General features: G+C 48.4%; 1 protein-coding gene and 4 long non-coding RNA genes across 14 annotated transcripts; 3 read left to right on the top strand and 2 right to left on the bottom strand.

The window, feature by feature from the left end:
- The first annotated feature begins 88,763 nt into the window (after window positions 1–88,763).
- On the top strand, window positions 88,764–108,466 carry LOC140603895 (uncharacterized). The gene is made up of 5 exons (XR_012006901.1): window positions 88,764–88,968; window positions 93,064–93,196; window positions 100,036–100,207; window positions 107,358–107,504; window positions 108,050–108,466. It is a non-coding gene; the product is annotated as an uncharacterized lncRNA (long non-coding RNA).
- An 11,371-nt stretch (window positions 108,467–119,837) lies between these two features.
- On the top strand, window positions 119,838–125,871 carry LOC140603894 (uncharacterized). Of its 3 annotated transcripts, none has more exons than XR_012006899.1 (5): window positions 119,838–120,004; window positions 120,612–120,794; window positions 121,943–122,050; window positions 125,151–125,345; window positions 125,591–125,871. It is a non-coding gene; the product is annotated as an uncharacterized lncRNA (long non-coding RNA). The 3 variants fall into 3 exon arrangements; XR_012006900.1 differs by having other exon boundaries at window positions 119,840–120,004; window positions 120,636–120,794; window positions 125,151–125,271; XR_012006898.1 differs by having other exon boundaries at window positions 119,840–120,004; window positions 125,151–125,271.
- A 122,868-nt stretch (window positions 125,872–248,739) lies between these two features.
- COL22A1 (collagen type XXII alpha 1 chain) lies at window positions 248,740–509,591 on the top strand. 7 transcript variants are annotated; one of them, XM_072774623.1, is made up of 65 exons: window positions 248,741–249,183; window positions 257,820–257,919; window positions 270,797–270,956; window positions 275,370–275,936; window positions 301,163–301,237; window positions 306,559–306,670; window positions 312,011–312,134; window positions 316,475–316,750; window positions 323,460–323,540; window positions 324,620–324,736; window positions 328,240–328,284; window positions 330,462–330,524; window positions 333,685–333,723; window positions 349,249–349,302; window positions 350,188–350,241; window positions 351,178–351,231; window positions 352,966–353,010; window positions 361,529–361,582; window positions 363,757–363,801; window positions 368,005–368,049; window positions 368,315–368,344; window positions 368,613–368,666; window positions 372,904–372,957; window positions 384,734–384,787; window positions 393,486–393,539; window positions 394,198–394,251; window positions 396,552–396,605; window positions 398,031–398,084; window positions 402,310–402,354; window positions 402,536–402,598; window positions 403,009–403,062; window positions 406,663–406,704; window positions 409,723–409,755; window positions 412,914–412,967; window positions 413,243–413,296; window positions 414,010–414,063; window positions 415,319–415,372; window positions 416,842–416,895; window positions 419,603–419,707; window positions 420,881–420,925; window positions 428,289–428,366; window positions 438,179–438,214; window positions 439,623–439,676; window positions 440,861–440,905; window positions 444,695–444,742; window positions 449,833–449,946; window positions 450,296–450,349; window positions 458,495–458,548; window positions 460,282–460,335; window positions 464,543–464,596; window positions 467,973–468,026; window positions 472,662–472,715; window positions 477,213–477,266; window positions 481,538–481,582; window positions 482,304–482,357; window positions 483,810–483,863; window positions 489,628–489,681; window positions 491,150–491,221; window positions 492,639–492,674; window positions 496,250–496,294; window positions 498,435–498,614; window positions 500,301–500,367; window positions 502,468–502,650; window positions 505,995–506,072; window positions 508,393–509,591. In XM_072774623.1, the coding sequence occupies exons 3-65, from the start codon at window positions 270,842–270,844 to the stop codon at window positions 508,578–508,580; spliced, it is 4,839 nt and encodes a 1,612-aa protein (XP_072630724.1). In that variant the 5' UTR covers window positions 248,741–249,183; window positions 257,820–257,919; window positions 270,797–270,841; the 3' UTR covers window positions 508,581–509,591. The 7 variants fall into 7 exon arrangements, with proteins under 7 accessions (XP_072630728.1, XP_072630724.1, XP_072630725.1 ...); XM_072774628.1 differs by having other exon boundaries at window positions 248,742–249,183; window positions 509,046–509,591; XM_072774624.1 differs by lacking the exon at window positions 257,820–257,919.
- LOC140603891 (uncharacterized) lies at window positions 340,196–341,619 on the bottom strand. Of its 2 annotated transcripts, XR_012006896.1 has the most exons (3): window positions 341,373–341,574; window positions 340,734–341,247; window positions 340,196–340,318 (listed from the first exon to the last, which is right to left on the bottom strand). It is a non-coding gene; the product is annotated as an uncharacterized lncRNA (long non-coding RNA). The 2 variants fall into 2 exon arrangements; XR_012006895.1 differs by having other exon boundaries at window positions 340,734–341,619.
- On the bottom strand, window positions 420,725–424,760 carry LOC140603893 (uncharacterized). The gene is made up of 2 exons (XR_012006897.1): window positions 424,478–424,760; window positions 420,725–420,966 (listed from the first exon to the last, which is right to left on the bottom strand). It is a non-coding gene; the product is annotated as an uncharacterized lncRNA (long non-coding RNA).
- Window positions 509,592–576,716: the final 67,125 nt, after the last annotated feature.

Genomic DNA, 576,716 nt, shown 5'->3' with positions numbered 1-576,716 from the left:
ATTTTGAGGCAAGGCTGAGTCCTACAGTGGTCTGGGCACAGATTGGCTAGAATCTGCAAATTAGACAAGTAGCTGATCTGTGGGCTTATCTCCAGAAGCACAACAACAATGGCTGTGGTCTCACTGTGGAATATATAGAACTGAAGGAGGAATGGATTTTATGGCAATTTATATTTAGATGCTTTTTGTTGTAATTGATAATTGGCTACAGTTCCTCCATCTTGCCAGTTAGGGTACGGTTTGTTTGCAAATTGTGGTTTCCATTTCATTTCTCATCATATTAGGGGGGACTCATTCATTTCATGGTTTTCCTCTTTGTAAAACAGGTGGGAAGGATGATTTTACCTGATATTTAAGAAACTTATGCATCCTAATATTCTGTAAATTAGCAAAAAGCAATAAGCCCCAAGCTTTTGTGAAGCACCTGTTGTATATGTGAGAACTTTGCTAAATGTTGCCAGAAATGTGTGTGTTCCTTCTTCTATATAGTTTATAGAATTATTTTTTTAACTTTTATTTATTTATGATAGTCACACACAGAGAGAGAGAGAGGCAGAGACACAGGCAGAGGGAGAAGCAGGCTCCATGCACCGGGAGCCCGATGTGGGATTCGATCCAGGGTCTCCAGGATTGCGCCCTGTGCCAAAGGCAGGCGCTAAACCGCTGCGCCACCCAGGGATCCCAAGTTTATAGAATTATTAATGACAAATGTTATCTATGTCATTTAAATATTTTATGTATGGAACTGGTCTAGAAGAGTATACTATAAACCAAGATAATCATTTACTTTTGGTGATAGGGTAAAAGGTGTTTATTTCTTTTTTGGTTCTTTACCTATGGCTTCTACTATATCTTTTACCCCTTTTCTATCTTTTAAACAAAACTTATTTGCTTAGGTATTAATTTTCTAAGCTATTTCTTTCTGTACCCCAGTCTGGAGAGTACTTATTCGAAATCCTCCTGAAAGGCGGAGCTTGCAAATTTGGGGCAGGAGATATACCAGCAGGTGACCCCCAGGAGGAAGCCTGCCTAGGGCTGACAACTTCTGTAGGATACTTCCTGCCAGGTAAGACCTCTGGTTCTCTTCTCTGAACTGGACTGTCTCAGGAGTGGGGGTGGGCGACATAAGAGGATTTTGAGGATTTCTTTTATTATCTCTCTTCAGAGAAGAGAACCAGGGCCAAGCATCTAGAAGTTGCTCTGTGTCACATTTGTCCCTGTCATCCCAGGCTGACCACATCCCTGAGCTGACCAGTATGCACCTCACATGAAGTTCATATGGAGCTCCATCAGTAGAAGTGCACCTGCCACTTCTGCTGAGTACTCTAAGAAGTGTCAGAGACCCTGGCAACGTTTTTGGGTTGAGTGGATCATTTGAAATATTGAAACATATTTGGGAAGTTGCCACTTTAAAAACTACAGCTGAGACCAGTCATTCCTTACACAAGCATCTTATAAAAATACATATAGAAGTGGCAGTCAGATATACCAGCCCCTTCCAAATCTCAAGCACTTTGTAGTACAATTTGGAGAGGCATGCAAAAAAGATGGCCCCTTCCAGGGTTCAGATTTATTTTCAAAGTACTTTGCCAACTTTGTCTAAATTGGGAGCTCTTACCTAAGAGACCCTCCCAACTGCATCTGAGCCAGAGAGTGTTCTTGAACTATTTCTGTATTGTCTCCACTGTGATCAGAGTCAGTATGATCCTATGTCAAAGGCACAGGATGCTTTCCCTGCTTGTCTTCTTCCCACTCCTGCTGATACTTGGAGTGACCTGCAGGCTTTGGGTACAGCAGGTCTCCCCAGGATGGTGCTGCCTTGCCTGCCTCTCCAGGGCAGAACTTAATCTGGCTACTGTAAAAGCACTTGTGTGCACATTAACCATATCAGCCCCAGTTATCGGACTGGTATCATCTGACCACAGTTTGTCTTTCATTGAAAATTTCACAGAGGAAGACATAGACATGGCCAACATGCATATGAGAAAATGCTCTGCATCACTTGCCATCAGGGAAATACAAATCAAAACTACAATGAGATACCACCTCACACCAGTGAGAATGGGGAAAATTAACAAGGCAGGAAACCACAAATGTTGGAGAGGATGCGGAGAAAAGGGAACACTCTTACACTGTTGGTGGGAATGTGAACTGGTGCAGCCACTCTGGAAAACTGTGTGGAGGTTCCTCAAACAGTTAAAAATATACCTGCCCTACGACCCAGCAATTGCACTGTTGGGGATTTACCCCAAAGATACAAATGCAATGAAACGCCGGGACACCTGCACCCCGATGTTTCTAGCAGCAATGGCCACTATAGCCAAACTGTGGAAGGAGCCTCGGTGTCCAACGAAAGATGAATGGATAAAGAAGATGTGGTTTATGTATACAATGGAATATTACTCAGCTATTAGAAATGACAAATACCCACCATTTGCTTCAACGTGGATGGAACTGGAGGGTATTATGCTGAGTGAAGTAAGTCAGTCGGAGAAGGACAAACATTATATGTTCTCATTCATTTGGGGAATATAAATAATAGTGAAAGGGAAAATAAGGGAAGGGAGAAGAAATGTGTGGGAAATATCAGAAAGGGAGACAGAACGTAAAGACTGCTAACTCTGGGAAACGAACTAGGGGTGGTAGAAGGGGAGGAGGGCGGGGGGTGGGAGTGAATGGGTGACGGGCACTGGGTATTATTCTGTATGTTAGTAAATTGAACACCAATAAAAAAAAATAAAATAAAAAAAAATAAATAAAAAAAAAGAAAATTTCTATCCCAGCAGAATTATAGAGAAGCCCGTCTTCTACCTGTTAGAATCACCTCGCTCCCTATTCTGCTGGTCTATCCTACTTTAGATGGAAGACTTATTTTGGAGAAGTTTCAAATTTTAGGACTTCTAAATGATGCATGCAGCCCCAGTGCAGGAAGGTGCAGTCAAGTGGGCATGAGTTTGGCTTCCAGCTGGAACATCCCCATTTGCTAGCTTGGGAGCTTATCTCTGTCTCAGTGAACCTCACTTCCTTCATCTGTAAAATGGAAGTAATGATCCAGTAAGTAGGGGAGTTGAAAGTTCTAATAAAGGGCACAGAGGTAGATATACAATAAATGCCACTTCCTTTATTATTTAAAAACCTAGGAGGTCCCTCACTGAATAAATGGAGATGGCAAATAATCATGTAACAAGATGCTCCACTTCAAATGTCATCTGGGAATCACAAATTTAAAAAAGGTCTATTAATTTAATATAAAAACCTTAATGCTGCTTGTTTTAAGCCACCTGGTATGTGTTCAACATTAGAAAGTTTATATTAAAAAAAGGAAAAAAAAGGGGGAAAAGGCAGAAAATTTAAAAGGGGTGGTGGAAGGGGAGGAGGGCGGAGGGTGGGGGTGACTGGGTGGCGGGCACTGAGGGGGGCACTTGACGGGATGAGCACTGGGTGTTATTCTGTATGTTGGCAAATTGAACACCAATAAAAAATACATTTATTATTAAAAAAATAAAGTATCAACTGAATAAATTAAAACTTTCTTTTTAAATTATAAATGACATTTGTTTCCAAAAATCCCACTACACACTTATGAGAATGGCTAGAACCCAGAGCAGTGACAATATCAAATGCTGGCAAGGACACAGAGCAACAGGAACTCTCATTATTAGCTTGTGAGAATGCAGAATGGTGTGGCCACTTTGGAAGACAGTCCGGTGGTTTCTTACAAAACCAAACATACTCTTACCATGTGATCCAGCAATTGTGCTCTATGGCATTTCCCAAATAGGTTGAAAATTTATGTCCATACAAAAGCATGGATCTTTGGGGCCCTGGCTGGCTCAGTTGGTGAAGCATGTGACTCTTGACCTCAGGCTTGTGAGTCTGAGGTCCATCTTAGGTATAGGGATTACTTAAAAATGAAATTTGAAGAAAAAAGCACATAGACGTTTATAGCTTTATTTCTAATTGTTGAAACTTGGGAGTGACCAAGATATCCTGCAGGAAGTGAATGAATACATGAACTGTGGTCCATTCACATAGTGGAATCTTGCTTACTGCTAAAAAGAAATGAGCTACCAAGTCATGAAAAGACATGGAGGAAACTTAATGGCTTATTACTAAGTGAGAGAAGCCAGTCTGAAAAGGCTGCATGTTCCTCCAAGTATATGACATTTTAGAAAAACTGAAACGATGGAAGCAGTAAAAAGACCAGTGGTTGTTAGGGGCTTGGGGAACAAGAGCAATGAACTGGTGGAGTGTTTTTAGGGCAGTGAAACTATTCTGCACAATACCACAATTGTGGTATGGAGACATGTTATTATACATTTGTCCCAACCAACAGAATGCACAACACCAGCATGAACCCTAGTGTGAACTACGGATGTGATGATTAGAGATGTGTCCCTGTAGGTTCATCAATTTTGACAAAGATTCCTCTTGCGGGGGGATATTGATAGTAATATTGTGGGAGGGGGGAAGTATGTGAGAACTCTTTATACCTTCCTCTCAATTTTACTCAGAATCTAAAACTGCTCAAAAAAATAAAAGTCTATTAATTTGAGATAAAAACCTTAATGCTGCTTGTTTTAAGCCACCTGGTATATGTTCAACATTAGAAAGTTTATAGTAAAAAAAGAAGGAAAGAAAAGGGAAAAAAAAGCAAAAAATTTAAAAGTATCAACTGAACAAATTAAAACTTTCTTTTTAAATTATAAATGCCATTTGTTTCCAAAAAGTCTCCTACTTGTAAGGAGACAAGTTCTACAAGGCCTAACATCAGGAAGAAAGCTCTGAAGTATTTACGATTTAGACTACCAGACAGGCAATCTGAACTTTAAAACTGTATTATGCTCAAATATCAAATGAAAAATTCATTCATGTAGCTGAGTAAATGGCTTTTTATGGGGGTAATTAGTGTTTTTTAAATCTTGGAACTGAATCTAAGATTCAAATGTCAGCATTTAAGATTGATATCATAAGCTCAGAATCAAATAAAAAAAAACACCCGTGTCCTATCGCGTGTGTCCTCTTTACCACTACAGCTTTTTATAAGAGCTGTGGCTGCACACACAGCAACCTATTTATGAAAGGATTATTACGACCCAGAATTTGTGGCTAAAAAATAATCACCTGGTGAGTGGACAAACAAATTGTGGCAATTCCTACAATAGAATACAACTTGCCAATAAAAAGGAATGGAATCACAGGCATACAAACTCTGCATGAATTTCAAAAACCATTATGTTGAACAAAAGAAGATGGACATAAAAGAATACAGCCCATATGATTCCATTTGTGTGTTGCTGTAGGAAAAACAAATGTAACCTACAGTGACAGAAAGAGATCTTGCCATCTGCTGTTGCCTGTGCTGAAAGACTGCAGAGGGTGAGGATCTTGTAACTTTATCTTGATTGAGATGATGGTTACATGAGGGTATCCATTTGTCAAGACTCATCAAACTCTTCAGTAAAACATATCTCAATAAGGTTGATTTTAAAATAATAATCTAAAAAAAAGTTGATAGTAATATTATTAGTGACCCAGCCCTATTGATTCAATGGTTACAATCTATTGGGGCTTTTTTTTTTTTTTAAAGATTTTATTAATTTGTTCTAGAGAGAGAGAGAGAGAGGCAGAGACATAGGCAGTGGGAGAAGCAGGCTCCCTGTGTGGAGCTGGATGCAGGACTCAAACCCAGGACTCCAGGATCACGTCCTGAGCCAAAGGCAGATGCTCAACCACTGAGCCACCCAGGTGATCCTCTATCGGGGCTTTGCTCCTATTATTCCAGGTTTCCTATCAACTTCTCAATTGTATTCAAAGTTTGGCATAATTTTGAGAGTAATTTTTTCCTCTGCTGATTGTTCAAAGCTTTTGTGGAAGAGTAGATGCCCTTCCCTGCATGAAAATAAATATTGGACTAAAATCAGAAGTGGTTGATAGCTTTACATAGTGTTTGTTGTTCTTTTTTATATGAGAAATGTTCAGAATTTTAAATGTTGGCAACTTGCTGAAAAAATTTCAATTTCTGACTTCTCTGGAAACATCAGCTTTGCATCACTGCGATGTGGTTTCACAAAGGCTGCAGCCTCGTTGGAGCCATGGAGGGCTGCCCATTTTAGTGGAGACTAAGCTCCCCCCAATAATCTACAGCCCCCACTCTTCTCTACTGCATTGCGCCAAGACACTGTTATATATTATAAAAGCTCTTTATATTACCAGCTTTTTACCTTTAGGCAATTGAGTTTACCACCTCTGGATTAGATGCCATGGGCTATCCTTTCTTTCTGATGAAATTGTTTCATCTCATGATACAAGATTCTGAAGGAGGGGAGCCAGGATATAATGGGGGGCGGGTATGAAGCCATGGCTTTTGAGGTAGGTGGGTGAAGCACAGGGAAGAGAAGACTCAAGGCTCCTTAGACGAGGCAATCATGGAGTGATTGTGGATGATTGATTTATCCTGAGTCCCCGTCCGAGGTAAGTTTTCCCAAAGCTGGCTCTGGCACGGAGACCTAGTGATGATTAGTGGAGAGCCAGAGGAGGGATCTACAGGTAAGTGAGCATGCCAAATGGGACAGAGGCAAAGCTAACCCATCTCAGCTAAAGTCTATCCTTAGTCTGACCCTGGTACAGAGGGAGGGAGGGTCACAAACCACAAATGGCATCATGGGGCTGTCCAGTTGTGGCAAGGAGGAATTTGAACTGCTCTATTGACGCGAGTCATTGGCTGTGGGCCTCTGGCTTCCCTTGGGTGGTGGGCATGACCTCTCAGCAATTTCTAAGACAGGTAGCTCCAATCCACCAAAGGTGCCCCCTAAGGAAGATATGTCACTCTGGGTAGCTGGGGGAATGAGGATACTTCATGAAAGGGGCCTAGGCAGAAAGCATCTGCCTCTACTTCAATCCCCAAGTGGAGCCAAGGCCAGTGGTTGGAGTTTATTGGCAACTGACTTCAGCTCAGTAGATAAGAAATTGAAAAGGAGAGGTGTGAGTGATGGAAGGGCCAGCCTCACAGGTGGTGAGCACCGATAACTGACTGTTCAAACAGAGGCTACATGGCAACTCAGCTGAGAGTTCCATCTCGGGTGTCCTTCCAAAGTTCCTTTGAAAGCAGAGACACTTTGATTCTGCAAAGAACTTCCTTTCCACCCCAGTCTCTTCCTCTGCCTTTAATCCAAATGAGGACAATGCAAACAGCCAAAACTGGCTCCGCACAATTACCATCTGCTGGCTCACAGCTCCCTCCCATTTAAGCCCCGTGACAGTCCTATGAGAAAGAAGTTGGGATCCACACTTTTCAGATGTTGTGACCAAGGTTCAGAGAGTTTGAGTGTCTTGCTTAGAAGCATGCTGTGAGCATATAGAGGGGCCAGAGGCAGAAGGAAGAAGGTTTGAGTGAAACCTGGCTCTTTGCCCAGAAAATGCTGTGCTAAACAAACAAACAAAAACAGCAAACAAACCAAAAAAAGTATAAATTCATCAGAGAGAGTCATGAATAACATGATAGAAATTACCATGGGGATTCTCAGAGGTAAAGGAAGAAAATGAGGACCAGAAAAACCAAAAACCCAAAACCAATGCAAAACTGAGATGAACATCTTGCTGGGGAAGGACATCACGGAGCAAAGCCATGAGGGCCTCAGTCAGGGCTTTCTAAGTGCTCCAGGAGTGGGGGTGGTCATGGTGGTTATGCTAATTAAGTATTGAGCCACAATTCTAGACAGAATGGAATGAGTCCATAGGTCTTAGCAGGATGGTTGGAAACATGCCTCTTGTGAACGGGTCAGGAAGGAGTTTTCTGAAAACAATGTTCATTTTGATGCCTCTTAGGCAAGTGCAGCTGGGGTAGATAATTTTCCCATTTTGGAGTCCACTCCATGTAAGAATCAATGGCACGGGCAAATGTGGTGTCACTGACTGCAATAATCAGGGATGCAACTGTTTGATGTGAAGGGGAAGTCCAGTCCTGCCATCTTAGGGGAAGAAACTGGAGCCCAGAGGGGGTTGTTTTCCTGCATTGTGACAGAAACAGAGCCATCATCATAGATAGTACAGGTCTCCTGAGCCCCAGGCGTTCCAGCTTTGTAGTATAGGTCCCCAGAATCAGAGGTCAAATTAATATCCTCCCATCCTGTTTGCCCAGGCTCAGGAGTTTGTTGAATGGAGCAGGGAATGAATGAATGAACGAACAAATGAATGAATGAATGATTGGCATGGCCGAATGATGCTTCCTCTAGTAGCTGGTCCTCAGCCTGTCACAGGGCAGGAGGCTTTTCAGGCAGTTTAAGTGGAGCAGCTTGAACGCCTTGATGTTGAGATTTCAAAATGCTTCCTCTCTCAGACATCACAGTCTTTTGAACACAATCCCTCCTGACCAAGCTGGAATGATGTTAACTTAGAAGAAATGTTTGATCTGATATTGCATTTTCCCAACCTCAGAGACATTTACTTAATGGTCCTTGTTGCATAGAATGTCTGTGTTTATGGCCTTTTGTTTATTCCTGGACTGAGAGAAAGTGAGAAGCCTCCTTCAGTGGTGGTCATGAGGGCTGGTGTTTTACCACCCAATCCTGCTGGTGGAGCAGGAAGGAGACTTAGATGTGTGTGGATTTGTGCATTGCTTCTGGCTGAGGTCACTGTGCCCCTCACGGGGATGTTTGGCATGCCTGGAGACATTTTCATTTGCCACAGTTGGAGGGGTGGATAGAGGCCAGGGATGCTTCTCAACCTCCTGCAGTGCACAGGATGACCCTCATTGCAAAGAATGACCCAGCCTCAAAAGTCAGTAGAGCTGTGGTTGAGAATCCCCAGATTAGCTGGAGAGCCAGACTAAAGTACTGAGTTTGATTAGGGGTGGGAAAATGGCTTCTTTGTGACTATTACTCATGTCTGTCTATATCTATTGTCTTTCAGTCAACAAATGCAGAGGACATTTAGTAATGTTTTGCAAAAATCACCTACATTCCCACCACCTTAAGGTATCTTGCGGTATACCTTAGAGAGCACTGAGGGAGGTAAAATAGAGCTTTGGAGTCAGATGGTCCTGCGTTTAAATCCTATGGCAACCTCATGTTAACAGAGAAGCCTTGGAAAAGCCATCTTGCTTCTCTAGTCCCAGATTTTGCCCATCTATGAACCTGATAATTCCCACCTCTGAAAGCAATCATGTGGTTCAAACCAATTAGCTTTTTAAAGCACCGTGCACTTGGTAGGTGCTCAAATAATATCTTCCAGTCCCTGGTCATGGGTATACATGTCTTAAATAAAATTGTCTTCACCTTGTTGCAAGCTTTCAACACTACTTTATTTGCCAATATAAATCAGGCTTTTAGGGTGAATAAACACCATTTGCAATTGCTTTGTAAAATCCCTACAACTGGGTAATCCATACCTTATTTAATGAATCCTCTCTTTTTATCATAATGAACACCTTTGTGCAGTTTCTCCCAAGCAGGGATTCTCTCTCCCCAGGTAGATTCTGTGTGGATTATTGGCTTAAGGTGCATAGACTTTATAATGCAGTTGGGAGTTTGGGACACAACATCCATAAGGAGCCAGAAGTAAGGGTAAGAAGTGCCCATAGGAGCAAGGACCAACTATTTGAGGTTCTTGAGGAAGACAGATCAGCCTGTGCAATGTCTATGCTGTGCTTCATCAAATTCAATCAAGTTAACATGGACACAATATTTTAATCTATTATGTCACCTTCACCCCAATTCTGCAAGTTGACCCAATAATGTCTTTTATGGTAATTATCCTCTTCAGGGTCTAGTCTAAGATAAGGTATTGCATCTGACTACCAGTTCTTGATTTCTCTTGACTTAATAGATTAATCAGCAACTTTGTTGGCTACCTATCTGTCTTTACCCATGTTCTAGTGACTGTCTCCCTGGCTCTCCAGGGGTCAAAGAGCTGGCTGCCACTCTGCCCTGCTGCTTATTGTGAGAATTGTGCCCCCTTACTGGTGACAGTTAAGCATTGCCACCTGGCCTCCATCATTTAGAAGTCCTGTTATTTCTTTTGCAATGTAACAACATTCTGGCCACCATCCTGCCCTTATAGGACAGTCACAAACGCCTCTGTGACACTGCTGTTCCTCTTACCAGAGCACGTCTCACTGTTGGGTGAACTGGACTGTCCTCCAGCCTCTTCTGCAAACATAGTGAGTTGGAGAATTTCCCTTACTGACATCCTATGTCAACAGTAGCATGCCTACTCATCTGAGCCTTGGGTCCTATTTCCAAGGTCTGTGATGACTTTTCCACTTCACTGTGGACATTAATTTCTTCAAGGTTCCAAGAGCCATCCTTGCAGTATGTGGAATCCTTGCTAGGGAGTTAAATTAGGAGAGTGTGCTCTGTGTCTATCAATTCTCCTAATCCAGGCTTCTGTTTCATGCTCCGGGTACCCTCAGCATCCAGTTCTATAATGCTTTGCTGATTCCTGCCAGTGCATGTTGGCAAGGCTGCAATCCCTTTGGAGTATGGACCTTGTTCCTAAAAGGCAGTTTTCTGGCCATATCATGCTGTGACCTAACCCTAGTTATTGGTCTGGCAGCCACAGGGGAAGTAAGCATATGTATATACTTTGCAGTACAGAGACTCCTGCATCATCTTCATGAAAAGGATAGTCTTAAGCAAGAAGGAACGGGGCAAACCCAGAAGTTTTGAGCAATTTTGAGAGTAAAGATTTTCAAGTGTATCAGCCAAGAGTTCCACATCACATGTTACACTGCAGGCTCCCACTTCTCAACCATGACCAGGGATTGGCGTGAGGCATTGGTGACTTCCTGAGGGTGATAGTGAAAGCTCCTCTGGAAATCTGCTGCTCTCATAATTAAGATCCTTAGCTTTTACCCACATAACTGCAGGATAAGAGTCCCTCTACTTACTATTGACATAGTTCTTGACCTTAGATTTTTTTAAAGATTTTATTTATTTATTCATGAGACACAGAGAGAGAGAGAGAGGCAGAGGGAGAAGCAGGCTCCCCATGGGGAGCCTGATGCATGACTTGATCCCAGGACCCCCGGGATCATGACCTGAGCTGAAGGCAGATGCTTACCCACTGAGCCACCCAGGCATCCCATTGACCTTAGATTCTATTGGAGAATTAAAAGGGTAATGATTGTATGGCTTCATGTTGTGAGGATTTAGGGCAACTGTGTTTGTAAACAGACTGTGAGAATTTATGCTGTGGTAGATTCTCAACAAATGTAAATTGAATCTATTATGATTATGAGAATCCGACTGGGAATAGGTTGGGAGTGGGGAAAGCTTCCTTCCTTCTCAGCTTCATAGTCATGTAACTCTTGCTCGGAATAGCCTCAGCTCAGCAGCACACAAGCGAGGATGAGCCCTGTTTCCCCAATTTCTGCCTTCCATCATTCCAGTCAAGTTGTACTTTTCCATTCTTGGTACAAACCTTGGGCAGATTCTGTGGCTCTCAGGCCACTTTTGGTCTTTAAAATATCCAGTGTAATCCAGTTTAAAGTATAAATTTCTAGCCCATTCAAATCTTCTTTCTTTTCTTGCAGTGTCTAGACCTGACCCCTACCCTGGGGTTCAGGGTGAGAGGAGCACAAGACTCCCCCATTTCTTGTCCTATCTGCTGGTTCCAGTTCCTAAGAAGGAGGGGAGATGGGGTGTGGGGGAGGCTTCAGAGGCTGAGGTGAAGCCACTCTAATTGTCTCATTTTGACCATTCAGATGTTGCCTCTTTAACAGGGCATTTGTGGGGTTTTCTCCAGCTCTTTCAGGAACCACTTCACTGAATATTCCCCTGGCCATAGCTTCCATTGTGTCTGGATTTCCCCAATCCCTCTAAGATCCTGTCTCTGGTGGCATGCCTTATTCTCTTATTGCAAAATTGTCCTTGCTCTGCAAATAGCTGTCTCAGCCAAATACTCGGGCCCATCTTCCCTCCACTGGTGCACTGGGCCATGGTGTGCAAACAGCTCCACAGCAGCCCCCTCTCCACTATGACATCCCTTTTTGGGTCTCTGCTGACTTGGGCCAATGTGGACCAGGAGAAGAGAGGTCAGGGGGTTAGATTAGAGGGTTGGCCAAACCCTGTTGCAGTAGATTCCTGGGGTTGCTATCATAACATACCACCAACTGGGAGCTAACCAACAGAATGCTATTCCCCCACAGTTCTAGAAGCTGGAAATCCTAAAAACAAGGTGTCAGCAGGGTTGGTTCCTTCTGGGATGTGAGGCCATTCTACCTTTCAGGGGTGGGCTGGCAATCTTTGGTGTTCCTGTGATTGTAGGTACATCATTTCCAACCTCTGTCTTCACACAGTGTTTTTCCTGTGTCTTCACATTATCTACCCTTTGTGTGTGTATGTCTCTGTGTCCAAATCTCCCCTTTTGATAAGGATGGCAGTCATTGGGGTGCTCTCTAATGATCTCATTTTCACCTGGTTACCTCTGTAAAAGTCCTATCTCCAAATAAGGTCACATTCTGAGCCACTGGGGGTTAGAACATCAACATATTATTTTGGGAGGAACACAATTAAACCTATAATGCTGGGTTTTTCTGACTCCAAAGCCCGCGCTCTCCTGAGATAGAAACTAGGGAGTGATGAACTCTATTTAGGGAAGAAAGGCATGAGGCCAGGGAGGCCCTGATGAAGGAGGAGGTAATCTGAACAGGTGCTTTGTGAGGGTTGGATGTAGGAATCCCCTGGCAGAGAAAGGGGGAGGACTCCACTCCTCTATTCCAAGCAGCCAGACTTTCAAGTTCTCATCTTTCTCTTCCTCCCCCTAAGCCTCTATATCCTAAGTGAACTGGGGACCCTGCAATTCCTTATAAACACTCATCCCAAAGGGCACCTCTGAAAGGAGGCTGATGAACAATCAGCACAAGATTATCTGGTTACACTCAATCCCAAAGCATAATTTTTCTTCAGTGAAATGAAGTGAAAAACTCATGATCACTGGCTTCCCTCTTGAATGTTTCCAAGTATAAATTCATTTCTGCACTTGTTAGAATGACTGAGGGGCTGTTGGGTTGTTTCTATTTCTGGGTGAGACAGAGACCTACCAGGGAACCCAGGGAAACAGACGATGCTATCTTTACCCTGCTCCGACGTTGTTCATTACACACACTCGGTGAACGATGGCCAGGCCACAAAGATGTCTAGCCAGCTTGGTTCCTGTTGCTAATTTGGTTGTATTTTTCAGAATGGGGACAGATTTTATGATTTAAAAATTCCTGTTTTTCTGTCGTGGTTGTTCATTTAAGGCCATTCATTCATCCATCCAACACAGCTGTAGGCAGTGTGTGCTGAGCAGTGGGTATACGGTCCAGCAGACACCTAAAAGTCAAGGTGTCCAATACAGTGGAAACTAGATGAGCACAAAGCACTGAGAAAGTCTTCTGGGGGTAAGCTATTTCCTCCTGGAGGCACTCTAGTCCTTAAAGGAGGTGACATGTAGGAGTGTCTGGCTCACAGTGGGCACCAATTTTGTCTCCCTTCCCTCTTTCCCAGTCCTCCTTGGGGCATTCCAACCATAGCTCTGTTGCTCCATAGCTCTGACTTTGGGTTTTTGTTTTCTAAGCTATAAAGAAAATGATGATGCTGGCTATCTTTCCAGAAGCCTCCCAAAGTTATTAAATGAAGCTACTTCTTCAGTGATGATGACCAGGACCAAGAATTATGGAAATAACTCCCTAGCTGCACCCACTCTGTTCTCCTCACTATTTTATGTGGGGCCCTACATTGTGCAATCTACATAGCAGTCAGTGGAAAATCAGGGAAAGAAAATAAATGATGGAGAAGAAATGTGATCTTTCCCCAGCTTAGTGTGAAAGTGTTGGGAAGATAATCCGGAGATGCTTCTGTTCCTCCTTTCCCCCTGCTCCTGCACTGTCAGGCATTTGTCCCTATCCTTATGGGAATAACTGCCCAGCCCATCTCCAGCCAAGGTGTTTTTCCTGAGCACCGCATGCAGGTATTCATGTGACCTTGGATACTCTCACTGGGATGCCCCTCAGACACCTAAAGTCAAGGTTCCAGACCTGAGCTCATTGTTGTCCTCAACGTGCTCCAATGTTGCGTGCCTCAATATCTGGCATGTGGCCATTGAAGCCAGACATGTCCTAGACATCCTCTTCAGCCTACTTCCACTACCCAATCAGTCTGCACATCTGGAGTCTTCTGCGTGAACAGGTGACCCACCCGCCTTTCAAGCCACTGTCTTGGGATAGGCTCGCTGTGCCTTTTCCGAAGCCACTATATCAGCTCCTGTCTGGTCCCACCTCTGCTCTAGTCCATCCTCTGTAAGGTTGAGTGGTTCTTTTCCTTGGAAACAAATCAAAGCAACCTCTTTGTGCTTTTTCTATGCATGCAGACTCCCACTGCTCCCCAGGAGCTTGCCTGGTAGAGTGTGAGCTCCTTCTCATGTGACAAAGGAAGATTCAGGCTGCCTTTGAGGATGTCCTCTCTTTAAATGTGAATGCCTTCCCTCTCCATGCATCCCCGCCTACTCTCCAGCCTGGCCTTTTGCCAGCCCATAACCCTCCAACTCTGAAATACTTTGCTTCCTTCTAGAATAAACCATGTGCTCTTGCTTGCCCTGTGAGGCATTTAGGCAGGTACTCCTAGTGAGCAACACTTGCCTGCCTGCCTGCCTGCTCCCCAGTCATTGTTCTGAGCTCAGCTTGAGCATCCTCTCTTCCAGGAAGCCTGTCCTCACCTCCCTGGTCTGGGTTAAATAACCCTCCCTCTTGGGTCCCACACACTGACTCTGCCTTATTTAATGATCTCCTTGCTCATTTGTCTCTGCCCCGAGGCTTCAAGGCCAACACAGGCAGTGCCTTAGTGTGCTTGGCACACAGCAAGTACCCATTTCTCACACAAATGAATGAGTGGAAAAAAAGAAAAACTGAAATCCCCAGTACCACCATCCATATCCACAGAGTAGCTCAGACTCCTATTCCTCTCCATGCTGTTCTAAGTAGAATGACAGTACATCTTCATATAACGAATTTTACTTTATAAAATATCCTCACCTTCATTCGTGTCATGTGATCTTCACAGACTTATGAGGAATGGGTTATTGACTGCACTTTACAGGTGAAGAAAGTGAGGACTGAAAAAGAATACAAACGAGGGATTGAACACTTAGCTGTTCTGGGCACTGTCTGGCCTCTTGTCCTGTGATGGCTCATTTACTCCTTCTAACAACCTTAGAAGGTATCTATTAAATTCCCATTTTACAGGCGAAAGAGTAGAGGTACCAGGAGATTCAGTGACTTGACAGGTGGAGCTGGGATTTGGTTTCATCCACACCTTTCTGGCTTCCAAATCAGCAGGTCAAGCAGCTTAGAAAGAAATCAATATGGCTAGAATATGGCTTGTAGGTGCTTAACAAACATTTGTTCAATTAAAGTGACTTGCTCAGGGACACCTGTGTGGCTCAGTGGTTGAGCGTCTGCCTTCAGCCCAGGGCGTGATCCTGGGGTCCCGGGATTGAGTCCCACATTGGGCTCCCTGTGTGGAGCCTGCTTCTCCCTCTGCCTGTGTCTTCTGCCTCTCTCTGTCTCTCTCATGAATAAATAAATAAAAAAAAATAAAGTGACTTGCTCAAAGTCACGTTGAGCCACCTGTTGAATCCAGCCTTCTTGCCCCACTCTCCAGCCCCTCCTGAGCAGAGCTGAGCCTTTCTGGGCACGGAGCCCAGCAGCCCAGGCCCCTCACCTCCCCTCCCCCCCCCCAGACACAGCAAGGACAACTGCCTCTCACGGTTCAGCTTGGCTGGGGGTGAGCTCACAGCTAGGGTCTGGGAGAGAAAGATAGCTCAGTGGTCTGGATCCAGACACATCATGCTTTTATGTCACAGCAAATGCTTCCCCTGAACAACACCCATTACCCTAGCAGCAAGCACATCAGTGGTGCCTCCTTCCATTCAGCCTCCCTGCAGCGGGAGCAGCTACACCCTCCAAGCAGACAGCACATGTGCGCTGCCCAGGCTCCTCTAGGGAGGTGCCGAATCTGATTGTCTCTCTCTGAATTGCTCTCTGCTCATCACCCCTCCTGCTCTGGCTTCTGAACAGTGGATGCTGGCTACTATGGTAATGGGCTGACATTTGCAGGAACTCTGGAAATGATTTCTGTGCCTTGAAAGGACCAGTACCAGAGCTCTGCCTCCCAGGAGTCCTGGCCTGCCCCCACCCCATTGCCCCTGGGGAACAGCTTGGGCCTGGATGGAAGGGAAAGAAATATTCTGCAGCCTGAGGATGGGAAGGGGAGAGTGGGAGAGAGGGGCTGAGGGTAAAGTCACATTAACTGAGCACCCAGTTTGTGACAGGCTTTCTGCTGCATGCATCACATCCATTATTTCCTTAACCACTCCACTGTCCCTGAGATGGAGTGGTCTCCCAATCCCCATTTCTAGAAGGAACTGAGGCACAAAACCACATCATTCTGTGGCTAAGTAATAGAGCCATTACTCACTCTGAGGCTCCTCTGACTGGTTGTAGTCGATACGAATATACTATTTACTCTCGAATGTCAAGAGTCAACTTCCCATTTCCCCTCCTCCCAGCCCCTGGCAGCCACCATTCTAATTTCTGCTTCTAGGAGTTTGACTATTTTAGATTCCTCATAGATGTGGAGTTCTGCAGTATTTGTCCTTCTATGACCGGCTATTTAACTTTGTCTAATGTTCTCAAGCTCTGTCCATGTTGTTGCAAATGGCAAGATTTCCATTTCCTTCTTCTTGTGTGTGCCACATTTTCTTTATCCATTCATCTGTTGATGATGGACTGTTGATGGACATTTATTTATTTAAAGATTTATTTATTTATTTATTTATTTATTTTATTTATTTATTCATGAGAGACAGAGAGACAGAGAGAGAGAGGCAGAGACACAGGCAGAGGGAGAAGCAGGCTCTATGCAGGAAGCCCGATGCAGGACTCGATCCCGGGACTCCAGGATCACACCCTGGGCTGAAGGCAGGCGCTAAACTGCTGAGCCACCGGGACTGCCCTGTTGATGGACTTTTAGATGGATTTTTAGATTATTTCCACTTCTTGGTTATTGGGAATAGAGCTACAATGAACATGAGGTTACAGGTATCTGTTTGAATTTTTTATTTTAATTCTTTTGGATAAATAGCCAGAAGGGGAATTCCAGGATCATATGGTAATTTTTTTTTTAATTTGTCGAGGAAATCCCATCCTCTTTTCCATAGCAGCTGCACCATTTTATGTCCCTACCAATGGTGTACCAAAGTTCAAATTTCTCCATCTTCTCACCAACACTTAAGTGTGTCTTTTTTTTTTTTGTAATAGCTATCCTCACAAGTATGAGATTATAGCTAATGATGTTATATTTGTGTTTCCTTCATGACTAGTAAGGCTGGACATCTTTTCATATATCTGTTGGTAAGTGAAGGTCTTCTTGGGAGAAATGCCTACTCAAGACCTTTGCACATTTTAAATTGGGTTATTATTATTACTATTGCAGTTCCTTATGTATTTTGGATATTAACCCTTATCAGATATGGTTTGCAGATATTTTCTTCCATCATGTAGTTGACTTTTCATTTCATTATTTCCTTTTTAGAGCAGAAGATTTTGAATTTAATGTCATCCCAATTGTCTACTCTTGCTTCTGTTGCCTGTGTTTTTGGTGTCATATTCAAGTAGTCATTGCCAAGACCAAGATCATGAAGCTTTTCCCCTTCGTTTTTTCTAAGCATTTTATAATTACAGGTCTTATATGTATAACTTTTATCTATTTTGAGTTTATTTTTGTGGATTTTGTAAGAAAAGTAAGATTTTGTGCACGTGGATTTTCAGTTTTCCCAACACCATTTGAGGAGACGGTCCTTTCCCTGTTGTATATTTTTGGTATTCTTGTCCAAGGTCAGATGACCGCATGTGTATGGTCTATATTTCTGAGTTTTCTATTCTGTTCTCTTGGCACGTGTGTCTGTCTTTATGCCACTATCATATTGTTCTAAATTAGTATAGCTTTGTAATATATTTTAGAATCAATTAAGTGTGATGACTTCAGCTTTGTTCTCAAGATTATTTTGCTTATTTTGATTCCTTCATAGTTCCTTGTGAAATTTAGGATTCTTTTTTTCTATTTCTGTAAAGAGTAGGATGTCATTGGGATGAATCAGTAGATTGCTTTGGATTGTATGGATATTTTAACAATACTTAGTTTTCTAATCCAGGAACGTGGGATGTATGTCCATTTACTTATGTCTTTAATGTCATCCTTATTTGGATATTATCCCCCTGAAAATCTTTCCCCATACAACTCTTTTGATCTCTCATTCCAGCTACCCAAACTTGCCCTCTCAGTAAACGTCCTTTTGGAAACTCCGAAGTATACAATCTGACCCTATTCTCGCTGATTGCTAGTGATGTTGAACATCTTTTCATGTGCTTATTTGCCATCTGTAGATCCTATTTGGTGAAATGTTTCTTCGTGTCTTTTGCCCATTTTCTAGTTGAATTGTATGTCTGTTTGTTTTTCCTGTTGAGTTTTGTGAGTTTTTTATTATAAGCCTGTCATCAGATATATGCTTGGCAAATATTTTCTCCCAGTGTCTATTTTATTCTCTGAACAGTGTCCTTTGCAGTGCAAATGTTTTCAATTTTGATAAAGTCCAGTGTATCAACTTTTTCTTTTATGGATTCTGCTTCAGCTCTCCTGTCTCAACACCCTTTAGTGGGCTCCTCCTCAAAGAGGAAAGACCCCTTGCCACCTTAGAGTGTGATAGAAGTCTAGGTAGTAGACTTGTGGTCCCACTGACACTGTGGGTTGGTCTCTTTACTACCAAAGTCCTGGCTTCCTGTTTGACCTTGACCCACCCTGGTGGGGAGTAGGGGAGTAGGGGTGATTGGAATTCTTCCTTACATCCTGGTAGGAGTGGAGGCCTACACTCTCTATTTGGCCTTTGCTGGTGGGGTAGGGGTTTTTCCCTGTGTTTTGGGGCCAGAATAGAGCATTATTGTCTAAAAGTTTTCTGCTTTGTCTAGGATGCCCTTGCCTGGTCCTTTGGCTGGAGACAGCAGGCTACATTGGGCTATTGGTGGTTGCTATCTGTCCTCATTTTCAGATTGCCAGTCTCTCCAGTATCTAGGCTAGAATTTTTGTTGAAAAAGGAAAATCCAGGGAACTCACCACCACATCACTCCTTGGGTCCTTGTGTCCCCAGCCTGTCCTCCTGGTTTTATACAGAACATTTAGGGTTTTCAGCTGCACCAGAGGGAGGAAAAGAGAAGAGCATATTCATTCCATTTTCCCAGGAGTGGAAGTCTATCACAGTCTGGACATGCAACTGCTCAAGACACAATGGTATGGAGAAAAAACATTACTGTGTACACTTTTTAAATTCAAACCTATTCACTAGGCAAAGAGACCTGTAGTGTAGCCATTTGACAAAGGCTTTGGTTTTCAGCTTCCTAGGTTTAAATTGTGTGACCCCCTCTCCTACTTATCATGTCATGACTGGGGGCTCATGATGGCATATTCCTCACAGTGTGGATTTGCAGATGAACCTAGATGGTACATGTCAGCTAAACAAAGAAAAATACATAGTCCAGCTTCTGGCAAGGTAATTAATAAATATTAACTGCTTTTACTAAAGGAAAATAGTAGTGTAGTATAGAGCACCTAGAGGCTGGAAGACCCAAGTCCCAGGATTTCCCCAATTCCCCGGTTCTCCATTTCTCTGAATCATCTGGTTTCCCATCCATTCCTTTCCCTCTCCTTCCCTCTTGTCCTTGCATTCCTTCCTCCCTCCTATGCCTTTTCTCCCACCACTCCCACCTCCATTATCATGAGTTAGCTGAGCACCTGCTCTGTGTTGGTCTCTGGAGACGTAATGACAAATAGAGCACCATCTAGGCCCTCATGAACATCAGAGGTTAGTAGGGATGACAAAAACATGAGTGGGTCATGGTAACATGATGCTCTGAGAACTCCAACAGACGCCTCCACCAGGTACAACAGTAGTTCTTCAAGATACAAATAAATGCCACAGGGAATCAAGTCTCAAATGACTACTTGCATTGGATTTAGTCATCCATTTGTAGGAGGACATTAAGAATAAACCCTCCCTAATGTAGCTGCAATGTTTACAGTCAAGCCCAGAAGCATATGGCACCAACCCCACAGAAGCTACTGCGGATGTAGGAAAAGAGGATTTTTTCATAGGCTGAATTCAGCCATCTGACTTCCAGGGCTGCCAGCCAGATGGGGTGTGGGATAATAGAGGCCATGAGCTTGGATCCATTAGATATTTGATGTACCACCCAGACAATTGTGTGAATGTGGATTTGGGAAAGTGCTTTCAACAAAACAAAACTCAAACCAAATGTGCTTTGTTAAGAGCTGTGTTACACTCAGAGGTTGGCAAACACAGAGGGTGGATTCAGGCAGCAAGGCACTCACCTTACTCTGGCAGGCAGAGCTTTAGGGCGGGAGGCACTTCTTGGGCTATCCTGTCGGGAGGAAGGGGCATCTCCCCACACATGGCAGCAAAGATGCAAAGGGCTTGAAGAGCAGTAGACATGTTTGAGGCTAGATGCAGTGCTGGGACTGATTTAGAATAATGTATCTGCTGCTACAGGGCACCTGTGGGATTTGGTAGGAGACTTAACAGACGAGTCAAACCCCAGCGCTGCCACTTCTTTGCAGTGTGTCTCTTGGCACATTATCTTAACTGGTTTTCTTTCTGTCACTGTGAAACTGGGGCAAAAAATTGGCCTCATAGAGCTACTTCAGTGAGTCACCACAGTTAGAGGAGCTTATGTGCCCTTTGCATGTGGATCAGTCATCCCAAGCATAAGGGACAAAGCAAAGTCCCATTGGTGGTGGGTGTGTACTGATTCTGGGAAGATGGGCTGGTTCATTATGGCCTGGGGCTGGATTCAGCAGGAGGAGGGGCTGGGAGCATAAGCAGAAAAGATTGAGATGTCAAAGTGGCTTATAGTCTATATACATTGGGTATTCCCGTCCAGTACAACACAAAATGTCCTGGGTGAGAGGGCAAATGGGCTGGTTCCAGGTCACCTGCATCCCTCATGAGCCCAGTTCTGCTGAGAGTTTCCTCAGAGCTCATCCAGGTTCCAGGAGTTTTTTGTCTTTAAAATGATTTAAAGTGTTCCTGAGTTAAATTGTGTAAATGAAAGGTTTTTACGATGGATTGAAAAAGCAGCCATGATTTTTCTCCCTCTCTTGTGTATCTCTTGAACCTGGGCTGGTTCTATCTTTCTTTTCCAGCAGGGTAGATGTGATGGTTGTGCCAGTTCTGAGCTCAGCTTGGACAGAACTTGCACATTTCCTCTGTTCTATCAGCAGCCTGCCCAGCTTTAATGTGAACGAGCCCAGGCTAGTCTCTTGGAGAATGAGATGCCACAGAGCGGACACCAGCTACTCCTGCTGAGGCCATCCTAGGCCAGGCAAGCTGCAGCCGGCTGTAGAAACAGGGCTCAACAGAGCTGAAAGCAGAAGCAGTGCCCAGTGGAATCAGCCCAAATTTGGGGATAAATAGTTGGTTGTCTAAATTATTGTCATCTGAATCTACTAAGTTTTGATATAGTTCACTGTGTAGTAAAAGCTTACCGACTCATGAAAAGATATTCAGCATCGTTATTTATTAAGGGAATGCAAATTAAAACCTCTGTGAGATACCGCTTCACACCCACTATCATGGCTTTAATCTAAAAGGCACGTGTAACAAGTATTGGTAAGGATATGGAGAAGGAATCTCCTCAGTCTGGTGGTGGAATGTGGGGCAGCGTAGCTACTTTGGAAAAAACAGTCAAACAGTTCCTTGAAAAGGAAGTATAGACTTAGCATAGGACTCAGATTCTACTCCTAGGTATCTATCTACTCAAGAGAAATTGAGACCGAGGTCCACACAGACCTAGGCATGAATGTTACTAGCCTCATTATTCATGGAAACCCCAAAGCAAAATCCATCCACATGTCCACTAAGTGCTGACTGGATAAAGAAAATGTGGTAGGTTCCTGCAGTGGAATGCTACGTAGGAATAAGAAGGGATAATGCAGTGATATGCACTGCAGCAGGGACAGATTTAGAGCACTGTGCCAGGTGAGAGAAGCTAGAATATACGCCTGCTCGCCTGCAGGCCCAGAAAAGGCAAATCTGCAGAGACAGAGAAGAGATTAATGTTGTCCCAGCTCTGGTGATGGAGATGTGGAGTGGCTACCAATGATGAAAACTGCAGGATGGAAATGGTTGTACAACTCTGCAAATTTGAATACACATAATTTAATTGGGTATGCAGAGCAGGTGAATTTTATGTCATATTAATTATGCCTCAATTAAACTGTTAAATAAAAAAATACCTACTGGTTCAGTGACATAGCAATAGGATTCCAGAAGATGTTACAGAAAGTGTGTGTACACACACACACACACACACACACACACACAGCTCCCTGCTGCAGCCCACAGTGTCTATCATCACGAGCTCCCTGCATGCCAAGCCTAGGACCATGTGTGCACAATCCTGGCTGCAGTGAGCTCACTGATGCTCAGTCCGCTGTTTTCATGGAACACTGCATACTCCTCAATCCCCCCAATTATTTTTCATGCCTGTATAATGTTCTGTACTTTATAAAAAACATCCTGGATATGTGACATTTGCTCTTACTCCCTTGTCACCCACTTAATACTTTTTAGGGAAAACCCTCCAAAATGATTGTATGTGTAGGGTAAGATGTATTTTAAGGTAAAATAATATTCCGAGATTATTTTTTATTTTCTTTCCCCTGAATCATATCTCTACCCCCTTGGAGAAATGTAGGGTTTGAGGTGTCTGATTAATCATGCAGTCTTTCATGTTACTCAGGCTGATCCCTTACTGTTTAAGTGCCTTGATTGGAGTTGTAAGTACAGAGATAAGCATGCCTCAGGTTAATATGAAGAAACCTCGTGAAATTCCAGGTAAGACCTAGCTCAGGGGTCTCCTCATTTAGAAAGCCACTCCCATAGCTACCTCTGCAGGAGGTACCCCTTCAGCTGGGCTGGAAGATCCAAGATATCCCCTCATCTAATAGCTGGTGCTGGCTGAGGTGTTCCCCTCACCTGTCTAGCACCTGGTGCTGGCTGCTTGTCCTCTGGTGGGCTGGACTGGCTTCATCACAAGGTGTGTCACGGCCAAGTTCCAAGATAGCAAAACAAAAAGCTGCAGTGCCTCTCCCAACCTAGACACCAAAAGTTGCACAGAGTTCTATCTACCATGGTCCATTGGTCCAGCAAGGTAGCCCCAATTCACCATGAGAGGAACCTGCATAGGTATGGGGACTCAGTGGGGCATGGTCACAGGGGCCATCTTCCTAAGAATTTGTCATAACCCTAATATCCTGCAACCCCCATCCCTATTTTCCTGAAGTGTAAAGTGATGTAGTAATTTGCACAAAGCTACACAGCAAAGTAGGTAACAGAGCCAGGGTAATGCTTCTCCAAGTTCAAACTAGTTCACATGAACCTCAAAGTAAAGTACAAAACCCTCACATTTATGTACCTTTTACAGTTCATACCATTTTCTGTTGGTGATGAGCATGTGATAATGATGAATCTTCCCTGGGCCTTGCAGGAGCCTTAACTAGTCCTACCAATACTTGTTAAATATAAGTTATATCGAGGATCTCTCCCTGCAATAACTGACTCAGGCTGTCATGACAAAGTACCCCAAACTGGGTGGCTTTAAAAACAGAAATGCAAAGTTTCACAGTTCTAGAAGCTGGAGGGCTAAAATCAAGGGGTGAGCCAGACTGGTTCCTTCTGAGGTTGTGAGGGACTCTCCCTTGGCTTCTCCTGGTTTGCTGCGATCTGTGGCATTCCTTGGCTTAGAGAAACATCATCCCCATCTCTGCCTTTACCTTGTATGGTGTTCTCCCCATGTGCAGGTCTGTGCCCAAACTGCCCCTTTGTGTCTAGACACAAGTCATACTGGATTAAGGGTCCACCTCATTTTACCTTTAACTAATTACATCTGCAATGACCCCATTTCCAGTTAAGATCATATTCTGAGGTACTGGGAGTTCGGGCTTTGATATATGAATTTGGGGGGGGGAGGGTGGACACAGTCTACGACATCCCTTTTAATGTGTGTGCAAAGTGAGGTTGCACAACCAGTCTTACAAGCAAATTGAGAGACCCTACTTGGATACACAAGAGCAGTAGTACATAGTTTTAAGGCAGAGATGGTCTTCTCCATGCTGTATCACAGACAGAAGAAAATGGCATCCCAGAGGGACCATTGTCCAGTTGTCCAAAGTCACTCATCCCTGAAACTCCACACAGGAGCCAGAGGCCAGGGCACCTGATGGCTTCTTTCAGAAATGTTTTTACCATATCCCACTTTTATTCTCACTTGCTCACAATTTCATCCCCTCCTGGGACTTTAGGAGACAATTTTCAAAAGCTCTTAAGAGGCTATTTGCCAAGGGCCTCCTGACCTCACAGGCCCTTTGCAGCCTTAAAACAAATGTGCTACAGGATGAAAGCCCCCAAGATTGAGCCCTGACTGGCCCACAGCCACAATGATCCTGAAAACACTGCAGATGCAGTTGCCCTCAAGACAAAATGACAGGCTCTTGTGTCAAGAAGAAAAGTTCCCAGGAGTGATATCTCAGTCGAACAACTGGGAAAAAAAATTCATAATGCTTCCATTTTATTAGTGATCAATTCTACCATGAGAGAGATTTGGCTCAGCTCAGCAGCATGCAGATTTTAACATGAATGTACAAATAAAAGAGACTTCCACTATGACCAGGATAAAGCGAAAGGAACCAAATTCACACACCACCGCAAGCAACTAGAAAAGTAAACTTCTATTGCATCTGGATATATGTAATATAATATATGGCTAATGGACACATGTGTGTTATGGATATGTAGAGTAATTTTCAGACATTGGAAACACATGGCACCAGACTGAGTTCCCCGCAATTGCCCAATACTACCTAATGGCAGTTTCCTGGGTGCAGCGAAGAGACGGATGATCTAGGAAGAGTCCTACAGTCACACTGAGCTGAGAGGACAGAAGAGTTTGGGAGGTTGTGGGTGTAGAATTTGTGGAGCAAGATACCAAAGAAAAGGGCACTTATAAGAAAGAACCCTTGAAATCTGCAGGTGGTGGTGGGGTATTGGCTTTGACCAGATACTGGTCTGATTTTATGGCACCTGCTACATTTGGTAGAGTACTGAGAAGGGCATCACTTTGGCAGGGTGGCTATATTAGCTCTGGTTCAAGGTTGCTTTGGACCTGCCCTTAGAAAGTTGATAAGCAAGCCTCAGAGGACCAAGCTGATGTGAGCAACCTGACTGACCAAAGCCTACCCCAAACTCCTTTGTTAAAGGAACACAACAAAGTGTCACACCAGGATGGTGTCTGGACTTCAGCCAGTTATATTAAGTAAGCAGCGAAGGAGGAAAATACCACCAAGAACCCAGAGAAAAATCAATAAATGGAAATGGATGCAGGAATGACAGAGATGATTGGATAAGGCAGGAAGGCACTATTATAAATGTGTGCCACCTATTGAAGAGAATACCATCCGCACGGTGAGAAAAATGGAAGATATAAAAATACTTCTCTATTAACATAGTGTATTATTGGGCAGCCCGGTGGCTCGGTGGTTTAGAGCCATTTTCAGCCCAGGGCGTGATCCTGGAGTCCTGGGATCAAGTCTCACGTCGGGCTCCCTGCATGGAGCCTGCTTCTCCTCTGCCTGTGCCTCTGCCTTTCTCTCTGTCTCTCATGAATAAATGAATAAAATCTTTTTTAAAAAAAAACAGTGTATTATTGAGCCACTTGGTGGCTCAGTAGTTGAGCATCTGCCTTTGGCACAGGGTGGAATCCAGGGTCCTGGGATCGAGTCCTGCATCAGGTGCCCCCTAAGGAGCCTGCTTCTCCCTCTGCCTCTGTCCCTGCCTCTGTGTCTCTGATGAATAAAATCTTTAAAAACAAAACATAGTGTATTATTAATTCAGAGGTAGAGTTTGGTGATTCATCAGTCTTTATTACACCCAGTGCTCATCTCACCATGTGCCCTCCTTCATGCTCATCCCCTCGTTACCCCCATACCCTCACCCCTCTTCCCTTCCAGTGACCCTCAGTTTGTTCCCTAGAATTGGGTCTTATAGTTTGCCTCCCTTATTTTTCCTTCCTTTTCCCTATGTTCATGTTTCATTTCTTAAATTCCACATACGAGTGAAACCATATAATTGTCTTTCTCGGACTTATTTGACTCAGCATAATACCCTCTAGTTCCATCTATGTCATTGCAAATGGTAAGATTTCATTTTTTTTGATGGCTAAGTAATGTTCCATTGTGTGTGTGTGTGTGTGTGTGTGTGTGTGTGTGTGTATATCTCCACCCCACTTCTTTATTCATCTCTCGTGGACATCTGGACTCTTTCCATAGCTCGGCTATTATGAATATTGCTGCTATAAACATTGGGGGGCAGGTGCCCCTTCAAATCATTGTTTGTATCCTCTGGATAAATACTTAGTAGTGCAATTGCTGGGTTGTAGGAGCCCTATTTTTAAACTTTTTGGGAAACTTCCATAGTGTGTTCCAGAGTAGCTGCATGAGTTTTCATTCCCACCAACAGTGTAAGAGGGTTCCCCTTACTCTGCCATCCTCACCAACATCTGTTGTTTCCCGAGTTGTTAATTTTAGCCATTCTGACTGGTGTGAGATGGCATCACACTGTGGTTTTGATTTGTATTTCCCTGATGCCAAGTGATGTGGAACATTTTTTCATGTGTCTGTTGGCCATCTGTGGGTCTACTTTGGAGAAATGTCTGTTCATGTCTTCTGCCCATTTCTTGGCAGGATTATTTGTTTTTTGGGTATTGAGTTTGATAAGTTCTTTATAGATTTTGGATACTAGCCCTTCATCTGCAAATCTCTTCTCCCATTCTGTTGGTTGTCCTTTAGTTTTGTAGATGGTTTCCTTTGGTGTGCAAAAGCTTTTTATCTTGATGAAGTCCCATAATTTAAAAAGCACTTCCAGAGGTAAAAATTACAATATTGAATTGGAATATGGGCTTAAACACAGAGGAACAGCCAGCAACTATTCAAAAGGAAGTAGAGGGAAGAAGGAAGAGGGAGCTGCATGCATAGAGAATCGGGAGCTTTCTCATAGGATCAATTTATTTTTTTCCCATAGGATTAATTTATTAACATACATCCAATTGGAGTCCTTAGAAGTGAGGAACCAGAAAAAAGTATTAGAAGAAATAATGGCTGGAAATTTTCCAAACTGATGAAAATTGTGAGTAGGAAGAAGAGTTCACACACCCCAAACAAGAAAAAAGTTAACACCAGGTGTATTATATTCAAACTGAGCCTGGGTAGCTCAGTTGGTTAAGCATCTGCCTCGGGCTCAGGTCATGATCTCAGGATCCTGGAATCAAGCCCCACATAGGCTCCTTGCTCAGTGGTGAACCTGCTTCTCCTTCCGTCTGCCACTCCGCCTGCTTGTTCTCACTTGCTGTCAAATAAAATCTTTAAAAAACTAAACAAAACAAAACCCCCTTGGAAAAAAAAAACCCATAAAAAAAAAAAACGATAAAGTGAAAACCTTAAAGCACCCAAAGAATAAAAGATACCCTTGCCCCTCAGCATTTAGTATATAATATTAGCTTTAAAAAACCCAGAAACTAAAATAAACAAAATATAAAAAACCCAGAAACTAGGCAAATCCAAAGACAACAGAATGACATCTCAAAGTGCAGGGGGAGAAAAAGAAAGCAGAAAATCTTGTTAACCTGGAATCCTGTAACTGGCAAAATAGCTTTCAAAAATGAAAGTAAAACAAAGACTTCTTCAGACACTTATCAGCAAAATTGCAATAACATAAACACTGAAAGGAAACAATATCTATACAAAGATCCAGATTTTATCAAGATTTTTATGGTTTTTATGAAAGGACTATAAATGGTAAGTAGGTCGGTAGAGATAGATTTTCTCATTTCTAATATCTCTGAAAGATAATTGAATTTTTCAAGCAATAACAATTTCAGGGATAGGATTTAACCCAAATGTAGATGCTAAATGTATAATATCATAACAGCTTTTTTTGTGGTGACAGATGGTGACTGTATTTACACCGGCGAGCATTGTGTAATGTACAGAATTGCTGAATCGCTATGTTGTATACCTGAAACTAATATTGTATGTCAATTGTACTTCAATTAAAAATAGAAAAAGAACTGTAGCATAAAGAAGCTGGGAAAGGAAAATGGAATACGCGGTCATAAGGTTTTCAAATTATATGTGATGTGCAATTTATTTGAAACCCTAGAGTGCTCACTTATAAAAGTCAGAGCTAATAGATATTAGTTGAAATAAATACATAAATTGATCTCAAACCAGGCAGGAAGAATAAAAAGGAGCAGAAACAGATGGCACAAGTAGGTAATAAATGGTAAAATGGTAGATGCTCAGCAAATCATATTAGTGCTGTAAAGGCATAGCAGCGGATCAGAGGGAAACTTTCATGGTGATGGAAAGGTTCTAGATTATGGCATGGTAGTGGTTATATGAATGTATGCACTTGTCAGATCCCATCATACTGTGCAGCCACAATTAGTGAACCTTATCTGATGCAAATTATACAATAAAGCTGTTAAAAAACAAGAAAACAAGAGTATGCATGGGGAAGAATGCAGAATGGAAGGTGCTCCAAGTCACATTGGAAAGCACATTGATATACACAGGTGTGCGTTATATGGGACGAGCTTCCCTGCTTTTTCAAGTTAATAAATTTGTACAATGTTTTGAGAAAATGCCAAAGACCATAAGTAGAAATATTCCTTACAATCTTACCTGTCTAGAATATTAGCACTATTCTTTCTCCTGCGTGTTATTCCAAGCATAAACACACATGCTCACAGATACACAAATACATTTTTCTTAATAAGTTATCCACAAGGTTTCCAGTCAATATTTTGGAAGCAGCTTATGTTAAGATAAATTTTTGTAGCCACCATGTTAAGAGCTGCCTGGAATTCCACTGTGCCATGTGTATTTTCATTCCCGTAGGATGGCCAGCTAGGCTGCGTTGTGTTGAATTTTTGTCCTTGGAAGTATTGCAGTGAACAGACTTATGCTCACATTTTTTTCATTTGCTTTTTTGTTGTCTTAGGATAAATCATAGGACTTGGAATCGTTCAATCAAAGGGAATATACTCCTTGCATAAAGAAGTCTATAATCCCTCCCAAAGATCATGTCCGTTCACACTTCTTCCTGGTGGAGTAGTTGGATTGCATGGCCTCACACCCTCATGCACCACTAGTATCATGAGACTTTTGATTTTGCCAACTGGATAGGTCACCCATGTTGCTCTAGTGTATGCCCTGTGTGCACGTGTATGTAAGAGTTTTTATGAGATGTTTCCAGAGGTTTTTCAGCTGCTGTTATAGGGCTCATCAAGCTCAAGACCCAGGAAAAGGTAAGACTGAGGCTTCTTCGTAACAGCCCATAGATGCCACAACTCTGATGACTTATGACACACTCTCCAATAGGATAGAACGTGTGAGATGAACGTGAGGAGGTCCACCCCCCAGTGTTGTTGTGAGAGTGTCGGCAGTGAAGTATATAATGCTATATAATGTCACACTCTAACGGAAAAATTGGAAGCCACTTAAATGTCCAACAGCTAGGGGTTAGCTCAATAACTTTACCACCCCTATAATGAAACACACAGCAGTCACCATAATGGCATTGTAAAAATGAGTTTATTGAGCCAGAAAAATCGTCATGATAGATTGTTAAGTGGGGAAAGAAGCAGGTTATAAATAGGTATATAGGCGATGACTTCACTTTTTTTTTATATAAATAACTATAGCTTCAGATAACTTTCTAGGTGTATGCAGGTTTATATTCACACTGATTATTTCCAGATACGTAGGTGAACTTTTTATCTTGCAGTTTTATTCAGATTCTTCTGTGATGGATCATGTGTTGCTTGTAGCAAGAAAAAAGGCAATTTTATAAGAATAGCCAACACCAAGATTATTTAAAGTACCTTATAGGCACACAAACTGCTTGCAGCCCTTTGGTATTTTTTGCAATTGCAAGCAGCAATTCTCTCTCTGTGCCGCGGGAAGGGTGGGGAAGCCGAAGCTCCAGCGTGCAGGTGGTGGACCCCACTTACCCAGCCGATCGGGCAGTGTACTGGCCCCAAGCACATGCCTTCTGGCTCCGTTTATCTGGAGTGTTCCTTTTCCTTTGCCCTCTGGTCGGAAAATCCACTGCAGCTTGTATGCATCCCCACCTGTCTCTTCCAGCGAGGGTGAGGACGACTTTAAGCAGCTCCTGCTGCTGGACCTCAAGGAGGGCTCAACTGTGCCTGCATGGACAGGGCACTGCACCTAGGAGACAGGCTGCTTAGACCTCTGACATGAGCCATGGGAAAGGTGGGTGTGGGGGGAGCAACAGAGGAGGAGCTGATGAGATCACTCGGAGCCCATATCTGCCCATACATCCCACATCTCAGGCTTCAACACCATCCACAGAGGTAGGCAGGCTGAAGCACTGCCTGGGTGAAGGCAAGAGTAATGTGGGGCTGTGTCTCTGTAGGTCTGGATGACAAATCTCAGTCGACGCTTGGAGAGCAAGCTTCCCTGTGTAGGATGGTCATTCACGAGCCGATTCACACGAAGAGGAAATTGGACAAATGCTTTCATGGACCCACTTCAAACACAGGTTAAATGCTCCAAAGACACACAGGCAGCAGCTAGTCCCAGTGAGCTGGAGCCCCCCACTTTCTAGGGTGAAGTCACACGTGTGCCAGTGAAGGAACACTTGACACGGTGCCTTTGGCCTTTCCTTTCCTGGGAGGTGGTGTCAGGGGACCCAACAATAGGGCTTTGCCCTGAAATCCTAATCCTACTACTATAACAAATGCCTTAATCTGAGTATCCTCATTGGCATCCAAGGGCTCTCCCCAGAAATAATTCCTGCACCACAGTCCCTGCTTCCAGCTCTGCTGCAAGGAAACCCAACTGAGACCATTGGTACCAAGAGGGGGGCTAGGAGGCAACCCTCAAAGGCTGGGGCTTGGGAGCTGGAGCCCACACCAGCCCCAGGGCATGAGGCCCTCAGAGTGAAGCAGTGATAAGAACTAAGTAGCTGAGCGCCACTGAGCTTCTGAAGATAGCAGACCACAAACCATGCATTCAATCCCCGATTCAGAGCCATGTGTGAAAGCAGACAGCCTGCCTTACTGCTCCTGGTGGTCAGTCTTTGGAAGACACTGGAGAGTCTGTTCTGTCTACTATGTTGGTGACTGTGTGATCATAGTGGAGTACTGAGAAGTGACACGTACTCAGGATGCTTTGGTGACACTTTAGATTCAAGGTGTGCCACGTAAAGGGAGTTTTGAATGGTTTGGAGATCTGGCAAGTGCCAGCACTGTCCCTGGAGAGTAAAGAGCACTCCCCCAATGGGAGTGGCCACGAGTGAGACAGCCTTCATATCATGTGCTATCATGCCTCACAGAAGATTCACCACGAAAGTACTGAGTTGGCAGGTGGTCAGGACAGCTTTGCCAGTCAATGGCCAGGCCGTGCTCCTTCCTTCTGGACCCATCACACCTCCCTTGTCTCTACCTCAGGTCTGCACCTTCCTGGTTCCAGCGTGGAATGTCATCTCCCAACCCCAAGAGCACCAAAGTGGGGGTCTGCAGCACCTGGCGGGGTGGGGTTTGGGGGTCAGGGTGGGTACTGAACAACTCAGGAGTGGATCAGAAAACATGGCTTTGGGGAAAGGGTACGTACCAAGGATGCTTTGCTTGCCAGTTTTGGGGGGTGAGGGTGCAGGACATGGCATCTCAGAAGGGCCTACTCGGGGACACGGACCAATCTAACTCCATGCAGGCCCAATGGACAGAACTGGGGCAGTTCAGGAAACTTAGAACAGCAGAAACTTTTCACCACCATGAGGGAAAGACAGCCGGCCTCCCTCAGGCGTGGGGAGCTCCTCATTGCTGGGAGTGTCCCAAGGGGAGAGGGACAGGCACTCAGCAGAAGAGCAGTGAGCAGGTTAAAACATGACTGGGGCGGGGTCCACCTCCTCCACCACCCCCACCGTCTCAGAGAAGCTAGGGACGGCTGACCCGGGTGGATCCAGAGACCACAGCTAGGCGGAAGAACAGGATAAGGGCCAGCTGTGCGTGAGCACTGCCATGGACCAGCTCTCGGGCTTTCCAGGGCTCATCTTGGCCCCCTGGGGTGGGGGACATCGTAACTGGGGGGTTGACACCAGCCCCAGACCTGTGTCTGAGTCCCCTGTGTCTCTGCCACTCCTAACTGTGCACCTTGGGGGGGCTCCTTAACCTCTCAGTTTGCCCATCCATAAAATGAGGGTGATTATACCCATCTGGGCAAGTGCTGAAAAATTAAACTAATTCTAGTAGGTGGAAAGTGAACCTCGGGGAGGGAGTGGGTGGCAGTGTTCTCTGCTCTCTTCCCAGCAGCTGGGAGAATGGCTGATTACGGCGGATGCTCAATGCAGGTTTTGTGAACCAAGGGATCCAGTGAGACCTGAACAAGGTAGAGTAAGTTCTCAGCCTCAGTGAAGAATGGGCAGAAGGCAATGGAAGACGTTCCCACCAAGCCTCACGATCATCACACCCCAACATGAACCGGCATGAACGTGAGATGTCTAGCAGTCCCAGCAGGGTGTTACCCCCAAATCCTCTGATTACTGGCCTGTGATTGCACACACTTACCTGCTTAGCCAAGAGACCCTACATTGCCCCCTGGAGCCCCTCTGACTCTAATCTCTCAGAAGGGGCAGCTCCTTGCACCCTTTGGCGTAGAACATTGCATTCAGCCCTCCTCTCACAAGGGCTCCGTGTGCAGAAAGTATTTGGCCATGAGCCAAAGGCCAGCTTGGGTTCTGGATCCACTGGTTGTGAGCCTGGTGAGACTGGGTGACTCACAAAACCTCTCTGAGCCTCGTTGTCACTGGGATAGCAGAGCTACTTTATTTTCTCAGCACGTGTGTTGGAGCTAACAGCATCTAGAAACCCCTGGGCTAGACTAGGAATTCTGCAAGACCCTCTCCATCGGCCCCCCCTGGTGAAAACTTTGCTCAGTCTCTGGTGACACCTACTGGTGCCTGGTCCTTGGGGAGGAGGAAGCCCTGAGACGTGTGGAATCACAGGGTGCTGGAGCTTATAATACCCCCCTATTACCACTAATGATCACGACTGCACCATCTCGACCACGTTGCTCACCCACAGCTGGGATCGCCTCCTGCCTGGCTGCTGTCCACCCCCTCGCACGCCCAGTGAACCACTCCCCAAGCAGCCCTCCAGCTGCTGAACTACAAGAACAAATGGGATGAGCAAGGCTGCCCATTTAAAGCCCGCCCTCTGCTTCCCTGTATACTTAGGGTGAACCCAAGTTGGGTGCCTGGACGACAAGGCCCCATGTGGCTCGCACCCAGCGGGACCCCTGCTTCCGTGCACTCATTCTGTTCCAAGACCAGCAGAAGCCTCTGAGGGTCCTTCTGGCTTGGACCTTCTCCTGCTGATTCATCGTCATCCTTAGCTCTCAGCTCGCATGTGACCTCCCCTCAGGGCTTCCCTGGCAGACACTGCATGGTCTGCTTGGGCCCCAGCAATAGCAAAATGTTCCAGAAGCAGAGGTGCAGGCTGGTGGCAGTTCCCGGCTCAGTCTGTCCTCTCCAGCTGGAATGAACCCCAGGAGTGCAGGTGGCCCCTGTTTTGCTTCTGCACTGGTGCACAGGGAATGCAGACTTGCAAACTGAGGCACAGTCAACTTGGCCTCAGTGAGGGGGCAGTCAGGCAGGAATGCAGCATGCCCGCCCAGCACAAGGCCCAGCAGCTGCCCAAGATGGTTCAGCCTCTTTCCCGTACCTGGGAAGAGCACTGAGGTGGGGGTCACCCTGGCAGAAAGAAGCTCTGCCTCAATTTCTCCTCAGTCTCTAGACATGACTGGAATGGCTTTGTCTAGTCAAGGCCTGCTGCGGATGTGCCACCTCCCAGCCGAGGGTTAGTCTCCCAGGTCAGGGAAGACAGTGCACTGCAGCCCATGCTTATTGGAACTGCTGGTCCAGGCCACTGGACCCAACACTTAGAATCTTCTTGCCCCGTTTGAACCTATTTCCAGTACCAGCAGCTTAGCTCATGCTCCATGAAAACCGGGGCTGAATTAACGAAGCTGTGGTCTATGCAGAGCACCAAGCCAGGGGCTTGCAGATGTTAACTTTCACAAGGACGCTATACAGGAAGGGACTCCGTTCAGTACTCTAGGTAAGTCACCTGACAAAGAAGAGGTAACAGGTGAGCCATGAGCCTACGACCACCGAACTCTAAAGCTCCCTCCTGACCACAAGTGGAGGGGCCTGTTTGGCTCAGGTGCCTGGTCCTCAGTGGCCACATGGTGTGCATACTTGCTCACCAGGGCAAAGGCTGAGTCCGCCAGGAGCCCTTGTTTGCTCAGACACTGCAGAAGTCTGTGAGGATGCCCTGCTCATGTCCCCTCACTGATGCCAAGAAAACCCAGGTACCAGTCTCTCCTCTTGGACTTGTCACCCCCACTCATCTTGCTATACCTCTGTTTGCTTGTAGAAAGATGTAGGGACAGAGGGATGAGCATAGCCCTTCCTTGTGGGCCCAGCATAGATGGCAGTCAACAGATTCAGTGTCAGGGGGACTTCCTGACTGGCAATAGTTTCCCTTTTCCATCAAGCTGCTTCTAAAACATCTCTATGACCTCTGGTCACCTCCAAATTATACTGTAACTATGGACACATGCACTCCTTTCAGCCTGAAAGAGGTGAATTGATATGGCTCACATAGCAAAAAGGTCCGAGGTCACTGGGCAGAGGTCCGGAAGTCCAGAGATCCCACCTTCACAGTCAAGATCAAGGTACCAAGCACTTCCATAGATTCCAGAGGTGACCCCAGAGCAGAACCCAGCAGCACCATCACCACGTAATTACAGAGCACCCACTGTGTAGAGATGTGGCGCTTGCCCTCCATCCAGAGCTGTTCATGCCACAGCAGAGGGGGCACCCCCATCTTGCCCATCACTTTTGTCCACATCCTGCTTAGCTCAGTGAGGCCCTTTGCCCTGAAGGGAAAAACTAAGCTTATAGAAGATGGGCTAAAATACGTGCCTGGCAAGATTGTTAATGAGGTTTAAATGCTGTCATACGCCTAACACCTGTGGCCCAGGGCAGCAGGCACGGCACCGCTGAGTGTCAACTGGAAGCTGACAGGTGCTGCTCGCTGACTCTTCAAGTCTGAGACCATGCGTGAAGGGACCAGAATGTCCCCCCGGAAACCCCTCAGAGACTCCAGGGCCTGGCTATGCCTCTGGCCCCTTTACTGTTCTAGATTTTGGACTATGGAGGAAGGTTTTCATCAAACAAAACCTCAAAAACCTTTCTTCCCCCTGCAATGCTCCCCCCTCTGCCACCATCAAAAAAGAAAACAACATTCGAATTGTGCACCATCGCGAGTCTAGAAGGAGCCCTACATCGTGAATCTGGGGTCCTGGCTCGGATCCCAGTTCTGCCTCACACGGGGGCTGTGATCATGGGCAAGTCACCCCATTTCCTGGAAATGATTTTCCCCATCCGAACACTTAATGATTTCACCTCCGTCTCTGGTATGTGAGGATTAAATTCAATGTCAACATTGCTAGGCAACCATTAACTGGATGTTCATAAGAAAAATGCCTGCTATTAGCCGAGCTTACAAGAGCCGGCTCTAAAGCCAGGTTCAAACTCTACCTCTGCCCCTTCAGCTGTGTGGCATCGCATAAATTATTCAACCTCTCTGGGCCTCAAGTTGCACACGGGAAAGAATGCAGAAGTCAGAGTTGCTGTGGAAACCAACTGAGATGAGCTCCCTGCAACCATTCCTGGTGGGCAGCCCTCAGATCTCCGAGCAGTCTGGGGTAGGAGCCGGAGAGAGGGCAAAGGGGAAGGAAGAGGCGGCACATTTCTGCCTCACACAATGAGTTTTTGAGAAGCCAAAGGTCCTCGTGCAACAGTTCAGGGTTCTGATGCTCTCTTAGCTGAGGGAGGATGCCCTGCCTTGGCTCACCGGCCACAGAGGCCATCTCCTACTCTGTGCAATCACAGCTGGCCCACACTGGGCATACAAGTAGGGTGGGTGGGGTTGCTGCTCTGCAGACCAGCTTTGGAGGGAAACCCTGCCTAGAAGTCAGTCCTTGCAGGGCCTGGTCTCAGGGACCCCCAGCTTGGCCCTAACTTCCTTCCATCCTCTGGATCCTGCTGATGGGTCTGTTGCCTGTGGGTGGTGGCAAGGGATCCAGCCAATGGGTCCTCCTCTATGTTCCAAGGCCATGGGGATGGGGGGGGGGGGGTCTGTAAAAGTTTTCCCCAAGGAGTTCTGTTTTCTGCTGCTGAGAAAATCCTGAGTGAGGACATGTTCGACTCCTCCTTTCATAGGAATGGAATGAAAAGGAATCAGAAAGCATCTACAACAAGCCAGCACTGTGCCAGATCACAATGTACTTACTTAATTTCCCCCCAGTTCAGCAAATTGTCACTATTATGCCATTTCTTGGGCACTTACCTGCTCCTGGTTACGTACCATGCAAGTATTATCCTTGTCTAAGAAATCATGCAGGTAATTTAAGCCCATGAGCAAGTCTTTTTGAGCAACTTTGGGAATGCAGATAAGCAAAGGGAAGATAAAATCACCTCAAATGCCACCACTGTGATCATCTCCCAGTACATTCTTCCAGACTTACTTAGGGGTTCTTTGGATGCAGAGTGGTGTGGTGATTGTGAATGAGACTTCTGGAATTACACAGAGTTGAATCCTATTCCAGCCACTTGCTGGCTGTTGACCCCGAACAAGCCGCCGAATGTCCCTCGGCCTCAATTTTCTTACTGTAAGAAACACAGTGCCTGCAACGTGGGGATGCTGTTGGGAGCAGAGCTGTGGATTCAGGTCAAGCTGGTTCTGAAAGTTCATGAGGACAGCACAGGTGTGGGAAAAGGCATCCGTTTGGAATACTGCAGAGCAAGTAGAATGTGCCAGACATGGTGCTGAGGACTGGCCACAGGGTGAATGAAGTGTGTGGGGACTGGGCACCATGTTTGCATTTTACCGTTTCCACTTTGACTTTCTGCAGGTCTGTCTGGGAGAGACAATGGCTGAAGGAAGCTCAGCCTGAAGAAGAGAAGACCCTTACCCCAGAGGGGGTGAACAGTCTTCCTGTCCCCCTCTGGGGGGCTGGCTACTGTGGTGGGAGCCCAGCTCTGACCTGCTACAAGGTGCTTAGCAGGTGTGCAGAAAGTGAGGGAGTGAACAAATGCATGGGTAGTTCTGAGAAAGGTAGGAGATTGAGGCTGTGAAGGAACAGAGGGCTGGCCCCAGTAAAACTGCTCATTGTGGGGAGCACATCTGAGCCTCCGTGCTGGAGGTCATCATATGGCCACCATGCTTGTAATCACTTATAATGGACCCTGCTGCCCATACTGGTGTTGGCTGGTTGGCCTCGGGGCTGTGGGGGAACTGTGTTCTGTGTCCACTGGAGCCTGATTCCTCTCCTCCCACCTCCTCCCCTGCCCCCTCCGAAGGCCTTCATCTTGTCTGTGGCTGGCTGCACCCAGAAGAGGCCTTGTGAGGTGCTGGCTGAGCAATGATTGCTTCCTGTCTGGTACCCAGCAGGGCCAGCAATGCATCCTTCCTTTGCTTCTTCTGGGCCTGCTGATCCCCTGCCAAGTCTCCATTCTGGGTTTTGAACACAGCTGGACTTCAACATATAGCTCTCCATTTGGAAGGATTTACTCAAAACACAGATCCTTCACTATTTGACCTCCAAAGATGTCTCCCCACCCCATTTATGCAATGAGAAAGGATCACACCCCCATTGTCTGGAAAGTAGCCATCCCCGTGCCCAGAGGGCATTCTCCCAAAGCTGGCACCCTCTCTCCCTGCTGTCTGACTTGGAGGGATATCCAGCAGACTGAAAAAGGGGGAAAGAGGCAGAGCCAGAGGCCAGGCGTGGTCGTCAGCTCTGCAGAAAGACCAGCTAAGGGCGATTGAGTGTAGGAACTTCTGTGCAATTCTGTGCCTCTCCCTCCTCCCACCTACACAACACACACCCCTCCCATCTTGCCACTGAGAATAAGTTCTGGTTAGTTAAAATGTCTAGCCACTGGTCATAGTCACTGCTGCATGCAGCAGTATAGCCGTGTCCCATAGATTCAGAATCGTCCTCAGAGCTGCAGCTGTGAGCAGCATCTGCTTCTTTGCCATTGCAGACAGGGAGCTCATTCCTGTATGTTTCTTCACTTCCAGGAGTCCCGGGTGGTGGTGGTGGGGGGGGGGGGGGGGGCAGGGAGAGCTTCCATCATACAAGATCTGAGGGAAATCAAAGTAAGAGTATAGAAAAATCCAGACCTAGCAAAATCTGCTTCTCAGGGGCCAGCTTCACTCTGAGCAGACCCTCCCTTTAATCCCTCACATTCAAAGGAGAGACCCACCCAACAAGAACCATTAGGTGTAGCCTTGAATCCTGATAACTCACCCTTCTCTTGGCAAGAGGATTATTTCTGATTGACCCTAAATGACTTGCCAGGTAGATCCATGACTATTGGAGAACAACGATGTTCTAGTCAGTTTGCTCTTTTGCTAGAAAACAAGGCATTTCTCTTTAGCAGACTAATTAATTGGATTCAGAAATATGGGAGAAACCCCAGTGCCCAGATGGAGTCAATTGCCTTGAAAGTAAAGGAACCCAAGATTACACATGGAGAGAGGGAGAGAGAGATTATTATAAGGTCTTCACCTCCATGTTTATGGAGGCTAAGAAGTCCCACAGTCTGTAAGCTGAGCCCCCAGGAAAGCCCTGGTGGCATAATACCAGTTTTCTGAGTCAGAAGACTTGAGAGCCAGGAGCCCCAATTGTTTAAGTCCCAGTCTGAGGGCAGCAAGAGACAAATGTCCTGCTCTAGCCATTAGTCAGAGAACGCATTCTCCCTTCCCTTGCACTTCTATTCCATTCCAGCCCCCAGTGCATTAAATGATGCCCACCCACCCTGGGCAGGGCAATCTTTTTCACTCCATTTGCCAACACAAATGCTAATCTCTTCCGGAAACACCCTCACGAACACATCCAGAAATCCTGTTTAAACAGATATCCGGGCATCCCATGGCCCAGTCAAGTTGACATATAAAATTAGCCATCACAGATGCTGTCCTATCTTCCTGCCAAATATCAAAACTTCCACTCAACATACCCCCAGAACGATACCCAGAAAACCTGGTGGGATGCACCTGGATGGCACATTTTAAGATGCATTTGTTCCAACTTATCCTGATAAACTGAACTATCCTTCCCGATACTCAAAGCTAGAGAGTTTACCCCAGAAAGAAATGTGCAGCTTACTTCAGGATTGAGACACTGCAGTTCGGGCACAAGACTTAGAAGCACTTGGGAAGATCCCCCAACTTCTTTGCACACATCCTGGGGAGAGGGCTAGCTTCCAAACCTGGGTGGGGAGTGTCAGCATACACAGCAGGAGAGCAGACCGGGGCTCAGTGGGTCACTTTGGAATGGGGTCTGTAAGTCTGAGGGCTCCCTTATGGTCAAGTTAAAGGACCTTGCAATAAAGCGGCTTTGAAATGATGCCTGACCCCAAGTCATTTTCTGTCAGGCGGTCAGAGTTAAAGTGATGGATTGTCACAATCAACATAAAACCAAAGCTGTCGGTTTGCTAGATCCAGGTTTAAATATTGCTCCATCTGTCTGACTCTTTAGGTTTGGATGAGCAGCTCTCTGCCATTTCCAAGATGTATTAGTTTGCTTCAGCTGCCATAACAAAGTGCCACCAACCACGGCTCAAAGAGAAGTTTATTTGGTGTTCTCCAGGTTTGCAATTCTGTACCTGAATCTCCCCTTTACATCGGCGCCCCCCCTACTCTCGTATGACCACATCTGAACTTGACTAATTACATCTGTAGTGACTGTTTCCAAATAAGGTCACATTGAGGTACTGGGAGCTAGGACTCCAACACAGGAATTTTGGAAGGACACAATTCACCCAGAAACCAAATTAGCCTCAGGTTTTTGGGTTTATTACACTTAGTAGTACCTTTTAGGGTAAAGGCTAAAGACACCATTTCCCCAAACAGGAACTGTCTGATTCTCATCCCAAACAGATAGCCAATGAAATATTAAAACTTAGACTAATTAGGAAACCAGACCCACGCCCCCCACCCTTGGGACTCCACTGCCACAAAACCACCACAGTGATTGAAGGTGCCCAAGTTACTTCAGGTACATTGTCTTGCCCAGTTCTCAAAATGACCCTCTGAAATGAGTATCTTTTTAGTTTTCTAAAATACATTAATTCATGGATATTAAACCAAGGGATTGATAGACCCATCCTGGCAACTTACTGATGAGAAGGGCTAGTGCTTGAACCTGGGATTCTGAGTCCTGTGATGAGCACTCTTAGAATTCCATAGGCCACGTGAAAGGGTCTTGAGGACTTCCAGTTATTTCCCTTCCCTGTGGGGAGGAATCCCAGGAAGTAGGCTTCTCTCCTGGTAGATTCCATGTGCTTGGCCCTCACCGCTCTACTGGGCCCTGTCATTTGGAAATGTATGCTACATTGGACATGAGGAAATGAGTTTGGGTGGATTAAAATGTCATTTGTGGCCCTCTGCCTACAATGCTGGTTGTTCGTTTTCCAACAGCAGCATGATTCACTAATAAAACATTTTATCTAATGAAAAATCTCCATCAATTTGGATCGATTTAGCTTACAGCACTTTTCCTCAGGAAGACAGTTGCCATAAATAAGAGTCCATGTTGAGAATAATGGTGGGGGCTAAAAGCATCCAAGGTATAAAGTTGCCTCAGCTCTTCCCAAGACTCTAATAGCAATCCTAATTACACTCACGATTTAAATGACTGTTTCATTCATCCATTGTGCACAGAATTCCTCCTATGGCACGCAAGACAATTGTAGGACTCGACTTTTGCTGGTCACCCTAATCTCATTAACAACTTCCAGATTAGTAGAAATGCTGTCTATACCTCTTCTTGAGCTATTGCCTTCTCCTTCTTGATCTTACTCTTCCTTTTAAACAAATTGCAAATGTTACCTCCTCAAGGGAGACCCCCCCCCGCCCATGTTCCCAAGGCTGGCTGAGTCAGGGCTTCCTGTGCGTTCGTGTATGCATTCTTCTTAGAGTTTAATCAGAGTATATGGAACATGGGGCATTAGCCTTAATTTACTTTGTTGGACCCCTACTACTATGGGTTGAATTATGACTTCCTTCTCCCTCCCCTGCACAAAAAGTTCTCTTTTAGAGATGCTGGGGGTTAAGATTTCAACTTCTTTGGAAGTAGAGCATTTACAGAGATAATCATGTTAAGATGTGTTCACTAGGGTGGGCTCCAACTCAATAGGACTGGTGTCCTTATAGAAAGGGAAAATCTGACAGACCAGCACAGGAGGATAATGAGGTGTAGAGGCATGGGGAGGAGATGCCATCTACACTCCCAGGCATGGCTGAGGCCACCAGAAGGTGGTAGAGAACTGATCCTTCCCTAGCCTGTCTGGGCTGCCAACACTTTGGCTTCAGAATTCTAGTTTCCAGGACTGTGAGACAGCAAGTTTATCACTTTAAGTCCCCCAGTTGGTGATCTTCCATTAGAGGCACCTTAGTTTTCTGGGGCTGCCATAACAGACCAGGTGCTGTAAAGGGTTGGAATGTGCAGGATGTGAACAACCTGCCTTAGAGTGGTTTGACCTTGCCTGGCTCCTGGGAAGTAACCACTCAGCCCTTGGAACCTCCTTCCTGGTGAGAATGTCTTGGTCAGCACATGCTGTCTGGTGTGGACCCAGGCCCCTGGGTAAACAATGACTTATGGTGGAGACCTTGGGCCACATGGTATCAGCTTGACTACTGGAGGGGCTGGAGACTAAGGTCAGCCACACGGGGTGGGGGTGGGGGGTCATGGGACCAACCTTCACTAAAAACCCTGGGCCCCAAGCCTTGGATGAGCCTCCCTGGTCAGTAATGCTGCATGTATGCTATCACATGTGGCTGCTGAGAGAATTAAAGGCTATCCACATAACTCCACTGGGAGAGGACAATCGGAAGCTCACACATTATGTCTCCTGGGTCTGCCCTGTGCACCTTGGCCACTCCGGATTTTATATGTATGTTTCACTGTGCTCTGTGAGAACAATGGCATTGCTGAAGTCTAGGTTCTTCTGGTGATGCATTGTGCTGAGGGTGGTCTTGGGGACCCTGAAGCACCACTAGTCTATGAACAGGACATAGGCTGCCCCACAGGAGCTCACACTTTGCCCAAATTCTCTATGCATTTGTTAGACACCTGCTGTGACACCTCTAGGGGAAGAGACCTCCTCCTTAAGCATCTTGGAGAAACCAAGGAAAGTACAGATAAGAGAAAATTGACAACTCACATATCATTTGCCTTCATACAATGTATACATTTTCCCTAACATTGACTTTACCTGGATTTCACATCAATGACCTTTTTCTCATTCTCATCTTTGTCAGAATTATAAAAAGATTTCATTACTTTTTAATGCAGGGTTTAACTTGTACCATTTTACGGTAATTTCAGGTTTTGTATTCAGAATTCTACAGAAGGCTTTTGTTGGATTCCTTAGGTTCTCCTAAGGAGGGTTCTATGGGGAACCTTGATGGTGCTTCAGGTTGCAGGGATCTGGGTCTACTTGGAGTCTATCCAGGAGTGTTTGAAAGATCTATATTTCTCTTCTCCAGTGCATGGTACTAAGCACATAGGCCTTTGTCACTTTAGGAAAGGATGAAGAGCTCATTCCCAGGATCACCTGGCATGGCCTTGCATGGTAGGACCTTTCTTTGTGAAAGTGAAGACCCAGCATCTTCTTTAGTGGATGGGTTTGGGATCTTGTACATGGCTCAGGTATGAAAACTAGACAGGAGATTTTTACTTTCCATTTGGATGGTCAATCCCAGCCTTGTGCCCATCCATTCTTGGTCTGTTGTGATAGAACATATTCAGCAAGATTTATGTGCCTCGAGCAGGTCTTCTATCTTCAAGATCAAGTGTCCTCGCAGCCATGGCCATAGATTCCTGCCAATGGTGCCACCTGGAGCCATGCTCTGCCCCTCACTGTGCTCTAAGGCAATGTTGACTTCTGAAGTTTTGTCCCTCCCCACCCTCTGCTGCACCAGAGTCTCTATTTATTGCCATGGAAACCTGGTCCTGTGGCAGGTCCTGCTGCCACTCCAGCCTGTGGTAAATGGTATCACCAAGGCTTTGAGCAGTTCCAAAGTCCTTTCACTAGCATATTCTTGTCTCTGTGATGATGGGGCCCTGACCCCTCTTCAGGAAAATAGCCTTTGGATTTCCAAATCTCACATGAGGACTCCCTCCCAGTATGCCCAACCCTCTGGGCCTTTTGGTTCTTTCCTCCTTGTCCACCATAGCAGCTTTGGCTTCTTCACATACTTTATCATGAGCTGCCATATTCCCAAGCTTTTAAGTGGCATTCTGATGCCTCACGTTCCACACAGGGTGTTCAATTCTCCATTGGCAATTTCTTTAACTATCCTTATTATCTGTGCCTTTCTATCCAGCACTCCCAGGCACATTCTTATGCTTCCTGCTGATATATGGTACATGCTGCAGTCCTTACAGTGTATAATCCTACAGCGTTGCTCACCAGGGCTAATGGAAGAGGTTTCACCCTAGATGTCAGTCAGGTGGCCAGAAGCAGTGACTAGGCCAACCTGGAGAGAAACCATCCTATAGTGCATCCCCCTTTTTCATGTCTAAATGGTCCAGACATGCCCTTCCCCATCAGTGCCCCAACATCATCACAGAAGACTTGTTAAGCTGGTAATAATTATGGCTTCTTTCCATCATACTTAAGTCTTGTGCCTGATTGTTAGCTTGGCTGCCCTCCAACTGCAAGGGATGGCATGCTACTAAGTGCTGGCAAGACTGCCCTTAGACTCACAGGTTTTCCTTTAACTGGTGGTTCCATGGCCCATGCTGCCTGTTGCTTTCTCTTTCTGTCCTTTTCACAGCTATTTCTCCTGGCCAATGTGCCACCTGCCCCCCCTGCATTCCAACCTAGCTCATGGCAAGTGAGAATTATAGCATAATCTTCCTTACCAGAGTGAGGGGCCCTTATTTCACCTCAGCGGCATGTGATCCAACTCCAGAACCCTCTCCTGGTACAACTATCTTTGGCTGGCTTCTCTAGAGGCAGTGCCCTGGGTAGGGATTTGAGGAAGAACACTTTAGGAAAAAACAGATTAGCAGAATATGGACGAGGATAAGACTGGGCAAGAATATAAAAGTGGATGATGTATTGATTGCAAGGAAGAACCTGGCCTGGCTGAGAAAGCAAAGCCCATCACAGTGCCCCCCACCTATGGAGAAGTGCATCTGGGAGGTAAAGGGCTGTCATCTTCCTCCCCCCCCCACTGACATGGACTGCCCCCCACCCCCCCGCAGCACTATTAGACAGTTGGCCAGGGTCTCTGCTTCCAGCATAATCCTCATCCTAATCTCCCTGCCTGTACACATGCCACAAAAACCATTTTCCTAAAGCCCTCAGACTCTTAGCAGGATCCTTGGCATAATGCTCACCATGCTCCTTAGCCTGGCATAGGAGTCCTACATCTGCCAGCAAATGTATCTACAAGCACTGCAATGCTTCCTTAGTAACAGTTGATTTTGATTATTATATACGGTCTCCTCCATGTGCTCTTCCCTCACTTTGTCTACCTAGTGAACTCTTACTCATCCCTCAAAGCCATACTCAAATGCTACCCACTCCTCAATAACCCTGATCATACCATGTCATAATTATTTGCTTTCTTCTCTCTACATCCAACCTGTAAGATGCTCAAGAGCAGCAACTCATCATGAGCATGTATCCCTCTCTGCAGCCTGAGGGCCTAGCAGAGCGTCTGGAGCTTCTGTGATGTTTGTTGAATGTGTGCACGAATATACAAAAACATGGATGTATGACAGAAATGGAGCAGACAAATCCATGTGTTCTTTTATTCATTCACACTTTATTTATGCCTATAATATCCTTTCAAAGTTTCAAACAGATCACAGATTCCTTATTGCTTTTTCTTATATTTTGAACATAGTACTAGGGATGTGAAGTGCCTGTAAAGAGGTGTATTTTGGTGGCCGGCTGGCCAGAAGACACAATGGATTCTGAATAAGACACTTCTATTTCCGTCCAGATAAGCTCTGAAGCTCTCTGCCTATCTGTGAGCTCTGAGAATCCCAGGAGATAAATCACAAAGCCCGTGGGCAGTCGACAAGTAGAGAGCAGTCCTGTCCATATGGCTCTGGGCGCACAAGGGGTCTTGTCTGATCCACCATCTATTCTAGTGATACTCCAACTAGAGAAAGCTCCATCCAGGTTGGGGCTGAAGCAAAGGCTGAAAGCCTCCTCTGTCAGTTTGAATACAGTTGAGCAATAGGCACAGCTTTTAGATGTTGAATGGAATTTAGTCCTGGATGACTTTCACATTTAGTTATTTCTAGTATATATCTGAAGCTATTAGAATTTAAATGCCCTTCAACATGGAGATGGGAGCCTAATGCAGGAGCCAAGAGTGGACCCAGGGATTTGGAGAAGCAGACTTTGGACTGGGCCTGCCACTCACCAGCTTCATTGAATCACACGAGGTCAGTGATCCTCAGTTTCTCTATTACCCCCTGCTGACTTCATGAGCATGCAAGCTTTCATGTGCCCAGAAGGGCCCATGCCTGTTTTAACTCAGTTATAAACACACTGGTTTAATGAATGGAATTCAGGATGACAACAGAGCATATCCAGAGGAGGTTCGTGAATGTGTGCACTCTTCCTCACTGACCCTATGGGGTGTACTGCTTGCAGGGTGCAAGCACTCAGGGCCCCTCCATGGGTGAATCCTCAAAGCCAGGACAAAGAGAGCATGCTGTATCTACAGCTAAGTAACTGGGGGCACTGGAAGCCCCACGAAGCCACGCTTTCCATGGGGATCAAATGTGCTTGCATGCCAGGAGATGACAGAGGCGTTGTAAGAAACCAGGAAGAGCCAGTTCCCTGTCATACCCTTTTTTACTCATGTTACTTTTAGTCTACCACATAGACAGGGATGTCACCACATGGAAGGCAAGGGGAAGACAATCCATAGTCCTTTTCCTTCCAGACCTTTTGTATTCCTCAGTAAGCCAAAACTAAAGAGCGTGTTAAATGTGCGCACATTAGGGCACCTGGGTGGCTCAGTGGTTGAGCATCAGCCTTTGGCTCAGGTTGTGATCCCAGGGTCCTGGGATCAAGTCCCACATCGGGCTCCCTTCAGGGAACCTGCTTCTCCCTCTGCCTGTGTCTCTGCCTCTGTCTCTCTCATGAGTAAAATTTTTTAAAACCAAATGTGCACATCAAGATGTGAAATGAAAAGATCAGAGTTTTATGCAGTATTGCCCTTGTTCTGGTAAGAACATGATAGACACACATAGGAGCTATGAAATACGAGTTGTATCACTTCACTTCTACATGTGCTTTGAATGATCTGATATTTGCATTGAAAAACTAGCATTGCACGTTGCAAAGACGACAAAGATGAACAGTAAAATTCACTCAAATAATGTTCTAGGTTAAAAAAAGTTAAAAAGCCAGGAAAAACACCATAACAGGTGCAGAGACCTCAGGAGAAAAGTTTCATGTTTTAGAATATTTCCTGGTAGTACCCACTCAGAGCATGAGACTCTTCGATATTTACTAATACTGTTTCCCCAATATATATTTTTTAAGATTTTATTTATTCATTCATGAGAGAGACACACGGAGAAGCAGAGACATAGAAGGGACATAGAAGGAGGCTTGCTCCTCACTGGGAGCCCGATGTGGGACTCGATCCTGAGACTCCAGGATCATGCTCTGAGCCAAAGGCAGACACTCAACTGCTGAGCCACCCAGGCATCCCAATATATATTTTTTAAAAAACAAGGAGCCCCATATATTCTTGGATCAGGCCCTAAAAGTTATAGATCAGAAGATTCCACTTGAATTGTTCTTAATTCTTTGACTTGTAGTTATTAAGATATTTCATACAACTTGCACAGAATGCGAGTCCTTTTAAGTTTCATTTTAAGTTTAAATACAAATGTAGACATGATGCAAGTCTGAAATTTAGCCCCATACATCATGGATTCTCTACTGTCAACCCTGCACCATGGATCCCTGCTTTGAATTTCTCTACCTTTACTGCCTCTCCTCATTTCTAGCCCTTGCCTAGGATGAAGCCACCGTAATTCCACCAGGAGATATTTCAACAGTATCCTAATGGTCTCTCTGCTTCATCCTGCCCTGTTCACTCCAAACCTGGCTTGTGGAATGACATCTTAAAATGTCACTCTGATCAGGCCTCCTGCTCCTCCCCAGGGCCTGTGGGGAGTGGGAACCCATCATGGCCAACAGCCTGAGCTGATCTGGCCCGGACACCTCTTCCCTCTGCTTCCATCCCAGGCAATTTGGCCAACCCCTTTTCATACCTCACTTACCAGGAGCCCCTGCCTCCCTGAAATTGGCAGAAAGAACCAGATTCAGTCAGGCCCTCAGGTCTTTGCACACATGCCTGCAGCTACATGGTGCGCCCCCCCCCCCGCCCCACTCCTTTGCCTGATCAGATTTTATCTGTTCTAAATTCAAATCAGATCAGACCTTGCCTCCTCCAGGAAGCCTCCCCTCCCCCTGATTTCTCAACTGGCCAAGAAAAATAACCCATGCGCCCCCAATAACATCCAGGACACCCCCAGCTAAGCCTTTAACCCATTATACTGAAATGGCAGCTTTACGTATCTGTTGCTCTCTAGATATTGAGCTCCTGGAGAGAAGAGACTTTTGTCCTACGGATTACTGGAATCTGAGCTAATAGGTCTTAGTAGATGACTGTCAGTTGGATTCCTTTCTTGTATCTCTATCTGCTTCTCTTCCCAATTTCCTTTTAAAAAGAATGTCTCCATCCAACAAGAATGAAAACACTTTTAGAAATGAGTAAAAACCCTGAACCCACTCCCGCCTCCAGAGCTCACCAACCAGCAAGAGGGAGAGAAATAAAAAGTTACGCCCCTGGGCACCTTATCCCGAGCCACTGAACATCTAGAGCAACCGATCCTGCCAGGAAGTCAGGAAAGAGGTTTCCAGCACAGACTGTCCAGGGAGGAGTAGAGGAGCACGTAGTAGGCACTGGGCACAGCATAGATAAAACTCATCAACAAGCAGTGAAAGCACCTGTTGTCCCTTCTCAAAGCCACGAGACGTGTCTGCCTTTGTGGCCTGGAGAGTCGCCACCTCATTGTTCTCGTATCAGACAATTGCTTCTTTATCTCGTGGTGGCTTGCATCAGAGTTCCTTCACCGCAGGAACACTTTTCATCTTCCTTCCCAGCCTTTATTCCAGGCAATTCATCTTTCTTTTCGCTGCCCTTTGCTGCCACCCAGTTAATTGCTTATTCAAAGGTTTTCACGTCTACACTTCTTTTCCTGCTCAGTACGCAGGGAATGCAGCTTTCCCCCCCGTTTAAATTGTGGTCAGATGCACTAGAGATGCAGCCTTTCCTGTCTTTTCTCCCCCTTCCTGTGGGAAGGGGAACTTAGAGCCAGGGGGAGCTGTCCTGTGCCTGGGCTGAGGCCACCAGAAGGGAGCCCTGCTCTGCGATGGTCTCCTGCTGCCCACACCCAGAGCCGGATGGAGAAGAACCCAGCCCACCTTGTTCTGTGTCTGTGGTCCCAGAACTACTTACCATGATATAATGAGTTCCATTGGAAAATGGTACAATCTAGAAAAAGATCATTTGAAAGGATGCTTGTAGTCCTTTTCAGAGAATCAGTGATGGGAAGGGGCCCTGCAGCCTCCAGGCCTCCCTCTACCGGGAGCTTCAGACCTCTCCCTGCTGAGAACTCCCTTCCATGGATCATCATGGCTTGACCTGCTCCTAAGGTGTTCAGGCCTCTACACACAGTTACTCCCCACCCCTCCCAGGCAAGTCCACCCTGACCATCCTCACCCGATCAATCTCAAAACCCTGTTCCTGCTGAACGATGCCAGCTCTTATCCCCGCGTGAAATTATCCATGTGTTCGTTACTGTGCTTATTTCTGGTTTCCTCTCAAAATAAGTTCTATAAATTCCATGTAAGCAGGGAATTTGTCTTGCTGCCCACTTCCACTCCATGGTAAGGCACTCAGAAATATCTGGTGAAATAAGAACATGAAAGAACAAGGCCTTGGGCAGAGTTTTAGTATTAGAAGCTACTTCCTTCTGTGAAAGGGACAGTGATATTGATAAGTGTAAGATCATCGTCATGTATTAAAACTTATTTGTTGGCTGTTAACTAAGGTTCAGACACAATATAGTCAGGAATTTGTGTCATCTGACTGAGAAGTCTAGAAACTCACCAAGTTACCACACGCTGAGGGTGACAGACATGGGATGTGACAGACATGGGATGTGCCACGCACCTGACCCAGGGCTGCAACCCTTCCCCAGCTGCTGACTGCCCACCATTTCTCAACACAGTGTCCCCCAAGCTCTGTGACCAGAGCAGCCCCATCAAGCCCAAGGTCATGGCTCATGGACCCGTCCCCTACACAGGGCACACTTCACTATGAAATAATGTGTCTCAAAGGTCTCTATCAAAGACCCTCTTGATACAAGAAAACGTCAAACACAGGCAACATAAGGAGGGCGTTTGGTGCAGAGGAAGCACTCAGAAGATAAAGCCAAGGGACTTCAACTCTTTCAAGACAGGCAGCACCCTCATATGCCCTGGGGGAGGTCGGGCCTGGCTTGGCTAGTTCTGTAGCACCTGCCCGTCTGAGGGGCGACAAGGATTAGGATAGTCCATTACAAGAACAACAGTATGATGATGGGGATGGCATTGCACTTTTGACTTGTACATTAAGTGCTGTGTGCAGCTCATCTCAGTTCATTCTCAGGTGGCGCTGGAGGGGGTGGGGATGCATCCTCAGCTCCACATCAGGATGGGCCAGCGAGCTCTGAGGGGTTACATAACTAGGCTGTGCCTCCCAGCGAGGAGGAGATGGTGCTTGCATTCCGACTCCCTGCCAGCCTCTCTAAAGCCGTGATGCTCCAATCACTCCACTCCCAATGCACAGTATGTCCTGTATGAAAAATTTTTAAGATTATTTTTCATTTTATGCAGAACTGTGAGTACAGTTCTTTCTCCCATTCCTCTGTTTCCTATAAAATAATGACATTTAAACTCTGCCAAACAATAAGAAAAATTCAAGGGAATTAAAATGTATACATAAAGAGAAAAGGAAAGCAGAGTTAGGAAAGAAAACTGCAGATCGTCATTTTGCTTGGGTGGCCAACTCAGGCACAAATATTAACACGGGACCCCTTGCCACAATAACCAGAAGCGTGGTCTTGACCCTGACCCACTACTACTGCTGCCCAAAATTGGTTGGAAATCTCAGCTTCTTCTCTTCTCCCTCATGGCTTCCTGGAGAGAAGTGAGCGTTACAGATCATTTATTTTTCCATTGAATGTGCCTTTGAACACCTCTATTTTTGGTTTTCTTTGACAGCATCACAGAGGTATGATGTACACAGGACTGCACATTTAATGGGTACAATATGAGGAGTTTGGATAGATGCAAACACCAGTGATATTATGATGACCAAGGTAACATACCTAAAAAAAAAAAAAAAAGGGACATGAGGGAAGTTTTGGAGGGTGTTGGATGTTTTGGTTTGGTTTTGGTGGGAAGCACACTTAACGGAAATCCACCCTCTTAATTTTGAAGTACATGGAACAGTACTGTGAAGTGCAGATGCCATGCTGTACCAGGAGCTTCTGGAGCTTGTTCATTTAGCACAGATGAAAATTTATACTCACTGAGCAATGATCCCCAGGGCCATCCCTCCAGCCCCTAAGTAGGGTCATGCTGTGCTATCCTGTGACTGGCTTATTTCACAGAGCAGGATATGCTTCTTGTTCAACCACCTTGTTACGAATGGCAGGATGCCCTTTTTATTCTTAAAGGAATTCCTTTAATTGCCAAATTTCAGGTTTATTCTTTTTTATTCATTATCTGGTGAAATTCTCCACCTTGCAGTGTATTTTCTGAATCATCCTTGTTATAGCTCCTTTTGAGACCTTGTCTAAGGATTCCAATAACTAAGTCCTTGGAGCTTGCTCTTGTGGTCTCTTTCTGTTCCCCTTTGATGCGGTTTCTGGACATATCTGGTGAGGTTTCAAAGAGCTGTCTGACATTGCCTGTGGAACAAAGACTCAGATCTTCACCCTCCCAATAGGTAGACAGAGTGGGGTCAAGTCACCCAAGCCAACCAGGGGCTGAGGACATCTCTGTAGGCTTGTAAGACTCTTTCAAGCTTGAGAGTCATCCTGACTCATGGGTCTCAGCTGATAACCTGGTGGCTTTCCCAGGACCCATTCTCCTTCATGGATGGTGAACCCCAAGCATTATCTCTCTGCACCTTGAGATTATGCCCAGTGTTAGCCCATTTTTCAGTATTTTTATGAATCTGTTAGATCCTTGCCCTTCTCCCTTGAAGAACACCTATGCTCTGAGAGAAAGCTGAGCCTTGATATCCAAGATCTCATGAGAAGCTGGGCAGAGAGAAGTGGGCTCAGCTCCTGGCTGCCTCCACAGCCTGAAACTGTTTTTCTCTCTTCTGCCCCACAAGTGAGATTTCTCATTCAGCTGGTTTCTCAGCCTGTTAGCAACGGCCCTCTGCCGGTTCCTTTATGTGGGATTCTCATATGCTTACCCTGAGGTATGAATCAGCAAATAGACTGAAGGAAAAGCAGGTACAGAATGTGGGCTTATTTCTCCTCCGTTTCCCTTCACTCAAGAACTTCACCTTCCAAATCCCGGGTGCCACCATAGGTACCTGGCACCTTCAAACAGATCTTAGCATCTCATTCAGCCTCTCTTAGCTCCTGGTGTTTGCACTGCTCTGTGCTTCCAGCCACTCCATAGGGGCTGGAGGCAGGAGTCACCATGTAAAAATCGATACAGGGGGTGGCATTTCTGATAAACACTCCAGAAATGGGGCTGATACAGGCAGGTCATTTGGCAGCTCCAGCAAAAGAACCACAGCTGGCAGGTTGTAGGCAGAGTCAAATTATAAAATAAGTGGAAGAACATGGATAGAATGGACTCAGGAAGAGAATCGTCCAAATGACTGGAGAAGCAGCACTTCAAGGGGATACCCAAGAGGGATGGGAAATCTAGCTGGGGGAATGGTTGGTCACCATGATTCAAGGATCTTGGGTAACAAAGTTTGGGTTCCCCTCCCCACACATAAAATGGAAAATACTGAAGGAGTTTCACTGTTACCGTAAATTCTGAGATGGTCCTATCAACAGACAGCGCAAACAGTGAAGCACCTAGTGGTCGGGGTGGGTTTGGGAAACAGGAGGTTAACATGACAGTTTATAGATGTACGTGAAGATGTGTTTTCCACCTCTCCTTCATTCTGGTTCTGCCATGACCATCCACCCCCAAGAGGCCTGACCGAGGTGCCTGTCAGTTTTTCCTGAGCTGAATGCCACCCCTTTTCTACTCAGTACACCATTCATGACTGTTGACATCTCAGGGCATAGGAAGCTCCTCCTGGAGGGAAAGAGCTGCCCCAATCATCCATGAGAGTTGACAAAGGGCAGAGGCACATGATGAATGCTATTTCTTTCTCACCATTGCACTGATCCAACAGTGTTTGCTTTCTTTTGGGGCAATGGCTCCAGCTGGACAGCAACTGCCTGGTGAAGGAGCATCTTCCTTAGGAAAGCCAGTTCCCTGCTGGGCTAGGCTGCAGGAAGTCACACCAGGGAGCCTCCACCTTGAATAATTCCCTGGTATCCAGAGACTTGTATGTTCACAAGAGGATTTCAACAGCTTGAAGGGCCATGTGTCTCTGCCCATAGGGGCGCTCACGTTAGCTAATCACATAGGAGCACATCGCCAAATGCTGCTTTGTTAAGTCATGGCAAGAAGCAGTCTTGTCACAGTGGGGAGATGCAGGTTGATGGGCCAAGCCCATTCCCTTCCTGTAGGCAGACCTACCAATAGCTGTAAGAACTCCCAAAACCTTTGAATGTATCCACAGAAGTGGAATTACAAGTCCAGGAAGATAACCTGAGATCAGCACACTAATATTTATCTGCCCAAGTGTTTTTTTTTTTATTTTACAGTTTAATTTGTGAATCAAACTGGAAACACTTAAAGTGCCCTGCATTGGGGAGAAAGGAGGGGGAAGTAGGTGAAATAAGCTGCTGTATGACCACATACTAGACTAGCATGACAAGGATTCAAATTTGTATTTGGTAAAATAGGTGATCATATGCGACATACAGACCATATATTCATTTTACAGTGCAGATTGAGAAAATACGCATTGACTGTGTGCGTGCACGTGCGCACACACAGAGACAAAAATTTTAACATTATCCGAGGGTGATGGTGCCAATATTTGAATTTTCTCCTTACTTCACAGTGAACATGCATTTGTGCTTATAGAAAATATATGTCCACATGACTACTTGATAATATGTATATTTGCACATTATGTATTAAATTAGGACTTAAGGATAAGAAGTTTGAGAGAGACTGGTATCTTAGAAAAAACTTTTAGAAGATTATTTTGAGAGAGTGGGGGCGGGGGGGAAGGCAGAGGGAGAGAGAATCTAAAACGGACTGAGCATGGAGCCCGTCTCGGGGCTTGATCTCATGATGGGGAGCTCATGACCTGAGTCAACCAACTGAGTCACCCAGGCGACTCTAGAAAATACACTTTTAAAGTCAGGCAGACCATTCTTAAGACTGTTGATTTCTAACTCTTGGATCTTAGATTTAAAAAAGCAGTTTATGTTTTTATTCCACAAAAATTGTGTAAGGTAGTTTTCATCCTCATTTCCAATCGACAGAACTCAGAAGCATAAAGCACCAAGCACATCACCAGTGCTCAGAATAGGGAGCTTTATTAAGGAATTATAATACCATTCCAGTTTTCTTAATGCAGGGACATGTACAGGTATAGCCCAGGCAAAGGATGCTGAGAGGACGGCCCAGCCTCAGAGGGTGATTCTGCAGTCTTTGGGGTGAGAACTCCCAGGCTCAGAGCAGCACCTTCTGGCACAAGCATTTGTCTCTGACTCTCCTCTATGTTCTAGGAGGACCAGCGCTTCTGCTCTGCAAGATCTTTTCTGCGCATGTCTGACTAGCCAGGGCACAGACAACCATCTTGCCTCCTTTAGATGAACAGAGAGGTCCCTGCTCCCCCTCATTCTTCTCTTTCATTTCTGGGAACTTCCTGAGGGCTTCAGACATTGCTTTGTCACCACATTCAAAGCACAGGCACTCAGACATGGCCCTACCCTGCATCCCCTGCATGTGCGCACATTCTGCTTCAAGTACTGCAGGAGACACTGCAGTCCAGCAATCCCCGATTTCCAGCCTGGTCCCCACTGACACTTGTAGTTGGGCATTGTTTTAAGCAATGTTTAAATTCAAACTCTGCCTAGGCTTAGCTGTATGATTTGGGGTGAGTCACTTCCTCTGGCTGGGCCTCTGCCAAATCTCAGATCTCCCCACCTGGGAGGGCCTTTATGCATCATCTTGTCCAAACTCCTCATTTTGTCAGATGAACAATCACTCCGCCCCCAGCCCAATCACCCTGTGGTCCCGAGGATCAGTCTCAGCCTACCCTCTCCCCCCTCTGGAGAAGCGGAGGCTGGGGCATCACAGGCCAGCAGAGGCGGCTGGTGACTCATGGGCATGGAGGGGGCTTCTCTGCCGAATCATCTCTATCAGAGTTGCTATGTGCCGAGCAAATTCATCACTGTGGAATCTCATGCCCCTAAGGAATTGTATTTCCGATTTTAGTTTTCTGTTACTAACATTTCTCTTGCTGATTTCATCTATGACTAGTATGTATTAGATCCTCACTCTGTGCTAATCAACTACAAGGTATGCAAATACTTTAAACCTCTAAATTATGAGATCCTCATCCTCGGGAGGAGGAAAACATTAATGTTTGGTAAGTGTAAATGTTAAGTATTAGGTACAGGGAGGGCCGGCTGTCACATAGATAGTCAGTGAGCCATAAAATGCAATGGACGATTATTATTGAAATAAGCAGCTGGAAAGCTTATGAAATCCCATTTTTCTCTTTACAAGTGAGAAGACAGACTTTTGAGAATGGGGAGTAACAGGCCTGAGGTTCGCACAGCTGAGTCTCAGGTCTAGGGTTCAGAACCTCTGTCTCCCCCAGATCCAGGGTATTGGACCTCCTTTGATGCCCTCCCTCCTTTGCTCCAAGGCTACTGTTCAATGCCTCAGTCTAGTCCCTCATTTTGGAAACTAATCTCCTCTCCTGAGTTCAGTGGTGTCTGCAGATGAGGGCCTCACTACCCATGTTTGGGAGTTCCTCTGTCCTCTGGGGTCTTGAGTAGAGTGCTTGGAACAACCCTGGTGTGAGATTTGCCACAATTTGGGTCAGTTTCCATGTCAGATTATACTGTAGGTCTATTCAGAGTGAAGTGCATAGAGTAGATGTTAATAAAAGCAGTACATGGGGAAAGTTCTAAAGCAATAAAGGCCTAGATTAAGAAGATAGATCTCAAATGGTCCAACATGGTACCTCAAGGAGCTAGAGCAAGAACAAAGTGAGCCCAAAGTTAGCAGAAGGAATAAGACTAGAGCATAAATAAATGAAATACTAGAAAAAGGATGGAAATAAGAGCTGTTTAAGATAAAATTGACAAACTTGAAGCTCAGCCAAGAGATTCAAATAGATGTAATCAAAAGTGAAAGACATTACAGCTGATGCCACAGAGATAAGGATTCTCAGAGGACCCAGAGAATGGAATGGTGGGGGAGGGGAACAGGATGGTTGACAGGTAAGAAGTTTGTTATGCAAAATAACTTTAGAGCTCTGTTGTACAACATGGTACTTGTTCTTCACAATACAGTATATGGCGTACTTAAAAATGCGTTAAGAAGATCCATCTCACATTAAGTGTTCTTGCCAAAACACACAAAAACCTACAAAAGGGCACAAGGGAATTTTTGGAGGTGATGGGTAGGTTTTGTACCTTTGTTGTGATGACGGTATCACAGGTGTTCGCATGAGTCCAAGCTCATCAAAATGTATATACACTAGAGTTATGCAGGTTTCTGTAGAGCAGGTTACCACAATAAAGCAAATAATTTGCTAAATAAACGAGCCAATGAATGAACATCTTGACTTCCATACATCAGACTGAACTCAGGGTAGTCAGAGGGCCAAAAGGCAGCTCAGTGACTCAGTAGGAAGGCCAGACTCTGGCACCAAACAGACTGGTCTTCAAATTCTGGCTTTGACTGAGATTAACTGTTTTAAGTCTGTTTCTTCTTAAAGGAGGGTAATAAGGGGCTCTTGGGTGGCTCAGTCTATTAAGCGACCATCTCTTGATTTCAGCTCAGGTCATGATCTCAGGGTTGTGGGATCAGCATGGAGCCCCACATGGGGGTGGGGGGAGGCGCTAAGTGAGGAGTCTTCTTGAAGATTCTCTCCCTCTGTCCCACTTGTGCATATACATATGCATGCCCTTTAAAAATAAATAGATCTTAAAAATAAAAGGGTAATAGTTCTTACTTGCATGGTTGTTGGGAGGATAAATGTTATCTCTTGTTCATATTATTCTCTTAGGATAAATGATGAGTTAAGATCTAGTCAACAGCCCTGCCTTGAGTTGACTGGTCCATTGGAGAGGCAGGGAAAGGGGACATGGGATGCGAGGACCTTCTGTAGGCCCTTTCCAGATGTTTAGTCTCTGGATCCTCAGAAATATAAGCAAACAAGCACAGGTGGATGTTGGTGCAAGGCTGCCTTGTGGGGGCAGCTGAGTCACTCTGGTTTAGATGTGGAGGCTGGATTCCACTGGGATAGGCAATCTAGGAGTAGAAAAAAAAAAAAAACGTGGGCTGGCTTTGTTGCATTTTCTAAATTGTGTTATTTCCATTGAGTTCTATTCCAGTGAATCCTGAGAGACCCTCTGCTCTCAGGACCACAGCCAGACTTGGTAGAGGAACCTGGAGAGGACAGCATGGCTGCCTCTTCCTGGGCATGCAGCACCCTCTAGTGGCGTGGGGCCCAAGTATTCACTCCATGGTCCTTCATGCAGGTATTCCTGATGAAGGGATGTTCTGGAGACTGCCATCATCTAAGCTATCCTGCTTCCCTTGGGAACCTGTAGCTCTAAGATGCTAAGCAGGACAAGGGGAGCCTCCTGTCATGTAAACATGGGCTCATGTAATAGATCTGGGCTAACTTGCAGGATAACTTGCACTTATTTGCCTGAGCAATTTGAGTCTGTTTCTTCAGAATTAGATCTGGAGATTCAAGAGGGCAGATAATGTATGGTGGAAGTAGCCTGAGGAAATTCAATAGATTTTGGCACCTAGCTTCACATTAAAAAAATTAGTTACATTAACTTCAATATTTTCCTTTCTCTACTAGATGAAATTGGCTAAAGCTCCCCCCCCCCCCCCACCCAAAGTGAAGGGTCTATTCTCTTGAGAGATGTCAGTTGAGTGCTGAAGAGTGGTAGGTTCACAGGTCTCTAAAACTTTGTCCTACCCTCCAGGAGCTCATAAACCCAAGAAGAGAAGGAGCAAGGCAAGAAAACTTATTTCAAGATAGTTGCATGGAAGTTAACATCCCATACTTGCTTCACAGATAGGAAAGGAGTGATGGTTCTAACAACCAGACCCAAGCCATAGGGCACATCAGGGAGGGAGGGGGCAGTAAAGTCATGTGAGCAAAGTAGCCTAGGGGTTAACCAGAATGCTTGCAAGTCTACTGCACCTCGAGAAGAACAGTTAGGAAGTAGAAATAAGTATGCCATACCCTCTCTGACCCACTATCACACTTCTAAGAAGTCATTCTAGGCAAATAACAGTTCTTAAGTTCATAACCAGAAAAAAAGTCATCTAACAGGACTTTATAAAGAAGATGAAAGGCTAGAAGTAATCTAACGGTAAGCAGAATTATATTTGTCAGGCAGATTATGCAGCCACATAAAAGTAGAATTAGGAGGATACTAAAAGTGGAGGAATATACACAATTAGGTACAAATATAAGAGCAGACTGTAAAGCTGCACCTGTTTGCATCTAAGGATATACACATGGAAAAAACTAATGCATCAGGACAATGATTTGGGATGTTAGTATCTTATGCTAACAAGAAAGTGATTGTACTTATACATGAAGGTGTACATGTATTTTTATGTGAAGATCTTAATCCTAATACATGATGAATAAAAAAGATAGTTTATTCCCAGTTGTGCAAAAGTGAGGGCAAAATGTGATGTGACTTCAGAATGGCAAACTCTCTTCCAGGTGGGGAGCTTTGTGTGGACACCTCAGAGTTGGCTTCTCTGTTGAATAGCCTCTATCAGAGTTGTGGTGTGTCGAGCAAATTCATCACTGTGGAATCTCATACCCCCAAGGAATTGTATTTCCGATTTTAGTTTTCTGTTACCAACACTTCTCTTGCTGATTCCATCTATGACTAGTATGTATTAGATCCTTACTCTGTGCTAATCAACTATAAGGAATGTGAATACTTTAAACCTCTAAATTATGAGATCCTCATCCTTGGGAGGAGGAAAACATTAATGTTTGGTAAGTGTAGATGTTAAGAATTAGGTACAGGGATGGCCAGCTGTCACATAGCTAGTCAGTGGGCCATAAAATGTAATGGACAATCATTGAAATAAGCAGCTGGAAAGCTTATGAAATCCTATTTTTTCCTTGACAAGACTGACTTTTGAGAATGGGGAGTAACAGGCCTGAGGTTTGCACAGCTGAGTCTCAGGTCTAGGGACATCTATGGAGGGGTGTAAGAGTGCCTGAATAGACTCTGGAATTCATCCAGAGACTTATAGGGAAGATGTGGGGGGACAAACAGATAACATGTCCCACAAAGCTATGCTTATGTCAATGATCAAGAACTCAGATTTGGTTGAGAACAGCATTACCTAGAAGCCACCTCTTCAGCATCTTCACTAAAATGCATATGGCAATAAATAAAACCTCATATGGATTTTATGCTCCAATTTCATGCTTGTGACACTGGAAAAAGTTCAGTAAGCAAATAAAAGAAATTCAGCTGAATTTTATTGAGTTAGCTGACTCAGCAGCAGCCTGAATTTTGGATTGCACACCCATAAGTTTGTCTTTTATGTTTTTTTTTTTTTTCCAATTTTCACTGGGGCCATAAACCTGACAGGGGATGGGAAATGTAAAACAGTCAAGGCTGTTCTGTGTCCCAGAGGGTGCTTCTTTTCCAAGTGTTCCAACATAAAATGCTGGATGTCCATGGTGGTAGGGGTGGTGCTTGAGTATTGTGCAACAGGTGCCAAGGCTCAGCACATAGGTAAGGGGGGACTAATTATGTAATGAGGAAAGAAAACCCAAGGCTCGAATTAGGGTGGTTGTGCAAGATGTAGGTTCATATTGTCCCTTGAGGATGCGTGGTGCCACTACTCCAACAAGTCTGGGTCTAGGTCTACTTGTTCCAAAATCCAGGCCTCCTGAAGTCCCTAAAACTTCTTGTCCAATACTGAAGTGTTGCTTCAGTGCCTTCAGATCAGAGGCAAAGAAGGATCGTTCCCACTCTGAAAGATTGTCTGCCTCAAAGACCATAGCAAAGGTCAAGTGGCCCCAATTCAGCCATTGGCATAGTGACCAAGAAGTACTGGTAACCCCCCGGCTTAGCCTTGACAGAAGTCCACTCCTCACAGTGGGTGAGAGTCCTGCATTTTCCACGGCACCCAGTGCCCTTAAAAATTTTTTTACCATAAGAGATTATAGCAGGAGGACTAAAGTGAGTTATAATTTCCAGAGGTATCATTGATTGGGCAAATATTACCTACTGTGTCAAACCTCTGTTAGATGCTGTGTAGACCAAAGAAGGTATTTCTATTAGTTGATATGATAAACACTCTGCATCTGAGGTTGAAAAGAAAAAAAAAATACCCAATGTTGGTTCTTTCCTGGGAGGACTTCTTGATCTAGAAGACAGTGACCAGCTACTGTAATTTAATGAATTTAAAGGTTGTAAGTGCTCTGATGGCCCTCTGGGTTACTCTATGGAAGCCCAGAGCAAGAGCACGCAAGCCCCTTGGGGAAGAAGGTACAAGCCCAGAATGCTTCTTGGAAGAGAGGACATTTGAGTTCAGGATTTAGCTCAGGATTTCTCAATTTGGGCACTGATAGTTTTGGCTGGATACATCTTTGTTGTAGGGAAACTGTCCTGTGCATTGTAGGATGTTTACCAATACCCCTGGCCTCTACCCAGTAACAGAAACCAAAAGTAGCTCCAGACATTGCCTCACGTCCCCCGCTGAGCCACTGGGGCTGCCCTCTTATGGAGTCTTTAAACAAAAGAATTGGATTTCAGAAAGGCCACCCTGCTGGTCTGTGGCTCGTAGGGCAGAGGCAGCAGCTGATGGTGGTGTCTCCACCCAACTCAACTTCTGATTAGACCAGAAATCATGGGCCAACCCCTAGGCTGATCTTCCTCCAAACAGCACACCCACAAAGCAGCCACAGGGAGGCCCTGGGTCTTACTTTGCTAGGTGCATATCATGATGGGTGTCAGATCCCAAAGAGTCGTGGGATTCCTCGTACAGTGGGAGCAGCACATGAGTGAAGGGATTTTGAAAAACAAAGATCCAGATTTTGGTTCAAGTGAGTTTCCATTGGAGAGCTGAGATTCAAGGAAGTTTTGGAGCTAGAAGTAGAAGCCATCAACTGACCCACTGTATGTGAGTGGGCTGTGAGAAGAGAGGGGCTCAGGTAGCTAGTATCCTCAAAGACTGTCCCCCAGCAGTGCATAGGTTCCATTCTCTGGAAGAGGATTTCCATTTCCCTGGAGTAACAATACAAGTAAAATAAGTGGTGTGGAATGGACACCTGGCATACATTCCATTTCACTTATTCTGAGTGCATACAGTGGGGGCATTAACAATAGCAGGACAAAGATTGTGGGCCATGAGGAACTGGTTAGCTAATGCTTTGATTTCATGTAGCACAGGATAGTGATTTCTTGCTTAAAAGGGGACATCAGATGGAGAGAATTATAATTGTTCATTGAGCTATTACTATGTGACATCCTTGTCTGAGCATTAGGAGACCCTCTGCCAAACCCTCAACTCTTTAAAGACGCAACTTTCCCAAGACCACAACTAACAGGGGACTTGAGTGGGACTGACTCTAGAACCACCCCCCCCACCACCACCACCCCACTTCCCCGCCCCACTCAACCCCAGTTGAGTACTATTGGCCAGTACTATTTCCTTCCATTATCCTGAGACATTTCAAGGTCTGGTAAAATTACTGATATTTAAAGCCTTTTGTTGAAATAAAACTGATTCTTAGATCAGAATCACCTGGAGGATTTGTTCAAACAGACTGAAATTTCTGAAGGGTGGAGCCCAGCATTCAAAGTGATGCTGCAGGTCCAAGGATTTTTAAATAGCCTATTTGAAGTTTTATATGGTATCTACATCGGAAGAGTAGGTGAGGTGTGTATTTGGATGAAGAGCTCTTAGAAGTCCCCACACAGTTTAACCCCTGGATCCTGGTTGCTCATGGCTGACTTAATCAGCAGCCCCATCTCCTATTCTTAGCCTGTGCATTAATGTGCATTATTCATGGTTATCAAGTTGGATAACTGTGGTTGAAGGCCTTCTATTTTTACAATAATTAAAGGGTTTAGGAGAAAATAAGTTTAGTTGCTTATATGCCCTCAAGTAGCCTTGTGGGGTGGGGGGCAAAATGCAAAGGGAATCATCGTGCTGGAGACCCTGTCCATGGTGCTGAGGGGCAGGTCATGATTTTCAGTTCAGACACCTCACAGCCCCAGGCAGGGATAGAATAGGGTAGCCTGCATTTTCCTTACAGCCTCTGATGCTCAGGTGTCAGCCAACTCTAGCAGAACAGGAAGGGAAGGGGAAAGGGGATTGGGCCTGTGACAGCAGGAGCAGCAAGGCTTAGCTCTTCAGCTTCAAGTGCACGGGATAGATGACCCAGAAATGCCCAGCATGGATGCTAGCACAAGGTCATTGGCCATCCTGCACGATGGAGACCCCTCTGCTTCTCTCATCCTTGTCAGAGTGCTGAACCAGGGGATTCAGGACAGCCTAAACCTGTGAACTTTGAACAAAATAAGTTTATTTAAACCTAGCTGTGGAATCTGAGACCATAACCATTAGCCTCATCTAGAAGTTGGCAATTATAGTCCCTGCCTCAGAGTTAATGTGAGGATTAAGTAACAAATATAGCTGACACATATTATAATCCTTTGTCTGCTACCCTGGGGAACTACCGATGTTTGTATGCGCATAATGGCATCATCTGTATCCTGAGAAAATGACTTATTCCCAGAAGCTAGCCCACAGCTTATCATGCCATAGCTCTCAGGATATTCCTAAAAGTTCTTTAATGCCTACAGCTTCAGCTGTACTATACAGCTTCTCAGACTTTGCTGTACATGCAAATTATGTGGGTATCTTGTTAAAATGCCCTCACTATTCAAAGTATGGTCCATGGACCAGGAGCACTGGCATCACATGGGAATTTGTTAGAAATGTAGAATCTCAGGATCTAGCTTGACCTGTTGAAGCAGAATCCGTCTCTACCTAGCTCCACAGGTGATTTGTATGCATGTTAAAGCCTGAGAAGCCCTGGCTCAGAGAGGACTGCTAGGAAACATGCTCCGGTCAGGGTTTTAGAGGCATGCTATTCCTTGGCTCATTGTGAGTGTGGTCCTCTCTCCAAGATAGTATTGTGAGATGTGAAGTAAATTATTTCTTAGCGCCTACTGTCAGATTATTTTTCTGTGATTTGAATTCAACCATAAGAAATAAGTACTGCATTCTACAGGGGAGCAGGTGGGAGTTCGTGACTCTGGGACCTTAGACAGGTAGTGTTAGCTTTTCCAATGACTGGGCTGGATCAGACCCCAGATCTGTCTTCCCAATATGTTTTAGTGCTCCTTTGATCAGCAGCATCACATGGAAGACCTTCACATCTGCCCAAGTCACTACTCAGACAACCTACTTTGTATCTTCTTCCAAGCAGATAAAATATTCTAGCACAGTGTCATTGCATACTAATAACGAAGTGATTTCTCTGAGCTTTTAACGATGAAAATTTACAGTGAACTGAAGGAAACTAGAGCATCTCCACATGACTTTCCCCCCCCGGGTCTCACCCCTGAGGTAGACAGTCCCTGGATCCCAAGGTGCTAAAAAGTGAGGGTGATGAATTTCTTTCTTGATGTCAGCCTTCTGCGCGGAAGATGGGGAGATCTAGGTAGACCCTCAGAACGGGAGGGTGCCTGGAAAGATCAGGGGGTATGGACAGAGGAAAGTTCTAAACATGCATCCTAGCTGGCCAGGTGATCCTGGTGAAGAGACTCCATGAGCCCCCTTCTCTCTGGGATTAAGGAGAGTATTTCCCTCATATTTGCATAGATCTGTTTAGCTTTTAGAGTTCTACATTCATATCTGGTTTCATCGTCTTACTGAATTCATGAGTAAAGCATGTTAGAAATTCTGTTTTGTTTCTACAGTGGAGAAAACGGGGGTTCAGAATCTTCCCCTTACCATGTTGTCTGATGTCATTTACAGCATCAGTATCCAGAAAATATTTATACAAGCAAGTCTGAAAGCATTTCCAATCCCTTTGTTACAAGTGTAAACCTGAGATGTGGGAGGTCAAGGGACCATTCTAGCTAATTTCTTTAAATTCAGAGTTATGTAACCTTAAAATTAACCCCCTAAGTCAGTTGTACATACCTCAAAATGAAAGGTTTGAGTTCGAGGTATTTGTTTTGAGCCACAATCTCTGCCAATACCAAGGACTAACCTGGCCATGTGGCACTGTAAGGCCCTGTCCTATTCTCCCAGCTGAAAGGGTCTGTCCAGTTTCTAATAGGGAGACAGAGCCAGGACTCACTATGAATAGCCAAAATATTTTTGCAACATTTTGCTTTACCAGCCCCCAATAATGTCCACGTCCAGGACTGTGACAGCAATGGTAAGCTCTGAATTTCAGACTCCAATAATACAATACAGCTTAAAGTGACTCACTCAAGTTACAAAGTAGGTTAGAGCTCCAAACTGAGCAAAGCTGTTCTGAATCCATGTGTCTGTACTAGGGTTTCTCAAAGGATATACAAACTGATCACCTGCAGAGAATGATTAAGTGTTGCTTGGATTACTGATCCTTGGATTCATACAAGATAATCAAGATCTCATCTTGGGGCATGGGATCTGCATCTTATTATTTTTAGCTATTTTGAGAATCTCAATATAATTAATGTAGTGTTATATTGGTTTCAGGTACACAATATAGTGATTAAACATCCTATACATTGCCCAGTGCTTATCATAAATGTGCTCCTAATCCCCTTCACCTATTTTACCCATCCCCTCACCAACCTCCCCCACCTTAACTACCAGTTTGTTCTGTAGTTAAGAGTCTTCTCCCCCATTTGTTCACTTGTTTAAATTCCACATGAGCAAAATCAAAGTATTGGTCTTTCTTGGACTTGTTTCACTTAGGATTATACCCTCTAAGTCTGTCCATGCTGTTGCAAATGGACAGATTTCATTCTTCCCTATGGCTGAATAATATTCCATCTACCATCTAGCTTACATAATTTGGATATTGTAGATAATGCTGCGATTAACATAGGGGGGCATTGTATCTCTTCAGATTAGTGTTTTTGTGTTCTTTGGGTGAATGCTCAAATAGTGGAATCACCGGATCATATGGTAGCTTTACTTTTAACTTTTTGAGGAACCTCTAAACCATTCCTACAGTGGCTGCACCAGTTTGCATTCCCACCCATAGTACATGAGGGTTCCTTTTTCTCCACAACTTCAACACTTGTTTCTTCTGTTTTTAATTTTAGTCATTCTGACAGGTGTGAGGTAGTATCTCTGGTTTAGGATTCGTATTTCCCTGATGAGTGATGTTAAGCATCTTTCCATGTGTCTGTTTGCCATCTGCAGGTCTTAGGAAAAATGTCTGTCCATTCTAAAATTGGATTATTTGGTGTTTTGGTGTTGAGTTGTAGAAGTTCTATATTTTGGATGTTAACCTCTTAGTGGATGTATCATTCTTAAGTTTCTAAGATATTTGCAAATGATAGATCTTCTCCCATATGATGGGTTATAGTTTTGTTGGTTTCCTCTGCTGTGCCAAAGCTTTTTATTTTGGTATAGTCCCAATAATTTAATTTTGCTTTTGTTTCCCTTGCCAAAGGAGATCTATATAGAAAAGTATTTTTATGACTGATGTCCAAGAGATTACTGCCTATGTTTTCTTCTGGGAATTTTATGGTTTTAGGCCTCCTGTTTAGGTCTGTAATCAATTTTATTTTTGTGTGTGGCATAAGAAAGTGGTCCAGTTTTCCCAGTACCATTTGTTGAAGAGACTTCCCCATTGTGTATTCTTGCCTTCTCCAGTGTTGTAGATTAGCTAACCATATAATCATGAGTTTCTCAGCTCTGTTCTATTCTGATGTATTTTTGTGTCAGCACCATACTTTACTACAGCTTGAAATTTGGGATTGTGATACCTCCAGTTTTGTTTTTCCAAGATTGCTTAGGTTATTCAAGGCCATTTGTGGTTCTATTAAGTTTTAGGATTATTTGTTCTAGTTCTGGGAAAAAGTGTTGGTATTTTGATAGGGTTTGAATTAAATCTGTAGATCACTTTGAGTAGTATGGATGTTTATATTTCCATTTTTTGGTATTCAATTTCTTTTATCAATATTCTATAATTTTCCAGAGTACAGGTCTTTCATCTCCGTTTATTCCTAGATATTTTATTTTTTATGGTATATTTTGTAAGTTGGGTTGTTTTAATTTCTACTTCATTATGGGCATAGAGACAGACAACAGATTTCTGTATATAGATTTTGTATCCTGCAATTTTACTGAATTCATTTCAGTTCTAGGTTTAAGATTTTATTCATTCATGAGAGACTCAGAAACATAGGCAGAGGGAGAAGCAGGTTCCCTACAGGAAGCCCAATGCCAGACTCAGTCGCAGAACTCTGGATCACGACCTGAACCAAAGGCAGATGCTCAACCACTAAGCCACCCAGGTGTCCTTCATTTTAGTTTTTGAAGACTTCAGGGTTTTCTATATGTAGTATCATGTCATCTGCAAATAGTAAAAATTCTACTTCTTTGTTGTAAATGTGAATGTCCTTTTTTCCCCTTGTCCATTTGCCATGGCTAGGACTTCTAGTACTATGTTGAATAAAAGTGGTGAGAGTAGACATCCTTGTCTTTTTTTAAAAAATAATTTTATTGGTGTTCAATTTGCCAACATACAGAATAATACCCAGTGCTCATTCCGTCAAGTGCCCCCCCCCCAGTGCCCTTCACCCATTCACCCCCACCCCCTGCCCTCCTCTCCTTCCACCACCTCTACAGTTCGTTTCCCAGAGTTAGGAGTCTTTATGTTCTGTCTCCCTTTCTGATATTTCCTACCCATTTCTTCTCCCTTCCCTTCTATTCCCTTTCACTATTATTTATATTCCCCAAATGAATGAGAAATATGTTTGTCCTTCTCCGATTGACTTTTCACTCAGCATAATACCCTCCAGTTCCATCCATGTTGAAGCACATGGTGGGTATTTGTCATTTCTAATGGCTGAGTAATATTCCATTGTAATACATAAACCACATCTCCTTGTCTTATTCCTAATGAGTAGACATCCTTAATCTTGGGGGAAAAGCTAGGACCTATATTTTAAAAGTTTACTGGAACTATTCATGCACAATTTTGAGAAACCCCATCAGTGCCATTAAGCACTTCCACATAAATATACCACATCATGTGTTTTTCATCAAATGTCCCCCCCCCCAATTCTTATTGTCTGCAACAACATTCAGAAAGGCTTTGGCCTTTATTTTACTTGGTTACTTTCTAGTACTTACTATGCCATTAATATATGCCTGGCATAACATCACCACAATCTCCTTTAAACACCTCAATGATTGTCAAAGAGGCATCAGTATCCTAAATGAACAGATGTGATGCTAAGGCATAGAAAGGATAAGGAACTTCCACACAGGAATCACAGCTAGTAAGAGGATTGAGTTGGAATTTGAATGCAGAACAATTGGATTCCAAAGTCCAAAGTTTTTGAGCTAACACGCTCCAAATGATGAGGCATAACAGTGCTTAGCACATGGTGTTTGCTTAATTGGTATTTATCAACAGACTAAGTCATTTTGTACTTGGGTAGCTCACTTTATTCTCCACATTAGAACATGAAGAATGTAATACCAGCAGAGAAGACTGCACAGAAGATGCCATGAGGTATAGAGAATGTGTAGTACAGAGTAGCTGCCCATTAAGTGCTAATTCCTCTTGACCTCCTGATCCTGTATTGCATCTAGCTGCTCAAAAAAGTGTTTAAGCCAAGCAGAATTACACTCAAGAGGGATAGAAGAACTTGACACCCTAAGAGTTACAGGCATCCTCCTGCAGCCATTAAGCAGGCCTGGGCAGGCCCTGTTCTCCATTAAAGACCCCTCTCCAAACAGGAAGCAAGACAATGAGGATGCCAAGGAGTTCTCTGAAGCAGGTCTGCTCACAGCTCTCCTGAAGTGTTGCACATGCTGGCAGCCTGACCTGTGGCACTTACTTGGGACAAGCTGGGACTCTGAGCCACTAACTACTTGTCAGCATCTCCCATGTGTCTCCTGCATCACAGGCAAAGAGCAATGAGTGCTCATTATCTCATATGTGTTTTTAGGTCTAGAGCAGCATCTCTAGGTGGAGCTGTTTAAAGCTCTATTTTGGAGTGTATCAGGGGTATCTGAGCAGAGACTTGCAAGAAGGAATGAAGCACTGTGAGGGCCCTGCGGGTTGAGGGTCTACAGGGATTTCTGAAAACTTCAAGAATGTGGAGGATAACATTCTTAGAGCTACGTCTTGTGTGCCCAAGATTGGGGCACAAGGGATAGTTGACAAGGACTTGCCATTGCTTGTAAACAAAGCTCTTACTTTGCTTTTCATTTCTCAAAACAAGCAAACATGTACAGCAGACTAGGTACAGACCAGAAGCTCCCTAAAGCTCTGGAGTTTCCTGGTTACTGCTTCACATAACTGGTGATATGGCCACTATTACCGCTACCTCATAACTGAAGCCATCACTAGCCTCTCCATTGGGAGCCAGCAGCTCTGGATACATCTAGTTCTCCATTGTTAGCTGGTACAATCATGCCTTGCATTCAAGGTTAACTGGAGACCAAATAATATGCCAGAAATAGAACTATGATACCTTCTTGGTCAGCAGACAGCAAAAATTTTACCCAGTGCTGGACATAAGGTTATTGTGTTCATTCTTAAAGCTGCCATAACAACTTAACACAAACTGGGTAAAACAGATTTGTCTTATAATTCTGGAGGCTAGAAGTTCAAAAATCAAGTGGACAATAACCTTTGTTCCTTCTGGAGGCTCCAAAGAAGAATTTGTCGACTCAGATTCTGGTGATTGCCAGCAATCCTTGGTATCCCTTGGTTTATAGATAGTCCCCTCCAACCTCTGCCTTTATCTTTTATGGCTTTCTTCCCTATGTATGCTGACCTTATGCATCTGTGTCCAGATTCCCCTTCTCATACAGAGAGTTATTGAACTAGGACCTGGAAATCTTAGCTCACCTAATCCAATTGTACCTCATCTTAGATTATCTTTATGAAGACCATTTCCAAATATGGAAATATGCACAAGTATCCATGATTAGGACTTCATCATCTTGAGGAACACAATTCAACCCACTGGTCACTAGGGATCAAATGTTCAAGCCTGAATCTTTAGGGAAGTCAAATTCCCTAAGGTTCTAGGTTCTTTTACCTAACTTATGGAAATGTATTTAGAGCATTTAGTTATACTAGATCTCATGGATTACCCTGATTTCATAAAAGAATGCTTATTTTCCATATAAAACATATTAGAAAAGCCTTGAGTATTGATCAAAAATAAAGGTATTGAGCACTCACATATTCTGATTTCCTTAAGGCAATAAATGTTTCTTAGGTCATGATTTAGCTCACTTGTAATACATCCTCAAAGTGACATGATTGTGTTCGCAAGTTTAAAGATGTTAGAATGTTTGTTTTTATTCTAACAACCAAATGAAATAGATGTTATCTCTGGGTAATAGACATCTTGAAGAGAGACTAATCAACTAGCTATGGACACAAAGCTAGTAAATTGTAAAGGGGGAATAAAATGCAAGTTATTCACCCGAATTGCTCACTGAACTCTGAGCTCATTCAAAGGGATTGGGAGCACCTCTCACCTATAGCTGAATGATCTTGGTTGGGTCACTTATTCGTCCCTAACAGTATGACCAACCTCTGGGTGTTATACTATGTTGGCAGATCGAACTCCAATAACACCTGTATGTATGTATGTATGTATGTGTGTGTGTATATATATATATAAATAAATATATATATAAAAGACGACTAGCATTGTTTGCTCTGACAGTATTTTTAAGGATCATTAACAGGTAAAAATTCCCTGTGAGCTCTAAGCTGACAAATGCATACCCTGAGGGTTGAGAGGAGGTATTTCTGTTTACAGAGTGGTCTGTTGCAGCTGTAGCTCTATTGCCAAGATCTAGAATAAGTGTGGAAGATGACTTACATATTTTTTTAAAAAGCCTCTAGTTCAAGAAGATGCAGTGAATTACTCTTTGAAGCTTCTTCCAGCTGAGTCTGATCAGCAGAAGGTGAGGCAGGGTTGTTTCCTAGAGCCAAATTTTAAGCTGCGATTCTCCCTGTGTAGTCAACCCTAAGGAGGGTAGTCCAAGTTTCCTGATGTTTCTTTCAAGCAGTAAAAATTTCCTCTTACCCCCTTAATCAGCTTTTCCTCAATATGCATTTCTGAATTTTAGCTATGAAATATTTTTTTTTTACCATTTTAAAGTACTGTAGCTACATGTGAGACTTGGAAGCCAGAGAATAAGGTCTAACAGCCTCCCCTCAATTACATCACAAAGCTTATTTGTATTGGTTTCAGGACATGCTCTTGGGCATTTCAGGTTTTGTGTAAGATCATGGCACAAATTTTGTGACCTGTTTTTCCCCCGCTTACTCCAGAAGTATTTTTCCACGTTGCTTTAGACTCATTTAGAAGTAGCAGTCTATTGTGTGTGTATACTATAATTAATATACCCATTTCCCTATTATTTAAGGGTCTGGCTAGTTTTTTCCCCATTAAAAATAATGCCCCGGGAAATTTATATAGATGCTGCGTTTCTTTCTCAAACATAGAATTATATCCCTAGGCTCAGATCCCAGAAGTGAATTATTGGGTGAAAGACTATGAATATTTCTGTGGCTCTGGAAATACTTTGTCAAATTGCTTTCCAGAAGAGTCATTACACCAAAGAGGGGCAGGGAGAGAGGGTTTTATCCCTCCCTGCCCCAGCAATAGTGTTGTTCTTTCCTTTAACCACTGATATTTTGACACTCAAAGGACTGCTTGTTCTGAGGTCTTCATTCATTGGTGAGATTTGGCATCATTATAGGTTTGCTACATAGTTGGGATTCCCTCAAATCCTGTGTTCTTTACACGTGAGATCTTTAATTGGTATTTGGCATCACTGGAAATTCAGGCACAAGGCAGCAGGGGTGATCACAGATATGGGGTCCATATAGTGGGGCAGGGACGTGAGCCTCATGCTCTGTGGTGAATTGAATGGTTAGAGAGGTAGGAAGAGAGCCAACATACAGGTTTTATGGAGCGTGGTATGCTCAGTTGCCATTCACATCACAAATGTGAGAGGAAAGCCTGGGAATGAGGAATTAGAGTGGCCACTGTCCAAAGGTGCGGGCTCATTCCCCAACCTGGAGTAATGTGGCAGGAGCCAAAGTCATTTGCTTTGTCTGGGATGCGTTTGCTGAGCATCTGGCCCCAGCTGCTAGTACCAGCCATGAATGTAGTCCAATGCTGTGGAGAAGCAGGCCCTGCCATCAATACCCACTGACTCGGTGGGAGTGACTGACCTCCTCAGAGGAGATGCCACAAATGGTCATAGAGGCCACATCTGAAGCTCCCAGAGCTTAGCACAGCCCTTGTTCCATGGCACACTCTTGCTATAGGATGTGTCAGATTAGTGACCTAACAGTAAGATGGTCAACATGTGTGCAAAGGGAAATATCCTGTAGTCAGGCCACGTACCAAGGATAAGCAACAGACATGCTGGGTTCAGGTGAGAGGCAAGGCAGGGGTCAGCTCAGGAAAGCCCTAAAAAGGAGGTGACAGCAGACAGCTGCTGCTGGTGGGACTTCCAGTAGCTGAAGCCATGAGGTCTCCCTGAAGGAAGAGCCGAGTGGACCTCCTGGATGTGTAGTACATGGTGATAGTCTGGTGGGCATGCTTTATATGTCCCCTCTTGGCTCTGTGCAGGAATCCAGTCTATGCATATACAATTGGAAAAGCCAAAATAGAGCCTTAAAATCCCAAATCTGAGCATGATAAAGCTGATAGGGATGTTAAGGGCAATCCAGTTAAAACCCCGTATTTTAGAGATGGGGGACCTGAGGCCCAGAATATTTTGCTACTCAAGCCACATTGATTTAGAAGGAAATATAAGGTTGTACATTCCATCTCCAGCTCTGGACAGGACCTTGGGGGCCAATCTAGCACTTCATCCTCTGAAGGGCCACAGGAGACATCCACCCCGTCAGACTTATTTATCTACATTCTTCTGTCACCCCTTGCATGCATTTGACCAGTCCAGGATACTCATTTTCTATGTTTAGCTTCAGAATCTAGTGTCCCTGGAAGTCAGATTCTCTCCAGAAGTGGAGAAGCCCAAGAAATGTGTATAGAGTAGCCATACTGATTTGTGGTTTTCCCCAACTGCACATGAGCATTTCCAGATTAGCAGACTTCTAGCCCATGCCCCGGGAGACAGATGCATCATGATGCAGAACAGGAGCCCTGGCTGCACCAGACCTGGACGCACCCTTCAGCTCTGCAATCCACGTGCCTTGTGATACAAAGGGATCCACCCATCTGCATACCTCAGTTTTCCCATCTGTCAAATGAGGATCCTGTGCCAGATGCTCTCCAAGCCAGCCCCCACCCCAGTTCTGACAGACTCTCAGGTATTTTTGCTTATGCTTTAGTAAGAATGAAGATTTCATCTTCCCCTGGGAGAGACGTGGCATTGGGCAAGCCACCTCAGGAGAGAGCTAGCTGCCATCCATTCCTGGGTCTGCTTCCCAGCAGTCAGATAGGCAAGGACAGGATCTCTACCTTCTTTTCTCAGGGTTTTTTGGCTTCCTAGAGAATTAGATCCTCATAGGACATTAACAGGAGAAAAGTATGTACATTTAATACAATGCTTACTTGCCATGGAGACTTTCTAAGGAAAGGCCCAAAGAAAAAGGTAAAACTTAAACGATTTCTATTAGGTTGAATGAAGAGGTAGCTGTGGGAGAATAACCACTCTGTGGGGAGGCTAAAGGGAGATAACAGTTTTTGACAAGGTCTCTTTGTGTATAATTCTCTGGGTTTCAGCTTTACCTCCTTGATCAGAATGGGATATTCCTTCTCAGGTAGGATGCCTTTCACATTGGAATTCATATCCTGCTTTTAAAGGAGGGATTGCTGTTTAACATGACTAACTCAAAATGGTCAACATGCTAGAGAGATTTTGGGGTAGTAGGTTCTGAACTCCTTCAGCAGCATTTCAGAACACCAGGAAAGCAGAGTCCAGCTCACATTCCAGGCTCCAGATGCAGGTCTGGGTACAGTAAGATGGGCAGGGGTTCTCTCTAGGTCAGGGAAATTCTGCTTTTGAAGGATCATGCAGCATTACAGCCAAGGGAACAAGAGGCTTTGGTGAAATCCAATGAATTCTAACTTGATGAATTCCAAAGTGAAGCCGATTTATCACAGAAAAGAATCTACTTGCCACTTTGGCTAGACTTTATATGCTGTAGGTCTCTATTCTTTACAGGAAAATCTAGGCTACCTGAAAAAGTTTTGCTGGTTGGTGACTAGTCAGTGTTATAAGGAACAGGATTTTCCAAGGTATTCAGCATCTAACTTGGTGGCAGGAAGCTCAGATAATAGGAATCATGTGACAGGAAGTTCCAAAATGCTGAAAGCATTGGTTTTGGAGTCAAAAAAACCTAGACCACCCTGACCTTGCTACTTATAAGAGCTTGGCTTAGGACATCTACTTAAGGTCTCTAGTTGTCCACCTCAAAATTAGACTACTTCTCACACCTCAGAGATGTACTGAAGATTAAATCAATATAGGAATGTGACAAATAGCCCAGCTAGTACCTGGTAGGTACTCCACAAACATCAGTCTAGGGTTTGGAAGAACCACAATCACAATCCATCTACTAAGGTGGACATCCTCATCTTTTGATTTCAACTCTACCATATTTGGAAGGGATTGCCCTTCTGACAGCCTACTAGAACATTCTCTATGTTTTGTGTAGGATTTCAAACACTTATTACATACTTTCTGATGGTTTGCTGGCTGAGGGGCTAGGTGCTGAGGAAACAGATTCACTTTTTCATTTGTTAGCAGTTTACTGACTTCAAACCTTACAGTGCTAAACTCTGGGTCTCTGAGATTCCCATCTCTTAAGCTAGAAGATCCACATCTTGAGAACCAAGAAACTGAAAGCTCAAGTTGGTAACAAATGCTGAATTATGAAATTCTGGCTAGGTTTTCGGGAAAGACTACTTTTATAACCAGCTTGTTGTATAATTTCAACTGAAAATAACAAAGCTTTTCTTAGGACATCACACCATTATTTGGCACTTTTTTGGTCACAGACATAGTTTGCCTGATGACACTTGGAGAGCAAGGTCAACCAAGGCAACCTCAGATAACTACTTCATAAAACACTTGAGATTAAGCCTCAGATTGCCTGATATGACTATAGGTTTCTTGTTCTCTATGTGTGGGATTGCAACTGAGTTTGTGTGGGCTTTGCTGATAGAGTAGTGGCAAATTTGTTATTGTAACTCCAGCTTCCTATGGAACTTGGAGTCATTCATTGTTCCATGTACACTTGTGGGGTGGCAACTCAGTGACTGTACTGGAATCCAAAGCAATCCATTAAATTTGTTCATTTAAGTGTTCATGGAGACTTTCCTGGCTGCCAAGCCCTCTGGGGATATAAACTTGAATCAGATGAGGATTGTGCTATCAGTCTACAAGAAAGGGCAAAGTAGGCCAAGTACAGGGTACAAAGTACTGGGAGATCCAGGAGAATGGATAGCATTGGTAGAATTAGGATGGACGAGGAGGTGTGGGAATAAGACGTTGGAACCATGCTCATTGTGGCAGTAGAATTGGGTTAGGTCAGTATTTACACCACACATCATTGTGTGCACGCCTGTCAGTTTTCCTGTGATAGCTTACAAATTCTCACATACATGGACTACCGTCATACAAACAAGTAAGTGTAACTCAGTTTAAGCAACTTGCCCAGTATCACCACAGAGCTCCTATACAACAGGGCAGAGTTTGAAACAGGATTAACCTGTCTCTAGTATAAAGACCTCTCCCAGTTTTGGTTGGCTGATGTTAAAATGGAGTATGGGCATGGAGACATGGAAAGAGGGAGGCAGGGCAGGTGTTTGAGGCAAAGTGAGTGAGAACTAGAAGGTAGTATGTTAGGCCTAAAAGGCCCCTCTGTTCCAGCTGGAGTCTGGGCTTTACCCTCTATGCACTGGGAGCCACTCAAGTTCATTCTGGTCATTCTCACCCCACAGAAGATAGTAAGACCACTGGAGGCAGGGACTCGGGTTCAGACGCTGCAGCAGTGTCCTAAGCTGGATGGGGACAAGAAGACCACAAGGCCTGGGTTAGGACTGCCATGAGTGCAGTCAATTCTTGGTGAAGGGGTTCTGTGCCTATGTTGTGCTGACATGATTATTTTGAACTGAAGGAACCTGAAAGATGTAAGAGCCTTCTGACCACCCACCCCCCAATTTCTGCCCAAAAGCAAGTCTTAAAAAAATGTTCTGCTCTTCCTAGGGCAGAGTGGGCACCTCTCTCAAGGGAATTTTGTCAGAGACTAGGTGATGACACCAGTCTGAGCCTGCACAAACCAACCCACTAAATGAGCCCTTAACCTCCATTTGTCCATGTATATCCTAGCTGTTAACAGCTCCCACAACTTATGGCCCCCAGGCTAACCACACTGGCTGGTCTCATCCCTGTACTTATTCTGTGCATAGAAAGAAAAAAGTCCCTGGAATTTTTATACCTAAGATTTTAGAGATTGAACATGAGCAGGAGGGGTAGAGGGGGAGATGAAGAGAGAATCCCAAGCAGATTCCCTGCTGAGCCTAACAAGGGGCTCCATCCCATGACCCAGAGATCATGACCTGAGCTGAAACCAAGAGTTGGTTGCTCAACTGAGCAAGACACCTAGATGCCCCCAGGATTAACAGCATCTTTGGGTTTTCTTTTTCCTTCTGAAAATTCCAGTGTATGTGTAAAGATATTAAATCTGTATGTCTGTCTCAGGTTAATCTGTCTTATAGCAGGGCTTAATTCTTAGAATTTAAGATAGAAGGAAGTTTAAGATAGAAGGAACATGGGAAAATGCAGAGATGGAGACAAAGTTGATGAGCTGTTGGGAGTGACAGGGTGTGGAATCTCTCCACTCTGAGCAAAGATCCCGCCAGTGGACTCAGACTTATTTATGCTGGTAGAAGGCACCAGAATATTTATTCCCTGGTCTTGGAATCTGAGGCTCAGAGGGGCCAACTACTGTGCTCAAGCCCACACAACTACTAAGAGGTAGAACTAGTACAATGGATCCTGGCTCTATCACGGTCCCTGTATAAGTTAGAAATTATTTCTCAGAAGATTGCTAGAAGAATAATGAGTAGAATTTCTAGTTTAGAAGCTAGGATATAGCAGGTGTTTGAAGCACAAGAACATACCTTACTTTGTGTAAGTATACAGAGCTTCCTAATTGCAGGATGTTAGAGTCAACAAACCATGGCAATCTTCTAACCCAACTTCCTTGCTCTACAAGAAACAGGCTCAGATGGGTGTTGGGGTACTGCTCTAGTGAGGGTTAGGTATTGACCCAACTTGGGCTAACACGCAGGTCTCCTGACTCCGTCCTTTGCTATTTCTTTTACGTCATGCTCTCGCCATGCCCCTGCCCTGGGGCTTTCCCCCACCTCCTGCTGCACATAGTAGTACCACAACTTTTCTGTTTCCCCCTCTACTCCCCTCTTCCTCACTCATGTATCCTACATGGACTCAGTCACTACACATTGACTGGATAAGCATTCGAAGTGTGCAAGGTGCTGTGTTGGCAGGGGTGTGGGGATGCAGCTACATTGACAGTTGAGGCTTTTGCGGAGTTCTGGGATTCGTACAATATTGTAGGGTTTCATAGATCTTGGAGTTTGAGTAGTTTAAGGTGTAGTGTGCTCTGTTTTGGCCTAAGACTTCATCGTTCCCTCCCGGCCTCCCCTACTGATGTAAGCCCCTGCTGGTATTTCAGCTGATGACCATGGTCATCTTCCCTCTCCTCCTCCCCTCCAGATGGTAGCCTCCCAGCATCACTTCCCATGCAGGGAAGCAGGGCTCCTTGGAGAAGTAGAAGACAAAAAAATTCAAGAGGAGCCTGAGCCAGTTTTTTCCAGAATTTGAAGAAGATATCAAAGAATAATTGGCCTCATCAAAGGCGACATAAGAGCCAACATAAAGGAGTTCCTGCTGGCTAAAGATGGAAACGTTTTGTAAAGTAGGATTATAAACTAAAGAACACCCAATAATTATGAATTCATGTTCTATATGTACACAGTTAACATTTGATTCTAGAACATTAACAGTTAAGAATTTAATCAGGAGTCCTATCACTTCTGAACAAATTGTACTCAGGATAAGCAAATAGTCCTGACTGAGGAAATGAAGATTTTGAATAATTTTGGAAGGAAAGGTAGAAACGGATTAAATCAATCCATCAATGAAACCATTGGGTGATGTATTAAGGAATTTTAGAATGGAGAAATCAGGTAGACTCACCTGCATCACTGATCAGTATTACTTAGTAATCTTCAGATATTACTTGCCTTCTGATGTGTTGCAATGTGAAGTACACAGAAACACTGTGTTGAAGCCAAAAAGTTGGGCTTTGTTATATTGGAGTCTCATAGAAACAAAGTTCAGCAAGTAGTAGTGCATTGGCCAGATTTTTGTCTGTGCCCTGTGTATGGTCTGCACAGGAAGAATGGTCCTTCCACTTAAGGGTTGTAACTAAAATCAAAGAATAGGTCAAGAGACTGTATGTGGCCTCCAAAGCCTGAAATTTTTACTCTGAAGGGCCATACAGAAAATGAGTCCCCAGGTCTCCCAGAAAATTCAGGGGTTGCTGATTGCAGGATAGCACATGGATTCAAGTGAGCAAACCCAGAATATGGAACAAGGAAACTTTACCTGTTTTCTATAAACAGTAAGTAAAAGGAAAGTCAGGATGGGGAGCTGGATGCCTGGAGATAGAACATTCAGAGGATATAGTATTGTCGTAGGTGGGTGTCTGGTTCCGGATTTTTAAAAAAATATGCTTTTGACAATAGGAAGATGTAAGGATTTTTGGTTTTGTAGCTTATTATACAGCATATTGAAAATGAAAAATGTCTATCTTTTAGAGTTATATAATGAAAAAATGACATTTGGAATTTGCTTAAAAATACTTCAGTGAAGCAAGAAATAAAAGGGAAAGCAAAAACAAGGGAAGATGAAGCAAATGTGCGGAAATAAAAGAAGTCTTCCAGATTCAACAATCAGTAACAAAAACTCTAGAACTTTAAAGGGAAAATAGGATCGTGTTTTCTTCATTTAACAAATTAGTGCTGGGATTAGTTTCATATATCCCCTTGATTGTTTAATCAAATATTGGGCATCCTATTGCCATTTCTTTTTTCTTTTTTTTTTTTATTTTCCAAGATCTTTTTTTTTTAATAAAATAATTTTTATTGGTGTTCAATTTACCAACATACAGAATAACACCCAGTGCTCATCCCGTCAAGTGTCCCCCTCAGTGCCCATCACCCAATTTCTGAGTCTGTTGAGATCTCTTTTGAAGATATTAGCATCTGAATGAGGGGCATGTAAAGACAGCCAATTGACATAAGCCATCCTGTCATTTGTCCCTGCGTTCCTTGTGTCAGCAAAGGGGTGGCCAAGTAACTGGTGACAGGGATGGAAGTTATGCTTGGGCCGAACAACACAGGCTCCCGTTTACCAAGGTTGATTAAATTCTTGGGTCTCTGATGGACCTGCCTACTGACAACAGGGACCAAAGCCAACCCTTGGAATAGTGCCATTGCTCTAGGAAACCAACCCAGAGGTAAGTGGAGTATGGTGAACATGTTCCATTATAGAAGGGGCAGTAGCTTATTTAGGTTATTTAGGTCCGATCCTCTGGGTGTTCTGCGTAAGGGTTTGCCTTTCCTATGGGTCTTGGCCAGTGTTCCTTTCCAAGATCTTGCTGAGTATTTGATCCACTGGTCTGGACCTTCTATAATCCCTCATTAGACCAGGGTACGCACTTTACCTAACAGGAAGGCTGATCACAGGTATGAAAGTTGTTGGACCTAGCACTGCCCATCTGATGCAGCATGAACAGCCATGGTGGGTTGGGAAGGTGGGTAGAGGAAGCTCTAGGGTGACCTAGACCCAGCCTCCAGGATGTAGTAGATGCACTAAAATAAACATGAACACTATTCTCAGACATACAGGTTTTTCCCTCCTGGGGACACAAAAGGATAGTAGCCATTGGGGCCTTGCTTAACATCACTCCAAAGGTCTCACTTGGCACATTTGTGTTACTGCCCAAATCTGGGCTTTGCAGGATTATTGTCCTGATCCCCCAACCCAACAGGGAATCATTTCACCATGAGGGGGCACATAAGTAAGCTGTAGCTTTTGGGAACTTCAGGCTGCTTATGTCGAGAGATAGGAATACAAGAAGTGCTGCTGTCTTGCTCAGAGTACTTAGTCCCAATTATCAAGAGATGGGATAGCTTGCTCTGTAAAGGAGTAGAAAGCAATATGGCAACACTCAAGTAACCCATTTGGCTACTTTTTGGAGCTCTTTTGCTTAGTTTTCATGGTTAGTAGTAAGTGCAAATGGATTCAAAGTTTCAGGAATGAGATTCTGGACCTAGCATAGGTGCCAGATAAAGACGACAGCATCCAAAATGGAGAATGGGAGAGATCTGTAGCAGTTGTCTGATCAGAACTGTTCTAGGACAAGGATGGATTTCATCCTACTGACCTTTTCTATGTTTCTTTCAAGACAGGCCCCCCAGAATCCTGGAATAGCTGCCCCACTGATCTGTGTGAAGACTACCATGAACCTCCCATCCCTGTCACACCACCCGTATCTGCTCACTCACAGGGCTGGGGCAGGTGGTGTATAAGGGGTTTCCTCGGTGTCACCCAGCAAGTTCCACTTGCTTCCCACCTCCTGCTGGTGGTGATCTTTGGGGCCCTTTAAGATTCCACATACAACATGGCTTACTTCATGGAACACACCCCCTGAAGCAGCCAGAATCTGAGGTCACTGGTGTAGAACGTGATCATGTGCCCATCATTAGGATTTATGGCCACACTTCAGAGAACAGGTGGTCTAACAGTCCTATTTATTATAATTCTATTCCCATCTCAGAAGTTACTTGTAAGAACATTTCCCTCTAATCCATGAAGAGATGGAGCTCAGAGCAGGGGTAAATCCACATTTAGGGAGGAAGAGCCGCAGTAGAAAGGAGTTCCACCTGAAGATCATGAAAAAGGTTTTGTTTTTTGTATGTTGAGTGACTGGCTGACTAGTAGCTAGACTTTGGAATTTTAAAGTCAAATTTGATTCACAAGTTACTGCCTATGATCCATACAAAACTCAGGGAGGTCAGCAAATTTTTCTTCCAATCTCATGTGATAGTGAGGAAATACTAGTTCTGTTCCACCTGTTTCCTCCTCCACTTCCTGCCAGCCCACATAGTTCCTGCAAAATAATCGTGACGGGACCTCTAAAACTGGACTTGATCCTTTGTGAACTCAAGAGAATGGATATAATGCCACACCATTTGTATATCTTGGCACATTAAGGGATAGGTTAATGAATTAGCTACTTAAAAGTTTCTAACCCCTACTAGTTACATGTAAAGTTTGCACACCCTAGAGCAATATGCAGATGGATAGTGTGAACTCTAAAAATACAGGAGCATTCCTAAGCATTCTGGAATTCCTAAGTCTTCTTAACTTTAAGGTAACAGGGAAATAAGTTACAGCATCATACCCAGTGGGTGGGGAGATGCAGCCCTGCATTTGAGTATAAGAGAATGATTTCCATCGAGATTCACAGATGTGCACGTTAGGAAAGATTCAGCACCCTAAGCTGGAGGGCAGTTTAGAAGCAGAAAGGGAGCTGAGAATAGGGATCCAGCTAACCTAAGATGGGTGGGGCCAGAACATCACAAGCAGGGACCTTCACCTGAACTCTGGTATGACCCTGACTCAGACTAGTTCCCACTATATGCTAAAAATAAAAGGCTGCTTCTGACACTTTCTGAAAGCAGACTATTTATAACATCTACCCTGTATATCTGCTGAGAAACCTCAGTTTAGCAGAAGGACTAGAGGATGTTAGCATCCTCTCTCCCTCCCCCTCCCCAACCCAGTTCACTTCTGGGGTGTCATGATTTGCTCTCCTTCTAGGTTTTTCAGGGCTACGTTTTATTTTACTATTTTAAAAATAGCTCTTAAACCTGAAGATTCATGATACATCTGCAAACTTGTCAGGATTTTAATGTACTCCACCCGCTAATGGACTGGGGAAGGTTGTGGTAAATCCAAAAATAGAGGTTTTACTGAAGCCACGTGGCAGTGACTAGATTTGTTACCACTCTTGTGTGCATGTATATATGCATGCATGTGAGGGGGTTAGTGATTGTATTCTGTTTAAAATGCACTTTCCCCTCATTTGACTTTTACCTCACTCGTATTTAGGAGATGAATAAACATACCATCAAAACTGGGCAGAGGTGGGAGTGGGGTAGGGGGGAGTAGTCAAAGTAAATGTTAGAAATGTAGTAAATGTTAGAAATGACCTTGGGGGCACCTGGGTGGTTCAGTTGGTGAAACATCTTTCAGATCAAATCAAGATCCCAGGCTCCTGGGATCAAGCCCTACATCAGGCTCTCTGCTCAGCAGGCAGCCTGCTTCTCCCTCTGCCTTTCCCCCCTGCTCAAGTCTCTTGCTCTCAAATGAATAAAATCTAAGAAAGACTGTTAACTCCCTCTGGGCGGGGGGGAGGGGGAAGGTCGAAGATCACAACATCTAGAAAATAGCTGATCTACTCAAATGCTCTTCATTTAGAAGGTGGGAAAACGGGCACAGAAGCCATGGGTAAGTCACCTAGACCTACCTGGCAGAGAACTTTACAGACAAGGGCATAGGGCTTAGGTTATCTTCACGAGGGAGGTGGAATAAGCATAGATCCAAATATTGGGCTGCCCAATTTTGTGCAGTGTTGAAAGATTACCTCCTCAGCTATCACCACCATGAAAACTTCTCAGGTAATGGGAATATAATTAGGAAGAGACCTCAAAACTTAATCAAAATGGGTCTTTGAAGTACAGAAAAACTAGGTGACTTGCTTAGTTTCCTCATCTCTGAAATGGAATAAAGATCTCTCTCTCTCAGGGTGGGAAAGAGAAGAGGTTAATACACAGTGATGAACTCCATGCTGAGGGAAGAAAAGCTGCTATGCCAAAAGGGAAGATGCTTTGTGTAGCTGGGGTGACTTGCTTTGGGGTCCTACCTGCATGCAGCTAAAAACCACACAATGGCTGAAGTAAAACAGGCCAAGAGGATGGGACATCTTCCTGAAAGTAAGGAGATTTTCAACTTCCAGCTGTGGTCATCTAGGGAGATGTGAACTTCCAGGCACCTCCAGCTACCTAGGATGGAGTCTGAGCAGGCCCAGTGGCAGCCTGGAGGTGTTTGCTTTGAGAATCATACATAGCAATTCACCTCACCTGGCTTTTCAAAGGGTCATTCTGGGCTACAATGGCCCCCGACTCCCTACATCTTTGAGAGCGGCACTTACCTCTTCCATGCTGTAGGAGACTTTATGGAGACCATCTTGGCTGAGATGGTCTACTTTATGCATTCCATTTGGCTCTTTCCCACTATATTATCTTCTATCCCATGGATCAAAGAACTAGTGAGGATTTGGTCAGTTGCTAACTGTCCACCCTGATTATACATTTGGAAACTGGAGAAATGACTAGCAAATTGGCTCACTGCCCCATTGGTACTATTGTTGGTCAGCACTCTCACCTGCCCCCAAATTCATATTCTTCAGAGGTCCCAAAAGCCCTCTGGTGAATCAACTCAGCTCATATCTATATCCAAAATCTCTAAACAAGCAGGTGCTCTTTCTCCATCAAGCCTTTTGAGAAGGATAGAGAAAAAGTACTTAGAGGTGTTTCAGATTTTGTTTAAGTAACTACAGGTGTTATGACATTGGTAGATCTACTCTCAAGGTGAACTTTGATATATAGGTCCTCAGGCTGAACTGGCTCAGTTTTGAAAGTTGAGAGTAGTCAAGACTTTCTTTAGCCTCCTGCTCCTCCTTTCTCCACATACACACATATGCACATGTGTTTTCAAACACAATTCCTTTAACTGCCTATCCATCTTGTCCTTGTGAACTCCATAGGGTATTGGATTCCTGTAAGTAAAGGCCCTTGGTTGTCCCTGTGGTCTCACCATTTAATAGGATTAGGTAAGCTTTGACTCTGATAGTTGGTAGTCCCTCCAAACCCTCTGCATCCCACCAACCTGCTGACACCAGCTCTATAACAGCACCTCCTCACATAACCATCTCAAAAAGGACAGCTACTGCTGAGTTTCAACAATGTCAATATCCTCCCCTCATAGGTTTGAGAACAGATTCTTTTAGGCCCCTCTAAAAATAGTCAGTTGATGGGCTTATTAGACTCACACAGATCAGTTCTACTGTGTCTTGCCAGACCTTCTGACCACTTCCTTAAGACAAAGACAATTCTAGCATCTCCACCTTATTCTGTTTGACTTCCCCTGTTTTTAGAACCCTTCCCAACATGTAAAGTTGTCCCCAAGGACCCTTGCCAAGGCATTAAATCACAAACCATGGGAGAATTCTCTATGTTCCTTACTTTTTCACCTTTTTTTTTTCTGGTCCAGTACCCAGATCTACCCCCCAGGTATAGTTTCCTGGTTCCCAATAATACCTTTTGGTCTGATCTTGCAGCTATTTTGAGCAGCCTGTTATTCTTTGAACATTGATAGCTTTACCCCAATTGGGTCATGAGACTTGACCTTAGTTATTGGTCTTGAATCCAGGAGCAGAGGAAGGGCAGATATTATGCAGGGCAGATTCTATTCTCTTGATTTACCTGCTTTAGTTGAACTTCTGCACAGACCATCAATAAATAGAGGGGGGCTGTCTTCCAGAGCAGGGGTGAGTGGTCAAATTTTACATGCCCAGAGTTCAGGAGATCTAGGTTTTTAAATGATATCATGTGATGTTCTGTGGGTGGATGTACAAGTGTCTGATTGCCATTCCTTCTCATAGGGCCTTGGCTTGGGCATAGCTAATTTTCTCAGGCCAAAAATACAGCCTTCTCTGAAACTTATTTTTACAATTATATGCTGGGGCTCATCTGTGGTCTGGCCATAAGAAATGAAGGTCTCTTTAGATGAGGCGATGAAGCCTTTTTGAATTTTCACATTACACCTTACATTTGTTGTTGGTTGATTTGAGTCTTTCATTTTCTGCCTCCATTTTGCCTTACAGTCTTCATTACCACTTCCCCCTGGATCTTCCAAGTATAGGATTAACAAGCAGAGAAACCTTTCCCCCTCCAGCTCATCTCAATTCCCCATGGGTGAGAACTTTACTTATAGTGTCACCATGGCAGGAGCTTCCAACACTCCATTTACCACCATGCATCTGTTGACCACCTGGTCGATTCCACCCTTCCAATGAGCTTCTAGTACCTTAGATCAGGTTCCTTGTGATGAAGGTATAAAAAGTGGTTCATTAAGCATGTAAGGTAAGTTGTTAATAGAGGGTGTAAAACAAGAAAGAAAATTCAAACAAGGATGAAGTTCCGGATAAGGTCCTACTATTGGACCCAAGTTTGTCCACCTGACATTCAGGAGAGAAAAAAAAAAAAAGCATAGAGACATGGAGTATGCAGCAAGAAAAGGGTTTGAGAGAAACAAGAGATGGGAGAACAAGCCTCAAATCTGCTTCCTGGAAGAAGGAGAGTGACAAATTTAGAGGCTAAAGATAAGAGATCTGGTAAAAAAGTTGCAACTGCATTTTAGTCTGGTTAACCCTTTGGTTACCAGTTTTAGTTCCATGGAGGGTCACTTTTGTTAATCACAGAGAGGAACTCTGAAGAATCCTAGCAGCTCAGACTTGCACCTAAGGTTCTGTATTCCTGTACCCATTAGACTAAGGGCAAATGGGGGTGGAGGACAGATATAAACTCACGCATTCTGTCCTGGGCAAAGTGGCACCATCAGCCTAATTGAAGTTCATCTTTTAGGGAAAATAGGATATCTGGATAATGAGCTTTTTCTGTTCCAAGATGCCACATTACATAGTCATGACTCCTTAGGCTTCCTCAGAACTTCTGTTTTTTTTATGGGGGGGGGGTGACCTTGCCAGTTGTGAGGACTGCTGGTCAACTATTTAGTAGACTATTCCTCAGGATTTCTGATATCTTCCTTGTAACTAAACTGGGGTTCTAGATTTGGGGAAGAACTTAGTGATATACTCTATTTGATCAAGGGTATATACTGACAATGTGACTTGTCACTAGTGGTGTTAACATCAACCACCTGGCTTGAGTGTCAGGTTTCCTACAGTTAAAGTTGTTCTCCTTTTTCCACTCTTGTTGATGCAAAATTACCATGTGCAGCCTTAAGTTGAGTGGGTATTTGGTATACCTCCTTAAGGGTGAATCTCTATATACATGGATTAGAAATTTGTCGATCCCTGCCTGCCACTTAACTTCATTCAGCCATTTTACTTATACTGCTGTATGGACTCAGATTATAGCCTAAAGTATAAGCTATCTAATACTACTTTTTTCCCCTCCTCAAATTCTTCTAGTTTTGGCCTTTGGGGGTGGGAGGATTCTTAAGTTGGCCCATCTGTCCCTTTAACATCTTCCTATATCAGGTATTCCCCCCCTCCCGCCCCAAGTACTGAGCACTTCCTTACTCCCTAACTTGCAAAATATTCCAGGCTTATCTTGTAGATGGTCCTAGAATCAGCCATTTCTCCAGGAGCCCTGGTTCCTTTTACTAGAGAATGGAATCAGTAGCAAGCAGCACATCTAGCACCCAAATCTTTACTTTTGAGTGTCCTTGCTTCTAGGCCTTCCAGCTGACAGAGCAAGGAGACATATATATGAACTTGCATATACACATATGTACACTCATGTTGCACATCTGTGATAGACAAATGCAACATTTGTCTATCTGCATATAAGATGAATAGGAACTCCTATGGATGCCTCCAATTCTAATTACCATGTAGGCAAGGGGAAGACGTTAGATGGATCTGCTGCCTACGTCAGTGAGGAACCTGGCCTCCACCTGCCATTCATTTGATAGTTCATTTTAAGTACACGTGTGCACTGACTTTGGCACGGTTATAGTTGTTCATCAGATATATGAAGTTTCAGTTCAAATAGAGTGCTTACTTATGTGCATCTGCTTCTGCCTTTAGTCCCATCATCTCCACTCCCTTTCGGTTGCTTAGTTTGGAAATTTTTTCCCCTGCCCCCCTCAAGTGTGGTTCTCACCTGTGTAGTATATTCCTATATTTTTGGTCACATTAGGAGTTCCATTCTGGGAACTCCCAGACTCCTAAACACATTTTGTGAACATTAAAGCTTAGTCTTTATGCTTCAGAGTTCTTTGGGGTTCACAAATGCTTGACATATTCTACTTACCATGAGAGTATCCTACAGAAGAGTATCAATCCCCGGTACCATCCCCCATGCTTCATGCCTCCACCTCCCCAGTAGGTACATTTTCCCAGACTGGCTTCTTTTGCTTCCTGCCATGCATTTAAGATCCCTCCATGTCATTCTCATAGGTTAATATTTAATTATTAAATACCCCATTGTGCTTGATACCACAATATGTTTATTCATTCACCTGAGGGACATTTTGGTGGCTTTCCAGTTTTCATGAGTATGTGTTGCTGGATTCAGTTAGTTATCTTACTGATAAGTTTTACATCTATATGCATGAGGGATAATGGCCTATACTTTTCCCCCCTCTATGTAAGGACTTTGATTTTATGTGGCCAGTAACTCTAGAATTATAGCACAAATTAGGGTTACCTCTACATCTGATTTCTGGGATACATTTCTGAATTGGTAGCCTTTTCCCCCTAAGATGTTTGGCATAATTTAAAGTCACACATTATATGTTCTAATTCATTTGGGGAATATAAATAGTGAAAGGGAATAGAAGGGAAGGGAAAAGAAATGGGTAGGAAATATCAGAGAGGGAGACAGAACATGGAAGACTCCTACCTCTGGGAAATGAATTAGGGGTGGTGGAAGGGAGGAGGGCGGGGGGTGGGGGTGAATGGGTGATGGGCACTGAGTGGGGCACTTGACGGGATGAGCACTGGGTCTTATTCTGTATGTTGGCAAATTGAACACCAATAAGAAATTTATTAAGAAAATAAAGTCATCTGGGGCTGGTGCATTTTTTTTTTGAAGTTTTTGCGGTTGGTTTTGTTTGATCTATTCCTTGTCTGAGTTTTGGTAGTTTCAATCTTTCAATGGACTTGGTCAATTTCATCTAAAAAAAAAAAATCAAAGTTATGGGCCTTAAATTATTATTGTTATGTCCATGGGATCAGTAGTGATGACCCCTCCTTTCATTCGATATTGGTCATTTGTAGCCTGGATGAAGGTTTATTGCTTTTATGGAACTTCTAGGAATCTTGGTTGAGTTTTAGCTTTCCCAATTTTGACTTGTTTTCTGCTTTAAGTTTTCAGTTTATGTTGCTCATGTTCTTCTAGCTTACTGAGGTTACTGACTTGAGACTTTTCCTGTTATGTTCTTTTAATGCTATACATTTCTCTCTGAGCATGGCTTTTTACTTCATCCCACAGATTTTAATAGAATTGGGTTCAAAAGTATTTAAAAATGGAGCTCTGAGTCAGGTGTTACTTGGAAGTGTGGATTTGCAGACGTTGGGATTTTCTACACATTGATTTCTAGTTAAATTTAAAGTAGAATCCAAAGAATGTTCTTGGACAATAATTACCAGTTTATAGCCCAGAATGTGGTCTATTTTGGTGACTATACCATACAAACCTGGGGAAAAGGTATGTTCTCTTGTTGTAATGTTCTATAAGTCAGCTTTGTTTAATTGGTTTTCTGCTGCTTTGATTGGTCTTTCAAATTTTCATGTTCTTTCTTTGATGGATTTTTTTAGATAGTTATGACTTCTTTGAAGATTTGGCATTATTGGATAAAAAGGACATTATGTAGTTTTAAACAAAGCAGATTTCGGAACAAGAGTAGATATAGGTACCCCCCCCCCCTTCTCTTGATCAGTGTTAACATGGTGGATCTTCCTCCATCCCTTTACTTTTAAAACCTGTCAATTTCAGTGTGGGGACGTAGGGGATGTCCCCACTATAGGTTCTCTTCAAGAAACATTAAGTTTTGTTTAAATTCAAATTGCCATCATGACATCCAGTGCTCACCTCATTATGTGCCCTCCTTAATACAAGAAACATTTTTACAAGAAACCTTTTATTTTTTTTATTTTTTTTTTTAATTTATTTTTATTGGTGTTCAATTTACTAACATACAGAATAAGACCCAGTGCCCGTCACCCATTCACTCCCACCCCCCGCCCTCCTCCCCTTCTACCACCCCTAGTTCGTTTCCCAGAGTTAGCAGTCTTTACGTTCTGTCTCCCTTTCTGATATTTCCCACACATTTCTTCTCCCTTCCCTTATATTCCCTTTCACTATTTATATTCCCCAAATGAATGAGAACATATGTTTGTCCTTCTCTGACTGTCTTACTTCACTCAGCATAATACCCTCCAGTTCCATCCACGTTGAAGCAAATGGTGGGTATTTGTCATTTCTAATAGCTGAGTAATATTCCATTGTATACATAAACTTTTAAATGTACTTTTAATTGGTATATTTAGGCCACTTACATTTAAAGATCTTATGTACATCTTAATTGTGTTAGTCTTAGGCTGTCCTAATAAGACACCATAGACTAGGTGGCTTAAATTATTTTCTCAATTCTAGGGGCTGGGGAGTCAGATCAAGGAGCCCACTGATCTGGGTCCTTAGTGAAAAGGCGGTTTTCTGCAGACCATGGAGGAGGCTTCATTGTGTCTTCATATGGCAAAGAGCAAGTGATCTCTTTGTCTAAGAATGCTGATCCTATTGGATCAGGGCCTCACCTCTATAATGTCATGGAAACCATTACTTCCTTAAGAATCTTGGGAGATACAAAGTGGCTGTATTCAGATATAGGGCTTCTGTCCTAATCCCATTCAGCCTATAACACAGCCCTTAGTACATTAATCCTAATTATAAATTCTTTCACAATCCTAAAAGCCATGTCCTGAGTCTAAATCTGATGCTGGTTTTGTCTTTCAGACTTTTTGCTTTTATTATTAAAAGCCAGGTGAAGCCAAAAAGTATAGAGGTGTTGTACAAGGTAAGGGGACCCGGAGGTACATTGGTTTCTAGTGTGAGAGTTTATGTTAACCTGGCCATGATTTGAGCTACATTTGATTTTGGTACAGTATTCTCCCTATAAAGTCATCAGGAGACAAAACTAAGGACAGGAAGAGTATGAAGCCTCTGGCACTTATAGTAACTTTAATGTGTAGTTCTTCTGGCTTTAATCATACTGTAGCTCTGCTCATGGAGGGAAGAGGTGTGGGGAGAGAATGTTTTACAATCTTCCAATTAAACTTCAGTCCCTTGATGAGCTGTGACCTCCACATGTTTCTTATCCTGAGGGACAGGATAGCTAGAGGGGGCAAGAATAGAGGAAAGTTTGGAACATGCTCATAAAGTTTTTCCCCTCTGGAGACGGGTCCTTTGCTATTAGAATGCCCTGGGCTTATTTCATAATGACAACTCTTCCTCAGCCCTGCCAGAGCTGGAAGGGTGGAAGGGGAATCTTTCTTGGATTTTCACAGAGAACCCACAGGGAAAAGTCCCCAAAGTAGAGCCCCTAGAAATTTCTCCTCATGATAGTCTGCAGTTGGCTCCTAGAAATTCATCCAGATTACCACTTACATCTCTACCACCTCAGGTCCCCAGCAGCTTCTGCTTTAAGCATATCTTGGTTGGCATGGTCTGGATTTGCTTATCTCTGCAGGACAGCTGCCACCTGAAATCTGATGTACCTAAAACAAGTCACTAGGTTTACAGGGAATGGGCTTTTAGTCTATCCAGTTTTTTGTTGTGAGGAATGGGGTGATGAGTTCCAATATCTTTACAAGTGGGAGCTGACTCCAAAAGTCAGGTATGTTTAGTTTAGGTCCTCACCAGAATCTGGGGCAAATGCTCTGGTACAGTGGTTGACTTAGGAAGTGGTCTTAGGAAGCAGGAATAGTGAGGAAGGAAGACATATTTGCAAGTTTATAGTACCAATACCATTGCCATAGGCTGTAGGGGCCAAATTCTGCTGTGACCATTTGGAGAGCTACAGAAGGCCTTCCAGAATCTTATTTCAGAAAGCCTACAGGCTGGGAATTTACCTAGAGTCTCCTGTATAGCATTGTCTAGTACTGCCTTGGGAACCCTAAATTTTAAACACCCCAGGATGTGTCTGCTTGCTGGCCTGCTATCCTATAGCCTGGGAAAGGCCCTGAAGCAGACATGAAGGCACCTTAGGGCCAGCACTTGGTGTTGGTCACTGTCAGCATGAATTGGACCTTTTGAGGTATGTCTGGAGCAGAAGTTAGACCTGAACTGAATAGTATAGGGCACCAAGAGCATCTTCGCATAGGTGACCGCATTTCATATGTTGGGTATGCAAGAAACAATGTTACTGTCCATGCTGAACAGATGGGCTATAATTCCAGATATCTTAGTGACTTTGTCTAAACATTAGGGCACATCTGGGATATTAACTCTAGTCCTGTTCACCATAGACCCCATGGATAAAAATGGCATTCCCCAACTCCCGGGAGTCGTGGAACAGTTGTTTTCACAGTGCCTACTAGGGGAGAGCCAGGGCATATTTGTGTGACTGTCCTATCTCGTAGAATTGTGATTCTCTGATCCCTCTCCACACCAACATTGGAATTTTTCCCTAATTCATCCACCCAGATGGTCAGCATTTTTGGCTAAATCCTCAGAGGAGGTACCTTTCTAAATGCCTATGAAGATAACAGTTATCCTATATTAAAAGAGTGGGGAGGAACTTTTAGATTCTAATTCTTAAGCCTGAGCCTGCCTGGTATCCAGCTTGAGACCTGAACTATGGCTATGTTGTTTAGAACCTCTTTCTGGAATCTGACATTGATGTGATTCTTAGATATTGACTCATTCATACAAGTATTAAAAAGGTCAAGCATGGCCAAAGGCTGCATTAGAGGTAATTATGTACATGTGAGTATGGTAGGATCTCAATTCAGAATTGCTTATAATTGAAAGATGATCAGTAAGGGGCTAACACATAATTCATACAGATGACATGAATATGATGAGGGATCCTGAACCTATTACCCACAGAATGCTGGAATGTTGCTTTCCATGAAAGCTGCCTAGTTATGAAAGTCCTAGAGGCTAGCACTCCACTACAGAACATATGTACTGGATTTTAACTTCATAGTTAAAATAATTGTTTTTCTGAAGGAAGTTTACTGCAAAATGTCATTTGCCAAAATTCCCTCTAAAAAGCCGGATACACAGGTGGATCATGCATTAGAAACCATTTAAGTATATATTGCTCTTATCCTCAAGAGTCCTAGTTCTGTTCAAAACCATGGCACCTGTCACATGAGAATTTGACATAGGACTATGGTTATATAGGATTAGTGATCCCACCATGTGAAAACCGACTCCCACACAGCCACTCAGGAAAGCACAACTGCAGTGTTTATGAAGATCATGAGCAGTGGAATGTACTTAGGGTTGAAAATGAGAGGCTCCATGTTCAAGGTCTAGGTATACCCATTAGCAACAGGTCACTGAGCAGAATACTTGATCTTTGACAAGATAGTCTCCCTAAGAATCTATATTGGATTGAATTGTGAAGCTGGCATCAGCAACTTCTGGGCAGGAAGAAAATATATATATAAGACCTCTGATCTTGTGTTTGGCAAACTCAGAAAAAAAAAAAATGAACCATCCTCTTAATGGAAGCTCTGTGCAGTAGTCTGCATTAAGATTCTGGAGGAGTAGAGGCAGCCTGCTGCTCTTGTTCTATACCCATCCCGAAACACTCCATCATGGGCAAAGGGCCCTGGTGGCTTCATCAGGTGGTTGAGCATAAGTAGGGCTGGCTGTGTGATCTGGCGCCAGGTGTCTCTTGATGCTTACAGGAAGTTTGCTCATGCAAATTCTTCCTACACTGTCTTGAGCAACAGAACTCATTCCTCATGGAGAGGAGGAAACAAAGCTTCATTTATTACTGTACAACATTAATTCAATTATTCTGGGTTATGGAGAAAATCCCATCTTGTTCTAATTCCAGTCCTACTACTGGATCACTATGCAAGATCTGAAACTATATTTAACCTTTAAAGCCCTGCTGTCAATCATGTTTATCAGGAGGCAGTTCAGGGCTGTGTGAGCAGCCAGTGGCTTGGCACATCTTAAAAGAGTAAACTAGAACTGACCTATTTCAACCTCAACTTTCCTCACTGCAAATATTAAAATCTCTTGAATTTAATGGCCAAGAATCAGGAGTCTGACTTAAAATTTAGTGTCTTGCTTTAGGCATTATGACTTATGATATTAAACCCATTTATATTAAGATTTTTAGCAGGATCCTTGAAACCATTCAGGGTGTGTTATTGTCTCACTATATCTGAGATCTGAAGCCTCAGAGAAAAGTAACCTATACAGGTCCCACAGCTGTCATGTTACTGGAGTGGGTTCAACCAGGTGGGATTCTCCATCTATACTTGCAGCTGTGCTCCCCCAACAATGCAAACATGGCTTTCCTTTAAATTGGTCAAATGCAAGGTAATTCTTGAAGATCAAGTCAGGCAAATACATTTGAACTTTCTTTCTGAGCCAGTACGCAGAAGGTGGTACCGGCTCAGTGTTAGAAGTATCAGCTTGATTCCAGACGCTTATATGGGAGCTTCAATGCAAGCTTCATGCAAGCTATGGCTCCATGTAGCTGGATTCTTTGTACCCCCTTATGGGAGATGCAAATAATGGTACCTAGGTCTTGGGTTTGGGAGAGTTGTTAGGTTTGAAATACCTATTATCTGCCCAGCGTCTGAAGTGTTTAGAAGTAGGGAAGGGGGAATGAAATGTCCTTCCTGCCACTCTTAGAGGCAGGGAGGGAATGGTTTTAGTGATCCATTATTAGCTTTGACCTAATAGTCTGCATTGAGTAACATAAGCCTCATTTCTTCAAAACCCCCCTTTCCTTCCCTCTGACCACTAGGATTCTAATGCATCAGGCACTCTGTCCCCCACCTCCCTGCATTCATAGGTTTAGGTCAATCCTAACAATTCATGTAAGGGATCACATTATCCCCATTATAAGACAGGGAAACTGAGGCTCAAACTTTTCTAGGTTAATACAGTTAAGTGCTTCTCTCGGATTCAAATCCAGGCTGGCCCAAAGGTCTGAACTCTTCCCTTGTCCATCTGAAGACACCTGCTGAGCACTTACAATGTGGTTGTCCTTTTAGCTGCTTTGAGGTTTGTTGAGAACAAGCTTTCTACAAGTCCTACTTCCTGTTAAGGTAGGAGACATGGGAATAACTGATACAGCAGAGTCTGCTCATAGCTCTTAGGGGCTTGAAAAGTGCTTTGAGTGTTCAAAAGAAGACCTCTCCCAGGGGGATGAGAGGGCTAGGAGTGGGAAAGGCCTGTGGGAGAGGATAGAGAGTGGCCAGGCCAGAGCGGGGAGACCCCAGCAAGACCTAGTGAGAAGCAGATGAGCTACTGAAATGGAGAGCTCTTCCACCTGGAGGCTCCCCACCATACTAATCCAGCCTTTGGACACTCAGCCTGTAAAGTGCTCATAAATAAGAGGAAAATGGACAGGTGTCAGGATCCTCAGGTTCTGGTTCACTCTGCTACTCTTTGGGAGGAAATACCAAGAGTCCATTTCCCATCCCTTTCTTACACTTTCTTCCCTAGCATTGCCACCACCTCTGCCTTTCTTCTTCCCTTCCTTCCCTGACTAAGGTTATTTTCAACAGGATTTATTCCATGTATTGAACACCAATTGTGTGCCAGGAACTCCTCTAGGTACTGGGGATTCTTCAGTGAACAAGATGGGCAAAGACTGGCTCATGGAGATTGTTTATGAAAGGAGATAGAAAATAAGGTGGTAAAAACTCCACTCCAAAATTGCTGGAACTACAGCAATTCAGTAATGTGGCAGGATTAAAAAAAAAAATACTATCAGGTGTGCAGAAGTTAGTTGCATTTCCATACACTAACAAGGGGATTGAAGAACGAAATTAAGGAATCCCATTTACAATTGCACCCAAAACTATAAGATAACTAGACATAACCAGAGAGGTAAAGGATCTGTACTGTAAAAATAGGACACTTGAGAAATTGAGGAAGACACAAAGCTGGAAGAATATATTCCGTGCTCAAGATTGGAAGAGTTGTTGAAATGTCTATCAACCCTAAAATTTGTATGAGATCAGAAAAGACCCTGAATAGCCAAAGGAATGTTTTAAAAAAAAAATAAAGCTAGAGACATCACAATGGCTGACTTCAGGCTACATTATGAAGCTGTGATCATCAAAACAGCATGGTACTGGCACAAAAACAGAAATAGATCAATGGAACCGAATAGAGAACCCAGAAATAGATCCACAATTCTATGGCCAGCTAGTCTTTGACAAAAAATATGCAATGGAAAAAGGGCATCCTCTTCAATAAATGGTGCTGGGAAAAGTGATCACATGCAGAATGAACTGGACCAATCTCTACACAAACTCATAATGGATAAGAGATCTAAATGAGCCAGGAATCCATCAGAATCCTAGAACACACAGGTAGAAACTTTTTGACTTTGGCCACAGCAACTTTTTGCAAGACCGGGCTCTAAAGGCAAGGGAAAACAAAAACAAAAATGAACTCCTGGGATTTCATCAAGATAAAAAGCTTCTGCACAGCAAAAGAAGTAATCAGAACTAAATAGGCAACCTATAGAATGGGAGATGATATTTGCAAATGACATCAGATAAAGGGCTAGTATCAGATCTGTAAAGAACTTCTCAAACTCCATACCCCAAAGAATCTAGTCAAGAAATGGGAAGACAAATGGACATTTCTCCAAAGACGACCTATACATGGCCAACAGACATGAAAAAAATGCTCTATAGCACTGGTCACCAGGGAAATGCAAGTCAAAACCACAATGAGATACCACCTCACACTAGCCCGAATGGCTAAAATTAACCACTAAGGAAAGGACAGATGTGGATGCAGATTAATAAAGCAGGAAACAGATGTTGGCAAAGATGCAGGAAAGGGGAACCCTCTTACACTGTTTGTGGGAATGCAAGCTGGTACAGCCACTCTGGAGAACGGTATGGAGTGTCCAGATGAATGGATAAAGATGTGGTATATATGTGTATATGTTTATACATATACACACAAAATGGAATATTACTGCATCATCCAAGAGGATGAATATCTCCCATTTACAGGGACATGGATGAAACTGGAGGATATTTATACTAAGTGAAATAAGTCAATTGGAGAAAGACATTTATGTGGTCTCACTCATGTGGAATATAAGTAACAGTGAAAGGGACCGTAAGGAAAGGAAAGGAAACTGAGGAAAAATAAGAGGGGACAAATAGAAACTCTGGACTCTAGGAAATGGAGGATTTCTGAAGGGAGGGTGGGTGGGGGGATGGGATCACTGGGTGACAGACATTGAGGGTACATAATGTGATGCGCACTGGGTGTTATAGGTTGGCAAATTAAGTTTAAGAAGGAAAGGAGGTGGTAAAGAGAAAAAGTAAAATTAAGTACAACAGGGTAAGGAGCACAAGAAGTTTTATTGCTTCGATATTGCTTCTCAAGGAGTCATTGGAAAGTCCTGGAGAGAGCTGGTCATGCAGATAGTCAGGGAAGAGTTCAGGTGGAGAGACTAGTGCAAAGGCAACATCCAGGAGCATGTGTGGTCAGGCAAAGAAGTGAGAAGCCAGAGCAGCTGTATAGGTCCTATCTCTTGCAGGGCCCCAGGGGTCACTGCTAACACCTGCTTCTATTCAGAGTGCAACTGGGAGTCAGTGAATTATTTGAACAAAGACCCAGCAGCCACAGAAGTCTGTTAAACAAGCCAGCCAGTGGCAGGAAGGCCAGTTAGGAGACTAGAGTGGCAATCCAGGGGTGACTCCTGCCCAGCAGCCATGGCAAGTTACAAAGAACTATGAACCCAGGCCAGGCAACTAGGGGAGGCCCAGAGGCAGGAGGTTCTAATATCCGAGGGGCCTGGAATAGAGCAAAGCTAACAGGACAGAAAGCCCAGAGTAGAGAGACAGGGAGGGTGCTTATAGGCAGCTGCTCCTCTTTGGTTCTGTGTCCTTCTCCAGGGACCTAAGGGAGGGGGATGCTTGTTTTTGATTGGGGTTCATCATGGACTGTTGGAAGACCAGCATCACTCAGCCAATTCAGGGACTGCTCCCATGGGAACCCAGAGTAGGTGTAAACTGAAGTGTCCATGTGGACTCAGAGGCTGTGGCCTCCAGGCTGAGCCAGGGAGACTGGGTGGGGGTGGGGACTTAAAAAGCAAAATGCCTCTTTCCCAGTCTGTCCCTTCTTCCCCCTTAACTTCAGCTAAAGCAGCTCATCCATTCACTTGGCCCCTACATACACACACACACACACACACACACACACACACACACACACACACACGACTTTTACTGGGTGATGGCAGTAGGTGTCCCCCATGCACAGGGACCTGGATGGAGGGGCAGGGGCAAAGGCCCTGCTGCATCAATTCACAGACCTTAGGAGTTGCTCCCAAGGAAGAATGGGAATTTTTTTAAGAAACTTTTTTAAAGGATAATCTGGGAGATTAAAGCCTTTTCCCAGAGCTGTGGGGACATATCCTTCCCAGCCCCACATGCTGGGCACAGAGCAGACGTGTCCATCGGGCGCTGAAAGTACAGCACTCAAGACCAGTTTAATGATTTTTTTTTTATATGCTAGATTAAATTAAAAGTCTTGACTTATGAAGGTAGGACTTAAACAGTTACCTTACAGAACTGGGGGAAAAGCTGAACAGTTAAAGCAACCCATTTTTGTTGTGAAAGGAGAAAAAAAGTGTCAAAGAATACATTTCTCATCCTCAAAGATTTTTTCTACAAAGCTTGCATGAACACTTGCCAGATACTATAGCCAACTATAGGACTCCACGGAGAGGAAAATAGCAAGCAGTCCACCATTAGGACTTCTACAAGTAGTCTTACTAGGATTACGATTGTTTACCAAGTGTCTTCAGGACACAGAGCTAAGTACTTTGCATACTTTCAGTTTTGGCTGCCATTAGATATCACAGCCCAGGGGGCCTAAAGAGTTTATTTTTCATGGTTCTAGGGGCTGGGAGCCCCAGGGAAAGACACCAGCATGGCTGGATTCTGGGGAGTGCACTTTTCCTGGCTTGCAGATGGCCACCTCCCTGCTGTGTCCTGACCAGATGGAAAGCAAGTGAGTGCTGATCGCCTTTTGTAAGGGCACCTATCCAAGGCCCCACCTCCAATACTACTGTATTAGGGGGGTTAGGGCTTCACCAGGAGTTTAGGTGACCTTAGGTTCATATCACACGCATGAGCTTCTTGTTGGGTCTTCACCATAACTGTTAGAATTCTTATCATGGTTACTTTACTGATGAAGAAACTCCAGTTTAGAGAAGTTTGAAAACTTATCTAGGTTCACGGCAATAAGGCTGACCAGAGTTTAGGATCCAGATAATGACATCTGATCTGTGCTGTTATACACTATTAGGAACCTAAAGAGCCTGCAATGCTGGCATTGCAAACTTCTTGTCCATCATTAGGATCTTCTTTTTCTTTATCGTTGCCTACATATAGAATCATCCATTCTCCCCTCACAAGATGTTAAGGATTTTTTCCTTTTCACTTATGCTCTTAGATAATTTAAATTCCTCCATCTAGAAATTCGTAAGACTTCAGCAAGATTAAGCTACTTGCCCTTTTCCACCTTTCTAGAATATCTATCTTGAACTTGGAATCCTTTTGTTATGTTGTTTATACATGAAAAAATGGTATATTGGTTAATTGCCTTGCTTGCAATGGAATTGTGGCCATTTGAATATTCACTCAAAACTTTGAGAAAAGTTACTGTACCAAATTGAGTTTTCTTTCACCCTTTTCCAGAAGAACCTCAAAAGTAGAACCATATGATTAAGTTATTTAATTCAACATTTATTGAATATCTGATGTATCTAGCTGTGGACAAAATGCTTGGGGGTTGGGGGGACAGGACAGAGGTGGGGCAAGGGAAGTGGTCACTTGTCAGGAGCCAGGGGAGGGATACCAGAAAGAACAGGTACACAAACCCATCAGACAAAGCAGAACAGGGCGATGCTGTGAGCCTTCTGAGGAGAGCAGGCTATCTCCCTCTGGATCAGCAGTGAGGTTTTAGGAGGAACAGATCTTGCAGTTAGGCAGCTCTAGATTCAAGTCGCATCCTTAACTATGGTGTAGCCCTAGGTGTGTCACTTGATCCGTTTTTGTTTTCCTGCCTCTTCTACAAAAGGATACCTCATTTCCAGTGGCATAATGTTACCATAACCACAACTTATCTGGCCAGGTTTGACCTAAACCTCAAGTAGTGTGATTACAGAAAGTGATGACTGGTCTGATTATCAGCCACCTGGGGAGACTTGAAACCTATCGATTTATATAGTTTTACATGCCTCGTCCCTAGTGGCTCTGACTTGGTGGCTTCTGGGAATCAGCAGTTAAATCTTGCTTTATTACTGAAGTATCATGGGAGAAGGGCACTCCATTTGAGTGGGCACCACCCAGGATGGAATTCCCAGAGAAACCTCAAGGTCACTGGGGGAAAAGCTGAACAGTTAAAGCAACCCATTTTTGCTGGCAAATAGAAGATGGAATAATGAGTGGGGTAGGAATGGAGATACCTGAAGGTTTCCCAGTAGGGAACTTAGACACTGGTATATCGACAACAGGGAGCAATTGAATAAGTTAGAGATGGGGAGTGAGACTGGAGTTGAGCTTGCTTCTACATTTTTAAGTATATTTTTATTGAAGTTCGATTTGCCAACACCTAGCATAACACCCAGTGCTCATCCTATCAAGTGCCCCCCTCAGTGCCCATCACCCAGTCATGCCATCTCCCCACCCGCCTCACTTCTACAATTTAATAATGCAGGCCAGCCCTCCTGTTTCTGGAGGGGAGTCAAGCATGAGGGCATTTGGACTCCTGTGGCCTCCTACCTGCAACATGAGGGCCCTGAGAAGCTGTATTCACAGGCTGAGGATACATATGGGGAGGGAGGATATATAGGCAGGCCCTCCCTATTGTCCAGACAGAGCACATCCTCCTCTAGGAGGCTTCCTTGAGTAGATAAAATCTGTTCCATCCCATTTGTGCTGCAAGTCATCCCAGACTTCTGTCTTGCTGCCATTTTTGTTTGGTTTCTTATTTTGAGCCTGGATGAAAACCCAGGTTTTGTAAGCTGGGTTTCCCTGGATCTTTTTTGTACTTGTCCTAAGTATTTTTCTTGTCTTTCCACATTTCTTTTGCATTTGATTTGGTAGCCATTCCAACTCCATGCCTTTTGCAGTGGTCTTAGATATTTCTCTTACCAAGAGCCTTGATAAAAAGGTTAAACCAAAGTGCTACACTAGGCTTGGAAGCCAAGAGTATCTCCACAGCATCTTCCAGAAAGCTGTCAGACCACCTAGGAGATGAGAAAATGAAGTACTGTTCCCACAACCACACTGGTAGTTACTTCTTTCACAAATTCGAGTCTCAATTTGTTTCTCAATGGATTTATGGGAGTTCTAAATCCCAGTGGGTCTTAGTTCACAAAAGTTATAGACTGGCTTCTAAGTTCTGATAATCTGCCAGGACTTCCTAAATACCTCAAGACCTCAAGGAAAATCAGTTCATTCATTTGTTTTAGGTATTGTTTTAGGTATTGGGGGGGGGGGGTCTTCTATGGATATCCCAGAAAAAAAGTGGAGGGGATCCTGTGTAGGCGTAAGAGGAGACCTGGGCTTTCCATTTTTCTGGGCTCTGGAACACATGAATCTTCCCTCCTTTTCTGGGAACCTTGAGTTTTTAATCAGCCAAAAGGTGGAGACTACATGGATCTTTCTTGCAAAGTCCTAATGCCTCTGCTGGAAGCATATCCTACACTCCATCTGAAAAGAGGTCTAGACTTTCATTTGCTAAGCCTTCTACCTGGTGATGGATCTGTAGCTCAGAGAACAAAGACAATACTATTAAACTTCAGGGTGTGGGTCCATCAGATTCTAAAAATAGTCCCCCTCCTGTCCAATTTGATTTGTTTCCAAGTCTGTCTCTATACTCCCATCTTGATTTTTAGTTGGTCCCTGGTCACCACTCCTACTACAAGGGCATGACTTCTGTGTGCAAGGACTGTTCCTGGAAGAAAGTTGTATACAAAAAAGGAAAGATTGAAAAATTCCTTTCATGGAACTGATGGATCTCTCCACTGGAATTCCTTTAGGTATTTTCAGTCAGCATGATGGGGCGGGGTAAGTTTTATGTTTAATCTCTAATGTAGACATCCTAATAGATGAGCAAAGACTAGACTGCATAATTAGCAGTATGGGTATAGGAAGAGAAGATTCCAGACAGGAACAAAGGATGTCAAAACACTTACCTTAGAATAGGAAGAAAACTGGTATGGTTGAAGCTTATTAACATCTCCCCCTCTCTCAAAGATGTAGTGGGTGTTGGGGTGATGATTACAAAAATGACCTTATGGTCTTAGGTTAGAATTACTCTAGTGGGGATACAACTGTGGTGTAGGGTTGGGATCTTCAAAAGTCACTGTGGGTCTGTGGGAGAAGAGGTCTACTGTGAACAAGATGAAGCAACGAGACAAAACAATCACTAGAATCCAGGCAAAACATGGGGACTTAGACCAGAATAGGAAGCAAGGAAATGTCAGAGTGGCTTGATAGTGGAAGAATGCTCTGGGGAGCAAGGGTAAGAATACAGCTTTTTAAAGATAAGTCAGAACATGTTTGTTGACTACTAAATCTTTTACTGGCTCAGTGATTCCCAGGTCAGACACACCCAAGGCTCTTTGTGCCAATTCCCTGTCATTGGGTTTCCTGTCTTATTTCCAGGGACTCCTAATGGGATGTTGTATATATCATATATAGGGTAGCATGTAGGGTATATAGTTCCCTACAGATGTGATCTTAATGTTCTGGAGATTTGCACTTGTTGTTCTGCACTAGGATTGGTACTGATTTAAGGAGATCTGCAAAGTTGTCAATGATCTAAATGCTCAGTTCAAATTCACAATCGTAATAGCAAGTGCTCTGGACTGGAAGTTTGTATACACAAAACTTGAGAGTGAAGACCCTGATTTTTAGTGTGGTGGTGTTTGGAAATGGGCCTCTAAGTAGTAGAGTTCTAGGAGGTCATACTGGTAGAGCCCTGATCAAATGGGACTAGTGCCCCTATAAGACACCAGAGGAGTTACTCTCATGAAGGCAGAAGGATACAGTGGCCATCTACAAGCCAGCAGGAGTCTTACCAGAAGCCAGATTGGTCAGAACTGAAGTTGGGACTTCTAGACCATACAGAGACTTCTGGTGTGTAAGCCACCCAGACTGTTTTGTCATGGGAACCTCAGCAAACCAATATAGAAGTCAGGAGGGGTATAGTAAGTGGAGTTCATGCCCTAGGACCTTTACATTGTCCCAGGAGTGGTTTAAAAAAAATGCTGATTTAAGGGTGTCTGAGTGGCTCAAGTTGGTTAACCATCTGACTCTTGATTATGGCTGGGGTTATGATCTCAGTCAGGAGATGGAGCCCCATGTCAGGCTCCACATTCCTTTGGGAATCTGCTTAAGACCCCTCCCTCCCTCTCCCCTACTCTTTAAAAAAGGCTTTTAAGAGAACATGATTGACTTATGAACATCTAACTCCAGTGAGCCCACCTCCCCAGAAGATCCGGCTTACTGCATTACTGCCACTCACCTAACCCTTGGTTGTTTCGGAGACGGAAGTTGTGGATTAGGAGGGAGGTTCAGGCTGTAGTTTATCCCCTCACATCTAACCTTTTAGTCACAACATAACACCTTTTGATCACTAGATCACCAGGTCCCTGAAGAACCCTAACCTCTAAATTTAGGTTTCTCTTGTCATAGGCTCTTTCAGCTTTCCCTGACCTTAGATAGCATGGCCTAGTGACAGAGGACATTCAACACTGAGAGTCTTCCTTAGTTATAAAGCTGAGCAAATTCCTATGCCCTACTGCCCAGCATGATGCCTGTAGACACTCAATTCTTGTAGGCTCCTGGCATTGGAGAATAAGCATGGAGGGCACAGACTCTTTATAACCAAATATAAAAGTCAGTGAAATATCAGGTAACCTTCCTGCTTAGAGAGGCAGGCTTTAGTCCTAGCTGAGGGGTTTCATTCTCAAGAGGTATTCTGAGCCCTAGAAACCTTTTTCTCTCAATCCTGACCATGTTGAAGTGTTTCTCATTCCTTCAAATGGTGACGTGATGTGTCCTCCAACCATTCTTAGGATTAATCAAGATTCCAGTCTAGCACAGCAACTTTATAACAGCTTTTAACAAGGGAGGAGGGCCTTGCATTTGCTAAGCTGCTTTTTCCTCAGGGTTGTTTCAGGAAAGCAACTGGCCATGTTGCCACAACCTAGAGGTCATAGGAAGTTAGGCTCAGCCAGGGCCGAGCAGTACAGAGGACAACTGAACTTCTGGATAAAGTCTTACATATCACATGTGAGGCCAAGGTTCTAGGATGAAGACACTAGAACTCCAAAACCAGACTGAAACTAGTGAACATCTTTGGTACATAGTAGAGCTCCATCTTTTAGATTGGGATACAGGGCTTTTTTTGTAAACACGATTCCTGGAAGAAAGCCTAGGAAAATGACTCTGCACTTTTGGAAGAAATAAATCATGAGTGATCAACAGTTTTTGAAAATAATTCTGTAGAAGAGGCAAGGCAGAGGTTGGACTTGTCAAAGATTGATTCCCTGCAGTCTGGTCTCCCAGAAGAGGAATTGGCCCCTTGCAAAACTTCATAGAAATTCTCTACAACTCAGCTCAATGTAATTAATCCTCAAATACAAACGTTAGATTCTTACCACCATAGAATCACAAAAGGGAGGGGGTGTTTGTTCTCAACCATAAGCTCTGTGATGGCAGTCCCCAACTTCCCTTCATGTGACAACAGAAATTTGGACCCATCCCCTGGAGGTTTATGGGAAAATCTGAAGTTCCCTCAGCCCATAAATACGCAGGCAGGGTAGTTGTGGAGCTAATGTCAGTGACCTAGCCCTGATCACACCAAGGGAGGGACTGGTTTTCCCCTGTTTGTACAGCTTCAGATTCCCAAGTCATAAGTAGTAGGGGGGATCCTTTTTCAGAGTCCCATTGTCCTGCCAGAGGTGCTGTCCTGTCCCCAGGATACAAGGAGTGCCATATACACTTACTTGAGTTTTTCCCCCCCTCAATAAACAGTGTTAAAATTGGTATTGTTATTAGTTCTGCTTAGTCATGGGTCTTTGTTGGAAGGGCAACTGGTGTTCTAGTCAGGTCTAGTCTGGCATTCAGAGGCTTAATTAAAGGTGGACTAGAGTGTTAGGGACGGACTCTTCTGATGCCTGGCCACACCACCTGCAGCTGACATTTCTAACCCCAAGGTGGTTTCTGATAGTTTTGAGAACTAGCCCAGCAATGTTAGAGACATGGTAGGAGAGAGATGCTTGTATGGGGTAGTCTCTTGTTCAGTGATTTGGAGACCCAGGGGTCAAGGGCAAGGATACATCTGGAAGTATACAGAAGCAGGACTGGAATCCAAACCTGAAGGTCTTATTCTTACACGATAAAGGACATAATCTTGAATTGAAGGCAAGTTTCATCAGGAAAAGAACCTGATTTTGTAGAAGCAGAACAGCATCTCTAAAACATGTAGGAGTCTCACATCTGGACCGCTCAAAACCAAAACAGAGGCAGAGGACAGTGGTCACATTGAGTGTCAGTGATGTAACCTCCTCATCTTAGAAGGGATCTGGCATTATGACCGACTAATCCCAGGTCTTCCTCAAAAGAATTACTCAGACATGCTTACTCCAGCATAATGGTGTAGGTCTCAAGGTAGATCCTGACAGGTCAGTTTCAAGACTGCTGTTATTCCTGGGAAATCAGTATGGGAGCAGAGCAAGGTGTGTGTGTGTGTGGTGGGGGTGGGGGGGGGGGAAGCCAGCACCTGAGTCAGGTACGGCCAGGCCAAGTATATTTAGAGGTGGGTAGAATAGGACCACTAGCCAAGGAGGAGGCCATGAACATCCCTCCAAAGGTCCTCCATGAGCTCAGGCCACTGGGAAGCAGACATCTTCATAGGACCTAGACTGTCCAGTCTCAATTTCTGTGAGCCCAGCAGCCTTCTGGTCGTAGCTGAGGACAGGATCATCTCAATAGAAAAGCCTCAGATCTTCCAAGGAAGACTTCAATGTGAAATGAGAAGTCTCAAGGCAACTGATGGCTGATTAGTGTGGTGGAGGAAGGGGTCAAGTTTAGCAGTCTCGCTCACTCAGGTGAAAGAAAAAGTTCATCCCCTTTAGGAACAGAAGTCGCAGGATATTATTCATCTGTAAAGGCAAGATGAATGTAGACTAGAATGGGACTAAGTCAGGTCAAAAGGCTTTAAGTGGTCTTCAGTGGCAGAAGCGGAGGGGAGTACATTTCATTTTTCTACTATGGAATAATCCCTCAGGCTTCTGTAGGTCCCCGAGAACTTCCAGGTTTGGAAGCTGAACATTTCCTAAATCCATTTTGAAGAAGTGGCTAAACATGGACCACTCCCCCCACTGCAGCTTAACGGCATCCTTATTCCTTGGGGACCTGAGGACTCCCAGTGTTCTCCCAGCTGGAACTACCCCAGCTGGAGATGGCTCTTCAGGAGACCTGGAGACAGATACAGTTATTGCAGGGACATCAGAGAAAAGCAGGAGGGACATTTCAGAAGACCCCTACATGGAGCTGGAGCTCTGGCCTCCTGTCCCCAGGTTGCAGGACTCTAGAGAGGCATTTAAACTCTATCACAGTTCTGTCCCTTCTGCTTCAGGATCCAGCCTAGATGGAAAAGAGACAGGCAAGCCTGTCTTTAGATACCTCAAAGGAGGCTGGACATGGACCAAGTCCTTGCCCCTAGTCAGGGGCAAGTAAAACTGACCACATTGCCAGAGCCTCTGACCCAGGCAATGTGGTCTCTTCCACCAGCAGCCTTCTTCTGGGAAGGGGAATCCTCCACCAGCACAACTCTGGGGACAGTCAAAATTAGGTAGTTATTAGGCTTAAAGCCTAACACATTCCCTTGACTTCAGAAAAGGGTCATAAGAGTATAGGAGATATACCTAACAAGGTCCTCATCTTGTAAGTGCACCTCAACCCACTCCTTTAAGGGCTAACTTGCTTCAAGCTTCTGGGCTCCTTTATTCTATATTCCTTGTTGACTTAAACCCCATAATTGGTAGAAATAACCTTTCTTGAAATCCTGTAGACCACTGACTTTGAGGAACAAAGGACTAGACTTTCTAGAAGATAAGGCCTTCTACACTTGAGAACCACCACCACTGACCATACGGTCTTCAATAAGAGGCCTTGGAGCCTTGATTTTTGGTACAGGTGAGGGGTCTGGATGGCCTTTCCAGGACATGGCTTATAGGACTGAAGTGCTGTCTTTTATTGGGAGCATTTCCTGGCAGAACAGAGGAATCTGGAAGCCTTGCAAGGATAAGTGATTAACTCCTGAGCACCAGATTCTCCTGCACATAGCTCCCCCACCATTTACAGCATCTCCCCCATCCCGCCCCGCTGCCTGCCCTGTTTAAGGCCTTGGCTTCACCTGGACAGGGAGATGGGTCTTTGGGACATTAGTCCACCATCTTCCTGAGTAAAGCAACCTTTCCTTTCCCACCATCACAGGTCTCGAGCATGGACTTTTGAACAGCAAGCAGGGGAATTTGGGTTTCAGTAACAATGTCACTGGGGGACCCAGAAGTTTCTGAAGTGCATAGCTTGTATAACTTCTCACATGCACATGAGAGGAGGCAGACCCATAGTCCATCTTTATCTCCAGTCTACTGGTCAGCAAAGGAGCCCTTTGAGTAAGCAGACTCCAAGTTATTTCTCCAGGTGGATCTTGGGCAGCCCAGACTTCGTGTACCTTATTAAAATCATATGGAGGAAGTCGCTACTCTAAAAGGTTCAAACCCACGTAGACCAGTCCTGGATGATAGGACACAGCTTTCCTTTGTAGCTTTCATACATTAAGACTTAGTCTAGTACTGTTCATCTCAGTAGAGGTTGCTAAGTGTTGCCCCGTCCCACCCATGGCCAGTGGCAGAGCAGTTGGTACATCCTTGGGCTTCAGCCAAATGTGACTCATTCATCCCCTCCCCTTCCTAAATGTCTTCCCCAACTGGTCTGCAGTTCTTACTTCTTGGCTCCTGTGTAGTCAGGAAAAGGTCTCTTTGCCCTGACTTCACTCTTCCCATCAGAAAGAAGCAGAGTGGAGGGTAGAGCTGGCCCCACAGAAGCCCCGAGCTTTTAACGCAAACCTTGAAACCTGAACAGAATCTTGAGGATTGCTAGAGTCAACAACCCACTAAAAGTTGCCAGAGTAGACAGACCTATCTTCTATGTCTGGGAAAGTGAGGTTATGGGTGTTCTGCAACTAGAGTTTCAGAGGAGAATAGAGTCCTTCTCAGGTGCACTTGTTTCTTGCATCTGTCTTGGTTCTAGGCAGAAACCAGATTCCGTGATCTGTGTTGGTGGCCTATTGTTACATGAACCCAAAGCACTGTGTTCATGTTGAGATTTGCCTCTCAGACTTTGATCCTGTTCCATTCTTGACTATAGTTCTGTCTTGCTTGTGTTGTCCCTGGTCTGCATAGCATTGAAATCCCGGGAAACAATGCAACATGGAGGTCAGGCCTGGCTGCTTTCTCTGATCAGTCCCTCTGGCTAGGTGTGGTCCCCTGCCAGGGAATGGGGAGTACCTGCCACTAGCCAGGACTTTTATGTTTATAATGGATACCTGAGCTCCATCCTCAGCCATACTAATGGTCACTGCCTTGAGAAATTCAAGGTGAACAAAATTCATCCATTAGAGAAGAGATTCAATGGATGGCTCACCTAAATCTTTCACCTCTTGGAAGGTCAGACCCCGTTAAACTTGCCTTGATTCCAGTCTTCCCATCCCATCACTTATGTGACTTAATAGCACCTCAGGAAGAACCTTTCCCTCAGTCCTGCAAAGAAACCAGGGCTTATAGGAATAAACACCTTTCTAGTAAGTAACAGCTTTTGAAGATGAAGCTAGGGGCAAACGCTCACTGGCTTCCCCACAGGGAAAGTTCTAGAACTCAAGTCTAGGAAAAATTAATCAGACCATGAATACATCAATGTGTGCTTAGTTGCAGAGTGCCTGACATCCTAACTGAAAGCACTGAACAGGCAGAGGTCTATAGGAGTGTGGCTTCAGGTAGTGCACACAGTCACACACACACCAGTGTACCCAGAAAGCCTTCAGGACAAGGCTGTATGACAGGACCTCCATGACCCTCTAGTCACAGGACTGGATTTCATAACAGGCAAACCTCAGCCATGTCTCACCTGATTCATCTTCCAGAAGGTCCCCTGGAAATCAACTCCTTTCAGGGGCTTCCAAGGTGAAATCTGAAACCGGCCCCCATAGGCAAAGGGAAGAGGCAAGACAGAAGAGGCAGGCCACTAAGTTGGTGGATGGCGGCTTTCATAAAGGGAATTTCCACACAAGGTAGGTCTTGGGTGGCAGCAAGAGGAGTGGAGGTCTAGACCCATCCACCAGATCTTAAGAGTTGTTAAGGAGACTTTAGCTGGGTTCACCTCGAGGCATGTCTTTGTAGCAGGCAAGGTAAACAGAACCTTGGACAAGGAGGTGAGGAGCCCGAGCTGGTACATCCGAGTGCTAGGGTCCAGCTTACAGGTCAATCAGCATCTGGTCTTGGTTTTTTAGGACATTTGGTCTTCCTGGAACCCCCTCCCCTCATTCTGTCTCCTACTCAGAGGTTTTCACACAGTTAAGAGGCAGGGCAAAGTGTCCCAGGGCAGACTGGACCAAGATCTAAAGGCATGAAGCTTCCAGAGCCCAGTTTCCACTAAGTGTTCCGCAAGACCCAGTGAAGTGAGGCCTTCTCGCAGGATTTAATATGGAAAAACATCACCTGCTGTTTCTACTTGACCAGGAGAGATTGGACAGAAAAGGGTTTTCCCTCTAGAAAGGGGCCAAGGATTCTAGGACCAGAGACCACACTCCTCAAGTTTAATCTTTTCTGCTTTCAGATCCCCCACCCGCAAGGCTGGAGTGTACAACTGTAGATGTGCCCTGTTCTCAGGGCCTTATGGTTAGTGTGGGTGTCTTCAAGAACCAGAATCTGTCTCCTGTGCCTAAGTGTAGTCAGAGGAGGGGCTATCAGCCTCCCAGTCTGGCTCTCGGTTTTAGTGGTCAATTTGCAGGAATGGTTACATATCCCAGTTCAAAAGCTGAATAGAAGATGCCTGGAAGTTGGATCTAGGCATCTTCAATGAGGATTTTTTTTTTTTTTTGGGAGGGCCAGCCAAGAAACCAAGATTAGTTTTGGGTCATGGTTGGGCTTCCTGTAGGGAAGCTCCTAGTAGAGAACACATCAACGGCTGCCTTTGCCTCACGGACACCACTGGGCAGTGGTGGAATGGCCACCTTGGTCCCAGGTAATCCCATGTCACAGGGCCCATTCTTGGAATAAAGCCACTCTGGAAGTTAGGGATTCTAAGAGGGATAACTTGGGCATCTGCTGTCACTTGCCGCCTTGAGCAAGACTGTTTCAGGTCACATCTGAAGCTGGGAACAGTCTGCAGCTTAAAAACACCTCCAATCAAAGGGAGAGAAGATCAGTATTCAGGCCTAGCAGACAATAGTAAGAAGCAAATGTGACCAAGCCGCAGGTATGGATTATGGTTTCCCAGGGCAACAGCCAGCCCTGAAGCCTGCTCCAAGCCATAGCCCTGAGCCCCAGGCTTCAGCTGATGCCAGCCTGAAGTTCTAGGGATCCATCGCTTTGCCAAGATCATCATTCTTAAACATTACCTTAGGTTTCCCTACTCCCTGGCTACACTCTAGTAGGAGTTTCAAGATCCAGTGCTGGCTCTGAATCAAACATGATGATTTTAGGGACATCCATCATGGACTAGACTCAGAGACCCAAGAGCAAACAAGTGCTTTGTGGTCAGGCAGTACCATCTTTTGTGATGTGACCTCTCCCCCAACCCTTTTGCAGAGAACCCAGCTCTCTGTATGCATTTTTATCTCCATTGAGGCAATAACAGGCCAGTATTAGGAAATTTTGCCTCTGCAGCCTCAGTAAGTCCCATTGCTCCAGATGGTCACACCTAGCTTTATGCTACCTATGCCACCCTTGTAGCCGATTGCCAATATCCACTTTGTGTCTGTCCATTCTACATTTCCAGTGAACAAGTATAGAGCAAGCAGTGCAGGAAAGCATCCCTTCATTCTTCCCTGCGGCCCCCTCAGCAAGGAGTCTGTTCCCACAGCCCTTTACCTTGGGTAGGCCTCTTTTATGGAGTGTCTCTCTTCACCAAATCCATCTCCTGACAAACCAGAGGCTACTAAAATCCTTCAAGACTCTCCTGGGTGAACAATGTAAGGGAACCATCTCAGGTGCCTGATGCAGGAAGGCCATCTCCTGTGCACAGAGCTCCTCACAGCCATACTGCCCCTCGGAGGCATTGTGATAGGTTTTGGATGCGTATAGGTTTGAATTCCTAGTAAGGACAGATAGATCCATTTAATCCCCGCATGCACATCCACTTTATAACTATAGCATTTGGCAACGCTGTGCCCACAGGGATGGCAAACCAGCTTCTACACTCAAGTTTGCCAGTACTCTCGCTGGAGGGAGGTCACTACCAGAACTTAAAATCCTGAAACCGTACTCCACATACCGTGGTGCTCAGTGGGTTATTTACTGGAAAGTCCAACTAATAAAGCTGAGAGATGGGCCAGAACCATAAACCAAGGCATTTCACTAAACAGCACTCCGAGTCATCAGACAGGGACTGTGCTGGATTTTTGTTGTTAGTCTTTTGAACCAGGCTTATCTGGTCAAAAGTAGACATCCTCCATCCAGCATAAAGCCTCCCCAACCCGTTTCTCCTTTTTGCCCACCGTAGTTAGGCCTACTGTAGTTATGGTCAAAGATAGTAAGTAGAAGAATGCCCTTTTTAGCTAATGATGGAAACTAGATACAAGTGGTGTTTCCTCTTCAGAGCCTCCAAGATGGGCAAGATCCCAGGCCCAGGGTCCTGAAAGGCCCAGGGGAGCCTGGATTCATAGGACAAGGGGGAGGGGGCATCTTTCCATGAACTACAGGATGTACATAGCCACAGACCTAACCTAGAGAGTCTTCCATGGTTAGGAAACTGGCTAGAGTCTCTAGGCACAGGCCCAAAGCTAGAGCTCTAAATTTAAATTAAGATTCGCCATTTAGTATAATACCTAGTGCTCATCCCAAATGCCCTCCTCCGTGCCTGTCACCCAACTAGCCCATTCCCCTGCCCACCTACCCTTCCACAACCCTTTGTTTACCCAGAGTTAGGAATCTCTCATGGTTCCTCTATTTTCCCTTATAATTCCTTTCACTATTTCTTATACTCCACATAGGAGGGAAACCAAACGAGATTTGTCCTTCTGACTTCACTCAGCATAATACCCTCCAGGGTGGAGTCTTTTGGGTTTACTATAGACAGTATCCTGTCATCTGCAAAGAGGGAGAATTTGACCTCTTTGCCAATTTGAATGCATTTCTTGTCTGATTGCCAAGCCTAGGACTTCTGGTACTATGTTGGTACCAGTAGTGATAGTGGGCATCCCTGTCATGTTCCTGATCTTAGAGAGGCTCCCAGCTTTTCCCCATTGAGAAGGATATTCCCTGTGGGCTTTTCATAAATAGTTTAAGATATTGAGGAATGTTTTGCCCTACCCCTACACTTTGAAAAGTTTTAATCAGGAATGGAGGCTGTATTTTGTCAAATGCTTTCTCTGCATCTATTGAGGATATGGTTTTGTTTTTTCCTCTTGATATGATCAACGTTTTATGAGTGTTGAACCACCCCTGCATCCCACGGATAAATCTCACGTGGTCATGGTGAATAATCCTCTTAATGTACTGTTAGAGCCTATTGGCTAGTATCTTGAGAATTTTTGCATCCATGTTCATCAGGGATATTGGTCCATAATTTTTGATGAGGTCTTTGGTTTTAGATCAAGGTAATGCTGGCCTCATAAGGAGTTTATTCTTGCTCTTTCTATCCTTTGAAAGAGCTTTAGTAGAATAGATATTTCTCCTTTAAACCTTTGGTAGAATTCCCCTGGGAAGCCATCTGGCTCTGGACTTTTGTCTTGTTTTGGAGGACTGGTTCAATTTCCTCGCTGGTTATTGGCCTGTTCAAGTTTTCTATTTCTTCCTGTTCTAGTTTGAGTAATTTACGGTTTTCCAGAAATGCATCCATTTCTTCTAGATTGACTAGTTTGTTGGCATATAGTTGCTCATAATACATTTTTAAGGTCATTTGTGTTTCCTTGGTATTAGTTGTGTTCACTCTCTCATTCATGATTTTGAGTCTCTCTATTGAGACTGGCTAGGGGTTTATCTACAATTCTTTTAAAGCACTAGCTCCTGGTTTTGTTGCTTTTCTACAGTTCTGGTCTTTATTTCATGGAGTTCTCTAATCTTCATTACCTTTCTTCTGCTTGGTTTGGGCTTTATTTGCTCTTCCTCCAATTCCTTTAGGTGTGAGGTTATCTTGTGTATTTGAGATTCCCCCCCCCCCCAGTTTTTTGAGGGAGGCTTGTATTGCGATGTATTTCCCTCTTTTTGCGATGTTATTTCCCCTCAGGGACTGTCTTTTGCTGAGAGTGCCATGTTGAAATTAGTGTATTTTTCTGAAGTATGTTTACTTTGGTGATTTATTGATGTACTTGGCAGCTCCCACATTAGGGGAATATTCATAGTTGTTAGGTCTTGTTGGATAGACCCTTTAAGTAGGATATAGTGTCCTTCCATCTATTAGTCTTTGGTATAAACTAATTTATCTGATATGAGGATTGCTACCCCAGCTTTCTTTTGAGGACCATTTGAATGGTAAGTGGTTCTCCACCCCTTTTCAGGCTGGAGGTGTCCTTAGGTCTAAAATGAGTCTCTTGTAGACCGCATATAGTTGGGTTTTGTTTTTTTTTAATCCAGAAAGTTACTCTGGATATTTTGATGGGATTTAGCCCATTCACGTTCAGAGTAACTATTGAAAGATATGAATTTAGTGTCCTATTACCTATACAGTCCCTGTTTTTGTGGATTGTTTTCTTTGGGTTCCCTTTTTATAGGGTCCCCCCACCCCGAGGTTTCTTGCAGAGCCAATTTGGTGGTCGCATTCTTTCACTTTCTATCCTGGAAGCTTTTTATCTCCTATTCTGATGGACAGCCTTGCTGGATAAAGTATTCTTGGCTGCATGTTTTTCTCATTTAGTACCTTGTATATCATGCCAGCCAGATCTCTGGATAGATCTGTTACTCTGATATTTCTGCCCATATAAGAAACTCATCTTGCACTGCTTTAAGAATGCTCTATCTTTGAAATTTGCAAGTTTCACTAGATGTAGAGGTGTTGAGCAGTTTTTGATTTTGGGATGGGTCCTCTCGGATCTGAATGTCGGTTTCCTTCCCCAGATTGGGGAAGTTCCCAGCTAGAATTTATTCAAATATACTTTGTGGTCCTGTCTCAGCTTCTTCTAGAATCCCAGTTAGACATTCTTCCTTCCCAACCTATCATTTCCTTAAGCCTTTCCTTGTGGGTTCTTTAGTTTTCCTCAACTTCCTTCTCTCCCGTCAACTTGTATATATCACTGACTCTTCCACCTCATTAACCCTAGCAGTTGGGCATCAAGTTTGGACTGCATCTCCGTTAATTTTTAGTTTGGCCTGATTAGATCTCAATTCTGCAGGAAGTCTCTGGAGTCCTTTAGGATTTTTTCCAGAGCCACCAATAACTTTATGGTTTACTTCTGAATTGAATTTGACATATTTAAATCTACATTCAGTAATTCTGTGGTAGAGTATTGCTTCTGGTTCTTTTTTGTAAGTTCTTCCTTCTATTCATTTTGTCTAGTGCAGAGTGGCTGTGTGAGTGAGCCGAGTCAAAAAAATAACCACAACCTAAGCAAAATACACCTTAGACAATTCTGAAGAAGTCCAAGACCAGAAAAAAAAAAAAAAGCCCACTAAGTAAGTTTTTAAATAGTAAAAAAGCCAGAAAAAGGTAGTGGTGGTGAGGAAGTAGTGGTAGAGAGAGAATATAGTCTCCCTGAGGGGACCTAGAGGGTGATCCTCTTGGTTCTGAGCATGTTTTGTTCTGTAAGTTAGATGTTCAATTCCAAATTTATGTAAGCAAGCAGAACTTCTATGAAGGCCCATCAACCACAAAACTAAACAAGATAAAATAGTGGGGCAGAATGGGAAGGAAGAGCATGCAGTCTCTAAGTGAGCACGGTGTTCTACTTCGTTCTGGGTGTATTTGTGTTAGAAGGTACTAACTTCCACCATTGTAAAAACAAAACAAAACAAAACAAAAAAACAAACACCTCACTTCCTATATTTACCAAAATTAAATTGAATATGTTGAAGGGAATCCAGAAGTGAAAAACCTATCTAAGACCTATAATTGTAGAAGTATGAAAATAAAAGGGAAAAAATGAAGAGTTGGTAAAATATTGTAGTTAAGGCAAGAAAAGAAAAATCATGGAAATCTTTAACCTGATATAAATAAGAGTCATAATAAAAGAGACCCTCTTGTTCTATATACTGTTTTTCCCCTCAGTCCTGGGGATTTCTAGTGCAGCTTGTCCAGTAAACTTGCCTTTCTCTTGTACTTCCAGCAGTTCTTCTAGGGGAGGGGCCTGCTTGCTGATTCTCAGGTGTCTGTGCCTGAGAAGAGCTGCCCCATGCCTTGGCAGGTGCCAGGCTCAGTTTGAGCTATTTATCCTGTGAGGCCTTTGTTCCCTAGAGGCCCCGCCTCTTACAGGTGAAAAGCAAAGACAGGGGAAAAATATGGCAGTGGCCAGATCTCCAGAGCTAAGGGCTCCCCACGAGTAACTAGCCTCAGTCCCCCAAGTCCACACTGGCCTAGATGCTCCTGGGGCAGGTATGGGTGCATGGATCTGCACAACTTGCAGAGCGCCCAGAGGCAGTACAGATCCCGCTGTCCTGTGCCCTCCTCACTTCCTCTTGTCCCAGGGGGGAACAGAGGGATAGCCAGCTTTGTCCACTTGGATGCCCTCGGATCCAGGGCCCTGCACTCCCAGGACTGCTTCTCCAGAAGGAACAGGACAGTCACCTCTGTCCATCGCTGGACTCTAGGATAAAGGGAACTCCAGAGCAGACCTGTGTAACTGGCAAGCTTCTCCACAATGCCACGAGGGCTGCAGCATTCCAGCCCTCTACCAGGAGTAGACCATGGTTTGGGGGGAGCTTTCTTCCGGCGCCCCTCAGTCTCCAGGAATCTTGAGGCTTCACTGCCCCTCCTGTGAGTCTGCCCTATTTCCCTGCTAAGCACTTTTAAGTCAGGGAAAACTCAGGCATGGATTTTTAAAGTTCCCACTTGTCCAGGGCTGGGCTTTCATGCCTGGAGGCTTTCAGGGGCTCCACTCTCCCCCAGCTTGCCATGGTTCCTCCTCCCTTTAGTTTTTTCTGCTTTTCTACTTCGTCAGATGCAAGAACTCTAGCATATAAGCTGTTCTCTTTGTAGCTCAGGTCAAATTTGTAGGTATCCAGGAGGTTTTGAAAGTTATCTAGGTAAGTTTGTGGGACCAGATGAGTTGAGGACCCCTACTCTTCCACCATCTTGCTTCCCCCCACCCCAGCTCAAGTTTTCTAAGTAGAAAGAACACACCCAACATTTGGTCATTCACTAGTGACACTGAAGACTTCAGTGTTCAGTAGAATCTGTAGGATTACACAGGGATGGGAAATATCAGAAAGGGAGATAGAACATAAAGACTCCTAAACTCTGGGAAATGAACTAGGGGTGGTGGAAGGGGAGGAGGGCGGGGGTGGGGGTGAGTAGGTGACGGGCACTGAGGGGGGCACTTGGGATGAGCACTGGGTGTTATGCTGTATGTTGGTAAATTGAACACCAATAAAAATTTTATTTAAGAAAAAAAGGATCACAGGGAATTTTGCTTTCTTGAACTTGAAGCCATTTTCTTGATTCTTCATTTAGGACAAGGACAAACTAGGTCCTTTAGACAAACTCTAAACATTTAGAATTTCACATGAAGTTGAACATTCCCCTCACCTAGTCCCGGGTTAAAAGACACAGCTAAGATCATGAACTAGACGCCATAGGTTGAGAGTCCATGGGGATGCATAGTCACATACTGGTCTCCAAAACAGACTTTTATACCATGCCTAGACTGAGTGGATGATCTGATTGGTGTGGTAGAAGCAAATCCTCCTGTCTGATGAAGCTGGAGCTATGAAGCTCACTTGGATGCTGCCCGAGGCAGGCTGCTAGCTACTCTCAGGCTAGACACAGTGGGGAGAATCCTGGATACTGCCCAGGACTTTATTCAGGGATTACTTATGAGGTCCCAGTGCTGGTGGGAGAGGAGAATCCTAAGATTCTCACGGGAAGGGGATTGGGACACAGGACAGGTAAGGGGGCACCTGGGTTACACAGGAGGAAAGCTATGTTGCAGGTTACTCAGACACTACATCAGTTCCAGAGCTCTGTGCTGGGTTAGCAGTGGCCTTGTTGGGTCTGCACCAGAAGTTCAAACCTTTCCATCTGACCAATACTGCTTCTCCCCACCTCCCCCGCTCCCTTCACTGCTGCTTATACCTCATGTTCCAAACTCGGTCTGGGCATCTGCTTCCTGAGACCCTGTACTTCCCGATTTAATGATCTATTAAGTAGTCTTAGTGAGACTAGCCTTGTGTAAGTGTCAAGCTTGTTTAGGAAGCTTTAAAAGTGGAATTCTTGTTGCACTGTCTGCCGTGAGCACCTGTGATGGCAGAATTATTGATCTACTGTTCAAAGGTAGATAAGATCTAAATGGCTTCTTCCCCTATGGGCTTTAGAGCAAATTTTTCTAGTGATCTGGAGAAGGGTCACAGATCCCCACTTCGATTTCTCAGGATCTTAGACCCAAAAGAAAAGTTGACCTGACCATGGGGGAAAAAAGCTCATCCCCTGCTGCTCAGCCCCATGGCTGTAATCCCATGTTGAGTAGAAGTTCTTAGGTGGTCTCTCCTCCTGGGTCCAATCAACCTGCTGTCCCCCCCAAATCTTGGGGTGAAGCCATGGAAGTTCTAGCTTCTGTTCAACACTTCCTAGCCTCCACATCTTGTCCTTATCTAGTCATAACCCTGTGATTAATATTTTCAGCTATCCTCACCAACATCCTCCATTATCCATCCTTATAGTATGGTTGTGGTTTTAGGACCTAGAACATTCTCTCAAACTTGTTTTGAGAGTAGATCTGTGCATTTGAGATACTGGGACTGAGGTAGACCACAACTATCCACAATCTTGCAGTTGCCTGGCCCCAGATGATTCTCTAAAGACCATTCTTGATTTGAGCTTCAAGGACTCTGGGGTGGACCAACAAAGCTGGAACATCTTTATATCACCTGGCATCTAGATGGGCTCATCTTTTAGGAGATTTGGATAGTAACATCTAGACTTCTACTCTCAGGTCCTGAACTAGTCCCTCAAAAGTGCTCAGATCCATAGAGGAGAAGCTTGAGTCCATGTGTCACCCTTGTTTCAGGTTGTCTAGGAAATGTAAGGACCTTGGAGTTTGTTCCTGGAGAGGATAGGACAGTTATGGACCCTTCTAGGCTTTAGAAGTTTAGTTCTCCCTGCAGTTAGCTCTCGGGCAGGGAAACCCCTTGAAATACTTCCAGCCCACCCTTGGAGTCTACTGTAAATGCATCTCGGATGCCAATGCAAGTTGTTTTTCTGGAAGAATTTTTAAAGCTTTCATTATCAAAACAGATTCAAGATTTAAAAAGTTAGTCAACAAGGTATGCCTAAAGCCAAATTTGGAGTGGAAAACTTTTGAAGCCTCAGGAGGTAGATGGTTGCCATACGTGTCCAGGTGATTTGATAGGTTTTTGGTGGTACCAGAGATTCTTGTGTGATTTACTTGGAGACTTCTAATCCCCTAGGATTTACACCTAAGGAAAAAGTGACTATCAGAAGTCTTCCTTGTACCATAATTATAGGTCCTGTCCAGCCACAGACTATGTTGCTCCATCATCCATATTTCTAGCTTCTTGTTCCAAGGAAAAGTGAGTAGCTTGAAATTTTAAGACTTAACAGAAAAATTCAAGCTGACCCAGAAAGTCTTGGCCTCAGAGATCTTTCCAGTCTTGCTCTGGCATGAAACCCAGTGGACCTCCTTATTTTAAAGGTGGGGGAGTTGAGGTAAAAAGCAAGAATACCTGAATCCACCCGATTTTTAGTACCTTAGAATCCAAAGGCAAAGTTTTATGTTCCACCCAGACCCCAGTCAACCCTTTAAGCTCCCCCTCCTGCTTTCAGGATTTCTGATTCCAGGTCTCCAATTTGGGTTCTGGCCAACTACTGCTCTTTCATCTCCAACAAACTTCCACAAAGTTTTTGAGGGGAGGGAGATGTTTTCTACTTGACTTTGTCTACTGCTGTTCTATTACCTCCCCTCTACTGTCCAGAATATGCCTTTCTTGGTTTGTGAAAGTCTGGTTTCCTCAGTGCCTAGAGACCTATTTCCCAGCCCCACTTGAAGTTCCTGAGGGAAAGAACAAGCTGAATGTGTCTGCTTTGGGTGATGTGTTTGCTTCAGGAGGAATCCTAGCTAGTATTCTAATGGCCATAGGGGCCAATATTAGCAACCCCAACCATAGTTGTACCAAATAGGGGTACAGGCTAAGGCATTAGCCTTTTAAGATTATGGTACCCCAGTTGTGGCTGTAAATTTAAGGTGACACTAGTTTGAGATTCCCTTCAGATATCTACTGACAGGCTCTCAGTGATCTCTGATCATTAACATCAAGAATTTACAGTAAGCAACAGCCCATGACAATGGCAGCATGATTTATGTAGTAGGAAGCTACTCCATTCATAGGACATTCCACAGGTTATTTCCAGAGTCTCAGGAGAATCTAGAATTCTAGTTCCCAGGTTTCCCACTATACTGAAAATCTTAACCAATTGGCTGAGCAGTCTCAGTTCAGAGTCAAAAAAGCTCATAATGCGTTCTAAAAAAATGTGATTCTAATATTCTACCTAAGTTTAATCTTTCTCATCCACATGACCATTTTAGAGTGGTTACAATTTGAAGGGTAAGAACAACTGCTCTTTCATACTGATGGTATCTCCATGAAACATGCGGAGTTCAGGAATACTGGAACGGAAGCCAACTATCAGTCTTTCACATACTCCTCTGGATTGCCAAGCTGAAGTCCTGCTTTAGCCTTCAAGACATCTGACAGGATGTTGTAATCCCTTTTGTGGATCACAAGTAATCTAGTTTCTCCTGAAGCATGGTCCTCAGAGCTTTCCTACCGGTATGGAAACAGACCCTGATATGGGGACTGGGACAGGTCGGGCTCTGTAGAGCCACTAGTGCCAAAGTTTAATCTGTTCTTAGAAATGTTTAAGTTCCAACTGTCTACAAGATAGGTCTAGAGCCAAACCCCCAAATCAGGATCTTTACAGGCCCCTTCCTAAGAACCATGGCCACCAACAAGATATCAAGCATGTACCTATCCTCTGAAGTAAACACTGCTAAAGATTTTCTGCCCACAAACCCAGAGCCGTACTCCTCATCCGAGGAGCTTTGGCAGTACTTTCGTCATTGGCAGAGGCCAACTCCCTCTCCCCACACGCCAGGTTAAAGAAGCCTCTTGACCACCAAGTAGACCCGCAGTTTCTTTCAGCCTTGCCCTGAACTCCGATGAGCATTTGCCTGCCCCTTCCAACCTGAAGTCTACACTCCCCCTGCAGATATGCTGCCCCATAAGGCAGTTTTGAAACTTTGTGGTTTCAAGCATTTAGCCACACTTGGACTTGGCACCTGCTCCTGTGGCAAGCAGAAGTTGAGGCATTATTCCCACTCATGATATGTGTGTGCACATGCAGGCATGCAGGTCTAATTTCTTGGGCTCTGCAAGTGTCCAGCAGCTCATGCCTTATGATCTGGCATGGCCATGGTCCTAGAGGCAGGTTACAGAATATTGCTAGCTAGGATCCAACATCTCATCTTCCAAGTTAACTCAATGGACAGAATAGGTACCGTACCCTTGGGAGATGGTATAGAGGACATGGTCAAAAATGGATACAGAAAGGGCATAAAAATATAGGATGCAGCAAAAGAGGTCCAATGTGCACACATTGTAGGTTAGGAAACTAGGATAGACAAGTTTTCCGAAGAGTTAATGCTTATTAACTTTACACCTTCTATAAGAACTATTTTTGCTTTAAATGAAGGTTACAAATAAGCCTCAGTACAGTCCAGATTGTTTCATAAACACCTATCAGGTCCTAAAAGTATGCCTAAGTAATTATCAGAAGCTAGGATTTGATGTATGTCATAGGAGCTTGGTTCCCTCTAAGCTGCTAGGATATGCCCAGGGAAGTTCTGGGTCTGCCCTTACTTGTTCTGGAACTAGCTCAGCACAAGCTACAGGACTGGAGAATGCCCTCATGGTCCATGCCTGGTGCCCACCCCCTTTGGGCAGAACTCCTGGGCAGCCAAGCATCTCAGAACGGCAAGGTTACCTGAGCAGATTTGAATTGTTCCCCATCTTAGGCAGTAGCCATTACTTTTTAGTACATAGCCAACAGGCAGAAGTACAGATTCATCCCCCCACCATCTATTCCCTGATAACTTGGAGGTTTATGGAGTGGAAGATGGTCAGGTTCAGTTTTAGGAACACTATGATCAGGAATGATCCCAAAGGTATCCTGTGGTACCACTTGGGGGAAAAGATTGGAATTTCAGGAAGTTCTTAGAATTTGGAATTTCAGGGGAGTAGGAAAGGCTTCCAGGAAAGCTTCTCCCCTCCCAAAAGGGCACAACCTGCTGCCGCCCAGGATGTGTTGTTCCTTTCTCCACTCCATCAGAAAGTTGAAGCTCCTCTTAACTCAACACAGTTCATGTCACTGGAGTTTTTCCAGGACATTACAAGTCCTAGATACCTGGTAAATCCCCTCACCAACCTTGCCCATCTGTCTCTTATCTCCCTCTAACACATTCTGCATGGTTAAGGGATGTGAGAAAGGTTGACCCCCAATTCCTGTAGCTACTGGTTTTCAGTGGAGAGGTGAGCTTTAGCTAACCTTTAAGATAAAAAAATTAAGAATGAAGACCATTTCCAGAGTTATTTCTGGTCTCCTAAGTAGATTAATAGGTGAGCCAACCTAAGGACATACAAAGTAGGCAGGTCCAACTATTTTATATAAATTTCTTGAAGTTTGATTTGCCAACATATAGTTTAACACCCACTGCTCATCCTGTCAAGTGCCCTGCCTCAGTGCTGGTCACCCCGTCACCCCATCCCCCAACCTTCCCTAATAGGAGACTCCTAACTCTGGAAAACGAACAAGGGATAGTGGAAGGGCAGATCAAACTATTAAAGGGACCTGTGATTTGATGATTTGGCTATTTCAAGTCTGATAAGTTAGACACCACAGTTCTTCTGCCATTAACACAAAGATTGGAAACAGTGGGGCATAGCAGGTTTAGAGGACACTGAACAAGACAGTCCCGCTAGCTATTTTACTGAGACTTTGAATTTGGGCACCTCAGATATGAATTCAGATATGTGGCCAGGTTTCAGAAGGCCTCCACTAGGAATGGAGGAGTCAGAAGTAGGAATATGCAAGCGACAACTGATGCCGTGGCAACAGGTACCGTGGAATTATGTGCCCACCACGGAGTGCCCAGGAAACCAAGGAAAGCAAAGCATGGAAGAGATGGATGCAGCCACAGGTGAATTTTGCTAATTTTGATGAGCGAGTCACCTTGACACATTTCACCTATTAGGCAGCCAGTGGAAAGTCTGGAATATTGAAGTCTACTTTTATACATGGAGGGTAGCTACATGAAAGAACTATGTATAAAGCCTGAATATCTAAACCTTCCACTTATAATGGTAGAAGAATCCATGTATGACTGTAGGTCAAAGCACAGGACCATATTGGGATGATTTGTAGATAAGAGCATCTGAGTGTACATAGAGGGCCATCCCCAAGTTGCAGAGAATGCCAAGTGACCTGACCAAAAACCTACCATAGGAATCATGGGGTAAGGGAGAGATCTGGCAGGTGCAGAAATTAGGACTTGGAGGGGTTTTAGCACTCCAGGGAGTACACCAGGAAATTGCTTAGGTCACCCTTCAAGAAGCATTTTCCAGTTATTCTGTAACCTGCAGGATTGTAAATCCTTCCAGGAAGGATTTTGCCAGATACTAGAAATGGAAGGAATGCCATGTAAGGCTAGTGGTGACTGGAAGGGGTATCTTGGGCATAGGTCTCCTAGGAAAAGGAATCCAGGAAAGTCCGATTTTGGCCACTTAGATCCAAGAGGTACAGGATTTGACCCAGGATCAGGGAACACTGGACCATAGCCTTGAGGAACTACAGGACTCTATACCAGCTAGATTATGAAAGATCTGAAGAAAGTTTTAGGCCTTTGGAAAAAAGTTTTGGCCACTTTAAGATGACCCTATAACCTTGAGGTTCTCCATGTGAATATAGTGAAAGTCAGCACCCTGGTTATTGGTGAGAAGACCTACTGGTAGCACTTGGGCTCCCCACTACTCAACCCTCACCAGCAAGGTATTGGCTTGGTTCATTTCCTCTGTTCATCACTACACTGGCAACCTCCAATAAGGTCAAAGATAGAAACTCAGCTTTGGGCCTCTGGGTCCCAGAGTCTAGACCCATTTAGTTCCTTAGTCTTCCCACACAAAGCAAAAAAAACAAAAACAAAAAAACAAAACAAAACAAAACAAAAAAAACAAAAATAAAACCACCACACACAAACCCACAAACTGAAGAACCTGAATCAATTCCTTGGATGAACTCAAGCCCAGTATGGTTCTGAAAAATACAGGTATATTTTGATTTGCTTTGCAGATATTTTCCTTGAGGAAAAGGAAAAAGGCTTGTGGCAACCCTGCATCAGTGAATCCACCAGCACCATTACCTCCTGAAGAGCATTTGCTTACTCCACGTCTCATTTTGGTAATGCTCACATTTCAAGCTATTTGTTTTAGGATCTGAGGTTATTGTAAGGATTTTGGGTCACCAGGGATCACACCCGTGTTAGATAGCAAATTTAATGTGTATTCGGATTGCCCCACTGACTGGTCATTCCCCTCTGTTTGCCATCTAGGCTTTTCATAGCTAGAGAGAAGTCAGTTCTGAAGCTTTGAAGCCAGGCAAACAGGCCAACTCTCTTGCTAGGGGCCAGTGCTCTTCAGTGGAGCATCAAAGCCTGGGTGACAGCATATCTGTCTAGGACATGGTTTACTGAAGACTAAACCTACTGTGGAGACTTCTTGCTTGGGAGAAAAGACTTTTCAAAAAAAAAAATTACTCTTCACTGACAAGGCACCTGGTCACCCAAGAGCTCTGATGGAGACTTCTAGCAAGATTATTTTCACACCTGCTAACACCAATCCTGTAGCCTATTAATCAAGGGGTCATGGACTTAAGTCTTCTAGAAGAGCTAGGGATTCCTCTGATGGAACTAGGCAAGTTGAAAACCTTAGGGAAAGGTGTCCTTATCTACTTTAGATAATATTAGAAACCTGATTCATGAAGAGGTCAACATAGCAAAACAGGAGTTTGGAAGAAGTTGATTCCAGCCCTCATGGAAGACATTCTGGACATCAGAGCAGTCCCTGCAAATGTGGGGGAATTAACTCAAGAACTAGAATTCAAATCGGAGGCTGAAGGTAGGATTTGGAAAGGTTGCGAGGACTGTTGAAATGATAAAGCGTTTAGAATATTCCATAAGCTTAGTTGATAAAGCAGCATCAGGGATGGAGAGGATTGGTCCAATCCTGAAGGAACTTCTACTGGGGGTAGAAGGCTATCCAGCAGCATCACATGAGAAAAACAAAGAATTGATGTGGCAAGCTTCACTGTCCTCTTAAGACCTTGCTAGACACCCCAGCCTTCAGCCACCATCAAGGCAAGACCTTCCACCATCAAGATGGTCTCACTGAAAGCTCAGTGCTTAGTTTTTAGCCATTTAGAGTATGCATTTAGACCCACTATCACACACTTGGAACTACGGTTTAGACCTCACTTTATGTATTGGAAAGCCACAGGTTACAGTAGTGCCTCAATTTATCATGGTGGTCTGGAATGGAAGCTGCAGTATTAGAGATATACCTGTACCTTCTAGTCTTGCCTGGACTCAGGGACTGCAAGTTTGCAGTTGAGATCCCTCAGGAACTAGAGACCTTCAAGTATGGTACAGGAGAGTTCTTCTGGAGGGCCCAGGTGAGAATGCTTGTGTGCTAAAGCTTAAAAGTGAAATATTCACTATTATCTTTCCCATCTCACTAGCTTATCTTCTGCATCAAGCACAATGCTGGAGGGGAAAGCGGATAATCACATGTTCTGTTAGGAACATGAGAGTTATGGTCCCAACAAAACTATAGATTCTTCACTGGCTGCTTTGTGGTCGGTTTTCCTGGAGACGTGTGCTATGGGGGGATAATGTGCATGGAGACAAATCCTTGCAAGGCAGGGCTAGTTGGACTCCACTAGAAGCTAGACTGGCAGGTCAGCTACTAGCTTGTGGAGAAGTTGCTAACAAAGCTTTGACAAGACTGGATGCATACAAAGAGGACCAAGAGGATCTGGATTTGAGATAAGAGCTCGGAGGACACAGCTGATGTTAGGGAAAGGAAGATCAAAGCTCTTCTCACACACCTGGTCCTGGTTTTTATTGTAAAGTGTCTGTTTATTGGAGGATCTAAGACCGGGGTAGTCTTCCACTTTTTATGGCTCCATCCTAAAAATCTAGAATAGGGCTTGTGTCAGTTGAGAGTAGCTGGGAGAAGGTTCTGCAGCGCAATGCATAGAAGTGGATAAGGAGAGGACGAGGACGGGCCTGGACGCTGCCTGTGGAGGAGCTTCACATTCCCACCTCAGGCTTGTTTCAGCAAGAATGGTTTACACACAACCCCCCACCTCCCAGCTAAGTGGCACCCCTCTTGTGAGACAGGCTTATCAGAAAAGCCCAGGTTATGGGAAAGGAATATTCAACTGAAGATACACAGGTCCATCAAGTTGTAGTTTCAAATAAGATCACCTTCCCAATTTCCTAGGTCAGCTTTAGCAAGGCATCTTATTCGGTGCTGGCCAGAGTAGAATCAGCCACCTGTGGGGAGCAAGCTCCAGCCCCGCCCCCCAGTCCTTATGTCCCTGTGACATGCTGAACCATATGTGAATAGCAAGGCCAGCTGGCTCTTAAGAGCCACTGCAAGACCATACACGTATAGGAAAAGGAGCCCATGGTCCTCAAAGATGAGCTCCATAGCATAAGCCTGAGACAGGAGATGCTCCCAGGATTTCAAAGAAATAATTTAAGTATCCAGAACAGTGCAAGGATCATCTGAAGGGGCCCCTGCACCCTGTTTATAGCAACAATATCCACAATAACCAAACTACAGGAAGAGTCCAAAAGTCCATCAACTGGTGAATGGATAAAGATGTGGGCTATATACACAATGGATTATTCCAGATTAAATTTTACTGTTTGCAATGTGGATGGAACTAGGATATTATCCTAAGTGAAAAGACAGTAAGATTTCACTCATGTGCAACTTAAACGAAACAGGAGCAAAAGGGAAGAGGGGAAAAAAATAAGATGAAATCAGAAGACTCAACTATGATACAGTTGCTGGTGGGGAAGGGGATTGGCGTGAAGGAGGGCACGTAACGTGAGGAGCACTAGGTATTCTATGCAACTGAGGAGTCCCTGAACTACCTCTGAAACTAGTACACTTTTGTATATTGTTCGATTTGCCAACATAACACCCAGTGCTCATCCCATCCAGTGCCTCCCTCAGTGCCCGTCACCCAGTTACCCCACCCCCTACCCACCTCCTCTTCCACTAACCTCAGAGTTAGGAGTCTCATGTTCTGTCAACCCTCTGATTCCCCCACCCCATTTTCTCTCCTTTATCCCTGTGATCCCTTTCACTATTTTCTATATTCCCTGTGAAATTAGTAGTACGCTATGTTAACTGAATTTAAGTTTTGGGGATATTGACAGGCATTTTGTTCCAGGGTTTTCTGAGTTGCACATTGTCTCCTCTTTCAGGCCATATTTCTTCCTACTACCCCTGGACACCTCTGGTCCTTCCTGTCCTCAGGACAGATGGCATTAAAAAAAAAAAAAAGTATGGAGTCACTCTAGCTGGGAACCAAACTGACAAAGTAAGGTAGGGACACAGGAACAGTCACTGGATGAGGGGCTTGTTCATGGATGGAAAAACATCAGGTGGTCATGCTTGAGGTATTCTCCACAAGGGGCACCCTGCCTCTTAGGGCCTGGGTGGGGGTGGAGGCAGGAGCTGCACTTTTGGCATCTCATCCACCACCTCCCTCAGCTGTACCACTATAGGGCTCTTGAGATTCTGGGAGCTTGCCCAGACCATCCCAGGTCATCTGTGTCCCAAGGCCATGGTTCCCCAGGATACTCCACTAGCAGGGTAGTGGGGAGGGACTAAGTCTATCTGGACTTCCTTCTGTCTTGAACAGGTCTTTACCCCTTGATTACTGAGCTGCTATGGAGTTGGAGATGCTTTGCAATATTCCAAGACAGGACCATGCATCTGTTAGATTAACAAAAAGTCAAGGTGAGGAGACCATGCTCACTATTGCAAAGAGCTTCCTGCATGAACAGAAAACGCATATCTATTTAGGAAGTTAAGGCAAATCCAGGGGGACATAGGGTCTCAGGAAGTCACAATGGTCACTAACTGAATTGTGAGCATTAAGAGTCCTTTGGTCCAAATAAATTCATCTCCATTGTTATCAGATCCTGTCTAGACTTAAGAATTGCCTGAGTGAAAGCCTTGGTCCTTCTCTGGTCCTTCTGTGGCTCAGCCTCATTGCTGTGTGAGAAAAGCTGAGGCTGAGCTACTGTCCGTGATCCATTCCCCCTATGGTTTAGATAGGTCCTACACTCACCTTGTCAGAACCATGAAAAGTGGCATGTCTAGTGTATTAGTTCTCATGGACAAAACCCGACATGATCAGGATGGGGGCAGGGGGTGGGGGAGAGAACAAAGTGGGATCGTCCTGATTAGGAGAACAGGCTATATCAGAACTCTGAAAAATTCAGCTCCGAGCTAGTGATGGGGCTAAAGGCCTCTACTACTCTGGCTCTGTGGCTCCCAGACTTAAGCACATCCACCCTCAGCAAAGAACCTTTGAGCACACACTTCCAGTAGATCTACAGTTGTAAGGGGTCTGGTGGGTCATGAAGCATTAACACCACAAGATTTATAGGGGATAGGAGTCCATGCGTTCTTCCACAAACCCTCAGGTCTGCACCCTCCAGCAGAGAGGCAGATGGACTTAACAGCACCCCAGTTGTTCGAGGGGTCTGGGCTCCCTCCCTTGCTATTCCAGGTTAGATCTGTGAACACACAGCAAGCAGGCAGGGGAACTAGGGGCCTTTTAGGTCTTAATGGAGGCATCGAATGAAGACAGAACACGCTGCATTTGGAAAGTGAACCAGCACCATCCTTAGCTCCAGCTGAGGGCCTCTGACTACTCAAGCCCAGGGACGGCTGTTGCCTGCTCTTCCTTTAGTTTTATCTCCTCCATCAAGATACCTGTGCCTGCAGAGACAGCGAGAGGGTCTTCAGGACCAGAATCTGAACATCACTTTCTTCACCCTGACACCTGGTCTCAACTTGCTGGCCTGTCATGCTGGGAGGTCAGATTCAGGTTCTACAAACTTAAGGGACACTTTATACTGACCCAGGTCAGCTCCAGAAGGCACCATGGTTCCTGCAGTTCAGAGTCAGTCTAGAGAGGAGGTATATTCCACCCCATTCTCAAGTCCTCAAGTTGTTGCCCGAGGACAGCATCGGGTCAACCCTAGAGCAGTTCAGTCTCCTGCCATCCTAGCCTGCATGCTCCTGTTCTCAAACCTTCCCTCTGCTCAGCAGTCTGGTTTCAGACTGCCGCCCCCTCCCATTAAGGGGAAGTGACAGGCCTGGGAGGAGCAGAAACACCCTGCACATCAGAGAGGCTGCAGTCCTCAGCCAAGATGGGGGTACCCAGATGTAGCTCATCCCTACAGCCTTACAGGGCTAACGAGTGTTGCTGAGATCACAGGAGGAAGGGCTGACCAGATCCAAGATTGAAGCAGAATTAGGCAATGGGGCTGCCGCACTTTGGATCCCAGGCCCAAGGTAGCAGAATGCAACTACCAGTCTATTTAAGGATTGGTAGAGGATCTTAGTTGTGCAAGTTTGAGAGAATAACAGTCTACTAGCGGCTGCCCGTGTGCCACATGTATCTTGTTCTACTTCGGTCCAGGTTCCTTTGTTTGTAAGGAGCTACTTAACCAGTCGAATTAAAAACCCAAGTTCTCAAGCTTATCACTGCCACTTTAGAGGCCACATAGCTCCCACAGCTGATCAGCCACCACTGATGGCTGAAGCTGAACTTCTGGACCTTATTAAGGCTTCATAAAGGTTAAAGAAGATTGCAGTGGCAGCCATTTAATCCTCGACTACAACAGGGATCACTTAGAGACTTAGAAAATAACACCTGGGATTTATTAGGCACTGAAGGGACAGCTACCACCCACCATGCAGAAGAGGAGAGAGCAGGAAGTGTAGCCCAGTCTTCCCATTAACAGGTAAGATGCTGTTTTCCTCTTAATTCTATAGTCTGTAGAGAGCCCAGCCATGTTTGCTTCCTCACTGGAGACAGAGGAGAACCCCCCCTCCATCCCCCAGCTAAGGCTTCCCTGCACGGAACTCCCACCACACCCGGTTTCCCAGGCTCCATGGCAGCCTTGTGTCCCCACCCCATGCCTTGGCTTCCACGGCAAATCTCCCAGACTCAAGTCTGCTATGTTCTTGAGCATTAGGAGATTAGGTCCTTTCTGCCTCCTTTCCAGGAAGGGAAACTTGGAGATCACCTGGGCTTACAGAGCTAAAGGCATGTCATTCTCAGGGTCCCTTTGCTGAAGATAAAGTAGGGGCTTCAGGAGAAAGGAGACTTCCTCTGGGGAGAGGTCAGCAGCAGACCTTAGAGAGCCACAGGCCCTCAGAAAAAGAGCCAGGAGGACTCTGTGTCTTCCCCTGCATTGGTTAGAGGGAGATAGAAAAGAGAAACCTCTAGTTAGAGCAGGCTCAGGGAGGAGTCAGCCAGAGAAAGAACATAAAGAAAAAGCAAGAACTTTGCCCTGTTGAAAAACCATACAGGCCCTCTCCAAGCCAACCCAGTACCCGCAGCAGGGCCAAGCACCCCGCAGCACCCATTCTTGCTGAACAGAGCTACTGAGGCAAATGGCCTTACAGCCCCCACCCACCAAGATGAGGAAGGGCTCAGTCTTCTCCTTATGTACCCCTGGCTCCTCCCCCATGACTAAAACCAACAGTGCCCACCTGATCCCGGGGCACTTTCCCTGACCTCCCTTTGATAGGGCTTACCTGGGGCCTTTCAGATGCTCAGAGGCATGCTGCTGCAAGCACCTGGGTTCATGTGGAGAGGAGGTCAAGAAACAGGTCTTAATAATTGAGCATCTTATTATCTATTTGGGAAATCTGTGTCTCTTTCTTAGGGCCCATCAAGAGTGTTGATAGGGGTTAAAAAGTCAAAGAGTATCACCCAAGTTCCAAGGGAAAAAACTTAATTTGTGAAGTTGTATATGAACTTGGCCTCATGAAGTTATCAACATTTGACAGTGAAATGGTCACAATCTACATTAAATTCTCATGAAGTTTCCTAAAATGCCTATTATCGTTAGAGAATTACCTTTAAAATATGCTATAGGGGGACGCCTGTGTGGCTCAGTGGTTGAGCGCCTGCCTTTGGCCCAGGGCGTGATCCTGGAGTCCCGGGATTGAGTCCCATGTCCGGCTCCCTGCAGGGAGCCTGCTTCTATCTCTGCCTGTGTCACTGCCTCTCTCTCTCTCTCTCTCTGTGTCTCTCATGAATAAATAAATAAAATCTTAAAAAAAAATATGCTATAGGGGCACCTGGGTGGTTCAGTGATTGTCTGCTTTTGGCCCAGATCAAGATCTCAGGGTCTTGGGATCAAGCCCCCCATCAGGTTCCCCACAAGGAGCCTGCTTCCTCTGTCTCTGCTTCTCTCTCTGTCTCTCATGAAGAAATAAATAAAATCTTTAAGAAATGATAAAAAATATGCTACAACTCTTCAAAAATATTAACAAAGTCTGATACCTTTCAATTCTTATCATGTTTACCTTGTTAGTAAACAAGGTAATTTAAATTTAAGAATTTCCTTTAAGAAGACAAAGAGCAGACTCTTTAACTACAGGGAACAAATTGGTCCTTACCACGGGGCAGGTGTGGGGGGGGGTGATGGGTGGAATAGGTGACGGGGATGAAGAACACGGGTATCAGGATGAGCACTGAGTCATGTATGGAATTGTTGAATCATTATACTGTATGCCTGAAACTAACACTGTATGTTAAATATACTAGAATTTAAAAAATAAAATTTTGCAAAAAAAGAATTTTCCTCAGGAAATGAAACAGTTTCTGGCAGTTTGTCTGGCTTAACATGAATTTTATTTTTAATTTGCTTTGATTAAGGTGTTGATATTAATCTACTTTTCTGTCTTCTGCCATCTCATATTATTATGTGACAGTTTACATTGAAAACTGTTTTGACCCTATGCTTGACAAAAGTGATCATGTAAACAAACCTTAGGGATGATTTATTTATTTTATTTTTTATTTTTTTGCTTTTTTAAATAAGTTTATTTTTTATTGCTGTTCAATTTGCCAACATATAGAATAACACTCAGTGCTTGGGGATGATTTAGGCCAAATGTGATGTACTGCATTTTGACCAAAATGGTTCATTTAGGATATATCCATCTCATCACCCCTTCCCTCTGGCCCCCACTCCAATCACACTAAAGCAGCTGATTTTTCACAAACTGTTTTCCTTTTGGGGACTTGACTCAAGCTGTTGACTCTGGCTTGGATATCCTTTCTTTCTAACCCCATATTAATAAACATATTCCAGAACTTAGTTTATCTTGATTTCTTTAAGAACTTTGCCACACTTACCAAATCCAGGCTGAGATCTCAGGATCAGCCCACAATGGTGTTGTATGAAGGAGTGATCAGGGGAGTCAAGCTAGAAGCTAAAATGTTACAGGTCCCTCTGACTGACAATGTGAATCCCATGTAGTTGAGGTGGACAGAGTTCCAGATGGAGAACAGGAATCTCTGACTCTAGCTTTGGCTCATCAAGTTAGCATTGTAGCATTGTATTTTTGATAGTTTATTTAAACTCACTGCCTTTATATTCCTCGTGTGTAAAATGAGAACCAGGCTACATGATTTCTAAGGGCCCTTAATTCCAGCTGTTATATTCTATGAGTATTTGAAATTTCATAATCATGAATGATAAAGGTCAATTTCACTTTCCTTCATAAACATCAATGAAAAATAGAATAATAAGGAATCTTCCTTACTCATTGTTTGGAAAATGAAGAATTAGGATAGAAAGATTGTCCAGATGAACAATAAGCTTGGATTCTGGGGTTGTAGACCATATGCTTTATAAAGCTATATATTTATTTTTGGATGGAGAAGGTTAGAAACACTTATGGATGGGGAACTTGCTGGAGGCATGGATGTTATTTATAGCCATGTTAATGCGAGAATCCCAAGTGACTCAGTGACATGACCTTGGATGTGTGGCCCATTCTAGCCCACCCCTGCCCCAGCTCTCACTGGGACAGCCACCTTGTCTTTCTTCTCGCCATCTGGGTCACTGTGCACTCTGTTCTCCGAATTCTCCACCCTCACAGTTGTACCCTTTGTTCTGTTGGCTTCCAACTCCTTCATGTGGAAAGGGAAATGTTCTTTTTGCCAAGAGCCCCAGAAACAATGGCACAAGGAGTAGGTAAGGTTCCAATTGAGCCAACAAGGACCTAGGAACAAATTTAGAATCCACCACTGTCTAGTGCCAGCCCTTACATGGAGCTTAAAATATATTGTCTCACACAATCCTGAGGTATGCATAGTCATGCACTGCAGACTAATTGAGGATAATTTCTGAGATAAAGCCAGTAGTCTCCCTACTTATTTTTTTTAAGACTGCTTTTTTTTATTCAAATGAAACCTTAAGTGGCCACATTTACACACAGCCTCACTAGCATTTGATTTGTAGGTGAACCATGAAGCAATTACTCAGTATCAACAGCAATGTGCCTCAGTGGAAGCTAACCCTATGCTGTCTGCAGGTGTACTTGGAGTACGCCCAGTTCACGCAGTGAAGGTTGATGGAGGCTTCTGGGGAAAGTTTCTTTATTTCTAGTAGAGAAACCAAACATGAAGCACTCTTCTTTTCTTACCTTGAACCTAGTATTTGTATGTGACTCATGGTATTGTTTCAGCAAACTTTCTTTAAGGCTAAGAATGAAGCCACGTAGTTCATGGCAATATGAAGAGAAAAAAAAAATGCATTGGTCCCTGATGATATCATTGAATCACTGAGTCAATCAACCATGAAGTGCCACATTGCCCTTGGACTTAAATTATAGCAATAGTACCTTCCTTTATGTTTCAATCATTTTGAGTTAGGAGCCTATTTGTATGGAGTCCAATCATTCTTATATTGAGAAGGGTCCTCCTGGTGACCAGCCAGTGTGGCTGCTCATCATATCAGCCTCTGGGGCACCTTTGAAGGACGTGAGAATAAATATTTTCAAGAAATAAGTTGGAAAACTCCTGAGATATCCTAAACCTTCTTCTTTTAAGTGTAACATGATGAAAAACTGTGATTTGTAATAATCTATAACTTAGGCAAACTGACCAAACACCATCTTCAGTAAGATGATTATTTATTTATTTATGGGTAGCCCCAGTGGCGCAGCGGTTTAGTACTGCCTGCAGCCCAGCCCACGGCATGATCCTGGAGACCTGGGATGGAGTCCCACATTGGGTTCCTGCATGGAGCCTGCTTCTCCCTCTTCCTGTGTCTCTGCCTCTCTCTCTCTCTCTCTCTCTCTCTCTCTATGTCTATCATAAATAAATAAATAAATCTTTAAAAAAATCTTTAAAAAGTTACTTTAAAAAAAGACTATTTATATTTTTTTGAATATTTTTTATTGGATTTCAATTTGCCAACATATAGCATAACACCCAGTGCTCATCCCAGTCACCCCATCCCCCTGCCCACCTCCCCTTCCACCACCCCTTGTTCGTTTCCCAGAGTTGAGTCTCTCATGTTGTGTCACCCTCACTGATATTTCCCACTCATTTTCTCTCCTTTCCCCTTTATTCCCCTTCACTACTTTTTATATTCCCCAAATGAATGAGACCATATAATGTTTGTCCTTCTCCGAATGACTTACTTGACTCAGCATAATGCCCTCCAGTTCTATCCATGTTGAAGCAAAGGGTGGGTATTAAAAAAAAAAGAAATATTAACTGTCAGTTTCTCTATCCCATGAATCACATATGTGCAAATTTTGGAGACCTTCTAAGTCATTTAGTTGTGAGTAGTTTTGCTTTTTTCTTCTAATTTGTAATGGTTATAGGTTATTTTATTTCTTTATATTTTTAGGATTAATTTATGATTTTATTGTGCTCAGAGAATATGAACTGTATCTCAGTTATTTCAAACTTATTGAGATTTACTTGTGATCTAGTACCTGGTCAAAATTCTTAATGTTTCATGTGTATATGTAAGGCAATTTTTAGATTAGGTATATTAATGTTCTCTCTTTTTTGTATATTTTATTAATTTGTGTCAGTATGAGATAGAATTTAAATCCCTGAATGAGTCTTAAAAGTAGTCTGCAGTAGCAGAATATCAAGTCTCCTATACATATCTATCAAGGAATATATATACATATCTATATATCCAAGACTAGTTTAATATATTCAATATTTTGAACAAATTCATGTATTCAACAATATTGGTCAAACCTCTTTACTGTTTGCTCACCCCATGTCAGATGGTAATGGTCAAAATTGTTATAGTTTCTGGGAGCAGAGAGCACTGATTTGAATTTTAAGCAGAAGTAGGAAGAGCTTCCTAGTAACAGTTTTTGGGGAATGAGAGAAAGGAATGAGGTCTCGGGGATAAGGACAGCACTTCTGAACTACTTTTTTTTTTACTTACTTCTTTTAGTAAAACAGTTTAATTTCATAAATGACAATTGTTAAAGTTAAATAGGAAACAGTAAGATAACATTAAAAATACTTCTTATTAGGAGAAAATATTTGCAAAGCACATTTTTGATAGTGGATTTGTATCCAAAATAACCAAAGAACTCTTAAAACTCAAAAATGAGAAAACAAACATCCAAGTCAAAACATTGGCAAAAGATCTGAGCAGACACCTCATCAAAGATGATATACAGATGGCAAGTAAGCATATGAAAAAGATGCTAAATATCATATATAATTAGGGAAATGCAAAGTAAACCAAGACAGACATACATATTTAAATGACTAAAATTTAAAAAATGACAACACCAAATGCTGACAAGGATACAGAGCAAAAGGAGCTCTCATTCATTGTGGTAGAAATGCAAACTGGCACAGCCATTTTGGAATACAGTGACTTTTTTTTATAAAGCTAAACATAGTCTTAACATATGATTCAGCAATTGTGCTCCTAGGTATTTTTTCAAATGATTTGAATACTTATGTCCATGCAAAAACCTACACACAGATGTTTACATGTGCTTTATTTATAAATCACTACAAACTGGAGACAGCTCAGATGTCCTTCAATAGTTGAGTATCTAAGCCAACTGGGCTATATCCATCCATGAAAAGGCAAAACTATAGAGAGTAAAAAGATCAAGGGTCTCCAGGAGTTCTAGGGAAAAGACAAAGGATGAACAAACAAAGCAGAGATTTTGGGGGTATAACATTGTCCAGGTAGATTCATGACATGCATTTGTCAAAACCTATAGAACTGGGGTGCCTGGGTGGATCAGTTGGTTAAGCATCTGATTCTTGATTTAGGCTCAGATCATGATCTCAGGGTCATAAGATCAGGCCCCACTTTGTGGAGCCTGATTAAAATTCTCTCTCTCCCCCTGCTCCTCCTCTATCCTCCCCCACTTGCACTCAATCTCTCTCTCTAAAAAAATGAAACAAAGCAAAGCAAAACAAAACAAATAACACCATAGAACCTCATAGTATAAAGAGAAGTATGGTCTTTGGTTAATAATACTGTAGTAATACAGGCTTGTTAAGTGTCACAAGTGCATCACACCAGCATAAGATGGTAATGATAAGGACAACAACTCAAAGAAGATGGAAAGGGAAATTCCATAGTATCTGCTCAATTTTTCTATAAATCTAAAACTTTCCTTGTTTTTTTTTAAATAATGTCTGTTAATATCTATCTATCTATCTATCTATCTATCTATCTATCTATCTATCTATATCTATCTATCTATCTATCTATCTATCTATCTATCTATCTATCTATCTATCTATATCTTACCTAAAAAGGGGGGCAGACTTACTTGGTGAAAAGGTACACAAAAGGACATCACAAAGAGGGGCCATGAGAGCAAAGCAGCTGAGAACTAGCTGTCTGTGCATGTATGTGCATTGAGGGGAGTTCCTGAAGGTGGTCTATGGGGGTGAGTAGGGGTCAGGTAGATGGGCAGTGGGGCACTACCAGCAATTCTGTGTGAGTGGACCATAGAAATGGGGCAGGGTGTCATGAGTGATGAATTGGGCAGGCAGGCAAAGACCAATCCCAATCCATGGTGCCAGTTTGGAGAATGAATTTTATCCCTTTGGGAATTGATTTTAAATAGAGAGACAGACAATACATCTTCTGAGATGGGGTTGACTATGCCTATATGTCTTGTCTCACAAGGCTGTTCTGTAAGCCACCCAGATCATGTATGGAGGAGTGCTTCCAAATCTACTGAATGATGACCAAGAGCAAGTTGCTGACAAGTGGCCTGCTTCTACATAAGTCTTAGTATCTCAGTCTTTCAGGGGAGGATCATAAAGTCCCTGCTCTTTCTAACTTCCCATGTATTTTCTGTGTGTGAGAATGTCCACACAATTTAGAGGCTCCTATAGTGTAACCAGCAACAATCAGAGGGCACTGCCCTGGGAGGTGACTGGGCCCTCTGGCTGCCGGGGACATCCAAGAAACACCCACATCTGATGAAGTGACATGGACTGACCCAGATTCCAGAAAGTGAAATTCACAGCATGGAATTGTGTCATAATCCAACTTTCTGAAGTAAAGATATAGGAGGAAAATGACAGAGTGTGTGTAAAACCTTGAGAAACACACACACACACACACACACACACACACAAATAAGTGGAGAAGAAGCCAGCATGTGTAGTGATTATCTGAAGGAAGAATTATTTTATTCAACATGGCCAACATTGGTTCTCATAAATATCCCCTCAAAAACAATGGACAACTAGTCTGGGTATAAAAGCAAACAATAATTAATATTTATTGATTGCTTTCCATATGACAGACACTTTGCTATAATTTCTCGCATTTTTATAGTAAAAGCACTTCTACTGTTAAGTGTTGACCTAGTTTGCCAATATCAGCCATGCAGGAAGCAGGACCAGGCTCAGAACCACACTCTGACTTTGGACTCCATGTTCTCAATCACCCTGCATTTCTGTCCCCCACTCTGAAAGAGTGAAAAATACCCTTCAAAAAAAATTCAGCATATTAATCAAGGAACTCCAAGAAGATTTTAAAATGTTCAGAATGGAGCATTATGAGAACTGCTTCGTGGACAGACGGAGGTGTGTTCAAGTTCTAGTTCTGCTACACAGCCACTCTGGAAAAGGCAGAGAAACTCCACAAACTCAGGTACTTCAGCTCGCAGGGTCCTTGTTCAAGTGAAATGCGATGGCATAAATAAAATGTCGAACACCAGATGCATCACAGAATCTCTGCCCATGTTAAATAAGCTCTCATCATTTCATGTCTCGTGATTTGGTCTCCTGAATAAATTTCCCCAGCGTGAGGAAATGAACTGATTATTTTGGCAGCTATGTCTTCCCATGAAAATGAAGATGTTGATATCCAGTATCATGTCATTAGCTTGGTAAGAAGTCATCTTGCAGAGTGAGATGAGCCCTGGAAACTCTCTAAGTTCTGTTCTCTAGGTATATGAGGCTGTGCACCAGAGCTTGAGTTCGTTAATCTCACCAAGGTCCTGTCTGGACCAGCAGTCAGCCTCCCGTCTCTGATGTCAAGGCAAACATGTCAATTTCTCTTTGATGACTTGGGTTTTATGGCTTCCATTGATGACAGTATAATCATATGGTTATTAGTATCCTCAACTGCTTCCCTGAATGGCATATCAATAATAATTGTCTGAGGGGTGCCTGGATGGCTCTGTTAAGTGTCTGCCTTCAGCTCAGGTCATGATCCCAGGGCTCCCCACTCAGTGGGAAGACTGCTTCTCCCTCTCCGTCTCCCTGCTGCTCCTCTTTCTTGTGCTCTTTCTTTATCTGTCAAATGAATAAATAAAATCTTTTAAAAAAAACAAAATGAAAAATAATAGTTGTCTGAGAGAATAAAAACAAGCTCTCTCAGTTGGCAAGCTCAGAAGTACACACTCTGTTGATGTGCTGATCTTGTCTCCAGGCATTGGTGTGGTGCCTACTGGGGCCAGCCTCACTGAGACTCCCACTTCCCATGCCATGAGGATGGAGTTCCTGTGTCTACCAAAGGGAACAGTGCATGGGGAGCTGTTACTCCAGGCATGGTACACGGTAGGAGTTCAAGAGTTACAGAAAGCAAGGGTCATAGTTTTATAGGACCATGTCCAAAGTTCCTCTTCCTGATATTACAGGTTACTTCTTTCTCTTTTTTTTTAATATTTTATTTATTTATTCATGAGACGCACACACACACACACAGAGAGAGAGAGAGAGAGAGAGAGAAAGGGGCAGAGACACAGGCAGGGGGAGAAGCAGGCTCCATGTAGGGAGCCCGACGTGGGACTCGATTCTGGGCTGAAGTCCTGGGCTGAAGGTGGCACTAAACCGCTGAGCCACCCGGGCTGCCCATTATTTATTTTTCTATCCAGCACTTAAGGGTACTTGGTAGAAGTTCTCAGATATCTACTTGAAGAAGGCAGGGTTTTTCTGTTTATTTCCTGATGTATCCTAAGCATCTAGAATAGTGTTTGGCAGTATCAGGGCCACAATATATACTCCAAATGCCTGATATATCACTGATACTCTGTAATCACCTATTCCAGTACCATCCCCTTCGCCATCACTGGAACCATCACCAAAAACCAACCACAGAACAATGATGTTTCCGTGCCGAGTCTCTAATCACACACTCCTAATTAGTTTCCTACCCTGGGATGCTATTTTAAGCATTGTTACAATATCTTATTAATGTCAATCATCAACATACCTTCAACTATTTGCAAGCCCTTTGATTCAACTTCCTGGTCTGGAAGAGAAAAATACAAAAAGGGTCATATTACATAATTGTTGAAAATAAATTTTTCTGATTCTTTCCCCAAATATCTATCTTCCCTTCTCTTGTTCTCACTTCTGCAGTGCTGGTTCAGTTTCTTTTCTCACTTACATGGACCAGTTCCAAAACTTCCTCATTGCTTGCTCTGTTTCTAATTCATATCCCCCTTCCGCCCCCCATGAAAGAGAACTTCCTGGTTGCCTTCTAAATGTTGTGCTGATTGCCCTACTTCTCCTAGGCTCAGCATTACCTTCCAAATACAAACTGAACTCCCTGGGGCCTTTGAAGGTTCTTCGTCATTTGTCCCTACCTCCACTTCCTCCCCACCACCCTCCCCTCTTCTCCATGCCCTGATTGCACCACGGCCCATGATTCATCGTTCCCAGAACACCCACCTGCCCCCTTTCACCTTCTTCCTTCAGTTGGAATATCAAATATCTTTATCCTCAATACAATCATCCCTCAAGACAAAGTTCAAATATGACCACATTCATCAAGACTTTCTCTATTTTTTCCCTTGGTTATTGAAATGTACCCAACTCTAATACCTTCTTGCACTTTTTAAAGATGCAGTGTGTTTACACAAGGTGGTAGAGGCATTTACATTCATGACTGTCTCGGCCTACTTCCTATAACATTTTGGAAGGTGTATCATTACAGAACAGCCACAATACTTTTTAGCTTTTCTCATCAAGTGTTGAAGCCCAGAACTATCACCAATAACAAGTCAAAGATGGAACAGTGAGCATGGAAATGTTTAAATACTCATTTTAGCCATGGAAAACCAGCTGGTTATAATGATTAATCCAAACCCACTTATAAAGAAATGTGATGGCAACTGATATTTAAGTGGATGTCCTGCAAACAACAGTTATCTAAGTTGTAAGTTCCTGGAGCCGTGGTCTCAATCCCTTGTAGAGTGACATATTTTGATGCACATCAGCCATGTGGTGCTAGTTAGAAACCAAGATTCTCAATTTTCAATAGCACAAACTACAGGCCAGCTAATAAATAGTGGACACGTACCATTGTACTAGAAGTACAGATTACCCAGTTTCTGAAACAGAAGACTCAGCTCCTTCATGTCTTTCCATCTCCCTGGATTGGAGAAGTGTGTGTCCCTCCCTAAAGATAGTCAAATTCCTGTGCACATGCTGCCATGTGCTTTCTGTTCTCAGCCTTACTGGATGAGTGAGGCATGCACCCCATTATTCAGAGGGTAGTATGGTGGAAGCCTGATAGATGTCAGAAAACAGAGAAAGTCGGAGCAAACAGACTGAATTCATTGACAAAGCCAATAAGATTGTTATCCCAGGTGTATCTCATGGGCAATCTTCAATCTTGGTGAAATTGCCAGCAGAGTTCTGCAGTTCCAGAGGAGTGAGAGTAGGAAGGAGTCCAAAGCTGGCTCAGTAGTTCCAAGGTGAGGCCTGGGAACCAAGGGTGCTCACCAGCACTTTCAACTATTGTGTGCATATGGAATTGGGACTCTGAAGCCGCTCTGGCACAAAAGGACCAGAGGGAGGCCATTCTGACCTGGGGCGTAGCAGGCTCTCCTTTATCATGCTGGGAACCCTTCTCCATCCTTGGCCCAGCACAGGAAGGGCTTTGTTTCCTTCCTATTTTTTTGGATGGGGGTTGTATTGAGAATGCGAGTATACCCTAAATAGTTCAACAGCTTAAGGAAGCACCCTTCCTTAAGGAAGGGACTATGACTTCCCTTGCATGACTATGCCTCATGTCACACTGGAGAGAGTGGGGTTGTCTTCACCAGAAAGAAAACAAACAAAACAAAGCTAGAAAGCAGGTCCAAGTCAGTTTGAGCTAGATTGGTAGAGCAACACATTAGCAGGGCATCAGTTAGTATTCTAGGGCTCCTGTATGAAGTGTCACAACCCGGTGGCTTTGACCAACAGAAATTTGTTCTCATAGTTCTAGAGGCTGGAACTCTGAGATTGACACTGAAGAGCCGTGCTTACTCTGAGGCTTTTGGGGAGAATCTGTTCCATGCTTTTCTCTTGGCCTCTGGTGTTGCCAGCGATCTTGAGTGCCCCCTGTGTATAGATGCCCCACTTCAGGTATGATTAGGTCATCATATAGTGCTCTCCTCTGTATCTCTGAGTCTTTTCTGTTCTTCTTACAAGAACACTCATCAACTCACCCCACCTCATCACAACCTCCTCTTACTGGTTATATCAGTAAAGGCCTCCTTCCCAAATAAGATCCCATTCACAGGTACCAGTGGTTAGGACTTCAACATATCTTCTGGAGGGACATTGTGCAGTCCGTTACAGCATTCAAAAAGCAGTGGACAAGAGCAGATTGTGCGGGGCACCCCCTCAGTCTGCCATGAAAACTATAAGCCAGAACAGAAATTTTCCTTGTGGTTTGACCAGGTTACTCCTATTTCTCTTTATCTAGTATTGGGAAGTAGGTTGATACCTTGAGACTGGTCATGCTCTTGAAGTTTTTGGATAAGAATGGATAAGGGATTTTCTGGGGTCTGGGTATGCAAAGGATAGAAAAGGAATGACTTTATACCTCAAGCTGTTGGAAAGGATCTCATGCCTCCCACCATTTACTTAATTTCATTTCATAACAATCACACTTTATGTGTTTCAGATACATTTCTAAATTTTAGACTCTTCCCCCAGCCCTGTACACATATGTATCTTGTGCTGATACATGAATCACATGGTGGGAGGGCATCTGTTAAGTAATAAGCAATTGTTTGTTTGCTTGTAGCCTGACTCTTCCCCGTAACACAAATGAACAAATGGGCACCTGAAAAACTCTGCCATTTGGTCAGTTCTGCAAAACTTTGGAAAAGGTCTTCTAGCTCATTTTCAAAGATGATTTCCTGGCTTCCAGGGCAGAATTTATCCAGCAAATTAGCCAACCACGGATGCACCAGGAGAGTTACAATTGGCTGGGGTCCTGCTAAGGAGATGCTAGCACTGGCACCCGACTTTGCTGCTGGCAGCAAGAGCTGGCTTTGAATGTTAATAACCCTTGTGCCAAGCTCTTAGTGCTTTTCAGATAATTTATCCATCAACAAGCCTACCTGTTATGGGCACTTTATGTATTTATTTTTTTCCCTAAGTGCATAATGTTATCCTTATCTCTTTATGCGACAGATGAGACATTTCCATCATGGTCTCTGCATAAGATTTCCTAGGATAAAATCTATATCTCTATTTATAAGCTGTATGACCTTGGGCATGTTCATTAATCTTTCTTTGAATCTGGTTTCTCTGGTGTAAAAGGGGGCTGATAAATCTGATAGGAGAATTAAGAAAGATAATTCATGAAAAGTACTGACACTGGTCTGTCCCTTAGCAAGTGCGTAATAAATGAAAGCTTTTGTTAATACAGTGGAACCCCATGATTACACAGATCAGGATGTAATGAAATTAGCAGTAGGGTTCCATCTTCTATGGCAGGCTCGCTCTTAGCATTTGACTAACCTTGAAATAAAGGTACTTCACTTTTTTATACAACTGCATTGTTTTGTCTTGCCTACAGGGGCTCAACTAATCCGTAGTTCTAGTGCAATGTTTGGATGGAGTAGTATGATTGGAAAAAGACGTAAAAATATATATCTCCCTCTCCCTCTGTCTCTTCCTGCCCCCAACCCCCCACTCCATGTAAGGACATAGTAGGAAGATGACCATCTTCAAGGAAGCCACTAAAACCCAACCGTGCCTTCACTCAATCTCAGACTTCCAACCTCCAGAACTGTGTGAAAACAAATACCATCTATGATACATTGTCATGCCAGCCCAAGCTAGTACATGCTGCTCTACTACTTCTCCACTAGCTTGCACCTACAGATCTGTGTGCTGCAATGGCACTTAACACAGTGGGAAAGAAGTGTGTACAGTGGGGCACCCATCACAGGAAACACATGGCTGCTGCAAGGCAGCCCCCCATGGGAGTGCCCCTTACAGGACAGTGTGTAGTGAGGTGATCTCAGTGAGAAGAATATGCATAGTATTTCTGTATGTTCATTGTGCACTGAAATAGGCATTGCCTACAGTGATTGCAAATGGATTGGTTGGCTCCTCAGGGATTAAAAAAAAATAATAACTATTAGGAATTAGGTGTCAGATAGAGGAGCACCATATGGATGGATTACTTAGAAAGGGCACAGTAAATGAAGATATTATGATAAAACTAAATGAGCACCCAGAGACACAGCCTATGGGGAAAGCCCTCAGTAGTCAGGGGGATGAGGTAAACATCCTACAGACGGCAGCCAGCCTCTTTCCCTAGGGACCCTGGCATCTTTTCCACAGGCCTATGCAAAACACATCTATGGCATCAGGAATAAAGACTATGTGTAGCCTGGACAAGCTGGGCATTTGTCACTGAGATTGCTACTGGACGAGTTGGGCATTTGTCACTGAGCATTGCTACTGCTAAGCACTGAGACTGTCTTCTGCAGAGACTGGGGCTAGGTACCCAGTTCATAGGTGATCCTACATTCAAATTTGTCCCAGAGCTTTGGTTCATCCCTCTTGTCCTGACATACCATTAGCTCCTCTTCATTCTCAAAAGTGTCCTACTTTGGAAAATAAAGTGCACGGTCACCACCAAATGCAATTCCCCTGCTACCAGCTGGTGGGTGTAGCACTTTTCTCTTCCACAGTGGAGTGGGCAGCAATTTATTCTAATGGAAACACAGACATATTCTGGATACACATTTGTCTACCCTGCAGGAAATAGTCTAACAGAATCATCCTTCAGCAATGTGTAGAAGTCATTACCATCCTGTCCCACTTTGCACTGACAGTAACCAAGGAAATCATTTTACTGTGAAGGAGAATTTATAATAAGCTAAAACTTACAAATTAATTTTTGTACCATGTGCCTTATAAAATAAAATCACTGACTTGATAAACAGATGGACAAAGCTTCTGAGACTCAGCACATAGATTTGAGATAACACCCTGCAAGGCTGGGATGCTGTAGCACAAAATGAGGTGTGTCCCTTAAACCAACAGCTATTTGTATTAGTCAAGAGTCTGTGTCCAAACAAGAGACAGAAACCACACAGTGTTTTGAAAGTGGAAAGTTTAATATAAAAGATCACTAGCTAGAATAGGAGATGACCATCAAGGGACAAAGGGACATCTAAAGATTACAACGGTGACAGATCTGTAGAGCAGATCACAAAAGCTGAGGCAGGCCACCCATGAGAGTACAAATCTGCAAGGGGCCAACCCCCTGGCCAGGACGGACCCAGACCTCTGTATCTTTTTTGCTTCCCATACATGCAGCCCTGGGCTTGGGGGGTTTAGAAGTCTAGTGCCCGAAGGTTGACTATGTGGACGAGGATTTACAGTAAAATGTATATTAAGTTAGGATGTGAAACTCACTCATAAGCATTATGGTCTCCTTATGATGTCATACCACCCAAGAAGTGAAGAGGGTCTCCGCACTTGGTGGTATGACCAATTCTGATCACCAACGGGAAGTTCTATTTCTAAAAACCTTTGTCAGGTAACATAGTGTCAAGAAAGACAGTATGTAAAATCTTAGAAATGCACTTGACTATTTCTTAGATACCTCATGCCCCAAAATAACAGCCAATAGGAACTTTGGGCAATCCATAAAGAAAGATCCTGTGTGAATAAAAGCATCAGTGACACCATCAGGAAGAAAATTCCAATTAACTGAGACTGTCCTTCTGACATGGGGGGCATAAGTTAGGTGATGGGGCAGAAGGCTCCGGTTCATTAAATTATTCCTTTAACTGTAGAAACCATAACCATCACACGTTGTATTGATTAATATAACCCCCCCCCTTTTTTCTTCCCAGTACTTCAGCATTACTGGTGGTGCCAGTGTATAAGTTTCAGGGATAATTTAAATATATTGACATTCTTTGGATCCCTCACCTTCAAAAACCTTGTAGCAATTTCTAGACTCAGCAGAGATTGAAAGTACATGCATGGGGACGCCTGGGTGGCTCAGCGGTTGAGCATCTGTCTTTGGCTCAGGGAGTGATCCCAGAGTCCTGGGATCGAGTCCCAATCGGGGTCCTTGCATAAAGCCTGCTCTCCATCTGCCTATGTCTCTGCCTCTCTCTCTGTGTCTCTCATGAATAAATAAAATCTTTTTTTAAAAAAGAAACTACATGCATGTAATATGCTGGTTCAGGTTTCTCATGATGCATTTCCTGCTAGGAAGGTTCTCCAGGTTATGTCTAATTTATTGCCATACCAGCTGCTCCAAGGATAGAGACCCAGCCACTTACTACCTTTGTGCCCAGGACAAATCAGCTTCTCTGAACCTTGGTTTGTCCATCTGTGAAGTAAAGAAAGATGTTGACCTGCTTCCTGGGGTTATCACAAGGCATATGATGTAATGTCTAGGAAGGAACTGGAAAACATTAAAATATCAAATTGTCTTACTTTTTATTGACTCTACAAAATTGTTATACCATGCTCAAGGTAGTTAACAGAAAGGCTCTTAAAAACTCTCATCTTGGTGTCCATATAAAACAAAATCCTAGTTGAAAACAAGATAAAAAAGAGAAAAAATATGTACAACCAAAAACCTAGATGAACAGCAGGAGTCAAAAGAAGAGAACATGGTCTTTCTTCAAATTCCTCGAAACATGCACTGATATGTTTCTCTCCAGGCCTACCAGAGGCTTCTTGCTGCATTGCCACAGACCTACCAATAGCTGGTTCAAAGTCTAAAGTACAGAGTAGGGGGGTGCCTGGGTGGCTCAGTCAGTTAAAGTGAGCTCTGTATTTAGACTCAGGTCATGATCTCAGGGCCCTGGGATAGAGCCTTGTGTCAGGCTCTGCGCTCAACAGGGAGTCTGCTTCAGGATTCTGTCTTTCTTCCCCCTCCTCCTGCTTACTCTCTTTCTCTCAAATAATAAATAGATAAATCTTTAATAAAATGAAATAAAGTACATAGTAGACCTAAGGCAGAGCCTTCTTCTGTACAGGGCCCACTTGAAAACTTGCAGCCTGTGGGTTACCCATTAAATGGATTTGAAAAGTATTCCCAAATGTGGTATATGGTTACCCTCAAAATCCAGTGACAGAGAGGGATTCTGAGGAATATATATAATAGGAATTCCTATATAATAGGAATATATATATATTTATACACCCTATTATATTTTCTTATTATAAGGAATATCTATACATTCCTTGGTTCTATTTCTCTGGAAGATTATAAGGAATATATATATAAGATTCCTTGTAAGATTATAAGGAATATATATATTTTATATATTTATATATAAACATATATAATATATAAACATATATAAATATATATATTTATACACTCTATTATATTTTCTTATTATAAGGAATATCTATACATTCCTTGGTTCTGTTTCTCTGGAGAGCCCTGATTAATACAGTACAGATAACCTGGAATTTGAAACTCTTTTTCTTTATCTGACTTAAGTGTATATTTCTCTATGCCATATTTATTTTTTGGTTGATTTTAAAATGTATGCAAGCTCACCATGAATAGCACATACACTCAAACACTTGTAGGGCAATCTCTGTGTCCTTCTCTGCAAATCCTTCTGATCACTACTTACCATATCTGTTGTCTCCTTTTTCTGATGCCTTATTATCAAGATCTGTGACCTGATCCCTCTCCTACCCTGAGCTCTTCAGAGGAGCCTCCACATTGTTGGAGAGAACAGGGACCCTCCATGTTAGTCTGCTCCGGCTGCTATAACAAAATACCACAGCCTGGGTGGCATCAACAATGGAACCTTATCTTCTCCCAGTTCTGGAGGCTACAAGCTCAGGATCGAAGTGCCAATGGGCTTGTTTCCTCCGGAGGCCTCTCTGGCTTGCAGACAGCCGCCTTCTCACTGTGTCCTCACATTCCCTTGCTCTGCATATGCACAGCCCTGTGTCTCCCTCTCTTACAAGGACTCCGCTCCTATTGGATCAGGGCCCCACCGATACGACCTCACTTGACTTTCATTGCCTCCTTAAAGGCCCTCTCTCCAAATATAATTGCACTGGGGAGTAGGGCTTTAACTCAAAACTTTAGGGCAACACAATCAGTATATATGATCCACTTTTCCAAATCCACCATTCTCCTTATGTTATTTTTTGTGTTCTATCTACACACACACACACACACAACAAGATGTAAACCCTTTCGTTACTTTCCCATTTTTCTTTGAAGACTAAAATCCTTGCCTTAGCCTGCAAGATTCTATATGGTAGGGTTGTGGCCTATCTCTCCAGCCCCCTACAATGCCCCATACCTCACCCCAAGGACCAGGCTCATTGGACTTCCATTCTGTACCCTTTCCAGGCTCTCCTTACCAGACCCTCAGCACATACTTCCCTATGGCCTAGGGCAGATTTTTCCCATATTATATCATTCATTCTCATAACAACCTGTATCTCTGCTCCCTGGACATCAACATGGTGGGGTTCTACACTGATTTTGTGATCTTCTGATATTGCCACCTCCATCTACATTGCATTCTCAGTGTGGGCAGATGGCACACCTATTTCCCTCACCTTATCTTTGAAGTCCAGCACCATGCCTGTCCCAGCATAGGTTAAGACTCATTGAGTGAATTAATAATGTCCTTGCTGATTCCAAGTACAGAAATAATTTCTCTCATCTCTGCCCTTCTGATGAAGTTAGAGGATACATATTACTGGTAAACAGAATAACTGCCTTCCAGAGATGCATGTCCTAATCCACAGAAGCTATGAATATGTTACCTTACATGCAAAAGGACCTTAGATTAAGGATCTTAGATGGAGAGGTCATTCTGAGTTATTATGGTTGGGTCCTTATAGGTGAGGCTGGGAGGCAGGAATGTCAGGGTAGGACTCAGTGACACCACACTGCTGGTTCTGAGGATGGAGTGGGGACCAGGCACCCAGGAGTGTGGGCAGTCTCCAGAAGCAAGGAAAGGGAGGGGCATGGACCCCCCCCCCCAGGGTCCCCAGAGGGAGCACAACCTGCTGACATCTTGATCTTAGCCCAGTGAGACCCACTTCTGACTTATGAGCTTAGGGAATAACGCATCTCTCTTGGATGGTGTTCACTTGAGTACTTATCCTATGATATGGTATCCCCCTAAAACTGACCTCTCAATGGTTTGACTTTTGAGGGCTTAATATGATTAACTTTAGTGGAGACCTTTAGGCCTTGGTGTGAATTACAGACAAGGGGAAATAAGACCGAGGGATTCTCTGAGCTCTACTTCATATTGTATTAATTAATGAAAAAAATCAATATGCTATGGAAAGAAAATTGTCAAGGGATTTTTCTTCTAAACATACCATGTGCATTTCTTCCTCCAGACCCTTCTCTATACAAGTTCCTCTGCCTAACAATGCCTATCATTTCTTGCCTTACACTCTTGCCATTGCTACCCAGGACATAGATTAGGAGTACATTACTCACTTGCCTCATTCGTGGGAACTCATCAGAGAACGTTTCCAGGAAATTCCAAGGCTATCGTCAAGGTTGCATTTAAAGTATTTATCAATGACTTCAGGAAGTGAGCTCATGAGCTCTTCAAAGACACTTGGGACTATGAGATATTGGTGGACCTGCAGAGATTCCATAATTGTCACTCAAATTCTCCATCATGAATGATTGTCTCCTAATAGGGTAGTAAAAATTGTAATGGAAACATAAATGCTTGTAAATCTGAGCTAAGAAAAAATATCTAGGCTCATTTAGGGTAAAGAGGGACACATTTTTCACCTCTGCTTGCCTATTCATTATGTTATGTCTTACAAATTCAACAATCTTAAAATCAACCTTTTCCATCATACTAAAGACCCATTGATGAATTATAGCTTTGAATTATTCAAGGATTTACTTAATCAGGATTTGCTTTAAAGAAAAAAGGAATGATAAAGCAGTTTTGACCTTTAACGCCTTACATTGGGTTTCAAATTCGGGTCTGCACTCATATTAAAGGAAGATTTGGGACACTGAATTTGCCTAAAATAATGAAGTTCTCTTGCTTAACAGTTGATACATTTTCCTGCTCTAAAATGCCTCCATATCTTCCTTCTGCAGTTATAAATTGTCCTCTATGAGGCCTGGACAAAGTGTCACATCCTTAAAGGGGAGCCAACTGGAGATATGAAAGCAAAAATGTTTATTACATAGACTTCTGCTGTGCTCTGCAGGGTGGGATCTACTCAGGGACAATATTGCTCTTTATGCTTTCATAAATGTTATAAATAACACTTCATTTATTTTCATAAGTGTGATTTATCCAACAATCCTGCAAAGAAATCACTGTTTTTCCCATCATTTTCAAACATGAGAGCTTGAAGCCTATAAAGCTGAGAGGACTCACCCAATCTGAGAACCTGAATTTTTAAAGTTCCAATGAGGAGATTTTTTCCAACTTGGAGAGGCAGAGAAGGCTTTTATAAAAAAGGAGCACTTGGCTTGTCTCCTAGTCATATTTTTGGGGGAAAGCATAAATATGGAAAGTGTAAGCATTCAGGGTAGAGGAAATAGTGCTTACAGAGGCACCAAAGAACCAGTGTTCATGAATTTTTAAGGAAATGACTGTAGACTGATGAGTGATTTACCCAGAGAACAAGAGGGTAGATTTGAGCCAGATCATAAAAGGGCATATAGAGTACTGTGGACTACTTCAGGGGCAGTAGAGAACTACAGAAACTCTATTCCATAGAAGAATAATGTGATCACAACTGTAAAAACTAGCCTGAAAGCAGAATATTGGCCAAAGTAGCAGGGAGATACTAGTGAGGATAATCCCCCAGTAATGTGGGTGAGTGGTAATGTCCATTGGGAATGAAGGTGAAGCAACCGGAAATTACATACAATATATAAGGAGAAGTCACGGTTGACATTAGGAATTTGAACCTTGGTTATCCATGAGGTGGTTGAGACACTATTGCATTGTTCCTAGAAACAGACACTTGTCCACTAAACCAGTCCCAACAATAGCAGTGGCAGTTGGGTTGTAGAAAAGTAGGTGGTTTGATACAATGCCTGGCATTACCCTCTTCCTGTGACTCTGCAAATGGAAACCATTATGATCTTTTAAGTATTTTCCTGCTGCTACTGTGCTTAGAGATATACTCAGAGGGCATTCAAGTCAGAAGCCTATTTTCCTGATGCTGCTGCTATGGAGACATTGTGTCTCTAGCATAGGAAGTTTAGCTGGAGTCCTGGAGGGAGCATTGGCATGCTACAAGAGCCAAGCCAGTGAGAGGGGTCAAGTTAGACCTCTGATGTTCTGAATTCTAACTTTTCAGTCCCTCCTTTTAGAAAATCCTTCCTTGTACTCAGAGTAGACAGAGTACAAGGAATAATAAAATATAATCCCAGAAAACATGACTTGGTATGTACCTGGAAGTTGTCATTTAGAATATGTTTTTAATGTGAATAGATGTGTCATGCAATGAAGAATTGATAACTTTACTCAAGTCAAGATGTATAACACCCATCATGATCTTCATCTCTGAGCACCATCCCCCTATCAGAGAAGATTAGATTCATCTGGAAGGAAATGCTCCTTTCAAAAATCTTTCTACTTAGAAGAACTACCATCTAAGTGTCTGTGTTCTTCCGTGGCACCACATTTGTTACACAAATGTTGTAAGCATTTTGTGGCCAGCTGAGAGGACAGATATCCAGCTTACAAATAATATAGTTTCTATATTGGGCACATATAATTTGTCTCCTCACATTTTCCACTGAACCATGCCTCACTTCTTAGCTTGGGAAGGATGGTACGCATCTCATTTACTACTTACACACATCCTGTCTAGTATACATCAGCATCCTCAACTTCACAGGTAAAGAAACTGCCACACAAAGTGATTAAATAGCCCTTGTTCACAAAGATGGTAATTGAAGATCTATGATTTGGACCAGAGTCACGACTATTAATGTTCCTTCTATCACACAACAGCATAATACAGCCTTGGCCAAAGATGTTCTGTGTTGTAGCTTCCTTGTTGGATAGACACTAGTTCAACAAAGTTTGGTTTGTTACAGACAAGGTTACACACTGAACAGGCAATGGGATGATCGCAGAGTCTCTGTCCTCAAGGAACTTATACTCTAGTGGGATAAACAGACAATTAGCAGTGAAGTACTATAAATCAGGTAAGAAGGTCTGGGGTCTGGGGGACAATGGGAGGACAGAGAAGAAAGAAAACCTTACTTTGGGATCTCTGGGAAGGCCTCCTGGAAGAAATGTGGAGTTCTGGAAAATAAGTAGGAATGAGACAGGTGTACACGGTCACAGCAGCTAATAGTTAAAATCTAGGTCAGCAAAGAAAGTAAAGGGGAGGAGGAACAAGAGGAAGAGAAAGAGAAGGAAGAAGACAATCAACGATTGAAATCCAAGCACACAGAGATGACCACTGAACATGTTTATTATAGTCTCCCCAACCATTTTATGCAAATTTGGAACTAATGCATATGGTGCTATTGTGTAGACCCAGATGTATCAATTGTTGCCCAAACAGCTATGTATACTGTGTTATATTGTACACACCGAAGCCCAAGCAGAAGTGTCTGTGGCTCCCTGGAAGCCTTGAGGAGCTTAGGTGATCCTGTCTGGCACCTGACAGGTCCATGAGCAGGGTTTCGGCTACAAGACTAAGGCACACCGGTTAGAATTTAGTGTGAAAATTGATCAGGTAATATATCTAGTATGGTCGAAATGAACACACACACACACATACTCCACATATACATGCACAAGCTCTCCCACACCTGCACATAGACACACAGGCAGTCCAGGGCAGATCCAGGGCAGCCACTGCTCACTTGCAGTGTATGTAGGAGAGACATTTCCCAACAGTGTCTAATTGAGAAATTCCCAGAATCCTGTGGTCTGACTCACCTATGTACTTTTTCAGATTTTCCAAGATCTACATGCTAGCGAATGGTTTTCTAAATAACACATCTTTGGGTCTTTGTAGACGTGTGGCAGGTCCATACAACTGCATGAAACATGGCAATCCTCATGGTTCTGGCACAGGGGTATGCCTCACAAGTAAATGGAATGTAGGTTCTTCCATGGAGCTACCCAAAATCTGTGGAGATCGAGCAATAAAGCAGGATTATATGGCCATTAAAATGATCATGATTTTATATAAATGCAAAATATCTTTAGTCAATTAGATGATCTTGTTTTTACTTTGTTTCATTGTGTGTTTTGTTTTCCCATCCCAGAGACATTAGAGGAAACATAATTTTCCTTCTAGGAATATGCACCAGGTGAACCAGAAAGAGTGAGGGAACCTCCCACCTGCCTTCTGATTGGCAGTAGAATACGGTTAGTGGGCTTTGGGTCCAACCAACGTAGGTTCAAATCCTTGTTCTGCTTTTTGCAACCTGTAAGACCTGGAATAAATCATGTTACTTCTGTGGAAATGTTTCCCTCACCTGTTACACATGATAAGAAAATTATTTCAACTCAGGATTCACTGAGGTGACCTGAATGATGGTAAAGGACTCAATTTCCCGTCCACCCTTGCATCTCCTTCCTACTGCTCATCATTCTGTCACATAGGGTCTGGCACCACCAGCACAGGGACCTGTCTTTTCTGCCATATTAGTTGACCAAGACCTACCTGTTTAAGTGATAGGTTCAAACTGTAAAGAATCTAACACATCTATGAACAGCAGTGGTTGTCCATCCTGACCGCCCCGACTCACTGAGGGAGCTTTTCAAACAAAATCTGTGCCCTGGCAAGTCTACACTACTCTAGATTAGGGCTTAGACATCACTTTCAAAGCTCCCTAGGTGATTCTGACATGCGTCCAGCATAAGAACTGTGGCCTGAGGACCAGATACACCTACATCTGATAGGCCTGGAGTGCTGGTTCAAAAGCAGTGCCTCTGGGACCACCAAACTGCTCCTCTATATTCTCTGAAGCTGGAGACCATGGATGTGCATGTTCTTCAAGCTCCCTCCATGATACTTATGCTCCATCAGATCTGAGAACCACACTTCATACACAAACCTCTCACATTTTTATATGTAGAAACTAAGATCTCTAAAGTGGAAGAACTGACCTGAGAGAGGAGCCAGGCCATGGGGTCTCCCCCCAGGTATCCTGAGATATAATCCAGCAGTTATTCCAATGCATTATATTCCAAAGAGACAGAAAATCTGAAAGCTCTATTTTACTTTGTGCAGAAGATTAAGCAGAAACTTTCTGAGTCAACTAGAAAGTCAAATAAAATTTATAACAGGAACATTAATAAAGCCATAAAGCAAATAAAATTTAAATAATCCACATTGATCAGATAGTAAAAATTGTTTTTGCTAAAATAAAAGAAAAGCCTGCTTGAAATGACATGAACATAGCAATGACCTCTAACCAGGAGGGTTATTTAGATTTTGACATGGCTTACTTCTTTGTGCTAGGTGCTTTCCTCACCACTTTTCTCATTCCTAGTATAGAAAACACACACACACACACACACACACACACACTGATGAGGTCATTTACCATGATACAGGTTCCCCCTTACTTAACCAGACCAACAAACACATCACTTATATATTGAACTATCTCATTTTATTTTATCATTAACCTGAAAGAATTAAATTAACGTAACTGGACATTTCATAATGGTAGCATCATAAACACAACCTTGTATCTGGGGCTAACAACGTGCAACTGTTCATGAATGTAAAGTGATCCAGGATGCTTAAATCATTTTTCAAAATTTTTGCAATACATTTGCACCTGCACACACATGCACACACCTTCGCATATAGAATGCCAAGATCTTGGACAAGTTGAGCAGACCATACTTACAGAAACATCAATTCTGAGACACAAAATAAACACACTTCATGACTTAGATTTTCCAGGAAATAAAAAACAATTAAAAAATCAAGTGTGGGGCACCTGGGTAGCTGAGTAGTTGAATGTCCACCTTTGGCTCAGGTTGTGATCCCAGGATCCTGAGATTGAGTCCCACATCAGGATCCCTGCAGGAAGCCTGCTTCTTCCTCTGCCTATGTCTCTGCCTCTCTCTGTGTATCCCTCATGAATAAATAAACAAAATCTTAAAAAAAAGTGCCTTTGTTTTTAGCTCTGCATTTATGAAGTAGATGTTCCTTTGTGTTAACTAGGTGATTGTCTTTTGATCTCTGGTTTGACTAAATGGATTTTTAAGAAAAGCTTCTCATAATGAGACAAAGTAGGAAATTCAAACATGCAGTTTAAATGTTGAATTCAAACCTGTGAATTCAAGATCTTCAATATCCAATACTCATATCTTGATATATCATTAACTGTGCTTATTGGACATGAAATAAAGACATTCTCTTGTTCATCATTTTTCCAATTAAATGTTTTACCTCTGTGATTGTTCATGACCACTTAAGGGATTTTTTTTCATATCCTATAAGTATGCTTGGGTATCATGTATATAGATATATGAATAATATTTCATTTAGCAAATCTGTCCAGATTTAAAAAATATATATATTTATTCATTTACGAGAGGGAGGGAATGAGGGAGGGAGGGAGAGAGAGAGAGAGAGAGAGAGGAAGAGTGCTCACATGGGCAGGGGGAGGGGCAGAGGGAGAAGAAAAGGCAGATTCCCTGCTCAGCGAGGCTCCATCCCAGGACCCCAGCATCATGACCTGAGCCAAAGGCAGACGCTTAACTGACTGAGCCACCCAGGTGCCCCTTTGTCCACTTTCTCTTTGTGATTTTTAAACATCTATTTTATCCTTTTAAAAAAAGATTTAATTAATTTACTTGAGAGAGAGAGAATGAGCAGGAGCAGGGGGAGGAGCAGTGGGGGAGGGAGAAGCAGACTGCAGAGAGCATAGAGCCTGACATGCGGCTCCATGTCATGACCCTGAGAACGTGACCTGAGCCGAAATCAAGAGTCTGATGCTTAATCAACTGAGCCACCCATTTGCCCCTAACATCTATTTTATTCTTATAAATTTTACTTAAACCAGTTTTCATTTAGATCTTTACTTTCTTGTTATTACTACACCATTCATACTCAAAGCTTTACTCTCTCTGCAATTAATTTTATATGTTAGATGAGTATATAATTTTTCCCGAGGCCAAATTTTAAAATACTATTTAAGAAATAATCAAACAATCATTTTAACTTCAAATTTGAACCACTGCCCTTCCACAGATTAAAGTTTAAATAATACACGATGTCTCTTTAATTACATTTTCCCTCTCCTATACCAGCACCACAGGACTTCAATTATCTTAGGTTTATAGTAAATGTGCTATCTGGCAGGTTAGAACCCCCTCCAGTGGCCTTGGATATTACCCTATGTCTATTTTTTCAGATTTTCTTCAGAATCACTTTGCCAACTAGCATAATATCACAGTAAAATTTAGGTAGCACCACATTCAAGCTATAAATTATCTTTAGACAAGTCATAATTTTCACAAAATTAAGTGAGCCTCTCCAGGAACACAGTACAGCTCTCTATTCATTTTTAAACTTTTGTTTTCAAATAGTGTGTCTCTAAGTTTATCACTAGGTATTGCATGTTTGTCATTGTCTATGTGACAGATAATGTTTTAATGATACCAAAGAGAAAAATTGGAGGCACTTTCCAGAGTGTAGTTTGTGTCCTCTGCAAACATCTGAAAGTAATATACATCAATGTTCCCGAGAATATTTGAAAATCTAGAACTTTCACTTGACTCCATAATCAAATTGCCACACTAGCCCCATTGCCCTTAATGCTATCATTTCAGTGACCCATTGCTCTCATTCCTCTTTGGAACCTTGAACCACTCACAGCCTGTCCTATAGTCCATGTTGTGCCATCTGGTTCTTCGGCTGAATCCTCTTGAAATTTGTCACTGGTTCTTTTTCTGTCTCCCCCTTGGTCCTTGGCCATAGCCTTTCCTTATGCTCCTTGGCAGGGGACCTGAGGGCACTTTGACAATGATTCAGTATGACTTGGGACCTTAGCAAGGAAGGGACCAGAGCCAGGAAATAAAAAAGATGGTGATGATGCCTCTAGTCATTCCTCCCTGGCAAGACATGCCAACCAATGTCCCCAGCCCTGGAATCCCCACACCACACTGGGCATTGCCATCTCCCTCCCACCGGCCGCCAACTTCCTTCCTAGGGACAGACTTCCTACTTGATTTGTTTTCTCTCTTAATTGTGTGGGAACCAGACCCATGTTCTTCTGTGCAGATGAGCACTTTCTCCAGGCACCTCTCAGGTGCTCTCTCTCTCACTTACCAGATGGCAATTTTCACCTCATTGCTCCAAAAGCTGGCATCTCAGGTTCTTCCTCAGGTCCCTCCCAGCATGTCTCTGGCTCAGCAGACGGCACGTTGTTGGCAATTCATATCCTGCGCATACACAACGGTTTTTAAAAATGTGCTTGTTTCAAATAATGCTTCCATTCTCTAAATGCTGATCACTGACTGGATTAGTCAACCTTTGGAGAAGGAACTTGGAATTGGTATCATACAGGTATTTCTTCATGACATTGTGGTTGCTTAGCTCTGAGGACAAAAGGGTCATTGTGGCTGTGACTTCCTGTCTCAGAGTTGGAAAGACTTTCTGATAGTTTGGGAAAAAATACTTCTTTGATGCTACCACAAGATTTTGAATTACGAATAAGAGATTCAGTTTCAAACATTGAAAGTGATATTTCTTTTTATTTTATAGGATTAATTTTACCCCAAGGAATTTCAAAAATTAAACAGGCTCCATGGGAGGGGAAATGAGCTTTGTGTCACTTTTGGTGTTTGAGCAGGAATGGGATGGTTATCATATAACTCTTCAAGGAAAGCATTTTTGTATGATTCACCTATTTTATCACCTTATAGCAATTATCTCTTTTTGACTACTTTAACTTCTTCTGTAGAGGAGTGTAAAGAATTCAATCATTGAGGTCAGACAGATCAAAATTCAACCTTAAACTCTATCACTTACAAATAATGTAACTTTAGACAATGACTTACCAAATCCAGGGTGCTCTTCCATAAAACAGAGGCTATATAGGTGTCCTTTTGTTCTCTTGCTGACATGTGCTGGACCAGTTTTTATTCCCTGCTAAACTAGAGCAGAACTTGGACTCCTTGAAATAATCCATTTACACTGAAGCCTCTGAGCACAGTAGACTTTCCTAAAGCTTCCAAGTTGACCAGGGTTTATATTGCATCCCACACACATAACACACAACTCACAAAATGGACTAACTTCCCCAAACTCCCTTCCTGCTCATGTCTCTGCCAAGGCTGGTTTATTGTCTTTATGCTTCTTTCCTTCTCTTTCCTGCCTTCTCCTACCCCATGGACACTGCCCTTTTGGGCATCCCTTCCTTTCCAGATTCTACCCAGAACCATTTTCCAATCACCCATGATGCCAAAAGATACAAATCCCCAGTTAGTATTTCCAACCAGCAGATGTTCTTCAAAGGGGCTCACAGATTTACAGAGGACAACTCCTTGAGGGGGCCTTATGCCAGGACAGTTTTATGGTTTCACTTCTATCTCAGAAAGTTCATAAAAAGAATAATACTATCATATAATACTATCTTCATAAGAACAATTTTCTCAGTCTTGATTCAATGAGTTAGTGCAATGGTTCAGCTGCCTCATTCATAAGATGATTCATTGCTATGATTCAGGGATTAACACATGTGGGCCCCATTGTGAATGCTGCTTCAGAGAAGGAAATAAAGAAAAATAAGATGGAAACAATTACAAATTCCCCAAAACAAAACATTTCTAAATAAATGGCTGAATTGATGAATGCCATAAGGGAATTTCAAGTTCAGCGGAGGTGCTGGGACTGAACTGTGTCCCTATCCCCTCTCATTCATATGTTGAAGTTCCATCCCCCAGTGTGGGGCCTCCAGGAGGTAATTAGGTATTATGGAGTCATGAGGGTGGAGCTCCCCTGATGAGATTAGTGTCTGTATAAAAAGAGGAGACATGAAAGCTCTATCTGCCATCTGAGGGCATCAAGAGAAGGTAGCCATCTGCAAGCCAAGAGGAGAGCTCCCACCCAGCCTGCTGCATTTTGTTACAGCAGCCTGAGCTGACTGATACACAAGCCCTTCTGTTCAGATCTCACAAACCTAACCACCACCCAACACCAGCTGGTAGCTCATGAGGGACCTTGACCTCGAATGCACTGATTATTCTCCATGCAAAGATCCACTGTCCACTCTTCTCTGCCATTCACTGCACTTTGTGCGGCCAGATCCTAAGAAGAGTTTCTGCTAACTTTCTTGCCCTCTGACTGTCATTTGACTTTGGCCATAGAACCTCCCCCACTCCAGCCCCTTCTGGGATCTCATCAGTCTCTGTCCCATCCTCATCCTTGCATGGTATTGGCGGGGAGAGCTGCACCCCAGGTTTGCTTGTCTGGCGGTGACTCAGCATCCTGTACCAGTTGTCTTAACGCTTCCCGTACTTCTGTAAATATTCCCTTCTTTGTAGGGATTTCAGTTCAGCTCTCCGAATGTAATTCAGTTTCCTAAAGGCAGTGCCAGCCCTGACGGACACCTTACCCAAAGCGTATTAAAAAATCTTAATGATTACTTGTTACTGGAGTCTGAATAGAGCAATATGTTTGTTAAGAAAACACTGGGATGAAGCACAGCTGCGCTGGAAGAAGACATGATAAGCAAGAGGGGCTCTTGCCTGAGGTCAACAAATCTTCATCAGAAAGTGCAAATCTTTGGGTCCAGATATGTTTCACAATTCAGAATGTTTTCAAGTTTTAGAAGTCTAATATAATACAATGCATGTTTCTAATATTGTGAAATGCCCAAAAAAGGTCAAGGACAGGACCCTAATAAAACTCATTACTATTTTTGCAGGGAGACATGAATATTCATAACAAGGAAGTAAATGAAAACCATAAAAATGTCATGCCATTTCTATCTAGGTTTTTCTACCAGATGATTTACAAAATAATCCTTGGGTTTTTACCTACCTTCCAGGGTTATTTTGAGATCATATTAATTAATGCATTTTAAGCCAGTAGGACAATGTATGGAATATAGTAAGTATGTACCCAACAAATGTCAACCACCATCATCCCATCAACATCATGGGAGTGGTCAGCCCTGCACGACTGCACAGGTCTTTTCTATAAACTACTTTCATTGTGGGGAGGAGCGATCTGGTATATCACCCAATCTCACCAGGCGATTGGCAGGATGCTGGATCTCAAAGAGGAATTTTTCCAACTTTAGAAGGTTGGTGAGCTCAGGTCTTCCATCTCAAGTTCTGGGTGTTTTTCCTATAAGTATCTGTTTATTAAATGGATGAGGAACAACATCTATAGTATAACCCCACATGCTTAGAAAGACAAGCACACTACAAGGAAAGGTCCAGAAGCAACACAATAACCTGTGCACGGTGAGTAACCAGGGGTGGACAGGCTCATGTCAGCCACCAGACAAGGTAAAGTGGGGCAGGAGCCATCCGTGGATTGAGTTGGCCCACGAGCATTGGAAATGGGTAAATCAATTTGCATGTGTGCATTTAATTTTCTGAACAAAGACACCTTTATATTCATTACATTTTCAAAAATACAATGAGAGTAGACACACACAAGTGTTTGGAAACAGAGCCATGGAAGAAGAGGGCATACCATTCCAGGGGGCTGAACCCCCTCCCCGCCCGCGTAAGGTGCTCTCTCAATGTGGGTTTGATTGTGACAGTCTACAGCTGCTCTGGGGCCCAGTAATCAGATTATTCTGGCAGAAAGACATTTCATTGCTAATTAGCATAAGGAGACCTTCCAGGCTTCTAGGGTCAGGGCCTGGCAAATAATAAAAAGGCCTGGGTCCTGAATGGTGCCCTTGGAGATGTTTAAATGGGCCTGAGCAGGAGCCTGTCACATCTGGTTGCTGTGATAATTAGATTAGGAAGCAAGGGGAGGGAGAGAAGCCGTCCCATGTAATCTGCAGAGGCTCTCACAAAGCTGAGGTAGAAAACTGGCAGCAGAGGGGACTTCCAGAGGTCACATCTATGCAGGCTCCAGAGCCAGAGTTACGGGCACTGATTCATGGGCCTTTTGGTGTTTAAGGGCCCTTGAAGAGCATCTTGTCAAATGGCTTCCAAACGCCAGTCACTCAGTGTGCTTGTTTGAAAATACAGGCTCCCAGGCCTAATCCTGAAAAATCAAGGTCAAAAAAACAAAACAAAACAAAACAAAAATCAAGGTCAATAGATCTGGGTTTGAACCGGGATGGGGTCTGTATTGTAAACAAGCTCCTGGACAATTCTGATGCCTGTACATATGGCAGTCACAGACCTAGCTCAATGGTGACACTTGGCAGACAGCACCTTATTTCATCCCCTGGGTGGCTCTGCCATGGTGGCCATGCCTGCCCAGTTTCATAGAGGAGGATACTGAGGCCCTGAGAAGACCAGGCATTGGTCCACTGTCACATGGCTAGAGAGGAATGACTGTGAGACTTGATCAGTGCCCCCTGGTGTTTATCAGAAGGGCTTCTTCCCATGGCCCTAGGCTCAGTATGGCCTGGTCACTGTCCAATCCTTAGCCTCATCTAGAAACTCCCTTTACCCCATTCATGATGCTCTGACACACTGGTCTTCTTGCAATTCCTCAAAGAAATATACAAAGCTCTTCTGATCTCAGGGCCTTTGCACACATTGTTCTGACTGCCTCGCCACATTCCCCCCCACCACAGTTTGTAATTAAAAAATCACATGTGTCCTCTTTCACACATGCTCTGGGCAGAGTAAACTCTGTATCTGGGTGCACACACACATGCACGCACAGAGAAACATATATACAGATGCTCACATGACATACACATGCCTAATGCTGTTTAGTACTTTCCAGTGCTCTAAAGGTAACAGCAAAAATTCTCACCAGAACCTAGAAATCCCTGTGTCACTGCTTCCCTCTCTTGCTCTGGGCTTGTAGCTCCTTGACTTTTCCATCCTTAAACACCTCTATGTGTCTCCTGCATGACCTTGGCACACCTGTGTGCTTTTGCTCTGTTTTTCTTTTGGGTCCCAGAATGCTCTTTCTCTCCTATTCTTTCCATTGATTGCTGTCCCACTGTGAGTACCACTTTGTCAGGGGACCCTGCCCTCTCCAAATGCACAGCCACCCCATTGTGGATTCTGAGTGCATCATGTTGGCTGTCTTCATAACCCAGGTCATTCCCCTAACTTCAGTTTTTATTTATTTTCTTAAGATTTTATTTATTTATTTGAGAAAGAGAGAGAAAGCAGAGCAAGTGAGGGAAGTGACATAAGGAGAGAGAAAAGCAGACTCCCCACTGAGCAGGGAGCTTGACTTGGGGCTCCATCCCAGGATCCTGAGATCATGACCTGAGCCGAAGGCAAACACTTCACTGACTGAGCCACCCAGGCACCCCATTAACTTCTTTTTGAAACTGATCATCTCTTCCACTAAGATACCATAGCAGGTTTTACTCATTAAGCACACACAGCACAGTGCTTGGTGCACAGTAGGCACTCAATAAGAACATTTGAGTAGTGACATCAATGGACCATTTGGGTATGCACATAAACATCATCTCTGCAGAAAGGTGTTCCCTGACTGCTTCCCAAAGTAGGTTTCCCTGCTAGTCCTTACTAGTCTCATGCATAGCAGTAAGGACGAATCACAATTATTTGGCTTACTTTTAATTTTCTGATTTCCCCCTAAGGATGGAGGGCACATGAGGTCAGGAGCAACATCTGCCTCATTCATTTCTACAGAGCTTCCGTGCATTTGGTGTGTGGTGTTTGCTTGGTGGGTAAGCAGGTCAAAATGCAAATGCCAGATTCTCAGGGCATGATTCTCTTCAACATGAAGCCTTCAGTCTGCTGCCTGTAGCACTTAGACCTTCTCACACCGTCATTTGGGAAAGTGATGCCCACTTTCTGGACTTTAGTTTTCCCACACAAAGAAAGGACATGTGCGGTCACACAAGCTCTTCCCAATGTGGACACCCAGAAGTTCTAGGAGTCACTATTTCTTATAATGGACAGATGCCATTATTATCATTTATTACTTCTAAAAAGCTGTGTTGGACTCGATTCAGTGGCTGACCTTTAATTTTATTTTTCATGTTTTAATTTTTTAAAAGATTTTATTTATTTATTTGAGAAAGAGAACGAGTAGTGGGGAGAGGCAGAGGGAGAGGGAGAGAGAAGCTGACTCCCCGATGAGCAGGAAGTCCAATGTGGGGCTCCATCCTAAGACCCTGAGATCATAACCCGAACTGAAGGCTGCGCTTGCATCCCTACAGCGACACCCTTTTCTCCATCAGGCAGAACCAGCCGGTGTCCTCAGCCAACAGGTCGCTACCACTTGTGCAACTATAGTGGGAGGTGCAAACGCATTCACGGCTGTCCAGCCTGGATGAGGCCTGGTGGTGCAAGGCGCTGTTAGCATTCCTCCTCAACTTGTGCATTTATTTATTCACTCAAAAACTTGCCCTTTCAAAAAAAAAAAAAAACAGATTTTACAGTAAAATATTCTAAACGGTAAATCATCTCAATTTCCTTAACATCCTGGCAGGAAAGAGATGACATCCATATATACAAGGGAAATTTACATGAGAACAATTTGCAAAGGGAACTATTTCATTCTGTGGACAGGATGGGGGGTGGGTGAGCAGGAGGGAAAGTCCACACTGTGAAGCTAGTTAAGAGTGGTGAGCCATTCCTAGGCATGCAGGGTTGGTGTGGGGACAGTTACTAGACAGAGAAGGTAAGCTGTATGGAGAGCATCATCTAGGAGGAAGTGCGACTATGAGCCAGGCCACATGGTCAGCCTGCAGAGATCTCACAGGAAGAGAGTTAAAAGAATAAAAACTGATTTTTAGCACTTTCCCCCCTCAGATCTCTTGACAATGCTCCCCCAGCCAAATCTGTTCCAGGAATAGAGGACAGGGGAGCCTGTTGGTGCATTCTGTTTAGGTCAGCATCTGCGAGCTAGAGCCAGGTGGGAAAGGGGGAGTGTGCAGGGTGGGAGAAGTGGTAGGCAGAAAATGTACAGCACAGGATTTTAAGGGGACATCAAAACACAATCAAGTAGAATTTTACAAAGATAAACTTGAATTGCTCTAAGTTATTTGTAAAGTCTATAATTTGCAAACATCAGCATTTTAATGGCTATTAGTCTCAAATGGCTGATGGCACATCTGAACCATCTGAGATCCATCCAAGGATCCTCACCATATTGTACTAGGAATATCAGAGAAGGTGCAGAAAAAAGACTACTTAGCTGGAACATACATGACCTGTTATGTTCCTGAAAAATATTTCTAAAATGTAAATATGTCGATTCAGGGTATAATCATCTTAAAAACATAATTTATTTGCAATATCATCTGCATACATTCCCCTAGGTTCTCTTTCCATTATAGGAAATAAAAAACATGATATATAACATATATTAACACAATTTTCAGTTCAATTTCTCCAAGGGCTTGTTACCCACCAGCCATATAAGCACCTGAGAACAATCACAATCCTTGTATTATCAGCAAAACTACAATTACAGTAATGCATTTTATATGATCTAGCCTGCCCTGTCTTTATTGAATGGTTTGGATCAATGAGGCTTAGTGTCCAATTATTCAGGATGCTTCCACCATATCATTCTTCTATGCCATCCGCTATGGAAAATTGTTCTTCAATTACATTTTCACCTCTCTTACTGAACTGCAAAAGTGTTAGACCAACATTCCCTCCAAGAATCACTAGAATTGTAGACGTACATATCTATATATCTATATATAGACTTCATTTCACAATTCTGTGAATGTGTAATAAACCATCTCAAACATATACATGTGTACACACATATGTTATATATAGACATACATTCCATGAATGTATAGAGAACTCCTCCCAAATTTAGAGGTTTAATCTAAACCAAATAATTTATTATCTCAAGATCCTGCAATTGGGCACATGGCTCCAGCTAGAGAGGCTCAGAGAGGGCTGGAGGATCCATTTTCTGGAAGGCTAGGTGGCCAGTTAGTGCTGGTTGTTGGTTGGGACCTCAGTCAGGTCTTTGATTCTCTATCTAGCCTCTCCAGGGAGCTAGGCTGAGTTTCTCACAGCATGAAGTCTAGGATCTGAAAAAAAAAAAAAAAAAGTGAGTGTTCTTTAAGACCAAGCCTCAGTTCCCATGATGTTTGCTAGTGTTTCATGAGCCAAAAGTTAGTCACATGACCAAGCCAGGACAAGGGTCAATGTGAAAAGAGACCACAAAAGGGCACACGTATCAGAAAGTACAATGCACTGGATGTGTGTGTGTGTGTGTGTGTGTGTGTGTGTGTGTGTGTGTGTGTTGGGGGGGTGGTTGGCATAGATAATCTACCCAGAATATTAGACTTGGGAGACAAAAATCATAGAAAAAAACAAAATTAAAATGAGGTAAATTCAAAACTGGATTGGATGGAGCACCCGGGTGGCTTTGGCTCAGGTCATGATCCTGGAGTCCCAGGACTAAGCCCCGCACTGGGCTCCCTGCTCAGTGGGGAGTCTGCTTCTCCCTCTGCTCCTCACCCTGCTTGTGTTCACTCTATGTATATATCTCAAATAAATAAATAAAAACTTTCAAAACAGGGTTGGGTATTGCTTCATTTATCTGAGTCATTTTTATGCAAATACAAATGCCCCAAAACAACCAAGACAATGTTAAAGAAGTAGAGCAAACATAGAGATTTTCCATTATCAGATATTAAAATTTATATGAAGTTAAATAATTAAGACAGTACAATAATGAGTACTGTCAAAAACAGGCAAATATGGGATGGAATAGAATAAAATTTCCACTAACACAAACATGCACATAAATGCAACAAAGAAACAATTATTCTGGATCAATTGGATATCCATATTTTTCAAATATGAATATTGATTCCTTTTTTCCTTGTATACATAAAATTCATTTCAGATAGATTACAGATCTAAATGTAAAAGGAATATTGTTATAAATTCTAAAAAGTAACACTGAAGAGTGGCTTAATGCCAGGTGTAGGCAAAGATATTTTAAGTAGGGAAAACATACACTCATCGTTAAGTATTTTTGAAAAGATAATTTGTCTAGGATATAATTAAGAATTTCTATTCATCAAAACATACCAGTGAGACAAGTATGTGGGCCATAAGTAAGAGAAGATGATTATATCTGATGAAGGACTCTTATCCAGAATAAATAAATCTTTTAGATCAGTAAGTAAAAGAAAAAATTCAACAGAAAAATGGGCAAGAGACTGAAAAATCAGTCAGCAAAAAATTTTATCCCAAAGGCCAACATATATACATGAAAATGTGTTCAGCCTCTTTACTCCTGTAAAGCCAAACTACAATGAGATCCCAGTAAAGGCCCTCCGATGTCCAGAAAACTAGAGTAAAAATGACTGGCAATATTCAGTGCTGGTGAGAATGTGTCATCTTCAAAGGCTCATGTTAAACCGGCAGGAGCATAAATTGCCACAAGCACTGTATAAAACTGGTTGGCAACATCTATAAAAACCAAACAAATGAATACTTCATTTCTCAGAAATTCTATTCTTAGGTAATGAGAGCATTCATCCACCGAAGCCATGTGTGGGATTTACCATGGTGGCACCATCACAACAAAACAGTGTTCTTATTGTGGAGAAATGAATAAATAAATGGAGAATATTCACACAGTGGAACATGAAACAATGAGAAAGAACTAAATACTCTCATACACAACAGCATAGATAAATCTCACAAAGATAGTATTGAGTGAAGCAACCCAAATGCGCTGGGGCACACACTATATTGTGTGTCTGTGTGGGTGTTTGTGTATCGTGTCAGCCTGTGTGCATGTGGTGTTGTGTATGTGTGTGCATGTGTGTATGTGTGTATATGTGTTAGGTCAGTTTGTATGCACATGTATTGTGTGTGTGTATCATGTCAGCTTAGGTACATGCGTATTATATGTGTACGTGTGCATTATGCACATGTGTGTGAAAATGTGCTTGTGCAATTATGCATGTGTGTGAGTGTGCATGTGTATTTCAAATACAGGAAAATTCACCTTTGGTAGTAGAAGTCAGGGCTGTGGTTACCACTGGGGATGGGTATTGTGACTGAGGGGACCCCCCCGAGGGCTTTGAGGGGTTGCTATTACTTTATTTTTCTCCTTGACCTAGATGGCGATTACACAGACCGTTTTTACTTTGTGAAAATTCATACAAGTTTTTTTTTTCATTTGGGTACTTTGGGGTCAATTTTATGCTCAAATAAAAGAAAGCTTATTTTTATAATGTTCTTTAGTTACTAGATCTGTGATCATAAAATGTTTTGTGGCATTCTGATTTGGAGTTGTTTCTGTTGCTTGGGCTCCTATGTCATCTCCTCACTCCTTATCAAACATCACCTGAGCTCTTGCTGCGTGCAAGGGCACTGCTTATACCCCAAGAAGATGAGATTTTAAAACACCTGCAGAAAGTCCTTTTCTCAAGGAGCTGACATTTGACTGTAATGTGAGAGCTTTGCTAAGCACAAGGTTGTCCTCTGTTGGAAAAACTCTGAGAATAGTTCATAATACCTTCATGGACCTCTTGGGTATGCAGTACCCTGAACAATCCAGTTATTGCAACCAGAAGTGGCCCCAGGAAACAGACCATTCTGGAATTGCACCGCGAGATTGCATTGATGACTTATTTAACACAGGAACATATAATCTTTGCAGCCGTGGGACGGTGATGGGATGTGTGCAGCAGACTTCCTCTGCCCCTGCCATGATGCGTGCAGGTGGAGGGCAAGATACAGATGCAGTAAGTGACCAGAACACTCGGTGACTGAGCTGACAGTGGTGTTTGGAAAGATTGAAAAGGGCTGGCAGATTCGGGCTGGCCTAGAGAGCCTTTCTAGAAAAATGACAGACTTAAAGCCTTGAGTTCTCAACTGTGTGGGGTAGAAAACCAGAAAGTCTCCATGGCAATTGCAAAGTAACCCCTTATCTCCCACAGCAGCAGGTCAAGCCCAGAGTCCATAAAGGCCACTGATTCAGAGTGACTATTGCATGATAATTCAATTAGAGGATTCAGAATGGATGACAAGAGAGTGCTGCCCCAGGGGATGGCACATTCACACAGGCTCATGTGAGGCTGAGAACACTGAGCTCTCATTCCTCTGAACATTGCTTACAGTGAAAGCAGTCCTCTGTCACGTGTGCAGGAGCTGCCTCTCCCTGCATCTACAAATGCATTTACCAAAAAACCAAAAACCCAAAACCAAAAAAACAAAAAACAAACTCTGGATGGCTTCACAAAAAGTGGTGGATTCACAGGGGATGCCAACTGTCCTCCAGACAGCCCCCAGCACCCTTTGCCTCTGGGCTGATAAAAAGAACTTTACTGTGGTGGGGCCAAAGTGGGGAAAGGGAGGCCCAGCTGCAGGAGGAGGTACACCCTTGTACGCTGTCTGACCCAGAGCTGGACTATTCGGTGCTGATGCAGTCTGAGGCAGGAGAGTGTTCTTAGGGCATTGGATCATGGAAGATGACTAGAATGACTGATTGTACCAAATGCAGTGATGTGGGGCTGCTGTGGTCTGAGTATCTGGGTCCCACAGCATTCATATAATGAAGCCTAACCTCTATGGTGAGGTGATCTGGAGCCCTTTGGCAGGTGGCAAGGACACAGGTTAGAGGCTTCATGAAAGTCCTTAGTGCCCTCATAAAAAAGCCCAGAGACCACCCTTACTCCTTCCAGTGTGTGAGGACACAGTGAGAAGTTTACAACCTGGAAGAGTCACTCACCTGCCCATGCTGCCCTCAACCCCCTTCCAGCCAACAGAGCTGGAGTTGATGAGCCAGTCAGTCTGTGGTGTTTTGCAATAGCAGCTTGAACAGACAGAGGCACTCATGCAGGATGGGGGTTTAATACATCGGGTGTGGCAGTTACTCTGTGCTTGGTTAGATAAATGAGCACTGTGCTCAACATCAGCAAACACCCTTAGAGGTCAGTGGGCAGGGGCACCCCTGATGGAGCCCCAGAGGCCCTGGGGCCAGTTAGATGAGATTTCAGTGAGTCTATTATATGCAACTTGCTTCTATACTTTGTAACCATGCCTCCTCCCAAAGGTCCTGGAGGACAGTGCCCACAGGGAGACACTAAGAATTGCCTCAGGTGAGAGGTGCCAGCATTTCTGAACAGCTCTATGGTGATGGGAATGATGGTGAGAGGCATTGCCTTGAAATCGGGCTCCCAATTTCAAAGGAGTGAGGGATGGGGAGTGACAGACTGGGTGGCAGGGCCTCGGTCTCCAGATGTGAAGTAGATGCCAGCACCACGATAAGCATGGGGAGGAGAGACAGATGGGCCTATTTTCACAGGTGGAACCTGGTGGTGATGGTAACTTGATCACAGGGATACCTGGATTTAGATACGCATGCAGCACTCCTGAAAATATACGCACAGGAGAATTCCAGACCCAGCAGACATGCACTTGACTTGAGTCACCATGGCGGGGACACATGGCCTTTTTCCCAATCTGATCCCCATGTAGAAGTCAGCTCACAGACCCAGACTCCCTTCACAGAGGAGGGACTCCCTTTGAGAAGGGGCTTCAAAATGCAGCCACAGGTATGCACACAGGTGTGTGCTGCAGATTGTCCTCTGCTCTTTTCAGGGAATTGTGTCCAGCAGACAGGAACATGGTCATGTGGTATTAAAGAGTTTGACCTTCATTTTATGGGGCAGGGGATCCATCTCAGGATTTCGAGCAATTCTGTGACAGAGCCCTGTCTACGCCTGACAATAGTTATTCTTGATTCCCGATGTGCAAGGCTCAGAGGCCTGAGCTAAAGAAAGGTTTCTCAATATAGGAAGTAGGGACTGGATTCAAGACGCACTTAAAGATGACAACTGTCAAGCTCTGATGATGGGCTGGATAGGAGAGGTTTGGGACAGAAGCCAGACATAAGGAGATAAATTTGAAAAGGGGATCATGAAATGTGAAGGCCACGACGGAGGCACTCAGAGGAGCCTGAAGCTCAGTGAGCTAAATAGAGCCACTGAGGGATTATAAATGAGAATTAGATATTTAGGAATGTTGTCTTATCCTAAAGACACGTGGCAGCTCTTACAAATTATGGCTATTGGTCGACTGCAGCAGAAAGCTCCATCAGAGTGCATTAAGGTCATTGGCCTTTAAAAGCGACTGTTTGAAATGGAAACATATTTCTGCAAAAAGAAGAAAAAGATGGCTCAATTTCAGAAAATCTAGCAATGAGATTCAACACATTTACATGTTAAAGGAGAGGAAAGGAGTGAGCAACTTCACATGGGAAACGAAAAGGATTAACAAACACATATTCATGCAAGACAGCTCTCTCTAAAATAGGAGCATGTGGGGAGGGAAAGTAATTTTACCTCCACCCTTCTAGGTTCTTGGCTAAGACACCCTCCCTCCCCCTGTAATAAAAGACAATAATAGGAGAAAAGCAAACAGAAGTTTAATAACATGTATACCTCCTGTCTACAAAGGAGAGACTCAGGGAAACAGTAAATCCCCAGATGGCTGAAGCTACCACCTTAAATACCACGTTCCACTAAAGATGAAAGATGTTGGGGGAGGGGGGTGGTCATCAGTTATGGGAGGTTTCCAGGCAAAATAGTGAGGAAGGGTATGGCTATCCTGCAGGTTTATGTCTGTGCCTTCTCCTTTGATAAGGGTTTCCAGAGATTTGGTCATCCTCTTCCTGGTATGTAGAGGGAGATATTCTCACAAATGGAGACCTCCCTGGTATGTGCAAAAGTCTCTTATGAAAAGGTAACTTGCCCTTAGCTTTCAAAGCTTCTCCTATAACTTAAAAAACAGAGAACTGTTTCTTAAAAATGATCAGCCTAAAATAATCCTTATGCCAATGAGGCATATTTTGGGGTGATGGATTCTGCTCTCCCTCAAATAAAATGAACTTTCTTAGAGATAAAATAGGAATCACAGAACAAAACTTTAATAGGTCACATTTACAGACTTTAAACACGTCAATTATTTAAAAATCAGTATAAGAACACCCATGTGAATGGTAGGCAACTGGGGATAATATGGTTTTTTAAAGGTAGGAAGTCCTGAGGACTCTGAAGGTGGCCCGTGGAGGGTTGTGATCTCTCTGCCAACTTGTGTGTGTGTGTGTGTGTGTGTGTGTGTGTGTGTTTTAAGAAGAATAAATCTAGGGGGTGCTTGGGTGGCTCAGTCGGTTCAGTGTCTGCCTTCAGCTCAGGTCATGGTCTCAGGGTCCTGGGATCAAGCCCCACATCTGACTCTCTCTGCTTAGCAGGGAGCCTGCTTCCCCCTCTCCCTCTGCCCTTTCCCCCACTCCTGCTCTCTCTCTCTATTTAACAAATAAATAAAGTCTTAAATATTTTTTTTAAAAAGAAGAAACCTGAAACAGAATGGTCAGATATCAGGGTGCCTGGGTAATCCCATTGGTTAAGCATCCGACTCTTGGTTTTGGCTCAGATCATGATCTCAAGGTTGTGACTGAGCCCCATATCAGGCTCTGTGCTCCACGTGGAGTCTGCTTAAGATTCTCTCTCCCCCTTTCCCTCTGCCTCTCCCCCTACTTGTTCCCTCTCTCTAAAATAAAATAAATATATAAAATCTTAACAAAAAAAGAACGGCCAAATATCAGCAGCAAAATTTGTTACTGAATACATGATATTGCTTTTTGTAATCTTCGATACATTTGAAACATCTAATAAACATTCAGGAACACAAACACTGCCTTAAAGAAACTGTCTAAACCACACACACACATATACAGCCAAATGAGAGACCCTCCCACCTCTGACCTCATTCTCTCCCCACCACTCCCCAGCTCTGAGATCCTCCAGATAAGCAAGCCTTTGACCTCCCTGGAGGAGGACAGGATGCCCTCTTCTTCACCTTGAGTTTTTCCCCACTCATCACTGAACCTCATGCATCCCAATACTGAAGCGATGCTTAGCAAGGCTGCCTGGTTTCCTCCCCGGGGTGACATCATCCCTGTCTCCAGACCTACGGAGGCCTTTACCTTCCCAGCAGCAGGCTTTCATCACCACCCCTCCCTTCTTCTGGTCTTTCCCTTCCCCACAACCTTGATAGGCTGAAGTTTCCCTTATGCCAGATGAATACATTCTAGAGATCCGTAGTACAACCCTATGCCCATTGTCGGAGTGTGTTGTGGACTTGAACAAACTTGTCAAGTGTGTGGGTTTCATCTTCAGGGTACTTATGCCAAAAACAAACAAAAAAAGGAAAACAAAGGGACAGGAAGAAACTTTGGGAGGTGTTAGTTACGCTTATCACCTTGATTGTGGTGATGGCTTCACAGGTGTATGCAGGTGTCCAAACTCATCAAATTGTAACAATAAATATGTACAGTGTGCTGTGCATCAATTAAACCTCAGTAAAGCTGTTTTCAAGAATATATTCCGAGGGACACCAGGGGGGCTCAGATGGTTGAGTGTCTGACTCTTGATTGCGGCTCAGGTCATAATCTCAGGGCCCAGGCTCATCTCCCAGCACATCTGCTCCTCCTCATTTCCTGTCTGGTCTGCGGAAATGGTCCCACTACCCTCCTGGCCTCCCACCACGTGCTGTCAACGAGACCACAAATGTCCCCGCAGGTGCAATGAAGACACCACCAATCGTTAACATTGGGCCAGTCGTTAAACCTTTGGCAGACACACTACAGCGCACTCCAGGAGGATTAACTCACTTAGCAACAACCCATGAAGTGGATGCTATCTTGCCCCACTTCACACATTAAACCAGGGGTTTCACACCGGCTTGGGGGTTCAGTGGCTTGCCCAATGCCGCATGTGCAGTAAGAGGTGAAGACCCACGCTCTAAGTCTCCCCCACCTGCCACCGCCAGAACCTGCCTGGCTGCTGCCAAAATGAACTTCTATGAAACAAAGGAGAGTTATTACTTCCCCCAGCTGAACCTGTTCAGGAATTCCCCACCTTCTGTCGCTGCGAGGCATAGGTTATTCTTCCGTATCTGCACCCTGCCTACCAACTGGCCCCAGACCCTGCCACTGATGCCCCATTGCGCCCCCAGAAATCACCCAGTGATCCCTCTTGCAGGATCCTACTGTGGCCTCAGTGGAGCACAAACGTGGAAGCTCTTTGCTGCCCTCTGCTGCTCATCAAAAGCTGTGAGGGGCCTGTGGAGGGAACCTACAGGCCTGCTCCCTCCCTGGCCTTCCTGCGAGGCCAGCCTCAGATTTCGGGATTTTGTTTTCCACAGTGCTCTCCTGATGCGGTTTAGTTTAGTGTAGTGCTTTCCGAACTTGAATCGGAATCCCCAGAGGAGAGACCCTGGAATCTAGAACCTTCATTAGTGCTTCAGTGGATTTTTGTTAGCAGGCATATTTGGAGAAATCATGATACAACAGAGAGCCTGTGTTTAGGACCCAGCCAGAAGGGCTACAGGGCTCAGCCCTGCCCTCCCCTGCTGCCTTCCCACCACATCATCCATCTGTCCACCTGTCTTCCATCAACCACCCATTTCTGAGCATTTCTCCTCCTTACAAATCTGTGGTCATTACTACTTCCTCTGGGGGGATTTTTGTGGAGTTTGACTAAGATAATGTTGATCAGATAATGGCGCTCCCTTTTCCTTTTTGTTGGATGGGGAAAGGGGGACCAAATAGTACCAAAAAAAGAGTGAAGGAGGAGGAGGAGGAGGAGGAAGAGAAGGAGGAGGAAAAAGAAGAACAACAAGAACAAGAACGAGAAGAAGGAGAAGAAGAAGAAAGAAGAAGAAGAAGAAGAAGAAGAAGAAGAAGGAAAGAAAGAGAAAGAAAGGAAGGAAGGAAGAAAAGAAAGGAAGGAAGAAAGGAAGGAAGAAAGGAAGGAAGGAAGGAAGGAAAGAAAGAAAGAAAGAAAGAAAGAGAAAGAAAGAAAGAAAGAAAGAAAGAAAGAAAGAAAGAAAGAAAGAAAGAAAGAAAGAAAGAAAGAAAGAAAGAAAGAAAAAGAAAGAAAGAAAAAAGACTATTAATGTTTTAAGAGCTCTTGGCAATTTCTGAGTTTTGCCGAGTCCTTAAGGCTTCTTTCTTGGCCCTCAGATGTTTTCCTTCTCCCCTGTTAACAAGCACACATCCCCAGAAATGCCTTCACTGCTACTCAAACACACTTGCAGCTCTTAAGGAAAAAGCCATACTGTGTTTGTGGGAATCTTCCTAGGACTGCTGCAGTGGAGGGCTGGCATCCAAGGGGACTGGCTGCCTGGGGGAGAAAGAGCAGGAATCCTGAAGGAAGAAGAGAAGCCTAGGAAGGAAGGGAGGGAGGGAGGGAGGACCCTCCACCAGGACCCTACGCTTATTCTTTCTGTCTCTATTGAGGTGTGATTGACAAAAATTGTCTTTATTTCAGGTGCACAATGTGAGGCTTTCATACACATATATATTGTGAAATGGTCACCTCCATTGAGCTAATTAAGATGGCCATCACCTCCCGGGGCTGCCTCTGTGTGTTTGCATGTGGACATCTGAGATCTGCTCTCCCGGCACGCGCCAAGGACACAGCCTGTTATTACTGACTGTGTGGCCACTGTCCCTTGGGATGGGATCTAAGGATTCTCTGACCTGGGAGCAAGTGTGGCTTCTGAGAGCTCCTTCTTCCACCCCTCCTTCCCTCCTCACCAACCTGGCCAAGGCCATGGTCCAGAATACAAAGGAGAATTATCGCTTTGAGAAAGTGCCTTCACCTCCAAGGGGTTCCATTGTCACCCTGAAATTAGAGTGGAATGGACAAGAGGATGAGAGCAGCTGTGCCTTTCATCTCTGAGTCTTCCTCTCCTTCCCCGCTCCCCCCACCCCCATGCCAAAATCCAGGGTTACTCACCCTGGGCACAGGCACCTAGCCAGCCCCCAGACATCCCTCCTCCCCTTTTCTCCCCTCTTTCCTCTCACCTCCCTCCCTCTCCCCTCCACTCTCCTCCCTTCCCTTCCTCCCCCCTCCCCTTCTCTTCCTCCCTTCCTTCTCATTCCTCCTGCAGCAGGATAAGGATGCATCCTTATGTGGACTATTTTTTCCTTAGAAAGGCTGCTTTGGGGCCTTCTCAGGCCCAGGTCACTGAACCATCACCTTCCAGGGAACGATGGGGATTTTTCTGAGATGGGCTCCAGATGAGCTGTCCCTGCTCCTCTCTCTCTCCTGTCCTGGAGCTCTGGGGTGGGCAATGGTAAAGGACCTTCATACCCTCCTTCACTTCTTATCCTTTGTCCCTACTAAGTGTCGCCCACAGCGTACCCTGCCCCTCTCCTCACAGACCCCACATCCAAGCATCAGGGCCCCTCACTGCTGCAGGTCATCGAGTCCAGTGGGTGCTGAGGACTGTCTCCTTGTTCCACCTTCAGAGCAGACTGTGCCACACAGAGGTACGTGGGCATCAGGTTCCTAGTCTGTTTTCATTATGATTTATTGCACTGGCACCAACTGGGTTCTCATCCAGGGCCATCAGTGAATGCTGCTGTTGTTTTTGTTATTATTATCATTTTCTAAAAGGATTGCTTAGCTTTTTATCTGCAAAATGAACGCAGCTATGACTTTCTCAAAAGGTTTTAGATCGGGATTTAGTAAGTACATTTTCTTTTTTTTTTATAAATTTATTTTTTATTGGTGTTCAATTTGCCAACATATAGACTAACACCCAGTGCTCATCCCGTCAAGTGCCCCCCTCAGTGCCCGTCACCCAGTCACCCCCACCCCCCGCCCACCTCCCCTTCCACCACCCCTAGTTCGTTTCCCAGAGTTAGGAGTCTCTCATGTTCTGTCTCCCTCCCTGATATTTCCCACTCATTTTTTCTTCTTTCCCCTTTATTCCCTTTCACTGTTTTTATATTCCCCAAATGAATGAGGACATATAATGTTTGTCCTTCTCCAATTGACTTACTTCACTCAGCATCATACCTTCCAGTTCCATCCACGTTGAAGCAAATGGTGGGTATTTGTCGTTTCTAAAGGCTGAGTAATATTCCATTTTATACATAGACCACATCTTCTTTATCCATCATCTGTCAATGGACACCGAGGCTCCTTCCAAAGTTTGGCTATTGTGGACATTGCTGCTAGAAACATCGGGGTGCAGGTGTCCTGGCGTTTCACTGCATAAGTATCTCTGGGGTAAATCCCCAGCAGTGCAATTGCTGGGTCGTAAGGCAGGTCTATTTTTAACTCTTTGAGGAACCTCCACACAGTTTTCCAGAGTGGCTGCATCAGTTCACATTCCCACCAACAGTGCAGGAGTTTCCCCTTTCTCCACATCCTCTCCAACATCTGTGGTTTCCCGCCTTGTTAATTTTCCCCATTCTCACTGGTGTGAGGTGGGATCTCATTGTGGTTTTGATTTGTATTTCCCTGATGGCAAGTGATGCAGAGCATTTTCTCATGTGCATGTTGGCCATGTCTATGTCTTCTTCTGTGAGATTTCTGTTCATGTCTTTTGCCCATTTCATAATTGGATTGTTTGTTTCTTTGCTGTTGAGTTTAATAAGTTCTTTATAGATCTTGGAAACTAGCCCTTTATCTGATAGGTCATTTGCAAATATCTTCTCCTATTCTGTAGGTTGTCTTTTAGTTTTGTTGACTATATCTTTTGTTGTGCAAAAGCTTCTTATCTTGATGAAGTAAGTACATTTTCTACTTATGTATATATACATGAACGATAGCACCTGGCTTCTAAGTGCGTTTATCGTAGTGGTCTACAAAACACTCTGCATGGTAGGAATCACTAACCTCGCTTTACAGGTGATCATGGGATAATTACTTAGTAAGCATACACACAAAGAAAACTCCACTGACTTTTGATTTGTGACAGTCTCAGGAAGTACCTGCTTTTGGGTGCCATCTTTCCACACCAAGGGGTAGAAATCTGCAAATATGAAGCTTATGGAGATCTTCCTGGTCTTCCATGGCCCAGAAGTGGAAGAGGAGGTGACTTAACAATTATTGACTAGATTTTTAGTGAATGTTCTGAATAGATTTACAAATGCATTTGAGACTTTTTACCTTGTACCACCAGCTCCTACCTGTGGTCTCAGCTCTGGCAGTAGCCTCTGAATGACCATATCAGGCTCTTTCATTTCTCTGGGCCTCAATTTCTCCATTTATAGAATGGGAGGGTGGAGAAAGGCTCAAGATTATGGTCCAGAGGCAGAGCCACTGTCTCTATTTGGCTATTTGTTCCCTGAGACAAGGTGTCTGGTCCAGGAAACACCAGTAAGGCAGTCCCACTGAGCACACTTTCAATATGCACAGATGTGTTACCACAATTTGGTTAAATAATGCCAGTCTCTGACAGCATGGTTCACATTCCAGTTCCTGGCACATTGACTGTGAGAAAGGACCAGGACACTTGATGGACAAGCGCACCTGAGGTGGAGGGTATGAAGGCAGGCCTCCTATGCCCCTCCCTAGGTTGAATGTCATCATCTTTAATGAAAGGAATATGATGGTAAGGTCCCAGGTCTGCCACTCGCCAGCTCTGGGACTCTGAGCAAGTCACAGAACCTCTCTGATCTTCAGTTTGCTCACCTAAAAATTTCTCAGAGGAAATAGGAATACTTCTATTTGGAAGTTGCTCTGAACAATGATATTTGGAAAGAACTTTAGAAAGAAGTTAGAGCCCACGCTTTTACAGGAAAAGAGGTGACCATTCTTTGAAAAGCATAGTGTTGCACACACAGGGATTCATGTGCATAGACTGGATGTTAATTATTAGTATTGTTCTCTGGCACTCTTGGGTCCATAGGAAAATGGGTCTTACAATATAGTGGGAGTTTTGACTCTTAAAATTATAGAAAAGAATTCAAATTGGTAAAGGGGCCTAGTAACTTTTTTTTTGCCTGGTAAGTTTTGAATTCAAACAGTGGAAGATTCTAAGACACTAAGACAACCTGCCGGAGGTCCCAGGTCACACCCTCCACACGCCCACTCTCACTTCTGTCTCCCACTTATTTCTATCTTGTCATCTCTCTTGTTCTTCTCTTCTCATCTTTGTCCCCTTTCCTCCCTTTCTTTTCTGTCTCCCTTCCCAGTATAGCATCTCAGGACCAGATAAAGGATGCAGGAATGAGAGTACCTCCTTTCTCTCAGGACTTCCTACTCTCAGGTCGGAGAGGGAATAACCCTGAGAGGAGGCAGCATGTGGTCACCGCCCCCCCCCCCAGTGGCCACCTAGGAAAAATGCCCTCGACCTCAGCCACAGTGAAGAGCAAACAGTTACTGAGATGGCAGTATGTACACCCACACCCCAAATCAGACCCAAACATCCAGAATATAGCACCCATGCATGTAACACAAAACTTTATTTTTTTTCCCCTCAAGCCATTTTTGAAGGTTACGAATGTAACAGAATGCCCTGGCTTAGATTAGATTAAAAAATTTTGAAGATTGGAAACTATCCTTTAAGAGATGTAAGTCATTTCTAGACCCAGAGAGTAGGCCAAATTAAACATTTTTAGGGCAGACTAAACTTTGTTCTACTACATGATAGTGCACATGTAGAGAATTTCTTATCCTCATGTCTTGGGGAAAAAAATTTTAATTCATCAAAGCAACTCAAATGAGTCCTCTGAGACAGAATGAGAAAGGACGTGTTCAGCTTAGTTATGGGAATTAATTGGATGTAGTAATTGGATGTAGAAGAAGAATTTCTACAGACTTTGTTGCTTCAGTTGGAGAAATGCCACTTTTCCCTGCATGGGGTTGGACTGTCATGGTCCTTACTTCATGTTCTTATAGAGTCAGATAGCTTCTCACAAAAGCAACTGTGAGGTGAGAGCTTGAGAGCCTCAGAAAAAAATCAGGAAAATTAATATTCACCTCATGCTGGAGAAAGAAGTAGGCAAAGCAACACCGCAAAGCTGTGTGGTGCTATTTCCAGCCGAGCACCAGAGCAGCAGGTCAGTTGGTGTCTAAAGTCATAAATCAAGGCATTTTTAATTCTTATTATGCACTAGACACAACCTCAAACCTAACCCAACAGATGAAAGACGCAATAGACTCCAAGTTTCTTAACAGAACTCAGTGCTCATACCTACCTGGCCCCAAATAATTTTCCCATCTTTATTTCCCAGCTCAGCCATAATATGTCTGAAATGCCCCAGTTAGCACCATGACCCCTCAACAGTAGTATATTTCCTATTGGATCTTCTGGGAATGACCTTCTTTTCAATTCCAATTTCTCTTGATCATTAAAGTTTATGTTAAATGCACATCTCTGTGAAGTTTCTTCAGACTCATCTGGCCTATAGAATGCACACTTCCTTCTGTTTCCACATTCCACATACTTTTGTCAAAGGACATCGCATTTTGGAAAACAACACAGCATGGAATGAGGTAGGTGAGCAAAGTTATTAGAACCCACCATGGAGCAAAAGTGCTCACTCACATTGAAATCCAGATTTCACCATTATCACCACCAGTTAACACTGGCTAGCAAAGTGATTTTGAGCAATTTACTTAATCTTTTTAAACCTCGATTACCTCTTCCTAAACATGCAGATAATCTTAATAGCTGCTCCAACAGTTGTGAGGACTAAATACAGCAAAGCATTTAAATATCTAGGCACAATATCTAGCACAGAAGCTATGCTCAGTACCTAACCACTATCATCACCAATATCACCATCATCGTTATCAAGAGATCATCATTCCTGGAACTGGAGGGTATTATGCTGAGTGAAATGACTCAATTGGAGAAGGACAAACATTATATGTCCTCATTCATTTGGGGAATATAAATAATAGTGAAAGGGAATAGAAGGGAAGGGAGAAAAAATGAGTGGGAAATATCAGAAAGGGAGACAGAACATGAAAGACTCCTAACTCTGAGAAACGAACTAGGGGTGGTGGAAGGGGAGGAGGGTGAGGGATGGGGGTGAATGGGTGACAGACACTGAGGGGGGCACTTGACGGGATGAGCACTGGGTGTTATTCTGTATGTTGGCAAATTGAACACCAATAAAAAATAAATTTATTATTAAAAAAAGAGATCATCGTCCCCATTAGCAGCAGTAGCACCAGCACCATCACTACCATGAACAATACCGTTATCACATTCCTCATCATCCCCATCATCATCATCACCATCTTCTTCATCAACACCATCTTCATCCCCATCATCATCATCACTAGCACCATACCATTATCATCACCAATATCATCCCATCCTCACCACCCCATCATCATCCACACCATTATCACCACCATTAATACCATCAACACCATCATCTCCATCACCATTTTCTTTACCATCACCACCATTAACATCATCAACACCATCATCATCCCCATGATGATAATCATCCCCATTAGCATGATAATCATCATCAAGATCAACATTGCTGTTATCATCTGAGCTCCCAGGTCTAGTTAAGTTTTTAGATTTAGGAACTCCTTGAAAGCAGGCTTATGTGTCATTCATCTTTATGTCTGTAGCGATGACAGAAAATGTCCAGCCTGACAGACAAAAAAAGCTATCTCGTTTTGGGGAATGCAGAGCTACAATAATTTTATTTCATTTTACAGATGAGGAAATTGAGGACCTGAGGGTGAACTGACTTCCCTGAGGTCCACATCTTCATTATAGCAGAGCTGGGCCTAGTAGTCAGGCCCCTCTCATTACACCATGATTCCCCTTTAGGCAGTGGCTTAAAAAAAAAAAATCAGGAAGTAAAAATGCCTAGAACCTCAAAGCTTCCAGGAAGAAAACATTTTGACAACTGAGTTTCAACATTTCAGTGATAATTGGCTACAATGGAACCAAGGTTTTGTTTTCCAGCAGAGAAATGAAATATACTAATAGACAGTGGCCAGATCACCTATCACAACAGAACTCTGTCCCACAACCTCTGTAGCACCCAGGTAGGAAGCCAAACCACCTCCATGGCAATCTTTCCAGAATAGTCAGGACTTGGGCAACAATTGCCAGCTTCTCTTATTATTATTATTATTTTTTACCCTTACTACTAACTCAAGACCAGCCAAACATGCATCTAACCCAACCACACAAAGGGGCCATTTCTAGTTAACCTGCCAGCTTCCATACCACCAAAAGCCAATAATGACACATAAAGCTTTCCCACCCCTTCTGCCTGCCTGTGAGTCTGCCAAACAGAAGTGATAGTGGCCAAACTTTTTGCTATAGAAGATTCTGTATAGGTAGCCTCTATTTGTTCTTATTTGGGTAGTCTTTTTTTTTTTTTTTTTTTTTTTTTTACAGATTTGAGATGAGTAACACTTTAACAGGGCCAAACTAACAGCATTAATGTGAGAGGTAATGTAACGGAAATGTCAGGAGTTTACCTGAGGAAGCTAATGATCTCCTGCATCCCCAGACTGTCACTCCCAGGGCTCAACTCCTCCAGCCAAAGCCGCCACAAAGGTTACTATTAACCTCTCTGCCTCTAACCCTGGGGGCAGTAGTGATGGGGGTGGTGAAGAAAAACCTACATAAAGTCACAGATTGAATACATCTTGTTTTGTATGGTAGCAACTAGCTACGTGTAACTGTCGACACTTGGAATATTGCTCGTAGGAAGTGAAATGTGCTGTGACATACACACCAGATTTTAAAGACTTAATTTAAAACATGTAAAATAGCTCACTAATAATTTTATATTAAGTACATGTTTAAAATGTTTTCGTAAAATATATCAGTAAAATTAACTTCAACTTTTTTTTTTACTTTTTTTTTTATGTGGCTACAAGAGAATTAAAAATTAGTCTGTGGCTCACCATAATGTGTTTCTATCAGAGAAGATGGTCTAGACCCCATTGAGTGTAAATTCTAAACTTCTCAGCTGGCCACCCGGACTCACCAGTCTGTGGGGTGAAGGAACCCAGGAGTAGTTCCAGCTGTTCAACTTCTAATCATTTCTTATCCTCTAGATTTGAAATAGATTTCAGGCCCCAACCCTGGCCTATAGCAGTGGTTCTCACAGATTAGTTTGGGGATCAGCAGCATCTCCTGGGAACATTTCAGGATTACAAGGGCTTGGGACCCTGTCTCATAGCTATTGAGTCTGTATCCCTGTGAGCGGGCCTTCCAGGTGCTTGTGATTCCACAGAAGGGCTCTATCTGGAATGCCCTGGGGGCAGGCATTGATATCACCTGGCCATTGGTAGCCACCCCTGACCCCCTTTACTCCTGCTAACAGGAACCTGTAGGTCTCTCAGATGGTAAGAACCTCAGTCTGGAGGAGGCACCTCTCCCACCTCAGGGGATGGGTCACCGTGAGTTTAGGCCAGGCTTGGGCAATCCTAATCTCCCTTATCTGACGCTGACTTTTCTCACCTGCTTTGAAGCTAAAATAATGGTGGCTCGTTGGCAGGATCCTGGTCAAGGGGTGACAAGGCAGCCTGAGATGCCTCTTCTGTGATAGCTTTTTCTCTTTGATGAATGCAAAACCCCCTTTTCTGGTCTGACCCCCCCCTTGCTCCTTCTTGAGAAACTTCTGCATAAGGGCAGGTGCCCTAAGCAGCAATGGCCTCCTTATAATGTCAAGGAAAAGGCCAGGTGGATGACAGAAGCTGACCCAGAGCCCTGGCACAGCCCAGCTTCTACCACAAGCCTGGCACTGCGCGTCATCCGTGCGCTTCCGCTGGGGAAGGGCATGACATGTCCTCTTCCATAAGCCCCTGTTCCTGGGATGTTCTGTTCCTAGCAGCTGAGCACATCCAAGTTATATAAACCTCAGGCTGTCTACATCTATTGGAATTCTAACCACCTGTCAAGTCCCATGCCAATTTTACACTTTAGCTTTCCGTGAGACCATACTATGGCTCCGTCAATCACATTGTTGAATTTTACCAGATCCTGCGATCCCAGAGAACAGAGACAGTCAGAGAAGAGATGTCTTCCGCCCCCTAAACCCCCACCTATGCTGTTTGTGCCCCAGGAACCAGCTCACTGCAAGAAGCCGCTCCCCCATGTGACTTCGATAAGACTCATGTGCCCTGTTTACCTGTGACAAAACCAGACACAGACCCTCCAGATTCCTATTACTTACCCTATAAATGATTCCTGAAATGGGTGTCCCCACTGATCATAAGAATAAAATGCTTCTGAATCAAACTTTACCTAACTTTCTCTCTTTCCCCAGACTCTGAATTTGACCCACCCTCAGCCTTCCCCTTCCCCTTCCTCACATTAGTGCTTTCCAGACTCCTTTGCTTCTCCCTAAAAGAGAAGAGCTCTTTTCGTCTAATCCTTGAGAGGCTCACAGATTTCATGGCACTGTGAAGGGTCCTGCCTACAGCCATGTGATGAACTTGGAAGGGACCCCTCACCCATCAAACCTTGAGATATGGCAGTCAGGGGCTTGGGGACTCCTTCCTGGGACACCCTGAACTGAAGCCCCCCAACCAACCCACACCCAGACTCCCCACCCTCAGACACAGGAGGGATTGCGGCTTTTTCTCTTTTCCTCAGAGACAAAGCAGGCTGTAACTCCCTTATTCTCTGCTGTTTGGAACCTACTGTGCATCTATTCTTTTAGTAAATGCCCTTATTTAAAAACAAATATCTACATATATTTTAATTAAACTTCAGTTATTACTAAATATTTCTCTCTTTTTTAAAGATTTTATTTATTTATTTATTCATGAGACACAGAGAGAGAGGCAGAGACATAGGCAGAGGGAGAAGCAGGCGCCATGCAGGGAGCCCGATGTGGGACTCGATCCCAGGTCTCCAGGATCACACCCTGGGCCGAAGGCAGGCACTAAACCGCTGAGCCACCCAGGATCCCCTATTACTAAATATTTTTTTTTAATTTTTATTTATTTATGATAGTCAGAGAGAGAGAGAGAGAGAGAGAGAGAGAGAGAGGCAGGCAGAGGGACATAGGCATAGGCAGAGAGAGAAGCAGGCTCCATGCACCGGGAGCCCGACGTGGGATTCGATCCCGGGTCTCCAGGATTGCGCCCTGGGCCAAAGGCAGGCGCCAAACCACTGCGCCACCCAGGGATCCCTTACTAAATATTTCTATAATAATTTCTATCCTCCTGAAAACATTCGTACCTTTTAACTTCTCACTGAACACCCATCCCCCATCTTTGTAGTCATTGTTTCTCCCTTTTATTTTTTAAACCTAAATTTATAGTGTACAGCACCCTAAATATGCTCATGTAAAATATTTTTGTACCATTCGTTAGAAATAACTTCAATGGAATGGGTAGTTTTTACATATATTCCTAATTTAGGTGGCCCTCCCTCTTAGGTGTGGTCACCTTAATTTGTTTATTGTTTGTTTGCTTATTTTAAAGATTTTGTTTCTTTGAAAGAAAGAGAGAGCTCGAGCAGCGGGGAGGTGGCAGAGGGGAGGGAGAAGCAGGCTCCTTGCTAAGCAGGGAGCCCAACATGGGGCTCAAACCCAGGACCCTGGGATCATGACCTGAGCCGAAGGCAGACGCTCGACTGAGCTACCCAGGTGCCCCTATTTTGTTTAATGAGAAGTTTGCTTTACTAAAGCAGAGATCATTTTGACACAGTCTAGTTCATTCTATGAAACTTTACAATACCTGAGTTTTCCTTTTCTAAAAAAGTCAACCAAAATATATTTATCCTCCTGTTAGCAGGAATATGTTTATATTAGTTTTTTTTGCTTGTCAAGGCATATTTAAGTCCTTGATACACTGTGCCATTATTAGCCATATTAATAGCCATACTTTTTAGAGTATAGATGGTTCCTCTCATTTGATACTTATACTACCCCAGGAGGAAAATAAGAAAACATTTTTATTTATTCCCAGTTTTCAGAGGTGGGAACAAGGGTTCAACACAATGAAGTAACATATAAGTAAGGTCCCAAGGCCTGTAGGAGGTAGGGTCCAGGCATCTCCGCAAACCCTCTCTTCTATCCCTCCACTTAGCATTTGGGGATTTTCATGCAAGTACCCCTGGGAAACTGAGTCACGCACATTCTTGTTCCTTCATTGGTTTTTGAGGTTTTTTTCCTGACTTATTTTTGGTGGGGGAATTTCTCTGACTTTCTCTCTGCTTCTGCTTCTCACTTTTCCTCCCTTGCTCCCTCCCCGTCCCCTTGAACTCCAGCTTCAGATCCCCGTAGGGGCAGCCAGCCTTTCCCTTTGCTGGTGTAGATGGCAGGGATCTGGGGCCTGGCCCAGCTCCTGCCCTTCCTACTGTGCTCTCCCCCTCCCTCTGCCTTGTTAACTGCACCCCCCTCCCCCACACACACACACATGCTTAAGGAAGATGCAAAAGCTTAGAGAAGATGCTGGCAGCACTTTTGTTTGGCTTTTCCCTGAGCACCAGGGGAGTCTATACAGGAGTTGACCTTGCCTTTCCAAGATGCTTTAGGTGCTCCAGGTGGCATTTCTTCTGACCCTCGGATTTCAACCACACCTGTAGGGACCTGTGAATAGCCTCACACCTACTGCACCTGCTTTGAGTCTTTTCTTTGTTTGCCGTAGGGCCTTTCTGAAGCCCTGGGAATTCACTTAGTGTCTCCACAAAAGTGCTGTCAGGAAGTGTCTGTTGCTTGTCTTTTCATCACTGATTTTTAAGTGCCCTTTTGTATTGAGGATTTAAGACTTTTATCAGGTATGTGTTGCAAGATTTTTCTCCCAGTCCGTAGCTTACCTATGCATGTACTTAAAGGTGTCATTTGATGGTCATATTAAAACAATTGTTTCAATTTGTTGGGGCCAATCTTTTCTCTTTATTTTGTTTTAGGATTGATACTCTTGTGTCCTAAGAATTCTTTGCCTACATGGAGATTATATATATATATGTATATATATATATGTATATATATACATACTTATCCTCCTGTTAAAAGGAATATGTGCATATTAATTGTTTTTTGCTTGTCAAGGCATAGTTAAATCCTTAACACAGTGTGCCATTTTCAGTCATATATATATACTTTTATGGCACTAGCTTTTAAAACTTCATTTATGATTCATTTCAGATTTACACTAAATAAATTAGTGTGCCTACATGATTAAAGTAGAGATGAGAGTTTTTAAATATGGGCACACAATTGTTTTTCAAGTTGACCGTGCTAAATTCATTTCTCAATTCTATTTTTCCTTTTTAGATTCCTTAGCTTTTTCTATTCCTATAATCGTGTCATCGAGAATGCAGAATGCAGAAAATTTGAATTCCTTCCCTGTAACGTGTGTGTCTTCTCCCCACCCAGTGCCTGTTGCTCCAAGACTTTCAGTTCAATGTTGCCTGTAAGTGGTGAGAGTGGGCGTCTTGGCCTGGTACCCAGGGCTAGGAGGGAAGCACTCAATATTTTACAATGAAGTATGATAATAGCTGTAGATTTTTGTAGATGCACAGATTGGATGTATTAACCTTCTATTTGTGTTTAATGTAGATTGTGATCATGAATAGTTATTAAATTATAGCAAATAATTTTTAGTCTTCCATTAAGATAGTCATATGATTTTTCTTTTTTTTTTTGAGATGTAATTGACACTCCTAATGTGGTGAATTGTGTTGGATGATTCTCAAATGCTGAACATACCTTACCTTCTTCAGATAAACCTCACTTTGTCACATAGAGAGAAGATCACTATGTGATTTATGTCTTGGCTACCAGCTTTTCCAGGCCTTTTGTGCTTTGGGGGAGATGCATCTCTATCCTGCTTCTTCCTCCAAACTTCAGCCACCTGCTACCCATGCTCAGTGAAGCCCCTCGTGTGCCCGGGGGTAATCTCTCTCACTCTCCTACCCTGCCTCCATCCAAACACAAGCATTTGCACTTGCACTTGGGAAAGGCTCCATCCAGCTTGGAAGGTCTTTCTTATCTCACCCATCTGCCTTCAGCATTCCACCATATGCACTTGGTGAGGGTCCTGTGGAAACATGGTGGCAGGTGGCTATAGCTAGGTTTGTAGCGGGCCAACGAGGAATTCCAGTCCATCATATGAGCTCACACGTGGCCATTAAATATCTATCAAAATGTGTGCTGATGCCTCCTTGCCACTTTCTACATCACATTCACTCTTCCTTCTGCTGTGCCCCCAGGGATGAAACCAGGAAGCGTTCATCCTTTTGTAGCATTTTATTTGTCTCTGCCTCTATAGATGTGTGACTTTTAAAAAATTTATTATCATTTATTTTATTCAGTTTGTTCTTGTTTTTTTGGAGTGGTGGGGACAGTCTCTGCATCCTAACTGAAAGGAATGATCACATCCTTATCTTCCTTTTTTATTTCCCTTAAATGCAGGAACAGTGTGTCTCTGTATTTAACCAATGCCTCAGAAAATTTATCTTGGTTATACTTGCAGATATTTAGAAAATGAATAGTCTGGATTTGTCATGTGGGACTTTTTTCATTGAGTTATCAATAGAGACATGGATTAGTAGAAATGAATAGGTCCTTAGAAGCCAGCAAGACATACCCCCCTCATATTTTTAAGTATAGAAAACTAGCCCAGAGGGGACAGAGGACCAGCCCAGGTTAGTTACAGAGTCAGGATTCTGACTTACCATACATTTATCTTTCCACTTTTAAAGTGTCGGCCTCTTGGAGCTTCAGTTTCCTCCCCAGTAAAATAAGGGGGTTGGATGAGATTAAAGGCTGGTCCCTCTCAGCACCATGATTCTATTTTTTCCTTTCATCCTGCCTGCCGGAGCTTTCAAGAATGTCAAGGACATGATCCACGTTACATCATTGGAGGACCTTTTCTATTTATGCGTAAAGGTTTGTCAGACCGTGTCTGGATCACAATTCCCGGAGAAAGAATAGCTCAGTGTTAAAAAAAGAAATAATAACCACAATGAAACAATTTTTAAATTTATTCTCACCAAGTGCAAATGTACTCATGTAAAATATTTATTAGGCGTCGTCCAGTATAATAAAAACACCACAATTTCCTTGTTCGTCCATTCCCAAAGATGACCACCGCAAAGAGTTTAACAGACTGTCCTCACACTCTGTAGGGCTCATATTAGATTTATGTTTTTATCCCTCTGACAAGTACTTATTGATTTCCTACTGTGTACTAGAATATCCTGGCAGATACCAGGGTACAGCAATAACAAGGCAGCCAGGGTCTCTCTACTCTCACAGACTTTACCTTTCTGTGGGGGGAGGCAGACAAGAACTAAATAGATGGATGGAAGTGGCCCGCAAGTAGGGATGGCACTGACTGGGAAGAGGGCTGCCCTGGAGAGGGCGATCAGAAAATGTCTCTTTCACAAACTGAGATCCTAGTAACGCAAAAGAATCAGACATTGTAATGCATGAGGTTGGAGTGAGCTTGGGGGCAAAATGCCAAGGCCCAGAAGAGGCCTCTGGAAGGCGCTTCCTACAGAAGAGGATTGAGCTTAGTGCATTGGGCCTCTGGGAGCATGACTGGGGTGTGCAGAGACGGGGAGAATGGAATGAGATGCTGTGGAGAGCTGGCTTCCATGCCACACAGAGCCTCAGCAGGGGAACGTAGGGTACAGCTGAGGGCAGTGCATAGTCACTGGAAGGCTTTAAGCAAAGTCTTCAGAGTCTAATTCATAATTTAAAATCGGATAAATAGAGACGCACATGTATAAGGCATGCTTACACTAAAAAAGATACATATTTGTGAAATATATATGTAAACTCAGGAGATATATATATACACACACACGTTTTATTTATATATATAAATACGTTATATATATATATATATATATATATATATTTATATACGTTTTTTATCGAGGATCGAGTCCCTCATTGTTCAGGAAGGATGGGATTTTTCTGTGTATACTCTCTGACATGTCTTTCAGGTAAGGTATTCCAAACATCTTCACTTGTCAGCTTCTAGAGATCACATGCAGTTCTTTCCGACAGCATTGCACACGTTTGAATCATCTCCCCTTTGGAGAGGGGACGTCATGGTGAGAAGGCAAGACACATCACCCCGGCAGTCAGGATGCCCGGGCTCCCAGCTGGCTTCTTCCATGAACTCTGTCTCATTATAGGTAAGTCCCTTCCCCTCTCTGTTCCTCTGTCTCCACATCTCAGAGCCCTTTGGCTTTCACATCCTGTAACTTTAAGTAAAAATCTGACATAAGCCAGACTACGGGGTTGGGAGGGGTGGAGGTGGGGAGGCAGGCAAACTTCTGCTTTGACTGCTCCTGAGCTCTGAAATCTTGCCAAGCCTTTTTCCCAGCAGACAAATTGAAACAATTAATATAATGAGAATACTGATCTCGGGGAGGGCATCTTCAGTGAAATAAGGAGAATAACTAAGTAATACTCCAGTTATAGATTCAAAGTAGCAAGGAGGTAATTTGGTCCAATCCCCATTTGAAAATTGGATGATCCTCAACATTGCCTCCTAGTGGGCATCTGGCTTTGGCTTGATGATGTCCCATGGAGGGGGGCCCGTGCCTGGAGCTCCAGATCAGCCTCCCACCATGGTAAAGATTTGTTTGTTCCAGAAGCTGCCACACCCGTAAATTCTGAGGGGGAACTGCTGAGGCTGTCATCCCCGCACTGGGGTGTTCATGTTTATAATGGATCCCAGCAGCTGGGCCAAGAGAGGGTCCTTCCTGGGGACAGTCAGGTTCAGGCTGGTCATAGGCCAGTGGTGCTCACTGGTGGAAGAACACTGCACACAGAATGATGGCGAGTAGTTGAAACAGAGTCCTTCTTTAAGGAATTCAGCACGGGGGTATAAAGAGACCAGTAGTGTAGGGGCAGTGGATTCCCCTCCAAGATGGTGTATTTGACCTTCTAACCCAGTCCTGAGTATTCTGGGCCCTGGAGGTCTACACAGCTTCCACCCTCTTAGGTGGGTTTGTGCCACAACCTCTCGTGGTTCCCTTATTTCACGACGTACATCTGGTAATATCTCCCACCCTGACTCCTGCTTAACACCTTTTATTTGGGTTTTCAGTGATTCTAAAATACAGAACAAAATTTCTCCTATGGTCTATAAAGACCTACAAGAGGCTCACTCTCAGGTCTTCTTGATCTATGTTACTTCCTTCCAGAAGCTAAGTGCTCTGTTCAATCTCCCATTTGCTAGTATAAGCCCCGCCTGTCACCCAGCTCCTCATGTGTCATATTTTGCTAATGGGCACGTTTGGTGAGCCCATGAGTACAGACACCAGATCTGCTTTTGCTCGCTATTGTCTTCAGTTCTTGGCACAGAAGAGTGGGCAGGAGATGAATGAATGAATGAATGAATGAATGAATGAATACAGGTTTTTCTACCATTAGCTGAAGGGGTTAGTTCTTGCCAAGCTGACTGACTATAATTAACCCTTCTCAGACAGCCAGCCAATGACATAAAGCCTCTAGAACCATGAAATCAGATTCAAAAAGTTTTCTAGATCTTGCTTACTCTCAGAAAGTATGGGAAGGGCACATTTCTTCAATGCCTGAGAACCCAGTGATGCCTTGGGAATGGGCAAATCATGGAATCAGTATTATCTGCTGTGCTGGGTTTAGGGAGAGACTGTAGCGGACATGCTCCTCTAGAGTTTAAGAAATTATTTCAGTGGTAGGAAGTGACTTTTATAAAATGCATTGTCGGGGTACCAGGGTGGTTCAGTCAGTTAAGCATCAGACTCTTGGTTTCAGCTCAGATAGTGATCTCAGAGTCCTGGGATCAAGCTCCACATCCTCAGAAGGGAGTCTGCTTGGGACTCTCTCTCCCTCTGCCCCTCTCCACTCAAGTAAATAAATACACCTTTAAAAAATGTATTGCCAAGCCCTTGAGGTGCATATATGTATAATTTTACATATTGCTTAATTTTGAAGTGCCAGCATCTGCTGTTCCCCCCAGAATGGCTCTCACCCCCTTGCCTGAAGAGAAGAAGGTCAGACTGGGATGCAGGTTGCCATGCCCCAGGCTTGAATTCACTGTCATTGAATTGTGCTCTTGAAATCTTGAGTTCTAAGCCCAGTTCTACCACGTAGAGTGCAGAATCTAAACATGCGTTAGAAGTTCACGTGTTTCCTTCCTGATCTTTTGAGACACGGAGTTGGGAGACTGGATGACCATCAGCTCAGCATTTCATCGGCAGCTTTTCCAGATCACAGTGGGTGGCGTGGTAGAAGAGAGCTCAGACCTGGGTATCATCCTCGCTCCTCAGGCCCCTGTCTCCACCCCATGCTAGGGTACAGCCTGAGGCTTTGTGCTTGAACTCCAAACCTGCTCCATGATCTGTACAAGGGGGACCATCAAGCACTGTGGACATTCATAAGATGAAGAAAAAGCAGTGAGCAGATCACTACTCAGTATGCAGCAAGTATTCAATGAATTTGTACCACTATTTGTCCCCATGAGGTCAAAATCCGCCTCGGTGTCTTGCTACCCAACTCAAGAGTTCCAAATCCCACTCCATGGAGAAGGGGCATGGCTGGAAGATCCACAGGAGGCAACAGCCAAAGGCAGAAAGAGCCAGGCATGTCTGCCTCTCAGGGCAGGAGAGTAAGTCTTGCCAGCAGAGGAGAAGGTTCTGTGATTTGCTGCCACCACTTGTCTGTAGACTGAAGGGAACCTCAGGAAGGACCAGTTGATCCCAAGCCACCAGGGCAGAAAGTTCAAGACCCCCTGGCCATCCCTTAAGCTCAGTGGGCACCCCATTGGCTTCTATCAAGAGTCGAAGCAAGAACGGGCTATTGTATAGCTTGCTCCCTCCCATAAATTGAAGTCAGATGAAAAACGGGACATTTTGTGAGCCTGGAAAAGCAGATTCTCCGTGCCCCCTAAATTGCAGAATATTAGAGACAGGGATGGTCTTAAAGAGATTCTTGCACTTTCCTGAGGCCAGAGAGGGAGGCTACCTCCCAGATGGGAAGCTGGATGATTGGCAGGAGTGGAATGTGCTTGTCTTGGCCCCGAGTTCAGTAATTTCCACTTTGTCTCTCAGATCATGCATATGGCAGTTTTTTTCTGAGGACTGAATCCTAAGGGGGAGGCTGCCAAAGGCCTGCAGCCAAAACGTTCTGGCCCGTGTGGCCCCTGGGGGCAGCAGGTGTATGGGCAGAAAGGCTGCACACCCTCCTCTGCCCCTCCCTCACTCTCAGACTTCAGTGACTCACTTTACCTCTTCTGCCCTCTGCATCCTCACCTGTAAATCAAGACAGACAGACGGGACATCCCGAGGACCCTGTTAAATCTGAAGTACCTGTGGCCCACTTCCCTAATCAGAGACCAAGCCCACCCACTGTCTCCAAAACATCCCACCCTGGACGTGGTAAACACTGGAGAGGCATTTGGGGAGAAGTTGACAGAGGAAAGGCGAGGCTTTAAAAGAATTGCACTAAATGAAGGAAGCCAGTCACCAAAGAACGAACAGTGTGTGATTTCATTTACAAGAAAGGCCCAGGGAATGGGGGTTCACAGAGATGGAAAGTGGGGAGATGCTTGCAGGAGTTGCCGTGCCCCAGGTTCGAAGCAGCAGGAAGCTCGAAAGGAGCTTCACATGTGCCATCTAACTGAAGCCAGGGAAGGACCGTGTGTAAAACGATAATTATCTCTGATTCATCTCCGCAAAACTGAGATCCGAGGTGAGAAATGATCTGAAAGATGTCTTGGAGTGCCTCCTGGGTGACAAGACCCCACCTGCCCCCTGGGCCTGGTCTCTGCACAGCAGCCCCTACCCCACCCGTCCAGGCCCAGGGACTCTTGATGAGAAGAGCAAGATGTCATGACCAGATGCAGAAGAGGGTCCTATCCCAAGGGGCCTCCGAGCCGCCTCTCAAATGCTGCTCACGCAGCCCTCCCGGAGGCTCTGCCCTTGGCTCCCCAGACCCACACTGTTCTCTTTCTGTCCCCCTTGCACCCAGGTCTCCTTGCACCTCCAGGCTTTCCTGGGCAGCTCCCACCCCTGTCTGCGTCCAGCCCCATGGCTCAAGCCCCCTTGCCCTGTGACATCTCATTCTTTCTCGTGGTTTCCTCTTCTGAGTGATGGGCTGCGTCTCTGGTCTCTCTCTCCTCATGGTCTCCATTCACACTTGTCCCTGCGCATCCTGAGGTTCCACAGCCCGGGGCCCAGTGATGCCAAACTCAAATCTCTCAGTATCTTCTCGGCTAGACCTTCTCTCATCTCCCATGTTTGTTGGGGAGTATAGAACCCTGCATCCTCACCTGTAAATCAAGGCCAGAAAGCTGAGCCAGTAGTGTTCTCAGCTCATGACACCCCGGCATCATCACCGTGAATTCATCCCGGCGAATTCTCTCTCTCTCCCTGGGCCTGGCTCTATCCTTCCATCTCTCTCTCTCTCTCTCTCTCTCTCTCTCTCTCTGTTTCTGTATCTCTTTCTCTCTCTTCCTCATTCTGTTTTCATTCCTTTCCCTCTCTCTCCCAGATGTCTCTTGCCTCCCAGATGGGTCGCTGCTACAATGTGAGATTGTCCCCTGTATACGCGGGCACCCTTGAGAAATGCGAAATACTGTTTTCTGTGCCTATATTTTAAATGTACACCAGTGATACTATGCTGATATCTCATTTTGACAAGAAAGTCCCTCTGGTTTGTTCCTTCTGACTGCTTCCTGCCCCATAGTGTGCTCACACATTTTACCTGTGACCCCATGGGCGGGCACCTGGGCTTTCTTTCTAGTACCTCCTGCTCACTCAGAGCGGAAATGAGCCACCTTGCATTTCATCCCTGTGTGGCAGCTTCTCTGCTGGGTCATTGGCTGTGCACCTGTTATTTGACCGATGCCGTCTGTCTGTCTCTCCTGGTACAGAGGAAGCAGCGAGTGGGGCCACCCACCAGCATCACCACGTCCCCATGCCCACATCCCCTCCGACATCCTGAATTACACTTCCTTGTCATGTTTGTCAGGGTAAAAGGTATCCCTTTAATCGTTTAAATCAGCATTCTGTAATTACTGAATTTGGACATTTTTAATAAACACATTAGTGAATTAGGCTTCCCCGTCTGCCAAGAGGCTACTTATAGCCTCGGCTCATATTTCTACTCCATTTAGGCCTTTTATTTTTTTTATATTCAGGAATTTTTCTTATTATTATCTATATAAATCATGTATCTGTTTCAGAAGCTGGAAGAGTCTCTTCCTGGCTTGTCATTAATTTAATTTCTATTCCTTTGAATAGGGATCATTATTTCCTGCGTAGTGAGGACAGCTCTTGCTCCCCCGCAGTTGGGGATTTCTGTGAGCCTGTTCTGTCACTCTTCATCCCAAATGACAGCCCCAACGCGCACCATTTCAGAGCTCAAACTACTCATTGTCCCTAACTGCTGTCTCCCCCCTCTCCCAACTGCCAATCACCAGCCCTGCCTGTGCCTGAACTCAGCCCCCACCAGCCCTGCCGCTGCCTTGGCTGCACCTCTCCAGCTCTCACCTGGACTTTCCATGGCCTCCTGACTGGTCTCCCTGCCTCCAGCTCCAGCGTCCTCCCTGTCCCTCTGCTCTGGACTGCCCGATGAACCACCACTCTGGGCACCCAGCCCAACTCTATCCCCGACCTGCCTAAAATCCCTCCATGGATCCCATCAGCCCAGCAGTCTCGCCTAATATGGCTGCATCACAATCATCGAGGGAAGCTTTTTTTCCTTTTTAATCATAATTCCTAGATCCCGACCCAGGATTACAGGGTAAGAACATCAGCACACAGGCCTGCTTGTGGAGCTGTTTTTAGTGACTGATTCACATGCCAAACTGTCTTTCCAGGATGCTCCACATGTGGTGCTGTACGCTCCAGTCCCGAAGATGGCACACCTTTCCCTCTGGGAGGTAGCACCAGATCGTCATGCCAGCATCCTCCACCACAGCTGGCCTCAAGTGCCCCAGGAGAAATGCTGGGATATTCATTCTTTCACTCAGTAAACGACAATTTGCTTCTCTGCCTTTGCAAGATTCATGCCACCTTTGGGGGATTCTTTCCCTTGACTTTGTTTCAGTTTAATTCTTTAATTCAGTTGAATTCCTCAAGTGTTCATCAGCCCACCCTTTCTTCAGGAAGCTCTTGTCCTGCCAGTCATCCTCACAGATGTTGCCCTTCCTTGGTGTCTGTCATCGACCTTGACCTTCACCCTTTCCAGCAATTAGTCGCTGTGTTTTCCTTTTTCACCAGACTCTGCACTCCTTGAGATACAGCAGTGTTCACGATCATTGTACCTGGGACAGTAGGTCTAGAATTTCAGCAGTGAGAAGAAGGATGATGAAAGCTGATTAACAAGAAAATCTCAAGGCTATCTACAGAACTGTAGGAACTGCAAGTGAGAACATGGCCATTTGCTAGAGGCACAATGGCATCTTTTATAATATGAATGAGCGTGAGCTTCTGAGCCCAGGGATTTATGCCCAGAGGTTTACTGTGAGATTCACTTATCTATGACTGCAAACTTAAGAAACCACTCCAAACTTAAAGCAAGAACAAACCCCAATAATACACCATTTTCATCATTGTCTGTTAGTATTATTACCACTCCTCTTGGTCTGAGGGCCAACTGGACTCACTCAAAGGCTCTCACTCCTGGTCTCTCGTTCAAGTGCAACTAGACGTGGCTGACATAGACTCTCTGAAGGTTGTCCACTCTCACGTCTATCAGTTGGGGCTGCTTGTTGGCTGGGGCCTTCGCTGGGATTGTCAGCAGGAACTCCCACACATGGATTCTCTGTGTAGTCTGGGTTTTCTCACAGCATGGTAGTCGAGTTCCAAGAGCAAGAATCTCAAGAAAGAGAGAGCGAGGAGCAAACTTCATTTCAGTCATGACCCTTAGTCACATGGAGTCACTGCCCCTACAGTGCATTGGTCAAGGCAGCCACAAATGTCCACTAAGTTTCAAGAGGAGGGACACATACCTCTCCCATGGATGGGGAAGTAGCAGGTGGGTCACACTGTCAGAAGAGCATGTGGACTATTGTGATAGCTGCATTTGGAAACCACGACCTGCCCCATCAATAAGCTACTGAACATCTCTGAGACTCCATCTTTCCATCTGTAAAATATGGGCAATAGCACAGACTTCATGGGAATGTTGGTTGTGGGGTTTAGAGATGATATTGGATTTCTGTTCAGAATTATTAAGCATCTGCTGCGTGAAAGCAGTAATGAGTGGAAAATGCCTAATGTACACAGACATAACGCATCCACAATAACTTTCACTTCAAACCCCCTGTGGAAAACAGCAACATGCAGTGCTCTAAGTTGGATTGTCCATTTGGGAATGGGCCTTTCTGAAAAATAGCAGAGCTGTAAATTACCGCAAACGCTCTCCTCAGCCACCACAGCACCCCTCCTGTCTGTTCTCACCCTCTTTCTGGGCTGCTTTCATCCAAATCTGGGCATATTTCCAGCATACAACACCCTTAAGTGTTTTGTCCTCAAATATTGCATTTTGGAAAAAATCCAGGTATAATTAAATGAACAGCCCAGTCGGTGTTGAGGAAAAGACAGATTATGCCCATTTACACTAAAAGAAGGTTTGTGAGTCTCTCTTCCTTTTCATCTTATTAAGCTTCTCATATTCACAGATTTCCTCCCACAAGTCACACTACAAAACATGCACAAATTGTATGAAAGAAATATGGGGCTTCATTTTTAAAAGATTTTTATTTATAATTACTTATTTAGAGAGAGAGTGAGCAGGGGGACAGGCAGAGGGAGAAGGAGAGGGAATCTCAAGCAGATTCTCTGCTGAGCGCAGCCTAACATGGGGCTTGATCTCATGGCCCTGCAATCATAACCCAAGCCAAAATCATGAGTCAGATGCTTAACCAACTGAGCCACCCAGGTGCCTCTGAGGCTTAATTTTTTATCATGTAATAATTTATACTCATATACCTAGACTATTGTCTCATAAACAACCAAATTAATAAATGCATATACATGTACAAATATACATATGAAGGATTTATGTTATATATGTAAACAATAAGGCAAAATGAAAAAACTTAACCATGAATGTACTACCCAAATAATAACTACAGCATTACAACACCAATGACTCAAAACAGGTGCTAACACCCAACCCATCCTCTGCCTCCCACCAAAGGTAAGTTTCATTTTGAATTGTGAAGTTATTATCCTTTTGGTCTTTTTAAAAAAAATTACACTATACATGCAAACTTTTATCCCCAACAATACAGTATTTAATTTTGTTTATTTGGAGAGTTTAAAAATAAATGCTTTCAGGAGTGAAGTGGATAATTCCAAGATGGGTCCTGCTAAATTATGGAGTAGTAACTAGGTGGGAGCACGGTATAGTGATTTATGCCCAACCTAAGGAATTCAAAGTCAGTTAGAAGTAACAACAGCAACACTAGGACCACAACAGTTCTTGTGTATAAAGTGTATCTTCAGGCTTTGGGCTATAAGCCCTCCAGCTTAAAAACCTTGGTTTTGAAGGAAATGTCTGAACCCCAAAGGTAGGGCTTCCTAAAATCTATCCCCAAATCACTTAGCAGCTTCTTATTTCACTCTGAATAATAAGAATTTGGAACAACTACATGATTTATATGCTGCCAATAGAAGTGTAGATTTGTCCAAATGCAATGGAAACATTTTAGAACTCATTATTAAAGCTGGTATGACCCATCCTTCATGACTGAGCATACCATTCAACATAATATATACTCAATGGAAATAAATACATATGTGTATCAAAAATATATACAAGGATAGTTTATCTAGATTTATAGTACCTAAACTAGAAGCCTAATACATCAGGAATTACCAATATATATTCCATCCCATATGCTTTTCTTACAATAAAACATTGATATTTCTCCATTGAAAGGTGAAGGTTTTAGGGGAACCTGGGTGGCTCAGTCAGTTGAGCAGCCAACTCTTGATTTTGGCTCAGGTCACGATCTCAGGGTTTTGAGATTGAGCCCCTGTCAGGGGTTCTGAGCATGGAGCTGCTTGGGATTCTCTCTCTCTGCACCTCACCCCACCCACTCTAAACAAACAAACAAACAAACAAACAAATAAATAAATAAAGGAAATCTTAAAAAGAAGAAAAAGAAGAAGAAAGGTGACAGTTTTATTTTTCTATTTCCTTGAATCTGGACAAAGCTTTGTATTGCCTAAACCAGTATAATGCAGTGGAAGTTATACTGTGTGACTCCCACTTGAAAGCTAAATAGGAAAAGGAAATTTGACTTTTGCTTCACTCTCTTACTCCCTCAGACCACTCAATTATGAAACTCAGGTATCATGTTATGAGGCATCCGAGTTCACATGGAGACCCCTCTTGTGGGAGATCATATTCCGGCTGGTAACCAACATCAACCCCAGGCACCTGAAGGTAAAAACAAAACAAAACAAAACAAAACAACCAAAACATGCCTGCCAGGCCGTGCTCTGTCCAAAGTCCTGAATCTATAAGTACAGTGAGTTGTGTTATGCTACAAAGCGTGGGGATGCATTGTTATGTATAGCATAGTTCCCGGAACAATTATACACAAAAGTTAATAAACTTCATAAACATAAAAAAGTTAAAGAAGCAACAGAAGTGAGTACATACCGACGAATCCCTTGACACCAAGTTCAAAATCATGAAAAATCAGCTTATAGTCATAGAAGTTGAAAGAGTGGTTACTTTTCAGGGTATATTTACCAGGACAAGACATGAACAAGGATCCTAAACATGTAAATAATTTCCTACATCTCAAACTGGGTATTCAATTCATGGCTCTAATCACCTGTAAAAATTCATCAAGCCTTACACAGCAGATCCCAAACTACCCAAAAGCAAAAACAAAGCTGTTTTTTTTTAATTTTTTTTTTGTTTTAAGATTTTATCTATTCATTCATGAAAGATACAAAGAGAAAGAGGCAGAGACATAGGCAGAAGGAGAAGCAGGCTTTTTACAGGGAGCCCAATGTGGGACTCTATCCTGGAACCCCAGGATCATGCCCTGAGCCAAAGGCAGATGCTCAACCACTGAGCCACACAGGTGTCCCTGTTCTTTTTTTATGGTTTTGCTTATTTGAGAGGGAGATAGAGGGAGCATATGAGTAGCAGAGGGGAGGAGAGAGGAAGAGGGAGAAGCAGATTCCCCACTAAACAGGAAACCTGACATGGGGCTCAATCCTAGGACCCTAGGATCATGACCTGAGCCAAAGACAGACATTTAACCAACTGAGCCATGCAGGCATCCCCAGAGCTCTTCTGATTGAGTTGAGTATGGAGCCCCTGGAGCCCACTGGTTCCACCCCCTCATACCAGATACCTGGGGCTCTGTAGGAATGTGGCTTGAAAAATCTTGTACCAAAGCCTTTCTCTGTTTCTACCCACTACCTTTGAGTCTCTGGTACCTACTATTATGTCTGGTATGTAACAGCTGGTTAGTAAATGCAGAATTCATGATTGCATGAGTACATGCAAGATAGCTTTTGTCTATCCATGGCCCTATAAGAGTACTTTCTGGTGTGATGACAAGAAAATCATTTGGAAAACCTCTGGAACTGCACTAATTCTTTCAGACATTTAAGGAGTTCTTTCAAATCATTTGACAAATTAATGTTCATTTTTTAAATTACCACTTATTTTGTAAATTTTGTTCTCTCAAGTAGCCACTCTTCTTGTCAGGTGGGAGCTTAGACTGGTCATCTCATGCCATTGATGCTAATTAGTGAGACTTGGGGTACCCTCCTCAGAGGAAGGCTCAAAAGAGACACCAATTGCATTTAGTGTGTTAATAGACAACTATGCTTTGTGTACTTTCTTCTGCTTGTTGAAATTCTATTCACTCTTTAAATTTTTTTTTAAAATTTATTTATGATAGGCACACAGTGAGAGAGAGAGAGGCAGAGACACAGGCAGAGGGAGAAGCAGGCTCCATGCACTGGGAGCCCGACGTGGGATTCGATCCCGGGTCCCCAGGATCACGCCCTGGGCCAAAGGCAGGCGCTAAACCGCTGTGCCACCCAGGGATCCCCACTCTTTAAATTTTTAATTGAACATTATATCCTTCTTAATGACTTCTCTAAACTTTTAGACAGAATTGGTGGTTTTCATCAGAGATTATAATATATACATCCTATATATTATGTATAATATTGTGTATATAGTCAATCTCTAATGCATTATATAATGGGATATATGTGCATATCCTTGACTCTACCAAGAGTAAAGTGAGAGATGTTAAAGGGAATATCTATTGAATGCCTCTTATGTTCCAGCAATGTATAAAAAGAGCAATATAGTTTGACTGAGGGGGATTTATTCCAAGAAGGAAAGTTCAGCTTAATGTTAAAATTCTGATCACTTTAATTTACACATTAACAAAATACAGGAAAAAAGTGGATAGGAACACAAAAAAGATGTCTACTGTCATCACCTTTAATCAGCTTTGTAGTGGAGACACTAGCCACTGTCTAGCTGTCATGCACACACAAAAAAGCTATAAAGATCTAAAGTGGAATTTAAAATGCCATTTCTCTTCATAACTGACATGATTGTGGATGCAGAAATTCCCTAAATCTATAATTAGAGCTAATAAGTCAATTTAGCAAAGATGGTTGAAACGAGGAAATGTAAGTTCTGTATAAAAATAATTATGCTTATATATTCTAGCAGCGAAGAATATAAAAATAAATTTCAAAGCACTACCATTTATATTTGCATAGGAAAATTGTCAAGTACATAGGAATAAATCCATAGAAATATACGTAATATTAAAAATTATCAGATAATTGTTAATAAATCTAAGGAAAGATGTGTAAAAATCACACACAGAGCAATACAAAATATTGCTGAGAAAAATTAAGGAATATCTAAATAAATATACAGGTAATCTATATTTATGAATTGAAATACTGAAATAATATTAAGATTTCAATTCTTCCCAAATTCATTTAAGAATCAAAATAATTCTAGCCAAAATCCCAGAAGTTCATTATTTTTGTTAGTGTTGTAGATATTGATAAATCCAAACATTTTATGGAAATGCTATGGACATAGAATAGCCAAGACAATATTAAAGAAGAAAAAATTAGAGGATTTATAGGTTTCAAGACTTAATATGAAGCTAAAATAATTAAGTCAATGTGTAATGATGCATAGATAGAGCAATCAGCCAAAATACATCCCTACATAGACAGTCATTCGATTTACAGTGACACAAATTTTCACTGGGAAACGGTCTTTTCAATTCATTTTGCTAAAAACGTTCTATGTATACAGAGAAAAATGAACTTTTCTCCCTATTTCACAATCTAATTTGAGGACAATAATTTGCATAATTCTGAAAGTTTAAATAATCAACCTTCAGAATAAAGCTGTAACATGCCTTCATAATCTTGTTTTTGGAAAAGCTTTCTTCAATAGGCTACAAACCACTAATCAAAAAAGAAAATAAGATAAATTAGAACTTATCAAAACTAGGAAATTCTGATCATCAACAGCAAAATTGTTAAGAAATGGTGAGTTGGGCCATGCCTCGGTGACAGTATCTGGGATCCATGCCATATCCTGGGCACCCCTGTAGCCCAGGCCAGGCCCACCCTGGAACCTGGCACTGATTAGTGCCAGCAAGGGTTGCCTTCTCCCTGTCCCTCTTCCTGGCCCCAACCGGTGGCCTCTTGCTGTGCCATACTGGCATGAGTCTCTGGCACTAGCAAAGGGATCAAAGGCCTTCCATGCCTCATATGAAGACTTGAATCAAGGTCTGCTATCTAGTTGTGGTGCTTTATTTTGCAAACATCCAATAGAAATCATTTCAATAGCAAGGATGTAAGATTTAATTTGAATGGCCCAGTACACACGCAGATCAAGATTCAAGTTGACAAAAGAAATGCATACATCTAGGAAACATACTTTGGAATCATACAGATAACAGGTTAAAATTCCAGGGCTGGAATTTACTTGTTGGTTTTATTCAAGTCACTGTGCCCCTCCAGATCTTATTTTTCTTATCTGTATTGGGAAACCTATTTACTAGTTTGTTTTTAATGATTAAAATATCAAAATCTATTCCAATGACGCCAATTCCCATGACGGTAATAAATATTGCACATATTATCTGTTCCATTATCAAGTATGGTTCAACAGCTCTGAATTTCCTTTAGGGGTATCTGGGTGGCTCAGTCGCTTGAGTATCTGACCCTTGATTTTGGCTCAGGTCATGATCTTAGAGTTGTGAGAGTAATCCTCATGTCATGCTCCACACTCAGCAGGGAGTCTGTTTGAGATTCTCTTCCTCTGCCCTTCTCCCATTCACAAGTACTCATGTGCTCTTTCACTCTTTCTCTCTCAAATAAATAAATCTTTTAAAAAAAGAAAAAAAAATTAACTTTGTGACTCCTACTAAAGATATTTTTCTGGTGGACATTATAAATATCTATGGGAGGACTAGAGTATTCCATTTTCCAAAACGTCTCTGTCCCAAGAAAACATTATCCATAACAAAGGACATGTTTTCTATGGGGAAATGATGATGTAGAATAGAATAGAAATTCCAAAATGGTATCTGATATTATTGTTGATAGCTTGCTGTAGCTATTGATATATATATATATATATCAATATATATATATATTAGGTTATTAATTATTACTTTGCAGCAACGAGAATGATGGAAGAGACAAAAATCTGAAAAAATCCAAGTTTCAGCTCAAAATCCATAAAGCATCATTTTCCAAGCAAAATTTTGCATGTTGGATTTTGCTTGGCACTTTGCCTCTGAATTCCACTAGTTTAAAATAAACAATTTGAAAATAGACAAAATCCCTTCACTCCTTGCTAATTTGCATGATAGCTTGTGAGATGGGATTGTTTCATCCCAGTCAAGATGATGCCATTGCTTTTAATTAAGCAAACAAGGACTTGAATTGATTCAAAAAGAAGGAAAATTCCTGAGCATGCCTACTTACCTGGGTTAATGACTAAAGAAGACAGGAAGTAGCATAGCTATGGGTTTATATTTTCTATTGAGCTTTTTACATGACAGTGGATTTATGCATACCACTTTGAATATTTGCAGTCGTCTGATTTGTTATAACAGGGAGCTCATGAGAACATGGACAGATAAAGTGGTAGACTCACATCATTCTATAATGCTCATCTTTCTTCCACTGCTTTCCTGGTTTATGCTATTAATTCCATGGAAAGTTTGAGTCATAGTAGTTGCTAGATAATGAGTGATTTTCCATTATTCATAAGTTCATTCTTGTACATAAACAACAGTGTCTATGTGCCAGCATTTGTTTTACTTACTGAGACAGAGGCCCCAGACACTGCACTTCTGGCTCATGGCTTCTCCATCATCCCAAGGTCTCTGGGATTCATGGAATATCAGAAAGAACCCAACTGGGGCTTTTGCCTCTGGGCTTTTATCTGGACTCTTCCTCTGTGGGAACTTAGACAATGGCCTCTATCATTCTCATTGTCTTTCCTGGCAGGGCTCGATGCTCTCCAATTCCAAGACTGTGTGACTTCATGGCTTCAGTTTCACATCAAAATGAAACCATTGGGTTGGATGAAGAATATGGGAATATTTGGCTTGTTGCTGGTTCCAACTATTTTACAACTATCTAGCAGGCATCTACTGATGTACCAGGCTGTGAGTAACTAGAGAAACAGAGATGCTCACAATCGAATTGGCAACATAAACATATGCCAATAAAATAATATGATGTGGAACATTCAACACTGAAAGGAACATACTACCCAAGGGACTAAAAAGGGGTAGAATGATCACAGTGGGCCTCACAGAAGAAGGTACGCTAAAGCTGAGATCTGAAGGTTGAATTTGAGTTTGGCACCTGGTTAAGGTATAGGGATGAGCACTCTGCATAGAGAGAACAGCACATGAACAAGTTCAGTGAGACTGAAATACACAACTGGACAGTGGCCAAGCTATAAGTAAAAACAGAACTCTGACCCATGATCTGCAGCAACCAGCCCAGAACCAACCCACAGTCGTCAGGAGGCAATTTAGGAGTTAAACTACCATCTCTCGAAACTGACCCAGACAGCCAAGCAATGACTCTATAATACTCAGCTCCAAAGGGCCATTTCTTTGTTAGTAACTGACAGCTTCTCTAATTTTTGCCCCCACTTCCAGCTCAAGACCAACAGGAAAAAGATGAAGACTCACCCCTAAACAACCACACAGGATGCCCCTTGTAGTTAGCCGACCTCCAGCTCCCCCACGCCAACATCCTTGAGTCAGGGCACACCTGAAGCCTGCCCTTTCTTCCACTCTAAATCTTTTGCTCTCCTCTGCCTACCTTTGGCACTTGCACTGCCAGATGCAAGTGATGGTGGCCAGAACCTTTGCCATAGCCAGCTTGGAATAAATAGGCTTCGCTTGTTCTCTTTTGGATGATCTTCATTAATTTTTACAGCACAGAGGCATGAAACCGAGTGTTTTGGGTAGAGAACTAAAAGTGCATACTTGGAGGGGTGTGTGTGTGTGTGTGTGTGTGTGTGTACATTCTGTGAATGTACATATGTGTGAGTTGAGGAGAGGCAATGGCAGATGAGTTTGGATAAATAGGTAAGAGCAAAGCAAAATAGCCTTTTATATAATGTCATAGCTAACCATCACTGTGTAATAATATCACCACAATCTTAGCTGCTTAAACCAATGCACATTTTTTATCTCACTTACTGAGGGTCAGGAGTGTAGGCACACCTTACCTTCAGTCAAGCTGAGGCTGGTCTCATTTGAGGCTCAACTAGGGAAGCATCTGTTCTGAGCTTTCATGGTTGTTGGAAGCATTTGGTTCCTTGTGGGTTGTTAGTTTGAGAGCCTCAGTTTCTTCCTGGATGTTGGCTGTAAGCAGAATACTGCCCTCCAAAGATGTCCATGTCCTCATCTCCCGAATTTGTGAATATGTTCCCCACTGTGGCAAAAGACACTCTGCTGGATGCCATGATTCTTTACATGGAAAATCCAAAAGGCGCCACCAAAAAATTACTGGAACTGATGCAGGAATTCAGCAAAGTCACAGGATATAAAATCAATGCCCAGAAGTCAGTCACATTTCTAGCCATTAACAATGAGGCAGAAGAAAGAGAAACCAAAGAATCAATCCCATTTACAATTGCACCAAAAACCATACAATAGCTAGGAATAAACCTAACCAAACAGGTAAAAGATCTATACTCTGAAAACTATAGAACATTTATGAAAGAAATTGAAGAAGACACAAAGAAATGGAAAAATATTTCATGCTCATGGATTGGAAGAACATTGTTAAAACGTCTATGTAACCTAGAACAATCTACATATTCAATGCAATCCCTATCAAAATACCATCAACATTTTTCAGAGCTGGGACAAACAACCCTAAAATTTTTATGGAATCAGAAAAGACCCCAAATAGCCAAAGGAATGCTGAAAAAGAAAATCAAAGCTGGAGGCATCACAACTCTGGACTTCAAGTTGCATTACAAAGCTGTGATCATCAAGAGAGTATGGTACTGTCACAAAAACAGACACATAGATCAATGGAACAGAATAGAGAACCCAGAAATGGACCTTCAACTCTATGGTCAACTAATTTTTGACAACTCAGGAAAGAATATCCAATGGAAAAAAAGGTAAATCTCTTCAACAAATGGTGTTGGGAAAATTGGACAGCCAGTTTTCATTCATGCAGAAGAGTGAAACTGGACCACTATCTTATATCATACAGAAAAATAAACTCAAAATGAATGAAAGACCTAAATGTGAGACAGGAATCCATAAAAATCCTAGAGGAGAACATAGGCAGCAACCTCTTTGATCTCGGCCACAGCAACTTCTTGCTAGACACATCTTCAAAGGCAAGAAAAACAAAAGAAAAAATGAACCATTGGAACTGCATCAAGATAAAAAGCTTCTGCACAGCAAAGGAAGCAGTCGACAAAACTAAAAGGCAACCTACAGAATGGGAGAAGATATTTGCAAATATCTTACCAGATAAGGGGCTAGTATCCAAGATCTATGAAGAATTTATCAAACTCAGCACCCAAAAACCAAATAATCTAGTCAAGAAATGGACAGAAGACATGAACAGACATTTCTCCAAAGAAGATATACAAATGGCCAAAAGACATGTGAAAAAATGTTCAACATCACTGGGGATCAAGGAAATATAAATCAAAACCATAATGAGATACCACCTTATACTAGTCAGAATGACTAAATTTAACAACTCAGGAATAATAGATGTTGGTGAGATTGCAGAGAAAGGGGAACCCACTTAACACCTTTGGTAGAAATGCAAACTGGTGCAGCCACCCTGGAAAACAGAATGGAGATTCCTCAAAAAGTTGAAAATAGAGCTACCCTACAATTCAGCAATTGCACTATTAGGTATTTATCCAAAGGATAAAAACACAGTGAGTCAAAGGGACACCTGCACCCACATGTTTATAGCAGCAATGTCCACAATAGCCAAACTATGGAAAGAGCCCAGATGCCACTGACAGGTGAATGGATAAAGAAGATGTGGGCTATATATCTACAATAGAATATTACTCAGCCAAAAAAAAAGAATGAAATCTTGTCATTTGCAATGATGTGGAACGAGAGGGTATTATGGTAAACAAAATAAGTCAGTAAGAGAAAGATAAATACCATATGATTTCATTCATATGTGGAATTTAGGAAACAAAACAGATAAATATAGAGGAAGGCAAGAAAAAAGAAGACAAATCAGAGGGAGACAAACCATAAGAGACTCAGACATAGGGAACAAACTGTTGCTGGAGCGAAGATGGGTGGGAGGATGGGGTAACAGGATGATGGGCATGAAGGAGGGCACTTGATGGGATGAGCACTGCGTATTATACGCAACTGATGAATCACTAAGTTCTGCCTCTGAAACTAATAATACACTATATGTTAATTAAGTTGAATTTAAATTTAAAACATTTTAAATTAAAAAAGAAAGACACTCTGCAGATGTGATTCCATAAGGACCTTGGGATGGGGAGTATCCTGGATTATCCAGGTAGGCCAATATAATCATGTGAATCTTTAAAAGTGGGAACATCTCCCAATAACAGCCAGTCAGAGAGAACCCTGACGTCAAAGGAGTGGCCAGACCATCGCTGGCTTTGAAGATGGAGGAAGAGGGTCATGAGCAAAGGAATGTGGGCCGCTTCTAGAAACTGGGGAAAGCAAGGAACAGGTTGTCCCCCCGCTAAAGCCCCCAGAAGGAATCTAGATTTTTGCCCCTTGAGCTCCTTGTCAGACTTCTGAGCTCTAGAGCTGCAGAAGAAATCTGTGTTGTTTTATGTCAGCAAGTTTGTGGTGATTTGTCACAGCAGCAAGAAGAAATGAACATAGTCACCCTTAGTCCCTTGCCACATGGTCCTCTCCATGGCAGCTCTCAACCTGGTGGCTTCTCCAAAGCCAGCAATGGAGAGTGTCTCCTTGCAAGTCAGAAGTTATAATTTTATGCAACATAATCACATCCATCCAGATCATCACCTTTGCTAAGTTCCACTGGCTAGGAGCAAGTCACTTATCCTGCCCACACTCAGAAGAGGTGGCTACACAAAGGTCCCAACACCGGTCACAAATACCAAGTGTTTGCACCTTTATGCAGGTCAGCGGTTCTGTCTTTTCTTGCCTCTGAACATTTGAGGGACATCCATGACCACATCTCTTGAAACCACACCCTCTGATCCTGGGGAGCCTCACAATGGAGGGATCAGACCCCCTGTGGTCAAGAGCAGTGGGAATTGCAGATGCAGATGCGGGGGGGGGGGGGGGGGGGGGATTCTGTGGGATGCCTGCAGAGAAAGGGTGTGATCAGGTTTTTGCTTCCGAAGGGAGCCTCTGGCCCCAGCCTGGGAGATGCTGGGCTGTTGATGGAGAGGAGCTGTTTGATTCAAGAGCTATTCACACAGTGAAATCAGTTTGAATTGAGGACTGGCTAGATGAGGTCGACTCTGTGCAGGGAGGCTTCTTTCTGCATGTCTGTGCAGGCAGGGCTACGCAGATGCCTGGTTTGCACACAGCACAAAGCTCCCTGCCAGACTCCCTCCCTCCGTGGCCTGCTGAAACCTCTGCTCACGGAGCTGCAGCCTACCCAGGCAGTGTCTACTCCCAGGGGGTCATCTGTCTAACTTGTCCACCTGAAGATGGTGCTATTTTCTAAATCTCTCTAGAAGGAATGTCCTTTTACTTTTTGCACAAAGGCAGCAGATAGCAAGTCCTGTCTTCACTTTTACAAATGCCTCCACAAAGTTACTATAACCTACTCCCTGGACACAATGCTTAGAAGTAAGTGGCATTTTGCTGTTAATTCAAAGGGATCTTGGCTCTAATTTTCATGCCTTCCCTCCCCCCCGCCCCCCACCACCGCCAAACAAGCCCCTTCATTTATAAAATCCCCAAAGCCTATACCAGTGAGAGGTATGGATGGTGCTTGGTAAAATTTACCAAGTTTGTTGCATTGAAGTGATTGACTTGTAAAGGGATGTGCATAATAATGAAGCTCCCATATTGGGGCTGCAGTGAGGAAGAGCTGTCACCACCGCAGAGCCTGCCTGCCATGTGGAGTCTACTCCAAGCTATTTGCACTCATGACACTTGCCCTCACAACAACCCTATCGCTTAGGTGTCCTTGTTCTCAATTTCCAAATTAAAAAAAAAAAAAATACAAGGCTGAGTAGGTTAACTAACAAGCCCGGGGTTGTGGAGTTAGTAAGGACAAAGCTGAGATCAAGCCCTGCCTCCAGACACCAATCTGACGGAATTCTCTCTATGAAGTGCCTGTCATCATAAATTGCCCAAAGGAAAAGAGAACCAGGATCACAAGAGCCAGTTTCTGCCAATCTGTTCTTTGAGATTATTTTTCATCTGGGTTGGGGATAGGGGATACTGTCTAATGCAGTATTTTATTTTTGCAACTAGGCTAAGTTATTCAGTCCTGCAATGCAAACGTTTATTCCCACAATTTATCGTTATTCACACACGTGACGTCCATAATTCAAATAAGAAAACTTCTACAGGAATGTAAATTATGAACACTGTCAATCCAACTTCACACTCCCAGATGCCTGTGATATTATGTGTCAGATTCAACCTGTACACACAGATTTCAAGATGACGCTGTCCCAAGCTAGCCACTACTTCAAAACAAAGCATATTGGATGAGGGCCATGTAGAAACATTGCTTTGAGAAGTCTGTTGGAGAGGAGGAAGGATGGGAAATTCATCTGCTTTCTTCGTTGGTCAACTTGACAGTGTGTTAACTCCTTCGAGATTCAGGGACTGTTATCTAGACCCTGCAGGAAGCCCTGGGGGAAGCCAGAGCCTCTGGTGGTCCAGCCCTGCCCCAAACACAGGTGTGATTTCTCTCTCTGACCAGGTGATGGTGCACATCAGGGCTCTTGTACTGTGGCAGCTGTGCCCAGACCTTTACAAAATCCTTCTCTGATTGACTTACTTCACTCAGCATAAGGACAATCATCATATGGTTTCACTTGTATGTGAAATATAAGGAATAGTGAAATGGATTATAAGGGAAAGGAGGAGAACTGAGTGAGAAAAAATAGAGAAGGAGACAAACCATAAGAGACTCCTAACTCTGGGAAACACACAAAGGGTTGTGGAGGGGAGGTGTTGGGGGGGGTTAGGGTAACTGGGTGACAGGCACTGAGGGGGGCACTTGATGGGATGAGCACTGTGTTATACTATATGTTGGCAAATTGAATTTAAATTAAAAAAAAATAGCACAAAATCCAGTAGCCTTTACCAGGACACCACTTGCAAGGAAACAAGATGTGGAACCAAGAGCTAGAAGGAGGGGTATAAGCTCAGGCTTTTGTAGGCAGAGGTATAATTCAGGCCCAGTTCAGTCCAAACAATAAACTGAACAAATGCTTAGAGAAATAATATATCATTTGCAACGTATCAATATAATACAATATAATAGTACATACAAATGTTGTGTACACAGGACACTTGAATCAATAGGCACAACAATCACCAGCATTAGATCTTTCGGAACTTCAGATAAATAATGCTCGGAGTTTATGAATACGTATACTTAAGGTGAATTTTAAAAATGAAAGGTGGAACAGATATCATAAGAAAATAATAATATGCCAAGAACTCCTATTTCATCCAAGAATGAAAATAGTCATTGGAATGTTAAATAAAGTTAATTAACTGATAAAAGCACACATTGAAAGAAGGTGACAATACAGTATGTGATGTAGACACTAGATGTGATGACATTGTCATATCACCCCAAACATAATCTGGAGAAATGGGGATAGAAAAACACGAAAAACGTGAATCTACAAGGATCTCGTAAAAAGATATAACATGCATATAATTGAAACAAGCCGAGGAGAAGGTCAATATGTAATGGGGTAATGACTGGAAAAATTGAGAACTGCCTAGAACTTCTTAGGGACATAAATTCTCAGACTCAGGAGGCACAGAAGCCCCAGTAAAGATGACTAAACAGAAAGACACACCTTGGACCTATTGCAGTGACATTGAATAATGCCAAAGGCAAACAGAAGATCTAAACAAACAACTCAAGAGAAGAGAGACATTGCCTACACTGGAATGGCATTTAGGCTAAATTACTAGGTTCCAGGGAAGATATTTTTGTCATTAAGATGTCTAAAGCTGCAGGGTTTTCCCATTCCCCAGTCTCCAGAGAGAGGACAGCTGAGGATACAGGAGACACCCAACCACATGGAGTGGAGGGCCCGCAGGGACCAACCTGCCCAGTAACTTCTGGTCTTCTGGTCTTAGACTCAGTTAAGCATTAACCCTCTTTTTGCCAATGCAAAACCTGTGTCCAGAAAAACCTGTGCAAATGAAGAGCAACCACAGGCAAGCCAGGTGACCCATAGCTGAGCTCTACTTGATTGGGTTGGTTTGAGTGGAAGTTGGGATACTTTGCAAAGGAGAGAGTCAGTTATAATGGGGATGCACTAGCCACATAGGGGATTGCATCGAACCTACACGTGACGCTTGCCTATCCTTTCTTTCCTATTGCATAAATAGGAGAAGATTTTTTAAAATTCAAATGGCTCCTTTTGTGTAGTTTCTTGCTGTTGGCTCCCACCTAATGAAGGTAGGAGATCCACCAGCCACTAGGATGGAACCCCAAGTCTCTGCTCGATAGGGGTGCTGAGTTAGTGACAGTGACCGCTCAGGGCAAGCACGAAGGCAATGCCAGCTTTGGCCCTACCCTGCAGATTCCTGGACTCTTCTCCTTACCCGCAGACCATTTGTCCAGGTTCCAGCCTCCCCCAAACACCCAGTTCTCCCTTGTTTCCATACCCATACCCCTTCTGTTTGTTTTAGGCTGGAGGATACGGGGACATTGGATGAAAACACAGCACAGTCATCTAAACAACGGATGCCAAAGAGAGAAATGCCAGCCTCACTTTAAGGCAAGAACATGTTTTCATGGCTTTTTAAGCTGTCTTGAGAGCATTCAATCCCAATGTACTTGTGGGAATGCAAAACCCAACATAAAAAGAAAAAAAGCAATAAATACAAAGAAATAAAGATGGGGTGCCTGGGTGGCACAGCTGGTTAAGCATCCAACTCTTGGGTTTTGTTTAGGTCGTGATCCCAGGGTCTTGAGATCCAGCCCCGGGTTGGGCTTGTGCTGAATGCAGAGTCTGCTAAAGTTCCTCTCTCCCTCCCTTCTGCCCCTCCCTACCTCTCTCCCTCTCTCTCAAATAAATAAATCTTAAAGAGAGAGAAAGAGAGAGAGAGAGAGAGAGAGAGAGAATATTTATACCCATAGGCTGACTGCCATCTCTCCCAGAAGAGGTCCTGTCTCAAGGCAGTTCTGACAAAGACCATCGGATGAACTGAAGCAGGTCAGGTCATCCAGGGCCTGAATTACTAGCTTTTTTTTTTTTAATAATAAATTTATTTTTTATTGGTGTTCAATTTGCCAACATACAGAATAACACCCAGTGCTCATCCTGTCAAGTGCCCCCCTCAGTGCCCATCACCCATTCACCCCCACCTCCCTCCCTCCTCCCCTTCCACCACCCCTAGTTCGTTTCCCAGAGTTAGGAGTCTAGCTTTAATTCTTCCTTCTTCAGAGTCTCTTTGGCTGCTTATTTTAAGGAAGACAAATATCCTTTTTTTTTTTTTTTTTTAAGAAGTAGTCAGTGGGAAAACAGTCTACCTGAGCAGAAGGGACTCCAAGTACTCTCCAATATGAAATGGCCCAGTGGAGCAGATCAAGGTATCTGACCTTGAGGCCAGGAGGGACCAGGAGACACTTGTCTCTGAACTTGCACATTCGGGTTTGCCCACATCCATCTCCGTGCAGCAAGTGACTTCAGACAATCAGAGCGCGTGACTCTTCTTATGCTCCCCCTCTCGTATGCAATCTCAAGTCCAAATGCCTCAGCAAGACCTGCCTGTCATGGCCTGCTCTTGCCCATGTCCCCAGCACCCTGTCACTGCACATGCCTGCTTGGAGCCGCCGAGCCCCCCTGCTGCCTCGGATGGATGCTGCTCTCCACCTACCCAATCTAAGCATTTGCTTCCTCCTTTTCCTTTGACATTGTCTCTCTGCTGAATCCATCAAACTGACGATCCCTGTGATCCAGATATGAACTTGGAGCTGAGGACAAGAAGGTGGCCCCCGACATTTGGCAACTGGCCTGTTGTTCCGTTGCTGAACATGAACATTTTGTGGCACATCGACAGCAGACCAGGTCACTCTGCCCGTGATGGATTGTGATAAGGATCTTTATCCAAACTACAGAAAGGACCAAACATGCCCCACTCCTGGCTAAGAGAGTGACTGCAGATTCTTCACCAAACACAGCTTGAGCCTCCCTCTGATTTCCCCTCCATGGGGGAGATTCCCGTAGGTAAGACTTAGGTCAGATGCCCACTATGGAACTACCTGCTTCTTTATCACATCTGAAGCAGAGCATGGGCCTGCTTCCTTAAACCCTCCCCAACGCCACCTAGCACAGACTCACATCCCAGGTAAGTCTATTACAGAAGCATCTTACTGAGACACCCCACGGTTCCCCATGGGGTGCTTCTCCCTCCCTGCCACCTAGTAAATCAACATGTTATCACAGATGTGCTCCTGGCAGTGACTGGCTGGAGGCCATCGACGTGGTTTCATCAGTGCCCTGCCCTTCCCTGCTCACCCACCTAAGTTACAAGTGGTGGGTCAGGGAAGACTTTTGGGGTTTTTCTCTTTGTTTTCATGGCACACAAAGCAAAGCTTTCTCCCTCTTCTTACAACCTGTATTCCATTTCCTCCACAATCCACCTTCTCTCCACTCTAAAACTGAGCACCTACTGGGGCACAAGCATCGCTGGAGGAGAGCTGCCCCCACATATCCAGCCTCCAGGTGGAGGCCCCTCCTTATTTAAAAAAGTGACATAGCAATGCTACAGGCTGTGATAGAAAGACTTCAGGGGATCTGAGAGTGAAGGCAAGATGTGACAAGGGAAAGGTGATCTGTTTTCCTGCTAATGTGATCACTCTCCAATGACCAACGTGGCGGTCTGGGGGTCTGGCAGTCTGGTAATCCTGCACTTTATGTGCTCACGCCCCCTCTGACCTCTCCCAGGCTCCTGCCTCTAAAGGTAGAACCTGCTCCTGGTTCTTGTCTGCTGATTGTATGGTGTCTACACCATCTCCTATGTGGAGAACCACCACATGCTAGGTGCCCATAAATATGTTTCAGACGATTTATGAGCAACTGGCCCCTGGGCCTTTCCCAAATTAACTGGAAAAGTGCTCTCTATTCTTTTGTTGCCTTTGTGTCTCCAACTCGGGGTTCTACTCACCATTCAGGGCTCCATTCAAACAACACCTCCCCATGGAGCCTGCTATGGAACTCACCATGAGAAAGACTCACTTATCCCTGTGTATTTCCTGATGAAGTCAGAAAGTGGGTATGGAGAAATGAGTGTATAGGAATGAGCGAAGAGCAGATCCATGGGATGGAGACTCTTCTAAAGGTTCACCTTGATTTTGCCCATCCGTTCCATAGAGAAAATAGTAAACACATGAAAATACCATTTTGTCTTTGGGTTTTGCTCCTTTATGAAGCAGCCATAAATAGTAGCCTCATTACACAATGCAAATTCCAATTAGAAGCGCGCAGCCCAGAAGCAGAAGGATGGGTTTGCTCCCTGCCATTGTGAGCAAACGAACCAGTAATAAATCACCAGTTAGCAAACAGGAGCAGAGCTGGAATATCTCTCCTTATTGTTTTTATTCTTGTAAATAGGACTGTGAGCCTGGCACTCAGGAAGAAAGAATGTAGAAGTCATTTTAAATTTGCCATGATTTCTATCTTACCGGTTAAATTATTTAAAATTGCTCAAAAATAAGACTAAGGAAAGTAATTATAAAATCAGAAGAGTTACAGTCATGTATATATATGACATGATCTCCTAATAGATGACAAATATCTAACATATTGATACAGTTGTTTATGGGCCAATTTATAGTTTATCTAATGGATGTGCTATTTAGAAGTACTTAGAATTATATGAATCATATATATGCACATAATGCATATGAGGGATGCCTAGGTGGCTCAGCGGTTGACCGTCTGCCTTTGGCTTGGGGTGTGATCCTGGAGTGCTGGGATCGAGTCCCACATCAGGCTGCCACGGGGAGGTTGCTTCTCCCTTTGCCTATGTCTCTACCTCTCTCTCTCTCTCTCTGTGTCTCTCATGAATAAATTTTAAAAAATCTTTTTTAAAAATAAATAATATAAAGCATATGAAACATGGATTTACAAATAACATAACCACTTATAATATAAAATAGATTCAAATACACATTATGCCCATAGGTGTATCATACTGTGTAGAGCAATGCGTGGCAAGTGCATATGGCCAGGCATTAGATGGATTTGAATTTGGGGTCAGACCCCTCACAACTGTGTGATGTTAGGGAGATGCTGAACATCTTATTTATGAGTTGGAGTCACACGAGTTGTTAGAATTATATGGGATAATGTGCATAAAACCTTACCGAGGCGCAGAGCAAGTGCTCTAGAACCAGCTGTCCCTGTCACATTTATCCAGCTCTTGGCACCAGCCCATCCATCCATTCAGCTATGAATTTCTGCATTCACTCAGAGGTCCTTTTGTTCACTGGTCAAGTCACCCAACCTGTAATCCATCCATGTCCTACCATCCACACACCCACACATCCGTGCATGCATACTTCCTCCATCAACCCACTGGCTCAGAAGGTATCTTGGAGACTTACCTGCCAGCTCTGGTGGTACAGATATGTAAGGACCTGAGTCTAAATTTCTTCAAATGCTGCTTTACAGGTGATGGGATATAGCCGAAAGGAGCTTTTGGTGTTTTTAATTAAATTAGATATAATTAATTCTGCCTCTGTCTAGTTGGGCAATATCCATGGAATCAATTATAGCTTTTGAACTTAATATTCTTATTCTGAAGAGTTGTGAGTTGTACTATAGTTAAATGTAAATGCTTTTAGGATAATTTCAGAATACAGTTCCATGCAAGCAATGGAAGTGCCCCAGCTTCTCTCTCACTGCGGCCAGTGGGACCTGGTCCCACCTCCCCACCTGTCAACCCCCGTGTTTGTTGGTCTGCCCCCACATTCCTCTCTTAACTCTCCAACATTAGAAAGAGTTGACATCTCTGAAGACCTTCCCCAAAAGCTCCTCTGATCATTGCCCATGTTACTGCTCCCTCCTGGAATACTGTCTGGTCGCCAGCTGTGCTAATTGTCCCCATCCCCGGGGCCCAGGTCAGAGCTCACCCCTACCTGGGAGCAATGCCTGACCTCTACGGCCCCCAGGCCATGCCTCCTCTGGGTCTAGAGAGTTGCGTTAGCAGTAACAGAGTTCACATGGAGTCATCTTCCACCCTCTGGGTTGGGGAGGACAGAGATGTAAACAAACGGTCACAGTGAACTGTGAAAATGTTCTAAACAGCCATCTGTCTGTGGCCAATAAAGGAACCTCTGACCCTGGGATGGGTTTCGGGGGTGCCGTTTACAAGGAAACAACATCTACAGCGCCTTCATGTTGGCTGGTGCTGACAGGGAGACAGATTACCTGGAGGGCATGGGAAGAAGCAGAGCCTCGGGTTGGCTCAAAACCAGACAGCATGTCACCGAGGCTGCAGTGAGCCCTGGCAGCCTGTGGGGCACCCAAGGCAGGGCCAGCATCCCTGAACTTGCTCTAGGAAAGATGAATGGGGTTTGGTCTGAACATCACGTCCTCTAAATGCAGGCTGCAGCAAGGGTACAGTCGTGCGGCTGCGCTCCCTGCCCCTGGTCTTCTGGCCCCGCATGGCCTGAGCCGTCCAGGAGGCTGAGCAGAGCCAGACACACAGGCAGCCAAAGCGGATTCAGGGAGTGAGCAGATGTGACCGGCTTTGTGCTCTCACTGGGCCAGACCTTGGCCATTGCCTGGAATTCACTTCAAAACTTTGCTGGAAGAGCGTCAATGTTGTCAACCACTCCGGAATTATGCAATGTCCTGCAGATGGCTCGGCTGTGGTAGGGTTTGGGGGGCGGTTGGTTAGGGAGCATCATAGCTCGAGCTTTGAGAAAAATAATTATAATGAGGATTATAATGAGGACAGGAATAGGAACCGCCAGCTCTAGGGCCAGCTCCGTGCCAGCCCTTTGGGCACTAGTGCCTCCAAGCCTCTCTCCAGCCACAACTGCGAGTTGAATACTGCTTGCCCCACATTACAGATGACGGCATCACCAGTATCTGTGGATTGCTAACCATCCCTGGTGTCGCATGAAGCATAAGTATGCGCTGCCTCATTTGCCACTCACAGTAACCCCACAAGGGAAGGGCTACTATGATCCCATTTCACGGATGAATAAACAGAAGCTAGTATTTGCATGCAATCATACACTGTGAGCTGGGTTGGAACCAACATCCAAGTCACTGCTAATTACCAGCTGAAAGTCTGCATGGGAGGGGGGAGGTTGCAGACTGTGGAGGGTAAGGGGATCAGAGGGAAGGACGTGTTCCCTAGAGCAGCTTCGGCCCGGGGTGGGGTGCAGACCAAGATTCAGAGGAGCGGCTGTACTCCTCATGGTGGCCTTGGGGAACCAGCTCATCACGTAGGCCACCCATTTCCAGGGACTGAACAGCAGCACCTACCCTGGGTCTCATGGTGAGCTCTGCTCCAAAACCAAATGCAACCCTGCTGCAACACGGATGAAGCCTGAACACAGCGCGTGAAGTGAAAGGAACCAGACCCAAAAGGCAACAGAGTGAACGATGCCGTTTATATAAAGTGTCCAGAGTAGGCCGACCCAGGGAGACAGGAGAGGGATGAGTGGCTGCAAGGGCCTGGATAGAGGGAGAATGGGAGTGAGCGCAAGGGGCACACGGTTTTGGTGGGGGGTGGGAATTAGAGAGTGGTGATGTACAACTTTGTTTATACTCTAAAAACCCAGAATTATGCACTTTAAAATGATGAATTTTGGGGCACCTGGGTGGCTCAGTCAATTAAGCGGCTGACTCTTGATTTCAGCCCAGGTCACGATCTCAGGGCCACGGGATCGAGCCCCACATCAGGCTCTGTACTCAGTGCGGAGTCTGCTTGAGATTCTCTCTCTGTCCTTATAAATAATAAATAATAAATAATAAATAAATAAACAAATCTCTCAAATAAATAAACAAATCTTTAAAAAATAAATAAAAACAAAATAAACCAATGAAAAAGTTTGCATTATCGTGATTATATCTCGATTTTTAAAAAGATCAATTTCTTTTGACATTCAGGCTGTGCATGCATTTCTGGATTTTTTTCTTTTTTCTACCTAGAGCAGAGGCTTACAGGTGAGAGGGAAGGAGGAGGGAGGTCAGGGGCTGACCCTGACTGAAGCCGAGGTCGTCAGCACTTTTTCCTCACTTTAAATCGTTAAATCTTCACCTCAGATCTTAGAGCACATGCAGCCGTCCTCATCTCACTTTCAGAAACCCGAGGCTCAGGCAGGGGGATTTCAGTGGATGGTTTTGCAGCCTCAGAGGGCATGCCGAGGGCAGGAGAGGGGCTGCCCGGGCTAAGGCTAACGGTCGGATGGTGATAGTGCTAATAATAGGGACCCGCAGCTACGGAGAGGCTACGGTGCTTCACGTGGACTTGTCGCTTGGGTCTCCCCAACCGCTATACTAGGGGCTGGGGCTATTCTTTGTATTTTTAATTTTTTTTTATTTAAATTCAATTTAGTTAACATATTGTATATTAATTGTTTCAGGGGTCAAATTTGGTGATTCATCAGTTGCATAGAACACCCGGTGCTCATCACATGACACAGCTTCCTTCATGCCCATCCCCCAGTGACCTCCTCCCTCCACCTCCTCCCCTCCAGCGACCCTCAGTTTGTTTCTTAGAGTTAAGAGTCTCATAAGATTGAGGCAAACTGCAAGAGGCAGGTGCTGCTCTTACCCTTACTTTCCAAACCAGGCCCAGAGAAGCTTGGAGACTTACCTGAGGTCACAAGGCCACTGGAAACTTGGATGGACTTGTGGTGGCCGCGTGCCGGGGAGGCCCTGGCGTCAAACACAGCCGGGCATCGTGGAGAGCGCATCAAACACAGCACCGTCATCATGGAGAGCGCCCAGGACGTGGCAGGGGAAGGCTCAGTGGGTAAAATCAGATGAGCTGCTGTCTCCACAAGAGGCATCATCTTCCGGAAGCACAAGTTGTCCAGCAAGTGGAAGGCAATGAGGGAAAGTACTGAGTATCCCGTTCCCAGAGGTATCCAAGCAGGGCCTGCCTGGGCAAGGATGCTGAGGGGCAGGCTCCCAAGGAAGGGGACCCCCAGAGCCCCACAGCATGGTCGTACTCGGGGATCCTAAGACAGCGTTGACATGTCTCTGGGCATGTTTGTCTCCTGTGACTTTCCTATGTCAGCACGGCCTGTCCTCCTCCAGGTTGAGACTGGGGTCAGTCAGCTGACAGGTGAAGCCAGCCACTTCTCAGAGCTTTCTTTCCGAGAACACCAGAATTGCCGAACCCAATATGAGAGAGACACACTCTTTTCAAGGGGAACCCTTGGTGGAGGGAAGGGGGGTACGAGAGACAGGGCCACTGGGTGATGGGCATTAGGAAGGGCACGTGATGGGATGAGCACCAGGTGTTGTCTGCACCAGCTGATGAATCACTGAACTACCTCTGAAACTCATAATACACTCTATGTGAATTAATTGAATTTAAATTTTAAAAAATAAAGGAGGAGGGATCCCTGGGTGGCTCAGCGGTTTGGCGCCTGCCTTCGGCCCAGGGCGTGATCCTGGAGTCCCAGGATCGAGTCCTGTGTCAGGCTCCCTGCATGGGATGGGGCCTGCTTCTCCCCCTGCCTGGGTCTCTGCCTCTCTCTCTCCCTCTGTATCTCTCATGAATAAATAAATAAATAAATAAATAAATAAATAAATAAATAAATAAATAAAATCTTTAAAAAAAAAAAAAGGAGGAAACCATCAGTTGTGCTTCACAATGAAACGATAAACAGCTGGATGGTGGATTTGCTGGATGGATATTTGTGGCTGTGAACACCGACGCCTCCCATGGCAAGCTGGCTGTGTATATATATTCTTAAATTTCTCCGGAGGCTGGATTTAAGGGTAAACTATACTGCTTTTTTTTTTTTTTACTTTAAAAAAATTACTTATTTATTTTTTTTAAAGATTTTATTTATTCATGAGAGGCAGAGACACAGGCAGAGGGAGAAGCAGGCTCCATGTGGGGAGCCCGACACGGGACTCGATCCCAGGACTCCAGGATCACTCCCTGAGCCACCCAAGCATCCCGTTTTTTTTTTTTTTTTAATTTAAATTCAATTGGCCAACATATAGTATAACACCCAGTGCCCATCCCAGAGGCAAGTGGGTCTCGTCCTTCCCCACACCGCAGGCGAGACATGCTCCCGTCTAAACACCACATCTGCTCTTCCCAGGTGGTCCTGGGGAGAGAGGTTTGCAGGGTAGAGCTCCGTGTCTTCCAGATAGAGAAGGAGCAAGGAGCGTAGCTCGTTGGGAAAGGACTGTCAAGTCCGTTCAACGCGACAGATCAGCCACTTTGGAGTCCTCTCCGGTGACAGGTGCAAGCCGCGGCCCTCACCTGGGTGGCGTTTCAAAGCGGACGTCACCGTGAGAGGAGCAGACTACAGGCAGCGCCGGCGCCTCCCCCCTGCAAGTTGCCCTCACGTGGACGAGGTGGTCGTGTCCCCCGCGCTGGTCATCCCCTGCCTGCGTTGTCCGTTATCCTGGCCAGTAGCCTCGCACACATATTTGAATGTAGACGAATTAAAATGAAATAGAATTATAGATGCGGCTCCTTGGAGTTGGGAAGGGAGTCTGGTGCGTGCAGACCCCAAGCCCCGCACTGCCACATGCGGAGGAGTCCTCCTGCAGGGACACAGAACACGGCCTTGTAGGCCAGTAGCTGCTGCCCTGCCGTCGCTGAGGGGCCAGGGGACACTATCGTGCTGGCCTTGCCCTGTCCCCCCCCACCCCAGAGTAGAGCTCGTTACACACCGCACTTCACTGCCCCGTGTTTTCCTTGGTGACTCCGGTACCAGGATGCAGGGGGCAGAAGTGTTTGGAGGCCCCCTGGGGTTGGCAAGTGGGGCCCTGCTCCCCTGGGACGGCTAGCGGGGGCACGGCATTCTGCTCCACGGTCTGGCACACTGACCACGTGGCAGGTGCTCGGTCTCCACGAGTGTTTCTGGAGGAGCTGGGAGGCCACGCAGACAGGCCGCTTCCTGCCTCTACCACCGAGCGCATATCCTGTTGCGGGAGGTACGCCCCTCCTCTGCACTCCTGCTGCTTCTCCTAAGAACGGGCGGTGATGGTGTGATCCTTGAGTCACACAGACAGACACCTACACAGCCACACGCACACGCACATCTATACCTCCTATACACACACACAGACACCTGCATGCACACAAATACACATATACCTAAACACACACACAGAGCTACATACACATATACACACATATACATATACATGAACACACACACCTACGCACATTCACACAGCTACACACACAGCTACGCACATATGCACACCTAGAAACAAAGACACACGTATGAACAGATCTACACACATATGTGCACATGCACACACAAATATGCATATATGCATTTACACGCACGTATGCACACACAGCTATGCACATATACACACTTAGAAACAAAGACACGTATGAACAGATCTACACACATATGTGCACACACAAATATGCATATGTGCATTTATATGCACGCACGCACACACCACTATATACACACATGCACGCACACACACGCATGTAAAGTTCCTTGAACATCACTTGAACTCAGTGAATGGCTGACACATTTTGGCAGGATTTCCTTAGGCCCCGGCTCTCACTCGGCCTGAGCGGGGCTGTTTCCCCGCTGCCGCCCGCTCCCCATCAGGCCGCGCACGAGATACCCAGCACATATTGCTCATCTGACTCAGTTAGGTTCAGGCGGGAGACAGAAGACCGCTCAGTGTCTCAGGATTCACGGCAGGTGTACTGGCTTGCCAGCCGCCAACAAAATACCACCAACGGCGGCTTACACAACAGGCACGTCTTCTCCCGCACTTCCGGTGCCAGAGTCTGAATTCAAGGTGTCATTGAGGCACGTGAGGGGAAATTCATTCGAGGCCTCTCTCCTGGCTTCTGGTGGTTTGCTGGCAAACGCTGGCGTTCCTTGCCCTCTGGGACACATCACCCCAATCTCTGCCTCCATCCTCACCCGGTGTTCTCCGCGTGGCCCGGTGTCCACCTTTCCCCTTTCTGAGGACACGGGTCACATTGGACTAGGGGTCCGCCCTATTAGAGTACGAGCTCTTTAATGACACCCGCCCTGACTCTACTTCCAAATAAAGTCACATTCCGAGTGACGGGGCTTAGGCTCAGCATGTGAGTTTTGGGGGAGCACAACTCAGCCCACGACAGTGGGGAATTGTTGCACAGTTGATGGAAGAGCTGAGATGCCAAACCAAGGAGAGATCACCCACGTACTGCTGCCCTTGGTTTGGAAGATGCAGTGACAGATCCTAGAAACCAGCGTTCCCAAGAGTCAGCTGAGGCTACGCTCCTACCACAGAGCTGGGACTGTGGGGAGGCGCAGCGTGGCCACACAATGCTCCCAAAATAAGAGAAAGGGAGGTGCCCAGGGTTCCTACTCCTGGCTGCCTCGTCTTCCTCTTGGGCGCAGACTGGCCACTCCCACCGGGCAGGCAGGGGACCTGGATGCCTGGGAACGTAGCTGCCTGCCATGTGCTGGGGATGCGAAGGGGACCGCGGAAGTGACAGCAGACACACTGTGCAGTACTGCACTCTCACAACCTTGCGGGGAAGGAGGGATCACTGCCCTCGCTTCACACACAAGGAAACCGAGGCTCGGAGCCCCCGGAGAACTTGCCTGGGTCCCAAAGCTGGCCTGGGTCCCAGAGTGCAATTCCAGCCCAGGTCCGGCTGGCTCAGAGCCTGTGTTCTTGCTGCTGCCTCGGCCCCGCCTGTTGCCTGGCACGACCACGTTTCCATCCTTCCTGGGACCTCAGGCCGTGTCTGGCATTATATTAGCAACAAGTACTCACAGAATTATAAGCGGCAGTGGACGAATCATTACCACTCGAGCAGGAAAGAGGGCAGGCAGCCCGGAATCTGGAGAAGAGAGGAGCACGTTAGGCCGAGTGGTTCCTGCAGTGACCGGGGGCCTGGAGCTGGGTCCTCGGGAGCTGGAGGGACACAGGCTCAGAGTCAGAGCTCCGGCTGGGTGGCAGCAGCATTTCCACCTCAGACGCCGCCTTCACCTCTTCCTGCCTTTCCCTGCCGGGTCCCCTCCCGCTCATAGCACCTCGGGGATGTATCTAAGCAGAGGTTGCAAGTGCAAATATACAAATAGCCCAGGCAGGTATTTAAAGAGAGGGGGCTGCACGTCAGAAATGTCAGGACAGGGGATCCCTGGGTGGCTCAGCGGTTTGGCACCTGCCTTTGGCCCAGGGCGCCATCCTGGAGTCTCGGGATCGAGTTCCGCGTCAGGCTCCCGACATGGAGGCTGCTTCTCCCTCTGCCTGTGTCTCTGCCTCTCTCTCTCTCTCTGTGTGTCTCTCATGAATAAATAAAATAAATAAATCTTTAAAAAAAAAAAAAAGAAATGCCAGGACAGGGACATGATGATGGCAAACTACACACCACCCTTCTGGGGGCACCACTCAGGTACGGCCCCTGAGCACTCCCTGCGGCCTCGTGCACCACCTCTTCCAGAGAAGCTGGGTACCTGAGTTCGGATGCAAAATTGCCAGGTGTTTAAATGATGGGAATTAATTCAGATTGTTTCTAAATACCCTGTGGACAGTAATAATAGCAATAATGATGGGAATGAGAATCCTGAAGGCCTAGACTGTCTGCCGGCCACCAGTTCTGTCCTTCAGCCCTAGAGAAACTGGCCGGGTTCCCACAGGCAGCCTCTCTGGGTGCCTATGCAGTCACTGTGCTCTGGGAGGCTTAGGACCTTTGATGGCTTCCTTTCTGCCCACCTGTGCCCCTTCCAAGGCAGTTTTATTGGCAACATTTGTAAAAGGCCTTTCCCGTCGGCCCTAAGCCTTTGCCTTCCCTTCCTGGCACGGCAGCTGCTTTCTGGCCAGGGCCCCACAGGTAACAACAGCGAGCCTGGACCTCATGCTGCCAGGACGCACGTGTGACACGCTGTAAGTCTCTGTCCAGCTCTGGGGAGCAGGAGAAGGTGGAGAGGCAGGCCCGTGTGCGGCAGCTGGGCAGAGTCCTGGCAGCCTGTAGCGACGTGCAAGGTAAGCACGTGTGCAGCCCAGTTCCCAGGCCCACCAGTGTGGAAGCCCAGGGTTGGGGGTCCTGAGGTCCTGAGAGAGAGGCCCTTAGGGCAGAGGGGTGTGGGGAGTGGGCCAGGGAGATCCCAGAGGGGGAAGAGTGAATGTGTGCGCACATGTGTGGGGCCCATGAGCACACGGCTCAGGGTCAGGGATGCAACGTGGGGGCCTTTGATGGGTGTTTGGTGAGTGACATCCCTCCCTCCCTTTGGGGGTCTGCATGCCTGAGCCCGTGGCTTCCTTTTTCTTTTTTTAAAGATTGTATTTATTTATTCATGAGAGACAGAGAGAGAGAGAGAGAGAGAGGCAGAGACACAGGCAGAGGGAGAAGCAGGCTCCCTGCAAGGATCCCCATGCAGGACTTGATCTCAGGACCCTGGGATCACAGCCTGAGCTGGAGGCAGATGCTCAACCACTGATCCGCCCAGGCATCCCGAGCCCCTGGCTTCCTGATGCTGAGGGAACACACCTGGCGGTGGGTGGTGCAGGGTAACGGGGAGGCTGGGGAGGAAACCCAGCTGGAAGTGGCTTAGCTGATGTTCTGTCATTGGGTTTGCCACTCCAGAACGGGGACAGAGAGACAGAGACACAGAGGGACAGAGGGACAGAGGGCATGCTCCTCATCAGGCCAGGATGGGGCTGCCTGGAGCTGAGAGGCTCAGCTGGCCTTCGAATGGCCACTTTCTTATTCTCGTAGTCGGCTGCAGAGAGCACCTGGCTCTTTGCTAGCTGTCAGTTTACAGAACAGGGACTCGTCCTAACCGTGGCTCCTACCTGGCTGCCCCGGCATCCAGGAGGGACGGTCAGGCTGAGAAGGTGCGAGGGCCGGCGGAGGCAGGGGAGAAGGACAGATGCCACTAGAAACGACGAATACCCACCACTTGCTTTGACGTGGATGGAACTGGAGGGGATGATGCTGAGTGATGTGAGTCAATTGGAGAAGGACAATCATCATACGGTTTCACTCATACGGGGAATATAAGGAATAGTGAAAGGGATTATAGGGGAAAGGAGGGGAACTGAGTGGGAAAAATCAGAGAGGGAGACAAACCAGGAGAGACTCCTAACTTTGGGAAATGAACAAGGGGTAGTGGAAAGGGAGGGGGCGGGGGGATGAGGTGACTGGGTGACGGGCACTGAAGGGAGCACTGGACGGGATGAGCGCTGGGTGTTATATGTTGGCAAATTGAACTCCAATTTAAAAGAAAAAAAAAGGACAACATGTCAAGTGGCATGGCCTCAACCACTGGCTTCCGCTTCGGATAAGATGGGCAACAAAGCACCCTGGGTATGGTGCACACACTGCGGGTCGGGCCGAAACCTGCGTTGTCCCCATCCATCCTCACGGCCACCGTGCGGCTTAGGCATCGCTGTGCCTCTGTGTCACAGGGGATGAAAGCAAAGTGCAGAGAGGCTGACGTGTTGCCTGGGGAAACAGTTTTTAACTGTCAGAGCTGCCAGATTGAGTCACTTTCTTGGCCACCCATGTGGTTGAGAGTCCCAGATCCCAGATCATTTAAGGGCAGGACACTCAGGCAGCTCTACATAATCCTGCCTCCAGGCACCCCACCTCTGGAGGCCTGCATCCCCCCACATCCAGCTGCTTCTCCTCCAGGCTGCAGAGCAGGTTCTGGAGGAAGGAGTGAGCACACGCCCTCGCCTCTAGCCTTGGGGGTCTGGGGCACTGTGCAGGCTCTGGCCCCGCTCACCGAGACTCTGGGCTGCCCCCCGCCATCCATCCTGTTACCAGCTCATTGATTTTTTTTTTTTTTGCTCTTATTTTTATTTTACTTTTAAAATTTATTTCGTGTTGATTTTCTCTAGGTTTTTGAGCTTAACATGGACGCTTTTCCCCTAACGTTGGCTTTACGGCAGATGGTTGGTGGCCCTGCAAGCACTGTCTTGAGCGTGTCCCCTGACATGTTCATGTTGTGCGTTCCTGGGTGAACAGTGTGAACTGTTTTCAGATTTCCATTGTGATTTCTTCTCTTTTCTGACCATGGGCTACTTAGGAAAAAAGCATTTCCTAGTTTGCAAATATGTGGAGATTTTTCCAGATATCTTACTCTTACTGGAATCTTCTAAATGAATTCCGGTTCATTCCGAGAACATCTTGTGTGTGCATTCAACACCTTTGACAATGATGTAGACTTGTCTGATGCCCGAGCCTGTACTTCCATCAGTGGATCTCAACCAGGGGGTGGTTTGTGACCACTAAATGGGGTACTGGGCAATGTCTGTACACAGTTCTGGTTATCACAGCTGGGGCGAGGTTGGTCCCGACACCTCACAGTAGAAGGTCTTCAAAGGTGAGAACTTCCCACGATCCACAGAAAACACTCCTGCCCCCAAGAATTATCCAATGGAAAATATCAATAGTGCTGATTGGAGAAACCTTGAGATAGATTGTTCGAATATCCTATATCTTTACTGATTTTTATCTACTTGTTTTATCAATTACTCAGAGAGTGGAACCCAAATTCCCAACCGTAGTAGTGAATGTCTCTTTATCCATTTGGTTCTGTGTGTTTCACAAAGTTCTATTCTTTTGTTTTTAACTTTTTTTTTGAAGTTCTACTTACTTAGTTTTTTTTTTAAGATTTTATTTATTTATTCATGAGAGACACACAGAGAGAGGCAGAGACCCAGGCAGAGGGAGAAACAGGCTCCATGCAGGAAGCCCGATGGGGGACTTGATCCCAGGACCCTGAGATCATGATCTGAGCTGAAGGCAGATGCTCAACCACTGAGCCACCCAGGTGCCCCCTCACAAAACTCTATTCTTAAATTCATCCTGACTGTGTATTGTTGGGAAATGGACACTTCTCCATTGTAAAATGTCTGTCTTCATCTGTCTGTCCCCAACCAACCACCTTTCCCAACATTTATGTGACAACACAACTTCCGTAGGCTTGCTGTTTGCATGATGTATCTCACCCCACCTTTTAATATTCAACCTCCCTTGTCTCTGTGTTTAAAGTAGGCACATTATAGAGAGAGCAAACAGCATGGTATCGCTTCTATATGTAGTTGGAAAACCTTGTCTCACTTTTGGGTTGTTTAAACCATTTTACATTTAGCATAATTCTTGGTAAGATTGGTTACCGTTTATCATCTTGGAATTTATTTTCTCCTTCATCCCATGTCCTTTGATCCTCTTTTCCACTATGCCTGCCTTTGTAATGGAAATAAATGGTATGTCCTCTGTTGACCTCCTTAGAAATTACCCAATTTTAGTAATTTATACTAGGGAGTTCTTATAACAGAAAAGTTTCACATATGCATTGCAAGACACATGCATCTGTATCTATGGAGAGCATGGAATATATACTTTCTCAAGAATGGAATATACTATAAAGGGGAAAGGATAAAAAATAAGTGGGAAATATCAGAGAGGGAGACAGAACATGAAAGACTCCTAACTCTGGGAAACGAACTAGGGGTGGTGGAAGGGGAGGGCAGGGAGTGGGGGTGACTGGGTGGTGGGCACTGAGGTGGGCACTTGACGGGATGAGCACTGGGTGTTATTCTGTATGTTGGCAAATTGAACACCAATAAAAAATAAATTTATTAAAAAAAGAATGGAATATACTTTTTCAAGACACTGTATGCAAAAGTACAAGATAGTCAACTCTTGCACTGCCACCTTCTACGCATATTTAAAATTTAGTTCAGGTAAAGGCAGGATCATGGGAGCAGAGAACACATCAGTGGCTGCCAGAGACCAGGAGTGAGCAGGGCAAGAGTGACAGTAAAGCGTCAGCAGGAAGTAATTCCAGGCAACGATAGGAATGTTCTGGGTCTGAACTATAGTGATGGTTACATGACTGTGTGTGTGTATTTCAGTGAACTGAACACCCACGAGAGTGACTATTACCAGAAGTAAATAAAGCATATTTTAAATAAAGGCAATACAGAAAAAAGTTAAAAATCATTTTGTCAAATGCCCTTTCAAACAAACAAACAAACAAACAAACAAACAAACAAACAAACAAACAACACAAGGGATCCAAACGTAGCAAGAATCTTAGATAAATGCATTAACACGTCTCAGGAGAAAGGGGCGCCAGGGTAGCTCAGTGGGTTAAGTGTCTAACTCTTAATTTCAGCTCAGGTCATGATCTCAGGGTCACGAGATCCAGCCCCACATGGGGCTCATGTTCAGCAGGGAGTCTGCTTGAGATTCTCTCTCCCCTCTCTCCTTCTGCCCTGCCCCCTGCTTGTGCTCATTCTCTCTCTCTTAAAAATAAAATAAAATAAAATTACAATTAAAAAAGAAATCTCAGGAAAAAGTTTTGCTTTTCTCTTCATCTTAAATACCAAACTTGTATAATCTATTTCTTTGTGTTATTTTATAGTGGTTGCTCTAGGGATGAAAAGACACAAGTGGACATCTATGACATATGACGGTTGACCTTCAGATAACATTGCACAACTTCTAGTGTAAGGTAAGAACTTTCTAAGAGTCTGATCCCACTTAGAACACCTGCCACCTTTCTGTTCTTGCTGTCACATTGGTTTTTTCCTTTCTAACCCGTAATATTTAAAACTTGTGACACATTATTATTTTTGCTCTTAACAAGCCAATTGCTTTTTTGTGTGCATATACATGTGCTTGGGTGTGTATACCCAGGTGCATGTACACACATACACAGATAATTTTAAAGACACTTTGTATTTATCCCCAGTTTTGTTTGTCCTCATGTTCCTCATTCCTCCTGGTAGATCTGAACTTCCTTCTGGCATCTCTTTACCTTCAAACTGAAAAATTTCTCTCAGTATTACTTACAGTGAAAATCTACTGGGTATGAACTATCTCCAGTTTTACCTGTTTGAAAATATCTTTGTTTTGGCTCTGTTTATAAAGACCGTTTTTGATGAATATGGTAATCTTTTTTTAAAAAAAATATTTTATTTATTTATGATAGACATAGAGAGAGAGAGAGAGAGAGAGAGAGAGAGAGAGAGGCAGAGACACAGGCAGAGGGAGAAGCAGGCTCCATGCCAGGAGCCCAACGTGGGACTTGATCCTGGGGCTCTAGGATCGCGCCCTTGGCCAAAGACAGGTGCTAAACCACTGAGTCACCCAGGGATCCCTGAATATGGTAATCTAAATTGGCAGGGTTTTTTTCCTTTCTCACTTTAAAAATATTACTCCACTAAAAAAAATAAATAAAAATATTACTCCAATTATTTTTAACCACTGGTACTCAGTATGTTGTACAGTGTATCCTTCTCACAAACAAACAAAAACAGAAAAAAACAAACAAAAAAAGGAAACCACCACCAAAACATGCACACTTTGGGCAGTGATGGATATATTTAGTTCCTAGCTTGGGCTGATGGTACCATAGGTGTATTCATAGGTCCAAACTCATCAGGATGCATACATTAAAAGTCTACAACTTTTTTGTATATCAATATACCTCAATAAAACTAAAAAGGAAAAGATGCTCGGGAGGACAAATGAGGAAAATAACACACTATTCCATCATCTTCTGGTTTCTATGTTTCTAATGAGAAATCTGCATTGTTTTCTATCCCTGTTTCCTTTTATGAAGTGTGGGTATTTTTCCCCTCTCCAGCTTATTTTAATAGTTTCTCTTTCTATTTCATTTTCAGCATTTTGACTATGACTTGCCCAGGTGTGTTTTTCCATGTACTTAACCGTGTTCGGAGTTATCTTGCTTTTGTGGGTTGATAGCTTTCAGCGATTCTACAAATCCCAAATCCTCAGCCACTATCTCTTCAAATGCCTGTCAGCCCTGCTGCCTTTCCCGCTCTGCTGCGCCAGTCACACACATGCTGACCGCCTGCTACTGCTGCTGCCTGTTGGTGCTCCGTGCCTTGTTGCCTTACCCTTTCCTTCCTCCACGTGTTTTGGCTTGATATTTGCCATTCTCCTCTGTTTGTTCGTGTTTCCTGCTCCTGTCCATGTTGCTGTGGAGCCCTTCAAGTGGATTCTACACTTCTGATAATCATATTTTTCATTTCTGGTGTTTCAGTTAAGTCTTTCTTATAGTTTCTGTCTCTCCATTAATATTTCCCAGTGGCTCACATGTTATGCCATTTTTACTATTTTCAGCCCCTTGGCATATTTTTCATACTTATTTTACCATCTCTGTCTGATAATTTTGAAAGCCCAACATCAGGGCTGTCTCTGGGTCTGTTTCTAGTGATTGTTTCCTCTCTTGACCACAGGTCACACTTTCATGCTTCTTGGTATGTGTTATGATTTTTTAGTCTGGGCCAAACATTGTGTATAAAAGAATGATATATATTTTCCTAAATAACATATACCTATGGTTAAGAGCATACTCCTTCAGATGGGGTACTGGTATGGGGGGAAGGAGTGCCTGGTCAGCTTAATCTGTATTTAACCTAGGATTTTTTTTTTTTTTTGCACTTTCCACAATTGGCTTCCATTATTTTTATTTTTATTATTATTTTTAGAGATTTTATTTATTTATTCATGAGAGACACAGAGAGAGGCAGAGACATAGGCAGAGGGAGGAGAATCAGGCTCCATGCATGATGCGGGACTCTATCCCAGAACTCTAGGATCATGTCCTGAGCCGAAGGCAGATGCTCAACCACTGAACCACACAGGTGTCCCAGCTTCCATTATTTTAAAAGACTTAAGACATTTCCTTGGGATCTGAACAATGAAAAACGGGTGATCTCTTTATGCTGCCAGATTTTTTACTGGTAATTTTCTCTCTCTTTCTGTCTCTCTGTCTCCTCAGATACTCGCTTTTGGGACCTCTAGAAGTATTTTTCTTTCTCCAGTCCTGTCCCTGTTTTTTCATACCTCAGGAGGTCTCCCTCTGCCTTGCTACCCTAAACCCCAGTGCTATAGTTAGAGCACTCAGCTAAGGCTTGAGGGACCTCAGAGAGGCTTCTCTCAGCTATCTTTTCTTGCATCCTGTCTTTGGAAGTTTGGTGTCCCACTCCCAAACTTCAGAGGGCATTCTATGAAGGATTAGTAGGACTCAAAGGGGTTTCTCTCTGCCTTCCTGTCCTGCCACTGTATGGCAGAGGAAGCACTGAATTAGCCTGAGTTGTTACTGCCTTAATGGATCCTGCACACCCTGGCAATAATGTTCGCTCTGTCTGATACATCCCTGTACCTCCTTCCCACCACAACTTATCACTTTGAGATATAACTAAGTCCCAACTAAGATTCATATGTACTCCCAGACTGGACATAGTACATCTTCAGTGTGTTTTCATATCATCTAATGCTTCTTTTTTTTTTTAGGATTTTTACTTATTTATTTATTCATTAAAGACACACAGAGAGAAAGGCAGAGACACAGGCAGAGGGAGCAGCAGGCTCCCTACAGGGAACCCTATGTGGAACTCCATCTCAGGACTCTGGGATCATGCCCTGAGCTGAAGGTAGATGCTCAAACACTGAGCCACCTAGGTGCCCTTCATCTGATGCTTCGTTTAATGAACATCTTGGTATTGAACATCTTAATGATCAGTTTTATTCTCTGACTTTCTGTACAGTGAGTTCTTGGATGACAGGGACCACATCTCTTCCTCTCTGTGCCCCTCCCCAGCCCTGTGCCTGGAATAGTGCCCAGCACACAGTAGGTGCAGAGATCACGCTGCAGCCACATTGCAGGGGTTTGGTGCAAGATGAAGAGCTTCAGATTGACGTACGCTGCTGAATCATCCTCCCAAATTGGCTTAACAAATTGGTTTTCTTGAGGGTTTGAAGTCAGACTTAATGTCATATTTTATGGAGCAAGTGAGAAAGAGAACTATTATAATAATGATGAAGGAAATCTTGATGAAGTGACATTTAAAGGGCATTGTCAGGAGTCTAGGTCCCCTGGTCAGAGCCTCCTCATGTGACATTATCAAATTTGTAGTTGTGTGGCCTCGTTGACTAAATTGGGCCTTGAAACTGGTTTTATCCAATGTCTTCATTATAAGGAAGAAGACCAAGGCCTTGAGAGGGTTTCCCCCATCCCCAAAAGAAATATAACAAGTAAGTTTGTAGAAAAGAGAGGCAGAACCTGGAATTTTATCCCTAGTCTACAAAACAATGATTCAATTATTTAGGGTGACAAGTGTCCCTATTGGACCCATGTTCCTGGTCATTCCCACAGCATGCACACTCAGAATCTCCTAGGTGCCTCTTAGCATGCACACCTTTGGGGATCTGTCCTGCTATCCTCACTCTTGGCCCCAATTCCTGCCCACTCTCCATCATGAACATCATGTTCTGTCTGCCTCTTCTGTGCAGCACCCCTGACATTCCACTGTCCACCCCCCTCCTCGGAGATCTCACAGCCCCGTCCCTGACCTGGTCCCAGCACACATCGAGCTGGACTATGGTATCTATTTAATTATCTGTTTCCCTGCTAGCATGTGAGCTCCTCAAGGACTGAGACACTGCCCACCCCTGTGCCTGGGGCCCAGGTTCACTGTCAGGACTCTATAAATACGGAATGATGCCATAAATCTGGCACCGGGTCTGTAGCAGGTACTGATCCAGTCACCTTCCTTCTGTGATACTCACCAAGCCCCTCCCAGGAAAGGGCCATTAACCCACTGCTACAGAGGAGGATGAAGCCAAGACAGTTCAATCAACTTGTCTGAAGGTCAAGCAGATAGAAGTAGAAGACCAAGATTGCAAGTCTGGTCTTTGATTCTATACTCATCACATTAATGTGTACAGGTGCTTATATACAGCCTGTCAGTCACAGCTCAACATTCCTTGGTGAATGTCTATCGATATAGATATAGATACATACAAAAATATATGTGCATCTCTGAATGTGAATATCCACATGAATGCATATCTGTGTGTCATGTGTGAACATACACACACATAAACACAGATAGGCTATGAGATTTCAATAGTCATTTATTTATATATCTGACATACCTCATTATATAACCTGGATATATATGAAAAGTATACACACACATTTCTACAAGCTCATTATCAGCCCTATTTAGATGCTACAGAGCACTACATCTTTCTGCTCAGTAGAGACTGTGTGTTTACTTCTCCATGCATATACAAGGCATGAAGCAGGAGCCCAGCCCTTGCCACAATCCACCTGCCTCATCTATTCTGCACTGTCCTCACTGTCCTTGTAGGCCTAAGCAGTCGCAATCCCTAACTTCCTGCTCAGGAGCTGTTTTTGGTCTGAAGTCATTCAGTCTGAACTTCTCTCCCAGCTGCAGAAAACCATGAACATTAAACAACTGGTTGAATTAATAGTGAAAGAAAGGCAGTAGGCAGGGAGGAGAGGAGGATGGTGGGACATGCTGGCTGTTCCCATTCTGCGTCCTGTGTCACCGCACTGGGTAGACAAGATAAGGAGTCATTTTTCTCACAGGAGAGAACCCTCCACCCACGGAAAGACATCTGCAGCCCTGGGAGTTGCCCACAGAGCCTCAGGAATCTAGGAGCCCATGTATAAAGAAAATGGGGCACTCAGGGAGGTTAGTGGTCTTACCCCAGTCTGACCAGTATTAAGGGGAAACATGGAGTTTGGGTTTAGGAACGTAGACCATCTATCTCCAATATGTGTCCCCATCGTTTCCTTCCTGTGACCTCCAGAGACACTGGAAATGTACTTTAAGGAATTGGCTTGTGCAATTATGGAGGCTGGCAAGTCTGAAATCTGCAGTACAGGCTGGCAGCCCGGGGACCCAGGAGAGCCAGTGCTGTCATCCAAGTCCACTGGCCGTCTGATGCAAGAGGGAGGGAATCAAGTCTTTGGATCTACTCAGGCCTTCAATTGATTGGATGAGCCTCCCCTCCTCCCGCCACATCATAGAGGGCAACCTGCTTCATTCAGCTTCCACCAACTTCAGCGTAAGTCTCATCCAAAAACACCTTTAAAGTAACATCCGGAATAATGGTTGACTGTGTATCTGAGAATCATGGCCCAGCTAAGCTGACACATAGAGTTAACCGTCACAAGCCACAAATACAACCAAGCCCATCTGCCCACCCTTTGGCCCCGTGTGTAGCTGCCTCTCACTACCTGGCCCGTTAGTATTGGTACCAGCACCCATTGCAGATCCGGCTGGGCTCCTGAGAGAGAGAGAGAGAGAGAGAGAAGCTAACCAGCTGGCCACCTATGATGTCAGCCACACAGACCGGAGGTGGCCAGCATCCCAGGCCGGCATCCACACCCAGTTCAAACCAGCCTATCAGCTGTGGTCAGGGTGGTGATTGTGATGGGCATACCCTGCCCCACCAGCATGGCCTGGCACAGAAAGTGTCCCTGAAGGGGGCAGGTGCAAGCAGACACTCAGTCCTGAGTACTGAGGAATGTCAGGAACACCAGGTCGTGGTGGGAACACTCAGAAAGGAAATCACAGTCAACTCCCAAGGGCATCAGTTTACCCTTCACCTTATCTTATTAAAACAGTGTGTCTCTCCTCAGGAATCCTGTGCAGGGACCGTTCACCAGATCTGCTGCCCTGGGACCCATGGGAGCCCGAGCTTGGGCATGACTCAGCACCAGAACCCGGGGGCCCAGGGTGCATGAGAGCAGGACTCCCACATGAGCAGCAGAGAGGGGTGAGGGTGGAATTCTGGGAGTCCAGTCTGAAGGGCTTGGGATAGGCACATGTGTGGGTCTTCCAAATATAGCGCGTTAACCTCCCTCCTTCGCTCCCTCCCTCCACAGCCCATTCCCCCTGAAGTTACCTTCCCTGCACCCTAATGAGGCACAGGCTTTGGTGTCAAGACCACACATGGCTGTTCTCTCCAGATGGGAGCTAGGCTGGCTCCGAAAGGCATCATAGTCCTGGGCGGGGGTCATTTCCCAAGCAGCCCACCAGAGGGCCTGTTCTTGTGGGGACAGCCCTGGCAGGAAGGGCTGGACTGGGCCCCTCCTTATCCTGTGAGCTCACTCTGCAGGCCCTCCCTCTAGGTGCCTTGCCCTTGCTCCTCCAGGGAGTCTGTGGGGAAATCTCCACTCAGGGGGGTCCAGGCCAGGTCACAGGGGGCCTATTCCCTGCCTGATACTGGAGCCACCTCCTTTCCATCCTTCTCAGTGCTCATCCGACTTCCCTTGGGCAGCTCACACAGCCAGAGGAGCTTCCTCACTTGAGAAGTGGTAGGAATAAAAGTGAGTTTTGCTGGGTGCCCACCCTGTCTCATGGGGAACTGGACTTTCAGCAGCTTTAATCCTCATGGACAGTGTCAGTGTAACCTGGTGCCCCAGGCTGGGGCCAGGCATATGCCCTGGGTACTGGTGGTGGGTGAACAGACAGGTGAATAGCACATCAGCTGATTGTGGTCTACATTTTACGGACAAGGACCTGAGGCTTGGGGTTGAGTAAGTTGCCCTGGGCCATACAGATAAGAAAGGTCTCTGGAGTCCAGGTAAAGCTTGTCAGACGCCAGGTCAGGACCCCGAGATCAGGCCTGAGCTGAAACCAAGAGTCACATGCTCAACCAATGACTGAGCTCCCCAGGTGCTCCTTAGCTCAGTATTGATGTGAGAGAAGGGTCAACCCTCCGCACTTTCCTATTTGACATATAGACTCAGGCTCGGAGCAGGGCAGCGATCTCACTGAATCCCTGGCATGGGTCTGGCCTAGAACTGGGAACATTGGGAGCTCCTCCCACAGCAGGGCCCTGGGGCCAGTGCAGGAGAGGACGTAGGATTTTTCCCCAGGGGCAGCAGGCAAGCAACAAACTGGTGTAAATCCCTTTACTCAAACGCAGCTCTTGGGTTCCTTGGTTGGCAATAGCCCCCTCCAAAAGAAGTTTGGTGTGAGCCAGGTCAGTGACACCCCACCTCACGGAACAGGAGACACTTAGAGAGAACAGCCATGGGGTGGGGTGGGACGCACAGATTTTGCCCTGACAAGGGGGGAGGCAGGCTTCTGGAGAAGCTGGTTGGATCTCAGGAGAGGAGCCTGGAGGTCTGGGAGTGGGGGACAGCAGGGCTCAGGTTTGGGGGTGAGCTGGTCTGAACCCCGTCAGGCTGGCACAGGAACTAGACCTGGGCAGAGATGCCCTCCTGGCCTTATCCCCCCTGGCGGCTTCCACAGAAATGAGCACCTGCCATGCTGTAGCCTCAGATGTGGCACTCACAGAGGTGCCCTTCCCCAGAACGGCTGCATGTGCAGCTCCGGGGCCCTGGGTCCCCCCACCCCTGGGTTCCCCCACCCCAGGAGCATTGAGCCCGTCCCTACCCCTCCCCTGCCCCGTCGGCCCAGACCCCTGCCAACAGCACCAGCCTCCCCAGGCCTCCGTGGCGTCCCAGGCAGCAGGCTGTGCTGGGCAAAGTGTTTTTTTTTGTTTTTTAAGATTTTATTTATTTATTCATGAGAGACAGAGAGAGAGAGAGAGAGAGGCAGAGACACACAGGCAGAGGGAGAAGCAGGCTCCATGCAGGGAGCCCTATGTGGGACTCGATCCTGGGTCTCCAGGATCACACCCTGGGCTGCAGGGGGTGCTAGACCACTGAGCCACCCGGGCTGCCCTGGGCAAAGTGTTTTGTGGAAATTAGCTCTGTGCAAAGCAGTTTGGAAATCACTGCCTGTGGGCCACGGTGTCTGGGCCGTCCTGGGCTGTGCTCGCGGTGTCCGGGGCCATCCTGGGGTGTGCTCCCAGCATCCCAGGCCATCCTGGGGTGTGCTCACGGTGTCCAGGGCCATCCTGGGGTGTGCTCATGGCGTCCAGGGCCGTCCTGGGGTGTGCTTGTAGTGCTCTGAGTTCCCATCCACAGAGTCTGTGCAAATTTGTTTAACCTGGTATTTCCCAAATCATCATGCTGTTGTTTTCCTTGTCCTTCCTCCTCCTCTCCTCCTCCTCCCCTGTCCCTCCTCTCTCCCCTTCCTCCTCCTCCTCCTAATCTCTCCTTTCCACCACCCCTCTCACTCCCTCTCCTCTTCCTTCTCTCCTTCTCCCCTCCTTCTCTTTCTCTTCCTCCCTCACCCCCACTTTTTCATGAAACATCTACTTACATCTCATAGAAGACAGTGTTAGAAGTGCTCCTCTGAGCCAGTCCTGACAGAGACCAGACTGCTCTCCTGGTGACACTCTCACTGGGAGGAGGATCTGGAAATGAGCTGCCCCCTCCTGCTTGGTATTTGCATCCTATCTGGGTGGGGAAACTTTGGGCATCTGTATCTAAAATCCATGGTCTAGGGGCATTTGGGTGGCTCATTCTGTGAAGCTTCTGCCTTTGGCTCAGGTCATCATCCCAGGGTCCTGGGATCGAGCCCACGTTGGGTTCCCCACTCAGCGGCAAGTCTGCCTCTCCTCCATCTGCCTCTACCTCTCCCCTAGCTCATGCTCTCTCACTCTCTCTCTTAAATAAATAAATAAAATCTTAAAAAAAAAAAAAAAAGATCCATGGTCTACAACCTCCATCATGCTGAGAAACTGCATTTAAGCCTCAGTTACCTGCTCAGTACTTGGCTCCTGTCTAGGACTAAAGGTTGTCCCAGGGATCCAGGGCACTTGACTTGGATCCTACAAGCTGGGTGGTCCCCTTGAACCCCAACACCTCTCTGATCCTGCTCCAGACCAAATATTTGGTACCACCCCCTTGCCCTGCCTGACTCCAAGTATTCCTGCAGCCCATGGGCTGCTGTTCCCCACCCACCCTGGAAGATGCTCTTGCTTGTGATAATTATTATTACAGGGGTTGTAGTATGTGCCGGATACTTTACATGTATCATTTCATTGTATTCAATCCTTATGACGACAGTGAGTGTTTTCCAGAGGAGGACATCAAGGCTCAGAGAGGCCTAGCCCCTGTGCTCTAACTCTCAGGACAGTCCTGATCAGCAGCTCCAGTGCCCCATCACACACAAGAAGGAAGATGCAGCTCTTAGTGGGCAAGCCCCTTGCCTAAGTTCTCCCAGCAGAGGGTAGATACGTGTGTCTCTGCTCTACCTGCATAGAAGGTTCCGGATCCAGGCAGAACTGGAGAACATTGCCTCCAGGGAAGTGGAAGGATGGTGGCAGCAGGCAGGGCCCTGCTCCCTGGGTAGGAGACTATGCACTCACATGCCCCGGCTTAGAAGGGCCTCTGGGATGGGTAATTTTACGTATCCACCTGACGGGACCACGAGATCCCAGATTCCTGTTTAAATATCATTCTGCGCATGTCTTCAAGGGTATTTCCAGAAAAGATTACTGTTTAAACGAGTGGACTAAGACGTCTAGTGTAGATGAGTCTCACCCAATCCATTGAGGACCTCATTAGAACAAAAAGGCAGAGGAAGAAGTATTCTCATCTGCCCGACTCCCCTGCATTGGTCTGCTCCCGCCCTCGGACTGAACTACAGCACCGGGTCTCCTGTGTTGGTCTCCAACTTCAGACAACAGCTCATGAGACTTCTTAGTCACCATAACTGATGAGTGTTCCAGATAAATAGATTGATCGATTGATAGATGGATAGATAAGATGAGAGAAATAGATGATGATAGATAGGTAGATAGATAGGTGAGAGAGAGAGAGAGATAATTTTATTGGTTCTGTTTCTCTGGAGAACCCTGATTAACTACAACCTCCTACTTTTGCTCTGCCATCACCATCTTGAAATTTTTAACAATTTCATCGTGGAACTTGTGTTTGGAAAGTGAAGTGTCATGGGACAACAGAGCACGTGTGTAACCACAGAAGATCCACACGATGCACCCCACCCCACACCGCCCCTGCTCTTCACTGCCCCACAAGCACAGAGAGCATCAACAAGATGCACAGGGAGCACCAGGTAAGGGTGATATACCTGTGACAGGGTAAGGGGAGGGGCACAGCACTTGCTTCAAACACAAGAGGAAGGGGCTGGAATGGAATGCTAAGGAAGGTGAACAGCCAAGGAACTCTCTTCCATCCTTCTTTCCACTTAGACTTCCCTGTTGGGATCAAGCATGTAGGCTGAATGCAACAAAAGAGGAGGTGGGTGAACCATTCTCCCTGTCATTCACTGTTTGTCAGTAAGCAGGACCTAGAAGGTGCTGCGAATGTGCACATATCGATACCTGACATAAAAACAGTTGAGTTACTTTTGTGTAGCTTTCCCATGATCTCACAAGATCAAAGTGCATATACTTGTAACAATCTACAAAACATGAACTGTGTGCTTTCTGGAATCCTGCATCTGAGTTAAATGCACTTACATTTGCATTGAAAACTGGCCTTGCTCAATTTAAGACTGGTAAAATTCATGCCAGCAAAGCAAAATTTTATTCTTCTTTACTCAGAATGACATTAAATATCAAATAAAAAGCCACAATGATAACTGGTGAGAGGGATGTTTGAAAAAAAAAACACCAAAAAAACCCCAAAACGTTATATTTCAGTACCTTTGATGGCACTTTTGTGAACAAGGCACCCCGTACTTTGATGTTGCTCGAGATCCTACATATTATGTGGCTAATCCCGCACGAACATTCTTAAGTTGAAAGGGAATTGGGAGGACATTATTCTAAACCTCATTTTACAGAGACGTGGAAAGGAGGCCAGAGCGGAGAGTGGGTGTGGAATCAGGGTGTTGCTCTGGCCTCGGCCTCTTCGGGTCCTGGCATCTGCCCCACATGGCCCTCACCAGCTGCCCGGGGCAGGGGTTTCTCGCAGAAGCTGCCCTGGGTCCAGGCCCCGGCCAGGCTGGCATTCTTGACGGGCCTGTCCTGAGGGCAGAGGCTGTCTGTTTGACCATTTTCTGAGAAAGTCCCAGGGCCCTGCCCCCTCCCTGCAGAGTGTCTTTAGCCGTGTGAACCCCCATGCTGTGAGGCCCGTGGCCCACCGAAAGCCCCCATTATGGCCCACACAATGCATGAATGTCCCTATGGGCCCCGGAATCCTGCCGGGAATCCTGGCCTTATTCACTGTATTGTGTCTGGATACAGAGGGCGCCTTGAGGTATGCAGAAAAGAGGGGGGCACATCTTGCCTGGAGCCTGGAGGGCAGTGTCCATCCTGTGACTGTGGGGCCTCCACTCTCCCACGGCTCCTCCCCTCCAGCTTTGGCCTCATATTCCTGGCTGTGAATATGAAGGTCACTTCCAAGGTCGACCTGTGCAGGACATCCTGGATTTGTGGGAAAAGGAGGTGCTGCCTTGGGGAGGGACGGACCGCAGGAGTAGAAGGCTGGGCTGGGCTCTGGGGCAGGGCAGCTAAGGATTGAGAGGGCAGCAGGCCCAGGAAAGGCTCCACATGGCCTGGGTTTGGGAGCAGCGCAGATGACCCTGCTTTAGGAGAGGCATTCCTTGGATGCCTGGGGGGCTCAGCGGTCGAGCAGCTGGCTTTTGGCTCAGGTCATGATCCCAGAGTCCTGGGATCGAGTCCCTACGGGGAGCCTGCTTCTCTCCCTCTGCCTATGTCTCTGCCTCTCTGTGTCTCTCATGAATAAATAAACTCTTAAAAAAAAAAAAAAAGGAAAGAAAAAAGAAAAGGCATTGCTGACAGCACTTTTTCTCCCAGGTTGGAAGTATTTCATTGCTCTGTCCGTAACCAGACCTGCTCATTGCGCCCCACAACGTCCGTCTCCTTGCTCCTTCCATCTCTGGTCTGACCAGCCTCCTGCTCCTGCCTGGTGCATGTCCCTACAGCTCTCCTTCCCCAGGGCCTGACCTCCCCTGCAGCCCCAGCTTAGTCCAGGCCCCAAGTCTTTTCCTGACTTGAGACAAGTGGGATCTCTGCACCCACTAACCCTAATGCTGGCCCTCATGCTGTGGCTCTGGTGCTGACACAGGCCCCTGCTGCAGCCTGTGTCTCCTAGCCACTTTTTTTTCCCCCTAAAGTGAAACTCCTTCATTTCTGTGTGTCTGGCCTCCAGTGTATAAAAGAACTTGATATCTAAAGATCCACGCTCAAATTCTGACCCGGTGCTTTCTGGAGGTGGAAGCTTGGGTGTATGGCCTAACCTCTCTGAGCTCCCAATTTCTCATAACTCTCCAGGTGGTTTAGAGGTTTAAGTGCATCATACCTTCTAAATTGGAACTGTGGGGGCTGGAGGCTTTGAGTCACTTTTAAAATTTCCCAGGTGATTCTGAAGACCAGATAGATTCTGGAACCGCCGATAAAGAGAAACACAGACAAATAGCAAAGAAGCTCAAGGGAGGGTCAGGCTGAGGGGATAATTCTTATGGTTAGATTTTGGTTCTCGCAAGACTGCTGGGCTGGCAAAAATGTTAGTTTTCCAAGAAGAACAGCCATTTGATCGTCTGTGAGCCACTACTGGAAGAAGCGAAGAAGAAATTCCGGATGGCAAATGGCAGTAAGGACAGGCAGGGAGGTAGCCGGATGCATGGTGCAAGGCCACAGAGCTAAGAGAAGAAAGGAGATGCTGGCCCTTCTCTCTGTAAACCCAGAGTCCAAGCCCTGGTTCCCGGTGTCGGCTGCTACTTCCTAGCCCGTGACCTTGGGGAGGGCTCTTACTTCCATTTCCAACATCAGCCTCTGCATTTATAAAGGCAAAGATAAACTGGTGCATGTTTCCTCCAAGTGCGGTCCAAGGAATTGTGCATGAGAATCATGCCGGAACTCTGTCAAAAAGCAGATGATGGGGCTTTACCCCAGGCCTCTGAACCAGAATCTCTAGGGTATCTCAGCCTCGTCGAATCCCATTAAAGTTAGAAAACAAGTTGCCTACAGTCGCTAAGGATTTTTCTAGCTCTGATGTTCCAGAATGATGTTCTCCAAAAACCACCCCACTGGCGAAGAAAAACATGGAACATATATCTCACTAGAGTATTTGATTTTATAAAGGATGTGTGAGTGGGTCTCTGGTTACTAATGTGTTTTGAATATCATAAGGCATAACCGCAAATAACATTTTAAAGCTGTCATAAAAATAAACGTATCACAAGTTTATATAAAGAAGTGACTCAGAAGAGTCAACATTGAAGAAACAAAGTGGGAGAACTGATACTACCCAACTTTCAGACTTTCTATAAAACTACAGTCATCAAAATAGTATGGTTTTGGAAAAAAAAAAAAAAGACAAATAGATCAGTGGAACAGACTAGAGGGCCCAGAAAAAGACCCACATAAATATAATCAACAGATCATTGCCACAGAAACAAAGGCAATACAGTGGATCAATCATAATGCTGGAACAGCTGGATGGCCACATGCAAAAAAAAGAACCTAGACACGCACCTTACACCCTTCACAGAAATTAACTCAGAAGGGATCATCCACCTAAATGTATATGTCAAACGATTCAAATCTCAGAAGAGAACGCAGGAGAAAACCTAGGTGACCCTGGCTGTGGTGATGTCATTTTAGACACAACCCCAAAGACACGGTCCATGAAAGGAATCATTGATAATGTGGACTTAATTGAAATTAAAAACTTCTATTCTAAAACAAACAAACAAGCAAACAAACAAACAAACAAACAAAAACTTCTATTCTGCAGAAGACACTGTCAAGAGAATGAGATGATAGGGCACCTGGGTGGCTCAGTCAGTTAAGCATCTGACTTCAGCTCAGGTCATGATCCTGGGATCCTGGGATGGAGCCTTGTGTCCGCTTCCTGCTCCATGGGAGTCTGCTTCTCCCTCCCTCTCTGCTGCTGCCCCTGCTAGTGCTTACTCTCTTTCTCTCTGTCAAATAAATAAATAAAATCTTTAAAAAAGAGAGAGAGAGAGGGTGAAAAAACAAGCCACAGAGTGGGAGGAAATATTTGCAAGAGACACATCTGGTAGAGGACTGTGATCCAAAGTATACAAAGAACTCTTAAAATTCAACAATAAGACAACAGACAACTGATTTAAAAATTGGCCAAAGAATAAAGAAGATGTGGTCTATGTATACAATGGAATTACTCAGCCATTAGAAACAACAAATACCCACTATTTGCTTCGACATGGAGGGACCTGGAGGGTATTATGCTGAGTGAAATAAGTCAATAGGAAAAGGAAAAACATTATATGGTCTCATTCATTTGAGGAATATAAAAATTAGTGAAAGGGAATAAAGGGAAAGGAGAGAAAATGAGTGAAAATATCAGTGAGGGTGACAAAACATGAGAGACACCTAACTTTGGGAAATGAACAAAGGGTAGTGGAAGGGGAGGTGGGTGGGGGTTGGGGTGACTGGGTGATGAGCACTGAGGGGGGCACTTGGGTGTTATGCTATATGTTGGCAAATTGAACTCCAATTACAAAAAATAAAAAAGTAAAAAAATAAAAATTGGCCAAAGACCTAGAGCACCTGGGTGGCACAGTCAGTTAGGTGCCAACTCTTGGTTTCAGCTCAGGTCTTGATCTTGGGGTCGTGAGATCAAACCATGCATTGGGCTCAGCATTCAGTGTAGAGAGTCTGCTTGAGACTCTTTCTTCTCTGCCCCTCCCTTGCTCTGTGCGTGCATGTGTATTCTCTCTCTCTCTCTCTCTCTCAAATAAATAAATAAATCTTTAAAAAAAAATTGACCAAAGACCTTTGTAGGCTCCTTCCCAGAGAAGATGCATAGATGGCAAGTAAGCACATAAAAAGATATGCCCGATCATATGTCATCAATCAGGGAAATCCCAATTAAAACAACACGATCCCATTACACATCTATTAGGATGGCCAAAATCCAGAGCACTGACACCAAATGCTGGTGAGGACACAGAGCAACAGGAGCTCTCCCTCCTTGCTGGTGGGGATGCGGAATGGTGCGGCCATCCTAGAAGACAGTTGGGCAGTTTCTCACAAACCTAAACATACACTTACCCTAGGATCCAACCGTTGTACACTTTGGTATTTCCCCGAAGAAGCTGACCACTTATATCCACACAAAAACCTACCTATGGATATTTCTGGTACCTTTATTCCTGGTTGCCAGTATCTGGAAGCAATCAAGATGTCCTTCAGTGGGTGAGCGGGTAAATAAACCGTGTGCTTCTGAACAATGGGATATTGTTTAGCGCTAAAAAGAAATGTACTATCAAGCCATGGAAAGACACAGAGGACCCCTAAATGCGAATTACTACCCGGTGAAAGAAGCCAGTCTGAAAAGACTACATACTGTATGATTCCAACTACATGATATTCTGGAGATGGAAAAAAGACCCGTGGTTCCCAGGGGTGTAGGGGGGAGATGAATGGGCGGTTCACAGGATTTTTAGGGCACTGGAAATACTCTGTGTGATTGTAATGATGTATACGTGCCATGATGCATCCAAACCCACAGGATGCCCTGGTGTCAATCAGACTTCAGGGATAGTGATGTGTCCATGTCCGTCCATTCATTGCAACACATGCTCCAGTCTGGTGGGGGATGCTAATCAAAAGGGACCCCCTACGGGCTGTGGGGGGCTCTGGGGGGCAGGGGGACATGGGTGTAGAGGCATCTCTGGACTTTCAGGTTTTCTGTGAATCCAAAAGTGCTCTTAAAAAAAATTTAAAAAATGAGAAAAAAAAAATTTAAAAAATGGATGGAAAGTCAAACACCAATAAAAGTCTACCTTAAGAATGTAGATGTCATCCCCTGCCCCCCCATGATTTGTCCATATAAAATATGGGCTCATGTAAAAGCAAAGGTAAAGGAAAGCAATGTTTGAAGTGGTCTGAGTGTCACAATAAAGCAAGGACAGGTTATAGGCCACCGAATGAGCACAGTCAGAGAAAATGTGAACAGTCAGGACTCAGGCAGCTTCCTAGTGCACACCTGACCCCGCCCCAAGGGGACAGGAACTGCGGGTGCCTCATGGAGAGCAGGGGCTGACCCAAGCGTGGACCCCAAATGCTCACAGAGTTGCCTTTGTCGTGTGTTAGCAAGGGCTGCCTGCCTGGTCCCTCTGCGCCCTCGTGCGTCTTCTCGCTCGTTCTCCGTACAGGAGGCACCCTGTGTGCAGACGGCTCTTCTAAGACTGCAGGGCTCTCTAAGAGGGCGTGGCCAACTTTTCTGAGCACCTACTAAGGGGTGACATGTATGACTAATTTCACCCATGGCTCTGAGTTACAGGTGCCAGATAAAGGGCCTAGGATGGTGGGTATGTTGTCCAAGGCGGGGCAAATAGCTGGCAGGACAACGATCCAGGGTATAGTCTCTAAACTGTCTGCCCTGTGCCCTTCAAGGGGTGACGTTTGAGGTGAGACTACGTATGGGGCAGGGGTGCCTCCCCTCCCCAGGGAAACAAAACTAGGCCCTTCCCAACCCTTCCCCTGTCGGGGTAGCCTGAGGTCTAGGCAACCCACCCCCGCCCCGCCCCAGCTTAGTCTCACCCTGTAAATATTTGTAGGAGCCTTTCCCCCCTCTCAGCAAAGGTGGGTGAGTGCAAAGCCAGGCTGGGCAAGTGCTCACAGGCAGTTTGTCAACATAATTGATACTGCCGAGCAGAGGGCCAGCACAATGGACGCTTGCCGAGCAGATGGGGGAGGATGTGTAATCCCTATAATATAGACAGAGGCGTGTAATTTAGGAAAGTGGATTTGTTTTTCTCGAACAACAGGGACAGATAATGCTGCTCCATGTAGTCAGGCTGGCTTTGGAAAGCGCAGACACTCATTATTTCTCTGTCCTGCGTTTCTAGGTCTTGTTCTAGAGGCATCCAACCCAGGATGGCAACCCTGTGAGCCGTCCCTCCTTGCCGGCCTCCTGGCTCCGGTTTTTTCACCCTCCAGGCTGCCCACACGTGAACGTGGATTGCAGTGTCCCTTGGAAGTGGAGCATGAGCAAGCCCTAAACCTCTCAATGCTTCTGTTTTCTCATCTTTACGGTGAGGATGACATTACCTTCTGTATAGTCATTCATTCAACATGAAACATATTTATGGAGCACTGATCACATGTCCTCTGAGCAATGACTGGGGTGACTTGTGGGCTGGGCCCAACCGTCTATGAAAGTACAGAGCAGATAGTAGATACTCCATGCATGCAACTCCCTTACTTTTCTCTAAAACACCAGCTTATAAAATCAGCTTCACATCTGCGGAGCCCCTGTGGCCTTTGCCCTGCATAGGATAAAATCTGCATTTGCTTCTTAGGCTTTACACATTTCAGATAGCCAAGAAAAATGTTTCTGTCAGGATTTAAATCATCCTTCGACCACCTGAGCCACATCTAGGAACCCCTCCCATAAACACACGCAGGTAAGAACAGAGTGAGATACGCATACCAAGATGTTTATTGCAGCGTGTTGTAACTGAAAAAAGAAAAAAAAGACATAGCTATACTAGTTGAGGAATTATGAAGGGAGTTTTGGTCCTTGCATACAGCAAGCTTGGTGGTGCTCTTCCTCGCATGCTGTCTGCCCTGTGATGAGCATCTACTATTGGTGGAACGAGTACAAACGGTTGGAATGGAAGGTGGCCATTCACAGAATGAGGCAGAGCTAAGGGAACCGACGTTGATGGGTCCCCCAGACATGGTGTTAGGTAAAAAGACTCAAGCAACACACTAGGATGTATAAAGAATATGTTCTCATTTTACAAAGTAGGTTGTATGTGTATCTGTACCAGACAAAACATCTTTGATTGATTGATTGATTGATTGATTGATTGATTTTTTTGAGGGCAAGAGATAGAGAGTGTGAGCATGAGTGGAGGAGGGGCAGAGGGAGAAGCAGACTGCCCGCTGAGCAGGGAGCCAGATGTGGGACTCAACCCCAGGACCCCAGGATCATACCTGAGCTGAAGGCAGATGCTCAACCGACTGAGCCAAGGCGCCCCACAGAAAAAAAAAGGATCTTTGAATGAATAGGTAATATTAGGAAAGCTCTTCAACAAAGATTTTTGGAGAGAGAAATGGGGGAGCCCCGCTTTACTAGTCTGTTTTATTTTTCCCATTTAACAACACAGCATGGGGATACCCCCCAAAGTAACCAACATAACCCTATAGCACCATCTAGGCAACTTCCCATCCTTCGTTTAACTGATCCCCTCATGCTGGACACTTTGATCATGGCCACATTTTTCATTTTTATAAACAAGGTTGATTTGAACAGTCTTGGGAACATATCTTTCCTGGAAAATAATACATTCTTGGAAGTATAATTGCTGTCACTTTTATTGATGTTACTTCTGGTTGTCTTTGATCACTGCATGCCATTTAACTGATTTCAAAATCAGACAATAGCTCAGCCTTCTACTAGTTCTGAGACAGAACAAATTGACCTCTGTAGCTCACTTTCTGCACCTGAAAAAATGAAAGTATATCACTTGAGGTTCCGCCAACTTGATGATGGCCAGCAGGGAGCTGAGGTCATGAGAAGCCACTTCACCCTCCCGGTGCCCAGGCGTCTTAGGAGGGGAGTTACTGATGTTGATGCAACCGATTCTGAAGCACAGAAGCCCAGGGCACCGGGTTTGCACACAGGGCAAGACACTAGCCCAGGAATTGGTTAAGTGGATTTGGCAGGGTCACACCATCAGCCGGTGACACGGTCTCTGGTTGGGTTATTTCAAATGGAAAATGGAACAGAGGGGCAAGACCCAGTAGGAGGAAATTCTGCACTGCCAGGAAATCAGAATTTGATTTCTCAGCAACTAATTTTCAAAAGTCAGAGAATCTTAGTGCTAATGGGAAACTTCTCAAGTCGTTTTCAGGGTGGGCTAGAGAAGAAAGAGTAAGTTTTTGGAAGAAGACAGACTGGATTCGAAGTCGGGTGAACAACTATGGCAAGTTCTTCAACACCTCCAAGCTTCTGCTTGTGGATTGGAGAAATGAGGACATCACTGTCCCTGCCAGGTGTGCCGCCCATCAGAAATAGGGTATGTGAGTTCTGCAAGTGTGTCTAGCACACAGGACCTTACTCAATGGCCACTGCTATTGCTATTATTATTGCTGTGGTGATGATGATGATGATGATGATGATGATGATGATGATGATGATACTCTCTCTCCTGGAGAAGCTAGGGAGTTTCTGGAGGAGGCAGCAAGTCAAAGACTGTGTTGGCCATGTACCAGGTCTCCCCTGCCCTGGGCCGGGCACTGTCCCTGCCCTAGGGATGGAGCAAGGACATAAATCCCTGCCCTCTTGGATCTCATTTCTGGCTGTGGAGACAAACAATAAACACATAAATATAAAATCTGCTGTCAGCATGAGCAGCTTTGAAGAACCACAAAACCCAGTTGTGAACAGAGAGAGATGTGGGCCTGGTTTAGATTTTTTTAAAAAGCTATCTTACTGTGGTAACAGTTAACACGAGATCTGCCTTCTTAATACATGTTTATGTGTATGCTGCGGTTTGGTTAACTGTGAGCCCATTGCCCCGTGCTAGGACCTCCCCACTTTGCCAGTTCAGGCGCTGCAACGCCGGGTGACACATTTTTCCTCCGTCTCCACAGCCCATTCGACCCTCCAGATGTTCATTTCCTTTAGGGTGTTCACCATAAAAATGAAAATTATTACACCAGCAAAAAGCAGATTTATTCAGGAATAACAGAGAATTGCAACTTTGGACATGCGAGCTATGGCAAAACCACAGGCAAGTCCAACACACAGAGGAGAGGAACGCTATTTTACAGAGAAGGAGAAGTTGGCAGGGGCTGTTGGGAAGGAAATTCCACTGGAGAAGAGCAAAAGTTCAAGGTGATGAGGTTTCTTGCAGGCTGAGTTGCAGGGGAGGTGGATTTCTTGTAGGAGAAGCAATGTACATTTTTCCCTGTGGGGTGACTATGATCTATGATTCTTTCCCCTTCTCTTTTTTTTTTTTTCCTGTTGGAGCCTATAATTGACAATTCTCCCCATAATTGACACCTGAGGGATAGGGCTCTAGCACACCCCTGCCCCGGCCCCCGCCTCAGCCCATCCCCTTTTGGCTCCAGACTCCATGAAGTGAGCTTTTCCTTTCCTTAAAAGTAAAATTCTCTTCTGGAGAATTATTCCATCTCCCCAGAAGTTCATCCTGCTACTTTGTCATCCCCAGATCCTACTCCATCCAGCTTTGTGTCCCCAATGCCTGATTCTAGTATGCTGTCAACATGTGTTGAACTACAATGAAAAATTCAAACTTGTCGTCATCTATGACTGGAACCTTGAGTTCCCCTCCATTCTCCCTCTACACTGGAGACTTGTTTTACCTGTGGTTACAAGTGGGGGCTCGATGTGCTCCAACTCCCATCTCCAGCCGACCCTCAGGTGCCAATTCACCTCCTTGACTTGTCATGCCCAGCCCCACCACTGCCCAGGGGCTCTACAAAGCCCTACATTGCCCATGCCCCTGGCCCACAAAAGCATGTCAAGGGCTCCTGGTTGTCAGGCTCAAGTCCACACTCCTCTGCAGGCCTCTCCAACCCCATCAACTACCTGGCCCTTGGCCATAACCAACCTCCCCACACCCTACCCCCCAAGCCCTAACTCCAAGGTCTTCTCCTTCACACAGGGGGGCAGGCGAGGGGGCTCCTCTCATTCCTTAGTCTCTGCCTCCTCAGTAGTGGATCTAGAGTTTGGTACCTCCCTCATTCTCCGACTCATCCACCTGCGTCCTTCACAGTGCTCAGGATCACTCAGTAATGTAACCTGGTTGGCCCACTTCCCGATGTGCTGGCTTTCTGTCCTCTCCCCCTCCAGGATGCACAGAGGCCACCCCGCTGGGCTCACCACGCTGAGACAGTTGGACACCGGGGGAATAAGCCCCAAATGGAAAACATCGTGCACCTAGGACAACTCCCACCACTTGTCTTACAGAGCTGAACCAGAATGCTGGCCAAACCCTGACCCCCCACCACCTCCCATCAAGCCCCATACAATGCCCACTTAAAACTGAGAGCTCCAAAAAGCACCAATGAGCTAAGTTGTCAATAGCAACCAATATCAACCAATCAGGACTAGACTCTTCCGACCAATCAGGAGGAGGCACCCCCCTTTGCCTCATTAGCATATTTGACCAGTGGGAACCTGAGCATGAATTTTCCAAGTGCAGGGCTTCCTCTGTTTGGGGAGGCCTCCTGAGCACTGTCCCTTGGTGCTGTCTCCCTTCTGCTCTACCTGTAGCCCCAGTAAAGCCTTGCCTGTGCCTTTGACCTTTGTGTCCGGCCTGGTTTTTATCATTGTAGGGCCCAGGAACCCGACTCCACCTGGATGGTCCTGACACACACAGGGCATGTAAGAGCTGAGAAGTGGGTGTGCCCCGTGGGCTTCTCACACAGGTGCCATCACTGTCTTCTCTGTCTCCCTCCCTTCCTTCCCTCCCTGGGACTGTGATGAGCAGGACACCTTTCTCAGCCCATCAGCATCCCATATTAGGGTCTGTTTTCACCAGCACACCTCCTCTGTTTCATTTAGAGGTCACCTGACACTGCTTGGCACCAGGTGGGCGCTCAGTAACCAGGTGTGAAATGTCACGGGGCAGCTGGGTAAGGCAGGAGAAGAAAGAAGGGGCTGGATTGTTGCAAATTCCCTGAGTGAGTTCAAAATTCCCAAGTTTGCCCCATTCCATCTATTAAACACTACTAAGCAGGCAGCCAAACAGAGATGCCCCAGAGTTTAGGAGCCTGCTTGGGAGTGAGGGTGGGGGGATGGAGGAGGTCATCCGGATTAAGCCACGCTCTCATCTAGTTCAGCATACCCCTGCCTGGACCATTTTTAGGAACAGAGGAGGTAGAGGAGCCCCCTGGGCCAGCACCTGTTCATTCTCTGCTTCTGGGGGTTGGGAAGCCCTATAAAAGGAAGCAAACATCTTCTGTGGCTCAAGGAGAGGCTGTAAAACAACCAAAAGTGTTTGTTTGCAATCTCAGAGACACAGAGTCTCCTGAAATTGAAGGTGTGCTCCCATGAGGAGTGCAGGCTTATTAAGGGCAAACCCAGTAAGGACGGAGTGAAACTATCTGATACAGGATTGGTTATTTAGCTAACAGGCCTTATGTTATCTTTATTCTGGTCCCATGTAGAAGGATGTCTCCTAGCAGGTGGTGGAGGTGCTACTGACAAAAGTCCGGAGCTCACGGGTTTCCAAAAATTGAAACAGGAGAGGTACATAGGTCCTGCTTCAAGATCCTTTGGACCGGTTGGCGTGACTCCTAGCAATGGTGACTCTACTTTGAATCTTTTCTCACTTCTCATCAGAGCTGCCTGGCTCCTGCCCCCCTTCTTCTGAGAGACCCTGGCAGGTGGCTGAAGCTCTGCTGGCCTTCCAGGTCCTATCTGATGAGAAGGACAGGGATCCACCCCTCCTCCAGGATGCAGAGAGAGCCAGCAAACAGGGCCACCTGCAGGAAGAGGCAGGTAGGTGCTGGGACAGGTGGGGGTTGGGGGGCTCTCCCTGTGGGACAAAAAGCAAAGTTACCCCCAACCTGCTGCCCCTCCAAACTTTCCAAACCGGCCTGCAGCTGCTGCCCAGTGGTGGGGGGAGGGCTATTTCAGCCCAGGCTCTCCAAGGGACCAAAATATCCGGCGGAGTCTATAACTGGACAGGGAGTTGTCAGCCCCGGGCCGGGCTTCCTAGGGCGGCCTCTGTATGGCCTGGAGCCGCTGCCCCTGCCCCTTCCTGCAGGGGTGCACCCTCCCTGGCTGGGCTCCCGCCCCCCAGGGCACAGCCGGCAGTCCTCCCGCCCGCCCTCCTCCCAAGCCCGCCCACCGCCGGCTCCTCCCTCCACTCCGAGCTGGGGGCTCCCAGCGCCCGGGCCACTTTGCCCCTGGGGGGACCGAGCAGCTTTGTTCTTGGGCAGCAGCTGGGCCGGCTGCCGCCGCAGTCCTCCCGGAGGACCTGTCTCCCCTTTCCTTATTTTTGTGTTTCTCCAGCACTTTCTGTTTTATTTGCTAAGTTCCAAGCCTTACCTTTTCACTGGATTTCTTTAGTTGTTGGTTTTTAAAGGGAGCTCTTTCTTGGGACCCCTGGCCTGGGGGAAGCCCCCAGACTGATTGCCAAGTCTCGTCTGGAGATCGAGGTTGCTACCTTTGGAGGGAGGGTGAGGGGGTTTGCTGGCCTGTGACCCACGCCCTAAACCCCCACCCCCAGGAGGGGGCTGCCTGGGGCTGGCTGCTTCTCTGGACCCTGCTTCCAGTGGATTCCCGCCCGCCCTGGACTGGAACCTTAGCTGGCATCCCTTTGAGCTTCTCCCCTGCCAGGTAAGGCCTGTGTTCTCTTCCCTGGAGGCTGCTGGAGAGGTCACAGGGCTTCATGCTTACACCCTTCTGACGGTGGGCAGGATGGGGTTGCTGTGGGTGCATGGAGCTGGCGGCGGGGAGTACCCTCTCCAAACTGAGCTGTTTCCTTCTGGAGCTTGAACCTGAAGCATTTTGGGGAGTGACCTCAGTCCTGAGCTGCTTTGCCAACTTCAGAGTAAAACGAAGCAAAGTCAGTGAGAACCTAGCTGTCTGATTTTAGGTGAGCAGCTGGGGAGGGCAGGAGCCCAGGGATGACTCGGGTGTGTCGGATTCAGGGACTTCTTTCCAAGTTGCTACTTTTATTTATTTAATTTAATTTAATTTAATTTAATTTAATTTTATTTTATTTATTTTATTTTATTATTTTATTTTATTTTTTTATAATAAATTTATTTTTTATTGGTGTTCAATTTACCAACATACAGAATAAGTTGCTACTTTTAAAAGTTGTTGAGATCTCCCCGCCTCTTTCACCTTTCCAGTAGGAAATTTGGAGAAAAAGCCAGAAAGGTGGGGAAAAAGAAAAGAAAAAGCGCGGAGGACAGAGAACAGCTTACCTTTGGTTTTGCATTATTTTCAGGGAACTTTGCCTTTTTGGTCTACATTTAGATCCCTCTCCTATCTGGACAGTTTATTAGCCCTCTCTCAATGGTCTCAAACCCAGGGTGGTGTGTGTGTGTGGGGGGGTGTTTTTGTCTGTTTTCCTGTGAGTCCTCCAACGTTGCAGGCCAGAGTTTCCGGTCCCAGGTTATGAAGTTGTAACTTGAATTAGTGGCGTTATTGGACCATGGGCCCCCTTTTCTCCCCATTCCCATGGAGACTCGGAGATGCCAGGGGCCATGCTTGCCGGGCATCCCCTGAAGAAGATGTGCAGCCCCATTAATCAGGCCCGGAGCACTGTGTGAGTCCATCTCCCCAGAAGTCCATCCTGCTACTCTGTCATCTCCCAGGACCTGCACCAGCGCCTCTGTCCCTACATGGGACACTGCAGCCCCTAATCTGTCTCACTGACAGTGGATGCCCAGCAAACCCCCAGACAGCCTGTGAGAACCCACTGGCTTTGGGCAGAACCCTGAGGCCCCTTCTAGTTTATTTAGTTACTTGCACTGTTCCAGGAAAGTTCTAGATTCCAGGGCTCCCGCGTTATCAGAGGCCGGCGGAGAGGGGTGGGCTGCCCAGCTATGCAGTGTGTGCAGGTGAAGGACAGGGCTCCGTGGCTGGTCTTCCCTTCCAGTCCTAAGCCTGCTGCTTCATCGGGCTGCCTGAACTCGCCGACTGTCCCGTGAGCCTCAGTGTTCTCATCTGCCAAGTGGAGGTGATAGAAGGGATGCAGAAGGACAGTTCTGGGAGAGCTGAGCGTGTGGTAGGCTTGTTCCACATCTCAGCAGACTCTGCTTGGCAGCCCCAGGGACGCAACACCCCCTCCCCACCTGAGGTTTCTCTGTCACTCTGCTGCTAAGGGGCCCGACTGTGACTTTAGGCAATTGTCACCCCGTGGTTATTGGGCCTGTCGTGCCAGGCAAGAGGCTGGAAGAGAGGAAGGGTTCCTTTGTGGGGAGGCGGGAGTGGCCCTAGGAGATCACCGGGCCTATAAAACAATCAGGACAGAAGTTTGTAAGTGGTTTTCCATGCTTCCAAATTTCATCAAACGTTTAAAAAAGCTATTCTGGATCCACAGAATGGTTAAATAAGTGAGCTCACGGGCTGATCCAGCCACAGAGTTTTAATGCTTCATAGGTTGTTTAAAATTTGATTTCATTACTCGCTGATAAGTTGTTCAGCAAGTTTTATCCACAAATCTTAAACTTGAAAAAAAAAAAAAAAACACAGGATGACTTTTTCCTTGTGTAAGTTCCAAGCGGCCACCCACTTAAGCTAGGTGTGTCCCCTCCGCTCATCACGATTGTCTGTGTGACCAGCAGGGTCCCCTTGGACGCCGGAGCTTGTCAACTCTGGACTGGATGAGCCCGGTTATCTCTCCCTCTCTGATTCCATTCTAAGAGGGTTGTAGATAAGTGGAAGTGCTTCTGGGGGGAGAGAAACCAGGATTCCTGGGAACGGAAGCCATGGCATCATGTGGAAGGATAATCGCCACCTTAAGAAAGGTCATCTAGTGTAGAGGAAAGAAGACGTGTGGCCACTGTGGCCTGCAGGAATGTCATGTCATGTCATGTCAGAAGACGAAGCTGGACTGTCCTCTTGGTTACCAAAAGGGTAGAACTAGGTCCTAGGGAGGGAAGATTTGCTGGATGCTGGATTCCAGTCCAGGAGGGGGAGCTGCACGGGGACAGAAGGGATCTGCTCATTGCATGGTGGTGGGGAGGGAGAGGGTCCCCCAGAACTGGAGGTATTTAAACAAAGGTTGGATGGCCCTTTCAAGTGGCTGCTGGCGGGCTGCACTGAACTAAATGCAGGCCTGGTGTACCTTTAAAGTCTTTTCCCCAGCTTGAGATCCTGCACTTTCTGAGTACTTCCTCTCCAGCCTCAAAATTCTGCTAGTCCCCTCCTGCCTCCTGTCCCCCTCCAGTGCTGCTGCTGAGAGGAGGGCTAGCAGAGGTCATGTGTGCAGTCACCAGGGGCCAGGGCGGTGAGCTCTAGGTGTCGTTCATATCTCATGTCTCGGTTTTATCAACAAAGAAGCGAAAGACCTGTCTTTGAACCACTTACCTGAGGACAGGTGGAGAGGATCCAAGGAGTCAGGATTCAAAGCCACTTCTGGAGGATCAAAGCCCATTGTCATTTCAACAAAGGCCTCTTTGCTCAGGCTGGGGAGACTTCCTCTCAGAAGGGAGCATTGTTATTGATGCAGGGCTATGAGGAGAACCAGCAAATGAGAAGAGCCCATAGTCATGTCTTAGGGTGGGAAAGGTCCCTGAGGATTTCTTTAGCGAATCCTCTCCTCAGGAATTGAATATATGTTAGGTTGCCTGATGGAAGCAACTGAAAAATCAAGGAGGACCAAGATGGGCAAGAGAGGAAAAGTACGATTTCCCCATTGTACAGATGAGGACACAGAGTCCAGGGAAACGGGAGTGACTTGCCTGCTTCGTATTTGGAGACAGATGTGGATTCTCAAACACAGGTCTCGTGTGGCACCAGGACAGAGTGAGGTTGACCCTCTGGTCTTCCTGCTTGGGACTTGGCATTGTGCACGTGTGGGTGTGCACACACGTGTGTGTGGGTGTGTGCATGTCTTGGTACTATGTGCCAAGGGTTGGTACCATTTGTATTGCTTCTTCATATTCCTCCAAGTGGGTGAGCTCACCCTTCCCGCCTGCTATAGCAGTGAGCATCTTTGTGCACAGGACTTCCCCACATGTGGCTGTGATGTGCTCAGGTTACTCCCAGGGAATAGGGTTTCTGGGTCGGAGGACGTGGGCATGTTCATGTTTTGGGGAGGTTTCAGGACTGAGCATTCATGAGAGGCCGAATGCCAGGTAGCGTCATGGCACAAAAGAAGCGAAGCCTTGGTAAATACCCAGGGAACGTGTGGAGGGTGGGCCTGCCAACACTGTGCTCGAAGAGATTCCAGAATCCTTCTGTGGCAAAGCTATCTGACGGCGGGGCTCCCTCCTACTGCCCACTATGGAGGCCCCGTGTCTCAGCCAGTATCCTCCCAGTTCTGGAAGCTGGTTCCTTCTAGTTAGTTCTGGCTATGTTCTGGTAGAGATGAGAGTACCATTGTAATTTTTAAAAAATTTGTTTCATAATAAAATATTGGAGACAAAAGGAATCTACACCGTCTTTTGGTTGGAACTAACTCAAGGGAGAAGTCTCTGCTCAAACTACATACTGGCAGATCCAGGACATTGGAGCTGGCCTTGACTGCCTGGTAGCCAAGTTGCTGGGAGACGGTCTGCTCCTGAGTCCATAAAAACATGAAAAAGCAAGCTGACCTAAACAATAAAAGAAAGTGTCACTTAAAAATACAACTGCAAACTTGTTTGTGATTGTGGATTCAAAGTGACCGCATATGGCTTTGCCAGATACTCGCTCCTTCTCAGGCTCTTTCACCTGAAGAGGGTACCTCGAGCATCACAGCCACTCCTTATCTGATGACTGCATCCCACATCACATCTCTCTCTCAGGTGCTTGCCCACCGTCTCCTGGTCCACCCCCGGGGGCAGAGGAATCATCACCTCCCATGGTGGCCTCTAATGCAGTGCTGAATATCTGGATTAAAAAGTCTTTCTTTTATTGAAATGAGAGCTCTCCCTGCCATGTCCATCTGTCAGTCCTTATTTCATGTTTTTGAGAGCTACTTAGCATAAATTAAATCCCATTTCCTATGACTTTTTTTGAGCTCTGTAAAAAAAAAAAAAACAGAAATAATGTGCCCCCGAGCCCATCTGAGATTGAATGCTAACGGGTGCCAGACTGGGAGCTTGGCATTCTTCCATCACTTACTCCTGTGAATTAGCTCTGCTCTCACCCGCTGTGCAGATGGACAACCCGTGGCTTAGGACAGCCCCACAGTCAGCACACTGCAGCGCAAGTGGGATTCGAACCCATGTGTCCATGCGAAGCTCACGCTCTTACCCCAAAATTCCAGGTGCAGCATATAAGGGAGATGTGTGGAATTCACACAAAGAGGCAAATACACCATTTGGAAGCTCTTCTTACTTTTGGAGATATATTTCTCACTAGGATGGTTTGAATTATAAAAGCAATAAAAGCATATTGTTACAAGTGAGGCAGTGCTGGTAAACCCTGCCTTCCACCCCCCGCCCCCCACCTCCTTAACCAATAGTAACCTTGTAGCGAATATCCTTTTATGACATTATTTCCAAACATACACATTAGTCAAAATCCAGTATTTAAACAGTTTGGGAACAATAACAATGAATTCTAAAACATGTTTATGTAGCACAATGTCTGGCTCATAGGACAGACTAAATAATTGAAAGGTTGAATTGCGTTCCGGTTTGCTTGGTCTAATGCTTGCTGTGAGTCCCCTGGGCAGTGGCACAGTGGTCCCTGTTTGCTTTCAGCAAAAGCGATGGACAGAACGAGGCCCTGGATGGATTGTTTCCAGGTCCCTGGAGAAACACCTAATGGCAACCCAGCTTGTTTTTCCTTGCTCCCGAGCTGCTGTGGGCAAGTCAGCTTGGGATTTCCGTGCGACTTGGGTTCTTCGACCCCGGCACCCCATCCTGCTGACAGCTCCACGTCATCAGCTACTGTGACCCTCTATGGGCTTGTCTGTTTTTGCCACTAGGCAATGAGTTCCTTGAGATCGTGGGTTTTGCATTATTTATCTGTGAACTACCAGTGTCTGCGCAATGCTGGGCACAGTGGGAACTCAACAAACCTTTGTACAACAGAGTAATGACAGAATGATATTGCTCATCAAGGGCTTGCCACATGGTAGGTATGGAGTTAAGGAAATCACAGTTTATTTATTTATTTTTTTAAAGATTTATTTATTTATTTATTTATTTATTTATTTATTTATTTATTCATGATAGACATAGAGAGAGAGAGAGAGGCAGAGACACAGGCAGAGGGAGAAGCAGGCTCCATGCCGGGAGCCCAATGCGGGACTCGATCCCGGGACTCCAGGATCGCACCCTGGGCTGAAGGCAGGCGCCAAACCACTGAACTACCCAGGGATCCCCCGAAATCACAGTTTAAATCACGAATTAGGGGTCCCTGGGTGGCTGAGCAGTTAAGCGCCTGCCTTCAGCCCAAGGCGTGATCCTGGAGTCCCAGGATCGAGTCCCACATCGGGCTCCCTGCATGGAGCCTGCTTCTCCCTCTACCTGTGTCTCTCCCTCCCTCTCTCTCTCTCTGCCCCTCTCATGAATAAGTAAATAAAATCTTAAAAAAAAAATAAATCCCCAATTAGTGGAATATCAAACTTGGAAATGTCATAGGGACGTTTACCCCATCTGGCACAGTGACCTCCACACGGGGGTGCCCAATAGCTGCCCCTCGGGGGTTCTGTCTGAGGACCAGGCAGGTCTGGCACCTGCATGATGCTGAGGCCGGCACTAAGCCCGGGGGCTGGGCCAGTTCAGTGGGGCTAGGTCTGACTGAGGTCTGATTTTGGGCCTCCTGTTTGCCAGCTGTGTGGTTTCCAGCACCGATCTCTGGTGGGTGAGCAGGACTGAGATCCTTAGCTCCTTGTAGATCCACTTTTTACCTTTACAGGGTCATACGGGGCCTCAGGACTCTCCTTCAGCCACACTAGCTTGTTCTTAGACCAGGAAAGAAAGTGCCCCAACCCACCTCCTTCCCCCCTAAAATGATTTAGATTCTGTAAACCAGATATGTAAATATAAATATCTATAATCAAAAAAAATAAATATAATCCCTTGCATCTTTGTTTTTTTAAAAGATTTTATTTATTTATTCATGAGAGACAGAGAGAGAGAGAGAGAGAGAGAGGGAGAAGCAGGCTCCATGCCAGGAGCCTGATGCAGGACTTGATCCCAGGACCCTGGGATCATGACCTGAGCCAAAGGCAGATGCTCAACCGCTGAGCCACCCAGGTACCCATCCTTTGCATCTTTGGTTGGTCATTTCACGATAGCTTTTCCTGGGGCACTTGGGTGGTCAGTTGGTTAAGTGTCTGGCTTGGCTCAGGTCATGATCCCGGGGTCCTAGGATGGAGCCACCCTGTGTCAGCTTCCATCCTTAGCCAAGAGTCTGCTTCTCCCTCTGCCTCTCCCATGTACTCCTGTTTATTTTTCTCTCTCAAATAAATAAATAAAATCTTAAAAAAAAAACAAAAAACAGGTCTTCCCACAGAGGTCCTTCCAGTTACCACTTATCACACTCCGAATACTAGCTGTGCTTAGGGACTGAAGATCAAGTGCAACCCAGCCCTGATGCCAGACTGCTTGGCGAGCTAAGGGAGCGGGTTCAGGCGCTCTGTGCCGGGCAGATAGAAGAACGCTTCACCCCTGCAATCAACCACTCATTATGCACCCAGTGCTCGTGCAGTGCACACAGGGGCCCTGAGTGTTTACATGCACCCCCCTTGCCGCTTCACTTCTGCAACAATCCTAGAGCGATTTACTAATAATCACCTTAGAGACCTCATGAGCTTGAGAGTCCAGTCTAAGGACAAGTGGCCGGATAAGAGCAGATGCCTCTGCTCCCCACTCTTCCCCTCTCTTCTTTTCGCCCCTTCTGTGTCGGAGCATGAGCTGCCAGGGCTGGGGTTTCATGGAGGCTTCCAGGAGCCATGGCACCTAAACGGAGTCTCTGGGAGAATTTGCCACCCTGTCTTTATTTTTATTTTAAAGATTTTATTTATTCATGAGAGACAGAGAGAGAAGCAGAGACACAGGCAGAGGGAGAAGCAGGCTTCCTGCAGGGAGCCCGATGTGGGACTCGATCCCAGATCCCAGGATCACACACTGAACCAAAGGCAGACGCATGACCGCTGAGCCACCCAGCTGTCCCGCCACCCTGTTTTTAAATGGTTTGTTTCCCCTTTGGTCTGTCCCCCTACAGCGCACAGGCCCAGAGGTAGAAATCTGCCTTCTTTATCTCCACCTTGGGGACTCAGCTGTGGTCTTGCAGCGGGCGAGGGATGCAGTGTTTGTGGCACGAGTGAGCATTTGTGTCGGTGGGTGGGTGGATGTGCGGAAACTCCTGACTGTGGATGAACGAGGAGGCAAATACGCATGTGGAGAAATGAATGAGTGAGTAAGTGAGTGAATGGATCCATTTGGCCAGGTTTCCATCAGCCCCACCTGGATGGGTTTTCAGGTGAAAAGGAGAGAGGGCGGGTTTGCGTGGTCCTTTGCTCCAACAAAACTTTTCTAGAGGCTCTTCCCCCGTCCCTCTTGCTGCGGACTGCCGGCAGTGGATGCCCAGACTGTGTTTACAGAGCTTGGCGTTGCCAGGTTCTCCAGCAGAGCACAGTGGAAATGAAGGGGGCTCCTCCCACAGATGCCCCTGAAGGGGAGACTTCTGGGGCTTCCCCTCAGCTTTGTCCTAGGGCCGCAGCCCCGTGATGCCAAAGCCACGGGCTCCTGTAGGAACAGAGCTGGAGAGCCCCTCACTGCGACAGCTCTGAGACTTCTGATGGAAAGAAAACTGATCTTGCGGGACCGCCGTGCTGGGTGCCTCCCCGTGTATCCCTGACCTTCACGTGCTCCTGCCTGCAGGACGATGGGGGGGGCGGGGAGGCAGCATCTTGGAAGAAAAGAGACCCTCTGAGTAGGTAGGCAGACAGTCACCCCAGTGCGAATCCACAAGCTTGCTCTTTTGCAGGGAGTAAAAGGTTCCAGATTAATTAATTAATTAATTAATTATATATATTTTTAAAGATTTTATTTATTTATTCATGACAGACACAGAGAGAGAGGCAGAGACACAGGCAGAGGGAGGCGGAGAGAAGCAGGCTCCATGCAGGGAGCCTGACGTGGGACTCGATCCCGGGTCTCCAGGATCATACCCCGGGCTGAAGGCAGCACCAAACCGCTGGGCCACCGGAGCTGCCCGGTTCCAGATTATTTAATTTTTTTTTTTAATTTTAGAAAATATCAGAGAGATCTTCCCATGACCAAGTGAAATACAGAATTAAATCTAGTTCAGACCCTTAACCCATTGATTCGTTTGTTTCTGTGACATTGCTACAGGACGGCCCACTGTGTGCCTGTCAGGATTCCAGGCACGGAGGAAGACAGACCAGAGACACGAGTCTAAGGAGCTCAGTGGAAAAGACAGGCCAATAAGTAGGTCAGTTTTATTTTATTTTTTTTAAAGATTTTTTTTTAATGTTTAAGTCATCTCTGTACCCAAAAAGGGGCTCGAACTCACAATTCTAAGATCAAGAGTCCCATGTTCTGCTGACGGAGCCAGCCAGGCGCCCCTAAGTAGGTCAGTTTTAATACCACTTAGCGTGTGTGGGGAGGTGTTGCTAAAACTCAGGAGTCTGTGAGAGCCCAAAGAACATAGTGACATATTGCTTGCCTGGGAAATCAGGGAAGGCTTCCTGGAGGAGAAAGCACATTAGCTGGACTTTGAAGTATGAGTAAGAGCCTGCCTGGCATGAACAGGAAAGCATCTCAGAGGCAGTGTCAGAAAGTCAGGAAAAGAAAATACTGTGGTGTTGGAAGAAGAGTGAGAAGACTTTGAGGTTGTAGAATCAGATTCATGAAGTAAGGTGTCAGGGCTGTGAACCTGGAAACGGAGATCGGGGTCAAATTGAGAAGAGCCTCAAAGAAGAGACTTGAAGGTCGGAAATGACATCCAGCAGGCCTCAGCTCATCTGCTGAGCGTGAGCAAGTCCTTTGCAAACTCAGAGTGTAGCGCAGAGATTATTAACTGGGTCCAGATACAGGAGGCTCCTTCTCAGAGGGGCAACTGTCCTCAGAGCTTGTGTGGAGTGTGTGCCTTCCAGCAGCGTGGGGATCAGAGCCTACAGGGGGGTCTCGAAAGGTGGGAGCTCTAAAAACCCACTTGCTGGAACCTGCCTGGGGGAAACCATGCTCTCCTGGGACAGGGGAGTCAAGCTCCTGATTCCACTTGGTAACTGCCTTGTCCTGCAGCCTCCCCATCTGGAGATGGCTAACACCCAACTCCCTCCCATTCCAGCACCTTATTTTTTTTAAAGGTTTTATTTATTTATTCATGAGAGACACACAGAGAGAGAGGTAGAGACACAGACAGAGGGAGAGGCAGGCTCCGTGTGGGGAGCCCGATGTGAGACTCGACCCAGGACTTCGGGATCACAACCTGAGCCGAAGGCGGACGCTCAACCACCGAGCCACCCAGGTGCCTCCTGGCACTTTAGACCTGAGTCCTTGTGGGAAAGGGCAGGGTGGGGATTGGAGCGTGAGGCCACGGCAAGTGTGGGGGTGGGCCACTCTCAGAGGTCTCGAACAGAATTATGTGGCTCTGTAACAGCTCTATTGGCACGAATCAAATATTGAAAAGGATTCTCTGATAATAATAGTGATAACTTCCTTTAATTGAGTGCTTGTAGCTTTTTGCATTTTTATCTTTACGGCCACCCTTTTAGGGTGCTGGGCTAGGGACTCTAATGCCTCCCCTCAGCTGGTGAGGCAGGTTCATTACCCCTGGTTAGAGACGCAGCCCCTGGGTCTGGGAAGCAGAAGCTGAGATGAGGCAGCTAGGGAGGGTGGAGGCTGGCAAACCTCAGGCTGGTCTGGCCCCTCATCTGCCGCTCTCCCAAGCAGCCCGGTCCTTCGCATGGCCTAGGAGCTCATTACTCTCCCCTTGGGAAAGGGGATCCTGCTGGGACGACACCTCCATAATCAGTGTGGGTGCCGTAGCACTATTTATAACTGCTTCATCAGGCCAGACGCTGCTCAAAATAAGTTAAACAGAAATATCTTTCTGTGTCCTCAGGACCCTGTAATCTGAGACAGTCTCTTGTGAAATGCCCCGAGACAGTGTACTATTTGGAAGGGGTGGGGGGTAGAAACAAAAGAAGAGAATATTGGGAAAGATAAAAGGACGGGGTTGGGGCAGCCCTAAGATGTTGGAATAAACTAATAGAGCAGTAAAGAGCATTTCCAGGGGCTGAAGGGTGGGCGGCCTCCTGTCTGTGCGCCCCCTTTGGGCCCGGGAGGGATGCAGGGTGAGGTATCTGGATGGGTTTTGGAAGTCCGCCCTGAGGTGAGGTTGACCGAGGTGATTCTGGGAAATACTTGTCTAAACTGGGTTGAGGATCAGAGCTGGAAAAGGGGACACAGAGGCAAGATGTTGAGTGAGGACAATGTTTAAGGAACCAGGGACACCGTGGGCGGGTGGCAAGGTGAGCTCCAGAGAGTAAGGGCTGCACCTGCTGCCCATGCACCTGCTCTGTGCTCTGCAAGAAGAAGGAACCACAGTGCAGATTGGCTGGAGTTGGAAAGGTGAAGGTGGGGAAGCGTTTGCTTCGGACATCACAGCTCTGGTACCTCTGGTCTTTGGGCAACACTAGGTCAGGTGCTCAAGGGATGAATCTCGTCTCGTTCCCCCCACCCCAGGATGTGGCTTCCTTCTCCATCTGGATCCCCTGTGTCGTGAGGGCCTTCTCATCTCTAAACTTAGCAGCCATAGTAGAAAACTACCTCTCTCCAAAACTCCAGCAGAGGTCCCAGAGATGGCTCAGCTTGTGCACGTGCTTGACCCTCATCATAACCCAGCATCGGGTGGGGGATGTGGCATCTACAGTGGTCTGGTCTCGTGGCACCCCACGTGAACCACATCCATGGAGCATAGGACCGAAGTGTTGGCGAGAGCAAGAGGTGAATTCTGGTTCTGGAAGAAGGGAGCCTAGAAGGGTGAAAGCAGTGGTGGGACCAGGCAGGAGACATTCCTTGGGGTGCAGATAGGGGTGGTCCCAGGGTGCCCAGTCTTCCAACTCCCCAGAGCCCTTTCAATTCAGCACCATTGTAGAGCTGAACAAAGGATCCAGAGTTGATGGGCATGTCCCTGCATGTTATTTAAAGCACAGAACTCCAAGCGCTGCCATCGCGGGGCCTGCAGCCTGCCCTGGACGGTCCTTCCCACTTGGCTCTGACGTCCTTCGGGAGGCAGCCGGTAACTCCTTGAGAAGGTGGCCCAGAATGTGAATCCTTGAGCAGTGTCGTGGCCTGGGGTCTCCAGTCCATGAAAGAGGACAGCAACTGCACACTCAGGCTGTCGTGAGGCCTCCATGTGTGGCTGTGCACCTGCCGTGTGTTGGTGCTCGGGGACTTACCTTGAGTTCACATACACATCAGTTCTCTCCCGGAGCACCCCTGACCTGGAGGGTATAGGTGGTCAGCAATGTTTTTCCCCACTCTGTGTGTTCCCCACCCTTGCTCTCAACCACAGCTGGGGCTCACCCAGCACCCTACATGCGGTGTCCCTTGGTCCCCCCATCTTGGCTCTCATCCCCCATACGTTCCCCATCTTTGCTCTCAACCGCGACCCCTTTCTGGTCCGGTAACAAACCATGACCACCTCCTGTGACTCTCTGTTCACTTTCGGCAGCTATTCAGGCTAGTCTACACGGTTCCAGCCCTGAAGCATAATCCTTTATTCACCGTATGCTCTGTGCATCCACCACCACCCCCCCAGCCATCCCCCATCACCACCAGTGATGACCACTGTCCCAGAGGACCTGGTGATGGTGCTGGGGGGGTGTTTGCCCCTTTCCATCTTCCCTTCTTTTTCCAGAGGGTTGAGTGAGGATGAAGGAGAGGGAAGGGGTGGCAGGGGGGTCCTGCTGGCTGTCTTTGCCACTGGTGCTTCCTTACACTTCTGGGCACTCAGGTGATGACTCTGATGGAGCCTTCTTAGCTCTGAGTCCCCCAGCTTGGGACAGCTCTTCAGGTTGGTCTCTCCTTTGCCCCTTGCACCTCGGCCCAGCAGCACCTTTGGAGCTGCTAACAGGGGCTCTCCTTGTTGTGCTAGCAGCTACCCGGGTTGAGTACCAACCCAGCAATGCATGCTTACCTCCCTTTCATGGTGATTTTATTTTATTTTATTTTATTTTATTTTATTTTATTTTATTTTATATTTTATTTTATTTTATTTTATTTATTTTATTTTATTTTATTTTATTTTATTTTATTTGTTTTATTTTTTTAAGAGGGAAGCAGACTCCCTGCAAGGAGCCTGATGTGGGAATCGATCCCGGATCCCAGGATCACACCCTGGGATGTGATCAACCACTAAGCCACCCAGGCATCCCCTCATGGTGTTTATTTGACTCCTGGAATCTCACTCACTCATGCCACATGGAGTCATGGGGGTGTGGGCAGCCTCTTCCCTCCTCCCTCATCCATATAAGATATAGGACGTGTAGTCAGGTGACAGAGGGGAGACCAGAGAAATGGGTCTGTGTTGGGGTGGCGGGGGGCGGGGGGGACTCTGAGCACCATCCAGAGGCAGTGAGGAGTTACTGCAGGATTCATCCATGAGGCTATGGATCCTATTTGTGCAGTGGGAGCCTCACTGGGTTCTTGTGAGCATGTGCCAACGATGCGGTAGGGGGCAGTCTGAGAGCTGGGGCCACCTCCCCAGCACGGGTTCAGGAATCAAGAACTGATGGATGCTTCTTACTCCTCACCGCACCCCGCTTCCTGGATGGCTGGCTCCTTCCCGTTATTCACATCTCTGTTCAGTGTCCCTCCTCCGCTTGGAGACTGTCCTTTTGCAAAGTGTAAAAGCTGTCCTAGCCAAGTCATCATCCATCACTTGACTCCGTCGTGCTCAAATCACTGTTCTCTGAAACCGTATTCTTACTTCCTTGTTCCCTTGTGTCTGGTTCTCCTCCTTTCTTAGAAAGTAAGCTCTGTGGAGGCAGGGTTGTTGGCTCTCCCCAATGATTGGATAAGGTCTGGCAGGTAGTCTGGGACTCAGTGAGTACCTGCCGAGTTCATAAATTGATGGCTCCTCAGACCGTGCAGAGTAGTGAAGCAGTGGGTGCCAGGTTTGGGGCAAAGCTTGCCTCATAAGTCCTCCTCTGGGGGGGCAGCTTAAGGAATATTCTTTGTTTCAAGAGTAGAGAGAGCTTGATTTTCATTCACAAATTTTAGCAACTGGGAGAGAAACAACTGGCACCTTGATGCCTCTTCTTAGGGACAAAAAAAAAAGTATAGGAAATAATATTGAATTCTGCAGCATAAAGCAGGAGGCCACATCCCTCACTCTACTCTTATCCTTCAATGAGATGCGTCCTGCGCTTTGGGCGGCGTAGGGCTTATGCGGATTCCATTGAAATCTTGTGATGCTCTGATGAGGAGGATACAGAGCTGGGTGGGTGTTCTTGCCCCCTAGCAGGACCCAGGACTGACTGCACAACACCTGGGCGCCTTCCCTCCCTTCCCTCCCGCCAGGCACCCAGGTGCACACCGCCGTTCCCTGGAGGACCAGGCCTCCCTGCTCCACCGAAATTGGCCCTGGATCTAGGCTCCCAGCAGCCTGGGATATACCCTCTGCTTTGTCACCTCATGGCCGTGTGATCCCGGGCACATTCTGTAGCTCTGCGGAACCTGAGACCCCTCTGCCAGCTTGTTAGGAAGAGAAAACGCCAGGAGTGAAACCAGCCACGACAGGCCGTTCATCCCACCGTGCCGTGGTGTGCTTGTCCCGTCGTTTCCGCACACGCAGTCGGGTCAGCTGCCATTCTGTAGATTTGACATATGTGTTCACTGCCCTAAAAGTCCTCTGTGCTCTGCCTCTCGGCCTCCTCCCCGCCCCAGTGCCCCAGCAGCCACGGATCCCTTCACTGTCTCTGCAATTTGCCTTTTCCAGAGCATCGCTGGGTTGGAGCCGCACAGTGTGCGCCCTTTCCAAGTTGGCTTCTTTACTTGCTGATAAGCACTTAGGGTCCCTGGTCCCTCCCTTGTCTTTTGATGGCCTGAGAGCTTTTTTTTTTTTTTTTTTTTTTTTTTTTTTTTTTTTTTTTAGCACTGAATGACATTCCGTTGTCTGGGGGGATGACAGTTTCCAGCTCTGTTCCGCTACTGAAGGACGTCTTGGGTGCTTCCAAGTTTCCGGCCTTATGGCTGAAGCTGCTGCAAACATCCACGCGCAGATTCTTGTGTGGACATACGTTTTCAGCTCCTTTGGGTAAATACCAAGGAGCAGGATGGCTGGGACCACTTGGGAAGAGCACGTTTAGATTGTGAGAAACCGCCAAACTGTCTTCCCAAGTGGCCGCACCATTCTGTGCTCCCCCATCCTTGCTGGCATCTGGTGGTGTCCATGTGCAGACTTTGGCCATTCTCCGAGGGGTGTAGTGGAGTCTCGTTTTATTTTATGGCTTTCTGATGCCATGTGGCATGGAGCATCTCTCTGCATGGTTCCTTGCTATCGTGCATCGTCTTTGATGTGGTGCTTATTAAGAACACAGGCCTGTTTCCCCCCCCCCCCCCACGGGCCCGTTTTTTAATATCAAGTTGTTTGTTTCCTTATTGTTGAGTTTCAAGAGTTCTTTGTATATTTTGGATCACAGTTCATCATCAGGCACGTCTTCTGCAAATGTTTTCTCCTACTCTGTGGCTTGTCTTTCCATTGTTGGAGGTTTGTTGTCACTGTTGTTTCATTAAAAGCACCGCACACAGAGCTCTCACCCTAGAAGTCACGTAAGAATGCTGGATCAGGGAACAGACTAATAATGCCAGGGTGCCCTAGCGTGCTCGCCTCTATGACTAAGTGTAGTAATGAGAGGTGGAGAAATTGCCTCTTGTCCTCTGCCCAGAGCTCTGACAGCGCTCCTGCTGCACATTCCAGGGGTGTCCCCCGCCCCAGTCCTCCTTCTGAGCTCTGGACTCAAGTGTCTGTCTTTGACTTCTCCATCTGGCTGCTTCACACTCACTTGGTGTGTCCAGTGGGAACTCCTCATGCCTGCTGCCCCCGGTGACTGGCTCCGGGTGCTCAGACAGGGAATGCGGACTCCCCTCCTCCACATCCTCCTCTATCCCTCCTCTCTCCCTGCAGGTCCCACGTATCATGGCATTCGCCATCATCCTAGGGAAGGTGGCCTATGTCTCTTGATGCTGCACCACCTTCCTTAGCCCCTGGGCTCTGCCCACCCCTCTCTGCAGGGTAGATGCCACTTCTATGCAGGAGGACATGCGCTGGCCTCAGGAGGTCTCCAGGAAGTCTGACCCCTTTCTCTGGGTCACCACACAAGTCCCTGGGCTGTCTTTATGAGCACTCTTCCCTCAAATTTGAGTGCCTTCCTCTCTCCAAATCCCTACCATCTCCTTCAGCCTTCATTCCTTCCTCCAGAATACTGCACTTCTTGCTTATCCCATGAATGATAAGCAAGGCGGGGAGGGTGGTGGCCATCTGTGGCGAAGGCAACCCTGGTCCTCCTGCCTGTTCCCCACTCATCTTCCCAGGCTCAGCTCAGATGTCACCTCCTCCAGGAACCTGTGCTTACTCCCCAGGCCTGAGTTAGGCACTTGTCCTTCCCTCTAACAGAGCTCTGACTACATGGAAACGTAAGCATCTTCTTGCTTCCGTGTCTCCACCATGAGGCTGCAATCTCTGGGCAGAGTGTCCTATCCTGTGTGCGGGGCACTTAGTAAGTTTTAACGTGCATTTAGGGCACCCTTGAATTAGATTGCAGAGCAGAGCCCTTCCTGGTGCCCCCTGCGGCCTGCCTCAGCCAAGATTGAGTAGCTCAGATCAAATGTCCCTCAATACTGTGTGTGGCAATGTTGGCTGACATCAGACTTTTTTAAAAAATATTTTTTATCTAATTATTAGAGAGAGAGAGAATAAGCAGAAGCAGAGGGAGGGGCAGAGGGAGAAGCTGACTCCCTGCTGAGCAGGGAGCCTGATGTGGGGCTCGATCCCAGGACCCCAGGATCATGATCTGAGCTGAAGGCAGACGCTTAACTAACTGCCCCCAACATCAGACTTTATACAAGATTATCACACCCACTCATTGCCTCATGTCCTCTACAGATCCAAGGAGGGGATATCATTCCCATTCTATAGGTGAGGAAACAAAGGATTAGAAAATCACAGAAATAGTGTGCCTTCAGCACTCACTGTGGTCAGGCATCATTCTAAGCTTTGCACATGTAATAAGTGGCTCAGTTAATTCTTCCAGTGGCCTGTGAGATAGGTATCATCATCCCCACTCTTACATGAAAGGGCTGAGCTCCAGAGAGGTTAGGTGACTCCCCTGGTTTGCACAGCTAATAAGAATTTGAGCACGGGGATTCTGGTCGAGAAGTGTCATCACAATGCTAGCTACCCCAGGGGAAGCCAGTGCCCCAGACAGTTCTGAACAGGAGATACTCGCTATGTGTTTGTTGACCGAGGAGGACTTGATCCAGGTCACACAAAGCCCAGTTCAAATCCAGGATGCAGGCTTTCCATTGCTTCCCTGGCTCCCCCAGTTGGGTTTTTGAGCAACCCTGCTGAGAGGATTGCTTCCTCTTCCCAGCCACCCAGCTCAGCTCCCTCTTCCCTATCTGACCAGCAGGCGCAGCTGGTATCACTGACAGCCCCACAGGTGAGCATCGAGGCTCAGAGCTCAGTGGTCTGGACACTCGTCGCCATGCTTTTATGTCTCCACTGGATTCCTGGCCGGAGCATCGCCCGTCACCCTGGCAACATATCAGCAGTGCCTCAGCCCCTCCTCTGCAGTGGGCAGCAGCCAGACCCTCTGTGCAGACCCGGGGTGCTCTCTGCCCAGGCTGCCCTCCAATGCGCCAAATCTCATTTTCTCCCTTTAAATTGCATTCTGCTCAGTGTCTTCTCCTCACTCTCCCCGGGGCCCTGGATAGGGAACACTGGTTACTATGGCAATGGGCTGGCTTGTGGCAGGAACTCAGCTCAACAAATTAATTGCTGGACTTTCGGAGACTAATGGCCAAGCTCTGCCTCCCAGGGACAGGGTGTGGCCTATATCATGCCAGCTGGGCAGCTGAGCCCGGGAAAGAGCTCAGAGCCTGGAGGAAGAAAGAGAGAGAGATGGATTCATGGCACCCATGCTTGCTGGGGCTGCCACCTGAGATGGGCTGGGGATGGCAGGGAGATGGGCTCCCCCAAATGTCACCTTTCCTGCACACTTGGTCTGTGCTAGCATTGTGCCAGGTGCTTCACAGAAAGCATTTTGTGTTATGCTCAGAGCACCCCTGATGAAGTAGAGATCACCCTCTTTTGGGGGAATGCACTGTTCATCCACGCGGCTAAGGAAGAATGCTGGGGTTCCGTAGCAGGCCTGTCTGCCTCAGGGGGCATTTTGTCGCAAACACTCCATATGTTCCTGGACAGAAGGCCATTCTGTCCTCTACTACCTCTTCCAGAGGAGAGGAGCACAAGGAACCTTTCCTGCCTCTCACCCCATGAAGCCAGTGCTACTCTAATCCCCCAAACCAGGCAAAGACCCTCCAAGGAAAGAAAAAGACCAACGTCTCTCATGAATTTCGATGCAAAAGTCTTCAACAAAGTATTAGCTAATTGAATACAAACGTGTACAGAAAGAGTTCTCAGATGAATCCTGCTAGGATTCATGGATTTATCTGCTAGGATTACATGGCCTGTAAGACTGGCTCACCGTTTGAAGATCAACGAAGCACTTGGATTCAGGCGGCTTCCCTTCCCTCCAGTTAATGTCAGGTTTCTTGGCCCCTCATCCTCCCCCGACCTTGTGTCCTTGTTCCCTTCCTCCTGTGAACTGAGTCATGAGAATTTGGTGTTTGACTCTATGCTTTGCTTGTTTCTCCCATTGTTTCTGGGCTTTGTAATATGGGTTGTCCTAGCCAGCTTCCAACAACCTGGGAGAAGCAGCGTTGCAGAGCGATGAGGAGCCTGGCCTGCGGTCAGGTCAGATTGGCTGGGTTTGCATCCCGGCTCCGAGGTGTAGAGTCCCAGACATGTTGCTAAGCCCTTTTATGCTCTGTTTCTTACTCAGCAAACTGCATCTCTTGATACCTGCTGTGCGGATTAAATGGGTTCTTCCCTGTGAAGCCCTTAGGTGGCTTCTGGTGCTTCGCAAACTGGCGGCCCCCATTAGCGGTGCATGCTGGAGAGAGTGTGGGTCTTGGTGCCCTTTGGGCCTGAAGGACCCCTGCATTGTGTCTGTGTTGGCAGGTGCACACCAGGTTCATCACTGGAGAGCTGGGGGAACAGTGCAGCTTGTGGGGTTGCTGAGACCTCGGAGCACGTTGGTGAAAGCACTGCATGCTTTTCCCAGCCCTTTCTCTAGAGGGAAAACTATGATTCTCAAAACTCAAATACTCTGTGAGCCCCAGATGGGGCAAATAGTCAGCCAGTGAGAGGGATGGTGTTGGGCACAGATGACCTCAGGGGAGCTTAGAGTCAAGGAGTGATTGTCTCCGAGTGCCTAGGGTGGACTCACACACACTCCAGCAGGGTGTGGTGGGGGGTGTCTCCCCAACTCCCAGCCTCAGCTTGCTCACCTGTAAAAGGGGGATGTTGATGCCCACCCCTCGGGGTTGTCGTAAGGATGGAGAGGTACAATTTGTACAGAATAGAGGCTCCCTACCAATACTGGGCTTTACCCCAGTGTGAGAGCCTGTGGGTGGTGGATGGCCTCAAGAAACAGGTCTGGGGTGGAGTCCCAGCTCTGGCTCATGTCAGCCCTGTGGCCTTTTGATTATTCAATCCATGCAACAATCTCTTGCAACAACCCACAGTGAGGAGGGTCTGTTATTACCTATTTTTTGTATGTGGGCTGTGTCACGTTGAAAAGTTTCCTTATCATCTTAGTGGAAGGAGTGCTTTGATCATGAAAGGGAGTTAGATTTTGTCAGATGCTTCTGTATCATTTGGGATCATGCTGTGTGTTTTTCCTTTGCTCCACGGCTGCAGTGTGACACATGGGTTCATTTTTGCACGTTGAACCAGCCTTGCATTCCTGGGTGAATCCCATGTGGTCCCAGTGTATAACCCTTTTGGTGTGTGGCTAAATTCAGCTTTCCAGTCTTCTATTAAGAACTTGCACATCTCATTCATAAGGGAGGTTGGCCTGAAGTTTTCTCTTTATCTGTGTGTATATTTATCTGTGTGTATATTTGGGGAAGATGCATGACTAAGATTCTTCTAGAAATCTGGGGAGTACAACCTGCTTTTGCTCAGCTTCCACCCAGTTTCAACAATGAGGGGAAATGACCACCTTTCTTGAGGCCTGGAAAATACTAGACGCTACGGCTGTTCCTACTTTATCTTCTTAGTCCACATTCTTCCTAATTAGTTCATTAAAAAAAATGATGGCCCAGTAGTTGTTACTAGTACTTGGATTTTTTTGTATCCATGGAGGTCTTTGAAAGAGCGTGGGCTCAAAGCCCAGAGGGGGGCAGGGTCAAGTCCTGGTCCCTCCTCTGGTGACCTGGGGACAGACCTGAATCTTCATCTTCATCGTCTCCTTTGCCATGTGGAAGGAGTGAAGCTGGCCTTAAAGGTCGTGTGAGTTCATTGGACAGTCTGAAAGTGCTGGGTGTGTGGAGATAATACACAGCAGCTATTCAGTGACTCTCCCGGTTCTTTAAAAAACATCTGCGTTCTTCTAAAGAAGGGCTCTGGTCACCTCAGATGATAATACGACCCCATCACTCACTACTAAATCTAATATTTATTTGTCAGATGCCCATTATGTGTCAGGAACTATTCCAGGTTCTGGGCAGCAGAATGAACAAGACAGACAAGTCCATGCTTTCTGGTCCATGTAGCTTTGAAGGATGAGAGGTGTGGGCAGCCCACTGGACTTGCCAAGATTCTGTATCTCTCCTCCCCCTGGACCCTCTGCTCCTGACCTTGGCTTCTGTACCCCCCTCCCCCCCATGGACCATTTTGGGAAAGTGCCTTTCTTCTTGGTCCTGTGGCTACCTCCTGAGTGTCATACTTCCAGGGTGTTGTCCTGGAAGATACCCTGGGCTATTACATACCCTCTGCCCTTGTGAGCTGGCCCCTTAGTGGCCTGGTAAGATGAGGGCAGTGTGCCCTGAGGGTGGTGGGGACCAGAGTGAGAATTCAGGCACCTGCCCCAAGAGGAGCCTCCACACCTGTCCTGCTGGGGGGAAGTTCTCCAAGTGCCATGGCTTGGTTCTCCCCTGGGACTTTGCAGATGCTGTTCCCTCTGTTTGAAAATGATCATCTGTTTTTTGTTTGGTTGAATCCAACTCAGTTTTCCAGAATTGGCTTGGCTGTCACTCATCCAAGAGGCCTCTACCCCTAAAATGGTCACATAACTGCCCCGGGGCTCCCATCGCCTCTGAGCTTCCCTACGCCGGTGCTCATTTTACCCCATCTTGCCTCCCCCATGTCTCACCTGTCTCCCAGGTGTCCCTGAGAGCCCTTGAGGGAGGGGCTTCTGTGTCCCTCATCTGCCTGCCCTCAGCACCTGGCACATGAGGGCAACTGATAAATATCTCAGAATTCTAGAACCTGTTTTCCCTTTCCTAGATCTTGGCTTTAACCGTGACAAATACTTTCTGAAATGGACATCCACATGAAAATAAAATACGCAGAAGAAGAAATACACTTAGCTAATAAATGCCATAGATCAAAGAAATGCACAGGAAGCAAAAAGCAATGTCTCTCCTACTGAGCTGACAGGTTGAGGGAATGATGATACCCACGCTGCTGGGGACGCGGCAAGGCCCCCACTCCACCCTGCCCAGTGGGAGCAAGTACAACCTCTTCGGAAAGGAGTTGGATAATTTCTATCAGGGTCCTTTTAAAATATTTCATGTGATGCCCTAAGTATTTTCCTATAAACATGCCCTAAGAAAATAATTAAATATGGGCCAAGATTTAGGTACCAAGATGTTCTCTTGTAACATATTAAACAAATAAATGGCCTGTTAAATGCCCAGAGGCAGAGATTTTGATCACAAGGTGGTGCTGGGGCCAAGGTATGGGCCCGCATGGCCAGTGATGATGGGCCTGGCAGGTCCTTGGTGTGCAATTTGCTGATGGTTGGAGAGGGAGAGGGCTGAGGTCCGAGGGGTAGGCCTCCCAGGAGTTCACCTGTTAGAGAGTCACTCTGTTGGCTGTAACAGAAGTGAAGTCAAGGCATGAAGGAGTTGGGAGGCCGGCAGTTCCTCCACTCAGGGCTGGGGTTGCCTCTTTCTTCAGCCTGACAGCCCCGAGGCTCTTCTCTAAAAGTGTGTCCTTCTCCACACAGGGCATGTTCCAGTAGATTCTAACGGCGTCTCTTCCCGGCCGAGAAATGCATGTTCCCCAGCGTGGGAGAGCCGTGGCCAGCCTGCGAGGGAACGCCGTGGCCTGCCTCCTCTGGATGTTGCTGCTGTGGCGTGGGGACGGCTGTCAGGCCCAGAGGGCAGGTGGGGCCACCGAACAATGTGCTGGGGCTGGACCTCGAGCAGCTAGTGTGTGTGTCCACGTGTGTGAGCATGTGTGTGCAGGTGTAAGAAGGTGAGTGAAAGTGAATGTGTGTTTGGGGAGCGTAGGGTGCAGACATGTGACCATGAGTGAGCTGGGGACTGATGTGAGAGAGAGGGAGGTAGGCTGTCCAGCAAGTGTGGGTGTTGGCTGTCCTCGCCACTGAGAGTGGCCTTCAGTTGTCCAGCGAGGGCATGTGCTTGTGTGTGTGAGTGTATGTGTGTGTGAGAGAGTGTGTAAACGTGTGATAGAGTGGGAGAGAGTGTATTAAAGTACATGTTTGAGTGTGAGCCTGGGGGTGTGTGTGTGACTGTGTGTGTAAAAGTGAGCCTGCACAAGTGTGAGTGAGGTGAGTGTAGGGGAGCATGTGTCAGATTGTTTGTGTGAGCATATGTGAGTGTGTGTGACTGTGTGAGTGTGTGATAGAGCTGGAGAGAATATATAAAAATACATGTATGAGTGTGAGTCTGAGGGTGTGTGTGTGACAGTGTGAGTTATAAAAGTGTCGGAGCATGTGTGTAGAAGTGAGAGTGCACAAGTGTGAGAGTGAGGTGACTGTGTGGGTGTGTGTGAGCATGTGTGCGAGCATGTGACCATGTGATAGAGCTGGAGAGAGAGTATATAAAAGTGCATGTATGGATGTGAGAGTCTAAGGGTGTGTAAAAGTGAGAGTGCATAGGTGTGAGAGTGAGGCAAGTGTGTGAGCATTGTGTGTGTGATAGAGCTGTAGAGAGTATAGAAGTGAGTGTATAGGTGTGAAAGTCTGAGGGTGAGTGTAATTATGACCGTGTGCATGTGTGTTAAAGTGAGTATGAGTGTGACAGGGGCTGATGAGCATGGGTGTGTGTGACTGGGTAAGAGTGTGGGACTGTCAGCATGTCCGTGAGCGTATGCGAACGTGCATGTGAGAGTCCGAGGGTGGGTGTGTCTGTGCGAGTGTGTGAGGGTGTGTGCGGCGGACAGCGCAAGAGAAGAGTGAGCAGACCACACAGTGTGCCGTGAGCTTGTCTCCCCCTAGTGCCCGCGGGGCCACCTGTGTCAGGGCCTCCTGGGGAGGTGCCGGGCCTGGACCCGTGAAGGAGGGGTCACGGCGCCTGGGCCCTGGGTGCGTACCTGGGTGCTCAGGTGAACGCCTCTCCGGGACTGGCCCCAGGGCGTCGGGCGAGCATCGGGGTAGAACCACCCATTTTGCAGATGAGGAACCAGGGACCAAGATGTCCCAAGTCCCTGCAGGTGAGGAGGGCGCACACAAGGATGCGCCCACCTGAGCCCACGGGGGAGGCCAACAGGAAACCCCCCAAGCCTGTGCTCTGCATGATTCTCCCCAAGCCCCCACCCCCCACCGTCTTCCACTGGGCCTGAGCCTCCCAGAGCCCAGGAGCTGGGGAGACGGTGATGACTGTGCACGTCCTGGCTTCACGGGAGGAGCGTAGGCCTCTGCGTCCACGGAGATGAGCCCGAGAGCATACGCAGCCGACGATGGGGAGGGCCCAGCCACCCTCTCCCCAGCCCTCATTCCGTCACACGGCAGCCCAGGGGGGCGCGGTCCCGGGCGAGGCTCACACATGTGGACCCACCTCAAGGTCGGCGGCCTTCTGGGGCCGACACCCTCATTCCCACGTGCACACCACGCACCATGCACATCTGTTCTCCGGCCCCCAGCACAGAATGTACCCGAGTGCCAAGGGGCCCCTGGGTGAGGCCTCTGGGACAAATGAACCTTCTTCTGCAGCCTTAAAATAAATTTGCTCAAGGCTTACAGCCCGCAGGCCAGGCCCTGCTTGGCCCGCAGCAGCAATTATCCTGCACAGGCTGGGGCGCTATTGTCCCCACACAAAAGGATGACCTTTTGTGTCAAGGAGAAAAACTGCCCAGGAATTATCTCTTGAGTCCACACATCTGGGCAAACACGCTCCGAAAGCTCTAATCCTGTTAGGGAGCAATCCTGTGAAGGCAGGGATTTGCCTCCGCTCCCGACAGCAGATTGCAGCTCGGGGTTTGGAAATTCGGGGTAAAGGTAGACGTGGAAAATTTGTGAGTGGCGCTGCCGGAGGGTGGGCTCGGGAGGTATCTGTGTGTAAATACAGGGTTATTGCTTTTCTGGGTTTTGAATTAATTCACGGCTTATACATATAAACATAAAATCAGAAATACAGGATAAGAACTGTCACTCGCAGTTGTGCTTGCCAGAGGTAAGCAGCGTTTCTCTCTGTGGGTCTGTTATGCGCACAGACATGATCACGCACACATACGGCCCGTCACATCGACACATAGCTTTCCAGACCCAACTGTACACTGGAAAAATGCCTGTGTTGGTGACTAAGGATTCCTTCAAGCCAACAGTCCACGGCTGCCTGTCGCTGCGCCATGTGAGCCCACGGTGATGATCCTGTGAGCAGCTCGGTATTGTGATCACGTAGCTGGCCTCCAGGATTTTGCTTGTCAGGGCTCCATGAACTTCTTATATATCTTTTAAATTTTTTTTCTCGCCCTTTGTCTGATTGTTTTATTGGGGTCAATCCCGAAATTTGAAAGTATTTGAAATACTCTCATTTTTTAAAAAAATAAATTTATTTTTTATTGGAGTTCAATTCGCCAACATATAGAATAACACCCAGTGCTCATCCCGTCAAGTGCCCCCCTCGGTGTCCGTCACCCAGTCATCCCCACCCCCCCGCCCACCTCCCCTTCCACCACCCCTAGTTCGTTTCCCAGAGTTAGGAGTCTCTCATGTTCTGTCTCCCTTTCTGATATTTCCCACTCATTTTTTCTCCTTTCCCCTGTATTCCCTTTCACTATTTTTTATATTCCCCAAATGAATGAGACCATATAATGTTTGTCCTTCTCCGGTTGACTCATTTCACTCAGCATAATACCCTCCAATTCCATCCACGTTGAAGCAAATGGTGGGTTGAAAATAGTCTCCTTGATGAGGCTTCTAAAACCCTGAAAATGGGTCTGTTTGACAGATCCCACGGCCAGCAGCAGAGCATTCTCTTGCACACTGGCTATCCTCGGATTTTTTTTGTTTTTTTGTTTTTTTTACTTTTGTCAACACGCTAGTTTAACAAACTGGGTTTTTGTTGTTGTTGTTGTTGTTATTTTGTTCTTACTGGACAAATGTTTTTGGCGGGCGCTCCAGAGGCCTGGTCAGCTGCTGCTGGTGGTACGAACAAGCCTCGGATTCTGGAAGAGTCAACCAGGGCTTCTCGACAGTTCCCTCATATGTCTGAGTGGCTCTTTGGGGTTTAGCAACCCTTCTCCTCATTACCTATTGTGAAATGGGGATGAGCAAGCTGTCAGCACAGCGTTGCCCTGAGGATCAGAAATAGATTATATAGTGTTTAATCAAGAGCATTGCATAGTTTATATAAAAGTTACAAAACTTATAAAAATATAAGCATGGTACACACCATTTGCTTATACTTTTTTGCTTCTATTTGCTTCTATTTTTATACAGCATTATAGAATCTCTACAAATTTATATTTAAAATATATGAGTGCGATATATTTTACGTGGCTTATAATACTGGAATACTGTGCGCTATTTAACCATCTAACAAGAGAGCACTGGCTCAATAAATTATGTGCACCGTGCAGTGGCGTCTCTGCCCAGCCGTGGAAACCAGGATCATCACACTGGTTTCCGGCATATTGCCGGATGTGGGGAAAACTTCTGTGTATTAGTGTGTCTGGTACAGTCCTATGTGCATCAGTAACCATACGGAAATAAGAAAATAATTAGGTGTATACGCTGTGAGTTCACAGCGTATACCTCTCTGTCTATGGAAACACAGGCATTTAAAACATTTTTCGATGGCCTTTTTAAAATGAGCACGCATTACGGGCAGTAGGGTTTTTTTTTTAAAATATTTTATTCATTTATTCATGAGAGACACACAGAGAAAGAGAGAGAGGCAGAGACACAGGCAGAGGGAGAAGCAGGCTCCATGCAGGGAGCCCAATGCGGGACTTGATCTGGGACTTCAGGATCACACCCTGGGCCGAAGGCGGGTGCTAAACCACTGAGCTATCCAGGGATCCCCAAGCTGCAGCAGGTTTAAAAAAAAAAATGAAGTCACTTGGTAACCAAAACAAAAACTATTTAAGAAATTGATAGAGTGGTGGCCCACCAGCGGGAACCACTTTTATGCAAGAATCTGTGTTGGCAGCAGACTCCCCAGCAACCTTGAGGACACTCATCATCCTTAGCCAGTTAAGGAGGCGAAGTTCAGAGCTTGAAGGCAGCCAGACAGGGTCCCCAGCCAGGCGTGTGTGAGGCCACCAGTGCCTCTAGGCACAAGGGCGGCGACCTTTCCCAATCTATTTGCTCCCCACCCCACCCTCCGCTGCAGGTTGCAAGACGGTCCACTATGACCTGGTCTTCCTCTTGGACACCTCCTCCAGCGTGGGCAAGGAGGACTTCGAGAAGGTCCGGCAGTGGGTGGCCAACCTGGTGGACACCTTTGAGGTGGGCCCCGACCGCACCCGCGTGGGGGTCGTGCGCTACAGCGACCGGCCCACCACGGCCTTCGAACTGGGCCTGTTCGGCTCCCGGGAGGCTGTCAAGGCGGCGGCGCGGCACCTGGCCTACCACGGCGGCAACACCAACACGGGCGACGCCCTGCGCTTCATCACGCGCCACAGCTTCTCCCGGCAGGCCGGTGGCCGCCCCGGGGACCGCGCCTTCAAGCAGGTGGCCATCCTCCTGACCGACGGCCGCAGCCAGGACCTGGTGCTGGACGCCGCGGCCACCGCGCACCGCGCGGGCATCCGCATCTTCGCCGTGGGCGTCGGGGCGGCGCTCAGGGAGGAGCTGGAGGAGATCGCCTCGGAGCCCAAGTCTGCCCACGTCTTCCACGTGTCCGACTTCGACGCCATCGACAAGATCCGTGGCAAGCTGAGGCGCCGCCTGTGTGAAAGTGAGTGTGCGCTGTGGGGCGCACGGGCTGGAGCAGGGGGAGCCCCGCAGGTGGCAAGTGGCAGGGGTACACCAAGTGCACCGGGGCCCGGGCTCAGGGCCGGAGGGAAATGAGCCCCGCCTGCACCCCTGCACCGGGGGCGCAAGTGTGTGCAGTGGTGCACTCGGCCAAGCAGTGGGGAGCCCCGTGCTGCCCCGCGGGCAGGTGCCAGGGGTGCACCCGAGTGCACCTGAGTGTACCAACCCCAGGCTCAAGCAGGGAGGAAAACCAATCCCACCTGCACACCTGCACCAGGGGCTAAAGTCTGTGCCGCGGGCCCACAGGCCAAGCAGGGGGGAGCCCCATGTTGTGCAGCCAGCAGGTGCCAGGGGTGCACCGGCCCCGGGTTCAAACCAGTCCGGCCTGCACCCCTGCACCAGGGGCAGGGCACACACCCTGGGTCCTTCCCAGGCTCCACTGCCCTTGGCTGCGCACTGTGCAGGCCAGAAGGAAATTACAGAGGGCTCAGTTCTCCTCCCCAGCTACCCGGAGAGGCCTGGAGGTGGGTGAAGCACCTGGGAGGCCCATCCCCATTTCTGCAGGGGGAACACACCTGTGCACCTGCAGGACCATTCAGGGCAGAGCCCGAGCTCGCAAAGCGAAGCACACGGCAGGTGTGGGGACTCCCATGGGGAATCCATGGGGACTCTTTCCTCTTCCAGGGGTCGGCAGGGAGAGGTGGTCTAAGCAAAGGTGCAGAGACAGGCTTGTGGGCTGTAGCTGTGATCCCCAGTGAGCTGTTTGGAGATGGTCGGGCCCTGCTTATCCCAGAGGCCAACTGCCGTTGACCTGGTGCCCCCTGAGATAACCCGAGGTTGTCTGGAATCTGTTGACTGGGGATGGGGATGGGTGGTGGGGGAGCTTGGGAAGCAGCAGGCAGGGAGCTGATGGCCTCTGCAGTTCTGACCCTGAGGGCTGACCTCCAAGACCCTACCTAGTTGGGTCATTGTCAGGACAGCCTCCTCCACGGGACAGAAAGGGCGATGGGGTTTTTTGTGCATGGCCTGTGTCCAACCTCTGTTCTGCTTGCTTCATTGGGGTGACATCTGTCCGTCCTGGGTCACGACCGGTGTTTGGTAACAGCGCTCTCCAGGGCCGGCAGGTGGGGGCTGGGAGCAGGGTCTCAGGGGCTGCTTTGCTGACTCCTTCTGGGGACTGAGCCTCCTGGGGGGGGAGAAGCTCAGGGGGGTCACAGCTCGCCAGGGGTTGTGGCTGGTGGTGGGAGCCGCTGGGCGTGGCTTGGCAGAGGAAGGAGACTGAGCCCAGGGATGGGCCTGGTCCCAGGGACGGCCTGGCCCGTAGCCCTGTGAGAAAGCAGCTGAACTGTGTCTGGCACCCGACGGGCTCCGTACTGCTCTGTGATTCTTCTCTGTTGGCTCACTTCATCCCCACTCCCACTGACTTGTTCACAGATACTTATTGGGGATCTGCTTTTTGTGTGGCCTTGTTCTGGTTTCTGGGCCTGTCGAGAGAGATTAAGACAAAACTCCTGCTCTTAGAATGTTCATGGTCTGGATGGTAGAAAAGACACATAAAAGAAAAAGGATATAATCCTGTGGGGGTGATCTTAATAAAGCTGCCCCAGGGTCTCATGGGGTCCCACTGTGGTTGTGTTGGGTGATGACCCTGAGAATGACAGAGGGCTTCCTGGAGGGAGGTGGCGCTTAGACCATTTAGAAGGATGTGCTTGAGCAGTAGGGTGAGGGATCGAGGGGTTGGCATGACGCTGCCAGGGAACTGTCATGGAGCCGTGCAGCTGTGGCCAAGGAGGGCACTGGGGTTGGTGGCTTTGCACAATGGTCAGGCTCTCAAGAAAGGAGGGCCTTGAGTGCTAAGATGAGGTGTGGAAGGGTTTTGCTCAGGGGTAAGACACCGTCAGATCCATGACGATGGAATGGGGCAGGACAGCAGGAAACAAGGAGACCCTTTACAGAACTGCTGGAGAAATTCTGAGAACAGACAGTGCTGGGCATAGGCCCCGTTCCACAGATGAGGGAGTCCCTGCCCTGAGGGCTAAGTGAAGGAAAGCTATCCCGTATCGAGGCATCAGCCGTGAACTTTCACTTGACCCTCATTACAACCGCGTGGACTATAGTGGTCTCCTTGTCACAGATACGAGTGTGCAGCACGCGGAGCTCCCGGGAGGGCCAGCTGCTAGGCTCTCGGCAGTAGGCCAGAGGGGTGATGCCAAGACGGGAGAGGGCAGGAAGGCAGGAGAGAGCCGGCTAGGGCCAGAGCTCAGGGTTGACCTCTAGGTCAACCTGACATAGGGTCATCAACCCTGAGACACCGGGCCACAGGCCCAGCCAACAGCAGAAGTCCAGTGTGGTGGCTCAGGAGTGCTATGCACCTGCTGTGACCCCAGAACGGCCTGATGCAGGGCGCAGGGAAGCACCCTCTAGACCCCTCCCACTGGCATTTTGTCCTCCTGCCAGCCTGGGTTCAGGCTGGTTCTAGGTGATGGCCAGAGAGAATCTAGATTTTGAGGAACCTCTGTGCCCGGGGCATGGTTCTGGGAATGGCGGGGACAGCCTCGGAGCCGTGATGTCACCTCTGGGACATGCTGCCCGGTTAACAAGAGGGCGGAGCTGGGGACGGAGTCCATGCCTTCAGCCTTGGCGTGTGACCTCCTCCTGCTGTGCGCCGGGCTCAGGCGGCCCCATCACAGGCAGTAGAGGACCCCACTCTGACTGGCTTGGGTAATGAAGCACATTGATATCACACATGACAAAAAGGCCAGCGGTCAGGCGGGCTTAACTGAAGAGGCCAGGGCTCATTCCACTCCTTCCGTTTCTGGGTTTTTCGTTGGCGGTAACTCTGCTCTTGGCCGGCTCATGTGTCTGGGGCCTGACACGGACGGTTCGCTGCAGAGATGTTGATGAAGGCTTTGTAGGGAGGAGGGTGAGGTCAATGAGGGATACTGAGGCCCCGGGAAAGGGCCGTGGGAGAAGAGGGGTGATGGCAGGGGTGGAAGCGTGCCCAAAGCCCCCTGAGATGGGGAGGGGCTGTGGGACAGTAGCTGGGGTCACTTCAGGGAGGTCAGCTGCTGCCTCCACGGTGGCCTACAGGGAGCACGAAGGAAGCCCCCACCCCTCCCCGCCCCTCCCCTCCTCTCCCCTCCCCTCCTCTCCTCCACTGGCCTGAGCCCAACAAGAGGCCCAGGTGATGGTGTCCCAGGGGCCAGCCTCCCGGGCTCCCAGGGAGCAGAGGAGGCAAGAACAGGGTGGGAGGGCACAGTGGGGCCACCTGTGGTGAATCTTAGGGCCACCTGAGTGTAGGACCTTAGACCCAGGACAGAGGACACCATAGCCCCAGCGGGCCTGGATTCAATCTGATGGTGGAGCATGGGCCTGCGACTCTCCCCAGACCAACACTGTAGTTCCTGAGTGGAGAGAGGCTGTGTGGGGCCTAAGCCACGTGACCACCCCCACACCCTCCAGGGAAGGCGTTTGACCCACGTAGAGACACGAGGGCTGCCAGCAAGAGAAGGGGGACCCGATGCCAGCCGGCCGGGGCCACTGCAGGTCCCCCGTGATGACACTGAGAAAACTCACAGTGGCCAGGCTCCTCCAAAACCCTAAATAGATGTAAGACGTAAGTTATACTCAGTTGTCTGAAGGGAATCTGTTTTTGTAAATACAGCTGTAAGCCGACCGGAGGCCTGTTCTATTCTGGTGACAAATGAAACAAAATCCCATTACAATGGCTTCAATTAGAAACAAAGCAAAACAAAATAAAATAGCTGGCGGTAACATCCTCAAATATACCCCGTAAGATTAAATCAAGGAGCATCGCAAAATCCAAATGACCAGAAATCCCTGGGCACCCAGGAGATACCTTTGGGTGACTTCAGAACCCAAACAGTTGTTCTGATTAGGGGCTTCATTCATATCAGTGGTCTGGAAAATCACAGACGAACGATGCCCGGTTTTTGGTGTAGCAGTCATTCAATGGCATCCGACCTACTCCTTCATTCATTCAACAGGCGTAGCAGTCATCGGATGCAATCAAATCATTCATTCACGCAGTCTTCAGCAACCCTGCAGAGCGTTGTAGTAATCATTCATTCATTCATTCATTCATTCCCTCCCTCAGCAACTGCACACCGAGTGATTCCTGTGTCGGAGCCCATGCCGAGTTCCCAAGATGCGGCGATGGCTCTGACATTCTTTTTTGTCCTCGAGAAGCTTTTGTCTCCTTGGGGCAGCAGGGACGTGGCAGCTAATTACACTATGGAATGTGTACCCTGGTTACCACCCGCAATTTCGTGTGCTGGTAGTTCACCTGCCTGGGGTCTGTCCTCACACACAGGAATGAGCTTCACGGGGGCAGAGTCTGTGCCTTGCGGTTTCTGAGCGCCTGGAACAGGGCCTGGGATGTAAAGGAGCTGCTGGAATGTTGTTCAAAGGAAATGCAGGGTGGGGACCTGTGGGTGGGTCTGTGCTTGCTGTTTTGATGCGCCCATTAGAGGTACTTGTGCGATGATCTACCCCCTGTCCAGATGCAAAGATTAAGAATCCTCAGCCAACCTGAAATCTTGAAATATTGAACATATCTGTGTTTCGATGAGCAGAGACAAACGGTTAGATTTTGAAGGTTGATGAGGGTCTGGAAAAGGCAGGCTGGCTGCGATGGGCTGGATCATGCTAAAGACGTCCCCCTGCCTCGTCGGGTGGGACGGAGGCCAAGGAGCAGGACCCTGACCGGACCCCACTGGAGCGAACGGAACTAAGGTGTCTGATGTTCTCTGGTCACCCAATGTTGACAGCATTTTGCAGGTCACTTGCACCCCGTCCTCACCCAGCCCTGTGACATTCTGCACACAGGGAGCCACAGCTCCAGACCTGCATGGCCAGCATGGGTGGCCCTCGATCAGTTAGTGTGGTCCAAAGCAAGAAGTGCCACTAGTACTGTACACACCGGATTTTGTAGACACAATGAGAAAGAAAGCATTTGGGGCCCCTGGGTGGCTCAGCGGTTAAGAATCTGCCTTCAGCTCAGGTCATGATCCCAGGGTCCTGGGATCGAGTTCCCCATCGGGCTCCCCACAGGGAGCCTGCTTCTCTTTCTGCCTGTGTCTCTGCCTCTCTCTGTGTCTCTCATAAATAAGTTAAAAAAAGATCTTAAAAAAAGAAAGCATTTCATGAATATCTTTTCTGTCGATCATATATTTAAATGTGAACATTTTGGAAATTTAAATACAATTTAAATACAAATACAATTCATAAAATTGATCTCACCTGGTTCTACGTCTTCAAATGTGGCTACTAGAAATGTTATTATTACCCATCAAGTCTGCATGCAAGGCTCCTCCTCCTCCTCTTTCCCCTCTTCCTCCTCCTCCTCCCCCTCCCATCACTCTCCTTTGTTGCTGCTACTGCTGAACTGTGGTCCAGTTGCATCCAGAGCCCGTGCTTTCCATTGAGCACTTGGCTGCAGAAGGGTGGAGGGGCTGCCCTTCCGAGGGGAAGTGGAACCCCAGGTCTGTGCACAGGAAACCAGGGGCCCGTGTGTGGGGTGGGGTGCAGCTCCCAGCCCTGAGGCAGCACAGGCTGGGGTCTGCAAGCAGAGGCCGGTCTGGTCTAGAAGCCCAGCTGAGAGTGACCAGGTGAGCTGAGGAAGGGGCAGTGTGAGAACAGGAATGGGCCTGAGGCCAGACAGAGCTTCTCTGGGGTGGCCATTGGGGAAGCTTCTCTGTCTAAATGCCCCGGGGCCACCCGTGGACCCTGATTCTCAGGATCTCTGGGTGCTGCTAAGAGCTCCGTTATAATTCCAGCTGAAAATAAAAAAATAATAATAATTAATTAAAAAATAACAATAAAAAAAATAAAAAAAATAGAATTCCAGCTGCATATCCTACCATGTGGGGCAGGGCAGCAAATAGGACATTAGTTCTCCTGATTTATCTGCTCTCGCACGTTTATGACTTACCCTGTGCTTACCTGCTCTGTCCCAGCTCATGTGTGCAGCACCCAGTGTTGGCTGGCGCTGTGATCATGAGTGTCAGCCGTGACTGGGTGAGACCCTCCCCAGTGTGGTCCAGGGACCAAGGAGCAGTGCTGGGATCTCAGCACTGTTGTCCTTGACCTAGGGCCTGAATTCTTTGCAGGAAGTTGGGATTTTTTGGGAGCATCTTTTTTTTTTTTTTTTTAAAGATTGTATTTATTTATTCATGAGAGACAGAGAGAGAGGCAGAGACACAGGCAGAGGGAGAAGCAGGCTCCATGCAGGGAGCCCGATGCAGGACTCGATGAAGGGACCCCAGGATCACTCCCTGAGCTGAAGGCGGCGCTAAACCGCTGAGCCACCCAGGCTGCCCTTTCAGGAGCATCTTTAAACTCACCATGTCATTGATGTCTCCCCAAGTTCCCAACATGGGTTTCCTGGTCCTTTCTTTTCTGTGGACGGCCCCGGGGCCCCGGGGGTCTACATGGCTTGCCTGGGATCACAGGGAACCAGGTGCTCTAGTGTCCATTCCCCTTGGCATCCACTGCCTGGGAGTGGGGGCTCTCAGGCTGCCCCCTCTGTAATCCTTTGGATTTCTTTTTTCCTTTTTAAAAAATATTTTGTTTATTTATTCATAAGAGACACAAAGAGAGAGGCAGAGACACAGGCAGAGGGAGGAGAAGCAGGCTCCCTGTGGGGAGCCTGATGCAGGACTCGATCCTAGGACCCCGGGATCACACCCTGGGCCAAAGGCAGACGCTCAACTGCTGAGCCACCCGGGTGCCCCATATCCTTTGGATTTCTGTTACTGAAGCGAGCTGGTGCCTAGCGCCGGCCTGGCTCACACGGTGACCAGTGGCTGTGTGCTGAGTACATGAGTGATGCTGACTGTCCCGCTGGCCTTGGGCTCGTGGAGGGAGGTGCCTGTGTGTCGTGACCTCAACTCCTGCCTCTGCGGCCTAACAGCATCCCCAGGGGATTCAATCTCAGCCCGGCTCCCTGCAGTGTGTGGGGCGGAGGCTGCAGACGGGGCCCAACCCCAAGGCATTGGCTGTAATTAAGAGCTTTCTCCACCCGGGGCTGTGTTGTGGCCACAAAACAACCTTTATATAGCTAATCGGGTGGCCGTGAGTGAGCCTGTGGAATGCCAGCCGGCCACAGCTGAGAGACCTCCGCCTCCTTCTATTTTGGGGAGATTCAGTGGTGGTCCCCTCACCGCTCTCCCCACGAGCAGGGGGCACTGTCCTGGGTTCTGCCGCTTAGGCTTTCAGGCAGCTGGGCGGCGATGTCGGAGTGGGTTAGGGCAAAGGGGCCTCTCCCATGCTGCTCTGGTGCTTTTTCCCATGACACGTGGGCACCTCTGTCCGTGTGTCCCTCTCTCGATGGCCTGTCTGTGCCTTGATCTTTGCTGTGGTTATCAACAGGAAATTTCACCTTCTAAATGACTGAATGGTGAACTCCACCTGAGAATATGTCCTCTTTTTTTTCTTTTTCTAGTGCATTGTCAGGAAACAGCCCAGCTTCCTGATGTAATTGGGAATGGGCTGGAGAGACCTTTACTTATTTATTATTTTTAGCTTTTTTGAAGATTTTATTTATTTATTCACGAGAGACAGAGAGAGAGAGAGAGAGGCAGAGGGAGAAGGAGGCTCCCTGCAGGGAGCCCGATGTGGGATTCGATCCCAGGACCCCAGGATCACACCCTGAGCCAAAGGCAAGATGCTCAACCGCTGAGCCACCCACATGCCCCTGGAGAGACCTTTAAAGATATTGTGTCATAACCGTGGATGTGTAAGGATCCTCTATAGTTATTGGGTTGTTTTCTTTTTTGGACCTATTTTGATCAACCCCCTGTTCTCTCGCAGACATTGTTCTGAGGCACAGGGTTCCTCTTTGAATAAGGCATCTGTGGTCCTACTTTTAGAGTGACATTTCCAGAGGAAGGGGCCCTGGAGAAGGGAATTGAGTTGAGCTTGAGATGACAACCAGCGACAGTCCACACCCCGAGTTCCAGGCAGAGGCAGCAGTGAAAGCCAAGGGCCTGGGGTAGGCGTGCACTCTGTGTGCTGGAGGGGAGTGTGAGGGGAAGGGGAGGGTTGTCACCCCTGCTTCGGGAGGTGGAAATTGAGGCTCTAGCTTCCTGCCTTAATGTTCCCAAGTGTGTGTAGGAGAAGGAGTCCAGCCAGGAATCTTCCCTTGGCCAGAAGCAGAGTCCTCCTCAAACCCCAGGAATAATCTATCTCCTCAAAGACCCAGCAGTCAGGCCGAAGGGAAGGGCTTTGGGGCTGGCTCTTGGCATGCCTGGGTGGCATGTCCCGCCTGAGAATTTCCCTGGGCCCATCTCCCTCTGATCCTGAGGCGTATAGCCATTAAAGAAGGCATAGCCTGCTGGGGGCATTGTGCCCAGTGACTAGTTCTTTCTGGCCACACTCCTGCCTCCATCCCCACGTCCCTCTGTGTGCTCAGATGCTGGTGGTAAGGTGAGGAGACACTCACACACGCACATGCACACCATATACACACATCACACCCACAAACATGCACACATACCTGGGAACATATGTGCGTGTGGCCACCAGACCCAGCTAGTCCTCTGGGTGGACCCCAAGGCCCGGGAGGATCTGCAGCAGCAGCAGCCGCTGTGGGTTTGGAGCTGCCACGTGGATGTCTGTGGCTTGGCCCTTGGGACCGCGTCAGCCTCAGAAGCAGTTCCGGCCGGGCCCGCCCTTTGCCTAGAGGTCACCAGGAGTTCTTCCTGGGAAAACTTGTTATGATCGAGCTCACCCTGTAGAAATAGTAACTGGGTTGCTTCATTCTGATTATGTGCTGGGAAATTTTATTAGAAAGTTACTGAACACGATGAAAAGCTGAAAAGCACCCACCAGTTATACGTAATTGGCAAACATCAGAGAAAGAGAAACGGTCTCCCAGCTGTGCCCAGCCAGGCCGGTGCCTGGAGAGGATCCCGGGGGCTGTTCAGAGCATGTCCCTGCCTGACTCCGGTCTCTCTCTAAAACCAAGGAACCCGAGTGACAGAACTAGACATTTTGCCCGTGGCCTCTGTGGGGCCGGGGAGAGTGTCCTGCTGCACTGGCAGGGGCGTGTGCCCGCATACCCTTGACTCTCTCTGAATGGACCACACTCACATTGCTTCTGTGTCCTGGTGATGGTGTAAAACCGTCCTCCTGTGCTGAACTCTGCGAGTGCCCCCTCGTGTGTTCCTGCAGGCCATTCCTACAAGAGCTGGGTATTGGTAGCGAGGTGCCATCGGGGTGCTTACGCCTCATCGGAGCAGGCACCCGGCCTGCCCAGCTCTGTCTCCCTGCCCTCTGTGACACCTTAGGCCAGTTTCCTGGCCTCTGACCTTGTGTATGGCTGTACAATAGAGGCTACTGGCACCATTCCTACCTTTTAGGGTGTTGTGAGGATGTAATGGGGTGTGGGAAGCATTTGGCGCAGGGGTGACACTGAGCATGTGCTATGCAGTGTTTGCTTTTACTACACACCCATGCATCCAGGCGTGCATGCACAGGCATGTACACACAGGCACACACACACCCATGTATTCACATACGTATAGACATACATTTACATGCACGTACATATGGGTATATGTGTGTATGTATATAATTTATATATATGTAAATTACACACAATATCCATCACACACAATATCCATACATATAAATTTTTTAAAAATTTATTTATTCATGAAAGACAGAGAGAGTGAGAGAGAGAGAGGCAGAGACACAGGAAGAGGGAGAAGCAGGCTCCATCAGGGAACCCGATGTGGGACTCGATCCTGGGTCTCCAGGACCACACCCTGGGCTGAAGGCAGCGCTAAACTGCTGAGCCACCTGGGCTGCCCCCATACATATAAATTTTTTAAAAGATTTTACTTATTTATTTGATGGAGAAAGAAAGCACAAGCAGGGGGAGCGGCAGGTGAAGAGGGAGAAGCAGACTCCCCTCTGAGCGGGGAGCCTGATGCAGGGCTTGATCCCAGAACCCCGATATCATGACCTGAGCTGAAGGCAGACGCCCATCCTCCTGAGCCACCTGGGTGCCCTACATACATACAAACTTTATGTGTGTATATGTGCATGGGTACATATACTATTTTCCAGAAAGATGATTAAGTTAAATACCTTTCACTTACGACAGTACATCTCAACCCTTTTGTTATGTCCCTGTAAAGGACCCTACATAAGTATTACATTCCCCCCAACTGCCTCCTTCTCTGAAATCAGATACAAATTTCAGAGCTGTCTGTTTATGCTGCGTGAGCTTCAGAGGGCCCAAGCCAGTGGGTCTCTCAGACTTGCTCACCCTCTCCCTTGAAGCAGTTTTTGCTCCCCGGGAGGGGATACATCTGGCCCTGTGAGAAGGCATGATTTGGGGTGGAGGGGAGGGGTAAAGGATGAGAATTCAGGGAAGGCCTGGGTTCAGATCCTGCCTTCTTCTGTCCCTCAGGAGCTGAGACTTTATAGCCTCCGTGTTTAGCAGATGGACTTAGATCTAAAAGCCCAAGTTAAATCCAGGTTTCTCTGTTTGGACAGATTACCTTCTTTTTATATATATATATATATATATATATATATATATATATATATATATATATAAATTTATTTTTTATTGGTGTTCAATTTGCCAACATATAGCATAACACCCAGTGCTCATCCCGTCAAGTGCCCACCTCAGTGCCCATCCCATCACCCAGTCACCCCCACCCCCCGCCCACCTCCCCTTCCACCACCCCTAGTTTGTTTCCCAGATTTAGGAGTCTTTCATGTTCTGTCTCCCTTTCTGAGATTTCCCACTCGTTTCTGAAGCTTTAGTTTTTCCTATAAAATGCAAGCAGTAATAGTCTCTCTGCCCTCTGGAGCAGAGGGAGCGTGCACATAAGAGGCCCCCTCTGTAGCTTGCACATAGGGAAGTCACATGGCAAAGACCCTGATCTGAGCCAAGGGGCTGGAGTGGAATCCCATGACCACCTGCCAGCTGGGGGCCCCTTGGCAGGGACCTCACCTCCCAGAGACTTGATTTCCTCCTCGGTAAAGCTGTGATGATATGCACCAATCTAGCAGCTAAGTGATTCTGGTTGGCTTTATTATTGTGTTGTCCTGCTTACTATTTTTATGTCACGTCCATATGAAATAGAACATGCCAAAAATCAGAGTGCCCAAACCTAACATGGTGGGATCTGAGCTCCCTGTCGCAGGGAGGGAATCCAGCAGAGTCTAGAAGTTCATGGATCATAAGCTCTGAGAAGGACGTTGGTCTGTTCAGGAACACAAGATCTTTCTTGATCAAATGCAGGGGTTGTTGGCAGACTACAGCCCACAGGCACGTTGGCCTGGGGGTCAATTTTTCAAGTTGAGTTTTGTAGGCATATGGCGTGTCAGCTTGTCCGCGTACTGTCGGTGGCTGTGGTGTGAACACACAGCTCAAGCTCAGTAGTTGTGACAGAGACTGCGTGGCTCACAAAGGATATTTGGACTCTGACTCTTTACAGAAGATGCTTACTGAACCCCGGCTGTTGTGTTCTGATACGATGGCTGGAAATCTGGGGTCACGGCCACTAGCTCCCCTGTGACCCTGAGTGGGATATTTTATGGGGACCTCGGTTTCCAACTTGGGTGCTGAGTGGGGTGGGCGAGAGTCCCCTCCCCCGTCTGTGTGTTTCGGTCACCATCATGCTCCCCCAGCCTTGTACGACTATTGTGGATGACTCCTATATTCGTCAATTTTCGGGGCCACCCAAGGTCTGTAAGAAAGCCTCCTGTCCTCCCTGGCCTTAGACAAGGGCTCATGTCCCAACTGGACTAGATGAGTCATATGGCTTTGGGGTCAGATATGAATCAGCATCCTCCCCTTGCTAGTGCCTGGCTGGCTGGGGGGGCCTGTGCCAGCCTCAGCACCCTTTCCTGGTGCCATCCCACGTAAGCATCCACGTCGGCAAGGTCATCCCATTTACTGGAATCATGTCATGCCAAGCATTCCAGCTCATGGAGGTTGGACTATGTGTTTTGCACAGTGGTTTTAGTTTAGGGTTAATAAAGGGATAAAATACAGTGGCCACAACTAAATTGGTACTACTTGAAAAAGGCATATATACGTACACACTCTCTCTATATGCGTGTGTCTATATATAAATATGCATCCATATAATTAAACCCATGGAGAAATTCTGCATTTCTGAGTGACTCTCACATCCTGCAGCTGACCTTCTAGCTGAGCTTATTTCATACTTGCCAGAGGGCAGGCAGGACATGGGGGTTACACAATGTCTAGGGACTTTCCAAGAAATGTGGCTGATGAATTGCAGTGCTTCTTTTTATTTATTTATTTATTTATTTATTTATTTATTTATTTATTTATTTGAGTTTCTTTTTTTTTAAGATTTTATTTATTCATAGACACAGAGAAAGAGGCAGAGACACAGGCAGAGGGAGAGGGAGACGCAGGCTCCATGCAGGGAGCCCGATGTGGGACTCGATCCTGGATCTCCAGGATCACCCCAGGCTGCAGGCAGTGCCAAACCGCTGCACCACGGGGGCTGCCCGAATTGCAGTGCTTCTGACACAGCTCCACACTTACTGGAAAACTGAAGGAAAGCCATTGTCAACGCACCATGTTCTAGGTGACTGTTTTGCTATAAGACATGTCTGTCTTTGTCCTTTTAATTATAGACTCTGGCTTCTTTGAGTTCATCCACCCGCCTCCACACACACAAATGCATGCACTAAAAGACAAGGCATAGACACACATGCTCACTCAGATGCACAGGTGTGCATACACACACACACGCGCAGGCACACACACGACTGCTGTTTCCCGGCTGTGTGCACATTTGGGCACAAGACTTACCCTCAGTTTCCTCATCTGGAAAACATGCAAACTATGTAAAATTCTCCCATGTAGGCACATTGCTAAGATTCTGTGAACGTCCATAGATTGTACGGCCTGAGTGATTGTAGATCTTGTCCCCACTGTCTCCACTGTCCCCACGATCCCTGCTTCAGAGAGGTCTCAGCCAGAGCCTGAGAAGGCACAAGAGTAGCCAACAGAGCACCCAGCCAGGTCCTGCTGCTGTTCCTGTGAGCCTGGCATCCTTGATGCAGAAATTTAGTCCTCGCAAATGAAAATTAGCCATTTGGCACTATTTCTCTGCATGCTTAGAGGTCCGATGGGCCACACAAGTCTCCACCCCATCACACGGGACCCAGGGCCCTGTCTATGCAGAAGAGGTGGTGGGAATTGGAGGGAAAAGGTCCTGGCTGGTGCGGCTTGGGATCAGTGCAGGCCAGCTTCTCCCCCTCCTTGCTTTGTGTGAGAGTGACCCCACGGTCCACATTCAGGGAGGGGTGACTAGAAACGTCTGAGTGGGAACACCAGCTGGCTCAGAGCAGAGCATCTCACCATCAAACAGGTGATGAGCCTGTTCCACATGTTCCACTGTCTCAAGGTGGGGAGCCTCATGGGGAGCCTAAGGCACTCTGCTCCATAAGATGTTTGTTGATTAGAAGCCACAAAGGGCCTTATGCATCTAAAAAACTTTTTTTTTTTTTTTTAAGATTTTATTTATTGGGCAGCCCGGGTGGCTAAGTGGTTTAGCGCTGCCTTCCGCCCAGGGCATGATCCTGGAGGCCCAGGATCGAGTCCCGTGTCGGGCTTCCTGAAGGGAGCCTGCTTCTCCTTCTGCCTGTGTCTGCTTCTCTCTCCCTCTCCCTCTCTCTCTCTCTGTCTCCCATGAATAAACAAATAAAATCTTAAAAAAAGTAAAGGTGCAGGACTTGATCCTGGGACTCTGGGATCACACCCTGGGCTGAAGGCAGGCGCTCAACCACTGAGCCACCTGGGCATCCCTAAGAAAAGACTTTTTAAATAAAAAAATAATTCATGGTCATCAGACGTGTTATATACAGCAGGGAAATAGGTGAATGGGAGGGCGCGAGTGAGTGAAGCCTCCATGGGTTGCTTTGGCCTCCTGGTCTAGGAACCTGAACAGGTGATATGGGTGGGGGGACACACAGGCGGTCGCAAGAGGGGGTGGGAGGATGGGTGAAATAAGTGGAGGGGATTAAGTGGTACCAAGTTCCAGTTATAAAGTCATTAAGTCATGGGGATGAAAAGTCCGGTGCAGGGAATATGGTCAATATTATTGTAATAACCGTGTGTGGTGACGGATGGTGGCGACGCTTATCATGGGGATCATTTCGTAATGTATGAAAATGTCAGATCACTCTGCTGTGCACCTGAAACTAGTATTATACTGTATGTCGACTATGCTTCAATTGTTAAACATTGGGGGAAAAAAACAGAAAAGAAAAGAAAGAGGGAGCCAGTAAACCTGCAGTAAGGACCTGATAAAATTCTGGGCTATCGAGGAGTTTCTCTCTTTGTCTCCCCCACTTCCCTCCCTGCCGCCCTCCTGGAAGCCCAGAGTTGAAGTCCTGTGTTTGCCATTTGTCACCTCCTTGCTGATAACGTAACCTCTGTGCTTGGTTTCTCCGTCCGTGCAATGGCTACACCAATCCCTCCTTCCGTGTGCGAAATTAAATACACTGAAGCATAGAAAGTGCTCAGGGCAGCACCTGGCACACAGCAGGTGCCACCTGGCCCAGAGCAGATGTCCGATACGTGTCCACTGTCGCTCCTCTCTGCTGCCCATGTGTCGTTGGGGAGGTCACGGGAGCTCTCATCTGAAATACGGGGGGATGGGAAACCCATCTGATAGCTTTGATACAGTGTTTTCCTTATCAGTTCAGGAAATCTTGATTAAATGCTTCTCAGGAGCTGGAAACTGTTGCTGCAGGATATGGGAGTGTGGACCTTAATGTGACCTACACACAACCCTGCTCACATGGAGCCTCTATCTTAGAAGAAAACCCCATTAAAACATGAGTATGTAAGAATGATGCGTGAAAACCACAACGAGATCCCACCTTGTATCTGTCAGAATGGTTCTGGAAGAGCCTAGAAATAGCAAGTGTTGGTGAGGATGTGGAGAAAGGGAACCTCTGGGAGCCCGTCAGTGGGAATGTGAGTTGGCCCAGACATTAGGGATAGAGGATGTGGGTTCTTCAAAACATTGAGATTAGGACCACCATATGATCTAGCAGTCCTACCTCTGGAAATCTCTCCAAAGGAAATGAAATTACTAACCTGAAAACGTACCTGCCTCATTCGTTGCAGCATTATTTACAAAAGCCAGGGTGTAGAGACAACATAAATGTACACCTACGATGAATGGGTAAAAGAGGCTGTGCTGTACACTACATGGGAATATTATTCAGCCATAAAAGACGAGGAGGGCCTATCTGCTGAAACGGCATGGATGGACCTTGAAGGCATCATGCGGAGGGAAATAGGCAGAGACGGGCAGGTGGACCGGCATTTCCCAAACAGAGGGCTTAGGGGCAGAGGCAGGGGGTGGAAGGGTTGGGTGGAAAGTAGGAAATGTAGGGGAAAAGGTTCAACAGTGACTCCAGCACATAGTAATGTTCTTATGAGAAACCGGAGGCTGGAAGTACTGGGCAGCCGGTGCTCGGTCAGCTAGGAGAAGTAGGAAAGGCCCCGGCCCGAGCCCCTCCTCCTCCACACCTTCATTCTCCAGGTACAGGGATGGCAGGTGCAGCAGGGCCTGGGGCTGCAGGCAGCGGGGAGCCATAGCTTCAGAAGAGCGCAGAGCCAGGTGGCCCCTCTGTGCCCCACCCCAGGCTGGCGCCTCCCGCTGCAGACGCGCAGAGGTGGGTGCAGTCTCTGATGGGAGGCGCAGCCCCAGTGGGTGCCGTGGGTGGAAGGAGGCCATGCGAGCAGAGTCCCCACCCAGCCCCCGGGCCTCAGCTCATCTCCGGTTACGGCTGTGCCTTCACCAGCTGGATTGGTCCAGGGGGAGTGGACAGGGTGCCCAGCTGTTCCTCCGTGACATCTGGCTGTGATTTCCCACCAGCCTCACCAAAGCTCCCCCCGCAGGAATGCAGCCAGTGGCCATTCCGGGAACCCCCCGTCCACCAGCCCTCTGGGGAGAGGGGTGGGAGCAGATGAGGAGCCAGGCTGGCCAGGTCCACTTCTGCCCCGAGACCTGGGATGCAGTGCATGGTCCCCGGCCTGCTCCCACAGGCATTCGGGGCCTGGTAAGGGGAGGGCTGAGCCAGGGCACCCCGCTCGTCCCCGAGGACGGTCGTGGTCACCGGTGCTCCGAGTCTGGGGCCGTGACCCTGCGTCTGGACACAGACAGGTCTGATGTCAGACCACAGGCTCACGGAGGGAATGTGGCCGTAACTAGAGAAAAGTAAATCGCACCTTATCTTGTTTGCCCGTCTCTGCTGAGAACCACAGAATGTCCCCGCGGGGAGGAGTTTTGGGCTCGTTCTGTTTTCCTGGGACTGCACGGGGAAGTGGCGTGTCCCGGCCACGGGTTGACTTCGGGTCAGCATCGCCCAGACCCCAGGCCTCGTTCACGCCCTCTTACCTCCTCCCCTTACCTCCTCTCCATGGGGCCGAACGAAACATCTTGCAAAACTCCCCTGGATTCACATGATCAATTTGCCTTTTTAAAAAGATTTTATTTATTTGTTTATTCATAAGACTCACAGAGAGAGGGTGGGGGGAGAAGCAGGCTTCCCACAGGGAGCCCGATGCGGGACTCGATCCCAGGACCCCAGGATCATGCCCTGAGCTGAAGGCAGGCGCTCAACCACTGAGCCTCCCAGGCGCCTCCTAAATTTGCATTTTGCCACTCTTCTTCTTAGATTGCTGTCCACACAGAATCTGCTCAGCAGCCCTGTCACCTGGGCCCCACCTTGTCATGCAGCCCTGGGGGTGCCCCTCATCCTCGGATCCTGTGGGAGCTCAGGGCTGAGGGTGACTGACCCCAAGCTGGGCGCAGGTACCGTTCCCCTCAGCGCTGGGTCCCATGCTGGGGATGGACAAGACGTGTGGGACCGAGGTGGCCCAAAGCTTCCTGCACTTTCTCTCCTGTCACCCCCGTTCGGACCCTGAAGGGCGGGCTGAGCAAGCCAGGCTCGGAGTCTGAAAAGACAGGATGCCGTCCACCTAAGGTCACTGTTCACTCCCTACGAAGGAGCAAACAGGACAGAGACTGAGAAGGGGAAGCTTGGGGAGACGTTCGTTCCTATGGAGCCGATGCAATCAGCCCCAGCAGCGAATTTGGGTTAGAGGTTTTGTATCCAGGTCAGATGGCAAAGCTTTTGGGAGGAGAAAAGTTTGGTGTTAGATGCCATAGCCCGTCCTCCCCAGAACCTGATGTCCTGTAACACACACCGTGTTTCCAGAAGCTCCTGCTCCCCTTACCACCACCCCCCCATCACCCCGGGGCCACTGGTTTCCTGGGTTTGGGTTCCCAGGACCCATGAGCAGTGGGACAAGCCTAGGCCGTGCGCCTGGTGCCGCGGAGGCTCCACTGGGGGTGGCAGCGTGGCACCTTTGGTGGCATCAGACTCCTTACCTGGGAAATGAGAGGTCTGGACCGCAGGGTCATCCTTCAGGCTCCTTCCTGAGCCTCAGCTCTGGCCGTGTGCCAGAGTATTGATTCCAGAAGTGCCTCCCTCCGTTGTGGCTGGAGGCCCAGCCCAGCCGCTAACCCTTCCTGCCCTGCACGTCTTACCCCGCCAGACTTGAGGTTGTGTGGGGCCTGCCTTCCAACCAGGCCCTGGGTTGGAATCCTACTCTGCCTCTCCCTGCAGGGTGACGTGGATGGCCGTGCATCCTCTCGGAGCTCTAGCCACCCCCCTGGGAAAGCCATTGAGAGACTTAAGCGAAACCCCCTGGACCGCGGGCTCCAGAGGGCAGGGACCCTTGCCCTTTCTGTCCCCTGGGCATCCCTAGCATGCAGGCGGCGATCGTGTCCCTGCCGTGATGTACACTCCAGAAACATTGGCTCACGTCCCGCTCTGCTCCCTATGGATCAGCTTCCCAGCAGAACACAGGGTCTTCGGGTCCTGACAGTTCACCTGACAGTTCACTGTCACCTGACAGTCCCAGCCCCTGCCCACCGCTGGCCCCAGACCCCACACTGCTGACCCCTGCCCCTGCCTGCCATGTGCCTGTCTCACCAATTCTGCTCATTTAAGGAATCCTTGAGGTCTCCAGAGCGCTTGTTCTATGGCTGGATCATTTAACCCACAGTGGACTCGAGGTCTGCTGCGGCCCAAAGACGGGAGGTGGCAGGGCCAGTCAGGCCTGGGTTTGGATTGTGCATCCTGAATGATGAGTGCTGCTCCTTGGGGACCAGTCATGGCTTGCTGGTGGCAACTCTCCTGCTGCTTCTGCAGCTCATCCTCCAGGTCTCACTGGAGACCTCCCTGACCCTCCAAGCAGCTCGGATCTCATTGTGTTCCTCCCATCCTGGCCTCAGTGCTACCCACTGGTTATAGTCCCCACTTGGAGAGGTCAGGGCCTTATTTGGCCAATCTCCATCTTGTCCACTGGACAGCAGCTCCCTGAGGCCAGAGAGCCTGTCGTCGTGCCTGTGATACCCCGGAAGAGTTTGGTCCCAGGAACAGAGCTAGGTATTCACTAAATGTGGGACGAAGGAAAGAAAGTTTGCAGTTAGGTGTGGTGCCTCTCAGATGCCAGCAGCTGAAGGTCATGGCTTGGCTGAGCCCAGTGGGCCGAAGTGGCTAGGACCCACGTGGGCACCTGGGTGCTGGCTGAGGGCTCTGCTGCCCTCCTGAGTTCCCACCACCCTTTCTCCCCTGGCCTCTGCTGACACCTGCTGGGGCTCCACCCACGAGACATCCTAGGAGGGAAAGGAAGGCCTCTGAAATCCCACCCCCCTTGGATGGCCACACTCATGCAGTAACCACCATTACCTTCCGCCTGGCCTCAGTTGCTCACTCTTGACTCCTGGGCAGAGCCACCTCTTCCTCGCCCTGACTTCCAACCCCTGCCCTGGGTCACCAGGTTTCCCTGAGCTGGTGCCTTCCCACCTTTACCTGTCTCCTCGCTCCACGTAGCTCAGGGCTTGGTCCCCTGCCGACCCCAGGGCAAGCCCAGCCCCTTCCCCCTCAGGGCTCTGTGCTGCTTGCTCCTACCCCTGCCTGCCTGCCCTTCCTGTGGCTGGCTCGTGCCCATCTCTGCTCTCAGCCCAGATGTCACCAGCCACCACCTGCGTCCTTCCTGCGCAGCGCTGGTCACACCCGGTGACCAGCTTGCTTCTCTGTGTCTGTTTCCTCCACTGGCACATGACCACCGAGAGGCCAGGGCCCGTGCTTGCACTTGCTCGGCATTCTGGGAGGTTTGTGCTTGGCACTCTGCAAAAGCGCGCGGGCTGAATGAGTGAAGGAAAGAAGGAGCACTTGTTAGGCCCTGGGCATCAAGCCGACGCCTTCCCGCTCACTGTCTCACCGAAGCTGCAGGGTGACCTTGCATGGGGAAACCCCACACGCTTGTATCCCTATTTCCGGATCTGGAAGCGTGCACAGGGGGCACCTGACATCAGAGAGGTCGGCAGAATCCAGACTGCCTTCCCCATCAGCCTTGGAGAGCTCGGTCTCTCTCTGGCCCTGTTCCAGCCTCACCTTACCCCGGTGAGCAGGCCAGGACTTGGGCTGGGAGGAGAAGGCCCTGGTGGGAGGCCACCTGCCGCTGCCCAGGTGGCCCTGGGGCATGTCAGCAGGTGCAGGCCCAGCAGGCCTCCTGGACTCCCCAGCTCACCTCTGCAAACAGCATTTGCTTCTGGCCACCAGCGCCCCCACCGGCCTTCCTCCCTCCCTCCCCTGGAGCCTCCTGCTGCCTCAGCAACAAGCACCCCAGGGCAGGGCTCAGACCTGCTTTTAAAAAATAATAATCACGGTAAAACAAACTCGCAAATCACGTTCAAATCTTTAAGGCAAATTTGAAAATACAAAGACGCAAAAAGGAAATAAGAATCACCCCAGGTTCTGCCTCCCAGAGGTAACCATGGTTTAGGTATATGCTCTTCCGGACACCCCAGCATGTGTGTTTGTGGGAGCAAGTGAGAGAGAGTGCTGGGGTCACACCGAGCTGATTCCTGTCTCCACCACTAGCTAGCTGTGTGATGTAACCGAGTCCTCTCGGCTTTCCTAGCCTCGGTTGCCTCCTCTGCATAATGGGCACGATGAGTAGCATTGATAGGAGGCCAGACGGGACCCCAGACAAGCCTCATTCAGCAGCAGACATGCAGCCATGCCCGCGGGAGCTGTGATCCCAGCATGCTTGCTCACGGCTCCGATGAGACCTGTCCCTCCACTCCCCTGGCCTGTCTGGGTGAGGGGCCCCTGGGGGGATGTGAGGCAGGGGGCTCGCTGGAGAGGATCGGACAGTGGGAGCAGCACCCCAGCTGCCTTGGAGCATATAAGTAGCTTCTGTGAGAGAGAACGGGGACCTGTTTGGGCTTGGTACTCATCTTGCCGTCTGTCCAGTCCACCCCCCGGGGTCCCAGTGCCCAGCTCGGAGCCTGGTGGACAAGAGCGAGCAGACCCCCGGAAGGCGGGACTTGGGGAGCATCTGGATCTACAGGTGCGGAGCTAGGACTTTACAGCAAGTCAGGGCCCTTCATGGGCGGAAGGAGCTGCCTCAGGAAGTAGCAGCTGGCCGTCTGTCTGTGCAGGCTTTGGAGACAGACAGACAGACTTGGCTCCCTGTTGGCTGGGTGACTGGGGTGGGTGACTTCTGGAGAGACTGTGTGGTGCAGGGGTCAGGAGCCAGATGCCGGAGCCATTGTGCTGACCTCCCCACTTGCTGGCTCTGCGGCCGTGGACCATCCATTTGTAACCTCTTCAGGCCTTTCTTCCCGTGTCTGTGAATAATAGCACCTGTCCCTCGGAGCTGCAGAGCAGGAGGGTGACGATGACTTCCTGCTGGCGTGGGGCGCGGACGGGCTGTGCTGGGTGCCTGCTGGTGCCTGATTCACCCCCTCCTCCTCCATCTCCTCCCTGCACACTGGGAACCCCATCACGTTCTCAGTGGCAGCTGCCCAGGGTGAGTGGTGATCGCTTCCTGTCCATTGCCCTCTGTGGCCTGTGGCTCTGTGCCCTGCTCCCATGGTCCCGCTGATTTCCTGGACCAAGGCTACCAGCTCCTAGGTTCTAGGACCTTTATGCAGATCCAGGTGATCCTCCCATCCTGGTGAGTTTCTTCACCTTTTATGCCTCTGTTTTTACATCTGTATAATGGGAAAAAAAAACTACTAGAATGGCTATTGCAGGTAAAATCCCCAGCTGGGAGACTGGCACACAGTAGGTACCCAATAATTACCATCACTCTCCTTTCCCAAATGAAGACACTGAAGGGAAGAAACGGCTGGGTGTGCTGTGGGTACGTCAGCGAGAAGCAGAGGGCATCCTGTGCAAGCACACTTTCCTCTTCTGCCGTTTGGTAAACTGAGGACACCCGGAGTGTTTTTCCTCAGGAGCTGCAGTGAATTCCTAGTTTTTTCCACTTTGGAGCAGCAGCTCTGGTCAATCAGGAGCAGGCCCCTCTTGAAAGCTTCTGGTGAAACAGAACTGGTCCTGTGGGCACAGGGATCTCTTTCCTCTCTGGAAGTCAAGGGTGTTCTAACGACACAAAGTCCGAGGGAGAACAGGTATCAGTGGGTGACAGTAAGTCAGGTGGTTGTGATCAGTCACGTCTCTTTTGTGTTCTTACTCTTTCAAAGAGGAAAAGTGACCTTCTAACCCGAGAGCTAAGTACACATGTCCGTTCCAGAGAACGTATCCCATCGACAACTTATCCCACCCCAGAGCTGCTTCTCGTGTTGATCCTGAGTCATTCCCGGGGAAACCCACCTTTACTGGGATGGTGAAGCCACCCCAGGCTGTCAGTGGCTCCTTCACTGGGACAGATGCGCCGGTTCTCACAACCACCCTGAGTTGTCCTCAGGCATCTGGAACAGGGAGCAGCTTTCCAGTCCTTGAGGAAAGGGAATGTGTGCAAGTTTGGAATACGCTCAATGGCAAATTAAAAACAAAAGCAAAGCAAACACAAACAAAGTACAGCGGCTTAGACAAATAGAAATGTGTTTTTCTTACCCTTTTCACCCAGGCTTGGGTTGCTGGGGTTGGAGTCCCTGACTCCTCAATGGTCCTTGGCAGTCTTGCGATGTCATGTCCCCGCAGTCTGAGCAGAGGGAAGGGACTGTACATGAACTGGGCATCCCCACCTAACTCTCTCCCATTTCATCTTTTTTTTTTTTTAATTTTATTTGTTTATTCACGAGAGACACAGAGAGAGGCAGAGACACAGGCAGAGGGAGAAACAGGCTCCCTGTGGGGACTCGATCCCAGGACCCCGGGGATCATGACCTGAGCTGAAGGCAGATGCTCAACCACTGAGCCACCCTGGTGTCCCAAAGAAAAAGCTTTTTAAGAAACCTCTCCTCTGCCAACCACAGCAAACTTCTGTTGCTTATTTTCTTGTCCAGAACTGGGTCACACGTGTGTCCCAGGGAGGCTAGAAGGGTCGGGGATGGAATAACCTCCATTAGCTGAAACCCACCAGCCATAGCTCTTCTCCTTGGGCTGGAAAGCCTGCCACTCTGAGTGCAGGGGCATTCCCTTAGCAAGACCCCTCCATGGCAGGGGTCCCCCTCTGTGACCTCTCACCACTCCTCAGCATCACGGTGGAACCCATGCCTGGAAGGCCATCCAGCATTGACTTCTCAGCGCAGGTGTCACTGGTCCTTTCTGGTCAGCGTGAACTTAGGGCCTTGTCTGTACCTGGGAAGGTGACGACAGTGATGCTACAGAGCTGAACTGGGAGGCACGCAGGGCTCTCACTCCCTGGGGAGACAGATACCAATCGGTGATTTCCAAGTGATGCCATCAGCTCTGGGACATGGGTTGGGGCAATGGGGCTCCTAACCCAGGCTGGGGTCACTGAAGACAAGCCGTGGGGTGAAGTGAGCAGTCTCAAAGACTGAGGAGGAGCCTGCAAAGCAAGGGGACACCATGATGTCACGGCAGCTCTGGCACTTTCTCATGCTTCCATGCGTCACGTCAGCCCACCAGTGCCCTGAGGGCAGGGATGGTGACTTGTCTTTTTTTTTTTTTTTTTTTAATATTTTACTTCTTTATTCATGAGAAACACACAGAGAAAGGCAGAGGCACAGGCAGAGGGAGAAGCAGGCTCCCTGTAGGGACCCTGATATGTGACTCGATTCCAGGACCCCAGGATCACACCCTGAGCCAAAACCAGGCGCTCAACCACTGAGCCGTCCAGGCGTCCTGGGATTTGTCTTTTTATCTCATTTGTGTGTCCCTAGAACGAACTCTGTGCCTGGAACATATCTGGAGCTCAGATATTTTAGTTTAAATAAGTGAGTTCATGTGGAGATAAATAGATCATTATCCAAGGTGTGGAAATATGTTGGCCCAACAGATACAGTTATGGGCCTTTCCCTGCCAAGCGGATGAACCCAGAGGGCCCCGACATCCCTGCGAAGCTTGCTGGAGGGGGTATTTTGGGAACCATTTGTCCTGACTTGATACTAAGTCGGCTATAAATGGCCCCTCGAGCCGCTTGGATGGACAAGGGTCAGTGACGGCCCCAGCCGGGGATTGGCAGGTGGCCTGGGGAATGATTCCTTCAACCAGTTTGGGCAAATTCTATTGTGGTTGAAAAGAGGCTCCATCTTACCTGTGTTCCTGGTCTTTGGACCGTCCCTGCTCTGTCTGGGTTTGGGAATCAGGTCACATCCGCAGGGTATTTTCAGAGACAAGACTCCGTGGCCCTGCCTGCCCTGAGCTCCAGCCATCAGTTTCCAGAGATTTGCTCAGAATCAAGGAAAGAACCTTCTGAATCAACGCATCTGTACTTGACGCATGATCCGCAGCCGGTGTCTCTGGCAGCCTTCCAGGGCTGGCGCCACCGATTGTCACCCCGCTGCCGCCGCTGTCCTGGGTGGGGCTGTCTAAATATTACGTGGTGCCCGCATCCTCTCGCGTATTTGGTCCTAGACAGACAGCTTGGTGCTGTTTCCAAAATAACCCCTTCCGCGGGGCTCGTCAGACCTCGTGGTGCCTTTGAGGATAAACATGATAAAGACCTCCACCCGGACCAGGGAAGATCTCATTCTTTCCCCTCACTGCCGAGGGGTAAAGGGGCCCCAAACTGGCCCCTCGCTGAGACACTTGAGCCCCGAATATGGAAACACATCATTGCACGTGGACAGATGGCAGGAATGTCCCATGAGGGGAGCTTATGACAGTGACGTGCACAGGGCAGGGGCTACACTCAGGTAAGCCAGTTGTTGCAGATGCTGAATTGGAGGGCCCCCGGGGCTCGTTCCAGTCCTGTTACGAGCTTGGGCTGCCCCCCCACCTCCAGGCAGCCCCATGGCCAGTGTGTGCTTTGGGAGGTCTCCCTGCCGAGACACTCGCCCCAGGACAGGGGTTAGCAGACTTGGCCCAGATGGCGAGGGAGCGGGTCAGGGAGCCCACATGAGGCCCGAGGACTTGAGATTCTTAGGTGGTGCTTCTTCTGGGATTTTCCAGGCAACTGAAAGAGTCTCTTTCCCTTCCAACTTTTTAAGTAAGGAATCGTGAAGACGTTAAGATGTGATATCCCATAACGAAGCATTTTTCTTGCTGTATGACTTACTCTGTGGCCTTTGTATAATTGAGCATTTCTGCTTTTTCTGGAATTGCACTGGAAGCGCCTTAGGGTGGCACAATAGACACCTCCGTGGAGCCCCCTCCCCCCCCCCACCCCGCACACATTTCCTATGTCACCGACACCTGCCAACTTGGAATCTTGATGAGTATGTTGGTGCCTTTGTAAATGAGGTCCCTCTGCGCCGCTTTTTGTTCCTTTGTCTCCCTGGCTGAGTCTCGACTGTTCCCTTGAGGGAGCCTCAAGCATCGTCTTTCCAGGAAGGCCTCCCTGACGTCGTCGCCAAGCCCGGCGAGGTGTCAGACCTCTGTCCCAAATCCCCAGCAACCACGCCCGCTCTGTCACTTAGGACACTTAGGACACTGCAGGTCCTAGCAGTTTGGGTGTCTGACTCCCTCTAAAGGGTGAGACTGCGTCCTCATTGTGGGTGGGGATGCTTTCTTGTTTGCGTGTCACTCCCAGGACGGAGCGTGGTATTTGCCAGAGCAGGTGCTCGCCGAGCAGCAGCCCACAGTGTGGGCTCCAGGCACCGGCCGTCCTGCGCGCCCGGAGCTGCGGACCCCACGTGCTGTCCCATAGCACAGAGCGAACGTGGCTCCCATTGGCTCATCCATCTCTCTGTTTTCTCTCGCCTTCCTCAGACGTGCTGTGCCCCAGCGTCCGTGTGGAAGGAGACCGCTTTAAGCACATCAACGGTGGAAGCAAGGAAATCACAGGTGAGAAAGCCAGGGCACCTGCCGGCTTGCTCTGCGGCGCTGTTTGCCCCCCTGGACGCAGGGCTGGCCTCGCTGATCTGTTCACCGAAGTCGAGTGGAAGGGCCTGGGTGCAGGTGGCGGCCCCCATCAACGAGCAGCAGTCGCATTTCTGCCTGGGGGTCGGTGGTGCCCCTGTGGGAGGCTCTAAATAACACATCAGAACAAATGAGTTGGGGGATGAGTAAGCGAATGGTGGGCGGAGTGAGCAAATGAGTGGAGAAATCCACGCATTCGGAGTGAGAGCGTGAATCAGAGCTATAGATACAGGAGGGAATGATGGGAGAGAGGGAGAGAGACACGTGGCTGCAGACCCAGCAATAGACATACCCCCCCAGACCCCTTCCTGGGCCGTCTCTGCGTGGACGCGGTAGGTGGGGTGTGCGGCAACGGCCGAGTGGGCTTCCCACCCTCCCGAGAGCCACAAGTGTGGAAGTAGGGTTTGCTTCTCCCCGAGGCCTGCGTGGGAGCTTCCCCCTGCCTCCAGGATGCCTGCCCTGCCCCTGCCCATGGCCCGCGGGGCCCCGTGCCGCCTCCACGTGGAGCGCCGGAGGGGGTCTGCCTGCCTGGCCACGAAGCCAGAGGGGTCGGGAGCGGGTGCTTCGGAGGTGCTGTCCAGGGGATGGCATCCCAGGCTGCTGCCATGACAGGGCGCCCCTGCCCACAAGAAGGTGCCAGCATCTGCCTGTTCATGTTGCAGGGACGTGTCTAGGATGGTGGGAGGCTGCCCAGCCTGCTTGCACAGCAAGTGAAAGGTGTCTTCAAGAGTGACTGAGCCCTCGGGTTCTACTGCCCTTCGGGGGGGGGGACCATGCCGAGGTCCACGTTTGCCCCATTTTGTGGTGTTTCCCAGTGGGATCCAGCTGCAGGCACCTGCTGGGGTGGCTGGCTTAGTGCCACAGCCTCATCAGTCACTTTTCCTCCCTGCCCCCCGTCCTCCACTCCCCCATCGAGCGCCTCCCAGTTCAGCTCTTCTGGAGGGACCCAAAGGAAGACAGGGTTGGTCGGTGCCTCTTTTCTCCTGCTGGAGTGCCTGGTGTGTCGTCGGTGCTCAGTGAGGAGCTCTCCCTCCTGGGGACCCTCTGTCAACCCAGGAGATAAAGGTGGCGCTCATCCTCTTCACTTTCTTACCTTGCGGGGGGGATATGCTTATAGCTGAGCTGCTCTGTGGGGCGAAGCTTCTGGGCAGTTTGACCTCATTGCTCCCACTCGCTGCCTTGGCAACCCCCAGCCAAGCATGGCTCCCACCGAGGCCAGTCTTCAAAGCAAATTCCTACCTCCTGCATTATCCACATTACACTTTGTGAAGCAGCGAATCCCTCAGAGTAGCATCTCCTTGCCCTAAATAGTTCATTATTCTGTGTGTGTGTCTACAGAAGGGGACAGATGCCACCAGACAGACATTAGGAACAAATAATGAATGGTAAGAGTCTTCACTGAGCACCTACGGTGAGCCAAGCGTTGAGCCCATGTGCCCTCATTCAGCCCGTATGATGTATGAGATAGGCACCGGTTTATATTTTATCGTTGGGGAAACTGAGGCACAAGCACATTCAGTAACTTGCCTGGGTTTGTGGTGTAGTCAGGGCTTACGGGCAGACCATGGGATGGAGGGCAAGAAGAAAGGAGGGAAGAGTTCACAAATAAACGAATCTGCCCATGTCACTGCAGATGAGCCTGTCATTCTCCATCATTCTGTGGACTAAGGAGCCCAACTATGTTTTCTACTTAAAAACAACTGATTTTGCTGGGAAGATCCACTGTGCATGGGCGTGTGTGTGTGTTGGGGGCACATGTGTACACGTACATGCATGTGCATGTGCACACGTGCATCAGTTGGGCAGGGCGTGAATGCATTCTTCAGCGTCTGGCATGTGAGGAGGGTCCTGTTGACAGCGTTTGGTGATGGGTAGAGGTGATTGGATTCCTCGGTTAGGAATCCGCTGTGTGTCTCTGCAGCCAGCGGAGCCCTAGGAGCTCCCCTCCCCTCTGTGGGCCCTGCGGCTCCCCTCCCAGGAAGTAATCGCGGTGCCGGGCAGTCATCCATCGCACGTGGCACGGATGTCCTGTTTGTGCAGTGCCGAGCACACGGAGAACCTGCTGGATCTATCCTCTCCTTTAATTATAACCAGTCCAGAGAAAAGCCCTGGCTGTGTGGAAGCTGGAGGGGAATTATGGAGAGATGAGTCTCAGACTTGCCACTTTTAACGCAGTTGGGTACTTGGAAGAGCTTTTATATTCTGGACAAAAGATGGAGTTGCCCAAAGCCTCACTTCCAGGCATTCCCTCAAGGACTTTGGCAAATTGGGGGGCTCACCAGGTCAGAAGAGCCAGGGAGGGAAGAGGGTAGGCAAGGTGGTTTGGAGGCGTGGGTCTCAGGCTGGCGCTGCGGCCCCCAGCCTCCTGACATCTCCGAGGCTCAGGTTCCCTGCCTGCGTGACTGAGCCTCCCACGCAGTGTTTCTGAGGCTCCCTTTTGGGGCTCGTAACCGAAATGGGAGCGCCGTTGACTGCAGGTGTTCTACAACATTCCTGGGAGGTTAGTGATTTGGGGTTTAAGGACATGCGAGGCTCGGGGCAGCTCGGAAACGTGGCACCAGACATTCTGGATTTCTCTCTCCTGCCACCTGGGCTCCTGCGTCCTGACATCACCAAGGCACACCCGCTGCACCTCTCAAGTGGAGCCTGGCCTGAGGCCTCCTCTGTCCCTCTCCCCACCCACCCCTCCCGGCTGCCAGAATGGCCTCTGGAACACCAACACGATTGTGTTCCTTTCTTGCTCTGAAGCCCTTCCACGGCTCCCCCCGCAGAGGGACACCCAGACTTCGCTGTGTGGCCGACATGACCCAGCCTGATCGGCCTCCGCCCACCCCATTCCCAGCCGGTGTTCCGCAGGCCGTGGCTGCTGACAGCCCAGAGTGGCCAAGATTCTCAGAAGGAACCTGGCTGACCCGAGCCCAGTGGCCTTTGCACATCCAACTACCTAGGGTGCCTTTTCTTCCTCCTCTGTCTGCCCATCTTTTATTTGTTCTTCAAATGCGGGCCAGGCCTCCCTGGATTGCTCCTCAGCTGGACAAGGGAGGTATTTCCTGTGCTCCTATGCAAGCCCTGTCATCATCCCCCCTCCTAGTCATTCACCCACGATGCTGTCACTGATTGTGTATGTCTCTGCGTCTCCCTAGACACCAAAATCTGGGGTGGGGGGGGCAGCTGGGATTTTGCATCTCCCTAGACACCAAAATCTGGGGGGGGGGTTGCAGCTGGGATTTTGCCCTGTTCATTATTGGGATCTGAGCAGCCGTCAGGGCAGCCTTCCTTCTCTCTTTCCCTCTTTCTACAAACTGTGCCACAAACAACCGGGGCTCCTGGCTTCTTTAGCATTGGAAATGTGAATTCGATCAAATTGCTCAGCACCGGATGAGGGGAGCAGTCCCTAGATAAGCTGTGTGTGCCTGGGCCAGACCCACCAAAGACCCAGGAGAAGCATCCTGTCTGGAGAGTCCAGCAAAGCTCCACCCAGGGGAGCGGACGGGTGGGGGAGCGCACGCAGTGGGCATCAGCATGGAGCAGGTGCAGCCAGTGGACTCGGGGCCATGGCTCATGGTGTCCCTGATGCTGCCTGCTTCAGCTGACTCCGTGATTTTGGGGAGGCGTACCCTCGCAATTCCTGCACTGAACAATTGCTTCTGTACCTCAGCGTGGCTTGCATCAGGACCCATTTACCTGGAGAACATTTTTCATCTTCCTTCGCAGCCTTTTATTTATTGCGAGCAATTCATCTTTTGTCTCCATGCCCTTTGCTGCCACCTAGTTAATTGCTTGTTGTTCAAAGTTTTGCCGTGTTTAAGTCTTTGTTTTTATTCATGGTTTTTATTCATTGAAACCGATAAAAGTGGAACCAGAAAGCAGAGCATATGGTTGCTATTTTGAAACTTAAAAACAGAATTGTCCCACATGTAACTGCTGAAGGGAGATGGAGCCCGGGGTGGCCCTGTCTGGTGACAGGTGACAGCTGTGAAGTAGGGGAGCAGGCCCCCTTTGCTGACTTGTCAAGGGGAAGGCAGGGGGCACATGTCCTCCGGATCATGAACACGCTCTCTGAGTAAGAGCAGCCGCTCCGGGGGCCCCTCCAGGGCTGGACGTCCGTGCGAGGCCTCGGACAGGCCCGTCAAGTGGTGGCCGCCCTCCCCTCTGTACAGGTGGGATGGGGAGCTGCGAGGGGCTTGGCAGTTGCAGCTGCGGTGTGGGGCTGCAGCCTAAGAACAGAGCTGGTGCCCCGAGTGCTGACTGATGTGCCCCTCCCTGCCCACCTTCCCTCCCTAAACTTAACTGGGGGCATCTTCCCTTGAGCAACAAGGACACCCCTCCAACCTCACCACCTCCCTATAGGAACTGCCCCAGGCGGGCAGGGGAGTCAGAGAGTGTCACAAAAGGGAGAGCCCTCAGGAACCCACCCGTGCTGGGCTGCTGGAGGTGTCAGGTGCAAGCACCTGCTCAGTGCAGCCCTGCCTGCAGGCTTGTGCCTGGTCCTCTAGGTGGGTGCCTTCCAGTTGGGTTGTGTTCCCCACCTCCTTGGTGGAGGAGGCACAAGGATGCCAGCCACGGGTATGGTCACTGTTCGGCCAGCTTTCGGGCCCAGGACAGACTGTCTCCTAGACCTTCTCTGCCTTTCGCTGAAACAGGATCTGAGCCCAGACAGGCTCTACACCCTTTACCACTTGGTGTCTGTTCCATGGACCCTCCAGGGCCTTATGGGCCAGGCTCCCCCTTCTCGGGGACCAGCACCCCCACTGCTGTGAGCTTCCCAGTGCCACCAGGCTACATCTGGGCACAGGGCCCCAGCCAGTGTGGCAGCTCTGTAGGTCTTCAGAAGGTCTCAAGTAGGACCCAGTCAGTTCCGCCAGCTGCTCCTGGTGGGCTCGCAGGGCTCTTAGAGGTATTGATCCCAGAGCTACAGGGGCATCTTAGGCTTTCAACCCCCAGATGATGCTCTAAGAGCAGGACCCAGTCTCTGCCTGCAGAGCCCGCAAGGTGTTCCCGCAGGAGCTTCCCGAACACTGGCCATGCAGCCAGGACATGTTCCAGTTCTTTGGAAGACCCAGATGTGCCTTTCTCCTGCACTTTCCCTGGGATTGGAGATAGAAGCTCTACATGTCCTTACTTTGTCGTTTGTTTTCTCCCCAAAATCTATCTGAACAGTTCCTCTGCTCACCTCTACAGAGACACATGGCTCCCCTGTCCCCTGTGCTCCTCCTGCCGCTCACCCCAGCTCTTCTCTTCGGCAGGTTTTGACCTGATGGATTCATTCAGGGTGAAGGAGATCCTGGGGAGGAGAGACAACGGGGTGCAGAGCTCCTATGTCCGGATGGGATCCTTCCCTGTGGTACAGAGGACAGAGTGAGTGCTTACTTCTCCTTCCAGACCTAGCCTGGATGCCTGGCAGAGGGCAGGAGGGAGGCCAGGCAGCCACGATTGTACACTCGGCACTGGGTGGGGCTCTAACAGGCTCTGAGCCTAGGAAGGTTGCCGTGAGACAAAGCAGCCGAGCCCCTGTCCTGGGAGTCCACCCTGCCTCTTAGCAAATTTGTCACCATTGTCTCTATTGGTTCCCTGGCCTTCTATATTCTCCCCTTCATGGGGATTTGGAGGTAATCACTCATGCATGCTTGTGTTTTTCTATCAGTTCATTAAATAGCACACATGTGTGGTTGTAGATACATGGTGCCTACTGTGGATGAGCCACGGCATCACACGCAGGCATTGTGCCCCCCAGACTCACCTAGTTGGTTTGGCCAGTGGCGCCCCAGCTTCAGTAGTTATTGGGTGCCTGGCCTTACACAACTGATTGGATGCCCCTGTTCCTCCTGTCGTGTCATGTTTGCCACCGGAGATGGATGTTCCTGCCCTACACTGTTATTGAGAGATTATAATACAGATTTGTCCAGGGTCTGACACCTGCTGGGTCTCCACTCAAGGCTGATGATGCTGGTACCAAAATCAATGTTCCATTCTGCTCACCCCAGGCAGACAAATCTTCTGAAAACAGAAGTTATATTTCATCACGGCTTTTTCTCCATCTTAAAGTTCCTGAGTTGTTTCCCAAGTGTTCTTACACTAAAAGGCTGGAAAGGCCCTGTATTTGATCTGGCCCCGTCTTACCTTTTTGGCCTCAAGCTCAACCCCAGGCTCCTACTCTGGCTCCTCTGGCTCTGTTCCAAAAGTTTCTGGGCACCTTCTTCCTGCCACAGAGCCTGTGTTCATGGTTTTCTCTCTACCCGAGACACCAGCTAGTCCTTCAAAGTACAGGTTAACCATTATGCTTTCAGGGATGCCTTTCCCAACCTCCAAAATGAAGGCAGGCCTCTGCCTATCTCGTCTCCTTACAACCTGTATTCCTGCATGAAACAAAGTGGTAAAGCTGAAGCTGATCACTCAGCTGTGTAATGAGTTGTGCAGACCACCTTCCCTGCTCAGCCAGCAGCTCTGGGAGGGACTGGAGTCTGGTCTCTGCTGGGGACCCAGCCTCAGGATGAGCTCTGTCCAGAGGGGGGTTATTCAGTGTCCGTGGGATGGACGGGTGAAGGTATTAGTCGGTTCCTAATGAGGGGAGATGCTTCATCAGGTACTGGCTTGGCAAAGGTGGGCTGGGAGCACCAGGCTGCCAAGCTTGGTCTGCACACCTGCATTTTCTCATTCAGGGAGCATTCTCTGAGTGCAGCCACACCCTGGGCCTGTATCAGACCCTAATGTCCTCCTCAGCTCACAGTACCTGTGAGTATTGCTTGAGTGTGACTACAGGGAGGAGGAGTTTGGAGAAGTCCCCTCCTCTCTGTGTTTGCCTTTCTCACCTGAGCAGCAGAGACCGGAACCCCCAACAGCTGACCCTTAAGCAAAGTGTCTTTCTAGATGCCGAGTGTTGCTCTCTCTCTCTCTACAGATGCTAGGTGGGTGTTATTCTTCATCACCTGGCCCCATGCTCATTTTGGGGGTACACTAGGGAGAGCAGAGTCTAGCTCCCAATCCCCGCGTTGCTCCCTGCACATCTTTGGCTAAATGCGTCTCATTCCCCATACGTATAGTGCAGAAACAATAACAGGCAGATTCACTTTAAAGGGAAAATGCAGTAGAGAAAGAACAAGATGAAGGAAAGGAAGCCCACCTTGTACAGAAGTGGTGGAAAGGCCCAACAGAGACCCATGGAGAACACAGAATGGCTGCGGGTTCCGCTCAGTGCAGGGGATCTGGAGCGGTGGATCTGGGCTCGAGTTACATGGGGTCTTTCTAAGAAGGGATTTCTCTATGGTTCCAATGTGTTTTATTTAAGATTTTATTCATTTATTCATGAGAGACACACAGAGAGAGGCAGAGACATAGGCAGAGGGAGAAGCAGGCTTTATGGAGGAGCCTGATATGGGACTTGATCCCAGGACCCTGGGATCACACCCTGAGTGAAAGGCAGATGCTCAACCGCTGAGCCACCCAGGTGTCCCAGTTCCAAATTTGTTTGAATGGCAAAACGCTGGAAACAAACTCAATCCCGGCAGAGCTCTGACATTTCAAGGATGGATAGTATCCTTGTAGTTTTTTGTGCTTTAATAGAATAAATGCAAAAATATGCCAACAGGTGTAATTTTAATTTATGGGTTAATTTTGTTCATAACAGGAAGGAGTGTCACTTTCAATACTAACTTTTTTCTCACCTGTGCGATGTCTGATGGGCATTTTACACACCTGGTCTAATTTATTTCTCACTACAGGAAAGTGCAGTGAGCAAGGCAGGAATTCCTCTCGTTTATCCAGCGTGACATTTGGGGCTCAGGATGGGACAAGAACGTGTCCGCCATCTCGCACACACTCTGTAGGAGGTGGAGGTTGGCCACAACACTCAGGTCTCCCAGCCTCACGCCCTAGGTGTTTCCCACAGTGATCTTGTCATCCGCTGCATTATTTGTGGAAAGGATAAGATTGGGCCACTTTGGTTTCCTTTAGATTTTGGTTTCCTTTAGGTTTTTCTCTGTTAATGACCATTCCCCCTCCTAATAATAATACCTTTTTCTTAATCTATATATATGCCCTCAGAAAAAGTCTTAGTCTCTCTCCTTTTATCTAAATATAGAGAGAGGGGCACCTGGGTGTCTCAAGGGTTGAGCATCTGCCTTCAGCTCAGGTCGTGACCCTAGGGTCCTGGGATCGAGTCCCACATCGGGCTCCCTGCGGGGAGCCTGCTTCTCCCTCTGCCTGTGTCTCTGCCTCTCTGTCTGTGTCTCTCATGAATAAATAAATAAAATCTTCTTAAAAAAATGGAGATAAAGATGCAAATTTGTAGATCTATGCTATATAGACCTAAATATCTACATGGATCCATCTGTATTTTTCTATGTGTATATATGTCAAATATGCACACATAAGTGTGTATTTCAAAGGTATATAAAAAATGTGTGTTTGGATAAAAACAGCCCCATGGTTTGATTCATTCATGAAATAAGAATAATGAAGGGATGTGCAGGATCTGTTGTGGCTGCAAAGCCTATGTCTATGCAGTTGGGTGGGGAGGGCCCGTCTTCCTCCCTTGGGGGCAGTGACCGGGGACCCCCTCAGTCCTGCGGGGGGCCCAGTGCTGAGGGGCGGATGCTGCTCCTAGGGGGCCCAGGTGTGAGCTGCCTGAGATCTCCCCTCAGAGAATGACTTTGAACAACGGGGCCCCCCTCCCAGCTTGGGTCTGTGCACTGAGAACCACGAAAAGAGGGCCCGTCTTAGCTCACAGGTTCTACAGCCAAACCAAGGGTCCCAGAGGGTCTGCGAGTCGGGAACCAGGAGCCCAGACGCCTCCTCATTTCCCTTCCCGGCTTTCTGGCTAGACGGCTTCCACCTCCTCCATTGGAGAGCTCAATGCCTGCATTCCTCCGGAGATAGATCCCTGCCCCCAGAGCTGGACGAGGCCCCACCACGGCCAGGTTCCTCGGGGTGAGGATGTGGCCAGCTGATGGGTAAGAGCAGAGCTCTGGAGACGGGGCCCCCTCTCTGTGCAGGTCTCTGCTCAGCCTCTTAGCAACCGGATTGTGCTGTGTTAACCCTCAGAACCTGGCTGCCCTCGGCTACAGCGTGAGGATCAGAACAACTTCCTTCCATTCTGGGTGTGGAGGGGAAAGGTGGACCCAGGTAGTCCCCGTGGGCAGAGCTGTGGGGGGCTGACTGCCCTCAGATGAGGGGCTGGCCCCCCACGCTGGGCAGGGCCCCTGGGCTCTGTTCTGTGAAGATTCGAGGATGTCCTGGGGCCCAGGGTAGGGGACTAAACAGGAGGAGACACAGTAGCTGGGCCCCGCTGAGAAGGAGCCAGTGGGAAGCTGTGAAGACAGGTCCACTCAGCTGCATTTGACCCCGGGAAGCGGGGAGGGTGGGTGGCAGTTTAGCGTCTGTCATTGATTCTGTGAGATGGGGATGGTGGAGACACGGAAGCGTACATGCCCTGTGGGGGTGGCCTCGCAGGGCCCAGGTGGGGGGTGATGAGGGAACACGGCAAGTGTCTGCAGAGGGTCATACCGAGGCCCCTGTCAAGGAGAGGGCAGTGAAGGCAGGAGAGAAGGCGATGTGAGAGGCTCGGGAGGTAAAACTGGCAGGATGTCGAGACCCGAGGGTCACCCAGGCTTCCCTTCCGGCCCTGCTCTCATTGCTCTTTTGTTTTTGTTTTTATTGGAGTTTGATTTGCCAACATATAGCATGACACCCAGTGCTCATCCCGTCAAGTGCCCCCCTCAGTGCCTGTCACCCCGTCACCCCGTCCCCTGCCCACCTCCCCTTCCACCCTCCCTTGTTCCTTTCCCAGAGTTAGGAGTCTCTCATGGTTTGTCACCCTCTCTGACATTTCCCACTCATTTCTCTCCTTTCCCCTTTATTTCCTTTCACTGTTGTTTATATTCCCCGTATGAGTGAAACCACATGATGATTGTCCTTCTCCTATTGACTTATTTCACTCAGCATAATACCCTCCCGTTCCATCCACGTCGAAGCAAATGGGGGGTATTTGTCATTTCTAATGGCTGAGGAATATTCCATTGTATACATAGACCACATCTTCTTTATCCATCATCTTTCAATGGACACTGAGGCTCCTTCCACAGTTTGGCTATTGTGGACATTGCTGCTAGAAACATCGGGGTGCAGGTGTCCCGGCGTTTCATTGCATCTGTATCTTTGGGGTAGATCCCCAGCAGTGCAATTGCTGGGTCGTAAGGCAGGTCTATTTTTAACTCTTTGAGGAACCTCCACACAGTTCTCCAGAGTGACTGCACCAGTTCACATTCCCACCAACAGTGCAAGAGGGTTCCCCTTTCTCCACATCCTCTCCAACATTTGTGGTTTCCTGCCTTGTTAATTTTCCCCATTCTCACTGGTGTGAGGTGGGATCTCATCATGGTTTTGATTTGTATTTCCCTGATGGCAAGTGATGCGGAGCATTTTCTCATGTGCTTATTGGCCATGTCTATGTCTTCCTTGGTGAAATTCCTGTTCATGTGTTTTGCCCATTTCATGATTGGATTTTTTGTTTCTTGGGTGTTGAGTTTGAGAAGTTCTTTATAGATCTTGGATACCAGCCCTTTATCTGATATGTCATTTGCAAATATCTCCTATTCTGTAGGTTGCCTTGAGTTTTGTTGACTGTTTCTTTTGCTGTGCAGAAGATTTCTAGCCCTGCTCTCATTGCTAAGCCCACTGCCATCTGTCTCTGTCCACCTCCAGGGATGTGTTCCCTCAAGGCTTGCCTGATGAATACGCCTTTGTCACCACCTTCCGGTTCAGGAAAACATCTCGGAAAGAAGATTGGTACATCTGGCAGGTCATCGACCAGTATGGGATCCCGCAGGTATGAGCAGCGTGCCGTGTCTTGGGGGCCAGGAGCAATTTGTTTCATGGGGATGGTGCCCCCCACCACGTGTTCCCTGGGATCCCTCCATCCAGGACCCAGGAGATCAAGAGTCTGGCATACGAAGCCTCGGGGAAGCTGGAGAAGAAGCCGAGAGATGTGGTTTCTTCTCCCCATGATAGTCCCATGTCTGGCACTCCAGTGGAGCAGAAGCCCACCTTCCCTCCTTCCTCAGGGGTGCTCAGCCTCCCCCAGAGGTGGCAGCCAGCCCCACTGTCCTGTGGCCTGTGCTCTGGTGGCAGCCTGAGCTACACAGTGTCATGTGAGAAACTAGCTTGGGGTCAGCTAGACCTGGGTTCAAATCTTGCATCTATTATCTCTTGGGTGCGGGACCCCGAGATGTGTGAGTCGAGCGTTCTGAGTCTTCATGTGCTTTTTGGCCATGTCTATGTCTTCCTTGGTGAAATTCCTATTCATGTCTTTTGCCCATTTCATGATTGGATTTTTTGTTTCTTGGGTGTTGAGTTTGATAAGTTCTTTATAGATTTTGGATACCAGCCCTTTATCTGATATGTCGTTTGCAAATATCTCCCATCTTCCATTCCCATTCCCACCTGTCCCACAGAAAGCAGGAGAACTGCCACAAATGGTTGGGGAAGTGAGTCTCTAGCAGGGTGAGCCATGTCTCTAGCACCTGCAGAGCAGCACCGTGTACATAACCCAGCCTTGCTGCAGGCGCCTCCTCTCTCAGGACAGGCTGTGTCTATAACCCTGAGTGAAGCTCTGAAGCCCTGTCTTTGGCCACCAGAGTGTGATTTGGAGTTTTGTCTCCACTAAGTTCAATAGCCAGTCAGCAGCAGGCAGCTGGGGTTATGGGGGGGAAAGAAGGTCAGAGAACCAGGGCCATTAGCACCGCACGTTGGCCTGTTATACGCCATGCCCTGTGAGCTCCCGTCTTCTGTCCTTAGTCCCCTTGAATGAGTTTCCCATAACATCCCCTGGTCAGATTGAGACATGACATGTTTTTGGCCCTGACTCCTGAGTGCCCCCATTTCCTGAGTGTGGGAGGCTGGGCGGGACAGGCGAGGTTCTTCTCCAGAGGCCCCTTTATTTCTGGAAGGCACGCAGCCCATCCATCTCCATTCACAGGCACGTGGGGCTTCTCCAGTGTCTCAGGGTCTGGTGCAGCGGGACCGGGTGCCTGTTGTGCATTCTTGCAGTCGAGCCCACCACCCCCTCGTCTGGGCCCTCTCGGTCATGGCATTTGCAGAGCCATGTGGCCTAGCCGTCTGCCGTGCCCTCCCCCGCTCCTGCTGGAACGAGCCAGGGGGCTGGGACACTATGGGGCCAACCAGAGAGACGGCCCGCCTCTGGGGATGTCAGGCTCATTTTCAGAGAGGCACCTGGCAGTTCCATTTCACTGAGCAAGACTCAGTGGGGTGCCCTTGGCTGGTGGTCTGACGGTGGCCACTTCCACGCCCCACAGGAAGTGCTGGCTAGACACAGGGAATGTAGAGAAAGGGAATTGCCAGAAGTGATCTGTGTTCACAGCATCCCATGTAACTTGTCAGGCCTACAGACCTAGGTTTTTATCTTCATCACCGCATTTAGGATTAGCAGCCACACTCGAAGGTTGGCATTCTCCCCATGTGTCATTCATGCATCCCGGATACGGTAAAGGGACGGGAAAGAGGTGGGTACAGCTGGAGCAAAGCATGGAGGGTGATCATCAGAGATCAGGCTCGAGAGGTGGTAGGGGGCCAGGATCCTTGTGGGCTGGTGCAGGCACTTCTGCTGGAGACCAGGCTCTGGGAGGTGGGCAGGTCCAGAAACAGGAGGACAAATTCAGGGACACTTGTAATCAAAGCAAGAGATGATACTGACACAGACTACTAGTGACAGTAAATTGGGTCCAAATGATCCAATTCTGGATGTCTTTTGAAACCAGGACCAACAGGATTTGCTGATGGATTTGAGCCTCAGGGCGCCTTCCTGAGGTCCCCAGCTAGTGCTGGTAGACATAGGACTCAGGCCTGAGGGCCACCATCCCTGGCTACGCATCCTGCTAGAAGAGATGTACATCTGAAGGGAGAGCCATGTCCTCAGGAAGTGCCTACAGTGGTGCAGGGACACAGAGCTCAAATGTGCAAAAGTATTTTCTAGAAACAGAAGACCCCATTTAATAATAATGGAGTATTAGGGTACGTGTATTCGTCATGTACCAGATTACAGGCCAGGGGTCCGTAGTTTTCTGTGGTTTGCCCGCACCACAACATACCAGCAGGCGGTGCAAGTAAAATCAAATCCTAGCCCTCCCTCCCTGTTGTCCTGGGGTCACGGCATGGGGGCCCCAGAGAGAGAAATCAGAACCCCTGGGTTGTGTTATAAACACCGGAGCTGATTCCCAGCAGTGCGTGGGCACCTTCCTTGAACCCAGGGTTCTCATTCATTCACTCGCTCATTCATTCATTCAGTGCTTCTTGTGGGGGTGGCCTTATGTATGGGGTGTCATATGGGGAGGAACAAGAGAGACAGAGTCTGCTTACAAGGATGGGGCAGGGCGAGGAAGAAACAGGTGAACAAAAGCAGTGAACTCTGACCAAGCGCTATGAGAAAAAGTAAATGACACGAGCCTGGAGGCATGTGAGCAAGTGAACACGCTGGAATCCTGCTGTACGTATGTGCCAGAGAAGGTTTCCACTGCGGGGAGGCCTTTGGATTTATTTGCTTAGTTTGTTATAGCTAATACTTGGAGCAGCACCTGGCATATAATACGTACTGCATAAGTGTTTTACTAAATGTCAATTCGTTTCATCCTCGTAATGACTCTGTGATGTAGGTGCTGTGATTGGTGTCATTTTATAAATAGGGAAATAGTACAGAGAGGTCAAATAACTTGCCCAGGGTCGCACGGCTCAATAACGACTTGCCAGTTTGGGTGTAGACAGACAACAGACAGCCCCAGTTTTTGAAGAGCTTTTAAAAAAGTCACTAGGGTTAAGGTTGCAGATGAGGTTAAGGGTCAGAGTTGAGGAACCCGGCAGAGGCTACTGGGGAGTCTTGGGATAAGTGACAGCAAGAAGTGGCCACCTGGGGCCTGGGTGGTTGGTGGTTACTAGAGACCATGAGTTCTGGAGGCACAGAGGACAGAGTCCCTAAGGGGGAAGCAGGGAGAGGCCGGGAGAATCAGCCCCCTGACCCCGTCGTCCCGCCTATGGTCTCCATTCCATGGGCTGCCGTGGGCCACACTGATGAGAAGCCCAAGGGCACAGGCACCCACATGGGGCCCTTAAGGCTCAGACTGTGGGGCGCCGGGAGCTGGGCAGGGAAGGATGGAGCATGGCTGGCAGGGCAAACGAAGACCAGCAGAGGAGTGGGCAAGAATGCAGTCGTTCACTCTCCCGCTGACGAATACTTATTTTCTCTGTGTCACGCGATCCCCCGACTTCATGTGTCTGTGTTGCCCACCATCCTCTTCCTGACACCTGGCACATGGCTGGTCTGTCACCGAGGATGTCCCCTGAGTACTGTGAAGGGGAGGTAGCAATGAGCATCTGGATGGCCACGGGTCCAATCATTTTTCCATTTGTAGGAAAACAAAAGTTAGACTTTCTTCCAGCCTCACCCAGGCATCTTGCAAAGGGCAGGGGCTCCTCCAGGGAATAAGACACAGGAGTCCCTGCCACCAAGGAGCTGGAGCTTCAGGTTCCTCCCCATGGTGGGAAGCAGTATGGGCTATGGCAGGGTCTCAGCCTCGTCCCTGGGGTCTGTTTGGCCAGCCCAGGGTTTGATTTATTTATTTATTTTTAAAGATTTTATTCATTTATTCATGAGAGACACGAGAGAGAGGCAGAGACACAGGCAGAGGGGAAGCAGGCTCCATGCAGGGAGCCTGACGTGGGACTCGATCCTGGGACCCCAGGGTCACGCCCTGAGCCAAACGCAGACGCTCAACCACTGAGCCACCCAGGTGCCCCCAGCCCACAGTTTTAAACGACATGGAGAGAAGTTGGGGTTTCTCGTTGGTCTGAAGGCTCAAGCCCTTCGGCACCAGTTGTCTTGCACACTCACAGAAGTGCCCATACCGCATGGTGCCCGTGCGTGGAGCTGTGACAGGCATGAACCCGATTATCCTGTCCAGGGCAGGGCTCAGAACAGCCCGCGGGGTAGGTATTATATTCGCATCCAGGTTCAGGAGGGAACCGGGCCTTTGTCCAAGGTTGACCAGCACCCGGGGACACGGTCAGGAGGTGAGCCCTGACTCTGCACCCCAGTCCCTGTCGCCATCTCCCGTCTCGGTCCCCTGTAGCTCAGGGAGCCTGCGGTTCTCTGCTCCCCAGGTCTCCATCCGCCTGGACGGCGAGAACAAGGCAGTCGAGTATGACGCCGTGGGTGCCATGAAGGACGCCGTCAGGGTGGTCTTCCGAGGCCCCCGGGTGGGTGACCTCTTTGACCGGGACTGGCACAAGGTGGCCCTGAGCATCCAGGCCCAGAACGTCTCCCTGTACGTCGACTGTGCGCTGGTGCAGACGCTGCCCATCGAGGAGAGGGAGAACATCGACATCCAGGGGAAGACCGTGATCGGCAAGCGCCTCTACGACAGCGTGCCCATCGATGTGAGTACCGGGGAGGCCCTCTATAGCCAAGGTCCTGGGGTCACCAGGGGAAGCCTCAGGACACTAGTATCCCCAAGTGCCCCTCACAGGTCTGTGTTGTGTATCAAGATATGGCCTTGGACTCCCTTTGGAGGGAGGACTCCGACCCGGAAACCATCCTGAAGCCAGAGTCTCCATCCCTCATGCATGCAGCCGGTCATTTGTCACATATATATCGAGCACCTGTGTGCCGGGCACTGTGAACAGCAGTGAGGATGTATATCTACATACGTGTTTGTGGGTACACAGGTACAATTATAAATTGTAAATTTATTTATTTTTTAAAGATTTATTTATTTATTTATTTATTTATTTATTTATTTATTTATGATAGACATAGAGAGAGAGAGAGAGGCAGAGTCACAGGAGGAGAGAGAAGCAGGCTCCATGCCGGGAGCCTGACGCGGGACTCGATCCCGGGACTCCAGGATTGCGCCCTGGGCCAAAGGCAAGCGCTAAACCATGCAATTTAGGGATCCCCTAAATTGTAAATTTAAATAGAGGCTTTTTCCCTTCTCTGATTGTAGAAAATGTGGCAAATATAGAAAGTATATGCAGAATAAATTTTAAAAATCATCCTGAGGGCACCGCCCAGTGATAACAACCCATAACTCAGCATGGTAACAGCTGTCCCCCTGCTGTCGCCCCATCAACGTTCATTCTTCTTGCTCTTCCCTCCTCCTTTCTTCCTCTTGGGTCCCCACGACGCATGCACACGGGGCGCCGGCGCTCTCCATGTGCTCCGTTCAAGCCAAGGCAGCCTTACCTGCCATGATGGGAGCGTCCCGCCTCCTGGGAGATAACCGGGGCAGGTTTTGGGATAGCTCTTCCCAAAACCATTTCTCATCTTCTCTTTTTTTTTTTTTTAAGATTTTGTTTATTTATTCATGGGAGACACAGAGAGAAGAGAGAGAGGCAGAGACAGAGGCAGAGGGAGAAGCAGGCTCTCCATAGGGAGCCCGATGTGGGACTCGATCCCGGGATCTCGGGGTCACGCCCCGGGCCAAAGGCAGGTGCTCAACTGCTGAGCCCACCAGGCGTCCTTTCTCATCATTTCTTATGCTCACGAACGTCTGTTATTGAATACAGGGTTGTTGGATGTGTGCTCCGTGTTTTGGAGTTTAGGTAAACCAGACGCGTATCCTAAATCTTGCTTTTTTCCCCCCGGATTATGTTTCAGAGCTTTAATATCTTCTTCCAACTGCTTCATCCTACTTTATTACATGTTCTGTTTCTCCGTCCCCCTGTTAGTGGAAATTTAGGCTGTTTCGGATGTTTCCCTGTCATAATCAAAAAACCTCGGGACTTGGACTTGCTGGCGCGTCTCCAAGGGCGCCGTCCTCACGAGGAGCGTAGAGGAACACCTGCCTGTTAGGCCGAGACAGCTTCACTGGGGCGTGTGCCCTCATGTTCAGGGGTCAGATTGTAGGGTAAACAGTTGCTGGCTTTCCCACCTATTTTAAATTTCTCAACAACGTGAATGAACATCCACGCACCTGCCAGCAATGTATGAAAGTTCTGTTTTCTTAAAGCCTTACCCATATATTGACACATCTTCCTTTTTCACGTGTCTTGCTTTCGTTTTGCCAATCAGACGGCAAATGGTCAATGGCGTTTTATTGTGGTTTCCACCTGCGTCTCCCTGCTTCCACCACAAACAGCAGTCCTGCGAGTTTGTTGATTGACTACCTGACTTACTTCCCCTCCGGTGACTGCTGGCCCGTAACACTTGCTTATTTTTACGATCATGTTGTGTTTTTCTTTTTCCCCTAATGACTTTTAGCTAATATGTATATATTCTGAATACTAACTCCTTATTTGTTGTAAGTTGTAAATATTATTTCCTGATCTGCCAAGCACAAACCATAAACTAAAAAACAAAAAAAAAAAGAGTAAATTTGAATACCTGAAAATTCAAGAAATGGTGATGGGGCAAAAAGCAAAACCACCATTAAGTTAGAAAGTCTTTTGTAACTCACGTTGTTAAGTAAAGGCTATATTACACACATTGCCAGTGTATGTGGATTCCTCACGATGAAGGCCGGAAGGGGGTGGCCAGAGGGCGTAGGCAGAGAGGAGACGGGGCCGAGGGAGGTGCCCGTGTGCACCCCTCTCCAGCCCACTCGAGTGGCACCGTGGAGGTCACGGCCACGCACGGAGGCGTTCTCTGGCTTCGCAGAGGAAACCAGGCGGCGCTTCCTTCCGCATGAAGCTGCTGAGAAGGTGGTGTAAGATAGTACCTGTGGGACCAAATCGAACGGAGGCAATACAGTAAAATCGAGTAAAGCTATACAGATCACCCCTCAGGTGCTGCTAATTCCAGTGGGTGGAGCATCCCGCTGGGCCCAGGGCTCTCCTCAGTGCCCCCGCCCCATTTCGGATCCAGTTACCCCATGGGAGCAGCCGCGATGAACACCCCCAGTTCATGGGCAGGAACTGAGAGAAGCTGAGTGGCTCTTCTGAGTTCGCAGGCCGAAGCACGGCAGGGGTGGGATTTCTGCTCCAACAGCCCGTCCTCAATGCCCGTTTGCCAAGCACGCCTCCCCTGAGATGACAGCCTGCTGGGCATGGAGCTGTGGTGTATTCGTGACACAGATGGGGTCACGGTAGGCCCCACCAGCACGCGCATTACACTCACCAACACTGCCCCTCGAGCCAGGGAGGGGGCATGGCTCCTGTGTTACAAGCGGGTAGACTCCAGCCCAGAGGCAGTAACTGGTTTGCTTCAACCCCTGTCCCTGCCAGCCCCGAGGCCAGTGTGGGGTGAGGCGGGGTGCGGGACCCGGGCCAGGACTTTCTGCGCACAGGTGAAGCCTGCGAGAGGTTGAGACAGGGCAGGGCGAGCTCAGGGCCGCCTCTGAGGACGTGTCCTGGGGCTGCAGGGAGCAGGTGAGTGGGAAGGAGAAGGAGGGGTGGGGTGAGGTGGGCCAGCAGGGGACCGTGAGAGGCTGGGGGCCTCCTCAGAGATAACGAGGTTCCTGGTGCCTCCTACTGGGGCTGAGGGTGCAAGAGAAATGGCCCAGCAAGCAGGTGGGCCCTTAGGCCGGGGGACGGGGTGAGGGTGCCATTGAGCTGGGGGTGAACTAGGGATCCAGGTAGGGGTGGGAAGGGGCGATCCTGGGCTCTGAGGGTGAGGTTTGTCTGGGACCCCTGTGATGCCGAGGCCCCTCCTCTGTCCCAGTACAGAGACCCCGTCAGCCTTCCCTTCCTGTTTCTGCTCCTGCATCCCACGCCTCTGCTAGCCTTGGAGTCTCGGGGGAGTGGCTCAGGTCACTCTTGGATGCCGGGGGGATTCATTTCTCAGGCCCTCCATCTGTCTGGGGCCGTCTCATGGCTGGTGCCAGCCCTGGGGACCAGCAGCGGCCACCCTGGCTCTGAGCAGTGCAGCCCCAGAGGGACGCTCTCCTCCACAGGGCCCACCCCAGGGTGTCTCAGGCTCATTGCTCTGGGGCTCTGGTGCCAGTCCCAAAGCCGCCGTTGGTGTTTAGGTGAGGGGCAACCATGGAGACGAGCCCACTTGTGTTCTGACCTGGAGGAAGAAGAGTGCCGCGCTCTTGTCCTCCTTCCGTCGCTCTAGCTGGCGGGGCCGGCGTGCACCCCACCTAGTGCAGGAGCACTGAGCATGGCACGGAGCAGAGGCCCCTTACTAGCACTCAGCCCGGTGCTACTCACTGTGTCTGAGCAGCCCGCACATGCTCCCTGGGTTCACCCACGTTGCAGCCCCAAGAACTCACTCTCCGCATTGTCCCCACCTAGCTAGGGGTGCAGGCACAGTGCGATCCAGCAGCTTGCCCAGGATGGCCACGCTAGTAAGTGGTGGAGCAGCCTTCGCAGCCTGCCCGTGAAGGAGGTCTGCATTTTACTGTGTGTCTGGGACCATGGGTTTGTGTCCTGCCTGACGCTTAAATCCGACGATCACGTTGGTCCCTTAACTGGGTTCTTTTAACCCATGGTGTGGAGTCTGGGGGCTTGGGTGCGTCCCTTTCAGTCCTTTTGTCCAGGGCATTAGCTGCACATCTGCCTTGTACCCAAAGCTGGGAATCCCAGAACCTCTGACATTTGTCCACAGAATACTGCACCCACGTCCTGTTTCCTGTTGGGTTTTTAGATTCGAAATAAATCCTTATGAAGTATGTGGCAGGACAATCAGTATATTCCTCAGCCTGGTGTAAATCTCGCAAAATCTGGGGTACTCTTAACCACATGGTCCAGGGCCTTGGACACAGCACGAGAGACCTCAGCTTGCTGGCAGTCCTCCCTGTGACCCACATAGGGCTCTCTGCCCCACTGGTCCTTGTCCAGCTCCGCGAGCAGATGTCACCACCCCCACCTTACAGCAGAGGAAAGCAAGGCTGGGGCTGGTGTGCTTTGGGCAGCTATCGTGGGAGAAGAGCAGGGCTGGGACCCAAACCAGATTCCAAGCCCCCGGCACCCCTAGTGGCTTCCCCGCTGCAGCCAGAGAAGGGTCACGAAGCTGCAGGTGGTGGACTCTGGAGGGAAGCCCGGCCAGGAACACCACCCAGGCTATAGTTCAACCCAGAGTTACTGGGGGCATCTAGACCTGAGCAGAGTTCTCAGGGTGGAGTGGGGGCCAGAGGGACATCAGCAGGTGGACTCCTTGGCTCATAGAGGGAGCAGGTGAGAGGTAGGGGCAGTGTGGTCAGGGAATGGCGGGCTTTCAGGCCATATGAAAGGGGCCCCTCTGGCTCCTAGACCATCTCACCCCAACCTGGGAGCACCTCTGCCGGGCCTGGGCCATCTGTGCTCTGGCCCCGACCCTGCACCTCTGCCTCTTTCTTCCCCATCCCTGTCCCTGCAGCCCTTGCCAAACGGGCCAGCTGCTAAGTGTGTGCGCTTGCTAATGCAGAAAGCAGGACCCTGTCTTTAAAACAGGCCTTGTTCAAAAGCACAATTATGCATTTTGTCATTTTCTCCTCCGTCTGTGGGCTGGTGTCTTACAGGAAATAGAACAGACGGACGGGTGGAATTGTTAAGTGTTTGTACAGAGCCAAGTCAGTGAGGAGGGGAGTCATACCCCCACAGGCACACCACGGCCAGGAGTGGGAGGCCAAGCGGCCGACCACCTGCCTGGCCAGTTTGCTGGGACATTCCAGGTACAGCAGAGGCCAGCCAGAGGAGGGTGAAGGGAGTACAAGGCCAGGGGCACTTAGCATCAGCGTTTGGTAAAAGAAACGTTCCTCTATCCCCTGGTTCAGCTCAGGTTCCCTTCAAAAAATGTTTTGCATGCACGCACGCATCCACCCAACCATTCATTCTGTGCTTCCGGAACTCACCGTGTGCCAGAAATGGTCCTGGTGTTGAGGCTCCAGTCTGCCTGCAGAGTTGGTCCTACTAGGGGAGGCAGATTTTAAGAAGTAAACAGAGAGACACAAACACGGATGTTCCGTGGTAGATGTTACTCAGATGAGCAGGATGACGTGCAGAGTGACAGGTGACGGGGCCTGCACTCAGGTGGCGGTTATGAAGGTGGGGCTGAGAGCAGCCAGCATAGCTTTGGGGGGTGACTAGGAGTGTGCTGGCTCTTTAGGGACTTTCCAAGAAGAGGGACAATGTGCAAAGGCATGGATGTGGGAAACCGTGAGGTCAGAGGTACAACATGAGTGTGCAGTGAAGAGAAACACACCTGGAAGGCAGGCAGCGCCAGGGCCTGGGGCTCGATGGTCCTAGAGAAGGCTTGGGTTCTATCTGCAGACTGTGTGCAGATGCATGTAGGTGTGTGCATTTGTGTATTGTGTGGGTGTGCATGCGGATGCATGTACACTTGTGCATTGTGTGGTGTGTGCATGTATGTATATGTGTGCATATATGTGGGTGTGTGTATTGTGTGTGGGTTGTGTATGTACACATGTGTGAGTGTGTGCTTATATGTATACGTGCACGTATGTGTGGGTGTGTGTATTGTGTGTAGGTTGTATATATACACGTGTGAGTGCGTGTGTTGTGTGTGCATATATGCATACGTGTGCGTATGTGGGTGTGTGTATTGTGTGAGTGTGTAGGTTGTGTATGTACACATGCGTGTGTGCGTTGTGTGTGCATGTATATGTGTGTGTGTGTGTGTATGTGTGGGTGTATCGTGTGGGCCTGTGTGTGCATAAACGTATACATGCACATATGCATGAGTGTATTATGTGGGCATGTGTGCAGGTGTGTGTACGTGTGCGCTTGTGCACACTCGTGCATGCTGACACCAAAGGCCTTGTAAGGTGCGTTAAGGGACCGTGGTGTTCAAGGGGATGAAACGGGCACATTCTGACTTTACGGAGTCGACTTGAGCAACCAGGAGATGCCTGGAGGGGTTGAAAATGGGCTACTTTTCGCAGCCGTTCGGAGCCTGTCCTGAGGGCACCAGTGGGGAGCTCGAAGGAAACCCAGCGGCGGGGCTTGGGGTAGGAAGTGCGTGGAGGGGAGGATTCAGGAGTGAATCCTCCGTCTGTGCCCGCTAGCCCATAACCTCTAACCTCCTTGCTCTTGGGTTGTCCCTTCTAGAAGCGGGCGAGCAAGTAGGTGACGCGTGGACTCCCCCTGAGGTTCAGCCCAGGGAGGGGAGCGACCCCGAGGAGCAGGTGGGGCCTGACCCCTGTGCAGGTGCCAGGGCCTCCGGGCTGCCACGTCCCCCAGACTCACCCTGTCCTCATTACCCTTCCAGTTCGACCTGCAGCGGATTGTGATTTACTGTGACTCCCGACATGCAGAATTGGAGACTTGCTGCGATATCCCCCTGGGCCCGGTGAGCAGTCCCCGCGTGCGGGGAGGAGTAGGGGTGGGGAGGTGGGTCCATGGGCTCCCTCCCGAGGGACGGGGTGTCCAGGGCCCAGGAATGGGCATTCAGGGGTTGGGGGTGCCACCCTCAGACCTTGCCTGACAGGAGCCCAGTGTCTATCAAGAGCAAGGGCTGTTTCCAGGGCCCAGGGTGGGGGTTGGGGGACATGCAGGCCTCCCTGGGGCCTTCTGAGGTCCCAGGCTGCAGGCCAAGCTGTAGGGCCCGGCTCTGGGGGGCGGGGGAGGCAGAGGCTGGCAGCCCAGCCCTGGGAGGGACCGACCCGTGGCAGGAGGCCCTGGCACTGGGCTGGTCCGCAGAGGGGAGGAGGCAGCTTGCAGGCAGGACTGGGAAATGAGAAAAATCAGAGTTTTTCCTGATTTTCCGCAGGTGGGTCAGCCTCTTCCAGGGACCTCTCGGCCTCCGTGCCTCCACTCCCTTTCAAGGCTTTCCCTCCCCAACCTGCTTAACAAACCTCCTTCCTGAGGCTACTTGGAGGGTGGGCTTAGCGACAGGGCCTGCGTCCCAGGGCTGTGGATGACATCTGCGCAGGTGCTCGGTGGCCCTGTGCCCAGGACACGGGTGGTGGAAGCCCCCAGTGATCGGGCTTTGGAGTCAAGTGGGCCTGACCTGGAGAGAAGGAGAGGAGGTCAGGTGAGGCTTGGGGAGCAGAGGGAGGGCAACGGGGAACTGGTGATGGTGGAGAAATGAGTCCTCACCAAGCTCCTGCCAGGTGTGAGACACCGAGCTGGCCCATCGAATCCTTCCTCACTACATCACCGTGGACGCACCCTTGTCCCCATTCTGCAGAGGGTGACACTGAGGCTCAGAGGGATGCGTGGCTCCTGCACCTGCTGAGAGGCCAGCCACGTGGCTGAGGGCAGGGTGGCCCAGGCCCTTGTGACTCCAAGGCCTCAGCACCCAGGCCCTGTCGCCCGACCTGACCCGACCTCACCTCTGCTCAAGCTCAGGCTCCTTCGGTTCTCGGGGAGTGGTGCCGGCTGAAAAGTGAGGTTCGGGCCTCCTGATCCCCTGGGATTGCCTTTCAGTGCCAAGTGACCGTGCTGACGGAGCCTTCACCGCCGCCCCCGCGGCCTCCCACGCCCGGCAGTGAACAGATCGGGTTTTTGAAGACCATCAACTGCTCCTGCCCGGCTGGAGAAAAGGTACCCCCACAGCCGACCGTCGGCTGCCGGCCCGGAGCCCCCGAGCTGAGCAGGGCGGAGCGGTCAGCAGGAGCAGCGGTGCAGCTGGGAATTTCCCAACATGCACGAGGCTGGCCAGGGCAGGACGGCCCCGGGCTCTGGGGGCCTTGGGCGGCAGTGAGCCCTTCTTGCTCCTGGGACCTCTTGTTCCTTGCTGTTCCAGCTCAGAGGAGGGGAGCCCCCAGACCCGTTCCTATCTCCCTGCAGCTAATGTCTCCCTGAGGTTTCCGGACTCCTGCTGGTGGGAGGCGGGTCCCTCTCCACGCCCTTGCAAGTCGTCAGAGCAGATCTGGTTTGCCAAGGAGGCTCAGCGTAGGTGACATAGAAATAGAGTTTGATGTACCTAGTTTCTGGTTTACAAGCTGGTGTTTCCATGAACACCACCAGCACCATCCACTAGCCTGGATCGAACGTCTCATTGAGTTCCCGGGGCCTTCATCTGTTCTGTTTTCCTGTAGACCAGGGGCCTTTTTGATAAGGAAAAAAAAAAAGTTTTCTACTGTTTTTGAGCAGAACAACTTAACCAAGCACACAAGGATGGTAGAAAGCAGAGCTGTGCTGGGGAAGGTCCCTGTGAGTTTCTGCTGGACCCCGTAGGCGGGGGCAGTGGCCTGTGGCCTGCAGTCATGTCCCACACTGTACCCCCCGCCCCTAGCTCAGGGCCAGCATGCAGGAGGAGCCCAGTGGCTGCAGGGCAGGAGGCAGACAGGAAGGAATGTGCAGCCACGGTGAAGTTCGCTGGAATGACACACTTTCCATGTGCACTGTCCTGGCAGGCAGGCTCCCTCCTCCCCTCCCTCCTTCCTTTCTACCCCGAGAGCCAGACCTGAGGAGACAGGGAGCCCCCAGGAACTCTGAGTCAGGTGAGGCTGGCAAACCCTGGCCCGACTTGCCCAAAGGAGCCAGCTCAGGCTTCCAGGGAGCTGAGGCTTTTTCTGGGCGGGGGTGAAGGAGGAAGCACCTTGGCCAGGTGCCCACTGGCTTAGACTGGGAGACATTGGGCAGGGAGCTGGGGTGAGCCCCCAGGACTGGACTTCCACCCCTCCCCTGCCCCTGGGTTTCGATTAAGGGCCTCAAAGGAGAAGGGCACACGTGTCATGAGGTTTGGAGGAGTAAGCGCTGTGCACAGGGCTGCTGTCCTGGGAAGGCAGCCAAAGCCTGGTTCTGCTCTGTCCAGGCTTTTCCCCCACCCCGAACCAGGCTGTGCCCTGGGTGAGTCCCATTCAGGCTCCTGTGGCCCCAGGCAGGGGGGAAGGGACTCCTAGGAGAGAAGTCTGAGCTCAGGGAGGCATCCAGCCCCTGCTTCCACTCATCTTCCCACTTAAACACCCCCTGGTGCTCCCCTCCCACCCCCACCCCACCACCCTGTGTGGTCACAGAGGGTCCCCAGATGTCTTTCTAACACCATCCCTCTCCACGTTGCTCCCCCAGTGTCCGGGTACCAGGAGCTGCTGGTCCCTTGGAGGGGTCACGGCCTTCCTTGTCTTGGGACATTGTCATATGTAGCGTCTGCTGGACCGCCTCCCTTATCTGGCTCATGCCGGCCCTTCTCTCAAGATGTCCCCAAGGAATGCTTTCCTGAGCACCTTGTTGTCTACATGGCTCCCTTCCCTCCCCCCCTCCCTTCCATCATTCACTGTGCAGCCATGCACCTGCTATTTCCAAGACCCTACAACCCAGTCCTCTCCCTGTGCTGCTATCTCCCGTGGCAGTGATCCCATTGAACTAAAAATGTCCACCTGTTTTTAACTTCCACAAGGTAAGTCCAGATGCAGGGATCAGATCTTGACACGTCCATATGTTCAGCCATTGGTGTGTATAGTCTGACATTATTAAGTGGTGGGTCATTATTGAACTATTGGGTACGTGGGTCAAGGGGTGAAGGATGACGGGCGGGTGGGCTCTGGACAGCTGGGAGGGAGGGATGAAGGACACAGCTTGTCTCACCGGCAGGACAAGGGCTTATTTTTCAAGATGATCTGTCACCTTGCAAACTCTCAGCCTCAAAGCCTGAGCAGCATCACCCAATAGCCCATTACTCTATTCATCAACCTTCCCTTCTGTTTGACAGTAAACAGTAAGCACCCACTGTGTGCACAACACTGAGTTTTTAAGACACGTAGCACATGGTGCCCAGAGTGCTTCAATGTGCTTTCTGGCTATGGTGCCCAGGAGCACTGAGGTGCACCCAGCCCGGGGAGCTGGCTACTGGGCCTGCTTTCCATGCACAGGTGGGTGGGAAGGAGGCTTCTTCTCCCTCCCTCCAGAAGAGGCCACACGCAAGAGCTTCAACAACCACCTCATCATATGGGGTTGCCTCTGTCTCGCCGTCTTCAATTCCATAAAACATGGGGCACACGGGAGATCTGAGGGTTCTCTCCTGGGATCCCTGGTCACAGGCAGACTTGGCCTCTAGTGGTTTAAGCCTTGGATTCAGTTTTTCACTTCCATTATTCTCGTAGGTCAATGTACTTTTGGGTCCACGTTTCCATTTCTAGACCCAAACATGGTGCTCGTGAACTGTGTTCAGGCATTCCGATGGCCACCGTGTGAGCTCAAACAGAGAAAATATTATCTATCTAATTTGCATACGCAAATGACATCTATGAATGCATTTTTTTTTAAAAAAGAAAATGTTCATGAAGTAGCTAAGTATGTAACTGTACCCAGAGTGTTTTTAATGACATGTGGTAGATGCACATAAATGGATATGGCGTCGCCTCCTTTTTACTAAGGTGGTGAGATTTATGCACTTTCAATTGTTTGGGTTCTTTTTGCTTTGTTCTTTGTTTTTAAGATTTTTATTTAGGGGATCCCTGGGTGGAGCAGTGGTTTGGCGCCTGCCTTTGGCCCAGGGCGCGATCCTGGAGACCCAGGATCCAGTCCCACATCGGGCTCCCAGTGCATAGAGCCTGCTTCTCCCTCTGCCTGTGTCTTTGTCTCTCTCTCTCTCTCTCTATGACTATCATAAATAAATACAAATTAGAAAAAAAGGTTTAAGATTTTTATTTATTTATTCACAAGAGATGCAGAGAGAGAGGCAGAGACACAGGCAGAGGGAGAAGCAGGCTCCATGCAGGGAGCCCGACGCAGGACTCGATCCCGGGACTCCAGGATCGCACCCTGGGCCAAAGGCAGGCACCAAACCGCTGAGCCACCCAGGGATCCCCCCACGTGGCATTTTTAACTAAAGCAGTGACATTGTCGGGGTAAAAGTAGCCTGTGGGTACCATCTTGTTTGTCCCTGTCTTTAGTCCACCAATGACGATGCTAAAGTACCCCGTGTACTTGGAGTTCGTGAACAGGGGCTCGCAGCCGCAGGAAGCCCCGTCCAGCTGCTGACCACACGTGGCTCGCTCAGAGACTGGCTTAGGAGCCTGCGGAGGGCTGGCCAACTGCAGAAGGCAGAGGGGGGAAATGAAATAGAGCCTTACTTCTTGTTTCTTCTGTCCTTCTTCCTCTAGGGTGAAAAGGGCTCTGATGGCCCCGTGGGACTCCCTGGCCCAAAGGTCAGTACAGGCGCAGCTCAGGGGTGCTTTGCGGCCCACGGTGACCTTGGCTGTGCACTCTATGGAGAGATGAAGTGTCATATTAGATGACTGTCCTGCGGTGTTTGTTCTGAGCTTGTTGACGTGAAGTCTGGAGCCTCTGTTTCTCTGTCTGAGGACCTGAGCTAGAAGGGTTTGGGTCAGAAAGTCCTGGCTCCAGTCCCATTTGCCCCAGTGGGCTGACCTCTCTGTGGTCAGCTAATTCTGCATCAATCCTTTTTGGCTTCTGTATTCCAGAAACTTTGGGGCTTGGGCTTCTAAGAGTCTATTTAGCCTGCATGTAGTATTTCTTTAAGTTGCATGAAATTCTTCTTGCACAAATTTTCTGAACTCACTAGTTGCTGGAAGCCAGGTGCCTCCTCGAGGGCCACCTCCATCTTCCATCATGCAGCTCCCTCTCTGTTTCCATCGCTCCGCTGGCTGCTTGCATTTCCAGAGCTGGACAGGGCTGCCTTCTCACATCGTTACTTTGGTCTCAGAAAGCTGGGACCCAGAGAGATGTGACTTGGTCACACAGGCGGGCAGAAGAGCTCAGCACAATCCAGAAGCCGTTACCTGGCCTGGTGTTTGAAAGAAGGGCTGAGTGTGGTGGTGGAAATGCCCAGAGAGGATGCCTCCCCTTCTATCTCTCTGTCTTCCATCTCCCCTTCCATCTCTTTGCCTCTCTCTCCCTCCTTTCTCTCGCTACTCCCCTCTGCCGCCACTCTGCTGGGCTGGGGAGCATGGACACACACGCGCGTGCGCACACACACACACGCACATGCACACGCACCCCACCTGATGGGCTCCCCTCCCTTGGTGCCAAAGGAGAGCAATTCAGAGTGGTCCTGGGTGCCAGGTGGCCCTTGTGAGAAGGAGCCCAGGGGTTTATGCCTCACTGAGCAGCCCCCAGGCTGTCACCTCAGCTTCTCAATTGTCAGATGGAAGAAGAGAGCAAAGGTGAGAAGGTTTGTCTAACGCAGCGGTTGTCTATGGAAAGACCGTGTCGTGTGGTGGTTGGACAGACCCAGGGCTGAGCAGCCACTTCAGCAGGGAGGACGAGGCCGGGGGCAGGAATGCCAGGGAAGGACAAAGACACCGACACATAGAGGGGAGTGTGGCTCCTTGGAGAGGATTGGAGGTCCTGGCTCTTCAGCCTCACCGGTCACATTGTCCCAATCTAAGGTTGAGACTCCAGGTGAACACCTGTGGCTCCCAGTGGCCCCATTTACCCAGTCACGTGTCACGGTCTGGAGACTCCAGGTGCCAAAGCCCATTTGGGCGCAGGAACATTCCAGTGAATGAGGGAGCCCTGTCCCCAGGGACCACAGGCCGGTGGCAAGAGAAAATTGACAGAGGAATAGGGTCCCCTGTGGGGACAGCCAGGGTGGAGGGGCCCAGGGGTCCAGCAAGATATGCGGGAGCTGCTCGGGATAAAGAAGGCAGGGCAAGGCCAGGACGGGCCAAGGGAGTGGCCCAAGCAAACTAGCTATTTGTCCTGAGAGTGTATGAGGTGGGGGTGAGCCCAGATGAAATTGCACACCAAGACGGGAGAAAAACAGACAATACTGAGGGCTCCTGTGCTGGGCACCCAAGCCTGTCGTGGATTGGATCATGGCAAGGGAGGAGACGGCTCCACCCCACATGCAGCCCTGGTGAATTTTCTCCCCTTGCAAACACTCTTTGCTCCTCTGCTCACCCACCCCATCTTCACGGAGGGCCCGGGGCCTTGTGGGCACACTGGGCGTACAAAGAGCATAATCAGGGGACCCAGGCTGACTTCTGGCAATTTTCAAAGCACCTCATGCTTTCAGTGTTATGTGTGCTCATGACAACGTGCCCATTTCACAGAGGAAGAGCCTACGGCCCACGGAGTAATGATGCTTTCACAAGAAGCAGCAGAGCGGGAGTTTGAACTCTGGGGCTTCTCACCCCCCTTCTTGGGGCTGGGCCATTCCTGGGGACGAACGCATTTTGCGTTCACCCACTCACTTTCTCAGGATGTTCTTAGTTCTGGAATGAAGACGTTGGGAAAAGTATATAGATGCTTCCTCCTTCTCTGGGGGTGGGAAGCGTGGCCTCACTGTGCACTTGGCAGTGACAGAGTCAGCCTGTCACAGGACCTGACCCAGGGCTCTTCTCTGGTTTCCACTCTGCAGGGAGACATGGGAGCCACTGGGTTGCTCGGAGCTCCTGGACCCAAGGGAGAAAAAGGCGACATGGTGAGTATAGGGCTGGTGTGGGCGACCCCATGCTTCCCCTAGCGAGCTTGTCCACTAGAATGCATTGAACACCTAGTCGAAGCCAAACAGAGCTACACACTGCCTTCGGAGGTCCAAGCTCCTCTCCGTGGGCTCGGGAGTTCCTCCCAAGGTGGCCCCAGCTGTCGCTCTAGCCCTGTCCTGCACCCCCATCACCACCCCTGGGTTCTGTGCACCCAGATTGGCAGCCTGGAGTCCCCAAACTGTTCACTTCACACCGGCCACTGCACATGCTCTTTCCTCTACCAGGAATAACTTCGCTGTCTTTCCACGCCTGGATTTCCCCTCGCCTCTTCTTTCTGACTGGCTCTTATCTCCTTCCCATTCCGACTGAACTGTGTGTGCTTCCCCAGAATATCCCAGTGACCCACAGGAAAAGAAGCAGGGAACAGGGGCTGCCTGGGTTGGGGAGCAGGGATTGGATGAGCAAAGAGAACCTGCAAAGTAGCCATCACAGTGATAGACGACAAAGGGAAATCATTCTTAAAGGAGGCAAGGCAGGTCTTGTGACAGCATGTCAGCAAACACAGCATATCCATAGAAGGAGAAATTTCTAAAGAAAAAAAAAATCCTGGAAATTCTAGAGCTTAAAATTACAACTGGAAGGGAAAAAAGGGGAATCAGTGGAGAGGCTCAACAGTTAGGTATGAACTGGCTGAAGGAAGAGCCAGCGTTCTTGCAAACAGCTCAACAGTGATTATGTAATCTGAAGACTAGAGAGAAAAAGGAAGGCAGGAAAATGAGTAGAGCCTTGGGGTGCAGAGTGCACTTAATGGAATGCCAGAAGGAGGGAGGCAGGAGAAGAAAGTGTAGTCAAGGAAATAATGGTGGGGAAAAAAATCCCGAATTTGGTGAAAGGCAGTAATCTACACATTCAAGAAGCTCGGTGAACTCTAATCAGGATGACACAAAGAGAGCTATTCTAGAAAGATTGTCGCCAAAATGCCAAAAGACAAACTTTTGAAAGCAGCATGAGGAAAAATAAAATGAGTCAACGTGTTCAGAGAAAGGGCAGTAAGATCATTCACTGACTGACTGTCAGGGATGGTGGAGGCCAGAGTACAGTGGATGACAAGCTCAAAGTGGTCATCATGACAGTGTGCATTTGGGCGTCCAGCAAACAGGTGTAGTAACAGGCATGAGATCGGGGAAGAGGCACTGGAACCACGTAGGGAAGCGGGTCTTTAGAAATCTCAGTGGAATTAGTATGAATCTGAAGTAGGTTGTGATAAGATACGGTGTGTATGGTAATCCCAAGAGCAACCTCTACCCAAATGGTTCAAAATGTACAGGGGAAGTGCCACTAAAGAGACTAAAATGTAGCACTAAAAAATACTTAATGCAAAAAAACAAAACCAAAACCAAACCATAAAGAAAAAATAAAAGACAGGAGGCAGAAATGAAAAGTAAGATGCATACATAAAACTCACTCTGTCGGTAATCATGCTATATTTTCAGGCTGACACAAAAATAAGACCCAACTCTATTGTGTCTACAGGTTATATCCTTTCTATTTATTTTTTTAAGATTGTATTTATTTATTCATGAGAGAAGCGAGAGAGAGAGAGAGAGAGAGAGAGGCAGAGACACAGGCAGAGGGAGAAGCAGGCTCCCTATGGGGAGCCCGATCCAGGACTCGATCCGTGGACCTCAGGGTCACGACCTGAGCTGAAGGCAGATGCTCAACCACTGAGCCACTCAGGTGCCCCAGGAAATACACTTTAGACTCAAAGATGCAAATAAGTTGAAAGTAAAAGGATGAAAGTATAAATTTTGAAAATAGAAAACCTAAAAATTCAGAGTGACCGTGCTAATACCAGACAAAATAGACTCTAAAACCCAAAATTTCCAGAAAGAAAGAGGGTGTCTTATGTTGATTAAACTGTCAGTCTTTCAGAAATTGAGAGCAGTTATAGACATATGTGCACCTCGCAGGAGCCCCAAATATATGAGGCAAAATGTGACATAATTGAAGAGAGAAATAGGTAAGTCAGTGGTGATGGTTAGAGACCCAAGGACCTCACTGGTAGTGATGGGTAGAGTGGCCAGGAAGCCGGAGAAATTGGGACTCTTGGGCATCGCTGGTAGAAAATGGTGCCTCTGCTTTGGAAAACAGTCTGGCCGTCCTTAAAAGGCTGAACAGAATCACCGTGTGACTCAGCAATCCACTTCTAGATACGTACCCGAAAGAAATGAAGACATATGCTCGTATGGAACCTGTACACAAATGCTCAGCGCAGCATTACTCATAATAACCAAACGGTAGAAACGACCTAAATGTTCATCACATGACGAACGGATAAACGAGATGTGTGTTACCTTCAAGCCGTGGCAGGTTATTCTGCAGTAGGACGGAGTGTCGATCCATGATACACATGGGTGGACTTTGAAAACACTTTGCTGAGAAGTCACTGGCTGCGAAGCCAGCTCCAAAAGCCCACATATCATATGATTCTGTGTATATGAAATGTCTAGGAGAGGCAACCCTATAAGGATAAAATAGATTTGTGTTTGCCTTGGGTGGGAGGTGGGAGGGCAGGGGCGGGGGTGGCCACTTGAGGGTGTGCAGTTCTTTCTCAGCTGATGAACACATCCTAAAGTTGATTGTGGTGCTTGTTAAAACTCTGTAAATACACTGAAAACTATTGCATTGTGTACTTTAGGTGAGTTGTGTAGTAGGTGGATGACGTCTCAGTAAAGATGACATCTAAGGAAGATTACTGTTTTTTAAAGATTTTATTTATTTATTCATGAGAGACACAGAGAGGGGCAGAGACACAGGCAGAGGAGAAGCAGGCTCCATGCAGGGAGCGCGATGTGGGGCTCGATCCCAGGGCCCTGGGATCATGATCTGAGCCAAAGGCAGATGCTCAGCCACTGAGCCCAGAGCTAAAAGGAGACGCTCAACCACTGAGCCATCCAGACATCCCGACATCTAAGTAAAATTAAATGGGGTTATACCCACAAGAATGAACCCCCAAGTAAGGGTTATCATCCCTTTTGTAAGATGCTGGGCAGAGCTGATGACAACCCTTTCAGACCCTAGGTGGTGCTTCCATGCGTGACATCATACATGGAGATGCTCTGTAGTAAATCTTGACCCCCTGCTTTCCTTTTCTAGGGCAGAGGACCTTTTTTCCCAGGAGAGAAGGGTGAAAAGGTAAGCATCTCCCTTATATCGCTCTTCCTGGGGCTGTGCAGCTGGCCAGAGAGTAGGATGAGGTGGAGAGGATCTGCATTTGGGAGAGGAGGTGCCACCATTGTGCTGCCTGTAAGATCCGAGCAGAGAGCAGAGGCCTCCTGGGCTGAGCGAGGAGCCTCAGTGTGCAGGGTCCCCGGACCTGAGCGGTTGATGTGTACATCCTCGCCAGTGCTTCCCGGCAGTGACGAGCATGAGCAAACACAACTGGAGGAGAATGTTCGTGTAGGCCATGGGTGACAAGTGTTTGGAACAGAGGGTGCTCACTGGGGTGCATAGGGAGTGGGATGCAGAGCTGCAGAGGGGTCTGAGGACCAGCCTGCAGGGCGTTAGATATCAGAGCATGCTCGGGCCTCATCTGAAGTTTGGAAAGACACCGAAGGGTCTGTGCACAGTCAGACATGCAGGGAATGTTTGAGTATGAGGTGCCAGATGGGTGTGAGGGGAGAGACCAGAGGAATTTGGGGAATCGCCAAGAGACTTGTGGGAGTTCCGAGAGGAGATGACGAGGAGCTACAGGAGGAGACAGGCAGAGCAGTGGAGGAAACAGGAGACAGACCTGTACATGCTCCCCCTAAATACGAATGTTACACCTTCTTTTACCTTCATCATAACAAGCACAGATCCTAGGACCCAGGGCTTCCTTCTGAGGAGGAAAGCTTTCTTAAGTTCTTAGCCTGTAAGGAGAAATAAGAATCAGAGTGTCACTAAAATGCTATATTTCACTCCCACCAGCTATTAAAAATGTACCTCCTGTGTCCCAGGAGAGACAACCACAGGACCTCCTGGCAGGCATTTGTGCTAACATCTTGCCAGAGCGCAGGCACTTGCAGACCCAGAATGCAGTGCCCAGGGCCCTAGAGGGTTTTCCTCAGCCCCTCACATAGGGCCGGCTGTAAGAGCAGGTGCCACTTTGTTCCACAACCTTGGGAACAGCTTTCCCATGGCCAGCCTGTCCGCCCCCCCCCCGCCCCTTCTGGCCCCCGTAGGTACCCTTTCATTGCGTACTTTCACACCAGAGATTTACTCTCTGGAGATAAATCAAGGATGCCCAGAAGTTCAGGGCCCATGGTTCAGTCAGTGTAATTCAGAAGGGAGCCTGGAAGCACCCACGTGCCATGTTGTAGGCACAAGGTGAACTCGATTATTGTACTGCTAAATAACTCAGCGGCGTTCAGGAATGCAAAACCACGTTTAGACGAATGATTAATGACCTCGAAAATGACAATAACATTTTTCTAATTTTTAACGCATGTGGGAAAATATCTATACAGTAGGAACCCAGTTGTGTGTGTGCATGTGTGCAGCTATCTGAGTCTGTGTGTGCGTGTGTGTAAGAGAGATCGAGAGATCGATTCTGGAGGTGAAGCCCCATGGTGAAACAGGGTGGAAATGCTGAGGGTATTTACTTTCTCCCCTATGCTTCTCCGTATCTTCGTTTATTCCACAGTGAACTCTTCCTTTTTACTCCCGTTAGAAGGACAGGTACACGCACACACACACAGTATCTCCTACGCAAGGATACGGAGCGGTCTGAGACCCTGGGACACCGCCTAGTGGGACACGCAGCACAGGGGGACTTTGCCATCAGTTTTCCAGTCTGGGTCTCCTGCCACCTAATGTGGGGCTGGCAGTGGCCCCCGTCCATGGTTTCTGGGTGGTTTACTGGCCCAGCACCTGGAGGGAAGGCGCTCAAGTTCAGCAACTATTTTTATCTACTGGTGCTAGCCTGCTAGGTACCTGTAGGCCCGGGGCACAGGCATTAGCAGGACACCCAGATGCTCCTGTCAGGACTGGAGCTGCCGGAGCCCTTGAAGTCAGGGTGCTGGGTCTGGGCGTGCTCGCTGGGTGACACCAGCATGCATCTCCGGGACCAGCGTGTCCTCTGGCTGCTGAGCTGTCCGCCTGTGTTGGCGTCGCCAGGCAGGAAGTGATGGGCCTCCCTTCTCCTGTGAGCAGCAGGTGCATCTCAGCCTTGTCTGTTCTGGTTTAGCTCGGAACGGGCAGCCTTATTCTCCTGATGGCTGCAGGCACCTCCCCGGTGCCCCCCGGATCCCCGCCTACAGCACCAGAGTCGGGACCTGGCCAGGTCACAGGTGCAGCCAGGGAGCCCTCCTCACATCCTTGGGGCTTGGCAGGACAGATGGGCAGCCGCACAGACTCCAGCATTTCTGGCTCTGTCCTTGGTTGACATTCTCTTGCAGTGGAACATTTTTAGCAAAATCTGAGTCTCTATTCTGTCCCATATTAGCTGTGTGATTCGGGGTGAGTCACCTCCCTCTCTGGGCCTCTGCTTCCTCATCTGTAAGAACGAGGGGGTGGGATGGGATGATGCATAAAGGCCCTTGCAGGCGGCAGCTCTGAGACTTGGTGATCAGCCCACCCCAGCTGGAGCCCCTGGGACTCTTCTGTCTACACCCCCAGCCCCCCAAGGATGAGGCGAGGCCAGGGTGGGTCAAGAGGACTGATAGAGTCCACAGAGCAGAGGAGGCCACCGGTGACTAATGCACTTGGACAGGGCCCAACACACCGGCTTGCCCACTTGAATCGTCTCTCCATAGCAAGTGCATCATACGAGGGGATTGGATGACTGCAGCCCAGTGGGTTCAGGAATCGTGTTTCTCTGATTGTGCTCATGTGTCCTGTATTCCTGGCATGTAGTTAGCCACTGTGATGATGTGTGAGGCCTGATGTGCCCTGTACCTTATGTCTCATGATGAAGACAGTGCTTTAGGAGGGCACTGCTTATGCCCATTTCACAGATGGGAAGAACAAAGCTTAGTGGTCAAGTGACTGGCCCAAGGTCATAGGTGAGTGGGATGGTAGGAAACACAATCAGTGGTTATTGCAAAAGCGAAGGGAAGCTGCAGGGCTGATTGAAGCTCCCCTTCCTCAGCCACTCAGGAAATTGGCTCCCAGAGAAGGTAGGGGACGGGCCCCAGGTCGCACAGCTTAACAGCTGTCGGAACTCCTGGCCTCCTGACTCTCCTGGGCTCCCCATCAAATGCCCAAGACCATTGAGTGGCGCCACGTACCTCGGCTGCTTCTGCCCCTGGTCTTGGAAGCTAACCTCCTGTCTGGTTCCCATATTCACCGTAGGTTTCTTGGGGCCAGTCTTCCCCCAGTGTTTTAATATATATGAAATCAGGCTAAGGTAAGGGGGGAGCAGCCTCTGAGGGGAGGCCCTGTAGCTGCTGCCCAGAGCCCAGGCTTTGGGGCCATAAAAGGATGAGCCTCCCAAGCTTCTGGGAGGCAGCTGGCATTAAGTACCTGCTTGCCCAACAGGCGGATGGATGAGTAGATCTCGGCCCTCCGCCATCCAGGACGGAGGACCAACTCGACCCAGTGCGGGGGGGTTGTGGGGTGTGGGGTGGGTCACAGAATGCGGTGCAGCAGACCCAGCTTCAGAATCTGGCCGCACCTCGTGCTGACCGCATGTCTGTCCTCAGGCTACTCTGAGCCTCAGTTTCCTTTTCTGTAAAAGGGGGGAGGGGAATGATAATGGTTCTATCACATAAGGTGGGGTGGGACTGAGGGAGGGAATGTGCATGAAGGGTTTGACGCAGCGCCTGGCACGGCGAGCTCTCGAGCTGGTGATGCTCTGTTTATGTTCCGCCCATAATTTTCAGTTAATTTGAAGCTGGCTGGGTGGTGGTGATTGGGCTGGTCGGGACCGGTTCCGGTGGAGTTGGAGGAAACAGGGAGGGGTCATGCCCTCCGTGCCCTCCGCCCTTGCTTCTTCCCTCGCAGAGCAGATTGACCAGCACAGTAAGACGCTGGCATGAGGGCTCCCTTGGGTGGGCCCCGAGCTGGTCTGGCCACCGTGGAGATGAGGTCTGTAACATTAGCCAGATCGTGAGCCCCACTGGTAGAAAAAGATTTAGAAACCACAAAAACAAGTCCAAAACGTGAGTTTCTGGTGAGCTACCAGTCGGGGTGCATCCTGAGCTGGGGGTCGCTCTGCTCTGGGGACCCAGGCCGCCAGGGAAGAAGCCTGCTCCCTGCCCGCCACCCCCCACCCCAACCAGCCGCTGGGTTGTGTCCCTTTCCTGGGCCCACAGCGCCCTCTGCTGCCTGCGAGCCGGCGCGTCCGCTCCACTTTCCCTCTGCAGGGCTCCCCCCCAATGTGACGGTAGGGACGTCTCTGCTGTTCCGGGGTTGTCCTCTTATTCCTTAGAAAACTGGCACCTGGGAGGAAGGAGGGAAGAGCTAGCCTCGGTTCCAGGCTCAGGTGATGGAAAGAAAGCAGGTTCAGGGAGTTGGGCACACGTGGTTTGGCTCCCAGCTCTGCAGTGGCCAGGTGACCTTGGGCTGCTGTCTCCCTGAGAGCCTCAGCTTCTCATCTGTAAAGTGGGAACATTGATGTCTGTTGTAGGTAGGGCTGTTGTGGGGATTACAGGGGGTTAGTAATGCCTGAGAAAGCACCTGGCTTCGTCCCTGGCACGTGCTCGGCACGTGTAAAAACGCTGTCCCTTGCCTTCCTTGTGTTTTTTCTGCTAGACGCTACTGCTAACATCCATACAAGAGTGACATGCGTTTCTTTAAAAGATAGTATTTAAGGACCCAGGACAGGAGCAAGGGTGTGAGTTCACAGAGCTCTAAAACCAGGTTGGTTAGAGCCCTCCCAGGGCTCATTCACCCCCTTCTGCAGAGGAGACATGCACAAACTCAGAGTGTGATCTTCTTACCTGGAGCAGCCAGGTTGTGGCCTCCATCCCCCACACTGTTGTGCACACTGAGGACCCTGCCTGGGCCCTAGGGGACGGAGGAGCAGAGGATGCTCACGTCGGCACAGCACACTGAGGTTTTCCTAGGATACTCCGTGTTACAGTGCATGATGGTGGTGGTCGTGGGGGTGCAGTGCTACAAAATGAGATTAAAAAAATGTCTAGGAAATTATCATGAGCATAATTCATATGAAGGGTGAAACAGAAGCAGGAACAAAATTACCATGAGCTGACTCCATTTTTTATAAGTGCTCCTGACAACTATGACGGCGACAACCTCACGGAGCATCGCATCACAGCAACCGGATGGGCACAAGTGAGAATTAGGAACATCTTGCCACAGGGAGCTAGGCATGCGACGTGACGCAATGAGATACAGCCTAGGAAGCCCCATGTTGCTCACGCATAAAAGGGCGCATGCGCAGGGCAGACAGCACACCTGGGTAGTGGGATTTGGCGGGGGGGGGGGGTCTTGTTAATTATTCTTGATGCTACCACATCTGTAGACATTTAACAAAAGACTAAGTCTTAATATAATGAAAATCCTTTTAAGTACAGGGTGTTCATAATTGTTTATGCATGAAATCCCAAAATGGTGTAATTTTGGAGGAAAGCGCTCTCTCTCCCAGCAAGGGGGAGGGGGAGGTCTGCTGAGCACTGGATGCGTGACGGCCAGTGGGTCCAGAAGGTGGAACATGGCAGTGGCTGAGGGTAGGGCATTGGGACTTGCCGCATAAGCGTGGTGGGCGGGCGGGGGGCATTCTCTACAGTTCTCAGTATCTCAGTTTACCTGGAAGATACTAGAACCGACCGTGTGTGTTCTCCTTCCGTGGCCCTGAGGGCTCAGTGAGGGTATCCAGGGGAGAACTTTGTAGGCACCTGCTAAATAACGGCTTGGGCAAGCATTAGCAAGAATGAGGTGCAAGCTCTCCGGGCACGGAGTCCCCGAGCACGGTGACCAGTTCGGGCACATTATCTAAGCTGGCTCAAGCCAGACAAACTCAGCACTTTTGCTTCCCTAGAAGCCTAGAGACAGATGTTCTTTCCCCTGGGCTCACGGCCGTGAGGATGAGGACCTTGACATCCCTGCAGCCATTTTGCTGTGGTGAAGTGAGCCAGTCGGCGCAGGGCGAGGGGATGCTCAGAGGTTGGGCTTCAAATGGATCCTTGTCGGTGATATTGCTGAGTGATCACTCAGCAGGCAGCGTCTCCAGCTGCTCAGATACACAACGCGATGCTTTGCTTGCCAGTGTTGTTCTCCTTATGACCAGCTGCTGGTCTTAATATTAAAATTAGAGTGGGGTTGGGGTCCAGAAGGGGCCTCAGGTGGGACTGGCCGAGATCAGGAGGTGGGGTAGGGCTCCATTTCTCCGGGGTGGAGCACAGTAGGGGACAGCGTAGGGAGAGGGCTCCAGAGCCCCTCATCAGCCCGGATCCCACCCTATAGGCAGCAAGGGCACCTGAGACCTGCAGGGGATGAAATTGGGGCAGAGTGTCCTGTAAAGCCGTGCTTGGGTCAGCAACTCAGTACTCAGCATTTGGTAGAAGGGAAAAAAAACCCAAAAACAACAACAACCAGAAACTCCTGTCTTAAGCATTTCCACAGAAATCCATATGGCAATAAATAAAAGTTCCTATGGATTTTGTGCTCAGATTCCACAGTGTGGTACACCAGGAAAAAAAATATATATATATACACAAGTGAATTTAAGAAACTCAGCTGAATTTTATTGGGCTGGCTGGCTTAGTAGTGGGCAGAGGTTTAGGCCATACAAACATCAGTTCCTCATCTTTTATGGTTTTCTTCAGTTCTTGTCGGGGTCATAAACCTGACAGGACAAACGTGGTAAAAGAGGAATCTGAGTCGAACGAGTGGCCCAGATGCCGCCTTCTCAAAACTTCAGCTGAATGCCCTGAAGAGGATGCCAGAGCTGTGAGCTGCGAGCCCGAGCATCCTCGAGGAGAGTCTTCATGTGATGGGGCATCACAGGCTCACGAAGTATGATGCCAAGTGGGAAAGTGAGGAAGGAACCCGAGGCCGTCGTGGTGAAGTTAAGAAGGGGTGTTGGGAAGCCAGGTTCATAGGGGCCAGCGGAGGCAGCCTGGCCCCCCGGGTTCTGTACATGTTCCCTTAAGGACGAAGCAGGCCCTTCCACTTCTCTGTGGACCATGAAGCATCCAGCCTCTCAGGAAAGGCCCCTGGCTTCAGGAAAATGGGGGACCCACCTGCCCAAAAACACCTACCAGCAGTGGGGCCCGATGCCTGGAAATCCTGAGTTCCAAGGATCTGTCCTCTGGCTTACACTCGCCGTCCTGTTGGAAATCTGCAAGTGCAGGTGAATTTGCGTTTGATTCTAAAATGGGACAGATTCCCTGTTGACCACTGTGCAGCGCCACGTAAAGTCCACGCATTTGGAGTGCACTTCTCATCTGCTGTGTGGGGCCCCAAGAGACCCTTCCTCTGCATGTCTGGTTCCAATTCTGGGTTCATGTTTCCCGGGATCTTGCCTCAGTATTCCTCCCCACCGAGACTGCTTCCTCCTTGTGCATCCACCATGGCCCTCTGCGTCCTGAAATACCAGGGATGCTTCTGACCCAGTAACCTTTGAGCCCTCACGCAGGGAGCCAGGAAGTCCCAAAGACATCGTCTCATTCCTTCCTTCCAGTGAGCTCAGATGGAAGGGGGCATTGCCCCCATTTCATGGAAAAGCCACTGAGACTTGGGAAACACACACATTGATGTTCTCACTGTAAGAAGCTGTAGGAAGAGGACAACATAGTTTATAATAGCTCCGGCTTGTTCAAAATCCTAACAGCTGCCCATTTAGGGGCAGGCAGGGCTCCTGGGGACTGGAGAGGGAAAGCAAAATGGGGGACACGAGCCTTGACATATGATTACTGCAACCTATTTGCACTTGAGAGCAAAAGTGGCATGCCCAGAGGATGATGAAGAGTGTGCAGGAAAAAAGTCACTCTGGCCACTGCACAGCTTAGAGGGCAGAGCAGGTAAGAGCTAGAAGGGACATTCCCATTCAGGCCTGATCTGAGCTCACCCAGGGCCCTTTCTGTGAGGCAGTCACAGCAGTGCCTGGGGTCCCCCTGAAGGGGACAGTCACACCAACCCTCACAATGGCACCACTCTGATGCCAGCATGACAGCCACTCTGTGTGCTGTCTCCAAGGTAAAAGGCCGGGTCTCCCCCCTCCACCCCCCGAACTAGTTCATTCTTTGGTGTCTTTCAAGGGCAGCCTTGATCTGAAATAGCAAGTTGAGATTTCATGGAGTCTCTACAGAATGGATTGCAGGATTGGTGGGGAAAGAAGAGAGGGCCCTGCCAAATAGGGATTTTCTTCCTGGTGCCTCTTTTCCAGACCAGGGACCAAGAAAGGTCTCCAGAAACCAGGAGATGATTCTCTACATGAGGGGTTTCTGGTATAAGCGGAAAATGTGGCATCGCAAGGGGTAGTGGGCACGCTTTTATTTCACGGATCCTGAGAGAATGGGATGGAGACATTGGCAGTCAGAGCCATGCAGAATTCAGTGGCCGACCCATGGTGATTTTATGTGGAACAGTGTTGTGACTTGGTCTCAAAGAAAGTGCCATGTGGTGGTCTTATTGAGCTTTTGATATGTGCCAGGCTGTTGGGTTTGAGTATCAGCCTCCTGCAGCCCCTGACGGAGTCTGGGCCATGCCTCTGGTCCCATAGTGACCCACTCCTACCCATTACACTGCCCAGTGCCAGTTCTCTGGCCTTCTCTGAAAGCAGGTGCTGGTATCTGGGAAGCCTTGACCCTCAAAAACCGTGTCCCTGTGGGAATCAACTTATTTTATGTCGTGACCTCATCGTAGAGCTTCTTAGCCATAAAATATAAATTATACGTGTGTGTTTGTACATGTGAAACTTCTAAGATATATTTATGCCATTGCTTCTAGCGCTGGGTCCCTTTCTCTTTGCTCACGGCTGACTTAATCAGCAGCCCCATCTCCTATTCTTAGCCTGTGCATTAATGTGCATTATTCATGGTTATCGAGTTGGATAACTGTGGTTGAAGGCCTCCTATTTTTATAATAATTAAAGGGTTTAGGGGGAAAATATGTTTAGTTGCTTATGTGCCCTCAAGTAGCCTTGTGGGGTTGGGGGCAAAACGCGGAGGGCGTCCCCAGGCGGGAGACCCTGTCCGTGGTGCTGAAGGGAGCGTTGGGGAAGTTTTGAGTTCACGGGATCTCACAGACACTCAGGCACCTGCCAAGCCTAATGGACCAGTTACAGGACCGAGGGCTTTGTACAGGAGGCAGGAGTATTTGTGGGAAGGGCAAATGCTGGGCTGCTCGATGGTGGGACGGGGTGGGGGTGGAGGGGCAGGGGAGGCTGAGGACGTGGACCCTGGACACAGACTGGTGACTTCAGACCCGCTCAGCCACTTGGCAGCTGTGCCATACCATGCAATTCCTCAACCCCTTAGCCCTTACTTTATTCTTCTGATAAATTGGCAACCCTAATACTCCTCATCTCAGAGGGTTTCTGTGAGGATGAAATGAGCTAATGAAAATAAATGACTTATATTTGTAAAAAGTGTTCATAAATGTTAAGTATAATTACCATTACACCAGCGTAGGGTTACATTTTTTTTATACACCAGATGACGTCTTCTGCATCCTGGGCATCGGGGAGGTCTTGTCCCCAGGGGCGGCCGACAGCTGCAAAATGTTGGGGCTCCTGCCTACCCCCAAGGTGGGGAGGGGTGGGCTCTGTAACTCTGCAAGCCTCGGGAAGCCTGGAGAGTTATTGGAAATTGTGCTCCTGGTGGGCTGATCACACTATGGGGCGTCCTTTCCTTGCCTTGGTTCATGTAGAATAATTTGTAGATCATGTGAGAATATAACAGTACCTGGTATTTATAAGCACTGTGGTCTGCCAGGATGCCTGCAACATGCTCTTTAGCTTGGAGGCAACTAGGCCTGCCCTCATTTTAGAAGTGTATTAACCATGTGACCAAGAACCAAGTGAGTTGACCTCTGTGTGTGGCCGAGCCAGGAACTGTGTTCACGTTTTCTACCCCCCCGCCCGACCCCCAGCTGGCATTTATCAGTGCTGGGCCATAGTTCTCAGATTTGACAGCATCCGAATCACCTGGAGTGCTTTTTAAACCAGCTTGCTGCTCCCTCCGCTCCCCCCGCTCCCCCCGAGCATCTGGTTCTAACAAGGCCCAGGGGATGCTGCTGCTGCTGCCGGTGCAGGAGCCACACTTCGAGGACCGCTGCCCAGAGGACTCCTCCGACCCCACCTGCACGACCCACTCTGTTTCTAACAGGTGAAATAAGAGGAATGCTTACATGTACCTCTAGGGATGAGGCAATCTCTTTGTCAACATTTAGCAAAAGCCCTGATAGTTAATTAACCAAAAGCACAGGGGAAGCGTCTGAGCTCTCTTTTCTCTATATTTTGCCCAATGAGATAATCATGTAATTCCTGGAGCTCCGGTTCTGAAAGCAGGCATGGGCAGATAGTTGCTGCCACAGGTTACCGTCCCTGGGGGGCTCCCGGTGAGACCGTGAAGGCAGTGTGTGTGCTTGTGTGTGTGGAGAGTGGCCAGAGAGGTCCACCTAGATGTGGCACCAACGCTCTGAGCATGAACTGGGGGAAGCCTCTCTTCCCCAAGCCCTCGTTATCTCCTGTAACGGGTTTCATATGCATCATCTATTGTCATCCTCTTGATCTGAGTGACTGCCCTTTCATGGGTGAAGAGTGGAGGTTTGGATAGTTTACCCAAATAAGAGTTCCTGATGCTTGTTTGAACCTCCCTGTATAGGAAGCATCTCCCCAGGCACTGTCTCCATTGTCTCTTATTGACCCCCTTGGGCTAGAGGTATAGTTCTTCTCACCTGACCTGCTGCACAGGTGAAGTTGCTGAGACCCACGAGGGGAGGTCCCTTGTCCTACTCGGCTAACAGGTGGCAGAGGAGTCTAGTTCCCTTGTCTTCCCTTCTCTCTCTCTGTCTTCTTTCCTTCCTTCTGTCCATTTCTCTCCTCTTGTTATACTTTATGTGGATCCTTAGCTACACATATTCCCTTTAAAAATCTCTCTGTGCCTGACTTTACCAAGTCCCGGAGCAACTGCATTCTTCTCCTCTGGTTGACCCACCCCACGGGCTACAGAACATGTTCCTCATTCTCAGTATGATACTTACAACTTGCATTTTAATGATGTCCACACCATTTTTCCCCTTCTGAAAGTAGGGTGGGTCTCTATGAAATGAGGCTCATAGAGGCCAGTGAGCTTCCTGAGGGGAGGGGGTGTGCGGCTGTTGGGGAGTCCACCTGGGGGGAACTTGGGAAGGTGGATCACAGGGCGTGGTGGTAGTGTTCTGGGAGGCCAAGCTTAGATGACACAAAAATACGAACTACTTGGGTCAGGTTGACAATTTTCCTAAGAGCAGGAACCCATCTAATAAATGCCTGGAGCTCATGAGGATTTGCAAGTGGAAATTTTCAGGGTCTATTTTGTAGCGCTGGCTTGGTTACCCTAACCACATAAAATAGAATTGAAAAGAGGTGCCATCCTCTCAGACAAGGGAAATAGTCACCTCTCAAGAGACCTCTAGTCTGTTTCTTAAACTGCAAAACAAGGGTAGCCCACCCGTCTCAAAGGGGAGGTGGCTGCTTCCATGACGTCAGCCCACCCTCTAAAACCAATTTGCCAACCTGGTGTGTCCTTGGGAGGCACAGATTCTGTAGCTAGATTTGGGGTCCCTCTTTACAGATGAAGACTGGGTATTAGAGCATCTCACTAATTAGGTGGCGACCATTAGTACTGGGTGATGGAGGGTTTGAAGCAGCAGTTGGCTGGCTCTTGAAACCTCTGTTTTTCCACAAGACCTTGCTGTTCACTGTGTGTGTCCCTGGGTGTTTTATACCTGCAAGCTTAACTTTAAGGCAGGAGGACCTCCCTGCCATCTCCCTTCACAAGCCCATGGGGCTCAGGGAGGGATTGAAACACCCACAGCACTCGTGGGGCCCGGTGCCAAGCGGTCAGTGGTAATGGGGAGGTGCTGAAGCACCAACACCCCACCCCATGGATCTCCTGTCTGGTGAATGAGAGATTCACCCAGATGTGTGTTGGGCATCTGTTGGGAAGTGTCAATAAGGCTGGAATGTGACAACCAGGCAGAGGGAAGGTTCTGGAACTCTCTGGAGTTCCTCTGGCATTGTCTCTGGTGTCCTCCCTGGCTCCCTTTATTAGACGGTCCTGGGAGCTCCAATGCCCTGCTGCCCTCCCCCCTTTATTCCCACCAAGACACCCCTTCTCCTGCCTCCAGCTGCAGCAGCCAGAAGACAGACTGGCCTTTTGAGGACCTGCCATCTGAACTGGGTAACCAACCTGTCCCACAATAGCCCTGATTGTGGAGGGAAGCACCACCCATCAAGGGCATTTCTCACCGGAGGTCCTAACTCTTCTCTGAGATCCTCCTTTTGGGAAATCTCTAACTTAGCCCTAGAGTTGTAGTGAAGCAGGAGTTAAGTAGGGGGGTGGGGGTCCCAGCATCTGCAAATGCACATGCCATCCACTCAGATGGGTGCAGGATGGGGCAGGGGATAAAACGTGGGTCTTGGGCACAGACAGGGCTACTGGGGCGCTGAGCCCACCCTATTCCTGATCACCTGCATCCCGGCCTGATGAGGAGCACCTGCCTTGGGTCAAGCACGGTCAGGTGGTTGAAGGAGCTCTGCTGCCTTCCCGGGAAGCGAGGCTGGGGGTGAGGACTCCCTGGGGAAGGGGAGTGGGTCTGGGCAGGCAGGCATGCATCTTCAGCCAGCCCACTCCTGGCCATGTCCGCAGCTGGGTGAGCTGGAGAAAGTCACGGCCCTCGGTGCCCGGCTGCCCCGTGTTGAGTGAGGACAAAGACACTTGGCCCACAGGACTGTGAGCATCCAGTGGTCCAGTGCCTGCAAACGCCTCTAAGACACGGGTTCTGGGGCCCAGAGCGGGTCTTCCGCGGACGCTGCAACTCTGGACAAACGATGGAATCTCCGAGCTTGCGTTCAAGGATAGGTCATAGTTGCGCCGTCCCTGTAGACACGTCCTGGGATGAGCTAGAGGCACCGCTGAAGGGAGCGTACTCTGTGCCGGGCACGTTGGACATACCTGTGAGGACTCACCGCCCACAGCAGCCTCTTCAGAGCCCCTTGCTTTGTACGATTATTAACATCCCTGTAATATTGCGGTCAGCTGGGCCATTCTTAGTGCTAAACAAACAATGCGAGTGGGTGTTTATTGGCTCCAGCTCACGCCCGCCTGTCCTGGGTGCCTGCTTCATCCACGGACCGTTGAGTTCCAAAATAGCCCACCAGGGAGGCGGGGCGAGGATCCATCCCTGTTGCGTGGATGTGAAAGTGGTGGCTGAGAAGCCGCCTGTCGTGGCAGCGATTCCTTCATAAGGATGCTGCTGGCAGTTCGACCCCAGGAAGCACCCGACGCCCACTGGTGCCGAGGAAGCGCCGGGTCCCTAACATTGAACAGCCCTTCCTCTTGTGGAACTTCCACAGCCTGCCCCCTGTATCCGGCCAAGGACAGCCACGGGTACCCGAAGACCAGCGAGAAAGTGCCCTCCCTCCCCGAACTGCACCTGAATACCCTGCTTGCCAACCGGAGACTGGCTCGTCTTCTGTCCCCTTAGTCCATAAATAAGTCTCCTTTCCAGAACTTTCAACCCCCTTCCAATGACGGCCTGGTCTCCTTCACACAAGTGTAGAGAGGGCTCGGTTTTGCCCACGGTGCAGTGCAGGAAAGCACAGGAGCGTCCCCCTGCGTGTGCCCCGAGCCACTGCGGCCCCTCACGTGCCTCGTGGCCGGGTCGGGTAGGCAAGGCCGCCGGACACCACCACCAGCAAGCAAAGTCAAGGGTTCCAGGGAGCCTGCTTAAAGGAACCCGTTTAACTGAGTTTAACTCTTTGTTCCACAAACCTATGAGACTAAAGAATCCCCCACGTTCCCCGACCCCTCACGATCTAATTACGAATCAAGCCGGTATCAACTGGAGCAACCTTGGAAATGTTCTGTGAAGCGCTGCAGAGACATTTAATACTGACTCAAGCTTCAAAGTAGCTGTGAGTGTTCCCACTTCACAGAAAGTGAAACTGAGACACCCCCCCCCCCCCCGCCCGCCAGCCGGCTCCCAGATATTAAGTCATTTGCCACATGTGGCTGCCTCCTTCCAGGTGGCAGGGGCCGGCATTCCCTCTGCCCGGTCCCTGACACCACGCTCCCCGGGCTGCCCCGCCTGGAGACATCCCCTCTGGAAGCCGCCTCAACATTAATGAATCCCTTCCATCTCCAGGACTAGAGCCTCCTGGCCCGAGTCTAAGGACCAGACACCGCTTACTGGGAGATGAGTGTGTTGTGTGAGCACTGGTGCCCCGTCTTCACTGTGAACCCACTCCGGGAGGGCGGGGGGGTGGCTTCTCCGGCGACCGTCCCACCAGCTTATGATGCATGCGGCACACAGGACACGGCACCGTTCCCCGGCCACAAGTGCGCCTGCACAGCGCAGTCCGTCCAGTCCCTCAGGGCTCACGGGCAGAGCAGCTGGGATGCCCGTGTGCCACCCAGAGGCCCGATGGCATCCCCACAGCTGAGCATGAGTTTCACTTCCAAGCCCTCGCTCACCTGGCAGCGAGCCTGCTGCTGGCCTCGTCGCCCACGCAGGTGACAGGCCGGTAACACTCAGGGGTGCAGAGCTGGGACGCAGGCTCACGTCCGTCTGATACCAGGGCCACAGGCATCCTTCTGTCTGTCTTTTCAGTATCACACTGACTCAGAAGGAACATTGGGTCTTCGGAAGGGACTTCATGGAAATTGTAGAGTAGGTGTGTGTGTGTGTGTGCGCGCGTGCGTGTCCACAGACACGCACGGGTCCTCATTTATGGGTGAAAACTGGAAATGTACAATGACAAGCTGCAGCACAAGATGCTTGCTAAATATTACTTCATCAGTTGGCACATGTGTTTGAATGTCCAATACCCTCATTTTGCAGATGGGAGAGCCCAGAAAGACACTTTGACTTGCTCAGCGTCCCACGGCAAATCCACGGAGCAGGGGCGCTGGGCTGAAGGTCTTGATGGAATCCTTTGATTTGAATCGAATGGTGTCAGAGCCCCACAGGAGCTCAGAGACCCTGGAGTCCCTGGTTTTAAATACCACCCATCACATGTCGGGGGGTGTGTGGGGGACAAGCAGCCCGGCCCGAGCCCCCTTCCTCCCCACAGCTGCCCCAGGAGTGCGCCTGCCACCGGCTTCTGCGTGTGATCCGTTAGAGTCAAGTGTGTCCCTGCTTAAGGGATCCTTCTAGATGACCGGCTCTAGCCCAGCGGTGCTCAGCCAGGGGCGATTTTTGCTTCCGGGGAGCATTTGGCGGTATCTGGAGACATTTCTGGTTGTCGGCCCTGGGCAGTGTGAGTGGCGCATAGGGACAAATGCTGCTGGACACCCTGCAATGCCTGGGACAGCCTGCACGACAAAGGAGCATTGGGCCCAGGTTGAGAAGGCCGTGCTCTGGGGTGTGTGACGCTGAGCCCGGAGCAAGGAAGGGTCACACTGTGAGTTCGAGGAGGGGCACGGGGCTGACAGGTGCATCTGGATCCCTGGGGTGTCTTGGTAAAATGTGGACCCCAGCCGATGCTGTAGGGCTCCGGGGAAGCCTGAGAATCTGCATTTCCTGTGCTCTCTATCCTGCACTGATTACTTTCCTTCTCTGCCCTAGGGTTCCCTGGGCCCGCCTGGTCCCCCTGGGAGAGACGGCAGCAAAGGCATGCGGGTACGCCTCGTCCCCCACCTCCCCATGGGCCACCCCCTGGTCAGAGCCCGAGTCCTTGAGGGGGGCGGCCTGCACCAGAGCCAGGCGCGAGCTGGGGCTTGTTTGCACCAGGACCTTCCCGGGTCCCCGGAGGTCAGCCTCGTCGTTTTAACAACACCAGCAGCATCTGTTGCCACCGGGCACTGCCTGTGTGCCCTTGGGAACCAGGGTCCCACTCAATGGACATGCAGTTCTACACAGGGGGGTCTTGTCCCACTGCCCAGGCCTGGAACCAAGTTCAGGTCCAAAGTGGGGGCTTGGCCCAGGTCTCTGGTTTGCAGCCCGAGGAGGCAGGGTGCGACCCCAGTAGCAGCCCATCCCGTACATGCAGCCCCCTGGCCTCCCTCTTGTCAGCTCCCCGACTCTACCTCTCTGCCCTCCTGCCTTTGAATTAGAACACGCTCCAGAAGCACAGCCCGAGAGTGATCGACTGGGCAGGCCAGTCTACTCCAGGGCAAAGGGACCCTCTCCCCCGAGAGCCCAAAGGGGCTCCATCCTCCGCAGACCCCTCCGCTCCCCTCCAGGGGACCAGGCTCCTCCGTGAAGACGGCCTCCCTCGTCAGCCCAGGTCACTATGCTCTCTCCACTGTTGTGTCTGAATCTAGTTGTGCTGACCTCCAGCAGCAGGAGCCAGGGGGTTGGGATGTGCCCCTGGCAATGTAGACGGGCTCCTTGGCTCATGGAAGGTCTCCGAGGGCAGCCTGGGCCTCCTTTCAGTGGTGGTCACCTCGTGTCTGCAATGAGTTTGGAGTTCCAGACATGGATACGCCCGGGGCTTTGGGCTGCCCTGGCGTGCCTGGGCCTGTGTCCCGCCGGGTGATGACCAGCACTCTTTTGTGTGTGCAGGGGGAGCCAGGAGAGCCAGGAGAGCCAGGGCTGCCCGGCGAGGTGGGCATGCGGGTAAGTGTCCCTTTCAGCTGTGTTTATCCCTCTGCTGTTTCCAGCAGGTAAATCTTGGTGCAAAACTGGTTGCTTTGGGCCTAGAATGCTTTCCCTCCTCACCCTTCCCCTATAACCGTGTGTGTGCCCGTGTGTATCTATCCTCGCCTACGTGATTTTTCCTGAATTCTCACAAAAAAGTGAATCATGGCATGCTCTACTGTTTGTCTTTTCCATCCAACGACAGATTAGAGCCACCTTTCCACACCTCTTCTCCTAATCCATGCATTTCATTCCATGATTTGGGTGCATCATAACCTACATAACCTTTTCCCTGTTGTGGCCTGAAATGTTTCTAATTTCATTTGTTTCCTGCTAAAAGCAATACAGCAGTCGATGCGTGTGTGTGTGTGGGGGGATTGTCTATGTGTGTTTCTCTTCGTGTACTAAGTTTTACTTCAATAGAATAGATCGCCAAAATTAGGGTAGCTTTGACCAAAGAAAGACACAGTGTAATCTTCACAGATTTCAATAGATAGTCCCAAATTAGTTGCTTAAAATCTGTGGCAGGTCATGGTCCAGGCAGCAGAGGAACCTCGGGGGCCTTGTCAGGACTTGTCCAATGCTCTGCTCGCCCTGGGGCGGAGGGTGAGTGAGGAGCCACAAGAATCAGGCAGGTTTCTCAGAAGCTGGGCACAGATCCTGGCCAGATCGTAGGAAGGCCACGCAGGACACGTGGAAATGGAACTTGCCGCACTGGCGTCATTGCAGCTCGGAGGCAATGCCCTCTAGCCAGCCGTTCCTTGAAGTAGCAGACTGGGGTGTGAATCATGGGGACTCCTGCTCCCCCAGGCAGGGGAGAAGCAGGGATCGCTGGGTGTTGCCTCTACCCCTGCCTCCCCTCCCCCTGCCTTTCCTTCCCCCGCCCACACCTTTCTGGTGCACACTCTTCCGCAGGGATTCCAAGGACCACCTGGACTCCCCGGGCCTCCTGGACACGTTGGAGCTCCTGTAAGTAAAGACCTGCCTCTGGAAGGGTTCCTGTTCACTCCTCCAGAGATCGGGGCCCAGGGCCCCTGACAAATCCCCCTCCTGTGTCTACACGGAGGACCCACTGCCTTGCACGTGTCAATGGCAATGACATGTTGGTGTCTCTTCCTAGAGCGGAAATGCTGAAACGTTATGGCACTTAGGAAGCCCCCAGAGATCAAGTGTAAATGCACCTTCCCAGGACCCCATTCCCAGATGGTGAAGCCCAGGTGGTGAAGCCCAAGCACTTTTACCTGGCAGCCCAGGCGTTTCTGATACCTGACCCTAAAGAAGCCATTTTTACCAGCCCGTCCTGTCCAATAATTCTCCAGCCCCTAGGCCAGTGCCAGACCCATGATGAATGTCTGGTAACCATGTGCCCCTTGAAGTAAGCGGTGAGCAAATAGACATGGTGTGTAAGGAGCAAAGGGGCTTCTTGGGTGTCTGACCCTATTTTGGGTTCTCATTAAGAGATGTGAGATTAGCTCCCCATGAATGAAGCAGTGTGAAAGGTCATTTTCAAGCAAGGCAGCCTGCATTGCCTCAGGGGTGCGAGACGTTCAACACCTCTGATCTCTGTGTGTCCAGCCGAGATGTTTGGATGGCATTAAAATGGCAAAGATGTCCAGCTCCCGCCAGAGGCCTGCGTGATCCACAGAGCCTGTGCCCTCTGGGATAGCGGCCTGTGGGTCTGGCGCCTGTGCCTCTTCTCCAGGGACAGAGATGTGGGTATTATCCCCCGAACCAGTAGGCGGGCCTGGGAAGTGTCCGTCCTCTTCAGGAATGTCCCAGGGTCTTTCCTCCAGAAAAGGAGAGGAGAGGAAGGACTGGAGGGAGTTGCCATGGGAGCACAGGACATACTCAGACCTCTCCAGGAGGGCCACGCACCGAGCTGTTGGCCTGGTCCTGAGCCGCCCGGGAGAACCTGTGATGTCATGCGCTGGTGCCGGTGGCGCTGGCATTTCACTGCATGCCCCACATGTGGCAGAGGCATGCCTGTGTCCTTCTCTGCCCCTGCAAGGCCGTGTGGGGCAGTAGCCTGTAGGCAGAGCTTCTACAAGATTCTTGTGCTAACAACCAGTGATGCAGTCGTTCAGGGACTCATTTATTCATTCAGCAAGTGCTTATGGGTATCAAGTGGTGGGCACGTTCCAGGCTGTGGGGACGCGATGCTGAAGCAATAGGGGCACTGTCCTCGGGGGTCCCCATTCTCCTCAGGGGAGGCAGAGAATGTCTTGCCTTGGCTGATGCTTCTGTAACTCTGTTCAGTGGAGGGGGTTCCTAGCATAGGATCCAGGTGCTGCTCCTGAGGAAGGTGGAGTGGATGCAGGACAGGGCAGGAGCCCTCGCCCCGGAGGAGGTGGAGGGATGTGGCTTAAAGGCACCCAGATTTCTTGATCTGGATTTCGTGATCACCGAGGGATTGCAAGTTCTGGGTGGCAGGGGCACTGGCTCCAAAGCCACATTCCTACCATTGGCCTGGGAAGCTCGAGGGCCAGGGTGAGTTCAAGCCTAGGTGGGAGGACGTGGATAATCTGGGTCGGGAGGCCAGCCCCAAGAGCTCACCTTGCACCCCAAGCCTGAGGGAGGAGTGCAGGGAGAGTCCTGGCAGACAGGCTCTTCCCCCCTCCCGGGGCAGCCTGTCCGTGGGCCCTCAGGCCTTCAGGTCAGAGATGCTGGACTGAGACGTGTTCTGCTCTTCCCCTTTCCCCTCAGGGTCTCCAAGGAGAACGGGGTGAAAAGGGAGCCCGAGGAGAAAAGGTATTTATGAATATCTGCCTCCACTCGTCACCGCAACTTTCCATAGAAAAGAGGAGGAGGGTGCCTGGGACTGATTGCGCTATGCTTCATGAGTCCCATGAAGCTCATGGGTGTCAGCGTGTGTGTGCACATGGGTGCCATGTGTGTGCACATGGGAGCCCATGCGTGTATGCACAAGGGTACCTGTGTGTGTGTGCATGTGGATGTCTGTGTGTGTGCATGTGACAGCCCATGCGTGTGTGTGCACGTGGGAACCCATGCATGTGTGCACAGGGGTGCCTGTGTGTGTGTGTGCATGTGGGAGCCCCTGTGTGTATGAGCACATGGGTGCCTGTGTGTGCACATGGGAGCCCCTGCATGTGTGTGCACATGGGTGCCTGTGTGTGTGTGCACATGGGTGCTTGTGTGTGTGCACGTGGGAGCCCATGCGTTTGTGTGTGCATGTGGGAGCCCATGCATGTGTGCACAGGGGTGCCTGTGTGTGTGCACATGGGTGCCTGTGTGTGTGTGCATGTGGATGTCTGTGTGTGTGTGCACATGGGAGCCCCTGTGTGTATGAGCACGTGGGTGCCTGTGTGTGCACGTGGGAGCCCCTGCATGTGTGTGCACATGGGTGCCTGTGTGTGTGCACGTGGGAGCCCATGCATGTGTGTGCACGTGGGAGCCCATGTGTGTGTGAGCACATGGGTGCCTGTGTGTGTGTACATGGGAGCCCATGCATGTGTGTGCAATGCGTGTGTATGTGATGGTGTGCATGCACATGTGGCAGGTGAGGGCCAGTACAGACGGGGCATTTATTTCCCACCCTAGTGTAAGCTCAGGGCCAGGGGGGCATGGGCTCAGCTCCTGGCTCCTGCAGGCACCACAGCCCCTCACACAGGTGGGTTAGGGTTTCCAGGCCAGGGTGGGGAAGGGGGGTGTTGACGGAGCCCGGGTGCCTTCATGGGCTCACATCTCACTTAGCAAAGTTACATAACTTCTCTGCTCTTCAGTTACCCTGACTCTCAGACCAATGGGAGGGTGAGTGGTGACAGTTGTGTCGGGGACCCACAATTAGCCTCTGTCACCGGGCATCAGGAACGGATCCAAGCTGACACTCTCAAGTGCACACTGCCACAGCGGCCGGCACACTTGAGGGGAACTGGGGGGGGGGTCACCATTCCTTCATAGCATAAGCCAGCTTACCACAAGGTGACCTCAGACCATACCCTTCTGCATGAGCAACTGTCATCAATTGCTCAGGGTCCAGCGGGTGGGAACAGGGCCTGCACAGAGGTGGGCACCGCATCCTCAGGACCCGCAGGCCCGTCCTGCAGATGCAGGGCTGGGACGGAGCCCTCCGTGCCGAGTCACGTCCCAGGTGGGTCTTCAGAGTTTCCCCCTGTTCTGTCCTCAGTGATACGCGTTCCTCTCACCATATAAGAAGTTTTGAAATCATTATTTTAATTTTATATCAGTGCACTTGGAAAATAAGAAAAACGAGCTTATAATCTCACCATCCTGATACAACTATGGGGAGCACTTTGGCCTGTTTTCTGTCGGATTTGTTCTTATGTATCTGATTTCCTGTTACATAGACACACATAAGGTGTTCGGCTTTGCCGCCTGGCCTGTCGTTCCTACATGTGGTATTTCTGCCCCGTGCTGCTGTGAAGTTTTTGTGACTCATTTTATTTTTTATTATTTTTTTAAAGATTTTTATTTATTTATTCACGAGAGACACACACAGAGAGGCAGAGACACAGGCAGAGGGAGAAGCAGACGCCCTGCAGGGAGCCTGATGTGGGACTCGATCCCGGGACCTGGGGATCACGCCCTGAGCCAAAGGCAGAAGCTGAACCCTGAGCCCCCCAGGTGCCCCTCTGTGACTCAGTTTAAAAGCCTGCACGGCGTTCTGACGCATGGATACATGGTGATTTATGCTCCCATCCCCCGGTTATTGATCACCTAGGGTTGTTCCTAGCTTTTCGTGATCAAGAATAATGCTCGGGTGAATATTTTTAAGCCGACAGCCATATTTATTTAGTTAGTTTTCAAATTTAGGTTTATTTCCTTAGGCTGCTTCCCTGGAAGTGAGATCACCAGTCAAAGAACGTGGGTCTGTGCATGGCCCTTGAAGCACAGTGCCGCGTCACTTTCCAAAAGATTCTTGAGAATCCAGGGAGGCAGGGCCTCGGGGGTATCCCACCTCAGGCTCCGAAGCATGATTCGTGTTTGCATATTAAATTTTCATCATTATAAGTGAAAAAAGAAAAAAAGCAAAATCTCTTACCCCCTGGTCATTGGGATTTGCATCTCTTTTGAGATGTTTTGATGTGGTCACAAATGTGCGTGCCCGGAGACCTCCTTTCTATAGCCCTGTGCCCCTTCCTTTACATGGCAGGGACCTGGAGGTGGCATTTGGAAGAACCAAGACTTCAGGCACAGGGTGGTGTGGCTTGACAGGCAACTCTGGTACTTGAGAGAACGAGGAGGCAGGGTTTGGGGAACTAACCCTATAGAAGGGCGGGGGTATAAGACGGCAAGAGCGGAGCTCAGGTTTGGTGTCCAAAGTGCACGGTGAGCGCAGCACTGATGCTGGATGAAAGCCCGATGTGTGGAGTTCTCCCTTGGTGGTCACCTGAGGGCACAGAGACCCTGGCCTGGGGTTCAAAACAGGCCTCCCCATGCAGCCTCCCCCAAGCTCCTACTGAGGCTTGTCCACTTAGTGCCCCTAGGAGCCCTGCAGTTTGCACCCTGACTAGTCATTTGCGTCAAGTTCGTCTCTCTTTCCCGTGTACACATGGAGACCCCTCGCCGTGTGGGTGCAGTGCTCACGCCGTATTCGTCTCTGAGTCCTCCCTCCCCAAGGGAGCACCCGCCACTGAGCACACGGCCCGTCTCCTACATGGACGTGTGGATGCAGCACTGGGCTCGGGGGATGAGCGATGAAGGAACCAGGTGACAGGTTGGCCTTCACCATCCAACTTCACTTGGTGGATGAACTTGGACTTTTTTAGAGAATGTGCAAGGTGGATGAACTTGGACTTATTTAGAGAACGTGCAAGGTGGATTCGGAAGGTGCATTTTAGCACCTAGGCTTGGGTGATGTCACAGGGCTGGATGGGAACGTTAGCTAGGAAATGCCACAGAGAGAAGGCTCCGGGGGCCAGAGCAGGAACGTAGCACAATCCAGAAGATGCTCTGCTGAGCTTCCTGGTTGCAGCAGCTCCAGCCGCACTTCTGGAGACCAGTGAGTTTGGGTTCCCCAGGGTTTCGGTGGAGGCTGCAGTGCCAAGCTGAGGACTCTTCACAAGCCTGGTAAGAGCCAGCTCCGCCACGTAGGGGCTGCGGCAGCCGCGGGGTTGACCAGAACCTCTGTTTCCTCATCTACAAAGTGGAAATATTCATGTCTTCCCCCAAAGCTCATCGGGAGGTCGGACAAGAGGACAGAAGCAAAGTGTCCAGCATGTCACCAACATTTCCACGCATACTTCCTTGCCCCGCCTGGGTTTCAGGGGAACGGCGGTCTCTGCACACTCAGTGCTTTGTTCTTCTTGCCAGAACTCGGCTTGGAGGTGACTGCTTTCCCCCCATGCAGCATTGGGCTGCTTTTCCAGCAAGCTTTTAGAGTCTTGTGTTGAGACTTTTGTCCAGCCAAGAAATGGTACATTTCTATCAAAATCCTAAATCATCTCTTTCTAGAGAAGCCTGGAGATCTCTCCTTATTTTCAATTGGGGAAACCGAGCCCAGAGGCTATTTCCTGATGCCATGTGGCCCATTATAAAGATAGCAAGTGCTGGAAACATCTCATTCCCAATGTGAGCTTTCCCCTCCACGCCACACCAGGCCTGAAGCGTTACCAGAAATGTAGGACAACAGACGTTCCCCTGAACTCTCTCTGCAGATTGCTCACAGCCCTGCCCCCTGTGAGGTGTCCCCTCACAGGGAAGTTCAGAAAGTGGAGGGTCACCTTCAGGGAAGGCCTAGGAGAGGACGTTCGGCCAATGTCCCCATTGGCCTGGCTCCCTGGGCTGCTCCAGGTGGCTCACTGAGGCAGAGAGGAGGCCCTGCATGATGCTTCTGGAGCCAGCCTGCCAGGGTTTTGAATCCCAGCTCTGGGCTCTGCAAACAGGGTCACCTTTGGAGAGTAATTTAACATCTGTGTTTCAGGTTTCCTCAACACTGAGAGTAACTGTATTACAGAAGATGAGGATCTACTGCATTAATGTTTGTAAAACGGGTAGAACAGTCCTGGGTGTCATGTGCCATATGCAGAGGGTAGGGAGACGGAAAGCAGGCCAGGCAGAGAGAGACAGGGAAAGATCCACGGAGAGAAGGGGAAGTGTGAGCCTGGGCTCTGCTGGCTCAGCTTTGGGCATATTCCAACTTCCTTGCTGCCCTTCTGGTCGACTCTGAGGAGAGCTGGTCCCTTCTCTACACCTTGACTTCCCCATTTGTCAAGAAGCCTGGACTACATCATCCCTTCGGCTGCTTTCCAGTTCTTACATCTGATGGGTACTTACAACAGTTTATTTCCTCGCAGACCTCTCTGATATCTTACCTCAGCAAGAAGGAAGTTTCCATCTGCCTCCGAGACAGGCCCATCGGTTGCCTGGCCTTGTGCGGCTTGGAGCCAAGCCACCCAGAGCCACTGCCCATCCATTACCGAGCCCGCCTCCAGACGGCCCCGTGGTGGGGCGCTCTGTGTACAGTGGGGGACGGTCCTTGAGGCATCTTCCAGAAGGTGCCTCTGCAGACACAGAGGGCGTGGAGGCTCTGCAGGCATAAAGCGTCCTGGTGATGGAGGGCAGTAGAGCCCAAGTGGACCGAGCAGGTCTACGGAGCCTGTGGCAGCTGGCAGGGTGCAAGGGGAGTCCATCAGAAGGGGGGGAACCCACTCTGTAAGGGGCCAGGAGGTGGATGCGGTGGGCATCCTGCTCTGTCTGGAAACCCGAGCTCCCAGGACAACTTTGGGTGGATGTGACGCCCACACTCCTGAGCCCCCTGGGGTGAGGCGGAGCCAGGGCACAGCCGCCCCAGTAAACTGCTACCAGTGGCTTTGGGATCAGAGACAAGAGATGCTCTCACTCTGGGCACTCACACAAGCTCCTCAGCCCACGTCCTGATGCAGCGGTGCCTGTCCCAGTGGCTCTGGGGGTCACGGGGGGCACACTGTGAAGGCAAGCACAGCCCCTGGCCCTGGGAGGGCCTTCCTAAATAGTAACGAGACCAAGTGGGGGCTTCGGACTGCCTGAGGCCGTAATCTGTCCTGGGGGCACCGGCCCCACCTCTGCTGACAGTGAGAATCCCCTTCAATCCTCCTCCGGGGCGGCCCAGGGGAGCTGCCCACCAGGTCTCACAGTGACAGGCGTTTGCTCAACACCCCCTGGGTGCTGGGGTCACGGAGGCGCCTTCCCTCTTTCACACGGTAAAGGCTTCCTGTGGCAAGTGCCCAGCATACACACCCCACACGCCTGCCCCCAGTGCCGTCCAGGCCACCACCACCACCCGAGAGCGGTCAAGGCCACCAGGCCGCCTCCAGGCCTGAGCCAGGGTGGCTCTCCAGGGCAATGGGGCCCGAGCTGCCACTGCTGTCTGAGATCCGGAACCGCAGCAGGAGGATGAGGCCTGGGGGGGGCGGAGGTCCTGGGAAGGGTGTGGAACTCTCCAGAGCTTCCTGGGCAGGAGTGATTCCATGAATGCAAGACATTCCTCCTTTGAGTTGAGCGTCCCAGGGTGACACCCTTTAACCTCTTAGGGCTCACTGGACGGTGGAATGAGAGCCTGCCTGTGCAGCCGGTACCTGAAGGTGCTCAGGACGCGGGTGGGCTCCGGTCCCCTCTGCATGGAGCACACCCCCTGTCAGTTAAGGACTGTGAGTGTCCGAAGAGGTCTTAGGGTTCTTGGAATACAGCCACCTTTCTTCTGTTCTCGCTTTTTACGATTTCAACCCAGCGAGGAGGTTGAATCTCAGAGCGGTGTAGACCCTGCAGGTGGCAGCCCGCGTTGGTGGAAAACAAGATCAGAACTGAGTTCCCTGGCCCCTGGCTCCTCACTCTCTTCCACCCCCCTTCCGTCCTCTGGTCGTTCACATCACACCCTCCTGGCTCGTGAACTTCCTGACTGCTGGCCCCTGCAGCTGGCTTCTCTTTTCCCTCCTTCCTCATCCTACGTGGTCACTCTGTTTTGCTTAACCAGCTTTTAACATGACACCTTCCAGGTGCCACACGTTGTTCTAAGCCTTTTGCATATATTAGCTCACCCAATCCTCAGAGCAGCTGTCAGAGGTAGCTGCTGTATTTGTAGACTGGAAACTGAGTCATGGAGATGCTACGTGTCCCGTCCTAGGTCACACAGCTTGGGAGGGGGAGAGCCAGGCTTTGCATCCGAGTTTTGGGATCAGCTGTGACCGCCTGTACTCCACACCCCCCAGGGCCCTGGCTGCCACCATCTGCGGGGAACCAGGCATGTGGTCAGCTGTCCAAACCCTGTCCCCTGTCGTGCTTATGTGGTCAGTGCAATGGTGGCAAGACCAACAAAGTCCAACAATAGCAGGACAGATGTAAGTGTCAGGTCTTTAGGTGGGACCTGCCCTTTTTAGTTCTGCCTCTGACCCCCTTCTTCCATTTGCTTCTACCCATCTCATGCCCCAGATGGGCTTCTAGGGGCGTGTCAGTTAGAGACCCTGCTCCATAGATGGCTGTCTTCCGTCTTCTGTGTCTCTGTCTCTGCTCTCCCTCAGCTTCTCTCCCCCCCCCCCCCCCCATCCACCCTGTGCTGGCCATTGTCTTTCTCATCCCCCTGCCGGGGGACACACACATCTGCTAGGACTCCAGCTCTGTCTCACCTGGTGCTCTGGGTCTGTCCCACCTGGCACTCCAGCTGTTTCCCACCTGGCAGTCCATCTCTTTCCCACCTGGTGCTCTGGGTCTGTCCCATCTGCAGTCCAGCTGTGTCCCACCTGGTACTCTAGCTCTGTCCCTGGCAGTCCAGCTCTGTCCCACTTGGAGCTGCGGGTCTGTCCCACCTGTAGTCCAGCTCTGTCCCACCTGGCCCTGCTCTCTACCTGCTGGCCAGAGACACAGGTGGCTCACTGGCAGTGCATCTGCAGCTGTCCTGAGTTGCATTAGGAGAAATTCTGCTTTTGGGCTTCAGCGATCTTGTTATGTAGGTGCAAGGGTGTAAGAAATGGGGCTTGAGCAATAGGCAGCACTGTCCCCTTTAAGGTAAGCCTGGTAAAATTATACATGGTCAACATGTTTTTTGTTTTGTTTTGCTTTGCTCTGCCTGGGAAAGTGCCCCCTTCAGGGGTGACATTCAGCGGGCTGGCCCTCTCTAAGGAAGAGAGCTCTGTGATGCCAGGAGCCCCTTGTCTTCATTCATGGCCCCATCACAAAGCTTCTGCCTGACTCTGGTCTCCATCTCTAAGGTCAATTTTCTCACCTATGATGTGAGAGGATGGGATTCCATGGGTTCTGAGATCTTGCCAGCTCGATGGAAGAGACCCACAGGCTGTGGATAGTAGAAATAGAGGAAGAAGGGTCGAGAGACCCAGGTTCTGGTGCCAGTGCAAGCATTGCACTGGGGTTGAGTGGTTTTCTGGCTGGGCCTCAGTTTCCCCATCTGCTGTCGGCCCTCCCTCCCACCAACCTGATGATGTGTGGAGGAAGAGAACATTGCTGACTCATTCCTTAGTCATGGATGTCTTCCCAGGAAGGGATTATCATCTTCCCCATGACACGTGGTTAAGAGAAACAGCCTCAGAGGTGACGAGACTTGCCCAGGATTACACAGCTAAGAAAGACAAGCCCCACTCTGAGCACAAGCAGATGGGTGGGCATTAGAGGGCTGCGTGGATGATTGCTTCCCCTTAGCCAGCAATTCACTTTTAATTCCAAGCACTGGGAATGCAGCGGATGCTCATACATATCCGCTGGATGAATGAACGATGTGTAAATATGCTCACAGTTTTATGAACTGTGTTACAAACCCCACAAGTCCATTATTTTGTTTGGCTTTATGAGATGAAGAGACTGTGTGTGGGACACCTGGGTGGCTCAGTGGTTGAGTGTCTGCCTTCAGCTCAGGGCGTGATCCCAGGATCCAGGATCGAGTCCCACATTGGGCTTCTTACGGGGAGTTTGCTTCTCCCTCTGCCTGTGTCTCTCATGAATGAACAAATAAAATCTTAAAAAAAAAAAAAAAAAGAAACAACTGTGTGGTTCAGAGAGGCAAGGTGGCCTTGCCTTGGTCACAGATTGGGGAAAGGCAAAACAGATTTCGGAATCTGGATTCTCTGACCTGTAATGTATGCACATTGAGCCCCAATGCCCATAAATTCTAGGCTGGTGTGTGTGTGTGTGTGTGTGTGCGTGTGTGTGTGTGTGTGTATGTTTGGGTCTCCAGTAACCGGAAACACTGGGTAGAGAGTAAAAGGTTAGCACAGTTGGACACTAAGGGCCTTTGCATCTCATGGCACTGACCACAAGGAGGCCCATTTGTTCTTCACCTCTTCATTTTTCTTCCTCTTGCCAGGGGGAGCGAGGCCTGGATGGATTCCCCGGGAAGCGTGGAGAGACAGGAGAGCAGGTAAGTAGGCATGGGCTCGGCTTTATTAGAAGACAGGAGACTGATGCAAAGCTCTGTAGGGCCTGAATGCCTTGGTGTCCGGTTCAGCTGGAGGCTCCGGGAGGCCTAGGGACCAGACCCCCGCTTATGGTCACCAGTGGATCCTCCAGCACCAGGGGGTGGGGATCCCAGAGAGCACAGCCCCTTCCATCCTTTCTAACCACGGTAAAGGCCATGGATGGCGTGCATGTGTTCAAAGTGATATATTCATTGCAGGCTCTTCTGCAAGAGTTAAGGATTACAAACAACCTGGAAGCTCATCAGTAAGGAACAAGTCAAAAGAATCAGGGTGTGTAGTTACAGGGGAATATTACGAAGCCATGGAAATTAATGCAGCTCCTCATGCACTGGTGGGGATGATCTGTGCGATATGTCTTGAGTGAAAATACAGGCAAGTGTAGAATGCTGTGGAAAAGAGCATCTAGGACATACGCAGACATGTGCCCTCCTTGGGAGGACGCTCCGGAAACTGATCACCTGCTTTCCTTACTCGTTGCCTCTGGAGGAGCCTCCTCAGTGGCTGGCGGGTGGGACCAGAAGGGGATTTTTATGCACATAAATTCTGAACCATGGGAATGTGTGATCCGTGAAAGTAAATTTAAGTATTTAAATGGTTAGAATGAAATAAAACCTAAAATTCTACATCTGCCTGAAGACATTTGGGAAAATCTTTTTATAACATAAACATATTAATATATGCTTATGTTATATATTAATCTGTGCAATATAACATATTAATATAGCAGTCGATTATTATGTTCATTTTCTTAGGTTTATCGATAAAGTAATCAGACACATTAGCTGTATTTGATATATTCATTCCTTAAATGTATTCATTTCAATATATTAATATAAATTAAATTTATGGTGAATCCCATCAACCCAAAATAACATCTTGATTTTTTAATTTATTTTTTGTAATTTATTTTTTTATTAGTGTTCAATTTGCCAACATATAGAATAACACCCAGTGCTCATCCCATCAAGTGCCCCCCTCAGTGCCCTTTATTGACAATAAATTGGAATAATACCTTTTATGTCTCACTGCCCCCCCTTAGCATTATGTCATAAACGTGTAACTATTTTCCTAAATATTCACCAGGGATGGGACTCAAATGACTGCTTAGTGTTCTGTGGTGTGAACATGCCAGCATTTATTCATATTTATTGCGTGCCGCCCCTGCACCAGGGCCAACTCCTCACGCTGGAAGTGCCCACCTGGTGACGGCCCAGAAAGCAAAGGCCTTTCCTCACGGCAGTGAGCCAGCATGTAGTGAGATACTGATGGGATGGAGGCAGCAGAGGACGGGGTTTGGAGAAATAGGAACAGCAAGTGTCACCAGGGTCTCCTCCTACGAGGAGGCATTAGGTCTCTTCTGATCGTTGGCTGTTTATAGGAAGAAAGGAAGAGCGAGAGCTCGCATGTACGTCTCTGAGCACACCTGTGCCTTTAGGATGAATTCCTAAGAAAGCCATTTGTCAATAGGATGGACATTGGTTGTCCAACTGCCTTCCAGATTCCCCCTCCTCTTATGAGGAGGCTCATAGGAGGGCTCCCCAGGGGTGAGTGGCTCCAGGCCCATCCTCACTTGCTCTCTGGTGGGAGCTTGACCTGCCTGGCTCTCCACTGGGACCCCCTTGGAAGGCTTCTTGGTGAGAACCCCTGAAGAGGAGGCAGGCTCGTCTTCAGCATCCCTTACACCAGCCCTCTGGGTCCTGGGTTTGCCCTGCTGCACTAATTGATCCTGGTCCAGAGTCCAGGCAGCCCTGCAGGCCCCCTCCCTTGCCCCTGGGGACTCAGCTGGTCCTCAGTGCCCTCTGAGCAGATGCTGGGTGCCTACTTCCTGCCTCTCACCTGGAATCTCCCCAGACACATCCCCTGTATCCCTCGAGAAGTGGTCCTTGTCCCTCAGAATGGGCGCTCCACAGCACAGTTTCAGCTGGGTCCAGAGGGGACCATGCAGGACATGGCATTTGGCAGCCGATGGGGAGAGAATTTTCCAGCAATCAGCAGTGTCCAGAAGTGTGGTCTGTGCCTTCTGGGGTGAAGGCAGATTACAGTTTTGGAGCTGCATGGCCTGCAGCTCTTCCTCTGCCCTCACTTCCACTGACAGCCTTCCTTTCCCTTCCTCTAGGGAAGACCTGGCCCTCCTGGTGTGGCAGGACCCCAGGGACAGAAGGTAAGCCAGGCCTGGGGTGAGAAGGGCTTTGGGCTCCGGGCAGGTGGTGTGTGTGCTGCTGCCCGTACAAATCAGGGCCCCAGGGGGAATGAGGGGGCCAGGCTGGTGTCTTGGGAACAAAGTGCAGACAGAGGTGATGAGCTGGGCCTCAGGAACTCAGCCCCCACGAAATTTCTGGTTATTTAAAATTTGTTTTTCTACTCCGAGGAATAAAAAAGAAAAAAAAAGCATATAAAAACAGAACAAAACAAAAATCCCTGTTATGTAATATCCAGACGTATTAAAATATTATGCTACTTAAAATTGCCTTTTGGACTCAGGCAGGCTGTGAATAAATACCAAACAACATCGTACAGACTCCTCCCCCCTTTCTCCATTTCTCCATTTCTCTGCAGCACTTTTTTAAAAAAAAAGTTGGCCTTTTTTTTTTTTTTTTTTTTTGCCCAAATCATAATTCTGAAAATGTACTAGATCTTTCATAAACAGAATGAAGATTGCATCTCATCATACTGGCCATCTCCTTTAGAACATTCTCTCAAGAAAGCTTAACTCAATAAATTTGCTGCTCAGAATTTCTGTTTTCTCAGTGGAAAAAAACACATGTTAAGAGTCTTGGCAAATTGTGAATGCTCTGAAAATGAAGATAATAGCCTTCCCAAGCATTCAGGGTGGCAGGGAAGACCAAGTAGGTACTGTGTGTCCTGGGTTCTCATGGGGGTACCTGGGATCTCATGGTATCACGAGTTCCAGATTCTTTGGGAGGCCCCTGGGAAACGCATCCGATGTGGGGTTGAAGAATAGCCAGGGACCCGAAGGGAGGAGGAATCCAGGTAAACTAAGGCAGGTGCAGCCCGAGGAGCATCACTCGGACTCCATCACTCTGCAGAGCTCAGGTGAATGTCACACCGCCTGACACGCACGCGTCCCAGCGAAGTCTGAGAACAAAAGAGGAGAGGAAGACTGGTCTACTCTTTGTAGAAGCAGACAGGTTATGTGTTATAAATAATCAAACAGACCCACAGGCTAAAGAAGCCTCACCTTAGGCGTGGCTGCTGGAGAGCGTTGCTGTCTCCCAAACTTGCTCACTTGGGCTTCAGTTCTGAGTTAAATTATTCCCTCTCCTAAGTATTTTTAGCGTTGAGATCTATATTGTTATATTATCTTGGCATCAGGATTTTAATATATTCTCACAGTTCCTTGACAGGGGATGCTAAATTCTAAAATAAGTAGTGTATTTCAAGTCACTAAGAGGGAGTGATCCTTGAGGTTTGGATGTGGGTGATTCCTGCTACCGTGTGTGTGTGTGTGTGTGTGTGTGTGTGTGTGTGTCTGCCTACCACGTGGTGGCTGACCGCAGAGCCCAGGCTCAGGGAGGCACTGTTTATGCCAGGTTAAACTCCATGCTTGTGTTGGTTATATCTTGATAGTGGCGACCTTCCTGACCCTTAGAAGCATAAAGCAACAATCATGTGGCCTCATGCAGTCTCTGAAGGCCGGGATCTAGGTACATGGTGTACACACGGTTGGGTCGTCCTGGTCTGGGGTCTTCTGTGAGGTAGTGGCTGGGCTGCCAGCCGTGCTGTGGTTAGCTGAAGAATCTGCTTCTCAGCTCACACACATGGTTTTTGTCAGGCCTACGTTCCGTGGTGGCTGCCGGCCAAAGGCTTTGCTTCCTCATTACATGGCCTCTCCATAGGGCTGCTCACAGAAGGGGAAGTGGCCTCCCTTGGAGTGAGCTGTGAGTGACCTGAGGTCGGGGTGAGGGGCTCCACACGGAAGCCACCATCATGCTCATAGCCTCACCTTAGAGGCCACCCAGCGTCCTTCCTGCTGTGTGCTGTGGGTCCCATAGCCTAGCACTGGTACCTGTGGGGGTCACCACAAGGGTGTGAGGACCAGGAGGCGGGGGCCACTGGGGGCCCCTGGGGATGCTGACTGCCTTTGCAGAAATACACTACTTACATAATGCAAAGGAATGACTCGAGGACAGACTCTTGGTTTCTTGGTTATTACTTACTAGCTTTTAGGCCTTGAACATGTTACTACGCTAGCAGGTAGCGTGGCCGAGTGGTCTAAGGTGCTGAATTAAGTTACTACCCATTCCCCATGCTTTAGTCTCCTTGTCTCCATGATGGGAAAGAGTGTCAGCAGGGAAAAGCTTGAATCTCAGTCCTTCAGACAAAGCCAGGCTGATGTAAAGGCTCCAATGTCTATTAGCTACAAGCACACAACATTATGGATGAACCACAGGATCTTAGTTTTCCTTATTAGTGATTTCATGTGTCAGGACATTGGCTCTCCAATTCTGTAAAATGACCTGAGCAAATGAGAAAGCCCCGATCGATTAATTTCCTGTCATTAAAAATTCACTTTTGTGGTGTGAGGATGATGGTGATCATGATGGGTATAACAATAAACACAACAAAAGTAAACATGATAGTGAGGCATAGCGTAAATGGAAGAAAGGAGATGCCATCATCTCCAAACCCAAAATATTCAGGATGCTCCCATATATGACTACCCAGTTACCTCTCCTTTATATCTGTTTATAGAATAGAAAATAAGGTAGACCCACAAACATTACAGTAGAGCTGAGAATGGCTTCTGATAGTCATATTGCTAAAATATATTTTTTAAGATTTTATTTATTTATTCATGAGAGACACGGAGAGAGAGGCAGACATAGGCAGAGGGAGAAGCAGGCTCCCCGCGGGAAGCCTGATGTGGGGCTCAATTCCAGGACCCAGGGGTCACGCCCTGAGCCGAAGGCAGATGCTCAGCCACTGAGCTACCCAGGTGCCTCATTACCAAAGTATTAATAAGGTTTATGGGAGCATGGGGAAAACATAATCCTGCTCATGGAGGTTGAAAGATGCTCATGGGGAAATGGAAAGATGTGCCAGCCAGATTCTGAGGGCCTGGAGATCATCGTGTATATGTCACGGAAGCTTCTAGAGACGATACACAATGGTAAAAAGAATGGTGTGTGTGTGTGTGTGTGTGTGTGTCTATGTCTATGTGGACGGTGGTGCCGTGGAGAGAAAAAACTAGAACAGAAAGATGTTGCTGAGATAGGAGCTATTATTGTGGGAGACAAAGAGGAAGGTAGAGCAAGGAAGGCTGACACCCATTAATGATGTACCTTCCTCTCCATTTTGCTGTGCAGCCAAAACCACTCTATGATAAAGTTGATTAAAAGAACATGTAGTTGGGATCCTAGAAAAAATGCCTGATGCTGTGTAAACAGAGATGTTTTCCAAGTCTTGGGCAGCCAGTGGGGACAGCGGGGTTGTTTAGGGTCAGAGATAACCTGCCCTGTCCATGTGACAAGACCTCGAGTGGAGCACAGGATGACACGTGTGCCCGAGTCCCTCCTTCTGACTCCTCAGCATTGGGACTTACGAGATGCTTTTTGTGCTTATCCAGCAAATCAGTCATTCTGTGCCAGCTTATTCAGCGTTAGTTTCTTCGTGCTTCCCCATGCTCTCTGGGGCTTGGTCCCCAAGTCATGTGTAAGGACATTGGCGGCAAATCATGCTCTTGTTTAGCCATGGGGCATGAAGGTTGTAGCAGTGAAGATTTTTCTGTTGCCACAGTCAACAAATATGCCCCACACAGAACCAAGACATAGCTCACACCCTGGAAATGTGATGTACCCACAGCCATCGTAGGCCAGGTGATCCGGAGGTCATGGGGAAGGGGACACGAAGCAAGTCTTTGGTACATCATGACTTGGTGAAAACAGATGGGAGTGATCACAGCATGGGTTACATATGTGATAGACATTGAATGCTGACCACGTGCTGAACCAGGGACTTGGCACAAAGGATGCGCCATAAGGTGTAGTCGCCATGCTGGCTATGTCCAGTCTGGTGCCTGGTACGAGCATGTGCTAGTGGAACAAGAGGTGCTCTCGAGCAGGAAACAGCTGTGAGAGCAGCAACCAGATGTAGGCCCTGGGCAGGATGTGCCCAAAAGGGGCAATAAGGCCTCTTTGGTCTTGATACAGAGATAAGAATTAGACCCAGAAAATCCGAGAGGAGGGAGAAAGACCCAGCATGGTGGCAGCATGAGGTGGAGCATGGAGGAGGAAGTGGTCCCGTGGACCTTGGGTAGATAAGCAAGGGCCCCAGAGGGGTGGGGACCGGCAGAGGAAGGTGGCAGAAAGTACGCCATTGAAATGTCTGTCATTTTTCTGTGCAGGGTGACGTGGGGCCTGCAGGTCCTCCTGGTGTCCCGGGCTCTGTGGTAAGTGTCCAGGCATCCCAGGGGGGCTGGAATCGCAGACTGACGCTGATGGAATTGGGTGTTTGGGAGAGTCCTTGCCTCTAGAAATGAGGAGGAGCTCATCTGACCACTCGAGCCAGATACGGGGCTTTCAACACTAAAAATGGGGTACGATCTGAGAAGTTCCTGCATTACGGCAGGCTGTGTGAATACCCCCGATGAAGCTGTGGGGAGTGGCTGTTGGGAAAACGTCACCACCTTTGCTGACGCGTGGTTTGTCATACAGGTGCAGAGAGAGGGTCTGAAGGGCGAGCAGGTAAGGGGAACGCGGGTCCTCCCCCTGTGGGGCTCTAGGTGGGGGCAGAGGTAGAAAGGCCACAGCCATAGGGTTGAAGCTGCTTATGGACTCAGATGGAACCTTCCAGAGATGGGTCAAGTTGATTTTGCACCAGGAATGCAGATCCCCATTCTGTATCTCTGGGCTCCTTTTGGGAACCCTGGATGTAGACTCTGAGTCAGCAAAGGGTCATGAGTCACGGGGAAGAGGGAGCCATGACTAATGCATATTTGGCTTCTATTACCAGGGAGCTCCAGGACCACGGGGTCACCAGGGCCCACCTGGGCCACCAGGAGCTCCGGTAAGTCACCCTCCCAGCCCGGGTTCTGCTCTGAACACCTCTAGGTCTGGAAACCAGTGGTTTTCCCCTACTGAGCTCTGTGGCATTGCAGAAGCTGGTTCCACCCCCGCCCCCCCCACTCCAGGTAATAGGTGGTGGTGTCACCAGCATGTGAGGGAGCAAGCTGAGCCCTGATTAGTGAACTTCCCATTAACGGCCACAGATCAGACAGTTAGCAAGTGCAGAGCTGAAATTGAAACCCAGGCAGCCCACCTCCCCAGCCCCCAGGTCCTAAAAAGGCTGTGAGTGGGGTTTCTGGTACACAGTCTGGTTTTTTAGGTTCCTTTTTTTTTTTTTTTTTAAAGTAGACTCCAGTCTAGTGGAGCTTGAACCCACAACCCTGAGATCAAGAGTCACATGCTCTACCGACTGAGCCAGACTGGCACTCCTTGGTTTCCTCTTAGATAAACTGGGGTAAGAGCATTGACATTGAGGTGCCAGGCGAATCTTTTCCAGGGCATATTTGCTCCTCCTGTGTTTCTGATTCAAACTGACTTTGCAGTGGCCGGGAAGGCTTCAGCCTTTGGGTTCTCTACTGTAACAAATTCAGCCATATGTAAATAACCATTTGGGAAGACGCCCTGCAAGAGGGACTCTGATCATTCAGTGTTGTGAGTTTAGATACTAAGGATAATTAATGAGCATACAGTCAATTCCACAGGTCAATGATTATACCATGCTCCTCCTGGCAACATGCCATGGCTCCTTTCAAATTAACGTATTTTATCGAAGGAAATAAGACAACTCTTATTTTGAAATGTCCATAAATCAAATTGATATGAGGCCATCAGGGCCCCATTCCTCATTGGGATAAGTCTGTATGGTTTCGTTGGGATAAAGCTAGAAGAAATCTAGCAGATGCTTGATTCTAGTGTGATTAGAGCAATTTCACACCAAGAAAGTTCAGGTCAGAAGAGCTACCTTCTGTCTCTGTAACCTTGGATGTCTTACTTAATCTCCTAAGGCTTGGTTTTCCGGAGCTCCCTACCATTATGATAACCGTTGGCAGATTTACAGTAGAAGAGGCAGGCAGTGTGGTGTGCTCTCATGTTTGGATCTCTGGGCATACGTGCATATGTATTTCAGATCTGTAATGGGCAAGTGCTGAAAGTCTATACTATACTGTCTATCAATCAATCAATTGATCTATCGATCTATCTATCTAAGATCTATTTATTTACTTTGGGGGAGAGGGGCAGAGGGAGAGGGAGAGAATCTCATGCAGACTCTCCACCAAGCACAGAGCCCGACATGAGGCTTGACCTCACAACCCTGAGATCATGACCTGAGTCCAACACTCAACCAACTGAGCCACCCAGGCGCCCCCTACACTATAGTATATTCTTCCATGCAAACATATGCATGTCACATCTGCAAGGGTGAAGGCATTATTTTTGTTTTGCCAATGAGGACCTCGGTGCAGAGCTACAGAGTGGATTGTACATAGTCACACAGCTATTAAGAAGCAAAATTGACCTCGGAATCCACACGTGTCTGACTGTCAAGCCCATGAGTGCACAATGCAGCGATACTTCCCCCAAAATGTGCAAAGGAGAGTTACTTCCTTCATGGCCCCCGCTAAGGATAAGAAGCTAACGGTGCCTAGCCCTGCTTGACCCTGAGGCATGCTTCTTGATGGCTCACTCTGGATCCTCCTCCCCTTTATGCGGATTTCCTTATGATGGATGAGGAGGGTGGGCCCAGAAGGAAGAAACCTTAAACACTTGTGGCCAAATATTAATGCTGGAGGTAGAGGGAGGAGAACACATGGGCTGATCTCCTGGTTGGATGAAGGAGATAGGAAAGGAGGAACCGTGAGTAAGCACTTGTGATGATTAATGATTAATTAAGATGATTAATGTGATTTCCTGCGTGTGTCCTTCCTGTGGTCATCGTTCGGGACAAGGACAGGTCCAAACCCTTGGCATGGTCACACACCCAGAGTGCCGCAGCCCTGCGGCCCAGGATGGGGCCATTCGATGCTCTGAGGCTACCCTCCATGCTAGGTGCTCTCCCTAGGATGGGGCCCAGAGCGGGACCCACTGTGGGTGATGGAATTCCCTTGCAGAGAGCTCAGAAACATAACAGCCTGCCCCAGAACCTGGGGAGCAGGGGGCGGGAGACCAGTGAGGAGGGACCAGGACTGGAAGGTTCCAAAGGCCCCTCTCTGAATGCAGTTTATCTCACGGTGGGGACTTGCCAGTACATGCTTGTATAGCGGTGGCCCCACGACAGCTAATCAGGACGGGCAGGAAAGTGGGGCTGACCGCAGGGTGAGCTCACGGAGAGCACCACCGGCACAGAAGGATGGCGCTTGGGATGGAGCTGCAACATCCGGTCTCACATCCCAGGTCTTCCACCCAGTAGCTTTGTGTCTTTGCTGACGTTACTCATCCTCTCCGATCTTCTTGTGCTTTATTCGTATCTGGACCTCGTCATCGCCGTCGTCAGCAGCATCACGCGCACCACGGTGCCGTGCGGGCCGCATGAGCTAACGTGCGAAGCGGTGCTCTGGGCGGCTTGTTAAGCCCAGGACCCGCATCGTTGCCATGTCTGTCTGCTTTGAATCCCCAGCGGCACCTGGCCCGGGGTGTTCCGCAGAGCAGTTGCTCCCTAAATATTCATTGGATTGAATCAAACCGAGAAGCTGGCTTCGGTGACTTCTGTAGAGAATGGAAAATTTTGGAATTTGTGTTCAGCAGTCCCAGAGAGAGGAAAATGTATCCCCTTCTCTAAATGGAAAACAACGTGCAGCAGTCTGCATCCAAATGCCGGAGCGGTCCAGGAGGCAGGCGGCTTTCATCCTCCCCCACCCCACCACCCACCCGCTGGAGATGAGACAGGCTCTGGCCATTTTATCAACGTCTGGTCGAGCGTAATAATGAAGGGCGAGCTGCACGCTCAGATCAAGTGTGAGGTGTTTGTTGATGCTCCAGGAAATGTCACTCACTCACAGGGTCTTCCCTCACTGTGTGCCCTGAGCTCAGTAGGATGATCCTTGCGAGGAAGGGAGATGTAGGCCTGTAGTTCCTGCAGGCTTTCCATCTACGTGTTTGTTTCCACGGCGTTCTTAAGAGAAAATAATTTGGATGGAAATCCAGTCCAGCTCCTTAACAGTCATGCAAAACTCAGCCATAGGAGCTCTTTGTATGATAATATTCATTGAAGAAATGGGATTGCGGAGGGGGAGCTTCACCCAGGAAGTTGATGATCACAGCACAGAGCTGAGGGTCTCATTTGCCCACTCCCTTGAGCAGCCGTCACATGGGGCTCAATCAGGGTGCAGTCAGGAGGTCTGGGTGGGTGCTCCATCGGGGCTTTTGTATCCGTTCCTCATGTGGTCCCCAAAGCCACTTGGTAGGTAGATGTATCACCCTCACCTTAGAGATGAGCCAACTGAGGTTCACAGATGCCACGTGACTTGGCTGAGGCCATGCAGCAGATATGTGGGGAGGTCTTGTGGGGGGGTAGGATTTGAAGGATCGGGTCAGTAGGACCCCTTCATGCACCAGTGTTCCTTGCTCCATTGAAACTGATATTTTGGGATGCTTGGGTGGCTCAGCGGTTGAGCTGAGGGCTCAAGGTGTGATCCCGGAGTTCTGGGATCGAGTCCCACATCTGGCTCCCCACAGGGAGACTGCTTCTCCCTCTGCCCGTGTCTCTGCCTCTCTCTGTGTGTCTCTCATGAATAAATAAATAAAATCCTTAAAAAAAATGAAACTGATCTTTCCTAGACGATTCAATTTATTTGTCCAGACGGTCCTGTTTTGTATATCACTGTTGACCGAGTCACAGAACCCAAGCTAGTTCTTGCTGAGCCAGCAACATACAGGGGAATGGCACTAGGCCCACAGCTAAAGACATTGGGTTCCAGATGCTTCTTTTGTGTATGCTTTACTCGAAGCACAAATGCAAGACATTGACCCCTACTGTGTACATCTTCAAAATGTGAATGATGTCGCCTACCTCTTGGTTGCTAAACATGCTTAATCAGGCCAGATAGGTGCACATGTTTTAAGGTATTACAGATTTGCAGGGACAGAACTTTTTTCCCTCCTGAACTCCCTGTCTCCTCATTGAAACAAGATGGGATTTTCCAATCCAACGAGCATGAGAAGGCAAAGTACAACGTGTGGTGTTAAATTCTGTGTTGACCATTGTTTCTTTTTTTTTTTTTTCCTTTCTGCTGCTCCTAAAGGGCCTGATGGGTCCTGAAGGCAAGGATGGACCCCCTGGTTTGCAAGGTCTCCGGGTGAGTGACAAGTCTTTCCCTTCCCATCCCCAGCTCACCCGCCCTGGGGCCCCCATTTCAGCGGCTCAGAGGTCATGGTGCCAGTTTCATGAGCTTTATGGGAATATTGGAAGCATATCTGAGGGTTAGATTTAGTTCATCAGACATGGTGGGGGGTCCATTCCGAGTTCAGCCTGGAGATGAGTCCTGGGGATGTGGAGATGAGGCTGTCGGCTGTTGGGAGTCATGTATGTGGAACCTCACAGCCCTGTGTGATCAGAGCCCCAGCAGAAGGAAGCCCAGTGCTGAGGAAAAAAAAAATAAAAAAACAGAGAAGGGGCAACTGATCCGGCCTGCAGGGCAGCAGGGACTTCTTCAAAGAGGTAATATTTGAGCTAAATCCCCAAGAAAGAATTAAAACTCGGGGCAAGGAAAAGGATAGAGAGCTGCCGATAGGCTATTAGCTACTTTAAACATCCGTATCATTATTGAATATCGTAATATCTCATGGTATTCCATGTAATTTAACTTAATCTAATTTAATTTAATGAAGCACCTTACTTTTTTATGCAGATTATACATACCTTATGGGTTTTTTAAGCACAGCTCCTGACACGGTGTACTGTGGTTTAAGACGGGGGGTTGGAAAAGTACACCTGGGTTAGGGGCCCTCTTCGGAGTCCCCAGGATGACTGAGGCTGACCCCCCCGACTCCATGTCCCCAGGTCCTAGCAGGATTCCAGGCACAGAGTAGGGTCTCAAGTCAATGTTTGCTGACCTCCAGCCTGTAGCATCTCTTACTGGTTCACATAGAGACTGTCCGAGGGGACAGCACTGCCAAAGGGGGTGGGCAGCCCCTGGACGTGGTGCGTTCACTGCCCCTGGGGGTGTTCGGACAGAGGCTGGGCGGCCCCTGACGGATGAGCAGGAACGGGGGCCTTGCATCTGGCAGCGGCTCTCCAGGCCCCCTGTGGCCCCTCCAGCCTGGCGCTTCTCGAGCTCAGCGAGGTGGACAGCATTACAGCTGCGTTGTGGCTTCCTCTGTGCAAGCAGGCTGGACCCACCCTCTCATCATTCTTTATAGCCTCAATTCTGAAACTGGGTGACCTGCCCTTATGACTCTACAGACTCCAACCTGCCTAATGCCCTGATGAACTTCCTTCTTTGGTTTCCAAGCACTTCTGCACTTTGTAACTGCCTTAAACCCTAAAGATTCTAAGAGGAACTTATGTGGAAAGCTAGCTGACCTGTGGGAAGGTGTCGTGGGGGGGTGGCGCACGGGTTAGGTGGGAGGGTGGGAAGCCACTTACCCAGGAGAAGAACGTGGACATGCCACGTCCCATTGAGCATCACCAGCCCTGGCCTCAGTTTCCCGGCCAAAGCCAGGTTGCCTTCTCATCTGTATAATGCAGGGAGCCTGGACTTTGTGGCAGGATAGACCTGGGTTTGAAGCTTGGCCCGACTTCTGAGCAGCTGGGTGACTCTTCAAGTCACCTGCCCTCTCTGAGCGTGTTTACTCTGTTACAAGAAGGCATCCCCGCGGGCCTGGTTTGGGGAAGAAAACGTGCTCAGGTTGGGGCTGCACCCCTGGTGGGCAGCGAGACGTGGCAACTGGCATGACTCCCACTTCCCCTACATGCTCACACATGGTCTTTTAAGACAAAACAGCAATCTTTGTACATTATGTAACTGACGTTTGGGTGAACCTTAATTCGTCTTGGGCTGAGCCGCTGCAAACATTACTTTTCCTAACGTAGAATTAGATGCTGAGTGGAACTCTTGATGCGAAGATGACAAAGATGATGCAAAGGGTTTTTGATTTTTTTTTAACTATATTTCTTTCGGATCGACTCTTATGAAAAGGGGGAGAGGACACCTCTCGCTCGGAGCTTGCTGGTCGAGGCCCACGCTTCCTTGGCCGTGACTTCCTGGCACCCCAGGGAGGGTTCATGTGGCCCCCAGGATAGCTGTTGTCACCCCCAGAAACACCTCTTACCCCTCAGTGGAACACCAGCTGCCCGTGTGGTGGGGTTCTTAGCCCATTCCAACCTTTACTCTGGCCGGAGGGCCTTAAGAGTTGGGTGCATGCACCCAGAATGGAGCTTTGAGGGATGAACCTGGAGACCCAGGAAAGGAGCCAGGGTGGAGGGGAGTGGTATGCATTGAGGTGCTGAGCTCCACGTGCCAGACCTCAGCAGCCCTAGGACAGTGTTTGTTGTCCCCCTTGGCACAGAGGAAGGGCGGCCTCTGATAGAACAGCACCACCGGCCGCCTCGCAGGGAGGCACACCCACTACTGTGTCTCTCCAAAGCCTGGTATCTTCTGGTCTCCCGTGTGTCTGTCTGCAAAGCTCACGTCATGCTCTTGGGAGGCAGGAGCCCTCGGTTAAATGCCTTGGGAATCTCTGAAGAGATTGCTGTCTCAACCACCAGGAGCCGACAGCCTGAGGGACTAGAGACATGTGGACAGATAACCCAGATGCCTCGTGGGGTTACCACGAGGTATTCAGCAGGGAGGGATCCGGGCAGACAGGGAAGGGGGTGTCTGAGCAGGCCTTGTGAGAGCCTGTGCATTTCAGCAGGAACTGATGCTCCCACAGCACAGGAGAGGGTGATGCAGACTCGGGAAGCGCCCCCCAGAGAGGACGTCCTGCCTCAGGACACTTGCTCCTGCCCTCAGCTTTTATCTGTGCTCGCTGTTCTCCAGCTTGGGGCTTCTCTCCTTCAGACTCAGCCAGCATCATCCTCCTGGGGATTCTGCACCCATCCCTCTCCTTCTCCTTCCGCCAGCACCCCTCCCATCCTCACCCCTCCCTCCCACCCTCTCCTTCTCTCCACAGGGTCATCCATCCAGCAGGTGTTTCCACAGCATCTCCTGGGTGCCAGGTGCTGGGTGCCAGGTGCCGGGTGCTGGGTGGTGCTGTAGGCAGTGGGATCCTTCAGTGAGGATGCTGGAGATCCCTGCCCACTGGTGTTTACCTCCTCTCCAGGAAGGAGAACCATCACCTTAGCGCTTACATGATGCAGGGAGGGCCGGTGGCCAAGGGCAGTTTGGGCGGGCTTGCAGGAGGACCGACATGGGGCGCTGGCCAGGCTGGTAGCCCAAGGGGTGCACGGCAGGTGGAGGAGGTAGCTGAGGCCCCGAGGCCGCGGCCACACAGGCAGGTGTGTGAGCAGAGACTTGCGCCGGAGGCAGCCTGGGGCCGGCGGGAGGTGGTCAGTCAGAGGAACCGGGTGCCGCATCACATGGTCACATCGCTTGGGGGGCCTTTGTGAGGATTTGGGCTTTTACTAGGAGGAAAACGTGGGGCTACTGAATATGTTTTCAAGACTGTTAGTATGGAAAAAAGGATACACAAGTAGAAAGAGTAGCAATATGCTCCACGTGCATCTCAACACGCACCTCGTCATTGGCCAACTTGCTTAATTTCTGTCAGCCCTGACCACCCCGCGGGCTCGTTCAAAGTGACCCCAAAGCTCATTACATCATTCCCTCTCGAAGATAAGGAAACAAAAGAAAGGAAACCAACCCAGGCTGATGGAAAAGTGTCACCACGTATGCATTTTGTGCTTGGAATTCCCCTGACCGTCATCGCCCATGTTTCCGGCCGCAGTTTGCCTGCTGCAGGATTTGGGGTATGGGGAAGCGGAGTGACCGGCTTGCATGAATGCATCCATCTGGCCTCTCTGTGTTGACAATGGACTGCAGGGGAGGAAGGCCACTTGGGAGATGGCCACAGAGAGCAGAAGGCAGGGTGGCGGCCCAGACCAGGGACAGGGGCTACCGGGGCACCCATCCCAGCCCCACGGTGTGCCAGGCGGCAGGGACACGTGGGGTCCCGCACAGGAGACCCAGCTGAGGGCCACAGGGAGGGCGGTGTATTCACGGCAAGTGCTCCAGGAGGGAGCACGGAGGAGGGCTCCTCCCTCCTCCTCCTCCCTCTCGTGATGGAGCCGGCGACCCCAAGTGCGTGTCCCAGGACCCGTGGCCCTGTGGTGGCCCTCCGCAAGCTTATGGCTCGGGCTGAGTTGCATCCCGTGGTAGCGCTAGCTCGATGGCTGCACCTGTGGGTAGAGGCAAATCCTGATGTTACTGTGGGCTCGGCAGCAGCTTCCTGCTCAGTCCGTCTCTGGCTGAGTCAGAAGAAGCCGAGACAGAATGACTTACTCAGAAAATTAGCTCCCTCTCCCTCCCTCACGGTGACCTGTCATTTCCTCCTCATCAACCTCAACCGAAACCTCACTCCCTGGTGTCGGGGCACACGCTCAGGCTGGCAGAGGGAAGAGACAAGACCACGACAAGCCTCGGGACCCAGGGACTGAGACGCTGAGGTTAATAGACAGGCTGCGGAAAGCGATCCGGCCCTTTATTTTAGAGATTAGCAACAGGCAGACAGTGTAATCCCCGGCAAGGTAAACACATTAATTTTGGACAAAGCTGGTATTTTTCCACAATGACATAGTGAAATGGGAGGATGAGGAGCCGGGCACCCCCACCCCCAGATGCCACCCTGCAGAGCTGTGGCACACAAGGCACCCCAGTGTGGGGTGTTAGGCCTTCCTCCCCAGGCTGGGCTCCCTGCCTTAGATAGGGTGGGGTGGTGGGGAGGTGCTACACCCTGTTTGTCTTTCTGAGATTCTGCTTCCCTCCTGCTTGTCTGAGCCAGGCATCAGGGAGAGGTTGATGGGGAGCACGGCTACGTAGCTGAAGCAGCCAGTGCTGCAGTTGCACCTGAACCCGGAATGTTCTGGAAGTAGAACCAGCCTGGCTCAAGGCCACTGAAGCACTTGGACACTCAAAAGCATCCACAGGGTTGATTTAAAAAATAATAATAATAAAAAAACAATCTTCCGTGCCCTAATCATTCACCCCAAAGTAGACATCATCTTGCTGCGTTCACACCATCCTGTTTTAGTTTTTGCAGCAAACTGTATTTTTCTTATTTGGGCATGTGTTTGTTTTTGTTTTCACTAGAATGTATGCCTGTGAGAACGCTCTTTATCTGGGTGTTTGTAGCATCTTAGAAGAGTGCCTCCCACTTATAAAATGTATATATCTCAATACACACATAGAGAGTATGTGAACAACACATCCCAGCATATAAGATACACATGCATGTGTATGGGCCGGGACCCGGCTCCGGACCTTCCACAGGGCGTGCTCTGTTTTAAGAGATCGGTCCTGTCTGTACCTTTACTTTTGCTGCCCTGTTACTGTGTGCTGCGCTGCTGGGTCCCACCCGAAATACCCTACGTGTTTTCTTTCCTCTTTTCTGGACAAAACCAAGTGGAGATTTCTTTGCTTAAGAGACTTCTATGTCATCAGGCATTTGCATTTAATGCAGAATTTGGAACATCTAGATTATAAAATCATCATGACGGGAGGGATCCCTGAGATGGACGGTGAGAAATGTCATGTCCAGGGTGATCAGATGATGACCTGCTCAAGGTCACTCTGGACTTCGTCGCTGCCTCTCCCACAAGCCGGTGATGATCCCTTTGGTTCCTTTGATCACGGTTTCAACAGCCTCTGGAGTCTCCCTTCAATGGGCGAGAACCGAAGAAGCGCCCTACCAAATGGGATGCCCAAGGGGGCCATCTCCACATGTCTCCTGTTGTGCCTGATTGAGTCTGTCGCCTTCAGAATATATTTTTGAGACAGAGTCTGTAACAGGTGCAGAACTAATACAAGGTAGCAAGGAAACAGCCCTGGTTGCATGATGAGCTGATCCGCAGCAGGTGCTTGGGTAACCGTTTGCACTCCTGTCTCTCACTAATTCTTGCGAGGATCCCGTGAGATAGGGCAGGTTTACTCACATTCTGCAAATGAGGAGACCAAGACTTACAACGGTAAATCCAACTGCTCTGTGTCACACGGAGTATAAACAAATAGTGGCTCAATTCTCATCCGGACCTTAGCGGTCCTTGGGGGGTGGGCACCTTCTTGCCTACCAGTTCCAGCTCAGGAGGATGCGTTGTTGCGCACTGCTCTAATCTCTGGCCACTGCCTTCGGGGCTGAGGGTCTCCCTAATGGCTGAAAGCGATCAGACGTGTCGGCTCCTGTTTCTCGTAATTCGAGGGAGAGGAACGAGGGTGATCTTTTTGTCAGTGGCAACCTGGGTCAAATTTGTTTTACTTTTCAAGTTTTAAAGCCTTTTTCCCCCTTGCTTTTCCCTACTCTACCAGATGGTAACAGCATCGTTTGGATCACAGGCCACTGTTTGATTCATTTTGTGGCACGGAGCCAGGGTTTATGTCAGGACACCCTAGGTTTTCCCTGAGCACCTGGTTTCAGCTCTAACCAGTAGAAAATAATCATCTTTGACATTTGGAGGCCTGGAGAACAGGAACTGAGCAAGAGACCATACGGCACATATTAGAATCACTTGCACTAGCGATGCTTTCCGCTGCTAACGGGCCCGCACGCGGCTGTGCTGACTCGTCCTGGCTGGGAAGGACTTGCCGCTCTTCTGGATTTATGGGCTTCCTCTTCTCCATGGGCAGATAGGCAGCCTTGGAAATATCAGTCCCGCTCAGCATCCTGGCATCCAGAATGGCTCAAAAAATCCGCCCTCATGATGAATTACAAACACTTACCCAGATACTGTGTTGGGTAGCAATTTAAAAGAGAGGAAAAGAAAAATGACAAGACATAGGCTTATTGTTAGTAAAACAGTTCTTTATTGCTGCAAAATTTGCTCTGGCCAGCACTTCCCAAATCCCCACAGCTGATTATAGGTCCAGAATGCAGAGGTTATGTAGCAGCTGCTGCTGCTACATCCGCCACTGCTGGAGCTCCCACCTTCACCCCTGCCCATCACAATCACCACCACCACTATTATCACCTTAACCATCACCCCCATCACTATTACCACCACCACCACCGTCATCACCACCATCACCACTGTCATTGCCTTCATCATTATCATCACCACCACCACCACCATAATCATCACCATCATCACCGCCATCACTACCACCACCACCATAACCACCATGATCTCCACCACTAGCAACACCATGACCACCACCACCAGAACCATCACTGCTATCATCACCACTACCACCAGCATCATTGCCACCTCCAGCATCATTAGCACCAGCATCACCACTGTTATTACCACTATGACTACCACCACTACCACCACCATTACTGCCTTCACCATTATCATCACCATCGCCACCACCAGCATCTTCACCACCTCAACCACCACCACCACCACTGTTGTCTCCACCACCATCACCGTCATCACCACCATAACTGTCACTATCACTGCCACCAGCACCACCCCCGCTGCTGTACATTTCCTAATATTAGATCCAATGTTAAGCACTTTGTGGACATTATCTCATTTAATTTCTATGGTACTTCTGGGAGGTAGCAGGTTTGAAACCGGATCTGTTGGACACACCTTCTCTTACCCACTTCAGGGACTCAGAGGAGCTAGAATCCTGTTATTACCATTTCTTCTTCATCATAGCCACCATCTTATTCCTCCCCATTCCTGCGGCGATCTGTCATGTTTGCATGATGCTTTATTATTCCTTATAAAGCACTTCCTCAAACATTGAATTATTTCTTCCACTGCTATCTTTTCAAATAATTACAATAATTATGATTTTCTGCATGAGGAAACTGAGACTCAGCAAGTTAAGTGGCTTGCCCTCCCCACCCACGTTAGTTTCTGAACTCATTTTCTTTCAATATTGTAGAGGAAGGGGGTCAAGAAGGAGCATGGAGAGATCCTTTGCTTGTGGTGAGTGGCCAAGTCCTCAAAACTACTTACTTAGAGCTTTGTGCCCCATCCCTGGCAATTCCAACTCATCAGCTCTTGAGTGGCACCAGGGACTCTGTATATTCAATATGTTTTTGTCACATTTCTCAGTATTCCTAGGGCTTCATGGAAGAGGTGGCACTGGCCAGGGGTAGGATTTTGACAAGTTGAGATGGAGTGTGGGTGTTATAGACAGAGGTGGCAGTGTGAGCAGAGCCTCCGGGGCCAGGAGTCCTGAGGGGGTTGTTTGGGGTCAAGCTAAGCAGCTGGCTTGAGCTGTCACTTAGGGAGGGAAGTGTGGATGCTGGACACTAGATCAAAAGACATGTTAGAGTCAAGGGGCCATTGATTTCCAAATAAAACAGCTCAAATGTCACAGCTTTTAGGTAAGGAGGAACCGCTGACCATTTTAGAGAAGTACCTCGGACAGAACTTTCTCCCTTTAGGAAAATCGCCTCCCAGCATAGGGTATATAGAGAGACAAGTAATGAAATTTGTGGAAGATACAGGTTGGCTCAGAAAAGTCTGGAGGGAAGAGACTGGCTATGTGAGCAAGGTTGGCTCATGTGGTTGCAGGCAGGACAGCAGATAGATGGAAGGGAGGGATGGAGGGAGAGAGGAAGGAAGGGAGGGAGGGAGGGAGGGAGGGAGGAAGGAAGGAAGGAAGGAAGGAAGGAAGGAAGGAAGGAAGGAAGGAAGAGGGAGGAGGGAGGAGGGAGGGAAGGAAGGAAGGAAGACTTTGAAGTGCACTGAGGGCAGCTCCAGATGCTGTGGGTGGAGAAGGTATGAACATGGGTGCTGGGGCTGGCCAGAGCCAGAGACGTTACACTAATGTTTCTGTGGGTGATGCCCTTTCATGGGTGACCCATGAAAGATTATGTCACCTTCTGATCGCAGCTACAATCACAAATTTCTGTTTTTTCCTCTGACCTTTTGCCACCTTCTAACTTTTTTCCTTCTTGCCAAAACCCTAAAGCTGGGATGTTTGCTTCTCTAGGTGCACTTGCTTATGTTTCTGTCTTCCCCACTGGACCCTTCCTATCTGCCCCATAATTCTCCTTTTCCAGATCACATCTTACTTCCCTGACCTAAGAGCAACTCCTTTGGCAGATTTCTTCACCATCCCAGGGGCTCATCCCCCTGAACGTTAGCAATGTCATTACACAAGGTGCCCAAACTTGAGGGAAACGGGGAGCCGCCTCTAAAGGTGGTGGGTCATCTGAGGAGGGACACTGGCATGCACCCCAATGAAACCAGCCCCCAGTCAGTAATTCTGCTCAACCACAACCCAGATGTGACGTACGCATCCCTCCTGCTTGCCTCTGATCCTTTCCCACCAACCAGTAAATGATCCATTTCTCTGTTTCTTCCTCTAAACAGAGTTACTTTGCTGGCCTAGGTTCTGAATTCTGATGACTACTCACCAGGCCATTCCACTGACCTTGAGGGAAAATGGTTTATTCATCTTGTAAATAAGTCGTGACTCTCAGTGGAATGACCTGGCAGCAGATGGAGGGGGTGCCTGTCTAGATACAAAATTGAAGATGTCTGGCTTCCATTCCCTGAGGAAGGGGAGCTGGCAACTCTTAGGTCTCTTGTGATCTGCTCCCCGATGTTTGCATTCATCAGAGCAGGATTGGATGGAGGCAGAGACAAATGCCTCCAGCCCTGGCTCATTTCTGAAGGTGTCTGGGACCACATTTGGAATTCCACCTGACGGGTGTCAAGAAGAGCCTTCTGACCTAGGCTTCACTGCACCTCCAGGCTGATGTGCTCCGTGGCCCGGGGGCCTGCTGATCCGGGGTTCTGAATTGTTCTCTCTGCAAGTCCACAGGTGCCAGGATGTGCCTCCCGGTCCTCGCACAGCCCCTCCCCACCCCTCATGGCCATTTCTCCTGCCATCCTCCTGCTTCAAGACCGCATCGGTCATGAAGCAGCAATTTATCCAGCCCCCAGACATTCATTGGGTTGCCACCACGTGATGGGCTCTGTCCTGGGCCCAAGGGTAGAGCATTGAACAAAAACAGAGCCAGGCCCTGTTTCCAGAAAGCTTGCAGCCAGTACTGGCGGGCAGGCGATGACCAACTATGTCCGTACATCAACGGTGTACCTGGTAGTGATGCCAGCAAAGGGAAGGACAGCAGGGCGGGGGCTGCAGGTGGCGGCGGGAGAGCTGGTCAGACTTGGGCTGGTCAGAGACGACACGGGGACGCAGGGCCTTTGAGCAGAGACCGTGCGGATGCCTGGGGAGCATGTACCGAGCATGAAAGTCCTCAAGGTGGGAGTGCGTTTGGCATGTTCATCCTGGAGGAGGGACTGCAGCGTGGCTGGAATGAGGGGAAGAGGATGAGGCAATGAGCCGGGCAGGGAGCAGAATGCAGTTGTGGAAAGAAGGGGAGGCTGTTACATGGGGCTCCATGTTGAGAACTAGTGCGGTGATTTGGGCAGAGGAGACGGAACCTGATTTCTGTTTTAAGGATGTGATTCTGGTTGCTTTGGGGGGTGGTGGGAAGCGTCGGGGGCAGTGGTGAGGGAGGGTGGTGGGTGGTGCAGGGGCAGGAGGTGACTGGGCACGGGGAGCTCTGGGAACGGGTTTGATTGGCCTCTCACTCCGTCCTTCCTGCTGCTTCCAGGACCAGCACACACCAACCATGCTGTAGGGTAACTCGACATCTTTGGCCACGTGGGTGGCTCCCTGTGGCCCAGGGCACCGACAACACCCTTCCTGGCCCCCAGCTGACCTCATTTGCCATGGCCCAGCCCTGTAGCCCTGCATCACGATCACATAGATCCTCTGCCAAGGCGCTGCTCCCACTGCCCCAGCTCCCACTCGCCTGCCCTGCCCCCGAGTGAATGCATGCCCCACTGGGGACACACTTCTTCCTTCTTCAAGTGCTAGTTCAGCACCTCCTCCAGGAAGTCCTCCCAAGACCTTGTAGCAGACCTAAGAGTTCCAGGGCTATGTGTGCGCCCTTCCATGCCGTGTGTGTCAGGAGCGCTGTCATTTCAGGGGTGCAGGTCTGCCTCCCCATGAACCCGTGAGCCCTTGGGGCAGAGGCCACGGCGGAGCCTTGATCCTCCAGCTGGCTGAGTTGAACGTGTGAGACTCAAGGTTTTAGGCCTTGCAGCTCCTTAGAGACCACTCCCTCCGGCTCACCCAGCCTTCTCCCCTGTGCAGCCCTAAAATCCTTGAGCCTGGAATAAAGCTGCATCGATGAGACCCTGCAACGGCCTCCCGGAGGCGCGTCCATGGGAGAGGCACCTTGTCTCATGGCAGCCGTGGGACGTGGAGGCGGGATCCCTCAGCAGCACTGCGTAGCCCCGCTGCCCTGGGGACAGGGCCACTCCTCAGCGGTGGGGGACAGAGGGGTCGCAGATCCCCTACCCAGGGCTCCGCAGAGCTGAAGAGGCCATAACGACCCGCCCGGCTGTGCAGCCCACTTCACCCTTAGGGTCAACACTGTAGTGGCGAGAACAGCCCGCCTGTCCACCTGCTCCTGCGGGACGCGCCCGAGTCGGCTGTTCCGTGCAAACAAGCAGCCAGCAGACTGAACGATGTGCTACAGTTTGTAGAGAAAACAAAAGGGGGGACGGAGGGAACGTGTGTGTGAGTGTGTGTGTGTGTGTGTGTGTGTGTGTGATGCTGGCCTACACGTAACACGCCTCTGGAAAGACAGATGAGCCAACATCTGGTAGGATTAGTTGCTTTCGGGGAAAGGAACTGAGTGGCAGACGGCAGGACAAGGAGACATGCCTCAAGTGTCTTTAGGCCACATGTTGCCAAATCCACTTAGGTCACCGAGCTGGGAGCCAAAGCTGAACCTCCCTGAACTCAGAGCCCGAGGCTCCTGCCCCAATCCCGTACTGCTTCTCAGGAGGGGATCCCGACAGGTGGCCCTCCCCCCCGACCCGTGGACCAGCGAGCTTGAGAAATCAAGATGGGCATTTCCACCGACACGTTATTACACGGGTTCGGGCTCTCCCTGCCTGCTGTTAATCTTTGCTTCTTCTTTTGTACGCAGGGGAAGAAAGGTGAAGTGGGCCCGCCGGGAACCCCTGGACTGCTGGGGCCACAGGTAACTGCCACCCCTGCGTGCCCTTCCCCAGCCACGCTGCTTCCTCTGACGGAAGAAGCGATCGGTTAGCAGTTCTCAGGTTGGTAACCGGTCTCGTATGGTCACCTCATCAGAAGGAATGTTCAGGGGGTCCTTCGTCCTCCCGTCTCCACTGACTCCCTCGGCCTCCTCCTGCTCCTGTGCTAGGAGAACGGCCACGGTTTGCCCCCCTGGAGGAATTTCCATCTGTGGGAGGGCAGACAGGGGTGACACGGTGATGACCAACCAGCATGATGAGAAAGGGAAGCAGTGAGATTCAGGGAGCGGCGCCCCAGACGAGGTGTTTGTTGATGGACAGCGTGCAGCCAGCCAGGCAGAGGCAGAGAAGGGGCCTTCCCGGCAGGGCTCAGCTCTGCAGAGACACCTGGTTTGGGACACAGGCTGTGTGCAGGTGTGGACAGGCCCGCGTTTGGCTGGAGCTCACCGCACTAAGCACGGGGTGGCTGGACCGTGCATTCGGGGTTGGAAGGGGCTCGGCACGGGACCAGAACCATCACGCTATTCCAGGAGACCGCACACCTGCATTCTGGTGTCTGACTCCCTATCCACTGTGACGTTGGCCAGCTCTCTCCCCGACTCTGGGCCTCAGTCTACCCCTCTGTAAATGCTGGGGTCAGGGCCCCCTTCACACTCTGTGCCGTCTCGCTCCCTGGAGGCCCTCTCCTCCTCCTTGCTCCCCTCACTCCCTTGGTGCTTCAGGCTCTGCTTTTGTGGCAGTTCCTCAGGCCCCGCACTTTGTCGGGCTTCCCGCTCCCACACATGCACAGTCACCTGTGATCCCCTGGGGACCCCACAGCCACCTGCCAGATGGGCCGACTCAGGGTCACCATCATTTCCCAGATCGAGGGCAAGGCTCCCAGATCCAGAGAGACTTGCTCAGGGCTGCTGGCTGCTAAGCAGTCGCCTCCCTCGCTCCCTAGGGGATCTTGGGCCCAGACCGTCTCAGTCCCCCGTACCTATAGTGTGGACACAGTGAGCATGCGTTGGGAGCCCGGGCCTGGTGAGTGCAGGTGTTCACTCTCCCTTTGCTCCTGAATCAAGGCCTCTCCCTAACCCTCCCCAGATCCGTAGATTCAGGAGAAGAGAACCATGAAGGGAGGGAGCACGGTCCCCGAGTCAGACACCAGGTTCTGATCCCAGCATCACCACCTGGTGGCTAGGACATTTTGGAGGCAAGTTACACCACTTGTGAGAAATACCAAAAGGAATAAAAGGGAGGGCCATATTGTGGTGGAAGAGAACAGGGATGTGGCCCAGGCGATGAGGTCTCTGAGGCACAAGGAGCACCCAGTGGGGACCCTATCCCTGTTCTCCTGGGAGCAGTGGCAGTGAGTAGGGACACACAGTCATGGGTCGCGCTGGCTGCCCCCTGAGCTGTGGTGAAGCCGTGGGCCTCAGCACCCACCTGCCACTGGGCACCACCCTCTCCATCCGTGGGGCACCACTCTCTCCATCCATCAGGCACCAGCAGGGAGGCACCCCCCCGGAGACGGTGCTCTCTGTGCTTCCGAGGCCAGCTTTTATTGCTCGCTGACATTCAAAGCGTCCTGGTGAGTGATGGGCGCCTTGCACACCTCCCCAGACTTCATCCTGGCACCTCCCGTTAGGTCCGGATCTAGCATGCGATAAGGGAGTATAAAATCAATCATAATTCACGGTTTTCTAAAGATTCCACATTCACCGTGGGGTTTTGATGTTAATGGTGAAAAATAGAGTGCTTTCTGCATTTGTTTTATTACCTTGCTTTCCAGAAGCAAAGCTTGTATTTCAAATTTCACCATACATGAAGCTCCATCAAATTACTTTAAGCTACATTTTTTTGCCGCTACTTACAACTTTTTTTTTCTTCCTGCTACCTTGGATGATATATTTCTTTCACGTTTAGCTTTGAAATCGCTTTCCTTCATTGAATGTTTACCGAATGCCAGGCATTGAGCTGGGTGCTGTAATATAAATATGCTTGGGCTCTCCAGGACTTTTGCCAGAAATAGGGAAATCTGATAGATATGGGGGATCTCAGGGTTCAGAGTTGGACAACGTAGAGCCTGGAGGGGCTGGCACCGTTGATGGGATCACTGCCCAGTGGACCTGATGCTTCACTGCAGCCGACCGTCCCCACACGAGGAGGTTGCTGTGGGGCACCCCCGGCCGTCCCCTCTGATTCGCTCCTCTTGACAAGCTGCATGCTCACCTTTCCTGGGCTTTGCCACAGTCCCCCTTGTTTGTGATTCATTGGGTCATCCATTCAAGAGGGATTTATCTGTAAGTACCCACTGTGTGCCACACTCAGCTCTGCGGATCGGAGAGGGCGTGTGAAATCTGGGTGCCACCATGCAGATTTCATGCATGCACCCGGAGGAGCCACCTCTTAGCGGGGCAGAGAGACTTGCAGGTAGAGAAGACAGTCCAGGGAGCTGGATTCTGGGTGAGAGGTGAGATAATCGGCCTCTCTCGGGGCCCAGAGGTGGCTCCTGCCTACACCCATCTGGAAAATCAAGGTTGCTTCTGCTGAGAATCTTTTCTGCTCTGTCGAGAAGAAGGAAGGGAGATAAAGGGTTTCATTTCTGCCATTGTCAAGACACCCTCTTTAGTGTTCGTACATAATTGTGACTATTCTTTATACCCACCTGTGAGACAAGAATGCAGATCCCATGTAAAACCCAAGGAGACGGAGCTCAGAGCTTAATTAGCTCTGCGTGTACTGGGATGAGCCCGCTCAGCAACCTCAGAGTGCACTGGCCCCAGGGCGGCTGGCATCCTGGAAGATGCTTTCGGTGCCTTTTTTTTTTTTTTTCAAGATGAAAAAACTTAACCTGCTGGAATGTTTCAGAATAAATAGATGCATTCATGATGTTGGAGGCAGTGGCTCTTATATCCTGGCAGCCTTTTAGGCAAAATGGAAATCTGTGTCTCATCGGGTCAGGCATTTGCAGAAACTGATGGCGTTTGGTGTGGCAGGCAAGACGGATGGCCCTTGAATCGGTGGCCCGGGGGAGGGGTTGGCCCTGGAGATGACTAGGTGGGCTTGTGGGCCTGGGTCTCTGCACAGGAGCCCTGCTGGGGAAGGTAGTCATTATGGCTTTGCTCCCCGGGAGCCACATCCTAAGTGGGGTGGCGGGGGGGAGATGTACAAATTATGAACAACCCCCTCCCTCAACAGCAAACATTTCCAAGCCACATAAGCAGCCTGATTGCCAGGCTAATTTGTGCAAGTAATTTCCACACATCTTCACATCCCATCCAGCTTCATGAATCTCTGCCAGTTGGAACTAGGTGGTTATTGGGAATAACTATTTGCCATTCCTTTATTAATGAGAATTAGGTTAAGTGGTTGTTTATGCACCATCATTGTCATTACGGAGAATGTTCAAGAGCTGCGTAGCCGCCATCGTTTTGGACGGATCGAATGTTATTTCATTAATACTAATTACACCGATTGGTTCACTTTTATTAGTAGTCACTACTTAGCTGTTTTCATTGGGAACAACGAGAACAGTCGTTATTATGTTGTTAACATTTAAATCTGTTGGTTAACTTGTCACTCAGTAATAACTAGATTAACTGGTTATTTGTGTATTTTTATTAATAGTAAAAGGAAAAGAGAGTGGAGCAACACGTGTGCAAGGCTCCAGTGCTCCGAGCTTGCTCACACACCCTCACTAATCCATGTTGAGGTGAGCAAAGGCGCTCCAGCCTCTCTCCTGCAGTTCTGGAAACTGAGGCACAGGGGGAACTGCATTGCCCAAGTCCGTGGAGGGAGTGCGAGGCAATCTAGTGTTGGGCCCAGGCCACCCGAAACCAAAGCCCTATTTTTTAATCCCTTTATACTATCATGACTCACCAATAAAGGTAGTAGTTAAATAGTTTTAGTTTAACATAACCTAATGTATGATCTTAAATTCAAATGTTAGGGATCCCTGGGTGGCTCAGCAGTTGAGCATCTACCTTTGGGTCAGGTTGTCTCCCGAGGTCCCGGGATCAAGTCCCATGCCGGGCTCCCTGCATGGAGCCTGCTTCTCTCTCTGCCTCTGTCTCTGCCTCTCTCTGTATGTCTCTCATGAATAAATAAATAAAATCTAAAAAAAAAAAATGTTAAAACAGCAGGCAGGACAATTTGCCCTTGGTCTGAAGTGCGGTGAGGGTCAAGGACACGTGGACTCCTGCCTTGATTTCCTGAAGAAGGGAAGTGGGTGCGGGCTTCCAAGTGGTGAACCCCTGAACCCCTGCAGGTCAGGGTCCTCCCGACTCCACATCTCCCCCTCCTGCATTCACCTGAACTTTCCTCTCCACCTGCCACCCATGCAGATCCTCTCCAGGCCCCCTCCCACCCCAGACAGGTCAGTTCCCTAGGTGCGCCCTGCTCCACCTCCCGAATGATCATATTTCTTCCTTCTCAAAGCACCTCCTTCTCTCGGTTTCTGGCCATGCAGACCCTTGCTTCTCTGACAGTCTGGCCCTGAGTCCCGGTCTGCCTTGCTATCTCCCCCTCTGCCCATGTCCTGAAAGGACAGCAGGGCCCCCCACACCATCTCTCAGGATCCTGTGCAGGGCCTGCTTCTGCCCACCCTGCAGGCCCTGACCATGGGTAGATCCGGGCCCACCCCCAAAGCCCCCGGGCTCCTGCCACCCCGCTCCTCCGGGGCGGGCTGTCGTGCATCAAACACAACATCCTCCAGAAGAACCACTGATGCCACCTCATCCTCCACTGTGCTCCTCCCATGTTCCTTCTCTTGGCAGATGGTGCCACCAGCTACCTGCTTGTTCTGGGCAAACACAGCTGGGTTTGATGCTTCTCTTACACACACACACACACACACACACACACACACACACACACACACACACTGTTGTAAATCTTGTCAACTTCACCTTCAAAATATATCCCAAGTTGGACTGGTTCTTGCTGTCTCCACCCCTCACCCCTGTTCTCCCAGGGGGGCCCTGGCCCCAGCTGACTCGCCCCTTCACACGGACTCAGACTTTGTGCTGGGGCTGGTGTCAGGCAGGAGGCCAAAATATAATAACCACCTTCCCCATGGCATGGGGCAGCACAGGGCTTATTGTCCTGGGTGCCTTACCGTGTTCAATCTCAAGGAACAGAGGCTTCATGGCTCCACCTTACAGACCAGGGGACTGGGCCTTAGTAAAGCAAGGAACTTGCCATATGGCTGGGAACTAGCAGATAGGGGTTCTGTTTGCTTCCTTAGCTGGACCCCACGTGCAGGGACTGCAATAAACGGGGACGCTTAGGGGTCATGGGGCCATATGCATAAAAGCCTCATAGATGGCCAGGAAGATCGTTGGTGCTTCAAAAAATCTTCTCCGTACCTGGCCTCTAGGCTGATGGGCCCACGTGTCCAGGTCCTTCCCAGGCCCCGCTCCTGCCCCACCGACCCTCCCCCATGGCTCGCCAGAGGCTGGATCAGAAGCCTTCTGAGTTTCCTCCAGAGTGGAGGTCTGCTCTGCTCCAGGTGTCTGGTCACCTGGAGGAGGCCGATCGCAGCCTCCTAGGGTGCAGACGTCAGAACCTCCCAAGGCCAGGTGGCAGTTCTGAGAAGAGCATCCTCTACTGCCTGTGTCCCCGCGTGGCTGTCAGAAGGCACGGTGATGCCCTCTGAGCAGGGTCCCCAGGGCACCAGCGGCAGGCGGGCTGACATTGGGTCCTCATTGCTGCTTCCTCCCCCACCATGCATTTCTCACCTGGACTTAGGAGATGCTCCTTGTCAGTGAGAGGAGGCTGGGGGCGAACGGCTGTGCCCTTTGTGTGGCCACCCCAGCTGGAAGCAGTGCCCAGACCCCTGCCAGCTGTTGGAGCTGCTTCCAGCTTCTCTCTGTAAATTGCTTGCTACAGGTACTGACCTCCTGAATTTACAGCACCAGACAAGCAGGCCGTTATTAAGCCCCTAGTGTGTGCATAGCAATGAACCAGGTGCTGCGGGTCCTTACAAAGGAGGTGGATGTGACATGAAAGTTGAAAGTTCTGGTCCCATTTAATGCACACAGTCTCTTAGGAGAGCACTCTGTCCAAGGGAGTGCTGGGGTTGGAACCAGAGGGCTCAGACCTGTGTTCCAAGCTGTACAGATGTTTTGCAGGAGGCGGGCACGGGGGGTGGCAGGTGAAGGGACCAGGGTCCTTGCATCTGAATGCCAGCTGTGTCTCATAACAATTTCCCTCCCAAGTTCCAGTTCTTTGTGCATAACATGGGATGGAGTAAACCCGCCTGGCAGGCTTGGTGGTGGACAGAAATGAGGCCCAGCATATGAAGCACAGGGCAGAGGGAGCACTGAGTGGGGGGCTGGCCACTCCCCCCAGCCCTTCTCCTACTTCTGTGTTTTCTGCTTTCTCCTTGCATGGAACCCTGCTTCTCTCATTGTGCTTCTAATATTCTCATAGTTAGGGTGTGTGTGGAGTTAGTTTAGGTGGGCGATTCCCAGACCAGACAGCGCTTCAGGATTCCTGGGGGGTGGGGAGGAGTGTTTCCAAAGTCACTGACCCCTTGGGCTTATCCCGGAGGCAAACAAGGGGCCCCGGATACTGTACTTATGACAAGTTTTCTGGGTGTCTCTGCAGCAGCCGGCCTATCAGGGATCCTCTGGAGATGATGGCTTTGTGGCCTCGGGGTGGGGGGGCGCTTACCCTCTCTGGGTCTCTCTTCATTATCATCAGACAAGCAGGCCTAATTTCCAGTAGGTGACCACTAGTGATCCGCTTACTCTGGCATGCTGTGAGGCCACAGCGTCCTGCAGGGGGTTTGCAAGAGGCAAAGGAGGAAGGGGAAACAGGGTCCGTCGGAGGAGCAAGCTAGCCAGGAGGCCTGCTTCCTGCAGCAATCTGCTTGAAAGCGCATGAAGCACTCCAGGGTTCATCACCATCCTGGAAGCGCATCATCATCCTGAAAGAAGGCTGATGTGTCCAGATTGCTAGCAGAGGAGGGGCTCAGAGAAGCCCTGTGGACAGGGGGGTGGATGAGACCCCAAGGGTCACATTGGAGTATGAGCAGGTCACCTGGAATGTGCCTTCCGAGGGGGTCCTGGGAGTGTCACCTGCAGGGCTCTTGCTGGGCGGTAGGGGTGAGGCCACGAACCTTCTCAGTGCTCGTCCCAGACCCGCATGCAGCAGGGAGGACCCCTGCCCGGCCCCCTGTCCCGGGCTACCGGGCCCCTCAGCTGCGCCTGCCTCAAGCACACCTCTCCCAACAAAAGTAGCTGCTACCTCCAAAGACAGCTGCTACAGGGACAGCGAGGTGCAGATGCCATCAGAAATTCCCTCTGCGCCCATCGCTGACTCGCGTGTGCCCCCAGCGGGAGACAGGGCAATGGTCCAGGGGAGCAGCCGCCTTTGTCACTTGTTAGTATTGATCCCCCTCTAGTGGCGACGTGGCAGCTTTCTCCCTGGACGCAGGGCCCTCTCCTTAGCGCCCCTTAAATTCAGTTGAAGTCCTCAAACATATATGGAGCACCTGCTGTAGGCCAAGCCCTGGGTTCGGGTCTGTGAGACATGCAGAGGGAACAAGAGGGGCCTCCGCCTCAGAGGGCAGGGGAGTCAGACGACCACGGTGACACTGGCCTTGAGCGTGGAGGAGCAAGTGAGGGAACGGGAGACCGTGTCAGAGGTGGAGGCGTGGAGAAGGGGGCTGGGAGGGGGCACCTTCCTGCAGGAAGAAGACCCGAGCAAACAAAACCAGAGCTCCTCTCTGAGAACAGGGTGAGGGCGCAGAGGGGGGAGGTGGGGATGGACCTGGATGGGTGCACGGTGCCGCCGGCAAGCAGGTCATCCGCCCAACAGTGCGTCCCAACAATTCCTCATCCGTGGAGCAGAGCTGCACCTTGTGAAGTGAGTGGGTCCCAGGCTGGGCAGGGGCTGTCGTGAACCTGTAAATACTTTGGTCCATTCTGGGCTCCAGTCCCTCTCCGTGGTCCTGGGCCTGCACAGCTGCCCGAGGCTCAGAACTTGGGGTGTGTGACAGGACGACCTGCCCTGGTGCCCCTGTCGCCTCGCCTGCACCCTCAGTCGGACGGGGCTGCCCCGCAGGCGGGAGCTCCGGCTCGGGTTCTGTCCTGCTTGTGGGGCCTGCGTCGGTTCCTGGACGTGGAGGTGCCCCTGGGATCGGTGTAGGGCATGACGACCGGGGCTGCAGGGTGGATGTCAAGACTGGGCTCCGGAGAATCGTCCTGAGAGCTCTCAGGACTACCAGCTGGCGGCCCCACCCCAGACCTAGGGAATCGGGGGGGGGGGGGTGGGGAGGGCGGCTGGGGCAGGAGACCCATGTCATTCACCCCCAGCAGCCACTGTCCTGCAAGGTCTTTGTTAACAGCTTAACCCACCGTGTGTGCATGTGTGTGTGTAAACGTGCAGCCTTATGCACATAAATACGTATGTATTTACTTTAAATGCTCAAGTATTTTGAACAGACAGAAGAGATGACCTAACAGTTATAGAATCATCACCTCAATATGACAGGTGTCAACAGCTTGCAAATTTTACTTGTTTTTTTTTTCTTGCTTTTTGCTTTTTTTGTTTATTTGAAAATAAAGCATCACGGAGATGAAGGCTCACCTGGTCTCTGTGACACCTTCCCTCCTCCTCTCTCAAAAGATATTGTCACCAGGAAACTGCTCCACGCACAATCGTAACCCATGCCATGCTCTTCCTTTGCAGGGCCCACCAGGACCGCCTGGCATCCCAGGCCCCCCCGGACCCGGAGGACCCCCGGTAAGACTGGCTCTGCTTTTCTTGTGCAAGGTCCCTTAGGTGAGGGTCTCATGGCCCCCGGGGACCGGGAATGTCTCCGTGTACGGCCATCTGTTTGTCCTTCTCCTTCATGAGCGAGGAGGACTCCTCCTGTAGCTGCCCCCTAGCCTCTGAGCTTTCAGGCCCTAGATTAGACCAGAAATATCTCTTGAGCTCATGTAGCATGTGGGTTGGCTGCTTCTCGAGACAGACACGTCGGAGGAGGAACGTTAGTCTGGGGATGCCCGTAACTAGTTTGTGGTTTGGCGCCGGGGCCGCCAGAGGGCCGGGGTAGACACTGGTTGACATCCTGCCCCCTGCCCACATGTCCTGTAGCTGGGGAAGTTCTCCTGTGAGCGGAGGGGGAGGGGACCTAGCCACCAGCAGGGGTGGCCCTTCGGCCCATCCCACCAGGTGGGAGCCTGCGCAGTGGGGACTGCAGACCGGACACGGTGTGACAACTCCGCGTCTCACAGTGCCGCACACTAAGCATGCTCCGGTGCCCTGAGGTGTATCCCACCCCCCGCCCCAGCATCCTCATCACAGAGGCCTGGGACGTGCCAGGCAAGGCGTTGGGAGAAAGGCCCTGATGCTCCAAAGAAGCCAGACTAACGGTTGCTCCCTGTGATTCCCTTCTCAGGGTTTACCTGGAGAGATCGGCTTCCCGGGAAAACCCGGGCACCCCGGGCCGACGGTGAGTGCCCCGGAGCGTCCCCCACTCACTCTTATCCGTCCTCCATTGGTCCACGTCGGGGGTGGCTGGGCCCTCCCAGCCAGCCACCGGGGCTGCCGGCCTCTCTCCATTCCCTTTGCTCCCCTGCCAGTGGGCACCAAGGCCCCGGCGCCCAGCCCAACCCCTTCCTCCTGTGGTTCCTTCCGCGTCCTCAGTCTCCCGGCACGGCTCCCCCATGGGTCCCCAGCCAGGGTGCAGATCGGGGCATCCTCTCCGCAGGCCACCACCTCTGGTCTCTTTGAAGAGGCAAGTTCAGAAGCCCTTGCTGCTTAAAGCGTGGCTTCCTGTCCCTGTGGGACACGTGCAGAGGGTCACGGAAGTAACCGAGGTGGCGAAGTCTTCCTGTTCTGGGCCTGTTTGCATTTCCTCACTCCCGAACTCAGTAGATCCTGGGGACCCGGGGACCTTCTGCCTTTTAAGTCCTGACGATGGGACTCAGTGACCTTTGTGTCTCCACGCACGTAACGTGTGTGCTGTTAAAGCTGGGGTGTCCTAGTTCTGGCCCTGCACTCTTCAGGGCCCAGTGGTGGGGGTGGCTTGTGACACCACAGGGCTGCATCATCCTCATCGACCTGTGCATGACACCCAGGGAGGCCTTGTGCCCCTGGATGGATTTCCTGATGGCTGGCTTTCTCTCCCATGGGCCACTGGGTGAGGAGGGGGATCCAGACGGCACAGAAGAGGTGAAAGAGGTAAATCAGACCGTGTAGCGCCCAGCAGCAGTGCCTCCTTGTCGTTGGAGCTTTGGCAGATCCACTGGTGGCTGTAAATGGACCCCCACCCCCACCCAGGACAGGTGGCTAGAATGCCAGCATTCATGGCTAGAATGCCAGCATTCTCAGCTCTGCTGAATACCGAAGGCTGTGGGACGTCCACTCAGGGGTGTGATGCACACTCTAGGGCGACCTCATCCAAAGCTGACCACCTGCTCCATTGCAGCAGCACCAGCAAGTACTCACGAACCCAAAGTTACCTGCAGTGTGCCCCGCGAACACTCACGCGTGCCCTGCCACCCACAGCATCACCCACAAAGGGTGTATTCATGTGACGGTGTCGCAGGAAAGTTCAAACCTATTAACAATCACATGTGATGTAAGGGGTTCGTCAACAAGCACGCATGCTGGTGTGAACATTCAGGACACGGGAGAGAGTCGGGGGAAGAGGAAAAAGCAGTGGAAAGAAGGCCGCCGTGGCGCAGACAGGGACGTCATGGCCCCTGACAGTTGGAAGCACTGCCTCCGGCTTTTGCGTTTGCTCTCCAGTGAGATCATGCTTCATGGACCCGAGTGCCCTTACCCCCAGAAGCATGCCTCCCCCTGCCCTTTTAGGGGTTCCCTCCTGGGACCCCTGCTCCAGGAAGATGGGGCTGTCCTCCCAATAGGCCACCAGCCCAGGCTGGAGACTCCAGGGAATAGGAGTCATGAATTGGGTGTCAGGGGACCTCTTGGCAGAAAAATTACCAGGTTTTACTAAAATAGTAATAACTTGGAATAGCACTTACAGCTGCCACAGTAACATATGTTGCAGGGAAGGGATTTCCCTCCTAGCTGTCGTGGGGGGGAGGGTGCACCTGTTAGGTCACTTAAGGGTCAGAGAAAAAGCAGAGCAAATACATCTGGAGCAGCGGAAGGTGGAGCCGGGAGGCCTGGGTTTAAACCCTGTGGGGCCCCATTACCCACCACGGAGTCTGGAGTACATGCCTCGGCCTTTCTGAGCCTCTGTCCCCTTGCCTGCGACACCACCTATCGTGGTCTGGTCAGAAGGGGCTGGCGGAGGAGGAGGAGGCCACTTGTAGGGAGTTAGGACATGGAGCCCCTCAGTGTCGTGCTTAGAAATAAAAGGCGGACTTGATGAATTCCAACCAGGACGCTGGGAAGGGAGGAAATGTGGGCGGAGGTTTTGCAGGGAGCAGGAAACAAGGTGGGAAGCAGAAGACAGGGAGAGAGGGACCTGAGCGGGTTCAGCTCACTGTCTGGGTCCTGCCTCCTCTTGCCAACAGCACATGTCCGCACGGGACACCAGGCCCTGGCCAGAGGGTGAGGGCCATCTCCCTCATAAGGCAGTGTGTGGGGACAGCCTGGTCCCACCGAGACCGGCACGCTGGCGAGACAACGCCCCCCCTCAGAGGCGGGACGGCCAGGCTGCTGGCTACAAAGCCAGCTCCTGGCTAGAAGCCCCTCAGTGCAATGCACCCTAAATACACCTCTCATTGCTCCCTAAACATGCTTCTCATTGTGCCTTGTTTTCTCCCTCTTGACCAGGGCACACCTGGAAAGGATGGGCAGGATGGAGCACCAGGCCTGCCGGGACCCAAGGTTGGTGTTCACAGGGGCGACAGGAGTTTGGGACCCAAAATGCAGAAGGAAAGAGATGTTGGATTGTTGGTGAATATTAACATATGCTGATTGCTAGGGCTCAGGATCAGGGCTGGGGATCAGGGCTTGGGGATCAGGTCTGGGGATCAGGGGTGGGGAGCAGGGCTAGGGACCAGGGCTAGAGATCAGGGCTCGGGATCAGGGCTGGGGATCAGGGCTGGGGACCAGGGCTCGGGACCAGGGGTTGGGACCAGGGTTTGGGGACCAGGGCTGGGGACTAGGGCTGGGGACCAGGGCTGGGGACCAGGGCTGGGGACCAGGGGTCGGAATCAGGGCTCGGGATCAGGGCTCGGGGCCAGGGGTCGGGATCAGAGCTGGGGACCAGGGCTGGAGGTCAGGGTTGGGGACCAGGGATCAGGGCTGGGGACCAGGGCTCAGGACCAGGGATCGGGATCAGGGCTAGGAACCAGGGCTGGAGACCAGAGCTGGGGACCAGAGCTTGGGGATCAGGTCTGGGGATCAGGTGTGGGGAGCAGGGTTGGGGATCAGGGCTCAGGATCAGGGCTGGGGACCAGGGGTCGGGATCAGGGCTCGGGACCAGGGGTCGGGATCAGAGCTGGGGACCAGGGCTGGAGGTCAGGGCTGGGGATCAGGGCTGGGGACCAGGGCTCGGGATCAGGGCTTGGGAATGTTGGCATTCACCCGGTCAGACATGGGCAAGTCCTTTATTTCTGCGAAGGTGCCTGGAGAAGGATTTGGAAGCCTCACACTTTAAAACGAACCTGTTAGAAATACGCACGTGTTGGCCAGAAGTAGCAACTTTGGGATGCTCAGGACATAGGAGACTCTAATTCTAAAAATATTCTTGTGAGGCTCATTATGGTAGGATCATTAAGAAAAGAGTCAGAGGTTAAGTATCATAAAACTGAGAAGCAAATTCCCGGTTCCCACACGGCACACGAACAGCCGCGAGTCGGCCCAGTAAATATTTCCACCAGCGAACGTGCTTCTTTCCTTCCAAACACGTTCGCTCAGGGTGTGGGGCAGCGGTCGGCTTCTTGAGAGCACCCATCATCCTCTTCAACAAATAACCCAGAAATGCAACTTTTTCATGACCAAACACAGAATAAGTGTGGATTTAATTTCATTTTAAGGGGGTTTATGTGACCACTCCCCTCTTTCTCCCCATCTTTCACAAGAAGACGAGAGGGCGAACCTAGTATTTCAAAGTCTCCAAATTGCTCATGCCTCCTCTCGTCTACTCAGTTGTATGTTTGGGAAATAAAACAAAAGCAGAGCCATGGCGTATGGAACCTGAGAGGTGGTTTGGCCGCCGTGGCCTCGCGGGGGCAGCGCCTTGGCTGGGGCTGACCGTGACCCCCAGGCCCCATGCCCTCCGCCAACCTCCGTGTGCACCCCTTGCAGGGCCAGCCAGGAGACAGAGGAGAAGACGGTCTGCCTGGAAAACCCGGCCTTAGGGTATGGACCCCCCCCTCCGCCCCAGGTTCTGCCCACTGGTGTGTTTGTGGTTGTGGGAACCGCAGTCAATGGTGGGAGCACGGTGGGTGAGCTGGGGCCCGTCTGCAGGGGTGGGGGCGCCTGCGACTGCCGCGCGGGCTGGGAATGGTCACGGCAGGCCCGGGACACAGGGAGCGGGGCCAAGGGGTCCTCGGGAAGCCTGTAGATGGGGAACACGGCCTCGAGGGGAGCTTGTCCCGCAGCGGTCAGCGAGAGGGACTCCGCTCTGTGTCTGGGGGTCTGTACCCGCCCCCCAGGGTCCCTCCGGTGCTCCCTAGCACCTGGCCCCGCTGCTGGCGGGTGCAGCCCGGGGCGTCCGGCCCCCCTGCGCTTGCAGCAGGTGCTGAGGGCTGTGGGAGAGGCAGAGGCCAGTCCCCGTTGTGTTTGGACAGGGCGCCTCCTGTGGGTGTGGGGACCCCCGGTGCCAGGTTTGGATGGCTTGTCCCCTCGGAGGCCCACGTCGTGGGCGGCAAGGTCTCCTCTGTCTTGAGGCCCGGGGTTCAAATCTCAGATGTGGCCTGAGCTCAGAATGCAGTGAATACGGGAGAGAGGGCAGGACCGTGTGTGTGGCGCCCTGTGTGTATCTGGTGTGTGTGTGTCTGTCTGTGGTGTGTGTCGGTTTGTATATGTGGGGTGTGCAGTGTGTGTGTATGTGTGTGGTGTGCGTCTGTGGTGTGTGTTGGTGTCTGTATGTGGGATGCATGTGTGGTGTGTATGTCTGTGGTGTGTGTTGGTATGTGTATATGGGGTGTGGGGTGTGTTTGGTGTACAGCGTGTGTCAGTGTGTCGGGGGAGGTGAGTGTATGTTGTATGTGTGTATGTGTGTGGTGTACACATGTGGTCTATGTCTATGTCAGTATGTGTATGTGGGGTGCGTCTGGTGTGTTGTGGGCGGGTGCACGTGTGTATGTGTCAGTGTGTGTGGGGGTATAGGGGTAGGGTGTCTGGTGTATGTGTACATAGGGTGTGTGTGGGGGGGTGTTTATATGTGGGGTGCGTGTGTGAGGTATGTGTATGTGGAGTGTGTTTGTGGGGTGTGTGTGTGTATACATGGGGTGTGTGTGTGAGGTGTTATGTGGGGTGCGGGTGAGGTGTGTGTACATGGGGTGCATGTGCAGTGTGTGTGTACATGGGGTGTGTGGGGTGTGTCTATGTGGAGTGCATATGGGGTGTGTGCATGTACATGGGGTGTGGGGGGTGTACGTGCGGTGTGTGTGGGGTATGTGTATGTGGGGTGCATGTGTGGGGTGTGTGTACATAGGGTGCGTGTGTGGGGTGTGTGTACGTGGGGTGTGTGGGGAGTGCATGTGGGGAGTCTTTGTGGGGAGCGTGTGGGGAGCATGTGGGGTACGTATATGGGGAGCGTGTGGGGTACGTGTGAGAGGTGTGTGCGGGGAGCACGTGCGGGGGCAGGGAGAGCGTGGGCTGACAGGTGCTGCACCCTGGCCCGTGTGATTGCCTGGCCCGCCCCCCCGGGGCCCTGTCCAGCAGGTTCCCAGGGCCAGTTTGCCATGTGGCCGGTGGGTCCGACCCAGCCCAGCAGGAGCCGGGAAGGGCCTGGCCTCACCCCTGGCCCCGGGAAGGCAGGACCCGATCACCTGTGGGCGGCGAAGGTGCAGGGGGTGCAGCCGCAGGCGCCCTGGTGTTGCCTCGCCTTCCACACAGCGGGCATTCTTCAGAAGACGACAATGTGTCGCGCACCCCCAGGTGGATCCCGTGTGGCAAGAACCTCCCGGGTCCCCCGAGAAGCCCCCTGTTGTCTGGGTTCCAGATCCCTGAGGCCCAGCCCCTGAGCCCCATGAGTACACAGACGGTTGTCCCATTGCCACCTACAGGACTGTGGTCCTTCCTGTTTTAAGAAGCATCATATGCATTTAAAAAGCACTTTGATGATCCTCAGTCACTGAAATATAATAATGAGTAATTTATTGTGCCACCTCCACGCACGCCTGGGTGTGGGTGCGTTTAGGGGGGTGAAGCTCGTGGTCTTAAAAGCACCCAGGCCACCGTTCGGTGTTTGGTTGAAATTCCATCATTTTCTGGAAAGGACTTGTTGGGCTGGCACAGGTTGGCTGATGACCCAGTAGATGGTATCGTGGGGACCACACCTCACAGTTGCATCTTCTCCAATTTGTAAAGTGGAGCCCACGTCCTCCTGGGCTTGCACAAGTGAGTTCCGACCTCGTGTCCGGTGGTCTTCGGAGCCTGGCTCTGGCGCGTGCACGGGCCTGCAGGAGGCCGTTGCAGATCACAGGAAGTGTTGGGATGACCTCACAGGTGCCCTTGGAGATTTCTGTGGCCTCAACGTCTGCGACGTGCTTTGTATCTCTGGTGACCTCTGAAGGCCCGAAGATCCAGCCCACACGTGTCGTTTTTGTCCGATTCCTAGTGCGATACATTTGGAACATGTCTCCAGGAAGTTCAAAACTAGGAATTTTTGCAGTTATACCTTCACAACATACTCAGCAGCCTCCAAAACCATCTGGCCTGGGGCCTTACGCCTGTTTTTTTGTTTGTTTGTTTTTTGTTTTTTTGTTTTTGTTTTTGTTTTTGTATTTTTTACAAAATGCCAGCTAAAGATAAAAAATCTTCCAGGATTACAGCTAAGTCGTGGACAGCAGGTTTAGGGGTCCATCAGGGAAGGGAGCTGGCTTGCAGGGCGCACAGATCGGGAATTCAAGACGCCGCCCAGCCCCCCGGCCCCCGGGGCCTCTGATGTAGGGGCTCGTGGCGCGAACTCAGGAGGCACTTCCAAAGCTCATCAAAATGCCTTCTGACCACACCCGGACGCGCAGTGGCTTTCTCAGCACGAGAGAAGCAATCCCCGCGGCGAAGGGGTTAGCATCCCAGCAGATGTAAGGCGACAGTTGGAGTGGCACGTATTTGCGTGACTCCACGTAGAGCAGTTTTTACTAATTGTTAAGACTGGGACTTCACGGGGAATCAGAGTGCGTGGAGGACGTTTCTGGATGGGCCAGTGCCCCTGGTGGCACCAGAGCCGCAGCGCCCAAAGCTAAACAGTGCATCGGGATCCTTTCTTTTCTTTTTCTTTTCTTCCCTCCTCCCCTTCGCCTCTGAGAAGTGGTGGTCATGCTGGCCGTCACCAGCAGCGGAGTCTGGCGTGGCTGCGGGGGCAATCACGACGTGCACGCGTGAACTTGCTCGTTCATTCATTCGGGGGGCCGTTCACTTGCCAGAAGACCATAGTCCTCACGGAGAGCTACACGACGTGCTCCTAAACACACGGCCGTGCTCCTAAGTAGCACGATGGGTGTTAGAGGTCGGCGTTCAAGAAGTCAGTGGTTTTCGAGCCATGTCATTGGTTAGAAAGTATGGTCCTTCCCCCCCCCCCCCCCACCGACCCCTCTCCACCACCACACACACAAATTCGCATCAGTGGTCTGCAGGGACTGGTTAACACAGCAGCCTGATGTCCTGGGGCCAGCAGACAAGGCCCGTAGAAGTCTCCCGCTTCAACACGACCCCAAAATGCTACCCAGGAACCGAAAGGCTGAGGGCAAAACTTCATCCAATCCTCTAGAACCAGCATGTATTCGGGGTTTGCGTTTGGACATTGACCAGAATTTCCCCCCAAGACCTGCCCTTCCTGTAGCACACCTCGGGACAGGAAAACTAAAGCTCTCACCCGCCTCTAACCCGGGGGCTGCCTGCGTTTTCCAAAAAGTCTGAACAGCAACTGCGGGACAGCGGTCAGCCCGGGCATGCTCCTCAGTGGTTGCTCCTTCATCACCGGGCCCAGCCTGGGGCCCGGGCTCCCCTGCCACGTGTGCTAACGGCTCGGAGCGGGATGGACCTCGGAGTCACAGCTTTGGCCCGTTGCTATTGCGCTTTGTACGCTTGTAGGTTCAGGATGGATGGATTCAGCGGTGTGACATGGGTCAGCACGGTTCCAGCAGATGTTTCTTTGGGGGGCAACTGAGAAAGGATGTGCAAGAGTGTGGAGCCCCCTCCCTTTGGAAATGCCAAAGGCTTAGGGTTTCTGTAGCCCGAGCTGCCGCATAGAGTCAGCTGCGTAGAGCGCGGGCTGTGACCCTATGCGACGCTCATGCCCCAGAATCCAGAATTGCGGCCCGCAGGTGCTGTGAATGTGTGGGGCCGGGGGAATGACAGCCATCGCCGCAAATGTGAGCGGAAAATAATGGGGTGTCTGTTATTCTGTCTCCAGGGTGAAGTTGGGGAGCAGGGCCTGGCAGGCCGACCTGGAGAGAAGGTCTGTTTGTTCATATTTTCGTTCATTCATTCATTCATTCATTCATTCATTCGCTGGAGATCTCAGGGGGCTGGGGGGCAGGAGGGGGAGAGCACAGGTCTGGGGCCCGGCCCGGCCCACAGGAGAGGCCCCTCACCTCCCCGAGAGCCCAGCAGACAGCGGTGCTGTGTTGTTTTCGCAGGGAGCAGCGGGGCTCCCAGGGGCTCCCGGATTCCCAGGCGTGAGGGGAGAGAAAGGAGAGCAGGTAAGTGGCAGCGCCGCACCTGTGGCCTCGCAAAGCAGCCCCCTCTGGGGTCCAGCCCCTGGGCCAATGGGGTGGTGTTACCTGGGGCTCAGGAGTATTTCCCCAGGTTCAAAGTCAAGGAGAGGAAGGGGCTCAGGCCCTCTGGCCTGCCAGCTGAGAGAGAAGTCTGCAGAGTGTGCAGCATCTTCAGAGGGCAACAGGGTGGGGGGTCATGTCGGGGGCCCAACGGGGATCGGGTGCCTCACGGTCACTGACAGTGGCCCACGCAGCTGCGTTTCACCTTGACGTTTACCAATAAGACAGCCCAGGTCGAGAGAAGAAAGGGATTTTTTAGCCAAGGTCCACTTGCTCGTACGTGAAAAAGGCGGGTGTTGCGTTGTGGCGCGTTCTAATTTCCTCTTTCGCCGCAGGGAGAGAAAGGTGGGCTGGGCCTCCCGGGAGTGAAAGGTGACCCAGGTGAAAAGGTACGAGCTGCTGCTGGCCGCCTGGCCGTCGCTGCCTGAATTGGCCAAGCGCCCTTCCGTGTGCATGTGCCTCGCCTGCCGTGCGGTGGGGAGGGCCCCGGGCTCCGAGCCTGAGCTGGGGCCTAGATTCTAATCCGCTTCTGCCCGCCCGGTGGCTCTGGGCACCTTGTCCGACCTCCCTCTGCCTTGGCTCGCTGGCTGGGAGATGGGTTCACTGATCCTTCCTCCGTGGGGCTGCTGGGAAGCGGGACGCAGGTCTCGTGTGGTGGAGTGAGACTCGCAGTCTGTGCCGGGACCGCCAGATGCACTGCTCCTGCGGCGACTCTGGCGATCCTCAGGGTGACCCTGAGAGGGGTCCTGTTACCAGCAGCATCCCCACTTCATAGCTAAGGAAACTGAGGCACAGAAAAGCCACATTGCTTTCTCAGGAGCATATTGCATTAAGATCGGAACCCCAGCAGTGGGTCGCATCAGGGTCCTGGCTCCCAGCAGGGCAGTGCCTGAGGCCGGCCTGGCCCGTGGGCACCTGAGCAATGACGGCGCCCCCAGGAGGCCTGGCTCTCCCCATCACCTGTCACCTGCACGATGCTCCCCCCGCCCCTGTCTCCCCATGTTTGCACTGCCTTCCCCTCCAGTCTCCCCTTTCTCAGTCCCCCTACCCCTCCTCATTGTCTCTGGGGTCCAGGAGGGGCTCCCACTTTCTTCTCTCTTGGGCTGGAGGCTGAGGAGGGCTTTACTCTGCACAGACCCGCTATCTAGACACGGAGGCCCAGAAATGGGAAGGGCCCAGGCTTGCTGCTCTGGTGGCTTTTTTGGAATTACAATTTTCATTTGAGAAACTCATTTCCAGGATGCAGAGGACTCCGCCAGACCGTAAAGCCCCTTTTATTGCTTTGATAGAACTGCAAGGCCTCCGGCCGAATCACATCCAAGCTTCCAGGGAACCGGGCCTGCCGTTCTTTCCTCCAGAGAAATATGTAATAATAGATCATTCTGGTCAAAAATCCAAAATAGGACATTAAAGCAACATCGTCCCCTTCTGACTGTGTCTTGTACTTCCCCGCCTCTGCGTTCGAGGCCCATCCTCCTCGCCACCGGCTCTGACCCTTTTAGTCCAGTGGCATCTTGGAAAGTGGGAACGATCATCTCCTCCCTCAGCAAGGCTGCCGGGGCTTCATGTTTTCCCGAGATGCTGGGATCTGGGCCCGTCGGGTGGCGAACTCTAGAACTCATGGGTCCTTCTGCAGCCGTGCAGGGGGTCATTGGGGGTCTTCTCCGCCCCACCTGCTGTCCCTTCTTCACCCTACAGCGCCAGGGAGGGGGGGCGGCTCTTCCCAGAAGGCAATGTTTAGACCCCCTGGATTGGAGACGTGTCTGTTCCCCTGTCCTCCGCTCTTTAATACACCTCCATACCTTGGCTTGGCTTGTGTCAACACCAAATGTACAGACCTTTAAAAATTGTAAAGAGAAAGGAAAAGAGTTTCATTTGAGCCCAAGTTAAGACAGCTGCCCTGACGCACAGTCTCCACAAAGAGGAGAGTGCTCCGGGAAGAAACATTCGGGGCAGGGTTCTCTATATGCCTTTTACATATATATGATCATTGTGATGAAGGGCAGTCCAGAAAGTTACAGACTTTATCTTGTGTTTTTAGTATATGCAAGGCTGTAAGACTTCAATCTTATGGGAACCAGGGAGGTTTTGTGATTTTTTTTTTTTTTTTTTTATGTTTGGAGTGTTCCCTTTTAGTTATTTATTTATTTTTTCAACAAGGCCGACATACAATGTGTGCTAGGGCAGAAATAGAGTCCATGCTTTTAAGTTTTGCTGAGTCATTTTGACGTTGGTAAATGTAAAAGTATAGGGACACCTGGGCGGCTCAGCGGTTGAGCCTCTGATTTTGGCTCAGGGCATGATCCTGGGGTCCTGGGATTGAATCCTGCATCGGGCTCCCTGCATGGAGCCTGCTTCTCCCTCTGCCTGTGTCTCTGCCTCTCTCTCTCTGTCTCTCATGAATAAATAAATAAAATCTTTTTTTAAAAAAAGTGAAGGGATAGCTTCCCTAGTTGCCCAGGAGCTGAGCCCAGACACTTAAGTTGAAAGTTGAAATTTTCCTTTATTGCCAGGAAACACTCAACTCTGATTATTTGGACTTTTTAATGTGGAGTAAACTGGTTTAAATGAGCTTGGTTCTGGAACACGACGATGTCAGTGTCAGGCGGATAATTGGGTAAAATCGGGTAGTACAAATAACACTGAGAAAGTGTTTTTCTTTCTGGAAAAAATTCTAGAACTTTAGTGAAGGCATTGCTGCTTGGATTCTGAGAACCAGGCTCAGCCACATGCTGGCTGTGACTTTGAGCAGGCAAATGAGCATTAGGTGTCGGTGTCCTCATCTCGGAAATGGGAATGCCACAGTGTCTGCCTTGTAGGCACTTCTCTGGAGATTCAATGAGTCAATACATATAAAAACATAACTCAGTTGGGACACCTGGGTGGCTCAGCAGTTGAGCGTCTGCCTTCAGCTCAGGGCGTGATCTCAGAGTCCCGGGATCGAGTCCCACATTGGGCTCCCTGCAGGGAGCCTGCTTCTCCCTCTGCCTGTGTCTCTGCCTCTCTCTCTCTCTGTCTCTCATCAATCAATAAATAAAATCTTAAAAAAAAACATAACTCAGTAACTGGAATTAAATACTGTATAACAATAGAAACAATATAGCTATTTTATCATATAATTATTGCTTACTGAGAGTGGCCTTGTCTCTTTCTAAGCCAGTTTCATTCATTGGTTTACTAACAATGCATGGAAGGCCTGCCCTGGACCTCACCCTGGGCCACTCAGAACATGTGTGGACACAGACACCCATGTCCTGGCGTCACATGGCCCACCTGGAAGGACGGCTTTGGGGACCGTGTCTGCTCCCTGAGGTTTCTTGTGCATGGGTAGACTAATGGCCCCCTTGCCTGGGGTCAAATGTAGAACCATGTCCTCCTCCTTGGGGCCCTGCTGAAGATATTCAGTCAGTCCCTCTATGATGCTGTGAGCTGTCGGTACTGCCATCATTATTTTGTGAAGACGTAGACAAGCACAACGAGGTCAAAGAATGTATAAAATGGAAGATTGAAGTTAAATCCCAGACCTGTGTTGTTTACAGGAATGTAGATTTGTCCCCTCCCAGTCCCCTGGGAAGGGCCCGTCCCCTCCACGCAGGCTGGGCTGGGGCCCGTGGAGTCTGTAAGGGAGCTCCTGTCTTTATGCCCAAGGGCACAGAGCAGGGATGTTTGCTGCTTCACGGGCCGTGATGGCACTAAGTGTCATCAACGAGCAGATAGATCATGGATCACTTGATTTCCGTATTCACGGTGGGATAGCATGGAGTGATATAAGTGATCTATGGCCACCCATGTTAGCATAGCTAATTCTCAAAGCATAAGGTTTCCTACAACTGAAATAGTTAATAATTTGGAATCTATCTCTCTGTCAAGGTAGATGCTGGGCAGGTGGTTCTGTCATCTGGGGAGAGCTGTCCCAGGATAAACAATGTTGGCAGGAGAATTAATGGTCATTCATTCATTCATTCATTCATTGATTTATTTTCATCCAGGGTGAAGCTGGTCCCGCAGGCCCCCCTGGATTACCTGGCACTGTAAGTTACTCCGCTTCTCCTCCTCATCCTTCTTTGAATCCCTCAGGCATTGGGTGCCTCCCTTCCTCCCAAACCACTTAGTTATAAACATCTTTCCAGTGGAGATGGCCACTAGGCAAGCCTATTCTTAGGTCTTGTGATCCAGAAATACTTAAGCTTCTGTAAAAAGCACCTTGTGTTTATTGATTTATTTTATGCAGCAAGCATAGTGGCTATTTATCAGAACATTGGCTAGACACAGTATGTACCCACCCATTAACATATGAGGAAACTGAGGTCCAGACACAAGAAATAGGAATAGACTTTGTCCAGAGCAAGACGGCAAAATGGATCTATAACCACAACTCATGCTTCCACCCTGTGCAGGCATGAGGGCAGGCATTGTGCTTGGTGATGAGTAGTGAGTAAGGCCTTGGGCTTCAGAGCTTGAAAAAAGTGAGTTTGAGTTCCTGAGTCCCTGCTCTGCCATCTACCAGCACTATGGTCTTAGGTACATTGTTTAATTTCAAAGACCCCATCTTCTCATTTATTAAGAAAAGATATTATACCCAGCTGTCTTGTACATTCCTAGTGAAAATTAAATGAAATAATGCAAAGTTCATAGTCCAGTTTCTGATACATAATAAACACTAAATTAAAAATAAATTCTTAAAAAATAAATAATAAAAATAAATTCTATATAAATAGGGGAGGCTATTTTGGATGCTTTTTTTTTTCCATTTTAATATTTCTTCCCAGCCATTATATTCTGTGCTCTGATCAGTTGGTTTCAGGGACATTGAACGTGGCTTCAGTGCTGGCCATGGTTGGGCAAGTATGGATCATTCAGTTCCCTGAGCAGGGAACTGCCTAAGAAAATAGAGACAGAGAGATGAGAGCCTGAACACCCAGAAATCCCGTTTATAGTGTGACAAAGAATCTCTGCTGTGGTTTTTATGTATGTTAAATCATTCTTCTACAGCTCAATCTCCTCCCCACATACACACCTGTCAAAACGAGACTCAGCCATTCCATAAGGATGTCAGAAGAATCTCAGAATCAAATTTAGATTTGGAACCGGTCATATAAAACTTGGTGTAATAATGAAAACGTCTAATGTTGGCAAGCATGCAGGGAAATGTATTATTTAGTAGGAGGGCAAATTGGTAGCATCGAATTGAGAAGTTGCTCAGTATTCACATATCATAAAGTATGTACTTGTTAGCTTAGAAATTTCGTTTCCAGGCATCTATCTCAGGGAAATATTTGCATTGTGTGTAGTTGAAAAAGCATGCACAAGAATGCGCATTGTAGTTTTGCTTATAATGAAATGTTACTGGCCACTTATATGACCAAAGCATAGAATTAAGTGCACCACAGAATATCCATATCGTGGAATCCTATTCTATAAAATACACACACAAGCATATGCACACACTCATGTATATATACACAATATACGTGGCCTTGAAAAGATACTGCTGATACTCAAGAAAGCTGCCTAGAGAAACCAGCGTGACCTCCAGGGCCACCCCGGTGGGGCACGTTCCTACCCCACACTTACTTACTACTGGTGGGAGCTTTGTTAAGCTTTCACCTCTCTGCTTCTAATTTTCTTATTCATGATGCAGGGAAAACATGATCTACCCCTTGGTTATTGTGAGGAATATGTGGTTTAAACATGTAAACAAGAACTAATAATCATGTGGTGGCTGTTGATATTTGTATAACTCTTGTGCAAAATCATGCACTTCTATACATTCATAATTATGTGGAAATACATAGAAAAATTTGCTAAACTGAAAAATAGTGATTTCTTCTGGAGAAGGAATTACTAGTATTTGGGGACATGGAAGACAAGATGGATTTGAAAAAGCTTTTGCCCTTCTATTTTGACTTCATTGTGTGATTATTTTTTTAGGATTTTATTTATTTACTTGAGAGAGACAGAGCGAGCATGAACAGGGAAGTGGGGGGCAGAGGGAGAGGGAGAAGCAGACTCTCTGCTGAGCAAGGAGCCCGACATGGGGCTCAATCCCAGGCCCTCAAGATCATGACCTGAGCCGAAGGCAGATGCTTCACCGACTCAGCCACCCAGGTGCCCCCTTGACTTCATTGGGTGTTTGGACTAGAATCTATGATGCCCTTTACCCTGTTTGCTTATTGTTTGAGCACCTGCTGTGAGCCAGGTGCTGACAGGGTTTGGAAACCCTGGAGCTTTCCAGCCCAGGCAGAGAGGCAAACTCAAGTCACCTGGTGGCCCTGATACACATATGACAGGTTATAGTAAATGCCAGTGAAGAACAGGGTGCACTCAGGGAGAGTAACAAAGGGACGTAATTTATAGTTGAGGGGAAGGGGGTTTTGAAGACAGGACATTAACAAAAGGCCTGAAGGATGGGCTGCCATCAGCCAGGTAAAGGAAGGATAAGAGCATGTTCCCAGCTGGAGGAGTAGCAGGTGCAAACGCCATGTGGCCAGAGATGTCATGAGACCTGCAAGGTGCTGACAGCAGCATGGACACAGGGTGGAGCCAGAGGGCCATGCCGGCCAGCCCCTGTGTCTCTGGGTGCGGGGATAAAGAGTTTTGCATAAGTTGGCTCCCCGTGCCCAGAGCGTGTCTCCCCTGGTTTCTTCCTCTCGTGCATCATGGCCAGCAGATGCTGGTAGAGGTGGATTCTGGGGGAGGGCCCGAGGTCCCAGCCTCTGATTACTTGCACGGACTCTCCATTTCAGCCATGGGACTCTGGGCAGGGGAGGTTTCTGCCCCCACTTTATCGATGGAAGAATAGAAACTGACAGGTGGCCACATGGTTTTAGGCAGGGGTGTGACTCCAGGGTCCCCCAACTGCCCACCATGCTTTGCTGCCCTGCCTCACCCACCGCTCCGGGACTGGAGAGAAGTTGGTGTTGATGCCTGTCAATGCTGACCATCACTCCAGGAAGCCCTGGGGCTCCATCTCCCACTTGGTCCATTTCTTAGAGGCCAGTTGTTACAATCGAGTCATCCTTTTCTCATTTCTGTGGTTTTCTTTTCAGACATCCCTGTTCACACCGCACCCAAGAATGCCAGTAAGTAGCTGCGGCCCCTCCTGGCTCAGGTGCCCCTCAGCCAGGCCTGCGATGCCTGCACTCTCTGGTGGTGACTTGCCCCCAGCACATAGGGCCGTTGAACTTCTAGATTAGTTCTGGCAGCTGGGGTTGGGGAGTGGGGACGGGCCCACCTGCAAGGACCTGGCTCCAGTGTCAGGCCTGCGACAGTCCAGTGGCCTGGAGGTCACCTGCTCTGAGGATAAGGGTGGCCCTCTCTTTGGGTGAGGTTCTGAACAAAGAGCTGGTGGTCTCGAGGAGACCAGAGCTGTGTAAAGTGGCTGCAGACTGAAGGATCCCGAGAAGCATTACTGAGGATGTGGGTCGTGGTGATGGGGACAGATGCGGATACTGAAGCGCATGGGGGCACCCAGGCCTAAGAAAGGCCGTTCTGAGAGAGGACAGTGGGGTCCCAGCCAACTTCGGGAGGAGTGAGGGTGCCAGTAGAAGGAGCACTCGGGGCCTCTCCTGAATATTGACCCCTTAACAAACAAGGAGGCTCACCTTCACTGCAATGACTAGGAAGCTTCTTCTCTGTTTGGAAAGGCGCTCGGGGAAGCATTCCCAGGCTCTCCTCTTGCTCTCCGCATCACTGAGGCCAGAGGCACAAGCTTGCTTGCCCCTCTGCTCTCAGGACAGTGTTCTCCTGTTATGGGACTTGGCCTGCTGCTCGGGGCCACCCAGCAGCTTAGAGCCTGTAGATGCCCATGTGTCAGAGTTGCTTTCTCCCCAAGCTCAGTGTTACGTTGATAGACTTCAGAAGCTGCGGCTAATCCTGTGTTTGACGGGAAAGATGGGGAGCAGAGGGCTGGAGCCAGGGGCTGAGATCCTGGTGGAAGGAGAAACACTTTGAGCTGCTCCGGAGGTGAAAGGGAGAGGAGGAGGGGTGGACGGGGCATCACCGGGTGGTGTGGACTTCAGAAGTACTCGGGAGTTGCCTGTGGGAAAGGACAGATTTAGGGGGCTCTGGCTTAAAGATGATTTCCAAGGCATTCTGGCCAGACGACTCATGATGGGAAGCTGGGGCCTGCCAGGCTTCCCCTTTGTCTTCCCTTGGTGATGCTCTCTGCAGCGTCTGAGATTTCTGAAAACTAGGAAGCCACTTCAGGTGCAATGTGAGAAAATTGTGTCTATGAGGGAAAAAGGAAAAAAAAAAAGAAAAAAATATGCATTGTGGATTATTGCATGAATCTCTCTGGACTGGCCTCATCACCATGGTAACTGTATTTTTATTGATGGTTTTGAAGAGTGTTGTTTGACATCCTCCCTGCTCTCCGGAGGCGTGCTCCTTGGAGTCCCTGCTCATGGGGCAGGTAGCAGGGTTCACGACATAATTAAGGAAGGGAACAGAGAAGGAGGAGGAGGAGAGCTGGGAGGAAAAGCCTACCTCCCTCCGCCTGGGGTTGGAGGAGTGTGCTGGGCCTGGCTGGGGCCTGCACCCTGGGGAGGCCTCCAGGTGGTGTGTGCAGGTATGGAGGAAGGAGGGCCAGGTAGCCTCGGGCTGGGGAAATTGCAGCGAAGAACTCAAGAGGGTCTTTGTCGCTGGGAGCCAGCAGGTGGTGCACAAGCAGCCGCTAGGGAAGGATCCGGGGCAGCCTGCAGAGGAATCTCCAGGATGCCAAGCAGTGGCCGAGTTCACCAGGGTGACACTGAGCCCAGAGAGGGTGTTGATGTGACTGACGTCACGGGGGCAGTCAGGAAGAGAAGCCAGTCATACCCATGCAATCAATATTATTGATCATCAATCAATGAGCATGCGCTCATCCGTGTGCTCCTGGAGTGAAGGCTCTGCCTCCCAACAGACAGACTGCCAGCCCCGGACTGGAAATGGCGGGAGCACCTTGCCCATGAGCCCCCGGGGGTCCCTCTGCTGGCCTGGCTGACCAACTCCTGAGTCCTGAGCCGGGCTTCCTGCCACCAACAGCCCCTTCCCCCAGCATCTTTCTAGTGCTTCACCCGAGATAACCCTGTGACTTCCAGTGACTGGAAGATCAAAGAGCTTGGACAGTCCCCACCATGGGAAGTGTTCTAGAAGGAGAACGTGCTAGGAGAGAGGCGCTGCTGTCCCTGGCGAACGGAGCCGGGGTGTGCTCTGGGCTAGCTTGCGATGGAGCCTCTGGAAGGAGGGGTGAAGTCACACCCGTGTGGGTGCCATGGAGCCCTTTGCAAAAGCGATCTCCGTGAACGCTGGCCACGGCTCCCTGGGGAAGGCCGCGCAGGTTCCATGCCACACACACGATGCAGGCAGAGAATAGCAGCCAGGGCCGTGCAGATGCCAAGTGGGGGGTCCAGCTGGGAGAGGAGGGCGGGCGGGAAACTCTGGGGCAAGGTCTGCAGAATGTGCCTGTGCCTGGGGACAGAGAGCGGCCTGTCTGCCCTCTTCTCCCACCACTGGACGTTTAGCACTTCCTGCCCCGGGGTCCCTAACTCTCCTGTTAGAGTTTGCCTTCAGGATGCTTCCAGGGGAGCCTGGTGTCCCCCTGAGCAGCCCATGGCGTGCTCACACAGCTCTAGGTCCCACTCCTTGAGATGGAGCCACGGTCGGCCCTTCCAATGTGCAGGCTTCAGCTGTTACTCAGCCCCCAACGTGGCACCTCTTGTCCTGCCTGGGGCCCATCTCTTCTTTAGCAAAAGTTAGACACCCCATTCTGGCCATCACGATTGTAGGGTTCAGCCCCCAGGCTGTCAGGTCCCTCCAGTGAAGGTCCCTCCCCAGATTCTCCATCAAGGCAAGGAAGGGGAGAGGCTCAGGGTCTGAGAAAAGTCTTTCCCTCAACATTCCTTCCATCGTTAGTTATTCGCCAGCTTGCAGGCCTCGGAGCTGGAGGGGGGTGGGAGGCAAACCCGAAGGGTGCAAATAACAGTGAAACTGCTGTGGGACGAGTCTGGGGAGGAGGAGGATGCTGCCTGGAAAGTCCCCAGGTTTGGGGTCAGCTTCCCTGAAGAAGCGATTCTTGGCCTTCGATTTGAAGGTTGTTGTAAGCATCATGAGTCTGAGCGGGGTGCGAGGGGGAGGACCCCGGGCAGAGGAAGCAACCTTTGCTAACGGGTCAACACAAAGGACGGGGGTGGCCAGTGAGGCTGATCCGTGGACGGGGCAGGGCAGGGCGTGTGTGCTGTACTCTGTGCTTCTCCAACAGGGAGAGCAAGGGCCCAAAGGAGAGAAGGGTGATCCTGGCGTGCCTGGGGAACCGGTGAGTGTCCTGCACCCCGTGCCCCATACCCCTGAGCCTGTGTACTGGTTCCAGGGTGTCCACGGGCTGCGTGGCAGCAGGTCTCTGAACCGCACGGTCTCCCCACAGCATCCCCAGTAGCCAAATGCAGCCTGTTCCTCCTTCCCCAGGACTCTGAGGACAGCCCCCACTATGCATCCCAGAACAGGCCCATTGCATGTGTCCTTGCTCCCCCCTCCACTCCCCACTAATTGCTGGAGTGATGACTGAGTTCCTTGACGGTTGTTGCATTGCAGGGATTGCAGGGCCATCCCGGAGAACTGGGGCCTCGGGGACCCACTGGAGCGCCGGTAAGAAACCCTCTGTCCCCCTGTGGACTCAAAATCCTGGACTGCCCCTCTGTCCCTTGGGGTCCCCCCCAAATGCCCCCACCCCGTCTGCTTGCCTGGCATGCTGCCGCTGCCCCCCAGGGGCGCTGCCACAGGTGCTGTGAGTCCAGTGCCTCGCGGCTGATGCCCCTCACTAGGCTCCCCGAGAACGCCGCCCTGGGGGTGGGTGCTGCTCTGGACCCCTGGGTGGGGAAGGAATGCCAGGGCATGGGGTGGTTCAGATGCAGGAAGCCTCTCCGTCCCTCCCAGCTCTGACTGGCTGCTCTGGGGTAAGTGACACGGGTGCAGATTAGCATTTTGATTTTGCTATTTCTCTTGGCCTGGGCTTCCTAGCTGCCTCTCTCAGGGACACTCTCTGGAGAGGTCCCCTTGGAGTGACTATCGGGGCTCAGATCTCAGGGGGCTGCTGGCCGGCTCTGTGCTCCTGGGCCGCCCCGTCTACATAGCGCCAGTGCTGATCCCTATACCTGGGGTGGTGAGGATGGGATAAGGGAACAAGCCATGCGCCAGACGGCTGCCAGGGCCTTGTGACTCCCGCGCACGTCGGGCTCTGCTCCCTGTCCTGCACTTTGCACCCGCCGATTCCAATGAGCGGGCTGTGCCTGCAATGGCCCTGCATGGGGACGAGGACAGCATCCCCTAGATGTCTCCCCTCCCCCTTGTGTCCCGGGCAGGGTGCCAAAGGACAGGAAGGCCCACGCGGCGCACCCGGATCAACTGGAAACCCCGTGAGTCCTCACGCATCCTCCCGAGGGGCCCTGCAGAGGGAGACAGGGCCAGGCCCACGCACCTGCGCTCATAGCTCTGGGTGGGCCAGAGGGCAGAGTGGAGTGGTGGCCGGGGTGGGCAGCCCTGGGGCAACAAGGACCAGGACAGACAGACCGGTCTCTACAGCGTTCCCAGCATTCCAGGGCTTTGTCCACCTGCCCAACCCACGATCAGAGTCTGCATCCACACGCAGGGGTGTGATGCGCACAGGGACAGACACCCAGTCACATGCACACGTCCTCTAAAACCAGCGTGCACATGTCCCTACAGAAACTCCCAGTGCACAGGAGCAGCTAGGGACTCAGGCGGACGGGGGCCTTCATGCACCTGCCTTCTGAGCACCCCACGGCTGGGCCTTCCCTCCCGTGGGGCTGCTGGCTCTCCGGGGCGTGGGCAGTGGGCCCCCGGGGGCTGACTGCGATCTGTGTGGGGTGCAGGGCTGTAGAGCTCAGGCGCCCACGTGGTGCTGGCAGAATGAGGCCGCCTCCACGAAGGGGTAGTGGTGGTGAGATGGGCCGTGGCCACAGGCAGCACCCTTGCTCCCCAGCCCCTGGGTTCTGTGTACCTGCTGTTGTGCGCTCACAGGACCCAGGTCACCTGTGCATATGTCCCGGTGGGGATGGGGTCAGCCCGGGGCAGTGACCAACACAGATGTCACAGGGCAGGGTGGGGGCACGGCTGGCAGGCTCCTCTCTGCTAGTAGAGAGCCCTGGACGGGCACAGCCTGCAGGGCGGTGGAAGCTGAGTGCAGACAGGGAGACCCAGGTACCTGGGGAGTTCCCTGCTTCCCATCTCCGTGGTGTGGACCCCCACACCTCCTCCCGTGGAATCTTCCTTAACCATGGGTGTTGCATTCAAATCTACTTCCTCCAGGAAGCATTCCCTGATTCATCTGTCAAAACTAATCCACACACACAGGCATGCACGTGCATACCAGCACCACCACTCCATGCCTTGGTTCCTCTAGGAACCCCCTGGAGCCCTTCTGTCCTCCTGTCCCCCACGTCTGTGCCAGAATGCCACTCGCTGGGGGTTTAAGGCCAGCTGGGCACCTCAAGACACGCACGGGAGGAGGCTCCCCTTGGTGGTGAAGGCAGCTCCAGGTCAGAAGTAGCGAATTGCAGTGAATCAAGGAGAAGGCAGCCTTGGAGAGAGGCTGGGGTAACTCTTAGTGATGGCTACGCTGGGTCTTTCTAAACTTCTGCTTCCAAATAGGGCGCTCCTGGAACTGTAGGCCCCCCTGGTGCCAGCGGCCCCCCGGGAAGTGTGGTGAGTAATGGAAGAGGGCTGGGGCCCCAGGGCTGCTTGTGGATCTGCAGAGCCTCCCCTGCTCCCCCGCCCCTGTAGGGGGGGGTGTAGGCATAGGCATCCTTGCTCCCATTTTACAGATGGAGAAATGGACGTCCCAGACAAGGGCACCTAGAAGGTTACCCAGCCTAAGGCTCTAGGGCACTCATCAGGCCTGCCCGGGGGGTAAACAAAAGTGTTAGAAAAATGCAGAAAACTGCAGAAAGCCTGTACACATGGGGGATGTTGGAGTCAGCCTCAGAGTTTGCCTTTCGAAGACACAGGACAAAACTAAGGGGTTTGTAGGGGTCCTGATGCTTAGGGTCCCTGGATGCTGAGCAAGGCCACGGCTGCAGGCTTGTTCTGTGACCTCTGCGGCCACTCCCGCAGGCCTCAGCTCTTCACATTCAAAGACAGAGCACACTGGCCAGATGGCCACTAACGACCCCCTGTGCCCGCCGTGCGGAGTCCTTGCCTGCGGGGCCCGGGGTCTGCTGGCCGGCCAGCTTTGAAGGCCACGGTCCACACCGATTCCTGCTTTGAAATCCTGCCCTAAGACACCCAGCACCGTGTCTAGCTCAGGGCAGCAGAGAATCAGTCCACCTGAAGCCGGCTGGGGCCCGGCCTGTCTGCCCATCAGCCTGTGCGGATCATTAGAGGGGTTTGGAGGACAAATTTTGAGCCTTTACACATGCCAGCATCTGTTCCAAGTACTTTACGTGTGTGAATTCACTGAGTCCCCTCGACCCTGGGAGGTGATTGTTCTCACCGCTTCTAACATGAGAGGAGATGCAGGGACAAGGGACAGTGAGTCATCCTGTCCTTCGTGGTCGCCAGAGATGCTGCTGGAATGTGGCCCGTGTCACGTCCCTCCCCCTGCTCCTGTGCCTGCCAACCCTGCATTCCTTCGCCGGGAGAGTTTTCTCTGGCTTTCCTTTCCGAGACCACCTAGTGCAGCCACAGGACAGGTGGTTATGAGCTCCCCGGGAGGCAGGCCTGAGGGGAGGGCTGGGTAAGCCCCGGGTCCTTCCCCTGGAGGGCGCGTCCTGCACCAGCTCCCAGAGCTGCCCGCCATCCTCCCCTCCCTCACTGCTCTGCTTCCCCACTGGGGTGGCCCACGGCTCTTTTGCTTTGTCTCAAAGTGAACCCCCAGGCGATGTCAAGGACACGGGTGGATCAGGTCCTGAATGTGGAGCCTGTGTTCTAGGTCACCCTCGTCCTCCCTGGTATCCAGTGTAGGCTGGGCCCTGGCCTCTGAGAGCCACAGCCCGGGGCAGGAGAGCAGACAAGGAGGAGCTGCTCAGGCCGGTGGGGAGGAGATGGGGAACTGAATCGGGGATGGGGAGCCCATGGGGACAGGGTAGCCGTGGCTACAAGGGCGTATGATCCCTTCTCTGGGGACCACAGGTCATCATGAACTTTACCATGTGCATAACCTGTCTTTTTTTCAGGGCCCCCCTGGCATCAGAGGCCCCCCTGGGAAAGATGGAGAGCGTGGAGAGAAGGTAAGGCCTGGCTGCTCTCAGCATGTGCATCCGTCCTCAGCTTCTTGAGCAGCCGTGGAGGCGGAGGCCCAGCCACTGAGGCCTGGGTTAGGGCGCCCGAGCCCAAAGGGGCTTTCTAGGTAGAGGAGAGAGAGGCCATGCAGCCACCTCTCACAGGATCCCAGCACCCGTGAGTCAGATGGATCCCGGGGGAACAGATGGGAGCCTGAGGAGGCCTTGGGAGGCGAGGTGATCACCTCACCTCTCAGAGCAAGGCCTGACCCCCAATCCTGCTTTCTCTCAACTCGATGCACCAACAACGTATCATGCATCTCACTCCTCTGTGCAAACAGGACGTTTTCCCAAGTTTGAGAAAGAGATCCGCGTATTAGAGGGAAGACAGACAGGTGCTCCCCCCAGGACACCAACACCCCACAGACAGAGGTAGAAGGCCCCCCAGCCTTTGGAAATCCTGTTTCACCCTCATTTTAGAAAGTGTCTGGGGTTCATGGCTGAGGGCCTGCTGCCGGCTTCCGGTGGGCAGAAACAGGGTTCTCCTCCAAATCTCACACTCACAGGACAGCGACCCCCGACCGCACACACTCCACCCGAATGTCGGGGTGCCGGTGTGGAGGAGACGCCTGGTCTCGGGCACCCTCTGTGCACCTGGACTTTCTCATCTGTGGAACGAGGACAGTGATGCATCAGTGGCAGGTTATAATGATGAAGTACAGAACTAACCCATCAGAGGGCTCGGCACAAGCAGGTGTGGACATCGCAGCCCGTCTTCCCCTGCAAGCAGTGTCACTTCCGGGGACAGGTGTCCCTCCAACCTGGCGGACAGGCCGCAGGGGCCCCTTTTAGCACAAGTGCCTCAATGTCCCTCTAGGAATCCCTTCAAGACCCCGTTAGCCAGAACCTTTTAAAGGAGGCATCATTTTGTCCTTTCTATTTTGGCAGAATTTAACAAGAATAGATGGTACATTTGCATTTTGGCAGGGAGGCTGAATCTTAGAATTTGTGTCTCGGAGAAAAATGATTTATCGCGGAGGAAAACGGTCAGCCAACCTGTGGGACGTATCTTCAGTTTTTGGAGTGTTGGCTGATGATAAGCCCAAGAATAACCCTCATGCGGTGCAGGTGCTAATTTTTGTTTTGAAAGGAGATAATGCCGTCGTAGGCTACAGTAATAAAAGTAGAGCACCCAGATGAAGCCAGGGGAAAAAATAACCCCGGCCCATCTGCTGCGCCTTGATTATACCACGTCTGAAAATTGCGCTCTATTCTGGACACACCGTAAGTAGGGCGTCGATGCCTTGAGAAGGCGGTGACCAAGATGCTGGAGGTTTTGGGGTCCCCTTGAGAGCCAGGAAATCAGTGGGCTGTTGGCACATGTGTCGCTAGAGGGAGCCAGACACCTCTCTGTGGCTGAGCAAGAGGCCAGGCCGAGGGCCCAGAGCTGGGGCTGCATGGGGAGGGGAATCCCGAATGCCCTGCAAAGTGCTCTTTCTGCCTCTCAGGGTGTCCGCTGGCTGGCCTGAGGCTTGGGGAAGCCGATTGGACCCTAGGCTCGCAGACAAGTGCCCTTGCTTTGGCTGCTCTTGGTCCTTAAGGTACCCAGCTCTCCTTCAGGGTCTGTCTGCAGGCTTCACGTCACAGCTCAGCCCCCAGGGAGCCCTGCTGGGGAAGCGGAGCCCCTGTGGCTCATGTGGTGCAGCACAAACTCCACAGCCAGGTGGCCACAGGGGCTGGAGACCCTGTGATCCGTGGTCCGAAAGGAGAACATTATTTGCCAAGGGCAGGCTCAAAGCCCAGCTCCCTCCCTCCTGAGGACCTGGAGTCTGTCTCTGCGTCCCTCTCCTCCCTCCACTTCAGAGCCCTGAGCTGTGTTCCTATTGCTCAAGACCTACAGTGCGAAGAGGCGGGTTAGAGTCTCTCCTGGGAACTCCCCAAGTTTGAGTGTCATGTGTCTGGAAGACTCCAGAGAGGGTGCTCTTGGCTGAATGTAAAGAAAAAGTATGTAACAGGGCTGCCCGATAAAGGAATAAGGCCTAGGAAGGTAGTGAGCTCTCTGCTTTTGGAGGAATTCAAGCAAAAATAGGAGGACCTCTCCACAAGAGATGCACCAGATGCTTTCCTGCAGTAGATCCAAGGCTGGACTAGAAAAGCACTCATGTCCTGTCCGTTCTCAAGTTCCGCCTTGTATCAGCTTGCCAAGTCTCCTGTACCACAGTATCACTCACTGGGGGGCTTAAGCAACAGAAACACCCAGCCTGAACCTTCTCACCATGTCTGGAAGCCCTAAATCGGGAGGCTGGTTCCTCCCAAGGGCCACGAAGGGAGCATGTGTTCCAGAACCTTCTCCTTGGCTTATTGACAGCTGCTGTCCCCTGCGTCTTCACACTGCCTTCCCTCTGTACTTACCTGTATGCAAATCTTCTTACAAGGACAGAAGTCCTACTGGATCAAATGCTGTCCTCCTCCCTATGACCTCAGCCTAACAACTAATTGCATCTGCAGATATCTTATTTATTAACTGAGGTTGAGGGGGATTAGGACTTCAGATAACAAATTTGGGGGGGTACCCAGTCCAGCGTACTATGTACATTGTATAGAACAGTCGGAGCATCACCTGGACACCTACTGACCCCCTTCAGGCTGGCTCACCATTGCAAAGCTTGCCTTCTGCACATCATGGATCCCGGAAACTGTCCCCTTTTCTTTCCAGGGGGCGACAGGTGAAGAAGGGAGTCCAGGGCCAGCTGGTCCCAGGGGTGATCCCGGGGTTCCTGGGCTCCCGGGGACCCCCGGACAGGGAAAAGACGGAGAGCCGGTAAGTGTTTGGTCCAGAGGCTTCTGTGCCCATTCAACCAGGCCAGCATTGGAAACAAAAAGGGAGGGGAAATTAAAGAGACTGGCTGGCCTCCCAAGGATGAAGCAGGAGAATACACATAAATCTGTAGATTGTGGCACTCGGCGAGCATTTATGATGTTAGCTATGGAATCAGGCACTAAAGCACCCTACACTGAATCCTCACAACTACCCCGACAAGCGAGTACTTCTTTTTTCAGTCCGTTCAGGCTACTCTAACAAAATACCATGACTCAGTGGCTCTAAACTTCTAGTAGAGGCTGGAAGTCCACGTTGAGGATATCCGCATGGTCAGGTTCAGGGGAAGGCCCTCTTGGGTTGCTGAATGCCCACTTCTCGCTGCGTCATCACAGGATGGAAAAGATGAAGAGTCTCTCTGGAGCCTCTCTTACAAGGACAAGGATCCCATTCACAATGGCTCCACCCTCACATCCTAAACACCAAAGGCCCCACCTCCTAATACCTTCAAGGTTGGGCCTTCAGATTTAACAATATGAACCTGGGACCCACACAGGCATTCAGACCAAGGCAGTGTTATCAACCGCACATGATTGATGGGGAAAATGAGGTTCAGGGAGGTGAAGCACTTGCCAAAGTCCCAGAGCTTGGCCGCGAACCCACAAGGGACTGGACCCTCCCTTCTTCCCTCACACTGGCTTTCCACCAATACATCCACATGTAGAATTGTGATTTTTTTTTTTTTAAATCTGGCCATGCATCTGCATCAAGTACAACCCTTCAACCTGATGTTGAAGGCTTTTCTCTTTGGCCCTTCCAGGTCTTGAGATCATGGTAAACAAGAAAGACACCAGGCTTTGGAATCTGTGAGCTCTACTTGGAGGCCTGGTCCTGCCTGGACTTGTGGAAGCCTATAGAAGATCTTGAATGGGAAAGCAAGCTAAGGGAGACAGGGGTTTGCTCAGAGTCACAGAGAGGCAGTAGGGGGTAGACGCAGAAGTCAAACATGAGACTCGTAGCTCAAAAATGATCCTTTCTTCTGCAGACAGCAGGCCACAGTGAGACCCTTGTCCTACTTGGGCGCACAGCGTAGGTTGCACACAGCGTGGCTTGGGTTGGATGGGCAAACGCTCATCTGTGGTCTCATCGTTGTCCTTGTATCATTCGTTTCTTCAGGGGCTCCGTGGGCCACCTGGATCACCTGGGCCTCTAGGAATCAAGGTAAGTGTATATCCAAGCACATTGGGATGTCATGGGTTGTCCTGAAAAAAAGGACCGGCCACAGTTTCTTTGTAAAGCTGCTCTGGTCACCTCAGTCCACTTCCTCATTCCTCAGTTAATCACATTCCACTTAACTAAAGACTCTAGGGCTCTGAGCCGTGAGGCTGAAATCATTGTCATACAGTTGGTGCCTAATAAATGCTTGCTGGCAAACGAAGTTGCAGAAGACACTGGCCTATGTCTGGTGGAGCAATAGATCAGCAGTTTTGTACTTTTAGTCTAATTGCGGTAACAAGTGATCCCTAAATTTCAGATGCTTAACACACCAAACCTTTATGTGTCATTCCCAGTAAGCCTACCTACCGGGAGTCATGGTGGGTGGGGAGCTCGGGCCCACACGGCCATTCAGGGACCCACAGCTTCTCGGTGCAGTGACTGTCCCACCATCTAGGACCTGAGCCTGCTACCAGTGTTTGAGGTGCAATGGAAAATGAGGGACACAGCTGGATGTGGTAATTCATTTTCCCCCACCTCGTGACCCCGACAGCAGGGGGAACTGGGTTTGTGGGCTAGCCGTGTGCCCAGGGGGCAAGGGGAAAGTTTTGGTAACTACCAGTAGTCATCTGGTCATCTGTCCCTCAGTTCACTTGCAATCGTAGCTTTGCCCAAGTGGGGCTGTTCTTTTTTTTTTTTTTTTTTTTTTTAAGATTTTTAAAAAAATTATTCATCAGAGAGAAGGAGAGACAGAGAGAATGCAAGTGAGAGTAGGAGCAGAGGAGGGGCAGAGGGAGAGGGAGAGGCAGACTCAGGGCCTCCATCCCAGGACCCCAGGATCATGACCTGAGCCCAAGGCAGAGACTCACCTGACTGAGCCACCCAGGTGCCCCCAGCAGAGAGCTTTCCTGAGTGACCAGGGACGCTTCCCTGAAGGTATCTTTATGTTGAACCATTCATTCATTGACTCATTTATGCTGCTCCAATGGCCAGTGAGTACATTTATGATCGCATCCATTGCCCACCCACTCTGCTGCTACGAGTCAGATACTGAGGTGGCCCGTGGGACAACATCGACACATGTGACATGTTCCCAGCCTTCCAACAGCTCAAGGGCCAGAGGGGAAAGCAGATAGAGAAGCAAACAGAAGCAGATGAGTGCTGGGGTAGAGGGAAGCTGGAGTCACAAGTGAGCTCAGAGGACACTCCCAGCCCAGCCTGGTTTGATGAAACAAGGCTTCCTGGAAGAGGTGATGTTTGTCCTGATTTTAAAGTGCATGTAGCAGTTGGAAGGGGAAAAGTGAGGAGGGTGTCCTCTGCAGGGGTGCTCACACGGGAGGAGACACTGAGGCAGGACATGGAATGCGTTCAGAAATGAGCACATATCGGGAGCATACCACATCCAGTGAAACCTGATTTGGCCAACTCATGTGCTTGACCTTAAGAATGTGGGTGAGCTTGTCAATGACGGGCATTGGAATGTTGTGTGTGTGTGTGTGTGTGTGTGCCTTAATTTAATATACATATTCAAAATCACATTAAAATGTCATATCATCATATTTTTTACTCGCGTATATTTATTATGAAAATGAATTTTAAGAATTCTTCCTGTGGGCCTTCATGCCATTGCCTGCCACCCCAGAGCCACCTTCTGAGTCAGCCAGCACTTTCTGTGGCACATCCCCATCCCTCCCAGCTGCCTTAGTTAGGATACGGTGATTCTGGAAGCCACAGATGCCGCTATTATGGGAAACTTTATCCCAAACCCCAGGTCCCCATCCACTTAATGGTAGGAGAGAGTTTTTTTTTTTCCTTTTTATCCTAGAGCTGTATCTTTGGGTTCTCAACAACAGAACCACAGAGTATGTTGCTTTTTAACATTGTATGTAAAAGGCTCATTTAGAGTAATATCCAGGATAAGAAGTTTGAGGCCTCACGAAAACTTGCTGCTTCTACATTAAACACTTCTTTGCAGGGTGGCTCAGTAGGTTAAGCGTCTACCCTCAGCTCAGGTCATGATCTTGGGGGTCATGGGATCCTGCCTTGCTCAGGGTCCCCTGCTCCCCCTTCCCCTCCACTCAGGCTCTGTCTCTGGCTTTCTCTCTCTCAAATAAATAAATGAAAACTTAAGAAAAAACGCAAATTTCTTTGCTTCATGGCTTTCTTCCGTTCTGGCACCTAGCCTCTGAAAGCCTCCTAAGTTTGCACCAATTGAGGTCAAGGCCACTCATGTGGGTCCCTGGTGATTTTGTTGTTTATGGTCAAAGTAAAAAGAAATGGGAGTGTTCTCAGAGTGATGTGAGCAAATATATAGCAACTTCCTATCTTCTGAAGAAAAAAAAACTTTTAGAAACAACTTTTCCTGAAATTAGGGGCATATAAAATAGTCCCACATGCCTAGAGCAGTGGGCATGTGTGGAGAGGAGCAGGAGGTGGGGATCCAGACTCGGGAAGACCCTGGGGATCCACCTCCAGCCTGGAGCGTGTATCTGAGACCCCCTTCCCCCACCCCGCCGTGACTCGGTGAGCCCCTTGGGTCATTGGCTGTAGTCTCAATTTTCTAGCTTCCAGCCTCTTGGAAGAAAGGAAGGCGAGGGTACCAGAAATGCCTTACGATGCCCTTTCCCTGTGATAACTATTTATGAGTTCAATAAAATCTATCTCCCAGGCAGAGTTTGGGAAAAAAACCAGTGATAGAATACAAATAAAAATATGTGCCTAACTTGTGATGTCATAGATACATGCTTAACAAATATTAGTGGCCCTTATTATGAGATCATTCTGTGGACTCAGCTTTAGGGTTACAGCAAGAAGGTGGGGATCTAGAGTCCTCATCCATCCCTGCAGGCACTTTGGAGCCAGGAGTGCAGAGAGCCTTGACCTGAGGTCTGACTGACCAACTGGTGTCAAGACAGGTGACCTAGGGTTGGTTAGTCATGCTGTCCCTTTAGCCAAATGTTTCCTCTTATTTACAATGTGAGGCGTGGAAACAGATGACCCACTCCAGTGTTGATACCGTATATGTTTGTAAGTTAGAATGTGGCTTAGAAGTAAAGATTTCCATAGTTCATTGACATTGGGAAGGTAAGTGTGAATTCAAGGAGGTCTTCAGCTGAAGAATGGGCTGATCTTGGGCTGGAAGGAAGGAGGGATGGAGAGAGAAACTAGAGAGCCCCTGCTGAGTGACCCCCCCCCCCTGCTGTCCAAGGTGCTGAAGGAAATCCCCTGTGGGAAGGAAGGGAGCCACACAAAGGTTTTCATCAGTGCCACCCACTTTCTAATTACTCATAACCACAGGAAGGTTCTTAAAAACATCTTTCCTATTCTTGCATGGCACTTGTTTTTAGCAAAATGAACAGGCTTTGCTCTCATGCAGAGCTAGGATCTGTAGGATCCCAGCTCAGTGACCTACAGGGTAGATGACTGGAAGCAAGTGATTTATTCTGTCGGAGACCCTCTGTCCTTTTCTGTTTAAGTAAGTGAAGCATATTTAACTCCCGGAGGGCTCCTGTGGGAAGAAATGATGTCATTCTCCTTCCACAACCCATACGTACTCACATTTCTTCTCTGGACACTGTTGGACTGGCCCAGAAAGTCCTACAGCCAAAATATTTTCTAGAGTCAGTATCACAGATTCCAGCTCTTGTGCCCCTTTCTTCCTTCATCTTGAACCTTTTTACTTTTGCTGACAGAGCATTAAGGTCTTTTTTTCTCTTTTCTTGGGGCTATTTGCTAAAAGTCTCAGCTCATTAAGCTGTGAAGTGCTGCTTTGGGAAAATGTTAGCATCACAATGGGCCATAAACACAGGAAAGAAGCCAGGCAACTCCCTAGCAGTCAGAGACTCAGATTCCGGGCGGGGCTGATTGCTCCACCTGGCTCTGTCTTGCTTCCTCCTCTGTAAAAAGTTGACTTCAGGTCAAAGGCAAAATGTAGTACCTGACCAAAATGTGGGCTATGATTCTGGCACTCCAGGAAATGGCAATTAAAAGCTGGGACTGATGCCGAGTCCTAGGTTGGGCACTGTGGACACAAAAGTCTATCAATATTGGGGACACTTGGGTGGCTCAGTCGATTAGGCAGCTGACTCTTGATTTCCCCTCAGGTCATGATCTTGGAGTTGTGAGATTGAGCCCCACAAGGGCTCCGTGCTCAGCCAGAAGTCTGCTTGAGATTCTCTCTCCCACCCCCTCTGCCCCTCTGCCTTGTGTGCATTCACTCATTCTCTCTCTCTCTCTTTCCAATAAATACATCTTTTTTTAAAAAGTATATCAATATTGTACCCAACATAGGGTCTGACTCATTCTAGGATTTGACAAATAGTTGTTCAATTAATGGATAAATGAATGAATGGATACTTTGAGGATGCGTACATAGAAACGAGAGGGTCAGACAGACACAATGGGAGAGTAAGGTGTTAAGATTAATGAAGGTCTACACAAATATGTGGAAGAGGACAGCAGGGAGAACAAGCAGAGGTGCGTCTATGGGAGTGGAACGATTGGTCTTTTTTGATGGCTCGGTGTTTGGAAAGTTAGAACATGGACGGTTGGCGTGGTTTAGCTGGCAGTCGTTAGGGTTTGCTGGCATGTGGGATACAGCCTTGGGAGGAGTGGGGGGAGCCAAGCTAAAACAGAAAGTGATAAGAAGAAAACCTACATTAAATATTTTAAAGAGTAACTGAGATGCAAAAGGATATGGATTCCGCTGGCACTTGTGTGTGTTTGGTTTATTTTTGGTCTTCTAATTCCACCGATCAAGTGGTAATAATATACTTGTAATCCTCAATGTTCAATAGTCTCTTCCCTTTTGAACGGGTCTTCCTAAGATACATGGGAGTTTGGTAGAATGTTCTCTTTCTTTCTCATTGATGAGGGTCCTAAGGCTCCGGAGAGGTTATGGGACTTACCCAGGGTTACAGCACCAGGTGGACATTGTCCTAAAACTGGACAGAGTCCCCTGACTGCCTGTTTGAAATCTTCCCACACGGCGCTCTCACTGGCGCAGTGTGCATGCGACTGGCTTGCAGCAAGGAGCGTGTTCATCCTCCGTTCATTACACATTTTCCCGTATTTGCCTCATTTCTGGACTTCCTGACTTCCCCCTGCATACAAATTAGATTTCCTAGCAGCCCCAAGCATCTTGTACTTCACAGAATGAGCCACCGCACATTTTCCTAAAGAAACACAATGTACCATCTGGGGCTTCAAAGAGAATTTCAGGAGGGGCCTATCTATAGAGGCAGGGGTGAGGCAGACGGGTGCTGTGGCTCTTGGGAAGCATGGCCCTGGTGGTCCTGCAAGGACAAGGGTCAGTGACAGTGTTACTGGAAGGAGGTTTGGGGTTTGGTTGATGTCTTTTGTGAGACCTTCCTAAACCTCAGCCCTCCCACTTCCCCTGAATGAGATTTCTCTTCAGAACTCAGCACAGAGGGTTGGAAATGGACCTCTTTTTGGTCCGGGAGCCCATATCTCTGCTAGAAATAAATAAAAAGCAAGCGTTAATTGCACAACTATATGACTTAGGTACTCATCCAGGTGACAATCATATTTCCAACAAAACTAATCATCTTAGAAACATGAGTTTTCTTTTCTTTTTAGAGATTTTATTTATCCATGAGAGACACAGAGAGAGAGGCAAAGACATAGGCAGAGGAAGAAACAGGCTCCATGCAGGGCTCGATCCCAGGACCCCGAAATCATGACCTGAGCTGAAGGTAGTTGCTCAACCATTGAGCCACCCAGGTGCCCCAAAACATTGCTTTTCTTAAAGATCCAAATGTAAAGGTTTCTGATTGAAATGATGGTTAGAAGGTAAGCTGATTATTAATGGGATTTTTTTTTTCATGCTTAGAAACATAAACCTTAATGAGCAACGTGTTGCCTAGCAATGTCAGGTTCCACCTGAGATCAGATTGCTGTGCATTATCTCACTGGCTCTTCACACCAACCTTCTAATGCTCTTTCCATTTGTCATAGGAGTTAACGCCTCCCGGAGATATTAAATAGCTTGAGCAAGATCAGCCACTGGTTCATGTTAGGCTGGGCTGAGTTTGGCTGACCTAGTACAGGTGCACAGTCTCTCACACAAAACTGATAGGGCCATATGTGTTCTGGGCCGGATTTATTTTGGAATTGGAAAGGTAGCAATTTGTAAACTATCTGTGCAACATTGACTGTGGTGTGTGGGCCAGCACTCCTAATCAGACTTGAATATTGATGCAACAGCGATGTGTAAGCATCCAGACACCCTGGGTACCTGAAGGTTATATATAAGTAGCCCGTGGGCACCTGGGTGGCTCAGTGGTTGAGGTCTGCCTTTGGCTCAGGGCATGACCCCGGGATCCTGGAATGGAGTCCCATATCGGGCTCCCCACAGGGAGCCTGCTTCTCCCTCTGCCTGTGTCTCTGCCTCTCTATGTGTCTCTCATGAATAAATAAATAAAACCTTAAAAATAAATAAATAGCCCATGTCAGATCCAGGCAGGTTTTGCTGCCAATTGGGTTAGGATAAGCCCTTGTTTTTGGAGGCTGAGGATTTTGAAATTGTGGATAAAAGGGTATGATTCAGTCTCAGCTTCCTTCTACAGGAAATAACAGACATTCTTCCCTTTTACTCTTGCCATCAGAGTCCTGAATGACAGATACAGAGGAGGGGCATTAGCCAAAACATCTGCCTGGCACTGAGAGCTGGGCCAGGCTCCCTGTCAGGATGGCGCTCATGCATGCAGCTTTGCTTCAGGAGCACACCACCCGCTGACGTGGAGGCTCCTGTAGTCACCTCCCCTTTGTGAAGAAACTAAATCTCAGGGAACTTGTCACATAATCTTGAGTCAACTGTGACTAGGTATTGAGGACAGGCCTGAAAACCATACTCTCTGAATCGCTGTGTGCGAAGGTAATGGTTATAGCTCAGTTGTCCCTGCTCTCCAGACCCTGGAAAAGTGTCCTGTGCAAGAGGGACTTGGCAAGTTATTGGTAAATTATCATTGATTGGGGAACTGATTTGAAATGCAGGTACATAGTCAAATCTGAGGTGTGGTCAGGACAGGGGCATGATGAGGTCTGGAGAAAACAGTAATATTTGGAACTGTGGTCACAGGGAGGGGTATCATCTTGTTATAACCACATTTGGAGCTATGGTCAAGTTTGGGGCATGGTAAGCTTTGAAAGGTCATGATCACAAGTGGTGGCTGTGCCTGTGGGGGGTGGACTGGGTGGGTGATGGGCTGGTTGTCCGCTGTGGAGGGACATGCGGTGTCCAGGTGGCAGGAAGGGCATTAATGGATAGCACAGCCAGGACAGTTCCCTTTGTATGCTGGTTCTGTCTTGCTCAGAACTCACCTCTTAATCTTATTTTTCCTCTCTCTAGGGGGACCGAGGTGCACCTGGGATCCCTGGCTCTCCTGGCAACCGTGGCGACCCAGGCATCGGAGTAGCTGGCCCTCCTGTGAGTCTTTATTTTTCCAGAATGTCCTCCCCTACCCTCAGGCCACAACAGCCACTGTTGGCTCCCTGGGCCTTTCTTGCAAGGACCCTCCCTTTCCAGCTAACCTAATGATCCACTGGTTCACTGGGGTATAGATGTGTCCCCTGGCTTTCTTTGTGCTAAAACTTGGTGTATTTCCTATGGGAATAAGGCATTTGGGAGACCAAGACGTGTCTGATTGAAAGAGGACAGAACAAAACTCATTAAAATTAGAAAAGAAAAAAAAATGACTTGCTGGCCAAACTTTTGCAAATCTGAGGACTAGCCAGTGAAACTGAATTATCTGGGGAAGGGGTGGGATGTGGGAGAAATTGCATGCTTTTGTGTATTTTAGACAAAATGAGTTCATGATCCTTCTGCCTCCAGTTAGTATACAGGTGAGGATATAAGTTAAATCATAAGTTTAATACAGTCCCCACAATGAAATCCCAGAAAATGGTCCTCGCATCAGCAGTGTGATGAATAAGTCTGGACATTGTGAGTCTACAGACTTCCTCAAGGTGGTGACTTTAGAGGTTATAAGAGATTGCAAGGACCAGGGATGCCCGGGCCACCGTCCAAGTTGAAGATAGCTATTAAATTCAACCAGAGTCTACCTGAATATCTCTAGAAATAGACGACACTCTTCTTTCAAAGAAAGCACCTCTGGCTTTGAAATTGAGACAGTTATTTCCGTAGAGAACAGACATTTATTGGAAATTTTTTCTCATCAAGAATAGGAATATAGTCTTCTGTGTCTTCCACCCATTGCTTCTGATTCTTCCCTTTGTATCACAAGAGCATACCTCCTGCCCCCTTTTAGTGAATGATAGCCTTCAGAATTCAAGGACTTTTCAATCCTGGTAATGTATCTTCTGGTTTGCTCCCTCCTTTGCTAAGGACACACTGTTCATTGATAATGCACCTTAATTTTTTTTTTTTAATTTTTATTTATTTTATGATAGTCACAGAGAGAGAGAGAGAGAGGCAGAGACACAGGCAGAGGGAGAAGCAGGCTCCATGCACCGGGAGCCTGACGTGGGATTCGATCCTGGGTCTCCAGGATCGCGCCCTGGGCCAAAGGCAGGCGCTAAACCACTGCGCCACCCAGGGATCCCGATAATGCACCTTAAAATCGTATTAACTTTTTTCTTTTTTCTTTCTTCCTTCCTTCCTTCCTTTCTTTCTTTCTTTCTTTCTTTCTTTCTTTCTTTCTTTCTTTCTTTCTTTCTTTCTTTCTTTCTTTCTTTCTTTCTTTCTTTCTTCTTTCCTCTTTCTTAAGAGAGACAAAGAACAAGGGCAGGGAGGCAGAGGGAGAGGAAGAGAGAGAATCCTCAGCAGGCTCCATGCCCAGCACCAAGGCCAATGTGAGGCTTGATTCCATGACTCTGAGATCATAACCTGAGCTGAAATCAAGACTCAGATGCTTTACTGTCTGAGCCACCCAGGCACTACTCTGGGGTGTCTTATGTAAAGACATTAATTCTAGTCACCAGGATTCTGCTCTCATTACCTAATTATTTCTGGAAGCCCCCATTTCCAAATACCATTACAAGGGGGATTTGATTTCAATATAAGAATCTAGGGGAGACACAAACATTCAGTCTGTATTCAGTCTGTACAATTAATTAAAAGAAGCTCAAATACTCAGTCCTTTTCATTTTTTTAAATAATAAATTTACTTTTTATTGGTGTTCAATTTGCCAACATACAGAATAACACCCAGTGCTCATCCTGTCAAGTGCCCCCATCAGTGCCCGCCAACCACTCAGTCCTTTTCAAATGAATGCTATTGCTAAGCCTCACGGTGTCCACACTACCCATGTATTGTCGTTGCTGTTAGCATCATTTACCCTACAAGGGCAACATAACTCTGTCCCTATTCAATGCAACACGAATATAAACCAGAGCAGCACATGACCCCAGTTTCTGCTTGGCTTTGCATTCAGGAAATGCAGACCACAACCAAAAATAATTAAAGGAGCAGCACTCTGCGTTTGTCTCTCAAATAATTTGAAAGGAAACCCAGTTTATTACCCACAATATCACTTGTCAAGGAGAAACCCCCTTTCCTTCCCTCTGGGGTCCTTTCTCATCCCAGCGCTGGTGTCGGGCATCTCACTCTGTCCCTGAAATTCTCTGGGGCACCCCCCATCCTCTCCCCCTGCTCCTGTCTTGCCTTATTTACTCCCCACCAGAAGTAACCACCTGTCTTCTATCACACCCCTAGCAATGGGACACCTGTCTTCCCAAATATCCCCAGAAACCATGGAGCAAGCATATAGAATCCCCTTGGGAATATCTAATTTTAATCTGCTTTTCTTAATAGAAATTCTCAGGTAGAGCAAACCCTCCCTCAACTTCATTACATCAACTTTGTCTTTTGTCTTTGGCTATTTTTTTTTTTTCAGCTTTTTTGGTAACTGGAAGGAACACCATGGCAAAAGATGCAGTGAAGACATACAGTAGTTCAGACTTTGGTATTTGTGAAATCCTCCTCCTCCTCATGGGGCTAATCTGCTGGAGTGAGGATCCTGCATCTCGCAGGAATTACCCCCTAGTATAGAAAAATTTCTATAAGTGAGCTGCAGGCTGAATGTAGGCCCCTCTGTCACTCAACAGGTCTCTGTGTGTCCCTGTCTGTCCCTAAGGACTCACTGTGTCAAACCCTTAATTGGAGAGCCAGTTGGCAGATGTGGACACTCTCCACACCACCTCCTGCTTCGGGGCTGGCTAACATCAGCCGTGAAATATGTTCATGCCTAAGTGATTCCACCTGAAAAGTAATTGGCTGGCTGCAGCCAAGGGGCCGTAAATCAACTGTTTATTGTCTTTCCTCCACTTCAACTTATTACAAGCTTCCGTAGTGGACCAAACCTTACTGAATTTTCATAAATCTTGTCCGTGGCCCCTTGCCTAGGCTCCTGATGGCCTAGGAATCTGCACAGAGGATGTAGGGGTGCATTGAGAGTCAGAGGAGGTGAAGAAGGTGGGGGTGAGGACTGATGCCCGGGGGGGGGGGTGGGCTCACTGGGGTTACACTACCCCTTTGTGGGAACAGGGCCACGAGTGGTGTGTGTATGGCTGGGTGCCAGGTGTCGAAGTATGCACACCACCACCTCCTATAGCCCCGTGAACATTGCCTGACTACTAGGTGAAGCCCAGATTCTGCAGAAGCCTCTTCTGAGAACAGGATCCAAGGGCAAGGGAATGTTCCAGAAATCACCATTTAGGGGATTATTGGGTTGTGCAGAAAGGAAGGGGAGTGAGGGAGGGTGTGTTCATGAGCAGGTTTCCATGGTGGGCGGATGCCCAGGCCTCACTTCCACAGACACCCGGGGGATGCGTGGAGGGCTGTGGAATTGTTCTCTGAGTGGTGGCAAGGGGGGTGGAGTGCTTACGTGCCCACTCCTGTTGGCCAGTGGATGAGGGCTGCTTCCCGGGGGGCGGACTCCCAGAAGCTCCCAGCCTGCCTGGCCCTCCGCCCAAGGGTCCTCCTGTGGCTGCGGAAAGCCCAAGACAAGGCCAGGTGGCTGTGAGTCCGGGTGTTTGGAGAGAGGTGCCGACAGCGTCTGCTACATCACTGTTCTCCTGGGAAACCGCCTGAGCTTCACGGGGTAGAGTGACTAGAGCTAGTCTGGTGCCAGGGCCGGGCCGCACATCGCTCCCCACCTCCTCCCAAACCAGTTCCTATTGCCTGTGTCGCTCGCCCTGTGGCATCAGCAGGATGAGCAGAATTATTCATTTCCATGAAGGATGGAGCAACTTAGGAGTTCGTCCTTGCATCCTTCCTCTCATGGCATTATGCTCCAAGGCCTTTGGCATCCAGGAGCTGTGCCGACCCCCTGGAAGGGAGCCCTGCTCTCCCTGCCAGCCCCTGTGCCTTCACTGGCCAGGGGCATGGATGGGGAAGCAGCTGTCGGGAGTTCTGGCCTCTTGCTTCAAGACATAAAAAAAAAAAAAAAAAAAAAAATCCCTTTAATCTCCAGGTTGTTTCTGATCTTCCTTTAGCAAGGTTTTAAACGCTTAAAAATGATCCAGCTTAGGCCTGAGGGCAGATCAAAGGAGCCACTGAGCCTGCCCGAAGCCAGGAGCTGGAGGCCAGCAAGGGCCGCATTTCCCCCAACGGCTGTGCTCCCAGAGACTCGGGCCTTCTGGTCCTGTCACTCTCTTTGGGGGTCAAGAGCCAGTCATTTCTGCAGCATCAGCAGGGCTGTTGGGAGGCTACAACAGGATAATATTGCCAGTGATGCCTGGTACCGTGCCTTTGACCTTTCGATGTCGTCAAAATCCTCCCCCTGACCTTTCCTTCCCCTGTCTTGACGTCTCTCTCTGAGGGCCAGCAGGGCAGCCTCACCAGGCAGGTCCTTCTCTCCTTTTCCTGTCAAAAGAGTCAAAAAGGTGACACCACTTGCCTGAAGTGACCCTTGGCCTGTGGCAGAGCTCGGGCTGGGCCCCCTGCACTCACGCACGGCGGGCAGGGCAGCGATAGCGACCGGTTCGTGCTCCCCAGCCGCTCCCAGGACAGCGTCCTCTCCCCGCATCTTGGCCCCTGAGCTATGACTCACCCGTCTAGCATTTGTTCTCTGGTTCTTTCTTTACTAAAATATTGCCGACACACGATAGCACATTGGCTTCAGGCTAGAGATTTCAGTAGCCGTTAGTTTCTGTTCCTTGGTTTTGGTTCGATCCCTTTGGTCAGAAGAACCAGGGAGAGGCTCAGGTCAGGCCATCCCAAGAAGTAGGCTGGCCAGGTTCCCTTGAAAGCACTGGGTGTGGCCGTGTGGCCACTTACCTGGCCCTGCTTGGGGACACCGGGCACTTCCCGGTAGCTGCTGCTAAGCTGATGCTCAGGGGATGTGCAGGGCTTCGCTCACTGCCTCACACTCTCGTCCTGTTCTGCGTGCAGAGTGAGGCCCCATGGGCAGCAGGTGGAAGAGGTGGGGAGGGTATGAATAGCACGTCACCCCTCAGACCCCAGGGCTCTGTGCATGGCCAGGAGCTGAGTATTCCACTCTTGCTATTTAGATTAAAGTCTTGGAAAAAAATAAAATAAAATAAAGTCTTGGAGTTTTTTTTCATTGATGACAGTTAAGTTTTAAAATAAATTTCCACTGTTGCTTCTGATTGGGAGCCCTCCTTTTAATCTTTGTTGCTAATTTTAATTCCTGTGGCCTACTGAGCACTTACAATGGGCCAGGCTCTGGTTCTGGCCTCGCTCGGCCTCCCTGTTAACCTCCCTCCTAGATTTCCAACCTGGTCTCTGTACCTGGCTTTCTCCAATATCTTCTCCACGCCAGAGCCCGGATTTGAGCTCATCAGTATCTTGGAGACTTCTCCTGAGGGGCACTGCAGGGCCTTCTCACCCTGACAGACCCTAGCTGTCCTTGGAAGCTCTGGCTGCAGACGCCTGGCATTCTCCATGTTAGAGAAAGGAAACTGTTCTTCTTCCACAAAGTCTGACTTCTCCTCTACCAGAATCGTCCTTGTCCCTCCTCTGCCTGTAAACCCATCAGCTTCTTTCTGCAACTTCTCTCACCCAGCACCATCTGGGTAAAGCCTCCCCAAAGTCAGGTGGGTGCAGCAGCTCTGGTGACCCTCAACCCAGACCCATTGAGGCCCCATTATTAAAGGGGTGGTTTTCTTTCCTGGAACTGGCTCCATGCCCACCTGCATCCTCCCCCAAGCCCAGCACAGAGCCTGGCACGTATTAACATTCAGATAAAAGATCGTGGAGCAGAAAATGCCCCTTAGTGTTGCGTATGTCAGTGGGGAGAAGGAATGAGAGATGACCAACCCTCAAAGGAGGGAAACAGTACCGTTAGCATAGCAGCATAGCAGAGAAAGAGGGGAGTACCTAGCATATCTGGAACCTCCTGGGCTTTCAGTTTTGTGAATTTCCATTTTCTGCAGTTATCAGCAAAGGACAGAAGTGCAGGGGTGCATGGGTGTGTGTGTGCATGTGTGCCTATATGTGTGTATGTATATAGCATGTGCACACATACACACAGACTCCATATATACTTATATTTATCAAGGAAAATTTCATATATACCAAAAGAATATTTTGGAAGAATAGCCAAATGAACCCCATGCAGCCACACTTCACTCTGACAACCAGGATCCCTATCCAAGGCCTCCGCTTCCCCTTCACCCTCCACCGTTCTCCATTATTTTGAAGCAAATCCCCAACATATGTCCTTGTATCTGTAAATAATTCCAGTGTGTTTCTAAAAGGTAAAGACTTTTAAATGTGACCAGGATTTCATTATTATACTCCCCAAAGCAATTCCAAATAAATCATCAAATATCCAGTCAGTGGTAGGATTTCTATTTATTCCATAAATGTCATGCCTATGCAGTTCTCCTATTTGAATCATGACCCAAATATAGATAGCAATTGGCTGATTTCTTTTTTTTTTTTTTTTAGAGTAAGAGAGTGGGGAGAGGTAGAGGGGGAGAAAGAGAGAGAGAATCATAAACAGATTCCACACCCAGCACAAAACCTAAAACAGGGCTCAATCCCACAAACCCTGAGATCACAACCTGAGCCAAAATCAAGAGTTAGACGTTTAACCCCCTAAGCCACTCAGGTGTCCTGTTGATTTCTTTAAAACTGTTCTCTATTAAAAAAAAAAAACAAAAAAAAAAACTGTTCTCTATAAATATATAGGTTTTCCCCTCCATTATGTTTTTCTTTCCTTTTTCAGTTTATTTATTGATGATTTTTTTTTTTTTTTTTTGGCCTCCTAGAGCTTCCCCGAGTCTGGAATTTGCTAATTTAGTAATTTAACACATTGCTCTGTCCCTGTGTCTCCTATACATCCGTAATTGGGCCTAAAGCCTTGATCAGATTCAGGCTTGATGTGTTTGGCAAGACTTCATAGGGAGTGTGTTCCTCCATTAGGAGGCACATGGTGTCTGGTGGTCTCTCTTGTTGTGATGTTCACACTCTTTGATGTGCAGTGCTTAGATCAATTAGCACATCAAGGGTTGCAAACTGATGCCTTTCTTGTTCTACCAATTCTTTTTTATGTATCTGCTGAAATACTTCTAGATGGAGAGGTCCCTCAATTACAATCGACCTACCCAGTGGTACAATTCATATGGAAGGCAGGATATGAGGGAATGTTCCAGTCTTTCCCTTCAATTACTTTCAAATAAAGACTCAATTCCCTTGCATCTGACAAAAATGATTAATTAGGTGTTTTGTTTTTCATCAATAATTTTGAACTCATGGATTCAAACACATTTGATGTGTTTTAATATAGTCCAGTTATCCATCCCTTTGACGTGAAGGCTGTCTTAGCTGATGCCAGTAGGAGCTCATCTCAGTGACCCTGAGTACCTTTGACACAAGCCCAGCAGACTTTGATAGTGTTCTTGTTCTTTGGAATGACCAGGTGCCCTAGGTTTGTATACATTTCTTGTCCGGATCTGGAATCAGTCATCTCTCCAAGGAGTTGTGTTTCCTTCTGGTGGAAAATGGTATCAAAGGCCAAGATCTGTGTATTGGGATAAAGTGGCTCTTGAGCAAACATGTCAGCGAGCATAATCATGGGAAAGAGGGTTGTGGTTGTTGGAAACTTGTTTAGGCTTCAGCTTAGGAATGCCATTTATTGGCTCTCTCCTCCTCAACACATTGATATTTTGTTTTGTTTTTTTTTTCTTAATTTATTTGAGAAAGAGCACAAGAAAGATCAGAGGACACAAGTGGGGAGCAAGGTAGAAGAAGAGATAGAGAGAGAGGGAGAAGTAGACTCCCCACTGAGCAGGGAGCCGCATGCAGGGCCCAATCCCAGGACCCTGAGCCAAAGGCAGACACTTAACCAGCTGAGCCACCAGGCGCCCCAACACTCTGATATTTCTTAAGAGTGTACTGACAAAATAGTTGTAGGGATGGGCCAGGCCCTGAGTGGCCTGGTTCTTTCCTTAGAGCATCTTTTTTGACTTCTGATCACTCAAGGCACAGTGGCCGTCTAGCACTGTATTCCACTTGAGGAAAACTGAAGCTCACAGAGACGAAGTGACTCGCTCAAGGTCCCACAGCTGATAATTGATAAAGCTAAGGTTTAAAATGGATGCCTTTTTGACAACAGAATCCACCTTTCATATGTGGATTTTATATTAAATGACATAAGAGAGGAATTTGGAGCTCGAGCAAAGGAACATGTTAAGTGCTTCAGGTAGATCATGGAGTTTCATCTGGAACCAAAGGTGGCTCCAAGGTGACCTGGCACCGTTCCCCTTGGCAGTAACCAATTGTCCCTCAGTCCTCTGCTTGGAGAATGGGTTCAGTCTCAATAGGCAGATGCTTTGAAAAGAGCAAACCTCAGATGTGTGTGCATTGGTCCATGTGCATCATTGACTTACACCTGGATGAAGCCAATGAGAAGTAATAGAATGATAGAATGTGGCTTCTTTTTTTTTTTTTTTTTTTGAAAGTGGCTTCTGAGTCAACTAGACCCAAGATGGAAGGGAGTCTCCTGTCTTACCTGCTTGATTTATCTGCTTGACTTGAGACCTCAGGAGACTTTCCCTCCTTTCTTTAAGTGCTCAGCTGTGCACTTAACATGCTGCTTCCTCTGTTTTATCAGAAAGTTCTGGGATATATGTCATAAGCAGACTTTTAGGTTACCTGGCTCATATTGCCAGAAACCTATGCATTTTTGTAAGCTCTTTCTTCCTCTTGGGAGTGTCTGGGGAAATTCTGGGCTCTGCTGCAGGGAGATGTAGGGTATGCTAGACTGAACAGGAGGTGGGCTAACCCCTTTGTCATGTGACTCCCACTGTGCCTTGGGTAGGTCCTAGTCTCTCTGGCCTCACTCTGATTATCAGTGACAATGGAGGGTGATTATACCTGACTCTGAAGTGCTCATGCTCTAAAATCTTAATGTTGATGGAGTGCCACTTGCTGTGCTCTACAGTGTCCTGACAGCACTGTGCTGGGTGCTGGAGAGACAGTGCTGAGCAAGGAGCTTAGTACCCACCCAACCACATGGCACATGGTCATTGAGTGGGGAGGACAGACAGCCAAGAAGTGATGGCAAACTGAGGCATGGCATCCTGGATGGGAGGCATGGAGGGAACAGGGGACCACCTCTAATGAGCATCCTGGGAGGAGCCAGGGAAGGCTTTCAAAGGTAGTGACATCTCAGCTGAGAACCAAAGTGTGAAAAGAATGTGTCCAGGTAGAAAAGCAGAGCAGAAGCAGAGCATAATGAAGACTCAGGGCAAGGGAGCATTCCAGTCATGGCAGGACCAAAAACTATGCTAATACCTTAATCAATGGCCACATTTTAGCAATCTCTAGAAGCCAAATTCTAAACTGAGGACTTAGAGGGCAGACCCATATGTGTGTATGTAAGAGAGAGAGACACCCCCTTTTAGGAATTGCAGTATCAGCCAAAGCAGGCCACGCCGGGGAGTCTGGCCCTGAGTGTACCCCCAGCCTGTACCAAGCAGGAGGGAGTCACCATATGAAGATGCTGGGATGTTCATTCCCACCCTGCACCCGAGCTACAAACTGGAGATGAGCCCGGGTATCAGGAACCAAGTGGGTGCCAGGATAGGATGGTACCCATTCAGGGGCAGATGGAGGTAGTTCTGGGAAGACCTCCTTGTGCAGAATTCCTGGGTGGGGTGAGCAGGTGTCACCGTGGCTTGCAGGTCGGGGGAGTTAGTTACTCCTTCAAGGATAGTTCAAGACCTGGCTTGGAAATAAACATGACAGCACATTTAAAGAAACATTTCATTCTGACTTGACTTATTTGTTCTGTTTGTTTGTTTCTCAGGGCCCTTCTGGACCACCAGGAGACAAAGGGCCCCCGGTACAGTATGGGTGAAACGAAGGGTTGGGCTTAATGGAGAAATCCTGTTTTAATTAAAGCAATTTTAAAGTGGAAGGGCCAAACTCAAGTGCTATCTGCAAATCCCTGCCATTAAACAGTCCAGACACTGTAGGATATAAGCATATCCTCTGGAATGGTACAAGTAGGAAGGGCATGGGCGATGTTCTCATCCAACATGCCCGTGCTATAGTTGGGCTGACTGAGACGGGCTTTGCTTTTTTTGGCATCTAGGCACCCCAGAAGGACAGCAGGGTGTGATGAGTTTCATCTAATTACCAGCAGAACTAATTTTGAATCCTGGCTTCACCACCCCCAGCCGCATTGTCCTGATTCAGTGGGGGATCTCTCTTAGTCTGTAAAGTGGGCATGTTCAGCCATGGGCCGTTGTGGAGGTCTGTTGGGCTAAATGCCATGAAGGAACAGGAAAGCTCTCAGGAAACATTTGTTCTTAGGAGTAGCTGCCATTGATGATAAGCAGAATGTATGCATTTACTAAGAAAATGTGAATTTCTATAAACTTACCCCAGAGCAAGAGGAGCTGCAGATTAGCACCTATGATGACATGCTTTATGGGTAAAATTCAGTGCACTCAAGTAATTTGCACTCAAGTGATTTCTAAACCAAGAAAATGAGTTTTAATACCCATTTTTGTAGATGAGGAACCGGAGGCCCAGAATAGTTCATTGAGAGGCATCAGATTTCAGAGCAAGTTGCTGTAGTGGAGCAATAAGGTGGATAATACAGGGGATGGGGCTCCCCTGAAGGGGTTGTCATGCAGGGGACCCCTGGGAGGTCACAGAGAGGCAGGGTTAGCTCCAGAGCAGCCCTGTGGCCCAGGCCCTGCACCTGCCAGCACAGATCTACTGATTCCCACCTACAGATCTACGGAAGGAAGACTCCTACAGGAAGTGGGATCCGCAGTGAAAGATATTTGTGAGAATTCCTGATACCGTCCAGAAATTTTCAACAGAATGGGAGGAATTTTCTAACAAAAAATAATAAACATCCTCTAAGTACTGGGCACTGAGCCTCGCATGCTTTAACTTAGGGAGCTGGCTGGCAACCCACCAGACGCAGAGGGGTGAGCCATGGTGAGCTCACTGCAGGCGCTGACCCTTCCACTCTAGAAAGGAGCCTGCACTCGGGGGCCTGGGCAGGAGGGCTCACGGTGAAGGTGTTCTGGAGTGTTCTTTGTGTGTGTAACACACCCACCTCCCCAAGCTTGGGGACGTAAGCGCTGAGCAGAGGCACTTGGCACACACATCATATCAGATTCCTCATAGTAACAGGCCATTTCTACAATGAGAACCAACTATTGCCAAGGAAGGGGGGGGGGTCTGATTTTGCTTAAACTGTTGGCAAGTGTCTTACCTTCTTTTTTTCTCAGGGATCCCGAGGCTTACCCGGATTCCCCGGCCCCCAGGGACCAGCTGGCCAGGATGTAAGTAAAGAGCAATGCTCAGCTGAGGTTCTTCTAGACTCCCCTGGAAGCCCACCTCCGCCACCTGCAAGCCTCTCTTGACCAGGAAACCCTCCACTAATCCCTGCCCCTTCCCCAGGAACACTTTTAGATTTTTGCTCTTCTGTTGCCTGTGAGCTATGATTTTGTATTGATGCTTTTGTGTATCTGATGCTTTCAGAACCTCGTTAGCTCCCAGATGTTGTGTGCAACGCCTCCCACTTTTTTGGTCAACTTCCTTACATACCTAGCAGGCCATTTCTGCTAAGATCCAGTGCCCGCCGTGGACTTGCTGTCCATGGGCTTGTTCCTGACCCATCCCTGTGCAAAGGCTTTCCTCTTTCAGGGGTAAATCCCACAGACTTACCCGATGCTCACCGAGGATGACACCCCTTCCCACATTGTGGCAATGATAATCATCTCTTCTCTCCATGCCTGGCCTCTGCTTAGATAGAGCTGAGCTCCAAGAGGAGAGGGAATGCATGTCTTAAGGCATCTCCAGGCCCCTGTGCCAGGCACACGGATGTTGCTCACCACACGCTCTGACTCAATGCGTGGCTGGCAGCGCTGAGTTCCTACGAAGCACAGCTGTCCAGCGCCATTCAGCCGTAGTACTTCTCTTAGACACGCATCTCCCCATCCGTAGTTTCCACTTTGGCGGGGACACTAAATCACCTTCTCCTTCCCTTCCTTGCTTCTACTGTAGAGGAGAAAGTTACCCTCTGCAACCTGTCCACATACTCTCTCATTTCCCTGCCCCAATCTCAATGTGACCTCCTTATACCCAGCCCTCTTTTCAGAGCTGGGCCTTCCACCTGTGTTTAGAGAAGGATGTTGGCAATTTAAGAAAATGTGTGTGTGTACACACAGGGACACGCTCAGCGTGCAGGCACTGTTTTCAGTGTTGCATTTTGAGTAGGAGTTATAGGCAAGGTGGCTTATTCTAAATTATTGGCCACAGTGGACTATTTTCTGGGAAGATTTGAGGGTTTAGCTGAGACTGGAAGCCATGCATTTTTATTGGCACCGGTCTTTGTGGTTGGGTGATCTTTTTTCTACCCAGTTACCCTTGGTGGACACAGAGGTGGGGTGGGGGGTGGCGTGGGCAGAGCGGCTCGGGATGATGTGCTTCACACAGTTAATGCTTCACTTTTCTCTTCTCTTAGGGTGTACCAGGAAATCCGGGAGAAAGAGGGCCTCCTGGCAAGCCTGTATGTCATCTCACTGTTCTGGATGAATATTAACTCCCAGCCAGGGCTCCAGTGGGAATAAAACACAACTCAGATAGTCTGGGAGGCTGAAAGAGGGACTTCTTACAGAGCCATGGGGCAGGGGCTGATCTGAGATGCTGGGGGGCCCAGAGATAAGCCAGAATGGGAGGCAGACAGGACCGTAGCCTGTTTCCAGTGCAGAGTGAGAGCGCGAGGGTGGGGAGGGGCTATAGCTGTGGGTGCGAGGCCATTGCCAGACAGCCAGGGCCTGAGCGGGGGAGCAGGGTCTCCTCCCCAGCTCGTCTCCTAACAGTGCCTCCCTCATCTGCCTCAGCCAAGGCCTGCAGGCAATGAGCCCCACGGATGCTCCCGGGGAGCGGCCTCCCCAGCTTGGAACAGGATAGGGAAGGGTAAGGAGTTGGTCTGGGGGTGAGCAAATGGTCCCCAGTGTACATCACAGTGTAAATGGTCCATTTCCTCCCCGTCCCAGGATGTCATCACTGCCCTGGATCCCCCCCCCCTCCTTTTATTTATACAGTGGCAGAAACTTTCCTCTCCCGAGAGAATGGTGGAAGCCGTGGGGTTGCAGGGAAATGGCTGGTCCCAAGTGCTCCCTTCTTGGTGCTCCAGCCCAAGGCTCCTGCGGGCTCCCTCGTGGGCAGCATGTTTAGCCTTCTTGATTAGGTTGCTGTTGCCAGAGAAGCCCCAAGGCTGGGCTAAGTGACCAGGACATCAAGGGGTGTGGGGAGGGGTGGGCTCCAGGGGAGGAACAGTGAGGATAAGCAGTCAGGGTGGGGGGCAGTGCAGACACGGGAGACTGGTCACCGCTGAAGGACGTTACCCAGGAGGGCAGAGACGGTTGCGTCAGGAGTTGGGACTGTGAGGCCCCCGTGGGACTGACTGTACGTCCGGCTCTGAAACAAGGATGCTCACCTGGCAAAAGCTCTCCTTTAGGCTGAGCCTGAGAGTTAGAGTCTCCTTTGCAAGCCTGGCCGCTGCAAGAGCCAGGCGAGCACCCATGGGCGCCATCACTGCCTCATCTGGGTTGCTGGGCCCGCCAGGGGACCTACCTGTGGGACCAGTGGAGGGTCGAGTGAGAGCTTAGGGACAACTCGCTTCCCCTCCTCCTCCACGGGAGCCAGCTTTGCGGCAGCCAGTGAGCCCCCAGAAGCTGCGTCGTTGGCCCAGGGTAAGGCTCTGGTGAAGCAGGGGGTGACTGAGGTTCAGAGCAGAGGCTAAACGGAGGTTCCAGGGACCTCTGCCGAAGCTAGGCCTCGACACCTCTCTGCAAAGAGAAGCCAGCACCATCCACCGACAGTGTGGACAACCAGGACTGTCCCATGGCTGAGCACCTGCGGGGTATGGAGGGAGAGAGGGAGGAAGGAGGGGGAAGAAATAGAGCACCTTTAAATGAACACACTGCCCACGTGTGGTCCCAGGTACAGCCCAGCGGCTCTCAGGGTCTCTTTGCTGTTGCTGGTCAGATAAGGCATTTTTCAGGGGCCCCCAAGACACCCTCAGGCTCCGTGATTCCCTGGGAGGACTCCGTGGGACGGCTCTAAGAACTCAGGAGCACTGTTCCATCACGATGACAGTTCCTTACGGAGGGAGGACACAGGTGACGGCCGGCACAGGAAAATGCACAGGAATAGCCCCAGGGAGACCAGGCCCAGGGCCTCCAGTGACCTCCCCCGCCCCGGGGTGAACTGGTGTGGACAGCACTTCAGCCCCCCTGCAGTTTCCTGGGATCAGATGCATGAGAGAGGGTGGCAGGTGCTGGTAAGAGCGTGACGTGTGGCCCACGAGGGAAGCTCACCCAAGCCTCAGCAGCCGGAGCATCCGAGGGCTTAGAGGTCACCCGTCAGGAGCAGGCAGGGCCAGTCTCTCGAGTGAGTGGGTTTGGATACCCCTCGCCGGCTGCCTTCAGCCTGTACCACACAGTCCCTGCTCCTTGGGGTAGAGTAGGGGACCCGGAGGGTTTCTCCGGTGCTGCGCCCCCAGAATTCCTGGGCTGGGAATCCCCGTGCAGAGAGTCAGGCCCCTAGAGGCGCAGCCTCTGGCAGGGATTCTGGTGCAGTGGATGGGTTGACGGTGAAGTCCATGGGGATCCAGGGAGGAGGACAGGGCAGGGAAAAGCAGGCTTGGCCTGGGCCCAGAGGGGCCGCTGGCTCTGCGGACAGCCGCCCGGCAGGTCCCACCTTGAGTCGAGAGGCCTCTGCGCATCCTGCGCCTACCCCATGAGGTTTACGGAAACGGGGTGCAACAAGACCTTCACAAAACTGTGCCCCAAGGCCACACCGTACCTAGGCTGAGCCTCCCTGGCTGGCCTCTCTGCTTCTGTGAGCGCTGCTGGCCATGTGGTTGGTGATACCGGGGAACCCCATGACGGCCCAGAAACATCCCAGCCTATAGGGGCCCCACAGCACGGTCCCATCCCGATTTGAACAATATAGATCCTCCACTGTTATTAACTTCCCAGGGTAAAACATAAGGCTTCAGGATAAAACCTCCTCTTTCTGCTTCGAAATTAAAGTTTCAATAAACAATATTGCAGAGGTTGGCCTTCCTCCGGAGGGACTGGCTCAGAACCAGGGGTCCCTGGGCTTCGGCGGTAGCAAGTGCATGCAGAGCTCGCTCTCGGCCTGCGGGGCCGGCATCGCTTCGGCACCTGCCCATCTACATCTGTCGGTCCCGATCTCGGGTGTCCACCTGTGTCATAGCCCAGAGGGTGCACAGAGGGCCCGCACGCGCCTGCAGTCACTACCAAGGGTGTCCTGAGCAAGCCGGCCTGATGCCATGGTCACAGGGCTTCTGTTAGCCGTAGGGTGCAGCAGCAGCCCCGGGGCGGCGGGGAGGAGGTCAGGAAATGGGGTTTGGTATCCAGGAAAATTGTGTTGGTTTCAGCATTCCCAGGATGCCGGTGTCCATTCACAATTCATAAGCCGGAATGCCAACAGAATCAGGAGAAATCAGCCACTGCACGCTCACGCGCGGCCCCAGGCTTCCCATATTCTAAAGGAAAATCTAACACTTTCCTCTGGAGAATAGATCCTCTGGCTCTCTCTGTCTGCTGCAAAATGTAGAAGTTTGCAAAACACCCTGGCAGTCTACTCCGGTTCTGCCCAGAACTCCCCCTTCCCTTCAGGGTCTGCCTTGATTACTGCTTTCCTTCCAGCTGTGTGTTCTCATACTCTGGTGGGAACCCAGCCTCCACCCCCACCTTGGGCCATTGTGCTGACACAGCACACTCCAACTCAGGGGGTTTGAGTGTGAATTTGGTGACCCGCAGACATCTGCATACCTTCAGAGGCTTTGTAACCACTCTTGACTTCGGGACTCTCTTCCCCAGAGTTAGACACCTTCAACCCGTATGATGCAGGGTGAGGTTTAGGATGCCGTTTCACCTGGGAGAGCTGAACAGGGGGCTTCAAAGTCATACTAGGCTGAGAGCAACAGCCGTTTGCCATCTGGGGGCATCCAGGACGGCCTGCCCCTTTGCCTTCCACAGTACCCGCACGATCTCTCAGGACTTGGTGGGGAGTGGGGAGGGGACACCACAGGAGCCTGGGGACCAGGAGGTTGAGGTCGGTCAACCATGGCTAGGAATGGGAGCCTGTACGGTGGCTGCCTCAGAAGTGGCTTGTTTCCATTGCTTCCCCAGCTTGGGACATAGACAGGGCTGTTTGCATCCTGCGTACACTTTGAAGGCCTTATGCTCTCCGAGCAAGGATGGGATGTACCGTATGCATGCCTGTGTATACATCTGTTCATTTATTTTTACTTTGGCAGGGTCCCTCCTCACTGCTGTCTCCAGGGGACATAAATCTCTTGGTTAAGGTAAAAAGCCTGAAGTCAACATGCATGCATTTGGAAATGGTGATGGTGGGGACATGGGGGGTGGGGAGTGTGGATGTTTCAATAAGTTGCGGAGTGTTTTTGCTTGAACAACTGTGTGTGAGTATTGATGACAGCAGCCCTGTTTGCTGAGAGCTCACTGTGTGCCCGGCGAGGTGCTAAATCCTCCGTCTCATCCAGCAGCCACTGGCCATATGTGTCAATTTAAGTGTAAGTCAATTAAAATTAAATACAGTGAAAAATTCAGGTCCTTGGTCACACGAGCCGTGTTCTAAGTATGTAATAGCCTGATGTGGCTAGAGCCCGCCTTGGGGGACTGCAGATATGGAGCGTTTCCATCCTCCCTGAAAGTTCTGTGTGCAGGGCTGTGCTAAATGCATGGTGTGCATCCTTTACCTGATGTCCACGGTCACTCTGCGAGGTTGGTACTATTTGTGTCGTTGCTTTGTGTGCCAGGAACGCGAGCCCTTGAGGGTGAGTGGCTTTCTGGGAAGGCCGCCCGGTGCTCACTGAGTTCAGAGACTAACCCCGCACAAGGCTGTCTCGTGTTCTACAAAGGGGGCCGTAGGCAGAGCCAAACAGCTTGGGTGTGCATCCTGCTGGTGCAAGGGCCAGAGCACAGGGCAGGGAGGTGAAGGCCGCTGCTGAGCCCTTTGACCAGGAAGGAGACCGGATGTGGGTGCAGACTTCATTGGTTTCCAGAACTTGCTGACCTTGTCCATGAGCACAAAAGGCTCTCTGAGAAGCGGGGCACCCCTCTCGTGAGATCGGGGGAGGACAAGTGCCCGTCCAAGGATGGCTGTAAGCAAGACAGACGGGTAGGGTCTGTGTTTCAGAAAGAACAGTCCCGCTGTGGTGCATAGGGACGACGCTTTTGCTGGCTCTGCGTCAAGCCTTTGTCTTAATTTAGGGTGAAACTTGGCATTTGTGTGATCAGCTCCTTCCTCACCTCCTGCATTCTGAACAAGCACTTGGGCGGTGTCAAAAAAGCACAGGATTCCCTGCCTGAGAGTGAGGGAGCAAAACAAGGAAGAGAAGAAAACCTTTTCGGAGAAGCCTGAGACTTTTCATCTCTGTACACATTGAGATGCCTGGGTGGAAAGCTGTACTTTTTATTAAAAAAAAAAAAAAAAAAAAAAAAGGAAGAAGAGAAAGTCTTTCCTGATTTTAATTGACCAGAGAAAGCTTTTTTCATCGTTGAGGGCATGACAAGAAATCATTACCTATTGATTAAGTTCCTTGTTTATTGGAAGCTTTTATTAGCCTAAATCAGTTCTCATAATCCTGTTGCTCTAGAAGGAGCTGGGTTTGCATCAGCCCTGCCCTTCCCCCACAAAGAATTCAACCCCGGATCGTGCCAGTCTTTCTGCCACAGGAATGGGGAGCTTCATGCTTTCCAGCTATAGCACTGAGACAGGTATTTAGTCCAATCAGTGCTCCTTACCTGCTATGGGATGCAGCTGTGTTCTTCAGAGCAGCTGGGAACCCCAGAGGGGACAGGGGCCACCTACATTCAGGGTGGCACCCAAGACTCCCTGGGCCCGTGGAGCTGTGCTTTGCCTGGGGCCCAGTGGGTCTGCCCAGGTCGGCAGAGCCTGCTGCCATCACTCCCTGCTCCACAGTCAGCTGCTGCCATTTTGATGGAGGGTGAAGCCTGTTGGTCTGGTCCAGGTGTCTGGTGGCAGGTCCCTCCCTTGCTGAGAAGGCATCTTTTCATTACAGAATATTTATCTCTGCCCCCAAGGAATTTTATAGCAGCCCATACTTCATTCTGATAGTTGGAAAACTGCCTGGGTAGAAAGTTCATCTCCCGAGTCCCCGGTAAAGAAACTTCTGCAATTGGCTGTGTGCCCAGCGAGGTCATCCTCAGGATGTCTCCATCAGATGGCTCCCTGGGATGAACATTATTTCATCTGATCTTCACAAACGACCCAGTAGGTGGGCACCGTTAAGTCTGCATTTTGCAGGGAGGAGGCTGAGCACAGCTGGGGCAGGCGCGTGTTCAAGGTAAGAGCTGGAGAGTGGCAGAGCCAAGACCAAACCCACCACGTGTCAGACTGCAGACCCTCTGTGCTTAACCCCTCTGTCGCCTGACTACTTCATGCATCCGACCGGATCCCTGAGCAAGTACAGGTGGGTGGGGAGCTGCCTGCCTGTCACCTAGAGGTATGAGAGGTAGGCTGTAGGGCCCTTTGGAAGAGCACTGCAGCGAGGTCTCGGGTATCTGGTGAAAGGTTGGGTAAGATGACCTGGGGGTTATCTCTACTCCTGAAGGGCAACAGCTGCTTTCTTCACGTGGCAAAGACTGTGGCATTCCTCCCTTTGGTAGGCATGTGGGAGTGTGCTTACTTGGTATGCTGCACCATGCTGACTACCAACCCGGTGAGCTGGGTTTGATGAAAACATCTTAGGCAAAAAAAAAGGAGACAGAGACCAGAGGGAATCAACATTTATAGATTCCACCCCAGGAACCCTGCAACACACCAGGTGCTCTGCATGCACTGTTTCATTTAGAGTTTGCAATAATCCCCTAAGGAAGGAGAATGACCCTATGAGGGGGCAAAAGACTCAAAGGGATTGAGTGACTCGCCGGAGCGGTTCTGTTAAATAGAGGAGTTGGCACACAGTATCGATGAGCAAGGGCATCCGATTGGCAGAGGAGACATGCAACAGGTTCAAGGAAGGAATAGTATGGAAATCATGATGGCGGATTAGCCTCCAAGGTCGTTGTGCCGTCATCATGTGCCAGGCATAGCCTTGGGCATTTTTCATTCATTACCTAATTTATTTTTCACCGGATTTTGAGGTCCTCCATTCACAGGTTAGAGGGCTGAGGCTCAGAGGAGTGAAGTCATGATCCCAGCGGGGGCAGAGGCTCCGGTGTGGTCTGGTTGCAAGCAGGACCCGGTCTATCTGAAGGCATTGGAGGTAGCCGAGGGTCAGGAGGAACTGGGGGCCCTAAGAGCTGGGCGGCCAGAGTGAGCATGGGTGGGACTGCAGGTTGGGGCTGGTCTCACTGTGCTCCCTGGACCCTGGGACTAGGGGTGCGGTAAGTCCACCACCTGCCCACACTGCACGTCTGGCAATTGCTACGGCTCATGTTCAAGGAACAGTGCTACACAGAATCTGTGACTAAGATAGACCCAGGCTGAGAGCCCTCCAGAAATTGGAAAGAAATAGGTGGTGAGACCTTATATTACACAGATATAGCGTCTAAATGGTATGGATCCCACCATGAAGAATGGTTTCCAGATCACCACTGTGCCCTCTAATGCCAGCAAAATCCCAGTGGTTGGAATTCCTGCTGCCGCCAGGCTAGCCCCATTCCCCATATCAGACACCTGTTATCGCAGTGTTTCATGGATGCCCTTCATTTTAAAGACCTACAGGAGAAGGTCCAGGGATAAGGGATTTCCTCCCCACTCTGCTACTCTTCCAAACAAAAAAACAGCAATCACCCTCGCTTTGTATACCCCAACATGTGGCACTCCCCAGCCTCTAAAAAATATTCAGCTTCTCAAACCACCCACTAAAAGAAGATGGCACAGGACACTAAAAGATCAGGAGATCAGTAGGGCTATTGGCTGGTTGGTTGGGTCGGCTGGCTCATTCCTGTGTTGAACTCCTGCTCCATGGGAGGCCCTCTGCTCCGGATTGGGCAAGTCAAGATAAAGCAACTCTCCTTCTGTCTTCTGAGAGCTGACACCTTCTCTGTGCTTGGTGGGGATGGGATGGAGCTGTACATGGACAGTGAGGCCAGTGCAGGAGTTCCTGGGGTCCTGGGAGCAGGAGTCCAAAGCAGTCCCCAGTCTGAATTAATCGGGAAGGCATCTTGGTGTCGGAGGCCACTAAAGACTCTTGGAAGGTTGAATGGGAGAGAAACAGGTGAAAGGAAGGCGGGCCATTCAGAGTCACTTTTGTGATGGAAAAACCCCTCCATCCTGAGTTAGAGACCAAGATGAATGCCAAGTCACCTGCAACATGGTCTTCCATAGGAGGGAGTGCAGCTGCCACAGGCCTGTGCAGATGCCTGCAGCAGAGCATCCCAAAGGCCACGGTTAATGCGTTTGTTTTGTGCTAATTGACACCATTTAAGCTTGAACCCTTCAAGATAAGAACTCATTGTGGTCTCAAAGCAGAAAGGCCCAGAGCCCAACAGTGGGGGCTTCACAAGTCCTTTTTCATCGAGAGAGTCACCAAATGCAGATGTGAATTGAGAAGCCTAGATTATTCCTAGCAAGGAATAATCTGACATTATTCTAAGTGCCTTCTCTATACTATCTTATCAAACATTTATCACAAGGAGAGGGGAGGGAGGATGACAGAGACGCAGCACCACAGGACTATGGGATAAGACACAGGCTGCAGTGTGGTCAAGCCAGCGAGTTTTGCTCCATACACACTGTGCTCCAAACTGTGAGGTCTTGGGACGACACAGACAAATTAGAAAACATGTTCCCTGGGCCGAGAGACCTTTAAAATCACACCAGGGACAGCACTCACCTGCCTCAAAGAAGTAGAGCAAAGCTCAATTCCCAGGAGCGTCGATTAAATACCTACTTTGGACAAAGAATAATGCCAGGCGAGTGTGGTTAGATCCGGTGCCTGTCACAGCAAGAAAATCCCGAGGCTGTGTGCCTGTTGCTTCCTTTGTTCTGCTGCTTTGTTCACAAACCACTTAGGCAAACCCAGGAGACAGAGAGCTCAGCTTCCAGCTTTGTTCTGTCTCCCGCTTTAGGAACAGGACATGTTATTTGTAACAATACTAAATGTTTGCATTAAATCTGTACTGTTAATGCTTTTCACTGCTCACAGATCGTGGTGCACTTTTAACAGCACCGTTGCGGGCAATAGCTCAAGCAGTCTGGCTGGCTAGAAGTAGGGAGAAACGAGGTGATGATCCAGCTGTATCAGTGCTAAAATCTAAGATTAAGAGAGAAAAATATGCAAAGTTTGACACAAACACTCCCGGTGATGACTCAGTCCACCTGTTTGTTTTTACATCATTTGCATGGGCCACTTTTGCTTTATAAGTGATTGTTATTTATTCTCTCTCTCTCTCTCTCTCTCAGGATGTGTGCAATGACTGCCCTCCAGGACCCCCGGGCCTCCCTGGCCTCCCAGGTTTTAAAGGGGACAAAGGTCTCCCAGGAAAGCCAGGGAGAGAAGGCACAGAAGGCAAAAAAGTAAGGAGAGAAGGAGACAGTTTGTCTTTATCACTGCGATGAGATGCATCATCTTGGAGATCCTAACACTGCCTCTCTGTCCAGATGGGAAGAAGCAGAGGTCTAGGGGTCATCTTGGGGACCAGCCACCACATGAGTTGTGCGCTGTGCCCATGAGTGCACAGTCACACTCAGCACTACCACCTGCCCACAACCCTTTGCTCAGACATCCTGGATGGAGGGAGAGGGGGCAGGGACATTGCCGCTGGAAATCCGTGAATAGGTGTGCGAGGGCAGTGGCTTGCTGATGACTCTGGCTATGAGCTCCAGACACTAATTCTTGTTTGTTTGTCTTCTGTTCTTGCGACAGGGAGATGCTGGGCCCAGGGGCCTCCCAGGGCCTCCAGGAATAGCTGGACCACAGGTCAGTGAGCCCTCATTAACCTTGTGTGCGTCCATTCTGCTCATCTTACTGGTTCATCTAAGTCTGACGAAGAGTAACATCCAGTGTGGAGCAACGAAGCTTTAAAAATCGTGATGCCCACACTCAAGGTCTAACCATGGCTTCGAGTATCTCAGTGACCTTGGAAAGGGTCACAGTTGAACCTCAGGCTACTCATCTAGAAATGCCTCAGTACTCAAATAATGAAATGAGCTAGGGGATTGGAATAGGTCATAGTCACTGGTTAAGACACGAGCTTTGGGGTCAGACGAAGCTGGATTTGAATCCCAGCCCTGAGTGGAGTCAGAGCTATGTGGCCTTAGGCAAAATCTTTGACCCCTCTGGGCCTCAATTTCACCACCCATGTATGATAAGAATAAAAGCTAGATTCAGAGATTTGTTAGAGTTGAACAAAGTAATGCATTAAAAAAAAAAAGCTAGTTGCTCAATAAAAAACGTTATTAGGGAAGTGCTATGGCAGTGTAGGGTGAGCATTACTGCCTCTCATAGGAGTGACAAGGCACCCATGAAACACGGGCAGGGCAGCTCTGTGCTTTCATAAAGCCAGGGAGACTGGTCTGGGAAAAGGAGCTGTGATCTCAGCCATAGAATGCGAGGGAGGCCCTGACTGCTGAAACAGGTGTCCGGGCTATGGTGTTTGGACTCCTGATGGTGATGGTAGGAGCAGGAAGGGAGGAGAGCTGACCCCCACCCACACTCACTCCCCTTCCCTCAGCATCTGCACCCTGGAGGCTCCCTGATGCTTGGGGCCTTTGTGCTGCTGACAATGCCTTGACATTCAGGGGCAGATGTGTCACTGTATCTCTTCCTGTGGCCTGGCTGGGACACGACAGCATGGCTTGTCCGACACAAGACCCAGCAGAGAATGATCAGTAGGAGAGAGAGTTCAGGAGTTGCATCTCTGGACTTGGCCTTCCCACTTAGCGATGACCTTGGGCTAACTTCCTTCTACTTCTGCTCTGCCCTTTCTTGCTGACAAACTAACGGGGTGTCAAAGCATTGACCTTCCAGTCCCGTGGCCCTGACAACTGCTCAGGAGATGCTCCGCCAGGTCTGGTACATGGTAGGCCCTCCACCAACCCTAACTTTTGTTCTTTCAATTCAAGGAGGCAGAGGCAGGGGTGGAGGGGGTCACAGCAAGTGGCAGGGCCGAGACTGGGGTGAGGACCTGCATATAAGGTGTGGACTCCTGATGGTGACGGCAGGAGCAGGTGACGCAGGTGTGGGAGCCCAAGACCTCATTAACCAATATAAATAAGACTTTGATGCAATATTTTAAGAAGTTTGAAATCAGTGCAGTTGACCCACAAGGAAGCAAATGTCACTAAAGATGGGACTTAACCCTACACTTGAACTACTTACCTTCTTCACTCCTCCTAATCCCAGCCCCATCAGAGCCCAGTTTATTTACATTTTTTAAAATATTTTGTTCATCTTGGGCTATTTGGCCTTAATTTTGATTTTTAAACCATGGCATTGGACTATTATTTATCTTGGATACTGGTGTTTCCAGAATCCCTTACGTGTTACACCCAGGGCAAGTGCTTCCTTGCCTTACCTTACGGTCATCCCTGGAAAAGGGAGCTGGAGCTCTTACTATTATATTAGGAGGCAAAGAAAAATACTGTAGGGTCACAGCAGAGCACTCAATGGAGCGGTTGGGTATCAGGATGGAAAACATCCAGAGTTCTCAGGCCTGCCTGGCAGGCTAAGACATAGAGGGTTTGTGGTCCATAGATTTTATGAGGTCTTACAGAGTTTGGACATCCAGGCCTCCTGCTTCAGGAACTAGAGATATCATGATCAGTGTAGACAGAACAATAGTTTTTTTTTTTTTTCCTGGTCAGTGTTAGCTTAAGAGACACTCTTAACGTGCAGCATCTCCTGAAGGATTTACCTTGCTTTACCCTCCCTTTCTGGGGTCATCAGCTGCGGCTAAGCTCCTTGCCTGGAGGATTCTGCAGGTGGCAGTTTCAGCTGATCCTTAAGTAACCTTTGCTGTCAATTTGCCCGACTGCTGGGTTTAGCCTCTGCTGAGGAATGGCTTTTATTCAGAGAAACAAAAGCAAATCAATTAAACAGATAAGGAGTTCCCTCCACTAAGTAGGGATTGTTTTCTTTATTAGCCCAATCCCACTGTAGTGCTGGTGTCTTGGGACAATGGCTCTGCCTTTGTTCCTTTATAATTCGCTTCCAGGGAGGGTTTCTTCCTTTACATATTCAGAGAGAGCCAAATAAAGCTTCCATCCAGAAAAAGAACAGAAATTAGCGCTGCCACTGCTGAATGACAGGGTTCTAGCTGTCTCCACTTGGGAGTCCACGGTGACCTTGAGAAGTTGGCAGCATTTGGGGTCCCCCCTACATAATGAGCCCCCAGGCATTTACAGTGGGCTTGTATACCCCATGTTCTGAGGGCCAAAGACAGGTTACCTGCTTTACGGTACCCTCTCTTGCAATGGTCAACATCATCCTAGGAGGTATGGATATTGTCCCGCTTACAGATTAGGAAGCTAAGGCTTAGCAAGGTTAAATTTCAGTACTATCAAGCTACTAGGTGACATAGCAGAGGGGAATCCCTGCCAGCCCAACTGTAGGACCAGCACCCCCCCAAACACACACCCCTTAGTATGCTCTCAAAACTCCCCGTTTATAGTAGGGCCAGCACCAAGGACAGCTCCCAGAGGTGGAGGCTTCCCAGGACCACCACCTACGGTTGGGGAAATGAATCCGAGTTAAATATCTCCAGGACTCGGGGCCTTCAAACCCAAGTCAGCCTCTGTGCTCTTTATTCCTCGCATACCACCCTCCAGAAAACAGACAAGAGAACTGTTTCATTTTCTCTCTGTTGAACCTCTCTTATCAAACGAGATCTCAGCTAGTCCTGCGGACATGAAGATGAATTTGTACAGTGAAAATGCTACCATTTACCAGAGGCTGAGCATTCCTGATTATTGTTCTGGTTCTTTCGTAGCCAGGAGCCCCGGGTGTTCACTGGTCATGTGCATCTCCAAGGGCTTTTTTTGTTTGTTTGTTTGTTTGTTTGTTTGTTTGCAGTTGTGACCCTGCATCTGGGAGATCAGCTTCCCCAAAATTTATCGTGCAGATTTGCAGCTGCTCTGACTGCTGGCTGGGTCGGGGGAGGTTAATGCCATGATCAATCACAGCTTCATTCTAGAGCTTTCACACTGCATAAAATGCTGACTTTCAGGGATGGGGTCTGGAGATAGTGGCTACTGTTATGATTATGATCCATGCAGAGAAGAAAGAAGGAACAAGATGATAATCAGAGTGATGACCCTAGGAACGTGCTTTTCTCCAGAGTCCAGTGTAAAACCTCCTTCCAGTAGGAAATGCTGATTATTCTGTCCTCTGTGAAAAGCATTTGGGTTTCTTCCCATTCATGTGCCCACCAGCCAGGTAATGGGAGCTGTAGGGACTGGAGACACAAGATGAGCAGAAGCCCCCACTTGGAGGTTCTGGACATTTCTGAGGGCCAGAGATAAGACCTCCTCTGCTACTTTTAGAACTGCCAGAAGAGGCCCTGGAATCCCTTCTTGCCCAGAAGGTATCCATCCCAGTGTCATTTGGTCTATGCTGTTCAGGAGCTGAAGTCTCTCACCCAGAGCCACTTCAATCCTGGAAGATTCTTACTAATCATCCCCTTCAAAGCTCTTTTCTGAGTCAGAAGGTGTAGAGGTAGGTCAGATATGGGCCATGCTTTCCAGGGCCTGATGTTGTGTTGGAAGAAGAAGGATCTACAAGCTGGTGATTCATACAAAAGTCAGCCTGGGGCTGGGGGTGGGGGTTAAGATTGGTGCGCACAGACTGGGCTCTGGAGGTCAGTGAGCGGTTCCCCATCTGGCTCTGCTGCTTAGTAGCCAAGTGAATTTCCCTTACTAATTATAGGACTTGGGCAGTGTATTTGACTTCTCTGAACCTTGGGTCCCTCATTTGTAAAAGGAGAGCCATGTGGTCTATCTCAAAAAGAGGATATGAGGATCAAACAATGAAACATTTACAGAGCACCAGGCGTGGTACCAGCTGGGTACAAAGAAACATTGGGTATCTCTAACTGCAAGTGGTCCTCATAATTGTTTCTCTGTTTGAATGAATAGAGGTTATAGCAAACCATCAGAGGAAGAGTAAATAGCTTTAAGAAAAATAACACCATGGGGCAAGGAGTCACCTGTGAAGGCCACCTGAAAGAGGTAGGATTTTAGTTGCATTGAAAGGTGAGGCAGGGATTGGCCAGATGTCCCTGGGGGATGGTTTTCTAGGCAGTGAAACAGCACATAAAAATTCAGGGACAAAGCCCATTCTGCTAGTAGCAGAGACTTATTGATCTGAGAAGGTTTAGGCCCTGCCCTCAACAGTTTGCAAACCTCTTGAGAGAACTGCCTTTTTGGTGGATTCACAGAAACCGATATCCTTCGAGCAGCCCCTGGTATGAACATAGCCTCTAAGTAATTGTTATATTGTGCACTTAGCTCACTATAGTATTAAGGAAATATAATTAAACAAAATCTTCTCCCAGCCCAGGAAAAGCTCTCTCTCTAGGAAAGTGGAAGAGTAGGAAAACAGTTGTATTATTGAGTCAGCCTTAAGCCAGAGTGCGATGAGCATCATAGGCCATCTGATGAGAGACTACAGACAGAACTCTCACTCTTCCATAGCCAGATAGCTACACCTGCCTACAAGTCCTCAAGAGGTGCAATAACTGGTCCTCGAGTAGGAGGACTCAATAGCACCATTCACCAGACATGTTCATCCTAAGTTGTCCTAGAAAGTAGGGGTTCGGTCATCTGTGTTATTAGTTCATTAGTTTCACAGAAAGGAAAAAAATGAGCTCCTCTCTTTATGTCAGGAAGTAGTTCTACAGCTTGGAGCAAAGGGCCCTGCTTTGTAATTAGGCTCCCTTTCTCCAGAGACTAGGGGATTGGGGGTGCTCTCTTCCTTGAGGATGGATTACATTTCAAAGGGACGGTTGCCATCTCCTTGAGAAAGACTTTTCCGAATCCTGGATCCAGCAACACTTACTTAGCTTTTAAAAGGATTTACATACATTTCAAAGAGAGAGAGAGAGAGAGAGAGAGAACCAGCAGTGACAAGTTTTCTAAAGTAAATGCTCTAAGTTAAAGGTGGGGGGGGCAGGGGGGGGGTTGGTGGTGGAGAATCTCTTCCTTTCTTTTCATGGAGGGGAGATTTAAGCCCTGACCATGGCCCTGAGAAAACATCATCTAAGAGAATTGAGCTAGCAAAGTAATGACCTGGTAATCTCCCTAAAATACAAACTCCAGGTGGGCAGGGATGTTGTTGTGTTGATTGTTTTAGCTCCAGTGCTTAGAAAGTTTCCTGGAGCATGGTCAGGCTACATGTAACTGCTATGCTCTTGACATTATAAAACCAGTGGGACAAGGCATTATGCCTAGGAAAATAGCCAGAAAGGTAACTTGGGCGGGGACAGGCAGTTTGAATACAGATAGATCTGGATTAGAGTCCAAATCTTGCTTTTTATTAGCTGTGTGACCTCAGGTGAATGACTTAGCCTCTCTGGTCTTCCAAGTCTTTACAGTCCGGTCATCAGCCCCCCCCCCCCCCCCCCACACACACACAGAGTAGTCTTATGGGCTGATTAAATAACACAGACAGGTTAAATATTTTTTTGCATCAGCTCAGGATATAGACAAAGAAATAGACGGAATGGGATCTCATGTGGAAAGGCCCGGCAGCATGCCCAGAGGAGTAGAGGCTTGGTAAATGTCAGTCTTCTCTTCTGGAAGGAAGTGAGTCAGGGTTGGGGGTGGCTGTGTTTGCTTTGATCCTTAGCTGCAGCAGAGAAGGAGACAGGACAACTGTGGAGATCCCTGAGCTGCTGACATTTTCACTGCTGGGAATTGAAGGTTGAAACCACCCTAAGCCCCAACTGAGGACTGGGATTTGAAAAGAAACCATTTACTTTTAAGGCAATTGTCCTAAATGTCAGAGAAGCAGTGTGCTATTCTATGTCACTTCTTTTCATTGAGATTATAATACGGCCTGTAGACAGTATGCTGGCTTTATAGATTGAAAAGCAGTAGAAATAATTACATGTAAAAATGTCGGAACAAATGCTTTCCCCTCTGAACCTTTTTTTTTTCCTCCTCCTCTGCACACTGGCCTTTGGTATTTTACGGATATTAGTTCACCGAAGACCCCCAACACAGTTCAGGGAGGTGACCAGGGTGTGTTATAAGTAGTCAGATCACCAGTGGACGGCTGTTATGGCACAACAGGGTGGATGGGAAGAGGGCCAGACCCCGGGTTTCAGTGGGTGAATTGTGGGTCTCCACGTCTGGATGAACCTCCTAGATTGACCTACCCCCTGCATCCTTCATTTGCTAGATGAATAAATCCAGAGCAAAGAGGGGACATGATCTGCTCAAGGATGCAAAAACAAGAGATGACAGGCCTGGAACCAGAGCCAAGATTGACTTACTGTGAAAGACTTATTTGACTGCATAATGCATTCTTTTAAAGGAACTGACATGTTTTTGTTTAATAACGTTTTACTGAAATACATTTGTTGCCACAGTAAAATGCAGAGCCAAAATAGGTGACAGTTAAGAGAGATTGGAACTTTTGAATGTTACTTTCAAGGTTAGTCTGTGAAAAATATTTTTGGTAAGGTGCATATCGTGAGTGTCTTAGCCACAATAATGGCACCAATGACGATGGCAGTGATGGTGATGATGGTGATAGTGACAGTGATGATGGTAATGTGACAGTAGTGATCATGATGATAATGGTGGTGACGATGATAATGGTGATGATGGTGATGGTGATGATGGAGGTGATGGTGGTGACGATGATTGTCATGATGGTCATGATGATGGTCATGATGGTGGTGATGATGATGGTCATGATGGTGATGAGAAGGATGATAGCCAACAATGAACTCATTACTAGCTTATGTACTTTGTAGATTTTACATTGTTTAATGCTCACAATAGTCCTATGACAAAGGTACTGTTTTTATTATTCTCATTTTATTTATTTTTTATTTTTTAAGATTTTATTTATTTATTCGTGAGAGACAGAGAGAGAGAGAGAGGCAGACATAGGCAGAAGGAGAAGCAGGCTCCTTGCAAGGAGCCCAATGCAGGACTCAATCCCAGACCCCAGGATCACGCCTTGAACTGAAGGTAGATTCTCAACCTCTGAGCCACCCAGGTGCCCCTATTATTCTCATTTTAGAAGCAAGGAGACAGAATTGAAGTAGGTTGCCCAACGACAGAGTTAGTGATGACAAAGCCAAGGTTCAAATACAAAATAATTTACAATAAAGTTATAACTAATATTTACTGAACTCTTGCTACGTCCTGAGCTCTGTGCTATGTCTGATTTTATTCTCCCAACATTTCGCAGGGTAGGCAATCATTATTTTCTCTATTTTGTAGATAAACAAGAAGTCCTACAATTCAGAGTTTAAGAGACCCACTCAAGGCTGCACAGCTAGTGAGGGAGGGAGCGAGGAGCATATGTATGGATGCAGTCTTCTTCCTCAGGCTGCTGGGCAGTGCTGTCCTGTCCACTATCTTCACTTCTCCCTCTTCCCCACTACACACCAGACACCGTGCTGATTCTGCTCCTTTTCCTCCCACACCTTAACATCCCAGTTTCCTCCTGACTGCCCCTCTCTCTACATCCCGGGCCTTCCAGCCCACCCCACACTGTAGCCAGGGAGCCCTTCTGAAACTGGAGTAGTCATACATCTTTCTCACAGTTTCCAAGGCCCACAGCTCAATCCAGGTTCAAGGGGTAAACATCCAGGTTTCTCAGTGAGGTAGGCACTGCCTGCCTCCCCATTTCCATTCCAATGACTCCCATCAGCACTCCACAAACCATTAAGCCATTCCATCAGCAGCTCCTCAGCCAGAGCCCCTTGCTTCTCTCTATGGATGGCATGTCTTGCCTGCAGTTCAGCCTTGATGAGAGTTTGATGAAGAAAGAGTAAATGGATGAATAAATGAATACATAGCTGAATGAATGCATGCAAACTATTTTCTTTTGCAATGTAATTCTACCAAAATTTCCAGTAAGTTTCTTTTTTTTTTTTTTTCTCCCAAGGGAAGTAAAGGGGAGCGTGGTGCAGATGGTGAAATTGGACAGAAAGGTGACCAGGTAAGAATTTACTTTATGATGAACTTGAAGAGGCATCACTGTTTCTCGTCAATGAATTTCATTCTGCCATTTCCGATGTCACCGCTTGCATCTTCTTGGCCTGCCGTAGGACTTTTTTTAACCACACTTTCATGGTTTCCATCTTGATTCCTCTAGTTCACTGTCACATTCCCCTTCCCCAATTATCTGAACAGCCTGCCTTTTCTGGCTTCGTTCTGTTGTGTTTTGCTGGACTCTCTTACCCTGAGAGCTTCTAGTTCACTGAAATGGTGGTCATCCATTACACAATGCCTTGTCTTCCCTCCCGCCCTCCCATCACTCCTCAAGCACCTACAGTAAACTCATGGTGCTAGTTGAAATGCTCTACAGGTGTCCCCTCTGCTCAGGGCCAAGCCTGACCTGCTGGACTGCTTTTCCAAATGCTTTGTAAGATAGCACCTGTGACAACATGCCCCTCTTTCTGTGGGTTCGAACATAGCATCCCTATCATCTTTTATCCAGCACTACTAGTTGATTCTACAGTCTAGCTCTCCAGCCTCCAACAGCCTTTCTGCCATTTAAACTGGTTCCTACTTTGCTGCTGTCACTCTTGCCTTTTCCTCTTCTGTCCCCTACCTACTCTCCACCCATCACTCCTCTGTGCATCTCCCATCGGTCCGCCTTATAACCAGCTGCGTGCCAGGCGTGGCACCAGGCCCTGAGATGCAGAGTGAGTAATGGGCAAATCCCTGACCTCACGGGGCTTTCTGCTCCATGAGGGTGAAGCAGGTGAGAAAGTTCTCAGAGGCAGTGAGTCAAGGTCTACATGACATACTCAGCTAAAATTCCATCTGTATTTAGAGAAACAAAATGTGTTTGGATTGTTCTTGCAACAGCGAATTCTCAAGACTAGTGCACTCTATCCTGACTGTGACAGCTTGTGTTTCCTGGTGGCAGGAGATAGAGGCGGAGGTCAGGGAATTCTCTTCCATGATGATGTGTTTGCTTTTATAAAACACTGCCTTAAGAAAACTAAATGTTAGATGCAAAATACCCTCTAGCTTGCTGAGCTCATGCTGTGATACACATGGACTCCTCTCTGCATGGAGACACAAAGATCTTTCTTGAAGTAGCTGCAAACCTGTTATGGTAGGGACGCCGTTAATTCCGTAACCCAAACAGTTTCCATTGTGGGCATATGTTGTGTATGCATATGCATTTATTTCTTTCAGATTCTTATTATGGGATATTTCAAGCCTACACAATAATTAGAAAACATAATAAAAGGACACCCCCCTCCCCCCAGCTTAATACCTATCACCCAGCCATGGGATCTTGCAGCCATTACGGACACTTCTGTTTTCTGTTTTTCTTTATGTCCTCAGCTACTTCCTCACACCATCTTACCTCACATCATGTTGAAGTAAATCCACTTTCAGGGTAGAATTGTTTTTGTAAATATTGTTAGATACATTCTCAACCTATGGAAACACCAACAATTATATATATATAATTATTATATAATATTATTATATAACTATTTATTATATTATATATAATTATATTATTAATTATAATATTATATAATATATATAATTTTTTTTAAGAAAGTCTTTTTGTTGACAATGCCTTTATCCAAAATTGTTACTGGAGTTAGAAGTCAGATTCTGGATGGTTGTCTGAAATTCAGTTGTTGCCAAAGTGGAAAGCTTCTTATGAGTCACTTCAAAGAATTGCCTCTTGTGTTTCCCTAGGGCCATCCTGGAGTTCCCGGTTTCATGGGGCCCCCGGGGAACCCTGGGCCACGGGTAAGTGATGATTTTGAATCCCTTCCTCTTTTGACATTTTCATACTCACTAGAGATGGGATCACCCTGGATATGCCTCTTACTTTAAGGACAGGATGACCCCTGAATGTGTCCAGAGCCGAACAGAAGTTGCAGGTCCCAAAGGCATTTGGGGTCAAGGCTCAAGTGGCTCAAGCAGATAGTACCATTGGGCAGTGCAGTTAGAATGTTGTTGGGATCAGGGGTGCGTTGGCAGGGACAGGCAGGCTTGATGCATTATGAATTTCTATCTATCTTGGATGGTGGGGAGCCTGAGGTCATTGCAAGGTTAGGATCTTAAGTAAGAAATGTAGAAGCAACTTCCCATCTTCCACAGGATCCTATCCCATGGCAAGAGGCTCTGCGATTCACGATGTCTCTAAAGGCACAGATTTTCCTGGATTTTCTACAATTAATTACAATAGTAATAACCAAAACTATTATTGTTCATTATTACCACCTTCAGCTATTTATTCATTATGCTCTAAGGTACTTGTTATCAATAAAGCTACAGATACCATTTATATCATCCTATTTGTCCCCATTGGGCCCCCTGAGAAAATCTTCTCCTTGCTCTTATAGTAGCTGTATCTCTGGCACAGACTGATTCTCTCTTCCTAGAAAACTCGTCTCCCTTTGGTCTAAACTGCCCACAGATTTGTCTTGTTGCCCCCGTGCTCAGAGTCCACTGCAGTATCCACCCAGAGTAGCCACGGTAACAGGCAGCACAGAGGAGGATCCTCACCAAGCCCAGGACCAGTCCCCTGGGACTTCCTGTGTGTTCTCCAGGAGTCCTGGCCCCCCAGGCCTTGCAGAAAGAGGGTCACTAGTAATGGCTAAAAGACAACTGAAGGGACAAACCATAAGAGACTCCTAATCATAGGAAGCAAACAGAGGGTCACTGGAGGGGAGGTGGGTGGAGGGTGGGATGGGGTAACTAGAGAATGGGCATAAAGGAGGGCACATGATGGGATGAGCACTGGGTGTTTTATGCAACTGATGAATCACTGGACTCTCCCTCTGAAACTGATAACAGTATATGTTAATTAATTGATTTTAAATTTTAAAAAAGCTAGATGTTCCAGCTTTGTCTCAATATCTGCAGTCTGCAATAAAATCTAAACAAATAAATTTTTGATTTTGAATACAAAAACAAGGACAACTCAAGGAAACACACTTCAAATAGGGACCGACCTGACATAATAGAGAAGCAGAGGCTCAGTTAGGATCATGAGGTTGAAATGCGTGACATTAATTTTGCTCAGTCTTCTTTTTAACAACTCTAAATGACTTCTAATTGTAAGTATGTTAATTCTTAGAATAAATTAGGTCCTTTTAAATGTATTTTCTTCAATAAAATCATACAGGAGCACAAAACTGTATCTTTCACTGCACAACCAACTTTTACAGCAAAGTCATAAAAAGTAAATTAACTCCGAAAGTATTAAAGCTTTCCCAGTTTATTGGAGAGCTTACCTCAAATCTCAGATCCTCAGCTTATTTCCCACCTCCCTCCTTCTCAGCCAGTGTCTGTACTGTTAGCATCCTTTTCAGGTTCTCAGACTTCAGGCCTCACTGTTGCATGAGTAGGATCGCGAACAGCCTTGGCTAGGGAATGAGTCAGTTTGTTACCATGCAGGTTCACAAAATTCTGCATTTTCCTTAAAGGAATAATTTCTCATAGGAAATTCCTTTGCATCGTATTTGCATATACTAATGGATTTTGTGGCAGCTGACAATCAGGCACAAGAGAAACTGATCAAGATGATGATGTGATGGGTCATGAAGAGAAACTGATCAAGATGGCGATGTGATGGGTCATGGGGAGAGACATTAGTTGAGGAGGACCATTTGAGAAGGAAATAATTTTATTAATACTGTTTTCATATCACAATGACTTTAGTCTCTTCATGCAACCTAATAGCTGAGGGACTCCCAAAGTGAGTGTTGAGTTAAAACCCCATCCCTGCCCCACCCTGGTAGTTCCAAAGCCTAGAACATGTCTCCAGTGCAAATGAAATCACGCTCTTCTCTCATTGGAAGTTGCTTTTTAGACTGTATGATGACTGTAGGAAATGGCTCCTGGTTCTCATGCTAGTTAATGATTTTGGGATTCAGGAAGAGTCATAATGAGGGCAGCTTCTCCCCCTCCAACTGATCAATGTGTTCACTTCATTCAGTTGATGTTTCCTGAGCTTCTGCTTCGTGCCATGCCTCGCGGCCCACTGTCCTTGGGAGCAGATGTTGGTCACCTGCCCATTTGGGTTCAGTGACCAGTTATGCGGAAGCAACTCATGAGCAGGAAACCCTCCTGGTCATGTATGCATTGTTTCTTTGAGTGGTTCTGAGCCAGACCCTGTAACCAGGGATATAGATACCAAGCAGATAAGGCTCCTTTGCTATTTTTACTTCAAAGTTTATTTCCTAGTGCTCAGTTGGCATCCTTCTTTCAGATAAAACACTTACCCTGTTGCCAACCTCCTGCATGGATAGAATCTAATTCCAACTTAGCTAGCTTCCAGGGTTATCGGGTCCTGGGGGTGGGGAGTAACAAAATTATATAGTAGAATCCAGTAGAAACTCCAGTGTTCTGCTAGGTTTGAATGAGATGTGTAAGTTTCCAGCAGCAGGCCAGCCAGGGAAGCAGGAGCATTAGGTGACAACATCCCTTCATTTCATGAACATTTAGTGGCTCCTCACCTAGTGGAAGAGGTGGAGGCAGATCTGACAGCATCTTGTCCCTGGGAATTTATCTTACATGGCAAAGAAGACCTGTGTTCTGCAGCCATATCAAATTTCCTTAAGGTTCACACTGTAGCCATTTCTGTAGCCCTAAAACTTGACCAGCGCTTGCTATGACATAGGCACTTGATAAGTGTGTGTAAAAAACCTAAAGACTGCTGGAAAATTATCAGTAAGGTACTGTGAGGGCTTGCTTATCTGTCCTCCCATACTTAGTTCATATCTGCCATGTTTCTGGTCTTGGGCTGGCCAGCAGACACACTACTGTTATCAGTGCTTATGATATCAGAAAATCCTTTAGGAAGAGCCCTTAGTGAGTGCCAGAGCTGAATAACTCATTAGATGTAGGAATTTACTCAATTCTCTCAACAACTCAAGAGAATTAAGTCCTCTCTTTCTATCCAGTGCACAAGGGAACAGAGATGCAGAGGAGTAAAATAATGTGGAGAACTAGGACATGGAGACAGGAACTCTGGCTCTGGGAGAGCGTGTACCCCAACTGACACCCTCTATTCTGGGTTAAGCACACTGCAAGGAGTGCCCCCTCACTTCCTTAAAGCCTGGGCAATCCTATCACTTCTACCCTTTTACCGAAACTGAAGTTAAACATCTTATATATACCACTTGACCAAAGCTAGTAAGAAGCACTGTATTCATTAGTCTCAAGAATCTCTGCCCCAGCCAGCCAGCCCAGCTTTCCATTCATTCATTTATTCAAGAAATCATGAGTTCCCACTATCTCCAAGGCACTGTTTTAGTTCCCAATAAAGCAAATAATCAACAAACATTAGGGAGACGGATGGCATCATAGGTGATGGAGAAGTATAAAGGTGTTAGTTGGGAAGGGCAGGACTTGGGGTAGGGTTTGGGAGGCAGACACTTCTCATTTAGCTGAGATGGGGATGATGACAGGCTGTACGCTCTGAGCCCCAGGGTATTGGATTGCTGGCAGGGGGAGCAGCACTGGAGAAAGCCGGTGGCAGAGACAGGGCTGGGCTCATCCTGCTGCACTTACTTGTGTAGAACTCCTCATTCATGGATCCGTCTATGCATTTCTTATCCCCGGGTTGACACAACCAAGTGCCTTCCTTATTGACCTGGAAGATAAATCCAGTTGTTCATTTTTACCTCTGTCCCAAAACGTTCCCTGATATTAGCTGAAAATGTCCACTCTGAGGTGAGACTGTTCACCATTATCTTAAGGTTGACTCGCTGGTGAATGTGCTGGTCCCTCCTGCAATGTGGGTGCTGTTCTCCCAGCATCTTTGTGTTCCCAGAGACCGGCCCAGTCTGCTGGGGAAGGAAGAAGCACCTCTGGAGTCCTTGGGGTTCCAGCAGCCAGGAAGGGGCTCAGGATGCACCTTCCATGTGCTGCTTCATGCACAAAAAGGCACTAACGATCATGTTGAGATGTACAACAACCTGACTCCCTGCTCTATCATCCTTAGGGAGCAGATGGAATTGCCGGAGCTGCTGGCCCTCCAGGGATCCAAGGGCCGCAGGTAAGTTCCTCAGTGGACGGGATCTGCCTTGAATCCGTGTTTGGGCTTCCCAACCCAGGTGTTTGCCCGCCCTGCCCTGGTCCTCCCTACCTCCATGGCTCACTCATCCTGAGTATTCAGTCTTGCAAGGAAACTGCAGGAAGGGTCGCTTTCTGTTGGCACCTCAGTTTCTTGCCTCAAAAATAAAGGTTTGGATGAATGACCTGGCTGTCTGTGATTCCAGAATTTGGTTTACATCCAGCTCACATAGGGCCCAGGTCAGTGTGGTTCTCCTCTGAACAGGTTAGGGAAGTGAAGAGGCTTGAGCTGACCCACACTGATGCTACAATATGCGTCAGGAGGCCTGTTGGGCAGGAGTGGCCCCTGTTACCCAACCGTTCCTAAAGAGGAGAGAGAAGTAAAAAAGAGGAGTCACAGGCCTAGCAGACTCTGTGTCCCAGTCCAAGCTGGCTAGCAAGCAGGTCAGCCCTGCCCTGGCATGTTTGAACTCTAGTGCCAAGAGCACTTGAGGGCTCAATTAGGATAGCTTCCCCCTCCTGGGAGGAGGAGGACGAGTCCAGTGGGACTAGGTCACTAGTCCAAAGTCACATAGGAAGTTAGTCTCCAAGTTGGGATTGAAGTCAATTTGGAAACTCCCAACCTGGTGTTCTTCCGGCTAGGCCACACTGGCCCACGACGTGGGGTGTTCGGGGTGGGGGCTGCAGGGGCGTCAGGGCGATGGGCACACGGATGGTCTTCTGTTCCTCATCTGGCCAATCCTGTCAAAGCAGATCCACCTGCAAGTCCCAGGAGGAATAGAATATAGAACATACCACAGGTAGCTTTTTACCCGTTCTCAGACCTCAAAAGGTCTCCCCGATAAAAACAAACGGACTATTTGCCCAAGGAGAATAAGATGCAGAACCCAGAGGTGAATCACTCTGTACCTCGGAATTAAACTGTACTAAATACGACATTGGTTCTACCGTGTGGGACCCTGTGGCAAGTGACGGCTGTGCTCGAAGCTGTCTGGGGTCCTGTTATTTCACTGTATACATCAAACCAGAATATACTCCAGATTTTCTTAGCATAATTCATGAGCTTTGGTCATTAAAAAAAGAAATAAGACAAGCTAAATGGGACATGGTGTGGGGGAAAAAAAGATATCTACAAACTGAAAACATTTCCATTATATTTTGAATTGAAACATACAAACCATTTGCCCATCTTTTTGATGTAGAATGAAGTCCTTTCCTTGATTTTGGGTCCTCGGAATGGAGCCTCTTGTCCTTATTCTTGTGAAAAGAACGTCTTACCATTTACTGTTTGTTGCCCTTCTTAAAGCTGGTTTGAGAATGTAACAACACCCGTGGAGCAATTTGAATGTAAAATCCTGGATCCTTGGGATATTTTTTCTTCTGATCTTTTATAGCTGTCCTGTTAACAGCTATCTGGATAGTGAGTCATCTTTTTAAAATATTTGTAAAGTCTTCACTTAAAGATCACTCTTTTTCTTTTTCCTTACCTAATAAATAATCAAGTTGTGTAATGTCCATAGCAAACCACAACTTGTACAATAAGAACAGGTTTAGGAACGAGGGTGCTGACTCCTTGTGCTTCAGCCCATCTGAAGGGAGCAAAAAAAAAAAAAAAAAAAAACAAAAAAACTCCAAAAAACAAAACCTCTAAACTGAAGATGTCTCATGAGCTCTGTGGTCTCTGTTGCAAAAATTCAGCCCTGCTGTGGTAAGGTGGAGTCAGCCACAGGCAGGAGATCAACCAACACGAGGCTTCTGATAAACCTTTATTTGCAAAAACAGCAGAGGGCTGCCCTTTGCTGTCCAGTGGCTTCAATCCCAGGGTCTTTGGAACAGTAGACATTCAGGAAGGAATCCAGGGAGCTCTGTTACCAATATTTAAAAATCCCTATGGGTAAAAAAAAACAAAACAAACAAAAAAAATCCCTATGGGTGACTGAGTATTTGTTCCAAGTTGACCAAAAACATCATCCCCTTTGTTGTGTGTTTGTAGGTTCTGGGATATGGGGGGCAGGGAAGGTTTTTGCTTTACTGTTGTTAATTTGTGTTGGTCCAGGTGGCACTGCGTCTGGGCAATCTCAAATATCCTGGATCATCACGTTACACGTTACAGAGATGCGGCTTGTGCCAAATTGTTATCAGTGCAAATGCTTAACCGTAGCATTCCGGGTTTTAAAATTAAGACTAACCGTTCAACACGACTCTGTAAAGTACTAATCCTTTCAAGAAAAGATCTTCACAAAGTAGTAATACACCTAAACCATGGTCTAATCTTCTTCGGTTCCCAGGGTTCATGAAAAAGTTTCTCGTCTCTCTTTATGACATGTTCCTAAGATCTTTTCATTTTCTTCGGGTAGGGAAATAAAAATCAATTGTGGAATTTTTATTGAGATTAAGTAGCACTACATAAAAGAAGTGAGCTTTGGGTCCCCTGTTGGACACTTTTTACATGACAATGTATAAAATCTGCATAAATCTGAACTAAATGTCAAAATATTTCTGCCTCTTGCTTTTCCTCCAAGAAGCTATCATCACAGCCCATAAGAATACCTCACTTTGTCGGGCATGTAGATGAGAATGTAGAACCTGATATCAGCATTTTATCACAGAAGGAAACGGTGGAAGGAGCTTATAAAGTCCTCGGGGCCTTTAAATATGCCAGAGACGCACATGACCTAAGAATGCTCATCCGGATAGACACGATGGCACCGATGACCTCATTTGATTAGAAGCCGTGGTTGGCAGTGATGTGTGTCTTTGGTGAAGGAAATGGGAAATGAAGTGTGAATTAATGTGATGGGGTAAACACGGTTTTTCAAAACACAAGCTCTATTTCGTGGGGGAAAGAGATACTAAAAGCGACCCTGCTGGCGGTAAAAAGTTTGGGAACCTCCAGACAAGGGGATGGTAGTAATAGGGCATCTGTGAAGCCCCTGGTCAGCTTTTCACTTGCATTGGGCCCCGGGTGCACAACACCCCCAGATGCTGTGGGCTTGGGCTGCGTGGTAGGACTCGAATTTCAGGCCGTGTAGGGACAAAGTGCAGAGCTGGAACTGGACCTAAAACCCAAATATCTTCTTTCCTTCAGGATTTTCCATCTCAAATTCCCCTCAAGTCTATGTAACACCGCCAGAATGAGCCCCTGTCTGCACACCCCCACCTGCATGATTATGCTCTGCCCAGGGCACCCCACCCTGCGGCCAGAGGAGGCGGTGCCTGCAAAGCCAAGAGGCAGAAGCACCCATTGCTTCTCCCCAAAGACCCCTTCCAGCCCGTGAAGGCAATTCTACGTGAGATCGTTTACTTCCAGAAAAGCCAATCTGAGATTTAACGGTGTTTTTGTATTTTGCATCTTTTAGGGGAAAGAAGGTCCTCCTGGTCCCCAAGGCCCATTTGGATTACCAGGAATCCCAGTAAGTGGCATTTAAAAAAAACAAAAAAAAACGGGTTTCTCCACTGTAAAAACGAGCAAATAAAATATATTCCATCACTGTTAACACAAGGCACGGTCACTAGGGGAGTTTCCAGTGCTGCAGAAAATGAGAAGGATAATCGCTAACCAAAGCTAAATGTGTTTTTGATGGAGTCCATCTTAACCTCATTCTTTTATGCAAGTAGGTCCTGTGGTTGACTTGTAAGGATAGTTGACTTGTGTGTGGACCTTGTGTACGCGTACGTGTACAGTTAAGACGGCACTACGCACACATAGGCGTGCACACCTGTGATATTATAAATATTTATTTCCCACACTGGTGTTAAATGTTCATGCGCTCATTAAATTTTACCTACACTCTACCCAATAAATGTACCATCATATATGTGATCACTCCTCTGTTGCCTCAGAAATTGCACAGTTATTTACGAAAACTATAATAAGCTATTTTGCATGCATGGTGCTTCTCTGTGTTCTGTACGGTGGCCCACCAAGGTGGGGTTTACTTCCAGGTGTAATAATGTCTGAGGTTCTTAATACATACCTCCAAATTACTTTCTACAAATACATTTTACATTCAATATATTTCCCAGTGGGGATCCCTGGGTGACTCAGCGGTTGAGCATCTGCCTTCGGCCCAGGGCGTGAGCCTGGAGTCACGGGATCGAGTCCCACATCAGGCTCCCTGGATGGAGCCTGCTTCTCCCTCGGCCTGCGTCTGTGTGTGTGTGTGTGTGTGTGTGTGTGTGTGTATCTCTGTCTCTCATAAATAAATAAATGAAATCTTTTAAAAAATTACATATATATACTTCCCAGTAGGGTGGAGCTCTCCAGGGTGTTAGGCTGGTCCAGAGAGGCCATGTGCTACCTTCTCCACGGAGAGTGATTCCCTGGGAGGCTCCTGGTCTGGCCTAGGCCAGCTGCTGGGGCCTCCACTGGCTGCAGCCCCTCACCCCTGCCCTGCATGATGATGTGTTTTATTGCAGCCTCACTGGCTTCCTTTTGGTTCCTAGAACACCCTGCATCCTCTTCTCTCCAGACCACAGGGCTTTTGCATATGCATTTCTGTCCACCCAGAGTGCCCCTTCTTCACGTCTTATATCAGTTGATGCCTTTGATCCTTCCCATCCCATCTCAGGCATCACCTTCAGGAAGTTTTCTCTGGTTCCCCCTTCTCCAGCCTAGGGCAGACAGTTTGCTAGTCCTAGGGACATAACAGAGGAGTACCTGCTAACCATGGGGCTGTGCTCTAGCCTGTGGGTTCTAGAAGACCAGGCTTTTGCTTCCCATACACAGTGAACATTCAGCAAATATTAATTAAAGAAGCATGTGGCTGAATGAACTGCTCTGCGAGAGCTCTCCCTACTGGAGTATCTGATAAGTGTCCCCATCGGAGGCCTTTCCTCCTCGGGGTAGCGCTCCCTGCAGGCACTCAACCCCGAGGTTAGGTAACGGGTGCAGGGTGCATAGACCTTACAACACGTGCTAGGATGTGAAACCCCTGTTGGTCTACACTTCAGCCCCATAGCCTAGCCTGTCCCAGCAGCTGGGAAGTATTGCCTGATTTAATCCTAGCAATGGTGAAACTAAGATTTTGTGCCAACGCCTTATCACCAAAGCCCTAGTGTGCTGGAGAAGAGAGACCGACCTTAGGTGTTACTACACCCTCTCGTCAATAATGTCCCTCCAACCCCACCACCCCCTCCTCCCCTGCCAGGGCGGACTCCATTCTGTGGCTAAGGCAAGAGCAAAGCCTGGGCCTGTGTCCCACTGGCGCCTCGTGAATGGACCTGCTTTCCTCTCTCTGAGGACAGGAAAAGGGTGCCACCCCCACTTCCAGCCACTTTGAACCCCCTTTTGCTGGTTCCATGTCATCCCTGTCTCAGAAACACTTCCTCTCCCTCTGCCCGGATATAAACCATCAGCTTTCATGTGCACGGTGCTCACCAGCTGGCGGCTCTGTGCAAAAAGCTTTCTGCACGTCAATGCATGTATGTACCCCTCGCCTCGGGGCCTCTCAGGCAGTTCATCCTGAAGTCCTGGCTGCATGCCATTGTCTCTGGGAGGTGCCTGAAGCCTCCCCAGTGGCTTAGATAGGACTCTGAGCTGTGTGCTCCAGGAGCACTGAGCCATCACAGCACTGGGGCTGCAACCACACACACCTGTTCATTTCCACCTGCACCATGTCTTCCCAGCACAGCGTCAAGTAGGGACTTCCTAAATTGGAGGACCCGAATTTCAGGCTGTGTAGGGACAAAGTGCAGAGCTAGAACTGGACCCTAAAACCCGAATATCAGGGTTGATCTAGGCCAGCATTCAAGGTACCAGAGGGACCCAGCCCTCATCCCCATTGGTATGCAACCCCCAGTCTCCAGGAGAAGCCAAAGAGAAAAGGAAGAAACCATTGACACAAAGCATGATGCACGATAGGAGAGGGGGACGCAGGGGCCACAGAGCCCAGGGATGGACACCCATCCTGGACCTGGAGGGATGTCTGGGGAGGTGACACTCAAGGTGGTGTTCAAGGTCAAATAGTCTAGGCAAAGAAAGATGAGGTGAGGAAGAAGGCAGTCCAGGTAGAAAGAGCAACACATAAAAGACATGGATGTATTTACTTATAGGAACTGGCTGTAAGAAATGTTAAATGTTGAGACATGGCTTCCACATCTGGCAGGGGCTGTGAGGGACACGGTGCAAAGTTGCTGACGCTCACTGAGCACCAGCATGAGCTTCCACGAAGTATAACAACACGCCTCACCATCTATTGAGCACCAGCCGTGTGCCGCGCTCTGTACCAGAAAGACCCTTTAAATTCCTCTGCCTGCAGGAGGTGAGAGTGTCCCTGTAATTTACTGAAGGTTTAGAAGCAGGTCCTGAGATGTTCAAGGGCTGTCAGCAGCCCCGTCAGCTGGGGGCAGTGCTTATTTCTTGCACTGATGTTGCAAAGCCACATTTCCTTCTCACACAGTCCGATAGGCCACCCTCAGCCCACCTTTGCATGTCCCCCCATGGTGAGCATGCCACTCCCAGGGATCATGCATCTGCCCTGGGAGTCCTGGGGTCTCCTGCCAGCCTCCAGCCACAGTTTGTAGGTCTCCTCTTGCCCCCACTCATCCTGTGGCATTGGCTTTGTCTTCTGTGCATGGGTCTCTTGACCGCCTCCCACAGCTTTCTGCATGCAGAAGGACAAGTGGTTTCTAGAGTCAACCTCTTAACTGAAAAAAGGATTAGATAGCATAGGGGCAGCTGGGTGGCTCAGTAGGTTGAGCATCTGAGTCTTGATTTCAGCTCAGGTCACGATCTCAGAGCTGTGGGATCGAGCCCTATGTGGGTCTCTGTACTGGGCGTGGGTGTGGAGCCTGCTTAGGATTCTGTCTCTCTCTCTGCCTGTCGTCCAGCCCACTCTCTCTCCCTTCTTTGCAGAAAAAAAAAAAAAAAAAAAAAAAGATTTACAAAAGAGAATCAGTATAGCCTGGCCTCCTCAGCAGCCCTGAAGGTTTATCTGGTTAATGTGGCTATGCCAGCAGCAGCGTCCAAGAAGAGTTACGGATGCCAGTGAGCATTGAGCCAGCAGCCTGCATGGCCAGTAAACCCAGATTCCTGTGGCTTCCCAGCAGTGCCAAGCCACTGATGTTGAAGGCACTGATGAGGAGTCACGCATGGTTCCATGAACGCCTCCAGCAGCAGGAGGGGCCCATTGCTGGTGCCATTTATCGATGCCTGGTTTGTTCAGCCTTGCAGCAGAAGCATCCAGGAGCTGCCTGGTGACCCTGCAAGGCAGGTCTTCTTAGGAGAAGGGCACCGAGGAGCTGAGAATACCAGTAACTTGCCCCAGATCATATGCCTAGCGCTTCAGGCAGGGTTCAGAACTTGCCTGCTGTGACTCAGTTTCTCCTCTGCCCTGCTGCCTTGCGGCTTTTCTTTCCCCAGACCCCACACAGTCCAGGTGGCCCAGGATTGGAACCAAAGTCTCTGTGATGCCATGGTTGTTGTACAGAATTATTTTCCCATCTGCAGAGACTCCTGAAGAATGATGTTGTCTGGGGTTAACGTGAGGCTTGTGGTGCCCTCCTTAGAGCGGCGGGGTGGGGGTGCTCCGGCAGGGGCATCACGGCTAGAGTTCACGCAAAGAAAAGCCAAGTGTTCATGGCCGTTCTGTAACCCACGCATAGTCCTTGGGGTCATTCGCTGAGCCCCCGTGTGTTCCAGGAGCTGGGCTCTGTGCTCTCCTGCGTCCGGGGTCCTCACGGTCTCCGTCCTTACCTGTGTCCTTACCTCCTCACCGCTGTGTTCAAGCCGGGAGGCCCAGCTGGGAGGTGCTGCTGTCCTAAGTTTGACTTCAGGAAACGTCCCGTACAGGGCTTTTTGAGGTCAATAGCGCTAATAATGATGCCGTTGCAATTAGTTGCTTTTGTGCTCCGGGCCAGGCCCTGCGGACCAGAGATCCGAGCCAGAGCTGTGGTGCTGGGAAGGAACCAGGAAGCCAAACCAGCTCGTCTGTTGAGATGCCCCCGTGGCCATTAGGCCGTGCCCTAGGCGCCTGCACCAGCAGGACCATGTCTCCCCTCCCAGCACCTTTGACCACAGATGACCATTTATGTGATTTCTCTTGCAGGGAGAAGAAGGCAAAGAGGGCAGAGATGGAAAACCAGGTCCCCCCGGCGAGCCGGTAAGGGACTCCCCATTTCTTACCGCTTTACAGGCCAAATCAGTAATTTCCCAGTATCGGCTGCTCCGTGTCGAGGAGCTAATTTGACTTGGGTGCAGTAAGGGTTGCTTCGTTTGCTTCTCCTGACAACCGTGCAGGGTAGACACTGCTGCCCCCATTATACAGCTGAGGAAACTGAGTCTCAGGGAGGTGAAGGGATGGGCGCAAAGTCACAAGATGGGCCAGTGACAGAATGTGAACCTGAGCCCAAGGCTTCTGCTCATCCTCTGCTTTTTTTTTTTCTTACTGCCCCGTGCAGCCTCCATCCCATTGATGTTGGAGGGGGGCCGGGGCAGGTGAGCCCAGGCTGGAGTAGAAACTGGCTGTCTGAAAGCCTGTTATCCCCACGGAAGCCCTCAGCCTCTCCCACTGGCTCCAGGCGATAACAGCTCACCCTTTCTTCAACTCTGGCATCGAGTTATAGGGTTTTTGTTTTTTTGTTTTTTTTCTTTTTCTTTAATGTCACCTGCCCCGGACACACAGTGAGGCAGGCCAAGAACTCACGGGCAAGTCTCTCTCCCAGTGGCTGCAGGCTGGAGGTGTGCAGAAAGCCCTGCACACTCATGTCTGTGACCTCATCATCATCCTTCCACACCTGGCCCCTGCTCTCACCTGTGGGTCAGGGCCCGCGGTGACAGTGCATTCATCTCCCCAGGTCCCTTTAGAGCCTCAGTCTAGAGGGGAAGCTGGAAGGTGGCGCCTGGTCTTCAAGACCTGGCTCTCCAGGTGCTCACCAGGAGGAGACTAGTCAGTGACGGGCGCGCTCAGTAGCATACTAAGCAGCCCTGAGGAAGGAGGACGATGCCCTCCGGACGCCCACATGAAACTCCTCCAAGATGTATTGTTAAGTAAAAAAGCAAAAGTAGACGCACCTGGGTGGCTCAGTGGTTGAGCATCTGCCTTCGGCTCAGGGTGTGATCCCAGGGTCCTGGGATCGAGTTCTGCATCAGGCTCCCTGCAAGAAGCCTGCTTCTCCCTCTGCCTGTGTGTCTGCCTCTCTCTCTGGGTCTCTCACGAATAAATAAATAACATCTTAAAAAAAAATAAAGGTACAGAGCAGTGTGCTTAGTCTGCCCCATTCTGTATAAAAGCGGGCCTATGTGTTTTCTAGTGTTTACAAAATGGCAATCCGGAGGACTCCAAAAACCCCACTAAACGTAGTCACCATCCACGATAGGGTGATTCTGGACGGAAGATGCACAGGGGCGCAAAGGCAAACATACGCTCCGTAGTGTGTTATTTTATTGTGGAGCAGTGTGTATGCATTGCTTGCTGATAAAATTAAGTTTAAAATGAATTGAAATACGTTGTGCCAACATTACAACCACAGGCGGGAGAAGACACTGGCTCTAGGTAATGACTCTGCTCCAGACCGGCTCCGGGGCCTGAGGTGGGTCAGGAAGCGTCTCTGAGACGTTTTATTCAATAGAACGAGAGTAATAGTAGCAACTCACCGGAGTTGCTGCAGAACCAAATGAGGTGAGAAACTGGTGGAAGGCATGAGGCTCACCTGACTGTTAATTATTTCAGTGACTTACTTCTCCCACCCCCACCCTCCACCCCCCAGCCGGGTGCCCTGGCCGTCACTCCTGGTGAGGTCAGACCTGCAGAGCCCGTAGATCCACGAAGTGGGATAACATAAAAGTTTCTACAGTGAGGTTTATGTTCCATGTAATTTGTTTGGTCATAATCTATTATGACTCATTCTGCATCTTGTGCAATTTGCCTGAAGCACCTTCTTTAACATTTTTCACTGCTTGCCAGATGCCGAAACCAGAGCACACTGCTGAGAGGAAAAGAAGCCTCTTATAGCAGCGAGCAAAGTCAAAGGCTCCTGCCAAGCCGCTGGGGGCTGAGGCCCAGCAGAGCGGCCCATGGTGGGCACATGGCAGTTAGCGGGGTGAGAACGTGGGAGGGAAGAGAGGATGGATATCGCCCCCGTGTGCCCACGTAGGGCTGAGGTGCTGATGCTTTGTTACCTTTTCTGCTGTAATCTCCAGATAATCCCTATGGGGCATGATGTCCTATGGCTCCAGATGAGGAAACGCACAGAGAGGTTAAGTAGGCTGGCCAAGGTCACAGAGATGGTAAATGAAGCTTCTAGGACTCATGCCCCAGAGGCTGACCCCAGAGTTCAGCACTACAGAACCAGAAATCAGCTTTTCTGCAGGCATGCTATTCTGAGAGCTGTTGTTTATTGTACAGGATGACTGAGGCCCTTGGTCTTCATTCGGTCTATTTCTGGATCACCTCCTCCAGTTAGACCTGTGTCAGGCCTCAGGCATAGAGCTGTATGAGACCAGGTCTGTTCTGGGTATGCAGCAGGTAGGTCAGTACTTGAGGAGGCAGGGTGCCCTGCTAGAAGAGATGGCCCAGCAGCTCCCACCTGGGGAGTTCCAGGGTCCACAAAGGTCACTGGAGACCCTCTGGGAATTTGTGAGGAGCACACTTGCAGTCCTGCTCCTACCCCTGCCAGGCTGTTCATTCATCCAGATACTTGAAGACTTTTTAAACTGAAGATTGCTCTGGAAGGCATTAACTTTCACATTGCCCTCCACACCTCAATGGCAAGCCCTCCACCCCCACCCCCCGAAGGCCACTCGGTGCTAGGGCAGGAACTGTGAGGAGGTGACAGATACCCACTTCAGGGAGCCAAGGGGATGTGTTGGGAAGCAGCATTCACTATAGGTAGTAGTAGTCCGTCTTCATGTTGGCATAGTCTTTCTTTCTTTCCTTCTTTTTCTTGGGATTGTATTTATTTATTCGTGAGAGACACACACAGAGAGAGGCAGAGACATAGGCAGAGAGGGAGAAGCAGGTTTCTCGAGGGGAGCCTGATGTGGGATTCGATCCCAGTATCCCAGGATCACGACCTGAGTGGAAGGCAGACACTCATCCACTGAGCCACCCAGGTGCCCCATTGGCATAGTCTTTCAAGTTCCTGTATGTTAGGGACACAGTACATAGGTGGGTAGGTGGGCAGATGATGGATGGATGCCTGGGTGGATAGATATGTAGACACATAGGCAGCATTTTGAGTCGCCTGATGTGCAATCTTTATTAGGAGGCATTTGAGCAATAATTATAGCGTAAGATGATGTAGAAGGACTCAGAAGCCAAAAACCTGCCTTAGAACCCCACAGAGTGACTGTGAGCAGATCACTCAACCTCTCCATGCCTCAGTGTATTGCCCGATGGAGAACCATGGTGCCTCCCTACAGGGGTTGTGGTATGGACTCACTGATGCATCATGTGAGGCTCTCATTCTATGTCTGGTGTGTGGAACCCCTGGAGAGCTGCTGGGCATCACCGTTTTCCTGCTGGTGACTTGGACCAGCGATGACAGTGCCACGTGGCAATGGCAGATGAGGGAGCCAGGCTGGGCCGTGTACCCTCGGTCACAGAGCCCTATGAGGGGGACTGGGCTGAGTGTGCAGCTGAGAACAGATCCAGGGAAGGCAGGTGACACTGGAGACCACACAGCTGGGCTTGGACCAAACACACAGACCTGGAAGCTTGAGCTTCATGCCTTACCCTCCTTCTTCTCTGGGATTTCGCCTCCAAATGCAAGGATGCCTCATTCCCTTTCCTACCCCGCTTGTGTGCCCCATCTGATCTGAAGGGTTTACAAGCTGTGATAAGGAGCAGAAATTGGGGTGACATTTGTTCTGCTGTCACAGTGACATTGGGGCCAGGTGCTTCCCCGTCCCCATGGGTCATACAGGCCCTTTCACCCCCTCCCTACTCCTCCACCCATCCCTTCCCCCCGACCACATCACCTGGGTTCTGCACCAGTGTCGTACCGGCTGTTATTTGTGGCTGGTTCTGTCCAAGGCGGTGCCAGGACGCCAGTGGTGAGGAGTTTGTATAGCCCAAGTGTCCCCATAACTTCTTGCAGTTAAGAGAAGCTGGGCTAGGGAAAGGAGGGGTACAAATGGCAACCCCTCCATGTCCGAGGCACCTGCTGGGGAAGAAGGGCATCCTTTGGTGGGGGGGGTGCACGCAGCTGGGATTCCGTCTGCCTGTGCCATTCATTACCTCGGGGAAGTGCTAACTTCTCGGAACCTTGGTGTCCCCTGGCGTAACATGCAGTAGTGGATGGCTGCTGCCTCCAGGTGGTTTTGTGAATGAGTATGGAGTCTTCTGTAACTAGGAGGCCTGAAGAATTCTGCATCCAGACCAAAACGCCTCCAAGGACGACAAGGGGCCGCTGGTAACGTTGGCCTCAGAGACCAACCTGTGTCAGCAGCACAGTCCGAGGAAACGAAGAGCACAGTAGCCTGGGTGCACGGGGGTGATTCGTGTGCACTGAAATGGAGCACAATGCCAGCAGAGACGGTTGGCAGGGGTCAGCGCCTGGCTGCTGGAAGTGTGACGCTGTGCAGGAAGCCCGGGTGGCCGAGAGGGAAGATCCTTATAACCACGTCCCCAAACTCTTCTCTTTTTCTTTGCTCTCAGGGCAAAATGGGAGAGCCAGGTCTGCCAGGACTGGAGGGAGCCCGAGGCCCGCCTGTAAGTGCCAATGCCATGTGTGTATGTGTGTGCACACGTGTGTCTGCACATTGTCTGTAGTGCAAGGCAGCCTTCCGCTATGTGGCTCATGAGCCCACCGCACCCTGGATTTCCAGAAGTACCTCTCTTCCAAGGCTTTGGTGCTTCTACAAAGTAATATATTCAGTTCTTTATGTGCGCAGCTACAGAATGTATTTTCAAAATCACAACCACTGTTGCCGTGTTGCTATTCTAAGGTTTCCTTTGTTCTTAACCAATTTATTGTAATTTTAACGGGCTTTCTCTGGATGATAGAACCTAAAAATGAATCGAAAAATGAATCTTAAATTTTTTTTCCACGGCTAAAGGTTTTTCTCTCCCAATTATAAAAGTAACCCATTCTCATTGTATAACAATGACAATGACGGTAATAATACAAAAGAAGAAGAGCGCTTTAGAGAATAGAACAGAGTTACTTGTGATTCTACAACATAGAGGTAAAACTGTTAACATTTTCCTGTATCTTTCTAGATCTTAGGAGTGTATGTATGCAGTCTGTATAAATTCTGACTTTTTTTCTATGTATGAATTCTGACATTTATATTTATATATCAATCTATAATCAGCTGCCAACCCAGTATACATAGCTCATTTTTCTATAAAAATGAACCCTGTATTTTGGGGCTGTTGGACAGTGTTCTCTAAATGCTTTACTTCTGCATAATTTCAGAGTTGTTTACACAATTCCATAGATTTGTTTTTAGAAATATATATATTCTTTATATTTTTATATTCTTTATATATATTCTTTATATTCTTTTATGACAATTCTAAAATCTACTTACCTGGCAAAATGTGGGAGATGAAAGTGCCGCTTCTATTCCCTGAATGTATTTTTCTGTTAAAATCACTAACTCACCTGGCTAAGCATTCAGTAAGAAAGACCTGAAACACAAAAAATCAATTTCCTTTTTCCTTAATCTCCTCGCTTTTCACCTGATTGTGGTAGGAGGGCAAATCTAGGAATGGGGAGTACTACCCCCTGTGGTGGAATTAAAACACAGAATTAGTGATTTTTTTTTTTTTTTTTTAATTGGAGGAGAGAGTCTTCGTTTAGCCAAGGGGATCCATTTGCTGGGATCCATGTGGAGGCAAGACCCATTTCTTGGTTGAATCTTGCAAGGAATCCTACCTCAGTGTAGGGGCAGAGGTTAGAGACCCAAGCAGGTGAAAGAAGACCCACATCGAAGCTTTGAAGAAACACATGTGCTTGGAGATAGACAAATGTGGGTTCAGCTTTCCCTTGATCACTTGTTAACTTTTATCAGGGGACCTTTCTGAAGGTCTATTTCTTCTTCCATGAAGTGGGGATCAAGATATCTCCCACTTCTGTAGGGCGGTGGTATGCATTAAAGGAGAAATGGAAAAAAAAATAAATAAAATAAAGGAGAAATGGAACACGTACCATCCCCAGCCGAGTGCCTGGCACAGTGCCTGAGGTTTCCCAGTTGGTACTTGTGTCCGTGATTATATAGGAGGAGAGCACACCAGCGTCCTGGCTCTGAGCTGGCTGGATCTGAGATTCTAGTGTCTTTAAGGAAGATGCTGGGAACTAGGTAGACCCCATCTCTCTCCAGGGAAAGAAACCTGGCCCGTTTTGAACAGCGGAGAGCACAATCTCTTATTCAATGCTGCCGGCAACTCTGCAGAAGTAGGTCTATCCTCAGATGTGGAAACTGAGTCCCAGTGAAGAGAAGGAAAGCATCTAAGACCCATAGCTACAACATGGGGAGCTGTGGTTCTATTCCAGACCTGGCTCCAAAGTCAGCCTTACTGGCACCGGGGCCCCTTCCTATAGATTAACTCTGCAAAGCTATGCCTGGCAGGTACTTTATTCTTCCCAGACTAGATGGTAGGCCTCCAAGGGGAGAGCTGACTTCTCCAAGGTGTTGGAATCTGGGATCCAATCTGAGCTGACTCCCTTTTCATCCCCCTCCTCCTTCTCTGCTGGCCGCTGATACCTCCAGGCTGCTCACCCAGTGACAGGCCCAGATCTGGGGCAGCATCTCATCTCATCCTCACTGTAGCCCAACAGAAGGGGGCATCTCCCCGGTTACAGCTGAGGCACCGAGGCTTGGGCGTTGGGGCGATGGGAGGTGAAATGCAGGCACTTAGCCGGGGTGTGAAACCCGCCTGGCCCGGCTCCTGACCTCCTTCATCCCCTGCATCTCCTGACATCTGAGAGCATGCACTTGTCACCATAGCACCTGCTGCTTGGGAGGCATCCCCGAGCCCCCCTCCCAGAGGCAGGCAAAGTCACACTTTCTTATTCCCCAAGTTGGGAGAGGCAGAGAGGTAGAGACACACCTCCAGGGTAATAACCACCACGTAAAAGAGGCCGCTGGGTTGTCTCTGTTTTTGGATGGCCAGGCCTTGAGGTGATCTTGTCCCCAGCAGGGTTTCCATCTGCTTTTTGGAACCAGAACATGAAATCAGGGGATAAGGTCAGAGAAGAGCCTGGTGCCATCAGCCAGAGAAGAGCCTGATGCTGTCAGCCAGGACCTATTTGGCCTTGGCCCTGGAAGGCCCGATTTGGCCACAAACTGCTGCTTCCTTGAGCTGAGGGTGACAGTGGGGAGGGCGTGCTTTGCAGTCAGACAGACCTGGGCTTGAATCATGTATCTCCCACTTCTTAATGTTATAGGTAAGCCCGAGCCTCATGTTTCTTACATAAAATGGGAGAAATAAGACCCATCTCCCAGGTCCCCCATTACACCGCATGAGAGCAGCATGGCTGCAGCCTTGGATGTGGTAGGGGCTCCACAGGGAGGGTTTTGCTCCCCCTCCTCCACTGCTACTGCCCTGTTCCCTCTCTCCTCAACCCTTCCCACTGGGGTAAGGAGCTAGGACAGGCCCTCAGCCCTTAGTGTCCTAACCACTTCCCCGTGCTGCATGGGCCCTGTGTGTGTGTGTGTGTGTGTGTGTGTGTGTGTGTGTGTAGGACAAGGGAGATTAATTCTAGGCCCTGCTCCAGATACCCCTGACTCTCTGAGCTGTGTGCCCAGGCATCGGCCCATCCAGGTCCCTCTCTCTGTGCCAGCCACTGGCAGGGGACCAGCTGGCAGGGGTGCTCAGTGCTGCAGCAGCTAGAAGCAGCACCCTGGCAAGGATGCCTAGTGACAAAGGTACAAGGAGGGCCTTTGAGAGCGACCACAGGAAGAGTGAGGAAGATGGAGCTGGGGATAGGAGGCTGGTAGGGAGGAGGCCTCCAGCCAGGAGGAATGTCCCGATGAGCAAGGGGTCGGCCAGGAAGAGAGAACCCATGCGCATGGGCCTGGAGCAGGAAGTGGGGGGTGCAGAGTGTACAGCCCGCTGAGGACACTGAGTCTGGGATGTAGCACAGTGAGGTGGCCAGGTGGGCAGGTGCCCCTCAGGTGGAGACTGCACCGCCCATGAATGCCCTAGGTCTTGGCAGGCAGGGAGAGCAGTCTGAGACCAGAGCAGAAGAGCCACCATTCCAGGAACAGGACCCCAGACAAAGCAAGCAGAGCAGTGGAAAACGGGAGGGCCTTGGGTCTGGGCCAACCCACTGGATCTGAACCCGATTTCTTTCTGGCTCTGGGACTTTGAGCAGGTATTTTGTCTCTCAGAGCCTCAACATTGTCCCATGTGAAATGGGAATTATTACATAGTCTGCTTGGTGTGGCTGTTAGAAATAATAGTGTCAGCTCTGCTAACACCCTCTTCTTGGCTCCCAGGGCTTGGTGCCCTGGATTGTGCTTCAGGTCCTAGATCTCTAGGCTGCTGTTGCAGGGAGGTGCAGGGAGGGCCCAGCACCATGGCCCACGATGAGGGTGTTGGGTGGGACTGGCCACAGCCTCAGGAACAAAGACAGGATCCCCTAGACCCACCTCTGGAGTGAAGGCAATGTGTTGTCTACAAGGGGAGAACCTGCTGAGGGGGCCGGCTGAGGGGGTGCAAGCCAGGTGGGGTGAGATCCTCAGGAAGGTGAATCCCAGGAGGCATGTGGAGTGACACCTCAAATGTCTGGAGCATTTGTGGGATGAGCCCTGCAGCTCTGCCCGTCGTGGTGCAGAGGAACTGGGGATAGGGGGGTCTGATTGTTCCATCACCCAGCATCAAGGGCCTGGCCGATGCCTGGAGTCTCGAGGGGGAAGCGTCGGGTGAGCCCCGGTGAGAGGGGGCAGGATTCGACTGGACTGTCACACAGGTGCCCGCCCCTCTTGCTTTACCAGCCTGCTCTTTGGTGCAAAAACTTCTCTTTCTTCTAGGGCTTCAAGGGACACATGGGTGACTCCGGCGCACCTGGTCCCCGGGTAAGTGTGTGTCTAGCCTTGGAGGTCAGCCCAGGCCGAGCTGGGCTGGTGCTTCTAGATGGAAGGCTCCTGGCCCCGCAGCCCAGCGCAGCACCTGGTCACCTGAGCGAGGACAGCGGGCGTCATGGGAAGCATCATCCCCAGTCTTGGTGTGGTTTTTCTAAATGCTCCTTCTGGGGGCCAGACATAAGGGGTGCTACCTGACCCAGTCAGCCCGGAGTTGGGGCGCCCCGTGCGGCTGTGCTGTGTGCAAACTGCAACGGGCCCAGGGCTAATGTGTGGAGAGCTTCGGTGCGTCCCGTCCCGGGTGGGGAGACCCTGGAGCCCACACTCTAATATTTTAGCTTCTTCCCCATGCTTCAAGTGTCCCAGATAGAAGGAAATGCCGAGGGCCACCGGTTAGACCCCCAGCCCTCTCTGTTTAGCGATGCAAAGCTGAGATGTATGACGAGTCAGCGTGTGGGGGACAGGATTCCAAGCCCATCCGCCTGCCCCTCGGGCTGGTGTGTTGCCTGCAGCTCGGAGAGGCACAGTCGGACCAGCCTCGCCGCTGGCCGTGGGGGCCCTGCAGACCCCAGCTCGGGCTGGGACCCAGCGGGGCTGGTGCTGGGGGCCGTGCTCCTGGGTCTTTGCCCTGCCTGGATATGCTAACACCAGGCAGCTGGCATTCTGCGTTCTCTTTCCTAACAGCAGGTATTTTTTTTCTGCTTCCACCTTCTAGGGAGAGCCTGGTGCCATGGGGCCCCCTGGCCGAGAAGGGTCCCCGGGAAAAGACGTGAGTGTGGGTGTCCTGCGGAGGGGATGCAGAGAGAGTGGAAAGTGCACATCCCTTAGGGGTCAAGAGAAACCACCAGGGAGGCTGGTGCCTGCAGAGGCACACTCAGAACCAGTCGGGATGTCTCACCTGCCGGCCCCCTGGGTCCTCCTCGGAGGCCTGAGGAGGCCCTGGCATCTGGGTGTCCAGCCTCACAGTTGGATGCCTGTGCCACACAGTAGCTAAGGAGCCCTTGCTGAATTGTTTGTGAGCTCTCTGTTGGTACCAGCGGCGGCCTGTTGGGTCCAGCCTCATGTGGGCTTGAAGTGCAGAGTCTCTCCCAGATGATTGCTCTAGCTCTGTTGTTCTGCGGCCTAATGAACCCAAGACAGCCACCACTACCATGTGCCATGTGGCACTTAATACTGCTCACCTGCTCTCACTGACTTGATCTAGGGATGATCTCGGGATGAGGGCAGGCAAGATGTCTCTTGCCCTAGTCGTACAGATAGAAAACCAAGACCCAGGAAGTTCCAGGGACTTCCCTGGTGGTCATGCAGACTGTCAGAGGTGGAAGGAGGTGGCCTGGGGCTGGACCTGTCAGCTCTGTACACCCTCCCCTAGGAGGACAGACCTCATGTACGTGACATCCTACAGGGCTATCTATCATGGGTGGACATTACTTGGCCAAGTGGGAGTGGGTGTTTGGTCAGGAGCATGGGCACAGGGTCCTGAGGCCCAAGGGGGTCTCACATCTGCTCCTTCATGTCCTTCAGGACCTGCCTCTAAACCCCGGTGAGGTGCACACTGCCCATGGCTCTTGAGGTCTGCACATCTAGTCTTCTTGGCTGACCTGCTACCATGAGGCAGTGGAGTTGGAAGGACCCGTAGGGGAAATCTGGTCTAGCTCCCATGTTCCTCCGCAGCAGCAGAGTCACATATACATACATACATAGGAGTTTCTTACTTGAGTCTCCTCAGTGAGGAGCATGGCCATGCTCCGGTGTTCTCATTCATAACGTGGGAGGGACTTACACCCATGCCAGGAGGCTGCTTGGAAGACCAGTGAGTCACCACCACTTTATACTCTGGAATGGCTGTGTGCACGGGCAGCGTTTTTCATACTATGGCAACTGAGGCAAGAGTGGGTCAGGTCATTGTCTAGTAGTCAGGAACAGAACCTCAAGGTGGCCTCTCTCTCTGATGGCTTCCCTTAGTTCAAGACGGCGCCACCAGAAATCACTGGGAAGGATGGAAAATAAATAAATAAAAAGAAAAATAAATAAATTGTGTTTGTGTGTGTACCCATCTACATGAGATGGGTTTGTCCGCCCCTGGAACCACTAGAGATTAGTGATGGACACCCAGTCGGTTCTCTTGGGGAATGAGATGAAATTCGGTCCACGTTTGAAACTGTGTCTCTGTCATCTCCCTGCAGCCACTCTGTGATAACATGACCTCTCTCTGTTCCAGGGCGACACTGGACCCACAGGGCCCCAGGGCCCCCAAGGACTGAGGGGCCCACCGGTGAGTGATACTCCGCAGCCTATCACTGTGGTGGCATTTGGTTGGTTCATCCTGGTACAGTCCTGTGTGTGTTGTTTAAAAGTGGCTGCATGCCTTAGCAGTTGGAAAAAAAGGAGCTACTGCCCTAAGCCCTACAAGTGCCCTCCTACCCAGACCCAAGGCTGTTTTCTGGGACCGCCGACCCATAATGCAGAAATGTAAAAGGAGCTGCCTGGCGTGGCGGGAACCCTGTAGGACTTCCCTTTAGGTTGTCCTAGCATGATCTGTGCATTGGATTGCTAGGGCTGTCATAGCAAAAAGCCACACATTTAGTTGCTTCAACAATAAATTTATTGTCTCACAAATCTGGAGCTGGATGTCTAAGACATGTACCGTCTCACCATCCAGGAAGCCAGAGGTCCCAGATCAAGATGTGGGCAGGATTGGGTGATTCTGGGCCTGTGACAAGGACTCTCACTTCCATCCCTCTCACTTAGCTTCTGGGGTTTCCTGCCATCTCTGGTGTTCCTTGGCTGGTGCAAACACAACTCTGATCTCTGCCTCCCTCTTGACCTGGCATCTTCCCTGTGGACATGTCTCTATGCCCAAATGTCCTCCTTGCATAAGAACAGCAGTGGCGTTGGATGGGGGCCCTCCCTGTTCCAGGTTGGGCCCGTTAAACTAATTCTATCTGCAGTGACTGTATTTGCAAACGAGGTCCTACGCTGAGATAGTGCAACTGTGATCCATGCTAATGATAAAAGGAATCATGCAGAATTAAAATGAAAAGGCTCCCATTTCACCCCAGCCCTATGCTCCAGAGGGAGCCACTGTTAATAGCATCTTAGGTATATTTAAAAATATTTTTAGTGCACCTACCAGCATATCGATAGGATACGTGTTTGTTATGCAGCACTTCATCTTGGCAACCGGTTTGTTCTGTATGGTGTGTGCGTGTGTGGATGCGTATTTGGAACGAGTATGGAGGAAATGGGTGAGTGGATAACCTGTAACCTAGATGAATCTGGGCTTCCTGGCTCCAGGGCACACAGCTGGCAAGAGCTGTAGGCAGGATTTAAACCCAAGACTTTCTGGCACCAAATTCAGTGCTCTGCACCTGCCGTGACCATGGCCGGGTTCTTTGTCTTCAGGACCCTACAGGAGGCACCCGGGATGGGTCTTGGGTATTTCAATCCATATCTCTTTGGAACTCAGCAGAAGGAGTCACTTTCTCCCTTGATGGTGCCACAGCAACACATATCCAGCTTCCCACCCTAACACAGCAGCCTGTGGGGGTGCGGGATGTCCAGATGCCTTCCACGCGCACAGTCCTAGATCCCCCGTGGGCTGAGGTACAGCATGAAGGATAGCCTTCAGACCGGGCTGTGGGAGCCCAGTGGGCCCCTGCCATTCTGGCTTTTCAGCTGTGGGACGGGTGTCCCTGTGTGTAGTGATGGCTACATTTTGTGCTGAGGGTTTGTCTACAGGAAAACATCCATGCTCAGAAGCAGGGCATTCATGCTTTTTGGGTTTCCATCTTGGCCTTGGCCTCAAATTTCCCACTCTATAGCAGCAGCTCACTGATCAAACCCATCTCCTCTTTCTAGAACATGGCATTTGCTCATCCAACTACAGGGCTAGGTTAAGGAGCTGAGTAGTGTGTTCTGCATTCACTCTCCCATGGGTGGGGTCAACCTGCAGATCTTGGGGTCATCGGCACCATCCCTGTATGCAGGGACCAGGAGACTATCCGCAGCTGGGCTCTTCACCAATGACACTTAGTCCCTGGGGCATGCATTCCCAGTGGGTGTGCTGTCACCCCCAGGGGGCAAATACTGGTCCTTGGGATGCCAAGACCCCTTACTCTTTGTGTATCACATGCAGATATACATATAGAGCAGAATCAGATATATGACATAGGTGTGGTGTTAAAATTCCACGTGGGAGGAAGAGACTAGGCAAGAGTGTAAGGACAGACAAATGGAGAAATCTACCTCTGGAGTGCCTTGGGCATGGAGTGGCAGCCACTGGGGCCCCCGCTGGCCCTTCATCATGCTTCCACCTCCAAGCTCTGGAGTTAAGATGCATCTTACCAGTTCTATGGGCGAGATGAGTTCCTTCAGATCCCCTGGGCCTACCCCTTCATCTGTAGAGTGAGGAGAACTTGCAAGATCCAGCATTTAAATTGGGGAAATGATGCAACAGTGTCCAGCTCTGAGAAAGTACCCGGTAGGTGGAAGGTGGTCACCCTGGGGCTCCATGCTGGGTTCTGCTCCTGGACGAAGGAGGGGACATTGCTCTTCCCTCCTCTAGGGTCTCCTGGCACAAAGTCGTGCTCTGTAAATCACTCCTGAATGCCAGTGTGTCCAGGGATACAGGAGAGGAAAGGGAAAGCATTGCGTGTGGGGAGCAGTGAGTGTGTGAGGGGAGGAGGCCAAGGACCTCAAGTGTCACATGCCAAAGGGAGGTCTTCCCGGCCAAAGTCCCCAAGAGGCAGTTTTGTGTTTTTCTAATTCGCCTCCACCAATTCTGAGGGCCCTTCATACGTACTTTGTAAACAACAACAAACTGCTAGAGTTTGCCAAATTCTTACTGGAATGCATCAGCAGAGGTTCCAGGTTATCACCCTGACAGCCCATCTCTCGCTCAGTTGGCACCGATCAGCCTTCCCCGGGGAAGGGAAGGTGCCCAGCAACCTCAGCAGGTTCACACTACCTTGGAGCAGACACTGAGTGTTGACGGAGAGCCTCCAGGGAATGCCAACCATCCCAGGGCTAGGGAACCACCCGAGCATTTGCCTAATTCGCTCACAGAGTTCTCCTGAACCCAACGAGGCAGATGAGAAATGGAGGCATAGCGAGGTCCAGTCACTTGCCCTCGATCACACAGCAGGTAAGTGGCAGAGCTTGGGTTGGGTTCACATCCAGGCAGTCGGATTCCAGTCTGCTGTTGGAGACCTGCCTGGGCCTGTGTGGGCCACGTCTCCCTCTCAGAAAGATGAGACCTGGTAGGACGGGGCCCAGGACAGGAATTTGGAGCGCAGGGCAGTTGAGGGGGTGGGGCTGTGGCTTCCATTCAGGACGAGTAGGACATGAGGAGTGGACCCCAGTCCAGGAAGTAGCCAAGTCCCTGCCCCAGCTGGCCTCCAGCGCCCCAACAGGTGGCAGGTGGCCACCCCATGCTGCCCCTCCGCGTTCATCCGCCTGTGTTGGCATCACAAGCTCATGTGTCTTGGCCCTTATCCTCCCTGCAAATCAGAGGGAGAAGGAGGAGAGAGATAATCACCATAGGGATGAGCCAAAGCGCATATTTTTAGAAGGACACAGATGGGTTGGTGGGTGGGCGGACGGAGGTGCAGGGAGGAGCCACCACACCACATTCCCTGGGTGTGGGGGGGGGGAGTGGGGGAAGTCACAGAGCCGCTGGCTGCTCCAACTGCAGCACTCCTGTGCAGACGCTGTGCTTTCTCTGTGCCTCGGCCTCCTCATCGGTGATGCCGGATAAAGGCGTCCACGTTTCACGCTTCCTGGCATGATTACGTGAGATGTGCCGCGTGAATCATCCACGATCACACATGCACTTGTTAGGCCGTAAGATGCGTCCCCTACATAGTCATGACCACCAGCCAGCCCGCCTGGGCATATGCTTCCTGGGCTCCAATCTCAGCTGCTCCACTTCCGCCTCAGGCAGTTTGTGTAGACATTCCGTGACTTGATTTCCCCATTTATAAAATGGCAGTGTTTATATCTGTCGTGTGCAGTGAGCAAATGCGTGCAAAACCTGGCGTGGAGGAAGTCCTCAGGCAGTGTGAGCTTCTTCTTACTGTAATGTATTTCCACGAAGCTGACTCATTGGTGAATGTGTGCTTCACAGATTATAGGACATCAGCACCTTTTGGTTATAGGATCAAATGGAGAGTGGCTTCCTTTTTTTTTTTTTAAGATTTTATTTATTTATTTGAAGGGAGGGAGCACAGAGGGAAAAGCAGACTCCCCACTCTGAGCATAGAGCCCAATGCAGGGCTTCATCCCAGGACCCTGGGATCATGACCTGAGCCCAAGGCAGACACTTAACCAACTGAGCCACCCAGATGCCCCTGGAGAGTGGTTTCCTGTGATGTTCTGGGTTCCTTGGTCCAGCAGAGTACCTCCTGTGTGCCTGGCACTGTGCTAGGTGCTGACCACAGTGAGAGAGGTGAGACGCACACTGTTCTTTGGGCTACTCCCAGCAGGGAAGAGCCGGGTAAAGACACAGCCACCTGGTTAGGGGAGGTTCTAAGAAGGAGGAGAGTGGCAGGCAGAGGCAGTGACCAGACCAGCCCGCTGAAGCCAAGCCTTGAACCTCAGACTGAATAGGAATTTGTCTGATCCTCAGAGGGATAACTAGAAGAGTTCTTAAATTTTCTGATTTTTATACCAAGGAGCCTATTGGTTAAATGCATTTATCAAAATTATGAGTATGCACAAAATACCCGAGTCAGAGAACTGCTAACTCTTTGGGGTCAGTCCTGGAGTCTGGAGTGAATGAATCTTTGATTTAGTACAGGATTCTGCACTGCCACTTTTCTTGTCTGTGTCGCGGTCTTCATCTCTTCAGGATAATAGTGCCTCTCTTAGAGGAGTAAAATAAAATCTGCACAGGGACAAGCATCCTAAGCTGAGAACAGCACTGCCTTGATCTGAGCACTTTTGTGTTGCTTCTTAAGACAGCATCTGAGTTGAAGGATGAAAGGATGGATGAAAAGATGGGTGGGTGGGTGGATGGAGGATGGATGGATGGGTGGATGAAAGGATGAATGGATGGGTGGAGGATGGATGGATGGATGGATGAAAGGATGAAAGGATGGATGGGTAGGTGAAGGATGGGTGGATGGATGAAAGGTTGGATGGGTGGGTAGAGGATGGATGTATGGGTGGATGAAAGGATGGATGGGTGGGTGGAGGATGGATGGATGAAAGGATGGATGGGTAGGTGGAGGATGGATGAAAGGATGGATGGATGAAAGGATGGATGGATGAAAGGATGGATGGGTGGGTGGAGGATGGATGGATGGATGGATGGATGAAAGGATGGATAGGTGGGTCGAGGATGGATGGATGGGTGGGTGGATGAAAGGATGGATGGGTGGGTGGATGGGTGGGTGGAGGATGAATGGATGGGTAGATGAAAGGATGGATGGATGAAAGGATGGATGGGTGGGTGGAGGATGGATGGATGGATGGATGGATGGATGAAAGGATGGATAGGTGGGTGGAGGATGGATGGATGGATGGATGGATGAAAGGATGGATAGGTGGGTCGAGGATGGATGGATGGGTGGATGAAAGGATGGATGGGTGGGTACATGGGTCGATGGAGGATGGATAGATAGGTAGATAAAGGATGGATGGATGAAAGGATGGATGGGTGGGTGGAGGATGGGTGGATGGGTGGATGAAAGGATGGGTGGATGGATAGATGGATGGATGGATGGATGGATGGATGAGGTCATGATTATTTATGATGCCTGTACCCTGGGCAGCACTCAACAGGATAGGCTTTATCATGTACACAAACTCATTGAATTCCACAATATTATGAGTTAAGTACCACATGCTCCTTTTATAAACTGAGAAACATCCTCCGAGCGATGACATGGCTTACTGAGAGCCATGCTGGCCAGAATGACAGCTGTAGGTGTGAAATGGGATCCTGCACACCTGGCACTTACCCTGTTCCACCATCCTGCTCCCCGATGTCCTAGCAGAGGATCCTGGCAGATTATTGCTTGTGTTTCTTCTACCAGGGTAAGAACGGATCGCCGGGATCTCCGGGAGACCCTGGTCCTACAGGAAGTCCTGTGAGTACTCCCCCTGCCGTATGGTGGAATCAAGGCAAGCTTTGACATGGGCATGCTTTTCACATCACAGATTGTATGTTCTCTACCCTGGAAGCATGATGGGGAAAATATGGGGTTTGAATGGGCTCAAGACAAGAGGATCCAGTAAGGACCTCTTTCAAAGTCTAAGATGCATGCAATTATGCACTTGGTTTTCTGTTGTCTATTACTATATGCAGCCAAGGGTACAGACCTTAAAGACTAAAAAAATGTTTAATAAGGTTGCACAGTAGACATTGCATATTTTTAGAGGATGGGAAGACAGGTTGAGGCCCACCAGCCCTTCCCATCTCAGACGACAGGGTAAGTGCATCACATGGGAATGGATGTAGGATAGACTTGGCCAAAGAGGGTTTTCCTAGTGGTTAGGAGGTGGGGGTGGGGAGAGCAGGAAGGGACAATGGTAGGATCCTGGGTGTTGGAGAGAGGGTGACATGAGTAATCAGAATCCAGGTCCCTGGGCTTAGGATTAGGTCTGGTAGACAGGGAGACATGCTGCGGAAGATGGTTCTCTGATGGGCTCTGGGGTTGGGTGAGTCAGATCCTGTCCCCAAGTCTCCTCCCAGCCCAGCCTTCTTGTATTTTTATTTGCTAAAATTGGCGGCTCTCTTCTGAAGACCACCCTCCCTCGGGTCATGGTGAGTCGAGCAACTATTGCACTAGGCAATGGGCAGACCAGCTGGCCGGCCAACTGTTGTCATTGTGGAAATAGACGGTGACAGGTCCATCCTAATTGGCCAAAAACCTTGGTTTTAGCACAGAAAATCCTGCATCCTGGGAAACTCATCATTCCCAGGCAAAACCAGGCATCTGGTCACCCTCGTGGAGCCTCCCTTTTCAGTTAGACCAAGAACAACTGCATTAGAGGAGCTTAACTGCTTAGCAAATGTAATGATGTTCCTCGGAAGCGGAGGGGCACGGGGCTTGTCACTGCTGGTGACACAGAGCAGACGGGAAGGGACAGGGCCGTGAGCCTGGCTTCATGCCCAGTACAGAGCTGGCCCCAGAAGAGCTGACTCACACATACCCAGAGAGGCTGGAGCTGAAAGAGTCCCCAGAGCCGTTTCCAAAAAGCCATCCTACCAAACCACGAGCCTCGGGGTGCTCCTGGGAAGAAGTACCTTGCCAGAGGGCTACTCAGGCCACACGCACCGCAGGGTGTTTCTATGGAGTATTTGTCCCATTTTGCTTCTGTTGCTTGGATTGGAAAGAGATGCTTCTCGTCTTGCTGCCCCGCCCCCAACAGTGCTGTCAGGTGCCTCTCCCAGACCCGCTGCCCTCTCCTGCGGGGGAGACGGGTACTCTTCTCACCTGTGGATGTCTCAGGCCACCCGAGCACAGCGGGGTTGCAAGGCTTCTGAGTCTCCTTGGGCTGGCACTTGACCTCGCAGAATCAATGCCTGTCGCCCCCCCCACACCCCATTTGCAGGGCCAGAAGGGAAACAAAGGAGACCATGGCAGCCCGGGACTCCCTGGCTTTCTGGGCCCTCGGGGGCCTCAGGTAAGCTGAGAACTCCCGGGGAGGGGAGGATGCCCAGCTCTGGGGGGAAGTTCAGTTGCAGTACCTTTCCTGCCACCCACTGTGGCCTCGGCTCCTCTTGCTCAGGTGGCGTCCCCTGGTGTGTGGTCAAACCCACTTCGTGGTTGGCAGGCAGTGGTGTGCGCTGGCTAGAGCACGAACTCCGATGTCACCTGCATGGGATCCTAGGCGTGGCACCTGGGGCCAGTCTCGTGGCTTCCGTGCCGTAGCTTTGTCATTGTTCAAATGGGGGCATAAGAGCATGCAGCTCTGATCCTAGAACTTCGGGGGCCCTGAGAAACCATTTTAGAGGTGACCGAGTCTGGCTGCAGGGTCAGATCATGTGGGCCACGTGGTCAGTCTGTGCTCTAGCTGGTGCTGGAGCCTAGGCCTCCTGGCTGGAAAGTGTGACACAGAGATGCTGGCTGGTGATGTTTGCTCGGGTTCTGGGCAGAGGGATGCTGAGGGATTCAAACATTTGCAGCCAGGCTCCTGGTGCAGGTTGCATGCCACGGCCCCGCACTGCCGGCCAGGGGGCGAGGGTGGTACATCCCACGCGGGAGTAGGAAGCGTACCCATGTCCCCGTCCACCCCCTCCATTTCATTCTGACCCCCGAGGGTGCCCTGCCGCCCAGCCAGCCCAGCCTCTCCAGGTGGCCACCTGTCTTTTACCCATTTCTACCATGTAGCCCACGCCCTAGCCCGGCTGCAGCCGGGTACCCACACTTTGAGACTTGCAACGCTCATTCTTTTTTTTTTTTTTTAAGATTTTAATTTATTTATGAGAGACACACAGACACAGGCAGAGGGAGAAGCAGGCTCCCCTTGGGCAGCCCGATGTGGGACTTGATCCCAGGACCCCGGGATCACGATCTGAGCCGAAGGCAGACGCTCAACCACTGAGCCACCCGGGTGTCCCACAGCGCTCGTTCTTTCAGTCACAGTAATAGCTGATTAAATTTTGGCAAAGCCCTCATGAAGAAACTGAGGCACAGACATCTTGAGGAGGTTTCAAGGAGGTTGTGCAAGGTCACAAAGCCAGCAGCTGGAGCAGCCGGGACTAGAACGCAGACAGGCTAGCTCCAGAGCCCAGGTCACTGGCGCCTCGTTTCACGCCGTGCGCCTGCTTCTGGGAGCCTCCCCCCCCACAACTGGGCGCTCCGTAAAGCTGGGCCCAGGGGGGCCAGGAGCCCAGACCAGAGACCCCCCCCTTCCCACTCCTGGACGTGGTTTGCCGCCTTCTGCCCAGACATGGGGGGGCTAGGAAGCCTGCCTGGGGGGTGTCCGCCGGCCGGACCACCGGTCGTCGTCTTTTCGGGAACACGACCCGGATGAGAACCCGTTTTGGAGCCCGTGTGCTGACGCCGCAGAGCCCCTGATGCTGTGTTCTGTCCCGCAGGGCGAGCCCGGAGACAAGGGAGCCCCGGGCAAGGAGGCAAGTACGCGCCGCAGCCTCGACCGACCTTAGCGGGACCCACGGCAGAGGCACCGGCCCGGCCGCCCTGACAGCCGCTCGCTCGGCTCCGCTTCCTCCTGTCGGACTTTTCTTTTCTTTCTTTTCTTTTCTTTTCTTTTCTTTTCTTTTCTTTTCTTTTCTTTTCTTTTCTTTTCTTTTCTTTCTTTTCTTTTTTCTTTTTTCTTTTTTTCTTTTTTTTCTTTTCTTTTCTTTTCTTTTTTCTTTTATTTTCTTTCTTTTCTTTTCTTTCTTTTCTTTTTTCTTTTCTTTTCTTTCTTTTCTTTTCTTTTCTTTCCTTTTCTTTTCTTTTTTCTTTTCTCTTTTTTCTTTTTTCTCTTTTCTTTCTTTCTTTTTCCCTTTCATTCTTACTTTCCTTCTTTTTCTTTTTTATTTCCTTTCTTTCTCTTTCTCATTCATTCATCCATTCTTTATCTTTCATTCTTTCTTTCCTTTTCTTTCATTCTTTCTTTCCATTTCCTTTTCTTTCTTTCTCTTCTCTTTCTTTTTCTTTCCTTATCTTTCTTTTTCTTTCTTTTCCTTTCTTTCTCTTTCTTCCTTTCTTTCTCTTCTTTATTTCTTTCTCTACCTTTCCTTTTCTTTCTTTCTCTCTTTCTCTTTCTTTCTTTCTTTCTTTCTTTCTTTCTTTCTTTTCTTTCTTTCTTTTCTTTCCTTTGTCTTTTTTGTTCTCCAATTCTTCCCTTTTATTTCTTACTATTTAAATTCGATTATCCAACATAAAGTACGTATTTAGATTCAGAGGTAGAGTTCAGTGATTCATCAGTTGCATGGAACACCCAGTGCTCATCCCATCACGTGCCCTCCTCCATGCCCATGACCCAGTGACCCCGTCCCCCACCCCCCCTCCCCTCCAGCCGCCCTCAGTGTGTTCCCCAGAGTTCAGAGTCTCTCACGGCTTGTCTCCCTCTCTGATGGCTTCCCATCCAGCTTTCCCTCCCTTCCCCTATGATCCTCTGTGCTCCACTAGCCTCTTTCACTTACCTGCCTGTATGTCCAGTCTATCAACACGTCTTGTTGGTGGCAAATCCAAAACTACTCCACTCTGTCCAGCTCTCCAGGCCTGCTGCGAGGATCCCAGTCCAGGCTACCATTATGTGATACTTGCATGATTGCAGTGACTACCCTCTGGTCCCCTGTGTCCAGCCTCTACCCACCCCCACAGTCTGTCCTGCCCGCAGCTGCTTGCAGAGCACACACGAGGTCATGCCCCTTCCCAGGTCAGCCTCAGCTCTGCCCTGCCCTACACTTGTGGGAGTCCAAGTACCCTGGCCCCACTGCTTCCCCTGAGCTCCTCTGAGCTCCTCTGAGCATTCTCTGAGCTCCAGACACTCTGCCTTCAGCTCCCCAAACACATCGAGCTCCTTGTCAAGGCCTTTCATACACACTGGGCCCGTTTTTCAAGCCCCCTCCCACTGTCCCACCCCTCTGTGCACCTGGCCCCGCTCATCCTGCGGTCTGTGCTGAAATGTGCCCTCGGTCGACTCTCCTAGACCATCTGAAACAAACTGACAGCTCACTATGCAGTGTCCTAGCACCTTGCTCTGTTTGCAGGAGCCCAAGAGCCCATCACAGAACAGGGAGCAAAAATAATTGATGAGAAACCAAAGACTGAGCAAACACAGAGAAGGGAATTGTACAGTTACCACCGAGTCCGTTTCCCAGCCCTCACACTGCCTGCATGAGGAAGACCCTTTTCCACCCTGGCTCTAGGGTTCTTTCTCCACTCAGCAGGGAGGCAGGTGAATCCCTGAAAGCCAGGTCCAAGGGCTCTGCATTCGGGCAGCATTTGCCCCTGCCCCAGCCATGCTTTTCATCCATGGACGGAGTGCTTGCTTATTCACCAGTACTCCCTTCTCCTACTCACTGGCTGAGTAGAAGGAAAGGCCAGCAGCTCCCCGTTGCCTGGGAGCCCACCCTGGGTTCTGCCCCGAGGAGACCCCATGCTCTCCCGCATGAGCTCCTGCTTCCTCCCACCCCGTGCACACCTCGACCCCGGTTCCTGTCTCCAAAGCTTGGTCTTCATGCCTCCATCCACCTAGGATTTCATCTGTCCTTCCAGCCTCCCTGCCTCCCAACACACAGTCACGCGCTTTCTCCCCTGGCTCCCAAAACACCTTTCCCGCACTTTTATTAGAGATCTAAACAGGTCTGTAAGGATCAGCTGAGCCCCTGTCTAGCTGGGCTGTGAGCCCCGTGAGAACAGGGCCGGGGGCTGAAATGACAGATGTGGCTCCCGCTCAGGAGAACTGAGGCATGTTTGCTCTCCTCACTTCCTTCCCCTGAGACCCCTTCTGTCCGTGGAGCAGGAGATGGGATGCGAGCCCTGGGCCGACTGCTCCCTGTGGTTTGTGTTTGTGAACTAAGTGCGCAGCAGGGCTTGGGTGGACACAGTGCAGCCCGGGGGTGGATAAGCACAGGACCTGCCTTCCAAGTGCTTGTTGTCCAAGGGAACATGCCCATCACCTCATCTGGGGACAACGCGAGCTACCTGTCAGCTGGTGCCCAGGGAACCCATGCATGAGGGCAGATGCTTGGCCAGAGGGATTAACCAAAGCTTTGCAAGGGGAGGTGGCAGGGGGGCTGGGGGCAAAGTGGGATAGAGAGGTTCCAGCTGGGGAGGGTCACAGAAGCAAGGAGGGACTATTCTAGCAGTGGGGAACCACAGGACCGTGTACCCCTGGCCCCAAAGTGACTGCCCTCCAGAAGGGGTGTGGGGTCCATAGTACCTAGGTGCTGGGTGGTCAGGGAAGGCTTCCTGGAGGGGAAGCCTGAAGGCCACGGGGGATTTATTCCAGACAGAGGGATAGCGATTAGCCAGCTTGGCTGCCACACAATCACCTTGGACTAGGTGCCTGGGAAATAGACATTTCTCCTGGTTCTGGGGGCTGAGAGGTCCAAGATCAAGGTGTCAGCAGGTTGTATGCCATCTTCCCCTCATTACACCAGTGGGCTCCCTGGTCTCTGTGCTCATCTCCCTGTTTCCATCATGGGACCACCCCCATGACCTTACCCACACCTGCGTCCCCTCTAATGACCCCGCGTGCTAGTAGTCACTCTGGGGGTTATGGCTTCAGCACATAAACTCAGGGGGCACAGACTCTATGCGGGACGGAGGGGAGTGTGCTGCAGGCAGCAGGAAGGTGAGCTGCAGAGACCAGGAGGCAGGACAACCCCGTGCTCCCTGCAGCAGGCGGTCACAGAGGTCTTTCAGGTCAGCAGGAGGCCAGGGAGCCCAGGCCTCACAGGCAGTGAGGGCTTATCAGAGTCCACGTCCTGCAGGGCCTCCTGGGTATGTTCGGGGACAGGGGTCTATCCTGGAAAAAGGCAGAGGAGGAATCCGAAAAGGGCCGGGCAGGGGCTGGTGCCATTGGTCCCGGGTGGGCAGAGGAGGGAAGGATGTGATATCTGCAGTGTCCGGACAGACAGACAGGGGCTCCTGGGGGACCCGATTTCCCTGGCACCCCTTGGGGTCGGCACACGGGGTCGCAGACGGGTGGCCATGGTTCAGTGACCATCGTTCTTTGTACTCTCTGCAGGGCATCCCTGGGAAGCCCGGAGAGCCAGGACCCAAAGGAGACAGGGTAAGTGGGGGAGGTCGTTCCCGAATGTGACCTTTTCAAGGCGGCACGGGGACTTTGTCCCAGGCGGTCAGCGAGCAACAGCCAAGCCTGACGAAGAACGTGCCACTCCACTGGTCCCTGGAAAATCATTAGCCCACAAAGGGATCCTTGTAGTGAATGTTGTTATTTTTCCATTTTTTTGGATGTTATTTTAAGGAGTAAAATCATTGCAATTACAAATTCAAAGGCAGGCGTTCTGAGACTTTGACAGATTTCCCTCTCTCCCTGTGTGTGACGTGCTCAGCTACCAAAGTGCCAATTTGCCAGGAGCCAGATTTGTCGCTGGAGGTGACAAGGGAACAGATTTTTCCCATAATGAATCGCCTTGGCGCCACACTCAGGAAGCCTTTCTTTACATCTCATTCCTCTGAAAAACAACAGGGGGAGGTTTTTTTTAATTTTTTTGTTTTGTTTTGTTTTTCTGTTTTTTTGGGGTTTTTTTTGGTTTGGTGTTTTTTCTTCTTTTTATCCCCCCCCAAAAATGCCAGTGTGTGTGTGTGTGTGTGTGTGTGTGTGTGTGTGTGTGTGCGTGTGTGCGGGTGGTGGTGGTGATGTTCTCACACTTGTGACAACTGTCGCTCGCTTTGGAGGAATTAAACATGCATCCCTCTGTAGGGTCAGCCGTCCCACTGTCACACTGTTGCACCATGTGGATGTCACCGCCACCCCACACCCCACCCCTGCCTGGCTTGTTTCCCATGGACCTGCCGAGAATTTATGTCTGCTTTCTTTGCACGTTGGATGGGTGAAGAACTGGGTTTCTCCTACAGGACGGAGAAGAGAGAGCAGTGGAAAGGAAACAGAGGGTGTCAGAGATAGTCGCTCTCCCCACCCCCCGAAACTCATTCTCTCTCTCCCTCCTTCCTACCGAGTGACTTGACTCCCGTGTGCTATGGCTGTGGGCTCCTGAGGATGGAGCCAGGGAGGGGGGCTGTCTCTGAGAAGCCACTGAGGGCCCCCAGCCCCGTGTCACACAGGAGCCCCTGGGAGCTCTGGCTGCCAGGGATGGCTTGAGTTTTGAGTTTTGGCTGGCAGCCAGGGAGCTCAGACCACAAATATGAATCTCTCCTCTAATACCTAATCAATAAGTGGAGAATTGCCTTCTCTCTGTTAAGTGGTTTGGTGGAACGTTGCCAGGGAGCCGTCAGGCTCCGCATTCCTTTGCACTCCTGGGAACATTTGAAATCTGGGACGAGTCCTCCCCTGCAAAGTGATATTGAGACATTTAATGAATAAGAAGTGCTGTATCACAGCTGTGATGGGGCCTCGGCATTCAGGAGCACGAAGCACCAGGACCGCCACCGACCCCCCATCACCGACAGATGACAGAGACCCCGTGGAATGCATCACACCTGAGAAATTTAAGTCAGGACTGCTCCTCGGGTCTGGCTAAATTCATTTGAAATTCACTGTACTTTTTGATACTGTTGAGAAAGCGATGCAGACATTTGCAAATTGCAAAATAGAGGGTGCAATGAAAAGCAGGTACTCCTCTACCAGGGTATCCCTTACGCCCCCGACCCCCTCCCAGGGTCCGTCGCGGGACATTTCCCTTGTGCCCTCCAGGGTCCGTGCATGCAGAACCATGTGGTTATAAATCTGCATCTCCCTTTTGCTCAAGCCCTGGAACATACCAGATTTTGTCCGTTATTTGTTTCTTGTCGAGGCGTATGTGTTGGAGCTAGTTTCAGGCCTGCAGTCTTCCCCGTCCTTGGCTCTGGGTCACGGCCATGGCCGTGCCCATTTCCAGCTACCATCTGGCTTCCCCTCCCCTCCCCCCTGTTGCTACCTGCCAGCAAGGGAGTCCTGTGACACCCCGAGCTCGCCAACGTGGCCGCCTATTTCCAGACCCACCACCAACAACCAGGACCTTATTGGTCAGACTCCAAGTAGCAAATTGGGCAGAGGACTGGATGGCGCTGTGGTTGTCGTGGTTCCCAAGTCACTGATCCAGGTCTTCAGAGTCTGGGTCAGAGCTGGGAGAGTCCCAGTCAGTGTCATCCCATGAGGGCCCACTAACGAGGAGGGAGCGGGAGGTTCCAGCAGGCCTGTGTGCACCTGCCCGTCCTCTTCTCACTGACGTGCTTCTTCCCTCCTCTAGGGAGATCCCGGGAACAGAGGTGACAAAGGACCTCCCGGTGGGAAGGGCCAGCCGGGCGACCCTGGAATCCCTGGTCACAAAGGCCTCACGGGCCTGATGGGCCCCCAAGGACCGCCCGGGGAGAATGGAGTGGCCGGGCCCCCAGGGCCTCCGGGCCAGCCAGGATTTCCAGGACTCAGGGTAAGGATGCTGGTGCTGCCTCCACCTCGGGGGATGCTGATGAGGTGCGTGGCCTTCAGAGGGACCAGGTTCCAGACCCCCCTCTGAGCCTGCCCTCCCATATCTGCCCAAAGGGGTAAGGGGACCGTCTCCCGTCAGGTTTGTCCCGCTGACTAGGTGAGACAGTGTGCATAGCTCGGGCGCGCCCCAGAGCAGAGCCCCCTCCTGCTCCCTCCTCTAGTTCAGTGACTCCTCGGGACCAACGTCCTTGGGCTCTAGAGCTCATCTGTCCCCGGATCCTGCACAGATGGTAACTGAGAACCCGCTTCCCATGGGACGACCTGCCCGCCCAGGGCTGCTGCCTCTGCCATTCCTCTGTCTGCCCATCTGGGCCACTCACTTTCCCTCTGGGTCTTGCTTTGCCCAGACACCAAAGCACAGGCTTGTTTAGTGTTTTTTCCCCAAAACGTACTTTATCCTAGTGCCAGGACTCTTGTTTTACACAAACCTGTAACGTGAGCACACACTGGAGAAGAAAGCAGAGCCGCCCAGGGAAGAAGCGGTGGAGAGGGTGGTTTCTGAGTCCAGGTGACCTCACCTTTCCTCTCAGCAGCGCTGTGGTCCCCTGGGGACCCTCCTGTCTTCGGAGCGTAGGTCCAGGTGATCTCCGATGTCACTGGTAGCTCTGACACTCTGGTTCGGTCACTTCTCAGTGGCTGGGGTCTGAGACTCTTGGCCAAGTCCAAGAGGGGGACCGCAGGACATGGGGTGCTTCCATGGCCCCCTGGGTCCTCGCTGAGCTCTCCTAGTCCTGCTGCTGCAGCTAGCGATGAAAGTTCTGGGATGAGCATAAAAGATTGAACAGAAAAGAAAAGACAATAGGGACATGGAATCCATGTCGTGCAAAGGCTGGGTGCCCTGCCAGGTGCTGGGGCTGCAGACAGGAGCGCCAGGAGACCCTCAGGGTTCCTCTAAGAATCCCCTGTTGTGGACGCCTGGGTGGCTCAAGGGTTGAGCATCTGCCTTGGGCTCAGGGCGTGGTCCTGGGGTCCTGGGATCGAGTCCCACGTCGGGCTCCCTGCATGGAGCCTGCTTCTCCCTCTGCCTGGGTCTCTGCCTCTCTTTCTGTGTCTCTCATGAATAAATAAAATCTTAAAAAAAAAAAAAATCACCTGTCACCATGTGAGCCCAGAGGCAGCACTCTGCTTCTCTGGCCCATAAACTCATCAGCTTCTATGAACCAAGCACAGGATTGTAAGGCACCTGGGTAGGACCAAGGAAACAGAGCAAGGAAAGCCAGACCCTGGGAGCCAGAGGACCCAAGCGGATGGCCAGGGAAATCTAAGAGGAATCCATGGGGAGGCAGCCAGTGAGCTGCCCCAGAAGTGAACAGGACTCTGGCAGGGAGAGACGGGGGCCAGACCTCTCAGGTCCAGCGCTGGGGAAATGGCCTCGCAGGGAGGAGCCCCTACTAGGGAGTGTGACGGGTGTGGACAGAGGGGTGGCCGAGGCCTCTGGTCACCGTAGGGGATGGGAGGATGCTGCCCTTGTGACTGAGGGAGAAGGAGGTGATTCTGGGTGTGGTAAGGCTTGGACCAGGAAAAGGTGCCACGTGTTGCCTGTGCCCCTTCTTTCCGGAGCCATCAGGGGTCTTGGGTGGCCAGAGTCACCGGGGAGAGAAGTAATTCGGCCTTCCCTCCCTTGCAGGGGGAGTCCCCCTCCGTGGACACGCTGCGACGGCTCATCCAAGAGGAGCTCGAGAAACAGCTGGAAAGTGAGTAGCTGGACTTGCCTACAGCCTTGGGCACATACAGGCCTCTGGAGAGCCTGGGAAGCAGCCCCTTTCTGGGAAAAGGCTTTGGGAGAGCAGCTCGCGTGTAGAAACCGTGCCAGAAACGTGAGGAACACCGTGCAGGCTCTAGACACACGGACCCCTCTCCAGAGCGGGTCTTTACCTCTGCTTGAAGACCTCTAAGCTAGGGCAGCTCACCATCAACAGAACCCACTTTGCCACCACGAGTCATTTATTCTGTGCATTCAGTCTCCAGGGAGCAGGGATTCATAGTGCTTTCAGGGACCCAGATTCCTTTCAATCCTGCTGTACTGATGATTTATTGTTAAATCCCACGCTGTTGCATGAGCCTGGTACACAGCAGGTGCTCAGGGAGGGAACAAGGTCAGAAGTAGCAGTAATGCCAGTACGTGGGGCTTGGCATCCATAGGTCAGGTGGTCTCCTAAGCACCTACAAGGTGATGCATGGAAGCCTCCATGCAGGAGGCTTGCACCCCCAATGATCAGGAGGTGTGCTTGATTGTTAGGAGCAGAGAGGCCAAGTAACTCACCAGAAGTGGAAGATGTGACAAGCGTCTGAGCAGGATTTGTGTGCAGACAGCAAGCCCTGCTCTTACACGCCACCTGCTCCTGAGTGGGAGCTGTCCCCACTCCGCTCCGTGCTGGAAGGTAGTTGGGGAGGAAAGTCATGGACAGTCTATGACAGGGAAGGCCAGACACCCATAACTCTTCAGGACCCAGGTGGACGGAATGGGAGGGCACATTCACTCGCATGCTCACATCTCAGGGAGTTATTTGCACCAACCCTATGTCAGACTGAGTTGAGTATAAGGACACAGCATTGGACAAGATGCCCACCCCTCCCCCCAGCCCTCTTAGAGTGTCTGGGCCAGCACAGTCCCTCTCCACACCCAGGAGAGCCAAAGACCATTACCTGGAAGAGATGGCAGGGGCCTGGGGTTTGGGTGAGGGCGAGGGCGAAGGCCGAAGAAAGGAAAGGAACCAAAGGCTGGGATGGCGGTTGCCCCTGGGTGGGTCATGTCCTGAGGCCTCCTGCGTGGGCGGCTCTGAGCTCTGCTTTCTGGGCGTCAGAGTTGCCAGTGACAGAAATGACTTCAGCCCTTGGGGAGTTTCTAGCCCAAGAGCAGAGATAAGACCTGTTCTGAAAAAAAGATTCGGATGGAGCATCTGCTGGGCGGGGGCCTTTCTTCCAAATAGCCTTTGAAGAGGAAGCACAGCTCCATGGCAAGGATGAGGAAATTAAGGCTCAAAACGGTTAAACCATTTGTTCATGTCTCAGGCAGGCCTGCACCCCGCCTGCCACCTCGTGTAGGAAGATGGGAGGTCGATGCTCATGGGAAGCCAATCACCAGGGCACTCAGAAGACCCTGCCCCTGCCTTGGTTTTACCACCAAAACCCTGGGGCTTGGGTGACCCTCCAGCCTCTCTGGGATCAGTCACCTGCGAGAAGCGCTTGGGCTTGACTGTGTGATGGTCTCCCGGTGGCCATCAGATGGGAACTGTATCCCCTATGTGGTGGAAAGCCATTGCACCTCCAGGTTTTTAACCAATTCGATAGCCTTAACATTAGAATGTGAGGATCCTTGATGACCTCACATCCAGCACTTAGTGACTTAGATAAGTCACTGTATCGCTCTGTAAGCCACTAAGTCTCACCCCCTGCCTCAACCTCCCCAGCTGACAGTTATCACAACTCCTCCTGCTGCAGGAGGGACTGTCACCGCCGCCAGCTGTGCCATGATAGGTGCCAGCAGCGTCCACTGAGCACAGTCTTAATGCCCGTCCTCACACTCTGCCCGGTGGGGCAGGTGGGATCTGATCTCATTGCCTCCATTTGCCAGACAAGGACGTGAAGGCTCAGAGAGGTCAAGGAGCTCCCTGGAGGCCCCGGCCGGCGGAGCTGAGCTCGGTGGGCACGCTGCCCGTGCTGGGCCATGGTTGATGTCGTCGCTCCTCTGTGCCTCCTACAGTCTCCTGAGGCCCAAGCTACACAGGGAGCCCCGGCCCTCATTTTGTCCGTCTCCCTCCTTCGCGAACATCTCTGTTTTTTCTCCTTCGTAGCCAGACTCGCCTACCTCCTGGCCCAGAGGCCGCCGGTGCACATGAAGTCATCCCAAGGCCGACCCGGGCCCCCGGGGCCCCCGGGAAAAGATGGGCTTCCAGGCCGAGCAGGCCCCGTGGGGGAGCCAGGACGGCCCGGGCAGGGGGGTCTGGAAGGACCCTCTGGACCCATGGGTCCCAAAGGTGAGTGAGGACCCAGAGGAGCCACCGGTGGCATGGAGGAGGGCTGGAGGGAGCACCCCTAGCCGAGTGTGCATAACTGGTCCCACTCCCTGCCACCAGCTTAGTCTCACTCTGGGTTTTGGCATCAAGTGATGTTTTCATCTGTACTGGAGGTTTTCATACTTGACATTTTTGTACACATACGCTTCCACCAGGAAGAGCGGACCAGCTGCCTCCCACTCACTCCTTGCTCTCCCTGTTGCCCCTGCTCTAGTTGCAGGGGTGGCACCAGATGCCCCCTTTCCACTTCCGAGGTGAGGGCTAGCTGAGGAAGAGAGATGTTCTGTCTCCAGGCACGTGGGGTGTTGGACGCCAGCTTTAGAATGCAGCCAAGTGGCTTGGAGCTGCAGCTGGAAGGGCTGCCACCTCTCCAGCTCTCAGGTAGAGGGCTCACCTGGATTGGGCCGCTCTGGGCAACAGCAGATCTCTCCTCCAAAGGGCAGCGCCTGACCCCCTTAGTGATGGAGACAAGCAGGCCAGAGTGCACCCTCTCTGCAGGCAGGCAGGTGGGATAACAAGAGGGAGGACAAAAGCCAGACTCATCAACCAGATCATGAGCTCCTCTCTGGGGAGAAATGAGCATGGGGTGGGGGAGGAGTGAGTGCAGGGGGAGGAAGGGGTAACATGGTGGAGTGAGCCTAGGGTGAGTACAGGTGGAGGAGAGGTGAGCCTGGGGTGAGTATAGGGTGTGGGAGGGGAGAGCCTGGGATGAGTGCAGGTGGGGAGGGGTGAGCCTGAGGTGAGTGCAGGTGGGGGAGAGATGAGCCTGGTGTGAGTGCAGGTGGGGACAGGTGAGCCTGGGGTGAGTGCAGGTAGGGACAGGTGAGCCTGGGGTGAATGCAGGTGGGGGAGAGATGAGCCTGGGGTGAATGCATGTGGGGACAGGTGAGCCTGGAGTGAGTGCAGGTGGGGACAGGTGAGCCTGGGGTGAGTGCAGGTGGGGACAGGTGAGCCTGGGCTGAGTGCAGGTGAAGGAGAGATGAGCCTGGGGTGAGTGCAGGTGAAGGAGAGATGAGCCTGGGGTGAGTGCAGGTGGGGACAGGTGAGCCTGGGGTGAGTGCAGATGGGGGAGGGGTGAGCCTGGGATGAGTGCAGGTGAGGGAGAGATGAGCCTGGGGTGAGTGCAGGTGGGGGAGAGATGAGCCTGGGGTGAATGCATGTGGGGACAGGTGAGCCTGGAGTGAGTGCAGGTGGGAGAGGGGTGAGCCTGGGGTGAGTGCAAGTAAGGGAGAGATGAGCCTGGGGTGAGTGCAGGTGGGGACAGGTGAGCCTGGAGTGAGTGCAGGTGGGGACAGGTGAGCCTGGGGTGAGTGCAGGTGGGGGAGGGGTGAGCCTGGGGTGAGTGCAGGTGGGGACAGGTGAGCCTGGGGTGAGTGCAGGTGGGGACAGGTGAGCCTGGGGTACAGAAACACCAGATTTTGGCTACCACTGGAGAGTATGGACATGGATGCCCCTAACATCCTCCTCTTTCCCCTGCTGCTTCCTTACTAATTCTTCATTCATTCATTCATTCCCTATAATGTTTTTCCTACTGAAAATCCTTTTTGTTGTGCTCAAGTCCTAGCTCTGCTGGTTCATAAAACAAAATAAATGAACTAGCTGTCAACAAGAAAGCATAAAGCGTAGGAAACACCAGACTTGGACAGAACTGACTCAGTGTGGCAGTTACAACAATAAATACGAATGGTCTAATGTCTCCATGAACTTGCAAAATTTCAATTTGGATTACAAAAGAAAATGTGTTGCCACAAGGAGATTTCTGGAAACAACAGGGAAAAAAAAAAAGTGATGAAAAAAAAGTTGAGATGGTTTAATCCAATGTGTGTGGTATGAACTCACACATGATCTTGACTTTCCTCCCTGAGAGAAGGGACTATCTCTGAAACTTCCGTGTGGTTTTAACTTGCTGTGATGGTACTTAGCACATTCTGCTGCGAATAGGAGTGCTCTTGTGCCCTGTTCCATCTCTTCCTGGATGTGAAGCTTCTTGAGAGTAGACCTGTTATCGTAACTGCCCACAGGGTCTAGAGTGTTGATTGTTGTCACCCAGGTCCCACCGGTTCAGGTGAAATGCTGTGAGAGCCCGGGAAATGCAGGCAAGCATGAGTGGGTATAGGTTGTCAGGTGTATGTACTTGAGAGAGAGCGTGCAGCTGTGTGGACGTGTGTGTGTATACACAGGAGGGCTTGTGTGGCTGTGTAGATGTATGTGTATATACACAGGAGAGCGCTTGTGGCCTTGTGGACGTCTGTGTATACATGGAAGAGACTGTGTGGCCTTGTGGACGTGTGTGTATACATAAGAGAACTCATGTGGCTGTGTAGATGTATATGTGTATACAATACACGGGACAGCGCATGTGGCTGTGCAGCCGTGTGTGTGTGTGTGTGTGTGTGTGTGTGTATGAGAGAGAGAGAAACTGTGTGGATCTATGTGTATATATACAAGGCAGAGAGCATGAGGCTGTGTGGACATATGTGTGTCTACACAGGAGAGCACGTGTGGCCTTGTGGATCTGTGTGTGTATACAAAGGAGAGAGCATGTGGCCTTGTGTATCTCTACAGAGGAGAGTATGTGTGGCCATGTGGACATGTGTGTGTCTACACGGGAGAGTGCATGTGGCCGTGTACACGCATGTATGTGTACTGGGGAGAATGTGTGGCCATTTGGATGTGTGTGTGTCTACATAGGAGAGAGCGTGTGGCCGTGTGGATGTGTGTGTGTGTACCAGGGAGAGAGCGTGTGGCCGTGTGGACGTGTGTGTATCTACACAGGAGAGTGTGTGTGGCCGTGTGGACATGTGTGTGTACCGGGGAGAAAGCATGTGGCCATGTGGATGTGTGTCTGTCTGCATGGGAGAGTGCGTGTGGCCATGTGGACATATGTATGTACCAGGGAGAGAGCGTGTGGCCGTGCACATCTGGGTGGCCATGTCTGAGTGAGTCTGTGTGTGTATATGAGTGTGCATATATCTTTGTTAGTTGTGTGAGAACGTGCATGTGTGTGCACGTTGGGCCACGTGCCCCTGGACGGGTGTTGCCATGTGGCTGAGCGTGCTGGCGGGGGCGATGGACGCTGCCGTCTGTTCTGGTGCTCACATGCGTGTACCTGAATCAAGCGCATGCTTGAGTGTGAGTGGCTGTGAGTGAGTGTGAACGAGCATCAGCGGCCCAGGGTGCAGAATGGCTGAGCAAGCTTGGTGGGGGGAGGCTCCCGCGCCCCCTCCTGCCCTGCACCTGCTCGGGGCCACCCGTGCCCACCCTCACCCAGGGTCTCCACCACCTAAGGCGCGTCTCTCTCACAGGTGAGCGAGGAGCCAAAGGAGACCCAGGTGCGCCTGGAGTGGGCCTCCGGGGCGAGATGGGCCCGCCCGGCGTCCCAGGTAGGGAGAGCTCCTGGGGTCCCGGGTGGGCGGCCCTCGGGGTGAGTGGGGAGTCCCCCGCTCCCCAGGGACAGCAGCTGGTCGGGGCTGGCTTTGTCTGAGAGGAACTAGGAGCAGGGATTTGTTCTTCCCGAATCTTTCTAAGACGCCAACTTCTTGACTTGCATAAAAGGACAACTACCACAAACCCTAGTAACCCCCTGAGTTGTTGGGGTTTCTCCCATGAACCGGTCCTGAGGAAGCCTGGCTGGGAGCAAAATGGGACCAGGCAGCGTGGGGAACTCCTTCCCCTTCATGCTGTCTCCTTGGACCCGATGACGTTCGTTTAGGGTGGCGTGACCGGGCCATCCGTCTTTCCCGCCATGCACATGGTGGGGCCCCGTTACTATTTCTCAGAAGGCGCATGGGGCCGTGCTGGCCCGGTGGCCAGGTGGGCAGCACACGCCTGGCTCATGTGGGGGGCTCCCTGGGCCGTGGGGCTTGCAGTCCTGCAACCTGGGCAGGTTGGCCACGTGGGGCCACCTCAGGGGCACAGCCGTGCGGTGGCCCAAGAGGACGGGTGTGAGTAGAAGGTGGAGGTGAGGGCAGCCCGGTGGCCCAGTGGTTTAGCACCGCCTCCAACCCAGGGCATGATCTTGGGGTCCCGGGATCAAGTCCCGCATCGGGCTCCCTGCATGGAGCCTGCTTCTCCCTCTTCCTGTGTCTCTGCCTCTCTCTCTGCGTCTCTCATGAATAAATAAATAAAATCTTTTTTTTTTTTTTTTTTTAAAGAAGAAGGTGGAGGGGACTAGACTGGGGTGTTACCCAAGTCCACCTGGTTGAGGTTCCTGTTTTTATTTAATTCTAGTTTATCTGACCACGTGGGGGCATTTCTGAGTATGAGACCTATGGGTAATTCTAATTTTAGTATTTATATCTTCTTGATTTTCCAAATTTCCAGCCCCAGATGCATGTTGCTACTCCTATTAGAGAAGAGAGCCAGAAATATATTTTCAAGATTTATTTTTTGACAGCTTGCCTACTTTCTAATAGCTTCTAACATTAAAAATATTCTTTTTATTTTTTAAAGGCCTTATTTTTTTTATTATTCTTTTTTAAAAGATTTTATGTATTTATTCCTGAGAGACACAGAGACAGAGGCAGAGACATAGGCAGAGGGAGAAGCAGGTTCCCTGCAGGGAGCCCGATGCGAGACTTGATCCCAGGACCCCGGGGTCACGCCCTGAGCCAAAGGCTGGTGCTCAACCACTGAGCCACCCGGGTGTCCTGAAGGTTTTATTTTTAAGTAATCTTGACACCCAATGTGGGGCTCAAACCCACATCCCCAAGGTCAAGAGTCATGTGCTCCATTGACCGAGCCAACCAGGTGCCCCACGAATATTTTTAAAATAAGGCAATTCCAAATAAAGATTAAAAGGCAGAACAGAAACCGTTTAGAAAGGGGAAATACTTGGATGAGGATGAGGTTTAGGTAGTGACCGTACCTCAGTGATTCTCCTCTGCAGAAGGAATCAGTGACACTAAAAAAAACAAAACAAAACAAAACAAAAAAAAAAGGCATCAATGACGCTGGTCGAGGCAGGACCATGGATTAAATCACTACCAAAGCACTCACGAATTTTAGAGTTCGTGAAATGTCTGAAGACCTTTTTAAGGGGAAAAATGTACTTTTTTGCTTCTTTTATAGGGAGACTCAGATTTTCTAACATGGTGACTCAAGAGGTGATAGGGTTAGCCAAAACACTCAGCGGCGAGCTTCCCAGTGGCCGAAGCAAAAAGGGACATAGATTGATCATATATAAAATCACGATGTTTGCTAAATATAGGAATAGGAGTTTGCCTATTACTGTAATATTTCTGAGTCTAAATTAGGGACCATCCATCGGACAGTTACTCACATCTTGTTTATATTATCTCTGGCCCCGACTTTCGGAATAAGTGAACGTAGTCCAAGAACACAGTTCACATTTAACATACAGATAGAGCCTAGAAACCACAGACTATTCGGGACACGCTGGACACCGGGTAACGGAACATCATCGGGAATCTCTAGGGACACGTGAATGGGGGCTGATGGTTAATGAGGAGGACTTGGCGCCCCACTCACAATCCAGCTGTGTCTCCTAGAACCGCGTGGGAACACGTCCGCCCCGTGTCCCTGCCCCCCCGCCGACCCCTCCTGCTTTCTCCCCGAGGGCCCCCTGAGTGCTGCCCCAGTCCAAACAGTGTCCTGCAGAGCAAGATGGCCCTGCTTCCTGGTGTCAGAAGGATCCTGAACCTTCTGTTCTGTTTTTTTGTTTTTTTTTTCTCCTTGGCCCAGGTCAACCCGGGGAACCTGGCTATGCTAAAGACGGGCTCCCCGGGGCTCCCGGCCCTCAAGGGGAGACCGGACCAGCGGGACACCCTGGCCCCCCGGGACCGCCCGGGCCCCCTGGCCAGTGCGACCCCTCCCAGTGTGCCTACTTTGCCAGCCTCGCTGCACGGCCCAGTAACGTGAAGGGCCCCTAGAAGATTCCAGAATGCCGGGAGGCCGGCGGTGGATTTCTGAAACTTGAACTCAGAGCCTGATAAGAAGCCAGAGGTCTTGAAACATTGCAGCCATGTGTGTGTGTGTGTTTTTGTTTTTGTTTTTGTTTTTCGCTTTTATCATTTGTGTTTGTCTTATTTTCCTGAGAGACCTCCACGTCATTAAAACCAACAGATGCTGCCGGTCGGTCAGATTATTAATAATAATATTATTATTATTGTTTATTATCGCTATTATTGTTATTATTGTTATTATCTCATATAATAAGGCTCCGACAGTTTCCCCCTCTTGTCCGAAGCTGGGAGAACTTGATCGTGGGGCAGTGGGCTGTTTCTGGGTTCTTCTGACAGCCCCCCTGTGACGAGCAGCTGCCCATTTTAAGGAAACTCTTGGTGCTATGAAACCCCTGACCAGACACTCGCCGGATTTACCTCTTTCCTCAAAAGGAAACTAAGAAGATGAGGCGATGGGTTTCTGTCCCTGGCCAGGCTCAGAGGGCGCCGCTTCCCAGGAGGGACAGGCGAGGCAGGAAGGGAAGGAAGGTGCAGACATGAAGACTGGCCTCAGCTCCCGATGCAGAGCGCAGGTGCAGCGCACAGAAGCGGTCCTCGGGGAGCACTCAGCCACCTCGCCGCCCCAGGTCCCGGATGTGAAGTCACGGCACTTGAGTTGACACGGCTTCGTGCGATGCTGCGTCCGGCCCGAGACAGAGAGGCTGGTGCGGAGGAAGCGTGTTACCTTGGCTCCTGAGCCTTGGATAGGACTCCTTCTAGCCCCTCGCTGTTGGTGTCACTTTAATGGTGAAATAAAGGGGGTCCGACGACCACTGTCGCATTTTCCTGATGGTGGGCAGTTGGCCAGGGTACGGGCCGGGGGTGCTAGGAGCTCTGTGCCTCCAGGATCCTGCCTTGGAAATAAAGTGCATGGAGTATATGTGTGTACCTGACATGCCCACACAAGCAGGTGCTCAATAAATCTGAGTTTCCTCCTCAGTTTGGGTGACGAGTCCTTCCTTTTTATTTTTTATTTTTTTTCCCAAGATTTTATTTACTTATTTGAGAGAGAGAAAGCAGGAGCAGGGGGAGAAGCAGAAGGAGAGGGAGAAACAGACTCCCCGCTGAGCAGGGAGCCCGACTCAGGGCTCTCGATCCCAGGACCCCAGGACCTCAGGATCCCAACGTGGGGCTCGATCCCAGCACCCCGGGGTCATGACCTGAGCCAGAATCAAGAGTCCGACGCTTAGCCGACTGAACCAGCCAGGTGCCTTTCTTCTTATTTCTTATTTTTTTTTAAGATTTTATTTATTTATTCATGAGGGACACAGAGAGAATGGCAGGGACACAGGCAGAGGGAGAAGCAGGCTCCATGCAGGGACCCTGATGTGGAACTCGATCCCGGGACTCCAGGATCACGCCCTGGGCCAAAGGCAGGAGCTAAACCGCTGAACCACCTGGGCTGCCCTCTTTTTTATTTTTTAAGTGTTTAAATTTTTTAAATGTTCTTTACAGCATTTTATTTATTTATCTAAGAGAGAACATGAGCAACAGGAGGCGCAGAGGGAGAAGCAGAGTCCCCACGGAGCAGGGATCCCAGGCCCCCAAGGTCCTGACGGGAGCTGAAGTCAGATGCTCCCCCAACGGAGCCACCCAGGCGCCCCTGACGATTCCTTATCTCCAGCATCCGTCTGCATGTGAACCCCTTGAGTTCCGGGACGAATGCTTCTCCTCTGGGGAGCCTCAGGCCACGTGTTGAGGCCACTTGCAGACGTGCACGAGGGTGAGCCAGGCCCAGGGATCTCCGTTTCCATTCACTCCCCCGGGACAGCTCTGTCTTCTACATTTTTGGCAGAAGCCACCTCGATGTGCACATCCATGCAGGGTCATGGGGGAGCGCGGGGTGGAGCAAGGAGAGGAGGAAGTTTGGTTTCAGTCGGGTGCTGACGTGTGTCCGGAGTGCGGCTGATTGACCAGGGCCTGAGAGAATTACTCGTTAAGCATGGGGTCAAGTCTTCATTAACTGACTCGTGACTTGATTGATCCATCCCTTCATCTGTCATGCACCCAAGCACAGACTAACACGCCTATGCGTAATCAAACAAGTCCTTTTTATCACGTCTATGCCACACGCTTCTGATCTGGGGACCGAAAGTGCTGGAAGTCTCCACGAACAGAGCAGTATATTGCCATGATTTTAAAATAGGCTCCGAAAGCTGCTCTCCTTGGGTTGGTGGGTGCTCATTCTGGGGGTGTATGTGTGTCAGGGTCTGAGGGCCGTCGTTCTGGAACGTTTGGCGACAGGCTGTTTATCCTGACCCTGCATGGTGCCCCCTACCATGCGCTGCTGTTTCCTTCTTTAAAAATGCTCCATCGCCATCCCCTGACTAGCTGTCATGACCCACCAGTGGGTGGGGGCCTAGACTTTGAAAATAGCACTCTGGCCTAGAGGGAGACTGAGGCATAGAGAGAACTTGTCTCAGGCCGCAGAGCCTTGGGGGGAATCCAGTTCTCTGATGCCTTGGACACGTTTTTTTTTCTTCACCTTGCATTTTGCTCTGAATTTTAAGCCGTTCCTCACGTGTGTGAAGAAAGAAACTAGAAGGGCTCATACCGCAGGAAGTGTGACCTGGTGAGACCAAAGGCTTCTTTGATCATTGGGATTCTCAGGCACTCGAGTGGGTCCGCGAGAAGAGCCTGGGTATTCCTCTTCTGGGGGCCCTGGGGCCGGGCAGCTCCGTGGTATGGCTCGGGAGGGCTGTGTCTGCGCGGCAGGAGGAATGCATGCTCTGCCCTGGTGCTTTTCCAGGCACGGGGCTCAATGCATTTCTGGAAACTGAAGCACGGTTGAGTACTTGCATAGCTGCCAGTTTAGGATACATGAATATGGTAGACGAGGGGAGTGTGCGTGTTGGGGGCGGGCCTGGGGTGTGCGTGGAAGGCAGGACTCTTTATTAGAGATCTCCCGTCAGCCTTCCCAGGTGGTGCTTCTAAGCCAGGCCCCTCTGTGGGCCCCGGGGCTCTGGAGGGGCCTTGCGAGGAGCCGGGAGGACAGAGGGGGACTCCAGCACCCCTCAACCGGGAAAGCTCTCATTGCCTCAGTGTCTCTGACGTGGGCGGTCCTCGTGGCGGGGCCAGGGTCCCACCTCGGAGTCCCTCACAGTGCTCTGCAGGCTTTGGCCTCCAGGCTCTCCCGGCGTCCCGGAGGCTTTCCTGCCTGGAAGTGCAGGGCGGCCAGTTCCCGCCCAGGGTGACCCTCTGTCCCGGGCTGTGGGAGCACAGAAGGAAGGCCTCCGCCTCCTCGCTCTGGAAGGTTCTTTCTGAGGGACCGCAGCTTGGTTCTCAGACTGTCCCCGGGGCAACAGGACCTGAGTAGCCCCCAGCGGTGATCTACCCAATAACCCATTCTTGGGGCTGTCCCTGCCTTCTCCCTGCCTCTCTGTCAGATAAGCTACCCCTGTGTTCTGGGACCAGGCTCTGCTTTCAAGGAAACCCCACCAAGGCAGGTGTCCACGGATGACCCCTTCGGAACAGCTCTTCTCCAGACCAGGACGCTGGAGCATCCACAGGAGATGGGCCTGGCCCCTGTCCTCACAGCAAGCATGTGGCAGGTGGGCACAGATACACAGAGCCCAGGAGCTCTGTTCTGGGGTGGCTCAGTCAGCCATCCATTACCTGGGACTGTCACCTGGGGCCGCCCCCAGGACCACAGGGCAGGGGCACCCTCACCTGCCATCACCATGTTAGGCTTAATCTTGGGAGAAGCCACTCACCCAGCATGCAGGGTACAGAGCAGCCTCCAGGAGGCCAGTCCTGACCCGCCCCCACCCCAGGGGGGCTCTGCAACCTGGCATCCTGCCCGCCTCCCACGGCCTTCGATGAGGGTCCCTGGTGAGGCCATGGGTGCCCAGACCCAAGGGGGTCGCACCCAGGGCACTGTCCTCCCCCCTGGGGGCTCAAATGAAACACCCAGGTCTGGTCTACATAGAGACGCATCTACACCCCCCACCCACCCTGCTCCCAGGGAACTAGTTATGTCCCTTGCTCCTGAGATCCCAACCCACTACGTTTGTTTTTCTTCTCTTCTCCATGGCTTGCTGGAAGTTTCCAGCAGCTGGGAGCAAGCAGTTCTATCCCTACCTTTCCCCCACCTCTTCAGGAGGGGCGAGGCCTGGGAGCCCTAGTAGGGAGGGAGCACCCCTCGCCGGGGTGACCGTGCCGGGCTCAGGGGCCCCCTGCCTCCCACGGGAGGGGCCTGTTACATCCCCTTCTGCGATCCTTGGATGCTAAAGCCACCCTCGGGAGCCCCAGAAGAGCACGGCGTGTTTAGTGAGGCAGACCAGGGGGATCTTGTTCCGTTTGTGCAGCCCTGAGAGGTCACCGGTGTCACATCTCAAGAAGTCCCAGCATCCGAGTGAGAGACAGGGCCTTAAAGTGAGATGGTCAATAGATAGAAGTCCTCGGGTAGTAGGACGATGCGGTGGAGATTCCGGGTCATACAAGCACCAGGATTCTGGGGCACTTCCCACAGGTGTTCCTGTTACACCTGCTATGCACCCTGGGGTGCTCTCTGCCCTTGGGGGGGCTATTGTCTGGTGCCAGGGGTGGATGCCACCGCAGGAGGAGCACAGGACGAGCTGTGCTAGAGGCTGCTGGGTGGTGCATCTGGTCTCCACCGTGGGATCCCCCTGGGGCTGGCGGGGTGGGGTGTGGGGTGTGGGGAGGGCACTGTTCACCGGGGAGGTGGAATTTATTTCTCTTTGTTTTTTTTTTTAAGATTTTACTTATTTATTTATGAGAGAGACAGAGAGAGAGGCAGAGACACAGGCAGAGGGAGGAGCAGGCCCCATGCAGGGAGCCCGATGTGGGACTCAATCCTGGGACCTCAGGGTCATGACCTGAGCCAAAGGCAGACACTCAATCCCTGAGCCACCCAGGCATCCCTAGGGAGGTGGAATTTAAACCTGTCTAGGGCATTTTGAAATGCAGAGGGGAATGATACCCTCCAGGAGGACCCAGGAACGTCTGTACAGAGTCACTGCCCATCAGAGCCAGAAGGCAGCCTGGCGGGCACGGGCTCAGGGGCTCCCCGCTGCCAGTCTGGGGCAAGCTGTTTGCTCTTCTACACCCGGTTGCGGGGGGCGGCGTAAGAAACCCAAACCCTGGACATCACGTCTAAAGGATGATCCTTTGTTCTGAGCCTGCCGTCTGGCTAACTTTTAGGGTTTAAATGCCTTATCCTGTGAGAGAAAGAGTGTGTGGGGTGAGGGAGTAAAGGATTGTGTGTTTGGTTTTTTTAGATGTTTACCTGCCAGAAATAAAGATTGGGGTCTCGTAGCTTCACATCAGTTCCCAAGATTATTTTTTAAGCTCCCAGTTCATAATCCCCACATCTGGGAGCCCCTGCTTTAGTCCAAACCCTGATTTTTTCTTAACAATTGAATAAAAAAAAATGAGGCTCAGAAAGAGTGATTTTCCCAGTGTTTAGGCACAAAGACTCATTCTACTACTTCAGTACGACCCCGATGTGGCAGGTGATCCAGTTTTACAAGGACACTTTTCTACTGACCCCATAAATTCTCGGATCTGCTCCAGAATCAACATTGCTCTTTGTTTATTTAAATCCTGGTACAAAAGCCCTTCTCTTCAGACCATAAAGCTGCCTTACATGCTTTCCAAAGCATGTTCCTTCCCGTGGTCCTCAACATACACCTGTGAGGGGGTGGGAGTGGCTCTTTGCCCCTAAGCAGTTAGGAACGTGTGTCTCACACACATACACACATGCACACAGCCCGCTGGCCTCTCCAGCTCCAAGGAGGGTCAGGCTGGGACGGCAGGGAGCCCCCAGACCGCAGCCTCGGCCGGAGTGGCCTTTGTCTGCTTCCCGCCAGTTCCTTCCTAGGAGCAGCGCACGCATCCTATTCTCCAGCTGCCTGCCAGAGCCGGCCCCAAATGCGCATCTTTACGAGGTCTCCTTCAGAAGAGAGGTGCCATTTGTTAAATTATCGACACAAGGGGGGGCGGTTGCATTTCTGGCTGGGTTTGGGACCCTCAGGGAGGTGCTCTTTCAGGGCCGTGATTTTGCTTCTCCTCCTTTCCTTGTCTTCCCTCTCTTCTTTTTTTTTTTTTTTCAATTTATTTATTTATTCATGAGGGACAGAGAGAGAGAGAGAGAGAGAGTCTGAGACTCAGGCAGAGGGAGAAGCAGGCTCCATGCAGGGAGCCCGATGCGGGACTCAATCCCGGGACCCCAGGGTCACGCCCTGAGCCGAATGCAGGCGCCCAACCGCTGAGCCCCCGAGGTGCCCCTCCAATATTCAGGTTCTTTTTATGATGCCGTTCGGTGCGGCCCTCAGGGTGACGAGCGCACCGTGGGGCTGTGGATGCGAAGTCACTAGACCCACTTCAAACCACGGAGCTGGCTGGGAGGCTCACTGAGGATGGGAGAGGACCCGGGGGCAAGGGACGCTTCTGTCCTCGAGGTAGTGAGGCCTGAAGAGATGCATAAAACAAAGCCCGTTTCCAGATCATCTTCCCGTTTCTGTGCCCGCTTCCCCCGAGGGGTGGCGGGCGACTGTCTCCACGTCTTCCAACCCGGGGCTCGGGGACGGGGAGTGATAGGCTGGAGGCCAGGCCTGTTCCCAGACTTTCAAGGAGGCCTCACGCCAGCAACCTGACCTGTGGCTGCATAGAGAACCTCCATCCTCCGTGGGGGTCGGGACACGCTGTTGCCATGGAGACATTCAGGAGGTTGTCTGGCCCACTGTCACCTGGTTCCCTTCTGGAAGGTTCCCTGTAGTCAGACAAGAAGGGAGAACTTGGCGGGAATCACAGAGCCGGCTGCGCTGGGAGCAGGTCCTATTCTCCAGCGCGTGGCGTGGGCGGGGGGGCGGGGACACAGTGGACAAGGGACGCGGCGGAGACGGTGTCCCTTCCCAGATGGACAGTCGCTCGTGTAGGCTCAGCAGGCGGTGCAGGCGTGGGGGACAGCAGCCGAGCAGGACTCACACCCATCCTCCAGGAGGCCACAGTCTGGAGGGACTGGAACACCCCCTCCTGGGCAGGGATTGCTCTGGGCACCGGGGAGAGGGGGTCCCCGGACGGACTCAGGAGCCACGTGGCCTGCTGTGGCCCCAGAACACTGATCAAGACTGGAAGCGTGACCCACGCAGAACCAGTGATATGTCACCTGCAGAAAAGGGAGCCTGGAGGGGCGGGGGGGAGGGCGCTGTCACCCTGGCGTCCACGACAGCCCTTCCGCAGAGCTGCAGACAGTGGGCCCTGCTCTGAAGGGCCGGGTCCCCCTCCGCCTGCACTCCACCCGCCCCCGGGAGCTGCCCAGACCTGGGGTGCCAGAGAACCCACGGGGTCCACCCTTGGCCCACCACTGCTCCCCCGCCTGCCCCCCTTCCTGTCGGGCAGGGGCCCTCCTCCTGTTTCAACCACCGAGCCGTGGGGACCCTCCCGCTGTCGCCATCACGCTGCACACCTGCCGCCGAGGAACCCGCCCAGGGCCTGGGGGGCCCTGGAGAGTCTACCTAGGGTTTGGGTGCTGAGTGTGGCCCAGGCCACCTCCCTGAGCTCCCTGCGCCCAGCCACCTCCTCTCCTCAGGGGTCAGCGGCCTGGGGTTCGCTTGCTGGCTCTGAGGGAGGCTGAGATGTGCAGTGGGCGGCACCCCAGCTGCAGAGATGGGGGACAGCCCGCCTCCACCTTGCCTTCCCCTCCCTTGGGGACAGAAGCGGCCCTCAGGCTCTCGGTGGGGGAGCCTCCCTTCCCTTCAGCCTCCCCGGACCTGAACCAAGAGAGGGGTCCTCTGGCTCGGGAGCTGGGAGCTGTGGGGAGAGAGGTGGCCCTTCCCAGGGCAGCATCTGCAGGTGCACCTGCTGAGCCGCTCCCTCCGTCTCTGGGCCAGGCCAGCCTGGTACCTCCTCTCCTGCCTGCGGCTCCTGTGTTCCCCTACCCCCTCCTCCTCCCTCCTGGCGGCTGCTCCCTGCTGCCTCCCTGCACCCCCATCTCCCACCTCTCTGACTCTTTGCCTCCTCCTTTCTCTCCAGGAAGTAGCTCCCCAGGGTTAGCCTCTCCCCCTCTCCCCAAACTGGACTCCCCCCCTGCCCCCACCCCCAGTCTCCTTCCTGCTCTCCTCTGCATGTCTCTCTCCCTGGGTGTCTCTGTCTCCCCCCAACTCCCTGTCTCTCTCCCCACGTTGTCTCTCTTCTTTATCTCTCTCTGTCCAGTTCCCCATCTCTGGCAAACCCACCTGTCCCCCCACTCAGCTGTCTGCCTCTCTCTCTACTGTTCTCTTTCCTTTATAAATGGTCACCTTCACATCGTCCAGGTCCAGGGGAGAACTTGGCCCTCCCCTGGATCTCTCCCCTGCCTCCTCCGGGCTCCTGGGCTCTCCCCTCCACCTCCCACACCTGCCTCCTCCCTCCCCCCTGCTCTCACTCCATGCCACCTCCCCACCTCTGGGACTGTCCTTTTCTGAAGACCCCTCCCGGCTGCCCAGCCCTGCTCCCTGGCCTTCAGGCTTAGAGCCCTGGAAGAGCTGGCCTCCCCTCCCCACTCTCTGGGCCAAGGTGGCCAGGCCCAGGGCCTGACTCAGCAGGTGGAGGGAATCTCCCTGCTGAGAACAGAGGTCCCCTCCCGAGAGAGAAGCTGAGTGTCCAGCTCCTGCGTGGCCTGTCCTGACCGGACATCCGTCCATTCGCTGCGCATGGGGGAGTCAGGGAGCCCGTCCCTCACTGGCGGGGGCTGCACAACGGGCTCGCTCTCAGACTAAACCCGTCCATCGCAGACTTAAGCGTTTCTCTGCCCTCCAGTAAAAAAGCAGGCCTCTTTGCTTTGTTTGACTGAATACATGCTTGTCAAGGGCTTTTCTCTGTTTAGAATCCATTTGTTAGAGCCCCTACTTAGGGAGGCTCATAAAGCTTGGTCATTAACAGCCACATTCTCTGTGTCTGGAATTCTAATGGGGTTGAGGACGTTCCATTACGTGCACACTCTGGGGCCGCGGATGGAGATGGGCTCCCTCCCCGCCTCTGGTGGGTCCCAGCCTCCACGCTCTCTGAGGCCTGGTGGGGATGGGGAGGCAGCAAGTCCCAGGCTGCGTGTCCCCAGTTTTCAGAGCATGCCCCCCTCCCACATTTGGCCGCTGCAGGGTGGTGACTGGCACTCCCACCCTCTCCTTCAGACACTTCGGCATGTGCGGCCGACCGGTCTCCTCTGTGTGGCATGTCAGCTGCCTCTCCAGTGCCAAGTCCCAGCATGACGGCCTTCAGGTCTTTCCCCACTCAGCCATCCCTAGGACCTTGGGGTCCCCACATGTCTCCTGGGCCAGGATGCCCTTTACAGTCACCCACGCCGTCTTTGGCCCCCTCTGGAGGTTCCCCCAACCTGTCCTCGTCGTTGCCTGGAGCCTTTACTGGATGTCCACGGCTCAGCCCAGCAGAGGCTGGTGCACCTGCAGGGAGACTTGGACGCCCAGCTTTCAGGTGAGTCCCAGCCCCTTCTCTGCCTCCCACCATGTTTCTCTGGCAAGTCTCATAAGTACCTCTCCGCTTCGGTGTCCTCCTCTCTCTAACGGGAACAAAAAGGGCCTTCTTTATAACACTCGGGGAGTTGAAATACATTATTCTGTGAAAAGTGCTTCTAGTGATATCTGGCCTTGAATAAGTCTATAATGAAAACACCAGCATGGGGATCCCTGGGGGGCTCAGCAGTTTAGCGCCGCCTTCAGCCCAGGGCCTGATCCTGGAGACCTGGGATCGAGTCACACATGGGACTTCCTGCATGGAGCCTGCTTCTCCCTCTGCCTGTGTCTCTGCCTGTGTGTGTGTGTGTGTGTGTGTGTGTGTGTGTGTCTCTCATGAATAAATAAATAAAATCTTAAAAAGAAAACAAACACCAGCAGAGATGACCACCATCATCATTAGCATCATTAACTGCATGCTGGGAGAGCTTCCCTGCATCCCCTTGCCCTTCCTGAGCCCAGGTAGCTGTTAACACATGACAAGAGGCCAGAAGGAGCCGGCCATCCTCCTTTTCCTTCTGTCCAATCATCACAGGGCGCCGGCGACCTGCCCCGGGGTCAGCTCAGAGGATGTGCGTTTGGTGCCCTCTGGGTCCCTGTCCTGGGGCCACAGTGGATGCTTCTGTTCCTCCACCAGGATCCCAAGGACATCCCCTCCCTCCACCCAGCAGCGAGGCCGAGCGGAGTGATGGCCTGTGGATAACCCACCCAGGAACCTGGCAAAGAGGAGGGCACTCGAGGAGCCAGTGTGAGACAGGGTGGGCGTGCGTGGGGCTGACTGAAGCCACCGGGAGCACAGGGTGTGTGGGACGGTGGTGGGTGTTGGGGCAGGAAGGAGAGCATCGGGGGTGGAGGGGGAGCGGTCTCCACCTTCCGAGAGCGTGGTCCCCCATCGACTCTAGGACAAGGAAGCCTGGGGTCAAGCTGGGGCTCCGGTTAAATACACCAGGGTGGCTACTCTGACGTCCCCTTCACTGGGAGGTCCCCGGGAGTCACACGGTACTGCTGCCTATCATGACAAGAACGAAGGCATCATTCCCTGGCTTCTCATAAAATGTCTACACTCTCATTGAAAAATGACTTCACCATCTCTGGCTTTAATCCACACTACCAGGTTCTTTTTTTTTTTTTTTTTTTTTAAAGATTTTATTTATTCATGAGAGACACAGAGAGAGAGAGAGGCAGAGACACAGACAGAGGGAGAAGCAGACTCCATGCAGGGAGCCCAATGCAGGACTCGATCTCAGATCCCAGGATCACGCCCTGAGGGAAGGTAGGAGCCCAACTGCTGAGCCACCCAGGCGTCCCCAACACCACCAGGTTCTTTCTGGTTTTCCCTCTCTTCTCCAACACTGAGGACCGGGCCTGGTTATCCCTAACATACGTGTCCCTGTGATGGTCCCAGATGTCCTGTTGCTGTCAATCGGCCCATGCCCAGATGCCGACACTCCACTCCCCCACTGCCCCATGGACATGGCCCTCACCTGAATGGCTTTAGCGTCTAAGCCCGCTGTCCGCTCCCTCGCCTCCTAGGTGGACCCCCTCCTGGCCCCACTGGGGCTCCAGCACCCATCGGACGTGCCCCTTTCCTCTGCTTCGCATCTGTGCTCATCCACTGTCAAGGCCAGTAGAATGCTTATGCAAGACTCAACACACAGCGCCATCCCTGAGCAGAGTCCAAGAGTGGATTTACTCTGCACACCAGGCCACCTGGCCACCCAGATGTGAGTGCAGAGCCATTCTGGGAAGGTCGGAGAAGATCTGCTTCCACCCTGTGTCCCCAGAGCCATGCCCTCCCCTCAGGATCCCTTCCCTGGATTCTACCCCCCTGCCTGAAGGTCATACCCAGGTATGACATCCTTGGGTCGCCGCTTCATCTACACGTGGTGTGCTCTGTAAAACTTACCAGAGAGCAATTGTTAACAGGACACCATTGAAGGCATAAAAGATTCAAGGTAATTATTCCTGTTTTAAGCAAGTTTTATTCTAGTGGAGACGGAGACACTGTAACTCTTAAAGATGCAGACACACATACACGACATACGAAGATACTGAAAAGGACTATAAATAGGACAGAATGGGGTGATATACTAGAGTATCTGACTTGGGGAGATTAGGGGAAACATCTCCTGAGATCGCATTTGAGCTGAAACTCAGACATTGGGAAGGAGACACCTGAGCAAAGTTCTGTCAGGGAAGAGAGGGAATCTCCACCTGCAGCGCAAATGTCCTGTGGCAGGAAGCAGTATGTCATGAGTGAGGGACTCTGAATGGAGGGTCTTCGGGGGAAAACGAAGAGAGCTGAGATCAGAGAGAATGAAAGCCCATCAGAGCACCAGGCCTTCGGAGATTGAGTAGGGGGCTTGGATTTGATTCTAAGAGTGACAAAGACCTAGTGAAAGTTCTTCAAGAATGACTCTTGGGCAGATTTAGGGGAGCGGGGAGCAGGGTGGGAGCTAGGAGACCAGGCAGGAGGTGTTGTAATAGTGCAGGTTAGGAGGACAGGCTGGGACAGGCTGGCAGCTGGGGCTGGGGGTGGAAAGGGCCATTTGGGGTGTTTTGCAGGTCCTGCCAAAGGACGGTACCACTATGAGATGTGCAGGGGGGTGGGGAGGATTCTAACATTTGGCAAGTGATTGAGTAGCATAATCAATAGTTCTGCTTTGGGAAGGTTACCTGGGATGCCTGACGACTCCTAAAAGAGACACCCTGGGGGGCTGGACATGTGTCCCTGGAGTGCAGAGAGGAGCCCCAGGTAAGGGTGAGCATTTGGGAGCTTTCAGCAGAGATGGCATCTAACAGCCACGGCCCTGGGGGCTACCCCTGATCCACTCCTGTTCCTTCTGGGAGGGGAGCGCCCTGCCCTGCACCGGGCAGCTCCTGAGTCCCTGGAGTGGGAGGCATCCAGGGGAAGCTTGGGAAGGAGTCAGCAAAGCAGGCAGAAGGCAGCCTGGGGGGTGTCGAGGTCCTCATGTAGAAGTGGGGTGGCCATGTGCTGCTGCTGAAGGGTTGGGGGCAGAGGCTGAGCCTGGGGTGCTGGGCAAGCCTGGGGTGCTAGGGCCCGTTTCCAGGTCGTGAGGGGGTGTGAATGTCCTGTGGGCTGGTTGGAGCACATCACAAGTGAGAGTCTGGAGAGAGAGCTCAATGAGGACAACTGAACTTTGTAAGGGATTTTTCTGGAAGAAGATTAGGGAGGGATGTGGGGATGGACATAACTATGTGTGTAGATCTGGATCCGTGTCCACGTCCACATCTACCCGGATCCGCATCCATCCAGATCTGCATCTCTATGTCCATACCCGTGTCCCCATCCGGGTCCCACCTACACCCACATCTAGATGAATACATCCCTACAGATACAGTATGCAAATGTACGTGCTGAAATCCAGGACCTGGAGCTCAAGCTCACTTCCTTCAATGTCTCCGGCCCCACTCTTGGCCTCTTCCCCAGGGCGCGGCCCCTGTCCCTCCCTATGGCGTCCTGTCTTTGTGGCACGTATCACTCACATGGGCCTTGGTACGCGAGCACGCACGGTGGCAAAACCGAGGAGCCCTGTGTGTGGATGGTGCAGGGACTGGGTCTCTTGCAAAGTGAGGCAGCAAGAGGCTTTTCAAAGGCAAATGGAGGCTGATTCGGTTATGAGACTAACCTGAAAGTCTTATTCTGTGGGTAATAAGAAGCCAGTAAAAGCTTTGAGGCAAGCGAGGGATGTGATTTGGCCTGTGCTTCAGAAAAGCGATCGCTTGCTGCATGGAGAGTGAGTGAACTCCTGAGAGAAGGAGAGGGAGCGACAGAGGGAGATCGTTGGAGGACCTACCGGAGAGGAATGGACAAGACCCCGCACAGGCTAGTCTGCAAGCAACCTGCAGGTGGGAGGACGGTGGGAGGATGGAGGATGGCTGGAGGACGGCGGGAGGACGGCGGGAGGATGGCAAGACAGCTAGAGGCTCTGCAGGGAGGGGAGGGCGAAGGAGCCCCAGGTGCCTGGGCCCTGGAACCCAGGCTGTGTGAACGACCACAGGACCCAAGGGGTGAAAGCTCCAGAAAAACAAGCTGCCTTTCCCACTGGGAGGGGAGGGCGCGCCTCCCTGGCTTCGCACCCACCCGCCCACCGTCAAGGACTTAGGTCCTCCTGTCCTGCTGTGTGACTTCTGTCCCTGGCCTTCTCCAGCCCCTAATAATCGGTTCCCTGTTGAGAGAGTTTCATAAGAAGATAAATAGCGTAATTACCTGCATGTCAATCTGCGTGATGCTACCGTGCGGAGCAAACAGTAACGTGACCTGCGGCTGCTAATACAAGATGAAAATCTAATCAGGATGTTCCAAAACTACCGGTCCTGCCTCCAATTTGCAGTATGAATCATGGTTAATATTTCTCCCTCCCACCAAGTGCTCATTACAACCTGTGTCGTTGGCTTCAGAAAAAGCAATTGACCACCGCGCCAGCCGCAGCCGTGAGGACAGAGTCATCTTTCACATCCGTAGGAGTGGAGGGGTTAAGTGTCTTTTTGTAGTTGCTATCAAGAAACTTGACCCAGAGTCGTCCTTGTCCGTCCTGGGGGACACTCTAGTGCAGGTGAGCCAGGAGTGGATGGCCAGGGAAATTTCCTGAGCACTGCATCCACCCAGAGCCATGGGCTCAGCAACCACAGTGGGGGCATCTGACCCAGGGCCAGACTGGGGGAGAAGTCTGAAGAGAGGGACAGAGAGGATACCAGAGAACCCTGTAGGGTGGCCTATCAGAGATGTCCCAGCCTGAGACACACGCTGGGTGTGGAGTTCACAGCCTTGCAGGCTAGATTCAGAACAAACCCCAAACCCTGAAGACATCCTTTGAAAATATGTGGCTCACGTAATGACCCCATTCCAGCCATTCCACTGGGTGCCCTCTTGTTCAGGTGAGAAGCCGGATTCCTGATAATGAGTTGCAGAGCCTGATGTTAGCTATGCCGGCCTCCCGCTCCACCCTCACTCCCTGCTCCCGGCCACCACCCCTGTCACTCCGGGGCCCACGCTGCTTGCTGCGTCTGCACACTGGGTCCTTGATAGGCCTCAAACCCCCAGGGCAAAGGGTCATGCCAGAGCTTTCACCTCTTTGCTGCAGCTCGCTCTTGCCTGTGGCTCTGCCCGGGGACTACCCGGTGGCTCTATCCCTGCCCTTGCTCTCTACACACATGTCGCCTACATCTGTGACCTTCCTTGAGAATCTTATGCCAGTCTCTTCCTTTCCTTGTCTCAGATTCCAGTTCACTTGGATTGTGGCCTCCATACCAGCAGTCACCTGCAGCTGGCACAAGTGTGTATCTTTTGTCTCTTCTCAAATGTGAACTCCATGAGGGCAGAACTTTGCTCAGGCTCCAGAGGCTATAACAGTTTCCTGGAGCACATGTGCACTTGACAAATATTTATAGGATGAATAGCTAACTTGGCGACTCTCTGTGTGCCGACTGACATGCTCTCGATGGGTCAGGACTATTGCAACAGGGTCAGAAATTCTCCATTATTGAACATGACTCATGAGTAATGGGCATGGCTATGGCTCCTAATGTCTACAGCTTGACACACTGTCATTAACTTAATCGTCACAACAAACCTCCAAGTCTGGTTACACTATTAATGTCTTTTTTTAAAAAAGATTTTATTTATTTATTCATGAGAGAGAGAGAGAGAGAGAGAGAGAGAGAGGCAGAGACATAGGCAGAGGGAGAAGCAGGCACCATGCAGGGAGCCCGACGTGGGACTCAATCCCGGGTCTCCAGGATCACGCCCTGGGCTGAAGGCGGCGCTAAACCGCTGAGCCACCCGGGCTGCCCAAATGTGTCTTTTTATTAATAGATTAAAAACAATAAAGACACAACAAAATTAAGCAACTCACCCCAAATCACACAGCTCTTTTTAACACAGGCTGTAATTTTATTTCCCTAAATTCCTTCAAGTTACTCAGTACCATCTGATGGTCTTTGGTCAAAGAAATATGAACAAGACTAACCTGTGATCCTTTCGGGGTGGCACTGTCCATGGTAATGGCAGATGCTCACCCCATGGTAGGAAAGTACACACCATGAAGGGACATATGAGGGCTGCACTTGGGACAGGGTGGACACCCAGGGGCTTCACGAGGCAGAAATACACTACGGTGTTGTACAAGCTGAGTTCTTGCATGGCGCCCCCAAAGTCCTGCTCCCTGGTATACACGCCTTCTCCCAGTTATTCAGTCAAGCAATAGTATCAGTGCTGCTGTAAGGAATTTTGAAGAGGTGATTAAGGGCCCTAATCAGTGTGAATTAATAGAAAGGATGAGCCTGACCTAACCAGGTGAATCCTACAAGAGAAGACTTGAAGGAGGAGAGGGTATAAGGAGGAGGCCACATTGTAAGGACTCTCGAGTGTCCTCTAGATGCTCAGCATGGTCCTGGCTGACAGCTAGTAAGAAAATATGGACTTTAGTCCCAAAACCACAAGGGGATCAATTCTGCCTACACCCTCAGAGAGCTTCCCTCATCAGGACTCCAGATGAAGACACAGTCCCCGCTGACACGTAGAGTCGGCCTGTGGCATCCTGAGGGGAGGAATCAACCCAAACCTGCTGGATGCTTCACCCACAGAAACATGGGGTGACAAACGTGTCTGGCCGTAGGCTGCTGGCTTGTGCTTATTAGTTACACAGCGATGGAAATCTGAGATCACTGTATGAGTCGTGTTAGGCTGAGGCATGGCTGTTGTGAGTGGTGGGGGTCCTGCAGCAGCATCTGCACATCTGACTGGTAAGACCGGGATGAACACCTGCCTCCTTGAGGTGCTGCACACATTTGTAATTACCCGATAATGGATCATTCATCTCCCTAAACAGATTCTGTGCTCCATGACTTGAAGGAGATCTTCTGAGCCCTCAGCGTTGATCTGTGACTCCAGGACGTGGTGGACATTCAGGAAATGATCCTAGGAAGGAAATGAGAACGAGATGCCCAGGGGAAGGAGAAACCAATTCGTCCTGGATGAGGGAAACATTTGGGGTGGGGGCTTATCCGTGAGGATGAGGGCATGAGAGCAAATAGATGAGGCAGGGGAAGGATTCTAGACACAGATGACTCCATACAGGCAGGACAACCGCGCAGCCCCTAGGAGCCTTTGCCAGGGCTGGGGAGGCTGCAGGACATGGAATTGACGAGGTGGAAAATTAAAGCATGAGCCTGAGCAGATCTGTCTGTGCTCCCCGGGAACATCAGCAACTTTAAAATGTCTCACCTCATCTGTCCATGACAAACTCAGAATTCCAATCCAAGTAGTGAAAGCTGTCAAGAGGTAGCAAACAGTCATAGGGAAGTGTGAAATCACAGGGTTTTTTTTTTTTTTTCCTCAATAAAAATATACAGCTAGGACTTGGCAAATCATGTTGGGCCAAGATTAAAAACAAAACAAAACAACAACCAAAAAAAAAAAAAAAAAAAACCCACACCCATATCTTAAAGCTGAAATCCTGATAGGGATTATTTTGGTCTGATAATTGTCTATGACATGAAGCTCAAATCAATCAGGCTGCCAGGATGCAAATATATATTCTTTTGCGGTAGAGATGCTGTTTCTCTGTATCTGCTCAAGATTCCAGACTCAAAAATTAGAGCCAGTCATGTGTTTCAAGGCTGTGTGCCCTGAGACTAGAGGTTTAAAGAAACAACAGTTTGTACCTCTCCAGCTCATAACAGGTGCAAGGGGGCTGTGCACACGTTGTCTCAAGATGTCCTACTGGATCCTGGTTTATCCTTGGGGAAATGGAGTGGGAAGTAGTCTGATTTTCCCAAGACTGGGGATGTACATGTGGCACAGCAAAGTTTGACCAGGACTGAGAGTTTTCGAAGTCCATGTCCTTCTCATGATGGCACACTCTTCCTAAATTGCTTCCATTTGAATATTAACTCTGGATGGGAGCACCTGAGTGGCTCAGTTGGTTAAGTGTCTGACTCTTGATTTTGGCTCAGGTTATGATCTCAGGATCATCAGATCAGGTCATGCATCAGGCTCCATGCTCAGTGCAGAGTCTGCTTAGGCCTCTCTCCCTCTGGTCCTCCCCTGCTTATGTTTCTCTCTCTCTCTCTCTCTCTCTCTCTCTCTCTCTCTTCCTCAAATAAATAAATAAAGCCAGCCTTAGAAAAATAGTAACTTTGGGTGGATGAAGCATATCTATTATCTTATGCATTTACCGTAGGTACTTTGGGATAGGTGGGGCATTTTAAAGATGGAGAAATGAATGATCAGAGAAGTTAACTTTATTCCTCTGTCTCTGCACCCCAAGGAGACAGCAAAGACAAGACCTGGTGATGTAGTTAGTATCTTATTTCTCAAAGCCAAAGTCTTTCCTAGATTTCCTTTTTTTTTTTTTTTTTTTTTTTTTTTTTAATTTCCAAATTTTAACTCTGGAAAACCCTCACCATGTGGCTGATGCCCAGGGGAATGGGGCAGAAGTCCCCGACCTGCACTCCTAATGTGTACTCCAAGTTGTAAATCCAATAAATGTTACAAAAGTGTAATCTGGCTGGGGGACAAAGTCTCAGACCTTGCTCCGTTGGAACTAGGCATGCAGTTTTAAACACTGCTTCCATACATCGTAAGAGGTGCATGCCTCACTGAAACATACCCCGGAATAATGACTGCACCAGCCCAATAGGAGCTGCATTTCCACCTATGGGTTCATGGTGTCCTGAGCCAAAGCTTCAGCATGTCCATACCAACAGAGAAATGAAGAACACACCCTGGAGGTGGTTTGGCAGCCTCGACTTTAATGATTTGTTTTACAATAACCTCTCAAGTTGTAACTTTTGACCCGCATTGGCTCTGCATACAGACAGGAAGGAATAGACTTCCCTTTCATAAATATACACTAGCTCATTTTTGCTGTAATCCAATGATCTGGAGATCCATCTTTCATTCCCCGCCAGCCCCGGGTTTGGCTTGATTCAGATGCAGAAAAGTGTATCTATATTATAAGAAGAACATCCTTTCAAGGACAATGATAAATGCCAAGTGACAGACTCCTAGTCAGGGATACGGGGAGGGGGGGCGGTGATGGTGGTGACATGTGGAGCCTATCGTCTACCAGAAGCAGATGGGTGGCAGGTAGAAATGCCAGATTGCACACTTTATTTATTTATTTATTTTTAGGACGAGACTTTCATGTATATGTTTCTGATTTCTGATCAAAAGCTTTTCAACATGCCTTGTGGGTCAAACAAAAAATATGGTTTGTGAGTGCCCGTTTCTGACCTCAGATTTTAACCCCTGTTCCTTCTTTCTTCCTCCAGATGGAGGCCACAAAGAGAGGGGCTTGGCTCACATATGATAGCAATGAGAGGCAGAGCAGATAACAGATGAGAGTCCCCAGCACTCTACCCAGAGCTCCTCCATTCTATCACAGTTTCTCTACACAGACCAGCAGTTCTCCAGGAGATAGAAACTGTGCTCACTGCGGAGTGTGCACACATAGCTGGTGCCCTGTTCAGGTCAGCAAACTCTGCTCATAGAACTGGTCCTGTCTTCATTTATTCTGGACCTTGAGGGCATCAAGCTCAGATTTGTCTTCAACTTCTCAGAGAGCAATTGTCACATATGTGGATCTTGCTACTTATCCCAGTCAGAAGGAATTAGCTAAATAATGGAAATAATCATTTAATGATGACAATAATGATGATAACAGTAGTCATAGCTGGGAGACAAGAGCTCACATTCTCCTGGTGCTATTGAGGAACTGCACACCCCACTACCCCCTTCCAATGTCTCATTGAATCCTCACAATAGAAGCATATAATTATTGCTATTTGCCCACTTCATACAGAATGAACCTGAGTCTCAGAGAACTTAAAGGTATTTGCACAAAGTCAAAGAGCTACTTGGTAGAAGCAATCCTTGGTAGAATCCAATTTGTAACCACTACACATGGAGTTACTCAAACTGGGATTGTAAATTCAGGGTTCCATAGGTTCTCTACAGAATGTTTAAAATGTTTTCCTTCTAATTTAATCTAAAATTAACATGAACATACTCTGGGCTCCCTGGATAACTACCTTATAGGAAACTTTCTGGGGCTGCATTTATATTTGTGTTTGTGCTTACACTGGAGCCTAAATCACAGCATTTATCTTTTAACGCAGTATTTTCCCACTGAGGTCTGGGGATCTCTGGACATTGGCAGAGGTGTTTTGGACACTCTGAAAGATCTAATTTGGGAAATACTGTCCTAACTTCTTCTGTTTTGAAAGCTGAACCTCTTTTCCCTTGGAAAGAGGAACAGGAATCGCAGCCATGTTGATGCTCTGAAGGTTGGCACAGAGCACCAGGCCCTCTGGCAGCTTTCTCACATCATCACAAATCTTCTAGAGTCACAAACTAGGTCCATAGCTCTCTTAGATTCCATCAGCCTGCATCCTTCAGCTTCACTGAGTCTAGGGTCAAGCACGCGTACACTTCCGTGGCAAGGGTCTCCTGCAGATCACTAAATCATCAAACATGGACCAGCTGTCCCAATGAAATAAGTCTGTCCTCAGGATTTGGCCTGTCCCTATTCTGTTCTACTGCAGGTCTAGCTTCCCCTCCAGCTACTGCTTTGAAGGAGCTAAAGCGACAATTGTTGAAGCAACAATTTGCATAGGCTTCCCCACTAGCTCCTAAAATGGTACAAGGTCTAATCTCTGTAACAAATCCCTATTATTTGCTACTTATTGGTGTTCTGTCCTTTGGTCAAACCTTGAATGATATAAGGTCTCTGACTCAGAAATGTTGAAAAACAAAACAGAACCAATTACCACTTTATAGCTTTAAGAACTATAATTGACACCATGCCTAAATCCGTGAGTTTATAGAAAGGTTGGGTTGACTGGATAATTAATATGCTTTATACATATGTGCACAGTTAGTTCTGCTATAATGTAATATATATATTCCTAGAAATCACTGTGCTGTTCAAGTGGAACAAAATGGAAAATGAGACTGAGGACTCAACCCTCAGAAACTTCAATAGTGACACAATTTAAAAAAAGAAGCTTAACTCCTAGAGGAGAACACAGGCAGCAACGTCTTTGACCTTGGCCACAACAGCTTCTTGTAAGACACGTCTCTAAAGATAAGGGAATCAGAAGCAAAAATGGACTATTGGGACTTTCATCAAGATAAAAACCTTCTGCACAGCAAAGGAAACAGTCAACAAAACTAAAAGGCAACCTACAGAATGGGAGAAGATATTTGCAAATGACATATCAGATAAAGGGCTAGTATCCAAGACCTATAAAGAATTTATAAAGCTTGACACTCAAAAAAACAGATAATCCAATCAAGAAATGGGTAGAACACATGAACAAACATTTCTTCAAAGAAAACATACAAATGGGCATCAGACACATGAAAAAATGCTCAGCATCACTTGTCTTCAGGGAAATACAAATCAAAACCACAATGAGATACCACCTCACACCAGTGAGAATGGCTAAAATTAAGACAGGAAACAACAAATGTTGATGAAGATGTGGAGAAAGGTGAAACCTCTTGCACTGTTGGTGGGAATGCAAGCTGGTGCAGCTACTCTGGAAAACAGTATGGAGGTGCCTCAAAAAGTTAAAAATAGAGTTACCCTACAACCCAGCAATTGCGCTACTGGGTATTTACCCCAAAGATGCAGATGTAGTGAAACAAAGGGGCACCTGCACCCCAATGTTCGTAGCTACAATGTCCACAATAACCAAGTGTGGAAGGAGCTGAGATGTCTATCGACAAATGAATGGATAAAGAAGGTGTGGTCTATATATACAATGGAATATTACTCAGGCATCAGAAAGGATGAATATTTACCATTTACACTGATGCGGATGGAACTGGAGGGTATTATACTGAGTGAAATAAATCAATCAGAGAAAGACAATTATATGTTTTCACTCACATGTGGAATATAAGGAACAGTACAGAGGATCATAGGAGAAGGGAGGGAAAACTAAATGGGAAGAAATCAGAAAGGAAGACAAACCATAAGAGATTCTTAATCATAGGAAACAAACTGAGGGTCACTGGAAGGGAGATGGGTGAGAGGATGGGGTAAATGGGTGATGGGCATTAAGGAGGACATGTGATGGGATGAGCACTTGGTGTTATATGCAACTGATGAATTATTGAAAACTACATCTGAAACTAATGATATGCTATATGTTGGCTAATTGAATTTAAGTAAAATAAATTCAAGTATAGGGGAAAAAAAGAAACTTAAAAGAGGAGCATTGTTTTGTACCTGAGGAATGGTTAAGAAGTACATAACTGTTAGGATAAATGTGGGGGAGTGGAGGGTTCAGGCTTCCGGTGATGAAATGAATAAGCCACAGGGATAAGAGGTTCAGCATAGGGAACAGAGTCAGTGGTACCATAACAGTGTTGTGTAGTGGCAGATGGCAGCTACACTCCTAGTGAGGACAGCATGATGTAGAGACTTGTACAATCTCTGTAATGTACACCTGAAACTAATGTGACATTGTGTCAACTATACTTTAATAAAGAAAATATTAGTTCTTTGAAAAGACAAAAAATAAAAGAGATAAATATGGTGCTCTACCTTGGAAAAGACCTGGATTTTGACTGTGAACCTGGGCCTGAGAGGGCTTACAGCTTGGGAGGTGTTGGAAGCGGTACCAGGGAGGTTACCTGATGTGAGACAGAGAGTTGTCATACCCCCTGGGGTAGGCATGGCTCCTGACACATGGCAACAAGAGGCAGCACACAGAGATTTGAGGGGTACGTGTTTTGGTATTCCTATGTGGTCTGGTTTAGTTGGATGCATTTTTCTGTGTCCACCTAGTGCTTCTCATGGACAAAATCACATAGGAGCAAATGCAAAATTCATATTATGTACCAATTGTTCTCTATGAAGTCATCTCCAATGTATATGGAGGCTGTTGTGGTAAATATAACATATATACTTGAGTTATAGATGATTACAGAGTTGATTCATTCAAGAAATACTGATTTAATTACCTAATCCAGCATATCTGTATTTACTATCTATTGACTGACTGCCAGGCATAGGTTAAACTCATAGGAGATATTGACTTTTATGTATTTTCTCAATTAGTGGATCCCTGAGTTATTACAATAGTACTTGATATACTTGAAAGGCTAGGGAGCATTTGATAAGAATTAGAGGGATTGGAGAGCTAGGAATGCTAATTAACCATGTGAATGATGCTTTGGAGGACATTGAGAGTAACAGAATAGACTTCTTGTTCATCATAAGAATTGAAGATATGGGTTTATTTCTGTTCACTCCAGAAGCCCCACTCATATGATACAAATAAATAAAGAAGAAAGAACCCCACAAAGATAAAAAAGGAAATAATAATTGCTTTAGTGTGAACCATTTCTATGGTATTGGAAATATTTTGGTTCTTTAGTGTTAAAACAGGTTGATTGAATGATTTCTTATGTTCCTTGAGCCATAATGTCTTAGTTTTGTTGTTTTGGGTAGCTGGTTATTATCCATATAGATTATTTAGGTCAGCATTGATCATGTTCCACTTATTTCAATAATTTTTCTCTGATACTTGTAGGATCTGGGGACATGAAGAAGATTAGGTTTCTTGCTCTTGAAAAGCTTATAATCCAGAAAAGAGAAGACAGATTCTCTAGAGTAACTCTCTGAGTAAAAGGAAAAGGAATTTAAGGCTTTCACATCCATTCAAAAAATGTAAATGCAAGCTAACTGGTGTAGCCACTGTGGAGAACAGTACGGAATTTCCTCAAAAAATTAAAAAATAGAATTACTTTATGATCCAGTAATTCCACTTGTGGGTATTTACACAAAGGATATGAAATCACTAATTTGAAAAGAGACATGCACCCTTATGTGTATAGCAGCATTATTTATAATAGACAAATTATGGGAGCAACCCAAGTGCCCATCAATAGATGAAAAGATAAAAAAAGTGGTGTATATATAGATATACGATAGAGCTATAAAAAAGAATGAGATCTTGCCTTTTGCAACAACACGGATGGATCTAGAGGGTGTTATGCTAAGTAAGGTAAGTCAATAAGAGAAAGACAAATATCATGATCTTATCCTTTGTGGAATTTAAGAAATAAAACAAATGAACAAAGGAAAAAGACCAAAAAAACAAAAAAAAACAAAACAAAAAACAAACCCCACAGACTCTTAGCTATAGAAAACAAATTGGTAGTTGTCTGAGGGCAGGAGGGTAGAGGAGGATGAGGGAAATATATGATGGGGATTAAGGGTACACTTACCATAATGAGCACTGGGTAATTACAGAATTCTTGGATCACTATATTGTACTCCTGAAATTATTATTATACCATATGTTAATTACACTGGAGGGTTTTTTTTAATCAAAAGGGGGATAATATATCATGACATGGGAAAATGTAAGAAATTCAAATTTCAGTATCTATAAATAAAGTTTTATTGGAACACACACACACACGCAATGAAAGCCCTTAAAAAAATGAAAGCATTTCTTTAAGAATCATATTTTTAAGGGCACCTCGGTGGCTCAGTGGGTTAAGCATCTGATTCTTGATTTTGGCTCACGTCACGAACTCAGGGTTGTGAGACTGAGCCCTGTGTTTGGCTTTGTGCTCAGTGGGGAACTGCTTGAGATTTTCTCTCTCTCCCTCTGTCCCTCCCCACTACTGTCTCTCTTTTCTCTCTCTCAAATAAATAAATCTTTTTTAAAAAGAATCTTATATTTAGCCCTTTCGTTGCAATCCAAAATAAGATTTATTGCTAGTACTGTATACTAATAGAATGTGATCATAAATTAGCATAAAGAAAATATCATTTCCTGCTTGCAGAATTACACAGGAAACACATTAGTTAAAAGGGAAAGTATTTTCTAACTTATAAGTTTTCTTTTTAGACTTTGACCATTCATTAGCCCTTAAGAGGAAGTGAGATGAGAGCAGACTGGAGCCTCACTGGTGTGTGGACGAGAGTAATATTATGCTTAGTTTACTATCATATTCTTCTGCAGGCACCTTTCATTTTTTTCTTTAAATAAACCCCTAGAGGCTACTCGAGATGAACAGACACCTGCATCAGTTGTGATGGCTATGATAAAAATAATAAAGAAATGTTATTACAAATAAACTTCTACCGGAAAAACAAAAAAATTTTTATTGAGCACCAACTATGTGCCAGGTACTATTCTAGGTATTGGGGAAGGAAATATGTTGGTGAGAAAAAGAAAATTTTAAAATAGAAAAAAAAAATGGGGATGCCCCACACATAATAAAAACCAAACAAAAGAAATACATTATGATGATTAAAACAAAACAAAACTGCATTTTGTTTGGATTTCATCTTGAGACATAAAACTTGACTGTCAAAAAGAGAGAAGGAGTATATCTGACAAATGTGCATCATTCAACAGTCAGGAAAATGGGATCCCAGCCCTGGTTCAGCCCTAGAACAAGCCGGTTTGTTTCTCTGGGCCTCAGTCACATTGTCTGTAAATGGCCAGCTAATTCCTACCTCAAAGGATTTGGGTGAGCAGAGAAAAAAATACAAGCCAAGTTAAAGTGTCCAGGCCTGTGCTTGGCATATAGCACTCAATATATATTAATTGACTCGCAAATTGAATGAATACATTAGGTGCTAGTCAGGGAGCTTTTATGTGGTTTAATGAGGGGAACATCTCGAAACAGGATTTAAAAATCTGTTCACTGTTGACCTTTTCCAGATGACCACAGTTCGTAATTGCTAATAACTCTGCCCTGGCATCCCCTAGAGCCACAGCCTTGCAAGGGTGAAAAAAATAATATTAAGAAAGATTGAACACCAGACCTCAATGTATTTATTTTGCAAAGCCTTCAGGCTGCCTAGCAACCATTGAAACGTCTAGCCTTTTCTGTCTCACTCAAATGTTACCCAGCCACAGAAACACACGCTCCGTCCTGCTTGAGGAAAGAGGAGTGTTCAGTGGTTCATGACCCTGATCTCAGCATCCCTTCTTCCACCTTCCTGGGGAAGCAAATCCTGACCCGAGTGACTGTTATTGATCAGCAAGTCTCTCTGAATGAGTCTCCATGTCTGCTGCATGTGCTCTTCCTGCATTAGTTATTTATCTGTTTTCTAGGGTGATCATTGAATGGCCCTGTGGGAAGAATGAGTAATACATCGGGTGGGAAGGTAGAGGAAACCCCCACTCCATACTGTCTCCATCTCACTTAAGTCATCTCTTAGACCATGGATATTCCTAATATATCCATGTCCTTAATGGATATATTGTGTCCTTAATGCACACAAACTGAGCCCCAGGTAGAGGAGGGCACACCCGAGACCCAGTGCCAGAATCAAGGTCAACATTCAGGATCTTCCTCCAAGTCAGTGATATCCCTGTGAGCTGTGCTGCCTTTGCAATGTGCACAGCATTTGGAGGAGCTCAGTCTTAGAGATATTTGACCATGAAAACCCGGCGTGCACAGAAGGGTCAGATAGGACCACAGTATCAATTCTTCAAGATCAGAAACCAGGCTTGTTCATCTTTATGTTACCCAGATATTGGGTAAAGCATCTCACAGCCCTCTGGGTGAAATCGACTTGGCGTTCTGAATTCCACAACCTGTGGTAGTCCAAAAATGTCCAAATTCATACAAATTTATGAAAGGTGTTCATTTCTTTTATCTCATAGTCCCTGTGGGTCTCCTGCCTTGAAGTTTTGGGTCTCCACTATATGGATTCAGATGTGACTCCAATCCCTTCACCTGTCTCTTCATTTCCAAAAGACAATAAACTTTGTCAGAGGAATTCATTCCTACTGAAGAGTTGGAAGGTTTGTAGTGAAGACAGGATGGATTTGTGTTGTTCAGTTTATCATTAAATCCCTCACAGTAGATATTTCCATTCCAAAATATTATCCTCGAGTATCATCCCTTAAAGTGTAAGTGTTGGGGGAGAATTCCAAGAGTGGGCAAGAGTGTACACAGTCTCTAAAGCCTAGGCTCGGGAGTAACACAACCATTCCCACCTCCTTCTGTTGGCCAAAGTAGACACCACCAGTTAATGGGAGGTGCTGGCTGCCATTCTTATTCAATGGGTATAACTATAGGATGGAGGCCCTAGGATAGTCTCTTTGTCACCTAAGCCAAAGGGTGGGGGCCCTGAGAGTGACTTATAAAACTGAACAAATCGGGAGGTTCTGTAAGAGCGGGAGAGTCTACTGTTGGATGCCCCTTATTTGCTGGGCTTGCTGACCTCGCTGATCCTCTTGGCAACAGAGTTTTGCGGAAGGTTGGCCTGGTAACAAGTTCAGGCAGGAAATAGAGAGTTGACCAGTTCCTTCCTACTTCTATTTCCAAGAGTTATAGTAATGGATATAACCCATGCACAGGTCACAGGCCACAGAGTTTGGGGATCACAGTGGTGTGAGACTGGGCTGGTTGAGGACCCTCACATGCGGAGCTAAGAATTCTTACAGCAGAAGAATGAGTGCATCATGAGGGTCAGGCTTAGTGGCTCAGCGAGAAGACATGCTCTGGTTGGGAGGGAGCCCCCTTGCAAAGGGGGTGCAATGAAGCAAACATCCGCCATCATCAAACTTTTCACGGGTGGTCACCTATGGAGCGCCCTTCTCTCTGCTCTTTTCCCCCAAATCAGAGGCTAAGATAGGGATGAAGATGGAGAGCAGAGAATTCTCTGCTCAGGTTTCTGTCACATTTTTAGGTCCACAAATTAACCACCAATTCTTTGCACAGAGTGGGTTGGTAGAGTCAGGAAGTGGGGAGCCCTGCATCAGATATAGAATTGCAATGTTAAATGGTCCCGCATTGGGATCCCTGCTCTATGGGGAGCCTGCTTCTCTCTCTCCCTCTGCCTACTGTTCCCCTTGCTTGTTCTCTGCCTCTCTCTCTCACTCTCTCTCTCTCTCTCTCTCTCTCATTCTCTGTCAAATAAATAAATAAAATCTTTAAAAAAAGAAATATTAAAATGATCAAGTGGACCTTAGGAATGTAACAAGACGGCTTCAGTAACTAAACATGACTTAAGATACTGAATCTGACTGAGATGCTAAAGAAAACCACTGCTCAGTGGGAAGGGAAATTTTAGGAGATCCCAGCTGGTAATCATTCCTGGAAAAGTAAAACAGTTTCACGTTTCTGCCTCTGGCATATTTACACTTTCCCCCGAAACAAAGGTTATAATATTGATTATTATAATAATAATGTATCAGAAGGCTCTGTTGGATGATATCATTTCTTATTTTTTTCTTTTGAAAGTATCTCTAAGTTTATTCTCTTTAAATATCTGTACTTGTAGATTGTAGGGAATGGGTGAGGGGTTTTGATGTGGGCCTTTATTCTTTTTCTTATATTTTTGTTCCTGTTTTAAGGTATCACAAAGTATTAGTCTTAAAATGTCTCTTCTTCTGCCTATTTACTCCATCATTAAGCACAAGAGCCATTTTTTTTTTTTCTGGAGAAAAGAGAAGGAACGATATTAATTTTCCAGTAGAAGAAGAAATGGATGGGAAAAGTAGATGAATCTCCAGGAGAAGATTAGTTTTCCTGGAAACAAACAAACAAAAAACCATTTGGAACACAGACGCAGATAAAAGGCAAGGCAGGCTCTTGGAAACTTCCATCTGGTTCTCAAAAAGGAATAGAATCAAAGGGGAGTGAGCAGCGAGGGCATTCTTCATGAATTCATCACTTTTTGTTCATTAAAAATTGAAAATTGATAAATACCAGATAAAGTAATAAGTGAAATTCATTATATATAATAAGCTGATGGCTGCAAACTTGATGCAGAGTGAATCTGGCTGCTGCTTATTTTCCATAAATACCAAAATTTAGTGATTGTCCCTGAGCTATTCATTAAACTTCAAAAGTCAATGAATAATGAATAGGAAATCCATTTGTTCATTAACTTGAGAAATGAAAAATATCTCCCTTCCCTGTTATGTCTCTGATTAATTTGGCTCTGAAACAAGTGAGCAGGTCTATAAACATTCCCCAGGGCTCTAACCAGCTCAACAGCCACAACTTTTCTCTGAAGTGATGCAAGTCTGTCTGCACTCAGTATGTTAGAACCCAGCCTGGACAAGGTAGGCTGCCTGGGGCTTCATTCTGGTGGGTTTTGCTACAGGGAGGACCTGGGTTCCTTTTACATCGATATAACAGAACGTGCCCCTTGGCACTTTTGTGAACAATAATCATTGCGCGCAAGGCAGGGATTGATTTTGGAATATGGATTTTATTTAGCTATATTTGATAGGCCATGGAAAAGACATTTAATTTTCTTGGTTCTCCGTTTGCTCATCTGTTAGAAACAGAAGAGGAAGAAGAAGAGTGCATTGTTTTTCTGCAGCTTCTACAGCAAATTACCTCAAATTTAAAATAACACACAGTTATTATCTTACACTTCCGTAGGTTTGAAGTCATACACAGGTCTCAAGGGGCCAAAAATCGAGGTGTGAGCATGCCATGTTGCCTCTGGAAGCCCTAGAGGAAAACCTACTTCCTAGACTTTTCCAGATTCTTGAGGCTGCCCACATTCCTCGGCTCATGACCCCTTCCAACATCTTCAAAGCTGGCAACTGCAGGTAGAGTCTGATTTACATCACGTCACCTTGATCTTGCTTCCATGGTGACATCTTTCTCTAACTCTTCTATTTTTAAAAAGTATTTTATTTATTTATATTTGAGAGAGAGAGAGAGAGAGAGAGAGAGAGAGAACAAGCAAGGGGAGAAGCAGAGAGAGAGAGACAGAAAATCAAAAGCTGACTCCTCACGGGCTCAGAGTCTGACATGAGGCTCGATCTCCTGACCTTGAGATCATGACCTGAGCTGAAACCAAGAGTTGGAGGCTTAACCAACTGAGCCACCCAGGCAACCCTCTCTGACTGCCATTTTTAAGAGCTCTTGTGACATCTTTGGGCCCTTCTGGATAATTTCTGTACTCTGCAGAAGAATATATTGAAGTTCAGAGAAGTGAGGAATCTTGCCCAAAGTCACTAGCTAGCCGGCAAAATGGAGAGGTGGGTTCTTTTTTAGATCCACCTCAGTAAATCTTGCCTTAGATTCTTGGGTGGGATCAAAGGAAAATTTTGAATGACAAAGCAATTTCTGGCTTTTAAGAAAGGACGTCAAAGCCCCCAGTCGTGCCTCTCTGCTGGACTGTGCCAAAGCTCTAATGGAAGGCATTAGTCAAATTGAAAACAGGCTGTTCTCATTAACCACAGAGAAAAAGCCCATTTCACACCCAGATGGAAAGCATCCCGCTGTTCTTATCGAACCCTGCTCTTCGTGCCTGTGGTTTTACTTGGGTTCATTCCCCCAACCCTACCTCTTGGGGCATTCATGGCTCACCCCAGCGAGGGTGCATGCAGTTTGAACTCGGGAGGCACCTTGAGGCTCACAGCGGGACTGAGAATCAATCCCTCAATGGTGACAGCAGATTCCTGGAAAGGTTTGCACAGTTGGTGAGGTGCTCCCAGCTGGGCTGTAGAAACTAGGTTCTGCAGACAGGAGGGTAAATGGGGCACCTTCATTAGAATAGACACTGGGGAGAAGAAAAGAAGACAAAGTCATTAAGTTTTCCAGTAAACATTTCTTGAATGCCATTTTGGGAGCTGAGCACTGGGTATGTGGAGATGTTAGGCCCACGTGTCGGCCCTTAATGAGCTCCCCGCCCAGCAGGGCTGATGTACGCACACGGAAACTCACGGTGGTGCTGCTGGCCCTGTGGTGAAGGTAAGGGACCAGCCATCCGTTCTCCTTGCATTGGTCAGGGGTAGAGAGGCAGGAAGGCAGAAAATCACACTGGACCTATATCCAGGACAACCCTTTTTAGTATCATTCTGCCCCAGAATAGTTACACAATCTGAACCTGCAAGGTCCTCATTCCTAAAATGTAATAGTAGCAAGTACCTGCAAACACCAAGCAAATACAATGGCCGATGAGATGTTGTCTACAATTCCTAGACTCTGCTACCATCCAGGAGAGCAGGACCTCCTTCTGTGTTGGATCCCCAGTACGTAGAGCCATGCCTGGCACGTGATAAATGCTTAATCAATCTTTCTCAAAGGATGAGGTAAAGCGGACCAACTTACAAACAACAAAATACTGATCAAATGCAAAAGATTTTCTAAAGTTTGCAAGAATACTATACATGCAAAAATGCTCACTTTGCTTGTTATTGAGATCAACAAAAGTAGAAACAAGCTAATGGTGATGAGTAAAACGGGCACATACACTTAGGATAATTGATAGGCAATCATGATTGTGTTCGCCTAAGCAAAGATGGAGAAAATGTTTATTTTGTAAAGAAAAATGAGCAAAATATAAAATGCTAAATCTTATATATTATATTTTTACTGCTGGGTCTGAGAATAAATTCTACAAAGTTTCTTGTTAAAACCTGTAAAGAGGGGATACCTGGGTGGCGCAGCGGTTTAGCGCCTGCCTTTGGCCCAGGGCGCGATCCTGGAGACCCGGGATCGAATCCCACGTCGGGCTCCTGGTGCATGGAGCCTGCTTCTCCCTCTGCCTATGTCTCTGCCTCTCTCTCTGTGTGACTGTCATAAATAAATAAAAAATATTAAAAAAAAAACCTGTAAAGAGGAAAATCAAGGCGTAGAGGGAAACATATTAACATTGCTAACAGAGTATGTCTCTGGCTGTTGGGTGAATAATTTTATTTTCTTCTTCCTGCTTTGATATAATTTCCAAATCCTTTTAAATGAGTATATATGACTTTTGGAACGGAACAAGTCATAAACCCGTTAAAATCCCCACAATGTCTCTTATTATGATGTGTACAGTGAATATTTTCTTCATGGTCACTCGCTTGGTGTTCTTATCCTGACTCACTGAAAGCTGTACCTCCTTTACCCGGAAAACAAATCTGCTTTGTGTCACGGACTCATTGCTGCTCAGAACTAGACTTCTAATCACTGCCATTTGTCACTGTGCAATAAATGCTCTACAGATGATCTCGTTTGAACCACAGCATTCCTGGGGGTTAGCCTTGTTTTAATACCATAGTAACTGCCCTATTTTGAGTCCTCCTCATGTCCCAGCCAGGAATTGTATAGAAGAGCATCACTAGAAGCCTGCAACAACCATGTGGCACAGTGTCACATAAATTAAGGGGTGAAGTTCCTCAGCTGATTGGAAGGAAGGTGCAGAACCACAATTTGAATTCAGACTTCTGTCTCATTGCATTTGCTTATTCATCCTTCATTCATTTATTCCTTGGTCATCCTCTCCTATAATTAATGCATTTTCTCCTATTATATTTTATTTTTTTTAATTTTTATTTATTTATGATAGTCACACACACACACAGAGAGAGGCAGAGACATAGGCAGAGGGAGAAGCAGGCTCCATGCATCGGGAACCCGACGTGGGATTCGATCCCGGGTCTCCAGGATCGCGCCCTGGGCCAAAGGCAGGCGCCAAACAATTGCGCCACCCAGGGATCCCTATTTTCCCGTTTTAAAGGGTGGGATGCTTAGCATGTTGACAGCTGTGGGAATTGTGTAACATACTCAAGGGCGGGTACTCAGAGAAGTGTAAACCGCCAGGGAAGGGGTCATCCCTTGGTGGTGACGCCGGCATCTAGTGATCTGAGATGTGAGTGTCTGACTTCCTTGGGTAGTAGCACAGGGCTTTGCTGAATAGTATAATGGCCCCTCCCTCCCTTTCCTCCCTTCTTTCCCTCCTTCTTTCCTTCCTCCTTCTTCCCTTCATCCTCCCTTCTACTCTTGGACAAGTATTTATAGAATACCATAAACTGAGCACTGCTGTAGCCATTAGGGAATAATTATAAACAAGATAGAGAGGATCCAAATTCTCGTGGAGCTGCCGCCCAAAAGTTTCAAGAGCTGACTCATTTCATTTCTCTGTCCCTCTTAGATTCGTCTTTCATTCATTCATTCATTCATTCATTCATTCATTATGAATTTAATTTTATTTTCTCTTCTTTTCTTTCTTTTTGAAAATGTTTTTTTCTGTTTCCCTTTTTGAAATTGTACTGCCCTCTGACCTGGGTTTGGCTCTAAGTCACTGTGCTCTTCAAGGTCCATCTCTTTATCCTTCTTGGCCACACTTCCCATACCCTGTAATCTTTATAAAAAAATAAACCAATGTCATTCACCTACTTAAAATCTTCCAAGGACATACCATCATATCAGGAATAAAATTCCCAAATCTCACAGCATGGGCTGCAAAGGCCATGTAGTATTGGGCTAGCACTGTGTTTGGTGTGCAAATGCCCTGGAGCAGGGACTGTTTGCTGCCCATATTGGCATCCCTAGCGCCTAGCAGTGTTGATGTTGATGCCAAGATTCCCAGGCAAGATGATGCGAGCTGAACACTACATGGCTCCAAGACCCCTCATTATTATAGCTCATGGGAGAGGTTTCCATCTGAGCTGTGAAGATCACAACTCTGCGGCTGCATGCAGCAGCCCTGAGTAGATGGTAGCTCTTATGACTATCCTATTGTTGTTACCAACTAATGACACTGCCTTGGGCATTGGGGGAGGTGGAGCTGAGCTAAAACTTGGGACTGGTTAGGGTTTGATGCTGCTGACATGCCCCACTGTGACATTGGCCAGTTTTGCCCTCCATTTGATTGGATATGGGACCTTTTCTTGGCACCATCTCAGAGAATATCTCCTGCCCACCTTGATGGCCTTTTGCTGTGCTAATAGGAATATGTGAGCATATGTATTAGTTTCCTATGGCTGTCATAACAGATTGCCAGAAACTCAGTGGCTTAAGAAAATCCAGAATCATTCTCTTATACTTCTGAAAGTCAGAGTCCAAACTGGGTCAGCGGAGCTATGCTCTTTTTAGAGGCTCCAGGGAAGAGTCTACTTCCTTGTCTTTTGCAGTTTCTAAAGATCATCTGCATTTTTTTAGCTCATGATCCCACATCATTCTGACCTGTTTCCAATCATAACACCTTATCCAACCCTGACAATCCTAAACCCTTCCTATAGGAACACTTGCAATTAAACAGGGCCCAAACAGATTACCCAAATGGTTTCCCCGTCCTTAATTTATGCCCTCTTGCTATGTTTGGCAACGTACTCCCAGGTTCAGGGAATGAAGTTGTAGACATATTAGGGTAAGGAGCACTGTGTTGTCTACCATAGTATGTGCACCGCAAAGGAAAGTCCTGCTCGCTCTCTGACTCTACCCAGAAGGCTCCATTGCCTATTTCCTATATTCCACCACCAATTAGATCTGATCTAGGAACCAGTTTTGCAAAAAGGAACAAAGAACCTTGTTTGAAACATCAGTTTTCCAGGTTACCTAAGGGTCTGAGATGGTGTCCTCTATTTGAGATTCAGGATGCTCTCTTACATGAAATCTGTGAACTGAGCATCACCCTCTGCCCCAGGCTACCTTCTCCCCTGGAGAATCTGACTCAGGGGTTTGGATTGACACATGCTCATTCATACTTCTGACTCATACTCACAGGCTTTCTTAGCAGCAGAAGAGTTTGGAGGACCCCTCTCTCCACACTCCAAATCCATGTCCTGCCCTCTCTGAACCCCTCCCTCCAGCTCAAGACTCCCTGAAGAAGGAGGGCAGGGGGTGTGGGGATGCATTTACTGGAACCTGCTGGATGTTGGACACCGGCTCACTTGTAGACAATTTCATCTAATCCCCATGATAATTTGGAGAATTTGCATCATAATCTCCAGAGCAAGGAGAGGAAGCACAGAGATTGGTGCCAGTGCCAAAGATAGGAAAGAGTAATTCTGTCCCAGGAAAGCCTCCTTCTCTTTCACTCCACAGAAAATGTAGCAGAGATCTCACCAGAATCTCTCCCTGAGCAAATAGAAACTGAACTGACTCACATGTCATATACAATAAGCTCTCTGATCATAGAGCCCGCTGGAGAGAATCCATGACCTAAGCCATTAGGAGGATGAGTGTGGCTAATGAAGACAGCCCATTTGTGGGGTGTCTGCTGAAACACATCTTACTTTTCTATTCAATTATTGTTTTCCTTTTAGCCTAAATTATTGGAATAATTGTGTCAATTTTCCACTTTACTCATTGTGTTTAAACACAGCCACAGCTTGCTGTTGCTCTCAAAGGAAAATTGGACAACAAGCAACCAAGCAGAGATGGGACCAGTCATTATTCAGAGAAATAGAGGGGCTGGTAAATGATGTAATTCCAGCCAAACCCAAGCCTTGATTTCCATTCATGGAGCGAAGCAGCTTAATTGAAAAGCACTACTTGCAAATGGATAAAGAGGGAGTAATAGGTAGGAGCCTGATTAGAAATAATGGCAGGGAGTTGAGTTTTCTAACCATATATTCTAAATTTACTTGTGTTTTCTTAGAAAATTAAGGGAACAAATAGCAGAATAATGTACCTTTAAAGCTAGCAGTTGTAATCTTCTGGGTGGATTTGAAAAGAAGTCCCGGCATAATACAACCCTGGCAATTCAAATTCATCCAAACCAGGAGTATATGAGGAAAATAATTTTTGGGTAACCTGGGTGGCTCAGTCAGCTGAGTGTCCAACTCTTGATTTTGGCTTAGGTCATTATCACAGAGTCATGGCATTGAGCCCCATGTCAGCAGGCTCTGTGCTCAGTGGGGAGTCTGCTTGTCCCTCTCCCTCTGCTCCTCCCACCACTCAAGTTCTCTCTCTCAAATAAATAAGAAAACATTTTTAAAAAGAAAATAATTTTGTAATACTTAGAAATAAGCAAAGAAGGACTACATGCCCTTTTGATGTTATACTGGAACATTGTCTAACAGGCACACCCAAGGAGTACTTAATTCTCTGACTTACTACACACTATTGATTAGGTTCCAGATTCTTAAGTTGACTGTTAATTTCTGAAGTTGACTGTTGAACTGGAGAAATGTAAATAATTTCTTCCTTGTGAGGAAAACAACTACAAAGCTCCTCAAAAAGTTTTATTGACCTATAGGATGTAAACCAATTTTGACTCCACTCTATACGAAATAAATTCATTAATATACACAAACACAAACACACACATGTGAAATAAGATTGTTGGATTGTGTATTTGCATATGAATTAGTTTCTGTTTCTTGAGTTCTCCTTTGCACTAGCCTTACTATCTTGTCGGTTTCCATATTAATGCGTTAAATTCATCTTCGACACATGTTAGCTCTACATTTCCAAGAGTCATTTTTCAACTTTTTGAAATATTTTGACAGACAGAAGAGACCTATTAATGCATGGGGCCAACCAAGCGAATGAGTGCAGAAACAGGGTAATGCAATGAAGAGTGGGGTGGTGTTGGAATTATTATGCAGAGGGTATTTCCAGTCTAGAACTCCACTTACCAATGATAGCAGGTAGTTGCCAAGGAAGATTACTATCAAAGTATTAACATCTAATTTTCCAAGAGAAGACAAAAATCTGATTTTTACGTGAATTTCCTTTGTAATCCCAAATGACCTAGTAGAATTGGCTAAATTCTTCCCATGACTCATCAGTTTGTATCCTTTCCTTCAGTCCTACCATGTCCACTCAATTCTTCTTGCTTCCTTGCCTCCTTGTGTATCCTCAGAGTTTCATACTTTCAATTTGGCCCACTTACTTCCATTTCCACCACCACTATGTCAATCCGTCTCATATTCTCAACTGAACCACTGCACTACTTCCTAACAGGTGTAGCCACAGCCCATCTTGGGCTCTTCTAGTCCTTTTTGTATAATGACCAAACTATTGTCTTTAAAAAGCAAATCTAACTATACTTCTCTCTCTAACTCAACATTAAAACTATCAATGCCATCCCATTCCTTGTAGGATAAAGAATAAAACTCTCAACTTGGCCTTACACTAGGGACCAACCTTTCCCCAGGCTTATTTCACAACAATGTCCTGGACCATTTTGCCCTAGAAGTGCACTGACCTTATTTGAATTCCTCAAACATGGCATGATTCATCCCATCACAAGACATTCGTACCTATTCCTCCTATTGTCTGGAATTGCCTTCCCTGGTCCTCATTAACTCAACTCCTACTGTTTTTTAGACCTAAATTTAGACATCACTTCCTTTACTGAGACTTCTTTACTTACTAAGTGTAGCAACTAATATATGAGACCCCAATACTTTGTTTCACAGTTTATTCTAAATCTGAAACCACAGTTTATATCAGAAGTTCATGAAGAAATCAGAAAAGATGGAAATGCAAAGCACTACTAAGATATTCTTTGTTTAGAAAGATAAGAGAGATGACCACAGAATTTTGATCCATGTCTATTATCTTAAAATTGCATTTCTGTTTGTTTTCTGATAGCACAAAACTTTCCACAATATTTCAAGATTCAGCTTCAAAATTATCTTCAGATTGATTTATTAATATAACTTTTAGACTATCAGAGTTATTTTATAGAAACATAATTGTTAGAATTTTTATCATAGAGAATTATTTTGTTTATTTCATATGAGCTATATTTGTCAAAAGAGGTTAAATTTGCCATTCTCGTAATGGTTATCCTGCACCCTACACTCGCTGATTTATATTAAATTACTCATCATATATTGAATTGCTGTATATTCACTTAGGGGCATTAGTTGCTGTACATTAACTTAGCAGCATTATTTGACAGCATTCTTTGTAGTATAAGAACAAACTAGTAAAAAGTAAATAAAGGCCACTAACAGATTAATATATCTTATTATTATACACTGAATATTTTCCTCTATGGTTACCTTATTGTTCTTAGACTTATCTGTTGTAACATTATATTTGATTAGAAAAACATGCCCAAAACATGAAAATCAGGCCGAGAGAGTATAGCAAATCCTGACAGTGTCATCGTGGGGCATTGTTTAACAAGTCCATCTAAGGACTATTTAATTATCTAGGGCAATTTATTACCACTTCATTTTGCAACTTGACAGTTCTGTGTGGCATTTCCTGTTCATGCGTCAACTTTCTCTAGTAGCGATGCAAAAGATTCCTGTCCAGTAGTAAAAGATTACCTTTGGAGGTCGTGGCTTTAGTACCTGTAGAACACTAGCTGGTTCTGTTGCTGTTGTAGACAATGTGTTTCAGGCTGGACTTCCTGGAGACCACTTTGTTCACCATATGTGGAACATTTCTTTGATGAAGGTGGTCAAGTAGCAACAGACAGAACCAGACCAGAGTTACGTTTTACCTGGAATTGGCTTGATCGTGGCATTTCCCTGTTACTTGGGCAAATACATTCCAATTTATTTATTTGCATTATTACTTTTACATTTTTATTCAATTCTATGAAGTTGGCCACTTACTTGCAATAATGACGTTTGACTATTACAGAGGATGCTAAGGATACCAGAGTGTTTGTTTGTTTGTTTGTTTGTTTTGAGATCGGAAGACTGCTTATTGACAAGTCTGGATTTTCCTGGATGCTCTGGGGGATGAAATTTATGAGGGCCCTACTGTTTTCCTTTTCAAGCAAGATAAGTCATTAACTACTTCTCAAAAATAGTCAGAAAACCCACCTTGAATCAGATCTACATTGCTCTGCAAAGAACCACTTGAATGTTCTCTGTTAGTCACAGAAATGCAAATAGGTAAGGGACCTCTGGTGCACCGGGAAGAACTTGCAAAGCTCATCACTAGAAAGAGAACAGGTGGGAATTATTACCTGTGGAAAGAATACAGGTAAATCAAGGCCCCAGCCAAGGGGAATGCAGGGAGGACCAGTCTGGTTACCTGCTCCTGAGACAGCATCTTATTGAGGAGACAGGCAAGAGTAAGTGCTTTTCTGTTACAAATGGATTGTTTGTTTTTCCAGTACTTCACCTGACCTCGGAGAATTTAACACTTGGATGTCAGACTGTCATGAGGTTGTTTAATACACAGGTGTGGTGTGAAACTGGTATAAGCAGTGTCACTCCAGGATGCTGCCTTAGGAACTCATGCTTACAGCCTCCTTGATCATCAGCATTTACCCTACAAGCTTATACACACAGGCACACTTTTTGGTGCCATAAAAATAGTTATTGTGGGGACTGCATAAAGCCACTCACACAATCCACACTCAGGATGGACGTCACTAATGAGTCAAAATCCTGTTTGTCAATGTACCTTTTTCCAGCCCATGTTAAAGTTAAAACAATTAATTGAACCTATAGTAACATACTACTGGTCTGTTCATTGTTAGTAAATTGAATAAAATGGTTGACATATAGTCACTTTATATTTGTATAAGACCTGCAATTTTACCTTTGTAAAATAATATCCTGAAGGGGTGCCTGGGTGGTTTAGTCAGTTAAACTTCTGGCTCTTGGTCTCGGTTCAGGTCTTGATCTCAGGGTTGTGAGTTCAAGCTCCATGTTGGGCTCCATGCTGGGCATGCAGCCTATTTAAAAAAATAATAATATCTTGTAAAAATATTCTTTTACAGACTGGGAACTCATACACTAAGATGCCCTGATATGCCCTGTGGATTCACCTGGTAAGCCTGGTAAAGAACCACATGGCCAGAAAAGAATATCTTAAGCCCAGCCTCATGTTTCCTTGGCTTACAGAGGCAATTCCAAAGGGCAACAGAACTTTGCTGACCCTTGATTTGGTTTATTTTCCTCTCTTCTACTTGTTTCTTGTTTTGGGTTCATGGGCACCTCATGAGGTTACTTCCTGTCAGTGGCAGCAATGACTGGGGGTTTGGCTTTGTGGTCTTGCCATTTGGTACTCTCCGCAAAAGAACTGATGGAGCCCTGGGATCTGTTCTCTGTTGGGTGAGAAATGACAGAGAGTCCAGGGTTTCATCTTTAGTCTGTGTGCTTATGTGTCTGTCTACTTGGGCCCAGATCAAATTAAGTATTTTGTGTCTTTTGGGAAGGAGAACTGCTTTTGAAATCTGGATGTTTGAGTTCTGGTTTTCTATGTGTCTTATTCCATGGCTAAAATTGAGGCTCGGAGGTCTCCATGTCTGTATGTCTGTAACCCACAAAGGCCTCGAACTGTCATTATGTGAGTGGTTTATGGTCTCTGATGTCCATATGGTATGAATAAACTGGGTCATGAAGTCTCTTAAATTAAAAGTACTCTGTTCTGATTGATTTATTGAGGTAAGAAAGTGCTTGTATAAATAGAAATATTAAATATCCCTAAAATTCCCAGAAAATAAGAAAAGTGAACTTCTAATACTTTAAGTGCCCTAGAATTTAGGAAAAAAAATCTTACTGAAGCTAACTTAGAAATGTTTAAAACATGCAAGGACAAGATGAACTCAGTTTGAATATCCTTAGAATTTGGCCGTAATCTAGAGTTCATTGATTATCTGCAGATTTATCAATACCTTTTTAGAGCCAATAAATGGAAAATTATTAGTATCTTGAGCAACAAGGATATTTGCTGCTTTATTATTTTTCAATGTATGAAGAAGTTTCCACTTCCAAAAATAAAACTTAAATGGAAATGTGTCATCTTAAAAATATTTGAGATGGTGTGGGCACTTGGGTGGCTCAGTTGGTTAAGCATCTGCCTTCGCTTGGCTCAGCTCATGATCTGTGGGTCCTGGAATTGAGCCCCACGTCAGGCTCTGTGCTCAACAGGGAGTCTGCTTGTCTCCCTCTCCCCGCTCATGCTCTCTTTCTCTCTCTCTCTTTCTCTCTCAAATAAATAAAATCTTTAAAAAGCCAAAAGAGGCTCTTATCTATGGGAAAAAACTGAGGGTTACTAGATGGGGGGGAGGTGGGGGGATAGAGTAATTAATTATGTGATGCACATGAAGGAGGCACCTGATGTGATGAACACTGAGTGTTATATGCAATTGATGAATCACTAAACTCTACCTCTGAAGCAATAACACACTATATGTTAATTAATTAAATTTAATTTTAAAAAATCTTCAAACAAACAAAAAAATCCAGTTGTGATGAGGATCCCAATAGTCTGCTAACAACTTTTTGATGAAAGGATCACTTAAGCTTTAATAGAGGCAGAATATGACTTTTCTCTAAAATATATAATTTCTTTTTATTTCTTGGGTAATATAGGCAACACTGAATATTTGAGAAATTAATGTAAGATGTCACGTCATATGGGAGCTGTTTAGTTACTAGTGACAGCCCTGAACCAAAGTGTTTTAAGCAAAAGCCACTTCTATGGGGTCATGGAATGGGAAGTCCAGGAGGAGATCTGGCTCCAACAATAGCACAGAGGCTTGAGCTGTGTCACCTCTCTGTCCTCATTCCCAGGTGTGGTTGGTTCCTGGGTGGTGGCAGAGTGTTTTGGAAGCTTCAGGCTTATACAATCCTCAAGGATCCAGATCTCAGAGAAGAGCGAAGAGCTTTCAAGATTGCTCTTACAGTAGACCCAGGGCAGCTCTACTGGTCCAGTCCTGGGAACCAGAGGAGCCCAAAGCAAACCAATGAGTCAAATGGGATGATTAAGGATGGAAGAAGGGTAGCTTTCCATAGGAAGGACCCTGAGCAGATTGAAAACGTAAAAGCCCAATGTCTAGCAGATCTTGTTCCTTCTTCAGGACACAGATGAGTACCCCATCCTTTAATACTTGCTCTTTCCTCTGGGCTCCTGAAACATTGCATCATTTGTTCACAACTTTGTGATTATGAGATCATCATTTTTCTCCATGAATGAGGATGGAGACCAAGAGAGGCAATAATTTTTAGTGAGTAGTGTTCTGTGCTTAACTTTTTTATTTTATTTTATTATTTTAAGGAGGAGAAAAGAAAGAGGAGGAGGGGCAGAGGAAAAGGGAGAGAGATAATTTCAAGCAGGCTCCACACCCAGCACAGAGCTGGACACAGGGCTTGATCTCACAACCCCAAGAGCATGACCTGAGCTAAAATCAAGAGTTGGACTCTTAACTCACTGAGCCACGCAGGGGCCCCCAGGCTTATCTCATTTGCATGAATCCTTAAAACAACCTTGCATGGATGCGTTATTACATCAATTTTCCATGTAGGGAAACAGAATCGGTGAAAGATCTGACAACTTTTAAGTGGCGTAGCCAGCTTTTGAAACCCAGTGCACGAGGCTGCCTCTTAGGTACCACCGCTTACTCATCTTTACAACTGCAGTTTGCAGTGTCTGGCACATTCTAGGAAGTCAATAAATATTTATTTAATGGGAGGAAGGGAAGACAACCAGGGATAAGCAAAATTTGATTTTCCCTTTCCAGAGTCTTGGTGTCTATGCCCCTCTCAGAATATAACTGAAGTAATTACCCAGGGTGTCTGTCCCTTTATTGAATCCTGATGTTGCCTATACCTGCCCTCTTGTTTATTCCTTATGGTCCACAGCAGACACTCAGATTCTTAGCAGTTACTTATTGTGCAAGGTAGGGTTGCAAGGTGCTCTGTTTTGGGGTCTGTGCAGCACCCCAATGGCCCCCAACACGGACTCAGCCAGCTGCAGATGGTGTGGGTGGTGCCGACACAGTGCTCAGAGCCATTCTATAGAGCAATCCACTGGTGCACTTAAAGTTTATGTTCTTCTGGGTAAAATCAACAGACGAAACACAGGATGCTCAGTTAAATTAGAATTTCAGGCACCTTTTTAGGAGAAGTGTTTTGTGCACTATTTGAGGCATACTAAAAATTACTCAGACTAAAAATTATTTGTTATTTACCTGGAAATCTAATCTAACTGGCATCTTTACTTTTATTAACCTTACTCCGACAAGAAGGCAGATCCTAGGTTTCTTCAGAGTACCTTTGACTCCTTCCTTTTCTTTTTAAAATTTCCTTCTTCTTCTTCTTCTTCTTCTTCTTCTTCTTCTTCTTCTTCTTCTTCTTCTTCTTCTTTTTAAATTTCAGTGGGAGAGAGTGTGCTAGCATGGTGAGGAGGGGCAGAGGGAGAGAGAGAATCATAAGCAGACTCCGCACTGAGCAAGGAGCCCAATGCCAGGCCTCAAGCTCATGACCCTGAGATCAGGACCTAAGCCGAAACCAAGAATTGGACACTTAAACAACTGAGCCACCCAGGCACCCCAATCCCTTCCTTTTCTTTAACTTCCACCCCCCCCACACACATCCAGCCTGTTATCTCACCTGAGATGACCCAAACTGACCCCTTTGCCCCTACTCTAGGTCGTACAGTTTTTTTGTCCTAGGGTAACACCACCTGCCAAGGAGCCCCCTGCCTCCAGTGTCTGCTGAACCCCTTCTCCCACAGAGTCAACACTGGCATGAGCTTAGAGCACCTTGTTGCATGGGTCGGGGGGATTTCTCTCTGATAATTATAAGTTCTGTACCAGTCTCTCCTTGCATACAGCAGGTGCTAAATAAGTAATAGAGGATCTGAATTTGATACTCCCTTATACCATCAGCTGAACAGCAGGCTTCTTGCTTTCTAAAAGAAGCACTGGAACAATCAGTCACATGGTCTCAAATCTGTTCCACACACTCCAGGGGGGATGCAATGATGTGTCAATTAAACGGTTGATTATGCAACGAATATATAATTTTCATATTCATAAAGCAATCATCTATTATTAAGATTTCTTCTCCATTTAAATGAAAAGAATCCTTTAGGTAGGATGTTAGTAAATTACTTTTATATCAGAAGAGGTGGTGTCTATTTTCTTTTAAATATCAAAATCTTAACTGGAACATTTTTAGGTCCTGAAGATGCATTTGTGTGAAAACTATTTGTGGGATGGTTTGGGTTTCTGCAAAATGAAGTGGGCAAGCATGAAACCTGCCTGATGATGGACATCACAGGTCACATACAAGGAGTGGAAGCTTTGGATGGGCTTCCATGTCTCTTAGTCCTTTTGTTGCTTGAGAGAACCTGGGAGGCAGGGAATGCTGAGGTAATTGTCCTCACTTACAGATGCTGTGACTGAGACAGTCCCTGTAGGTCACAAAGCCAGTGAGTGGTGCCCCAGTGTCAGTGGGGTCCTGGGGTAAGGGTCCTAGGCAGGGCTTAGCCTCCTAGTGTCTAGGGGTGCCTGGTGGCCCCGAGCTTCACGTCTCGCCTCGGTATAAATGAGAGGGTTGCACAGGACTGGTAAAGCACAGGGTCTGTTACTTAATAAAGGGCTTGACACCTGTTAGTTATCACTATTGCAACCAAGCCTGACTTCTGAGAACTTCATCTAGCCAAACTTCCCATTGATATCCATTATTCTCTGAACCTCGGTCTGAATCATAGTCTGGCTTAGAATTCAGTTTTGGCTTGGTCTGTGTGCCTCTGGCCTGCTGATTGCACATCCTGCCTCTCGTGGTCTGTTCTTGGCTGCCTGTGCCCAACCTGCTTCTAACCAAAGGGCTGTTCCTTTTTTTTTTTTTCATGACGTGCACTCAGATCTCAATGTAAAGCAGATAAGCTGTAAAGGGAGGGTCACTCCACGGTCCCAACACCTCCTCCCTCCACATCAGTAGATTTCCACCCCTCCTTCTGCCTTTGGTTATACCCCCAGGGACCCCAGGAAGTGAGGCCAAAGCAGTGAGATAAATTATTCTTTCCAAGAGAGATGGATGGATGAACAGATGGATGGATGGATGGATGGATGGATGGATGGATGGACAGATGGGTAGATGGACAGATGGATAGGCAGATGGATGGACAAATGGATGGATGGACAGATGGACCGATGGATGGATGGATGGATGGATGTGTTAGGAGGAAGGATAGTTGGATGGATGGCTGACCATTAAAACACGCAAAGGTCTAAAATTTAAAATTTTATGTTGTTTGAATTGCCGGGGAGCAAAAATCTCCTGTCTTCTCAAGGCCTTTCCAGCAGGACTAGGAATACATGTGACAGACTAACAGGCGAAAATAAAATTCAGTTCGTACACATGAGGAATCCACATAAACAGGGAAATTGTGAAGACAGGCAAAATGAGGTACATATGTCATTCCGAAGTAAGGAGAAGGGAGTAGGGGTCTGGGACGTCAAGAGGAAGGAACACAATTCACGGGAAGATGAAAAATGGTTAATGTTTGGTAAACAAATGTGTGCCGAGCCACTCGGAATCCAGGGACACAGATGACAAGATCCATGGGCTTTGCTAGTCCTCCCTGTCTGCATATTCATTCCTATCACAATGCAGTTATTTGGGTGATCATGCTTCCCTGGAATAGGCCTTCTCCGTATATCCTCTTTTTAAATTTAATTTTATTTAAATTCAATTAATTGACATGTAATGTATTATTGGTATCAGAAGTAGAGTTCAGTGATTCATCAGTCTTATGTAACCCAGTGCTCATCAGATCACATGCCCTCCTTCATGCCCATCCCCCAGTTACCCCATCCCCCAGTGACCCTTATTTTGTTTCATAGAGTTAAGAGTCTCTTATGGTTTGTCTCTCTCTCTGATTTCATCTTATTTTGTTTTTCCCTCCCTTCCCCTATGATCCTTTGTTTTGTTTCTTAAATTCCACATATGAATGAGGTCCTATGATAATTGTCTTTCTCTGATGGACTTATTTCTCTTAGCATAATACCCTCCAGTTCCATCCACATCATTGCCAATGGTAAGAATTCATCCTTTTTGATGGCTGAGTAATATTCTGTTGTGTCTATAGACGGCATCTTCTTTATCCATTCATCTGTCAATGGACATCTCGGTTCTTTCCACAGTTTGGCTCTTGTGGACATTGCTACTATGAGCACTAGGATGCAGGTGTCCCTTCAGATCACTACCATGTTTGTATCCTTTGGGTAAATACCTAGTAGTGCAATTCTTTTTACACAGTAGAGGGGGAGGTAAAGTGATTTTCTTGAATCTGCTAGGTTTTTATGGCCTTCTAACTCAAAATCATCTTCATGGTAAAGTGGACCATCTTGGGGCAGCCTGCCCTACAGAATCAAGGTGATTTAAAAAAAAATTGAACCACACTTATTTTTGCCTGATGATATAAAGAATGATTTCCTGTAGGGTATTTGGAAATCGTGGCAACAGTGGAGAGAATTAAAGTCACCTGCACTCCCAACCCCTAGAGCCCATCTTGGTTTGGTATATCTTCAGGGTGTTTTTTCTTTCTCCTAGTTTTGTACAAACAAGGAATCACACCATAAAGTTTTTATTAAGTCTGTTTTCCATTTAGCAGACTGTGTTTCTTTATTTTTTAATACATTTAAAGCATCCATTGATAGGTGATTTATGGCTTGACACCTTTATTGTATTCAACTAGTCCCCTCTATGCTGTACATTAGAGTGGTCTCCCCCAGTTCCAGTCACTGCAGGCGGGGTGGGGTGGGCATCCTCTCATTGCAGGACAAAGGTCAGCTCTGAGTTTACTGCACCATGCTTCACTCTGGGAATCTTCAGGTTGGGTCAGGAACACACCTCGGCTCTTTCACATCCCCTGGTTTATCAGAATCAGGAGGTATCTTGAGAAGAGGACTGAGGGTGACTTCATAAATGTGGTCCTTCCCAATTTATTTTGAGATTAAACAATATGCCCAGGAGAGAACAGCTAGTGGTGCCTCCTTAGGTCTGTGTGTGCATGTGTGTGTGTGCGTGTGTGTGCATGCACATGCATGCGTGTGTGGGATGATGTGGCAATCTAGTTCTAATAAATAAGCAGTTATCTGCCAAACAGGAAGCAGGAAGGGAGCAGAGGCGCGGAGGCATGATGAGATATAGGTGGTTTGAGAGATGGCGAGCTGCCCTGGGTGTCTGGAGCATGGGTGGCCTTGCGGAGGTGGTGTCACCGGCGCCAGGGTTTCAGCTGCCTGGGCTGTCATGCTCAGCAGTTTGAACTTCATTGTGCCCGAGCACTCACCCTCCTAATAATAATTAGCATGTGTAATGCATTCACAGTTCCTTAACTCCCTCGGTTGTCCTCCCAGCCGTGCTGTGTATGGGCTTGTCAGGGGCTCCACAGTCAAGAAATGACCTGAGCCCTTCTTTTGAAACCTCTTCAGGTGTCCCTGGGGCTGAGTGAGCTGCCCTCTGGTGGGCTTCCTGGAGTTTTCCGTGATCCCTTCATGGACTGGTGGTCCCTGCAAGATGCTGAGCATGTCCGTGTTCCCAGAGCCAACCATAGTGCAGGGACCAGAGCACCCTCTTCGTTTGGTACAGGAAAAAACCAAATGCATGGACATAATATTTCCTCCTGCATTCTTCAGGCAGAAACACACGCCCACCCACACAGTCACTGAAATCAGCCTGTCAAATCCATTTCCATCCAGTATTCCCAGCCTCTCTCCCTGCAGTGGCAGAGATGTGAGCTGGCTTCTGTGGCTTTGGCTCTGCTGTCATGTGAGGGGAGAAGGCACGGCCAGGGGTGCGTGCACCCCAGATGTAGACACTGTATATTGCATCACAGATCTTTAGAGCTGGGGAGGACCTCCATGCACATTCTCTGCAATCCTCTGATTCACAGAATGCCCAGTTTTCGAAGGCACTGGTCTTGGAAGGAGCCCAGGAATGCTCTGGCCCTGGCCCAGGACAGGAACTCCAGTTCATCTCATTGAGCCCATTAGCTCAGGATGGAATGGAAGACATGCAATCCTATCTTTGCCACTTGCCTTATCGATAAGGAGGACGCTCCAGGGGAAGGAAATTCAGTGGTCCTTGGGAGCTGGAAAGATCTTGGGAGCTGCCAGAGGGGATTAAAAAGACCCTGTGTCTAAGGATTGTGCATTTTAAAATCAAGAGAAGAAACATAAAGAAAGGTGTTTCAGAGTCTTTTTTTTTTTTCATGGAATGCATATAGAAATCAAACTCACATCTGCCTTGCTTGTCCCTTTCAAAGAGAGGATTCATAGCCACCAAACTATATAATGTGTACCATTGGCTGGAGGCCAACCCCACCTCACAAAGAACAGAGGTTGGTGCCCACAGGCCCACCCCTGGTTGCATTTGCCCCTACACCCAGGTCTGAACAAAGTCCTGTGAGCAGGTCATAGGACTTGAATCACTCCGTGCTCATGTCTTGAGCCAAAGCAACTCTATGCAGAGAAAGGCGTATGGGTTCTCTTTCCCTAGAAAGCTCCTGTGGCCACAGTCTGCTCCTAGAATGGTGCGACCTCCTCCTGGGGCATGTGCAAAGGGCCAAGTGTGAAGGGCTCCTGCCACAGACATTACACATTGTCAATATGGGAAATTCATCCAACTCTAGACATAGGGCACAGTCATAACTTTGCTGTGACAGTAAAAGTTAATATTTTCTGAGCAACTTCTCTGTGTCAGAATCTGTGCTAAGTATCTAGTCTGGGTCGTACTGTGTCCCTCCAAAATCCAGAAGCTGGAGTCCTAACTCCAAATGCCTCAAAACATGACTGTGTTCGGAAATTACATCTTTAAAGAGGGAATTAAGTTCAAATGAGATCACTAACATGACTAGTGTTCTTACAGGAAGAGGAGATTGGGATGCAGGGGGGAGGCCCTGTGAAGGTGCTGGGGGGAGACACCTGGAGGTCCTACCTTCACCGCCGTCAGGAGAACCAAGCCTGCCGATGCCTTGATCTAGGACTTCTGGCCTCCAGGACTCAGAAAATTCATTTCTGTTGTTTTAATCCCCAGTCTGATGCTTTGTTACAGCAGCAGGAGCTGACTGATACAGTACTTTCCCAATATTACCCCAGCTCATCCTCATGAAGTCAGAAGGATGCTGAGGTAAAATAAACACAACAGAACAGTGGCTTCTGGCTCAGTGTGGGGACTTGGAAATTCTCTTGACTTCTCTGGGCCCCATTTTTTACATCTATGATGAGTAAAACTTATAGAATGCTGATGTTTGAGGAACACGTACCATAGTAGCTGCGTAGCTGGAATAGCACATCACGATGAGCAATGAGAAATGAAGACACTGGGGTACGGAGGAGTTCAGAGCCTACTCAAGAGCCCACAGCAGGTGAGTGGCTGAACTGGAATTCATCAGGAAGTCCAATGCAGGGGCCTTGATGCTCACACCCCGACCTTGGGCTCTCATTCTGCAGGACCCTGTGGTGTTCCCTCCACTGTTACTTACAGACAAGGTGGTTCAGGACACAGGGTGCCCTGGGAAATGCCGAGCTTAGCAAGGTGTCCAGGAAGCCCTGAGCCAAACTGATGCCATTCGGCAGGGTCACAACGCCTGACATTCCAGCCTGGAAATTGGCCCTTTGCCGCCGATTCTGGAGGAAGTGCTGTGGTCCTCACGCAAAGGTCATGGGAGAGCAAAACTGGGGTTAGGGCTTAGTCCCAGCTCCAGCATTTACTGGTTGTGAGGCTTGAATCAAGGAGGGATACTTCCAAGTGTGTGGGAAATATCAGAAAGGGAGACAGAACATGAAAGATTCCTAACTCTGGGAAACGAACTAGGGGTGGTGGAAGGGGAGGAGGGCGGGGGGTGGGGGTGAATGGGTGACGGGCACTGAGGGGGGCACTTGACGGGATGAGCACTGGGTGTTATTCTGTAAGTTGGCAAATTGAACACCAATAAAAAATAAATTTATTATAAAAAAAAAAGAGGGATACTTCCCTACCCACAGGGTAACTAGACTTGTCTCTTCCAGGACACTTTGATGCTTTTGTTTTTTTGTTTTTTTGTTTTTTTGTTTTGTTTTGTTTTGTTTTGTTTTGTTTTTGGAGAGGGTGGTTTATTGTGTAAAGAGGCCGATTGTACAGAGCAAGATTGTACTAACACAAGTAGGGTGAGGGAGATCCAGAGGCCAGAGGTGAAGAATGGAGGGGTGGCACCCTGCCGCTCCGGCGCTCAGTCATCCAGGCAGTGGGCAGAGCAGGGAAGATTGAACAGCATCCTCCCCACCCTTCCCTCCCACCCCCATACTGGATAACAGGGAGTCAGGCTATATCCTAACCCACCAGGGAGTATATAGCAGAACAAAATTAAGAGAAGATCGTGGATGCAAAATCATACAGTACATGATTTCTTTTTTTCAAAATGCTCTGCAGTGGCAAGGGATGTTTGTACCTAGCCAGATCACTTCACCTCTGTACTCAAGCTTTGTTTTGTGTGAAGCGGGGGTGATTGTATCTAACTCACAGCTGGCAATGGGGATCATAAAGGATGCTAACTGTGAAGTGCTCTATTCAGGTTTTGCCAGGACAGGAACTAGATGCATCAAGGATCAGGAGCCTGCTTTTTTGGAGGGAGAGAGAATAGGGATGAAGAAAGGGAGACTCACACAGCGTATTTGCAAATGTGCCAGATGAGATGATCTCCATGACCACAATTGCCATTGTGCCTGGCACAGTGCAAACCCACAGGAACATTCATTTTCAAAGAATCCACCTTACGTGGACCCATGAGAAGATACAGCCCCACTTCTCACTCTGGCCAGTGCTGGCTCCAAGGCTCTTTCTCCACCGAAAGTCCTGCTGTTATTCTGGAAGGATTCCAAGTCCTGGGGATGACTCATCGACTTCTTGGCCTCTCTAGCAGCGTTGGGTACTGGTGACACGTAAAGACTATGGGATTAGAAAGACCTGTGTTCAAATTGCATCTGAGAAATGTCCTCGCTGAGCATGGCACTCTGCCTGTCCAAGCATCAACTTTTCATCTGTAAATTGGAAATAATATGGGGACCCAGGTCATTGTCCTGAGGTGAGGACTAAATTGCAAAAAGTATGTAAATTCTCAAACACCCTGCAGGGCGGAAGGTCAGAGCAAAGAGAGGAACGCCTCCACTGTGTTGGTTCTGTGCATGCTCCTCACTTCTGGGTCACCTCCTGTCCCTGCTCATGATGTCACAGGGCCTGAGTTTAACCTGGCTCAGCCCCAGACACCCCCACACTCCGGCATCCATCCACACCTGTTCTCTCTGACCACTGATCTGTCTTCAGCTCCCTCTCTCCCTCTGTCCCTCCCTTTACTACAAGTATTTTTACTTCAGATTCACAGACCTCTCCAGTTCTGAGCTGATTCATTCCCTTCCAGTCTGTCATGACCCATATCTTCAACCACTGTCAGGTATTTCCCCTTATTTTCATAGACCTGGAGCCCCTCAGCTCCTGCTACAGGCCCCTGGAATCCAAGCTCATCCCAGTGACCTTCCTCTATCCCATCTCCCATCACATCAGGCCAACTCTATTGTCCTCTTCCACCTTTTCACATTTCCTGTTTTCCTCAAGTCCTAATTCCAAGCCTTCTTCTCCAGTTGGGCAAGGCTATTTTTTCCCCTAAGGAAGAGAAATCCCATCAGGCAAGAGCTCCTTCTTCAATTCTCTATCATCTTTCAATATACCCCATTGTCATCTATTTCCATTCTGTCTCTGAAGAACAGAGGTGTTTCCCCCAGTCCATCCAGCTCCCCACCAGGCACTATAAGCACTTCCTCTTGCCCTGGCAAGGGCCTCCTCTCCTTCCCTCCCTTTCTTTCCTTTATCTGCGGTCTCCCCTTTATGGTTCTCTTCTCAGTTTATAAACAGGCTCAATTCTGAAAAAAATCCCTCCTCCATCCTTGGCACTCCATTAGTGATTCTACTCTTCCATCTAACAACTGAGTCAATAAATCTCTTCCCACAAAGAAAATATTAGACTCTTGCTCCCCAAAGAATTTACAGTCCAGTTAAATGTTCAAGAAAGAGATTACTCTATTATATAAAGTACATCAAAGAAGAAGAGAGGGGAGATGGCACTACTTACTTTATTTTTTTATACAGTTCCTTATTTATTTATTTTTCATTGTATTTTATTTCCATCACAATAAGTGTAGTCTTTAATCCTCAACCACTATTTCCCCCATCCCCCACCCCCTCCCCTCTGGTGACCACCAGTGTGTTTTCTATATATAAGAGTCTGTTTCTTGGCTTTTCTCTCATTTTTTTCCTCCTTTGTTCATTTGTTTTGTATCTTAAATTCCACATACGAGTGAGATCATGTGGTATTTGTCTTTCTCTAATTGATTTATTTCTTTTTTTAATAAATATTTTATTTATTTTTTCATGAGAACACAGAGAGAGAGGTAGAGATATAGGCAGAGGGAGAAGCAGACTCCCTGCGGGGAGCCCAATGGGGGACTCGATCCCAGGACCCCGGGATCATGACCTGAGCCAAAGGCAGACGCTCAACTACTGAGCCACCCAGGTGCACCACTAATTGATTTATTTCACTTAGTATTACATTCTCCAACTCCATCCATGTCATTGAAAATTCTTTTTTATGGCAGAATAATATTTCATGAAACACCTTACTTTAAAAGGGTGATATAACCTTGATTCTACAAATGAACATTGTTGGTAGCATCAAGGAAACTTTTATTCAAATCTTATAAATGGCCTCTAACATAATGAAATAATTTCAGTAAAACATTGGCAGTCTGAGGAGGACAGTCTATACAAAAAGATGGTACATTGTGACCTATTGGGGTTTATTCCAGGAATGCAAATTCACATCAGTATTATGGAACACATTAAGGTCACCTACTCTATTAACAGGAGTGAAGAGAAAAAAATCACTTTTCTATCATAATAGACATAGAAAAGAATATTTCATAGCATTTCAATAGCCATTTATTATTTTAAAAGTTTAATAATGCAAGAGTAGAAGTAAACTCCAGTAAACTCTAGTAATTAATGAATATCTACAGATAAAATAATGGATGATGTGTAGTTTATTGAACTGTTCAAAAGCATTCTCTTTAAAATAAAGATTAAGGTAAGACCACTCACTATCATTCCTCTATTCTAGGTTCTGCAGAAGAGCTCAGCCAGGCAACGATGACATGAAAGGGGAATAATTTGTATAAAACAGGAAAAGGAGGAATTACAACTATTTTTCATATACTACACAATTTTCCACATAAGAAACAAAAAGAATCTATAGACAAATTATTAGAATTAGTAAGAGATTATAGATATCTGGCCAGTAAAAAACAATGTTCTAGTCAATTGCATTCCTATTGACTGAGAGTTAGAACATGGGATTTTCAAAGGGGTACAGTTAAATTAATAATAGACATAGGAATGGTACCTAGGGCTAAATCTAACAAAATATTTGCAAGTGATTTAATAAATAATTACAAGGTTTTATTGCGATGGAAGACTAAAATAAATGCATAGTCATTTTCAAAAACATGTCAGTTACTCTAAGTTGCTCTATGGATTTGATGTAATCCCAATAAAAAACCCAAATGGCCTTGTCATGAAGCTTCACAAAACCTAAAATTTAAATGAAGAGGGAAATTTTGGTCCTGTTCCTTTCACAGGCTACAGCCTGTGTTGTCAAGAGCAGCTGATACACTCCTGAAGAAGAATCAGGTGTGTAGCATTATCCTACTAGATAAAAAAATGTTTGGTGCAAAACTATAATGTTATAAAGGGTGGCATAGTCTTGTTAAAAGGGAAAAGAAAACTATCAGTGGAGCACCACGGATCGCCCAGAGCCAGTCCCCTCCATGGATGCCAACCTCGTCCACAACAGAACTGGTGTGGCAGGTTACTGGGGGATCTGGGGCTAGATGATGAACAGTGCTGGGTATGTGGATGGAAAACTTAAAAGTCAAAAGCAAACATATACAATTTAAGAAATAATAACATAAGGGTGCGTCTGTGGCCAACTCTTGATTTTAGCTCAGGTCACGATCTCAAGGTCCTGAAATTGAGCCCCATATTGGGTTCCTTGCTCAGTGGAGAGTCTGCTTGTCCCTCTGCCTCTGACCCTCCCTGCTGTCATGCTCATGCTCTCTCTCTCATAAATAAATAAATAAATAAATAAATAAATAATAAAAAAAAAAACAAGTTCTCAAGGCACCTGGGTGGCTCAGTCAGTTAAACGTCTGCCTTCAGCTCAGGTCATGATCTCAGGGTCCTGGGGTCAAGCCCCTCATTGGGCTCCCTGCTCCGTGGAGAGGCTGCTTGAGGATTCTCTCTCCATCTGCCCCGTTCCCTCTAAAATAAATAAATAAATCATTTTTAAAAAGAAATAAAAATATAGCAGAGAGTCTTAATGCCCTCAAGATAGAAAAGTGTCCCTAGAGCAAAGACAAAGAAGGAAGGGCAAACTTGGCACAAATGACACCACGGAGACATGGATAAACAAGAACCACAAGTCATGAAAATTGCTAGAGACAATTGAAGAATTCCTAAAAACCCATAAGAAAAAGGCAAAGGATCCAAGAATTAAAATTAGTAGAATAGCAAGCAATCAGACAAATGGCCAGTAAGCACCTATAAAGGTCTGAACATCACTAGTCCTCAGACACGTGCAGATGAAAACCAGTTCTGAATGAGATGCCATTTCTAAATCCATTGGAACGGCAAACTAGCAGCCTGACCTTACCAGGTGTTGGAAAGATGAGCCACCATGGGAACTCCTGTACCCCGCTGAGGCAAGTGTAAAGTGATGCACTCATTTTGTATAATAATGTGGTGCTACCCAGTAAATTGGAACTCTATAACTCAGCAATTGTCCTAAATATAGAGAAAAACTGGCATGGGTATTCCAGGAGATGCATACCTGGAATGTTCATGAATATTCCTGACTATCTGCATATTCATAACATTCTCATTGGAAATAGTACACACACATATTCACAGAAGAAATGACTCAAATATCTCTCAGTAGTAGAATGTCTTAATCCCTTAGGGAAACCTACTGTATTCTTTTTTAAAAATTCTTTTTTCTTTTTTTTTAAAGAGAGAGAACACGAACAGGGAGGAGGAGAGGGAGAAGGAGAAGGGAGAGAATTTTAAGCAGGTTCCATGCTCAGCATGGAGCCCCCTGCAGGGCCTGGTCTTACAACCTTGAGATCAAGACCAGAGCCAAAACCAAGAGTTGGATGCTTAACTGATGGAGGGACCCAGGTGCCCTGGAACCTGCTGGATTCTTAAAGGAATACCAATAACTTCATTCCATTTACTAAAACAACTACACGATGCCCTTTATGAGATAATATATATGTTAACATGTACAGAACACATGGGAGTTAATACATAGAATTCAAAATAAGGTCAACTGATGAAGGAAAGAAGAGACACGGGATCAGGATGGAGGTCAGGAAAGGACAAAAAGGGTATGAGCAAAGTTCTTTTCCTTAATTGGATTGGCTACATCCACTTTAAAAAATTTATTATCACTTTTTAATGAACATATATGCTTATACTTTATGTGTGTATATAATATACATGTATATATTTTTATCTGCTTAATATGTAAAAAACCTCTTAAAACAAAAGGAACAACATTCAATTAAGAAGGAAGAAGTTGCTGGGATAAATTAGAGTAATATATTGAGTTGAGTTTCTTGTTCCACTTGCCCGTTTTCATGCAAGGCAACAAAAGTGTGAGGGGGATGGGATGCAGGTCTACCAAAATCACAGGGGATCTTAGTGATTTTCTTGGAAATCTTGTCCATTACAGAGATGAGGACACTGAAGCTCAGTGAATCAGAGTGATTTTTCCAAGGTCACAGAGCTCATCACTTGCAGATTCAGTACTAGAAGCAAGCCTTGTGGCTCCCTGACTGTATTACTCTAAGGATGTTATCTGCTGGTCCCTGAACCTCTTCCATTCCCTGACAGGAATCTGAGAAGGAAGGAGAGCCAGCACCAGACTTCAAGAGTCTGACAGGAAATGGGCCTACGATGTACAGGGTGCCCGGTTAGTGCCGAGTCCATGCTGGGCACTTTACATGCTTGTCATTGAATCCCTCAGAAGATCCCACAAGGGGCAGTGTTCACATCGTATTACACAGAGGAGGAAATGAGTCTCAGAGAAAAGGGGATGGAACATGCTCAAGACAAATTCTTCCCCATTATAATTCACCAAGGGAAGGCCTTGGAACAGGGCCTGGAGTTTCTGCAGACAGGAGCAATATTGAAGTCTCAAACACTTCGATTAAGAGAAGTGAGAAGGCTCTGGCCAACTCCCAAGGCTGTGTCCTTTATAAAAGGAAGAATTTGTCCCCAAAGTCCTACTGTAGTCATTTAATTTAATGATTCGCCAACTTAAAATGATGGAGATTAATATCATATATGTAGGTATATCCTTTTACTGCGTTGAAGAGTGGTATCGTTATCGTTCAGCTTAGGAAGGGTGTTTGTTAATGTCATTACACTCACTTTCCACTCCGTGGTCCCCACTTTTTTTTATCAGAGTTGCTGACATTTTAAAACACAAATGATTTATTTGTTACCAACTAACTTCTTTTCTTGGTAGTGATTCCAGCTTTTCTCAGCAGTAAAATAATGAGCATCATTAAGTGTGATAAGTAAACATAAATCCTGTGCCCTGAATTCCATCACTCATTCATTACAGAAACCTTCCTTACCAGTCCTCAGAGTAAGGTTGGAGGAGGTCATGGGAGGCCAGGACCACAGGTTTACCTGCGAGCTGGCCCTGGGCAGCCAGAGGCTTGTCCCCTTCCTCTGTGCTTGGATGAGCCCCCAGTTCTGCTCCCCAGGAGAGCCATTTTCAAGGCTGTGAGAAACAATGAGGTGTTGCCACCTTGGGTGATGTAGTGACTACATCTTCTCTATAAGGCTCTGAAGATCTTGGTGGCTGGGAATGGAGATCTCCTGGTCCTTTGGCCAAGACAGGCCTCATAAGTAAATCTCCCTGTTATCCAACCTGGTACCTGCCCATCTGGAGTGGCTGGCCACTTCCTTCCATATCTTCGTGTCCTCCACATGGAGGCCAGTACAGATGTTGGGGGAAACTCTCGAGGTGTCCAGACAACTGAGTAGCAGTCACATGTGCAGATCCTGGGACCAGTGGCTCAGGATCAAGCCCTGGCTCTGGCATTTTGGAGAAATTCTGTTAGCTGAGTTTCAGTCCCCTCATCTGGGGAAAAAAAAAAAAAAAAAAGAACCAGCAATAATAGCACCTATCTCCTGGTGTAGCCAAGTGAGCTGTTGCTGTGGTTTTGAGATGATTATCTACTGGTTTGTGTATCTGTGTTCCTTCATTTACATTAGTCAAAATTGGCTACTCAGTGCTATGTCACCAGATAAACGCTGAAGTCTCAGCAATATAAATAAGAGTTAATTGTTGGCCCCATCAATCTTATGGATCCCAGACAATCACCATTAGAAGGTTCAGAGGTGACTTCATGGCTCTGACCTACCTTCATTTTGAAATTGGCCTTTTTTTTTTTTTCTCATCAGTTTGGTTTTTGTTTTCTCTTGTACAGATAGAAGAGAGGTTATGTGCATATGTGTGTATCTCCTACCCACGCTCTATCTCCGCACACAGGAAGTGACATATCACTATGGACTCAGTCTTGAGGTCCCCATCCTACAAGGAGGGCTGACATTCAGGGCGATCCCATGCCAGGCTGCAAGTCACACAGGTGGCAAATGGCTATTGGGGTCAAATTGGGTCCCTTTGATTCTAATGCCTGTGTGGTTTTCATAAGAACACTGCTGACCTCCAGATTGGAGTGGGCAGATACAGGATTATCCATGTTTTAGAATGTGCAGCCGGAACGTATTAAAATGTCCATTTATACTGAACTCTGTCTTCAAAAAATGGTTAAGCTGCACTAAAGTTTAATATGAGGATTGACAATGACACCTTAACTCAGTCCATGTAACGTTGGGCACCTGCCTTGCCTCATCCTGAGGGATGGTTTTGACGATCTCGTGATGAGCAAAATGGGACAGTAGTATAATGGGAAATGCCATGGACTATTTGTGCTTAGCTAACTGAATTACAATTACATAAGTGTTTTTACTAAACCGATCCTCACAAATGGGTCCGAGGGCTTAGAGAGACCCTTGTGAAACACACACACACACAGAAGAATTAAAGGCAGATACATATGATGGAAATCCAAGAGAACAAGGAAGAAAGATTGAACAAGGATCTTTGCCAGAAGAAAGGCTTTGCCAGGCCAGTCTCCAAGTAAAACCGAAGTTGATCTGATCACATGTAACAAATATTGGCCTATTAAAAAATATTGATAATTTTATTTGAATTGGATTTACAGTCATTATCATTTGTTATAAAATTTTCCCTTAATCTATTTTTAGGCCAATGGGGCCATTTTATCCCCTAGGGATAGAGGTGAATGTCTGGCGATTGTTTGGGTTGTCACAATCAAGGGCGGAGTGGTACAAGTGGTATCTACCAGTGACCCCCTTGTCAGGGAGGTCACAGAGGCTCAGGATGTCTGTGGAGCATTCTATAATGCACATGGAAGCCCTCAGGATGAATTATCTGGTCCTAAATGTCAATGATGCCGAGATTGAGAAGATTGCATTAGATGATGATAGGAAGATCCTTATATAATTTATAGCATAAGCCACACCGACAACGGAAGCAATGCTCATAAAGAGACTAGAGGCAGTGTGTTGAGTGGCGAAGAGCAGGGACTGGCTGTGCACATCTGGCTTGGCCCCTTACAGCTGTGTCCTTTAGTCAAGGTCTGCTGCCTGGGCTCCCTTTGCTCCTAAGAGGTCTCTCGTCAGGTTGATGTGCAGGTGAAATGAGCTATCATATGAAGTGTGTTAAGAGCCATAAAAGCCCAGCTGTGTGTCTGCTACTCTCAGTGTTGCATGCATTGCAAATAAAGCAAGGAGAGCAGAATGTGATAAAACAAAAATGCGAAGGCCTGGGCTGATGTGCTGGTGTGTTGCTAAGTAGTTCCCTTCAAGACCCATTCCAAGGCATAACGGATTCGGCCTCCTCCTGGCGGTCCTCCCCACTCCGTGTCAATCAAACTGGCTCTCAAGTGAGTATCACTTCTTAGTGAAACTGAACATGGTAAATAACAAAGCAAACTTTTTATTTTTGGTTGGCAGGACAAGATACATACACGAGAGGAAAATCACATGGAAATCTATTCAAGTAAAGTTTTAAAATGTATTTGAGCATGGTCTCTACATTCCAGATCCTGTGCTGTGGGTCACGTAAAGAAAGATGAAAAGACTCGGGCTCCTTAAAAATTTCCTTCAAGGAGTCCTCAGTCTAGGGTGGGAAATACATTTTTATATAAGTCATTATACTAAGAAGCTCTGAGAACATTATCCAAGTGTGTATCAGAGGCTCAGCGGAGGAGGTATGAACGCTGAGGTACATGTGAGCAGGTTCCATGAAGGAAGGAACGTGTAGACACAGGTTTGAAGCATGAGCAAGAATTCGTGGATGTGCTAGACAGCCTGGGGTTTTCTGGAAAGCACGGGAGGTTTAGTCTTGCTGGACCAAATGGAGCAAGGGTGCACATTGAGTGGGAATCAGATGTTAGCTGGCTAAGAATGTTACGCCGTGAAGGTTGGCGCTTATTCTGAAAGTCTGGAATCACGCCTGAAGGATCTTAAGAGGTGGAGTGATTGTATCAGAGTTACAGTTTTTTCTAAAAGTTTATTTACTTATTTAAGTAATATTTTATTTACTTACTTAAGGAATCTCTACACCCAATGTGTGGCTCAAACCCATGACCCCCCCAGATCAAGAGTTGCAGGCTCTACCGGCTGAGCCATCCAAGTGCCCCCAGAGTCACATTTTTAAAAGATCAATAGGATATCAATGGCAGAAGAGTAACTGGGGGGTAACTTCAGAATTAGGGAGATCAGTTAAGAAATTACTGTGGTATTTCAGAAAAGAAATCAGGTGGGCCAGGGGGGTGTCACAGCATGTGGACAAAAAGTGTGACAGATAACCCAGCATCTTGAGCACCTCTACTGTCTCCTCAACTCATTCCAACATTTAAAAACTAACAGCTCCCGTTCATACAGAGCCCCCACTCCGCATGAGGGACTGTTCTCAGTTTTAATCCATTTACTCTTGGCGGTAAACCTGTGACCTATATTTTGTGACCATCCTTGTTCTAGAGGAGGGTACTCTGAGATGCAGTGAGGTCACATTTGCATCTTAAAGGACACACAGGAAGGGAAGAGCAAGCCAGGCTTCAAGGCCAGGCGAGCTGCCCCAGTCTGAGTTCTTCTGTTGGCAGGAAGATCTCTCTTCTCTCAAATTGTTGCAACACAGCGGGGGCTGACACAGTCCCTGCGGGAGCCCATCCCAACTTCCTCCCCATCCATCCCTTGGAGTGCGCTGCATCTGAGAAGCATTTCATGACACTTGCTTCCTGTTGCCACACGATGTCGCCATTGAAAACCTGCCTTCCATGACAGAGTGAGAAAACGCTGGTCCCCTCTGCTCTGCGGTGATTCTCTACTCATCCTGCAAGAGCCGGAGCCCCCAGGGCCTTGTAGGGAGAGCAGCTGCCGTCCCCCAGAACCAAACTTGGCCAGAGGTATCTCATGCTTAGCTGTCTGTCTCGGTGCTCAGCTCTCTCCAATGGGGTGTCACCTTCCAGCTGCACCGGAAGCCTGCATCAGGCTCTGCATCTGTCCCAGAAGCCAAGTCCTCCTGTACTACCTGCAGCTACTCACCTCCGAACGTAGGGCTAAGATGCCACCCATTTCTCTAGACACCGCCACTCACAAACTTAAAAAAAAAACTGTTGTGGAACCCCTGTTTTAGATGGCTCTGGGAGCTATTTACGTGGTGGAATTGACAGAAGTTGGTATTTAATTAGATGTGTGGGAGATGAGGTGGGTAGAGAGAATGAGACAGGGACCAGGAAACCTAGGATGACGTTGGGGTTCTGGCTCGTATGCTCGGACGGTGGGTCATTCCCCGAGAGGGGGGATGGCAGTGGAGTGCTATTTTGCTTTCAAGTCAGTTCCACCCGGGGTGGCCCTCAGGATTTCTCTTACAGACGTCCTCTGGGCCCCTAGCTGCTCAGAGCCTCACCCAGTGGGCCTCAGGATGTGCCAGTTCGGAATGGGGACATCGCATGGACATGAGGAGGACACTGGGTGACGGAATCTCTGGGTCCAGAGGGCATCACTCCAGCTAGATGATTGGTTGGTGTCATGTTGGCCACCATGGACCATGGCCTACAGCTCCCCAGTGCTTCCACTGGTCACCCTGGCCTCCTGGAAGCCTCGGTTTTGGCCTCTGTGTCTTCCTCTCCCTTCACCTCCATTCCACGAGCACAGCAGGACTGACGAGGAAGACGTAACAGTACTAAGTCATAGTGCCATGTGCCGCAGGTCTTGGGATATGTCCATTTGGGACGTGTTTCATGTTGCATGTAAAGTTATCTCAAGTTCATTAAGATTCTAGACACAGATGGCAACACATTATGCATGTGTGTAATTTATTTTTGGTTCAAAATAAAGTATAATTGAGAGTCTTTCTCTTGCCCAGACCTTGTCCGCCCAGTCGTCCACCCACTCCAGCCCCATGGCTAACGTCTGCAAGTTTCTTACAGAGCCGTCCAACGAATTTTTATGCCAGTCCAAGCAAATTCAAATATACATCGGTGTCTCCCCCACTTCTCTCCCAAGAGTATCTGATTATAAACACCGATCTGCACTTTGCTCTTGCACGTAACAATATATCCCCGGGCTCTTTTATCCAGCGAGTGAAACCTATCAGGATACAAGCAAATCCTGTGCTACAGCATATCTGTGCGCTGCCTCAGACTATTGAAAATGCAGAGGAGAGCGCTGGGGACTTGTAGTGACTTTCAAAAATAAGGCTGCATAAAAATGCAATGTTTATGGCAAAATAAAAGCCACATGATTTTGATCACATTTTAAAGACAAAAAAAAATTGTGAAAGAAGGGAATCCATTTTCTCTATGGAGAAATAAATATCATTTATTTGCCATTCACCAAACATTTATGGAACACATATGTCGTCTAATGCCCCGCTGGGTGCTGCAGGAAGGAGGCCGCCAGGAGGTGGCCTTCCCCTGCTCTGGCCAGAGGGGCAGCGACACCCTCCTCCTGACACCCCTTCTTTGGCTTTCATACCCACCTGACCCCCATCGCACACACTTCAACGGGGGTGACTTTGGCAAATTGTTCACCCAGCCTTGTCCTGCTTAAGCTTCTTCAGGGCTTCCTGTTGTCCTGAAGGTCGAATTCCAACCTCCTGCCTTGGCTCCCAAGGCCCTGGCTGTGCAGCCCGCGGGTCCCCTGCACCTCTCGGGGCACGCGGTGCTCCAGCTACACCGGATCCCCTCCCGCGGATGGCGCCCAGGGCCGGCCGTCTGGTCTCCAGGCCTTTGCACGCTCGGTCCTCTCCTTCTGGGTGGCACATCCTTCCCCAGACTTCGCTCCCCCCCTTCCTCTTGTCCCTACTTTCAGGCGCCTCGCCCCGAGGACCTCTCTCTGCCCCTGGATGGCTGCTCCCGCGGGCCTGGCTGGGATGCGAGTCGGGGCGGCGCGGTCCGGGGGACCGTGCCCGGGTCTCCCGCGTTCCTTCCCGTCTCCGTGTCTCAGGCTGTTTCCTCATCTGTAGCGCCGGTGCCGCGAGCCCTGGGACCGCAGTGATGCCGAGAACTGGAGGCCTCTCCGTGCGCGGTGGCTGGCGAGGGAGGGAGGCTGGGGGGCAGCCGATCCGCGCATCCGCCCCCCAGTCCTCGCGCCTCCCCGGGCCGCAGCTCCCACGTGTCTGCGCCCCTGACGTCCCGCTGGGGACGGGGTTCGCGCTGGGCCCACGGCCCCGCGGGCGGTGCTACCCGCCGCAGAGCTTGCTTGGGGCGCACCTGCTGGGACGCCGCCCTCCCCCGGGGACCGCTCCTCGAAGCCGCTCTCCACTGGGGGCGACCCTCCCTCGGGGCGCCCTCCCCCGCCTCCCCCCCCCCGCGGCGACCCCTCCCCGTTCCCGGGGCGGCCCCTCCCCAGACGACCCCCCCCCCGGGGCGGCCCCTCCCCCGCGCCTCCCCCTTCCCCGGGGCCCCTCCGCCCCTCCCCGGGGCTCCGCCAGGGGCCTCGCGCGCCGCCGCCGCCCAGCCCCGCACGCGGGAGGGCGCCCCGGGGCGGCGGACTGAGCATGCTCGGTGCGGGGCGGCGGCGGCGGCGGCGGCGGCGGCGGCGGGCGCCCCCCAGAGGCCGGCGGGCAGCGTGCGGGGGCGCGGGCTGGCGCGGAGAGGGCCGGGGCGGGGCGGGGCGCGGGGTCGGGGCGGGGGCGGGCGCGGGGCGCGGGCGCGGAGAGCCGAGAGCCGAGAGCCGAGAGCCGAGAGCCGGGAGCCGGGAGCAGACCCGCAGGCGCCAGCGCGGCCGGCCGCGTGCTCCTCCGCAGTGCTGGCCGCCCGCCCCGAGCGCCGCCTCCCCCCGGCCCGGCTGGCGGGGCTGCCCGGAGGCCGCGGCGGGCAGCTGTTTGCGCCGCGAGGGGGCAGCTGCGGAGTTCCATAACCATAGCAACCGCATCAGCACCGCGGCGGCGCGGCGGCGGCGCTCGCTCCTCCTCCGGCAGCCTCGCCGGGGCCCGAGACCCAGCGCGCGGGCGCCCGGACCCCGCGGAGCGCCCCCGCCGCTGCGGAGAGCGGGCTCGGAGGGAGGGAGCGGCGCGGCGCGGAGCCGGGGAGCCGGGGAGCCGGGGAGCCGGGGAGCCCGGGGAGCCCAGCAGCGGAGCAGGCAGGTGAGCGCTCGGGTCGGCGGCGGCAAACTCTCTCCTCGGTGGCGGTGACGTTTCTGGGAGCGTGGTTGCCAGTTGGATGGCTTTCTGTTACTTAACAGGGATTCCGCCGCGAAATGTGGTTATCTCCTTCGGTCTCCCCTCCGGGCCGCCCCCCGCCCCCCAGCCTCTGCCCTCTAGCCTCCGGGCACCTCTGGGCAGGTGTGAGAGGGCGGGAGGGGACGTCCGGGCTGATGGGGGGGGGGACGCGCTGGGCGAAGGCGGTGGTCCCCGCAGAAGTCCCAGATGGAGGCTGCAGGGAGCACATCCAGACCCTTGTGCAGGCGGGTCCCCGAGCCCGTGAGCCCCGGAGGAGCCGGTGTCGGGGGGTGACGTGGGGCAGTGCGAGCGATGCTCTGTGATCCGGGCTGACCCAGAGACCTGTTCTCCCTGTGGCTCGGCTGGGGACAGAGCTGGAGGCGGGGGGGGGGGGGGGGGGGAAGGGGGGGGCGACACTGCAGCTCAGCTATGACATGCAAAGGAACCAGAGCGCACACCAGCTCTGGATCTGTAAAAGTCGGCTTCAACCCCAGCAACCAGCAACCGGAGGGGACATTCGGGCAAGGGAAGTAGTAACTATTACCATTTCGGGACCCAGGGGTATCCCTGGAGTTTATCACGTTATACCGCCTTTGACTGCTGGGGGTGGAGTGGGACTAGGTGGAGAATTAGGAACAAGCAATCCAAATGCCCCTTCCTTTTCTCCTCACCTCATTTCTAGCCCTCCTTCCCCCCCCCCACACCCCCTCACCACCACTATTGTCAGCAAAACAATGCTCCAAGGAGTATAATAACACTCTTTGTCCCCTTGGCCACCCAGGGCTCCAGCCTTTGGCAGACTATCTCACTTTGAGACAGCTAGAGAATTTTGCTTGGGTGCTCCGTTTGAACTAGGGAAGCATTGGTTTTTCATCAGGTTCTGAGGCTCCTCCTATTAAGAGATGTATGTATCAGCTGAGAGTCCCCTCGGAGGGATGGACCGTCACCTGCGTCTTCAGGCCAGAGAGAGGGGCAGAGGTGTGGGCAATGATTCCAGCTCCGTGGGGGCCAGCGCCACAGAAGAACATAGAAAAGGCTGATAAAGTTAGGTGAATGATTTGGGTCTAAAGGCTCTGGCATATGGGTAAATGGGTCTCTGGGTAATTTCCAGGATGGGCAGCCACTGACTTTTATAGGGCTTTCTCTTTATACCCTGGCCTCGGGGGACAGTGATAAGTCCCAGTAAAAAGGCCATGTTTTTTAATTGGGCTTTTAATTTATGCTGTAGTTATGTTGCCTGAGGGGATGTGATTTGACCAGCATTTCATCTGGGATTCATGTCATAATGAGGATGGTATTACTGTATTCCAGGCAGATGGTAAGGTGTAGAGAAAAGAGGACGAGATTGGGGAGTCAGAAGACATGGTTTTGAGCTCTCGTTTAGCCATACACTTGCTGTGTGACCTTGAATTTGCTCCACCGTGCTGTGACTTCTTCCTCTCATCTGTAGAATGGGGATGCTGACAGCTCTTGCACCTTGCCAGGCTCTTGTGACAATCGAGTGGGATGATGGAGAAGATGGGCGGAGAAAGGCTTTTCAAAACCTAATGTGCCATGCACGTGAAAAGAATTGTCATTTTCTGAGGAGGCTCCCTTGCTCAGATCAGCAAGTCATTACACAGACATCAGCTTGGAAACAGGGGCAGAAACGTTGGTCAGTGACTCACAGTTGAAACGCCGTAATCTGGTCCAAGATACACTCAGGGAAATCTAAAGAGGCCTTTATCAGGGGAAACACAGCATGTCATCCTTGTTTACAAATGATGAAGGTCAAGAGCTTTGGCGTCCGATGCAGAATTTGGGAACACTGAGGTCTGCTCACCCCAGAGTTGGACTAAGTGCTCTAGAGTGTCCAAAGGGATTTGCACATAGTAGGGACTTGTTTAAATGTTGGTTAGGCGGATACATTGGGCATGTTGTGAGTTCCTTGTGGGCGGGATTCAGCTTTATACAACTCTGCACTGTGATAGTAGATGCTTACCGAATGTTTGCCCAATTTGACTGAATGCTTTCCGCCTGATGTAATTGCCTAGGGAAGCATAATTTCTGGAAGGAGCCAGGACTGCCTTATGAAAACTATTCTCTGCTCTTTTATACCCTGCTCACACTGGCCTCTCTGCCTGTAATGACCATTTTGCACTTCCCACTTCCCTTGGTGACCCAATTCCAATGCCTCTTCCGATGGGAAGGCATCCCGAGCTGTCTCCCCTGGGCTCCCACAGCACCGTAGACCTACCTGCTCTGGGTCAGCCTGTGCTGTGTCATGTTGTCGTTGCTCACACGTATGCCTGCCCTCTCTAGAGTTCATGCTTCCTGAGGGTAGGAACCTCGCCTTATTCTAGCACAGTTGTGGCCCTGGCACCTTGCAGACGACCGCCCCGGTGAGTGGCTGAGTAAGTGGAGAAGCCTTACCTGCAGCATGACCACCTGCACCGGAAGAGAGGTTCATACAAAGGCTGTCCCAGCTGCCTCCTGCCATCTCAGTATGTGCAGTAAGCAGGAAGGATGCTTGCTGGGTTGTTGTGCATTACGTAGGGTCAGCCCACTGAAGCACAGTGAAGGAGAACAGAAACACATATTTTGCCTTAAAATGCTCATTTTTTTTCAAGTGGGTACTTTAGAATAACTGTAATCTAGTACTGAATGGCCTTCATATAACATTTGCTGAAAACAACTGATGGAATCTTTTAAGCTTAAAACGCATTTCTCTCCTTTCAATTTCTTTCCTTGATTTCAGCTCTAATGTTATGGAAAAGGACATAGATTAGAGCAAGAAGTTTGAATCTGGTCCTGTGGGGACCTGGAACTAGGATACTTGGTCTCCTCATGCCTCAGTTTCCTCATTTGTAAAGCGTGAACGATAATACTGTCCATTGGTGCTGAGTGCTTGGAGTGAATGAGTGGCCATGCACTCAAAGCAGTTCATGAACTGTACAATACTCTACTCAATAAATTATTTATTTTCCTTACTTTTTTTTTTTCTTGTTGTTCTGGAAAATGAGCAAAATCTCTACATCTAGTTACACTGCACCAGATGAGATGGGCTAGAAATTCTGGCTTCTCCACTTGTTAGCTTCAGGTGACCTTCAGTAAGTCATTTTGTCCCCGTCAGCCCTTTTGCCTTACCTGGGTAGCGTTACAACAACAGCCACCTTTCAAGATAGGTTGGGAAGATGTACACCAGGACAGTACACCTGTAATTGCCAGTGAAGGTTTGGGAATTTTTGGAAATGCACCGGGGCCATTTCCTCCTTGTATTTTATCTACCTTCCTTATTGGGGTTGGAGGGTGGGGAGGTAGAGGGAGAACACCACGTACACCCAGAGAGTCTCTCATGCGAGATGCCACGAGGGAGTAGAAGAAGCTAAAGATTTCGATTTTCGGACTGAATTGTCACTCCCGCCCTGACACAGACTGCTTACAGGACTGTCGACCTGGGCCCTCACCTCACCTCTCTGGGCCTTGGTTTGAAGGATTCCCATGGCCCCATCTAGCTCTGCTCTCTCAGCGTTTCCATACTACGGGTCTCCTCACCAAAGCTATGGCTGTGACTCTTGGCTGTCCTTTCTATCAAGATTCGTCACTTGTCCAAACTTTACATTTTAATTTGGTATAACCAGCATATTTCTTTTCTTTTAGAATTTTCCCAAGTCTAGAAGAGCAGTGTCCCCAAGGCGATCCTGGGACTTAGAAAGTGTTGAATACTGTTTGCTATTCATCCATAACCCAGCTCAATTCTTATCCAGCCCCAGATAAGATACTAGGCTGCCCTGTCCATGTTGGAAGACCTCCTTCATTCAAAATAGAAGAAACTAGGGGCACCTGGGTGGCTCAGTCAGTTAAGCATCCGACTCTTGGTTTTGGCTCAGGTCATGATTTCAGAGTCATGGGATCAAGCCCCACATTGGGCTCTAAGCTCAGCAGAGAGTCTGCTTGGGATTCTCTCTCCCCCTCTCCTCAAATAAAATGAATAAATAAAATCTTAAACAAAACCAAAATAGACAAAACTATTTGATTGAAGCCTGATCTTACCCGAGAGAGCTGGAGGAGATTTGCAGACATCTCTAATATTTGCTGAGCTTCCCAGACTCTGAGTGCTCAGCAGTGTCAAATGTTTCTGTTCAAACATGAATCATTTCTAGGTGGCTGCACACCAATCTCAGGAGTAATTCCTGAGGGAGATTTTAGCACCGCGTAGGAGACTGGAGCCGTGGGCCAGGACTCTTTCCTGTGGCCTTCCACCTGCCCTGTGCTTGGAGAGGCACTGTGGTGTGCCCAGTATAGGAAATCTGAGTCCGTAGTCTGCTCTGTGCCACTCATCCTGCCAGGCCTTGAGAGTCAACTGTGAGCACCACTGGGATCTGCCCCATGTAGCTGGGGGAGCAGGTGTGGGGATAGACTAGGGCAAACCAGCCAACATAAGGTTCTGTAGGGGGGAAAAAGACAAGGTGTTTTTTAACATGCTTCCTGGTAGGGGCCTCCAAGAAAGGCTTCACAGAAGAGAGAGATTCTAAGCTGAAGTCAGGCAATTTCCAAATGGAGACGGCAGGGAAGGGCCATCAGGAGGAGGAAGTAACGCGCAGAGCTGTGGAAGCAAGAGGTAGCAGAGAGCTGAAACAGATGAGCAGGGCTGGGGCGCAAGGAATGGAAAGGCGTCCCCTGAGGCCAAGGGGATAAGGAGCCACATCATTGAGAGTTTCAGGAGCCACACTACAGAGCGTGTGGTCTAACCTGAAGGTGATGGGAGCCTAGGAAAGGTTTAGAGTTGAGCAGAACATATGTGCTTTGATAAATATTAGCCACATGCTCAGAGTGCCAGGAGATGTTCTAAGTGTTTGGGGCGAATACCAATACCACCCCTAGTTCGTTTCCCAGAGTTAGCAGAACATAGCTGGAGAGTAGAGGTTGGATTAGAGAAGATTGGATCAGCGGAGAAATGTGGTGGCCTCTAGGAGACTTGGCAGATAAATGAATACACGGCATCATTTATCTGAGAAGTCTCAATGGGACACATGTGATGACTATTGGTGCAGGTCAAGGGGAGGAAGGAGTCAAGGGTGACACTCAGGTCTTTCTTTTGGTCCCTACTATGATTACTCTGGTTCAAGCCCCTTCATCTCTCATCTGGACAGATACACCAGGCTCTTAACTGACATCCCTGCCTCTGCCTCTGCTCTGTGCATGGCAGCTAGAGGGATTTTTGTCAAACTAAAACCAGATGTAATGAGAACGCTTGGCAAATTGCAAGTGTATGATTACCTACGGTCACCA

This window comes from Canis lupus, chromosome 14, assembly GCF_048164855.1.
Source record: "Canis lupus baileyi chromosome 14, mCanLup2.hap1, whole genome shotgun sequence".
Taxonomy (NCBI): domain Eukaryota; kingdom Metazoa; phylum Chordata; class Mammalia; order Carnivora; family Canidae; genus Canis; species Canis lupus.
Note: the sequence above shows the minus strand (reverse complement) of the source record. Positions and strands in the feature narration are given on the sequence as shown.

What these genes read in the sequence shown, in the direction of transcription:
- COL22A1 (XM_072774624.1), top strand. Translation starts at nt 270,842, where the DNA reads ATGCATGTTCCCCAGCGTGGGAGAGCCGTGGCCAGCCTGCGAGGGAAC. An exon ending in CTGGAAAACCCGGCCTTAGG is followed by an intron (nt 398,085 to 402,309) that starts GTATGGACCCCC and finishes TTCTGTCTCCAG; the next exon opens with GGTGAAGTTGGGGAGCAGGG. An exon ending in CAGGGATCCAAGGGCCGCAG is followed by an intron (nt 464,597 to 467,972) that starts GTAAGTTCCTCA and finishes TGCATCTTTTAG; the next exon opens with GGGAAAGAAGGTCCTCCTGG.